Here is a 487,587-nt window from a genome sequence, read left to right on the forward strand (position 1 = left end):
ACAGACCAGAGCTGCCAGCCTCAGGAGGAGTTCCTTCACTTATTAGTTAACAAATGAAATGCCAGGTGGAAGCACAGTGTTGAAACAAAACTCGATGCATCCCCACCCCGAGGCGTGACGAAACACTTGGAAGAGATCTTCACAGGCACTTGGCTCATGCCTGAGAGAGCAAGGGAGGTGGGTGCTGGGGCTGAGGACACCCAGGCCCGCAAGGTTTGCACTTGAACTAAGCATGCCACACCTCATGGCAGAGAGGCAGAGGATGGGGCGGGAAGGGGACTTCGGGAGGTTAGTGCAGCTGCGTGGGGAAAGCCCAGTTTGGCAGAGTCAGCCTTTGGTGGCCTTAGAGTCTTTGCTTTCTAGCTGAGTACTGCAACCCGAGCCTGGGAGTCCTAATGGTTCCCTAAGAAGGCACTGCTAGAAAAAATCAGGAAGAGAGGCCAGGTCACAGAATGGGGAGGGAGCGGAGAAAAAGGGGCGCAGGAGGTGGGGAGGGGAGGGAGGGGGAAGGGAGGGAAGCAAACAGAATGAAACCTTTGAGATTATGTCTGTAGTATTTCTGATCTGAAATATTCAGATTCCATGAAGCGGCGGAAATCGGAGGGGTAGACGAACCATGAGAGACGATGGACTCTGAAAAACAAACTGAGGGTTCTAGAGGGGAGGGGGGTGGGAGGATGGGTTAGCCTGGTGGTGGGTATTGAGGAGGGCACGTTCTGCATGGAGCACTGAGTGTTATGCACAAACAATGAATCATGGAACACTTCATCTAAAACTAATGATGTAATGTATGGGGATTAACATAAGAATAAAAAATTTAAAAATTTAAAAAAAAAAGAAATATTCAGATTCCAGCAGTTTGAAAAAATTTTCCCAATGAATGGAATGGTGCATGTGAATGTATGTGCAAGTATATATGTATCCGGTGTGTGTGCTAGAATGGTGTGTGCGTGCACACCCATGGGTATATTTGTGCATGTGTGTGTGTGTGTGTGTGAGCACAAGTGAATGTGTGAGAATGCATGCAAGCGTGTGCACGTGTGTATGTACATGTGTGTGCACATTTGTGTGTCTGCCTGTGCAGCATCTCAGATTGAAAACAGCTCTGAAATAAAGCCTCAGTAAAGGAGGGATCTTATCCGCTCCTCTGCGGACCAGCTGGGTGACCTTGAGCAAGGCATATCACCACGCTGGGCCTGTTTTCTCCCATGTTCTAACTCCCAAAGCAATGCCTGGTACATAATAATCACTCAATAAATTTTGACTAAATGAGCAATTGTTATTTAATGATAATGCTGCCTATTTCTTTGGGTTGAAGAAATGACAAGATGAGAAAGCACATGCATAACTATTCTCTGACTCTCTTCATGCTTCGCACATAATAGAAGCCCAATAATTGTGAGCCCTACCCCTCTGCAAATTCAGTTTTTATCCCCTTGGTAGAAGGAGGGCAATGAAGGAAATGATGCATAAGGTCGCACATCTCCTACAGCTCGCTTCCTTGGGCTGAATACCACTGACCACATTCCTTTTTATTTTTAAATTTTAATTCCCGTATAGTTAACATAGTGTTATATTAGTTTCAGAGGTACGATAATCGTGGTTCAGCAATTCTATACATTACTCAGTGTTCATCATGGTAAGTGTACTCTTTTTTTTTAAGATGTTATTTGAGAGAGAGAGCACAAGAGTGCGCATGAGCAAGGGGAGGGGCAGAGGGAGAGGGAGAAGCAGACTCCTGGCTGAGAAGGAAGTCCCATGCGATGCGGGGCTCCATCCTAGGACTCCAGGATCATGACCTGAGCCGAAGGCAGCCGCTTAACCAACTCTGCCACCCAGGTGCCCCATAAGTGTACTCTTAATCCCCAATCACCTATTTCCTCCACCCCCTTCACCCACCTCCCCTCTGGTAACCATCTGTTTGTTCTCTATAGTTAAGAGTCTGTTTTTTGGTTTGTCTCTTTTTTTTTCCTTGTTAGTTTGTTTTGTTTCTTTAATTTCATATATGAGTGAAATTATACAGTATTTGTCTTTGTCTGACTGACTTATTTCACTTAGCATTATATATACATATTTGCCTGCCACATTTTCCTTATCCATTCATCAGTCAATGGACACTTGGGCTGCTTCCATAATTTGGTTATTGTAAATAATGCTGCTATATACATAAGGGTGCATATATCCTTTTGAATTAGTGTTTTTGTATTCCTTGGCTAAATACCCAGTAGTGCAATAGCCGGATTCTAGGGGGTTCTATTTTTAACTTTTTGAAAAACCTCCATACTGATTTCCAGAGCGGCTGCACCAGTTGCATTCCCACCAACAGTGCAAGACAGTTCCTTTTTGTCCACATCCTGCCCAACACCTGTTGTTTCTTGTGCTGTTGATTTTAACCATTCTGACTAAAGGTGCGAGGTGAGAGCTCATTGTAGTTTTGTTTTGCATTTCCCTGATGGTGAGTGATGATGAACATCTTTTCATGTGTCTGTTGGCCATCTGCATGTCTTATTTGGAGAAATGTCTGTTCCTGTCTTCTGCCCATTTTTAAATTGGATTATTTGTTTTTTTGGGTGTTGAGTTGTATAGGTTCTTTATATATTTTGGATACTAATCCTTTATCAGATATGTCATTTGCAAATATCTTCTCCCATTCAGTAGGTTGCCTTTTAGTTTTGTTGATTGTTTCCTTTGCTGTGCAGAAGCTTTTTATATTGATGTAGTCCCAATAGTTTCTTTTTGCTTTTGTTTCCCTTGCCTCAGGAGAGAAAAGAGTTGCTACAGTCGATGTCAGAGAAAATTACTACCTGTGCTCTCTTCTAGGATTTTTATGGTTTCAGACCATGACCATATTTTTGAGCCAATTTCCAGAGGCTTCTGAGTTCCTATTATGTTATATATTAGCTAGGCCTCTTCTCCCTGCCCTTAGTCAAAGATTGACAGCAATTCATTTGCAAGAATTAAATGCAAGACTGAATTTTAATGACTCAGAAATTTGAGGCCAACTTTGCTTTCAGTGACCTTTAAGGAAAGGAAGCCTAGTAAGTGACCTGGTACCTGACCTTCCATCTGGTGGTATACTTGTGGGTCACAATCTTGCAAGATAGGAATAATTATCTTCATTATGCATTTAAAGGGACAAAAGCTTGGAGAGGTCAAGTGACTGGCCCAAGGTCACCCTACTCACTCCAGGGTCACAGAGCTGCCTCCCAGCCCAACAAGTGATATTCAGAAGCTTATGAAAGGTAAGATCTCCTCACTCAGACAAACAGAAATGAGGTCTCGAGTTCTGAACCCATAAACATCTCAAAATCTCTGACTAGTCAGCCCTGGTTGAGTATTGGCAGATAGAGCCAGGGCCATGTGGCAATCAGAAAACTAGTCAGGTGGGACTGGAACAGTGCCTCTGAGGTATTTCACAAACACGGGGAACAAACACATTGGTGTCGCAATCCTGGCCACCCGGAGCTGCCGCGTTGGCTGTTTTTTGCGCAGGGACTGTGGATAAGGAGTTTGAGGGCTTGAGGGCTGAGGTCGCTAGGACTCCTAGATGGGTGGCCATCTTGGAGACTGCATCAGCCCTTAGGAGGCAGCTTTTCAGTCCCCAAACCCCTGATGGGTATAGCCAGATGGAACTGCTCCTTCCAAACTGCCCAAGCTACTCCAGACCCCTTAGTGGAGGCACCCGAGGCCTTCCGTGGTCCAGAAGTAACCTGCATTTCCATCTTCTCTGACTACTCTCTCTGACAGACGTGAAGACCCAGACTCACCAGCCTTCTGACTGGATCCCAAACATACCTTTGGCTCCATCGCCTCCATGCCCAGAAAATAGACCATCCCCTGCCCTCAAAAGACCTATTCATCTTGTAATCCTAAAAACAAAAGTTAATTAAGACCAAATCTCTTCTTAGCATTTCGCAATGCCTTCTGGGATAATTAATATAACTGGTATGAACTGCTCCATAAACTCAGAGCACAAATATGGTCACATTCCACTTATTTTTCCAATTAATCTCCCAAGCACACATCTACATGAAAAGTCCAGCATCTCCCTCTGGAGGCTTCCTCCCTTCCCAAGAAATTGTCCCATAGCCCTGGGGACAGGCCAAGTAAAAACAAAAATGAGCTTCGCACATACCAGGCATAGAGGAACTGGAGTCTGTTCAGTTCAGAACGGGCGGGGATTCTCTCGGCCATGGATTCCTGCTACCACACAGTGTCACTGTTGAAACTCACGCCTACACAATTTCTTCGATACACGCAAAGGCGGAAACCAAGCCCCTGACCAGCAGCCAGAGGCCCCATGTAGGGCTCATCAAGTATGATTCTTATTCATTTTCTCATACTTCGTTATTTCCCAGGGCACAAGAACACAGCAGGAACCCCCAAGCAGGACTGATTCTACTCTCCACCCCAAACAAATCCCTTTCCCCTGGCCCATGAGCACCGTGGGGAACTCTTTTAAATATCCAGAATTGTAAACACCTGTTCATATCCTTCTCTCAAGAGCATGAGGGCTCCTTGCTGTGCACCTGCCCTTCTCAGGGAAGCTGGCCTCGGTGCCTTTCTTCTCCTGCCCGCACCCTGATGTGCCTGGCAACCACCTCATGAAAGAAGAGAACAAAAGCCCAGGTTAAATCTCCGGCAGGGCACCTCCTGTTAGTACCCCTGTGACATGTCCAGTAAATCTCAGGCCATAGCTGGATAGTAATTATATTTGGGAGGGGCCTACGGTCTGCCAGGCACTTTGACACATATGAGCCTGTTTAATCCCTCAACACAGGGCAAAGCAGTGAGAGCAGCGTTTTCCAGAGGAGGAAAATGAGGCAGAGTTGGCGGGGGGGGGGGTGCCCAAAGCTAGACACCTGTAAGGTGCTTGAGCACTCTCTCCTCGCCTGGAGAGACCATAGCTTGCCCCCACCTGCAGAGGGTTACTGTGGATGAGTCCAAACTGAAAGAAACAGCCTGAGCAGCCTGAAAGAGATAAAGGAATACCAAAAGGGCATCCCAAAGGGTTGTGTGAGGCCAAAGAGGGGCTGTTACCTTGGTGGAAGATAGGGAAAGAATGGGTTCATATAGCCCCCAGAACACAGCCTAGCACATAGTAGGTACTCTGTTTATATATGTGTATATATATATATATATATATATATATATATTTTAAATATAGTATAGTTGCAATTGATGTAATGGATATCTGCCCTGAATGCTGCTTATGCACCTGCTCTGTGCCCAGACCAGTGGAGCCTATGGGCTGATTCCAACACAAAACCTCATCTCTGAGTTTACCATGAAAGAGAAGACTCATTTTTCAATTATTCTAATTCAACAATAGAGGAGAAATATGATATCAAGAAAACTAGAGAAAGGGTGAGAAGAAAGCCCAGGGGGAGAAAATGCTAACTTCCATCTGGAGAAGCTCAGGAAGGCTTCCTGGAGGAGTGAGCATTTTAGCTGGGCCTTGGAATGTACATAGCAATAATGATAACCATAATCCATTACTGACTCTTGACCACTTGTTATGTGGCAGACAAGGTAAGCCCTTCGTATATATATACTCATTTAATTCTTCCAATAAATCTACGAGGCAGGTACTTTTATTATTTACTCTATGCGGGTAAGGACACTGAGATCCAATAATGACAATGCAGTAATGGTCGAAGCAGAGGTTGAATCCCAAATTTATCTGGGACTTATCCACCAGGTCAGAGGTGAGGCTGGGACAGAGGAGAAAGGTGTGGTCGTCCAGCGGAAGGACTCCCCTGGAGTGGGCTTCCCGCAGGGAGGCAAGGAGACATGACTAGTCTTCTCCTGGGAAGGAGGCAGAGTCTCCCTGCCCACTAGGAAACAGCAACAGGGTGAGCAGCAAACTGCAACAGATGAACTAAGACATTGGCTGCTTGCACAACAATTAGAGAGAAATTGGGATTGTTTGCTCCAAACTTCCCCAAGTGTGAGCCATGGTAAGAGAGGGAATGGGTTACAGGGCTCATGGCCCACCAATCAGAGCTTATCACTTACTGTGGGCACGGCCTATATGAGGCTTTTGTAAGCATTATCTCATTGTCATTTTCATACTAACACTCTAATAATCATAGATAATATCCATTGATTGTGAATCATGTGCCAGGCATTGTTCTAGAGGCTTCTGTGTATTTAAACTCATTGGATCCTCACAGCAACTCTATATAATAAGTAGTAGTATTATCCCCATTTTACAGAAGAGGAAACTGAGGCAGAGGACAATTAAGGATTTATCCGAAGATAATACGGGTGATAAATCGAAAAACCTGGATTCGAACTTCGGTAGTCTGGCTCAAGAACTCATGTTCTTCACCACATATAAAGTAGGCATTATTATCCACATTAAATAAACAAAGGGGTAGAGGTCTGGCAAGATTATATGAATCATCCAGTCATTTTGGTGGAAAAACCAACATTTGAACCCAACATCCACACTCTTAACCACGTGGCATATAGCAGCCCTCCTCCTGCCCTGACCTATGGCATGATGCTCACACATCGCATCTCTCTACACCTCTGTTTCATCACCTGGAAAAGCGGAAGAAAAAACTTGGTATTTTCTAAGAGCCTGGTCATCTGACCTCCCAGGACAGGTGGGAAGTTTGAACATCCTAAGGGATCACCTGAGTAGGAAACCAGTAACTCTCTGGAAGGCAAAAGACAGCCTAACTCTCAACAGCTATTCATTTGCACGCAGATAATTCGAGGTTCCTGTCACCAGTCCTGGTCCACCCCTGTGGTAGAGTGTCCAATATGGCTGCCAATGGTTTCTCCCATCTCTGCTCATACATTCTGCTCCTCAGAGCAAGAGGTGGAGTCTATTTTCCCTACCCTAGAATCTGGTCTGGCCTTGTGATTTACTTTGCCCAACCAGTGCGGTAGCAGTGATGTCCTGCGACACCTGAGCGTGGCCTTAAGAGTGTATGGAGCTCCAGCGCCACTTTCTTAGAAGCCAGCTGCTAGACCACAGATGATGGTAAACCACATGGAGAAGAGAGGTCCAGATGAGAAACCGTCTTGGATGTCCCAGCCCTGGAAAGCACCCAGCCAAGTGCAGCTACTTGATTATCCCTGGCTATTTCACATGGAACAGAAAACTGCCCAACTTTGGGGAGAAATAATAAATCCTTGTTTGGAGTATAGTTTGTTACACAGCAATTGAAAGAACCCCATTTCCTCCACTTTATCTTTTTTTTCACCGCAAACGATTATTCCATAACTCACAGGTGTCAATGTCCATTGGCTTATGGCATGTAAGTGTCCTCATGCCTTCGTGATTAGGGATGACTAACTACCTAAGGCAAAGGGCAGTAATGTGGCTTCCTTCATTCAGTGAGCATCTATCTGGAACATCCTTGGGTCTAAAGACCCAGAGATAAATTAAGACACAATCCGCGCCTTCAGAAAACCATGTTTTGGGAAGAGCTGGGACCCTTTCAACACAACAGAGAGGAATGGGGTCAATGCGTTCATTCATCCAATGTCTATTGAATGCCCACTACACACATTAGGGACTGTGCTACCCATTTGTGCTAATGAACCAAGCCCTCATCCTGCTTACATTTTAAGAGTATTTCATTCCAATAATCACAGAGGTACAAGTGAAGCTCTGTGGGAACACAAAGGAGCTAAATGCTGGGCTGGGCTGGGCAGGGTAACAAGTTTTATACCTATTTTATGGATAATGATTCTGAGATCCGGGAAAGCTCAGCCTTACTCCACCACTTATAAGCTATGTGACCTTGAACCAATTACTTAACATTTCTGTCCTTCACTTTCCTCATCTATAAAATGAGTTTAATAATTATGCCTACATCATAGACTACTCTAAAGATTAAATGAGTTAATATTTGTAAAGCACATAAAATAATTCATGACCCTTCTTTAAACACTACATTAATCATCGTTAAAGGAATTTTAGAAACCAAGCAAAAGACAGAGATACGACTGGCCCAAGTTCCACAGAACTGGGTAGATGTTAGTTGGAACTGACCCCTGATCCGGTGCTCTTTCCAAATAAATACGTGCTTCCGTTTTCACTGAGAGATTTAAATCATCTTCGCACTCCCTCCAAACCTACATATTACAGGAAGACCCTAGCACGTCCCCTTATCAAAGGATTCAGCAGAAAGGACTCCAAGGTTCAAATCTCAGGCTCCAGTTGAATGTGTGCAGGGTAGAGGCTGTTGACATGACTCAGGTGGAGGCTAATTTACAAACGCATGTGCCAGAAATCAGGCTCACTGCCCAGCTATGTTGAGTGGGCCTTGAAGGGTTAACATGCACCATCCTGCAGATAGGGACAGCCTAGGACTGTGACTTGTCCACAGGTATTCCCACCTTCCATTGTCTGGCCACCCTCAGGTCTGCCTCCGTGAGCCTCATCTGATGAAACTTGGCCACCCAAGGCAGAGAGTGCCCAGGCATCGTCCTTCCATGGGAGTGGAAAGCAAGGGCGATAGGAAGACTATGGTCTCATTTGCAGCCTGGCTTCCCTCCACGTACCAACAATGACACAACAGCCTCCTCCAACGAGCATTTTCCAATCTCCACTGAGATCTGTTGGATGAGGAGCCAGTTTCCATCACAGCCATGCACAGGCGGCTGTGGGTGGGGGTGTGGATGTAATTCTCTTCCACCCCAAGATCTGGGAAGACGGAGCTCATCTCCTCACCAGCCAGAAGCCCAGCCAAGTATAATAGGCTGCTGCTAGGGGCCATGAGGAACCAAGTGGGGAAATGGCCCCACAGTCAGGACCGTGAAAGCTACAGTTGTCAGGGAAGCATGCTCATCTGCCCGCTGATGGAATTGTCCCAAAAGGAAAGATTTAACTTGTTTGAGGAACTAGTCAGAGCCTGGCTTGGGCACGCTGCCTGTGTATTACGAGAACCATCTGTGGAAAATGTGGACTGGAGTTATTGCCAAGCAGATCCTAGCCCTGGAGCCTAAGATTCAGTGGCCCTTGGTGTGCAGCCAGCCCCCAATTCCTCAGGAGCCCCCTGACCACTACCAGTGCCAGACAGGCTGACCCGTGTTTCTCAGTCACTCGGCATGTGCTAAGTCCCTGTGATTGGCAGGAGGTGCAATGACATGGCCTCTGCCCTCAAGGACTTCTCTGCCCAGAGCCCACGGAGAATTACGATACAGTATGACAAATGCCACAACAGCAGAGTTCTGGGAGCCCAGAGGGAGGAGTGACTGTTCTGTCTGGACAATCCCAGGAGGATTCAGAAGAGGTGAACTGTGAGCCAGGCCTTGAAGGGTGAGCTCTGCTTCACTAGGGTTTGTGAGGTGCCTGCTGGGTACCCGGCAGAATGCCAAAGCTGGCCAGGGCCAGGGACCCGGATGTAGGGGGATTCCAGCCGGGCTCTGTTCCCACCCTCCCCACCCGGCCTGCCTGCCAGCCTTTCAAACGCCAGCTCAAAAGTATCTCCCTGGCAGGAATCATTTTCTGGTTTCCACCAGCCCCTAACTCACCATCTCCTCTGGAGCCGTGAACTGAGTTCAGCCTTTTCATGAGCCAACAAAAAGTCATTTAGAGAGGCCCAGGAGTAGCTCAGAGGAGGGAAGAGCCCTACAAGACTCCCCAGCTGGTACTAGTCTCCAGGAAGAGAAGACGTGCTCCTGTCCTCTGTTGGGCGCCCCACTGGTCATATTTAGAAGTTCATAGAAAATTAGAGTTGGAATTAGGGATGAAGAGAAAATATATCGTCCCCGAGAATGCCAGTTGAAAGGGTCTTGGGTTGCTTTAAGTGGGAACTGGTGTTTGAACCCGGGGAAGCTGCAAGCCCCTTGAGAAGAGAGGTTTGCGTTTTCTTCGTGTGGGTAGCCGCATGTCTCCTCCCTGACGCTCATACTTAACTTCCCAGCAGGAACCTCTACAGGGCAGAAGGTACTTGCTATAGTCTGAATGTTGTGTCTCCTCAAAATCCAAATGTTGAAATCCTAACAGCCAAAGTGGATCGTATGGGAGGCAGGCCTCTGGGAGGCGCTTAGGTCATGAGGGAGGGTGGAGCCCTCGTGAATGGAATCAGTGCCTTATAAGAGAGGCCCAGAGCAACCCCTGGTCCCTTCCACCATGTGAGGACACAGCAAGAGGCACCATCCGTGAACCAGGAAGTGGTCCCTCAATAACCACCTCACCGTACCTGCTGGCACTGTGACCTTGGGTTTCCCAGCCTCCGGAACTGTAAGAAATACATGTCTGTTCTTTACAAACTACCCAGTCTGTGGTATTTTGTTATAACAGCCTGAACAGACTGAGACAGCACTCAGAGAAGCCATTCTGAACAGGAAAGGCAGACACCTCGACAGAGCTGAATCTCTCCGGGCCAGTCTGGATGGTTCCCCCTCACCGGGTGTGGGAGACTCTTAAGGGATCGGGATCAGGAAGCTTAGACATGCTATCCAACTGTAGAAGGCAGAAAGGCAGAACAGAAAGAAGGGGGGGTTGCCAAAAAAATGGAAGACAGGAAGAAAGGAAATTAAGAAGGAAGGGTGGATATTTTTCAAGCACCTACTACGTGCATGGCACCCAACTACCCACGTTACGCACATTATTAACTACTGTTGTATTTAATGGCTGTTCCAAACCACCCTGTGAGAAAGGTTTCATTGACTCCACTTGATAGATAAGAAACTGAAACTCAGAAAATTAAGTAACTTGCTGAAGGTCAAAGCCCTAGTAAACAGGGATTCGGTCCAAAATCTGAAGACTCCAAAGCCAGTGCTTTTTCTAGACGGCCTGGATAAAAATAACTGCCATTTATTAAGAACCCGCTACTCGCCAAGTCCTGGGAAGGCTCTTTACAAACACAGTGTCACACGGAGATTCTCACTGAACAGATTCTCCCCGCAGAGCGGCCCCTGTCCAGGTGCTTATCCCGCCCAGGAGGCAAGAGCCAACGTGACCATACCATCCAGCATCCAAAGCAGTGCAGTGCTGAGCATGGCCAGGAGCACTACGTTCATTGTCATGAGCAGCAAGTACACATGACACTGTCTCACATGTCACCCTGACTGTAGCCCACCTTCCCACCACACACACAGCCCCCTGAGCAAATATGTTCAAAGAGGTAGAATCCAACTCTATTGTATGATCCTCGAGTCCTCTTCAGCCTCCCCAACAAAGGGTCAGCCAACCACTCCAGGGTCTCACAGACCCTGATTCCACTGTCCAGGAGGAATGTAAATGAAATAGAGCAACACATTTTTACTGTTTGGCTTTTTTTATGAAACCAATGCTGTCCCACTCGAAGAATTACCCTGTGCCTTGAGAACATGTCTTTCTTGCTTTCTTGAGGCTTAAACATATTCTTTCTTTGGATGACAGGAAGGCTATAACAAACTGAAGATTGATTTTTAATGCCTTCAGTGGACAAAACTAAAAGGTGACAACTTTATGATGTTAGTTTGCTTGGCATTTTTTTTTTTTTTTTACCATTTTTAAGTGCACAGGCCAGTGGTATGAAGTACATTCACACCGTTCTGCAACCATCACCACCATGAATGTCCAGAACTTTTCCATCATCCCAAGCTGAAACTCTGTCCCTATTAAACAATAACTCCCCCTCCCCCAGCCCCTGGTAACTACCATTCGACCTTCTGTCACTAAGAATTTGTCTACTGTAGATACTGCTAGAAGTGACATCAGACGGTATTTGTTCTTTTGTATTGGTTTATTTCACTTGACGTAATTTCTTCAAGTTTCACTCATGCTGTAGCATGTGTCAGAATTTCCCATCTTTTCAAGGCTGAATGATATTCCACTGTCTGTATAGACCACATTTTGTTTATCCATTCATCCATCGGTGGCACTTGGTTTAATTTTACATGTCACCATAATCCAAAACCCTGGCACGACTGATCCCATGTGTGCACATACTTAAGTGATGGGGCACTCACTCCCCACCCTCCCCAGGACTTCATTTTCTGGTTTCTATTGAAGCCTGGATGACAAGGGAAGAGCAGATTTAACTGAGGAGGAGTGTGGTGACACGATGGAGAATGACTTTCAGGCCTGGGCAGGCTTCACTATACTTCAAGATTTGATCGTCCTCGCTGGAGGTCTAGAACCTCATTGTTCAACTTATCCAGGAATGACCAGACCCTAGAAAAGGGACTCCATCCACCTACATCCATGGCCACTTGGTCATTCTTTGTTCATTCCCTCACTTGCTGAGATGTACCCTGAACTCAGATACTCAGACTAAAAACTTTGGAGTTACCTCCAACTGCTCTCTTTATCTCACACCCCATATCCAAGACCAGCAAATCTTGTCATCAGCCAATTCAAACTAGACCTCAACCCAAGCTCCCCTCACTGCACCACCACCTCCCCAGGCCAAGTCACCATATCTTGTGCCCGGACGATGACAATAGTGTCTTAGATGATCACCCAGTGTGAGACTTTCCTTCTTAACAATCCTTTCTACCCAACCCCCAACATCCAGAATGTCCTTCTAAAATGTAAATGTGTTCATGTGAGTTTCCTAGAATACGGCAGAAACCTGCCCAGGTTAACACAATAAAAGTAATGGATGAGGTCTCTTTAAAACATATTCCAGAAGTAAACCCACAACTATATGGTCAGTTAATCTTCCAAAAAGCATGGAAAATATTCAATGGGGAAAAGACAGCCACTTCAACAAATGGTGTTGGGAAAACTGGACAGAAACATGCAAAAGAAAGAAACTGGACCACCTTCTTACACCATACACAAAAATAAGTTCAAAATAGTTTAAAGACCTAAAGGTGAGACCTGAAACCGTAAAAATCTTAGGAGAGAACACAGGCAGTAACTTCTTTGAATGGCTGAAGCAACTCTTTTCTAGATATGTTTCCTGAGGCAAGGGAAACAAAAGCAAAAAGAAACCATTGGGACTACATCAATATAAAAAGCTTCTGCACAGCAAAGGAAACAATCAACAAAACTAAAAGGCAACCTACTGAATGGGAGAAGATATTTGCAAATGACATATCTGATAAAGGATCAGTATCCAAAATATATAAAGAACTTACACAACTCAACACCCAAAAAACAAATAATCCAATTTAAAAATGGGCAGAAGACAGGAACAGACATTTCTCCAAAGAAGACATGCAGATGGCCAACAGACACATGAAAAGATGTTCATCATCACTCACCATCAGGGAAATGCAAAACAAAACTACAATGAGCTCTCACCTCACACCTGTCAGAATGGCTAAAATCAACAACACAAGAAACAACAAGTGTTGGCCAGGATATGGAGAAAAGGGAACCGTCTTGCACTGTTGGTGGGAATGCAACTGGTGCAGCCGCTCTGGAAATCAGTATGGAGGTTTTTCAAAAAGTTAAAAATAGAACCCCCTAGAATCCGGCAATTGCACTACTGGGTATTTAGCCAAGGAATACAAAAACACTAATTCAAAGGGATACATGTACCCCTATGTATATAGCAGCATTATTTACAATAACCAAATTATGGAAGCAGCCCAAGTGTCCATCAACTGATGAAAGGATAAGGAAAATGTGGTGTGTGTATATATATTTATATAGCTATTACTCAGCCATAAAAAGGAATGAAATCTTGCCTTTTTCAATGACAGGGATGGAGCCAGAGAGTATAATGCTAAGTGAAGTAAGTCAGTCAGAGAAAGACAAGTACCATATGATTTCACTCATATATGGAATTTAAGAAACAAAACAAATGAGCAAAGGGAAAAAGAGAGAGAGAGAAATCAAGAAACAGGCTCTCAATTTAGAGAACAAACTGATGGTTACCAGAGGGGAGGAGGATTGGGGGATGGGTTAAATATATATATACATTATATATATATAATGTGTATATATATATATAATGTATATATATATATTCCTTAATGAATGGCTGAGCTAGCAGAACAGAAAAGGGATCTCTTAAAGGCCAGAAACAAAAAGGCTTGAATCCATAGGGGTGAGCAAACAGTGGAGGTGACGTGTGCCTGAGGTATGTATGATCCCCAGGCAGAAAAGAGGTCTTAATGGATCTTGTGCACAGTGGGGTGTTGGGGGAGGTATGGTGGGGAACAGGAGACAAGGCCTGGTGCCCTAGCAAGGTGAGATTCCCATAAAAAAGTACCCTCAAAAATGGCAACCTCGGTTGGGTGAATGAAGAACAAAGACTCACTCCACAGAACGAAACTTGCTGGTCTAGGCTTTGGCTCTGAATGAAGCCGACACAAAGAAAAAGAAAAAACTATTCCCTAGACAATTCCTAACCACAAGCCTAAATTCACAGTGTTTGGGGTCATTATTTATATCTCCTATGTGGCCCAAAACAACCCAAATAGACCCAGGATCTAGCAAAAATACCACAAATATTCCCTGGAGGTGTACACTTCAAAGTTAAACCTCAAAGAATTACCACAATATTGTTCCAGGGAGCATAAGCTCACAATGGAGAATCATAAACGTGCAAATAAACAAATCTCCTAAGTGAGAAGAAGCAGGATCAACAAAGTGTGGCATCAACCTCATAAACACTGCAGATGTTGGAATTAACAGATACAACCTGTAAATCAATCATCCCTGATGTAAGTAATGAAATAACAGAAAGAACTGAACACACAATAAAGGAATAAGAAACCAAGTAGGCATATTTGAAAAAGAACCAAATAGAACTTCTAGAAATGAGAAGGTATAATAATTAAAATAGAAACCCTGCAGACTGCTTAAACAAAATATTAACACATCTGAAGAGAAAATTAATGAAAACAAATCTAAAGAAATTATCTACACTGCATTACCAAGAGAAAAAAACAAACAAGTAGGGTAGATAGAATGAGGGGTCTAACATATGTCTAATTTGGTGGCCAGAAGAAGAATTGAGAGAGATTAAGGAAGCAGTTGAATTTGAACACATCAACCCCCTGCTCAAAATCTTCAATAGGTTCCCTCATTTGGAGGGAAATTACAAACATTATATTATACTTTTGTTTATATTGTATTATTTCTCCCCCCCCCAATATATAGACAGATGCCTTGCCCTGAATATGAATGAGTGAATGAGTGAATGAATGAAACGTACATATGCCTACTGCATGATTAGCGTTGCAGGGGATAGAGATATGTGAGGCAGAGACTGGGTTGCCTCCCATTATCTACCCTTCCTTTCTCCCTTAAAAACACAATCCTGATTTTGTAAGGAAAGCAATTCGGCCAGCTGAAAACGTCTATTTCCCAGGTTTGTTTGTAGAAAGAGGTGACCATTTGGTTATATTGTGGCCCATGTAATATAGGCATTTTTTGTTGTCTCTTGCTTCCAGGAAACCCCGAAAAAGGATGAGTGGACTCAACTGGAAGACCTTATATTTCTTTCTCCCTTCTCTTTCTTGCTATCTGTACTGTGGACATAAGGGCTGGGACTGCCTTGGCCATTTTACAACCATAAGTCAGCCTTGAGGATGGAAGACCCAAGCTGAGGATGGTAAAACAGACAGATACAAGGAAACTAGGACATCGATGATGTTACGCACCTGTCATTCCAGGCCTATCTTCTTACCCCAGTAACTTTTTTCAGTCACTACCTGCTGAAGGTACTTCTCAACTGATACCATACCTGTGATTGAGTCTGTGACTTCAGGAACGTACAACCAACAATGGGAATTCAAACACACTCAGTGACCCCCAGGGCAACAGGCTGACCAGGGTCAAGTGTTTTGTCCAGCATGGGACTTGGGCAGAAAGAAAGCACTGGTATCTCCCCAAGGAAGGATTGGGTCATCAGCTTGGCTTTCACACTCCCAAATTGTTGGGTTAGGCAAGGACTGGCAGTGTGAGGGGTCAAACCACAGCAATTTCTGCTCCTTCTGGAGTGACCCAGTGGGGAAAATGTCACAGAGGCTCATGAGGGGTCACTGGTCCATCGGCAAGCATGATCTCAGCACCATGTCTGTGCCAAGACCATGCCAGATGCTGTGTGGGGAGGCACAGCGGGGAGAAGATGTGACTCCTATCCTCAGAGAGCTTACACTCACATATTCTCGCAAACCACCTTGGTGTCCTGGCCTCATGTTTGCATGTGGAGGGACCTTATCCAGAGTAACACTTTCTGCCTCGTTTCCGCACTAGGCTCGCTCCTCATGAGAGATGGAGCCACTAATCTGATCAATGAGTTTGAGGGAAGAAACAGATAAGCGCTTTTGGGTTCTCTTTCTTTAGGATCTGCCTTAAGATCTGCCAGTAGGATCATGTCCATGTGGGGGAACTCGGAAACACCCAGAGTATCCACTGATGGGGTGATCAAGTCTGTTGAACTCTGGGAAGCAGCGTATGAAGCTCATTCATTGTGATCACATACCTGAGCCACATCTTTCAAGTCAACTTTTATCCTTAGAAAAATCAATGTTTTTATCTCCATCTGTCTTTGGTTCTGAGCTCAGAGATCAGGAAGTGAAGGAATGAGTCATTTTGGGCCCCTTGGGATAATTCATGCTGACAGCTGTTATGAACGACCCCCAAATCACCATCTTACCACCACAAAAGTTGTATTTCTCATTTCACAAATTGCAATGATGGTGTTCCTGGTCAGGAGACTCTGCCGTACAAGGGGGATTTGAGGACCCAGTTTGCTTCCGCATTGTGTTGCCACCATAGTGTGTCTTCCAAGTCAACCTGGAATCTTCCAGCCCCGAGAGATGAGGAAAGCCTGGAAGATCATGCTGCAGGATGTTTTCTAGTGTAAACAGCCTGGCCTGTAAATGTCATGATCACTCCCTCTTACGCTCCAGGAGGCAAAGTAAGTCCTATGGCACCTCTTAGATGCGAAAGAGGCTGGGAAGTGTGGCTTGTTCAAGTGCCAGAGAAGAGAGGGGAACTGGATGTTGGCGCACTTTAGCATTCTCCACCACACCCCAACATGGTCTAAGCCCTTCATCACAAAGATGACGATTTTTAGAATCAAAGGGTGGGACTAAGTTGCCAAAAGCACACAGCCATTTAACAACAGAGCTAGGAAGGAAACTGGGGACTCTCAACGGTGTGTGTGTATGGAGGGGGAGGGGTGACACTGAGGGCCTGAGCCCAGGTGAGACATCCGCCCTGCTTCAGGGAGTAGTGAGATCCCTGTCACGGGAAGGAGGCAAACAGAGGCCGATCACTTCCTGGAGATATGAAGAGTCATTTTTCATCAGACGACTACCGCGGTTCCCACACTTTCTACTCTCAAGAGACCCTTTCATAATTTTTCCCTTTGGACTTCATGTTTTGAAAGATTTCGTCTAACAAACAAACTGCACTTATTGAGTAATAACAAATACATTTCCCCACTTCTTCTTCATCAAGGTTGTGTGTGTGTGTGTGTGTGTGTGTTATCTACAATCAGACATGCTCACTTTGGGCACCATGACTACCATCTTTTTGGTCTGCTAATCATATTTCAAAGATACCTAGGATGTAATCAACACCAATCTAAGACTTGGACACCCTGCATTAATGATTTAATTCCAGCCAAAGCAAAGAAACTAAGAGTTTAGTTACCCCTCTCATGGGATGAATTAACAACTTAAAAAGAGATTATTTGGAAGTGCTCCCAGACCCATGGTACCATTTAGGACTCGGACGACTCACTTGCTTCTTCACTCCAAATGCTTCATTGCCCCAAACAGAAAATGTTGCGGTGCCTTTTGTCCCCCCACTGAGTAGGAACATTCTCAAGGACAGGGACCCCATCTCTGTATCCCCATTGCCTAGCTGGGTGCCAAGTAGTTGCTCAATAGTTATCCATAAAAAATAAAATCTGTGGGGCGCCTGGGTGGCTCAGTTGGTTAAGCGACTGCCTTCGGCTCAGGTCATGATCCTGGAGTCCCGGGATCGAGTCCCGCATCAGGCTCCCTGCTCGGCGGGGAGTCTGCTTCTCCCTCTGACCCTCCTCCCTCTCATGCTCTCTGCCTCTCATTCTCTCTCTCGCAAATAAATAAAATCTTTAAAAAAATATATAAAAAATAAAATAAGATAAAATAAAATAAAATCTGTGAATGACTACAAGGAACTCCATTTTTAGCTTTAAGGTAAGGCTGGTAGATCAGAAGAAAACTTGAAGCCTCTGAACTTGGCAGTTGCCATGATCCAAAAGGCAGTCAAAGGTCAAATATCTGGGCGGGGGTCTACCACTCTGAGCAAAAAGTCCTCACTGTGTATCCCTCTAGGACGGAGTTCCTGGAGAATAGCAACTCTGCCAATCTTTTTTTATGGACGGAGCCTCTTCCGGCACCTGCTGCATCGTAGACCCTTCTAAAAGACCATAGGGCCTCTCTCTGGTACCAGCTTCCTTCTCCATCCCCCACCTTCTGCCCACGCCCCCTCCCTTTTGCCTGTGTTAACACTCCCAACTGCCTTGCTCATATCCAGGCCTGGCCCAAATTCTCAGGACTGTCCCACGTACAGAGTAATTAATTCTGGGCATGCCTAAATTCACACAGTCACTGTAGAGCTCATGACATTCCTAAATTGGAGCTTAAAAAGAGCTTTCTGGCAACATGTTCCTGAATGTGTATGACGGATTTATCCTCTGAGTTTGTTTCTTATACCCCACCTTATTCTGCCACCCAGACCCTGAACGGGGAATGGCGTGAGCCGGTGGCCTCTCCTCTGCACTCCTTCAGGCCTGGTGCTCGTGTTCCTGGGAGTTGTGAGTGGTCCCCAGCCCCCATGCCACCCCCAGCCTGATCCCCAGAGCCCCTAAGGACAGAGCACCTCCCACAGGCAGGAAGCAGAAGGCAGGAGGCCATGGCAGATGTCCTCACCCCTCGCCCCGTCCCTGTCCTTCAAAAGACTCATCCCTGTCTATGTAAACATATTTGCATGTGTCAAGAATCATTGACTTTCTGTAAGCAGAGATCCTGGGTGCTGTCATGGCTGCATCCCCAGGACCCAGCACAACACCTGGAGTATAGGAACCGTTTCATACAAGTGACAAGTGAAGGCACAAATGAATGATTACATCAACTCTGCTCCGTTCACGAAAGGATCATTTGGGTCCCTTTCCCCTCCTTGCTTAGCTCCAGGAAAGCTGTTGATGCACCAGAATAAGGATTCCACTGGACGTGAGGAGACCCAGGTTTTATGGTCCAGCTGGACCTTCGCTGGAGGACCTTGGGGAGGTCACCAGACTTCAAAAGGCCAGACATTCCTCATGTGTGTACCAGCAAAGGGGGGTGAAGGAGTTGCTTGCAAACTGGTCTTTCCGGAACCCCAGGTTCTGTGACAACCCCTCAAGGGCCACTGCCCAGAGAGGGAAGGGCGAGGAGGTGGGGATCCAGGCCCCAGCCTTCTTTCTTACCCAGCAGCTCTGCTTGTAGCCGGGGACTCTTTGTCCTGGAGCCGACAGTCGTGCTAACATTTGAACGTGGGTAGTCTGGCTGGGGCACCCAAGCTCTTCGTCACAGTGCTGAGCACTGGCACCTTCACACAGAACGAAAGCAAAAATCCAAAGTGGCTCCAGGTGCCTCAGATCGTACTTGGAATGTAGCAGGTGTTGAAAATAAACAACACCTGTAGGTTGAATGCATAAAGTTAGGAATGAATGCTTCAGCGTGAAAGTACAGGAGGCTTTGTGGAGGAGGTGATATTTAAAATAAGTCTGGGGGACGCCTGGGTGGCTCAGTGGGTTAAGCGTCTGCTTTCAGCTCAGGTCATGATCGCCGGGTCCTGGGATCGAACCCCGCATCGGGCTCCCTGCTCGGCACGGAGCCTGCTTCTCCCTCTCCCACTCCCCCTGCTTGTGTTCCCTCTCCCACTGTCTCTCTCTCTGTGTCAAAAAATAAATAAAATCTTAAAAAATATAAAAATAAAGAGGGGCGCCTGGGTGGCTCAGTCGGTTAAGTGTCTGCCTTCAGCTCAGGTCATGATCCCGGAGACCCAGGATCGAGCCCCGCATTGGACTCCCTGCTCAGTGGAGAGTCTGCTTCTCCCTCTGCCCCTCACCCCACTTGTGTTCTCTCTCACTCACTGTCTTTATTCCATAACCTGCAGATCCTAAACCCCAGTATCCAAGAGCAGCATTACCAAGAGGCAAGAGGGAAGTATCGGCCCCTTTAGGTTTTTTGCAGCAGGGCCTTGCTCCCACCAGGTGCCACCTACACCCCAAATTTAGAAGGGGTTCAAACACTGGGCAGCTGAAAGGCCCTACCTGTGTCCTCTGCAAAGGCGAAATGGAAAATTCAGGAATGGACCTCAGTATCAGGCCTCTGTGAGATTCTTTTTTTACAGTCATTGTTTCTATCACCTTTGTATGAGGTTATTTTAAAAACTTTTTTAACTATTCCATTTCTAGGAATTCGCCCTACAGATAAACTCAAACATGAAAGCAAATAGACACACAAGAACGTTCCCTGTAGCACATGTTGTAATAGTAAAAATCAACAAACTTAAGTTAAAAACAAACGAAAGGCCTGCTTATAAGCGTCCATTAAACTCAATATGGTACACTTTCTACAATTGAATATTATGGGGCTACTTTAAAAGAGTAGACCAGTTTCACTGATATGGAAAGACACCCACAATAAGTGTGAAAAATCAAGATGCTGAATAATGTTATAGTATGCTACCATTTGTGGTGTTTTTGAGACTATTTATGCAGATAGAGATTATATACATGGAAAGTTGGAGTAGTGATATGTAGAAACTGTTTTAGGTGATTACCTCTGGGAAGTAGAACTGAGGGTCTAAAGTGGGAAAAAATTATTTTTTTCCTTGGTGTATCCTTTGCTTTTAAATTTTTACCAAGTGCATTATTTCCATAATGAAAATTAATGTGCAGGTCTATATACCTGTAAATTAGCTCTATTAATGAATTTTAATAGAACATGTGCCAGGTATAAAAAGTCCATTTATAAATTCACTCAATTAACATTGAATAAGGGTTTATTATGCCCGAAGCAAGTGTTAGGTCCTGGGATTATGTATATCCACAAAAGAAAATTAAGATAGAGATCCCACCTTCTTGTAGCTCATCGTCAAGTGGGGGGAGCCATGGGCGCCTGGGTGGCTCAGTCGTTGGGTGTTTGCCTTCGGCTCAGGTCATGATCCCGGGGTCCTGGGATCGAGCCCTGCATCGGGCTCCCTGCTCGGTGGGAAGCCTGCTTCTCCCTCTCCCACTCCCCCTGCTTGTGTTCCCTCTCTCGCTGTGTCTCTCTCCGTCAAATAAATAAATAAAATCTTTAAAAAAAAAAAAAAGAGGGGGAGCCAGTCAAATAAATTTATAACATGAAAAAATCAGTGTCACGAGTGAGAAAAAGCCTGAAAACTACGGGACCGTGGAATATGATACCTGACATAGACGGTATGTGGAGGAAGGCTTTCTGGAGGAGGTGTCATCTGCGGAGAGTTTTGAGAGATGAATAGAATAGAATTACAAGGAAGAAGGAAGGAGAAGAGCTTTTCAGGCATAAAGAACAAAACACAGGGGCGCCTGGGTGGCTCAGTTGGTTGGACGGCTGCCTTCAGCTCGGGTCATGATCTCAGGGTCCTGGGATCGAGCCTCATATCAGGCTCCCTGCTCAGTGGGGAGTCTGCTTCTCCCTCTCCCACTGCTGCTCTCTCGCTCGCACTCTCTCTCAAATAAATGAATAAAATCTTATAAAAAAAAAACACACATCCAGCACACTGGACAGTATGGAAAGATGGGTGGGTAGGTTTTTTTTTTAAGATTTACTTATTCATTTTAGAGGGGAGGGAGGGGCAGAGGGAGAGAGAGAATCTCAAGCAATAAGAAAAAGCAATAGCAGTGAAACATTCTCCCTGCACTGCCTCTGGATTGGGCCTTATGGCTGGCTTTGGAAAAGTAGCCAATGTGACCAAATGAAGGGCTTGAAAAACACTTGCACATCGGGGGTCAGAGCCCTGCTACCATGTGAAGAGCCCAAGCTAGCCTGTGGAGTGATGAGCGACAGGAAGTCCACTCCCACTACTGGCCAACAATCACCCAACCACCAGACATGGGAGTGAAGCCATCTGAGACCAGACAGCCCCTGCCGACCGCAGACACGTGAGCTGCCTCAGCCAGCCAAGATCATCCAAGCTCAACCTAGACCAGAGAAGCACCTGGCAGAATCATGACCTAAATAGACAGCTATTATTTCAGGCCACTAAGTTCTGGGGTGGTTTGTGGTCTTGTCTCACAACAACAGGTAACCGATACAAATTATTTTAGTCACACGGCTTCTAAACAAAGTGAGCAACCATATGTGATTTTTCAAATGGAAAAAAAAAGTAAAAATCCTGCAGCAAAATCACCACCGAATTTTGCAAAAGACCTTTCGTTTTAAATGAAACTATATCAAATTGAGGGCTGCCTTTGGAGAAGGACCACAGATACAAGAATATGGTAATAGTGTATATATTATGTAATGATATATAATATTCTTATACATAATATTTTCATATTATATTCTTATATATAATATTTTTACATATTATATAATATTATAATGCATTAAAGTCTCTAACTTTCTGGTCCTAAGAACCGCCAAAGCTCACCCTGGCATAATATATTGTCTGACTTCCTTTTGAGATAATACAACATGTAGTAAAGTGATTGATTAAATTTCTTGAAACCTTTATATATCTTCACGATGAAGTCATTTCTTAAAAATCACCCTGAACCTTTCTCTTTGGACATTCCTGAAGCATGAATAGGCAGTCAACCCACTAGCAAGAACACACCTGTCCCAGCTGGGTTTCACATTCACACACATCCCCTCATTTGTTCCTCATGGCATTCCTGAAGATAGGTGTGATTATGCCAGCCTACAACTGAGGTAGTGAGGCCCAGAGAAGTCAAGTGACCTGCCCAAGGCCACACAGCAAAGAGCCAGCAGTGTTGGGATTCAGGACCAGGTCTTCTGCATCCAGATCTCTCATTTTTATCACTTCACCACAGCTGCTCTGAGATGACTTCGGTGTCATTGGGGAAATGAGACGGGTTTACCCTGAGCACCCAGTTTTTGAATGATAACAGTTGCACAGTGTTTGCTGAAAGCTAGATATGACTCTGAGGGCTTTATGTACACGAATTCATTCTATCCTCACAGGCCAAAGGTAGGTACTCTGATTATCTGCGTTTTACTAATGAAGGAACTAAGGTATATAGAGTTTAAGTGATGTGACCAAGATCACATAGAGAGCAAGTGACAGAGCCAGGATTCGAACCCAGGAAACAGAGCTCCGAAATTGATACTCCTAAACCAGTAAGCTACATTGCACTGGGACCCACCGTCCTGGTTTGTCTGGGACTGAGATGCTTGCATGGATGCTGGACTTTCAGTGCCAAAGCAGGACAGTTCCAGGCAAACCAGGACAGAGGAACACCTTATCTTGAACAGAGGTTGCAAACCAGCCAGTCCCAGGCCACCTCGCACCCATTCTGTTTGGACCACACAGTATTTGGAAGTAAAATTGAGCCAAAAAAAGAAAAAAAGAAAGAACAATCAGAAGGTATCACATGAACAGCTGAGTTTGGGGGAGATCTGGCCCCACACGGGGTGTGCATTTAAGGACAGCAACAATCAGCTGCAGCTCAATAGCCATGAGGCCCTGTTGTCCCGGCAACAGCCCTCCTCCACCCTCTGCGGCCCCCACATACACACATGGTCTCACAGGCACTGATCTCAGCCAGTCCGGCTCACTTCTGGGCCTGACTGGACGTGGCGTACATCTATTTGAGTGTGGGACCCGGCTTCACAGCATCACCGATGTGCTAGCTTCCGCACCGTCAAATCACCTGGGGAGCTATGCAGGTGCCCACAACACACCTCAGCCTAATAGAATCAGAACTTCTGGGAGTGGGTCTCAGACAGCAGAGTTCTTTAAAACTCCCAGGATTCCACTGTGCGGCCAAGTTCGCACACATCTCAAAATTCAACGTGCCCGTGAGTCATCAGGAGACCTTGTTAAAATGCAGGTTCTGATTCAGTAGGTCAAAGTAGGGCCCAAGAGTCTGCATTTCTCACAAGGTCCAAGGGGATGTGCATGGTGATTTCCAAGGACCACACATCGAGAGGCAAGGGGCCAGAAGACAGCACCTCCTTAGCATGCGTTCTTCCCAACTGAACGGGCTGGCCTCCACAGCTCGCTGTGTCCTCGGAGACTCACCAGTGCTTTCAGCAGCAAGGACCAGAGAGGGGCAGTGAGCAGCCCAAGGTCACACAGCACTGCACGAACGCCCTGATCTCTGTTGTTTCCCACCAAATGGTGCTGCCTTCCCCCCCTCACCAAGGTGACTTCACCCACCCATCCCATTCGCAGCACCTCCTAGCTCATTTTGTGAGGAGAAGCTACAGTGCAATTCCCCACGGAGAAGTCAGCCCTGGCTGAATCTGCTTCTGGATGCATGTGGGCGTCAGTCCGAGGGGCAAGGGGGTCTGGGGCATGTCAAGTCTCCAGCATGCATGCCACTGAGAGAGTGGAGGCTGACGAAGGGAGGGGAGCCCAGTGAGGAGCTGGAGCTCAGGGGCACAGGACCGCCTCCTCCCCTGGCCCAGATGAAGACACCCTATGGCGCCTGAGTCAGAGGCCCTGTGAGCTCAGCCCCCCGGGGCCGCTGGGCTGGGAGGCTGAGTCAGAGGGTGTGTAGTGGAGTGAACTTCTCCCTGGCCAAATATGGGGCTCTGCTTTGCTTCGTCTTGCCCTTCACGCTGCAAGAGGCCAAAGGCTGGGTCTGCTCTGCATGACAGCAAGGTTCCTGATGCAGAGGGGAAACTGTTCCACACTCCACTGACCCCTCTCCTCCTCCCTGCCTGGCGGGTGGCACTTGGCTTTGTTCTCTCCGAGTACCTGGTCAACCTCTATGCTGCACATCTGTTCGCCCCACATCATTATATGAAGCATAAAATAGAGAAGTAATAACACATTTTGAAATGGTGGTTTGGTCATAACAAGGTCCTGCTCTGCTGTCTTGTACCCATAGGACTGCAGGCCTAGGGGAGGTGGGGAGGAAAGAGACCACATCTTGTTTTTCCTGATAGCCCCCTCGGGCCACATACGAAGCCTGGGACAGGGTAAATATGAGCAACTATTGGCTAAATAAATTAATTACCATGTGCATTTTGTGTATGTGTGTGTCATTCTCTGCCGCTAGACCTTAATTCCTTGAGGAAATAATAATTTACATAGATCACCCTATGTGCTAGGCACTGTTCTAAAAATCTCCCATGAGCTCATTAAATAGGAGTAGTAACTCATTTAATGCTCACAGCAATTCTATGAGGAAAGTACTATGATGATCCCCATTTTACAAGTGAGGAGCCCGAGGCCCAGAAAAGTTAAGACACTCACCCGAGGTCATACAGCCCTAAAGTTGTAGAATCAGGATTTTAACCCCAACAGTGTGGCCTTAAATTCTGTGCTCTGAATGGTATTCAATTCATTTCTGTATGTCTGATGCCCAGCACAGAGCCTGCCACGGGATAGGCAATAATAACTGTGTGTTGACTGAATGAATGGAATAATTAATTTATTAAGTACTGTGTGTGTGTGTGTGTGTGTGTGTGTCTCCCAGCAGACACTCAATTTCTCAAGAAAGTATTGGGTATGGGTCTTGCCAATGCCTTCCAATGTATTTAATAAATGGCTTAAGGGAGGATTCTTTGAAGAATGGATGTTTCTAAATGCCCACACGTTTGGTATGTGATCCAGAGTACCCAGGCAGCTGACTGAGGTTTTCAGAGTTTACTCAGATGCCCAGGAAGAGACAGAAATGGCCAAGAGTCAGGGCCAGCTTCAGGGCCATGTGACCTGGGCACAGGATCCCATGCTCAGAAAGTTCCCCCAACTCGGTTCAATGTTCTACAGTCCCCATCTTGAAATTCTTAATTTTTGAACAAAGGGGCTTCCTGTTTTTAGTTCACACAGGGCCCCACAAATCATGTAGCCCATCCTGCCAAAAGTGAATAAAACCCATGAAGATGCCTATAGAAAAGGAGAGGCAGAGGAAAGTGTCTCTGAGGAGCAGTGTGTCCCCTGGCCTCCAGAAGCGAAGGTTTGGTGGCGGCGAGTATTCTGGCGGTGGGGCCCCAGACTCAGCAATCACAGCCCTGGCGTGCCTCCTGAAGGGCCACTGAACCTCATCACCCCTCCTAAGAGCTGCCCCGGAGCCATTCCTGGTCCCAGATTCCAACAGCTTCAAATGTACAGGCCAGTTTCTCCAGCCTTGACCCATTTCAATCATGGGGCTGCTGGTGTCCAGTGTGGTCGTGGGCTAAGCAATGCACGAAGCCCTTGTCTTCATTTGCTGCTCATAACCACCACCCTGTGGGATGGGTTAGCTTTTTTTGTGTTTTTGTGTTTTTTGACCCCATTTTAAGCATCCTAGTTAATAAGAGGCAAGATCAAGTGCAAATAAATCATTACAAGCCCCTTGTTCCCAACCAATGGCCCCTACTGCCCCCTCACTATTTTGGGCAGGCTGTCTTTCTCTCTGCCTGGAAAGCTCTCTCCCCCTCCCCAAATCCTGTCTCCCCGCCCCCCACCCCACCTTACCTCTCCTCCAGTTGCGTAGCTGGGAAGGGATAGAACCAAGATTCCAACCCAGGCAGTCTGCCTCCGATTACTGCTCTTAAACATATTTGATATATTTGTTCTCCTTGTTTGGGCCTGGTTTGGATGTCTCAACTCACAGGAACGTGGGCCTGGAAGGAACTCTAGCCTCAGCTTCTTCATCTGTAAAATGGAAGCAATAAATAGACCCCCAGATCACAGACGTGCCTGAACTAAATGGAATGCAAGAGGTCAAAGCGCTTTTTCACAATCCACAGGCCCAAGCAGTTACCTCTATTAATTACCAGTAGTGAAACTAAGGCTTGTTATACATGGTGCTGAGGAAACAAAGGTCATTAGCTCCCACCCTCTACACTCCAGCCTAATCCAAGGCCAGCCACACTCTGGCCAGTCACTGGTCAGGAAAGAATTGAACAAGATACATCCCTGTGAATCACTAGGATTTCTTCAGCATTGTCCTGATAATCTTGATTCTGCCACTTCTTAGCTGTGTGGCCTTGGGCGAATCACTTTAGCTCTCTGAGCGTTGGGTTTCTCTTCTGCAAAGTGGGGTCGATGACGATAGTTGCATGCAGTGTGGTTGCAGAGTGCCTACCACAGTACTCAGGAAGTGGTAGTTGGCATTTTTCTTAGAAAAAATTCTCGTTCACACAAGATTCCCTCTAAAGCACCAAGCACCTGGTCAGCATCCCACTCTTTGTGATGGTTAATTTTATATGTCAAGTTGACTGGGCCAAGGGACGCCCAAGAGCTGGTAAAACATTATGGCTGGTATGTCTGTGATGGTATTTCTCTGTGTAGCCTTTGAATTGGTAGCCTGAGTAAGGAAGGTGGTCCTCACCAGGACAGGTGGGCATCATCCAATCTGTTGAGGACTCAGAACGAAAAGGCAGAGGAAGGACACTTTTGCTCTCTCTGCTTGCCCTGGGACATTTGTCTTCTCCTGCCTTGGACATCGATGCTTCTGGTTCTCAAGCCTTCAGACTCAGACTATGATATACACCACTGGCTTTCCTGGCTCTCAGACCTCTCAGAACTACACCACCAGCTTTCTAGCGTCCCAGTTCACAGATGGCTGATTGTGGGGCTTCTCAGCCTTCACATCATGTGAGCGAATCCCCTCATAACAAATTTTTTTTCTATTCTAATGGTTCTGTTTCTCTGGAGAACTCTGACTGACACTCTCAAAGAACTTATTTTCTGGGTGCTGTCTTCCCACTGAAGATGTACCACATTCCCAGAGCATGGCTGGGTGCTCTACTGATAAGTCCTAAATAAGCCAACCTTCTAAATCCTTCAGCCTGTCCAGACCTAGACGAACCTGCCACACTTCCAGTGTCTTCCTCTCCCTTACCTTCCCCTCCCCTCAGGCTGCTCTGGGGGCCTTCTGATGCCACTCTTGCCCTCACCAATCCTTCACCCCTAAAACCAAGTTAAAACTTTCTCTTCCAGTTTCTTCATCTTTGCAGAGAGGGGGAAGATTCTGGGCGTAACGAGGGGCTGGATTACAGGATGTGGTGGAGAGTCCAGTTAGAGTTGGACGTTCCCTGTTCTTCACCCTTCTGTCTCTCCCAATCACATTTTTCAGAGGAAAGGAAAATGGCGCCCATCAGAAACCCACATACCAGCTCAACATCCGCTAACTCTATAAGCTTCAGCAGGATGCATAATGTCTGTAAAGCACAGCTAACTAGGAACAGAGTGTCTATCTGGTAGGGCTGCAGTGGGGGCTAAGTGAGATAATCCAGGCCAAGAGTCTAGTACAGTTCCTGGCACATGGTAAATACTCAATAAATGGGTCTATTTTGTTGTTGCTCTATGCTCTATCTGTTTTGTTGTTATATGAAATCAGTTCCAAATTGTGAAATGTACGTCACAGTTTTCTTTGATCCCTGACAGTACTAACCTCACGTTTCATTGTCATAGCAAAACTACGAGCATATCGATACCAGTCAACTCCTGGTGACATGTCACCAGGCCTCAGTGCTGTCCCGCCTGCCACCCACTGAGCTTTTTTAGTTCCTGTCAGTATTCTTTTTTTTTTTTTTAAGATTTTATTTATTTATTTGAGAGAGAGAGTGAGAGAGAGAAAGAGCACAAGAGGGGGGAGCGGGAGAGGGAGAAGCAGACTCCCTGCCGAGCAGGGAGCCCGATACGGGACTCGATCCCGGGACTCCAGGATCATGACCTGAGCCGAAGGCAGTCGCTTAACCAACTGAGCCACCCAGGCGCCCTGTTCCTGTCAGTATTCTACATCTCTTAGCAAAAATTTTAAAAATTAAAAAATGAACTCTCTAGGGGTGTCTGGGTGACTCAGTCCGTTAAGCATCTGCCTTGGGCTCAGGTCATGATCTCAGGGTCCTGGGTTCGAGCCCCGCATCGGGCTCCTTGCTTGGCAGGGAGTCTGCTTCTCCCTCTCCCTCTGCCCCTCACCCTGCTCCTGGGTGTGCACGCTCAATCTCTCTCAAATAAATAAAATCTTAAAAAAAAAATTTACTCTCTATAGACTTCTGCTATTTTATGTGTGATAAGCTGCAGCTTCCTCCCTGATGCCTGTAATTATTTGAAGGCCTGCATAATCACTCTTTATAAAACTTACTAAGAGCTTCCGGAGCAAGTCAAATGCTATGGCCCGTCATGGTGGTGGTGAATGACAGCATATTTCATCCCCACAGACACGGCATCCGGGGACATCTGGGACCCGTACAAGAGCAGGAAACAGTGCTATCTCAGGTTGAGAGCCAGCACGTGATTTGAAATTCATAACCTAAGAAACAGCTGCCCTGTAACAACCCAAGTGTGTCTTCAAAGTACAGGGAGTTCAGGGCGAATTACAAAGTGTAAAGAATCTGGAAAATAGATTTTTGAAGGCGGGAGTTCAATAACATTCTATTCCTGAGACTCATCGTGCAGCCAGGAAAACTTAGCAGTGGGAACAGGGAATTTCTATTTCTATTAGGGAAAAAACTGAAAACTTTCAGAAAACATGAGAGAAATAATATGGCAATTATAGTTAGTAATGATTTATATGTAGCGAAACCACTGGGGAAAAAGTATTACTAGCTCAGCCAAACTAAGTTGCAGGACAGAGAAAGGGTTTTGTGTTGTTTTGTTTTTAATTAATAGTTTAAAACAGGGATCAATAAATTATGACCCATAGGTCACATCTAGCCCCTCACTTATTTTTGTAAATAAAGTTTTATTGTCACACAGCCATGCTCATTCATTTATGTATTATCTCTGCTTGCCCTTGCGCTACAATGACAGGTGAGTACTTGGGACAGAGAGTTTATGGCCCATGAAGCCTAAAATATTTACTCTCCGGCACTTTACAGAAAAACGTTGCTGACCCCAAGTTTGAAATATGAAGCTATGTTATCTGGAAAGCAAAATCATATTTAGGAGTATGTCTGAAATCAGAGCAAAGCACGAAAGAAAAGAAGAACTTCATTTGTTCATTCCAGGAATATTAATTAGGACCTACTGTCCGTCTTGCTGGGCAAACAATAAAAAGCAAAACACACAGACAGACAAAAGTCCTCGTCCTCACATAAATTACCTGGACTGAGGGATTTACTAATCACTATAAACGTGCACATCATTCTTTAATGAAATCTTTAAAAGAACGATGAAGAATGAAATGTTTCAGGGCCTTAAGATTGAGATCAGTGTTTCCCTGGCTTAGTCAATAATACGGGATGAACCCACTGACAGTGTAATGAAAGAAGACATGTCAACTTGGGCCAAAGAGCTCCAAGACTCAAGGCCCAGTGTCAACAAAGAAAGGCTGTTAGGCTCATCAAGGTTGAGGGGAAAACTGGAACCAATTTGCCCATGGTTGCAAAAATGGATTTGCAGGATGGAGTTGCTCTGAATAAAATTCTTGGCCGGGCCTATCGTAGCATTGCTAACAGGAGCAGAAAACTGAACGGATTCGCAGCAACAGGGATGAAAAGGTAGCTAAGCATTCCACCCACACACAGTGACACCAAGGTTTGAGATTCAGTAGTGGTAAGTTATGATTTGTGAGTGAAGAAATAAAAGAATTCCAAAAAGCTCTCAATACTATCAAGGCATGCTTCTGAGAAAAAGCTATTTTTCAAAGCATCCTATGCACAGTGAAGATGCAGCAGACAGGAAGGTGTGTTATTTCTGGAAAATGTTGTTGGGCTATCCAGCATGGTACGTAGTGTTCATTTGGGTTTAACATCCTTGCAGAGATTATAGAAATTAGGAGATTGTATTTGATGATTCTTAAAAGATCAAGTGTCTGATAAACTGAGCAGGGTGCTAGGATTAATTCCCAACTTGGAGTTTATCTTTTGTTTGAAATGTATCACATAGGAAGTGTTTCAGGAATTCTTTCAAAGGACTGCATGAAATTATCACTATAGACACTTTTTTTTCTTTCTTCATTATTTATCATCTGAGTAAAGTGATAAACATTTCAAAACTATTTAGGACAGGGCGCCTGGGTGGCTCAGTTGGTTAAGCGACTGCCTTCGGCTCAGGTCATGATCCTGGAGTCCCGGGATCGAGTCCCGCATCGGGCTCCCTGCTCGGCGGGGAGTCTGCTTCTCCCTCTGACCCTCCTCCCTGTCATGTGCTCTCTCTCTCTCATTCTCTCTGTCTCAAATAAATAAATAAAATCTTTAAAAAAAAAAAAAAAAAAAAAAACTATTTAGGACAGTGTAGGGTCATGCCAAAAATAATCAGGGAAGTTTTCATAGTTAGGAAACCCTCCTTTCAAACGGGTAGCCAAAAAACCCTGGAAGAAAAAAAAAATCTTGGGAATTTAAATAGTCCTTTTTTTTTTTCCTTCACTTTCAGAAAACAATATAACAGGGACGTTTATTGCTAAGGATGGGACACTTACTAAATTTAAATCTACATTTTCAGGACAGAAGCATAAAAAGAATTTTTTTTTGAGATTTTGCATACGTCCATACACGGATATGAACATAAATGGAATAAACCATCACATGAAACAGACAAAAATATTCAAGAACATAGATGTACACAGGGTCCCTAACTTCATCTGCCTAAGAATGATGCAAAGTTTAAGTTCCCTTACAACAGCATGGATATCGCCAATCCGGGTTAATGCACGGGATCTACACCAGAATGCTCCGATGTCTCAAGCCGCCACCTTCCGCTTCGATTCCTCCAAGTGCTGGAGCAGGCCAGAATGCTCCTTCGCATTCCACAGCATCTCAAACCATATTGTGAAATGCACTAGGCCTTGACGGTTATTAAGAATGACTTAGTAACCAAACCGATGGGCCTCGAAGGAAGGGACCAGCGGTGTTTGGAGAAGAGGACCACGAGGGATGAGAGGCTGACTGTGTTTTACTGATGCAATTTCACCCGTCCGAATTGCCCGCTCGGGCTGGCCCATTTCCATGGCTGAATGCCAAATCTGAATTCTGAGTTTTAAGGCTCGCTCCCCTGGTAATAATTGGACACTGTTCCTGGAGAGGATGATGACATCATAGAAGTAATCGTGTTGTTTTTATTAGCGTAGTCCTGCATATTCAAAGAACTTTGAAAACCCCACTTGAAAGCCCCGTGCTCTAAAATCTCCCACAAAGCGCCTAGCTTGTTTAGTGAAGGTCCCTTGTATGGAAATCTGCCGAAAACAAGATTGAGGAATTTGGGTCCTCCACAAACATCCCAGCAGGCTCCACTGAGATTGGCTGAGATTATTTCAAAACCCCATTTTATGGATGATGAAATTGAAGTACGGAAAGGCTAAGTCACTGCGTTTACTGCACCGGGTTCTTGGAAACCCAGGGAAACACCGGGCCAGAGGCAGCCACTTCCAGCTTCCCTCAAACGTGCCCCCTGCCTATCCCCCCTCTCATCCCACTAGCCCCCCCACCCCAGCCACAGTGGGCTCCTCCCAGTTCCTGTGCTCTCTCTGGTCAGCAGCTCTTTCTGGCTCCTTCCACTGCCTCGAACATTCCCACTCCCTCCCCTCGGCCTGAGTGCTCACCACTCACCCTTAATGCCTCCAGTAGTCTCACTTCTTCCAGGAAGTGCTCCCTGACCGCCCCCCTCCCCCACCACCAGCCGGATCGTGGACCCCTCCTTGGCACTCTTGGGGCCTCCCCCGTGGCCTCTAGTCATCCCGCAATGAATAAACTACTGATTTGGTTGTATGAACGGGAGGTGGTGTCACATAGCGGTTAAGGGCCTGGGCTCTGGAGCCATCTGCCTAGGTCCACATCCTGGCTCTTACTAGAGCTCTGTGGCCTGGAGCAAGTCACTTCGTCTCTCGGTGCCCCTGCCTTTCCCTCTCTAAGGCAAGAATAAGAATGGAACCAACCTGTTGTGGAGACTCTAGGAGTTAACACATATAAGGCCCTGAAAACAATGCCTGACACAGAGTAGGTGTTCGTTACCTCTTGGTACAATCATGCTTTGTTTCCCTGCCTCATTCCTTCACTAGACTGAGGCCCTGATTACACAGATGGTGGCTTCATTTTCTCTTACCACAGGATCTGGCACATAGTAGGGACTCGGTAAATATTTGCGGAAGGAATGAATGAGCAGTAGAGGCCACTGCCTCTGTTGAACACCCTCTGCCTACAGTTGGCCTTCTCCAGGCTCCCCTTGGTTTGCTTAGGCTCGGGGCCCAAGTGGCTGAGCTGATTTGCTCAGGGGAGATAGTGGGGAGGCAGAGGAGCTTTGCCTTTGCTCTTCCCAACTCTGAGCTCTCCCTCCAAACACAGCTGCTCATCCCACTAGAGTTGTGCAATCCCAGGCAACTCAGCCTTGCAATGACTACTCCTTGTCTGCCTGGGGTGTTGACCTGTTTTCCTGCAACAGGACTTCCCCCATTGGAAGGTCCCAGGGGCTCAGATCCAGCCAACAGCCTCCCTGGCTGCTCTCTGAGTAGCTCAGCCTCCCCTTGCCACCGCCCTGGCTGTGTCCCAAGGCCCGGAGCAGGCTGCTCCCGTTCTCCACCTGCTGTGGACCAGCTCAGCCTTCCCCACCACGCTCAAAGCACCCCCCTCCCCCTGAGCTTTTCCAGACTACTCCCAAATGGAAATCATTTCTCACCACTCCGAGCGCCCAAAGTCCTCTATCTACCCTTGTTTCTTCACCTCTGGGAGTCTCAGTTTCATTATCTGTAAGAGAGATAACAATGCCTACTTCAAAGGGAGGTTGTGAAGATCAGGTTGCTCAAGCAAATGTTTCATATCATAAGCATTTGCTTATTTACTACCTTGGAAGTTCCTTACAGTCAGGGCCCCTCTGTTTCATTACTATACGCCCCTTATTCTTAGCACGGCACCTGACTCGGATTAGGCATTCAATAAGTATTTGCTCAATGGATTAATCAATCAAAAACCAACCAAGAAATACATAAATTAGAGCAAGGTAGCAATATCCTAGAGCTGTAACACAGAAAGGAATCATTCTTGTGAGATTCTTCTTTTTTCTTTCTTTCTTTCTTTTGTCCTTCTTTCTCTTTCTCTCTCTTTTTAAAATTGTTCTCAGATTAGAAATGGCCAACCAAATCAACCATCCCTTTCCTGGAAGTGAGTTCACAGAGCATGGTGTATTCAAACTATCATTAATTAGCCAGAGAGCTTGGACTTGGGAGTAAAAACACACTCATATGTGCTCACACGCTGGGAATGATCTTCGGCAAAGCGTGGGTGCTTGTCATTCTCCCCCATGTGTAATGGGAGCATTGGCTACAATCAGCCACCTCATTCATCCTCTTACCCCATCCCGGGCCCTTCCCTCCCTGCCATCCACATGCCACCACCTGTCCCCAATGTCACCAAATGAAGTGATCATCGCCTATCCTTCTTGACAAACAAAATTTCCTCTCCCCACAGAACTCTCTAGAAACCAAAGGGGAAAGCCTAGAGAATTTCATTTTAGAGGGGTGGGAAGGAAAGGTCACTGCCTGATTTCTCATAAGCCCTGGGCACATGGAAACAGGTCCTGCCCTGTCCCAATGAGGTTCAGAGAGGCATGCCACTTTCACTGGGTACAAGTCCCCACCCTTCTTTCCCTTGCCCATGCCCTGAGCCCTGGAGGGAAAGCCCAGATTCCCTACAAGGTGGTGCCGGCCAGAAATTGCCCCATCCTCCTTATCAGACTTACTTGCCTGCCCGACCCAGACCTGTCTCTGGTGCAGTCACGGGAAAGGCTCAGCCCAGGCAATTCCAACCCGCTCAGGGGAAGCAAGCTGACTTGCCTGAAAGCTGATGGTAGGCCAAGACCAAGCCACCCAGGAAAACTCAGAGCAGGTCAGTGTGGCAGCAGGATGCTAAGGGGAGAACTTGGGAGGCCTAGGCTGCCCCAGGCAATGCCCCAGTCCACAGGAAGTCTATACGGCCAATTCCAGGCAGGAACCTCAGCATCGGTTTCTCCAACATCACTGGCTACATCCACACTGCGCAGACCACAGGGACTGGCAGGGGGATATGCACGGTGTCACGGTGTATCTGTCTAGAATGCGGGTGATCACAAGGTGTGCGGTATTTTAGGCACCTACAAGAAAGAAAAAAATGTTACCTACTAAATGATGATACAGTTGATCCTCATTACTTACAAGGTGTATTTTATACTTATTAAAAGATTTTTTAGATTTCTTTAGAATGGGTTTTACTGTATATCCATCCATCTCACACATGCATGAGAAGGAAAACTTCAGCGAGGTACATTGCTCAAGGTAATCCTAAAGCCGCCACAGTCTGAATCCACGTCCTGGGAATCACTTTCTGGTTCAGAGTTGTCCACGTCGATGGTTTTTCCCACATCGCTGTCCTCTGTGCCATGAGCACAGGGACGGTCACAGGAAGGATGCAGCCCTTCTTCAGGGAGCCCCCCACTCCTGTCTGCCAGGAGGTCCTCCAGCCTGCTGACATCACCCTGCAACATTTGAAGTGCATCGCGAATGCCTCCATCACAAAAGTGACTGATAAATACATCCCACTTTCGGAGGAGATAGAATGGTGATAGAGAATGTGTCTTTAAATTGATAAAACAGGGAATAGTGGCAGCTAATACGAACATCCGAGGAACTGTGCTAAGCATGCACTTTCTGCGTGTTATCTTCCATCTTCTCTCTGAGGAGGTAAGTAACACGAGCTAACCTTACATACCGTCTCCTAGGCGCCAGACCCTGTTGGAGCGCCTTATGTATATCCACTCATGTAATCGTGCCAGTAGCCCAAGGAGGTAAATATTGTCATTATCTCTATTTTGAAGAAGATGACGGTGAGAATAAGTTATTTACACAAGATTACACGGCTTGGGAGTGGTAAAACTGGGATCTGAAGTCTGAAGTCCAGTTCTAGAGTCTTCACTTAACCACCCCACTAGATGTGGTTCGATTAATGTGCCCATTATACAGATAAGGGAATTGAGGCACAGAAGAGATAAACACCTTGCCCGAGGATACACAGTGCAAGGGCCAAGATTCAAACCTACACCATCCAACTCTCAAGCCCATAGGGAAGACAAAAGGGCAAATGTTAAACCCAGATATTTCTATTTCATCTTGTAACTTCAGAATCCCACGTGGTATCAGTTTGATGAAATTTAGCTTGCTGTCCTTCCTCTCAAAGAAGTGGGAGCACAATTTCCTTGCAGTGATCTGAAGGAGGTCTCATTCATCCATTTGTTTGTTCACTGAATCACTCTTTCCAAAATGTCCATTATGGCCAAGGCCCTGAACTAAGTACTACATGGAGCTTACAGTGTAGCAGGAATACCAGACTTTGTACAAGTGATTGTGTAAGCATGGCCAAGTGGGGAGGAGTGCCACGGACAACTGGAACTCTTCTGCCACTGAGGAAGATGGTCCAGGAACCAGAGATACAGAAAGTGAGGGAAAGGTGGTGGCCAAACCATTTTCTGGGACATGATGGTTAATTCATGCAAAATTAACATATTTGCCTTCTCATTATGTACCTCCCTCTATCTCCCGAAACTTCCTGTAAAGTCTGCTGCACAATGTCCACTATAGCCAAACTGTGGAAAGAGCCAAGATGTCCATCGAGAGATGAATGGATAAAGAAGATGTGGTATATATATACAATGGAATATTATGCAGCCATCAAAAGGAATGAGATATTGCCATTTGCAACAACGTGGATGGAACTGGAGGGTATTATGTTGAGTGAAATAAGTCAAACAGAGAAAGACATGTATCATATGTTCTCACTGATATGAGGAATTCTTAATCGCAGGAAACAAACTGAGTGTTGTTGGAGTGGGGGGTGGGGTGGGAGGGATGGGGTGACTGGGTGATAGACACTGGGGAGTGTATGTGCTCTGGTAAGCGCTGTGAATTGTGCAAGACTGTTGAATCTCAGATCTGTACCTCTGAAACAAATAATGCAATATATGTTAAGAAAAAAAAAAAGAAGAAGAAGAAGAAGAAGGTAGCAGGAGGGGAAGAATGAAGCGGGGGAAATCGGAGGGGTAGACGAACCATGAGAGACGATGGACTCTGAAAAACAAACAGGGTTCTAGAGGGGAGGGGGGTGGGAGGATGGGTTAGCCTGGTGGTGGGTATTTAGGAGGGCACATTCTGCATGGAGCACTGGGTGTTGTGCACAAACAATGAATCATGGAACACTTCATCTAAAACTAATGTTGTAATGTAAGGGGATTAACATAAGAATAAAAAAATTAAAAAAAAAAAAAAAAAAAAAAAAGTCTGCTGCACATACAAAGTCCTCGTGTGATGACTTTTAGTGGGATTTGGGAAAGAAAGTTGAGTTCCCCACCTGTATGAGTGTGGGGGATGGGGAAAACATATGAGAGAAGAACCAAATAAAATTTTGGGCGGTCAGGGAAGCCTCAGACTTTGCTGACCCACTATCCCTTGCTTGTCATCCTACTGAGCTCCAGGAAGGCAGACACCTTGTCTGTCTCGTTCCTTGTGGTAAACCCTGAGCCTTGAAGGATATAGACACATAACGGGTGCTTAGTAAATATTATTTGACTGAAAGACTAGACAAAAGACCTCAGTAGCCCTTCAGAATCTCTCCCAGGGGCGTTTCCCCCTGAACATTCCCTGGTGTACCCTCGGGGCCCCAGCACATAGTAACTATCAGTTAAGAATCCCTGACAGGCAAAAACCTTTCTCCATAGTTTAGATTATCTCTTTACACTGTCTTCCAGAGAAATTACTGGATCAAAGAGAGTGGAGACAAGAAGACCTTGGATCCGTAGTACCAAATCCTCTTCAAAAGGAGTGCACAGTTCATTCTGGTCAGAGTATTGTAGCAGAGCGCCTGGAACAATTTCTACTCCTCTTGCCAGTCCCTTCTCCACTTGCCCTTCACAAAGAGATAAGGCAGCTAAGACCCAGCTCACCTTGATCTCCCCCTTGATCACAGTGCCTTGCTTTAGACTGAACACCTTGCATCGACTTCTGACCCCCCTCCAAGTGCGTCCTCTCCCAGCCGCCAGAGCAAAATCTGAACATATACATTTCTTCTATTTAAAATTCTTCAATGGCTATTTTTTTCCCTTCCCAAACCTCTCCTATCACAAGGCCGACAGGTGTGGTAAGTGTCCTCCTGACTTCTTCCTTTATTCTTCCAGTCCATTCTCCCTCCCCGCTCCCTAATCGACTCCCCACCCCGTGCCCAGCTCTAAATTGCTCAGATCTGTCTCACTCCAAAACCCGTTGGCTGTTCACCAACATGAATGAACATTCTGTGCCCCCATAAATTAAATCATGTGAGTGATTTATTGGATCTATTTTTATTAGACTACCATGGGGCACAGAGATTCCAGAATTCAGATGCCATGGATATTTCTCTAGTATGTACCATGATGCCAGGCGTTGACCCATTGTGTCACTGAATCCTCATCACATCCCTACAAGACTGATAAAGATACAGAGGCTGAAAGGAGTGAAATATAGAGAAGAATGGGCCCCCATGGGAACAAACAAAAAGGGCTTCTGACCCAAGTCTCCAGACCCCTAGGCCTGTCTGTGTGTTCAATAAGCGTTTATTGAACACCTGTGCAGAATGAGTATTGACCCAAGGATTCAAGATAAAAGGCAGCGGCCGGATCTCCCTTTGACCTTACAGCAGTGATGCTGGGAAGTTCTTCCAGGTGTCTAATCTAAATTCCTTTTGCTACAACTCAATCCCATTCCCACCCCCCTGCCTCACCCCTCTCCCCAGATAAATACAAAAACAACAGTTGCTGATAAGATCAGGAGCGTCTCCTCCAATTGTGGCTTCTGTCTTTAGTTGCCACACAGGCCTGAGATAAGCCTCACAGAACAGGCTTCCTATCTCCCTGGACATTGCCTTCCCACTGCCAGTCACTCCTCAGCACCACCACCCTGCCCCCCCAGCCCAGAGTCAGGAAGACCAATAGCTTCAGGGGAGACTTCCCTGAAGGGAAAGGAGGAAAGACAGCTGAGAGTGGCAGCTTCTCCCACTGATCCCTTCTCACGAGGTGGCAAGAGGCAACTCTCTGCGGGAAGATGGCTACCTTACCCGAGAGGCTCCCCAGCTTGGGGAACAGTGAGGGCAGGCTGCCTTTCGTGCCCTTGCCCTCCGTGGTTCCCTGGAGGCTCCCACAAGATGGATACCACAGAGGATTCTTCCTCACTGGCTTATCAAAGAGGACAAGGACAGCAACAGCCTTTCTATGGAACTCGCAGATGAGTTTAGAAATGCCTAATAAATGTTTGATGAGCAAATGATTGGAAAAAATGAATGAATGTGAGAGTGAATGAATAAATGGATTAGCATAGCATTAAAGAGGTCAATGAAGGGAACAAGAGAGTAGCAGAATGAATCAATGCATAAATGAATGAGTGAATAAAAGAATAAACTTCTAAGTGCTTGAATGAATCTGAAGGGAAAGAGTAGCAAAATGATTAAATGAGTACATGAGTGAGCATATGAAAAATTAAGGCATACATGTGAGTCAGTTGAATGAATATATGGATAATGGATGGATGGATGGATGGATGGATGAATCCGATGAATAATGAATAGTCACACTTCTTAGAGGAAGGCTAGCGGGCTAAATGATAAACTCTATGAGGCCAATGACAGGTCTGTTTTAGTTCTTGTACTATTCCTAACCCTATAGAGTGTCCTACATGTAGTCAGAATTCTAAGTGTTTGTCAAATAAATAAGAAGATGGATAATTAGATATTCTCCTTGCAGTGCATGGTACTAAAATTTGCACTTGATGGATACCTTCAAATTTCAAGATTCTTCATGTGAAAGGAGCTCTGACTCTTGAGTTGGATGGGCCTGGTCTTAAACCCAGCTCTGCCATTTCCTAAGCTCTGTGGTTCATTAAAAGGCACTTAACCTCTTGGAACTTCAGCTTCCTCTTCTATAAAGTGGAGGCAATCATGCCTACATCATAGTGCTTTAGTAGAGATTAAAGAAGAGTATGTGTATCTTGCATATAGAAAACACTTGATGAACAAACATTTCCTTTCTTTCTCTCCCAAGCACATTTTCTTCCCTCTATCCATCCAAACCCACCAGCTCCAGTGCCCCTTGATGCTCTCCCCCCTCAGGGGGCCTCCTTCCCTAGCATCTGCCAGAGGACCCACCTAAGCTGCACCCAGATTCCTGGCCTACACAAAAGATGAGATTTAAAACACTAAGTTTCAGGGTAATTTGTTATGCAGCAGTAGTTAACTAATACATCTCTGTTTTACACATGGCGAAGGGAAGTGAAAACTCAGCCTCCCTGAAGCTTACACCCTCAATGAATGGTGGTTTAAATAAGAAACATGATATAGTATGACATCCCAGCCCTATTTTGCTAAACCTCATGTTTGACAGGGTAGGGCCCTTCTCACTGCCTGTAGGGTCATACAAAGATTTTTCATCTCTGTCCCTGGTTCCCAGCACAGAGCGCCCAAAACATTTGGAGTTTCTTGTGTGATCAGGTGATGGGAGCCTTTTTGTTCTAATGAGGTGACTCTTGGTGGGCTCCTAAATAGCTTCAGGTTGGGGATTAGGCACTAGAAAGATCCAATCTTGATTAGAAGCTTAGAACTTTCAACCCCACCCGCCAACCCTGGGGGAAGGGAGAGGGGCTAGAGATTGAGTTAATCACCAATGGTCAGTGATTTCATCAATTGCGCCTACCTCGGGCAACATCCATAAAAGCCCCTAAACAACAGGGTTCGGAGAGCATCTGAGTTGTGAACACATTTATGTGCCCGGAGAGTGGCACACCCCAACTCCACAAGGACAGAAGCTCCTGGGCCCAGGACCCTTCCACACCTTGCTCTATGTACCTCTTCATCTACTTGTTCATTTATATCCTTTATAATAAACCAACAAAAGTAAGTAAAATATTTCCCGGGGTTTTGTGAGCCATTCTAGTAAATTATCAAACCTGAAAAGGAGAAGGTGTGGGGAACCCCCTGACTTTGGAACCAAGTCAGACGGCAGTGTGGGTAGCCCAGTGCCCAATGCTTGTGACCAGCCTCTGAAGGAAAGGCAATCTTATGAGACTGAGCCCTGAAACCTATAGAGTCTGGCACCAAGTCCAGGTAGTTAGGGTCAGAACCGAATTGAACTGAGGACACCAGATTGCCATCTGGGGAGTTGGAGAACTGGTTTGTAGGAGAAAAAAAAAGCCCACATGGTTGGAGTCAGAAGTGTTGTAGGTAAAAACAGCTCACTATTTTGATAGATCCCTGGGCTGGGGGATCACCTCAAACGCATAAGAAAAAATATTGCCTAAAATTGGCAAACTCCCAAGCCCATGAGGAAGGTGGGTAGTAAGGGAGGCTGACAACCAGATCTGACCTTTGGAAAACTTCCCCATGAGACATCTCCAGAACCTGTGGGTTTGGGGCCTCCCACAGCCATCAGGATCAGAGGTGGTCACCCCATCCCCCTCAGAGCATCTTCCCGAGATGAGGAGAAAGAAGTGCGCTAACCACAGAGTTGGAATCTATTCTCCCTTTTACTTGAACTCCACTTAACACCTTTACACGAAGTCCCTCATTTGATTCTCCCAGAAAGAGTTGATATTCTTACGCCACTTGAGAGATGAGGGTGTTCTTAGCCCCACTTGGCTTTCTGAGGCTTACAGAGGCCATGCTGGTTACTCAAGTTCATACAGTCAGAAGCAGTGCCAGAACTAGAAAGTGGGTCTCCTGATCCACAGCGGCCCAATGCTCTCACAGTTCCAGCTATGCTTCCAAGAGCCAAAGAACAGAGGGAGTGACATTGAAAGAGAGAACCCCCGGGAAAGGAAATAAATGAAGATTAATAGTGCAACTGGAGACACTCGGTATGCCTTTTGAGCAGAGACATCTTGAAGCTGTAAGATTGTGTTGTGCTACTCAAACCAGGGAAGCTAACATGCACCTCTTGCCCTGTGCTTACGAATGTGCCTGACCCTTCGGAAATCAGTCAGATTTGGGGTCCATTTCCTTCCCCCCTGAACCTAGGGACTCTTAAGTATCATGGGATCTTGGTGTAAAAGAGCACTGCAACCAGGAGCGGGGAGAGGGGGATGCAGTGGTATTGGATTGTATTGTGTATTGTATTGTATTGTATTGTATTATGGAGTTACTGTATAATGCAGGGGTGATGAGAAAGTTCTGGAGATGGACAGTGGTAACAGTTGTACAATAATGTGAATGTACTTAATGCCACTGAGCTGTACACTTTAAAATGGTTAAAATAGGCAATTTTAGGGGTGCCTGGGTGGCTCAGTAGGTTAAGCGTCCAACTCTTGATTTTAGCTCTGGTCATGATCTCAGGGTTGTGAGATCGACCCCTGCATTGGCCCCGTGCTGGGTGGCGTGGAGCCTGCTTAAGATTTTCTCTCTCCCTCTCCCTCTACCCCTCCCCTCACCACTCACATATGCTCTCTCTCTAAAAAATAAAAAAAGTAAATTTTATGTTATGTATATTTTACCACAATCGAGAGAGAGAGAGGGTACCCCACCCCCCAAAAAAGTAAACAACTGAAAAAACACACTCATCTCTTGGTTGAATGGGAGAACGGAAAAAAAGATACCATGTCCTCTGTGGAGTGGGGATTCTAGGAATCCTTCTTAGACCCAGAGACCCCAAATGACACTAAGTCTTTGTCCCAGCATAACTGGCCAGGTGCTGCCATTTGGGTCCTACCTAAGGGACCTCCAAGCTCTGCAGTAAAAGGAAGACAAGCAAGTGAACAGAACAGCTTCACAAAGCAGGCCCTGGGCCAAGATGGTGGTCCAGGGAGTGTCAGAGCCGTGGAGACTCTTAAGGGTCCTCTGGTCCAACTCTGTCCTTTTATAGATGGAGGAATTGAGTCCCAAAGAGGAGAAGCACGGGCCCACACAGCTGGTCAATCACAGCAGAGCCAGAAGCCATGCAAGTTTCTGCCCAGTGGACATGAGTTCAAACGCGGCTCTATCACTGGAGTACAGTGTTGGCTGTACTGACTGTTGGCTGACCTCACCCCTTCTATCGTCATCTTGCTGGTCGGTAAAAGGAGAGCAAAGAGAGCAGGGACCACACCGTCTCGCTCTTCACATCTTTGGCAAGGTCATTGAGACTGAGGCTCTCAAGTGCCACACCCAGGGCCTAGTCCATGGTGGGTGCCCACGCCCCATCCTATTCCTTTTGTCTGGACCATCGGCCACTGCTCCCCCTGCAACCTCCCTCTGCTCTCATTGCCAACAGAGTGAGGAGGTGGGAGGCAGACTGACCTGGGTGTACCCACAGAGTGGGGACACACTCATCGGCAGAGCAGCCCCTCAGAAAAACAGAATGCCCACTTCTGCCAGCACCGGAGCCCCAAAGGCAGCTTCCAGTCGAAGAATACCTCATTTCCCTCCTCTACATCCTCTCCCTCCCAGTCTCCTCCCCTCCCGATGCTCCCTGGGCCAGTGTGCTGGGACTTCTGTGCTCCCAGGAAGGAAGATTGGCTGGGGCAGAGAGCGCCATTCATTCAACCCTCACCCCACTGGGTCAGGGAGGGTAATGACACCCCTGTTGCAACTGAGAAAATTGAGACACGGAGGTTGAGCAGCCTGTCCGACCTCGCGTGGCTGGGAAGTAGTTGAGTGACCATGTCTACCTGGAGTCCAGGGGAAGAGGAAACAGAGCTAGAACAGAGCTGCCTCTGCATCCCGCTCTCCTCCTGGGCCAAACGATCTTGGGCACGTGACTTCTACGCTTAAACTCGATTTCCTCATGGGGAAAGGTGATCTCAGTAATACAGGCCCTGCCTCATGGAGCTCTTCATGTGAAAGCACCTGGCGTCTGGTCGACCCACTCAGAAAATGACCGTTTCTCTTCCCTGGCCTGAGGGGTCACCCCAACACTTCCCCACCTCCCAGCCAGCAGCCCAGCCCCTGCCCCTGTTTGTTGACACCACATCCGGCCGTGTGTTGTCACCCCACATTACACCACCACACCTCACCAGTGACATAACCCCCTCCGTCGCCCTCCCCACCCACTCCGGGCTGGCGTAACGCAGGCTTTGCTGACACATCCTCACTGAAATTCAAAACCAGAGACTGTGTGTTGGTTTGCTGGTTTGTTGGAGGGCAAAGCCAAGTCCAGCCCCTTTTTCTCTTTGTTCTCTCTCTCTCCTGGCCCGAGGAGGCTGCCGGGAGCCAGGAGCTGGGAGGGGGCACTCACGCCAGCAGAGCCAGGCCCAGCCCCTAAGTTCCTGAGGCAAGATGGCAGGAGCCACGGGTGCCGTAAGGCGGCAGTGTGAAGAAACGGGCCTGCCTGATGAAACCCATTTCTCAGAGATGAGAGCCAGAGACAGAGAGGGAGAGCTCCAGCCCCAGTTCCCAGAAATGTGTCTCCACTCTCTCACCCGTTCAAAAATAGTTTTGGGGCACTCACTGTGTGCAAGGGTCCCTAGCTGGAGACACTGTCGGGAGTAAGGACAAATCAGAGGTTCCAGCCTCACAGAGCTGGATGTGGTAGTGGATCCGCACAGACAACAGCCAAGTAAAAAAAACTCCTAACAAAACAAAATAAGAGCCCTTCAGATGGTGAGAAGTGCCTTGAGGGAAACAGATGGGCTGATAGGACAGCAACTGAGTCCCGGGAGTGGGCGCTAATAGAGTGGAGTGATTCAGGGAGGCTTCTCTGAGGAGGTGACGATGAGCTGAGACCCAGAAGATGATGAGGAGCCAGCCATGTGAGGAGCTGGGGTGGACTGTTCCAGGAGAGTGAATCATAAATGCAGAGGCCATAAGATGGGAGAAGGCTGGCTTGCTCCAAGACGACGAAGGGACCGAGTGGCGGGAGTGTGTAGGATGAGGGGAAGGGTAAGATCTGAGAGGTCTCCAGACACCAGGTCATGAGACAGGAGCCTCCTGGGCCACAGCAGAAGCTAGGACTGTATTCAAAGAGAGATCTGAAATACCCTGGAGGACCCTTCCCTTCCTGGGGCCCTGAAAGCTTGGGGGACGAGGGTGACCGACAAGACTCCCACACACGGGCACACTCAGACAGTGGAACGCAAGGAACCTCAGGATCTGTCGAGATCCATGCCCTTCGACGCTACAGATGGGGGGACAGCCCCAGGATCGGAAGGGGTATGCCCACAATCACACCGTGTGGCCAGAGCAGAACTAGAACCCGGGACACTGGAAGTGAAAGTGGAGCCCACAGTTTTCACAGTTAGGGTTGTGATTTCCTTTTGCTTTTCCCAGCAAACCCATTCTTGTTCTGAGAAGAAAGGGAACATGGTCTCCTCGGGCCACACGGTCAGAGGAGCTGGGGAGCCAGGCTCCAAACCCAGGTTCTCCTGATACCAATGCCCACACCCTTTCCAGGGGGCCGTGAGGGATTTAGGTTCCTCCTGACGGCGGCTGGAACCTTGTTTGGGAAACACCTCAGGGCCCAAGCAGGTAAAACAAATGAGCCAGGTGCCCTCACGCATTGGTCCTTGACGTGAACGCATTTTTTTTTTTTAGAAGAGATCAAGGAAACCATTTATAAAGAGTTATCACCGGGCCTACACTTTCCAGGATGATTTTCTTCATAAATGATCCACTAGATCTTGCTCCAGGCAAGACTGCACAACTCGCACTTCCAGGGCATCAAACTAACCGGTTGGGTTTGTTCCAACACAGGTGGCTGGGTCTTAGGCCCAGGGTCAGCAGGTCTGGGGTGGGGCCCAAGATCTTGCACTGCTGACAAGCTCCCAGGTGATGCTGATGCTGCCGGCTTGGGGACCCCACTCTGAAAATCACTGCCGTACCACTGCACGGTGGTCTCTGCCCAGCTCTCCTTTAGGACCAAGGTACTCATTCACCCAGGGACTGTCCCTCCACAGGAACTGCTCTTAACAGAAGGGCCCTGCATTACCCAGGGTTGTCTCCCCTTCGGGCCAGCAGCCTACTGGTCAGTGGAGACGCTCCAAGGGCTTAGTTCTGGACAACTCTGCGGGGACTGAGCTCCCTGTGGGATGGGCCCAAAGGCCTCGACTGTGACTCCGTCAGAGTTCAACTTCTCCTCCCGCTTAATCCCACATTCGTAATTCCTTCCCAGGTGTTGTTCCCAAAAATACTTCCCATTAGACACCCTGAATGCAAACGTCCATCCCAGGATCTATTTCCCAGAGTGTCTGACTTTAGGGAGTTAGTCCCAGAAGCCTATTACATGGGATCTGGGGGCTGGATCACCCATTGGCTGGCTGGCTGATAGTGAATACTCCAGCACTCGGGGGTTTAACACAGCCCCCCGAGTGTAAACATGAAGCCTCTACTGGTGGCAAACTGGACTGGGTTTTCTGTGGAAGAAGGGAATGAATTGGTGGGCACTGTATCGCAGGCGCTTGAGAGGCTTGGATGAGTTACCAATTATAATGACAATAAAATTGGATGGCTCTCACTGAATGCCATAATGCACTAAAGAAGGATAATGAAAATCACCCCTAGAAGGCAAAGTGTCAAAGTCAGAGGGCCTCTTTGGCACCATCTGAAGAACTTTCATCTTGTACAGTCAGAAGATAGAAAAGGCTGAGAATCAGGCCCAGGTCTTCACTGTAAGGGTAACAGATCACCAGAAAATTCTCAACCCCGGCAATTATGCCAAGTTCAGAGCTTTAATTAGAAAGCAGCAAGGCCCTGTGACTTGGGATAGGGACATTAGCGTGGATGCACTCAAGAACCTTAAAGCTCCAGAACATCCAGAACTCTCTAAGCCTGCAGAAGTGGCCTAGGACTCCTAGTAAATACTAATGCTCCCACCTAGCTTAAAGATGATGCCCCCACGCCTGGGTGGCTCGGTTAAGCGTCTGCCTTCGGCTCAGGTCATGATCTCAGGGTCATGGGATCAAAGCCCTGCTCCCTCTCCCTCTGCCGCTCCCCCTGCTTGTGATCTCTCATGCTCTCTCTCTCCCTCAAATAAATTAAAAAAAAAAAAAAAAGATGGTGTCCCCCCAGTAGACACACCCCCCTACACACACACACACATCACGTCCCAACTGCCAAACTCTTAACCAAGGCCAAGTTGTTATTATTCATCCAGAAAACACTGGGTCTGCCAGGCTTCCCGGATAGGAATGAGAATAATAGGATCTCAAATAGATGCCAGATGGCCCTTACCCATCGGAAGCAAGATGAATGCAAATATTGTGATAAGCAGCAAAGTCACTGAGGCAGCTAGGGGCCTGAGCCACAGCCAGCTATGGAGATGTTAATAAAACAGGACATTGCTAATGGCAGGCTAGATGAGCAGCCAGCAAGGGAATTGCTCAATCTATACAATCAGAATAAATCAAAGATCAGGCTCTCTGGCCAAGTTTCCAGACCTCAGCCCATTTGCAACTTGAGGACTGTTGGATATAGGGTCTGAATTGATACGTGATACCCAAAATACTATCTTGGCCCCTGTTCGAATGAGTACGTCTGGGAGTCAGGTAACAGTTGGAGTCCCAGCTCGGACCTAGCCCACAGTAGGTCCACACACTCACCCAGTGGTCATTTCCTCAGGGCCTGAACTACAAGTGGAATGGACATACTGGACGGTTGGCAGAACGTCCATATTGTTCCCTTGGCCTGTGAGGTAAGAGCTCTCATAGTGGGAAAGGGCAAGTAGAAACTTCTGAAACCTCCTCTACCCACACCCCACTAGCTGAGAGAGTAAATTGAAATCAATATTGCGTCATGACAGAGATGACTGCCACCCTTAAAGATCTGAAAGATACAGGAATGTGGTTCCCACCATGTCTTCATTTAAGATGCCAGTCTGGCCATGAGAAATTCTTAGAAGGATCTAGAGGCTGACACAGATGTCCACACAACCACGCAGTAGCTCTCATTTGCAACTGCTGGACTATATGTAATGTCTACTGAGCAAGTTAATGCAGCCCAGGATGGAGCATGGCCACTGAGGTGACGAGTGTGTTTCTCTACATCTCTCTCAGGAGGGAGGACCAGAAGCAGCCCACATTCAGGTGGAATGGACAGCATTATACATTTACAGTCTTCCCCCAGGGCTACACTGACTCTTCTCTCCCCTGTCATAATATAGTCTGAAGAGACCCGGACATTCATTTGGACACTGCCCAGACCATTACATTGGTCGACTAGATTAATGACTTCCTGTGAATCAATAGGTAAGAAGTGGCAAGTACCTCGGAGGTCTTGATAAGACCCAAAGGCTTGGGGCGCCTGGGTGGCTCAGTTGTTGAGCAACTGCCTTCGGCTCAGGTCATGGTCCCAGGGTCCTGGGATCGAGTCCCGCATTGGGCTCCCTGCTCCGCAGGAAGCCTGCTTCTCCCTCTCCTGCTCCCCCTGCTTGTGTTCCCTCTCTCGCTGTCTCTCTCTGTCAAATAAATAAATAAAATCTTAAAAAAAAAAAAAAAAAGACCCAAAGGCTCCAGGGGGTGGGGACAGAGTCCATGAAGATTCAGGGTCCCGCCACATCAGTTTTAATGGGTTCTGGGAAAGGCCAGGACATCCCCTCCACAGTAAAGGGCAGATTATTGTGTCTTGCGCCTCACACCACCAAGAGGACACAACACCTGGAAAGCCTCTTCAAGTGCCGGATCGAACATATCCCACATATGAGACTATTGCTCCAAGCCAATTCCTAAGTAACACAAAGACTGCTGGTTTTGAACGGAGCCCAGAGGAGAAAAGTGTCATGCAGCAGGTCCTGGTTGTGGCACGAACGGCCCGAGCACTGGCAGATTCTACGGGATTAGAGGCGAATCTGAGGGGGAAAGATGCTGTGTGGAGTTTATGGCAAGCCTTAGTAGGAGACTCCCAATGTATATTCCTGCTGTGGATCTGCGCGGGTGGAAGGGAGATGGGAACCCCCTCTAAGGTGCCAGGGAACACACTTTGGGAACCACTGAGTAAGGGGCTCTCAAGACCCTCTCCAACTCAGACTTTCTACAGGTCCTTCTTACCCTGGGCTTGCTCAAGCCCAGGTCTCTGTAGGTCTTATCTGTTTGGGGGCCAATTCTGCCTGCGTGCCCGGCCAACAGCTGCCCGGGAAAAGGCTCCCTACTGCTCTCACCCAAGAAGTTCTGGCTCAGAATGGGCTATCCAAGAGCGCCAGCCAGGGATGCTGCCAAAGTGTTTCTAGTCAGAGTAAGAGCTGGGGATCTTGCCCGTGACTCTGCCTGGGCAGTAAGTGCAGAAGCCTAACTTGCATTGGTTTGCAAAGCCTAGTATTTTTCCTTCTTGCACGGGGCTGTGGTATGTGTAAATCCCAGACTGCAGTTTAGTTGCCTTGCCCTGAACCTTGCCTCCTCTGGAAGTGCAGGGAGGGGGAGGAGACAGAAGGAGAGACTGCGTCCCAGGCGATCCTGGAGGGAGAGCTTGTCCGAAGGCACCTTCAGTGGACAGCAATGACTGGTGCCCCTTCACCCACCCGCAGAACCTGACAGAAGGAGAATGACTGGTCTAAGGCCATCATGCCTTTGCTGTCTGGGAAACCCCTTCCCCTCTCTGGGCCTCAGTTTCCCCATTATAAAATGAGGGGGCTGGACACTCTGCCTGTCCTGATGTTCTCTGACCCACAGCCTGAAAATGCAGGGAAAGAGCTGTTTCTACTCTTCTCCTCGTCTGTGGCCCCTGTTACAATCACCTGCCTGCCATCAATCTTGGGTGTGTGTCAGTGTGTTTGTACTTCAAGAATGGAAATAAATGAAAAAATGCACCCAGAAATAACAAGAGGCCTGGCAGATGGAGCAACCTCCCAGCTGGGGCAGGTGTGGGGATGGAGGCCAGACCCCGAGCAGCCTGGTGACGCATAGCCTTCATGCCTCACCCTGCGGTGTCGCTCACAGAGGCTTGGCTGTCTGTACAGGACACATTCTGGTGAGAGAGCCCTTCAGACTCAGCCCAGTACCTTCTGCGGTGGCCTCACTGGAAGACCATTGGGGCAGCTCCCTTGTCACAGCCTGGGTGGGGGGGCGGCCTCACGGGGTTGCAGAAAGAGGACAGGAAGGGTTGTCAAAGTGACTTCACTGCCACTCCTGAGAAGGAACTATTCAGTTTCAAGAGTAATTCCTGGCACACAGTAGGTGCTCAATAAAATGTTATTTGTTACTGGTGTGTTCGAGGCAATACAGGTCAAGTGTGTTTGACCAAGAAATGCATTTTGCATTATGACCCAGAGCATACACACACAAACACACACACACACACACACAGAGGTATCCAATGTGTATGTGTGTATCTGAAATACAATATTTTCAGAAATTAATCCTTAAGGCATACTACAAACAGTATACCCATGTTTTCTCTTCTATTTCCTTTTTAAATGCTAATCACGATCCACTAAATTGATTTCATGACCCACTAATAATTAACAATGTCCAGTCTGAAAAATACGAGCATAGAAGTCAACCTGTGTTTGAATTCATTAGCTGCTACTTCCAAGCTGAGTACCATGGAGCATATTTCTCAGCCTCTGATTCCCAGCCTGTAACCTGGAGATTTCATTACTCACTCCTAGAGAAGGTGACTGTGAAGCTTACTTATATATAAAGCCAAAGCAGCATACCATGCTATCGTGAGCACCCAGTAAATGTCAGGTGGCATTATGATGTCACATGAGGAACTGACACTCTCAGTTGGGGGAGTGAGGATCCCCTGCCTAATCCTCTGACGCCTTAGTCTTCCCACCCCCAATCTGAAAGCTGCAGGGAGCTCACGACCTCACAAATACCGCTGGGTCAGTTGCTGAGCCACATGCTCTAGAAGAGACAGCCACAAATCGGACACTAATCCTGTCCTAGAGGAGCTTAGATGCCAGAGATGAGTCATAAACCCCATTATTACACATAGGGGTGGCATCTTACACAGAATAAAGGCAACAGACCTGGAGTTCAAGGTAAGAGTTGTTTCTTACAAATGAGGTGATCGGAGTGGCAGGGTCTGTGTTTACCTCACTCAACAAGGGAGCCTCAGATCTCAGTGCAGCTCTTGGCATATAAGAAGTGCCTTATAAATATTTATGTATGAAATCAGTGAATGCATCAAAAGAAAAGATGTTCAGGGGAGGATCCAGATGCACACAGAAGGACAGAGGGAGGACATTCAAGGCAAAGAATTCCAGGGAGGTCTAGGATGGTGTTGAATGAATGAAATCCAAACCCACCCAGGAAACCAGAACCAACCTCCCTACCACCCCTCTCCCCATAGCCCTGTATTGGCTGAGAAAAACTGAAGAAGGGAAACAGGAGTCTAGGTGTGGGAACTTGTTTCCCAGCCCTGGGTCGCTGGCATATGATCCTGGGAAAAGTCACTTCCCCTAGCCTCTCAAAGGAAGGGTATTGGGCAAGATACTCTCTAAAATCATTTCCAAGTCTATAAGCTCTTTGCTCTAGAAGCCTTTTTTCTCCCCCTCTCTCCCAACTACCCCAGGACAACCCACTGTGTGTTGCTATTGTCATCTTCCTGGATGTTTGGCTCATAAACACAGGCCATAAAGAACTGGCTGGGTACAAGGTGCTCTGGTTACTACTGCTATGAAAGAAATTACCCAACACTTAGTAGTATAAAACAATCACCATTTTAAGTTGCTCCTGATTCTGTGGGTTGAGAATTCGGAAAGGGCTCAGACTGGGCAGTCCTTGCTAAGACCTCTCACGAGATTGGAGTCTATGCCGATTTGGGCTGCACTCATCAGAAGGCTCGGTTGGGCTGGACCCCTGAGGTTACTCAGTCACGTCCAGTCCCAGTCCCAGATGGCTGGCAGTGGAAGCTGGTTTTTGGCAAGGTGCTCAAATGTGCCTCTCCAGCATGGTGGTGTCAGGGTAGATGGACTTGTTGCATGCCAGCCAGCTTCCTCTAGAATGACCGACCCCAGAGGACCAGGCAGAAGCTCCATAAGCTTTCATGACCTAGCTTATGGAAGTCAGGCAGCAAAACCTCTACCACATTTTATGGCTTACAAGAGAGTCACTAAGGCCAGCTCAGATTTATGGGGAGGGGACATAGACCTCACCTCTCAACGGCAGATGTGTCAATGAATTTGCAGAAAGGTCTTAAAATTGCCACAAAAGTTGCCAGTCTGGAATAGAACACTGACGCAGTCACGTGTGGCCTTGGCCTTCCTTGTTCACTCCACCTCTATGGCCTCAGTGCCCTTTTTACTATCCTGGGATATGCACACGTGTCCTGATGCTCCCGACTTTACCAGATCTTTTCCTATTAGCTCCCCTCTTCTCAATCAAACCTTGCCTATTGCTATAGACTGAATGTTCCTCTCTTCCCAAAATTCGTATGTTGAAGTCCTAATCTCCAGTGTGATGGTATCAGTATTTGGGGCCTTTGGAGAGGTGATTAGGTTTAGATGAGTTCATGAAGGTAGGGCCCGCATGATAGGATTAGGGTCCTTATAAGAAGAGTTAGAGAAACCAGAGCTCTTTTTCTTTCCACCATGTGAAGACACAGCAAGAAGACAGCTGTCTACAAGCCAGGAAGAGAGCTCTCACCGGCCATCAAATCTGCCAGCCAGCGCCTTGATCTTGGACTTTGAGCCTCCAGAATTGTGAGAAATGAGTGTCTGTTGCTTAAGCCACCCCAGTCTGTGGCATTTTGTTGTAGAAGCCCAGGCAGACTAAGACACCTGTCCCACATCCTATTCACTCAAGATCCCAGCCTATGCATGATTCCAAGAGATCCTGATAAAAAAAATAACTGGACACCTGATCCCTGTTGAACATGCTCATCTCTACACGGCCTTTAACTGATTGACCCAAAGAAGGCAATTTCAGACACTGTGGCAGATAATAAAAAGAGATAAGAGACTATATTGTGAATCCTGATGGGTTTCTGACATCTACCAAGGCCCTATATTTGGACTATATCACCAAACAAAAAATCCATGGAGATCAGCATGTGGGGAAATATATGTGAGGCGACCAACTTCTATTTTCTCTCTAAAACTGCATGTGGTTTTAACAGGTGGTTGTCAGGCAGAACAGCTATCCAGATTTGAGCTGAGCCGGATGAGACAGCCCTGTCTTTATCAGCAGACCTCCGGATTAGCATTTATTGTATCTCACCTGTTACCTCATATTAGACTAGTGACCTAGTTGGTTAAGCCAAGTCAAAAGAAACTAGTTAGGACTGAACATAATAAAATAGCAGAGCACTTAAGGGATTGGGATGAGGGGGGTGATCAATAAAAGGATGAGACCTAATGTGTGGAGTGGAATGAACTGGAAGAAAATGTGCTCAGCATGCTCCCTGCTCAGACCTTCATCATTTCTTTTCCTTTTCTGGGATGTTCTACCTCCACATAACCTCATAGCAGCTCCTTCACTTCATTCAGGTCTCTGCTCAAATGTCAGCTTCTCTGACGACCCATCACTCTCACACCCCTTTCCCTGCTGTTGCCTGCCCTTCCTAGATTAATATCTGGTATACAGTAGGCATTCAATAAATACTATTTGAATGATTGAATCATTCAACAAATCAATCTTGTTGGAACATATACAAATAGAATGGATCACAATAGAACACAGTGGAGGGGAGTAAAACATAAAAGGGGAAAAATGGAATGGAGCAAGCCAGGGTAGAATGGCGTAGGGAGGGGCAGGTAGCTCAGGATGAAAGAGAGTAGAACAAAACTAAATTCAGAACAGCAAGATGGAGTAGAGCCATGGCTTTTCAATCCTCAATGCACACTGGCACCATCTGGGGAGCTTTTAAATCATACAATGCCTGGATCTACCCATTCAGATTCAATTAGTCTGGGGTGGGGCCCAAGCACCATTATTTCTTACAGCTCTCCATGTAATCCAAATTTGCAGCCAAGGATGAGAACCACTCTATTAGGACATTCTGGTTACAGAAATTAGGTTAACCTCAAGCCCAGCTGTAAGGCTCATGCACAAAAGAGCTACCAGCTAGAACCTCGAACCCTACCAACAGCCCATCGGTAAGGGAACGTGTTCACCAGCAGCAACAGCCGCAGAAAATCTCTCGAATTTTCAGCTATTGCCCAATCGAGCATGTTGTTCTGACAAATGTGTCAGTGGAAACGCTCATCTCAACCAGAGCAGCCTGGTTCTTCTGTGGGACTGGGCAGTCTGCCGGGGTATCTCCGGGGGTCTTCTCTGCACGATATGGATTGGGCAATCTGCAAAGGCATTCCATCTTTGCAGGAAGATAAACGGGGTCACCCTGGAACTCCAGTGCCCTCCAAGTCAGACTCTCCCCCTTATCTTTCTCCCACTGCCCAGCTAATTGCAAAGTCTCCTTCTGCTTTGGACCCAACCAAGCAGAATTATAAAGGAGGCCCAAAGTCTGACTTCCACTGTCTTCCGACATCAGATCTTTTAAAAAAAACTTTATTCAATTTATTTAAACTAAAAAAGAAACACAAAAGAGGTTTACCCATTTCTCCCACCTCCCACCCCCTGCCTCTTGCAATCACGAATCCATTTTATGTATCTATAAGCTTGGGGTTTGGGGGGTTTTTTGTTTTTTGTATTTTAAAGATTCCACATTTAAGAGAGAGCACACAGTATTTGTCTCTCTCTGTCTGACTCATTTCACTTAGCTTAATGCCCTCCAGCTTCATCTATGCTGTAGTAAATGGCAAGACTTTCTTCTTTCCTTGGCTGAATAATATTGCATTACACAATTTCTTTTCTATTCATCCGTCGATGGACACTTTGGTTGTTCCCATTTCCTGCCTTGTGTAAATAATGCAGCAATGAACATGGGGGTGCATATGTCTTTTCGAATAAGTGTGCTCGTTTCCTTCAGATAAATGCCCAGTGGTGGAATTGCTGGATCATATGGTAGTTCTATTTTTAATTCTTTGAGGAACCTCCATACTGTTTTCCATAGTGGCTGCACCAATTTACATTCCCACCAACAGTGCACAAGGGTTCCCTTTTCCACACCCTTGCCAACACTTTTTATTTTTGATACGAGCCATCCTAACAGATGCGAGGTGGTATCTCATTGTGGTTTTGATTTGCATTTCCCTGATGATGGGTGATATTGAGCATCTTTTCATGTGTCTGTTGGCCATCTGTGTGTCTTTGGAAAAATGTCTATTCGGATCCTCTGCCCATTTTTTAATCATATTGTTTGGGGTGGGGTTTTTTGGTTTTAGGCTTTTTTAATTTTTTGTTGTGTTTCGGGGGTTTTTTTGTGGGTTTTTTTGTCTTTTTTGCTATTGAGTTGTATGAATTCTTTACATATTTTAGATATTAGCCCCTTACCAGATACATGATTTGCAAATATTTTTTCCCATTGCATAAGTTACCTTTACATTTTGTTGATGGTCTCCTTTGCTGTGCAGGAGCTTTTTAGTTTGATGTAATCCCACTTGTTTATTTTTGCTTTAATTGCTTTTGATGTCAGATTCAAAAAATCATCCCCAAGACTGATGTCAATGACCACATACGTTTTCTTCTAGGAGTTTTATGGTTTCAGATCTCATATTCAAGTTTTTGATCCATTTTTTAAAAAGATTTTATTTATTTATTTGAGAGAGGGAGAGGGAGAGAGCATGAGTTGGGGCGGGGGGTGCAGGGGAAGAGGGAGAAGCAGACTCCCTGCCCAACAGGGAGCCTGATGCTTGATGCGGGGCTGGATCCCAGGACCTCGAGATCATGACCTGAACTGAAGGCAGGCGCTTAATTGACTAAGTCACCCAGGCACCCCTGATCCATGTTGAGTTAATTTTTTCTGTATGGTGTAAGATAGTGGTCCAGTTTCATTCTTTTGCATGTGACTGTCCAGTTTTCCCAGCACCATGTATTAAAGAGACTCTCCTTTCCTTGTTGTGTACTCTGGGCTCCTTTGCTGTAAATTAATTGACCATATATGTGTGGGTTTATCCTGGGCTCTCTACTCGGTGTCATTGATGTATGTGTCTGTTTTTATGCCATTACCATGCTGTTTTAATTACTGTGGCTTGGTAGTATGGTTTGAAATCAGGGAGCATGATGCCTCCAGCTTTGTTCTTCTTTCTCAAAACTGTTTTGGCTCTTTGGGGTCTTTTGCAGTTTCATACACAGTTTAGGATTGTTTATTTCTGGCTTCAGATCTTCCTCTCTCCAATGCCAATTCTGGCCCCAGCTTTTATCCAAATCCACTCCAGCTCTCCAGGAAAAAAACAGTAATGACGATAATGACAACTATTCCTTCTAGAGCTTTGGCTGTCATTAATCTATGCATGATAAGTTGCAATGATACTAGGTTATATAACAATAACCTATATAACAATAACTCACTGAGAGCTCATTATGTATCAGGCATCCTTCTTTCAATTTTATATATATTAGCTTATTTATCCACTCTATAAGGTAGGTGCTATTATATCATCCCCATTTATTTATTTTTTTAAAGATTTTATTTATTCATGAGAGACAGAGAGAGAGAGAGAGGCAGAGGCAGAGGGAGAAGCAGGCTCCCCACAGAGCAGGGAGCCCAATGTGGGGCTCGATCCCAGGAGCCTGGGATCATGACCTGAGCTGAAGGCAGATGCTTAACAACTGAGGCACCCAGGCGCCCATCATCCCCATTTAAAAATGAGGAAACTGGAGCACAGAACAGTTAAGTAACGGGCCTAAAGACACACAGCTACAGAGTAGCAGAGTGAGGACTTAAAACTCTGGCTATAGAATCTGAGTTCTTAGCATGTATATCCTGCTGCCTCATGCAATCCCTGTGTGTTCTTAATAACAGTCTCACCAGGCAGATATTATTTCCTGAGTTGACAACTGAGAACGCTGAGGTTCCACTATGTCCCACCATTTGCTCCACGGGGCCATATTGGATTTCCACCTCAAACCCAGAATTGTCTAATTCCAAAGTCGGGGGGAGGCTCCCAACCACCACTCAGCTCTGCCCTGCGGCTCACACACCTGTGAGCTTGGGGAGCAGGAGAGGCCTCCCCGTCTCCCCAAGAGCAGTGGTTCGGGCCTTCTCCTGGTCAGGAATTTCTCACCCAGGCCACCCAGTCGAGGGCAGGTCTCTGGGGACTTCTGGATTCAGAGCCCGTTTGTGGCCATCAAGCAGCTACACCAGGCCGCCCATCCTCAGACCTTCCTCAGTCTTCCGGGCCCCAGCCAGGGCACAAGACTCTGTTCCATGATGGAGGTGGTGGGCTCGAGTGGGTGAGGGAGGCTCTTTGAGTCACTGAGGAAGCCAAAGACCGGAGTCCCTGCAGCCCCGCGCCCAGGCTCCAGAGGCCGCACCCCAATACTTTGGAAATGTGTAATTCGCACCCTCATCCTCCTCCCACGGACCCGGGGTTCGGCTGCTGCTGATTCATTTTCAGAAGCTCCTCTTTCCACAGCGGCATGAGGAAGGACTGTCCCCCGCCAGAGCATGTGTGTTTGCTATGATTCATCACATCGTCTGCAACCACCTCAGAAATAGGCCTTACACAATCCCGGAGCCACTGGGAGCCTCGCGGTGCAGGGGCTTCCCCTCTTAGTCACCCTTTGGGCCTCGGTCCACTTCCACGCAGCCACGGGAACGCAGAGGGACAGGCATATGCCCAAAAGAGGAACTTGGGAAATTAGCAGGTGGGGTAAAGGCCGCCCCCCATTGTTGGCAACTGCTCTAAGGCAAGATCGCAGCCATGCAGCTCCTGTAGACATGAAATGTGCCCCGTAAACAAAGTCTCCCTGGGCCCGTGGGGGCCGTGGCCCTGTGCGCTCTGGCCCCAGGGTCCGGGCATAGGAAGAAGGGGCTGTGCGGTGCCCGCCTGCTCTCTCTCTGGGTTTGGAGGTTTGGTGGTGAGGCAGGCTGCTGGCCCGGCCCGAAGCTGGTCTGAGCTTGGGAAAAACCACAGCATAGACGGAGGGACAGAGATGTGCCCATCGGGAGCTCCTGCCACTGGCCCCCAAGACCCAGCCCAGTGTTTTTTGATTCTGGCTGTCCACAGTCACCTGGCTGGCCGGCGGGGAGGGAGGATGCGATAAACATGGGTGCTCGGGCCCCATCTCCAGAGATTATGACTCAACTGGCTGGTTGGGGGGGGTGCCCTGGGCATCGGTGGGTTTTAAAAGCAGCTATTTCAGAGTTGGGAACTACTTGCCAAGCCCTCCCTTGGCATTTGAGAAGACTAGGCCCAGAAAGCAAAAGGGACAGAGCCAACGTCACACAGCAGCTAATGGCAAAGATTGGACTTGAACGTTACCTTGGCCTACAAAGTCCTGCATGAGCGGGCCTCCCCGCTGCCCCATTACCTCTCTGCATTCTGTGACTCTGCCTCTTCTCTGTTCTCTCTCCCACATCAGGGCCTTTGCACTGCCCATCGCCCCTGCCTTTACCTCCAAATCCTTCATGATTCTAAGTCGGCAGCCCCCTGTGCCCCTCCATCTCCTCCCCTCACTGGATCATGTTCGGCTCTTGCCAGAAATCTCCCTGCTCCTGGAAGATGAAAGGTTTACCATGCCCAGAGAGATACAACAGATCAGGCGTCAGCTTCTGAAGGTCAGTCCAGAAGAGGGAATACCAAGGCTGTAAGTGACTCAACTATTTGTGTCCTCCAAAAAAGAGAGCCTAAGACAGGATAGGGTTCACACGGATTATTTAGGAGATGACCCCAAGAAGCAGGAATGAGAAGGGGTGGGGGGGGCTTAAGTCAGAGAAGGAGGAAAAGTCAATATAATTGTGTGCTCTTAAAGTTGCCCTTGTAGGCCCGGGAGGTAGATTCTTTCGGGACCTCTGACTTCCAGGCTACCCTTGAACAAGGCTGAATGCGCTCTCACAACTGGGCCTGAGGCAGAAAATTGGAGTCGTATGTCTGGTGCCTGAGGTGGGAAGCTGTGCGTGAGTGTCAGAACTCACCCAGAACCCTCCACGTCCCACAAGTGTAGCTCAGGGCACCAAAGCATCCCCTACAGTGACATCTTCGGCCACAGTCCCTTCTGGTGATGGCTTTGAAAGTAGTCCAAGTGTGTTTATTTGAAAGAAAAAGGTGGTCACACCTCCCTTGAAGTTCTGACCACCAAAGAGTCAGAATTATACAGGTCAACAATTTCTCAGCAACTTCCTAAACTAAGAGCTGAACTAGGGCTCTCCACCAGCCTGTTGCAGCCCAGGGGGCTCCTGGGTCCCCTTTCTTTGCTCTCCAGCACCTGTCAGTCACTCTAAAGCTCGACCAGGTACCAGGTCTTCCCAGGCTGAACCCCAGGAGCTCTCTCCATCGGGGCCCTTCTCCCCACAAGAGGTCCTCACCAGGCCTTTGTGGCTCAGGCCCCGTGACTATGATGCTAGCCTGAGCTGGCCCTTTCCTCCAGACTCCTTGCCATGCAGATGGGGACACTGGGCTGAGGAGACTTGGCCAGTTAGAAGCATCTGGTCCTACAGCCTTTGGTGCATAGACCCAGGACTAGCCACATAATTTGCAGGGCCCAGGGCAAAATGAAAATGCAAGGCCCCTTGTTCAAAAATTAGTAAGAATTTCCAGATAGTAACAGCAGAGCCAATGAAACCAAGGGCAGAGTCCCTCTGAACGCAGGCCCTGTATGATCGCACGTGCAGGCCACACCCCTCCCAGAGAAATTCCAAAGGGGCAGGGTGAGCTGCTTCCAAAGCAACAGCTTTCCAGCCAGAGGAGCCTGGGTTGGAATCTCAACTTTGCCTCTCACCTGTTGTGCAATTGATACGAATTGCTTACGCCCCTGGGCCTCAGTTGCCTCATCCGTAGAATGAGAACGAGATGGCAAACTGCACGTAAAGTACAGGGAACATGAAAGGCATTGTACAAATGTGAGTCCTTTGCCCTCCTCACCACCTCCCTCCTCCCTTTCAGGCTAGAAGAACCGGGACACACACACACACACACACACACACAGCACCACCTTGTCCATGGTCTGAGTCTCAAAATAACAGCTGGAGAAGGTTGGGGGATGGGGTTCCAGCACTGTTGCAGGGCTGCTGTCCAGGGAGGGAGGGGGATCTGGACTCCTCCTCCTTATTAGTCTCCACTCCAGTCTAGGCCCGGCTCTGCCAGGCTGGGGCCACCAAGTCCGGCTGTGCCCCTTCCTTCTCTAAGGAAAGGCCGGAGGTTCCCATGGATGCCCCAACTCTTCTTTCTCACCCTCCTTTTCTCGGGAGGGAGGGAGAACAAACGGAGAGAAAGGCTGCATTAGGCCTCCACTGACTCATCGTGACACTGTGGGCAGGTCACAAATGATGATCCTGGTCGCAGCTTTCCCATCTCTAAAATGGAGCTAATGATGCCTGGCTCTGGCCTCAGTGACAGGATGTTTAGAGAGCATTCATTAAGACCGGTGTATGGCTGTCATTGTGCCTTAGCTAATAATACACTGGCCTGATGAGGCCCCAGGAGGCCTCGGGAGCTTTGGGAAAACACACTCTCACCCGTCTTCAAAGCATCCCTGAGAAGTAGGTGGGAGGCAAGTCTCAGGTTATGGGGTGGAAGCAAAGAGCGGCGGTCCCAAGCGGCCAGCATCTGTGGGGGGGGGGGGGTGAGGGTAGGGACAGAATGAACTCCTGCACACCCCAGATGGGGAAGGTGACAGTCTCCCCTCAGCTGAGAATAAGGTGAGCACCCCCCTCTGAGCCTCCTCCTGAAGGAGGAGTAATAAGGCCCACTTCTCAGAGTCATGGTAAGGATGACATGGAGCCACATGAGAGCCACTGCTGGAATCTAGTAGGTGCTCAAGGAACGTGCGTTCTGGAATAAGAGGTCGGAGGAGTGGGACTCATCCAATTTCCTGTCCACCTTTGCCGCTTTCAGGGACAGCGGTCTGTTGAACCGTCCCCTCTTGGGAAAATTGCATTTTACCTCTTCAGGAGGCCACAGGCCACACCTCTGTGGACTCAGATACGGAGTGGTGATGGGTGACCAGGTTCCCAGCAGCCTCCCGAGGACACTGGTCCTGCCCTCCCTGCAGGGGGAGGTGTCAGGCGGAGAGGGATGGAGAGCAGCATTCCTGTCACTAGCTAGAGCCTGGCAGGCGGGACAGAGGTTTATTAAGTGCCTATCATTCACTTGAGAAAATGGTGGCCCGAGAGGTTAAGTGACTTGCCCGAGAGGCAGAGTCAGGATCCAAACCCAGTCTTGGTGACCGTAAGCTCATTAGAACGTGTGGCACCTGAAGCTAGAAACGCAGCTCGGATCGAAATCCGCGTGAGGGACCATCTTGCCCAATTTCTCAGCCTGAGGCTCAAGAAACCAGTGTGCAGAGAAGTCGGGGAGACAGTCCGGAGGAACTGGAATCAAGCCGGGGCCCGTGCCTTGGGCCTTCTCCTCTGCCTCGCCTGGCTTGGGGCAGCTCAGGCGCACCCATCGCAGGGACATGCTGGCCCTCAGGGACCAGGAATCCCCGAGAGTGTGCAGCAGGGCCAGGAACGGCCTCTCTGGGTGCAGCTAAAGCTGCTTCACTCAGGCATCCACCCAGCCCTGCACCTGCTGTGTGCCAGGCGTCGGGGGGCACAGACCAGAACAACTCAGGGCCGTGCCCTGCAGGCGGGTGGGTGGCATTCTCCCCGCAGCTGGGGAGACAGAAGCTCAGGGAGGCAACTTGTCCAAGGCCATATTGTGCCTGGTGCAGAGCCGGGGCAAGAACTCAGAGCAGACCCAGTGGTTTTCCTCTCCACGGGCTGCCGTTGGCCAAAGGAAGAGAGACTCCAGCAATGAAGACGGGGAACAGGACAGTGACTGGGTCATTTAGTGTCCAAACCAGGACAGTTTCGAGAGTGAAAGGGGATGCTCTTAATAGTTACCCCAGGAAAGCAGGCCTACCCCAGGTTGACCCAGGTAAACGAGGACGTGTGTTCACAGGACCCACGAGCCTGTGATGGGCCAGAGCTTTCGGCGTCACTGAATCCCCACACCAACCCTGAAAAGTGGGTGCTAGTTTTACATCCCCACTGGACAGGTTCAGAAACTAAGGCTCGGGGGTGAGGAAAGATCCCAGAGCTGGCAGGCAGCGGCAAAAGAGGGATGAGTGGGTAAGATTTGGGGCCTGAGGGAAGAAACAAAAAGCAAGCCAGTCACTTGGTCTGACCCCCTGGGGGAGGACTTATGGTCGCTGTGTGTCCACTACGAATGGGCAGTACCCATGGCAAGCTGGTTATTAAATATGTCTAATATTCCTCCCCCTCCCCACCGAGAAAGGAGCCCATGGGTGGCCCAGGAGAGCAGAGTGCTCTGCGGGATGGGGGCTGGGGCAGGGGAGGGCTCTTGAGTAGGCGGGAAGGCCCCTCATTCCTGGAGCCTGGGGGAACTAGAAGGAGCCACCTCCCGTGGCTTGCCCTCCCTGGGGTGGTGGACTCTGTGAGAGGGAAGTCCTCTGCTTCCTTCCTTTTTCTCCTAAGCAGATTTGAAAGCAACCACTCCGGGGTCTTAAGGGCAGAAGGGGGAGCTGAGAGAAACAGCCGCCTCTGTCCCGTTGGACAGAGGGCAGTACCCCAACCCGGATAGGGCCAGGCAAGGGACAGGAGCGAGGTGTGCAAGCCAGCGTGCGCAGACCAGGCCAGACCTGGCCACGGGAGGTCAGGCCGGCCCCTGTCTACAGGACTGTGAGGGTCCCGGGGTTCTGCGGAGGGCCCCCCACAGTCCCTTTGGCTCTGGGCCTGGGTGCCCCAGCCCCACCTCACAGGCCTCCGCTTTCTAACAGGAAGTGCCTTTCTCTTTCTATGCTTCCCCCCTTGGCCTACACCCAGCTATCCCCAGCCCTGAGTCGGGGTGACTTTCAGGAAACTCATTGTGAAAAACCCAACGACTCCCAACTGGCTGCCTCCAGCCACCTGGGGTGAGGTGCCAAGACCTGGGCAAGCAGGGCCACCGAGCTGTGAGCATGGCCCCGACTCCCCAAGGCTGAGGCTGAAGAGCTAGGGTCCTGGGAGCCCCCTCCCCACAGGCCTCCCCCTCCCCCAGGCACTACTGTAGGAGCCCCAGGCAGAGAGGGAAGACACATCGCCTGAAGTAAGAGACCTGGAGGAATCACAGAAGACTTCCTGGAAGATCCTTGGATCCAAGGTCTGAGGGATGCTTGGGAGTAGCCAGCCAAAGAGATGGGAGAGGTTTTAGGCAGAGGACACAAGCCCATGGGGAAGCCTAGAGGAGCGAAGACCGGTGTGACTGGGGTGGGCTTGGAGAGAGGGACAAAGAGTAGCTGGGTATAAAAGTCAAAGTCTTTGTAGACGTTTAAGATGGGAGGCCGAGGAGGGACCCCATCAGACTTGCCATTGTGAAGATCCGCCAGGCAGCTATGGAGGAAGGGATTCTCAGCTCCCGCCCGGGGTGATTCTGCCGCCAGGGTACATGTGGTCACGTCCACGGACGTTTCTGGTTGCCGAAACTGGGGGTGGGCGCCCCACAGGCATCATTCACCCACCCCGGGTGGAGGCCAGGTTGCTGCTAAACATCCTACGGTGCACGGCAATCGATTATCTGACCCAAAATGTGGATAGTGCCCAGCTGGAGACACCGTAGATCACGGGAAAGCAAAAATGGCAGCAGGGAGGGTGGTGTCGATGACGGTGCAGTGAGCCTAGCGGGAGAAGAGGGGACACGAACAAGGGTATTGGCTGTGACAACAGAGAGAGCAGACAGATCCATGCCAGCAGGACTCGGTGATGGGTTCCATGTGGGGAGAGAAGGAACCGGCGCCCAGTCCCAACCATTCTACCCCCGTGAGGCTTCTCACTTCCGTTCTGTCCTTGGTCATCTTCTATTCCCACTGCCCTCTCAGGTGGACACGTGCAGTAAGCCTCCAGCTGGGCTCTCTGGCCTCCAGGGACACCCTTCCACTCCATAACGATGCCAGAGTGATCGCTCAAAAGCTCACCTCTGCTCAGGTCACACCCTTGCTCTAGAACCTTCTATGGCTCCCCAAGCCAGAGAAAATTAACTTACAAGACCCCGCTTGGCATTCAAGTCCCACCCAGCCTCCCTCTCCCATCCCCAATCCCACATCTCTCGTGGCATACATTTTTGGTTGCTTATCCAAAATCCATCTCCTCATCTTCCTAGCTAACAGAGCCCCAGTGTTGTTTGGTCACCTAGCCCCGTCCGCACACATGCTTCCCTGGGCCAGTTCAATTCCGGCCTTGGAAACACGTGGAGAAGAAGAAGAGGAGTGAGAACTTCCAGGGAAGGCTTCTTCGCTGATACATAGACACTCCTGGGAAGACATAGTTCCTCGTCCTCTGCTAGACACTTTTATCTACATCTGAATCAGCAGCAGCCCTCCTGGGGCCATGGGGGGGACAGGCCATGGCAAAATCTGGGAGTTGAGGAGGGCAGGACAGGGAAGGGAAGAACTCGGCTCCCTGGCGAGATAGTTGAGCCATCGTATCAGCCAACCTGCCTCAGGACTTCTTTCTGGCTGCAGTGAGCTGGAGTTTTCTATTGCTTGTAGGCAGATCCTGATACAAATCCCTGGCTCCAAACCCAACTCTCTTCCCACTTCTAGATTCATACTGTGCTTTTCCACTTTGGCGCTATCCCTCATACTGTTCCCTCTGCCCGTTTGTGGGACCTTACCCCTCCCCTAAGGACCAACTCAAATGCCCCTTCTGATCTTCCCTTGAGCCCAGTGACCAGAAGCAGCATCTCCATCGTCTGCACGCGATCTGCAGCTTTGCCCTGGTGCGTACCGCTCTGCACCTGCCATTGGAGTCATTCGCCTTATGTCTGATTGCCACAGCTCGACTGTGACAAGAGTCACAGAGAGGAGAGAGGACAGAGCCCACGCATTAGTTATACTGGGAGACCTCATAGCACCCTGAGAGGTATCTACCAGCCACTGTACCAGCTTCTGCTGACCCCTATTCCTAACTGTGTTCATTTCCTTTTCCTACTATAACAAATTATCACAGATTTAGCAGCTTAAAAAAACACAAAGTTATTATATCACAGTTCTGGAAGTCAGAAGTCCGAAATGGGCATCCTTGGGCAGGACTGGGCTCCTTCCTGGAGATTCCAGGACAGAATCTGTTTCCTTGCCTTTTCCAGCTCAAGACCACGTGCATTCCTTGGCTCCAGATTCCTTCCTCCATCTTCAGCACCATCAGTGACATCAACCCAACTTCTGCTTTCAGCATCACACCTTCTCTGACTCAGACCCTCCTGCCTCCCTCATATTAGGACCTTTGTGATTACATCAAGCCCACACGATCATCCGGGATAATCCTCCCCATCTCAAGAGCCTTAACTTAATCACAGTTGCAAACTCCCTTTTACCATGTGAGGTCACATATTCACAGGTTCCGGGGATTAGGATGTGGACATTGGGAGTGGATGATTTTGCCTACCCCACCAACTAGAGCCCCAAGTTAAACAGCCAGAAATTCACTAGAAGGACAGTCGTTCCAACAGCATCATCAGGATTAGAATAGAGACCGCAGGGTCAATCCAGGTTCCTAAATATTAGAATGCAAGTTTCCACTTTGGCATGTCCCAGGATCTAACTAAGTTAGCTCAAGTCATAAAAGACTTGAACCCAGAACTGGGACAAATAAGGCAAAAGAGAGCTGAGGGACAGCGAAAACAGATGCAAGAGACTTAAAATCTGAGACCCATCTCCTCCGGGTCAGGAGTGGTCCTAACACCGGGGATGGGTCCAAGGGGCCCCAGAAGAAGGAACAGCAAAGACATAGAGGCTGGAAACTCAATAGAGCCTGTGACATTCGAAACTTAGCTGTCCTCCAGCCCACGGCCCCAAAGCCCTGCTGTCTGTTATCAAATAAATAAGGCCACCATAAGGTGTTAGTGGGTGGTGACAAGTTGTTCTGTTATTCAGACTCTGGTAGGCATTTTCCGGTAAATAAGAACCTTTAGCCCAAGGAAGAAATCTCACATGGTGGAAATTCACTACCAAAGCAGGCTGATGGAGGAACCATCTGGCCGCCCCAGGGTGGCATACATGGTGGTGAGGCCCCACCTCAGGTGCCCTGGGCAGGACTAATTCATGGTCCCTCCGTTGGACTTCTCCTAAGCCACTCCCAGGACAGCCAGCCATAGCTGCCATAGCTGCTAGTTCCCCTGGGTGACCCCAGCAAGGCCCAGCTCCTCTGCACCCAGAGAAGGCCTCTCTGTCCAGGAAAAGAGAGGGAGACAGAGACAGTCAGCAGAGTTTTACAGAACTTAAAAGTGGTTACCATCAAAATAATCAAGGGCAAAGCAGGTCGTCTCCAATTCCCCTTTGAAGCGATTTCACAAACTGAATTCCTCCCTTTGACCAACTTTCCCAATCCTCACATATTTACCTTGCGGGGGAGGCTGCTAAACCCCCCAGCCCCGTGGCAGTGCTCAGCTCGACACGTCCCCCTGACAGCCACCCCCAGCTCTCCTCGAGAACCAGCAACCCCCCCAGCAGAACGCGGGTTCCAGCGAGTGCGCCGAAAATCTCACCATCGCCCTCTGAGGGGGATCGGGTTCCCATTTTACAGATGAGAAAACTGAGGCTCCGAAAAGTTAAAGAACTCGCCCAAGGTTCACAACCAGCTAGTGAAGGGCCGGGCTGGTATCGGAGTCCAGGCCAGCCGGCCTCCAGGCCCAGGGCTCTGCCCACCGCAGGAGCGGTTCTTGGACCTTCGGCCTCAGACACACTTTGCGCTCTTAAAAACGACTGAGGCCTCCGGCAAGCTTTCATTTTTGTGGGTTATATCCATTCATATTTGCTCTATTAGCAATTAAAAATAAGGAAACGTTTATCTTTATTAACTCGCTTAAAATAGCAATTAACAAACCCATTTTATATTAGCATAAACAGTATCCTTTCATGAAAAATAACCCTATTTTCCAAAACAAAACAAAAATTAGCGAGAAGCGTGGCACTGTTTGACATCTGGCAAAGCTCCTTAATGTTGAACTTCAGAGAAGACAGCTGGATTTCCGTATCTGCTTCTGCGTTCAGTATGTACAACGTGCTATATGAGGCAGAGTATAGGGAGAAAGTCCTAGAACTCACAAAAGTCCCAAAGTGTCCCTAAACAAGACTTTGAGAATCGTTGCACTACGTATCCTGCCTCGTTTCTGAGGCTCTACCAAGTTCCTAAAATGGGGCTTGCCCGTGGTAGATGTTTATTATGTCTGTTGAATGAATAAACTGAGTAAGTCCAGGGCAAAGCTGAGCGAGGAAAAAGTGGAGTCTTAGGTCCAAAAGCAGGTTTAGGCTTTATCTGACCCAGGCCCTGCTTTGCCAAGGGGTGAAGAAGGAGAAAGAAGAGTTAGCAAAACTTTTTAAATCAGAGTTGCTGTGAAGGCTTGTGCAGGTTGTGGATTCTGCAAGAACATTGGAGATGTTAAGTGGAAGCGGAGCCCAGCCCGTGTTCTGCTCACCAATCCTTATGCCCTGGAACAGGGCTGAGGAAGGGTTGCATTTTTCTAATTTGTGCAATGCCACTGAGTGGGCCAACAGCAGCCAAGGCCTTGTCCCATAGGTGTGAGTCCCCCCAAACACATCTGGATGTAGCAAAGGGCAGGTAAGTCCCCATTTCTTAGCGAGGGTGCCAGGCAATTCTGCAGCCAGGCAGGTAGGACTGCAGAGACCGGTCATGAATGCTTATTTTAGCACCTCTTACAGAGTCTGGAACTCCCTCGGGACCCACCACAAACCCACACAGCCAAGGCCTCTGGCAGGCACCCACACAGATCGGCACCCACTGTCCATGCAGCCCTGAACACGAAAAAGGGACGTCAAAGAAATAGCAGGTACTAGCCTTTCTTGTACAGCAGGGGTTCTCAACCCTGGGGTAGCAATTGCCAATGTCTGGGGACGTGTTTTTTTGTCACAGCTTCGTGGGGGGGTGGGGGGCGCAGCCGGGTGGGGGCGGGGCTCCTGGCAAGTACTGTGCGGGGACTGAGGATGCCGCTCAACATCCTGCAACGCGCGGGAGAGCCCCACACAGCAAAGAAGATCCACCCGCAGTGTGAATAGTACTGAGGCCGAGAAAACGTACTGCAATGAAAATACGGGCTCTGAGCTCGGAGGTCGTGGGTTCAAATCCCAGCTCGGCCACTTTCTCATTCTGTAAGTAGGGGCAGGTCCTTTAACCGGCTGTCCTCTTGTGGCAAATGGAGGAGGAATACCTCTCCTGCAAGATGGTTGTGAGGCTCAAACCGCGGGAGTGCCTGCCCTCGCCAGAGGAAGGTCGCCCTCCCTCTACTCAACCAAGCTAAGCTGGTAACAGTGATGGTAACAACCCGGTCCCAGGTGTCTCTCGCTGGCTGGCACTCTGCTGGCTGCCTGGTGAACGACATCGGTCTCTGCTTCCTCTCAGGAAGCTCACGGCGGGGCAGCCAAGGAAAGTTCCACGATTGCAGCTATTTAAATCGGCATGCATGTGAACAGAGACTGGAATGTCCAAAAATAAGAATGTTTATGGGCGGAAAGGGTTTTTTTTTTCTCTTTTTTTTTCCAAAAAAAGAAATCTTTAATGTTATTTTTATGTTGTTTTCCCATCAAAAGGAGAAAGGGGGGACGGGGAAAGAATTCAACTTGTTTTTTAAAAAATAAAAAATGTAGATGATTGAATAGGAACACAAGTGCCCTTCATCTAAGGCCTTCACAGTGGTCTGGGCATAAAGCTAATGTCCGTACATCAAATCATCTTCTACCCATGGTTGACCCTTAACAAAGGCAGGTGCTGGACCTTTTCTAAAGTGAAGAACAGTCCCCTTTATTCATCTGCCCTGAGCAGCTGCGTTTTCATTTTGTGTAAAGCTGGACCCTCCTGCAGAAGCCAGGTGCCCTCTAAGTGCTGATGATGGGTAGCAGGTGTGTGTGGTGGGTGGGGACAGTCAAAGAAGACTTCCTGGAGGAGGCAAGATTTGTGCCACATTTGTGAAAGCAGGCCTCGGTGGGCAAGAGGGAAGGCCACCTGAGGGATGGAATGTCATGTGCAAAGGCTCAGGGACAACAGCCCCAAGGAGACCAGCCCTGGGGAGGCCTTGGAAGAACACTCTGAGCAAGGTCCTCCTGGAGCTGCCTGCACTTCTGAACTCTCAGGTGGAAAAGCCAGTGGGCCAAGTGGAAATGAGTCCATGAGGTTTCCTCACCACTGTGCCCTCAGTCTCTTCACGGCCTACCACTGGGAAGCTGGGTGTCCTCCTTCTCACACTCACAGTGCCCCATGCCCACCTACTCCAGGAGGCTCCAGCCCTGGGGATTCTCCACCTCCAACCCCACAGGCCCTGAGCCCTCCTCTGCCCTCCAGGGTCCACACACACCCAAGCTGCGCCACCCTGGAGACCTAGCCTCCCGTCTCCGAGCCTCAGCTTCCTAGCATTTAGAATGGGGGTGATGACATTCACCTTCAAGGGCTGTTGGAAGGAACCTTAAGGAAAGTGTTAAACACCCTGCTAAACCCACTCCTTCTTAAGGAAGGGTGCGATCAGCCTCTCTCCCACACCTCTACCCCTTCCAGTGGCCTCCTCTGTGCTCTCAGGGTCTTCTGCCCTGCGGGGGCCAAATGCCAACCCCCACCCTACATGCTCTTTTGAGAGATCCTGCCTGAAATACAAAAAGAAGTGACCCAAGACTTAAAAGATTACACAAGATCAAGTTTCTGGTCAAGGCAGCAATGAGGGAAGCCGACTTTGAATATTTCTCCCCTCCTTGTTGAGCCTACCACACCTCGGACGCATTGACACGAATAATAACAAAATCCCCGTTGCTGGGCACCTCCTGAGTGCTGGGCCCATGCTGAGTATTTACACACAGCAGTGCCTGTGGCCCACAGGGAGGGTGCAGAGACACATGGGGAACCAGAGCCTAGACAAGGTAAGTAGCTCGTCAAGAGCTTCCTGGCTAGCCGAGCTGAACCGCATGATGCCTTTAATAAAAAGGCCGTGTTCCTTCTGCTAGACACCTCCCCAAGCACCGTCTTACCTACCCTGCAACCCTCCACCCCCATGCATTTGCATCTCCCATTTGGGGCATCACTAGAGTTTGGCTGACCCACACTGACCCCCACCTCCTGCACCCATGTCCTCCTTTCATAGAAAGGCGGGAAAGCCAAATAATCAACTTCCCCATCTCCTTTGCAGCTCAGGGTTACCGTATGGCCCGGTTGTGACCAGTGAAATATAAGCAGAAGTCGGCCGGGAAGGGGGGAGGCATCTGGGAAAGTTTATGACTTTCCCAATAAAAAGTCAACAGCCCCAGCTGGTGTGATCTCTCCCGCCTTCCTCCTGCATGGCCCATGTGCATGATGCCTCAAGGCCCAACAGCTCTCTCTCAACCAGAAGGCCAGCAAGTCAACACACCAAGATGGCAGAGCACAAAGATCCAAAAAAGCCCGGATCTGGATCACATTGTTGAGTTTCTGCACCAGCTCGTGGCGGCCCACCTCTGGACCTCTTGCTTTGTGAGAAATAAATAATCCCCTCATTATTTAAACTGCAGTAAATTGAGTTTTCTATTACTTGTCCTGAACACACTCTTAATACACTATTCAAATTCTAATCTACACTCCAACCAAAACACACAGACAGCCCCAAGTCCCACCCCAGCACTATCCCTTAATACCATTAACCTCTGTAATCCCTCCCCCACTTCCGGCACCACCCCAAAAGGCCCCCCCTAATTCCAGCATCCATTACCTGCCCCTAAACCTCCTAAACTGAATGCTCTTCTCCACAGGGAGCAGAAGGGCTCATTCCGTCATCCGTCTCCAACTCCACCTCCCACCTTCTGGCCTGGAGCTATCCCTGTCCTCCCTCACCCTCCCCACTCCCTGAGCCTCATTAACTGCCTCCACCATTCTGCAGTCACTTTGGGAGGAGAACTGATTGCTCCCGAAGGCCCGAAGATCAGGTTTCTCTTTTCTGAGTCAGGACAGAGTTCGTTGTTGACCTGAGATCATGCACCCCTCCCACAGTGCAGAAGAGTTCTGCTCTGTGTGAAAAACAAAAAACAAAACAAAACAAAATTAAAACAAAACAAACAAACCTTTTGCCTTCTCTTTAAGAACTTTATTTCAAAACACTGGACCACGTCGATCATTTGACAAACATGGCTTTGGGCAATACCTCTGGGGGCCGAGAGAGACACTCGGGGAACATCCTTCCACGTAGAGGTGAGCAGTCGGAGTTACAAAGGGCTTGGAAGTGGCCAAGCCAGGGTCACTCACTTAGGTAGGTGGGGGACAGAGGAACTGGAGAAAGAGGAGGAAGAGTCCGCACAGTCAGACACAATACCTTGCATTCTACGGGCCACCATCCTGAGGACACCAGGAAGGGCTGCTGCCCTCAGGCTGTGATGGCGGGAGGCAGGCACCAGCCTCAGCTGACCTCGGAGGCTCACCTAGGCACCCCATCGCTTCAGATCCAGATCCTGAACCTCTAGCCACCTATGGCGTGATTTACCCACCCACAGCTCTGCCGGCTAATGCAGAACTGGCTTGTGGGCACAGACCCCGGCCAGGGAGCCCTGGAGAGGGCGATGGAGACCAGGACAGAGTCAGGACAGAATCCCAGTGACATCCCTTCCAAGTTGCATGATCTTGGGCAAGTTACTAACCTCCCTGTCTCAGCTGTATCTTTTCTAGAATCGGGATAATGCACATGGTAGGTACTTCCTAAGACTATTTTGAAAATGCAATGAGATTAGATGAGACACTGCAAAGAGCCCCTCATGCCTGTGGGTACCTAGATGCTGGGACAGGGGCAGGACCGGGCAGCAAGCAGAAAGATCTCACTTCCCCAGGAGACACCTGCCTTCAGCCTCCTGAGAGCTGAGATGGGCAGCCGGCTGGGGAGCTGGAGGCTTAACCAGGTTAAAATGTCTCGCCCACTTATAATCTCAATCCATGGATTAACAACAGAAAAAGTGTAGGAATTAAGAGCTCACCCCAGGATTCCTCTGAAAGAAACAACTGCCTTTGTTTAGGGTGTTGGGGGAGGAGAATTATAAATACTTGCCGGTCCGTGGGAGGCAGGGTGAGGCTGGGAGGGGCCATGGGAACCTCTTGATGGTGGCTGGCAAACTCAGCAGCACCAGAGCCTGTGGTCAGAAATGCTTCTAACACAGCAACCCTGTAGCGGAGTGTGCAGGGTGACGTGCGTGCGCACACATGCTCAGAAAAAAAATGGCAGAGATGGACTGGAGTTTGGGTTTGGGGTGTCCCTGGGAGTTTTATCTGGATCTCAAGGGGCAGGATGACCCATGGTGACAAGTGGGTTTCCTGTGCAAGAACAGAAAGAAGACACTCAGGGTCGCCGTCCCCGTTCTCCCTCACCACCCTCTGGGGGCTGTGTCTCTGTGTTTGTAACCGTGGGCCGGGCGTCGGTACCTGGGCACCTGGGGGAAGGCGTGTCCGTGTGCCTGTGTGTCCCTCCATCTGCGTGCCTGTCACTGTCCACCCCTGCAGGCCACGGAGGAAGAAACACAGCTGCCTGTGGCAAGTTTCAGGGTTCTCGGTGTCTCCTGGGTCCTGTGTCACGGGACTAAGAGAATCCTGGGCAGAAAGCCTGGGCAGAATCCTGGCTTTGCCTTGGAATCAGAGAACCTCAGAGCTGGAAAGACCTTGGAAATACGTTGGTCCAAGAACCTCCTTTTAGAAATGGGAGAAATAGGATGCATATTACAGGAGGGCAGAAAAGCTGTGGGGAAGGAGAAAGAGCACAGAGTCAGAAGTTCTACAACTGCGCCATCCAATACAGCAACCACGTGCCATAGAGACCGGTTAGGACTAGAAACATGACAAGTCCAAATTGAGAAGTCCTATAGCATAAAATACACCCCAGATTTCAAAGACGTAATATGAATGAAGAATGTAAAATTGCTCAATAATTTTTATATTGATTGCACGTTAAAATGATTATACTGGGAGTATACTGGGTTAAAAATATATTATTAAAATTAACCTTACCTGTTTATTTTTACTTTCTTTAAATGAGACTACCAGAATCGAATTATGTATGCAGGTCCCATTTCTGATTCACTTTCTATTTCTATGGGACACACAGACTTAGAGTCTTGTACCAGACATTTAACTTCTCTGAGCCTCAATTTTCCCAATGGCAAAATGGCTGTGATAATGCCTATCTCTTGGAGATGTAGTGAATATTAACTGAGAAGACATATGAAAGCACTATTAAATCATAAAGAACTCTTCAGACAAGGGGATGAGTGGTGGTGGTAATTCAGACTCTGGCCCAGAGAAAGGGTTAGAAAGGATAAAGGATTGGATAGTTTGACCTTCAGGCAAACACCCACAAGACCAGCCCTAAGAGTAGGCAGGGCATATGGCTATCTACTCACCACAGTTTTGGTGCTAGAGAATGACCTTCGAGCCCCGATCACAACCCCATAGACCCATTACCCAGACCAACCCTTTCAAAAGCCCTTTCAGCAACCGGCCTATGAGCCAGACTACATTATTCTCACCCTCCACAAGTCCCAACTACCCCTCCAGCCTCCTCTGATCTGCAGGTTGTCTCTTTCCAAGGGCAGCATGAAGCTTTCCTCCCCGGGGCATTCATCCTTAAAAGGACCACTTGTCATCCGAGTGGGATTTCCCAACTATGCTTGTTCTCTGTTCTTTCACAGAGACCCAGGGTCCCAAGGGTTCTGAAAAGAGGGAGATGGCCCCAAACTTGGCCTGGGGGGGACCAGCCCCTTCCTGGGACCATCATCCAGGGCCATCCCTGTTGCAATGGTGGTCTCGTAACAATCGCTTACAAACCAGGTTAGGCAAGCTGCTTTTGCGTGATGGGGCTATCTTGAGTAAACAGCATCCTATGTCCCCTGCCGGTCACTTGCTCAAGACATTGCTGGACATTGCATTAGAGTCACTGACACACAGAGTTTTGAAAATGAAAACAGGCCCTCTGGCTTATGATCAGATAGCATTTAACTCATTCATGATTGCGCCAGGTTTTCCAAGGCCCTGGGGCCACAGAATGGATCCTGCCACAATGCAGACAGAGGATGGTGGAGACAGTTGGAGACTCAGGCCACCTACAGGATGAACAGGCCGGTTGGGGTCTAGATCACCTTGACCCCCATAGCCCCCACATGGGCCTCTAAGGCTGTTTAGCCCATTGGGCGAAACCTGAGACCCAGTTCAACCCCTGTGGGGTTGGGGGGATAAGTGTTGTTCATTCCAGTCCATCAAAGTTGCCCCTTATTCTGAAGGCTTTTCCTACTGATGGAGATCCTGAGTTGAAAAGAGAGGATAAGACATCCTTCAGGCATTTATTACTACATAACAAACCAGCCCAAAACATAGTGATGTGAAACAATAATGACTAAGGATTCCTCACAGTCCTGCTAGTTGGCTAGACAATTTCTCTGCTGGTTTTGTCTGGGCTCACTCACTCAGGCCACTGTGTTCAGTGGGCAGTCAGTTGGAATGGAAGGCCCCAGACGGCCACACCTGTGAGTCTGGAAGGTGGCGCCGGCCCCTGCCTGGGACACCCCAGTTCCCTTCCACGTGGCCTCTGGTCTTCCAGTTGGCTAAACGGCTTCCTCACACAGTGGTCTCAGAAGAGCGTCCCATGGGGCAAAGGTGAAAGCCACAAGGCATGTGGAGACCTGGGCTCCAGAATTCACACAACCTCACTTCCACCACATTCTGCTAGTCAGAGACACTCACAGGCCAACTCAGGTTCAAGGGGTAGTGGAATAGACTCTGCCTCCTCATTGGAGTTGCAGCAAAATATGTTTTTCAATCCAGCACAAGGTGAGAAAATATGAATGTCTCCATGGAGAACTTTCCCCACCACTAGAAAATAATTTGGCAAAGTTATATTGTCTGAATCAAAAACCAAAACTCCCAGACTGACAAAGAACTTTTGTCTGATTCATGAATGTGTATGCAACGACAAGTCGATGGGCTCACTTCGAGTTATATGTTGCATTATACTTGAGTTATAACTTATCGCATTGAGTTATTCAGCCCCGGCTGAACATTAAAGTCACTTGAGAGGCATCTCCAAATCCCTGGGTCCCACCCAAGACCTCCTGGATGGGTACTGTGATTAGGGATAGGGCAGTAAGGGGGGGGGGGGGGATGCTGGGCCTGGGGATCTGCATTTTCAAGAGCTCTCCCAGTGATTCTGATCCACAACCAGGATTAGCTGGATTAGGAAACAAGCTTTATGGGAAAGATCAAGGCAGGATATCTAGACAAATGGGACATATGCCTGTCTTTTATACACAGGCTTCTCTTTAATCCAACCTAAGAGGTCGTTCTCGGAGCTAGCAGAGTCTGGAATGAACAAGATGCAGTCCCTGCTCTCAAATTATAGCTGACACTCACTGCCTGCCGAGCCCTGTTCTGTAGACTGTCCATGCATCACCTCATTCGATCCCCACAGCTCCTTGAGTTGGGTACTATCATGAACTCCATTTTACAAATAGGGAAACTGAAGTTCAGAGAGGTTATGTGGTTTATCCCAAGTCACACAACCAGTAAAGAGGGAGAAGTAGAATTCAAACCCAGTCCACCTGGCTTCAAAGTCCATGCCCTTAACCTCTAGACCACCTGCCTCATTCAGAGCACATCATCCAGGACAAGGAGACTGATAATCCGCTAGGTCAGGCCATGAGCGCTCTGGGCAGGGGGAAAAAAAAATGCACCACGAGTTTTGGGTCTCTGCTTTCTCTGGTTCACTCACTTTTTTTTTTAATTCAATTAATGAACATATAGTGTATTATTAGTTTCAGAGGTAGAAGTCAGTGATTCATCAGCTGTATAGAACACCCAGTGCTCATTATATCACATAATGCCCATCACCCTGTTACCCAATCCCTCCACCCCTCGCCCCTCCAGCAATCCTCAGTTTGTTTCCTGCAGTTAAGAGTCTCTTATGGTGGGGCGCCTGGGTGACTCAGTCGGTTAAGCATCTGCCTTCGGCTCAGGTCATGATCTCAGGGTCCTGGGATCGAGCCCCTCATCAGGCTCCCAGCTCAGCAAGGAGTCTGCTTCTCCCTCTCCCTCTGCCGCGCCCCCTGCTCATGCTCTCTCTCTCTCTCCCAAATAAATAAATAAAATCTTAAAAAAAAAAAAGTCTCCTATGGTTTGTCTCCCTCTCTGATTACTCCTTGTTTTATTTTTCCCTCCCTTCCCCTATGCTCCTCTGTTTTGTTTCTTAAATTCCACATGTCCCTCACTGTTCTTAAACCAGTGGGTCTCAACTCCGCACAGTAGAATCACCTGGGGAGCTCCGATTAAAATAGGGATGCCCTACCCCCAAAGATCTTATCTACCTGCTCCAGGTAGGGCCCAGTCATGGGTTTTTGGGTTTTTTATTTTTTTGTTTTTTTTAATATCTCCCCAAGGGAACCTCAGTGCACAAAGCTGAGAACAAAGGGTCTGAGAATGGCTCATTCTCCGTAGGCAGGGTGGTGGCCCCCATGTCAGCAACACCTGTAATCACCATAGCCCATGAACTTCCTAAAAATCAAACAAGCTCAAGCGAAAAGGGGGACTCTGGGTCAAGTGGACAGATGTTCGCACACGATGTTGTGCAGTGGCGATAAATGGGTAGCTTGGAAATGATCCGGATGCCCCACCCCCGATACTCTAATTGAGTTGATCTGGGACAGGGTGGGGCGCCTTTGTCTCTCATACTCATCCCCCCACGTTGATTCTAATGTGTACCTGGTTTGAGAATTGCTGATCCAGCCCTAGACACTCCTTTTACAGATGAAGAAAACAAGGGTCGGAGAGAAATGACTTGCCCAAGGTCCCACAGCACGCTGGCTCCAGAGGCAGAACTAGAGCCCAAAGCTCACAGCCAGCATTCTCTTCATGCTGTCGCCCCTTCTAGTTTGCAAAAGTATTTCACACATGTTACCTACTTGGTCTCTACCTTGCCACACTGTGTTGCTTCCTGTCACCATCCTCTCATTTCCCAGAAGATGAAACTGGGGCCCAAAGAAGGAACATTACCTGCCCCAAGTCCCCCAGTAAGAGACCAGATAAGAACTCAGGTTTCCTGACTGCAGATAGGGTTACGGCCACACTTGTAGATGCCCAAGACCAGCCTTCTACCTGTCAAGTTCCACCAGCAGGTGAGCTTCTCCTGAGCCTCCACACCATGAACTGAAGGTTTGTACATCCCTGAGGGACAAGCTGTGCGGAGATCTGGTGGGCAGTTGCCAGGTGTACGGGAAGTTCGACTCTGTGGTCACCCCTTACCCCCTGTTCTAAACACACTGAACTTTCCTGTTTATAATGTGTTTGCATCTATTGTTTCCAAGGTGTGTTAATGACAAGCCCCATTTTATCAAAGGGCAGACTGAGGCTCAGAGAGCTTTCAGAACTTTGCCCCAGAACCAAAGCCAGACCCAGACCCAGAACCTGATCCATGGGCTCCGAGTCCAGTGCCCAGGCCACCTGAGGCCAGACCCTGGGGCCTGGGCCTGTGCCCACCTGCTTTGTGCTTTGTGGACAGAGGGGCAGGGGTGCGTATAACAAGTGGTCGGGGGTGGGGGTCGGGAAGGGGGGTAGAGGAGGGGCTCCCGCCTGACCAGTCCTGGTTTCTGGTTACTCGTTGTCAAAAGACAAATACTCCCCAAAGTGGTAGGTGTAGCAAACAGACCTCACTTTTCACTTTAGGGGAAGATGATTTCTCCCTTCTTCTAGCCTGACCAATGGAGGAAGAGGGAGATTAAAGGCCTGCTTTCTTCTTGTCCACACCTTCTGACAGGAAGCTGTATCTTCAGGAAGGGCCCAGGTGGATGCTCATTTGTTTTACTGTAAGCACTGATGTAATGTTCCTCTGGGCGCTCTGAAACATTTACTCATTTCAGTTGTCACAACAGCTCTATGAGGAGGGCACTGCTGTTATCCCCACTTTAGAGATTAGGAAATGAGGCACAGAGAGGTTAACCGACTTGCTCAAAAGCACACAGCTAAGAAGAGGTCGAGATGGGATTTGAACCCAGGCAGCCTGACTCCAGAATCCGTCTTAGAATTACCACGACTTACTGAACAACATTTGCATGGGTTTCTGGTGTCGGTTCTGAGCACAAGGCAAAGCAAGACCTCACAGCCCACAGGCTCTTAAATCTAGAGGGAGGCAGTGCAGAGACTAACCGTTTTTCGAGGGCTGTTGTAATGCTTGGGGGTCCACTCGGATGCCCATTTCAGGACCTGCTATGGCTTCCCACCTTCCATCTCATATGCACTGCTGGGCTTGGAGTCTGCCCACCGCCCGTGCCAGACCCAGCTGCTGGCACGGTAATGACCCACTGTCCAGGAGGGAACACTGAGGCTCAGAGAGGGCATATGCAACTTGCTCAAAGCCACAATGCTAATAAATTGCAGAGCTTGAAGTGAAACCCTCAGCTTCTGCCCCTCGCTTCATTTGATTCTTTCCAGGACTCTCAAAGGGCTTCACCAGGAACTGCGGCCACCTTCGTGGGAAAACTTAGATCAAGATCCTGGGATAGGGCGCCTGGGTGGCTCAGTCGTTAAGCGTCTGCCTTCGGCTCAGGTCATGATCCCAGGGTCCTGGGATCGAGTCCCACATCGGGCTCCCTGCTCGGCAGGAAGCCTGCTTCTCCCTCTCCCATTCCCCCTGCTTGTGTTCCTGCTCTCGCTATTTCTCTCTCTGTCAAATAAATAAATAAAAAATCTTTAAAAAAAAAAAAAAAGATCCTGGGATAAGTATGACAGTGCAGCCTCTTAACTTCTCAGAGGGCCCTCTTCCTCCTCCTTCTCCCACCACTGGTCTGTGTCTGTTGTCAGCCATTTCTTCTCTCTGCTTCTGGAATGGGGAAGCACACGTTAGCCTGCTGAAACCTGCTCCGTGTCGAGTCCAGTACCTGCCGATGGCCCAGTGGATGCTCGGTCCCAGAGGGAGGAAGTCAGGTCCCAGCTGCCTGCTATTTCAGGGCCTGAGATGTCCAGAGAGCCAGTTCCTCCGCCTGCAACACCCGGAGAGTCAGTTCTGCCCTCCTGGGTGGATGGTGGGCCTCGTCATCAAGGGAGGAGACAGGGTGTGGATGGATGGCGCCATGTTCTAGGGGAGCCGGCACCCAGCAAGGCCAGGCGCGGAGATCTCAGGAATAACAATAGCTAACACGGGCCAGGCATTGCCCTAAGTACTCTAAGCCCAGCATCCCTCTGGGCCGTGGGCGCTACAGAGCACTCAGATGGTTCGCTGCCCTTAGAGGGAGGGGGGCCCGAGGATCACTTGTCACTGAGGCTGGCAGGGCACTTGGCTGTGGTCAGAGGGGCTGCTGGGGTCCAACCACAGTCCTAAATCCCAGGCCCTGCCCCCCACGCACCCTTTCCCAATCTCCGTTTTGCAATCAGTTAGCCTGACCCAGTAAACATCCGCGGCCGGAGCAGAACCCATTTTCCTGACCCTTTTCTATGTGTTTCAGAGACGAGCTGGGGGTGTGAGAGGAGGAGGTGCCCCAGCCATCAGACAGGAAGCCAGGAGAAGGCCTCTGGGTGTTGGTCGGGCAGTGCAAGCACCAGCCACCTTGCCAAAATTTCCAGACTGGCCCCAAACTCAGGGAAGAAAGGGCATAAGGGCATCACTGGAGAGGAAAGCGGACAGCACTCTGTTGCCACGGTTTAATGTGGAGGAGCCGGGGGGGGGGGGGGGGCAGTATGTCAAAGTTCAGAGAAATATTTCTCACTGCCTCCTGCTTGCTGTGCAAACTTAGGCAAGTCTCTAAATATCTCTGAACCGTTTTCCCTTCAGGAAGGTAGTAAATAATCCTGGCCCTCCTTCTGCTTCATAGGATTAATGATTCCTTACAAGGAGTCACCTGAGCCGTTTGCCTCAGCAAGAGGCCATACTTCTCTCATTTCATTCCCGTGAGAGATCTGTGGGCTATACAAGGAGTCCTGGATCTTCCTCACAGTGCAGTTGAGGAAACTGAGGCACAGACAGGTTTATTACCTCCACCAAATGCTTGATAAGTACCTACAGGTCTGTGCTCAGGAGATGGGAGACTTTGGGGGAGCCTAGAAAAGAGCAAAAGATTTGCTTGAGGTGCCAGGTAGGGAGCCGCCGGGACCAGCCCCGGCTCTGCCTTCTAGCAACCGTGAGTTCCAAAGAGAAGAGAAAGATGCCTAAGCCCAGCTGGAATCCATCCGTGCTTCCTGTGGGCCCCATACATCTTCCCCATATCTACCCAAGCGCTTGGACTGTTCTAATACATTGACGCCTGGCCCTCGATAGAAGCTTAACGAATGCCGCATGCATGCATGCGTGCAGGAACGGATTGCAGCAAGGGGATATGTGGGAAGGGCGTTCTAGGTGAAGGAAATTAAGTCAACAAAGGTATGGAGGTGGGAAAGCCAGACCCGTGTAGCATTCCCACAACCTCTCTCTGTAAGGCCCTCAGGCCCCTTCCCCTGAACCTCTGTGTGCTATTGCTTTAAAAAGTCAGGGACGCAGGGGCGCCTGGGTGGCTCAGTCGGTTGAGCGACTGCCTTAGGCTCAGGTCATGATCCCAGAGTCCTGGGATCGAGCCCCACATCGAGCCCCACATCGGGCTCCCGGCTCGGCGGGGAGCCTGTTTCTCCCTCTGACCTTCCCCCCTCTCATGCTGTTTCTCTCTCGCTCGCTCTCTAATAAATAAATAAATAAAATCTTTAAAAAGTCAGGGACGCGGCAAAGGAAAAGCGGAGATGTAAGATCGGTCAGGGCCTCTGCAGAGTAAAGAACTATACAGTGTGGCTGATTGCTGCCTCCCTTTCCCTGTGCCAGTCTTTCTTCTTTGGCCATGAGAAGGAGGGATAGATCTAGAATTTCTGGATATTGATCCGGAAGTTTCTATGAGCCTGATATCAGGGAATTTACATATATATTACATTACCTTTTTTCCTAAAACGTCACTGAGGTTGGAGGGACTTTTTAAAAATGATTGTTGTCATTAATATAAAAGTAATCCATGGTGGTTGTTTTAAGAATTCTAATCAGGAAATGAATGAAATGCCAAGTTAAAGGGAGAAAGTGCCAGGCCCACTCCACCACCCCCTCAGCCTGAGGATGAAAGCAGCAGGTGTGCACGCGTGCGTGTGCGTGTGTGCGTGTGCGTGTGCATGCGTTCTCCTGGCTCCTGGCTCCTCACTTGGAGCACCTCCCAGCTCCTCTCCCCAGCACCATCTCCCACTCACCCCCACCCGGGGAGGACCGTGATGGTCCCCACTTCCTCATTCTGCAGAGCAAGTGGCCCGCTCCCAGCAACCAGCAGAGCCTTGCAGCTCTGACACGGCGGGACTCTGTTTTTCCCACAGGGAGTCTCAACCCATTAGTGAGTCTGGAAACCATTTCAGTGGTTGATGATTAGCAATGCTCTATATAAAACAGAAGATAAGAGAAAACATCAAGACGGCATCGTCAGAACTCAGCTATAGCTTTGGCCCAAGGGGAAAACTGAGGCCCAGAGGACAAAAAGGACACACCAAGGTTACACAGCAAATTCTATCTCGGTATCTAGGTCAGGATTGCACATCCATTCATTCAGTATTTATCACACACCTACTATGTTGTTCCAGGCATCAGGGAGTCTTTGGTTACTGTATGATCTTACGTCTGCGTGGAACCTAAAACAAATGAACTCAGGGGCACCTGGGTGGCTCAGTCAGTTAAACATCTGCCTTCGGCTCAGGTTGTGATCCCAGGGTCCTGGGATCAAGTCCAGAGTTGGGCTTCCTGCTCAGTGGGGAGCCTGCCTCCCCCTCTCCCTCCCTCTGCCTGCCACTCCCCCTGCTTGTGCTCTCTCTCTCAAATAAATAATCTTTTTTTATAAATTAATTAATTAATTAATTAATTTAAAAAATGAACTCACAGAAACAGACCAGATTAATGGTTGCCAGGGTGGGGAGGTGGGGGAAAGGGGTGAAGGCGACCAAAAGGTACAAACTTCCAGTTCTGAGAGGAATGTGTTGTGGGGAACTATGATTATTGCCAACAGCACTGCTGAGAGAGTAAATATTAAAAGTTCTAACCAAAAGAAAAGGTAATTATGTGAGATTACGGATGTATGTAACCTCTTTGTGGAAATAGTTTAGCATTATATACAAGCATCGGATCGTCACGTGGTACGTCATAAGCTTGTACGATGTTAGATGTCAATTATCTCTCAAGAAAGCTCGGGGGGAATATTTTTGAAGAGAGAGAGAGAAGTGTGTCCTGCTGGAAACCAAGAGAAGCGAGCATCTCCAGATGACAGATGCGGTCAGCCTCACCAAATGTTGACCCGCGCCTCTTTTCCTGAGGAATGTGGCCCCTATTCGAACAAGCTATTAAATCCCCTCAACTCTTAAGATTCACTTTTCTTTTTCAAATTCTAACATTGCGGAAATCAGGGTACCCCTCGCTATCAGCATTTGTCCCCACCACACACGCCAACCTTGCCAACAGATAAATAAAGGCTCTTACTAAATCGATACAGCATCTTACAATCAATCAGTGGGGGAAAAAGATAGGTTGTCATGACAACAAGGAGGCAGGCACCAGAAGAGAGGCCATCCTCAGGCATCTACTGTAGACCAAGATTTGTGCTTAAAAGTGTCACACTTTATCTCATCAAACATCAGGAGCAGGGAAAGAATTTATAAGGGAAAGAGAAACATTTTTCCAGTTTAGCATGATAAAGGACCAGAGCCTTATTCCTGAAAAGCAACGGGCTCTCCAGCTGGAAAAGAGGAAAAGCCAAGTTTATTTCTGTTTACTTTGCACATCCCAAGAGCCCTTCCCCCCACAAACATCATCAAAGAAATGACAGTCTGACCAAATTCAGGGTTTTCTTAGAATTTGTAAAAAAGCTTTTAACATATATGAACACTGCAAATGTTTCCCAGTAATGAGTGTTTGCAAAAACCAGGAGACAGATTTTCTAAATAGGTAGGAGATAGAGCACTTGGTTTTCTGAGACGATTCTTTCCAAAGTTTTGGCTCATCTCTGCTTGACTGACCAAGCTACACCGACTTGCTGCTGAGCTGGGTTTACTCAAATCTCAAATCTGCTATCTTTGCACAGAAGGTCCTCTGGGCTTTGAGCACCTGCAAATAGGGCAGAGATTCAGGGAAATGGACGGGGCTTGTTTTGCTAATTTGTACTTGCTTGCTCACTATAAAATAGAGCTTTGTGAATGACACACTGATCTTGGGTTTTCCCTCCTTTCCTTCCTTCCTTCCTTCCTTCCTTCCTTCCTTCCTTCCTTCCTTCCTTCCTTCCTCCCTCCCTCCCTCCCTCCCTCCCTCCCTCCATTCCTTCCTTCCTCCCTCCCTTCCCTCCTTTCTCCCTTTCTTTTAATAGGTGTGGCCAATTCCAGCCATAGGGAACAGGAAATAGAGCCTAAACCTTTACCCGGTTCAGAGCCAGAAATATGGTGAAACTTAAGATCAAGGGTGCAACCAGACTTGCCTTGCCCTTCGCAGGGATCAAAAGCCCCTCAAGGACATGTTCTTGGCAGTTTTCCTTTCTTTTCTCTACTTCCAGGGGGCTGCATTTCCCTCCTTACCTGGGAGGTGCACCTTTTGATCATTATCAAGCCATCTGTCAGCAGCCACTCTGGCCGGCCTCGGAACTACCCCTCCCCGGAGGGCCCATCTCTCCCTCGACAGCCCGGCCAAGATCCTGCTGGGGACACAGTCTGTCACGGGGAGCCGCTGTGAGGGGCCAGCCACCTCAGGAACTGGCTGGGGCAGCTCGGTTTTCCCAGACAGCACATCGATGAGCACACCGAGGGCTGGGTCCCACAGCACCTTCCCACAAGGGCTCCCGGAGCCCGATCCTATCTGCCATCTCCCAGTGAAGCAATCCACATAATTAGCCGCATTAATACCAGGGCTGTCTGAGGCTGCCCGTCGCAACCCCGGGCCTGGGCGCCTGCTGCAATGAACCCTTTAATGATTATTCAGCTCCCTTCCCACCAGCTAAGTGTAGAAAAATGGGGTCTCACTCTGGGATGGCTGCCTAGCACCCTACCGTCCAGAACAGGTTTTTCTAGAAAGCTGACCCCTATGAGCCAGAAGAGTAGTCTTTGGACATGGCAGCCAAACTGCCAAAAGAACTGCAGGGATTCTGGACCTTGCTTTGGCTCTGGACATTTTTTTGTTAACCAACATCTTTCAAGACTTTTTTTTATGGGCAGAGCCCTCTAGAGCTTATTAAACTACTCTAAGGAAGGTCCTCTGACTGGTCCAACCTCCTACCATTTCAAAAACTAAGACCCACGTATCGGAAAATACAAATGGGGTGGGTGGGGAACAGGGCTGATGTCTACACTGACTTAGCAAGGAGGGAAATGCTGCCCCTGAAACATACCACTATCACCGTTTTTAGAGGCTCAGATTTGTTACGCAGAACCAGGACTCTCTAAGGAGTGCTCTAAGAATATTCTGTGTGGCCTGAAGTGATTTGCTTGACCTCTCTGAACCTTCAATCCTGATAAATCCAGGACTAGCTCAGTCACTCTCTTGATTATTCTGCCAGCTTCAGGGCAGGTACCGGTCTGCCTCCAGAGACCAGAGTGCACCCAGGCTCACACGGCCCTTCCAGAATGATGCTGATAATGGTGCGCACAGCCACTGGGCACTGGGGAGGGAGGGTGGCTGGCTGGCTCTGCCCTGGGGACAGAGTGGGGGTCACAGGCAATGAGGGACCTTGAAGGGCAGAAAGGGAGAGGTAGAATTAGGTTTTTTAAGGTCTAAGAAACAGAAAAGGCTCAGACATGGAGAAACCGGCAGGGGAAGTGTAGGGAAGAGTAAGAAAATTAAAGGGACCCTCATACCTTTGGCTCTGCCTCTCCAAACTCCCAGAACCTTCCTTTTCAGAATTGTCCATTTCCTTGGAGATGAAGCTGCATTGCTCAGCTATTGTGCTCAGTCTCTCACGGGGGTCCGAGGCCCCTTCCCAAGAGGATATCGGACGTGGGTCGTGGATGAGCGCGGGGATTGAGTTCGAGCCAGGAAAGATTTGCCGGACACCCTGTCATGGGTGTCTCTTCCAGCTGTCCCTGTCTCCCCTCGACCTTTTGTCTTTCAAAGCCCATTCCAAATGCTACCCCTGGCATTCCTCCACCCCGCATAGCAGCATGGGGAAGTGGCTCTGCGTTCAAATCCGGGCTCTACCGTTTAGGCGCCATGCCCCTCAGTTTCCCAGACTGTAAAATGGGGGAGTATCACAAAGGCTCATTGTGAGAACCAAGGAAGTCTAAGACACATACTGTCTCTAGAATAGCACCCAACACCTCATGAGCAATGCATCAATGTTAGCAATGCCTAATGATTGCGTGTGGTTTTCCTTTATTCCCTCCTCTGGGAATCACCGTGTTTCTGCATTGGCATAACGCCTTTTCCAGAAGGTGCCAGAAAAGATGGGCTAAGTCATTGATGAGACTTGAATCGGAAGCCAGAGACAGCATGGCCTAGAGGTTCGTGGGTGGGTCCTGAAGTCCCACAGCCCGTGCGTGAATTCCAGACCCAGCCTCAGTTCCTTCATCTGTAAAATGGAGATTAAAATCACTCCCACCCGAAAGGGTCCCTGTGCAGATCAGCAAGGTAAGGCCACGGAGACTTCACCAGAACACAGTGAGGGCTGCTATGGTTCGGGCTCGCACAGCCACGTGCTCTCTGAGGGGCCGGAGGCTGGGGCTGGAGCTCCAGAGCACAAGATGAAGAAAGCGGCGGGTCTTGGTGTCCTCCTTGTCTGCTCTCCCTCCCACTGCAAAACAAAGATCTCCTTGCCTTAGTCAGTCAGGTAGCTGTAGGAGGGGCAGCCCTGGTGCACAGAGGACAAAAGTCCTTGATCTGCCAAGTACTATGTGTGTGGCCTTGGGCAGTCACTGCATATCCCCAAACCACAGTTGCTGGTAAAACACCACACCAATTAAGTCATTCACATAATTAGACAACCCGGGCCTTCCCCAAAGGAAATAGCCAGAGAAGCTCCTTAAGCATTGGTCCCTGCACAAACATTTATTGATCACTGGGCTGGAGGCTGGAGATGCGGTGCTGCATGGGGAGGGTGGGAGGTGCTTCTAGAAGTTTCCAGTCTCCTCCAGGAGGCAGAGGCTCAGACAGAAAGCTCCACTAAATGTGCCGAGAGGCTAACGTGCATCGAACACTCCCTGCAGAAGGCACTAGGCAAAGAGCTGTTCAGGCATGATCTCTTTCCACCTTGCTACAGCTCTGTATTGTAAGTACGACTGCTATCATGGCCATTTTACAGCTGTGTACGCTGAGGCTCAGAGAGGTTACATACTGTACACAGAGTCACACAGCTAGTCAACTGCTCCAAGAAAGGGGAGCACAGAGGAGGACCCTAGCAGGAGCAGAGGGTTTGTCAGGAGAGAAGGCTTCCTGGAGGAGGCGGTGTCTGCATCTTGGAACATAAGGAGTCAGCAAAGGGGCAGATGTATAAAAAAAAGGGACAGCAAAGGCAAGGGCCAAGGGAACAAAGAGACCACAAACAATACAAAAGGGATATGACCATGTAAAGCAGGAAGATAGAGGTCAGGTGGCTAAAGGCTTTGCTGCTGAGCTAAGAACTGGGGTTTTTAGATAGAAGGCAATGAGGGCCCATCGAAGGGCTGGTTGTAAACAAACAAATAAACAAACAAAAAAACAGGACCAGATTTATAATTCTGGAAGCTCTGCTCACCCCCCCCCCCCATAAACATCCAGGCTTCCTCGGGCTCCCTTCTCCTGCAAGAGGCTAGGGGCGCCTCTCAGACAACGAAAGGCCCCTTTTCTTTAGGCTACCATGGCCAGCCCATTCTTTTGACTCCACACTACCCACTGGCCCAGCTACTTTATCTCTCTGAACCACAATTTCTTCATCTGCCTTGTAAAATACCAGCAGCCCTGGGGTTACACTCTTACAAGCAGGAACCTGGGATTGCGTCTGTAAATGCCTACTCAGTACATCAGACACACTCAATCAAGGAGCTGCCTTCCCTTCTCCTTTTCCAGAGAGGCATCCTTCTTGTTCCTAATCTGAAAATAAACAATTCACATGCATGTTCTTCGACTGACCCAATGATCGATGGATTGATTGGACCTTTATTGTTTTCCATATGGACTAGTTTGGACTATTCATGAGCATCCCTGAAGGCCTCTGACATGTAGTGGTTTGTAATTTAGCTGAGGCCTCGCTGAGAATTGGCAGAAGCAATAAAGCTGGTGAGAGGAGCAAATCTTTTAGCCAGTGAGAAAGTCTCCCTGTATGATTTAGGCGGACACTGAGCTGCCATAACCAAGGGGTCCCAGCATGCAATGGCTTAAACAATACTGAGGTTCTCTTTCATGGGACAGACCCGAGATGAGCCATACAGGTCATCGATGAGGCTCTGCTCGACGTGGTCATTCCCACATCTGGTTTCTCCACCATTCCCTAGACTAGAATATTGCTGCTGTCTGCATGGCTGAGATTGGGCCACCATCATGGCTGGGTTCCAGTTGTCAGAACAAGGAAGAAGTGTGCCCAGTGACTGAAGTCTCAGACCCACTAGGGGTACACATAACTCCCACTGGCAGGAACTTGGGCACGTAAGCCAGCCAACTGCTGAGAATGATGGGAATGCAGTCTAAGTGTCCATCCACAAGCCCAGCTACAACTTTCATGGTAGAAAAAATGGAAGAATGGCTTTTGTTAACCAACTGACAGACAGCAACTGCTTCACAGGCTGCCATCAACCACCCACAGGATCCGAGACTTTGTTGTGAGTCCCCATTGGTGGTTCTCAGATACATTTTATTTACCCAACACTAGGTGCACAATTTGGGGGAACTGATGGGCCATTAGGCAGAGAACGTTCTCTCCAGTTCGGCCACAGAGCTCACCACTCCCTACTTCTAGAATGTTGGCCAAATGTGCATAGTTTCTCATATTCTTGGCCACTGTAGGCATTTGAGCCTAGGGCCGTTGTCCTGTAGTATCACTTATAATAGTAACTATTGAGGCTGGGAAATAGTGTTGAGATGTTATGCCTGAGAGGCATACCCACCATCTTACCACTTACTATGCTCTATCATGTGTCATATCATTTTATTCCGATCTGCTTTTTATTCCCAATTCCTGTTCACCAAACCCACGCTCTTCTCTTCATCCTCAGCACACAGCTAGACTAAAGTATATTTCCCAGCTAGACTATAATTCTCAGCCTCCCCTGCAGTGAGGTGTGGCCACGTGACTGAGTTCTCCCTAATGCAATATGAGTGGAGGGGATACTGAGGCCAGATGCATAAAACCTCCATGCACTCTTTAACTATGGGTTGAATGGGTGGCTGAAATGAGCCCCAGGATGACCTTGAAAGCTACATATTTAAGATGGCAAAGCCACTGGAAGCCGGCATCCCCAAATGACTGCAGGGAACACAGCCACCAACAACTTGGGACAAACTGAGACTATTAGGTGACAGAAAACACCCTTCTTGACCCCCAATACATGTGGAGTCTATTTGTTACAGCAGTTAGCCTACCCTAACCAACACACTCCATTTTATAAATAGAGCAACAGACACATTGAGAGGTCAAGACATCTGCTCAGGGTCACCAAGATAATATGTGGGACTCAGGGATTCAAACCCACCGATTCCAAAGCCTGGGCTCAAAATGATTCTTATGACTTGTTTTTTTTAGGCAGGTTTATTGAGGTATTATTTACTGCAATAAAATTGATCCTTGTAAGAGTAAAGTTTCATGACTTTTGACAAATGCAGTCACATACCCCTCTGCACAATCAAGATATAGAACATTTCTGTCATTCCCCAAAAGATCTCCTGTGCTTTTTGGCAGTGGACCCCTGTGTTTCCCCCTCTCCTAGCCCCTGGCAACCACTGACCTGACTTCTGTCTCTATATTTTTGGGATCACATAGTATGTGTATATGGCCTTTTAGGTCTGGCTTCTTTCACTAAGCATAATGATTTTTTTTTTTAAGACAGAGAAAGGGAGCATGAGCAGGGAGAGGGGCTGAGGGAGACAAAGAGAGAGAATCCTTAAGCAGACTCCCAGCTGAGCGTGGAGCCTGACACAGGGCTCCATCCCAGGACCCTGAGATCATGACCTGAGCGGAAATCGAGAGTCAACCACTTAACCGACTGAGCCACCCAGGCACCCCACCAAGCATAATGATTTTAAGATTCACCCATGTTATTGCATATATCAGTACTTTATTCTTTTCTGAGTAGTATTCCAATGTATGGAGGTACCACTATTTATTTGTCCATTCACTAGCTGATGAACATCTGGGCTATTTCCAGGTTGGGGCTATTACAAGTAAAGTTGCTATAAACATTCACATACAGGTATATGTATGGACTCATGTTTTTATTTCTCTAGGGATTGATGGGTCATAAAGAAAGTATAGGTTGAACTTCACAAAAAACTGCAACCATTCTCCAAAGTGGTTTCCCAGATTTTTATGAAGATGGCAGCAAAAGTGAAAACAGAAACCCTTGTCTCTCCCAAAAACCTAATCCAAAGCAAAGGCTTCAAAGACTAGGAAGACAGTGTTGAAGGGTGTCCACAACCACCAAAACAGTGAAGATCCACATGTCACCTGCTTTCAGCCCAAGATGCTATAGCTCCAAAGGCAATACAAGTCATCTTACAAGAGCATCCCTAGGAGAAACAAGCCCGACCACTACGCCACCATCAAGTACTCCCAACCATGAAGTTGGCCGTGACGATCAAGTCACCCTGGTGTTCATCATGGACATCAAGGCCAACAAGCACCAGATCAAACAGGCTGCGAAGAAGCTCTGCGACCTTGACTGGCCAAAGCCAGTACTCTAACCAGGCCTCATGGCGAGAAGGCACATATTTGATCCCTGACTACTAAATACTTTCGGTGTTGTCAAAAAAATTGGGATTATCTAAACTGAGCCCAGTTGGCTAATTCTAAATATAATAACCCTTTTTTTAACCATCTTAAAAAAAAAAGCAGTTATCCCATTTTGTCTTCCCCTGAGCAATGTGCCTGAGTTCCAGTTGCTCTGAATCCTCACCAGTAGCTGGCATTATGTCTTTTTAATTTTAGCTATTCCAGTGGCTATGTACTGGTATTCCACTGTGGTTTTATTTATTTTTTTTTTAATATTTTATTTATTTATTTGACAGAGAGAGTGAGAGCGCACAAGCAGGGAGAGCGGCAGGCAGAGGGAGAGGGAGAAGCAGGCTCCCTGATGAGCAGAGAGCCGGATGCGGGACTCAATCCCAGGACCCTGGGATCATGACCTGAGCCGAAGGCAGACTGAGCTTAACCGACTGAGCCACCCAGGCACCCCCACTGTGGTTTTAATTTACATTTTTCCAGTGACTAATAATACCAAGGATCTTTTCATAGACTTATTGGCCATTCATATATATTCTTTGGTAAAGTGTTTATTAAAAAAATCTTTTGACCATTTCTTACTCGAACTGTTTCTCTTGCAAATATTTTCTTCCCCCTTATGGCTTGTCGTCGTACTTCCTTAACAGTGTCTCCCAAAAAGCATAAGTTTTCATTTCAATAAAGTAAAATTGATCAATTTTTTTGTGGTTTGAAGTTTTTTTATGCTGTCATTTTGTCTTGTAATGATTTAAAATTGTGTCTCTGCCTCACCTAGAGAGAGCTTTCTTTGCAGGATGACACTGGGAAGTGGATTTGCAGCAATCACTGGGTGATTTTAGAAGGTTACATTTACACATCAGAATTCCTTTGTTGGAGGGGGTATTGGGTTTTCATTTGGCGTGTTGTGGCTTTTTGAAATCTTTGTTTATGACAAGGGCCACCAAATGAGAAAGAAAAAAATTAAGGCAATTTGAAAAGGCAGCTCAGAAGTTTTGTGAGCCCAAGACTCTCTTGGCAGAAGCCCGATGCAAAAAATAACAGAGGAAGGAGTCTTGCCAAATGAATAGGAGAATGTGACAGGCAAGACCCATGGGCCTGGCACCACACACCTTAAACCTGTGGACAAGCCAACCCCCAAACCTGGGCTTGTCCAAGAGAAAACTATTCTACTGCTTAGCTAGACTCCCTCAAGTTCCCATTTATTGCCTCCCGTGTTGGGCAGACTTTAATAACCAAAGCACAGGGCTTCTTGCAAATGGCCCTTCCTTCCCCTGCAGTTATAACCGGCCAGGTAATTCCGGAACAATCTGACTCCCAGCTTACCAAAAAGGGAGGGGAGCAGATAGCATATTTTCCATGGCTTTCTCCGTGTCCCACTGGCCCTGGAGCTCACTGGTGCCAGCCGAGGTATTTCAGGGCTGACAGTTCATGATATTACATGGCTGCTAACACCCAAACCTGCAACGGCCGACCCAGTTAATTCGAGTCCGCGTCCGTGCCTGCTGCTGGCTTATGGGCCCGTTCCGCAGCTCCGAGATGGCATAAAATGTCACACGGTCTGGACTAATTGGATTTCCAAGGCCATCTGTCCAAATCTGGATTTTGCAAGAGAAAGATACCCAGGATCATGAGAAGAGTGCCTTCACTTTGGTGTCAGAAAGCTTGAGCTTAAAGCCCCTGGAGCACCACATCCCAGCTGTGTGACCGAGGGCAATTCACTCCACCTCTCGGGTCCTCTGTTTCCCCATCTATAAAGCAGGGATTCATAAAATAACAAAGAGGTACATGGAATGGCACACAAGTGCCCAGCACAGGTAGTCCCTGGCACGTTGTAAGCTCTCAAGCAAGCACCTTTCCTCTTCTTTCCCCTACAGACGGTCTGACAACAAGTCCGTGAAATCAACCGCTGGGGTTAAGGTGGACACAGACCTATTTCTCCATGTCTGTGCGTCTCAGCTTCCATATTGGTAAAGAACGCTCTGAAGCAAGAGACCTGGAGCTGGAAATACCGACCTGGGCAACATCACCAAGTGGAAGTAGAAGCAACTGCTCAGGTGGCGTCAGAAAAATGGTTGGCCCAGTGGACACACCAACATTCAAGGTCAGCTGAAGGATGGGAGACAACAGTTGAAGACCAGTGAGAGTGGCTAAAGCGACAGGGAGAGTGTGGACACCCCACCACAAAGAGCACCAGGAAGAGAAGATCTAGCACATGCTCAGGGGGCTTGGCTTGGCTTTTGGGAGGTCATGTATTTCAGGGCTAGTGATGGGGGGTTGAAGGTGGTGGAAACATTGAGGTAGGCAGATGAATGAGTTCAGAACATGGGGAGAGAAAAAGGACAACAGTTCAAAAGCCAAAACCAAAGGGGTCAAGCGATAATGTCAAGACGGGGAAGATCTTGGCACATTAAAATGTTGCAGGAAGAGAAGGAGACCAGACAGTGACAGAAAGCCATCAGGAACCAGGAGTTTCATTGGATCCACATGTGGAAGCCAATGTCCAGGCCGCAGTGATGTTCGGTGCAATCCTTCACAGGGGCTGTTGGATGAGCTTGCACAACTTTGACTCATGAGTGATTGAGAGCAAGGTCAGGGCTGTAAACAGCTCTAGTAACCTTGTGACACAGTGCTGGCCCCAGGACAATCAGGCAATGCATGGATTCCTCCCAGAGTCCCAGTCTCTAGCAGTGTGCCCAGAGCAGGGAAATGGCAAGTTGGAGAATCACTACATTGGCCACATGATCCTTAGAGGACAGTGAGGATGAAGTCCAGTCAGGAGTGTGGATACTATCTCAATTCTCCCCTGGGATCTGTGAAATACCACGGGGGCCATGAGGGACAGAAGTATTAGGAGGAGGAGCAGAGAACCTGAGACTGGAGGCAAAAGCTCAACCCTCTGGGGTTCCGTAGCCATAGTGGGTTTGACTAATATCTGTCTTATCCTTTGCAAAGTGCTTTCACAGAGTGTATCTGAATTTGGGGAAGAATTAGTCCCATTTTACCGAATTGAGAAACAAGTTTCGAAAAGTTCAGTGGCTTGTTCAAGGTCATGCAGCTGGGGATGGCAGGGCTGGGACCCAGCCCCCTATTTCTGGGATTCATGGTCTAACTCCGACTCCCCACCCAGGGAACTTCTGAAATCAACCCAAGCAAACACACATTTCTTTTTTTTTTTTTTTTTTTTTTTTTAAAGATTTTATTTATTTATTTGAGACAGAATGAGAGAGAGAGAGAGAGCACATGAGAGGGGAGAGGGTCAGAGGGAGAAGCAGACTCCCTGCCGAGCAGGGAGCCCGATGCGGGACTCGATCCAGGGACTCCAGGATCATGACCTGAGCCGAAGGCAGTCGCTTAACTGACTGAGCCACCCAGGCGCCCCGCAAACACACATTTCTTAAGCACCCTTGTGTCCTAGGCGCCATGCTAAGGCATGAACGATGAATTTTGTGAGTGGTAGAGGTGTTAGCTGTTTGCCCAACACCCACCCCACGCTCTTTTATTGCTACAGAACTCCGATTTCACTTGGGGGAGCAATGTACCTTTGGACTAAACCAGACGTGACAATCCTGCTCCCCAGTGTCCTCGCAACTTAGGGGTTGTAACATGACCCAATTCTGGCCGATGAGCTATAAGGAGAAATCTGCCAGGTGGGGTTTCTGGGAGGATTCTGCTTTCTTGATAAAAAGGGACAGACTCAGCTATCTCTCCCGGTCCTGCTTCTCTATGCTTCTTTCCCCGCCTCCCTTGCAACCTGAGACTCAGGGATTCATTTGTGACCCAAGGCCTGGGGATGGTGACCTTGCATTCTGCAATCATGAGCCCACAACACCAGGATGATATGGAAGATGCAAAAGAGGAAAAGCTCACATCTCTGGTAGCACCATGGAACAATAGAACAAAGGCCAGCATCCAGCCACCTCTAGACTTCTAGCCTTGTAAGAAAAAAAACACAGACAAACGTCTATTTGCCCCAGCCATTGATATTAGACTTTTTATTGCCTGCAGATAAATACCTTCCTAATTGACAAACACGCCCACTCCAGGAAGGAGGCAAGCCTCAAAGCCAAAATCAATAATCCAATTCAATTATATATTTATTTGTGCGTTTACTGATTCCTAGCTATGATGGTTAATTTTAAGTGTCAGCTTGATTTGCCCGCAGATATTTGGTCAAATATCATTCTGGTTGTTTCTGTGAAGATGTTTTCAGATGAAATTAACTTGTGAAAAAGTAAAACAGATTGCTCTCCCTAATGTGGCAGGCTTCACCCAATCAGTTGAAAGCCTGAACAGAAAAAAACATTGATCATCTCCCTAATAAAAGGAAATTCCTCCTACTTGACTGCCTTTGATCTGGGACATCAACTTTTTTCCTGCTTTCAAACCCAAACTGAAACATCAGCTCTTTTTGGGTCTCAAGCCCGCCAGTCTTTGGACAGGCACCACACCATCAACTCTCCTGGTTCTCAAGCCTTTGGACTCAGACTGCAACTACATCATCAGCTTCCCTGGGTCTCCAGCTTGCCAACTGCAGATCTGGGAACTTGTCAGCCTCCATAATCATGTGAGCCAGCTCTAATAAATAAAAGATAGATGGATAGATAGATAGATAGATCGATCAATCGATCGATCCTATTGGTTCTGTTTCTCTGGAGAACCATGGTTAATGCAGCTGCCTTTTTTTTTCCTACACACAAACTGTATATAAATGGTGATAACAGCTATATTCATATTAGCCCAGAAATGGAAATAATAACTTTTATGTCCATCAACAGGGGATAAACAAATTATGATTTATCCATACAATGAAATTCTACTAAAGCAATAAAAAGGAACCCCTGATGGTATACACAAGAACATGGATAAATCTCAAAAGTATTATGCCCAGTGAACAAGGCCAGACACAAAAGACCACGTACTATATGGTTCTATGTATGTGGAACTCTAGAAAAAGGTGAATCTGATATATAGTGACTGAGAGCATATCTGTGGTGGCTGGGACCAGGTACAAGAACATGGGGGTGATAGAAATGTGTCCCATATCATCGTTATGTTGGTAGTTACATGGGTGTACATTTGTGAAACTCATCAAACTATATACTTAAAATGGATGCATTTTATTTAGGTAAATTTCACCTCATTAAAGTTGAAAATGCAGGGGCGCCTGGGTGGCTCAGTCAGTTAAACATCTGCATTTGGCTCAGGTCATGACCCCAGGGTCCTGGGATTGAGCCCCTGCATCAGGCTCCCTGCTCAGCAGGAAGCCTGCTTCTCCCTCTCCTCCCATTCGTGCTCTCTTTCGCTCTCGCTCTCTCTCTCAAAATAAATAAAATCTTTTTAAAAATTGAAAATGCAGGGGTGCCTGGGTGGCTCAGTCGTTAAGCATCTGCCTTCGGCTCAGGTCAGGATCCCGGGGTCCTGGGATCGAGCCCTGCGTCGGGCTCCCTGCTCCGCGGGAAGCCTGCTTCTCCCTCTCCCACTCCCCCTGCTCGTGTTCCCTCTCTCGCTGTGTCTCTTTCTGTCAAATAAATAAAATCTTAAAAAAAAAAAAAGAAAAACTTTTTTTGATATAATCTTTGGAAGGTGGTGTGAGTTAAATGCCTGGGAGTGAGGGCACCTAAGGAGGGTCAGGTTTGGCTATTTAAAATACAAATATTGGGTGCCTGGGTGGCTCAGTCGTTAAGCGTCTGCCTTCGGTTCAGGTCATGATCTCAGGGTCCTGGGATCAAGCCCCACATCGGGCTCCCTGCTCCGCGGGAAGCCTGCTTCTCCCTCTCCCACTCCCCCTGCTTGTATTCCCTCTCTCACTGTCTCTCTCTCTCTCTGTCAAATAAATAAATAAAATCTTTTTAAAAAAAAATTAAAAATGCAAAAAAATGTGGTTTTTTTTATTTTGAAGTGGGTCACATAGGTGGATATAATCCAAGTATATATAAATAAAGAAATGGAGGAAAGAGAGGCTGAACGTAGGATGAAGCCAGGAGAAAGTCAACTCACAAAGTGCACATTGATCACTTGATTGCAGGGAGCTGCAAATTGGGGCTGAGCTTCCCAGAAGCCAAAGCAAAAAAAGAAAAAGAAATGTTTACAAGCTTTCATATGTCCACAAGAGAATATCACAGTGCTCATAAAATAAAATTGCATCACAGAGATACGGTGGCATGGAAATATTATGGGAACACAGAGAAGGAAATGACTAATTCTGTTTGGGAAAACCAGGAAATGTTACAGAGATGAGGGCTGGGGGAAAAAAAAGAGCTAATGCTTGCTGTTTGGGGAGTATGGATGTTCGGGGAGGGGGATTGGGCTCCTGGAGGGGAAACAATCCGCTTAACTCATTTCCTAGATGCCCTTCAACTCCAAAGAGGTCGTGGTCTCAGGAAGCAGGAAGAAGGCTGGGGCCGAGCCCATGTCTCTGCGGGGGCCCAGGGAAGGAACAGTTGCCCCAGAGCCAGGAAAGGCCGGTCGTTTCTTTACCCACCAGTTCACCACGATCCATCCAAACGAGGGTCAGACCCCAGCTGGACTTCGTCTGGAAGGCCTTTGCCAGGTCAGCACGACCCCTTTCGCTGCAGGATTCAGGGGCAGTGGGGTGGGGGGGAGCCCAGAGAGTGTGGCACTGCTGGGGAGGCGGAGCGGATTACTAGCCCACACAGAGCACTTGGGTCTTTTAGCCACCACTCTGGCTGGACTGCACTCAATTATCAGCTGTGGGTCGTCCCTGCCCACACGGATGACCTCTCCTCCCAGCCGCGTTCCGCAGTCCGAGTCATGCCTGATTATCACCAGCTAATGAGAATTCCTGGCCTTGGTCAACTGCCCACACTCAGGAATTCGCTATTCATGAGAAATGTCAACTTTACGAAAACGAGTCCTGTGTGTCAGCTCTTTTTCCCACATTCAGGGTTTACAGCTGACAGGACTTTGTTTCACATGATTTGCTGATGGGGAAGAGGCCGTAATCCAGGAAACTGCTCTGACAAATCATCCCCTGGGCCAGCAAAGCATTCTGGAACATTCTTTTTATTTGTCCCCTTAGAAACCGTCTGGAAAGGGAAACCTTGGGATTTAAACAAGGCTAGAGTGGAAGACGGGATGCCTAAAGGGAGAGGAGAGCAGTACTGTGAGGACCCCCGCCCCACGCCCCTTTCTGTACACACAGAACGGCCCCCACGCCAAGAGGGAAGCCAAGACCTCCATGTCAATCCCAGCATCTGGCAGAGACGAGAGCCGCTACTCAGGACGAGGCCATTCCACACCGTGACCTTATTTCTCCTTCATTCAGAGGTTTGAAACTATAAAGTCATTGCTACCGAAGATGACAATCTGCTTTCTGGCCCTGGGTAGATAAATGGGGACAATATCAACAAAGCGCCAACCCCCCTCCAGAGAGCACACCTGTTCCACCTCTAGCCACGTGACTGTCTCTCTTTCTCCGAATCTGACTTCTGGACTAACAGAGGACGAATTTCATAACTGATAACGAGCGCCATCCTGTAGACGGCCAGCAGGGCCTGTCCAGAGGACGCATATTCTAGGCCAAGAGGCTGGGAAGGGATGCTTCCTCAGGAGGGACCTTCCTTAAATGCAGAGACCCTGCATTGTAGGATGTTGGACATGGTAATTCTGGATGGAGCAAAGCACAGGAAATACTAAAGCTGTACAAACAGCGAGAACAGGAGGGCTGGGCTCCCACGGGCCCCTACCCGGCCCCCACCCCCAAGCAGTCCCAGCTCCCCCAGGGCCCATCCGGCCCCTGCAGGTTCCCAAAGACCGTTGATATCATAGTCAACTACATCCTCATGGCTGTGTTTGTACGGCCCCTCGCAGCTTAGGACAGCTCTCACTGGGCGGAGGAAGGCCCAGTGGCGTGCTGAGATTGGGAAACCGAGGTCCAGAAAAAGGCCCCACATCACACAGGTAGTCAAGGGGAAAAGAGCCTAGCAGCCAACAGCCGGGACTTTGCAGTCAGAGGAACTCTCTGAAATCATAGCCAACTGCCTTCAGCTTGGTTGCTGGCTCGCTGGAGCTTGCCTCCTCCTCTGCGGTACGGCGTACCCTCCAGGAACAGGGTCCCAGGGCCACCCTGCCAGGCTTCACAGCTCAACCACTTGCCAGCTGAATGACTGTGGGCAGGTTACTTACCCCCTCTGCACCTTCCTTTCCTCCCCTGTAAACCAGGAAGGATATTGGTACCCAGTGCACACACGACCCGGGAAACCCTCACACACATATGCGGAGAGAAAGAAGCCAGACGTAAAGGACCACACTGCATGATTCATCGATTTGATGTTTGAAAACGGGCCAACGGCTTCATGAGTATGGGGTTTTCTTGTGGGGTGCTGAAAACGCTTTGGAACTAGACAGAGGTGACGGTTGTAGAACATTGAGAATGTACTAAATACCGTTGCATTGTTTATTTTGGAAATGGTTAATTGGAGGGTGAGCCTGGCTGGCTCAGTCGGTAGAGCTTGTGACTCATGATCTCGGAGTTGTGAGTTCGATCCCCATGTTGGGTGTAGAGATTACTGAAAAATAAAATCTTCAAAAATAAATAAACAAACAAATAAAGTGGTGAATTTTGTTACATGAATCTCACCTTAGTAAAATTGTATTTATTTACTTACTTGTTTATTCAATGGGCCAAACTCACCTAACAGGCTAGAAGTCAAAAGAATGGTTACTTGAGGTTTAGGGGAAAATGGTAATAACTGGGAGGGGTAAAAATGGTAATAACTGGGAAGGGAGCCTTCTGGGAGATGCTCTGTATCTTGATCTAGGTGGTGGTGGTCACATGGGTAAGAACTAATCAAGTTCCATGCTTGAGATTTATGCACTTAGAGGGTTGTTGTGATAATGAAATGTAATCCATGGCAAGCTCTTTAAATTAGCCCTGACACATAATAAGTGCTCAATATTTTTTTTTTAAGATTTATTTATTTTGAGAGAGAAAGAGAGTGTGTGTGTGCGTGCGCACACGTGCGTGAGCAGGGGGAGGGGCAGACAGAGAGAGAATCCTCAAGCAGACTCACCGCTAAGTGTGGAGCCCAACTCAGGGCTCGATCCCAGGAACCCGGGATCATGCCCTGAGACGAAATCAAGAGTTGGACATTTAACTAACTGCCACCCAGTTGCCCCAGTGCTTCATATTCTATCTGAATAAGAAGATGGACGTTAGCTGAGCCTACTGTGGTGATCATTTCACAGTATATGTAAGTTAAACTATCGTGCTATATGCCTTAAACCTATGCAGTGATTTAAGTATTTCTCAATAAAACTGGAAAAAAATAAAAATAAGTAAAATAAAATAAGAAAATGATAATTATCTCAAAAAATAAATGCTCAGTAATTAGTAACAATCATTAGTATGATTATTATCTCATACTGTTGGAGGACTAAATGAGACAATGCACATAAGACATTTAGTGCAGGAGCTGGCTTTCCATACACATCCCCTAAATAGAAGCAATTTTCATGCATATTAAACTGGACCCAAACCTTATGGCTCAAGACTCAGAGCACTTCGCAAAGCACCATCCTGCCTACTCAAGAGGTTGGTTTGACATAAACCTTGGGGAAAAGAGCCAAGGATTTAAGAATTAGAGGTTGGTACAACACAGCACAGCCTCGGGATAAGCTGGGTTACCTCCCGCAGACCAGCCTGCATACAGGGGAAACCATTTACCCTCATACAGGCAGAACTTGAAAGGGAAAAGTCACCTCTGGGGAAAGACTGTCCTTGCTAAATCCTGCTGACAGGTGGCACCCACCTGGCTCATTAATGTGCTCCTTTTTTTTTTAAGATTTTATTTATTTATTTGAGAGAGAGAGAGAGACAGAGGGCAGGGGGAGGGGCAGAGGGAGAGGGAGAAGCAGACTCTCTGCTGAGCAGGGAGCCCAACATGGGGCTCGATCCCAGGACCCTGAGATCATGACCTGAGCCAAAGTCAGATGCCCAACTGACTGAGCCACCCAGGCGCCCCTAATACACTCTTTTGCTAGGACTCCTACATTGCCCAATTACATTTGATTGGCAAGCTTCATACAAACCCAAAAGAATGGCCTCCTCTCTGTTGGGCCACACTGTCCCAGGTACATACTCACTTCCCTGGGATTTATAAGGTGTGACAATTTTCACTCAATTGCGTGTGTCTCCTTCCAAACCCCAGCTCCTTGCAGCAAGCAGTCCTGTGCCACCACCTTTTCAGCCCAAGCTTAGCTCCCAGAACATCACAGAGAATTAATATATATGTGAGGATTGGAGGGAGAGAGTCAGGGGCTCCCTGATGGGGCAGACCCTTGAGAACAGAATCATTTCCCTACCTCTGATGATGAGAAGATTTGTTCAGGAAGGAAACACTGAAGCAGAAAGAGGCCAGTCTCGGGGCGGGGGGAAGTGCAGAAGCTTCCTGGCTCTTTCTGAGTCAGTTTAATTCCATTTAGAAAGGATTATCAAGATCCAGAAATTGCAGTAATTTTTGGCTTGGGGTCAGAGGGGAGAATGAAGTTAGGTGCAGAAAACATGGTTCTATGATGTTTTTTGTTTCTGTCATGGGTTCAGGCCTTACTCCTTATCAGCACGGCTTTTGCAAGCATATAATGCCAACCACAACACACTTTCATCTAGACTAAATGAATTTAGATCTTAAAAATAAATGCAACTCTTTACCTCCAAGGTCTTCCTCTCCAGAGCCCATAACTCCAGACTAATCATGAAAGAAGCATCAGACAAATCCCACCTGAGGAATATTCTACAAAATACCCACCCAGTACTCCTCAAGACTGTCAAGGTCATCCAAAACAAAGTCCAAGAAACTATCACAGCCAAGAAGAGCCTAAGGAGCCACAACACGAAATGTAATGTACTATTCTAGATGGAATCCTGGAATAATAAAAGGGCATTAGACAAAAACCAAGGAAATCTAAATAAAATGTGAATTTTAGTTATTAATAATATATCACTATTGGTTCATTAATTATAAAAAAAAGAAAAAGAAAAAAGTACCATTCTAAAATAAGACAATACTGGGGAAAACAGGTTGCATCGCATATGTGAACTCTGTACTATCTTTGCAATTTTTCTGCAACTCTATTCTAAAAAATAAAGTTTATTTTTTTGACAAAAATCACTGCAGAGCATTCTTCAAAATGTCAACAACCTTGTCCCACTCACCACCCCCTCCAACATGGACCTGCTCATCAACACTAACACATCAGAGATTTTACCTGCCTTGTGTTTCTTCCCCCCACAGTGCTGGACCACATGCCCGGGCCACCTCCCATTTCATTATTTCCAAAATCAAAATAACTCTAATATTTTTAGCCACAGACTAAAAATTTGCCTACTTCAGGTATCCGAACTTGAAAATTCAGTCATGTAAAAAAGCTATTGCTATTTTATTGCATGCCAAGCATCGAGAAATATCCATGAGAGAGACAAAAGGGTCCCTTCCCTCCTGGGGCTTATAGTTACATCCTAGGATGCAGGGTAGGCAAGTGAGCCAATAAGGGGATGAGGGTGTGACAGTGACCGAGAACTTCTGCTCAGGGTTTGCTCCGGGGGCAGTGGTAGGGGGTCAGAAGCCATCCGTACCCTTTGGCTCCACCTCTCTTTGGACCAGAAAGATGGTTAACTGACATTTGCTACAGCCTGTGGCATTCAGGTTAGAGGTTTTTCCAGTCCTAGTGATTTGGGGCCTGAATCTTATCCTGAAGACAAAAGATTTCTTATGGAGGCTCCATTACTTCGACAAGTCATTAAAAACTCTTCATCAGAAAAATTTGTCTTGAGTGTCTGGGGAGTATCCAGTGCTCTGCTAGAAGATGTTTATATTGTGAGAAAAGACCCAGGGAGCTCAAAGTCTAGCATCAGACATAAACCAGAAAACAGACTGTGAAAATACAGGGTGGGGAGAGCTAAGGTAGAGAGCCGAGGCCCGCAAGGCATCCCAGAGCCAGATTCCTTGAATGGAGCCTTATTTAAAAATAACCTTTATTGAGAAATCATTTACATCAGTCAAACCCATGTTTTAAGTGTACACGTCTATGAATTCGACAAATGTGTATATCTATGTAACCACCACCACTATCATGATGTAGAATATTTCCATCACCTTAAAAATTTCCTTGCACATCTTTATACACAATCCCTGCCCTCCCCACTCCCAAACCCTGGAAACCACTGATTGGTTTTCTGTTTTTATACCTTTGCCTTTCCTAGAACTTTCTGGAATCCTACAGTATGTAGTCTTTCTCATTTCTGGTTTCTTTCATTTAGCCTAATGCTTTTGAGATTCATCCATGTTGTTGGGTATATCAGTGCATTCCTTTTTGCTGTGGAGCAGTATTCTATCGTTTGGATATACCACAGTTCGTTTATCCATTCACCAGTTGATGGGCATTTGGACTGTTTCCAATATGGGGCCATTGTGAATAAAGCTGCTATTCAGATCAGTCTTAAAGGACAGTGGAGGTTATTCAGTCAGAGAAGAATGTTCTAGAAAGGGACATCAGCAAAGGGAGGATGAGGAAGATGAGGCTGGAGAGACAGAAGGAACAGCAAGGGCACCAGTGCTAAGGGAAGGCAATGGTAAGACATGGAAAGATTTTCAGCAGAAGGATCACTTGATCTAGCTTGTAGATTGGAGTCTGACGATGAGCTCCTGAGGGTTGGAACTGGTTGTTGGTGATGCCTGCCAGACATCCAGGTAGGGAGATTTAATGAGAAGTGGGAAAAGAGCTGTGCTAAATTAACAGTTGTTATGTAATGGTTGAAGCCATGGGCGTTGGTGAGTTCAACCAGGCAAAGCACATACAGTGAGGAGTTAGTGGGTGCTCATCTGTCTCTCCCATGAGCATGGAAGAACCAAGCTGAGCATAGTGCAGTGGTTAAGAACATGAATTCTGGATCCAGACTGCTGGTCTTCAAATGCCAACTGTGTGACATGGGGCAACTCACTTGATCTGTTTCCTTACCCATAAAATAGATTATAATATACCTATCAGAGGGCTGATATAAGGGTTAACCGAGTTCATTCATTCCTAGCTCTTAGAACATCATCAGACACTTGCACATAAAAAGTGCTACATAAGTTTCAGCTACTATTAATACAAAAAATCCAGAAAGTAAGTATCAGAGAGACCTAAATTTGAATGCCATCTCCATTCATGGCAAGCTGAAAGACACTGAGAAATTTAACACCTTGGGGCACCTGGGTGGCTCAGTTGGTTAAGTGTCTGCCTTCAGCTCAGGTCATGATCCCAGGGTCCTGGGATTGAGCCCCACAGCAGGCTCTCTGCTCAGCGGGGAGTCTGCTTCCCCCTCTGTACCCCCCAGCTCGTGCTCGCTCTCTCTTGTTCTCTTTCTCTATCTCGAATAAATAATAAAAAAAAAAGAAAGAAAAGAAAATAAATTTAACATCTCTGAGCTGAAAGTCCCTTACCTGAAAAATGAGGATAATTGTTACCTCACAAAGTTACTGGAAGGAATAAATGAGTACAAGATTAAAAGTAGAAACCATCAGAGACCTCTCCCTCCAGGGTTAATCTTTGTTTCCTCCTCTCCTCCTCTATGTTCCCATGAAACACTATTCATATTCTTTCCAGCACTTTCCTCACCAATAGGATAAACCGTTTGCTGATATATTAGTCAGGATGGACTAGGTTATGCTGTAGTAACAAATAGCCCCAATTCTCAGTTTTGGGGTTTATAAACAGCACAGGTTTATTTCTCATTCTACCCTATGTGTCCAGCGCAGATTGGTTGCTCCTCTGTTCCACCTCACTCTGGAACCCAACTGGACAGTGGCAGCCAGTTTGGGGGATATTGCCGGTTGTGATGAGAGAGGGAAACAAAAAATATGTTTAAAAAGGTGTTGACTTTTAAGGCTTCTACCCAGAAGTGGTACACATCCATTCTTTTCCCATTTCATTGTTCAAAGCAAGTTAAATGACCACATGCTGGTTGACCATGACAACGATGTGCCATTTTCCTGAAAGAGGGACAGTAATACTCGATCACAAATGAGCTGCATCTGCCACTCCACTGAAAGCCTCTGGAATGAAGCACTGAGCACAAGTCACAGCCCACACTCCCTTGCTTGGCATTATGCCTTTGAGGTTTGATGAATTAAGCAAGACTGAGAGTTCTTTAATTTGGCCTGGAGCACATAGGTTTACTTGGCCCCGGAGTGGAAAGTCCTCCTATAGTCACTGCTCCTGTAGAAAAGTGAATGAGCCTGCTATCACCAGAGGACAAGTCCCCTTTCCAAGTCACCAGAAGGCGGTGTGTCTGCTGGTGGATGAGGAAACTCCTACAGGTGCGAACTGTTTCCCAGGGGACCGAGCACCTTTTGTATGCGGGCACAAGAACATTATTCAGCAAGTGCTCTACAAACATTGTTGCATTTGATCTTCAAAACATGGCTGTGAACCATATGATGCAGGCAGGTAGCAGCATCCCTAGGGGGCAGATGAGGCCATGGAGACAGTGGAAATCCTTGTGCATTGCTGGTAAAAATACAAAACAGTGTAGCCACTGTGGAGAAGAGCATGGTGGTTCCTCCAAAAGCTAAACATAGAATTACTGTATGAATCAGCAATTCCAGGGGGTATACATCCGAAAGAGATGGAAGCAGGGACTCAAACCGGTATTTACACACCAATGTTCATAGCTGCATTATTCACAATAGCCAAAAGGTAGAAGCAACCAAGTGTTCATTGAATGGGAATGTAGTTAAGGCCACAGACATGTACACTTAAAAAATGGTTACGGGATGCCTGGGTAGCTCAGCCGCGGAGCAGGGAGCCTGCTTCTCCCTCTGCCTCTGTCTCTCTCTCTGTCTCTCATGAATAAATAAATAAAATCTTTAAAAAAATAAAAAATAAAAATAAAAAATGGTTACGATGGTAAATTTTATGTCATGTATATCTTACCACGATGATAGTAATAGTAAAAGGACAGAGTCGAGTAACTTGCCCAAGGGCACACAGGCAGAAAAAGGAAGACTTGGGGCTTAGGAATTGGAGGCCAGGGTTTATCTTCCAATATTACATGGCTTCTCACTGTCCCTGGCTCCGTCTCTGTGCCAACGTGCGTATCCTGCTTCCCTCAGTTCCCTCAGCACCTGACTATGGGATATCTCCCTTACCCAGGCCTAATCCTAGGAGCTAGAACATAGTGTCCTATGTCACTGATTCACTCATTCATTCATTCATTCATTCATTCATTCATTCATTCAGCAAACAGTATCAGAACGTTCGCTATGCATCAGGCCTTCCCTATGTTCTAGCTGTCAGGGATGAACAGAGCCCAGTCCTAGCTCTCCAGGCCAGACACTCTGTGCACAAAGTCCTGGAAAATAGGGGTGAGCAGGAAGATACAGAAATGCAGGGGAGGAGGCTCTCGACTCTGTCTGGAGACATCAAGGAAGGCTTTCAAGGGGAGAAGACATTTGATCTGAGCCTGGGAACATAAGCAGGAGTTTTCCAGGAGGAGAAGGAGAAACATATTCCATAGGGAGGGAGCACGGGGTACAAAGTTGCAGTGACAAGACCAAACAGAGGCCGAGGCAGAACCCAAGTCGTTGAGGCCAGGCCAGACACTTGGGAAGCCGAGAAGTTTGCAGGAACCACATCACATCATGGAGGACCTGCTATGTCAGAATAGACTCTCATTGTCTTCTTATGGGCAGTGGGGAGCCATTGCAGGATTAAACAGGGGAATGGCATGATCAGCTCATAGGGAGTCAAGGCCAGAGGCAGGAAGTACAACAACAATGTCGTCAAAGTGCAGGCAAGACATAAGAAAGGCCTGAACCAGGAGATGGTAATGGCTACAAAGAGATGAGGAGATGAAGCCAACTGGGAAGTCAGCTCCACAGGACAGAGATTTTTCCGTGGTTCACTGCTCTGTGCTCATTCCCTGGCACCCAGTGGGTGCTCATATTTATTGAGTGACCAGTAAATATTTGTTGAATGGTTAACACCAGAGACAGCTCAGAAGCAGAGGAAACGGGGCCCTGAACAAGTGGACGGACATTGAATGAATGAGGAATTACGGAAAAGCAGAATCTAAAATGACTCCCAGGGTTTTGTGCTGAGCAACCAACTAGGCTGAAATCTGTGTCTCATCAAGATAGGGAACTTGGAAGTGAAAGAAGTGGTAGGTTGGACGATGACGCTTGCAGCTTTGGGCTCTCCAAGCCTCGGGTGAGATGGTTGATCATCCAGGTGGAGAGGACAGACACCCAGGTGCCCTGGATTTACAGATCCTGAGTTGGAAGGTGAGATCTGAGCTGGAGAGAGACATTTCCTCCAGGAACAGTAGGCTTTACGGTTTGGCCCAAATTTCCTTTTCAAGCTACAGAAGCAGTCGGGTCTCTGCTAGCCTCTTCCCCTTGGAAAAATCCCAGAGAAGGTGGTACACACCGGCCCATGCAGATTCAGCTTCTCAGCCTCTGGCCACACTCTTCCCTCCTCAAAGCCGGTGCCTTGCTAGGCTTACTCCTTCCGTCTGCTCAGCCTCCAGGAGGATCCCACCTCCCTCCTCTGTCCTGGAGCGGCCCCCAGCCAGCCCAGCCCACAGAAGTCTGACCTCCAGGGTCTACGTTCCTGTGGCATTTGCATGGACACCCACACTGCGCCCTTTCACGCTATAGTGGTGTCCCTTTGGGTCTGGGCATGTGTCACAGCTCGTCCATCTCCCACTGAATGCCTACTGCATGCAAGGCTCGAGCCTGTGGCATGGCCCCCTAACTGCCCCACTGCCCTCAGGGGTAAGGACTTCAGCCCCCTAACCTGTCTCCCTCCTCCAATCTCACCTCCTCTCCAGATCAGTCCAGTGCATCTCCAGCCCATCTGCCAGAGCCAGGCGCTTGAACCCAGGTCGGACATCCCTCCCCTACCCGAAAACTTCCTAGAGGTCAGCAAGGCCACAGGGCAAAAGCCAGGCTCCTCGGCCTGGCATATGAACTTCCTTTGAGCTAGCCCCAACCTATGCTTTCAGTCTGACTCTCCGCTCTGCGGCCCCTGCAAACCTAACAGTCTGGCTGATTTCACTTCCCCGCCAGAGCCTGCCTCTGTCGTCTACCAGCCCTGTCACCATGGGCAAGTTCTCGAAGCTTTCTGGGCCTCCGTGGAATAAAGATAATAACAGTATCTACGTCTAGGACTGCCGCAAGGATGAAGCGAGTCAATGTTTGCGAAGTGTAACGGGGCTGGGCTCATAGGGCCGGGTCTGTGTCCATTATTGGCACCCCTGTTCCCTTTCTCTAGCATCTCCTTCGGCAGCACCGAAAACTCGCAGAGTGCAGGCCTCTGACCTTGAAGAGCCCTCTCACATGCCACCCAGCCCCCCACTGCCCAGAGACCCGTGGCACTGTCTGCATTTCCGCAGGAGCCCAGTGATTGCCGTTCATCCATCAGCAGACAGTAAGCTCCCGCGGCTAGACACTGCGGCCCATCCCCTTCTGGAAACCCCCACACCTCTCAGCAGAGCTCTGGTACAGGCAGGGCAGTGTGATTAGCGAAAGCGGAGTCTGACAGTCTCAAGCGCACACCTTGACTCCGACACCAGCTCGCTGTGCAAACTCGGATAAGTTACTGAACCTTTCTGAGCCCTGATGTCTACTGACTCACTCTCACCGAGTTGCTACGGGAACAAGTCCACTAATGGCCCAGAGGAGGCCCTCGACCAAGGTCAGTTTCCTGTCCACCCTTAATACATGTTGAGTTCTTCCACAGCTTGAATGGAAGCATCCAGAGGGCAGGGACCATGTTTCGGTCCTATAAATGCAGGGATACGTGCGTGCTCGTCGTAGTAGTTGCTCAATAAACATGTGAGCCACAGCAGTACGAAGCTAGAAAGAAGCAGCCTCCTGTGAAGTCGCTCCTCGGCCCCTGGGTCAGGGTGGCAAGGGTCAACGTCTAAGTGACCCTGGGGCGGGCGGGCAAGGTGGGGGCTGGAGGGAGCAGGAGGACTAGAGCGAATTTGATTTGTGGCTGACTTGCCTCGGGGCACAAGTTCTGCCACCGGCCTCCTTTTAAAGGGGGATTAAAGGCTCCTGCTCTCAGGGGGCTCCCAGAGTCCCTTTCCACGGCCACCTCCAGAGGATGTGAGACACAGCAGAGGCTCCAGACACCAGCCAGACCTGGCAGTATCTCCCTTCCGGCTACAGGAGGGAGAGAGGAAGCCATCCCTGTCCTGGATCCAGCTCTCTTTGCTTTGCGAGGCAAGGCCATCCCCGCGGGCTGTGTTCTGTGGCCCCGTGCCAGGCTGGTATGTAATATGCTCTGCCACCCTCTCATTACCTAATGCTTTCCTAATCTGCAGTTTACACAAGACGGGTACAAATCTCTGAGAACACCAAGAGAAACACCCCACCAGGCACCTCCCGGACCAGCCTGCACCCCACGTCTGCACTGGTGGCTTCATCACGGAGCTGCTCACTGCCCATTCCCACACGGCCACTCGGTGGGTCACGCAGAGCTCCATCTCTCCCACGAGGCTTCGCCCCTTCTCTGCCATCCCAATCTGTGCCTTCGCCCCTTCTCTGCCGTCTCTCGTAATGGATCGGAAATTCTATTCTATACGGAATGGTGGGCAAAGCCTTACATCTTTCTGTCTTACTACAGTAAAGTAGATCTTTCAACAAATGTTCCTGGAACATTTGGACAATTGAGATATGTATCTATGTAGATATATATATACTTAGTTCATATCACATATAAAAGTCAACTCAAGGTCTCAAAATGGATCATTGACCTAAATATAAAACCTCAAACTCTAAAGCTTTTAGAAAAAAGTAAATGTAGGATAGATACAAGCTTTGTAGCATTGGATTAGGTAGAACTTTTCCTATAACAGCAAATATGTAAACCATAAAAGTGGGAAATTGGGCTTAATAAAAATGAAAAACTCTTTTCTTTGTCTGTTTGTCTTGTTTCTTAAATTCCACATATGAGTGAAATCATATGGTATTTGTCTTTCTCGACTGACCTATTTCATTTAGCATTATATCCTCTAGATCCAACCATGTTGTTGCAAATGGCAAGATTTCACTCTTTTTCACAGTCGAATATTATTCCATTATATATAATATAATATAATATAATATAATATAATATATAATGGAATATTATATATATCACATCTTCTTTATGCAGACAAACGAAAAAAAAAGACTCTTAGCTAAGGAGAACAAACTGATGGTTATCGGCGGGGTGGTGGGTGGGGGGATGGGGAAATAGGTGATGGGGATTAAGAGTACACTTGTCATTATGAGCACTGAGTGATGTATGGAATTGTTGAAAATGTACTGTTGAAAAACAGTATGGAACTGTTGAAAAAATAAATGTAAAACTTCACCTCCTCCAAAGGTACTCTTCAAGAACATGAAAAGACAGGTTATAGATAAGGAAGAACTATTTGCAAAATGCATCTTAGATTTAAAAAAACCTGCAACTGGAAACATAAAAAAAATTTTCCCATAACTCAATAAGAAAACAAACATCCCAGTTGAAAAGTAGGCAAAATACTTGAGCAGAGACTTCACCAAAGAAGAGATGGAGATGGCAGACAAGCACAGAAGAAGATGCTGGGCTTCATTCATCACTAGGGAAATGGAATCTAGAACCATCATGAGATACCATGACACATCCACCCGAAACGGCTACAATATCATTTGATTTCTCATCAAGTTAAACATACGATCCTGCAATCCCACTTTTAGGTATTTACCCAGGAGAAATGAAAACATGTATCCACAGATATGTACATGAACAGAAGTACATGATATGTACAGAAGATGTACATGATATGTACAGAAGATATGTACATGAGTGTTTGTGGCAGCTTTATTCATAACCCCAAATTGGAAATAACCCAGATGTCTTTCAACTGATGAAAGGATAAACAATATGTGGTATATCCATACAATGGAATATTACTCAGCAATAAAAAAAAAGAACACACTGGTATACATTCAACAGCATAGAGGAATCTCAAAAGCATTCTGCTAAGTGAAAGAACACAGACATGAAAGATTATACCCATCTGATTCCCAAACTCTAGAGACAGAAATCAGATCAGTGATTGCTAGGGGCTGTGGGTAAATGAGATTTGCTACAAAGGGCACAAAGGAACTTTTATATGGAAATGTTTGATATCTGATATTTGATATCCATTTGCTTCACAAATGGGACCATTTGGCAAATCTCATTCACCTATTCACTAGACAAAGGTGACTTTTAGTGTAGGGACATCTTAATGAATATGACTTTTAAATAACAGAAAATAGAATAAAGTAAAATAAAAGGTAAATCTGATAGTACTTGTCCTTCACATCATGAGGCTAAAATGACGTTAATAATAGTAACAACCAGTGTGCAGCAGACATTGTCCTAAGAAATTTTCCCACATTGTCTCATGTCAACCTCAAATGATCCTTGCAGGTCCTCAAGCACACCAAGCATTTTCCTGTCTCAGGGCCTTTGTACTTGCTGTCCCCTTTACCTTCCATCAACAATTCCATCTCCCACATTCCTCTGGTCTCTATTCAAATGTCACCTCCTCAGAAGAGGCTTTTTTTCCAAAATAGTATCTAAATATTCTACCTAAAATAGTCCCTCAACGTATCACTCTCTATCCCTTACCTAGTTTTATTTTCTTCGCAGAGCTTAGTACTACCTGCCATTATATCATATACTGTTTGTTTATATCTCTCCATAAGAATGTCATTCTTTCACTCATTCCTTCTATTAGACCAACACCCTTTGAGTGCCCACCCTGGCATGTGTGGGCAAAGCCCAAGCTCCAAGAGGCAGACAGGTACCCCAAGGCCAAGAGAGTGTTGACCAACTTCCTGTCTCCCTCCCACAACCCCTCTCATCACCTGGACCCACAAGGGGCTTGTTTGTTTTAGGGTCATAGAAGCTGCAGCCTGGAAAGAGCACTTGGTCTAGGAGTTAAGACACCTTTACACCAGCCCTTCCAACATCGCCCTGGAGACCTTGAGCCAGGCACCTCACCTAACAAGGCTTCAATGTCCCCACTTGTAACATGATTTAGACACGTGTTTTTTAAATGTTAGCATGAATGGGAATGCCTTAAGACACTGATTAAAAATGCATACTCCTTCCCCAGAAAATATGATTCAGTGGATCATGCGTGGGATCAGGGAATCAGCATTCTTAACCCTCACACAGGACAATGTAAGGCAGGTAGTCTAGGAAATAAATTTTGGATATTAATGATGTTCCAACTACTTTTCAGCTGCAAAAATCTTCCTCCAAATAAAATTTTACCCAGAAAAACCACATTTATAACATATAAATCAGAGAGGATCTGGGCAGGGGAAGGGAGCACAATGATGCTGGTTCCTCTCCAAGTTTTTCCTCTCACACTCCCTCCATCCCATCATTCAGTGGCCCCAGACACCGTAGGGTTCCTTGGACCATAGTTCGAAAACCACCACTCTAGAGGCTCCCTAATTCAATCATTGCATAAATATTTGTGAACATTTATCATGTGTTAGGCACTCTTCCAGATACAGGGTATACAACAATAAACAGAACAGAGAAGTCCCTACTCTAACAGATTTCACAATTATGAGGATGGCTTGCATGGGATGGTTTGCATGTATTAGCTCATTTACCTTTTTTTTTAAGATTATTTATTTTGAGAGAGAGCATGCACATGCAAGTAGGGAGGGGCAGAGGGAGAAAGAGAGAGAGAATCTCAAGCAGACTTCACGCTGAGCGCAGAGCCCAGTGCAGAGCTTGATCTCACAGCCCTGAGATCATGACCTGAGCCAAAACCAAGAGTCCGATGCTTAACTGACTGAGCCACCCAGGCGGCCCTGTATTAGTTCATTTAATTCTCACCAGAACCCCACCAGAAAACTACCACATTTGCCTTATTTTACAGCAGAGGAAACTGAGGCCCAAGGAGAATATATAACTTGCCCAATGTCATACCCCAAGGTTGAAACCCAGAGGTTTTAGCTCTGGCCAACGTGCTTTTCCAAAATCCTGCCCAGTTCTCTCTGAGCCCAGGAGGTATGCGGGAGTCCACCTGGGGGAATGTGGGCCTGTCTGCCTGTGTCGCCCTGTGTGGGCTCAAACCTATCTCTCTAGCACTCGGGCCCTATGGGGTTAAGACTCTGAGCCTGGGCTCCAGGTGAAACTAGATCCCACATGACTTCAAGTTGACGCAAGTGGCCTTCTCTACCTGCAGGGACGCTGGGAGGCTCATCTCTGGGGTATAGAAGAATGTTCTCTCTGGACCAGGTGCTGAGTTTATTCTGGTGTCCATTGCATCACTTGGCCTGCTATGGTGAACAGGCCCGTGTCCAGCAGGTCTGCCAGTGTTCCTAAGTGGACGGGTGACATCGATATGTCTGCAGTTAGAACATCAGCACCGAGTTAGGAAGCAGAGTGGGGAAGCAGCCAATGGAATGCTGAGTAAGAGTGGCGCACCCAGGGACAGATAAACTCTTCCAACAGGAGGTGGGGGTAGGGGGGCCACTAGAGGTCATTTACACCCAGGCCACTCACTTCCAGCAGGGAAACCGAGGAGGTGGCTTGTGTAGGATGGTCTCGGCTATGTTCTCAGGCTCCTGCCATTGCTTCCGAGATCCAGAGGGACAGGTGATCCTGGTGATCCACTGGTGATGGATTGGAAGCAAGGTGACGCAAGGCCGTATCTCAGTCCTATCTTTTGCTAAGTTTTGGGACCTGGAGCGTTGAACAACTGAGTCCCAGTTCCCCCACCTGTACGGTGGACCTGAGAACATCCTTCAGCTGCGCTGCGAGAATCCCAAGAGATCATTCATTCAACACACCCGATGCCAAGCAGCCACAGTAAATAGTACTTTCTCTCCACTCCCCTCCTCCCGGATTTACCCAAAATTGACCCATTTTCAGGAATTAGCTCATCTTAACTGAGACCCAACAGGTTTCTGTTTGTAAATGGGTTTCAGCCCCACGCTGCTCTCACTGTGGTTGGTAGGCTAGCAGCATTGACTACACCTGGAAACTGCTGGGAAAAGGAGAGTCTCAGGCCCAGCTCCCGCCCTGATGAAGAGAATCTGCATTTTAACCAGGTCCTTCACGCCCGTTCATGAGAAGCATTGTTTAGGATTTTTTTTTTTTTTTGATGGATTGACTTGCTGCGTTTGACCATCCTACATGCCACTTATTGGTAGCCAACATTTGCTGAGCATTTTGTATATGTCAGGGAAATGCTTTACAAGCAGGATCTCATTTCAACGGCACATTCTCAGGAGGCGAGAATTCTTACTAACCCCATTTCACAAATAAGGCAACTGAGGCTGAGGTGGGTAAGTACTTGGGCCCACTTTAAACCTGGGCCTCTGTGACTCCAGGCTCCTCTCTCTGCCACCCAACTGGCCGGAACTAAGCTATCCCTGCCTCAGCAGAAACTGGCCACGGGTTAATTTTTTTAATCTCTTCTGTCCTTGTGGGGTCCCAGTGAGACCTCTGTTTTGGGAATCAAGGTGGTATCCGCAAAATGGTTTCAAGTCACACACCCCCTCCCCCTGCCCAGGGTGAGTTTCTGATGCCCTAGAGGAGCGGGACCGCTAGACAAGGTCAGAGAAGCCCAACTGCTTGCTCCTGAACGGCCCAAGGTCAAGGTGGGCAGGCCCCCGGGCAGGAGGTGGTGGGAAAGCTGACCCCCCGGGGCACTGCCCTGCTCCCTGCCACCGACCCTCCCCTCCAAGCTGTCCCCCAGGACAGTCAACACTCTGACTTTGGCAAGCCCGTGCGAACCACAAGGGAAAGAGTAGGGAAGGCCGAGGAGGGAGGGGGAAATGCTGAAGAATGACAAGGGGAACTCCGCTCATCTCTGACTACAGTCCCAGGCCGGGTCCCTGGTGTGATTTATCCCCAATCCTGCCCGCAGAGCTGTAGCTCTGCAAAAATGCTTATTGTTAGGTACCATTTTATGGATGAGGAAATTCTGGGTCCAGAGAGGCTTTGCAATTTGCTGAAGGTCAGAGAGCAAATAAGTAGCTAGGCTGGGATCCAAATCCAGGTCTGTCTGACCTCCCCGCCTGGGTTCTTTCCACTTCGAAGTGATGTGCCCAGCTTTCAAGGCAGCTGTGTGGCACCTTGGGGCTGGCCCCGGACACGCATTACTTCATGTAACCCTCACCGCCGCAGCCTTCCGAGGCGTTGTTGCTACAAATGAGGAAGAGGTCAGGTGACTTGTCTCATTCCTAAAGCTGATGAGCTACAGAGCTAGGATTTGCTACCAGGTCCCTTTAACCCTAAAGTTCAAACCTTTTCCTCTTTACCCCTAGCTTTGCAAAGTGTCAAACGCAAAGTGTTTTCCCTCAAGGGAGGTCAGGGGACACTGACATGATAGGACTTTAATTGTGAGAATAAAATATAAAAGGTGAACCCCTGCCGAAAAGGGGGTAGCAGGTCACCCACATGTTAAAGGCATATTCTTTAGAGTGAGACGCCCCATGGTCAGATCCCATTCACTCTCTGTGTGACCTTGAGCAAGTTACTTCACCTCTCCGGGCTTTCACGTACTCACCTGTAAGACGGGACAAATAAGATTGCCTGTCTCACAGAGTTGTCCTAAGAATGAAACGAGACCGTGTTTATAAAGTGCTACGGCAGGGTTGGGCAAATACGATGAACTCTGTACATGCGGGTTCCTTTCCTCACCGTTACTCAAATTATTCATAGTGGACACTGGCTGTGGAACAATGTGTCTGAGAAATACTGAGTGTTCGGGGGCTGCCGGGGGAAATGTCATCCACAGATTGACTTCCCCAGCGAAGACTTAAGAAAGATGCTTATCAGCAGGAAACCAACTCTAACTCCGGCTATGGAGAAAGAAATTTCCAGAAACAAGACAAGCATCGACTGCAAATTTGCTGTACTTTGCCCTCTCGGGCATGGCTTCCCCAGCTGGAACACGGGGGTGATGCTGGACTAACCTGCTTCCTGGCCGCGAAGGGCTGCGGCACCTGCCCGGGCGCAGGGCACAGACTGAGCAACCGTCCCCGGGGAGGCAGGGAGCAGGTGGGCTGGCTCTTCACCTCCCAGAGACCAGACACCCTCTTTACTCGGAGCCGGGTGAGAAATGTGTCTGGAGTGTCCTGGAGCCCCGACTCCCGCAGGTCTTCCTCTTCAGACAGAGGGAAAGCCTTCCTTGCACGGATATTTCCCCAGCTCACCCCCGCAGTCTTTGAGCTAATGAGGCGTGGAATTAAAGTTCGTGAGGGAGCCCCACAGCCCCCGGCCTGGCTCAGCCATGAGCAGATGAGGAAATTGACAGAGACACTCGTGGAGTCACTGGTCTAAAGGTCAGACCATTTTTCAAAATGTCACGTCCTGTGGCAAGAAAACTCTCGGACGCGTTCCACGGAAATGCCTCACATTCACGTCCTTCTGCTCTAGACACGTTCTGGAAGGTCACACCAGCCAGCACCCCAGGGAGCCGGCACAGCAGGGCAGGGCCTGGGGAGGCTGGTTCCGCAGTGACCTTGCCTCCGGGTCTCAGCCTCGATTTCCTCTCGCTGAAAATGGGGGCAGTGTGGACTTAATGTGTTTTATTAATAAGCTTTTCATTTTGGAATAATTTTAGTATGTACAGAAAAGTTGCAAAGATAGTACAGAGTCCCTCACTGGGTTTGCTCCACTGTTATCACTTTACATTTGCACGGTACGGTTGGCGAAACGAAGAAACCAACACTGGCATGTTATTACCGATCCAACTCCAGCCTTTGCTTGGATCTCACTCATTTTCCCCTTAATAGCTTCTTTCTGTTCCAGGACACCACACCGCATTTCAAGACTAAATAAATAGTTTCTAAAGTTTAGAAAGTCCCCTCCCAGTTCCAAAAACAAAGGGACAATAGGCCTTAAGGGCTCTGGGTGTGTTAATTCGCAAATGAATGCTGTGCTGTGTGACTTTGGGCAAACCCCTTACCTTCTCTGAACCTCAGGCTCTTCATCTGTCAAAAGGGGATTATAGCAGTACTGCTTGCTTTATAGGGGTGCCGGGAGGTAATCCTTTGCTAATCCTCTTAGTACAACAGGAGCACCCTGTTGATAAATCTCAGCTGGTAGAAATCATAGCCCGAAAACAGGACTAATCCAGCATACTTACACTTCCTGGCAAAAAATGTCCCAGCAAAATACTTCTCCAAAAAGAAGACTTTGTGTCGCTGGTCTAGCATCTGTCAGACCCAATCTACAAAGCACAGGACGAACGGGCAAAGACCTGCTGTTTACCAGGCCTGGGTTGGAGTCCGCCCCTCTCCCCCCTCCCCAACCCTCTGGCTTCGGGACCTTGGGCAGACAGTCCAGCCTCTGGGTCTCAGCATCCACATCTGTTAAATGGGAACAGATCACCCACCTTGAAGGGCTGCTGAGTAGAATGAGGTATGTGCCGTCAAACATCTAGGAAGATTGAGGTGTGATGTTTGGCTACATCTTGCCCTTCTACGAACCACAAGTCACTGACTGCAGTTGGGATCATTACAGAATCCACCAAACCTGGTAAGGAAGGTTCTGCGGGGTTGGTAATGAGATCCCGCTCTCCTTTTTTTTTTTTCTTTTTTTGAGGGGAGGGAGGGGGCAATTAACTAAATACTTGCCCTCCCTTTCCCTGCCAAAGCCCTGTTGAAAAGCCAATTCCATAATCTTTATTGCTGCAATGCCTTTCCTTGCCCAGAGTGAAATTAGACAAGGAACCCAATCACTCGGCTGTGCTGTTTTAAAAGGAAGCACAAAACTATTCCCATGGTCAGTCTGACGAAGATCATTATAGTACCTATTTTCACAGAATCACGGAATCATTCTGTTTTCCCAGAATGGCAGCTGAAAGGACGGAAGAAAGAAATGAAGGAGTATCACTCACGTTTAAAGATGAACAAATAAGAACCACAGTGGCAGATCTGTTTGTTCAAGGTCATACAGCTGAAGGGTTCAGAGCTAGGACAAGACCCCAGTCACAAGATTTGTTTCCTTGCTTGTGGTTCTCTGAGCTGCTGGAAGACGTGCATCCATCCATTCATCCATCCATCCATGTTGGCACGGGACACCTTCCTTGTGAAAAGCACTGCGCTGGGTGCTGGGGAGCCAGGGGTGAATACGACTGTCACAGTCCTCCCTGACCCCATGGAGCTTCCCATTCAGTGAGCTAGGACTGAGGCTGGGTCATGTGTTTCCCAAAGATCTACGGGTGCCTGGCACATGGTGGGTGCACAATGTTTATTCAATCATGTATCTCTCATCTTGCATAATGCTCCCATCTTTATGACTGAAGTACTGACTGGGTCTTTTCGAAGAGGTTAACTGGGCTAAAGACTCAGTATTTGTATTTATCTCAAACCACCTCCTTCAATCATCATCCTACCGGAAGACTTTTACGCTGCAGTAAAAGTCTGTGGTGTGCAGACACCACAACAGCATTGAGCAAGGAGTCCAAAGACCCGAGTTCAAGTCCCAGCTCTGAGCAGCTTACCCCGGAGTAGGTGCCTAGAGACACTTGGGACTCAGTTTTCTCATCTACAAAATGGAGCAAGTCATATTTGGCTTGCCTAGTTCGCTTCTGTGAATATAAAAGGGGGAAGGGGGAGGGCAAGAGTAAACCTTCTAGAAAGTATGCCGTGAACAAAAGGTTATCGAGATGTTACTTGCATGATTTACTCCAACAGCAGGTAGGTTGAGGACACAAGGGGAAATAAAAGTGATCGGTTTCCCAGCCTGCGCTCACACACTCTCATTCCAAACGTCTATAGTGTAGCCTGGTAAAATTGCCCCAGATTTGTTCCTACCTTGGAAGAGATTACATTTATGTATCCGTGGCATCACATGCCATCCCAGCCAATCCTGACCCATATTTCTCTCCACTTGGTACGTGTAACAACAGTACTAAGATATGTTGTAACCTTAATTGCTTGCAAAGTGTTTTGAAATCCTTAGATGAAAAAGCTCAGTGAAGTCCAAAGTATTAGCCTTCTGTATGCCCAAGGAGTTACACGGAGCCTCGTCTAGATATGTTGGAACAAGGAGACACCACATTGCATATTCTGAGGCCCCAGGAACTTTGGGCTTAAAGGGTCCTATTCATGGGATGACCCTAGACCAACCCCCAGCTTCCTAGTTTCTAAGCTACTCGGGCATTTGGCCATTTCCCTGCCCTGCGTCTGATGAGCTTTTTCCATTTCTTTTAAGTTCCTGGGTCACGAGGCCTGAGTTGCAATTTACTTTGGTGTCACAGGTCTGCTTTCCTGGGTGATCTCAGCCTAAGTCCTAGAAAAACGCAGTTGTGTCATCTGTCACTTCTGTTTGCCTCTTCGTTTAAACCCAGGGTTGATTTATTCCATTCTAATTTTTACTGTGAGAACGAGTTAAAGTTCTACCCGGTGGGAGGGGCCCTCAGAGGGGGTGTCAGACGGGGGCTGACCCGGGACAGGGGATCGTGGTGTCCCGGCCAAGTGTTCCTGATCCCACCGGCTGGTTATGCCAATGTCTGGCTTGTGAAAACTCAGAGCTAAACACTTTTATGTGCATTTGTCTGTATATTTGCTATGTTTTACAGTGTAAAGTCTTTTTTTAAATCATTCTCGATGCTAATTTACTTCCTTTAAAATAGATTCTGATGTAACCCAGAAGCTATAAACCTAATTATATAAGAATCCTCTTTCTCTTTACCTTTGTGATTCAAAATGATGTCGCTTTGGTTTTTGCTTCCTTTATTTCCATTTTTACACTTACAGGGGAAAAAGGAAATGCCTCGATTAGCCTTTTTAATGAAATCTATTGGGGGGGGGCTCTTACTCAGCAGGAAGCCTGGGATGCCCTCAGGGACACACGCAGACCTCTCACAGTTTTAACAAAATTCTGTTGGATTTGCCTGTGTCCACTTTTCTAAGTGGCCATAGCTTTCATCAAATTCTCTAGGGTCCCTGACCTAAAAAAGACCAGAGGCCAGAGGGATTGTTCATTGCTCCTCTTCAAATGTTTCTCGGCTCTGTACCAGCCCACAGCCCTCACCCACCTGATTTCACCAAACTGGCTTCACCCATCAAAATGAATTTGCCCACTTCAATGGAAAAAGTGAATGGGTTCAACGCTGCCAAAGGTCATACATAATAATCATCAGCTGTTTACTTCTGCGTTTCCCCTGTGATATTCCAAACCCGGACTCCAGAGACCTTTGCATCCCCAGCATGAAGTTGCACAAGGCAGAAGGCAGACTGGACTCAAAAGGAATGCACTGCGCCTATTTACGAAACCAGATTTATTAAAATTTCTCTACAAGTCAGAAACGGTCGCCTCACTGTTCACATATATACACACGTACAGGAAGGATCTAGTGTTTCGAGCTTTCCCGGCAGAAGCCCCAGCCAGCCCAGAGTCCTCAGCCGGATAATGTATCACAGATACAACAGTCAGCAACCACGAGCACGTTAGTACGACAGAGGCCTCTGTCCTCCCTCTTCTCCGAGTCCCATGATTCTGTCAAGGTAATATTGCCGATAATCATTCACATTTCACGTGGTTTTAGACACGCAGGTTATTCAGACAGACACAGACAAAACAAGCCTCAGAGCCAAAACAATAAAACATATTGGACAATAGGTATAAAAGGTAAAATATATATATATATATATACATACAAAGTACACAGTACGTGAGGTATACACAGCATTCTCACAATGCACGTTAGGTGTTTGCCTAGGCGTAGCCCTTAAAAATGACTGCCTGATTTTGTGCCATTTTTTTTCAAAATACAGTATGTTTGGTTTACCCGTTTAACCACCTGATTTCAGTACTGAGACATTTATTGATATTTTGTGTGTTCTGGTTTTTTTTAATGCGAGTTGCAGTTAAGCTCTAGCTTTTGTAGGTAGTGAGCTCCCATCTCTGGAAGCGTTCAAACAGAGGCTGGATTCCCACCTGAAGGAAGATGAAGGGAGGGCGGTGGGGGGTGGGGCTGGATTTCTGCTTTGGGTGGTGGCAGAAAGAGGAAAGAAGTTGGATGAGATACTTTTAAAAAGGCTCTTCCGACGTTAAAGATTTGGGGCCATTTCACTCTAGATGCTGATTATAGAGACATATTTGTAAACCACACCAAATTTAAAATACGAACAACCCATCATGCAAAACTGCAAACACACGCACAATGCCGGAGGCAGACCATATCCATGAAGGGTTAAAGTACAATCCTGGAAGTGGGTCTGAGAATCGTCTATGGCTCTCCAAAATTCAGTTTCTCTAAAGCACAAAGATGTTTAACGTTTGCTCTGGGGAGAGGCGAGGAGAGCCTCCCCTTATCTTTCTCCTCCTAGACAAAATGCTCCACCCTGAGATGGTCTTGGGAACAAAGGCTAAATGCCGACACGTTTGAGGGGAACCAACAAAAGCTCACGGTTTCCAAGGGCTCAAGTTGACTTTACCAATCTGCAGTCTCTCTGTCTGAGCTCAGAGTTCTGAAATAGCCAGGAGTTCAAATCTGTTGTGATGCTTCTCCACGGTTAGCTGGTAAGTGCTTTTCTAGCGAAGAAGGGGACGTTTCAAGGTCAGAAAGAAGGCATTAGTGCAAATGAGGTCTTGGCAGGAAACGGAGGCGAGAGTCTGGGTTCGTCGTGCGGGCAGGCTCCCATGCTCCTCAAATAGTCTGCTCCCACAACGGAGCAGGGTCATTGGTAAATGTGAGGGTGAAGAAAGGGTGTGTGTTAAACCAAACCCCAAAAAGAACTTCCCAACAGAGAAGCTGGGGGAGTGACAGTCTAGCTCCCAAAGACAAGTTCAACGATGGCAGGTTTATTGGCCCAAAATGATTTGTCACCCTGTTAAGATATGGTTACTGCCCCAAAATGCCACTGTACCACTCACTTCCTCTCCGTTTAAAACGTTCACCTTCCTTTCACTCGACCACGTTGCTGTAGGACATCCATACTCTTTGCCACCTCTGCAGACTCGGAACGGCCCCGCATCTGACAGCAGGACAATTGGCGGCGGGATGGATCGTGGAGAAGGGAAACAGCTTTGCAGGGCAGCCGATTAGAGCGTGTACAGCTCAGATCCATAAGGCCGCTCGTCGCAACAAATAGAGAGGGCTAGCGCCAGGTTGCGTTCAGCAGCTACAATCTTTACGCCATCACATATCTGGTTGGCAGCACGCCGCAAGGCCGGTCCATCTTTAGAAATGGAAATGCCATGTGTGAGAATTATGAGGTTTCTGAGGTTTGGGGATTAGCAGAAGAAGGAACTAATGTCACTGTCCTCTTGGTACTCTGGAACAATCTGGTCTGAAGTTCCTATTTCTGAGTCGACGTAGCCAGGTTGCAAGACAGACTCGAACCAGGGATGGAGTAAGATCTCAGGAGCAGTGAGTCTCTCGGAGGGCTCCCGTCGCAGGAGGCTGCGAATGAGGCACCTAGCTTTGGGGGAAATGTGGTCAGGAATGCAGAACTGTCCACGGCGGATTTTGGAGAAGAGAGCACTGGGATCTGAGTCATGGAAGGGGTAGCGGCCCACCAAAAGGGTGTAGAGCATCACCCCTAGGCTCCAAACATCGGCCGCCTTTCCGGAGTAGGTCCCCGTGGTGTTCAGAATCTCGGGGCTCACGTAGGCTGGGCAGCCATGTTTGTCTGACAGAGCATCGTCTTCCCCCTTGATTATGTGTGTGTCTTCTAGACTTTCCAGTCTGAGCTGGCTTCTGCAGGAGAGGAAACAAGCTATTACTTCCAGATCAGCTGCTATGAAAAACAAAGCCTTCTCTATAATAGCACCCACAGGCACTAAAGGCAAAGACTCAAGGAACGCCATTTACCCCTTCATCCAGTAAGCAGTGCCCTGCAACCACCCAGGACTCAGGATTTCACAAACCAATACAAACTGCAATAAACATTTGCAAAGTTATCGAGAGAGAGCCTGGGGCGGACAGTATGATGCAAAGCCCCACATACTCTTCATTATGCTAGAGCTTAGAAGAGATATCCTAATAGGGTTACACAATTTACAAAGTTCCCATTGCAGAAGTGGGAGCTTGTCTTAGGGGAATGCTGACATTTTCTGCAAAGCTATCAGAGAAGAACAGTATATCCTACTTCTTCCGGGCAGGGGGCGGCAGGTGGGGTGGGGGACGGGGACTGAGCATCCTAAAGGCCCATCTTATTCTTTCTTTTTTTTTAATTTTTTTTATTTTTATGTTAATCCCCATACATTACATCATTAGTTTTAGAGGCCCATCTTATTCTTATCATGCCACTGACTGCCACGGCTACTTGGGCCCACACTCTAAACTATAGAACCTAGGGCCCCAAGTCACCGCTATTCTGCTCATGCTGTCAGCACTCCTGCTCACGCTGACATACACACACAGTGGGAACCCTGTCCACCTGGGCCCAGGCCAGGATAACTGTGATGGGAAAGGCTCCAGGAAGGTTCATCACTTACTGGGGTGTTTAACTGCAAAGAACACTTAGCCTGGACCAAGAGGTTATAGGAGCAAACAGAGGTGGCTGGTGGATTTCAGGGATGCAGGGCCTACAAACATCCGTACACACAGATGGCCCACCAACACCTGAGCCTATTTCTTCTACGTGGGGGCTTTATCTGTTCAGGTCAGCGCTAAAGTCTGAAAAAAATCTTTAGGCAAAGGCTCCCTTCTGAAGCTGCAGGTGCCTCCTCATTCGGACCCAGCCACCCACGGTTCATGGATCCCCCAAAGCCCAGAGGCACGTGGGGAACCTCTATCATCTGGTGGCAGATTGTGCACCTCCCTGCTTCTCTGAAATAGCCCTGTTTCAGTAAGTCCCTGGTGGTGAAGTCAAATGCAAACATTTGGTACTGGCTAATGGGTCAATTTTTTTTCCTCTCAAAGGTCTGGTTGGGTTTTTTTTTTTTTTTTTTTTTTCTTCCTGCCTTCCTGTTCCCTGGAGTGTAGTATACATGTGCTAACTTCAGTATGTCCTCAGCCTGACCTCCCCGTCGTTATGTAAAATACCCATTGGTTCTGTAAACGGAAAATATGACTCAACCCACACTGTCTGCCCCTGATTGGCTGATGTGGTTCTAAAACCCTGCACCTGTGCTGGTTACGAGACTAGCGTCAGCCGGCCATTGCTTAACCCTCGGGTTGCCAAACTCCACGCACATGACAGTCGCCTGTGCAATGCGGATTTCAAAAGCTAGCAAGGAGGTGTGTAAGGCATGTTTCAGAAAATACATCAACATATCAAAGGAGCATGTTCCAGGAATTGGAAACTTCTCCATTGCAAACACGCTGCTTTTCTTTGCTAATCGGTATGTTCCAATAAGTATTGCAAGGTCAGATATAAAGCTATGCTTTATGGCAATTCAACTCTTTCCTACGATCTGGAGGTAAGGGTAAAAACGCAAAAACGCACAGGTCGGGGCAGCCCAGCGAGAACAACTGCAACAAAGTAACGCACACGCAACCCCCGCCCCCCAATTCTGAACAACTGCAACAAAATAACACACATCCCTCCGCAATTCTGCAAGGGTTTATTGCTCTTAATCGACCGGTAAGGAATATGGCCCACCTCTTAAAATCAGGTAAGGTTTATTTCCTGTGGCTTCTTGAATTCCCTTGCCTGAAACCTCAACTCTGAATCTTAATGTCTCATTATCCTCTTATCAAGCTCATCCTGTCCTTTATGAGGGAAGTCATGATCTATATTTAGCAACCAATTCCAGCCAACATCCATGTATTATTCAGTGTGGCTATTTTCTGAAGATGTATCCAAACAAGAGATCTAAAAGAGCCACCAGAGAATGTGAAGAAAGTACTGGGGACCAGCCCAAAGCGGAACAGAAATAGGGTACCAAGGAGGAGGGCAGAAGAGTGCAAATACAACAGTTAGCTCCGTGATACTTTCTAGGTACAAAAAAAAAAAAAAAAGCCCCCCACTTGGTTTAAGCAAGGATTTGAAACCTTCCTTTAGGCGTCAATGTTGTGAAGGACGGGTTGACCATTTGTACCCCAGAAGAACTGACCTTTCTGACCACAATGGGGAATAAACTTGATCCTGGAGTGGAAGTGGGGAGGGCATCCTGTCCTCATGTGACATCCCAAAGAAAGAAGCACCAACGTGTCCCCGGGCCACATCCACGAGAGTGCAGAATAAACCATCCTTGGCCGTGGCTCCTCGGGAGAGGGCTTCTAAATACTAATTCTGGGACAACTGAGCCCTTGGCTTTGGTGTGAACCAACACTCTGCATCTAACCGCGGCACCTGCCCCAAAAGGCCACACGGGAGGAGCTGCGGAGGCTGCTCACCTCTCCTCCGTGGAGAAGACGAACTTCCTAAGCTTCAGGTCCCCGAGCACGATGGCTGACTGGTGGCAGTGGGCAACGGCGGAAACAATCTGCTTGAAGAGCCGGGCGGCCTCCTCTTCCCGCAGCCTCTTCCGGCTGCGCACGTAGGAGTGCATGTCCCCAAAGTCCTTCTCAAAGAAGACATAGGCCTTGGTTTCCCCAAGGATCACTTCCACGATGCCGGTGATGTTCCTATGTGAGGGCAGCTGGATGTAAGGCCGGATTTTATCCTGGTAGTGTTTAATGGGGAACACCTGCAGAGAGAAGGTGACCCCCCCCATTTAGGAGGCTAGGGAAGCAGAGGCTGCCTCCTGAATCCCAGACTGCAGCTCTCAATCATTGGCCTTCGGTTGACAGTAAGGCTCCCTTCATTGACAGCCCCTTATCTCTGCCGCCCCACCTTATGCAGCTCCAGCTGCCTCTTACCAACCCCCCCCCCAGACCAGCAACATTGAGGGCTCTGGGCTAGCAACTGGGTTACTATACGGATGGTTTAAAATAACTGTCTTCTATCTATGTTACCTCCTTTCATGAGGCCATCATCCTCCCCCACCCGCCGGGGAGAGCTAAGCCCTAAAGCCCCCACCCTCTGTGGCCCTTCCTTGTTTGCAGGCGAGGCTGCTGGAAGTAGCTGATGAAGGTGTCCCAACCTTCCATCAGCAACTCCCCCAACCCCGGGATCTCCAGGAGCTGAAAATGCATGACCTCCTGCAGACCCAAAGCTCTCAGCACAGAGCACACAGAATGTGGTGACTCTGCAGCCTCCAAGTGGAAGCAGGGGGCTGGGGAACATGCAGATCTGTCATTAGTCAGAAGGAACAGATGACTCGCAGAAAGACTGTGACAACACAGCCTTAAACAATCTGCCTACAGTCTGACTCAGGTATAAGCAGCCTGGAGTTAAAATTGTCACAGGAGGGATATGGGATGTTCTCCATGGTTTTTACATTTGTTTGTTTATCTCCCCCCCCCACGGAGGGGGGGGGGCAGCTCCCACCCCCACCTTCACCAGGGAAATGGGTAGTATCTCCTCTCAGAAACTAGCTGGTCTCTTTAAGGGCCTTTTGTTTGGTCCGGTTACTCATATCCTAGACTCAACTGGAAACGGTGACACACATGGGCTGTCACCATCTGGATTCAGCTATTATCTGCTCAGAGGAACTGGAAGGGGTTGCACAATGGCCAGACCCACCCCACCTCTGAGGCCTCGCTCCCCTGGCCCCGGCTAGAAAAATCTCTCTGAACACCCCCCCCCCCCCCCCCGGCCCCGGCCCCACACAACGTATCTTCCCCAAACCGCTCTTAGCCCCAGCGAGGAAGAAAAGATTTCCCCCCCCTTTTAAACTGGGCTGGAGCATGCATTTGAATTTCATTCAGGTCGGACGGTAGGTGGCAGCAGCAAGCCCGGGGCGGGGGGGGGGCTCGGGTGGAGTTCAGGTGAGTTGGGGAAAACCCAAGAGCAACTTCAACTGAGGGGTGACCCTGTCTTTCGGTTGAAAAGGAGCAGCCCGGAGGCTCCTCGGGGATGTGTGAGACGGGTGTCAGGCTCGCAAAGGCTGGGCTGCGGGAATGTCCTGCGTCTAAGGGCGCTGGAGGGGCACGCGGAGGATCCCGATTCCAGGAGTTTTATCTTCTCCGGAATGGAATCTCTCGTGGTCAAAAGAAAATCGCTGGCCGGAAAACACAGACATGAATGGAAGCGAGGGTTCCTAGCCGCCACGGGCTTTCCCACATTTCTGCGCCGGGCAAATCCCCCGCCCTGGCTGGAAGACCGCCTCAGACTGCTCTCTGGGGAGGACGAGGCTCTCACCCGGCGCGCGTTCAAGCCGGAATCCCCAAGCCCCGAGCCTGACACGGTCTTCCCACCCCCTCAGCGCCCACAGCTGAGCCCAGGTGCCTTGGAACCCCGGCAAGAGAGCCGCAAGCTGCTCCGGGCTCCGAGGAGGCACCCACTGCAGGGCGCCCTTGCAGGACAAGGGGCGGGGGAAGCCACGAGAATAAGAGAAGGGGAAGGGCATGGCCCAGGAATCCATTTCAATTCCACAACTTATTTGGAACGCCGTGCGCTGCACTGGGCGCCAAGCAAAGACCAGAGATAGAGCCCCCGAACACCGCACTTCCTCTTGCCTGCTGCGCCCGCATTACACCACTCCATCCGAAATCCCTCAGTCCCCCAAAGGGTGTGAGCCTGGCCAAATGCCGCCCACCACGCTCAAGTCACCGCAGACGGCATCTGAGGCCCCCCGCGCCGGCGAGGGCGAGACCCCAAACACCTCTGCCGGCCACCGCGTCCCCGCAACCCCACGGCGGGTCCCGAACCCCGGGCGCCTACCTTGCAGCGCAGCTCCCGGCCGGTGTGGATGCACAGCGCCCGGGACACATGCTCGCGCTCCGCCAGGGGCAGCAGCAGGTAGTCTGCGATGCGGCTGGGCCCCGGCGCGCTCCCGGAGGCGCCGCCAGCCCCCGGCGCGGCGGGCGGCGGCTGCGGACTGCAGGGCGAGCCGGGGGGGCTGAGGTAGTCCGGGGGGCTCGAGCACTCGGAGAGGCGCGGGCACTTGGCCGCCACGGCCGCCGCGTCGTCCGCGTCCAGCAGGCGTTTGGCCGGGGCGCCCCGGGCGGCCGGGAGCAGCAAGGCCGGGCCCCGGGGCTGCGAGGCGCCGCTCATGGCAGAGCGCACAGGACCGACCCGCATCCCGTCCCGGGACGGCCCCGGCTTTGTAGGTCCCGGGATCGGCGCGGGAAGGCGCTGCGGGCTCGGCGCCGGCGCCGCGACCTACTCCAGCGGGCGGGACGGACTTTGCAGACGGAGCTCGGCTCAGCCCCCACGGGGGGCAAGGCAGGAGCCGCTCCCGGGCGCTCGCGTTGCACGCGGGCAGCCGCGCGTCGGGCGGGGGCAGAGGCCGGCTCGGGTCCCGGGACCTCGGCGGGCACCGGCTCGGGGCGCCCGGCCGGAGGCGGCCGCCGCTATTGTTGTCGAGGCCGCCGACAGTCCCGGGGGCACAGGCGGCGGCGGCTGGTGCTCCCGACGTCCGGAGCCGCGAGGGCAGGATTCCGCAGGCTCGGCGGAGCCGCGGAGCCAATGCCCTTCCCAAAGCCCGAAGTCCCGGAGAGAAAGCCGGAGCAACTTTTCCGCGGCGCTCGGGATCCTGCGCGCTCCGGGGCTCCCGGCGTGTGTGTGAGCGAGCGAGACGCGCTCGGAGAGAGTGACCGAGTGTGAGTGAGTGAGTGTGTGCGCCGCACCGATCCCGGCCAGTGCTCTCCTCCTTCTCCTTTTCCTCCACCTCCTCCGCCTCTCGGTGACTCACGCTGTATACACACACACACTCACAGGCCGGGCTGTGTAAACAGTTGGGAAGCCGGGTTGAGCAATGAGGTGGCTGCGACGACTCGGGCCCTGCCGCCCGGCGAGCAGTCACCGAAGCGGAGGGAGGAGGCCGGGGCAAGGCGGGGGGCGGGGGGAGGTGGAGCTGGGTCGACGGGGGCAACGGGGGTGGCCCGAAGGCCGGGGATGCTCCGGGCTGCGCGCGCTCGGGCGCAGGTGGTGTGTCCCGAGCCAGCTGGGACGCGCGCACACGCCCCCCGGGCTGGGATGGGCAGGAGGCGGCGCGCGCCCTCCCGCAGGCCCGGGGCTCAGCGCTAGCGCCGGGGGAGGGGGCGGAGGAAAAGTTCCCGTGACGTAAGGGTCCCAGGGAAGTGGGCGGGAGGGGCGGGGCCGCGGGGGGGCGAAGCGACCGCTGATTGGCGCGCGCTCCTCATTCACACCAAGCACAATGGGCTGCGGGCGCGCGCCTCAGATCTCGGCACCAGCCGCTCGCGGCCGCGGGACGGCTACGCCGCGCGCCTCGCGACCTCCGACTGGAGCCGTGGACGCCGCCCAGGCCCGGCTGCAGCCGGAGGAAGGGAGGCTAGGAAAGGTGATGAATTCCAGAATCAGCCATTCACCCCCACGCGGTAGTTCCGGGGAAGACCTGTGCGTGGTAGTGGATGTGGCTTTTTTTTTTCCCCCCTTTTCCTTCCCCCTCCCAGCTCTAATCCCCAGCGTCTGTTCGCTTCCACAAATAGAACCTTCTGTTGGATGAAATAAAAGCAAACACTGGGCCTTCTGCGCTGCCTCCACCTCCACGCCCCTCCCGCGCCTGCCGCCCTCCCGGATTGCACGGAAATAGCTTCTCCAGGCTCCCCGGCCGCCCCTTCGCGGTGACTCGCAGAAAGAGCTTCCTGAGCTGGGGCCGGTGGGAAACAAAGGATGTGGGGAGCTGGCGGAAGGGGCCCACGTGGCTGCCGCCGGATTCCTGCCCCCTCCCCGGCCTCCGCACGCGCAGCAGGGTCTGGGGCTCCGGAGCCAGCCCCTGTTCCGTGGTGGGCGGGTAGGGGAGTAGAAGTCATTCTGGCCGCCGGCTGTGATATGCCTGCACCCGGACATCCCTGCCAGGATGTGTGCGTACATTCGTGCAATGTGATTTGGGTGAGCATGAAATGTGTGCCAGACCCCGCACCAAAAAACCTCCGAGAAAATAACTGAAAATCTGCCGTTTTTCTTTCTTGAGAGAACCAGGTCAATTTGGAGTCTCTGAACACCCCACCATAGATAACTATTTCAGAGAGGCTCTGCACTCCCGCTCAACACTTGATTTTCTGGAAGGAGGTGGGACCCCAAGGATAAATCCTTTTACATATTAAATCTCCATTCATTCAACAGACACTAATTAAGCATCTACTAAGGACCAGATGCTGGGGATTAGAAGATGGAAATGCAAATAATAATTGCTCACATTAATTGAGGTCTATAATGTGTCGGGCACTGTTCTTAGCACTTTACACATAATACCTCGCTTTGGTTTTACAACCAGCCTGTGGGATTATTTTTTGCCCGATCTCATAGAAGAAGGCTTCAAAGATTTAAGTTCCTTGCTGGAGTTGAAGAGCTAGTGAGTGGTGGAGCTTTCAGGCTCTTAAGCCCTCTCCCTTAAACTCAACGGAAAGATTACAACGTGTTTGGGAGAGAAGAGGACTAGGGAGGAGTGCCAGGTAGAAGGAGCATTTGACCTGGGGCATGTGTGGGATTGTGAGATCGTTGCTGGGGGCGTGGGAGGGGGCCCGCGGGGTATGAATGGTGGCTATCAGGGGAAGCAGGGCTGGCTCAGAGACTTGCAAGGGTGGTGGGTGCTGAGCCTGCAGAAGTCTTGGAAGGGCCCCAGGGCCATGCTGAGGAGGCTACACTTGGTCCTGTGGCCAGGACAGAGCCTACCTGAGGTTTTCTTTCTTTCAGTTTATTCTGTGCCAGTATTTAAGATCCACTGAGCTACCAGCTGGGCATCTGCACTTGGATGGCAAAGTCAACATGAGCCATCAGCACCTTGCTCCAAGGGGTATACTTCCTTCTCTGTCTTTGGAGAGAAAGGCATCACCAGCACCCACTCCACCCACCCTCCAGGGCACTCATTTCCCCTTGAATCTGCCCTTTTCCCATTCCCCACAGCCAGGCCCCGGGGGCATCCTAGACCTCTCTGAGCCATCCCCTGCCCTCCTCTGTGCAGCTCTCTGGGGCTGCCCCTGGCAAACTGTTTCCCATGCTCTCTTGCCCACTAGCTTCCAGCCCCGTTTCCCAGTGGCAAGTCCTAGAGGGAGATGGGAAGGTGGGAAGCTGCTACTTCTTTCTTCCCTTTGTCTCTGCTTGGGGTACTGGCCGCACCTCTTCTGTGGCTCTAGCTCTGCCTAGGCAGGCCCTCTGTATGGCTCTTGGGATGTGCTGCCAGAGCCCTCTTCCGGATCGAAGGATTTATTCCTCCAGTTGCTGGGATTGCCTTTTAGGAGGCCTTTTTTGAAAATTGCCTTGACCTAGAAGAGCTACCTTGCCCAAGGTCACACACCCTTCCCAAGAGGTCTATATCTAGTGGTTGGACTAAAAGGGTCCAGCCTCCTTGCCCCAACTTGGTTGGACTCTGAAGGGCATCCCAGCCTCAGACCTCCCAATTGATGGTCACCTGAGGCCCTCCTTGAGACTGCTGCACTCAGCCCAGCTTTTCCCTCTGCCCAATCCTGTTCCTTCCCTTCCCTTCCAAGAACATTCCCTGAGAAGCCTCCCGCCTGCTAGTCTCCATCTCTGACTCTGCTTCTTCTGGAACCCAACCTTGGCGCCCCTCCCTCTTCACAGTCCTGCTTTACTATAGGGACTCTGGCTCCAGGGATCAAATGACACCTCTTTTGTCCCTTCAGGCCCTCAGGTGGCAGCAGCTTCCTGATGTTGCTAATCTCTGGGTTGCCCCCCCAACACACATGAACCCTGTTGTTCTGTTCTTCCAAAACTTTTGTAACAAATTCTCCACTGTTCATTTTTTCCATGGAACTTCCTGGCCTGTTGCACTTCCCAACTAGGCCCCGATGGAGACGAACCCTATACTTGGCCCATGTCATCCCCTCCTCTCCACTCTCATGATCTTTGTTCGGGACCTCCCCCTGGGTTTCTGCAGTAAGCTGCCTACTGGGTCATGCATTCATCCCTTCAACAAACAGTGAGCACCCACTCTGCTGGCACACCTATGAGGTGCTGACACAGCGGGGTACAAAACAAAATGTGCCCTTTACCTCCTCATCCATTCCCTGCACACCTATCAGAGTACTTTTTCTAAAATTTGAATCTGATCACATCAGGCCCTGGCCTAAAACTTTGCAGGGACCCTCAGATAAAATCCGAGTACCAGAGTGTGGAAATGGGGGCCCTCTTCTCTGGCCCCTGCTTCCCTTCCCAGCCACACCTTTCTTGTCTCCTTACCTCCACTCTCCCCTTTGTCAGCTCCTGCCAGGGTCCTTAAACATGCCACGCCAATTCACACCTCTGCACTTTTGCCTGCACTGATTCCTCTCACTGGAATTCCCCACTCCCCCTGCCAATCTGATAAACTATCCTTCAAAACACCACTCAGATTTCCCCCAGGACCACAGTCAGATTTAAATGTTCTCCTGGGTGCTGTTGGGTCCTCCATCCAGCTTTCTTTCATGGCACCTTCCACTCAACTGTGTTCCCAGAGGGCATGGGGCCACATTTTATTTGGCCCTAGATCTCTAGTCCCCAGCCCAGTGTCCATTGTAAAGGAAGGGCTTCGTAAGTGTCAAGCAAATAAATGGACTCGGGGCAGAGGGTCACACGCAGGGAGGGTGGGGTGGGAGAACTGGCATTTGGGCAGAGATGGGGGCTGAGGAGTAGGGCCCAGCTTTCAGAGTTGAATGTCCAGCCCTGGAAAGCAATAGGATGTGGTGGTTGGGGAAAGGAAAAAGAGCTTAAGCTTTTGCGGCCTCCAGCCCAGATGCCTGGGAGGATGGATATGGACCCTTGGCGGAGCTGAGATCAGACCAGCCAAGGGGACAAGTGAGCTAAAATTGTCATGATTTCATTGGTGGGGCTTTATCTGCTGCAAAGTCTGGACGTACCTTCCATCAGACCTTTTTCAGATACTGATTTGAGGAAGCTCATTATGGGGCCTTAGTTATTTCACCTTTGAAATGGCATAATAAAGGCCTGCTTTTCCTCCCCGATGAGGTTCTTATGGAAACAAACAGGTACCAAGACGTGAAAAGTACTTTTTGAGGTACCTACCCGTCCACAAACGTGATTATCAGGTATGGGTATTCCTTGACTTTGAACTATGTTCCTCTAGTCAACGAATGTTCAACGAGTATTCCTTAAAGGTTTGCCATATGCCAGAACTGAAAAAGCCTCTGCTTTGAAAATCCAAATTGACAAATAAAATATCTGTAGATAAGTAAACAAGATGTTCATTAGGAAGCAATTCTTCCCATTTCATAGAAGGGTTTACCACAGGATGCCATTAGCAAGCTCCTTCGGTGTATTTTTTATGCGGCTTGGTAACAACATAGGAACCGTGGAGCGAGAATCATGGTGAACTGGGGAAAAAACTGATTTACCTCCAACTTTTCAGGAACTCACATATTACATAATATGGGGAAATCTGTATTGATTTTTCTGGACAGGGTTGGGCTCATCATGAGCTCAGGCTTGATTTGTTTTCATTCATGCCCAGGTAAGTGCCTGGCAGCAATATGAGGAAGGTGCTAAGCATTCTGCCATTCTAAAATGCTGGGAGATCCTTGGAGCTGAAACTCCCTGCTTCGTGGCACATGAGGCTTCATGGCCACACACAGCATGCATGATGCTCCCTGACCCAACAAACGAACAGCAACAAAAAATCAGGACACATCTAAGGAAGACAATATGAGTGCTCAAGACAAGGTTCCCGGGGCACCTGGGTGGCTAAGTGGGTTAAGCCTCCGACTAGTGATCTCAGCTCAGGTCTTGATCTCAGGGTCATAAGTTCAAGCCCCACATTGGACTCCATGCTGGGCGTGGAGCCTACTAAATAAAATTAAAAAAAAAAAAAAAAGACAAGGTCCCAAAACCCAGGCAAAAAATAAACATTTACTAAGTTCCTTCCATATGCGAGACCTCGGTCTAGTCTCTTGACATTCAAAATAATCTCTGCCATTAACTCCCAGGATGAATTTGGGCAGGTCACTCCCCCTCTTTGGACCTCACTTTTCTCCCTTTTTGCATGAAGAGGTAAACTGGTGGTTTTCAAACTGGGTTCCTGGGAACCCCCGGGCTTCCGGTTGGCCCCTTAGGAAGAGAACAGGAGCCAATGTGGGATTCCAGGCTACCCATTCCAGGTTTTATCAGATGTTCTACATCATGCTTCTTCTGTAAGATCTTGTTTGAGAAAAGTTTTCCACGGCTTTAGAGAAAACAAGTTTGAAAATCACCAGTCTGATGATCTCTGAGGCCTCCCCCGTCTCTAACACTGATTCTTTTCTTTACTGTTAGGAGTCACAAGCTAGGAGCTCACAGGCCAGATCCGATCTGCAGCCGTGTTTTGTGAGAGGCCCCTGCAGCGATGATGCCTCCTTGGGTTGTGAGGCCTGCCCTGTCTCGCTCACCACAGCACCCACCCCTGCTCCTTTTTGCGGAACCCCTACCACCTTGCATTTACATTAGCAGCCTGGCCCCAGAAGTCTTTGAGTTTGCTTCTTCAGAAATGCTCCGCAGGGATCCTCTCCTCCCAGGAGACCCCCTCCCCCACTGATGGCAGAAAAGAGAGGGGTGCAGAGCCTGGAAGCAGATGTCCCCAACCTAGAGGGAGTGGCGTGGTCTAGCTCTCATGGCTGCCCCTCTTTCTTCCTATCCGCCCAGCCCAGAAGACCATTGTGGCAGTTTGAAAAAAATATCACTGCAACTTCTCTGCCACTCTTCCCCTCGAGAGGCAGAGTGTCTTGAATCTGGGCAGGTTGATGACCAATCCAGTACGTGAAAATGCCTCTCTGGAGATTTCTAACGGAAGGCCATGCAGCACCTGCTTTGTGCACTGGGGCCCTGGCCATCGGAGTCTTGGGTGACCAGGTAAGAATTCTGTCTCCCCTGAGAACACTGTGCTGGAGAGGCCACAAGTAGGCCTTCCAGATGACAGACCCAGCCGAGCCTGTCCTGCAGCTGTCCCAGCCCAGCTGCCAGACAGGTGAGTGAGGAAGCCAGCTTGAGAATGACCCTCCAGCCTCAGCCGCCCTTGCCTTCCCAGCTGAGGCCCCCGGAACAAGCAAGAGCTATCCCCACCATGCCCCTTCTGAATTCTTGATCTACACAATGGTTAACCCCCATAGTTTTAGGATGGTTTGTTACACGGCATTAGATGACAGGAACAGCATTCTGGAACCATTCTGGATAAATCAGGAGGTCTATGAGCCAGGGTCCCGCCAGCCCACGGGACACCTTTAGATGCTCACTAGACAAGGATGCCCTGTCCTCTGGTTGGGTACCTCCCCACACTGGGGCAGAGGGCTCAGCCAGCAGAGTGCAGGCTGGATGTCACAACCATGTGACCCCTTCTTGATCTCAGGGTCATGAGACCCCTTCTTCTGTTCTGCCAGGATCAGTGTGAGCTATGCTGATGGGAACGGAGGCATTTTCTAAACACTCATATAATTCCCCCATAGTCCCTTCGAACATCTCCCAGGATTTGGGGAGGCCCCTGTGCTCAGATTACCTCTGCCTCACCAGTGAATCACCTCAATACATAAAGTACTCACTGAAAAAATATACGGGGCGCCTGGGTGGCTCAGTCGGTTAAACATCTGCCTTCGATTCAGGTCATGATCCTGGGGTCCTGGGATCAAGCCCCGCATCGGGCTCCCTGCTTGGTGGGGAGTCTGCTTCCCCTTCTCCCTCTGCCCCTCCCGCTGCTCCTTCTCTCTCTCTGTCTCTCGCTCACTCTCTCTCAAATAAATAAATAAAACCTTTAAAAAATAAATAAATAAAAATGAAAATATATATATTAAAATATATACAAATATATATATTAAAACGGATATACAAAGATACATTTATATATACACACACTCACATACAGACCCTACAGCCTGCTTTTTCTCTTTTCTCATTAAAAAAAGTTCCTACCCTACCGTGATCTAATCTGAGGTCTGCAGGCTATTTTGAGGTAAGTCATCCTGCCTCTTGGAACATACCATCTTCCCTCACTTGGCGTGAACCAGCCAAACCCATCTCACTTCATTCTCAAAGGAAGCTGGCCCTGTGCACAGAACCGTTTGGATTCTGGGTTTTCCATTTAAAAAAACAAAAACAAAAAACCCCCTCTAGATCAGCAGCTCCTCTACCACGTTCCTGAGGATGGTTGCAGACCGTGAACTGAAGGGTGAAGAGGTCTGGGGGCGCATCACATCGGGTCGCCAAGGGCTGCGGCGCATCTCCAAGGGGCCAGTCCGTGGGAATTGCAGAGAGGGCGGGAAGGCCACGTCAGCAGGGAGGCAGGGTGGCCACGGGAGGCCACAGCAGGGACGTCTCTTCTCTGGAGCTGCAGGCTCAGCAGGGGCAGCCGACAAGGGGTTGGCACCGACACTGTAACTCGCTCTACACAAACCGGTAGACAAAAGTCTGCGCCCTGTGAAGGACTGCTGAGGGGTCGTCGTCCACGGAGCCTGTGGGTTCAGGCAACCTCCTTCCTCAGGAGAATGCCTGGTCAGGGACGATTTGCTTCATTGGGGAAGCAAAGCCCCCAGTGCTGATGATACGCACTCGGTGTCATTCACCATGCTCTGCCTACAGTATCTCACTGATGCTCGCACCAGCCCTACAAATCCATATTATCACCTCCGTTTGCCAGCTGAGGGAAGAGAGCATCAGAGAAGCTGAGTAACTTACCCAAGACCACACAGCTAGAAAGATGGGAGCCAGGATTCAAACCCGAGGGTGGCCCATGTCAGGGCACTTAGGTTCCTCTTCTTTCTTCTCTCCACCTCCGTCCTTGGGCGCTTTTGTGCTCACTCGGTCTCTCTCACGCTCTCTCTCTCTCTCTCTCCATCCCTTCTCTTTAAAGAAACTACAGAGTCAGTGCCTCTGCTTAAACTCTGGAGTGAGATTACACAGGGCCTCACCTGTAGGTTTGAGGGGGCACCTTACCTAGCTCAGGTGAAACACCATTCAGTTTATCAAAACTTGCTTTAAGACCTTTGAAGAATACTTGTGTCCATTGGGACAAACCTGGACTGGGGCCCTCGACCGGCTGTTTATCCTTGGCCAGAGTCATTCATCAGGGGGCCCACATTTCCCAAGCCCAGCATCAGGTGAGACACGGGAAGTGGGGAGCAGCCCCGTCCCCAGCGAACCCCTGGCGGAATGGGGCGGAAGGCCATGTTACAGAGCACTGAACATGAGCAGAATGAAGTAAATACTACAAGAGGGACATGCAAGAGGGAGAGAGGTCGGTTCTGCCGAAAGGCCCTGCAGCGACCGGACTCTGGAACCCGAAGCTGTCCTTGGAGAGGGTAAGTGCCCAGCAGAGGCAGACTCACTGGAGCAGGGTTCCCGGGACTTGAAATATGTGAGAATAACGTTGATAAAGGCCGGCATCCAGAGACCAGGATGTAAGCATCAGCAGATCAATGAAAACGCGCGCTTTGCCTAGATGAGCCGCCCACAAGAAGCCACATTATCGGAAAACCGCGTGCACTGGCAGAATCCACAAAGGGGACTTGGCAGAGATCAAGGAGTCTATTTCAGGCCGGGAGCCTGAAGCCATGTCTGACCCTACAGGGAAAGTCTTCTTCAGGAAACATGTGTCATCCAGTTGACTCTGGCAGAACTGCCTCCGCCCTTACAGATCAACAGATCAAGGCTGGTAGTCAGGGCGCCGCGACAAAGACAGCCCACAGCGGTCTGAAGAACCCAGAGCCTGTTTCTCTCCCCTGTACCCTCCTCGGGTGAGTAGTCCCGACCGACCGAACCTAGGGACACTGACTCTCTCCACATTGGGGTTCCTACACGTCATCCACATGCGGTCCCTGGTCTCAGCCACGTCAGGCTCCGGCCGGCTGGAAGAAGACGAGAGCGTGAAAGAGGCGCACCCCCCTCAGCCTGGAAATGGCGCGTGTGCCCTCCACTCATATTCCCATGCCACTGGTGAGAATTTGGTCACACGGCCACACCCAACATCCGGGGAAGCTGGGAAATGTGTCCGGCCGGACACGCAGGTCACTGGAAAGAGGAGGTATAGGTGGACCCCTCCCCATCTCCACTTCAAATGGCAATCAGGAAGTTTGCAGGTGTAACCAAAACCTCGACTGACATCATCTTAAATCCAACGGACAACTTTGGGGCGGATTCCAGGGTTGGCTGACTCGCCAACTCAACCGTGGAGAGCTCCACGTCCCCATCCCCTTGTTGGCTCCACCCCCAGGCTGGCCTCAGCATGGCTACAGCAAGCCCAGATACGGCATCCCAGTATGACAAATCTCAAAGGAAGAGGAAAGCATCTCTCCCTGGGCTATCCTTTAGGGGAAAAGAGAGTTTCCCCCGAGGCGCCTTCTCCACCCCCAGCAGACATCCTCTCTTACCATTGGCCAGACATGGGTCACATGCCCCCATCTTAACCAATGACTGATGTTAGGGGCTGAATTGTATTACCTCCCAATTCATATGTTGAAATCATAGCTCCCAGTACCTATGACTGGGACTGTATTTGGAGATAGGGCCTTTAGAGAGGTATTTAAGTTAAAATGCAGTCACATGGGTGGACCCTAATCCAATATGGCTGGCGTCCTTTGGGAAGAGGAGAGTAGGACACAGATAACAAACATTCCAAGGGACAACTATGTGGGGACATGGTGACCATCTGGAGGCCAAAGAGAAGTCTCAAAAGAAACCAACCCTGCCAGCACTTTGATCTTAGACTTCTGGTCTCCAGAACCCTAAGAAAATAAATTTCCATCATCTGAGGCACCCAGTCTGTGGTGTTTTGCTATGGCAGGACTAGCTAATGGATCCAGCTGATAAGGGGAATGGATGGAACCAGGCCACTCCTGGGGTGCAGTCATTGCTCAGGAGTGGGGAAATCAGGGTTCCAGAGAAGGAAGTCGATGGGATGGATGCTGAGCACTCACGAGGTGATGCCAATACAGAGGGTATGGCTGCCCTTCACCCCACGCATGCTGCCTGATGCTTCTTCTCTGACCAGCTCCCTTTCTGCTCACACCAGGCCATTCCCAGCTTTCTCCAAATAGACATCAGACCAACTGTTTGACTAGATTCCTGCCCACCGAAGTATCTTCACTCTCCACTTCACCTTGCTAAGAGTTGGGGGGCTGCACGGTCTGTCCTCTGGTCTCCACCATGGAAGACCAGTCCTGTTTTAATTCTGAAAACCTCATTTCCAAGTTCTCGGGGGGACCGTGGGGTGCTGGTAAATCTCTCACCATCAGTTCTGGGTTGTAATATTTGTTGATCTCCATGATGTAAGTACCGTTCTCAAGAACCCACAGGAGGTCACTGAGCGTAGAAGGGGGAAGCACACTGCTGCTCAGGGACACCTCCCCCTCGCCTTCAGCGATGACAATCATCTGAGACTCCATATCCCCAAATGACGTTTGTGGGAAAATGCTTCATGGGGTAGGAAAGGGTTAAAAATGTTTTGCAAGCCCCTGGATAGGAACAAACAGAGGGCATGGGAAAATCCCAAGGGTGCTGCATCCTGGAAGGGTCCCTCTCCTTCACTGTTCCCAGGCTGTGAGAATAAATGCCACCCTAAAGAACAGAGAGCAAGTAGGGCTCGGCCGGCCCAGGAGGGCGAGGACACTCACCGCCCCAGGCCCCCTCCCCCATTCACCTCTGTACAATCCTTCCTCTGTTCCTGAGCTCCACTTCCCTCGGGGTCCCTTCCAAGCCCGAGTCATAATAAAGGCCACCATTGATGGGCACTTCCTCTGCACCAGGCACTGGGCTGGGTCCTGCAGACCCATTTTCTCATTGAATTCACACCACTACCCCCACAGACTTGGTGGGCGTAGTTCCGTCCCAAAAAGGAGGTTCACGGAGGTCAGAGGAACTGTCTCAAGGTCATGGTGGCAAGACCCAAGTGACTGAAACTGTGCATTTTCCACAGGGCTTCCGGGGTCAAACAGGCCAGACGGAGTCACAGAGGAGTAAAAACGACAGGACAGCCATGGCTAACACTTTCCTGAGGACTTCACTGAAAAAGTGCGGGTCCCTAAGCACCTTGACCTCCCTGTGGGACTGGGGTGAATTTCAGCTCCCGTTGGGCTCAGAGAGGTGGGCTCAGAGAGGGCGTGCGACTTGCCCTGCCTTACAGCTGATTGGTGGCAGGGCAGGACTGTGGGCTCCCTGGGGTGGGGTGGGGGGTGGGGAGGATGCTGCCCAATTTGTTCCTGCCCAACCCCCCCCCACCCCAGCTTCACTCCCCAGTCTGGCTTTGGCTTCCTGATTCTCTTCATATCCCCCTGAGGACTAGCACTTTGCAGGGGCGTTTGGGATAGACCCGAGGTCGTCCCCCACCCCCACCCCCACCCCCGCCCCTGCCACAGGCATTTCTGGGTGGTGGGAAAGGAAATGCCTATCCTTCCCCCTGGGTGCCCTGCCTCCTGTTGGCCGCTGAGCCAGCACCTGGGCGGGGAAGAGGATAGAATGGAGCCATTCAGACAGTTTTCCTGACGCAATAACCATTGCTAAACCCTTGCATCCCTGAGCGTTTTATGGAGGGTGGTGATTTCGAGCAGCAGGACCCCCCAAACTCACCCAGCTGCCACAGCAAGGCCCTGCAGGTCAAATGCTAGTCCAGAAGAACAGTTACCCCGAGGCTGGGCTTTAGAAAAGCAGCAGGAACGCCAACGACCCCACGGTTGATCCAACTCGTCCACACCCCTAGCTACTGTAGATCAACAAAATCCTCTCGGCTGGGAGGGGCAAACCCAAGTCTCCATTTACAGATGACAAACCTGATTTGCCCAAGGTCACGGAATGAGTAAAGGGTAGAAATGAGGCGCAAATCTGACTTTCACACTCGTGGGCTAGTGGTCGCTTTGCCACAGCTGGGGGCCTGTGCTGGGGACCACGGAACAAGACCAAGGAACCCTTAGCCAGACGGACCCATGTGCAAACCCTGGGCCTGCAGCCTCAGGCAAGTCCCTTAACTTCTCTGAGCCGTGCTTTCCTCCTCTGCAGGCGAGCGGGGGTTGTGGTTAAGAATTTGAGCTCTGGGGGCACCTGGGTGGCTCAGTTGGTTAAGTGACTGCCTCAGCTCAGGTCATGATCTCAGGGTTCTGGGATCAAGCCCCGCATCGACTCCCTGCTCGGAGGGAGGCCTGTTTCTCCCTCTCCCACTCCCCTCCTTGCGTTCCCTCTCTCGCTGTCTCTCTCTCTCTCTCTGTCAAATAAATAAATAAATAAAATCTTAAAAAAAAAAAAAAAAGAATTTGAGCTCTGGAGTCAGAACACCTGATTTTTCATCCCGGCTGCACTGTGTACAGCCCGTGCGACCTTGGACAAGTCTCTGTGTTCACACCTCTCTGAATTCAGTTTCCTTGTCTGTCAAATGAGCATTTAAAAACCCACCTACGGCTTCCTGTGAGAATTTTTTTTGCTAATAATGCAAGTAAGGCTCTTAGCACAGGCCTGGGTGATGGTAAGCAGTCAGTAAAGATTAACCATTAGTACCACCTGCAAAATGGAGAACAAAAGAGCTTTTGGCGATTAAAGGAGAGAGCGCGTTCCGGCGGGGAGGGGGTGTCTGTGTGTGTGTGTGTCTGTGTGTCCATGTGTGTGTCTGTGTGTCTATGTATGAGTCTGTGTGTGTGTGTCTGTGTTAAGGATGTGTGGGGGATTTCTCCACAGATTGAATTGGAACCTTCTAGAAGGCAGGAGAAGGGGACCCAGGATGGCCCTGCACCTGCTTGGGATGCTTCCCTCTGAAACAACCACCTGGCCTTCACCTGTGTGCTCTATCAACTCTTCCCTATGAGTCAAGTGCTATGTCCTTCCAACCACTCCTCGTTCCAGCACAATCCCCTTGGGAGAACTCCCTCAAGCTGGAAACCTTCCTGGCCAGAGTAGTGAAAGGGCAAAATGGAAATACACATGGGCCTCAGTGTTTCATAACTGCCGTAAGTCACTCTTCTTCACAGAAGACATGGTGAAGCGACAAGAGCTCCCCATCTTATCAGCAAGGCTGGGCCCACGTGCCTCTCAGGCATCCCTCATCTGGGTCCTTTGTATGCTCTCTCTGCACTGGAAGCATGTCCCCTCGATGTTCTGCTGATGCCATGTCAGGCTCAGGAGGGGAAACAACATGACCAGGTCAAACACCGCTTCTGTCTTCTTCATTCTCGGCTTTTCCCGGCCCTTTCCCAGCAACCTCAGAGGCCTGGCAACTTGCTGTGTATTCATTAGAAGTTCTTTTTTTTTTTTTTTAAGTTTTTATTTAAATTCCAGTTAGTTAACAGACAGTGTAATATTAGTTTCAGGTGTACAGTATGACGATTTTTTTTTAGTTTTTTTTTTTATTTACAATTCCATATATCACCCTGGCTAGAAAATCTTTAGTTTGAAAATAACTAGGATTATAGTATCATAATAAATAGGGGTTGATTTCCTCACATAAAAAGAAATTCAAAACTGAATAAAAACTGTTGTGATTTTGGCAGCACCGTGATGTCAAAGCCAATCATATCATGATTCTGTTTGTTCTCCCTCATGGTTGCAAAATGGCTGCTACAGCTCCGGATAATCGTTATCTGTTCTCAAGGCAGAAAAGGAAAGAATGGCCCAAAATAGTGGTGTTATTAGCATTTATTCCTGTATCAGTCAGTCATTTGCTGTTGCATAAAATACCACTGCAAAATTTAGTGACTTATTAGTTCACGACTCAGGGTTGGAGTTTGGGCTGGGTTGAGGTGGCGGTTCTTCTTCTGGTCTAGTGGGCTCCCTCGTGTGACGGCAGTCAGGCGATGGCTCAGGAAGGGCTCTATTGTCCAAGATAGCCTCACTCACACGTCTTCTATGTGATGCTGGCTCCTGGAGATACGATGACAGAAGCCGAGGTCAGAGTAATGTCATTGCTGGAAGGGGACCACTAGCCAAGGAGTGTGGGTGGCCTCTACAAGCTGGAATCGTCAAGGAATGGACTCTTCCCTAAAACTTCCAGAAAGAACGAATCCTGCCACCTTGATTGTACCGCAGTAAGACCCATTTTGGATCTCTGGCCTCCAGAACTGTAAGATAGTAACTTTGTGTGAAGTCGATGCCCTTGTGGTATTTTGTTATGGCAGCAAGAGCAAACTCTCTCCATGTGATGCTCTCTCATTCTCGAAGGTCCCACTGCCTGATTTGTAAAGCTATACTGGAACATGGCCACCCGTTCCTTCCCGTATGATCTATGTCTGCTTTCATGTGGCAGGAGCAGAGTAGTTGTGAGGGACACTCTATGACCCACGAAGCCTAGAATATTTACTCTCTGGCCCTATACAGGGAACGTTTGCCAGTCTCTGCTTGAGGAGGCGAGCCGGGGCTTCCTTGCATGGTGGGTCTTAGCAAGAGAACAAGAGTTTGCTTCAAAGTTCTTGGAAGTTCAAAGGTTGGAAGTCCCACAATGTCACCTCCTCTCCATTTTGGTCAAACAAAGCAAGTCCCAAGGCCAGTCACAGAGGTCAGTAGTAAGTCCCACCTCTTAATGGAGAAGAAGCAGGGTCACACTGCAAAGGAGTGTGTGTACGGGTGATCTTATTGTGGCTGTCTTTGTGGACCATCTCAGAACCCCCTTTTGTCAGGGGATCAAAGCCTCCCCAGGGACTCCCCACCAGACATCCCTTCAATCTCACTGGCCACAACAGGGCTGCACGGGGAGCTGGGGAAGCAGCTGCAGGATTATCATGACTGGTTTAGGCCAAGAGCGATCCACCACTTGGCAGCCATGCTCCATTAGCCAGGAAAGGGGAGTAGGTGCTGAGGAGGCTGTTAGCAAAGGTTGTCCTACCTGTGCTGTCCGGGTGGTCCTGAATGTATCAAGTTCACTCACTCCACAAATACACATCCAAATATCACGAACCTGCTCTGTGCCCATTTCTGGACAGGGTTGGTGTAGGGGAAGGTGGTGTAATCCCTGTCTTCAAGGAGGCCACAAGCCCCCGGAGAAACTCTCCTCTGTGGCCAAGGAAGGTCTGCACAAGGATTTTCACTGCCATCCTATTTTTAGAAGGGAGTAAGGGAAAGCAACACTCTGACAGAAGAGGATACAGAAACTCGTTCTATGATGGGCACGTTTATAGTAATTAAAAGAAATGAACCAAACCCTCACACATCAACCTGGATAATTCATGAACGCATCTGAAGTGAAAAAAGCAAGGTGCAAAATACTGTGTGGTGTATAATACCATTGATGTAAATTGCGAAACAAAACAATGGTATAAATTGCTTTTGGAAAAATAGCAGGTAGTCAAAAGATGTGAACATGGGAGGGAAGGGAGAGGAGATGGGAATGTAGCTGAAGCACTAATATTTTATCCCTTTAAAAAAAACTAGAGAGAGGGCACCTGGGTGGCTCAGTTGGTTAAGCAGCTGCCTTCAGCTCTGGTTAGCAAAGGTTGGGGTCCTGGGACGGAGGACCCTGCTCAGTGGGGCATCTGCTTCTCCTTCTCCCTCTGCCCCTCCTCCCAGCTCGTTCGCTCTCTCTCTCTCTCTCTCTCAAATAGATAGGTAAGTTCTTAAAAAAAAAAGTAGAGCGATTAGAAGGATACATTACAATGGTTGTAAATGGGTTATATTTATTCCCTGTGTGTGAATATAAGTATGTGTTTGTGTCCATGTATATGTGTGAAATATATATATTTCACATATATATGAAATATTTCATAATAAAACATTTTTTAAACCCACCAAATAGTTGAGGAGCTGTGACCATCCAACATGAAGGAATCAGGGAAGGAGTCAAGGGCAATCTGTAGGGCAAGCCCGCTCTCGGTCATTCTTAGTGCTCCCCACCCTGGGCCAGAGGCTAGTAATTCAGTGGACGTCCTTGTGTCAACTTTTCGGGGAGGGCCTGGAGCATGGAAACTTAAGTGAAGGGCGAAAACTGAGTTGTCTCAGTTGAACTCAGGAGTTCAGAAAAAAGGGGTCACTGGAGGCCCAGGCTAGAGAAGGGGCTGGGGCCTGAGGCTGGCAGGACCGGCAGTGTCCTCCTGACGCAACTCCTTCTCCTTCCTGAGCAGACTACTTACTCTGTGTCATGGCAGCCGAGGATGCTGGCAGGTACAGAAGCTTGGAATCAACAGGCCTGGGGCGGGGCCCCAAATTCTGCCCGTCCTAAGCCGTGCATCCGTGCAAGTCTTGCGTTACCTCCCTAGGGCCTCAGTTTTCTCATTAGTAAAATGGGTATCAAAACCCTTGGCCTGCCTCCCTCATGGGGTTGCTGAGTGGAGTGGAAAAGATGGAGGGTGTACAAGTCCCACAAGCCAGGGAGGGATGTGTGCTCCCCAGTCTGTGTAAACTGAGGGTTTCCACTGATTTGCCTGCAGGGGTTTCTCTCAGCTTCGATGGGGGCCTTTGATAATCCAGTTTTCACAAAGCAGCATGAACTTGCTTTATTTACATCATATTGGTACTATGATCTGTGCTTAGAGCAAAGTCAGCAGCGGGGTGGGTACCCGGGAGCAGAGCCGAGGAGATGGCTCTCATCCAGCACCCCCACCCATGGACTCATTCCACAAACATTTCAGGATGTAGGCTTGGAGGTGGTGATGCCAACAGAGTCGGCCTCTAAGGAGTACTCAGCGTCGGGGGGGTGAGGGGGACAGCTACGAGCCCAAGGAGTTCTGAGATTGTCCACCACCTTTTCAACTATATGTTGGGAAAGAGAGTTTCCAAATTCGGATGATGCAGTTTGCCGCTTCTTCCAGAGGCTTCTTTGGGGGAGGAAAAGACACCTAAGGACAATCTTGGAGGCTAGGCAGGATTATCCTGGTTTGGGAGGGAATTCCAGGTAGAGGGGACAGCTTGGATAAAGCCGCAGAAGCAGGATAGCTTATAATTTACCAGGATTTTGAAGGGACAACTCCAGTGAATATGAGCTTTTTTGTGTTTGATTTGTTTGTTTTGTCATTTCACTGAACTTTAAGCTAGAGCTGAATTTTGCCATTAGGATTAGTGTAGGGAGGACCAGAGGTCAACCCAAGTTCCTCCACTGCAAATTCTTCATTCTAAGCCTCATTTTCCTTGCCTATAAAATGGGCTTGTTGCAGAGTTGTCCAAGTAAGAAATGAGAAATGGACATAAGTTTTCAATAAACACTTATTTTTTTCAGGTAGGTTTCATGCCCAGCATGGAGCCCAGTGGGGGACTTGAACTCACAACTCTGAGATCAAAACCTGATCAAGAGTCAGCCGCTTAACTGACTGAGCCACCCAGGTGTCCCTCAATGAATACTTTTAATTGAACTGCTCAAAAATGTACTTTGCCTACCTTATTGCCAACTTCTCTTTCCTTCTCAGCGCCCTGAGCCTACTGTAAGGAGCCAACTAAATCTTCCCCCCAAAATACACCCTCTGAGGTGAGGTTTAGCTGTTGTTGCCCCAGGGAGAGGGTTCCCCGAACAACAGGTGACCCTGGGGGCCAGGGCGGGTGGTGCTTCAGAGGGAACTGGGGGAGACTGTGAACAGCCTGGGGAGTTGGCAGAGGGGATTCCTCTGCAGTGTGTCTATGGGGGCTGGGCAGGAACCTCCCTCGAGAAGGCCTCTTTCCCCCTTGCTTCTGACCAGTCCACGGAGTCCATTTACCTGGTGACTTCACGTGCCCCAGGCAGGTGCCATCCCTGACAAGGGCAGTGCCCCGGACGCCTGAGTCACTTGTCCCATTGCTTCCAATGTATCCCCTGAACTGGGGGTGAAGGGTATTGAGAATCTTCCCAGAGGCCCCCAGGGCCATCGGGAGACCTCCCCCAGCTGCAGAGCAGGGCCCTCCATGCCCTCCCACTGCCATCATGTTGGCCCCCGTCCACGGGGCCTGCCTGGCGGAAGCCCCCTTGATGTGGCTGGCGGCTGGCAGGCACGGGGGCCCCCAGACCTCACAACTCCCTGCAAGGTGGGCTCACCGCTCCCGCCCTCCTGAGCCAGCTCGGCGTGATTAAACTGTGTGGCCAAGGTCACACAGCAGCTAAGTGACAGAGTTAGGGCTTGCCCTCTGGTGACAGGATCCATCTGACTGGCCCTCTGCCTCTCTTCCCCTAGACAGGCAGGATGTGGGATCTGAACGCACTTCCCGGAAGGGGCGGCCGGGGAGGCCGAGGGTGAATCAGAGCCGGCCCTTTGCCATGTCCTCTCAGGAAACACTAGGTTGATTGTGGTCCATTGTTGCTCTCCCTGCACATGAATGAGTGTGAGTAACTGCAGAACAGAAAGGAGGCAGTTCCTGGGTAGGGGGCACAGATAGAGGAGGGGACATTCCTGGGAACAGGAGGTGCCCCTTTCCGGAGCCAGGGGGGCTAAGCCCCACCTCATCTGGGGCAGAGAGGAGAAGAGGAGAGCCAGGAGGGTCTCTGCGCAGCACTCAGGGATGCCGGGTATATACGTGCGAACAGAGAGCTGGTGCAGGACGGGGGCACTGTGGAGCTGATTCTGGAGCCCGAGGACCCTGGGAGAAGTCTGGAACAGCCTCTGTGGGCAGAGCAGAGGGGACTTGGGGAACAGAGGAGGTGCAGGCAGGGTTGTGAAACAGGTGCTTTGGCAACCAGAGATCCGTGTGGGACAAGGGAGTGTCGGAGGGGATGGACGATGGGGCTGCATTTGGGGCCTGGATGAATGGTTCCAGATTTGCAGTCGCTCTGCCAGCCTGCTCCCACAGGCAGGACACACGTACGTGGTCTCGGGGCCGAAACGAGGGAGCCTGGGTTCCAACACAGGTGCTGCCAGGTGCTGGCAGTGGGAGTCGGGGGGACCTTGAGCCGGTCAATGCACCCTCTGTAGGTACAGAAAACAGACCTCAAGGGCAGCATGCTTGGCCGGACCTCAATGGCCAATGGCTCAGAGTAAAGCCTGAGGGGAGTAGGGGATGGCTCCATGGGGTGGCCAAATGCCACTTCTGGAACTTTTATCAAAACATGTAAAATCTTTATCAAGGGTAATAAAATTCAAACCCCTCCAAGGCTGCTCAGCCCTGCCCCTGCCTACTAGAACTTCATCTCCTCATCATGTTCCAGTCACACCTTTTTCTCTATATGAAAATGGCAGACACTTTCTGCCCCAGGGCCTTTGCCCATGCTAAATCCTCTTCTAGAAGCCTCTTCCTCGCCACTCATCCCATTTCTTCTCCCCACCAACTCCCACCCATTGTTCAGGTTTTAGCTGAAATTCCTCAGAGATACCTTTCCTGAACCCCTGAACTAAATTAGCTGGGTCACTCTGTCACTTCTGCTCCCAGGATTCAATGGTGCTCCCTTTTATCACTGATCCTCACAGGGAAATTATTCATGCAATTATTTGTTTAGTGCTTGCCCCCACCCCCACCCCATTAGATCACAGGTGCCGGCAGGCCAGCAACCATATCTATTTCCCTTACCAGTGTACCCCAGCCATCCTTTGTTGATAGGAAAAGGGAAAGGAAGGAAGGAAGGAAGGAAGGAAGGAAGGAAGGAAGGAAGGAAGGAAGGAAGGAAGGAAGGAAGAAAACTAGGCTAAATGAAATGGTGGGTAGACAGAAGGAAAGAAAGAAGGAAAAAAGAGGGAGAAAGAGAGGAAGGAAGGAAAGGAGGGAGGAAAGCAGGCAGGCCAAATGGATTGGCGGGTGATTGAAAGGAAGCAGGAAGGGAGGGAGGGAGGAGGGAGAGCTCCCTGGCCGGCAGCAGCAGAATGAGGCCAGCCCTTTTAGGGGAATGGCGTAGGCCCCCCACAAAGCACACACCCTGTGTGCTGTCCTCCGTCCCCGCAGCAGGCAGTTCCCTGGGTGGGAAGGACGAGCAAAGGCTGGTCTGCCTCCCCCCAGAGACCCATGTAGAGCCCCCGGCCCGGGCAGCCCCTTCCAGGCAGCTTGTGAGCTCTACTCCCTGGCCGCCCGGTGTGCCGGTCCCCCTGGATGCCCAGTGTGCCGGGTCCCTGGCCTCCCCGTGTGCCGGTCCCCCTGGCTACCCGGTGTGCCGGGCCAGATCCTTCATGTCCCAGACCCTCCCTGGGCTCTTGTCTAAAGTGAGATGAAGCATCAACCGTCCAATGACACTGGGCACCAGGAGATGACCGAGAGGGTGGCCCCGAGGCCCCCGGCCTCTTACCGGGCCCAGCAGAGGTGTTCAGCAACAGCAGGGTTCTCCCACGTCCTGTGTCTTCACCCTCTTCTCAATCTTGCCCGTGGTCACCACCTCCCGCAGACCAGTGCGTGCCCTCAGGCAGAGCCCAAGCAGGGGGACAGGAAGGGAAGGAAAGAACGTGGGTAAGGGGCATCCAAGAGTCCTGCCTATGTTGGAATCATGACTCAGCCATTCTCTGGCTGTGTGACCGTGGCAAGTGATTTAACCACTCTGTGTCTCGGTTTTCCCATCTATGAAATGAGGACGACAGAAAGGCTCGCCTCATGGGCTTGTAATGAGGATTGAATGAGTTGATATTTATAAAGATCTTAAAACATTACTTGGCACATAATGAGCCATGTTTATAAAATAATTAACATCATAATAGCCATCATTTATTGAATTTACCTCCTGCCTGGCTCTGGATAGCATTTTCCTGCATCATTTCTGTCTCCCAGGAACTCCCGGACTCGGGAACCCATGCACAAAGGTTAAGTGACTGGCTCAAGGTCATTCCTGGCTAGAGCCTGGGTTCCCGATGCAAGCGGAGTCAGTTGAATTCTTTTTTATTTCAAGCTACAGCCAAGGGTACCCACACACAGTGTTGTTCCATCCCTGCATCTCAGTCACCACAGTGCATGAGCCAGAAGAGATGCCAGGAACAAAGTCACTTAGGCATTCAAGGTGGAGGTAGTTGTTATGTGCTGTGTCGGGATTTTATATTTCCGCAGAAGATCTGACCCTTTAACTTGGGGAGTGCTGCCTTCTTTCCTCTTTGCTCACCCTGCTGACCTGGATCCCGGCACCTAGCTCCCTTAGAGTTACTGCTCTGTGATCCCAGGCGGCCCCTAGCCCCCATTCCTTGTTCCCTTGTTGGGTGGGTAAGGGTTTGGGGAGGAGGGCTTTAGCTGGAGAGCCTGGAAGTCCTGGGCCCCCTCCCTGCACTGGCCCTAAATGTCTTCCCGTCTCTTAACCTAGTTCCCCCATCTCTGAAAGAAAGGGGTTTAATTTCAAACTAAAGGAGTAGTCTCCTTTAGTCCAAACTACGTATTAGAATTACTTGGGGGGAGATTTATTTTTTAAGAGTTTATTTTTAAGCCATCTCTACACGCAATGTGGAGCTCAACCCCGGGGGGGGAGGTTGTTTAAACACCTACGCCTGCCCCCATCTCCCCACCCGAGGTTCCGATGAAGTGATCTGGTCTGGGCTATCAATACTGTTAGAGCTTCTTCCGGGTGATTCTAAGAGCCAAAGGACAAGACTTGTGGTTTCAGGAGCAGAGTGAAATGTTCTATTATCTGTGGCAAAATGAGAAAAATGACCAGAGTGCATTAAGTTTTCCTTAGAGATAAGTGTGTTCAATTTAAAGATGTCGTTTATCTGACATTATACCCTTTCTATGCTTTGGGGACGCTTAAGTCCTTTTTCTTGGGATAATACAACGACAACAGGTGGCTCTGGCTTTTTTTTTTTTTTTTTAAACATCCTTTTTAACCAAATAAAAATTTTGGCAATACTGCCTCCAAAATTGTGAGGGAACTATTTCCTGGCTAGAGAAATCCAAACATTCAGAAACTCCAGCCTGGGTCCGTGCTGTCCAATGCAGTACGACTAGACGTAAGAGGCGGTAGAACCCGTGAACTGTGGCTCGTCCAAATGGAGGGGTGCTCGCAGGTTAAAATACACATGGCATGTCGAAGACTTTGTATGAATATAGCTCATTAATAAGTTTTACATCACTCAGGTGTTGAAATGTTAATATCTTGGATACACTGGGTTGAATAAAATAGATGATTAAAATTAATCTCCCCTGTTTCTTTGCACTTTTTAGAGATACAGGCCCTCGACAATTTAAAATTACACGTACGGGGCGCCTGGGTGGCTCAGTCGGTGAAGCGTCTGCCTTCAGCTCGGGTCATGATCCCAGGGTCCTGGGATTGAGCCCCGTGTCGGGCTCCCTGCTTCTCCCTCTGCCTTCCGCTCCCCCTGCTTGTGCTCACTCTCTCTCTCCGACAAATAAATAAATAAAATCTTTCAAAAAGATAAAATAGATAAAAGCAAGAGAAGGGAAGCTGTCAGACCCCAGGAGGCCGAGGCTCAGAACTCACCCAGCGTCCCCTTTGCCACAAGCGTTGGCCAAAGCAAGTGAGGGGCCAGCCTAGATTCCAGGGCTGAGCAAACAGACCCTGTCTCTCCAGTAAGAAGGGCTGCAGGGGATTGTGGCCACTGGACAATCTCCTGACTCGAGCTCAGCGGCCCCAAACGAGGAAAGGGTATGCCTGCTCCCTGCACCCTGGTCTTTGTCAGGCCCTCACTGGGACGTTCTTGGATCCTCAGCGCTTTTACCCCCATGGGCTCCTGCCTCCCGGAAGATTGATAGACAGATGATAGAGAGATAGAGAACTAGAGATTATATTTTATGATGAACGTAATGGAGGCTAGATTCGTTATTACATATTCATTATTATTATGTTCTCTTTTTTCTGATTTCATAAGAAAGGAAAATGGAACCCTTTTTGTGGGGCCCCATAACATCCCGGGCACAAGGCTTTGTATCTTGTGGGTCACGTGGAGAAGTTGGTCCTGTGTTTTGTGGCTGATCGAGCACAGGGCACCCCAGCCCAAGGGGTTCAGAGTCCTAGCCATTGCTCAGCAACCTGGGAACTGTTCAGGGTGACAGAGGGTGCGGCAGGCGTCCTCGGAATGAGTTACATATTTCCCTAGTGAGCTGTATTCCAAATCCCCTATAAGGACATGGGTACTTTGCCCTTCCTTAAGTGATGGGCCATGACTCCATTTCTAGGGAAACTCATGGAAGCCAGGTGAGACCAGGAAGGGCATTCAGGGCTCCGATGGTGATAATAACATCAGAGAGCACCCCCCTTTGGTGGATGGCTTTATGGCTGGCCAAGGGCTTTCCCACATCCCCCTGCCTATGAGCCTCGCATCCGCACTCCAAGGTGCGTGCGGCAGGTGGTTCTGCCCACCTTTTCACAGAAACGGACGTTAAGGCTCAGCAATGTAAAATGACTTGCCCATTTAGTGGTGGGTTCTCTGGAAGAGCACCCTGGGCTAGCCCCCTGTCACCACGTGAGTCCCACATGATCCCTGGAGGCGACTACTGTGACCAACAGCCCGGGCAACAGAAGCTTCCTGTGCCCCTGAAGGAGGTCTGGCCTCAAAGGAGAGGCCCAGCCTGGTTAGTGCTAGAATGTTCCCTGACAGCCACATGAGCCACGTGTATTTGGGGTGGGGGAGGGCTGGGTGATTCTTTCAGATTCCGGGGGACTATGTAGCTCTTCAAAATCAGAGCCTGCTTTTGGCTTCTTCCCACATGTGGATGCTGGTCTGTTGTTTTTGACAAGGTTCTGTTGTTATTGGAGCCTGGGTGGCTCAGTCGGTTAAGCGTCTGATTCTTGATTTCAGCTCAGGTCATGAACTCGGGGTCATGGGCTTGAGCCCTGCGTCGGGCTCGGTGCTCACTGTGGAGTCTGCTTGAGATTCTCTCCCTCTCCCCCACCCCCTGCTCGTGCTCTCTGTCTCTCTCTCAAAATAAATAGTCTTTTTTTTTTTTTCAGTTTTTTTTATTAGCATATAATGTATTATTTGTTTCAGAGGTACAGGTCTGTGATTCATCAGTCTTACACAATTCACAGCGCTCACCATAGTAACTACCCTCCCCAATGTCCATCACCCAGCCACCCCATCCCTCCCACCCCCAATAAAATCTTAAAAAAAACAAACCAAGATTATGTTACTACCACTATTTATTTGGAGAGCATACCAGAAAGAACACAGTCCAAAGCCAAACGGCCCCGTCTCTTATGCCACCTTCTCCCAGAGAAGCTGATTCAGCCGCTCAGACCCAGTTTCATGAATCTGAACTGAGGCGAGTGTCACCCACCTCCTGGGGCCCCTTTGTGAGGATGAACTGAGGAAAGAGGTGACAAGTGTTTAGCCCATTGCTCAAAGGCATGCTCTGGGCTCAGAGGTGCTCGCGGTCTGGACTCCTCTTGTCGATATTTATCTGCCCAAGACCCACATGGAGCATCATGGGGGCCAAGCTGACCACAAAACCCTTTCCCCTGCCCTGTTGCTGGCCATCTTCCCGTGGCCTCTGTGGTGAAACATGTGGTCCATCACCTCAGACCAACGTAGAACAGATATTCTAAGCACTGAGGACATCCTTCTGTGAGAACATGAGGGATTGGGGTTCTTGCCCCTCCGAGCACCTGTCTGGAAATAGGCGGCCCAGCCCTGGCCCCTGCAGCTGAGGCTGTAGGAGCTGAGACGCAAGGGTGCTGGGCGGGCCGCGGGGAGCAGCATGGAGCCTGCCTATTAGTCACATTTCCTACATGCACCCAAAGCCATTTCCACCCACCGCGAAGGATGTGAGAAGGCTCCCCCCGCCCTGGAAACCACTCTCCTCCCAGCTGGCCCCAGTGTACCTCAGCCATGGTGACAACCTGTTTCCTGCCACAGTCTTGGGGCCTTACGAAAAGTCAGCTCAACTCAAAGAGTTACTGAGTTGCTGCCGACATACCAGACTCTGGGGTACAGAGACTGACTGGACACAGTCAGGACCCTGGGGTCATTTGCAGATGAGCTCAGCAGAGCGTGGAGAGGAGCAGGGGGTCGTGGAGGCACAGAGCAGGACCACCTAATAAAAGCCAGCTGAGATAGGTGTAGGTGGGGTGAGCGCAGGGAAGGCTTCCTGGTGAGGGTGATAGCTGAGCTGCGTTCTGGATGCCACCCGTAAGCAAAGGGCTCAGCCTGAGCAGAGGCTCAGAGGCACTGTGGGCTCTGGAATGCTGGGTAGTTTGCTGAGGGGGAGGGGAAGAGGAGGAAAGGGGGGGCGGGGCTACACCCGAGGAGGCTGCGTGTCAGAGGGACCCCGGGTGACAGGCAGGGAGGGGTAGAATGGCCAGCTCTGTGACTCCAGGACCAACTCTGGCCACCCCGGGGTACCTGGCCCGCAGCAGACACACACTGCAGCCTGTGGGCAGGTGCTCAGGGAGACCCTGAGGACGGAACAGAGAAGGGACAGTCTCGGGGAGGGGCAGCTCCCCAGCGGGGGCACTTCGGTCTACCAAAGCCGCATCCCCGATTTGAGGTGGTGCTTGAATGGATCATTTGCATTTTAAGAGTTACGTCTTCGTGTTCATGAGCATTAGAAGAATACGGAGAGGGGCGCCCGGCTGGCTCAGTCGGAACAGCATGTGATTCTGGATCTCGGAGTCGTGAGTTCGAGCCCCACACTGGGTGCAGCGATTACTTAAATAAAGATTTAAAAAAATACAGAAAGAACATCATGCCTTTTAAAAGATATCCCTTGGAATTCTTTAAGTCGAGGGAAAGGGTGTATTGACGCCACCAAGTGCCGATGAGGACTGGGGGCAGCGTCTACTGATCTCAAGGCCTCACGCAACGGGCCGTAAGGGCTCAGCGAAGAGCTGGTGAATGAATGACGAGAACAGGGAACACGGGCAACGGGAGGGCTTGGTTTGGGCGGGACGCGGTGTGTTCTCAGGGGCAGGAACCCCTCACAGCCCTGCTCACTGGCCCTGGGGACCAGTGCTGGCTTGGGTCAGCCGGTGGGAAGGGAATCAGCTCAGCCCCTTGGGCCTGGAAAAGGCAACCAGGGAGCCTACACCGAGGGTGTGGATGGCAACAGTGAGCGATGAACTCACTACCTCCCAAGTGTCCTCGGATGCCCTGGCAGCCATCCTTGGGTACGCCTACCAGAACTGAAGAGTCAAGGGGAAGAAACGGACAGCGGCCTCAGCCGCCTTCCCCCGGGTGGTTGGCATCACTGTTTAGGGGCCGCGGAGACGGGGCTGGGAAGCTGGTTAGAACCCACTCCTCTGCTTCCCGAGAAGGTGCAGACCCCCGCCCAGAGCCGTGGAGGAGCTCCCACCACTGAGAACCCACAGCAGCCCACACAGACCAAGCTAATAATAGCCCACATCAAGCGTCCCCTTTCTGTGCCAAGCACTTTATGAGCCTCATCAAATTTATCCCCCAAACAGCCCCGGAAAGTAAGTATGTGGAGTGTTTCCACTTTATAGGTGAAAACACTGAAGTTCGGAAAAGTTAACCAATACTCCTCAAGCTCCCGTGTCCGCTTAGCGGTGGGGCCAGGATTTACACTCAGATCTGTTTGACAGACGCCAGAACCTCGGTGCTTGACCCTGGTGCGCATTGCCACTGTTTGTTACTTCTGGAACAGTCTTGTTGAGATTTAATTCACATACCATGGAGGTCACCCTTCAAAGTGCATAATGCAATGGTTCATAGGGTCACACAGCCGTCCCCACAGTCAGTCTGAGAGCATTTTCAGCATCCCCCAAAGAAACCCCATACCCGTTAGATTCCCCCCCCAACAACGCGCTGCCACCACCCCTGCCATCCCGCCCCCCCAGCCCCACGCAACCACTACTCTACTTTCTGTCTCCGTGGAGTTGCCTGTTCTGGGTATTTCACATAAACAGAATCATACAGTACGCCATCTTTTGTGGCTGGTTTCTTTTCCTTCGCATCATGTTTTCAGAGGTCATCCAGGTGGGGGCGCGTGTCTCTCCTTCATTCCGTGCCACTGCTCAGTAATTGTCTGTTGTACGGATACGCCACATTTTGTGTATCCATTCATCCACTGATGGGCCTTTGGGCTGTTTCCACCGTTTGCCCACGTTGAACAAGGCTGCTTATGAGTATTCATGTACAAGTGTTTTGGTGGATGCATTTCTCTTGGGCAGATACCTAGGAGCAGAATTTCTGGGCCAAATCGTAACTGCATGTACATGGCCACTGTTTTGAGGGAAACAGAATCTGTCTGTTTGCAGATGAGAAAACAGAGACTCCAAAAATCCCAGTGACCTGCCCAAGTTGTATAAGGAAGGCTTTGCTTTGAGTTACAGCCAATTTCAAAAGCCGAGCTTTTTCAATGTATTCCACTGTGCATTGTAGGAGCTCATTTCCTACAACTTTAAGGTAGGTGCGGTGGGAGGGGGAGGGGGGCGGCGAGACGCTGTCAGAATTAAGCCGATGAGTTAAGCAGGATCTCTGCTTCTAAGTGACTTACCATGACTCGGCCATTCACACCGTGAACCTTGTCCAGCACGTGCTATGTGCTGAGCTTTGCGATGGGCATGATGCCGACCACAAAGGTAAAGGCTGTGCCATCCTGACCCTCAAGGAGCTCCACCTCTACTGAAGAAGGCCTTGGGCTTGTCAGTAAACAACACTGGTGAGTGACAAGTGCTGGGACCCAGGAAGGAGCTCAGGACACATGGCAGGGCTGAAGATGACCTCCCAGGGCTTCTGGCTGGAGGGCTGGGAAATGGACAATGAGCATAAGCAAAAGGCATTTCAAAGTGAGGGGATAGTCTGTTTCAAGGCCTTACAGTGTTGGTGGGTCTGGTGGAGGGTAGAGGCAGAGACCGGGATGAGAAGCTGGGCAGCTGGGCAGGGCCTCAAACACCACACCCGGAAGATTGGACTTGCTCTTTGGAAGTGTCTGAGGCAGGAGTGATATAAGGAAATTTGGTGGTTAGCAAAATCCCTCTGGAGCAGTAAAAAGAATGAGAGATGAAAGTGGAGCAGTTAGAAGCCTACTGCACCAGTCCCAGCAATAGAAGAAAGGGACTGAATAGGACAGTGGCTCTAGGGATGGAGAGGAAAGAACAAATGGCAGAAGCCTCTAGCAAGGGGGGGAGTGTCTGTGCCATTATTTGGCATTGGTAGAGGCAACCTCTGAGAGGTAGGGGCTGAATGGTGGCCCCCCGAAAATGTTTGCCCACTGGGAACCTGTGAGCGCAACCTAAGGGTCTTTGCAGATGTTATTAAGCGTCTTGAGATGATCTTATCCTGGATCATCCCAAGAGGACCTTGATTTTGGATTTCTGGTCTCCCGGACGGTGAGAAAATAAATTTCTATTGTTTTAAGCCACCAATTTTATGGTAATTTGTTACAGCAGCCCTGGGAGACTGATAATCCACAGGGTGCTGTGGGTTCCCGGGGTTGGGAGACCCAGCACCTCATTTCCACATCTCTGGGCTCCCGGGAAGGAGGTGCCCGTCTCCCATCTGCAGACCCAGATAAGGCAAGGCTGGAGGGAGAAAAGCTCTCCCTCTGCCTCGTGCTAAAAAAACAGTCTCCAGTGTGTTGCCACATGAGGATTAGTCAAATAATTACGAGCTCTGACTTCCCCTGAGTGATGCGGTGGGGCTGAAGGCTGAGGCCTTGGGAAGAGTGAGTGGGGTCGTCGCGTGGTCAGGGAGGAAAGGCAGCATGAGTCGCCTCCCAGGAGAGGCCGATCTCCGTGGGAACCTACTAGAAACCCGACCAAGTTCACAGGTGACACACCCCAAACATGAGCCAGTCAGGTGAACCAGAGGCCACTCACCAGCCACCAGCCTGACACATTCCACTCCGAATGGTGAGCTCACCCTTTAATCGTCCGCAAAGCCCTCTCAGAAGCAACACTGCTGGGAGCAAGGTTAGGCAAAGTCACCCCCTCGGTAGAGGCCGGGGAGCCCAGGGTGGTAGCAAACTCAGGGGCTTCGGAGTCTAATGAGCTGGGTTCAAAGTCCAGCACCGCCTCTTCATAGTCCTGTGTGTCGGGATCCCGTAAGTCATTTCACTCCGCCTCAGTTTTCTCATCTCTGAAATGGGGATGACTAGACCCACACTGCAGGATTGTTTAGAAAATTAAATGAGCTGTCATATGCCAAGTGCCGAGCACACAGTAGATGGTTTTGAGCAATTGGCAACATGTATTGAACACCTACTGTGGGCCACCTGCCAGGAACACTGGTGAACAAGCAGGTGGCCACCTTCATGGAGCAACCAGATAACGAGGCAGACGCAGCCCCGAGTGGGGAGGCTTTGATGCGAGGGTCAGGGGTCAAGGGGAATTCCACAGGAAGTTAAGTTGAAGTTAGAATCATACTCCTGTGGGATTCGGGGATCAACTTGAGGTCATAGGACAAGTAGTGGCCAGGTGAGTACTCAGACCCATGCTTCAGAGCCCCACTGGCTGCCACCTCTGCTCTAGGGCCTGGGCAGTCTCTGAGGGTCCAGTTGTGCAGGGTTGGGCCAGCTCTAGGTCAGAGAGTCAGCCCACTTGGAACCTGCAAGCTTCCACCTTGGGTGCTGGGCCTTCCGCCTGCTGCCCAGGGGGCCCCCCACGGCCTTGGTCTGGGCCTGGTACTCCATGTGATAGAGGTACCACAGTTTGTTTATCCATTCACATGTTAATGGATAGTTGGCTTGTTTCCAGTTTGTGTTTATTAGAGATAAAGTTGCTATGAGTATTTGTTTACAAGTTTGGTGTGAGCATATGTTTTCATTTCTCTTGGGCAGATTCCTAGGAAGAGAATGGGTGGATCATGGTAGATATAATTTAACTTTGTGAGAAACTGCTAAAGTGTTTTCCAAAGAGGTTGTACTATTTACATTCTCACAGGATATGAATGTTCCAGTTACTTCACTTCCCTGACAACACTTAGTAGCAGCAGTCTTTACTTTTAGCCACTGTCATAGTCTGCTCGGGCTGCCATAAGAAATGCCAGAGACCGGGTGGCATAAGCAACAGAAATTTATTTTCTTATACTTCCGGAGGCTGGAAGTCTGAGGTCAGGGTGCCAGCATGGTCCAGTTCTGGTAAGGACTCTCTTTCCGGTGTGCAGACCAGTGGTCTCTTCACCCCCTTAATAAGAGCACCAATCCCACAAGGGGGCTCCACTCTCATGATCTCATCTAACTTTAATCACCTCCCAAAGACCCCACCTCCAAATACAACCACACTGGGAATTAGGTCTTCAACATATGAATTTGTGGGGAACATGAACATTTGGTTTACTACAGCCATTCTAAAATACGTATCATGGTATCACATTGTGGTTTTAATTTGCATTTCCCTAATGATTGATGACATTGAGCATCTTTTAATGTGATCACTCGGCACCTGCTTATCTTTTGTTGGTGAAGTGTCCGTTCAGATCTTTTGCCCATTTTTTACACATGTGTTGCGTGTTTTCTTACTATTGAGTTTTGAGAGTTCTTTATATATAATGGATATAAGTGCTTTAGCAGATATATGATTTGCAAATATTTTCTCCAAGTCTGTAGCTTATCTCATCTGTCACTTAATAGTAACTTTTAAAAAGCAGAAGTTTTAAAATTTTGATGAAGTTCAATTAACCCACTTGTTTGATGGGTGACACTTTGGAAGTCACACCTGAGAATCTTTGCATAACCCAAGGTCACTAAGTTTTCCTCTTATGTTTTTTATTCTAGAAATTTCATAGTTTTAGGTTTTGCACTTATACTTATTATCTATTTTGAGTTAAATTTTTTATCTTGCACATGGTATGGTCCAAGCTCATTTTTTGAGCCTAGGGGGTATCCAAATATCCCAGCATTATTTGTTAATAGCCCATCCTTTCTCCACAGAACTGCCTTTGCACCTTTGTAAAAAAAAAAAAAAATCAGTTATCCATATATGGGTAGATCGGTTTCTGGACTCTCTTTTGTCTCTCATTATGCCAATACCACATCGAGCTTTACCACAGGACTGGAAACCAGGTAGCATTAGCTCTCCAACTTGGTTCTTCTTCAAAGTTGTTTGGCAGATCTAGGTCCTTTGCATTTCCATATGAATTTTTGTATTGGTGTGTCAATTTCTCAAAAAGAAAAAAAACATGGTGGGACTCTGGACCTGGTAGTTGCTCAGGAAACTGTCACGGACAGTGTTGAATATTCACCCTACGACCGTGCTTGGTGGTTTACTGGACTTTTTCATGTCCTCCCATTAACTCTCAATAACCCTGAGACAGAAGCAGGTGTGGCGTTTCCCACCATATGACAAGGAAAGCTGAGCCTCAAAGGGATCGTGCATTCCCCATAGTCACACTGCCGTTGTCATCCTGCTAGCACGTGGTAGACACAGGTTTTGAATGCATGAGGTCCGGACTCCAACTCTGGGGCTCTCCATACCACCCTACCTCTAAGGAGGGGTCTCCGGGATCTCCCTAATATTCTAAAAGTTTAATAAGCTGGACAAAAAGAGGCACTCATTGTTTGGGTTACCTTTAAAAAAAAAATTCCAAATGTTGGTGCCATGCAAATGTATTTCCGTTGCCCTAATCTGAGCGCTTTCCTCTGTTCTCCTAAAATGTGGGCGTCAGTCTTAATAGGAAATCCATATGTCTCTGTTCCCTTTTAACTTTCTTTCTTGGCAGGAATACAGCTCCACGGAGGAAAGGGGAGAGGAAATGGGGATACATCACAGAAGGAAGGATTCCAGTTTGAAATGAGAAAGAACTTCCAGATGGTGGAGGCTGCCAAGCCCTGGGTGAAACTGCCAGAAAGAATGAGAACATTTCCAGCCTGGAAATCCTGAGGTCCACAGCTCCGCAAAGAAGAGCGATGGCCTTGACTCTCTCTTTCCTCTGAGTGATGCATCCTCCCAGGGGCACGATGACAGTCACAGGCGTCCCCAAGTGAGCCCACACTGCCGGTGGGACCCACAACGGAGTTGATGTACAGCGTAGGTAGCAGCTCTGAAATAGAGGGTTTCTTTTGGGTCGGGCTCCCTGAAAAGGGTTTCCGAGATGGAGATTTGCATGGAGGTGTGTTGAGAGGGCTCCTGGGGCCGGCATCCGGGTGGGGTGCGGGGAGAGGAAGCAGATCGGGACACTGATGCGCCAGGCAGCTACAACGGAGGCCTCAGCCCATCACAGCTCCGGGGCTGGCGTGGCCCTCAAGAGTCGGCCCCACGGTAGCCCCCTGTCAAGCAGTCGTTATTTGGGAGGTGCCCCTCGGGAAGGCAGAGAGACTCAGCTGGGAGCTCTCGGCGGCCAGCGCTCCCGGCAGCTGGGGAAAGGAGCGCCTTGGTCCCAGACAGCGTGTGCACGGCAGGGGCACCAGACAACCACTGCTGGGTCTAAGATGGCCCTGCACCCTCCCTGTGTTCTCCACTGTTCCATGGAATGTTCCAACCTCGAACCACCAGGAACACGCCTCCAGATGTCCCTTGTGAGGCTGCAAGTCCATTCACTGTTGGCTTCTCCAGGAAGGGCAGAGTTAAATCTTGTCATGCAACAATATCACCATCTAGAAGTTCTCCTTCTGGGCCCTTTACAAGACTCATCTGCACCCCCTTGGATCCATGCTTCAAGCCCCCCACCCCACCCCCGCCACCTCCCCGTAGGACAGGGACCTTTCCATCTCTCCACGCCCAGGGCCTGGCAGGGTCTGGCATGAGGCAGGTCCCCAGCACATGAGTGATGAAAAGGTGAAGAAATGCTCTAGCTCTGAGCTCACAGGGATCTCCCAAGGGCTTACTCTCTTTTCTCACTTTTTCTCACTTGATGTGCTCTGAGCTTACGCTTCCATTTTCACCAATCTCAGGGTTCCTGTTGATATTAATGAAAGCCCAGCTAATTCTAGAACTCTGTGATTTCCTTCATGTCACCTTCAGTGATTGAGAGAACCCCTTGGCGGACTCGTGGACCAGATAACTGATCAACCAGGAAGGCCCCTCTCCTGTCCCCTCCCCCCAGGAGGAAGGTTGCGCTTCTTCCTTCACCCGTGCCAACGGGAAGCTTCCCGAGAAAGAGGAAACACCCCACAGTGTTCCATCAGTGTGGCCCGGCTGGGATGGTCAGGAGAGAAATCCCAAGAGAGGCTAGAGGGAGAAATGCCCTCATGGAGGGGAGCTTTTCTCCTTTAATACATACCGTGGTACACCTGCTATGCGCCGAAGGACGCGCCGTGGTCTGTGCTGTGATGGGGTCCGCATAGGCTGCGCTGGGAGCCCAAGAGACCAAGCGCTTAAGGCCGATTGCAGGGTGGGGGCTGGAGGGTCAGCAAGGCCTGGAGGAGGAAAAGAGGGCTAAGCTGAGAGCCTGAATGAGGAGGGGGACCTAGCCCTGTAAAAGGAGGAGGTGAGGGCACAAGGAACAGTTCAGGCCAAGGGAACGGCACCTGCGAAAGCCACAGGCAGGCTAGGGACGTGGAGCTGTGGGGGAGGCCCGCAGGCAGAGCCATAGGGAACATGGAGGCTGATGGGATGGCGTGGACAGAACGCCAGGGCCCGGGTAGGGAGCCAAGTGTGCGGAGCCAAGGCTAGCGGCGTCTTCAGGCACAGTCGGGGGGTCCTGGGAGTGTGTGGAATAAAATATCGGTTAAAACAGAGCCCCTTGGGAAGAGTCCAGAGCAGCCCCCAGCCTCCCCCAGCCCCAGTGGGAATGGAGGCCCAGAGTCAACAGCAACAGCATTTTGGGGGGTGGGGGTTCTCTCCGTGGAATCGGCTAACCTCGCACGCGCACAGCCAGGACGTCCTCGCCCCCTTCAGGTCCTTGCCTAAACAGCTTGTTTGCGATCATTGCCCCTACCCCCCATTACTCTATTTGCTACTTTGTCTACTCTTTCTCCTGCCTGCTCTATTTTTCTCCTTGGCCCTTGGCACCACCCACGCCCCTGCATTTGCTCATCTGACTGTCCGTTAGCCGTTTCCCCTCACTTCTTGTCTGTTTTGTTCACTGCTGTATCCCCTAGAGCCTAGATGCTGGGCACCCTGTAGCTCCCCAGTGCCTAGTTATGGAATGAAACTGCTAATAACTCCTCCTGCCTTCATACGTCCCATCCATTCTTTCCTTTATCCTCATAACAACCCCCATTGTACAGCTGAGCAAACTGAGGCCAAGGGACATAAAGAATCACAAGTAGACATCTAGCCAGTGGCAAAGCTGGGCCTCACACCCTTGGATTGGGAGTTGCTGCGGCCAGGTCTCCTCGGGAAACTGCTTTAGCATCTGCAAGAGTCCTCGATATCTAAGAAGGGTAGGTATTTTCACCCCCCTCCCCGCCATGTGCACACGCACACATTCGAAAAGCAAAAAAAACCAAATTCGAACAACTGCATGCCCAAATTCATAGAACAGATTTGCAAATCCAAAGTGACGGCGTTGGCTAAGTTATTGGCATAAACCTCTGTCTCACACGTGGGTCACGAGTGTGTTGGTAAATCTGTCGGTGGGGGGGAACTCCGGGAAATGGGTATCCTTTCCCCCAGCCCATGTGGGGTGACCAGCCTGGGAAGCGTGTTAACTCCTGCATCCCAGGCCTTGAGCCTGGAGGCTCAAGGCTGAGAGGGGTCAAGGATGCGCCTCATGGTGAGTCTCGGGGCTCCTGGTCTGGGGGGCAGAGGGACGCTGTGGCCCAGAACGCCAGGCCTCAACCTTGTCTGTCCCCTGGCAGTTTGGGCGGGAGAGGCGTCCGGAGAAGGTGGGAAGCTGTTGGTCTTGAGCTCCAAGTGCGTCTCCTGCAAAGCTCCTTGGTCTGGGTGGGAAGAGGTCAGAGTTCACCCCCAGCGCAGGTGCAGCTCCTCCCCACCCCTTGCTTCCTCCATCAGCCGAAGCCCACAGTTTGAGTGGCTTTTGGTTGACTTCCTTGGGGAAGAAAATGATGATACAAATGACTCCATCTTTCACTTCCCAGACCCCACCCAGTGCACTTTTAAGATGTGGAAATTTTATTAAATCCCTGAGCACAGCTTCTTTCTACATTTTCTGTGGTTTAACTCTCCCTGGGTCTTTTTGCTTATGGTTTGGGCTTTTTTCCCCCTCTTTAAATCTGAGAGTTTTCTTTCTCCATTGTCTCTTAAATGAAACAAGTGCTAACATTTCTAGTATTTTCTACAGGCCTTGCATACTCGGACAGTAAGTACGTACTGACCTGGCAACCAGTACATCTCTGTGCATGTGGATCCCCAGTATGAATCTGGGTTCTCCTCTACCTGACTGCCCCTGTCCTTCACTCCCTCCTTTGCAGACTGGCCTCAGGACCTTGGCTCACACAGGTCCCCTGGGAGAATGGCTTTGCTCCCTCCCATTTACCCAAATTGGTCTCTTCCTTGCCCTAGGCAAGGTTCCCCCAGGCAATAAAAATCTTTTCTGAGCACTGTAGCCCCTCTTATCCCTCCTCCCTCCTGAAGGACTGGGCCTGCCTCCCCGATCTGGTAGTGCAGTTCACCTCTGGGCGATCGTCTTTGAAAAATACGAAATTAACTGTAAGGATATGAATATGCATTTTAGGAAAATGAACTGCCCCGCCCTCAAACCTGGTTCCTCCTACCACCACCCACTCCCCAGGTAGCCCACTGTGAGTTTGGTTGATACTTCCAGGTTATTTAATTCCCATGCTTTCACACATATTCAAATAAAACGCACTTGCCTCCAAAGCAGGAACCTAGGCTGAGACGTCCAGCCAGGCTTCTGTGATTAGTGCTCAATTTCTTCTACATGTTTCGTCTCCCTGGATCTGGGCAGCCCCAGGAAGCATGCAGAGTAGGGGGTGATCCCTCCTTTTCACAGGTGAAGCTGCAGAGGTGCAGAGAAATTAATGGGGTTGCCTCAGGTCACAGAGCTAGTAAGAAAGAGAGTGAAATTGGAACGCTTGTCTTCTGACATGCCCAGCTGTTCTGGGAAAAGCACCGAAGGACGCTTGACTTCCCTAAACCTTACTCCCTGAGTGCCCAGCTCTGCAGAGCTGAGGTTAGCTAAAAACATGTTGCAATCCCTTGTTACTCTCCAAGTAGCCAAACCCGGGTTCTCAGCTATGACTTGCTATGTGCCCCTTTCACGCCTGTAGTTCAGCATCCACTGGGGTGAATCATGAACCATCAGCCAGCTGTCGCCTCACCTTTAGCTCCGTGAGGTGTGAAGCTTGTTTTCCTTTGCTGGCATAAAATAGTCACCTTGGACATGTGGTCAGATGCAGGACACTGCCTCAAACACAAACACAGACCCACAGGAAAAATCGATTTGTAGAATGCAAGTGCTTGCGGGGCCAGTAGCTGGCTTCTCCCTAGGAAGCTCCCATGGCTGACAAGGATGTCACCTGCCTCAGGGAAACAGTTGGGACATGCTGGTGAGCTCAGGGTTACTGACCCGGGGAGGGGGAAGAGGAATGCCTGGTTGAGCTCTGTGGGCGTGACCCAGGACGGGCAGCCCCGGAGGCTCACAAAGATTCCCTGGCTCACACTCCCCAAGTGAAACTCGGATCGTTGGTCAGCACAAACCCCCTCTTGGGCCTGTTCTTTCTGCCAGTCCATGCTGAAATCCCAACCACAGTGGGCGGGTGGGTGTGCCTTGATGATTAACAGCCAAAGCTTCCTGCTGGTGTCAGTGCCCTCTCAAGGGACTTCTTTCTTTCAGTGCTGGCAGTGTGTGGAGGGAGGTTCTTAAGAGAACCTGGTGAGTGTGGGAAGGCTTGGGGGGCTGGCCTGGACCTCTAGCAGGACTCTATGCAGGAGTTTCCCAAAAGGCCACCCAAGAGGATGGTAGGTGTTTCAAGAACATGTATTTCTTTTATTTTAGTAATTACATACTTACTTTAATATGCTTAAAATATACTTAGTGCATCTAACCTATAATCTCATGTAATTACGTAATTTCATGTATATTATTATTTAGGAGAAGGCCAAACATATTTTTTAAAGTGACTTGATTAAAGTAAAAAACTAGGCAAATAATAACACAGGCCACAAGTCGATACGGCAAAAAACTCTGATGAGGGAGTTTGAACCATTGGAGTTTGAGAAACACTGCTTTCTTGGAGAATCCAATATTCACGCCAAAAATATCAACTGAACCTAGATCCAGCAAAGAGAGATTGTTAGAGATCTCTCTCGGGAATCACACTAGTTCATTTCCATGCTTTCAATGTGTATGAACTTTTGGAAAGGGAAAGGTGCTTGAGAGGTTTTTTATTCTGGTTTGTTTTAATTGAGACTTTAGCATATCCAAGGCCCTGGGGGATTGGAGATGAAGAGATGCTGCCAAATGGGGTAATTAAAAAACAATCCATGAAGTGAAATCTGAAAAGGCGGGAAGGGAATGATAAATGGAATTGGGATGAAGTGTTTAGCGCCAGGTTTTTGACTCATCAGAATATTGTTTAAAAAGAAAAGAAAGAAAAAGATGTGCAACTCTTTGTATTTATCTATGATCTTCTGGAGCTTTTGACCTAAGAATATGGTATTTAGATAGCTGTAATTCTAGTGTATCTATATGTTGTTCTGTTTGGCTTTATGAACTCATCATTAATTCATTAACTCATACAGTCTTCACATGGAGTATGAATCAGAACCAGCTGGAAAACTGGTTAAAATGCAGACTGCTAGATCTGCCTCCCAGGATTCTGACTCAGTGGGTCTGGAGTGGAGCCTGGACATCTGCATCTTTAAAAAGATTTATTTATTTAACACAGAGAGAGAGAGCGCGCATAAGCAGGGGGAGAGGCAGAGGGAGAGGGAGAAGCAGGCTCCCCGCTGAGCAGGGAGCCCGACACGGGGCTTGATCCCAGGACCCCGAGATCATGACCTGAGCTGAAGGCAGACGCTTAACCAACCGAGCCACCCAGGTGCCCCTGGGGCATCTGCATTTTTAACAAGGTCCTCAAAGAGTCTGATAAAGCTGGTCCTGACCTCACTCAGGGAAACCTTGATGCATAGGAAATATACATGATTCAGATGTAGATTCCATCCTCAAGAGAACACTGCCAAGGGGCGCCTGCTCAGCGGGGAGTCTGCTCCTCCCTCCCCCCCACCTCCTGCTCTCTCTCTCTCACTCTGGATCACTCTCTCTCTCAAATAAATGAATAAAATCTTTTTAAAAAAATGAGAACACGGCCAGGGGAGGGAGATGACACACACACAAGAGGTCACAAGGTAGAAAGTATGTTGTGTGGTAGGAGAACAGAAAGTGCACAGGAGCGCCCACCACCATCACCCAGCCCATGGGTGCTGAAGTCCCCTCTGTTCCTAAAGGTTCCATCCTTGTGCTGTATTGTATTCCAACCAACCTTGAATTATTTACTCATAGTATTACTCCTACATCTAGCAGAAAAATCATTTCAATGATGCAGGATCTTTTTTAAAAAGATTTTATTTATTTATTTGAGACAGAGAGGGCATGTGCTTGTGCTTTTGTATGTGTGTGTAGGTTAGGCAGTGGAAGGGCAAAGGAGGAGGGAGAGGGCCAAGCAGACTCCGCACTGAGCACAGAGCCCGATGCAGGGCTCGAACCCACGACCCTGAGATCATGACCTGAGCTGAAACCAAGAATGGGATGTTTAACCAACTGCGCCACCCCAGTGCCCCTCAATGATGTAGGGTCTTATCTTTCATTCTGGTGAAGGGTATTGGGGAAAAAAAGAACAGTATTTTGTGGCATGTGAAAATTATATTAAATTAAAATTTCAGTGTCTGTAAATACAGCTTTATTGGAACACAGCCACCATCATTCATTCATTCACATATCATGCTATCGAGGCAGAGTTACAAACTTGCAACAAAGAAGGTCTGTCCTGCAAAGCTGAGCATATTCAGTGGCTGCCCCTTCCCATGAAAATTTGCCTACCCTCGCTTTTGAAACTTGCTTTTAAGTATTGTTACGCAGAATGAGAGCATCCTTTAGTCCAGGGCTAACTTTGCCTCGCTCTGGCTGGGGGGATAAGGAACATTCTAGGGCCTGTGTGAGTTTAGATTTTTGTTCCCTCTGATCTGGGAGGTTCTTGCCTGGCCTGAGGTAGTTTCCTCACTGGCTGGAGCTGGTGATGACTCAGCTGAGGCATCCAGGGAGACCCTCTGCACATCTCCAGAGCTCCCTCTCTGGGCCGCTGTCTCCCCCCAGTCCTCTGCTCTGCAATTTCTACCTCCCTGAATCTTCAGCTCTGTTGCCTACCAGGCTCCCTCTAGGACCCCCCGCCCCCCCCCCACACTCTGAGGGCACCTGGGAACTCCCCAGGTGCTAAACAAGGGCAAGGGCCAATATCCTGTTGTCTAATGTCTGAAAACCACCTTTCATATATGTTGTCCAGATTTTTAGCTGTTAAAGGTGAGAGGGCAAATCCCATTTCTGTTAGGCCATCATTGCCAGAAGGGAACGAAGTACTAGATTTTAAAAGAGGTGAGTATAAATTTATCTTTACAGCAACAGGATTGCAACACGAAAATATTTATCATTTTTACGGATGACAAAGTTGCAGGTATTGCTAATTCGACTGTAGTCTGTTGCCTACCTTTTTAAAAATTTTTTTAAAGATTTTTATTTATTTATTTGACAGAGAGACACAGCGAGAGAGGGAACACAAGCAGGGGGAGTGGGAGAGGGAGAAGCAGGCTTCCCGCTGAGCAGAGAGCCCGACGCGGGGCTCGATCCCACGACCCTGGGATCACGACCTGAGCCAAAGGCAGACGCCCAACTACTGAGCCACCCAGGCGCCCCTGTTGCCTACATTTATAATTGTAGGAAATGCTAAATTCCAATTAGAGATTAGTAAAAGTAAAGATGTAATTTTTTTTTTTTAAAGATTTTATTTATTTATTTGAGAGAGAGAGAATGAGAGAGAGCACATGAGAGGGGGGAGGGTCAGAGGGAGAAGCAGACCCCCCGCCGAGCAGGGAGCCCGATGTGGGACTCGATCCCGGGACTCCAGGATCATGACCTGAGCCGAAGGCAGTCGCTTAACCAACTGAGCCACCCAGGCGCCCGTAAAGATGTAATTTTTATTTCCCCCATACGAATTCATAAACCTTCTGAATTTTAACCATAGTCCCCTGGGGGCCCATGGTTTCCCAGAGGAGAGCCTGGCGCTTAGACACTAATAGTAATTTTTCTTCCGAGTATCGAAGATCCTCTAATTGGCCCTCCTGTGGCCCTTACTGCCAATTGCCTTGTAGCATCTTCCTCACAGAGTTCCCATGTTTTGTACAAAACAGAAGGTTCAGGTTTTTTTCTCTGTGCCAAAAACGTTCCAATTCCTTTCAGCATAGCATCCATGTTTCATTATTCTTAGCCTTGTTGTTGCTGTTCTCTGGGCTAATCAGAGTCGCCACATTCTTCGTGAACCGTGGTGACCATAAGTAGCCTAGAAGCTCAGCTCCCGGCCCCGTGGAGCCTGATGGCCGAGTTCCCTGGACTGTGAATGACAACTTTCCTGAATATTCCAGCAGCATGCTGACTCCCTTCTTAACAGCACTCCACTTCTGGTTTGTATTCTGTTTATGATGAAGGGTGGTCCTTGGGTTGCTTCTTTTCATAATTGTATCTTGCTTTTTCTTTTTGTTTTAAGGCCAATTCTGTATTTGTTCATTAAAAAAAGTCCCCACTAAATGTTCCTTTCTGTGGTCATAAATGTTTATGACATTGTTATATTGGGTCGTTCTGCCGTCTGCTGAATGAATGATTACAAGGTCGTCTTTAGGGACTGAATGTCTTCCTTCCCAACAGCAGGATGAACAGAGAAAAGAAATGGCCAGAATTTTCACCCCATTATACTTAACAACAACAACAAAGAGTAGTTAATTAGAACTATTGGTTACTATTAGGGATCACTGCCTATAAAATGCATATACAATTGGGACATAAAGAAATAGAAATAAGTAAAATTAAGTTCGTTAGAGCTATTGGTCATTATTTAATCTTATCCTCTCATGAACCCTGAACGGTTCTTTATTTTTAAAATTGTTTCATGTAGGCTCCACACCCGCTGTGGGGCTTGAACTCACCACCCTGATATCAAGGTTGCACTACTAACCGAGCCCGCCAGGCGCCCCTTAACACTTCTTTAGTAACTGCTACTTCTAATCCTGTGATTAGGGATTGAGGCTTGAATAGAATTCTTATTTCACTCTAATCTTTAAGATTAAGCATCAAAAACACTTCTGAGAATATTGATAGAGGTTTGATCACCGGTTGAATTTAGGGCTCTATCTGACCGTGACCATGACCATGAAGAAAGGCTCTCTCCTCCCTGTTGTGTAAAGCAATCCTCACTCAGCTCGTTTGTATCATTTATACACCATAAGATTCGCCTGTTTGAAGTGTTGAATTCAGGGACTTCTAGTAAATCCAGAGTTGTGCAATCTGGTTTTCGAACACGTACTTCACTCCAGAGCGATTCCCTTGTGCAAGTTACTCCCCGTTTCCACCCCCACTGGCCCCAGGCCACCACTAATCGACGTTCTGTCCCTATGGATTTGTTTCTTCTGGACATCTCATGTAATGAAGTTAATTCAGACACTCTATGCTCTTTGTGACAGGCTTCTTTCACTTGGCATAATGTTCAGCCATGTCATGGTGCGAGTTCGTAAGTACCTCATTCCTTCTGACCCCCAGGTAATAGCCCACTGTACGGAGTCCCAGTTTTGTTCATCCACTCCCCAGCTGGACATTTGGATGGCTTCCACATTTTTGCTCTTAAAAGTCTTGCTACTTCATACACAAGTCTTTGTGGAAACATGTTTTGACTTCTCTTGGGTAGATACCTAGGAGTAGATTTGCTGGGTTGTGCAGTAACTTCTATATTTAACCCCTTTCTCAAAAGCCAAACTTTTCAAAGTGGCCGCACCAGTTGGCCTTTCCCTAAGCATGGTGTGAGGGGTCCTGTTCTGCTGGTTTAACTGACTTCTCGTCAGAGGTTAGTCCTTTCCCCCGAGTCCGACACAAGCTGGTAGGCAGATCTCCCAAACGTCACGAGTTTCCAATAAAACCCTCGTGATTCACTCCCTATTCTCCCAATCAGGTTCCGCAGACTTCTTGTTTTGAATCTTGTTACCTGATTTCCTAAAACACAGTTTGGGGTTACTCAAGAATTTTCCTGTATTCCCTTTCTCTGTGCCACTCTCCCCTACATGTGGCACTCACATAACTTTTTGTGGAATTTGTTTTTCAAGTATCTGTCAGCCCCAACTAGACAGTAAGCCTTCCGGAGGGGCGATTTTTGTATCCAAAGAGACTAACACAAACCATGGCAAAAAGTGGGCCTTAGAAAGTATTTGTTGGATGACTAGTTGACGAGGCAACGTATACATTTGGTTCAAATTTATACTGATTTCGCTGTCAGCCTGTTTTCCTTCAAAAGGGCTGACACTTCCCTCAGGACCGATTCATTGAACACAAGACACAGAATTGTAGAGTTTGCGGAAACCTTGGGGACAAGTCCAAATCTTTTAGTTCACCCGAAAACTCTAAGGCCTGGTGGGATGGAGTGACTCTCAGCCAAGGTGGCCGCTAGGAGCCAGCCAGGAAAATTCCCCTGCCATTGAAAGAAGAGGAGGGCCGGAGCGCTGGGGAGCCCAGGGGCTACCCCGTCACGGGAGTGGGGCTGCTCTGTGGCAGAATCCTGAGTGCCAGGCCTGAACGTCTTTCCTTAGAACAGGAACGTTTTTGGGTAGGATGTAAGATGACCCCATGGGTCTTCTAGTAGGTTAGTAATAGGGCAAGGGGGAAGATGAGCGGTCAGAGAACAGTCTACGTGTGAAGCAAGGAGGGAAGGCTTGGACTGGGCGGGGTGTTTGCAGAGGGAACTAGGGAAGGGAGGACAGAAGTCTGCAAGCCAGGGAAATGGTGGTCTCAGTGATGGCAATAAAGACGGGATAGAAGTGCAGCTTTGATGGTTTATGTGCCCTCTGCGGCCCCGGGGCCAAGAGCCTAGTGGGTCAGAGGGCTGCCTCTGCACTCACCATTCTGTTCCAATACGGGCTCTACCCCGTACAGGCGAGTGACCTTGGACAAAGGACTCCATGACTCTGAGCCTTGGTTTTCCCATCTGTAAAATGGGGGTGGTTAACAACGGCCTCCTAGGCTTGCAGGGAGGATTAACTTAGGTGATACATTTGAGGCACTTAGGCCGAAGCCTACTGTGTAGCCAGAGATCAGCTCACAGTGGCCTTGGAACCGGCCCGTCCTGTGATTTATTTCTGTCCTCACACAAAACTTCAGTCCGGGAGTCTTCAGGGGAAAGGAGCACTCCCTGCAGGAGCCGCTCGAAGCTGGACGCTCCATGTTTGAAGCTCTGTATAAGGCGACAGATAAATTCTCTTATCTTTTGGAGTCTGTGGGAGTGTTTTAAACTTAATTGGAAGTTCTTGAAAGGAACTGGCATTAAAAACAAAAAAAATGCCATGGGGGTACAATTGTCCAAGTCTTAAATCAGTCATATCTGGAAAGAAAAATTGAGTTCGCTATAGTCTGGTAGGGCTTTCAAATGTCCCTCCCGGGGCCTTGTGTAATCTCAGGAGTCCGGGGCTGCCCTGGGCACAAGGGCATGGAAACGCCTCTTGGACTAGAGCTGCCCCCCTTTCAACACGCAATACAACTTCATTTGAAGAAAAGGCTTCACTTTTTGGGAAAACTCGTGTAACAGAAATTTAACAAATATGCCAGACTGATAATGACAACCAAATGGCAAATTTTCAAAGAAATTCTATATAAAACCTCCAAGGCTTTAATTGGCTAGACAAATTCATGAAACATAGCTTCTGAAGACTAAACGAAGGAAAAAACTTCACAGGATACAAACACTGTACCTTTGCTCCAGTGGAATGGTGTCATTTTGCGCTTTTCTGATTGATATTAGTGTCCACACCAAGAGTGGGGGAAAACACAAATCAAATCTTGGGTAAGTATTTCATGCTTGCCGCTATCTGTTTAGGAAACAAAGTATTTCACAAAAGAACCACATTCCATTAAAAGTATGTTTGTTCTGGCTGAAACATAATCATTTCCTCAGGAAGTCTGATTCAGATGAAGCATCTTAAGAAATTCAAATTGACTTTGCTTGTAGACAACTGAATGTCACCCTCATTTCTGAATTCCACGAAATGTTTTCAAAATTAACTCTGCCATTTTAGACTATGCTTTTTTTTTTTTTTAAGATTTATTTATTTATTTGAGAGAGAGGCGGGGAGAGGGCAGTGGGAAGGGGCAGAGGGAGAGGGAGAAGCAGACTCCCTGCTTGGCAGGGAGCCTGACACAGGGCTCCATCCCACAACCCTGAGAGATCATGACCTGAGCTGAGATCGAGAGTCGGGTGCTTAACCGACTGAGCCACCCAGGTGCCCCTAGACTATGCTTTTAAATATCAAATATGTATTATTTCATGGCCTTCACTCCCTAGTAAATGTCAGCTCCAGTTATTTCCTACATTTTAATGAACTTTTGTTTATTTACAGAAGCTTCACTTTTTAAATGTGAACTTTTGAGTATATTTCTAGATCTAAATAAACCAATAGGGAGGAGGAGAGTATAGGTTTAAGAATTCAGACTCTGGGACCAGGCTACCTGAGGTCCTGTCCCAGCTCAGCCATTTATGAGCTCTGTGACTTTCCACAGGTTACTTCACCTCTCTGTGCCTCATTTTACTTATCTGCAAAGTGAGAATAATAATTGTGCCTTTCGGGCACCTGGGTGGCTCAGTCGGTTAAGCATCTGCCTTCGGCTCAGGTCATGATCCCAGGGTCCTGGGATCGAGTTCTGCGTCAGGCTCCCTGCTCAGCGGAGAGCCTGCTTCTCCCTCTGCCCCTCACCCTGCTTGTGCTCTCTCTCAAATAAATAAATAAAATCTAAAAAAAAAAAAAAAAGTACCTTTCTCAGCAGACAGTGAAGATCACAGGAGTGAACATATATATGTAAAGCACTGGGACTAGCACCTGGTACACAGTAAGTGCTCAATAAATATTAGCCCCTGTTAGCTATTGTTAGCTATTCTTGGTTTCCTAGTGTAGGCAGGGTATGCTTTGTCTGGTTTAATTGAATATTCTAGTTGATAAAAGGTTGCTATGGAGATTATTTAATAGATGAGCACTCTTGACACAGAATATAATCAAAGATGTTCAACGTAAAGACCTGGCTGGTCCTAAGTCCACAGACGTTTGGGGCTGAAGGGACATGAGAGAACATCTTGCTCGACATCTTTATGTCACGGTTGAAGACCCCAGGGCCCAAGAGCCTGAAGCCACTTGCAGAGAGCCACCGAGCAAGGCGGAGATAGTCAGGATGTGGTTGTTTCTAAAGATACTTCAGGCTCTCGGAGGGCCGTAGCAAAATTTCCATTAGGGGCACCCAGTATCATTGCACTGATAAGCCTGTTCACCGGGGCATTCTCTGCCGGTCAGTCAGGATGACAAACAGAAGCATTTACCCATTGGGAACTGTCGATACACAAAGTAAATACAGGTCAGTAAGCTGGCTCTGCTTTATAACCTCATGCTCTCGTTTATGATGCTGCTAGACAATGCTTGCCATGGGGGTCTTTCTCCATGTTTCCCTGTTAAATATCCTTCGAAAGACATTGTTTGGTTACAACCACAAGAAAAAACAGCCTGAAATATTAGAAGTAGGAGGGCCTGGCACCACCACGCCTGCACCCCTGGAACAATTTATACCTTGGGAGGTACACAGACAGGACACGCTGCAGATAATCAAAGTTTTATTTAAAATTATAGAACACTCAAAAATAAACAATATCATATGCTTGGATTTTTGTTGTGACATAGAAAAAGGCTTCCAATTACACTTAAAACCTTCAAGTTTTACCCCAACAAAGTACGCTATGCAGCCAGTCGAGGTGCTCTGAGAAACACTGCTGTCTCCAGGGGGCTGGGGTAGGAGGTAGGCTGCGGACATCCCTGCAGGGAGGTGTGCTTTTCCTACTCGGGTGGACGATTTTTCTTCTTGTTGTGGCTCTCAATGGCCCTTCTGAGTGCTTCATCCTGGATGAGATCAGACATTCTCACATCCGTGTGGCTACAGCCAATTTTGGGGCAACTGTCAAGTAGAAGAAAATCACGTAAGTTGGATGCCTTCGGCCTAAACTCTTCTCACATACAAGTATTTACATGAAGACATTTTAGCCACAAGGAGAATGTTCTAGAAATCGGGACCGATGTGCCCTGACTCATTTATTCACTGAGGGCCTACCTGAGCCTGTCCCTGCCCAGGGTCGAGAGCACAGGCAGGGGTCAAACAGGGCCCACTTCGCCTTCCAGTGAGGGACAGAGATCATCACTAAGTCACCAGAGAGTGTGCCATGAGTTCACTCGCATTAAGTGCTCTGAAGACAAAGAAGCAGGGTCAAGGGACAGAGTGTGGGGTGAGACTTCTCTAGCTGGAGTCAGGGCAAGCCTTACTGAGATCTTATCTAGAACAAGTGCTGCGTGTGGCCCTGGCAGAGGCAGGAGCCGAGAAGGCAGAAGCTTGGTGGCCTGGAGTAAAAGAGCAAGGTCAGTGTGGCTGAGATGCCCGGGGAGAGACGGAGGGCATTTGGAGAGGGTCAGGTGGGCTTTGGATTTTATTTTATTATTAAAATTTTTTTTAAAGTTTATTTATTTAAGTAGTCTCCACACACCCGATGTGGGGCTCGAACTCACGACCAGGAGTCGCACACTCCTCCGATGGAACCAGCCAGGCACCCCTGGATTATATTTTAAATATGAAGAGAACACCCTGGAGGGTTTGAGATAGGGGAGGGATGCAATTTGGTTTATGTTTAGGAACCCCGGCTCTGGCTGCTGAATGCAGAAGAGTAGGAGAGCCCCGCCACGGTGCGGGGCAGGGGGCTGCATGGCCGGGGCTGCAGGCGGTGGTCGGCTTCAGGGTGGAAACAGAACCTCTAGGACTTGCTGTGGGGTCAGAGGCACAGTGTAAGGGAAGAGAAGGGCTGAGCTTCATCAGGGTTGGCCCCCAGCCGATGGGCTCATTGGGGGTACCCTTTATCTCTACGGGGAGCAAGAGGGATGGAGTCAGGAGTCCCAGGTGGTCTATGTTCCCTCCGAAATGCCCACCCGTCCTCCCGGTGGAGAGACTGCGTGGGCTGGCAGAGACTCAGGGGAAAACTGTGGCTGAAGAAATCAGTGTGTGAGTCACCCATGGAAGGGGGGGAGGTACTTAAAGCCGCTGCTCTGTTTAGATGTGGCCCCCTCTGAAGGCAGCAGGCCGGAGGAAGTCACCTGATTTCCTCTCAGCATGAAGCAGACTTGGGTAGGGTAGAGTGCCCAGTGTCTGGAGTTAAGGTGACCTGGTTCTGAATATGGCCAACACCTACTTGCTCCTTATGAGACCACAGGCAACAAATGTTCCCTTCCTGAGCCTCTATGCCCTCAGATTTGAAGTGGCGGCAGAATTCCTATTTCCCAGGGCTACAGGCAACACGGTGCTCAATATTACCCCGCGTCCCCTTCACTATCTCCTAAGACTAGCATCTCTGACCATCGTTCTTCCGATACATTTTAAAGTGGCTGATCTCTCTGTATTGTGCATATATCCAATGCATACATGCACGCATTTGTGCACGCATTTGACCAGCTCTGTGCTGGGTTCTAAGCACCCAACTGTGCAATACAAATTTAGACTCCTGCCCACACAGAGCTCTGGCCCAGTGATCTGAGACAACTCTCCGAAAAGCACAGGTATTAAGACAAAAAATAACAGCTATAAGACAAGATCAAAAGTAATAAATACAAGACAAAAGATAGAAACCAGAAGCGGAAGAAAGCTGATCATGGGAACTCTGATTTGTCCAGTGGTAGGAAGCCCAACTGTTCAACATGAAGGAGAACCATCTTCTTGGCTGTTCTCTCTGGACCAAGGCATCTTTATATAAGAAAGGCATTAATCAATGTAATAGATAATATGCATGCTAACAATATTTATTTTTAAAATCATGAAATGTGCCCCATAGGGCAGGGACGTGTATTAAAATGTGACTGTAAAAAGGCCCTCATGGGAAAGAGGATCAGGTGGTCTGCCCAACTATGCATCCTTCTGCCCATCTGGCTCTGTGTTGGCGTAAGGTCTGGAGGCGCTTGAGACAGGTCCTACACTGGTTTCTCAAAGTGAATTGTTTCTTTAACTGTGAAAGTAAATAGCTGTGATTATGAGAAGGATACGGACACTTTCAAGACTTTAGAAAGGGCATTTTTTCATCACTTCAACTTCTGTGACGCAGAAATGCACCTCAAAGTAGGTCCCTGGGATGACATGTGCTGGGGTCACCCTCACTTCATACTTGTCACTTGGTGAACATGCACTGTGACGGCCGGCCTGGGGTCCTCCCCACTCCCGAGTACCAAGTCTTTAGCCCTGATGGCCAGATGGTGAATAAGCGTAGAGGGGGAAGTGGGGACTGAGGTGGGGAGGACTTCCTGGTGACATCAGCCGCCCTGTCGGTGCATGAGAGGACTCTGAGCATGTCTGATGGGATCAACCACACACTGCAGGCTCATTCCTCACAATGGGACAATGGGATGGAGCCCAGGGTGACGTGCATCCCAAACAAAGAAGTCTGACCTCACCTAAGGGATCAACTCTGGGGGACAGAGGCATTCACCCAAAAGCCCTCCCAAGGGGAGCTGACTGCCTCTTGACACAAACGCAGGCTCAAGAGTGAAAGAGACGTGGGCTCAAGCCTCTTGGCTGTGACCCTCTGGGCAAGCGGCTTTAATTCTCATGCCTTAGTTTCTTCTGCCATGAAGATGACATAGAACGTGGGGTCGCCAGGAGAAATAAGGAGGGCAATGTGCGACAAGGGTTGAGGCCCTGACTCTAGTCCGCAGCTTCTGCTCCCAAGAAGCCTGTGGAGAGGAGGCAGCCCACTGAGGGTGCTGGTGGGACATGGGCGAGCTACGATGCAAGGCTGCCATGGCAGCCTGATGAGGCGCGCTCTGCCCAGCCTGAGTGACGGTTCAGGGAAGACTTCCTGGAGGAGAGGTTGATTCGGGAGAGAAGGGAGAACCTTGTTTCTCACCCTATCTCAAATAAACAAACACAAGTTTTTCAGCTACAAAGGGTAAGACAAGGCCATAATGACATGATACTGAATCAGGGCACTCCTCCTCTGGAGAAATAACACTCTATATAAGCTTTAGTGCACTAATCCCCAGGACGTCCTGGTGAGCAAGTTAGGTGTGGCAACACCCAATCCTAAGCTCTCGAGTCATCGTTGTGCAGGAGTCAGACCTACAGGCCTCGAAAGAGAGACTGAGTCCTCAACTCGGGTCACTGACAGGGCAGAACATTCCATCAGAACATCGAGCAAGCATGAAAGTGTCTACTGAACAAAGAGAGCCCAGGTCTCAGGGGTCCCAGGAGGCTGCAGGGAACCTTGGCCTCAGTGTCAGCTCTAAAGTACAAGATTCGGAGTCCTGTGAGCTCCTGGATCTGGGTCCCAAGAATTCCAAGGTCCAATCCAGCTCTGGGAGGAGGTCTACGGATACCTCTGGAAGTCTGAGTGGGATGGGTTCCCATCATACCTAAATACACCGAGTAACTCTGTCCTCCCTCCTCTGAGTCTAAAATAACGTGTCACTAAGCGGTGAGGTAAGTAATAACAACACTGACAGTGTCGACCTTTCTAACCCTACTGCGTTCTGGAGTTCCAAAGGAGCTTTCACTTAAGTGGTTTGCTTCTCCACTGCCAAGAAATGTGCTGGTCCAGGCCTAGATTGGAATTTCCCCACCGCTTCTGTAATCCTAAGATCCTGGGAGATGCTGTTATTCTTTCTCCTCTGCAGATGAAGACATGGGGGCTCTGAGAGGCGAAATGGCCCGTTGGCCAAGAGTGAACTAGGGACAGTGAGCGCAACACCAGCACTCCGCTCTTCAACGACACATCCCTACTCAACTTCATTGTACTGCACGTGCTGTTCAATGGGACTGTTGGTTAAACACAGTTCCTGTTCCTCAGCGAAAAAGGAACGACATGACTGTGGAACACTGTAAATATCTTATTACTGGGGCAATCATAAGGCAGCTCTGTTAGGGAGATAACGCACGGCCGTTATTCAGGAAATTGTTTTAACTACTGTATTTAGTGAGGGCCGAAGTCTCCACAATTCTATCCTGATTCAAGCCAGGGGAGAGAGATCTTCGCAGACACCTAAGCACGGCCAGGACGATTCCAGTCAGTGCCCAGTCATACAACGTACCTGGATTTCCAGTCTGACAAAATGTAACGTTAGAGCCATCTAGGAGGAAGGACTAAGATTTCTCAAACTGGATGTGTCACATTTTTAAACAAAGGGGACCCAGAACTGCTCCGTGGGCTCACATGCATCATGGGAAATGACACTGCTTCATGCTCAGTCAGGAAGCTCTGGAGTAGCTGATGAAGAGGCCCTGAGGTGTAATCTGCTGCCAAGTGCAGCCGGTCTCCAGGACTCTGCCCACAGCCCCGCTGCTCCTGGGACACGCGCCTCCCCTCCTTCTTCCTGTCTCGTCGGGCTACGCCTCAGCCGGCTTCCCTGGGGTCTTCTTCCTCTGACTGCCTTCTCTTTTAATGCGTGCAATGCCTTTCTGAGGGTCCACGGGTGCTGAGGGTGAGGCGGTGAGCAGAGCAGGGCTGGCCGCGGGCCCCATGCTGCCCGGAGCCAGGCCACGGTCCTGTCCTTGGTGGTTCTCAGCCGGCTCTCACCTGCCGCCCAGAGCTGCCCCTGGGCGGCAGGTGAGTGGGTTTGCCTCCTCCAGCCATTACCTCTCAGTGACGTCTTGAGCTCAGAGCTCTCTCCCGGGTTCAACACCTCACATTTTCTGGGCCTCCGGGACACTTCCAAGTGGCTGTGTCGCTAGGACCCCAAGCTGCGCCTCTCATAATCCTTCCTAAATGTGTTTGTCACTCCTGCCCTCTCTGTTGGCTAACGAGCCCGCTACCCTTCTGGAAATATCCTCCACTCCTTCTTCCTCCCTTCGACTCTCAGTTGCCAAATCCTGCTAGCTGTGCCCCCAGCATGGGCCCCACTCTCATTCCCTTCTGCCTCAGACTGTTGCCTCAGTGAGGCCCCCATCATCAGTAACTTAATCCCCTGCAAACACATTCTCACTGATGCTGTCACCTCATGCTTTGTTCATCCATCTCTTGAATTGTCTTGGAGTAACTTCCTAACCTCCAGCTTGCCTCACCTGATTCCCTCAAAACCCTGCAGTGTTGTCTCATGCCTACCGAATAATGGCGGCCAGAATGAGGGTGGCGGTGGGGGGTAAGGGTACCGTTGACTGAGTCTTACCATGGGCCAAGGACTTGAAAGTACTTCACACAGATCGTATTCAAATTTCAAACATACCAGGGAGGCAATTACCATCATTATCATCAATTTATAGATGAGGAAACCAAAGAAACCATGACATTTAACATCTCTATAATGAATCTTGACACCACTCTCCTTACTGTTCTACTGTTCTTGTCCAGAGCACCCTTCTATTCTCCTCTCACAAAGAGTAATCACGACCGTACCTTCTGACCACCAAGTAGAACAGGCTCTGAATGGGGCGAGCCTGTTGGCCAGAAGGACTCTTCTTCATCATTCTCTGAAACCCTTCTCATTTTTTTTCAAGGCCCAGTAAAAACACTACATTCTCTCTGAACCTCCCACACTTCTTCCACTTGGACTTAATTGTTACTATCAAGCTATGAGAATCTGCAGTTTGCAGAATCTGCGCTCATGTTCTAGAAGCATGACAGGAAAAAGACATTTTTCTAAATGACAAATGTTATTCGTGTAATTCCAACGAGCACATACAATTCAAAAAAGCCAAAGGACATTAGAAAGTGGAACATGTAATTAGGAAGATCCTTTTACACGTGAGCCTGTTCTTGAAGTCACCATCCCCATCCTGGGACTTGTGAGAAATGTGCTTTGTTCTCAGTGCCTGCTCTTTCCAAATGTGACTCTGGGAGAATATCATAAACTTTAAGAAAGTAAGAGTTGTGAAACAGAACTATCTGGGAATATCTATTCTCAGCAATTATCATTTTCGCAAATTAAAAGGTTTTTTTTCAGAGAATGAACACAGAAAAAAGTCAGTAGAAAGAGAAGGCTCAGAAGTCCAGAAACAAAGGAAATTATATTCACAGGGAAAACGGAAGGTTCACTAGGGAAATACAACATCTCAATTCTAAGCTGGGACTCAAAACAGATACAAATGTACTCAACACTCTTAATTTTGCAGTCATGAGGGCATTCTTCGGGGACAAAGAGGGTAAATGACTTGACTGAATGACCATCAAGATATCTAGAGTCTCAAATACCCTATCTCTAAGTCCACGCCCACAGGAGGAGTGCTGGGGAATTCCAATTCTGGGTCTGGACCAGCAAATTTCTGGGTGATGGAGAAGCGAGCCACACATCAAAGTGACTGTTATCAGAAGTCCATTGAGAACTGGTCACACCTGCAATTCCATTCCTACGTCAAATCTGCGATAAGAGCACGAGAAATGCCAAACTGAATTATAGTGAGTCTAGCCAACCCAGGATTCCATGTTATCACAGGAATGGAGCCACGGTCCTCCAAGGTTGTGTGCCAGGGGGGTAGGAATGCGTGGGTGGGGGGTGGGCAGGGGGTGGAAATACATATAAAATACAGGTAAAAGGAAGATGTTCCAAACATTCCAATTGAAAAAATTTTTTTTCTCACTGAAGTGATTCATAAATTTACTTGAACCTTTCAGAAAGTTATTTAAATAATTAAAGATATGAAAGGTTTTCCCTGACAATTCAATCTCGATCAAGACCTCTGGATACAAATCTTATCTCGGAACGTTTTAACCAAGTTACCTGTATCGCAGGATGCAAAAGAATTTGCCATTCCTTCTTGTGTAAGTACATACAGAAGGGGAAAAAGAAATCTCTTAGTATCATAGTTCCCCTTAATCTTTTCTCAGGCTATAGCACAATTTCATGAACATTCCTATTAATTAATGATGAAACTTGCACCCAATTCCTTTTTCTCCTGTTTCAAAGGTGTGGCTGAAGTTGCTTCAGCTTCTTCCTGAGCAGACTACTCATTTTTCCGTCGTGTATTGTTTTTCCAGAAAGCCGGCTTCCGTGCTTACACCAAGAGGGAGGTGGGTGGGCTTTAGGGGGGACATGGAAGTGTCTTTTTGTCTAGCGTGGGCACACCACCTCTGACTGACCGCCACTGGGAAGGCTCACTTTCCTTCCGGTGCCGACTCACCAGGCCTTTTTCTTCCGCTTGTGCTTGGACTCAATCATGCGCACAATGGCTTCCTCCTCATAGGTGTGGCCACACACTTTATTTTTCACCGGCTTCTTCATTTCCACCTGCAATCAAGGAGACATTCAGCTTTCAGGAATGATAATGATCCACTTCCAGTAACTTCTCCAAGTCACCAATTACTTAGAACTGTTTTTTCCTCATCTGGGGGCTTCCCGTGCTCAACCTCGCAGTCTCGTGGCTCATTGATCGTAGATCATTGTTGGGGCAGATGGCCACAGAGGAAAATGCAGGGAGACCGTGGCACCAATGTCAGCTGGCTCGTGGGCCAAGAATTTCCTCCTCGATCCCTCAGGGCACGGTTGACTGAAAAGTCTTGCCAGCCCGGGGAACCTCCCCCATAGCCTCCTGGACCTCATCACTTTCCTTTCCTCCCTCCTCACCCGAGATGTGAAATCAAGTTAGAAAGCAAACATGAGTCTTGTGCCTCTATGAAGTGAATTGCTTTGTCTTTCTGGGAAGGAAGAAGGAGACAGTACCTGTGTAATGGGGCAGATGAAGTTGGTCTGACTTTGGGTCACAATCATATCTTCATCAACTCCTTCTGTTCCGTCAGCCTCTCTATCGGCTTGAAGACCATCTAGAGGGGAAAAGGGAAGTCGCTGAGCCACGTTGGTCTAACATTGTGCCAAGGACAGGAGGGAATGGAAGGAAGGAATGGAAGGAAGGCAGGAGGTTAATGGTTTCTCAGGGTCTGTTGGGTGGTAGGCAACCTTGCTAGGCACTTGGATGCCCGTTAACTCTTCTGCTCTTAAGAGAATCCTGCAGGGTAGGCAGGATTCTGCCCATTTTTGATAAGGAAACAGACTCAGAGCAGTGAGATACCTTTTTCAAAGAATTAATTTGGGAGGGAGCACTGTCCAGTAATCAAGAGTGTGGCTTTGGAGTCAGAAGGGCCTGGTTATCTCTTTCACTTCCAGCTGGGAGACCTTGGGCTAGTAAGATCTTTTTCGTAAAGCCTCTACTTTATAGCTTTGTTGCAAAGATTAAAAGAGATGAAAAATGTAGCATGCTTTGCAAAGCCCCTAGCACAAGGAAACATTCAATAAAGGGTAACTACTATTAGCTAGCTCAGGGGTTCTCAAACTTTTTGGTCTTAGAATACTTTTATACTTTTTGATATTACTGAGGACCCCAAAAAACTTATTTGGAGTTATAGTTACCAATATTTGCCACAGCAGACATTAAGACTAGGGATTTTAAAAATATGCATTTATCAATTCATTTAAAAAAACCACAACTCCTGGGGCATCTGGCTGGCTCAGTCGGTAGAGTATGTGACTCTTGATCTCAGGGTTGTGAGTTCAAGCCCCACGTTGGGTGTAGAGATTACTTAAGTTAATAAAACTTAAAAAAAAAAAAAACAAAACTCCACTGCATGTTAACATAAATGATATTTTCAAAACTAAAAGTAATTATATTTTCCAGAACAACAATAAAAGAGTTTGAGACAAGAGTGGCATTGTTTTTACATTTTTGAAAATATCTTTACTGTTTTGCTTAATAGAAGATAGTTGGATTTTGAGGGGACCTGGGTGGCTCAGTGGGTTGAGCGTCTGACTCTTGATTTCGGCTTGGGTCGTGATCTCAGGGTCGTGAGATCAAGCCCTGCATTGGGCTCTGTGCTCAGCAGGGAGTCTGCTTGAGATTCTCTCTCTCCCTCTGCCCCTCCCCCCACTCTCTCTCTCTAAATACATAAATAAATAAAATCTTTAAATAAGTAAGAGAAGATAGTGGGATTCTGGTATCTGTCTATGCATTCAATCTGTTGTGATGTCATGTAATGTAGCCTCTGGAAAAATACACTTATGGAAAGAGAGAGTGAAAAAGACAAGTGACATCTTAGTATTATTATGAAGATAATTTGGACCTCGTGGGTACCCGCAAAGGCCTTGGGAGAACCCTAGGGTCCCTGGCCCACACTTTGAGAACTGCTGAGCACATCATGGTAAGGCTGCCTTTGGAGAGCCTATGTGATTCTGAAATTTATGTTCTTTTCATTTCATCACACTTGCTCCTTACTGAGAGCAAACGGATGATGGATGGCTTCTGAATGGGATAATGAGACCAAGTATCTCATGTGAAAGCCTTTCTTTCTGGAGCAGGGAGACATCATTTTGCACAGACATCAAAGATCAATAGCTTTTTAAATGTAAGTGTTGACAGTGTCTTCCTTCCTCTTTCTCCCCTGGCCCCCCCTTTCCTGTCCTTACTGCCTTTTCTCTCCCCTTCCTTCTTTCATTCTGGCAAAATAACATCAATGATAATAATTGCTTTGTTTTTAATGTGGGAGGGAGAACCCTTGTCTCAGGTTCAGATGGTCCTGCACACCGTTCTGTTCCTAAAACTGACGGCCCGGGCCTCCCACCTTGGCCAGATGGAATGCCTGTCCAGAAAAGTACCACTGGGGGCAGGAAAAGAGCCACAGAACGCTCGTTCAAGGTCACCCAGTGAACTAATGGCTGGCACCAGGGATTCTGCCCCTAGCTACTCTGTTTTTGTAGGGGTTACACCTTGTTTTACAGACTACATGTCAGCTTCTTGTGTTTTCCTAGAGAAATGTCCCTCAAAGCAGCTCTCATTCCTTGAAGAAGGCAGGAGTGGAGACCTCAGAGCATAGGACTTCCCAGGCAGGGCATTTTTAACCATTGGCCACTCAGGTACTGTGCCTTCTAGCTTTTCAAGGACCTGTAAATATGTCTGAGCCCTTGAAAATCATTTGTTGGTTTCAGAACAGGAGAACCACAAAACTGGATTAATAAATGAAAAAGATTGACAAAATGTGATGTTAGATTAACTTCATTAATTGCTGACTTGGGGGGCGCCTGGGTGGCTCAGTTGGTTAAGGGTCTGCCTTCAGCTCAGGTCATGATCCCGGGCTCTCCGCTCAGCGGGGAGTCTGCTTCTCCCTTTCCCTCTGCCCCCCCACCCCCACACCAGCCAACTTGTGCTCTCTCTCTCTCAAATAAATAAATAAAATCTTTAAAAAAATTGCTGACTTGGTAATCAAAAATATTTCATTTGGAAGCAATATGTAGGCTGGATTTAGGTTTGAGCTTAATAATTCCCAGGTATGCTAAGATAATTGCTGATAAATAAATAGCCAATTATAAGTTACTTGTAACCAACCTATGTCCAAAGCAAAACTATGAAGATATTTTCAAAAAATTCTGTTGACGGGCGCCTGGGTGGCTCAGTTGGTTAAGCGACTGCCTTCGGCTCAGGTCATGATCCTGGAGTCCCAGGATCGAGTCCCGCATCGGGCTCCCTGCTCGGCAGGGAGTCTGCTTCTCCCTCTGACCCTCCTCCCTCTCATGCTCTCTCTCATTCTCTCTCTCTCAAATAAATAAATAAAATCTTTAAAAAAAAAAATTCTGTTGGCAATAAAAGTATATTTAATGTGGAGGTATGTTTGCTGTGATGTGGGATGGGACCTATGAAGGGTTTTTGTGCGTCCCAGGACCCGTCTTTCGTATTCACAGAGCGAAGAATTAGACTCCTAGAGGAATCCTTCATCAACCCAGTGGTTGTTCACAAGGGCTCAGGAAAGGTGGACAAGGAGCAAAGTCAAGGAGCAGAGCTAAGAGCGTTCTGTCTCTTTAATTCACTTTCTTTTTTTTTATTTTTTTTAAAGATTTTATTTATTTATTTGAGAGAGAGAGAATGAGAGAGAGCATGAGAGGGAGGATGGTCAGTGGGAGAAGCAGACTCCCTGCCGAGCAGGGAGCCCGATGCGGGACTCGATCCTGGGACTCCAGGATCATGACCTGAGCCGAAGGCAGTCGCTTAACCAACTGAGCCACCCAGGCGCCCTCTTTAATTCACTTTCTAAAACCTCCTCCTGTGGGCGGCTACTGCCAACTTCTGATTGTGTGTTTGGTAGTCAAAATTCAGGTCCCTCTTTGTCCATTTCTTACACAGCTTCTTCTGAGCTGATGGCAGATTATTTTTTTCCCTAATGGCATTTTTCTGACTGTAGATGTGATACTGTAGAAGTCACCAGAAACTCTGTTAGATGAATAACAGAGTTCTGCCAATGGGAAAGGCTGTGGGTTTGTTTTTTATTTTCTATTTTTAAATGTAAAAGGTAGAGGAAGAAGCAAAGCACAGCTCGAATGCAATGGCGACCACTAAGGAAGGCTGAGTGGAGAACTCAGAAACTGTAGGTGGCTATCAACATCCGTGATCATGAAAGAAGGTAACAAAAGTAAGACGGAGGAAGAATGCCAACAGTGAGTAATAGTTCGCGGACCGCGAGTCTAAAAAGAGAAAGATCCTCAATAGCTAAACCTCTCTTGAGATAGAACATTTCCTCACCTGAAATCGATATTTATAGAAAGTGATATTAATGTTGGGATCTCTGATGTGCTAATAGAAGGTCACATCTGGCAGTAAATATCAGTCACACTCATTTAGTTGATCCAAAGATAAGACTTTTTGATAAGCTTGGTAAAGGAAGACTGGAGAGAAAAATATAGATCATCTACTAGAACCATGTAAGTTTTATTTATTTTTTATTTTTTTAAGATTGTATTTATGTATCTGACAGAGAGAGACACAACGAGAGAGGGAACACAAGCAGGGGGAGTGGGAGAGGGAGAACCAGGCTTCCCGCTGAGCAGGGAGCCCGATGCGGGGCTCGATCCCAGGATCCTGGGAACGTGACCTGAGCCGAAGGCAGACGCTTAACGACTGAGCCACCCAGACGCACCACGTAAGTTTTAAAGCTGAAGTTATCTACCCTAATTCTCTCAAACACCTGAGAAATCTGAAATCTAAAGACATTATAGATTTTGTTCAAAGGTAGGCAGGGATTTAGTAAATCAGCGCACGGCTCTGTTTTCTTGGCCTGCTTAATTTGAAGCCTAAAACCAGTGTGTAGGTTCTGGGAGTCACCCTTTCCTCCCCCAGATTATTATTTTATTAATAACAGCACCTCAAGTTTACCGTCTTCTACATTGTAGCCACTGGACTGAGCACTTTAAATATATTATCACATTTAATCCTCGCAAAGTACCCTCTGGTATAGGCCAGAAAACTTAAGCCTCACAATATTTTTAGGGCAACAGTAGGAAATAGCGATATTATAATAAATAATAAATAAATAAATAAGTGGATTAAATCAATTTAATCATTATTAAAGAGATCACACATTTCCTTATTATAAAGTGAAAAGCAAGAAAATTAGTCATATTGCATTCCACGTACACACACAGGGTATGTTGTTAGAAGTACGTGTCGGCTGTCAACGTGTGATCTGGTGGGCAAATCTCAAATCCCCCCCTTCTGTCCCTGCCTGGGAGGGAGGGTACCCAAGCCACGTGCAGACGGCGGAAGTGCAGACAGGACTTAATGTTAGAGAGGTACCCATAAGGGATGTGTCAGGGTGTGAGTGAGTAACTTGGACATGATTGCTTCGGATGTCATAAAATGAACGTGAAGAGGAAAGAGAAACCACGGAAATGCTTGAAGTAGTAACCAAGTGCACAAAGAATTCCAGAAGTCTATGAATATTCCCCTGGGATGTAAAGTTAGGGGGTAGAGAGGGCATCTATTGAACCCCAAGATGTGGGTTCATCATCAGTCAGTTATGATGGAGAATGAAGAGCTAAACGGCTCTGCCTTCAGTCGTCCCCAGTCAGCCATCATCCTTCTAGCTGCTCAAGCCAAGACTTTTGGAATTATTCTTAATTACTCATTTTCCTTTGTTCCCCACATCGAGCCTTACTGGCAAGTTCTGTTGACTGGTTCTAAACTATATTCCCTAAGTCTAAATCGAGTAAATCTAGCCCCTTCTCTCGATTTCTACCATATCCCAGTCCAAACAACTACGGCCTCCTGCCCAGACCTCTGCAGTAGCCTCCTACCTAGAATCTCTGCTTTGAAAAGGGTCGTAATGCTCCCACACTCGCTTCCTGCAGTGGCGCTCACAGCCAACCTCCCCGACCAGTCTCCCTCTCACCCACCATGCTGGACTCACACTGGTCTTTTCTCTGTTTCTGGAACATGCCACTCTTTCCTGTCTTTGGGCCTTTACACTAACCTGACTGGAATGTTCTTCCTGCAGATCTTTGCTTTTCCTACTCCTTCTTGTCCTTTTAAAATGTTCATTTTAGTGTTATCTCTCTGGAGAGGCCTTCTCTGATGTCCCAAGCTAAAAGAGGCCACCCAGGCATGCTCTCGCACATTACTGGGTTGTGACTTCACAAGGCACAAATCCATAAGCGCTGTTTTCGCCTATCTCCCTCCCTTCCTCCTTTCCCCTCCCCCCATTCTCTTCCAGGAAAGCAGGGACTTTGTTGTCTTGCTCACTGGTGTTTCCTAGAGTCTAAATGTCCTTGGCGTGTAGGAGTAGTTCAATCAACATCTGATTAGTAAAGCGCTTCATCTGACAAGGCAAGGGTGGGCATATTTTTCACCAGGATGTACTTAACATATTTAATAGAAGTGGCAACACATACACATACACACACACACACACACACACACACCCTTGCACAATGATGATTTTTATAGCTTTTAAGCAAATAGCAGAGACTACTTCACTCCAGCTTGGGGTGCAGCCTTGGACCCTGAATTACATGTCAAAGGCAGGAAGTAAATATAAGTTTTACAATTATAGTAGGCTGTGTGGTAATTATAAAGGAGAGTCCAGACATGGTCTTGTGGTCAGAAAATACATTGGGTCCTGGCCACACACAGCCCTAGCATTAGTCATTTGTCTGTCTTCAGGCATCCCAAATTTGGCTACCAGTAAGACAGCTTTATGCCAACTGGGAATAAAAGTTGATTACTGTGTGCTTTTTCAATTAACCCTGAACATTTTTCTAAAAGTACTTTTCTCTTGAACGTTAGTAGCATATGAAGAAAATACTTTACAAATATTTCCTGCCTGCTTGAAATGCTTATTGCCCTGTCCAGATTACTTTCCTTGCACGATTCTAGTACAGCGTATTTGGAGAGGCTGAGCCAGCACAGGGAAGATTTGGGGGGCCTCCCTAATTGGGCAAAAGAACACAGCTAGATAGCTACAGCATTTCAAACTGTTTCTGCACGTGGGTCTAGGCCAATTCCGGACTGTTTCTCCTGCCCCATAACCTGTAACCTACGGCTGGGTCTAGGAGTGGCCCCACCTGTGAACTAGGGCTGAGACTCTAAGTAGAAAAAGAAGTACGTCAGCACGCCCAGTCCTTTCGGCTTGGAATTAAGAGCAGTGTGTGTGTGTGTGTGTGTGTGTGTGTGTGTGTGTGTGTATGGTTTTGTGGTCCACTCCACTGTACTCCTGATTGTCCAGCATTGCCTCTCAGTTTCTTCCTGAGACAGATGGCCTGTCCTGAGCCCACTAGCTGTTTGGTTGGGCCAACCTGCCACTGAACAAACGGACTCCTAGTTTCCAACAGTCTCTGGCTCTGGTTCAGACTCTGTGTGTGTGTGTGCGCAGCTTTTGCAGAATTAAGATGCAGATCGTGTCCAGAGAGGGTCTACATAATTAAAGATTTCCAAGATGTCATAACCTTCACAGGACGGCAAAATTCAACAAAGACTGAATTGATACAATTCAATCAGAACACTGGCTAGAACATAATAAGGACCTAGTAAATGTCATGTATCATATAATATATGTTTATTATAATCAATGTTACATACTTATATAATTGTAAATTGTTACTGCCATTATTATTTTGACCACTACCATGTGCCAGGTACTGTCCCTGGTGTTGGCAAAGAACAGTCCTTGCCCGCAGGGAGCTCAGTCACAAGGATCTTATATATATAATACAAAGTAGTCTTGGGAGGATTATGCATATACAAGATACCAGCAAAGAAGCTCCCAGGATTGAATAGGGTTTGCCTGAGAAGCTCATATCTGATCTGTATCCCTGAGAAGGTACTTTCAACCTACATTTCTGAAGCAATTCTGCTGCCCCCCCTTCAAAGTGAGCATTTCACTCATAGCCACCTCAGGTCAACATTCTGACCAATGTTCTTCCTTTCCTTGGCTGTAATCTGTATTCCTCTCAGATTCTATGTACTTGGAGAAGCTATCCAATCCAACCCAATCCAACCCAGTCCCTGCAATGAAGCTCCTTCTTTGAAATCCGGTAACACCTGCTGTCTGTACTGTATTCTTAGCTTGAACTTCTTCATTCTTCAGTTGTTTCATGGAGATAGAAGCTGTTTTCCAAGTAGGCCGAAAGCTCCTTGAAGAGAAGCACTGTGTGTTCAAGTCAAGCCAACTCAACGCAAGCTGCATTTATTGAACATCTGCTCTGTGCCAAACACCACAAAAATGCCAGGCGCAGACGCGGAGAGGATTAAGATCAGGTCTGGTAGGAGAGACAGTTACAAATACTAACATTTTGCGCAATTAATGTAATCATAATAATGTGTTTTGAATAAAGTATGCAAGTAACCTAGAGGATCTCTGAAGGTGGGATGAGGAACGAAGATGAACCTCCAGGAGAAAGTGATGACCAAACCAGATTCTTCTGGGAGGTAAGAAGTGGGAACTACTGTAATTAGGAACGTGGGCTCTGGAGACAGCCCGCCTAGGTTCAAATCCTGGTTGCATTGCTTTATTAGCAGGGTGCTCTTGGGCAAATTGTCTTTTCTTTGCTTCAGTCTTCTCAGCCGTCAAATGGAGCTAATAATCATACCTACTTCACGGAGCTGTATGAGGATTCAATGAGTTGATCTATGAAAAGTTCTTGGAACTTGGAATGGTATCTGGCAAATAGCAGGTGATCAGCAAATACCGTTATGATTATTAATATTATTATTACTCAGAATTCCCACAGAGCTAGCATAGAGTGGGTGTGTACAACATATATGCTCAATTAAGTAAAGATCACGTGCTATGGAGTCACCCCAAGAGAAAGGACATGACCGTCCAATCCAGGACTCGAAATGGGATGAGCACTTCCATGCCCCAGGGCAGAGTGAGGCCTGCACAAGCCCACTTGTACTTGGCTGACACAGCACTATCAACATCTTCAATCTGCTGTCCGCTCTCACTTCCATGGCTCTTCCAACACACCCTCCCAAGATCTTGAAAGCAAACCGAACGAACAGTTACAGATTATTTTTTCCAAGTGAGCCGACATTTTAATAAGATGGACCCCTTCACATTATCACGTACTTGTTAATTTACCTACTCTTGTTCTGGACATATCCTTTGTCCTTGGCTGACATCATGTGTTAACTTGCCTCCATTTATTTAAATACAGTCAAAATATGGCATATGTCAAACTATGAAGGTTTTATTTATTTTTTTAAAAGATTTTATTTTATTTGAGAGAGAGAGCGAGAGAGTGCCCACGAGCGGGGTTGGGAAGCAAAGGGAGAGAATCTCAAGCAGACTCCCTGCTGAGTGTGGAGCCCGACGTGGGGCTCGATCCCAGGACCTTGACATCATGACCTGAGCCGAAGTCAGATGCTTAACCAACTAAGCCACCCAGGCGCCCCACAAAATATGAAGGTTTTAAAATAACAGAACCCAGTGCATTGTACCGGTGGGGCAAAAACCAATCCGTCAAGATCTGATCATACAGTATCCATTTTAAGCCAATAAATACTGAAAATCTCCCCAAACTCTGTACTTGCATTTAGTGCTTCTTATAGGATAAGGTTTATAAATGATCTTCTCTAGGTTACCAAGCAAAATCAGGGGACCTAATGTACACATTCTATTTCTTTGTTTTGGGCAATTAACTAGAAAACCATAGGATAGGAAAAGCCTGACTAGCTAGCACTGGGAGGGTCTACAACTCTTATTAGTTATTCACATCCATGGTAGAGTACGAAGCAAGCACAGATCAGAAGGTGAGAAATCCCTTTCAGGCTCATCTGATGTATTCTTTATTTTGGAGGGTTGGAAATACCACCCATCCAGGCATCCAAGACGGTACATGCGATTTGTTCATATACCCTTTCCCATCTCTGTCTTAAAACTTTAACAAACTTCACTCTGTCTCTTCCCCTCTGTTCTCACTGCTTCTGTCCTAATTCAAGCCCCTGGCATTTCCTATTTAGAATATTACAAAAAGTTCTTCATTTATCTGCCTCAGCCTCTCTGCAATCTAGTCCCCCCTCTCTCGGTAGTTATCTTTCTAAATCCATGGCCTCCTAAACGTGACAAGACTTCATTAGCTGGCCCAGAGCATCTTCGCCTCCTTCTGCCATCCACCTCAGTCCCATCCCGCATATCCACCCCAAACTGATGACTGCCCACACTTGCCGTGGTCTTCTGCACCTCTGCTAGCCCTTCACCGAGCAACCTCTGACTACTCTTCAAAGTCAGTATTTCCTCGGTCAAGTCCCAAAGCAGACGTGATTCCTCCTTCAGCCTCCCGAGTGTCTTTGTACACATGGTGATCATCTGTTTACTTCTCTACCCTCCTCTCACACTGAATTCCTTAAGGGAAGGAACTCTGCCTTATTGATCTTCGTATTTTCAGGGAGTCCAGGCAAGGTGCAAGGACTTAATAAATGTTCAGTGAACACTCGGTTGCTGAAACAATTGCTTTGACTATTATAATATAGAAATTGATAAGATGAAAACAGTGAAGAAGACTGTTTTGAAGGCAAATAGTGTGGAATAAGACAACCTGGTCCTTGATCTAATTACTAATTTTCCAGAAGGGGGCCATAGGACACTACCTAGGTCATGCCACTCTATATTTTGTGTTCCACGTCTGTGCAAAAGCAAATTACCAAAATGCAAGAGGACAGAGGTCATATTCCAAGAAAGAAATCATTCCACATGATTGGTTCTGATTCTGTCTGCCCCAAGCCATCTACGTTCATAGGAAAGTATAACAATCAGTCATCAAACGTGAAAATTATCTTGCATTTGCTGAATTTCCCCAGGTAGGGCAGAGTGTCCATGCAATCATGTTCAAGTCCAGCAGTTCTTATAACAGAGCAACACTGGGGAAATTTCCTTATCTGACGGACTAAATTTAACTGAACTATGGCATCACCACTCACAAGATCTGATAGTTATTGAAAACGATCTTTACTGTCGGAAAATGCTTATGTTATAACATGCGGTGGAAAAATGAGCTTCAAACTATATATGTAGTATGATTAATTAATTTTGAAAAATGGGATAGAGAAAGAGAATGACACAAGAATGTCCCTCATGTCCCTGTGAGCGGATGGTACAGGAATCAGGGAAGACATCTAAGATTTCTGAAGAATAATTATCTAGCTCTCACTTTCCATATCTAGCACTCTTCATGAGACCAAGTAATATGTATGAGATACATGGAACTGACAGCAATGGGGATGGGATGGATTTGTTTATTTGATTTGTCAAACTGAAACAAATTATGAAATCAAGTCCAGAGATCATAACATTAAAAAAAGGAACTTTAGAGTTTATACTTGCTCAACTTTAAAACTGCAGAGTTTCAATTTTGGGTAACACAGGGACTATGACACCATTGCAAGCCCTGGTATTTTCTAGCTGTATGATCCTAACAACATTTGTACTATTTCAAACTTGTCTGCTCCCCTACAAGGCAATAATACATGGCAATTTCATGTCTATCATATCTTTTCCCCCCGGCCTCTCATTTCAGAGCTCCAGACAAAATAATAACCAAATACCTGAATAGAACAGGAGGCTTTAATAATAGAATAAAGTTGGGGCTACTATCGTACTTAGTTTTATAAAGTTTCTCAAAATTCAATGACATTTGTATCCCCCAAGGATAAGAGATGAAGAGCCACGGAAGGCATCCATTTAGGGAGAAAGCTCAGAAAGGGAAGCTCTTGTGTCACCAAGTGATGCCAGGCCTGGAGTTGGATCACATACCCGATGGGGTTGTTACAAAATGCCACAGCATCTTGGTGATAATTAAATATGCTTACTTTTCCTTTTTACTTGCATTTGATGAGGAGTACCAACATTTATTTTTGATACATTTAAAAATTCGTTTTTTATGATGGCACAATGTAGTCATGTTAAAAAAAAAAAAAAGACAGAAGAAAAGAAAAAAATAATGAACGAACAATCCCCAAAGTGTACTCAATATGGAAGAAATTTAAAAAAGGTCAGAGCCTGAGGGTCCAAATCTAGTGAGGCTTAACGATGCTGTCAGCAACAAAGTCAGCAAAGCCACCCAAATGTAGCTCAGCTCCCCAGCTTGCAGAGTGCTCGGAGCCAATCAGGGCAGGCCTAAACTTCCAACAGTAATGAATCCATAGACGCTCTGGTCGGCCTGGACATCTGTTTTCAGTTTGCAGGGTCTTGTCTGAAGTTAGTCTAACAGAAAACATACCAAAAAAAAAAAAAAAAAGCCTGCCAAGTGGAAAGAAGAGAGAGGGAGAGAAAGGGAGAAAGAAGAAGAGGAAGAAGGAGGAGAAGGAGGAGGAGGGGGTAGGGAACGGAGGGAGGAAAGGGGGAGAAGCAGACAGACAGGAAGGAAGGAGCTAAGGGATGTGGGAAATCTTCAATACCACAGAGCCCAAGGAAAGGCACCTCCACTTACATACCCTAGCACCAAGTCCTGGTCCATAAGCCTTCCTTCCTCTCCCCACATCCCGCCCCCGCACCCCCCCTACCCCCGCCGCCCTTCACTTTCCACCCTCTTGCAAACCTTTCCCGCATGCAAAGGAAGACATGACTTCAAAATCGGGATCAGCTTAGGACATAGCTCTTGTGAATGTGTACAATAGATCTGAGTCATTTGTTCGTTTTGTAAACATGAAGAAATCACACTTTTAAAACTTCCTCCTTCATGACATTCGTAGCACTTGATGATATGCTTAGCATGGAACATTTACCCTTTTCCTTACCCACACCCATAGTGTCAAGAGGGACAGAGTTTCTCTCTCACTGAGAGCTCATATACTGCAGGGCAGGTGGCAAGAGGGAGCCGGAGAGGGAGGAAGAAGCAGCATTCAGAGCACCTGTGGTGTCCATGAGTCTAGGCCGAGCCACACAGGAACACAGAGAACTGAGGAGCGGCTCAGGAGAGTGAATGCCTTCCTTTGGGGAACCTTCCCACTCAGGGACCCCACCCCCACCCCCACCCTGGACACTTAACACATCATAGGTGATTATCTGTTTATGTCACGGTCTCCCGCAACTCAAAACCAGGGACCGCTTCTGTTCATCTCTGTATCCCTAGTGCATGGTGCATGGTAGGGGCTCAGTGTCAGGACATGGAGTTCAATCTTAAGGGGTCCCTGGTGGATCAAAAATTGTTCTGTTCCTTGCCTAGCTCTTTTGCAGAGAAGGGTTTCAATGCACAACCCAGAGAAGAGTTCTGTAAGGCGTGGACTTCAGGAGGGTGGGTCAAGCCCAGATATAGGTACCACTTGGCTCTGCCATAAATTGAGGGATAGGTGTTAAATTTCCTGGAGGCTGCCACTCTTCGTGTCTATTTCGTTAGGACACGGGAAGAGGAGATAAAATGCTTTGCCCTCATTAGAGGAAAAAACCTAAATGCATCAAAGCAGTAACAGAACCATCTTGGGTAAGGAGACAGTTTCTGAACTATAACCAGCAGGGTGACTGGATGATCTTGGTTTTCATTTTCAAAGCCCAGGGGGAGTCAAGTCTCTGCACTCCAGTGTATAGTCCACATCCATTCATAAGCTCCAGAAGATCCCATTAATGTGAGTAAAAGAAGAGAGTGGTCAGCAGGGACAAGATAAAGGAAGTAAGGAAAGAGAACAAGAGGAGAAATGAAGGCTCTCGGGACCTGCTTTACAAACTCAACAGAAAAATATAAAGATCTCAAACAACTCCCCTTCTGAGCTGAGGACTATGCTGTGGGCTTAAAGCCACACTCTCCAGCTAGGAGCGGGGGTCTAATCTAGATTGGGGGTGAGTGGCGAGAGAGCACCAAAGAGTGGTCCATATCCCCCAACATCGCAGGACAAGGTTATCTTACAGCTCTTCCATTGCCCTGACTACAATTCTCTTCCTTTGCTAAAAAAGGTCTCTTAAGACAAAAGAAAAACATGGTGGGCCTACTGGTTGGGTGACTGGAGAAGCCTCTCTCTCACTCTGACACCCTTGACCATGAGGCCCTCCAGGGTAAAGGGAGCAGGGGATTCAAGAGCGAGTAAAGGAGGCAGCCTCAGACACTTGAAGGGAGAACATCAAGGAGGCAGAGAAATTACGTAGGGGAGGTAATGAGCACACTAATTATAGGGGTCATAATGAGGAGCAATGGAATGAAATTAAGGAAAGGAAAATGTTAATTGTCAGGAAAAACTTTCTTGGGCCCACTGAGGGAGAGGTGAATTTCCCGTACTCTTCACACAGACCGGAGGCCATTCAGCTTAACAAAGCTGGTTCAAAACGAGCTAGAAATAATTTAGAGGGAATTTTATTTTTGTTACCAAAAGCAGACTAGGTTACTTGATGACACACAGAGGCCTCTTGTATCTAATTTTATCACTTTGTTCTCTATTCTAAATTAAATAGTAAAGTAGCAAATGATAAAAAAGCCTATGACTCTTTCATTCCAGAAATATGATTCAACATCTAAGGAGATCAAAACTGGCAAAGTGAGAACAAGTAAGAAGAATGGAATACAGTCAAACATGCTTCAATTTACAACAGATTTACAGAGACCTAACTACAAAGGAATACTAAAAATAGGGCTTGTTTCTCCTACTTTCCAGAACAAATTCAGTTACTGTTATTTTTCAGAATTGATACCAAGACGGCAATTAAACCTAATCACTGTCAGGAGCCGGCAAAGAGCATTAGCTTTCAAAGTTGAACCCAGTTTCATAATGACATCGAGTAGCATTCTCAGTACAGTTGGGACAGCTGAACCCTGGAGACTAGAGAACTGGAGGCTTAGGGTCAGGAGTAAAACGTAAAGAAAATGTCTTTTCTCTTCTTCATTTAGGAGCCCAAGGTGTGATTCATGCAACTTTCATCTGGTAAATGTCTGCCAAGCTCCAGATTTCCTGGGCCCAGAGGATAGTAAGTCCGGGGGGGCTGAAACAGGCAAGTAAACACATGCCCACAGCCTAGTGTGTTGCCCCACAGCATGGCTGTGAGCATGGGGGGGCCACGGGAGCCCCGGGGGGCTTCCACACGGGACTGCAGGGGGCGACAGCGGCGCTGAGAGGAATCCTGAAGGAAAAGGAGGTAAGAGGAGCAAAGGCCAAAGTGTGAGAGAAAGCGTGCTTGCCTTTCTGTTCTTCTCAGTGACTCCGATCACAGGGACAGATCTACCCTGGCATGCACGTTCGAACAAATTAAGCAAGAAAAGCATTTTAAAGTCAGGTGTTCTTATATTACTTGGTATGTTCCCAGTATTCTGTGTGACTGAGGAACGCTGGGGGAGAGGAAGCTCGGAGTGGATGGGACACACGCAGACCTGAATGACACAGGGACTGCGAAGCAGTGACCAGTGACCCTTCTGCAGCAGCAAGGTGTCAGGGCACTTTTGGAAATTTATCCTCTCCGTTATGTGAATTACAAACATGTAACATTTTTAATAAGAGCTTAGGGTAAGTCGTATCTGGTGACGCTCTGTGCCCTCCCCAGTTTGTCTGCTCATCTTTGCCCTTCATGTCAACTATAAATTCAGGGCTAGAGCTATAAATACATTTTCAGAGAATCCTTTAAAAACCTTTGGTCTGATTTCAAATCCTAAGATGTCTTAAGCACTGGGATGGCCTGATCGAATCCTTACCAAAAAAAACTTTTCCATAAACATTCAATTTCACCATACATACTCTATTACTCCTGTAATACATTTCACTTATTAAAATTCGACTACTGACAACAGACACTGTATTTTGAAAGGACAGATAGCCCGCAGGTAGATTTAAAAGTAGAGTTTACAACACTCAGGGCTTTATAATGCAGGCTTTCATCTTGTACAATATTAACTATATAATTGCTAACTTGATTTTTCTTTCTTTTCTGTATTGCTTCTGAGACTCTGATGGAATGTTCGCTGCCATTGCTAATGAAATTCAGAAAAGGACCATCGGTTTTTTTACTCTGCTTGGGAATTTTGATGCAATAGATATTTGCACATTGCTGTCGGAACAAATAAGATTCCTTATTCCTACGTGCAAAGGGAACATGGCTTTTCAGAGGAAAAGTGAGAAGAAAAGTCAAGCAAAGGGGACTTTAGGAAATCTGGCAGGAAGAAACTTTTGTGTTCTGTTGATCTGATTGTATGAGAAGTATTTTCAAGAGCTTTTATATAATAGGCAAATTTTCTTTTTTTCAACAAACATCTAGGGTAGAAAAACACAATGCCTCTAAGTCAACTGTTTGCCAATCACAAGAAAACAGTAGTTTGGTGGAAAGTGCATGGGAATGACTGGCAGTTCCCAGCTCTGCCACCAATCAGCTATGTGACCCGGGAGGTTGTGCCACTTATGTGTTGTTTTTGACCTTGTTCTCTCTACTACCTGAAAAATAGGAGGAGAGGGCAGAGTCTGCAGTCTCAAAAACCTATCCGTTTTCAATCCTTTATTCAGAATTTTACCCAGAGAGGAATCAGACTATGGGTTTCATTGAATATTTAGGTGGCCAACTCAAGTGACTCCTCACACTGATCTCAAGGTTAACTTGTTGCTTTCAAGAGTCAATCTATTTGCAAGCCAAACTTGCACAACATCCTGACTTATGTTACAGAAATAAGTGGCCATTAATAACCTAGCAAATACAATTTGGATTTTAAGTGATGAAAACATGCTTCACTAGGACCAATATTAAGTATAAATTGAGCAACAGAGATGGCCACCCAAGTACAGCAGGTAGGTGCAATGTGGTTATTACTTACATTTTGAAAATTGTATTCAGGAAACCTTATAATCACAGCATTATTTTACAAGAGTCAATGGACTACAAAGAAGAATTATGTTCAGACCTGTCATAGACTTAGAGGAGGAGGAGGGTTGCAAGTCAGCAACAGTAACAGAAATTAAATTGGTGGCTGGAATATGTTTTCCCAGTGAGATGAAGCAGACTTCTTACTGAGCCATGGACTCTTACCTTTAAAGCAAAAACATTTGCCCATTCTTCTTTTCGTTCCTCATTATTGCAAAACCCTCATATAGACTAACCCCATTTTTCCAAATTATAATTATTTTTTCAAAGGCTCCTAGGAATTAGTTGCAATTCATGCAAACTCATCATCTCACAAATATTAAGTAGACCATCAGTCATTGAAAAGGGTAAGATCAGAGCTGGGGACATTATTACTCTTTGTAGATGGCCAGACCATGGTATTAGCTGGGGCAGAGGATTCCCTTAGCTTCCAGGTGACTTGCTGGTGTAAATGTCTATGTTGCCAACAGGACCAACAGCTGAAAAATATGAAAAACCACACACTGGAGCCAGTGTTTTTCTGGGAACTATTATTTAAAGATGCACCAACCTGGAAGCCCAACCTAGTCTTACAAAGAATTTTCAAACAAGGAACTCACATTCCCCAGAAGAGCGACCTGCATGCAGCTAATATTTAATCCTCCGTGTTACAGACAGTAAAATGCCACCCATGGCAAATGAAACTGTGTTACTGATCATGTGAATTTCCTTGCGGTCTGCTTCTCGCATTTCCTGTTTCCCTCCACAAGACCACCAGGGGCCTCCTCACGGCTCTGAGTCCCTTCTGATCCTCACCAGCCTTCCACTGCTTCTGACTGTGCACATGACCAGTGCTCCCCTCTGCCCCGTGCCCCGTTTCTGACTGTGGCAATGTGCAGTGCAGAGGCGCGGGGGGCTCAGAGTCACAGCGAGGGGAATCCTGCCTCCGCCGCCCCCAGCTGTCTGACCTTAGGCGAGTCACCACCAAGATCCCGAGCTTTCGTTTCCTCATCTGTAAAATGGGACTGTTGTAAGGACTGAGTATTTAACTGAGTGCCTAGTTTAATTTAATTGAGTCATGGATTATTTAATGTACTCAGCACATAATGGTCCCTTTCCCTGCCCCCCTCTCCCCTTCCCTTGTATTCTAAGATACTGGATGTGTCTGCTTTTACCTTCTGCCTCAACTCTTTCATATCTTCTTCAAAACCACTTCAGTGACCCATTCCTGCTGGCATTGGGGTCCTGCCGGACTTAAGTTTTGTCTTCCTGCATTACCAGGTGCTGTGTGATAATATATGACCTCGCCCAGTGGGTCATTTTCCTAGTCCTGGCTATTCACTTCCTTGCTAGAGTGTCTTAGCCCACACAGAGCCATAAATGATGTTCTCTGAGGACCTATCTCCCCCAGTGCCACCACAGTTGTTTAGATGACACATCAATCTACCTACCTACTTTGAACTTTCCCCTTTGGTGGAGCAATACCTGGTTCTCAATCTTAAACACCCTCAATCATCAGTAACTCTTTTTATATATGGCACATGCTTATCTTTCTTCTGTGAGCCTTCCTCTTTTCATTCTCACTGGGTCACGTCACCATGTCAATGATCTGCCAAATAAGCAATCGCTAGTCATTTTCCACTTGTCCTTTTTTGAGCATAATTTGGATGACTGCCAGAGCTTGCGCTCCCCCCCGCCCCAACTTCCTCCCCAGCCCCTGGCCTGTGAAATATTCCTCATTTTGCTCCTTTCTTTGTTTAGAGACAAAAAGGGAAAATGTTAGTTGCCTCCTGGCTGGCTATCTAGAACTTTCCTCCCAATAGTCTCAGAGAGGCCTCACGGAGGGAGACAATATGAGTTTAAATCTTGCCTCCCTCAGTGCCTCTCTGTTACCTAATTTTCCCAAGTGTGTTTCCTCATCCACAAATGGGAAAACAACACCTGCCTGGTAGGGCTGCTCAGAGGATAAAAATGTCTTAGGCAGAAAGCTAACCACAGGGCTTGGCACGTGGTAGCTGTCGAGAAATGGGGGCGAAGCGTTTTCTTCACCCTCCAGAGCTCCCACCTACCAGCCAGTCCCTCCATCAAGCCCCTTCCCAGGCCTTTCACGGGCGGGCATTTCTAAGGGTTGGCCTCCCTTTTGGAATCCCACCCTGACTTCCCTCTGCAGGACAAACCCTAACCAGGAACCTCAGCCATTGCTTCAAGACTTCCTTCTAGGTTCCTTTAAGATACTTCATAGCCCCTTTGGGCCAAATCCTGACCTCGGACGCCTCATCTCAACATGTTTTTGAAATGCGAACTCCCCAGTAAAGCCTTTCCTGATTCAATATAATGGACGCCCTTAGATTCCGACCTTTGAGAGAAACAATTCCACCCCAGCCTGGGGAGAGGGAGGAAGATCTCTGGCCGGATCAGGCAACCGGCTCCCAACGTGCTCTGCGAGCAGGGCCAAAGCCCTTCAACTTCTCCAAGCCAGGGAGGCCGACTGGGTATCACCAAGCTCCTTATCTAGGCTGGAAGGCGAGATTCTCTGAATGTGGGATGCCCAGAAGCCTGGATGCCCGGTCTCCTCCGCCCCTCAGGGCTGTTCTGTTGCTGCGTGAATAACTTTTAGGGCCCTTACCCACAGCTGGCTGTTCTCAAGGGCAGAGACCATTCTCTGGGTAACTCAGCACAGGCCGGAGCTCTGTGCTAGAGGCAGAACTTAACACATGCATTTTGATGACAAAGATCAGAGCACCTCCAGTGAGGCACAGACAGCTGCCACGGATGACTCAGAGCTCTCTGCAAAATGGCTTAATTTCGCACCCTTTCAGTCGTCTAAAGAACAGACTCTCAAGAACGAAGTGGACGGAACACCCTTTAACTAATATAACCTCACAATGGCCCTTTAAGGTCAGGAGTTTTTATCTCTAGAATACAGATGAAAAAGTACAGACACGGGCAGCTTCATCCTGAGTCAACAGTGGACCCGGGGGCCTGAGGGCATAGTGGAAAAAAACCAAGGGGTGACAGCGAGTAGCAGCAAGGGAGATCTGAGTCCCAGGCCAGGCTCTGCCATGAACCACGTTTGTGATTTTGGAGGAGGGCCTTCTCGGGCCTCATTTCCCTCATCTGGAAAATGGCCTTGGGCAGTGGTTCCCAACCTGGCAGGGGATCAGCACCACCAGGAAAACTATATTAGAAACAAATCTGCATTCTCGGGTCCGCTCTTGAAGATTCTGTGGGGGGTTTTTTTGTTTTTTTTTGTTTTTTTTTGAGACTCTTCTTCTGTAAGTCTGGAGTGGGGCCAGGACTCTATTTTCTGTATATGCACCCCACCCCCAGCCCCCAATAATTGGAACAAAGGGAGCAATAAGTGCCCGACCCTGGAGTCCCAGTTCAGGGTTCCACTCAGACAACTTTGTCTCTCCCCAGTTCCAAAACCCATTAGGTCATCTTATCCTTCGCTTTCTCTTAAGGAGAACCCAAACTGGACTATTCCCAAGCATATTGCACGGTAGCTTCCCACGTTCATGAGAATTCAGAGAATTTTGAAATCAAAGGTTGGTTCATAAGACTCACAGAGCAAGAAAGAGGTAATCTTGTTTTGACAGAAATCTAAGCTCAAGGGCGGGAACTCCCCCCAAGCTTCTTATAACTAAACATGGAACAGCAAAGAGGGAGGGACAAAGGCACTAGGCTTGCAATAGCAATAGACAAAGCTTCTTTTAAGAAGAAAACCTGTAATATACCTGGCTTTGCTTGACTCAAGCTTAAAGAGTCAGTTAAAGTCCTATGAACAAGAGAAGAACTAACCTAAGGACCTGTTTGCTGTGTAACGTGAGAGCTCTTACCCGTTGAAAGCTCTCTCTGACACAACTCTGTTGCAAGTACTAATTTTCACATCTTATTGAAAACTGAAGTTCACAGAGCTAGACAAACCCAGGTATATTTGACTCCAGAAACCATGTGGTACTACAAACATGACCTTCATAGCGAATGCACCTATAGTCAAAATCTCTAGAAAATCTAACAATGAATAGCAAAGCTCAGCAAGTCTGCCAGTTTTGGAGGAATCTGTGAATTGGGGGCACAAGCATGTCCTTTACGGAATTCTCAGATTTGCTCTACTTAGGGGAATTTGGGCAAATATAACCCAGAAAACTGGAATCCAACTCCCATTCTTGATGTTGGTTTGCTGTGTATGTGCCCTTGAAAAGTCAGTTTTCCTATCTGGCTGTGGGTTCCGTATCAGCAGAGTGAGGATGATAGGAGCTACTTACAAGGCGGGAATGCTGTGAGATTAAACAGATTATGTCCACAAAGCAGCTCTGATCTCCTTAGAGAAAGGTACCAAACAAATGAATATGGAACTCTTGCTTGCCCTTTAGCAAAGGCTGTACTGACTGAAGCTTACAAGAAGCACCTTGGAGACCACACTTCATCCACTGTTCTCTGAACTTTCCGAAATTTTTAAAAAAGATTTATTTATTCATTTATTCATTTATTTATTTTAGAGATAGAGAGAAAGAGTGTGAGCAGGGGGAGGGACAGAGGGAGAGGGAGAGTCCACAAGCAGACTCCCCCACTGAGCGTAGAGCCTGATGTGGGGCTCGATCCCAGGACTCCGAGATCATGACCTGAGCTGAAACCAAGAGTCAGACGCTTAACCGACTGAGCCACCCAGGTGCCCCTGAACTTTCTGAATTTTACCCCTGCAAATACATTTATGATTGCAAATAGTGGGCCATCCTATCTACTGCAACTGTGCTGTTGATTGGAATTTGAAATAATGTAAGCTTGTCTTAGATTCCTTGCGAGGCAATTTGAGTTCCCAAACAGTGAAGTGCCTTCTTATATTGTGATCTGATTTTGAAGGGAGTCCTGAGACTGTGCTATTATAAGGCATTAATTAAGGGGCTCCTGGGTGGCTCAGTTGGTTAAGCGTCTGCCTTCGGCTCAGGTCATGATCGCAGGGTCCTGGGATTGAGTCTCGCGTTGGGCTCCCCACTGAGTGGGGAGTCTGCGCGTCCCTCTCCCTCTGTGCCTCCCCCTGCTCGTACTCTCTCCCTCTCTCTCTCTAATAAGTAAATAAAATCTTTTTTTAAAAACATATATAATAGGAGCTCAGTTGTTTTCTGTTAAAAAGTAAAGAAAATATGTATTTTTTTAAACTTTAGGAAGTAGAGAATTTACAGTTCTCACTGGTCGCATGCTGAATTTTCCTACCTCACCTGAGGTTACTCTTTGCTATGACACAGCACTTGACATTTACACAGTGTTTTACAATCTGTTTACTATCTGATGTTCATGGGCACCCCCCAGAGGGAGGGCCCTGGGGACTGATAACTGCTTTATAGGTGAGGAAACAGAAATCTAATAACTTGTTCAGAAGTGTGAGAAACCTTTCCTTCGTCCGTCCTTCCTTCCTTCCTTCCTTCCTTCCTTCCTTCCTTCCTTCCTTCCTTCCTTCCTTCCTTCCTTCTTTCCTTCCTTCCTTCTTTCCTTCCTTCCTTCCTTCTTTCCTTCCTTCCTTTTCCTCTTTCTTTCTTTCTAAATATTTTATTATTTTTTTTAAAGTACTCTTACACCCAACATGGGGCTGGAACTCACAACCCTGCGATCAAGAGTCATAGACTCCACTGGCTGAGCCAGCCAGGCGCCCTGAAACCTTTCTCCTTCATAGATGACATTTACCACCTCTTTCAGAGTGTGTGTACAAACACAAAAACCTGATGCATGAAGGGAACAAGGCTTGGCTTTCTCTTTGAGTGGACTCAGTATCACATGAAACCTGAAAAGAGCCTGGGGTCACCCAGCACAAACTGTGCTTTTGGCAGATGGGCCCTGGGAAGGGGTGAGGCCGCGGCTCGCTGGACCCAGTGTCAGCGTGCCCACTGCACATCCAAATCTGAGACTCACATGTTCCCACACCGACAGTCCCTTCTTGGTGGGACGGGCAACTCTAGAGGGTTAGATCTACATTCTGTTTTCTTTAGCACCTGCTATGCACTCAAGGCTTCAGGAATGAATCACTAGACATGGCATTGAATCTAGAGCCTTTTGGGTGCAAGTTCACCATTCCACCCACGAATTCCTCAAACCTTTAGAGTAGATCTGTGTTTCTCTGAGGCTCGCCTTCCTCCTTGAGGTTGGATGATGATCGAGTTCTACACTTCTTCATAGTGGGTCAGAAGCTAGTTCTGTTTCCCTCTCATTGGGGAAGCTTTATTTCCATCACTCTGAAAGCCACATGCCCTGAACACTTAAAGCTGCCCTTTTCTTCCCCTTCCTAGGTCATCATCCCTCCCCCACTTTAGGCTCTAACCCCCAACCTCACAGGCCCAGAGGTCAAAGGTTCTTGGTAGTGGTGGTTCTTTGGGACAGGCGTGGACCAAAGCAGCAGTAACAAAACCAGTAACAACCACTCTTACTACTAATATCCCTGCCATGGGGACCACGGTTACCCATCATTTTAGTGAGTGCTCACTATGTTCCCAGACCCTGTGCTAAGTGGATTAATGCAACTAACAATGTGTCTCACTACAGCTCTATGAAGCAGGTTATCAATATTATACCCATTTTTTACAGACAAAGAAACTGAGGCACAGAGAGGTAAGTTTGCCCAAGGTCACACAGCTCATAAGTATGGTCCCAGAGGCCATCCTCCTTACTACTCTGTACTGTGAGGGGACCGGAAGATGAAGAAGGGCCTCCAGACTCCCGAAGTTTGTGCAGGGGTATCAGGACAAGCCAGAGGTGTGTTGCTGGACAATAAGATCATCTGGCAGTGAGTTGTCTATAATCAAGGGCAGATGTGGATCCACGTAAAAATCAACATGAACACCTAACCCCAAATGTAAACAAAGCACAGTATTTGTTCAAAAGGAAATGTTCTTATTAACTAAAAAGAAAGGAAACAGGATATCAAAAAAACAATGGCAAATCAAAGGTTTTGTGGCGGCTTTGAAGGAAGAGCCAAGCTGATGTGGTCAGCCCTACTCCTGCAGGGGACATGGCTCCTGCAGCAAAGCTGTTGTCACCCCCACACTGAATGAGCCAGGGGATGTGACAGCAGGGCCGCGTCACGTTTTTACATGTGTTCAAGAACACCTTAATTACTGTCCTAACCTATAATGAGAGGGGGCCCCGTTGTGGACTGAGGTCAGGCTGGCCTTGGTCTCCTAGGTGGGGGTTGTCACTGAGGTATGAGGCCCGCCCTGATGTCACTGCAACAGGATCCAAGAGTGGTTTTCTCTGGATCTAAACACACAGCTCAGGCTTGGGTGTGTTTGGACAATGCTCCTCGCGCGTCTTTGGTCTGCAGACTGTTTGAGGGGACAAGAGCAGCATGGGCATTCGAGAAGGCGCTGAGCATGGGTCAGGAGATCTGACTCTGGGTGCTCCTGAGGCAGCCACCAGACGTTTCCTCATCGATGAGAGGTTGGGGCGAGGTGACCTGAGATATTATTTCTAGCCCTAACATTTTACGATGATAACACCCAGCCACGAAAAAGGAAAAAAGGAAAACACCAGAAAACGGAAAGCCAGCCAGCTGGAATTGATGGACAGGCTGACACGGTTTCTGATGAAGCACCGGGGATGGATATCCTACCACTGATTCATGCTAGAAACCAAACAGTGAGGTTGGGATTTTGTGCACCAGCCTCTGAATCATATGGAGGATCCTCAAGACCACATTTTGAAAATCCCTGAGTTGGGCTCTCACGAGAGAACTACTTATCACCCACCTCTGGCTTGGCAGGGAATCAGGTTCCCAAACCAGCAGGGCTCAGCATATACGTTTTCTCCATTGAAAATGCCTTTTTTTTTTTTTTTTAAAGATTTTATTTATTTATTTGACAGAGAGAGAGACAGCGAGAGCAGGAACACAAGCAGGGGGAGTGGGAGAGGGAGAAGCAGGCTTCCCGCTGAGCCGGGAGCCCGATGTGGGACTTGATCCCAGGACCCTGGGATCATGACCTGAGCCGAAGGCAGTCGCTTAACCAACTGAGCCACCCAGGCGCCCAATTGAAAATGCCTACTGAGACACTCCTGGTGCCTGGCACCAAACCCAGCCCCGCCCAGGCCTCAAGATGTTCAGTCATTTACATGCCCAGAGCTCTGCACATGCCTTTATACACACTTGTTTTCACCGGAAGCGGATGTGACAGGCATGGAAATTGATCCTTAAATGGGGGATATACTGATTATACTTAGCTCTACTTCACCTTGCACTAATGCATGATCTTGTAAATGACTTAGGCATCTCTTCTAAAGACATCCGGAAGGTTCCTACAGCCAGATTGAGTGTATGCTGCTTCCGACATGATTCTGACAGTTTCAATGTGATAATTAAAAATATGAGTGACTTCTGACTCTTAAAAGTCACTATCCAACTTGGAAAAATGGCCGGTGCTGTTTCCTTCAAAGTTAGTCCCCCTAAAGCCAACAGTTTTAAGAAATGTTTTTCCTTGTGCTGGAAAACCTCACCCACAACTATGCTAGTTCTTGAATATGGTGATCTTTCATTAAGGAGGAGCTCTTTAATACATACTAATCTCAGAAGACTCAAGAGTCCCAGATTATCTACGCATCAATCCACTCAGACCCACTTAGAGATGTTGAGAATCTTTGCAAATCCATTCATGATAATCTCTATGATAATTAGATACCTACTATGGTTTTGCCTTTAAATCCTCCAATAATTACAGACAAATATTTTGTGGTCACGCATACCATATTGGAGAAATGGGGTCCTACAGGTCACATGTTCAAGTCTATAATACTCCCAAAGAAATCTTATTTTTAACACCTTTTATTCTTTACATTCTGTGCCCAATACTTGTATGAAAAATACTTCTCACCTCCTTAGTTTTGTGCCTGTTGTCTTGTAATATGGTGGTAGCTCTCATATACTAGGAAAACTCTAATTTTTAGCTCAATTTGTAAGGCCTTTTGAAAAATAATGCTCTTACTTCAATCTGATCAAGAAGTGAGGCATAAAATATTTTTGTTATTTGGGACAAATGCATAAATCCAATTTCTTTTTTTTTTTAAGATTTTATTTATTTATTTGACAGAGAGAAACACAGCGAGAGAGGGAACACAAGCAGGGGGAGTGGGAGAGGGAGAAGCAGCCTTCCCACTGAGCAGGGAGCCCAATGCGGGGCTCGATCCCAGGACCCTGGGATCATGACCTGAGCCGAAGGCAGACGCTTAACAACTGAGCCACCCAGGCACACCATAAATTCAATTCCTTAACCTAGAACAATCTTTAAAATCTCCCCACAAGATGACATTCTATAATGATTGAAAAGAATGAAGAACAAACCAGATTATTTCAATTCTATTCTATCTTTCAATCGGCAATTATGTTTCAGTGGACAATTCCCAACTTTTCTTTTTGTCTTTCCTTCTCTTTCTTTCTCTCTCTGTATCTTTTTAAAACCAAATTTTTTAGGGGCGCCTGGGTGGCTCAGTTGGTTAAGTGACTGCCTTCGGCTCAGGTCACGATCCTGGAGTCCTGGGATGGAGTCCCGCATTGGGCTCCCTGCTCAACAGGGAGTCTGCTTCTCCCTCTGACCCTCCCCCCTCTCATGCACTCTCTCTCTATCTCATTCTCTCAAATAAATAAAATCTTAAAAAAAAAAAGAATTCTATTAAAAAAATAAAACCAGATTTTTAAAAAGATTTTATTTATTTATTTGACACAGAAAGAGAGAGAGGGAGAGAGCAAGCATGAGCAGGGGGAGCGGCAGGCAGAGGGAGAAGCAGGCTCCCTGCTGAGCAAGGAGCCCCACGTGGGGCTCGATCCCAGGACCCTGAGATCATGACCTGAGCGGAAGGCAGACGCTCAACCAACTGAGCCACCCAGGTGCCCCAGAGTTTTCTTTTTAAACTTAAAAAAAGAACTGTGCACATATATGGTTAAAAAAATTCAAAAGAGGGCGCCTGGGTGGCTCAGTTGGTTAAGCGACTGCCTTCGGCTCAGGTCATGATCCTGGAGTCCCGGGATCGAGTCCCGCCTCGGGCTCCCTGCTCTGCAGGGAGCCTGCTTCTCCCTCTGACCCTCCCCCCCTCTCATGTGCTCTCTGTCTCTCTCATTCTCTCTGTCTCAGATAAATAAATAAAATCTTAAAAAAAAAAAAAAAGAAAATTCAAAAGAAGTGAATAAAATGAGAAGTAAAAGCCTTGCTCCCTTGTCCACAAACCCACAATCCCAACCCTCAGAAATTACTGTTAGGTTCTTGTGTATGTTTCAAGAAATCCTCTACACACACACACACACACATACACACAGTATATACACACATATAAATGCATGTATTTGTATATACATACTATATATATATTAAACATCACATATGTACACGCACATACATACACACATATATAATGCCTATTTTTTACTCAAAAAGGGATCACATGTTAATATATATTGTTTTGCACCTTGCTTTTCACATCTAATAATATATCTGGGGGATCATTTCATATTGGCATATACAGGTTGGCTTCATTTTTTAAAATAGCTGCTTAATCTGTTTTATAGGCATCCAGAATTCATTTAATTAATCCCCTAATAATGAACCTTTAAGTAGCTTTCTGACCCCTATTTTATGGAGGTATAACTGACCTACAATGAACTAACATTTCAAGTGCATAATCTGATTAATTTGATGTGTGTATGCATCCATGAGACCATCAGCACAATTAAGATAGTGAGCATATCAATCATCCCAGAAGCTTCCATGTGCCCTGGGTAATCCTTCCCTTCTACACCTTCTTGCTCTCCTGCCCCGCCCCCAGGCCAACAACTGATCTGTTTTCTGCCACTTTAGGTCAATGTGCATGTAAAGAATTTTATATAAAGATTTACATCTTACGTGGCTTTTTTTTTTTTTTTTTTTTGGTCGGTCTCCTTGCTGCAGGTATCAACAGTTTTGTTCCTGCTTTTTCTACATAGTATGATATTCTATGGATAGAGTGTCTATCTATTCATCAGTTGATGGACATCTGGATTGTTTCCAGCTTTGAATGATTATAAATAAAGCTGCTAGGAACATCTGTGCAGTAGAAGTTCTTTTTGGACATATGCTTCCAATGCTTTTGTGTAACGCCTAGGAATGGGAGGCATGGGTCATGTGGTAAGTAGATGTTTAATTTTTAAAGAAACCTTTGAACTAGCTTTCTGAAGTTGTATCCTTTGACATTCCTAACAGATGGGATGGAGAATGAGCTACTCCATATCCCTGCTACCACCTGGTATGGTCAGTCGGGCTTGTTTTGTTTTAAATTTTAGCCATTCTAATAGGTGTGTATAGTGGTATCTCATTATGGTTTTAATCTGCATTTCCTAAATAATGAAGAGGTTGAACATCTTTACTTGTGCTTATTTGTCACCTGTTTCTGTTCTTTTTGGCCCATTTCAATATCTTTTTTTTTTTTCCCCCTATTTTTACTGGGTTATTCTCTTACTATGGAGCTTTAAGAGTTCTTTTTGCATTCTGGATACAAGTTCTTTATTAGATTTGTGATTTGCAAAAAACATATTCCAGTCTGTCACTGGTCTTCTCATTCTGCTAAGAGTATCTTTTAAAAAGCAGAAGTTCTTAATTTTTGATAAAGTCTAACCATTTTTTTTTCATGATTGCTTCTTTATGCTATATCTAAGAAATCTTTGCCTAAACCAATGTCACAGTTCCTCCTGTTTTCTTCCAGAACGTCTCCAAGGTTTTAGGTTTTATATTTAGATCTCTGACCCCTTTTGAGTTAATTTTTACAGATGGAGTGAAATGTGGATCAGGTTTGTTTTTTAAATATACAGATAGCCAATCGCTACAGGACCATTTGTTGAAAACAATTCGCCACTCAATTGTTTTTGCATGTTTGTGGAGAAGCACAGAACTGCCTTTGCACTTTTGTGGAAAATTAATTGGCTGCTCATGTAAGGATCTATTTCTAGACTCTTTCCTGTTCCATTAACCTGTTTAACCACGTCTATCCTACTATGCTGACTTGCTTACTATAGCTTTACAAGTCTGGAAGTTAGGTAGAGTACATTCTCTAACTTTGTCCTTCTTCAAAGTTATTTTGGCTGTTCTAGGTCCTTTGAATTTCCATATGAATTACAGAATAAGCTTGTTAGTATCCACATAAAACAACAACAACAACAACTTGTTGGGAGGTTCACTGGTGTCACAGGAATCAACAGATCAATTCTGTGAGAAATAACATCTTAAGTATATCAAGTAGTCCATGGTATCTCTCTCCATTCTTTGATTTCTCTCAGCAATATTTTGTAGTGTTTAAACTTCTTGCACATCTTGCACTTCATGCACTTCTTGTACATCTTTTGTCAGATATATTCGTAGGTATCTCATATTTTTTGGTATTATGAATGGCATTGAAAATTTTCAATTTCTCATGGTTTGTTGCTGGTATGAAAAACGAATTGATTTTTATTGATTTTGTATCCTGCAAATTTGCTAAACTCATTTATTAGTTCTGGTAGCATTTTTTTGTAAGTTCCATCGGATTCTTTTGCACAGATGATCAGGTAATCTACAAATAAAGACAGTTTTACTATTTTCTTTCTAATCTAGATCCTTTTAATGATTTTTCTTGCCTTATTGCACTTGTTAGAATCCTCAGTGCAATGCTGAATAGAAGTGGTGAGAGTAGATGCCCTTGTTTGTTTTCTGAGAATAAGCTTTCAGTTTTTCACCATTAAGTATGATGTTAGCTATAGATTTTCATAAATGTCCATTATTAGTTTTAAGAAATTCTCTTCTATTCTTAGTTTGCTGAGAGTTTTTATCAAGAATCAATACTGGAGACCTAAACATGAGACCTGAAACCATAAAAATCCTAGAAGAGAGCACAGGCAGTAAGGTCTCTGACATTGGCCGGAACAACATTTTTCTAGGTATGTTTCCTGAGGCAAGGGAAGTAAAAGCAAAAATAAACTATTGGGACTACATCAAAATAAAAAGCTTCTGCAAAGCGAAGGAGACAATCAACAAAATTAAAAAGCAACCTACAGAATGAGAGAAGATATTTGCAAATGACATATCTGATAAAGGATTAATATCCAAAATATACAAAGAATGTATACAACTCAACACCAAAAAAGAAATAATCCAATTAAAATATGGGCAGAAGACATGAACAGACATTTCTCCAAAGAAGTCACACAGATGGCTACGAGACACTTATGAAAAGATACTTAACATCATTCATCATCAGGGAAATGCAAATCAAAACTACAATGAGTATCACCTCACACCTGTCAGAATGGCTAAAATAAAAAACACAAGGAACAACAAGTGTTGGTGAGGATGTGGAGAAAAAGGAACCCTTAGGTGCTGTTGGTGGGAATGCAAACTGGTGCAGCCACTGTGGAAAACAGTATGGAGTAAAAAATTAAAAAAAGAACTATCCCATGATCTAGTAATCACACTACTGGTTATTTGCCCAGAAAATACAAAAACACTAATTTGAAAGGATATATGCATCCCTATGTTTATTGTAGCATTATTTACAATAGCCAAATTATGGAAGCAGCCCAAGTGTCCATCGACAGATGAATAGATTAAGAAGATAAGGTGTATATATAAAATGGAATATTACTCAGCAATAAAAAAAGAATGAAACCTTGCCATTTGCAACAACATGGATGGATCTAGAGGGTATGCTAAGTGAAATAAGTCAGTTAGAGAAAGACAATTACCATACGATTTCACTCATAGGTGGAATTTAAGAAACAAAACAAATGAAAAAAAAAAAGAGACAAACCAAGAAACAGACTCTTAACTATAGAGAACAAACTGATGGTTACTAGAGGGGAGGTGGGTGGGGGGGTGGGGGAAATAGGTGATGGGGATTAAGGAGTATATTTGTCATGATGAACACTGGGTGATGTATGGAATTGTTTAATCATATATTATACACCTGAAACTAATATAACACTGTATGTTAATATATTGGAATTAAAATTTAAAAAACAATAAAATTTTTTAAAAAAGAATCAATATTGCATTTTGTCAAATATTTTTTATACATCTAAAGAGATGATCATATGATTTTTTTTCTGGTTTGTCCATATGATGAATTACACTGATCAATTTTCAAATGCTGAATCAATCTTATATGCCTGAAATAAACCCTACTTGTTCATGATGTATTATCTTTTTCATACATATTTGGATTCTATTTGCTAAAAATTTGTTTGCAATTTTTGCATCTATGCTTGTGAGGGATATTGGCCTGAAATTCTCTTGTATTAACTTTGGTTTTGATTTCAGGGTAATACTGGCTTCATAGGATACATTGGGTAATATTTTCTCCCCTTTAATTTTCTGTAAAAGTTTTTGTTGAATTGGTATTATTTCTTCCTTAATATTTGGTTGAATTCATTTTGAAGGCATCTGAACCTGGAGGTTTTTTTTGTGTAAGTGTTTTTAACTACAGTTCAGTTTCTTTAATAGATAAAGCACGATTTTGGTTATTGATTTCTTCTTAAGTGGTCTTTGGTAGTTTGAGCCTTTCAAGGAATTTGTCCACCTCATCTATGTTGTTGGCTTTATTGGCATAAAGTTGTTCATAATGTTAATTGGTGATCCTTTTAACCTATACGGATGTAACTTCATTCATACTGGTAATTAGTGTAATCTTTCTTTTTGTTTGATTTGTTGATCTTCTCAAGCAGCCCTTTGAAAAGCTTTTGGCTTTTTCTAACTTTTTATACTGATTTCTATTTGACTAATTTCTGATCTAATCTTTAATTCTCCTTTCATCGGCTTACTCTGGATTTCATTTACTCTCCTTTTCTAGTTCTTAGGCTGGAAGCTGAGGTGACTGATTCGAGACTTCCTCCTTTTCTAATGTGGGCCGGTATTTAATGCTATGAATTTCTCTTTAAGCATCGCTTTAGCTGCACTTCGTACATTTTGATATGTTGTATGTTCATTTTCATTTAGTTTTCAAAATACTTTTAAATTTCCCCTTTGATTTCTCTTTGACCACAGGTTATTTAGAAGTGTTTAGTTTCCAAATATTTAGAAAAATTTCAGGTATCTTTCTGTTATTAACTTCTAATTGAAATCAGAAGTCTGTGGTCATGGGGCACCTGGGTGGCTCAGCTGGTTAAGTGTCCGCCTTCAGCTCAGGTCATGATCCCAGGGTCTTGGGATCAAGTCCCGAGTTGGGCTCCCTGCTCAGCGGGGAGTCTGCTTCTCCCTCTGCCCCTCCCCCCTGCTCATTCTCTCTTGCTATCTCTCTCTCTGTCAAATAAATGGATAAAATCTTAAAAAAAAAAAAAAGAACTCTGTGGTCAGAACATACTATTATTTGAATCCTTTAAATTTACTGAGAAATGCTTTATTGCCCAGAAATTCATCTCTGTAAGTAAATCTTGCAAATGCATTTGAAAAGAATGAGCATTCTGCTGTCATTAGGTAGGAAGTTCTATAAATGTCAATTAGGTGAAGAGTGGAGATGGTTTTTTTTTTTTTTTAAGATTTTTATTTATTTATTTGACAGAGAGAGACACAGTGAGAGAGGGAACACAAGCAGGGGAAGTGAGAGGGGGAGAAGCAGGCTTCCCGCGGAGCAGGGAGCCCGATGTGGGGCTCCATCCCAGGACCCTGGGATCACGACCTGAGCCGAAGGCAGATGCTTAATGACTGAGCCACCCAGGCGCCCCGAGTGGAGATGGTTTTATTCAAGTTTTCTATATCCTGATTTTCTGAATACTTGCCTATCAATTGTTGAAATCTCTGTCTACAATTAGGGATCTGTTTTTTCCTTGCAGTTATATTAGTTTTTGTTTCATGATTTTTGAAACTTTATTATTAGGTACATCAATGTACATCCTCTGGATGAGTTGATCCCTTTATTATTGTAAAATTACCCTCTTTATTGCTGGTAATATTATTTGCTCTGAAATTGATTAATATTGTCATTTCAGCTTTTTTTTATATTAGTGTCAGCATGTGCTTCCATTCTTTTACTTTTAGTCTCTTTGTGTCTTTACATTTAAAGTGGGTTTCTTATAGGTAGCAAATAGTTAGACCTTGTTTTTATATCCAGTCTGATAATCTCTATCTTTTAATTGCTATGTTTAGACCACTTACATTTAATGCGTATCATATGGTTGGGTTCAAACCTACCATCTCGTTATGTTTTTTTTTGTCCCATCTGTTCTTTATTCCTTTTTTTTCCTTTCCTTTTGGCCTGGTAACTTTTGGATTAACTGAGTATTTGTTATGATTTCATTTTCTCTTCTTTGTGGACTTATTAACTATAATCCTTTGTTGTGGTATTTGGTGATTGCTTTAGATTACAATACACATCTAATGTCTCACAGTTTACATTCAAGTGATAATATACTACTTCATGTATAAGAGATTTAAAATAGTATACTTCCATTTCTCCCCTCCTGGCCTCTGCTATGTCATATATTTTTCTTCTACATGTGATATAAAATTTGTTATTATTTCTGCTTTAAAAAGTCAATGATCATCTAAAGAGGTAATATAATCAGAAAAAATCCTCTTACGTACCTATATTAGTTATCATTTATAGTGCTCTTTATTTTTTTGTGTAGATCCAGCTATACATTTTCTTTCTCCTTGAAGAATTTCCTTTAACGTTTCTTGGAATGCAGGTTTATAAGTGATGAGTTCTTTCACATTTTGTAGGTCTGAAAAACTCTTTATCTCATCTTAAAAAAAAAAAAACCCATATAATATATTTTCTGGGTATACAATCCTAGATTGATAGTTTTTTCCCCCCTTTCAGTACTTTAAAGATTTTACTCTGCTGTTTTCTAGTTTATATTATTTTTGTTTTAGTTTGCATTATTTTTTATGAAAAATACCTGTCATCTTTACATTTTTTTTTACTTTGTCTGTAACATGTCTTTTGCCCTTCTGGTTGCTTTTAAGATTTTTCTCTTTATCACTTGTTTTAAGCAATTTGATTATAATACACTCTCGTGTTGTTTTCTTCCTGTTTCTTGTGCTTGGGTTTGTTGAATTTGGATCAATGGGTTCATAGGTTTCATCAAATTTGGGATATTTTCTGCCATTACTTCTTTAAATATTATTTCAGTCTTCCCCTCTCTCTCCTCTTCTTTGGGAACTTCAGTGACATATATTCACTATATATATTTGACCCCTTAAAGTTGTCCCATGTCATTAGTGCCCTGTTCACTTTTTTTAATCTTTTTTTTTCTTTGTATTTCATTGTGGATAGTTTTTTATTGCAATGTCACCCAGTTCATTAGTCTTTTCTTCTGCAATGTCTATGCTGTTGCTAATCCCATCCAATGTGTTTTTCTTTTCTTTTCTTTTTTTTTTTCTTTTCAATCTCAGTCATTGCAGGCTTCATCTTTTTAATTTAGGTCTTTAAATATATATATATCTCCATATACATATGTATCTTCCATGTCTCTACTTAACAGGGACAGTCTTTCCTCTAGCTTTCTAAACATATGGAATATAGTCGTAACAACTGTTTTAATGACCTTGCTTACTTATTTTTAGATCTGTTCAGTTCAGTTTCAATGGATTGATTTTTTTCCCTCATTATGGGTTCAGTGTCGATGGATTGATTCCCGGCCCCCCCCCCCCCCCCAATTACAGGTTGCATTTTCCTGCTACTATGCTTGCCTGGTAGTTTTTGATTGGAGACCAAGCATTGTGGGGTGATGTTTATTTTTGTCTTCTTGTAAACATTGTTGAGTTTTGCTCTGGGATGCAGTTAATTGGAAACAGTTTGATCCTTTGGGTCTTGCTTTCAAGATTTGTTCAGGGTGACCAGAGATGTGTTTAATCTCTGATTAATTTTTCTCCACTATTGAGGCAAGACTTAGTAACTAATACCCCTTAATTATGAAATTTTTTCCTTTCTGGCTGTTCAGGACACCATTTCCATCCCTCTGTGAGTTTCAGGCACTGTTCTCTCAATCCTTTAGAATGTTCTTTCCCTGTCCTTGGGTCATTTCCTTACATGAATGCCCTCATCTGTACTCAACTCAATACCCCAGGGAGATTTCCTCAGCTCTCCAGATTTCTGTCTTTGTGCAGCTCTCCATTTTAATCTAGCCATCTTGGCTTCCTGGACTCCTAGCTACATCTCTTCCAATCAGGGAGACCATATATTGTGGCCTGGGGCAGTAAGCTAGAGTAATCATGGGGCTCATTTTGTTTCCTGTCTTCAAAGATCATTGCCTTCTGATGCACGATGTCCAATGTCTCGAGTACTACTGTTTCATACATTTTGTCCTTTTTTTTTTTTTAAGGTTTCACGTGGAAGTTAAATGTGGTCCCTTTTACTTCATCTTGACTCAGAAGCTGAAGTCTTGCTTCTAGTTTTGGCTGATAAAAAAAAAATGCTGCAGTAAACATCACTGCATATATACTTCTGGTCAATATGTGGATCTATCTGTTGAATAAATTATTTAAGGTGTCGTTGTTAGACTGAAGGATAGGTGCATTTTAAGCACAAACGATTTTGCCAAATTGCCCTCCAAAAATATTTTACCGTTCAGTACTCCTACTAACAGTTTTTGAGAATGCCTACTTCTCCATATATTCTGTAACACTAAGTATCATCAAATGGGTACATCTTTACCACTTTGATAGTTTAAAAAGTTATTTTATTTTCATTTGTAAGATGTTTTGATTAAACATCTTGCTACATGCTTATTGGTGATGGGCACTGCTTTTTCTGGAACTGCCTATTCATGATCTTTGAATTTTTAGAAAACTGCTTTTTCATTTTCCTATTGATTTGTAAGAATTTGTGTGGGAGATTAACTCTCTATCATATGAATTACAATTCCCCCCACCTTGTTCAGCTGATAGTTTTGTTTTTTGACTTTCCTCAGGGTGTTTTTGTTTTGTTTTTTGCCAAGAATAATTTTTAAATTTTGTACGTAGTCTAAGTTATCAACCTTTACTTCTGTGACTTTTGGATTTTGTATATTTTCTGGAGTACATATGTACATGATAGTAATAAGAGTTTCCTAAATTTAGTATCCTAAATTCATAATTAGTAAAGTGAGACAATGTAGTTTCTTTCTTTTCCATATAAACTGAAGTCAGGTAACAGTGTTGCTACACTGAGTTCATGTAACTTATGCTGATCAAGATCTCTGATGGGCAACTTTCTTTGATTAATAAAACATGGAAGATATAAATTATTACTTGTGAAAGCAGTTTGGTATGGAAGAATCTCAAAGCGTGAAGGAAAGCAGAGATATAGAAGAGGAATCTTTTGGGGGAACCACTGGCTTCAAATCAAGATCTTATTTTTCCCAGAATGGACTCATCTTTAGGGTTTGCTGGGAAGGTGGAGGGATGATATGAAACCAAAAGCAAGGGTTATTCTAAGACATGTTGGTTGGTTATAAGCTGGCTCCTAAAGCCTAGAGCCTCCCTTGAAAACTCCAGCAAATTCTCCCTCCCTTGGATGACCAATGTACTGACAGCTAGTACCATAAACATACTTAGAACAGACTTTGTACCTTGTCATATACTTTCTTCATATTGTTGCCTAAGTTTTATTTTCCCAACAAGGGAGTTAGTCACTTGAGAGCAGAGCCTTAGGCTGTTTGCTCCCCACAATACTGAGCTTAGACATATATACAGTTGAACTGAGAGCCTAAGCATGTGCTCTCGAAGGTACGGAAATTGTGTACAAACTACCTCAAATTAGGAGACAGAATTCAAGAGGAGAGTATGCTATTCATGTGCTTGCCTGGGGATGGCATTTGTCATCACCTGGCATTTGACAAGATGAGGCTACTCCCCAGCAAAGGAAAATGGTTGCAGTGAGGCCTGAATGGAAGATCCCTCCTTGGAAAACATGACTGTGAAAAAAAGGTTGTTCTCTCTCGGAGTCTCTTCACAATTCGTGAAGAAATTACTGAGGGACTTAAAATCACGAAGTGTCATTTTTCTTTAGGGGGAGGAGTTAACCTTCAGTGACGATGAAAGAGGAGGAGAAGAGCTAACATTTATTGCTTAGCATGTACGCAGCACTGTCCTAATAAGCACTTTCATGAATGAGCTAATTGAATGCTCACAGCCCATGAGCAAGACAGTATCATTCCCATTTTATAAGTGAGAAAACAGAGATTCAGGGACATGCAAAATTAACGTAGGTATCACAAGAAGGCAGAGCAATTTGAACACAGGTCTAGCTGACTACAAGGCCAGCCCCTGACTGCTACAGCATACCTCATTTCATCCTCAGAGCAACCCAGACAGAAGCCTTCCCATGGTGTCCATGTGGACATGAGCGCTGAGGGAATGGAATTGCCTGAGAGCTGTCCAGGTATTTCTGACTCTAAAACTCATGTATTACTGTTGCAATACGTGGAGCTTCCCACTCCCTACTTTATTCCACTTGTCCCTACCCATCTCTGTAACTCTCCTCCCACCTGTTCCCAGCACACACATGCACGTGCCCATGCCCGTGTGCACACGCACACCACACAAAAAGGAGAAAGAAGAAAGGTCTGGTCACATGACAAAAGTCACATTAGAAAAGCTATGCATGGCCATTCTTCTGTGTCTGTCATGGCTCATGTGATTCTCTGTGCCTAATTATATCTTCTTCCTTTAAACCGTTCAATGCGAGCTTAGTTACTCCTTTGAGCCCCTCCTCGATTCCTCTCTTGAGTCAGTTGCTCTCTCTCTGCCCTCGCACACTCTGTTTACACTTCTGCTATTATAGTACATCTCACGCTCTGCCCATTTCCGCACTAGACCCCACCTAGCATCTTATTTAATTGCAGAATCACTAGCAGTGGGCACTGTTCAGGCATGGTGCACAATGAATGAACTCGATAGCCTGAATGGAAGTCTGTAGGTCTCTCTCTACACACCACTTACTATTAAGGAAGAAAGCTACTGCCAGACTTCTGGAGATGTGAAAAAGATAACCGGCAGACAACCAACACCTGGGTCTGGTTATCGTCAGGGAGGGGTTGAGTGTTGAAAAATGCAAGGCTTCTTGAAAAGAAACTACAAACCTAAAAAAGCATATTACTGACTTAGGAGATCTCTATAAGCTTTTTAGTGGCAGGGAGGAATTAGCCTGCTGTTTCAATATCCACTTAGACATTAAAACTTTGCTTCTAGTTGCTAAATTATGTTGCTAAATTATGATGAACAAATCATCTTCTACATACATGCAATTCAAATCTCGGTGTGTTTGCTCCCCTATTTGATTACCAGTCCTCGAATACCTCATGCCTTTGAATACCCTAATAGGGCCTGTCTTTTTCACTTCCCATGATTCTAAATGACTATCCTGGAAATGCCGTGTAGCTTGAAGTTGGTCACACAGGGCTGCCCAGGAGGCCTTCGTGGTTGCAAGATGACAGTAAGAAAGCATGAGCAGCTTTCTGCCACTATTTCGGTGTAATAGCTGGTAGACCAGATCTCAGGTCTATCATTTGGGCTTCCTTAGATTTTTCATTTTGTCCTGCAAAATCAATTTCTCTTACCTGTTGAGAGAAGGACAGGAAAGTTGTGGGGTTTTTTTTTCCTCCTTTGTCACCAGACTTGCTACCAGGGTCACATTGTCCAAGAAGGAATACGGGTCATTAGGAGACTACTATGCTGGGGCTGAGGATGGAGGAAGGCCAACAGTCACAAGATGACCAATTTTGAGGATTTGTCTCAGTCTCCTTAGTTTATGTGCAAGATGACAACAAGAAAAGTGTTAGCTGGCAAATTGTGAGGTCCTGCTTTTTAACATCAAGTACAGCCTATGTCACTGAATACAAATCCGGAGCTTGCAGCTGGCTCAACCTTGACATACAGGCCCTATTTCTTCAAAGTGCTTTTCACCTGCCATTTTTAGAGTTGGGAGAATTCTGAAACACAGTAGTAAGCTTTCATAAAATGCACCCAAATGCTAATTTTTGTCTCCCTGTAATGGGCTTTTATCAGAGCTGACCCTTCCTACCTTTCAGGTCCTATCCCACCACTCTTGCTTTATGCTCCAGCTACATCTGCCTGCTCAAGTTTCCTGAACAGCAATTCATTCCAGCCCCAAGGTCTTTGCACATGTGGTCTTCTTTACTGTGTATTTGAGCCCTTCCCTGCTGGTTTCTTCTGGTTCAGCTCAAAGGGTCACTTCTTCAGAGAGGCCTCCCTTGACCACTCTTCTCAAACAGTACCCCCCACTCTATCACACCAAACAGCCATCTCCTACTTGCCCTACCCCATCCTGCCGCTGGGCAGAAAGCTCATTACATAACTCGTACACCTACAATGGATCTCTCTTGCCTTTTGCCCTGTCCAGTATACTTTCTACTACCCTGGTCCACCAACCTTGTTCTGGTGGCACAATGAACGCAACATGGATTGGTACTTCAGAAGGTTTCCTAACAATGCTTTAAAACAAAACAAAACAAAACAAAGATTTCTGTTCACGGAGTAAATCAAGAAATCAAATTAAAAAAAAAAAAAAAAACCTTCCAAGGATCTGAAATTTTATTTTACTGTTTCTATTTCAGTTTAGCTCCAAAAATATAACAGATATATCTTTTGAAAAGCACAGAACAGAGACACTGACGTTTATTAAATGTTTTAGACTTTATTTCTAACGTTTTTACTATACCCTGTGACTATCATCTTTTTTTCCCCAAAGAAAACAATCATCTCTTCATTCTATTTCACCATTTAAATTCACATGAACTATTCCAAATTTCTTAATTTCCAAGCAACACATTAAACTCTTCAGATTTCTTTCAAAATAGCTCTGGGGAAATCCCTGATGATTTCAGCTGACAATTCCTTAATCAGGAAAAGACTTTAAATGCTAATCATCAGAAAAGTTACAATTTACAGGAAAGAAAGGGGAAATGCTGACACATTGCACAACATACCATGAATAGAGCATGGTTTATTAATTGAATGGCATACTCATGCTGACAATTTTATCAAGAATTTCTAGTGACATCATAAACTATGTTAGAGCAAATGAACTCTTTCTACTGTCCATGTTTCTGACAATTCCAAGGTGCAGTAAGATTCCCTTCTTTGGAGATTTTATGGGAAAAAGGAAACATCAAACAATCTGTGAACTTCCCCCTGCAACCCCGACTTCTACAAAGATTCTACGTTTTAAATGAAGCAAAGAACTTAGCTAAAGGGAATTCTTATTTGGTGTCTAATTCCATCCAGAACTGAAGAGAGTGCTTTTCTTTGTGGCTTCTATTATTTGGTAGAGGAAAGAAATGATTTGCTTCTGCTTCTAGCTATGGGTACAAGGATCAAAGTTCTCCGCAGGTGGGCAAAGACAAAAGCTGCAGTAGGATCCCCAGATCCCCCTCCCCCCAGCTACAAAAAGAAGACAGTTTGAAGGTAGTAACTACCAGCATGTAACTCTGAACCCCAACTTATCTGGTAAAGTCAATTAGGTTTCAATTGTAGTAATTATGTAACATATTAAAAATGAGATCACCATCCACAAGCACTGGGATTTCCCCCTTGTAGTTTATATAAATTCATCAATAAACTGCAGTCTTTATTAATGCTTTATTGTAAGTGATTACAAACACAAGGCATTTCATAAACATATCTCGTTAATTGTTACATTGTAATTCGGCAGTAGGTATGATGCAAAATTCACCATCTTCAGTAAATGAGTACAAAACAACAACAAAAGCTCCAGAAGGCTGAAACAGATCTCAGTGACTCATCCCAGAATCAGCCTCAACCTTCATTCAGATGGGGACTTAAGCATTTATTCATTAGACTAGGACTGGCTGAGAGAGTAAAAATCCCTGGAGAGGGAATGAGATATACTGGTAGGTATACAGAAGACTGCGGAAATGGGTTTAAATGCCTGGGGATTTAAATGGAATTATGGAAACCTTAGAAATAACACTACCTGTGATATGGGTTGTTATTTTGAAAACCATACTGAATATCCAAACAAGTGATTCCGCATTTCCATTTAACGTGATAGCACTTGCTAGCATATGCTAGGTACTGCTCCAGGAATTCTCCACCCATTATCTGCCTTCATCCCCTGACAATTCTATCATGTTCCAATTCCCATTTTTAGGGATAAAAACATCGAGGGGCAAGAAGGTTAAATAATGTGCCCCAAATCTCACAGCTGGCAGGCCAGGAAGGAAACTCGCTCCCGTCCAGCTCATCTGAGTTATTAACCGATGATGTATCTTCTCTCCTTTGCCATTTTGGAGCTAGTTTCCCCCAAGGATCCTTTGGGACCCTAGCCAAAAGTTTCAAGTATTTTCTGATTAGAGTTTCCCAAAAGAAAGATAGCATCTAATGTTTCTGTTCAACCACACCTCATTCTGCTTTAGCGCCTTGCTTAAATAGGCCGATGTCCCCCCATCACAGGAAAAAGGCAAAAGAAACCAGCTTCCAACCTAACGTGTTTTATTATCTTTCTGAGGTCCTCTCCACAGAGCTACACTTCCTTCTTCAGAACCTGGTCACCACAGCCGGCTGCTCCTTGTTCTGACAGTCCAGTCTCAGTAGATTATGTCTAGCTCAGCGCAGGCCTTGCTCAATACTCTGAAATTTCAGACCCACCAAAGCTACTAAAAAAAACTCTTTGATCGAGGAGTCCATGACCTTATGTGAAACCAGAGGCATGGGAATTTGAACAAATGAACCAAACATTTCCAAGGTAAACTGAGACAACCATGACCACGGAATGAATGAGTAATATCCATAGATGACTTTCTATCCAAAGCCCCCAAAGTGTTTACCGAATTTCCATAAACATGGTACTAACTACCCTTTGTATTTTCATGACACAATTCTTTCCTGGACTGCCGTGCGCTGACCTCAAGTTATCACACTCAGATTGCCCTCAGGTGGCTGGCAGCTGATAAGAGGAATGACCTCCTCTTTCCATCTTCAGAATAAAGACATGGCACAAAGGAGGGAGACTTAGAGCCCTGCAGATGTCACCAAGTGAAGTGTGCTGGCCTGGCTCGGGGGCCTACAGAAGCTGGGGGAAGAAGCTGGTCATGCACATCTGAAAGTGGGAGGCCAGTGGCTTCCCAGTACAAGTAATTTACAACTACTTCTGCACATGGTACCTTTGGATCGTCTGGCCCCATGACTCAGTTTTCAGCTCTATGAAATCTATTTCCCCTCTAGATTTTCATGCTCCCTTCCCCAGATACAGCCCATAACCTCAAATCTCTCAGCAGCCAAAAGGAGATGACGAAGGACAAGGCCAGAGGGTTCGTCTTTGGGTTGTTTAGCCTCTATTACTGGCAGCAACCAGAAGAGCATAAAATGCCACCATGAAAAAGGTCAAAGGAAAAAGACCGTTCTCTGACTCAGGAAAAACATCAGGTGAGGATAATATTCAACCGTGTGACTTCTTAAATAAATGACACACAGAACGCTTTATTTGGGATTTTTCCTCTTACCTCAGAGAGCAAAGGCCTGGGACTCAGTATTGAGCATCTTGTTCAATTTAGGTCATGGAGTCTAAGGAGAAGAATTTTCACTTTTCCTTTGGGATTCTCTTATAAAGAAAATAGCACCAGGCTTGAAGAGATTTAAAAACTCCAATGCCTCTGGGGCTAGGAAATGAGCACAAGGAGAGGAAGTGGGCCAGGTGGGGCTCCAGCAAAGTGGAGGGGTGAAGGGCACCCCCTTCCACAAGAGGAGGAGGGAAGAACCAGCGTTGTCAGATCTCGTGTTTTTATAACCAGAAGTTGGAAACGCAGATCATTATGTGAAATCTCCCAATTTTTGTATGTTGCAACTAACTGATATATGTATATACAACTACATGGGCCAAACCAAACACATCTGTGGGCTGGCTCTAGTTCACAGACTCTGGGGTCTGACCTCTGTGATCAGTGTAACAGTTTTTAACCCTTAAGCAGTTAAAAAGCAACAAGATCTGACACATCCTCCAGGGAGTAAAGGATACTGTTGCTTGGTCAAAAAGCCCGTTATAATTCTACCGTGTGGGGTTCTAGAAAGAAGTTGAAGGCGCTGATGAGTTTATCCCACTAACAATTTGCAGTCTACACCTTTGCAGCTTCCTGCTGGAAGGAGGTTGGTATCGGGAAATCGCCAGGGCAAGTTAGGGAAGGTGCTTCGTGAGGGAGATGTATGGTGGCATAAGGACATGAGGTCTGACCAACTGATTCTGGGCTGGAGCTCACGTCACCTATTTAAAAATCCAGGGGTTGTTCTTCATTGCTGCTAGAGACAAGTGAGCCCGAGAGATGTGTCGACCAAGATCTTCCAACTGGCAGCTCAACGGGACTGATGGAGAAGTTGAGCTACAGAGAAAACAATCATATCCCCTTCCAATCTGACAAAAGATCACTGAACGGAGACAACAGGCTGGCTGGCTGGCTGCCTATCTTCCTTATCATACACAAGGCATCATGCCACACAGCACACTTTCAGCTCTCTTCCCATACTGCTCCTGGAAGATTTCTATACATGGCTGTGGCACATGTGTTGGGAAGGAAGGGGGTTTCTATTTTAAAGAATAGAAATTTCCTTGCCTCTGGCTATGGGGCTTGAGTACTGAGAACTTACTCAGTTCTACCACAGATCGGTGATCCTCAGTATTAAAAGAGGAAGAGGAGACAGATGCTGGACTCTTCCCTCCACACCAAATGAAAGGAGAGCTGACCTGGGACTGATTTACAGTGGGTTGGGGAACTCTATCCTCACTGGCCTGGCCACCATCTTGCCATCGTGTCATTTCATCCACTGGCATAATCAAGTCCTAGCACTAATACCAAACCTTTACAGATTGCTTACTATATATATGTAAGGTTCAATTCTAAGTGTTTACATGTATTAACTTGTTTATTCCTCACAAACCCCAAGGATGCAGGTACTATTATTACCTCTGCGGAAACTGAAGCACAGAGAGGTCCAGTATTTTGTACAAGGTCACACCGTGATTGGTGGAATATGAACTCAAACGTCGACAGTCTGGCTCGAGGGCTATGCTCTTAACCATGAAGCTAGACAACCTCTCAGAAGAAGACTGGCTATCAAGGTAAAGGCCATAAACTGAGACTGGGCTACTTGCTGTACAATACGAAGGCTTGGAAATTTTCTGTGCTGATGGTTAGTGGAAAAGAAATTTGCTAACTTTGACATTTTATGCAGGTCTTGGAGCAATTATGCATTCAGGGGGAAAAAGAAATTGAAGAAATTTCAGCATGGGGCACCTGGGCGGCTCAGTCGGTTAAGCATCTGCCTTTAGTTCAGGTCATGATTCCAGGGGCCTGGGATTGAGTCCCACCCACATCAGGCTCCCTGCACAGTGGGGAGTCTGCTTCTCCCTTTCCCTCTGCCTGCTGCTTCCCCTGCTTGTGCTCTCTCTCTCTTTCTCAAATAAGTAAATAAAATCTGTAAAAAAAAAAAAAAAAAAGATTTCAGCATGTACTTTTGGCTCAAGTATTTGGTATAGTGGAGCTGCATCCTATCATTATCCATATAAATTCAAGCATACTCATTGTGGGGAACAGAGAGAGAGGGAGAGAAAGAGACACGGAGACAGAATTTAAACGTGCAGTGGGGCCCCAGAAGGGGAGTGGCGGGGAAGGAAGAGCTGTTTCCCAGCTCCCTCTAAGCCTCTCATGTGCAGGGCGCACTCTTACTGGGTGGAGCTCAAGTCTGTGATTAAAAGATAAGGGTTTTTCTTTTCCTATAATCTGGTTCCTCAAGGCAAGCCAACTACTTCATCTGGTGCTCAACTGAAAAATAGTTGCAACACTTGAGAAAAAACTGTGTGGGACTGACTTGGAGATGGTGCCTCAGCCTCCACAGGGGCGCGCAGAAGTAATCTGCAGTGTATTTCATTTTTGCCTTCCACGCTTGGAAACCCCAGCTTCCTGCATAAACTGTAGCCAAATTAATTTCAGTATGTATGATCTCTATTTGTCTCGCAATCATTCTCGAGCATTTCTCTACAGATACCATCTACGGTGGTTTGGGGGCCCAGCAATTGTTATTTTAAAATAGAAACTTACTCCATATTATGACCTGTGATCCTAATTTCTCTGGCTCTTGACTCTCCAGTCTGGCTTTGGAGCTAGTCTTATATAGAACCCTAAAAAGAGCACCCTATCACAACACTAAAGCCTAAGCGGTAGCTGATAATGGCTTATTACTATGGTTTGATCACTTTTCAAAATTAGGGCTCACCAGTAGACTACAAGCTAACAGTGACTGACACATCCTGGGCAATCAATACCCAGCTGATGAAAAATAAATGCTGTGCAAATTTATATACCAAGCACAATGCAATGCTTGGGTCAGGAAAAATGACATTGCATATAGCTAGCTGAGTGCTGCCAAACTCCTAAACCAGGCACTTAGAGCGTTCACTCTTGAACCTTCCTTTACTCAGGGTCTGGTTCTCTTTAGCTCTACGTGCCTTGCGGGGTGATCTCATTTGCTCCCCAACATCAACCATAGGACACCACCACCCACATTCTCGTATCTCCCCCCAACCCCTCCCCTGAGCTACATGTCTGATTTTCCAACTGCCTTCAAGATATCTCCAACTGCCTTACATAAGCAACGCAAGGTGAACATTTCCAGGACTCAGCTTTATCTTCAGCCTCCTGACCCTACTCCATTACCCCTTTTCCAGACTGAGGGCTTGTTTCCTGCTGTAGTTTAAAGTGAGGCTTCAGGGCGCCTGGGTGGCTCAGTCAGTTAAGCATCTGCCTTCGGCTCAGGTCATGATCCCGGGGTCCTGGGATCAAGTCCTGCATCAGGCTCCTTGCTATGTGGGGAGCCTGCTTCTCCCTCTCCTCCCCACTTGTGCTCTCTCTCACTATCTCTGTCTCTCTCTCTCAAATAAATAAGTAAAATCTAAAAATATAAATAAATAAGTAAATAAATAAATAAATAAGGTGAGGCTTCAGAGGTGTCAGACAAATCCATGCTCAGATCCTAGAGAGACAATGACTGGCCCATCCTATGACACTGGGCTTCTCTGCGTTCAGGTTTCCACAACAGTAAAATGGCCCCGATATTACCCCAGAGAGTTGTGCTGTTGACTACATCCAATAATGTATTAAATTCTGGAGCTCTGGGCCAGGTATGCAGTGTCAGCCTGTAGTAAAAAAGGGCCTCTTCTGATTTTCCCTCTTCCAGTGAGTGAATTCATTACCTCCATCTACCCAACCTCCTCCACTGGACAACTCGAAGCCTTCCCTTACTTCTGATGATAGTCCTACTGCTTCTTAATTCGAAGAGTCTCTAAATTCTGCCCATTCTACTGGTCACACTCCTCCGGTGGGCTCCTCCTCTCCATAGCTATGGTGTCCTTCATTGCCGTCCTTGTCTTCATCTACACCACTGTCACCACTGGCTAGTTCCTTTCTGGGTTTCCGGCCTCCCTACACTTCAGCCCATACATCACAGTGACACCAAAGTCTCCATTAAACCCTCCATCAATCATGTCACCCCTCGGCCCAAACACCTTCCATGACTCCCACAGGTAAAGTCCATGGCTGCCCTGGTTAGGAATAGGGTGGGGCCTATCACTTATTATGATAAATAACTCGTCGGGATCTTGACTTTTTTTTCCCCCACTTAATCACTGCAGCAATGCCAATGAAATAAATATAATTATCCTTGTCTTAGAGATTTAAAAAATGAGGCTAGTGAGTAGTCCAAAAATCCACCTGCGTCTAAATCAGTCAGAGACTGAAATCCGCAAGCTGGTGTGACTCTAGCCTGCCCGTCTGTCAGTACAATGGGTTCACATCTTATTTCAAGAACATACTCTAAAGTCAAAGCATAAAATGAAAATCCCGTATAGATCAAAGACAAACTCTCAGAGAAGCTCAACACAGCCAGTATTTCTTTCAGTGTTGGAATGAAGGCTGTTTCTTTAGCTGACACGGGATGAAGAACTAGCTGGCGTGCAACACCCACACTGTTCAACTGTAGTCTTTTTCTCGCGCTCCATTTTTGCGGAGTACGTACAGTTGGAACCATGTCTAGTAACTAGGATATCTGGCTAACAGAGCACTTAGAGTACACCATAAATATTTGTGAAACTACTGTACCCCAAACAACTGGGGGGGCAGAGACCACCCGACTTCACATTCTTAGCCTGTGGCTTTATACGCTGCATGCAATAGGCAGCTCATTTATACCCGTGTTGAAACAACGAATACCCTCTCTTCCTCATCTTACAGCTCAGCTCCCTCAACAGTCAGCACACCTTTCAAATGAGTTGAGTAGGAATTAAGATTACCAGGTGGGTCCTTATTTGATCCTGCAAAACAAATTAGCAACCTGACTTTGGGGTTTGAGAATAACATCTTGCAGAGTAAGGAGTATGACAGTTCCCACAGGCCCCTGAGTCAAAGCCAAACTGCAGGTTCATGGGCGGAGACAGCTGTGCTGAAAGCTGCCTCATTTTCTGGTTTGGTGTGGTCAGGAACAGGAAATTGAACCTTCGGTATTTTGGGCTTCGATTCTGTGCCCTTAAAAAGTACCCAGCAACCCTGGGGTCTTTGAATGTGGAAGGAGCGTGCACATGTAATGTGTCCGTTGGAAAAACAGAAGATGTTGGAAGCCTGAGCTTTGACACTCTGTCCACCTGCCCGGGGAAGAAACATTTGGGTGCTGAGCCCCATCCACCCAGAGTCTTTACCCCTGATTTCCAGAGGCCTTCAGAAGCACAGGCATCGAGATCATCGTACCCAGTTCCTCAGAGTGGTCTTGTGGTGTGAACGAGTGGAGTCTAAAATTAGTCTTGCTACAACCAATCTGGTGGCAAACACATTTCCTATATTCACTAAATTACAGATACGCAGGCAAGCTCTCCAGGCCCTCTTGCTTCCTGCCTGGGGACAGTGTCATTTGCTTTATATCATTGTTCTAATCTGCTTTTTTATCCGATTAAGTCAGATAACACAGGTCAAGCACTCTACAGTGCCTGCTATATCCTATAAGCTCAATAATCGGCAGTAGTTGTTAGAATTCCTCTCTCGAATCTCATCCCCTAGTGACCTCAAAGTAAAAGCCAAAGTCCCCACAATGGCCTATGGCCTAGAAGGTGCTGCAAGATCTGCCCCTTGTTACCTTCTGATCTCACCTCTTCCTTTTCTTCCCCTCATTCATTCCATATGGACCTCTTTGCCATTTCTGGAACGTGCCAGGCCCACTCCTACGTTAGGACCTTTGTATGGACCAATTGTTCTAATTCTTCCTCAGTGCCTGGCATATAGGAGACGCGCATGAAGTATATGTTGAATGAGTGCTAAATGGATAAATTGGCTTGTGGGGTAACCCAGTATCTCCCGGCGAATTGGGAGTTCTGCGCTAAGTACTTCACTAATGGCAGAGGTCTTGACATGTTTGGGTCTCCTAAGGGAACTGGGACTCTGCCCCCTAGCAGCTAACAGAAACTTCCGAGTGTTTTTCATGAATTAATTACTTTAACCCTCACCCCACTCCCTACCCTGCTGCAGTGAGGTATAGTGAGGTACTATTATTAGTCCTTATTTTAGAGAAAACAAAGCTAGTAAGTGATGCGGGCTGGATACAAGCCATTGCCTACAATTATTTTTCGCCAAGGAACAACCTTCAGGGCTGATGACTACTTTGGATGTTGCTTACTGTCCAACTCTCACTGATTTTACGATCCCCTCTGAATGCCAGCTAGACAGGCTGGGGATTTTCCTCAGGGACCTGCTTTCCCACCAGCCCATGCTGCTGGGGTTTCTAGCAAGCACCCTAGCCAATCCTGCTCAAGTTACGATGGAGGAGGTCAGGCCAAATGGGTAAGGCACTGCAGGGGCAGAAACACCCCAATTTTTTTTTTCCCCTTAGAACTTATATTTCACAGAACCAGCTACTCATTAAGACACAGAAATGAATCTTTTCTTTAACAGTCAAATAATAACAGGATTTGAAGTCAGTGGGTCAGACAGGACATTTTTTGGATCTGATGCTGCTGGTGAGGTAGGATGACTAAGAACTGCTCAAGAGGATTCAGACACCGGCTGGAATGCCCGCCCTTCCATCCCTCCTTCACCTTGCTCACACCAATCCATCCTGTAAGACTCACCTCAGCACCCTGCTCCCCAGGAAGCCTTCCTAGACTAGCCCTTCCATCACTCTCCTGCCTCCCTCCGTCAGGCTAGATTAGGTGACCTCCTCCTTCCCCTCTAAGCACCCTGTATCCTCTTCCACCATAATGCTTGCTGAAGTGTACTAAAGCCACCTGTCTTCCCAGCGCCCCACAGACTATAGACTGGAACGCAGGAACAATGTCCACTGCGTGTTTGTATCCCCAGTGCCTAGTGAAGAAGAGGTGCTCAACAAATGACTGCTGAATGGAAGCAGTACCACCCTCCTGAGATAACACAACCTCTTAGATCTCCAAATCTGCCCTGTCATCTTTGGTCTGACTCAGACTGAGAGGTAAATGGCACAGCCCTTAAAGTGACCACATTCCAGCTCAAAAAAGCCAAAATGATGTGATCAGAGCCACAGTCTTCAAACTGCATGGCATTCTCTTGCCTTACACTCAAAAGCTCACCAACTATTCTCAATGAAATCAGTCAGTCCTATTGCTCGTAAAATAAATGTATTAAAGGAGTCATTACATTTTCCATAAGGCTCTTCCTTTCTCTTTAAAAGAGAAAGGAAGCACGGCACGATGATAAATTATCTCCTTTTGATTCAGCCAACACGTTTAATGTTTAGAAAGCCGGTATCAACCATAATATTTATAACCTCTCGAGTACCACTGGGTACAGATTTAAAAATGCACGATGTCTGTAGGTGATGCTATTAATATTTTTGAGCATCTACTTTCAGAATAGTCCACTGGGTTTCAGTAAAGAAACAGCACATACAGGGAGAATAGCAACACATTCCTTCTTACTAGCATCAGCTATTCATGCAATGTGCTGCCTTGAGCATGCACACAGATCAATATTTCAGCAATCAAAGAGGCAACAGAGTGCATTTGAAGTATCTGAAGAACAGCCCCTACGGGATTTATGAAGTCAGACTCTTTAACATCACCCCAAACTTAATCCTATCAATGCTGACTAATGCTGTACTGAATTTTGTAGCTATCAAGAAAATTAAAAAACAACAACAACAACACCCTGCTTATTCTAAAGACCCTAAAGTCTGAAATCGGTGACAACAAACCACATACCACAAAGTATTTAAATGAATCAGAAGTTCGGGTGGAGCCTAAACTTAAAAAAAAAAAAAAAAAAGACAAAAGAAAAAAGCACGGAAGTTGAAAACCACTGGTCATGGTCAGTGGTATTGCATTTTAATTCTTATAATGACCTTGCCCATTTTTACAGATGAGGAAACTGGAGTGAAGGCAGTTGAAGGAAATGCCCTGCATTGCCTGGCTCATCAGGTGCAGCTGCAGGATTGGAAGCGCTGGCTGAGGGTGAGCATAGACAAGGGGGAAACACTAGGTTCTCTGCAGCCAGCCTGCCTGGGGTCAGGGGCTGGCTCTGACCCTTACTGACCAGGCAATTTTGAGCAAGTTTCTCAACTCGGTGACTCAATCTTCTCCTCTGTAAAATGGAGATATTAGTAGTATATACTTCAGAAGGCTGTGGTCAGGACTAATGAGTTAACTTATATAAAGTGCCTGGCACCCAGTCAGCATTATTTTGCTCTTATCTGACTTCAAAGCCTAGGCTTTTTCTTCCACATCAAGGGTTGATATGATGAAGCACACACAGGAGTATCTCCAAGCATAATTGCTTTGCATCTTGTCTGCAAATGATAAATGTTTGTGAATTAAGATCTCACCCTAGTTTTCACTATGTCTCAGTCCAGAAGGAAGTGTTCGTGGTAGAAGCAGGCATTAAAGGACACAAAATCTGGCTCAACAACGGAAATCATTCCCCCCACTTAGAACTACCTGCCTGTCCCAGGAGGTGCCTCAATCGAAGGTGACTATTCAGTGGAGACAAAGAGCAGATGAAAGAACCTCTACCTTTACAGGGGAGGGGAAGAAACGCCAGGGATCTGCATTTTCTTTGGAGCAGATTACTGGCTTCAAGTGCTGCCTCTGAGCCAGTCATTTTTATAGGAAGGTAACTTTCATTACATTACCTGCAGACACTTACTCTGAAAAAAGGCATGAAAGGTATTATATAGAGGCTGTTAAAGATGGGCAGGTAGGCAGTGTGTGTGTGTGTGTGTGTGTGTGTGTGTGTGTGTGTGTGTGAGAGAGAGAGAGAGAGAGAGAGAGAGAGAGAATTCATTCACTGATTTTGGGATATCTCTTGTAAAATGGCCAGGGAAGTGATGATAGCAATTTAGTTGAATAAGTGACTACGAATAACTTTTACGCTTGCAACGGGAAAACAAATACTTCCTGAATTTCTAAATATACTCCATCTTCTATGCAAAATAAGTAATCAGAGGTGTTTGGTTTTCTGAAGGAAAACTGGTATAAGCAAGGTTTTTCTTTATTCTAATTTCTTAACAGAAAAGAACAAGCAACATCTCTGATTCATTGTTGGTCCATGGAAGATACATCTTGGCCATTTTCCTACAGGAATAATCAGCAGTTTTTGCCTCATGTTTCTGTGCAAGAATAAGAAGGAGGAAAAGGAAATCTTAAAAGTTTTAACAAAAACCACCAGGACAAAAATAAAAACAAAAACTCTACCGCGGCAAAACTTAATTTGCTTTCCTGGTGGAAGTGTGCTCTCTCTCATGCATTCATCCCCTCATCCATATTTTCTCTGTCCCCCATACCACTTCCCCATTTCTCATATGTGAGATGGCATTGGAAAGGTGGGCTCTGTGCATTAAATATGTATACAGGGGAGGTTGCTTGTTGTGGGGCTAAGGGGGCAAGCTCTGGACGAGGCAAGCATTAAATGTCATTAAGACTCAGGTTGTAGAATAGGAATAACGACAGTACCTATTCCAAAGGGCTACGGAAAGAAGTATTAAATGAGATAACCAATGCAAAGCTATTAGTATGATGCCCTGAACATAATCAATGCTCAGTAAGTGCTAATTATTATTTTTTCTAATTATTACTTGAGGGATAATCATTTTGCAAAAATAAGAATCTGAACTAGAATTCCTACTAATACTTTAGTAAATACTATTGAGTTCTTTGATGATTCTAAAGGCACATGAGTCAGGGTTGTACAGTGGTTTAGGATCTTCATTAGAGGCAAAAATTATCACTGGGCCATGATATGCTCAAGTTTTCACCAAAATAATATTTTAGTTAATAAAATGCTCAAAACTATTTACTGAAGCTTAAAAAAAACCCAACCCAGCTCTGTAAATGTATAAAGTTATTACTTCCCTGTACTTTGGAGAGACAAAATTCAAGCTCTTCCCACAAACCTAATTGATCCTTCCAACAATACCACCCCCCACCCCCGTCCCTGCCAAATTCAACTACATAAATGCACATTAAAAGTTTAAGGAATAAATAAGGCAGAACATCTGATGACGTATTATGAAGGGATTGATTATCCACTCTTAGTTCTTTCTCCTTCTTTACTTTGCCCCTCCTGGACCTTCTCAGAGCTGTGCTAACTTCAGACAGATGAGTAGAGCCAAACAGGGAGAATCAAGATCTGGGTGGGCATTCTTCCTTTGGGGCAGGGAGGATGATCAGTCTACCCTTAGGGTCTCCTTTTGGGGGATGCTCTCTAGATCTTGAGACCTTCTCTGAAGAAAACATCCTCTGAATTTTGATCAACTTTTTACATTTTTCTTTTCTCCCCAAATGGCTTTTGTGCAGGCCCTTTTTACACATTTGCTCACTGATGTAATCAAGATGGTGGAACTCTGAGCCCTCTTCTAAGCCCCATATCTTTCTCTTCCCTTGATAGAAACACAAAGACAACCACACTGGAAGCTTCCACAAGGGAAAGAGATGGAAGGTACAACTGGTACAGAAAAAATTCTAGGTATGAGCAAAGGAGCTAAAAATCACATTGCTTGTCCTGGACACAAGGGACATGGACACAAAAAGAAAGTCATGAAAAGGTGCTTTCCCTTCTTCTGCAACAGCAACACAGCATTCAAGAAAGTCCAATCTATTTTAAGTAGTTTCAGGTGACAGATTATTGGCCCATGACGAGACACAGACTGATGGATCACAGAGGAGATAAAGCTCCCTGTGCTGTGAACCACTGCTAATCTCAACTGATAGAACTAGAAGAGACACACATCTCCACTTTCAAGTGTTTACTGGGTGACATCACACTGTTGATTTAACCCAAGTGCTGTCTGGATTATCCAGTAAATGTCACATAATAGTACTCGAGTAGCTTAGATAAAGGCCTCAGAACACTGTGAATGAACACATGCCGCAAAACAAATTTCCCAGATGAGTGCATAATCTTAACTCCATGTCAGTCTACTTGGTGTTCTTTCAGGTATAACTCTAACCTCGTTAAGTGACATTTGTCTAGTATAGAGCTATGGTTCTGTTTTAGAAAGTCAATCCAGTCACCTCAGACAGTTTCCATAATGTGCTTAAGAAAGTATAAGATTGAAGCTGTTGACTTAGGTTGGCAAAATAACGATTACAATAATCCATCAGGGAAATGCATATCAAAACAATGAGATACCACTTCACACCCACTAGGATGACTACCATCAAAGAGACAGATAATAACAAGTGTCGGCGAGGACGTGGAGCAATTGGAACCCTCACACACTGCTGGTGGGAATGTAAAATGGCGCAGTCGCTTTGGAAAACAGTCTGGCAGTTCCTAAAAAGGATAAACATAGAGTTACCAAATGACCCAGCAACTGCACTCTCAAATACCACAAGAAATGAAAATGAAAACATATGCCCACTTGTACATGAATGTTTACAGCAGCATTATTCATAACAGCCAAAACACAGACACAACCCAAATAAAAGGTGGTATATCCATACAATGACATGTTATTCAGCACTAAAAAGAATGAAGTTCTGGTACATGCTGCAACATGGAGAAACCTGAAAACATGCTAAGTGAAAGAAGCCAGTTACAAAAGACCACATATGCATGTTTACACGGTATGTCCAGAACAGACAAATCCAAAGACAGAAGGTAGATTAGTGGTTGCTGGAGGAAAATAGGAAGGGAATGCAAAGGGATACATTAGGGTTTCTTTCTGGAAATATCCTAAAATTGATTGTGTTATAGAATTCTGAGAATATATTAAAAACCATTCATTGTGTACTTTAAATGGGTGAACTCTATTGTATGTGAATTATAGCTCAATAAAGCGATTATGAAAAGGAATATTAACACATGAGATAGAAGAAAATATGATTGCTTACTAAAACAAGGATTGCTTCTTTGGGGACCCTAATGCCATCCTCCTTCACAAATTTAGTGTGTAACCTATCAGCTAAAGGCTCAAGAACTAAACAAGGGTCTTCCAGAGTCTCAGCGACCTCACTAATGTTCAATGTAATCCTGCTCCTTCCACTAATCAGTACATTGATGATTAAGCTTTCCTCCTATTTATATTTCCTACTACGGTAAGAAGCATGGAGCTTTCCACATAGTAGATGCTCATTTATTGCGTTCAATTTAAATACATGTCCAAAAATAACCAACTGGAGTCAGTAATTAAAATCAAACCAATAATACTTTGCCCTGCTTAGGGACAGCTGATCAGCACCACTAACAGCTACTTGCTCAACTCAATCTGGGGCATCTGAAATGCAATTATGTCCCTCAAATCTTAGTCAGTCCTGGTTACAACAATAAGATTCATGCTCTTCAACTGCCTGGGGTGTATCTCCCTTGATAAAATCTGAAACTTCCTGGGCAGGAGTTACTTCTCATGTGGATTAATTGACAAGATCCCGGAGGGTACAAGGAAGGCAGCATTCTGTTTCTCTGATATGTAATGCCAGGAAATCCCCAGATGGTCCTTTGGTTTGTTATACTACCTACAGTTTGATATTGAGGGGGATGACTTCTAGAGCTAGTCTGCCTGGGTTTAAATTCAACCTCTGCCATGTATTACTAGCTGCTCAACCCTGGTGCAAGTTATTTGACATCTCTGTACCTCAGTTTCACCATCTGTACAATAAGGATAATCCTAACACACACCACTGAGATTTCCGTGAGGGTGTAGACCACTTAGAAGGATGCCCAAAATATAGTACGTGCTCAGTAGCTTAAGCCGTCAGTGTAGTAAAACTTACATTTGCAGAATCCCTGACAAAGACCTCAGGCATCGAGAGCCATGGTTATAAGAGAGGACCACAGGTTATCAGATATACACCAGGGCCACTGGGACAGACTGAAGTAAAAACTATAAAAATACACTCTTTCCTCAATTCCTGGTTGGGAAATGCTACTCCAGACTAAAGGAAGTGTTCAACAAATACAGCCTACCGACATTGAAATTTTGTTTTTCATGTTGCAGAACCCTCCTGGAGGAGAGGAGGATCTTCTTTGATAGGTATGAGAGGAAAAGAACTACCACCACTGTGATCAGACACCAGTAATTTTCAGAATCTGTATGCTCTTAGTCTTCTTGTGGACTTTCCATCACTGACAGGGAATCACAGGTGGTTTGTAGTAGTCAGCAACATTACCAGTGGTAAGAGGCTTCTGGGAGACATTTCCTAAATTCCTTATTTTTTTTTATTTTTTGAAAGATAACTTGTTTGAAATCATTTCAAATTTTATCAACAACATTCTTTTGAAAACACAAGGGCCTTTTTCACCATATTTCCCTTCCCACATGCTTCCTAAAGCTTCTCCAATCTACGTATTGCTAGCGTGACAGACACAGAATACTCACTAGTATGCACATTCTCTTCTTCCTCCTAACTATACCTTTTTTTCCCAGCCTTCCCTGTACGTAGGTGTGGTACATGTTGTAGCCAATGAAATGGGAGTGGAAGTAATGGGCTCTTCCTTATGTAGACCTAGCCCAACCGCACTCTTTCCCCATGGACCAGTTTGAAAGGAGGGAACTCAGGAGAGAGCCACAAGATGGAAGGAACCTGGGTCCTTGCATAACTTTATATTATAGGCCTGACCCCCTCCTTGCCCATCTGCACTGAACTTCACATAGGGAAAAATACACAGTAGTAATAAGCCACTGGGGTTTTGGAGTTGTTTATACAAAAGCTCCTGTTACTTACTCTAATTAATATAGCTAGGTCAAAGCTTTGTTAATTATTGTTTAGGCGATCCGGTTTGCTCCTAGAATAGTTCTACTTCTGCTAGATATTGGCAACAAGTACACTCATGAAACACATTTCTTTTTTTGTTTTTTTTTAAGATTTATTTATTTGAGAGCGTGCATGTGTGAGTGGGGGGAGGGGTAGAGGGAGAGAGAATCCCTAGGAAGACTCCCCGCTGAGCACAGAGCCCAACATGGGCACGATGTGGGGCCCAATCTCACGACCCTGAGATCATGACCTGAGCCAAAACCAAGAGTAGGATGCTTAACTGGCTGAGCCACCCAGGAGCCCCAAATGAAACACATTTCTTAAATCCCTTTGCCTTTAGTTGTTTTTTTTTGTTTTTTTTTTTACTATCACCAAGATCACGGGATACATCCTTTCCATTGTATTGATGAAACACATCCTGGTGAACCATCTGATCTTGCCACATTCTTTTTCAAAGAACATGTCTTTTGCATTGTAATCTTAGTCCAGATCTCTTTGCAGAGCTGGGCAAAGTATATCTGCTACTGTGCACTTAATTAATCATTCACTATCTCAGAGAATTATTTTATAATTACATCAAACTCTGGGCTAGGAGTTGGCCAATTTAAAACTGTCAGATAAAAATTAAAAGATATCAGCAAAAATGAATTATATTTATTTATAATTTTCAGGTAGCTCTTTATAGCAATCTTTTAGTAGCCCATATATTTAATATAAATCACATTTTTTGTGTGTTAAATTTATGAAAGGAATGAAGGAATCCTTTCTGATTATTATCTCCAGCCTCTTGGGATGAATAAGCAAAGTCAATATAGCAACCTTGAGTTTTAACACCATTAAGTACCTTCTGAAAGTTTCTATTCTTGCTTAGTAACTCCTTTCTCATCTTTTAAAAATGTTCTTAGTATTCACTACAATTATAGCTATAAAATACGTGCTTGCATGTTTACTGACGGCTTTCATTATCAGACTGTAATTCCTAGGAAGACAGAACTTCTATCTGTTTCTGTTCATCCAATAAATATTTACTGAATGTCCATTGTGAGGCATTGTTCCAGGTACTGGGGAATTAAACATAAATAAGGTATAGTACTTGGCTTCAAGATGTCTATAGTTTGGTGGAGGAAACAGACTAAGCCTATAAATAATATATGCCGGGATAAATCCTACATTGTACTTTTCACTTCATGTGTCCTTGGTTTTAGGTGGTAGTGGCACTGTTTGTCCAGCTCATGATGGCCCAACCTACCTGAGAACTGTTTCTTTTGCATTCATTTGGGTGTGAATGTAACCATATTTGTATCACATGACTCTGTCCCCTTGACCACAATTGCTTGGACCACAGTGGACTACTGACATATGCTGCATCAACCAACTTCTCTCTTCCGAGAGGTTGGAATTGGAGCTAAGAGATTCTAATTCAGTCTGAGCTCTTTAGTTGAACTGAAAGAGGATCTATAACCTAGAGTGCTATGCAGTGGTCATCTTCTGCCAGATGGCCAGGGAAACTGACAACACTAGTCTAAAGAGAGAGACAAAAGGAGCAAGTCACGGAAAGAAGTAAAGATGAGAGATTTTATAGTCTGAGAAAGACCTGAAAGCCCACTTCATATGCTCGTTCTAGTCCCTTTTCCCATGAGACACCTGTACTTTATAGCTTTTCTCTCTTTTTTTGCTAAAGCTATTTTGTTAGTGTCTTATGTTTTCAGTCATGTCTTAACTGAGACATTTCTATTTGATATGAAATATTTATAATTCTACTTAGTCTCACTTACTTTCATAGTGTAAGACATATGTACTGTCACCAAAAAATGTAGCTTTTTCCCCCTATGTTATAAACATCGCATCTTGTTGGATTTTAATCCTTAGGAATTCTAGCAACACTTCTCAGGTGCTTGCCTGGAAGTTTCCGTGTTTCCTCACTGGTGATTTTATAACGCAGACTCATTTCTATTTAAGGGCAGAACATCAAAGGCCAACATTCTTTGAACTCCGTGAAAAACACTATCACATGTGTACCCCATCTTTTGTGGCTAGTTAACATTCAGGGGAGAAACTAATTCTTCTTACAAACATCAATGGTGTGTTTGTACTCATAAACAAAAAGGCTTTGATAATGAATGCTTTGATTTCAGCTCAGTAAGTTGATCAGCTAGTCTGATTAACAACTGTTAACTGGAGCCACCAGAATTTGAACACACCTAAAATACGTGGCTTTAAGGTCCTACTCAGGAAAAGGAACTTAAGATTTTACATAACTTAAGCTTCACATTAATATTTATGTTACATTTACACTTAAGCTTTATATTAGACTCCAGAGATTTCTGTAACAGCACACCCATAAACATCTGCTACTTTTAAAGCATATTTCTTCTTTATTCCTCACAGATAGGTCAGGCACTGTGAATGTAAGGGGAGTAAGACCTGGTGTCTGTCCTAAGAGAGCTCAGTTTACTGGAAAAGACAGACAGGAAACAGGAAACCGTCATGCCATGCTCTGATAAGTGCCACGCTAGAGATACCAGTATGGATGAGAGGCATCTAATCTATCCTGAGGTAAGCCTTTGGGCTAAGTCCTAGAGAATTAGCAGGAATTAGGCAGAGGAGGAGCAGAGGCTGAGACAGATTTGCTGAGGGAAAGGAGCGTACAGTGCTCATGTACATGGCAACAATGTGAGGCAGAACAGGGTCTACATGTTAATACCCAGTGAGACAGCTGTGCCAGCAAGACGTTTTGGATAATTGCCTACATTTTCCTCCAGAGCTCCTGTTTCCAATGCTTCTCATGGGTTCTGATTACTCTAGAAATTCTGATTCAACTCAACAAATATTTGGTGAGAACTTAGTAAGTTTTAGGTACTTTTTTAGTCCCTGGGAGTACACAGATTGAGTAAGACTAAGGGAATAGTACTTTCCTAAAGAAGCTCGGTCTAGTGGGGAAGGCAGATACCCAGCATCTGGAGAGGGTTAAAAAGGACAGATGCAGGGCGCCTGGGTGGCTCAGGTCATGAGCCTGGAGTCCCGGGATCGAGTCCCGCATCGGGCTCCCTGCTCGGCAGGGGGTCTGCTTCTCCCTCTGCCCTCTTCCCTCTCGTGCTCTCTGTCTCTCATTCTCTCTCTCTCAAATAAATAAATAAAATCTTAAAAAAAAAAAAAAAGGACAGATGCATATAAATAAACAGATGATAAAGCCTGAAATGAGTCTTTAAGAATGAATAAGAACACGCTTGCCATGTGAACAATAACAAAAGTGAGAGAAGCCTTTCGGAACACGGAAAAACGTTAAGTAACAACTGGCAGGGAAAAGGATCAGGGCACAGGGAGAGAACAGATTTGTGAAATAGCTAGGAAGCAATAGAACTGAAATGGGATGGCTAAGAGCGAAGGAGGGGGTTAGTCTATTATGACTCCAGGTTTTTTTGTTTGAGTGGATGATCCATTAACAGAGGCAGGGATTGCAGAAGGAAGAGCTGATTTTGGAAGGAAAAAAGGTCATGTTGAAGCTGCAGTGCAGCCACCTGCAAGTGAAGAGAGAAGTAGTAAGAACAGGATTATGGCCTGGTGCAGCCACTCTGGAAAACAGTATGGAGGTTCCTCAAAAGGTTAAAAATATAACTACCAAACGACCAAGCAACTGCATTACAAGGTATTTACGCAAAGGATACAAAAATACTGATTTGAAGGGGCACATGCACCCTGATGTTTATAGCAGTATTATCAACAACAAATTATGGAAAGACCCCAAGTGTCTATCCACTGAGGAATGGATAAAAATACACACACACAATGGAATATTACTCAGCTATCAGAAAGAATGAAATCTTGCCATTTGTAATGACGTGGATGGAGCGAGGGTGCATTATGCTAAATGAAATAATTCAGTCAGAGAAAGATAAATACCACATGATTTCACTCATATGTGGAATTTAAGAAACAAAACAAATGAACTTGGCGGGGAGAGGCAAACCAAGAAACAGAATCTTAACGAAAGAGAACAAACTGAGGGTTTCTGGAGGGGAGATGGGTGGAGGATGGGCTAAATGGGGGATGGGTATTAGAAGGACACTTATGATGAGCACTGGATGTTACATGTAAGTGACAAACTACTAAATTCTACTCTGAAACCAGTATTACACTATATGTTAACTAACTAGAATTTAAATAAAAATTTGAAACAAAACAAGAAAGAAAGAGAATTGAAGAGCTGTGTAAAAAAACAAAAACAGGGGCGCCTGGGTGGCTCAGTCGTTAAGCGTCTGCCTTCGGCTCAGGTCATGATCCCAGGGTCCTGGGATCGAGCCCCGCATCGGGCTCCCTGCTCGGTGGGAAGCCTGCTTCTCCCTCTCCCACTCCCCCTGCTTGTGTTCCCTCTCTCGCTCTCTCTCTTCTGTCAAATAAATAAATAAAAAAAATCTTAAAAACAAAACAAAAACAAAAACAAAAAACCCACACAAGAAAACCAGGATTATAGCTAGGGATCTCGCTCAGCAGCACAAACAGAGGGTGGGAGCTGAAGTCATGATGAATGAGATGAAGCAAAGAGAAAGTCAATGTAAAGGAGGGCAAGTGGCTAGAAGCAGAATCCTTGAAAAATAGTAGAAGCAGCTCAAGAAGAAGCTCACAAAGGAGATGAAGTGGGGAGCAATGAGTTTCTAGGAGCATTCAGTAGTCAAACATTTTAAATGAAGCAGAGACTTGGTAAGATACAGACTGAAAAATTTTGTGACCTGGAGATCTTCTGGAGAGGATTCATTGGAGTGATGGAAGGATCAGGCTGCCATGATGGAGGAGTGAACAGAAGAAAGGAAGTGGTCCCTGGGTATTCAAACTACTCTTGTAAGAAGGCTGTAGGAGGAGAAGTGAGAGAAGGGGCACGAGTTGATGCAGGACAGTCTCAATCTCTCTCTCTCTCTCTTCATTATCTATCAGTACTTTTAAAGTTAGAGATGAAAAGACTTGAGTGGGTTTCCAGGCCTAGAGGAAAGCCAGCAGAGATGGACAGACTAATGATACTGGTGAGAGGACATAATTTAAGGAAATGGTGCTGGAGGAGAAAGTTGTCCTAATGAAGTAATCTACTTTATTTTTTGTAAACATTTTTAAAAAAAGATTTTATTTACTTATTTTAGAGAGAGAGAGAGTGTGTGTGTGTGTGTGACTGGGGAGGAGCAAAGGAGGAAGAGAATCTTGAGCAGACTCCCCACTGAGTGTGGAGCCCAACTCGGGGCTCAATCCCAGGACCGAGATCATGACCTGCGTTGAAATCACAAGTTGGACGCTCAACTGACTAAGCCACCCAGGCGCCCCTGAGGTAATCTACTTTAACAAATTTTAGCTTCTAATCGTCTCTAGCCCAGAGAGCTGTCAAGCAATGTATGTCCCAAGGCCAAGTATCTGTGGAAAGCATTTGCAGCAGACAGCAAACAGTGGTATTGGGCTTGGAGCAATACCAGGGAACAGGAGACAAATTCCCTATCTTATTAATCCTAAAGGCTGCTGACTTGCTTAGTAAAACCCCACAGAGGAGGTACCTGTAGTGAGATTAGAGAAAGTTCACCCCCTCATCTACGTCTCCCGAAATGCTGTAATCAGCAAGGGAGCAGACCCCTCACTCCAGGGCATTACAATCACTGCCCAAACATGACTTTCTGAGGCTGCAAAGGAGTCAGATTTGAGTCTGAGTCTCAGCTTCGCTAGAGATTAGCTACTGGCTTTGGGCCACTTCGTTGCTGTAGGCCTCAGTTTCTTCACTTACAAAATGGAGCGAAGCGATTGATGCTACACAGCCCAGATGGTGAGGCTTGAGCAAGTTCACAGACATGAAAGTGCCTGGTAAAATATAATGCTCAATGCAAATATATGGTGTTCCCATCCAGATGTTATCTGAAGTCTCGGAAAGTTGGGCAAAGCGGGAAGAGACTGGCCATAAACAGTTTTTGTTGCTACCGTTGTAAAAAGACATATTAATACAAAGGAAAGCGTTGAAGCAAAGACCTTCAGCTTTCACTGATGACTAACTCCCCTCTGTTCTCTGGTAGTCTTGCAATCCTGAGGAGCCAGGGGGTCAGGTGTTGGGAGGGGAATACAAATGAGTCGCCCCAGGCACTGGAGCGGGAGAATCCAGTGCTGCTAGCGGGGATAGCGAGCCGCATTGCTCGATGGAAACCGAACACGTAGGACTCCAAGGTGCATCCTCACAGTTAAGGGCTCAGGTTGGAGTCAAGACAAACCTGAGTTCGAATCCTGGCTCAGCCGCTTATTAGCCATGTAACCTCAGACAACCCAATTTCACTCAGCTTCAGTTTCCTCGTCTATAAACTGGGATAACAACATCTACCCTTAGAATGTTGTAATGATTAAATACAACAGTGTGTTTGTATCTATGTAAGTATGCACGCGCATGCGTGTGTGTAATTCCTGCCATACTGTAAGGGCTCAAGAAATGGCAGCTGTCATAGTGGGTCTGTTGTCAGAGGATTCACAGAAGCTTGTTTTCACACAGAGCTGCTATTTATTGACATTTACTGAGAGCTTTACAGGCATAGTGCTATCTAAACATACATGTTTGATCTATTACGCCTCGGGATGGGGCGCCTGGGTGGTATAGTCGGTTGAGCGTCCGATTCTTGGTTTCAGCTCAGGTCGTGATCTTGGGGTCCTGAGATCAAGCCCTGTGTAGGGCTCTGTGCTCAGTGCAGAGTCAGCTTGGGTTTCTCTCTCCCTCTCCCCCCACCCCACCCCTGTGTGCGTGCACATGCTCTCTCTCTCTCTCTCTCAGATAAATAAATCTTAGAAAAAAGTCTTTAATTAAATTGATTTTAAATGAAAAATTTAAAAAAAGATGTTAGCTGAAAGACAAAAAATAAAACAAATTAAAAAATTTTTTAAAATCTATTATGCTACTTGAACTTTAAAACTCTGAGAGTAAAAACTATGTCGATCCTATTTTTCTCTGGATCCCGGGGCATAATAAAGTACCCAGCACAGAGTAGGTATATTAGAAATATTTGTTGAAAGAAGGAAGGAAGGAAGAGAGGGAGGGGAAAAGGGCAAGAAAGGTGGAGGCCAAAGAGAGGGAAGGAGGGGTGGATGTTGAGAACGACTGACTCAGGTGCCATGAAACCCAAGGACTGACAAAAATAGAAACAAAGCATTTCTGAGCTACCGAATGGATGGAGGCCTCCTATAAAAAAGCCACTTTCTGTGCTGATGTGATTTATTTTTACTCCTCTAAGCTCTGGTATAATCTTTCCCTCCATCTGGCAAGTGGGAACGGACCAGCTATATTTCAAGTTTGCTAACAAAGATTGCTTAAGGTAAATATTTGTTGCTTGCCAGAGCAAACCATACCATTTTAGTTTTAGGTTATTTTAATGATAAGCTCCTTCAGATCTAGTTCCACTGATACTTTGTAGTACAGCATGGAAGTACATTTCACTCAAATCCCAACTATATTTAGAATCCCTTTCACACTGCATCATTCAAGCAGATGTGGGGCCAGCTGCGGCTAATTCTTTCCTAGAATCTGAGACATAGATTTTAGCAAGGTTTTTAAAAATAAGTCACACAGGTGTCATCTCTGAGTCAATTAGCACGTTAGCTATAAAAAGAGTATGTACAAATTAGGCTCTCTTTCTACAAGCTCCAAGACAGGAACAGGGTTCTCACTGTTTCGATCAATCTGTTTTTATGTGGTTGTATTAAGGTATTTTTTTCCAAAAAACAAAAATAAAGTTCTCCCTGGACTGTGGCACTACACCTTTTTTCTTTTTGTTGCTAGTACTTATTCTAATATTATCACAGAATAAAGTGATCCAATATAGTCCTTTCTTCCGGTTCAGATTCAAGGAATATTGATCAAGCACGGCACAGAAACTCTGCAAGTACTTCGATACCCACTGTTCTTTTTCCCTGAGCGATTTAAAGATACGAACACAAATGTGAATGTCCTGTCTTCAGATATGTGGGAAGTCAGAGAAACACTTGGAAATCCTGAAAACATCCGCATCTAGGTATCTTGGGGGCAGTCACTGGTTCAGCGGTCCTAGGCAAGGCTGGAATGCCTCTGGTCCAGTTTCCTCATTTCTAAAACAAGGATTCATGGACCGGATGGGTTTCTCTCTCCCTCTCCCCCCACCCCACCCCTGTGTGCGTGCACATGCTCTCTCTCTCTCAGATAAATCTTAGAAAAAAGTCTTTAATTAAATTGATTTTAAATGAAAAATTTAAAAAAAGATGTTAGCTGAAAGACAAAAAATAAAACAAATTAAAAACAGTTTTAAAATCTATTATGCTACTTGAACTTTAAAACTCTGAGAGTAAAAACTATGTCGATCCTATTTTTCTCTGGATCCCGGGGCATAATAAAGTACCCAGCACAGAGTAGGTATATTAGAAATATTTGTTGAAAGAAGGAAGGAAGGAAGAGAGGGAGGGGAAAAGGGCAGGAAAGATCCCAGGCCAATCGCTAGAACCTCTTGCGCCCTGCAGGGGACCACAGTCATGGCTCTGCCTCTGCATGCCACTCTGAGACTCAGCCACAGCAGGGACCTTTTTGAAAGCAAGACAAATAAAGTTGTTGAAAGTCGAGAAAAGTCTTCTCTCTTTAGGGGGTATTATTTTTTTAATAAAGTGGGAGCACCCAAAAGTCAAATTTTCATTCTGCGAATTTTTGTTTTAGTCTTTCTAAAGTCAATAATGTTCTAATGCTGTGTTGTGGCCCAGTGTGCCTGAGTGGAAACCAAGAGATGGGCAGGCCTCGGGTTCCTCCGCGGTGATCCACAGGTTGTGCTGTGTCGTGCGCCTTCCCCATGCGGTTACGTTGACAGCCCGCGCCCACTGTTGAACTGCAATTTTCATCTGTGCATCTCTTTCTGTGTTATAATACTTAATTACATTTAATCTTCATATTATCCTAATCTTACTGACGTTCGCTCACAGAAGTTAGGTGGTTTCCAGCTGGTCACAGCTACATAGAGAGACAGAACAAGGGCCTGAGCCCGCTTTCCTTGATTCCCAGCTCGGTGCTTTCTGAATCAAATACAACAGTAGCAGCCGTGGTGAATCAGCACGATGCATGTCCCGTGTGTCCGACATCCAGCAAAGAGCTCTGCTTATAACTCTAGCTTATTCCATCATCGTAATAACTCTATGAGGTAGATGTTATTATGATCCCCACTCACAGATGTGGACAGTGAGACCATAGAGAGGTCACCCAACACGCCCAAGCTCACGCAACAGTCAAGAAGCACAATCGAGATTCCAATTCAGGCAGTTTGCTTTCTCACTTCTCTTTCAACAGTGATGCAAGATTGCCTTCTTACAATAGGCCGCTGCCGCCATCACTGTTTCCAGCCATAATTCAGGGGAAATTATTTGCAAGAAGAGTCCAGGGCTGCCTAATATGGCTCTTCCCTGGAGCTGCAAGTCATGCATGAACGTAGTCACTGGTGTCAGGCCATCCCGCTCTCGTCTAGCCCAGATACTGCGAGGGCGTGGACTGCTTAGCTTTATTCCTAGTGCCCAAGCACAACTGTCCTATATAGAGATGATTCATAGTAGCTGTGTGTGAGCGGAACCCAATGGAAACTACCAAGTCTTCATCAACATAGACATAGTACCTTCATTGGCTGCAGGTCAAAATCATCCATGCTGGTGTTTTGTTGTGCCCTGCATAGTGGGGGCAAAACACTGAATCTTTTTTTTTTAAAGCCATCTATGTAGGCAAAAAGTTGACATTTGCACTCACTGACTGGGTAGGTGCGCAGGGTTTTTTTCCTGAAAAATTCTGTGGTCTCCGCAGCTGTGCTACTATTCCGCAAGACCACAGGTCTGTGGAGCAGCAACCAGGGAGGGCAATATGCACTTGAGAAAAGTCTTACATTACTAAATTAAACAGGTTTATACAATCCAACTATAGTCACAGATGAACGACGATGGTCTAAAATGAGATTTGCCCTTACCGAAATTTTGGATTTTACAATGTAAGAAAAATATTTCCTCAATTAGTCAGTGGATTGCTATTGAATCCTAGGCCTTAAATAACCTACAGACATTTAAGGGCTTTCTCCTGTCTGGATGGGTCCCAAACGAAAACTAAAAACCTCTAAGGGGTCAAAAGTATTGCTAAACTTAACACACCCAGTATCATTTTATATTACAATCAGCTAGACTTCAAATAGAGACTTTTATGAAATGAAGTTAATGGGATCATTTCCGAATAGGATTTTTTAATGCTTTGTATGATAGGAAATACGCAGTTTCTTTCACTGTTAAAAAATAATCCCTGCTTGTTAGAAAGTCTGCAATCAACTCAGCTTTATTGCTTCAAATAAGCAGTTTGCACACAGAACAATAAAACTGTTTAATAAAAGAACATAATAGGCTTAGCAGATGTTGCAATCACAGAACATTTTAGGTAAATGGTTTTAAAAGGACATTTCCTCAGTTTAGAAACACACTTTGGAAAATCAAATTCAGTTGTTGAATTTATGCAGGCTCTCTCTGAGGGAATATTTGGGCCTATTTTTCTCTAGCAGAAACACAAGACTGAGTTTACAATGAACCAGCTTTCAGCAAAAGCAGGCCGGAGGGAGTGTAACTCCTTTAACCAGCTCACATACCCACGTTCCTGCTTGTGTTGCTAATAAAGACATCTTGGTGGTTTCCTTAAAAAAAATCTTTACCATTTGTTTGCTGACAGCTTTGTGGGGTATTAAAGAAAACTGTCACTTTCTTAGCAATGAATCCTTCAACATTAAACACTCTCTAGATGAGGACAAAAGGATGGTACCTGCCTTCAAGGAACTTATGCTCCACTGGTAAAACAAACAATGACAAATAAAATACAAGCTCATTATTATATAGTTCCACCCATTTCTTGCTAATTGATGGAGAGTATCAAAGACTGCTGGGTTTACTATGTCATTCCTCTCCTAATAATGCCACCTACATAAGGACAAACTTTTTAAGGCTGATGAAAGACAGGACTTCAGCTCAAGGGAGGAAAAAGTGTTACAATTTTTAAATGTCACTTAATGTAACCTATCTACCAAGAAGATAGGCAAACATGGCAAGTGGCCAACATTTTAAAAGTGCATGCTTGGGGCACCTGGTGGCTCAGTCGTTAAGCATCTGCTTTGGCTCAGGTCATGATCCCAGGGTCCTGGGATCGAGCCCCACATCAGGCTCCCTGCTTGGCGGGAGGCCTGCTTCTCCCTCTCTCACTCCCCCTGCTTGTGTTCCTGCTCTCACTGTCTCTCTCTCTCTGTCAAATGGGTGAATAAAATCTTTAAAAATAAATAAATAAATGCACATGCTTATTTCCTAACAACAAAGTTGGGCGATATAATTTATTAAAATAATCAAGTACAAGTTATGATTTAAGTCTGTAGTGTCTCAACTCTTAGCTTCAAAAAGAGAAAAATCATAGTGATCTTCCCATCTTAATGCATCCTTTTTGCCTTACAACCAATAAATGCCCCAACCCTAAACACTCGCCTTGTATCTGCTACAAGTCTAAGCAGACTTTACTTAACACCAATTTAGTGACTTGATTCTAGTTAGTACTCTTAACAAAATGCTTGTATCATAACATACACCATAACAATTTATTTGGGAGAAGTCAGCATGGTCATTATCATTCTTAAATAAGATCATTTTTCACAAGGAAGCTATGCTTCTGGCAGTGGCATAGAAAATGTTAATGTTCATGCTGCCACAATCAACCATTTGTGCTATATGGGGGGGCGGGGGACAACCCTTGATATATTTCAGGGCTCCATCTGTGCTAACTGCCTCGGGCTCAACCATGTCTCAGCTCCCAGGTGCACTGAACCACATCTATCAAAATATTTACCCCTAAAATAGCTTTGTAATAAGAGTGGAATGTCCTTTTTGATGATTTCCTTTGAAAAATCTGTATGTATTTAATTGGTAATTCTAAGTTCTTGAGATGATAGATCACATGAATCTACATATTTAAAAAAACAACACCCCCCCCCATGGTGATTAGAGTTAATGTATTATAAATAACTATACAAACACATAATATATTTAATATGCTTTACACTTTCACCTTTGACTGTGGCTCTAATCTCCAGCTGAGTGTGCCTCCTTGCTAATCCCATCCTGGTTCTCACTCTGCATTGAAGCCTTGCTAGATGGGTAGTAGGGAGCCAATGTTAGGTATGAGCCTTCAGCAGCACTAGCCTACCAACATGATACGTAGCTCAAGAAAGCTATGAAGGCCTATAGCAGTTTCTGAACAGGTTAAAGCAAATCAGCTCCTGGGACTGCAATTTATGTGGCAGAACGAAAAACAAAAGAACATCCACATGCACACACACACACACACACACAAAAAGGGTAGGGGAATTCCTCCTCATGAAGCAAAAATATACCAAAAATCCACCTAACTTTTAAATATTCAACGCTCATTGCTGAGGAAATACCTCTACCATATTGTCCACATGGTCACTGCATAATCAGTACTTAAAACAATGGTTCAGCACTTTGAGTCACCCCCAGCGTGAAGGGCAAGTGGAAAGGTCAGTTCCGGCATGCCTCGCAAAAGCCAACAATGGAAAACCGCATTCCTCTGCTCCTGCACAGTTCCCAGGTCCTGGCCACGACATCCCTTTGCTTCATCTGCTTTAGCACTTTGCCCTCCTTTCTGTGCCACCCCCAACTTCCTATCCTCGAAAGGAACCGGGGCGGGGGGGGGCGGGGAGCGGTGGGGGGCAAGTAAATCTGAGAGGAGGGCCAACACTGAACATTCAGGAGGCTCTTTACTGGTACCACCTGGGGGCCCCAAAGATTGCTCAACATCTCCATAGGAATGTGGCACTCATTCTGCCTAAGTGGGGGGGGGGGGGGGGAATTCCCTTCACTCTTTTTTCTGTCAATAGAATAAAATAAACAACAGAAGAATAACAAAATATCCGAGCTTCCTTCCCTCCATAAGAACAACAAAGATCATCATAATTTAATTACAATCAATTAACACCCAGCAAACTTTTTTTGGGGGGGGGGAGCTACGTGCACAGTATTGAGAACCCAGACAATCTTTAAGATACCAAGTATGTTTAATTTTCGGAGCCCCAGCCCCAATATCATATCAAACATACTAAAAGTTGTATTCATAACCCACATTTAAAACTAACTTTATGGCCTGGGCACCCGGCTGGCTCATTCGGAAGAGCACGCGACTCTTGATCTCAGGGTTGTGAGTTCGAGCCCCATGGTGGGTGGAGAGATTACTAAAAAAATAAATAAACTTAAAAAAAAATTATGGCCAAAACATTTTCAAAAGAATTTTTGTATTTGTTTTTGACATTACTTGGCTACTCCTCATTTACTCTATAGTTTGCTTTGATTTCTCAGTAATCCCTGCTAAATTTAGTATCTAATGAAGAAGACAAAATATCTGAGTTTGTATTTCTTTGTTTAAACATTTATTTCTGATCCTGTACTTTTGTGTGTGTTTTAGAGCCACTAGTTTTTCTCTCGAGATCTCCAGCACTTTGGGGGTTTTTGAAAAGGACAACGTTGTTTAGTCATTGTGCCCCTAGGGCCTTATGAATACCTTATGAATGGCCTTGACGATAATAGCCAGAGAGGCAATATTGAGGAGGACACGCCTCGTCAAGAACTGGCAAGAAAGACCCAGGGTGAGCACAGAGGGAGGGAAATGTACGTGAAGAAGAGGATGGCTGAGAAGATGCACGTTGCAGAGGCTCCAACTCTGTCAAAACAGCGGACAGGATATATGACCATTCCAGTCACTCTGCATGGGTCTCACACGCGACACTGACGAAGAAAGCACTTGCCTCTCCAGGAATTCATAACGTAGTGGGGAAATAGGACTTCCATATAGCATGGGAGGCAGGGTGTGAAAACTGTTGTTAAGAAAGACCTTGGGTACCATGAAAACATGGAGGAGGGAGCGGTCACCAGAGCCACCAAACTGCACAAGTCCAGGGCCGGGGGTCACCATGCACACGGTCATCTACGCGAACGGTGTCCCCACAGTTGTGCAGTGCTGCGGTCATGGCCGAAGGGATAATAAAAGGCCTCCCAGAAGCGATGGCATTTGGACAGGTCCATTTACTAGCACTGCAACCATGAGCTTCATTTGCTCACCTGTAACTGGGATACCACTACTGACGTCACTGGGTCAGGAATCAAAAAAAATATATGTACAGTACAATACCTGTGTCAAATGCATCCTCCTTCCATTTCCCCCTCCTTCCTTCTTTATAGGAAAAGGGGAGCTTTTACCATGTGTCAGATACTCTACCAGGCCCTGTATATGCAATGAAGGACAATACACACCAGTTTGCCTTCATGAAACTTTTTTTTTTTTATGTATTTGAGAGAGAGGGAGAGAGCATGAGAGAGAGAGAGCACAAGCAGGAGGGAGGGGCAGAGGGAGAGGGAGAAGCAGACTCCCTGCTTGGAGCAGGGAGCCCGATGCAGGACTCGATCCCAGGACCCCGGGATCATGACCTGAGCCGAAGGCAGATGCTTAACCAACTGAGCCACCCAGGCGCCCTGCCTTCATGAAACTTCTATCATAGAGACTATTCTGTTACTAATTATTCTACAGTGATAGGAAGAAGATGGGTCACGTAGAAGAACAATGCAAGCAAGAGCAATGGTGTGTCAAGAGAGCGGTCAGTCATCCAGTTTTTCAGGAATAAGGAAGAGGGTTTTAGGGGGTTTGTTACTCAGTTAGCAGTAAGACTAACAAAGAGTAGGAAAACCACCCAGCAACAGCAGTTAGGGGGTAGAGCAGAGTGGCAAACAGGTTGTATCTACTCTATCAATTCTCATCAATTGGCAATGGCTTCCTAGAAGGCCAGATTGAAAATAAACTCATGACTGTCATTGTCCATCACGGGCATTGTAGGGGCTAGGGGTGACATGCAAGCAGCAGATTGGGCATTCCTTGTCTACATGAACTTGAGCACTGTCTTTGTAAAGAGTCACATCTGGAAGAATCTGTGTCATTTCCTTAGCACACAACTAGAGCACTAGAGCAGGACAGAAGACCCAGTGGGAGAGGTAGACCTCTGACTAATCGCCCAGCAGAAGGCCAAGAGATCAAAGGAATATAGGGTGGTGGTGACTGCTTTAATGAATTGGCTTAGTGTGGAATTCATGCTAGGTTGAGTCACGAAAATGGATAAAATGAATTGGTAAAATGAAAATGGTTCCGTTTTGGAGGCAGAATCCCATGTTCAAATTACAGCTCCTCCAATTATTAGCTTCTTGTGATCCTTACTTTCTCATGATAAAACATGTGGATATTAATACCTATCTCAAAGGGTTGTGGGAATGACTAAAACATACTGTAAAGTACCTAAAACACACTGGGTGCTCAATAAACAGTACTTCTCTTCCTCTTTTCCTGAAGTGACTGGAGGTCCATACATAGAAAATTGTGTAGGTCTACAGAAAGGGAAGGAGTTAGAAGGTAAATATCAACCGTGGCTGGGCTGGGCAGCAAATGAAAATTACAAATGCCTAGAATTAAGAAGTCAGGGAGTGGTGAGACCAGAAACCACTGGTTTGGCTGGCTATCCACAGTCATGGGTCTTGTATGTTACCCGGAAAGATACAAGGAGGAATATGGAGTGGAACGCTGCTGGTGGAGTTCACAGCTCACTGGGGAAGATCATTTTTAACCACAAGTTATAATAAGTGTGCCCAAGAATTAGGCACGAAAGACATGAGAATTAGGGGACAGGGAACAAGGTGAGAGAGAAATTGGGGAAAGTTTCACAGAAGCTGCAATGAGAATTGCATTAAAGCACATCAAATTTTTTTCCAAATGCAGAGAAAGAAAAACATTCTTCTGTGAAGAAGGAAGAGTATATGGGAGAGAAGTAAATGTGAAGAGTTTTAGGGGCCTTTTCAGTGAAGATGTCAAAATCACATAGAATCAAGGCAGGAATGAGGAAGATGGGGGAAAAGAATGAGTCAGGTGCTGAGGTCACCTAGGATAACTTATTATTCTGCTGTTATTGTTTTTATTAACTTCAGATTGCCCAAGAAAAATTTTAAGACCAATCAAGAACAACAAGAACAAATAGATTCTTACATTAGATTCTTTTTGTTTGTTTCTGTTTTTATTTAAATTCTAGTTAGTTAACATATAGTGTAATACTGGTTTCAGGAGTAGAATTCAGTGATTCATCACTTCCATACAGCACCCAGGGCTCATCACAACAAGTGCCCTCCTTAATACCCATCACCCATTTAGCCCATCCACCACCCACCTCCCTCTCATCAACCCTGAGTTTGTTCTCTATCATTAAGAGTCTCTTACGGTTTGCCTCCCTCTCTTTTAACCCTAGTCAGTGAAACTAAACATGTGTTTATCCTACATAGAAAACAATCTAATTAGTCAAATAAATATGCAGGAAACTGGAAATGTTATGGTTCATATGCAAAAACACTTGCCCAACTGAAAACTGGTGGGTGTCGTCCAGTTAACTGAGAAAAGAGCTTGACTCACAACTCAGAAAGCAACTAGTTTATAAAAGCTAGTATTGTCTCTAAAAAATTAAATGAACTTAAAATCACTAAATTGACAGAAATTAAAATGAATGCAAGAAACTTGCACTGGATTTTTAAAAATCCTGTTTTGCTAACTTACTTTAGAACCACATTTTTAGTAAATAAGTTGAGACATTTTTTTGTTTCATTTTCAGTATTTTTCTGTTTTGCAATCTTGAATGCTTGAAGCCTTCCCTTGTGGTTAGGACCTCCAGTCTGCCAAACAGCGTGTATGGGTTCAGCTTCACCTGTATATTGGGGGTGGGGGGGAGGGGGTGTACAGCTGATATGCCTTTTTTTTTTTTTAAAGATTTATTTATTTGACAGAGAGAGAGAGATCACAAGTAGGCAGACAGGCAAGCAGAGGGAGAGGGAGAAGCAGACTCCCTGCTGAGCAGAGAGCCCGATGTGGGGCTCGATCCCAGGACCCTGGGATCATGACCTGAGCCGAAGGCAGATGCTTAACCGACTGAGCCACCCAGGCGCCCCCCCAATCAATATACCTTTCTTAAACTGTTTGAGACGCCCTTGTCTTAGGAGCTCTGGAAGTCCTCTGAGAATGACATCATCACCAAGGTGAATCATCTAGAACACATTCCACCTCTCAAAAGGAGAGGTACCTGAACACAGCCTGAGTTAGGCTGAATGGGGCAGAAGAGGCAGCTGGTACAGGGTGTTTAGAAAACCCAGGTTCCTACCAGCTCCAGGTTGCCCTATCAGGAGACTTCAGATTCTCATCAAGAAATGACCCCACCGATGAGATCTCAGGATAATAAGATTTATAATTCAGCAACCCAATTTCACAGGTCTAGAAACTAAGTCATAGGAAGGCTATCAGCCATCTCCCGTCTGCAATCAGAGCCAGGAAGGGAGCCAGAAATAAGGAGCTGGTCTCCAACTTCACCATTCATTTCTAAGCCCACTCAACTAAGCTGAGACACACTGTGGAGGATCATATGAGAAATCACACGACTGTACTGTGGTCTAAAGAAGGAATGGAATAAAAACCAGTTGCAACCTCAAATAGGTCCATAAACTGAAAGTCAGAAAGGTAGTTTTAAAATACACTTTCCAATTCTTTTGAACTAAAATCAAATTTGGGACGCTGTAGGAAGGCAGTTGAAACAAAAGCTAATTTTGTTTAATGAACTAACCAGGAAGGCATTGTGAAAGTATTGTGCAATGAAATGCTTAGCTAATTACTGAGAGATCAAATAACTGTTACCATAGTTACTGCACACTGTTTTCCATAATAACTTTTATCGCTTCAATAAATCTTTGTGACGCAATAAATATAAAAAGTTTACTGTAACATGACTATAATGTTTTGGAAGGCACACGCTGATGACTGGCCTACTGAAGTTACCTTTCCATATTTGTCAGCCAACCAGGGGTGATAGCCCATCTCCTTGACTCAATATCACAATGTTTCAATGCCTCCTTTCATCAGAGTCTATAATTCCTCAAAAGTTGAATTTACCTGCTCCTGTCACTCAGCAGAAAAGTCAGAGGGCTCTTTCAGCAGTACATCTTGTCGTTGAATGGGAATAAAATTACTGACAGCAACGGCAAGCAGGAACTATCACGCTGCACGCTGGGCAGGTACATGTCACCATCTGATCTCCCACGGCTGTGGGAGAAGGAGCCGGCCAATGTCACCCAGCTCCCTCTTGGAAGACATTTCAACCCAGGTCTGTCTAGCTCCAAAGTCAGTTCTCTGTCCATCACACCACACAGCCATATATATATATATACACAGTATATATATATATACTGTCTGTCTTTATATAATAGTTTCTATAATAATCATCTTCTTACTGCTGGGTATAATGTTCTATTTGCACCAAAGTGCCACAGAAGACTGGCTGGTCTGTTAACCAAGATGATGTCACTGCTCCACTGGAAAACGGGCATTCTTTCCCCGGACACACTGGAGTCAAGACTTGCTTATATTCCTATTCCTGGTCCCTCCCCACCTCCACATAGGCAGGGCTGAGTCATTTGGCCACTTTCACTCCTTCCTGTACCTTGCCTGCCCTTTTCTGTATCTGAACACCGAGATTTCTGAGCAAGTGAAATGGTAAACGTGATCTAATAGGTTAAGACTGACAATGAGCACAGAGTATGGGCGTGATAAGATCAAGGTGACTGCAGATGTAGAATTCGGTTCTGCTGATGTGAGACCGAGGAGCCTCGGGCAGGTCGCTCCGCGAGTGTCTCCCTGGGTTTCCCCATCTGGAAAATGGGGCAATAACCACCTCCTAACTCCCAGGGATATGATGCAGATTAATTATTTAATGTTGTTGTTTCCTGAAGCCACAAAGTCCTAAGTATAACAATCATTATCAGGGTGAAACGTAAAACAGACAGAGGATCAGAGTTATTAAAAAGCATGACTGAAAACCACCATAGGACGGGTATCCTACTGCAATAAAAGCAAGTATGCATCCTCCGGAACCCTGATGGAGAAACTTGGGAGGCTCCTGCCTATGAAACCTGATTCATACCTATGCAGCACTGTTCCAAAGGTCTCAGTTTCAGAGAGGCCAAAAGCCATTTATTTCATGGTTGGTTTCAAAGATGAACAGGTAGGAGTCATGTCCGGGACTGAATCAGCCTTGGATGACTCAGCTGCTGTAATCTCTCTCACGGCAGAGATAGTCAAAGGCTGACCCTTCCGTCTTTTGCACCCCGTCTTCCCCCATTGCCTGGGCATTTCAGCTGCAAATGTGTCCTTGACTCTACCCTGCCTCTCATGCCCTCCTATCTTTTCCATTCAACTGGTTCCTGCTACCTCCCAAAGATCTCTCAAATTCAATTCCTTCTCTCCATGCCCACCTTAATAGCATCTTCAAAAAGACAACTGTCTTCCTGCCTCTGGTTTTCCCTCCTCCTTAAATCTTATCTGTCATTCTACCCCAAATGTAACATAATGCTGATCATGACTTGCTTCTGTTTAAAACAATTCGGTGTACACCAGTGCTTCCAAGATAACATTCAGATTCTTTAGCAAGTGACGTAAGGATCTGCATAAACTGTATCCCATCTACCGTTTCCAACTTTTTGACTTCTCTCTTTATCATGCTCTCCTCACACTTTCTCTTGTTGCAGCACCCTCTGCTTACTACTACTTAACATCTACTACTGCGTCATATTGGAAACTGTGTTCTCTGTAAAGACACTAGTCCTGGAGAGCCCTAAGGGCAGTGACTGCCTTTCCTTCAGCCTGGCATGAAGTGTCTGTGTACTAATGAATGACAGAATGAATTAACAAAGCCTTCTGTGCACAGGTTAACCAGTTATGCTCACTCATATTCTGTTGTGCTCGCAGCTTGGTAAAGGGCTCTTGATCAATTAATTTGATTGTTTTTAATTACAGACGACGACAGTAACTGATTCAGGATGTCTTATTATGAAGACTCAAGTGAATTAAGTTATCCTTTATAATACAGACCTAAATGATTCAAGTTTGCCTTGAAGCTCTTAGATTCAGTCAGATTCTATGAACTCCTGCCAAGAAGCAAACACTCAAAGCATAAAACAAGAGTGTTAATGATTTTGTAGAAAGCTGTGATCATGGAACGTTCCCATCTATCAGAACTCCTGCTGTAAAAAATCTCCTCTTCCAAAGTTATGTCAGGGACAGGAAAAAAATTAATCAAGCAGTGAGCGGAATACAAAGGAATGCCATTTTAGGATGGTATGCTTTTGTTTGCTCCACAGATATTAAGAGAAAAAAAATGAAAGAAAACAGCATTTTACTTCCTTGCTCTGGAATGCTATGGGACACATAAAAGCAAGTCAGCCATAGGTAGACCAGCTTCTCTTACTCAAAGTAAAAGAGCCAAATTAATCTTAATCTATTTTGGGGAATGAGCAAAGGTAGCTTTTGTCTAAGAAGCTCCTGTTTTGTGGGAGTACAAAAGATCTCTTCACAAATATCTGCCAATTAAAAAAAAAAGTCTTCGAAACTGATAAAACACCAGAGATTTAAATGTCATCCATCAAGTTCACTTCATTTAAAGCTCACACAATGGACTTCCAATAGAATCGCCTCTATTTTAGCTTCTGACTTCTTGGCCCTCTTCCTCTTCTTGGATTTCAATTTTTATTTTCTAAGCTCTAGATTACTCCTGTGATTACTCATTAGTTTCCACCTGCAGGCCCGGCCACTGCCGGCCACACCATTCCTCCTGACACCATTTCCGCCCTCGGCTCCCATGCTACTTGGGATCTTGCACCTCCTCCATCACAGACCACCTCCTACATGGCTTCTTCCTCTTTCTAGCCAGTGGCTGTGTGTCCATCTCAGCCCTCTGTGTTGTGCCTGCTAAAACGTCAACATTGTATCAAAATTATATCAACATTATATCGAAAATAATTATGTTTAGCCTTCATCTTTCTCCTAGTCCGGGGTCTGCATCTCCAGCAACCTTTAATTGCTCATCATACCAGTGCTTCGAAGAGAACACGTGTGGAACTGAATACACCATCGATTCCTTCATGCCCAATCGGTTCCTTTTGCATTTGTTGGTAAGGAGTGACTGTTCTCTAGGGCATTCATGAGAAAACCTTGGGGTCCCCTCTCCTTCCTTCTAACAACCAATGTAAGTCCTGGGACAAATGCCAATTTCCTCTGCCACTTATCTCATGGTCCCTTACATTTCTCACTTTTAATCAACCAAAAACAGTGCTCAAAACACTTACTGTTTTCATAGACAAATTAGTTTTGTCCCTGTCTCCAGTTTCTTCTCTTTCTTTCATAATGCCACCAGATTAAACTGTTTGTGTATCTAAACTTTTTTTTGGCGTACACTGTTGTTTATACCGAAAGTCTCCTATATAGTTTCAGTATCACCTGTAAAGATATCCATTTCCTAGCTTAGCCTTCAACTTCCTGAGCAGTCTGGCCCTGACCTTGTAGTCTCACTTCCCACAATCTCTCATAAAAATACCACCTGGATGGAAGCCCTTATACATGTTTGAGCTTACTAAAGTAAGGCAATAAAGAAAACATGCTTTGTCTGGTCCTCAAACTAAATGTTCACTGCCTTTGTTTATAAATCAGAGTTTTTACCCTATGAAATTCCCAGGGACACGGTAACTCCTAACATCACTCCTCCTACTCGACAGACACTGGAGCATAAATAATTCCAAGGTCTGTTTCCTTGCCCTCAACTCCCTTTACCTCCGTTAAGACTCACTTGCAAAAAAAAAAAAAAAACAAAAAAACCCACCACACACACACACAAACAAAAAACAAACCCAAAGTCTACTACTGCTATCTTTTCTTTTCCCTTCTATTTTTATTTTTTTATTTTATTTTATTTTAAGATTTTATTTATTTATTTGAGACAGAGAGCTCATGAGAGGGGAGGGTCAGAGGGAGAAGCAGACTCCCTGCAGAGCAGGGAGCCTGATGCGGGACTGATCCAGGGACTCCAGGATCATGACCTGAGCCGAAGGCAGTCGTTTAACCGACTGAGGCACCCAGGCGCCCCTCCCTTCTATTTTTAATCTCAAATTGCCAGTACTTTCTGTTTGCCACCCATCTGCCGACCCCGCCACCAACAGGTATGCTAGACCTGAAATTCTCAAGGATGCCTGTAAATTATTCAGAAGTAAGGCCAAGCACAAGGAAGTTGATCTGTTCTTCCCAACTAGATAGCAGGACCAACTGATACATACTTTAGAAAAACAAAATCCTCACAGTAAAAGATAATTTATAGCTCCATATAGTCCTATGCACCCTCCTGCCATAGAGGGTGAACACGGACAGTGCTTTTTGTTCTTGTTGCCATGCACTGTTTTCATTATCCGAGAAACTTCACTAAAGAGCAAAGTCTGTAGGAATTTTGAGTTTATGGGACATGCTGCTGAATTCCTAGTTGCTATCCTAATCACTATGTCGTTCTATAACTTGAGGGTGTTTAAAAAAAAAATAAAGCACCTCTCCCAGCTCATGCAGAATTAACTATACTTGGGGCGCCTGGGTGGCTCAGTCGGTTAAGTGTCTGACTCTTGGTTTCAGCTCAGGTCATGATCTCAGAGTTGTGAGATTGAGCCCTGCATTGGGCTCTATGCTGGGCATGGAGCCTACTTAAGATTCTCCCTCTCCCTCTGTCCCTCTGCATCCCCTGCTTTTTCTCTAAAAAAAAAAGAAAAAAGAAAAAAAAATTAGCTATACTCATATAGGTTCTTAATCTGTGTCACAAAATTTAGCTCTAAGCAAGGCAAAGATTTCCTACTGTGCCCTTGAGATAAGATTCATCCAGAAATGTTTGGAAGTCAAAGAACTTAAAACAACAGAGGTGTTACCTAAGAGGCATTTACAGAAAAAAATACATGGAAAGATCACCAGGGGGTATTAAAGAGACTCTCCAATAATGGGGTTTAAAAGTGTAAGAAAATTTAAAGAACAACAACAACAACAAAAGACCAATAGATGTTCAGAGACAAAGAAAATTAGGCATTCAAGTGGCTGCGTGGTGGGACAGAAAGAGGTAGAAAAGCCTTGTTTCAAAAGCAGGCTCTGCTACTTACAGGTGTATGTATGACCCAGGGCATCTATCTTATCTATCTGGGGGGGGGGGGGGGCGGGAGGAGTGAGGCAGTGGCCTCAGGGACAAAATTGAAGAGCCTAAACAGAAACTCACCAATCAGAAGAAATCATATTTTAATGCAATATTCCAAATGTCAAAATTAATGCCCCCTCCCCCCCCCCCCGTCAATGATGAACAAAACAGAATTTTAAATGATGACAGAACCCAACCCTGCACTTACTACCTGTCTCACACCTCCTGCCTCACCTTCGTCCTGGCCCTCTCAGATCCTGCAAATTTATTTTTGTAAATACTGCATTAAAAGTTATTTATCTCGATTACTGAGTTGTTGGCAGTCCCCTCACCCTCGTTCCAGCCCTCCTCCTGGTCTGCTCATTTGTGTGACAGTAACACTGAAAACAAAAAGAAACCCCATCACTTTCACAGGGTTGCTGAGAAGATCAAATGAGATACTTGCAAATGTCAAGGTACTGGAGGAGGTAAGGACATTCTTTGGTATTATTATTGCTTTAGGAAGAGTTGAAAGAATCAATGAGGTGGGGAGACGGTGTAATAAGACTCCCAGAAAGTAACTGTGGCTGGCTGTCCCACTTCTCTTTCCTCTCCTGGGCCTTTTGGTCTCTTACATAGTTCTGAAATGGCTTCAAAGAACAGCCCACCCTCTTCTGGGCCATTCCACGTGGACAAGCACCACTGTGTGCAACAGACATAGATGGGACTTGGCAGAGGATACACCCAAGGTATCTTCTTGGAATATCCATGTTATCCATTCTGCTGAGGATTATTTTTTGAAAGGAACAGGAGTGGAGTAGAAAATCTCAAACAAAATGGCAAAGATTGGAAAAGCAACTCCAGGCCAAAAGACACGAAAAGATGCTCAACATCACTAATCATGGGGGAAATGCAAATCAAAACCGCCTTACACCTTACACTTTTGGAAAGGCAAGGAAAAACAAGTGTCGGCAAGTGGAGAAAAAGGAACCCTCGTGCACCACTAGTGGGAATGCAAAGCGGTACAGCCACAGTGGAAAACAGGATGGAGGCTCCTCAAAAAATTAAAAATAGAAATACCACAGGATCCAGTAATTCCAGTACTGGGTATTTGCCCAAAGAAAACAAAACACTAATTTGAAAAGATATCTGCACCTCTTTGTTTACTGCAGCATTATTTACAATAACCAAGATATGGAAGCAACCCAAATGTCCATTGATAGATGGACAGATAAAGAAGATGTGGTCTATAAATACAATGGAATATTACTCAGCAACAAAAAGGAATGAGATCTTAATGTTTGTGACAACATGGATGGACCTAGAGGATATTATGCTAAGTCAAGTCAGAGAAAGACAAATACTATTAGATTTATATATGAAATCTAAAGAACAAAACAAAACAAACAAAAAAGCAGGAACAGACCGCTAAATATAAACTGATGGTTGCCAGAGGGGAAGGGAGTGGGAGGATGGACAAAATGGGTGAAGGGGAGAGGGAGGTATAGGCTTCCATTTATGGAATGATGAAGTCCCAGGAATCAAAGGTGCAGCGTAGGGAACACAGTCCGTGGTCCCCCATACAGTGTTGCATGGGGACAGATGGTGGCCACGCCTGAGCTGAGCACAGCAGAGTGCAAAGCTGTGGAATCACTATGTTGTATACCTGAGACTAACAGGACCCTGTGTGTCAACTATACTATGAGAAAATAAAACAAAACAAAAAGCTTATGAAAAAACAAAACAAAGAAATTTCAATGAAACTTCACATTTGTAGCAGAGGCTGCTTTGGGTTGTGCCTCAGACTTCCTGGGAGTAGGTCACTCTCTCTCTTTTGAGGGCTTACTCTAGGGAGAGATCAGGAATTCCTCATCTTGGGGCATCCATCATAGTCCGGGGTATGCTTGTCCGTGTGTTCATTTGACAAAAACGCAGAACACCAACGATGTGCCAGACACTGGACATCTTGAGATGAATAAATATAGCCCCTGCCTTCAAGAAGCCATCTGGGATTATCAGGGTATCAGAAGGACTCTATATGGTAGACTGAAGCTTTTATTTATTCAAAACATTTTTAGTGAGCCAGTCATTTGGCACTGGGAGGTAGCAGTGAGTAGGACACAGTAATCTCTCTGTACTCTGGAGCTGATATCTGAGAGCAATCCTTAAGTGAGTCCATAACTGGGTTTGCTCTAGGGAAGATCGGACCTCTTGTCTCATCCTAGGGCACCAGCATGGGAGACCTAAAACCTGGCAGTACATCACACATGAAGCTAGAAGTAAGTTTTTAATTTCCTCATAAGATGATCTGTTCCATGATCCAAAAGGGATACATGGGCATTCCAGTGTCTAAGAGAGAGGGCCCCTGGAAACATTATAGGGCCAACTGGACATCTCTGTACAGATCCTTAGGAAGCTGCAATTAAGGTAATGATTTCTATTTGGCCACTTGGAAGACAGATGCCATCTCATCCCTTATGCCTCTCTGCCCACTTAGTCTGGGCATCTAACCAATACTTGTTGATTTAATACAATATGTGGATTGAATAATATTTTTGAAGTAACTTTCACCAGCTATAGATATCATTCCCCCAGCTACATCACTGGCAAGTCCCTGCCCCATGAAAGAGAGGTAGCATGGTTGTACGTGTGGAAATGGTGAAGGCTGTCCGTCATAACACACCGATCTAGTTCAAGAGAACAATAAAAATGTACTCATCTTCAATCCTGTCCAAAGAGGCAACAAACTGGTCAAAACCACTACCACAATCACAAGATTACCACTTGTTTTTATGTAATGCCTGATCATTTTCAAGTCTCTTTCAAAATTACGAATTCATTTGATTCTTGTATCAAAGCTGTGATGTAAATAGGGTGAGCAAAATTATTTCAGAGATGAGGAAACAGTCACAGAATGGGTCTCGCCCAAAGTCACACAGCTTACCAGTGAGTTTAAGAAAACCACCGGACTCCCAGTGTCACACTCACTCTATTACACCAGCCTCTGTAGCTATAAGCATAGTTCCCAAGTTTCAAAGTGCCTGGCACACAGTCAACGCTGTCCTTCTTATTTATCTCCATTACCGCAGTGTCTAGAGCAGTATCTGGGGAATTAATAAGTGAACAATGAATAGATGAATAATAATGAATAGATGAATAAGAGACTGGCAAAGCTAAAGGAAGGTTTGAGTCACACTTTAGGTATACAGATGGCAGCTTGCATAAAATTACAAAAAACCGATTTCACAAATGCTTTTCAAAAGCTCCTAAGTTGCTTTTCTAACTGCCTCACCTGACTAGATTTAAAGCAAAGTAGATGTGTCTCCCTGACCTATTTTCAAAGCTCAGCTGTTTTGTTTTTTTTTTTTTAAAGATTTTTAAATTTATTTGACAGAGACACAGCAAGAGAGGGAACACAAGCAGGGGGAGTGGGAGAGGGAGAAGCAGGCTTCCCACTGAGCAGGGAGCCCGATGCGGGGCTCAATTCCAGGACCCTGGGACCATGACCTGTGCTGAAGGCAGATGCTTAACGACTGAGCCACCCAGGCGCCCCTAAAGCTCTTCTTTAAATCCCTGTTTACAAAATCATAAGGACTAAATATTTGTTCTGAAAGAATATATAATGGTTCAGGCAAGAAAAAATTTCAAAGAGTCAGTATTGATTAAATTCCCAGAATTGAAGATATTAATAAGAGTTATATTAAAATGCCTTCTGTGTGATGAATCTCCAATGAGAGTTTAATTGCTGGTATTTCAAAAGCCACTCAAGTCATAAACCCAATTGCATAAGAATAGTAATAGAGCAAAGACGCCAAATGAAAAAAAGTAAAAACCAGATGCTTCCACAAACAATAAAAGCCTTATGATGCTGGATCTAGACTGCATTTGAATATCTAAGTATAGTTTTCTAGTAGAAAAGAAAAAGTTCAGCATTTCCAACCTTCTGAACTGGACCACCTTCCCATTCTCTCCCTGGTTGAATAGAGCTGGGGTTCAGCCCGCATAAACTGGCTCGGGTACACGATCCAGCACCAAAGTGGCTATCCATAAATGTTCACAATGAATTTGGATAATTCCACAGAAAACTACAGGTAAGAACATGATTCTGTGATAACTACAGAGCACTTTGGTTGATTCACAAGATAGTGCTTTTCTTCCCTTCCTCACTGTAATGTCAATATCAGGGGTTTCTTGGCCAGAGCTACTGAATACTTTTCTCCTTGGGCTCTGTTCCACACCTGTGCTCCTCTGAACACACAGAATAAGATCCTTTATCTGGGGGATGATGTGGTCACGTTTTGTCTTCAAATAGCTGTGCTGTAGGGTATACCGGAAATTAAAGAGTTAAACCATGCTAGAACAGGAAGGGGCTCTCCGAGACCCAAATCCTCATTTTAGAAAGGAAACTCAAGCCCAGAAAGAGAATCATGCCTGGCTTGACATCTAATAAATGAAGGAGACAGCAGGACTAGAATCCAGATCTGCTGAGGAAAACAACCAGAACTGGTAGGAATGCACAAAAGTGCAGTCATGTATTACATACATGCGCAGTCATATATATAATAGATACTTAGCACCAAGGAATCAAAGCAACCTGTCCCAAACTGTAATCATCATTTTGCTACAGTGCTGTTTTGATGGAATCCTGCTACTCAGATGACTTCATCTTTAATTTTATCCTCTTGGTTCCATTCTGAAAAACGCATTTTCCTATTGGGCTAACACTAGTGGAGTAGCCCAAGGCATCAGACTCCCCCAGGTGAAGTCATGTTCAGGGGCCCACTCCCTTCCACCACACTACTCTGACTTCCACAGAGATACCTCCTCCCATATTCCTTGAATTGAAACCCAAACCAGAGTAGTGTAGTAGGATGCATTCCAGCTCTGGCTTCGACACAGACTTTGGGCTCCAGAAAATCACTGACGCTTTCTGGAACATTTTTATTATTTATTGAGCAACTTTCATGGCAAATATCATGTATCTGGCACTGAACTAGATATTTTACATACGGTAAAATAATAACTAATTTTCTAAAAATGATGGGTACTCTGGGAACTCTATGATCTCACTGGATCCTCTTAACCTTCCTCAAAGGTTGGTACAACTATTCTTCCTATTTCACAGATAAGGAAACCCAAGGCTTAGTTCTCACGTGATTCTTCCTATTTTACAGTAGAGGATCCTGAAGCTTACAGAATCCTTACCCAGAACCTGCCTGACATAACTAGCTTAGTGAGTGGCTAGGAGGTCGCAGAGCCGCGATTTAAACCCATGTCCAGATAAGCTGAGTCCACCATGGCGGACACTGTGAAGCGCCTTCCAGAGGCTCCTCAGGAATGAAACAGCCACGAGTCCTGCTGGTAGCAAGTGCCCTGCTCTCAGCCCTCTTTGGAGACCACTTTAGTTAAGGAGTCACCTTGCTCTAGACCATGCCCCTTTTGGGAGTGACTGGCATCTGATGGCTGGTCAAAGAGGTATAAAGGCCTGGCCTTATTTTCCCAACTCAGGAACAGCTCTGAAGGGTCATCCATCTTCAGAACTCCCTGCAGGTTCTGCTGACGCTTCTGGGGGAGACTGGATCATCAGCTTGACTTCCCCCTGCCCAATCCTGCTTCCTTCCCTTCCCTTCCCTTCCCCAAGTGTTGGTCCCAAGAGCACTCCCTAGCAGACTTCTGCACCTCAATCTCCACCTCAGAATCGGCTTCCCAGAACACCCAACCTGTGTGGTATCTGTGCAGGTTTTTTTTGTTGTTGTTTCCCACTTTACCACCAGGCTGCTGACTCAGTTGCTTCATCTATAAGAGGGGAGGTTGGTTTAGATGAGCCCAGTCTAGCTTTAGCTCCAAAACTGCAATGTGGCATAGCTGAAAAAAGTGAAAAGTTACAAGATCTACTTTCTGTTTTTATTTCAGCCACTTATTAGCAGTATGAACTTAACCCCAGAGATTCCCTTTCTAGTCTGTAAACTGGAATAACATTATCTACCCTGTCTTTCAGAGTTGTTGAAAGCATCCGTTTACAAACTACAAAGCCTGTATTAATATAAGCTATATTTTCAAGAGGATTATTACTGTTCAGTTTGTGGGAGGAGTAGAGCAGCAAGGAATGAAATGCTGTTCTACAATCCTGGGGAGACCCAACCAAGGCCCCTGGCACCCCACGCCTGTGGCAGCCCTTGCCCAGAGGGAGCCCCCATCTCAACCAGGGTCCACGCCGTTGCTCTGAACTTCATGAGTCCGTCGCTGATGGGTACAGGACTCTCACTTCCTCTTTCCAAAGCTCTGTGAGAAAGCCAGAAGTTGGTCGGGACCATCAGTCAGTTGTATCACCACAATGCCTCATACAAAAGATACGTCAGGTATTCTCTTCCAACTAAGTCTCTTTGTGTCACCCTCTGGCCACCGAATAAAAGGAAGTCACATCACCAGCCCACATCCCCCAACCTCTTACTCCTTGGCATTTTCTCATCTGTGGCTTTTCTCATTCTTGATTCCTTTCCAGATCTTTTCTATTTTGCTGTTGGGAACCCTGATGTCATTATTAAAAAAAAAAAAGCAAATCATTCCCCAGCTTTACCCAGAGTGCTCGATCTCATTGTTGTAATCAAAACTTTGTTTTTCCTGGAGGCCCTGCTTCCTTCTTTGTGGAAATTGAAGATCATAGTTGAGACCACACCATTTTCCCCCATTTCTTCTGCCAATGGGGCCAGTTAACGGGGGTGGGGGTGAGGGGGGAGTGTCCTGTGTTGAGTGACTTAAGGGTGAGGGCATTCCCCTGGATAAAATCAAATAACCGTGCAGACGGTTACTAGTACAAAACTATGGTTTTCAACATCAACTGGGCCTTCAGAGTCTCCTTTCAATCCCTCTTGCTTATTGTAAGCCAGTCCTCGTTTCCATTTCTCTAAAACATTATTCTAAAACGAATCACTCTCTTCAATACAACTATTATTCCTGCTTTGCTCCCTTCTCTCAGTGGACAAACCTGACTCCTATTTCACGGAAAAAAATTAAGTCCCTCAACTCTGATCTTCAATTTCCTGCCCTACTCCTATAAAATTATGTACATCAATACCACCCTTACTGCATTTCTCCAGTCTCAAAGGACTGCCCTTGACTCTCTGTCCTTCTGTCTCCAAGTGGATGTTACTGCATGAATCCCACCTTCTCTTCTCTCTTCCACCTCTTCCTTCTACTGCCATGAATTCCTTGGGTCATAAAAGCATTTATGTATTTTCCATCCCTCCAAAACCACCAGCACCAGCACCACACCTTCTCATGCTCTGTGTTCTTCTCCGGCTAGTCTCCATTCCCGTAGCTACATCATCTGTATCTACTTTCTAACCTCCCATTCACTCGTCCATTGGAACCTGGCTTTGTCCAGCTTGGCTAAAGTCAGAAGTGACTTCTCATCTATGCCTATCTTTCTGGCCTGGTTATTTACATTTGACACAAAGGATTTACCGCCTACTTGAAACTGCTTATTTGGTTACTGAGACAACTCCTTCTTGGTTCTCCTGGAACTTCTTGTATCTTTCTTTTCCATCTCTTTTATGGGCTCCTTCTCCTTTGACCACATTTTAAATGTCAGGGTACTACTCCCAGAGTTATATCCTCTTCTCATTCTTCTCCTGGGGGAGCTCATCCAGTAATAATTCCAATTGTCAGATTTGTGACAATATTTATCCCAAATCTTTATGTCGCTTAAATCTCCTCTCATTTTGACTTGTACTCTTCTTTTGCTCCCTTCTGGGGGTATTAGCATCCAGCCAGTCACCCAACTTAGAAATCTAAGAGTCTTCCTTTACTTCACCCTTTCTCCCCACAGTTAGTTACTAAATATTTTTTTACCTCCTAAATACTTTCTTTTTTAACTCCCTAATGCTTCTTGAATGTATTTTCTTTTGCTGCTCCCCATCATTGCAGTTAATTCAGGCCCTCGAAGTCCTTGCCTGAACTACTGCAATGGTCACCTAACTAACTGGTCTTCCTGCTCCCTGTTTTAATACCCTCAAAGTCCACTCTCCCCACAGTCAAACTGAGGGATCTAAAACACCAGTGTGATCAGATTGCTCCATCCAATACCTGTGACCATAACAAAAACCCAACTGTCTGAATACAATATGCCTTCACTTGGCATACAAGGACCTCCAGGACTCAAACTCTGCTAATCTCTGGTTAGATCAATCAGTACTTCCTCCTATCTCCAGCTTTATGCTCCAGCCACCCCTAAGTGCTCCTAATTCCTCATGCACATCATGCTGCTTCCTGCACACTCTTGTCCCTTCTGCCCAGAACACTTCACCCTTGTTCCCTCCACCTGGCTAAGTCTTACTCAAGACTCAGTTCACTTGTCTCACTGAGGAAGTCTTCCTTGATAGAGGATTAGCTGTCTCTCCTCAGGGTTCTTGTGAGATCTGGTACATACTGTTGCCATCCTAATTCTACATTGCTTCAAAATTGCTATGTGACTATGTCCTTGCTCCGGCAACAAAACTTAGTGGCCTAACCCAACAGGCTCAGGAATCTGTAGTTTGGGCAGGGCTCCACGAGCATGGCTTGTCTCTGCTCCACTCAGTGTCAGCTGGTGCAGCTCTCCCAGAGCTGGAAAATCTACTTCCAAGATGACTCACTCCCTGTGCTGACAAGCAGGTGCTGGCTGTTAGTTCCTCTCTGCCTGTGTCCTTCCACAGAGCAGTTTAGGTTCTTCATGGCATGGTAGCTGAGTTCCAGGTGCAAGTGTCCCAAGACACAGGAAGTGGAAGCTGCTAGTTTCTTAAGGCCTGGGCCCAGAAACTGGTAGTTTCTAAGTAGAAACTGAATAGACTTCTGCCATAGTCTCCGGTTAGGCAGGCACAGAGCCCAGATTCAAGCGGAGAGGGCGTAGCCCCATCAGTTGATGGGAGGAGTGTCAAGGAATTTCGGGAGCCATGTTTTAAAACCATCACCTTCCTCTACTGGACTACGTGAGCTCTTCTAGGACAGACATGGCATGTATGTGCTGAGTGAATGGGTTCATTCCTAGACCAAACTGTCTACACAGAACTTCACAATCTCCATCAGTCACTTGCACCACAGAGGTTCTATTCTGGACAAGTGAGGCACATCGATTAGCAGAAGGATTAAGGCCCAGAGGAAATTAGGGTTAAAGTCACACAGCGTTAGAAATGGGAGGGTGGTTTGGGGGTGCTTCGGTGGCTCAGTCAGTTAAGCATCTGACTCTTGATAGATTTCAGTTCAGGTCATGATCTCAGAGTCCTGAGATTGAGCCCCTCAGTGGGCTCCGCACTCAGCATGCAGTCTGCTTGTCCCTCTCCCTCCACCCCACCCCTGCCCTCAAATAAATAAATAAAATCTTTTTAAAAAGGAGGATTTTAGGGGCGCCTGGGTGGCTCAGTTGGTTGGGCGACTGCCTTCGGCTTGGGTCATGATCCTGGAGTCCCTGGATCAAGTTCCGCATCGGGCTCCGTGTTCAGCAGGGAGTCTGCTTCTTCCTCTGACCCTCCCCCCTCTCATGTGCTCTCTCTCTCTCTCTCAAATAAATAAATAATGGTTTTTTTTTTTTTTTAAAAAGGAGGATTTTATGAGCTAATCATATTACAGTCCTTCATTTTGCGAAACAAAACACAAAAAAACCACACACACACAAACCGAGGCACATAGATAAAAAATATAGCAAACAATCTATGTGGGTCATCAGTTATAGAAAAAGTAGCAATGATTGAGAATTTGTTATATATGGGAAATACATGCTCGCTTTTTTTTTTTTTTTTTAAAGCAAGTCAGAGCTACTTAAACCTAAGAATCTGAATGATGAGTACTGTTAATTTTCTTTCTTTTAAAGCGGACACTATCTGCTTTTGCAGATTGGGTCCCATTTACAGCTATAGTTGTAATTTATTTGATGATGCACATGTCTTGATGTTTTGTGGCACACTGATGACTCAAATACTATGCATCTAGCCATTAAATAGAATATGAAAGAATGCATAAGACCTTAGTTATTAGACATCTTTAAACATGACTGAATCACGAATGTGAACAGAGGTATTGGAGTTTGAATTATTAAAAGTAATTATGAAAGTCAAAGGAAATGAAATAATTGGACATCAGTAAGGATCAGATTGTAAGCCTAATTCCAAAAGGTAAATCCTGACTAAATAAAAAACTAATAATAAATTAGCTGGCTGAATTCAGAGAGATACCTAATTATAGCTTTAGAAGCACACACTTAAACAGACCTGAAAATATTTAATCTCTTCTAGGCTTTCCGAGGAGCTTCCAAAACATTAGATAATCTAAAAATAAATAAATAAATAAATAAATAATTGGTGGGATTTGTCAAGTAACTGAATACATTGTAGCATTTTACCAAGGAAGTAAAATCAGTTTTCCCCAAAAGAATGAACTTTTTTCTCAGGATTCTTCTTGTGTGGCGGAACATTTAGGAAATCTAATTTCCTATATATAATAATTACCTTATAAATCAGACGGCCTATATGACTTCATTTTAAGCAATGTGGAGGAAGGGCACAATATTAATTTAGCCATTCCATAATAAAAAGAAGTTGGATGGGATGCTGCTTCTACGAGACAAACTATGAGGTATATTTATAACATGATCTGTACTGCCTACCCAACGTTCATGCAACTACTACTTCTCACCCAGTAGAACATCTGAGAAACTGAAAAATCTCCTGAAACAGATCAGAGATAAGGTAGAAAGTAAAACAAATGAACAAAAATCTCTTAAACTCAGTATGTTAAAAAGCCAGACTCAGTGTCATAACCCAAGCCTGCTTCTCCTTCTGGGGTCTTTGTCTTGTAGTAAAGGTATAGTGTAGTATTCTGTAGGGAAAAAAAAATTTAGATTATAGGTCCAAGTTCAAATCTCAGCTCTGACACTTTGCCCCTGTCAGATCTTGGGCGACTGATTTATTGTTGCTTAAAAAGGCAGTTTCTTTATCTAAAAAATAGGGTTAGTAACTTTCAGATAGTGGTAAAGATGAAATTAGCTAATTAACAAAAATAACTATCCCAATGACTACTATATAACAGGCACTCAATAAAAGGTTCTAATGATGCTTGAATTTGTTAATGAGCTCCTCTTCTGACCAGCTTAAGTTGGAAATTTGGAAATATCACTGTCCCCAGCACTTCTTTGAGCTCCATAACTACTCAGGCACTACATGTTACTGATTCTACTCAATGAACTATCATTCCTTCCGTTGTGTGAAAGACTGAATTTTCTTCTCTTTGCACTGGCAAAAAAAAAAAAAAAATCATGTCTTCCTACTGAACCCGTAATATAATTTCCCACTGTGTCAAGCACCTCAGAAAAATTGGTTTGCTTTTGCTTTTTGAAAAGATGTACGTATTTCTGAAATTCATTTCTGGGCATTTTATGTATTATGTTACTATTGAGAATAAGATTATTTGTTTGTTTATTTTGTCCTCCCCCCACCATTATACTTTCTGAACGGTATGACTGGTATATAAGATAGCTACTGACATTTGTCTATTTTGTCCTAGAGCTGACTTTCTTACTCCACTGTTAATTTAAACTTTTAAATTATGAAATAAAACATCTCTCCTATTAAAACTTTGAATATACATATAAATAAAAATTTACATCACTGGTAGTCTCACCATCAAAGGTAACCACTTTAATAGCTGTGTATATATCCTTTTAGATATTTTTCCATATGGAAGTATTTTAGATTTATTATATTTTATAAAAAAGAGATATTGTACATGCTGTTTTATTGTAATATACATATAACTAGTATATGCAGGCTAATATTAATGTTATAATCAACACTGTTATCAGGTATCAACATACATCTCATTTAAAGATCAGGATTCAAACTGATTTAAAATATAGAACCTACTAAGTGTCTGGAAGAGACATGACAAAATAAATGGAAGTCAGAAGAAATTATAGCTATAATAATTGCAGACAAACCTGAATTCATGAGAATAAAAGTAAAAAACAGTAGTAAAAGTGGGTTATTTCTCAGTAAGTATTCACTTACGATGAGGGAATAATAGACGTTTTATGCTAAACATTTCCACATTTCAAATTAATAGAGTTACACTAAACTTATTCTTAAAAATAGAAGGATAACTAGAAATTCAATGGTATCATGAGACTCTAATAACATTTCAGTCCTTTTCAGATTAATTAAAATAAGAAGGCTAGGAAAATCTGGGAGGATATAGAAAGGCGTGCTGATTTTGAAATACACCTTGTGAACATCTTAACATTCCCATACTAATATAAGCACACGTGTAAAACAGTGTTTCTCAGTGTTTTTAAAGTCCATGCCATCTTTAAATAAACTTAAAAAAAATCCCATACTTCAAATATGAAAACAATGGCAGATTTTGGGGGGGAAATTTGCTTAAAAGTGTTGCTCAGCATAAGCACCGAGTCTTCTCGCTTGCCAGAATCTTCTGCCTCCAAACCTCTGTGGTGTGGGAAAGAGAACGGAATAGGCGGGCCTTGCTGATGAGCACAAATGGAGAAAAACCAGCCTTGCACTTTTTGATGAAAACGGAGTGACATTCGAAGTCCACTCATTTGTTGTGGAGTAAACAGGGAAATCTTTTACTCAAAAATTCTTCAGAGTGATTTTTCTGGAAGTTATTTTGGCAACTGAATGAAACCCGAATTCCAAACCCTCCCCACAAATATCTTCTGGCAAAGACTGGATGCAGGTGAGAAAAGCACCCCTCACAGGCTCCCAGGGGATCTGTAGCTGCGAGGTGGGAAGCTATCACCCAAATTCATTCTTCAGACAGATTAAGTTAAATTTCTCCCTTCCCTGAATTCATCTTCAGAAACCTGTTTTTTGAGAACTATAGTAAGTCAGAAAATTAAGAGACATGGTTGGTACAGCATTAAGGACTGAGAAAACAGACTTTGGCACCAGATGGGGTTTGAATCCCAGCTCTGCCAATTATTAGCCTGGGTGCCCCAGAGACCTAAAGCTAGAGACCTTTCTGTGCCTGTGAGCCTTTCCTGTAAAGTATGTAAAGTACTACCCATCACTCCCTCGGATGACTGTTCTGAGTACTATGTGTAAAGCCTCAGAATACTATCTAGAGTGCAGGAAGCATTCCAGAAACCTTAGTCTTGCTGGTACAGCTGGACTTATGTATCAGTGATGTTGCGTTTGCCCCTGGATATTTCAGTTCTTCCTAGATGAAACCCTCAAATATATCTTGCCAACATGTTATGCTTTGTTGAATGTTTGCAAGTCTGAAGTAGCGGTTTTTGTCCTCACTGTCTCGGGAGTGATGCAACATTATCCTTCAGGTCATAAATCTTTCCAAGCACTTTTACTTCTGACAGGATTGAAAAAGATCTGACAGAACATAATGTAGTACAAGTAGTCATTGTTGATTTCTTCCCATAGTTTGGTTTCAATTTTTAACATTTAAACTCCTCAGTTCATCTGGAATGTATTTTAATGTAAAGTCTAAACTTGGGATTTATGTTATAAAACATTAGCCAATGGTTCCAAAAATTTTTCTTGAATAAGCCAACTTTTTCCTCACTGATTTGAAATCTGTTATACATCAAAATCTTATATGTGCTTATTATAACAGTTATCTATTTATTGTTGTTCTCCCACCGGAACTAAGTTTTACAAAGAAAGGGAGTGGGCTACTTGGGTTCACTGCTGGATCACCAGAGTACTGCTTGGCTCACAGGAAGGAAAAGGCTTTCCTCTGTAGATCCCTCAATGTGATTACCATCTTACTGATTTTCTAATGACAAGCAAATGCTACATTACTGAAACAAGTCTGAACTGATCATATTTTCCATTTCTTTCAATAGGCTCCTAGATTTTATTTGCTAATATTTGATTGAAGATTTCATACATTTAGTTTTAAGTGATAGTGTTCTTACCTTTGAAGAAAAAGAAAAAACATAGAATTTGGTCATAGCCATTCTAGTTTCATAAAATAAACAGGACCATTTTCCATATTTCTCCATGCTTTGAAGTAGATTAGAAAGCACAGGAAATACCTGCTCCTTTAAGATTTGACAGAATTTACTGATAAATATATCTAGAATTTGTACTTTGGGGGGGGGGGGAGTCTTTCTTTTAATCCTATTTTTGTCAATTTTAGCCATCTAAATTTTTAATAAATTTTTGGTCATTCATTTTGTAGGTTGAACTTATTGTCATAGGGTTAAAAATATTACTCTTTTCAAATATATTTTTAAAAATTCCCTCTGCATCTATGGTTATATGACTTTTTTTTTTAAGGCATGACTCTGGATCAAATTATTATGGTTGGATTTTTTAAAAAAACAATTTGAATACTTGTCTCCTAATAGAATAGGGTTGTTACTGTGTGGTAATGAATATGTTCGGTTTTAATTTAAACTATATTCTGCTTTTTATGCTTCCAAATGGTTTTCTCCTTACCACCCTCTCCTTAGCCATATTAAGATGTTCTATCCCGACTCGTGGCCAAGAAATTTTTCATCTCATTTCCACACTAGTACTGCTTAACTTAGAATTTTCTTCATCCTCGATTTCTTTACAGAAGCCAACCCTAAAACAGCATCGAGTCTCCTTGCACTCCTTCGTCTTCCTTCTGCCTGTCAAACTGTTGAAGCATTTTATAATTGTGGGTTCCCACTACTATTGGTCTGTTATATTAGTTTTTTGAGGAATCATTTATTGTTAACATTATGGCTTACTACTGTATTAACAACTGTTATTCGTAAGTAATTCCATACCACTTAAAAAAATACTCTATTTTGATTTCCTCCCCTATTGGGTTCGTAATTCTAATTGCTTGTTTGGCTCTGGATCTCTTTGCATTTTTGTTGTTCAGGACAAGTACATGAATGGGATGTTTCGCGGGTCATTCAATGTCAAAGATGATCCTTCCGTTGCCCTTTCAGGCAATGACGTCTCCGCTGGCTGTAAAACGTGAACAGCACACGCCCTCTAGCATCTAAGGTGCTCTTCCACTGCTTTCGGCGTACGATGTTAGTAGGTAACTGGGTACAAATTTACTCTCCTTTTGTGGACAACATCTCCCTCACTCCCCCCTATCCCACCCCCCACACAGCTGGATGCTTATAGTTTATTCATTTTTTAAGTATAACAATTCTGTTAGAATACATTTAAAAGAGAATTTTTCATGATTCTTTTTGTTAATAACCGCTTTATTGAGATAGAATTCACACGGCATAAAATTTCTTCATTGTTCTTTGCTGGCCCCCTCTGAGCCCTTCGACGTGGAGATTCCTGATTCCCTTTAGCCAAAGTGGCGGTGAGCGTGTGAGGTTTGACATGCAAGCTCAGGCTCCCGTCTTGAGCCAGAAGCCTATCCAGCACACCCTGAAAGTGGACTGTGGCTGCCGCACGGCTACCCCTCCCTCCTGTCCCTCAGGCTCCATCTTGGAACATCTTTGACTTTCTCTATACTCTTTGGCTTTCTCATCGGATTCCTCTTCTTTCTCTGTGGTTTTGCCAGGTCCAAACCTCAGCCCCCTCCTCTCATTCAACATACTCTTCCTGGCTCCAACTACCATCTCTATCAGTGATTCTTTGGCCCCTCCCCAAATACTGTTTCTGTAGAAACTTTCTCCCATCAGCAACGCATCTGTCATTAAGCATGGTGATTCTCAACTACAGGGATATCCTGAAACTTCAGGAGGGGCATTTACAGCTTGAAGAAGCACTTCTGCCCAGGGCCTTTCGTCTGAGACACATCTGTTCCATCTCTGGCAAATGGCACCATCATCCACTGAGCGGTCCACTCCAGAAGCCTGGAAGTCGCTGCCACTGGACTTGAGGACAGAGATGGCGTCTTGTCTACTTCACTATCATTCATCAGGATGTACTGGATAGGCTTCTGGTTCAAGATGGTAACCTGAGCTTACATATTAAACTTCACACATTCCCCACCACCTTAGCTAAAGGGAATCAGGAATCTTCACCTCAAAGGACTCAGGGATGGCCAGCAAAAGAATGAAGAGGGCCTAACACACAGCAACACAACAAATATTTGTTGAAGGAATGAATGCAGTCAATCACTAAATTCTGTGGTTTCCAATTCATTTTCTTTCCACTCATCCTCTTTCCTTTCATCCATAGTCAGTAATTTAGTTAAAATCACTATTATTGTCTGCTTGGCTTACTGCCAAAGTTTGCCAGGCTCCAGTCCTGCTTCTCCCAACCTGTTCTCTGTAGGCTATAGTCACTTATCTTCCTCACAGATCAGTTCTTATCCCCTCAACTTAAGGCCTTTCAAAATCAAATCCAAATTTCTCAACATAATATACAAGCCGATAATGCCCTTGACGTTGTACACAGCATTCCTTCTACTTGGGAGAATAACTCAGGTGTCATTGTAAGGAGAATTTCTTGATGTCCCAAAGCTGAATTAAACATTCATCTGATGTGTTCCCCAAAGCATCCCGTATTTCCCCTACTATTACATCTATTCTGTACTGTAATCGTCTTTTTACTCGTCTGTCTCCTCAACTACAATGGAAATTTTGATGGGTGGGCCACTGTCCTTTTCACCTTATCTCAGTGCCCTGCATGGTTCCTGACATGGAGTAGGCATTTAATGGGTATCAGGTGAATGAATGTATTTTCAAGCCCCACAAGAGTCCATGCAAGTAGAGAATTTTGGAACTCCATCATGGGAGAGGGATTCTGAATCCAGCTGAGATCCATAAACAGACATTAGGAGTGCATGAATACCACAGAATTGTACCCAACATTTTATGTGCATATACATTTGTTAAGGGTAATTTTTAGACTGCCTAAACAGTCAATCCTAAAAATTTAAGAAATGCTTGGTTAGAAAGGACTATTCTAAAGTGTATTACAAACGAACAAAACCAAAACGTAGATACACACACACACACACACACACACAACACACAGACACACACAGGGATTGACCCAATGACATCAAGCCCTAGGGTAAACTTTTCCTGAAAAGGGACAAGAGGCAGAGACTCAGGCTGCAGAAGAGCTGAAGAAAAACACACGCCAGGAAAGAACTGAGGGAGAAGAGGAACTTCTGTTTCCTTGGCCGTTTTACGCAGGGTCCTCATGCACTCGGTGTGAAAGGGTGGCTTCCATACAAAGGGTCTATCAGGATCCGAGGAGATCTGTGTAATTTTGAAAACTGAAAACTTCAGCTTGCCGTAATGCTACCCAACTTAAGGCAAGTTCTATTCTACAATCCAGCTGTCTTTTCCGATCTGGCTAGTGAATCCCTATCTAGACTCTCACCTTCAACAGAAGGAAAGAGAAAAAGGAAGAGGAAGGCAGTTGGCTGGGCTTATGACGAGGGGCAGGAAGAGGAGGTCAAACCCTCACCACTTCTCAGGTGATCCTCCTTCCCTGGCTCACTCTACTCCTTTATTCATAGTACAGTGTATGTAGTGTCCTATTTGGAGGAATCGTGAAATTATATCAGGCACTTTGGTAAAATGATAAGATGTATGTAAGTTCTGAAAAACACAGGTAATTTTGAAAGTTCTGGGTGTTTTTTTTTTAAATAAATGCTGACCATGTGCATCCTCTCCCTAGGTAATTAAACATTTAATAAAGGAAGGGAATATGATCTTTCTTCTTTTGGTAAGCTCTCCTATCAGCATAAAACAAAGCAAAAAGGTTTGCTTTAGAAAATGTTCACTTTTGTCTAAGATGCTGCACTAATCCACAAATGTAGGACAGGTACTTCAGAGTGGTGATAGGCTTGATTATTTCGTGTTTCAATGCCACCTGGCCTAACTTCCATTACTGCGGAGTCCGCAGGGTGGCTACTGATCTCATGTCCACGATGTCTCTGGCTGTGAAACAAACCTTGCTTACAAGGGGCTGGAAACTGGACCCTGTCCGCATCAGCATCATCTTTCATCCAAAGAAAATGAAAGCCGTTTGGCAAACTGGGTCAAAAGACTTGGTGAATTCACTGGTTACTTAATTAGTATCTAGGTAATCAGGAATGGTCCACAACTACCTGTCTAGCAATTCAGCCCCGTATCATTTAACAACACATAAGAACAGCTCTGTCATGATGTACATGGATAGAAGCCTCATGAATTTATTATATATACTTATAATCCAACAGTGTGTAATTCTGCTACAGAACTCCAATTGTATAAATGGAAAAATTGTGACTGTTAAAAAAATAGGTTTTAAAAACCAAGTCTGTAAAAACATCTTTTTAAGATTCTATATTAATCTATGCTATCCGGAATTTTGGTGAGGTTTTAATCTATTCATAAAAATATATTATTTTAACTAGTAGTGACAACTGAGGATTGCTCTGGGTAAATTCCTAATAAATTTATGGTGAAATTTAGTGGTCAGTCATGCTGGCTGGAAGCTGGGGTGAAAAGAAAGAACAGGAGAAAGGGGGAAAACCACAGTTTAGTAAAGTCCCTCCCACCTGACAGTGTCTTATTTGAGGTAATAGTCATCACTTAGAAAAAAATTCCAGGATTCACTCAAGAGCTGCAATGGGTTTTGCCCTGTTATCTACTCTGATACCCTTCTTAGCAAGAAATTGCTGTGAATGATTTATTGAAATCTGGCCTAAGTTCCGTTACATTCACAGATGAGCTGAACATGTCACATGTGTGGTATGTGAAACCCTTTCAAATGCTACGGGGGCTGTTTTGAGGAGAGAGAGAAAGATGAGAACGGAAGAAAAAAATTCTATAACCTCGTCCATTGCCTGCTCTACTTGCATCCTTATCCTTAATCTTGTCGACCTCATTGTGTCCTCCATCTTCTTTAGGTTTCGCTGCTGCAAGAGAGACCCAGATTAGGAAGTGACTTGAGAATGATGCCAGGATCGATGTGGACAATGAGATGAGAGCCAGAGTGAAGCCAGAAGAGGCTGAGAAGCCAGAAGTGGAAATGAGTTGTCAGAGATCCTCATGATGTGGCATTGACAATATATATATTCCATCCCTCCATACAGGTGTGAAATTTGCCAAACCAAACAAGTAATACTCACCCAGAAGAACAGGGTCTACTCTCACTGACAATATTATTTGGTACTCTCTAACTGAAATGTGCATGTTATGAAGATGTTCTTAAGAGATTACTTCTGGGCAGAATTATTCTGGTGACGTGTGGAATGGAAAGGCAACATGAAGCATGACGACATGGATGGGCATCACCTGGGAAATCCAGCAATCCGCTCCAACAGATGCCCTCAAGGTAGCATTTACCTTGATGAGCCTCACAGACTCTGATACCCGATCTCTTTGACTGGACCCAGGAATGCAGACTCATGCTAACAAAACTCACAAGACACTGATGTATTAAAAAAAGAAGAAGAAGAAGAAGAAGGCGACTTTATTATTTACAGTGAACAGCAGAAGATTCAGGCTACTGAATGTCCATCAGCCTGATAGTGCATTATCTCCTTGGGAAGACAAATTATCAGAGGGAAGCTTGGTGGGCGTGGAAGCAGAGCAAGTGGAGTTAATTACACAGGATTCCAGCACAAAATGGCATGAGGCTCTGCAGCTTTCCACAACAGGGTTATCCACCTGCCAGGCAGGCTGGATGCATGCCTCAACCTGGCAGGTGCTATTGATCAGACAGTGCTTGGTTGGGTATCACAACACTTAAACTGATTGCTTTTCCTTTTCTCTGTTTTAGAGACAGAGAAAATGCTCTTCTGATGGAGATTTTATATGTTTGGGAGTTTTTAAGATGCCAGTACCCTCAATTATAGTCAAATCTTACTGTCCAAGGAGTCTTCATGTTTCTTAGGTTCACGTTGGCTCTCTTGGATTTAATCTAGTAGATGTGCATTTCTTAGTTTAATTTTCAGAGAGTATTTTCATTTTCCAGCTTTCTGAGATCAAAAGGGGCACCGCACGGTGGACTCCACACTTGCCTACAGGTTCCACAAAGTGTCAGTTAAAGTCAAACCAACCTGTATTCGCTGTACCAACTGTATGCTCACTGCTGTACCAGCTACAAAATAACATTCAAAAGAGCCTCTAAGGAAATGTTGTATCTCCTGGATGCCTACAGACTTTTGCTCTCTTTAAGGTACAAGAAATAGGAAGATAAGCACAACATTGTCTTGTTCCCTTTAAAAGCTCCAGCCTAACAAAGGAACAAGATATGTGTTAAAAAAAAAAAAAGGGTACTGTGCCAAGTGGCATGAAGCATGGCAGCAGGAGTACCTTTTATACTCATAGGCAGAGACAGAAGCCACATCTTTCAGTAAATCTGATTAAAAAAAAAAAAAAAGACCTAAATAATAATGATGATTACTTTAAAAAAATTTAACAACAGTGAAGCACGAAGTATAGGTTCCTTCCTTTCTACTTCCCCACCCCTGTTCTACCTTTCAAGGTTGCCCTCAGTAGTTTGGTGAACACTCTTCCAGATCTTTTTCTATGTACATGAAACACACACACACACACACACACACACACACACACCTGCAGCCCCAAACACATATTTATATATGTATACAAACATAAATTTATATATTCTATCAACATGTAAAATTTATGGATTACACATCCCATTTACGATACACACACACATGCATGCATCCGTTTATATAATATATACACATGGGTGGAATCGTACTATATACATTGTTTTACAACTAATTCTTCTACATTTAATTCTTTGTTGTCAATTATGACATGTATATAGAAAATTAAATAGCAAAATAAATATGCTGTTTAGAAACTAAATTTCCCTGGATAGCTGCCACCAGGTCAATAAATAAAAAATTCGGAGTACCCTAGAAACTCCCTGCATCCACCGCCCCCCCAACCAAATCATCATGCTGAATTTTATGTTAATCATTTCCTTAGTTTTACTACCCATAAGGCAGGCAGAGCTCAAATTCTCCTGCATTGGCAAATGCCCGCAGGGCTACAGCAGCTTGGTTCTTTAAGCCTCCATGCACTCTCGCTGTTCCTTAGATTTCCTTTGATTTTCTGCCCTTTGATGCTCTGAGGATGTTTTCTTCTACACATTCAACAGTTTGGATGGTTTTCAGCAAGAGGATTGTTCAAATAACCCGATGGGCCATATTTCCAATAACAGAAATCTGTGTCACTTCTCAATTCTTACGTACTATATCCTAATGCCTGAGGGGTTATGAGAAGCAAACATCCTTAATTTTCCACAGCACAAACACTGAAATATCCAAAAAATGCACAAGGAGTAAAGAGCAAAGGAATGGACATGCGAATGAATATATGGTTACTTCTGCTCTTGTGGGGTTGCTGATTTCTTTCTTTGAAGGAAGATAAGAATGTAGATGCATAAAATGATCTGACATCAAACAATATGAGGCAATAAAGCAATGTGTTTAAATGAAATCACTTCCACTCACCAAACATGGAAAGATTTCCAAGATATACTGTCAGGTGAACAAAAGAAAGTCATGGATGGTGTCTGTGTAGAAAATAGATCTATCTGTATCTATCTCCCACATGTGTAAATAGGTGTGTGTATATGTGCCCACACACATTCTTGTTTATGCACTGAAATATGACGGTAAAGACAGGCAACAGTGGTTCCTTCTATGAACTGGGATTGGGAAACCCCAGGAGTTATCTTTTCACTTTTAAATATCCTATACAATATTTTTACATGAAGCAATGTATTACTTTTATAGTTCAGGGAGAAAAATTTTAAATTACATTCAAGGGCAAACATATCTGACAAAGGAAATCATGAAGATAGGAAGACATAAATTATTGGAGAAGGCTTCTTCAAAAAGATGGGACTTGAAATGGGCTCCGTAGGGCTGGTAGAGTTCACACTGAGAGGACAGGGCTGGGGGGGAAGCAGGTGACATGGACAAGAGCTGTGTCTGAACAGACATTAGGAAGAGATGAGAATGGTAACTAAAGAGGACCATAGGGAAGCTCACCTGGCTAAAATTAACTCCAGTTCACACTGAGAGATATGATTACATGGACACAGCACAGCCATAGCACAAAATGTGGAATGTCATCAATATTAAGAGTTTATCATTGGTTTGATGGGAAATAGAAGTCATTACAGGTTACTTACAAGGTAGTAATAAAATACCTCATGGAGTAGTTTGTGCAAAATGAAATCAAACGTGAAAAATCCCTAATAATTTGTAAAGTGCTGGATCAGCAATTATAGGTTTTATTAGGCAAGAGTTACATTTTAGGGAGATTATCATGGTATTCTGATATGGAATGAACTACAGGGGCAGAAAGACTCAGGGCAAGGAGATTCCTTAGCAATATAATATTCCTGTAAGAGCCTGCCCAGTTTTCACAACCTGAAACATGCAGATAATCAGGTTTGTTAAGGATTAAATGTACATAAAATGGCATGGCCACAAAGTATTAGTTCATTTCTTCTCAACTGTTATAGTCCAGATGTATGTTGATAAAGATCAGAACTGATGCCCTGGTCACAGGAATGAAAAAGATAAAGCCAGAGGTGCCAGAGCTGCCTGGGTAGCTCAGTCATTCTGACTGGATTTTGGCTCAGGTTATGATCCCAGGCTCCTGGGATCAAGCCCCATGTTGGGCTCCGTGCTCAGTGGGGAGTCTGCTTGAGGATTCGAGATCTCTCCCTCTCCCTCTGCCCTCTCTGGAATAAATAAATAAATCTTTAAAAAAAGAAAAAAGCAAAAGATAAAGCCAGAGATTTTTCTAAATAAATAACCTATAAGGACCTATTTCTTACATGAAGGAAATGAAAGAGGAAAAGATGATTTCTAGGTTTCCAGCAGGGGAGACTGGTGGAATGATAATGTTCCTGACAGAAATCTACCCAGATCTGTGACGCACAACATTTTAGAGTCAGGACACTCATACCACGCATGTGACTTTCACCTCCTCCAGCTGGCATTCCTGACCCACAACCCTCCCCACCTGGGTTTGGGGTAACCGCCTTACATTAGTACAAATATGTCTTGAAATATTTTTTTTTTAAAGATTCTATTTATTTATTTGACAGAGAGAGACAGCTAGAGAGGGAACACAAGCAGGGGGAGTGGGAGAAGGAGAAGCAGACTCCCTGCTGAGCAGGGAGCCTGACATGGGGCTCGATCCCAGCACCCTGGGATCATGACCTGAGCCGAAGGCAGACGCTTAATGACTGAGCCACCCAGGTGCCCCATATATATGTGCACTTATATTTATTTTATTTTGGAAAAAGACTTCAAGGACACATTAAAAACTTCAAGACAATGGAGATATGCAAAGTCACTAACTACTCATTTATTGCAATGGGCAAAACTTAGCAGTACCTTATTAAAAATGAAAATGAGCTCCACGTTTGACTTTAAGGATGAAAAATTCCACATAATTCATACTAAAATATTTGGCAGAATTAAACATCTTTAAAGTTTAAAATTATTGGTATTTAGATCATATTAAGGTCTGAATCACAAAATTATGAAACCAAAAAAAAAATCAATAAAAATTAGTAACATATTCTTTTCTTCTAAGTGGACTATGACTTCTGAGATCCATGTTACAACCCTGGGCTGTAGTCTTAAAGCAGAGTTTATTATAGCTTTACAGTATTCCAGAAGTCTCCGTTGGATACACTTTGTTGCCTAGCTAAAGGTCAAAGCTTGAGGACCATTACATGATACAAAACAAAAATTCAAAAAGCTTGAAAGTAATCTATCATGCTTCAAACTCTCTACTTTTCTGTAAGGTCACATCTCTGCAGAAGATAGCAGAGTTGGCAATTGTGTAACTAAGCCTCCAGAACTAGTTACAACTCTGGAATGTGATCATGTTTTGTAATGTACTTTGGTCACCATCATATGAAAATCTTGGGAAATAATATATCTTGTTTACCTGCTAGTTCCTGTCAGAGAATAACTCATTTAAAAGAATGTTAAAGGTTCTACATACTTTAGGGGCGCCTGGGTGGCTCAGTCGGTTAAGCGTCCAACTCTTGGTTTTGGCTCAGGTCATGATCTCAGGGTCATGAGATTGAGCCCCTGCATCGGGCTCCACGCTCAGCAGAGTGTGTGCTTGGGTATCTCTCTCCCTCTCCCTCTGCCTCTCCCCACTGCACTTAACTCTCTCTCCCCAAAATAAATAAAAGAAATTAAAAAAAAAAAAAACAAGAAAGAAAAAGTTCTACATACTTGAAAAGGTAAAAAGAAAGAGGGGGAAGAGGGAGGAGGAGGAGAAGAAAAGAAATACATTATTCTTTCACAGTAAGATGGGAAGGGAACATAGGAGAGGATGCAGATGAAACAAAATTGGCCATAAACAGTCAACCAACTGTTGAAGGTAGGATGAGTACACACAGAAGTCCATCTTCTACTGTGCCTTCAGACTGAGCCTCCTGGAAACGTGCCGCTATGGCATGTGGATTAGTTGGAGCTGAAGACAGTCAAGGCCCAGAAGAGTCAGGAAGAGCTTTTTACCTCCTGCTTACTGCCTCTAACAATTTAAATAGAGGGCCCCGTCCCAGAGAGAACTATCACCAGAGATAACTACACAGTGTGAGCTAGGTGTGGTAAAGCTGGGAGGAGCTGACAGACCCTACTCGTTCTAAGTCCTGTCTGTGTCCCATGGTCTCTGCAAGGTATGACACACATTTGTTTACCAAACATCTGCTCTTCCATCTCCCTGTGAACTGTCTTCCTCCCCTTTGAAGCCCCAGACTCCTGCCCCCTTCTGCTTGGCTCAGGATAGCATATAAGCCTCAATTAACTGTGTTTGAGCCTCTCATGACTCTATGGGGCTCCTGTACCTATGCAATTAAATTTGTTCTTCTCCTGTTTAAACCTTCTAATCTCCCATTAATATTATGTCAGTTTAATTAACAGACCAACCAAAAGAATCTAGAAGGGTAGAGGAAAAATTTTTCCTCCCTAGACCTACTTTGTATATTGAATGTTTCATAATAAAAAGTTTAAAAAAGGCACACACCCAATTTTTCAAGACTGTTTTCTAACTCTAAATCTAAAAAAGGCTTATAATATTATTAAGAACAACAAAAAATATGCCATCTTGAGAACAATGAGTTAAGATTTCTGGAGTTCCTGAGGCTTATTTGCCCAACAACAAAAATTATGTTGTATATGTTGTACACTTGTATAAAGCATTTTCACAGGCATTACCTCAATTGATCTTCACAATAACACTGTGAGATCTGGTTGGTAATATTCTAATTTATGAAAAAGAAATGAGGCTCAGAGGAATTAAGTGACTTTCATTCATGCACTCATTCATTCATTCCACATTTACTGAACACCTTGCATATGTCAGGAAGATCTGTCCTAGGTATTAGGAATTAAGACAAAGAAAATGTGAAAATGTGATTCCTTCTTTCAAGAGGTGCAGAGTCTAGTAGGGGGGACAGATTTATAAACAGAATTACATGAAGATGTGATGCAAGTTACAATGAAGTGTTTTCCAAAAACTTTTTTACCATGCTCTGCAGTAAGAAATACATTTTACCTTACAACCCAGTGTACAGAACATATGTTAAAATGAACAAAAGTTTGCATGGCGCATGTGGTATTTTCTAATATACCCTGTTCAGTATCTTTCCTTTACAATAAAATGCTGGTCACAACCTTTTACAATGATGTCATTATTCACTAGTGGGTTGTGACCTACAGTGTGCAGAAGTGCTATGATCAGAGTTCTGAGGTTAACACAAAAGGAAACACAAACTCTGTTCCAGGCAATGAGAAAAAGCTTTCAAGAGGTTGCTCTGTAAGCACTTAACAATATTAAAGCTGCAGAACTAGAACAAAGGTCTTGAGATGCTTTAGTCACTTTGTTTTTACAGTCACCGCTGTTTTAGGCTAGCCAAATACAAAGCAGCAGTAGACTGTGAATCCAGATCAGCTATGGAAAAAAGCTGTTTTCTTGAAGAGATGTCAGCAATCATTCATTCACATTTACTAAATCCTCACTGTGGCACCGCACTTCCCGTAGATTGGCTTATCCTGCTTCTACCTGTAAAACAACTATAAACATCCTGCGACTCTACGGCTTATTCCATGACTAACAGCCTTAAATATCTGCTCTCTCAAAAATGCTCTAGAATGAAGACTTAAAAAACAAGAGACCAGGATTATACGTGTTAGAATGTAAAATCAGATACTGTCATTTTTATGAACTACCCATCTATACTGTGATTTTGTTCAGTGCTTTAATCCTCTCCCTCAGAGTCTCAAATACTTACTGTCCAAGCAGGGCAGCTGTACCTGGTGTGTACTGAGCTCAGAGGAGGAAAGAGCGAGTAAAGGCTGATGGCTCCAGGGGAACTAAGTAGCTCATGCTGCTGCCCTCTGCTGTCTAAGAAAGACAGGGGCAAGATCAGGGGGACCCATCCATTTGATTGGGCCATGCCATTCCTTCCAGTAGAAATGCTTCCATTTTTATGTACGTGTTTTGAGAATCTATTTGCCCAAGTGCACCGAAGACTCTTTTTTCTTTGTGCCTTATTTTATCCATTAAGCAATAAAAAAGAAAAGGTGCTTTCCCACATCAGTACATCATCAACTTAAAATGGTACCACTATTCTTTGGGTATTCAATAAATATTCATCAAGGATACTGATATATTGAGGCTGATAGGAAGCAGACAAAAGGAAGAAAGTTAACTGAACTTCACGAGATTTGGAGGAACTACAGCTGTTTTTCATCCCTACTTCCCCAAAGGGAAACATGCCTTGAATATTAAGAATAAAAGATTTTGTTGGCTGAAGGTTGAGAAAACAGTATTCTTAATTAAAATCAAACCGAACTGAACCACCCCCAAAACACCAACCAGCATTTGTGCCTTTAATCATATAATTGTAGGATCTTAATAAATGGAAAGTATTTTGGGCTAGGCTTTATAGGTATTAACTCAGTAACAGAGGACTAGCCAGAAGGAAATGAGAATTATACTTCTGAGAAAGTTACTGAAAAGCATTAGCTATTTATAAAGAAATTCTGATCTCTGGATGAATCTCCTTGTTTGGAAGACATGTTTAGGCTTGATATCTTTGACTATTTTAAGGAGTCTGAATAGGCCAATGAATTACAATCTACAAGGTCTTAAAAAAAAACAATTTTCCCATTTAGACTACACAAAAGAGTTATTTTAAGAATACTAATTCTTTAATTTAGACCAAGGATAGCATTTTCAAAAATTTGTAAATATTTAGTTGAGAATCAAATGATAAAACACTAACAATCAACTAAAGATATGTAGCTAAAAATAATATAAAACAGACTCCTGACTTTAATTTTTAATTATTCTTACATAGAAAATAGAACTAGGAGGGGCGCCTGGGTGGCTCAGTCGTTAAGCGTCTGTGTTAAGCGTCTGTGTTAAGCGTCTGCCTTTGGCCCAGGACACGAGCCCCGCATCGGGCTCCCTGTTGTGCGGCGGGAAGCCTGCTTCTCCCTCCCCCACTCCCCCTGCCTGTGCTCCTGCCCTTGCTATTTCCCTCTCTGTCAAATAAATAAAAAAAAATCTTAAAAAAAAAAAAAAGAAAATAGAACTAGGAAAAAAATATACTGGCTCTATTTTGAGGATAAAGCTGAATTTCACCTAGAACATAAGCTTCGTATGATTTTACTTCACTACTCACTTCCAACTTTGTATGAAGCATCTCCAAATGACTGAACTCCTTTAGGCACCTCAAACTCAGTGTGTCGAAAATGAAACTCTTATTTGCTAACTCTTCCTCCTTGCCAACCTTCCCGAACACCCATTCTTCTTAATTAATTCCAGTGACCTTTAAAATGGATATGCACAAGAAAATCTACTGGAAAGGAGAGTAAAAAAATAAAACAGCAAAATTTCTGTACTGGATACATGCTGGAAAGTATTTAACTACTAAGGGGAGTATGATTAAAAAAAAAAAAAAAGTTGAGACCACAAATCTAATCTAGTCCTCCTCATTGCCTTTAGACCATCGGTCTTCCCCATGCTTAAATTCCCCTTCCAAATCTCTTCTCTCTGTGTTTGCATCTCCGTTCCCACTGCCACTTTGGTAGTTAGACCCGCCACGTCTTGCTTGGATTTCTGTCATAGTTGTCAATCTTGTCTCATTTCTTGCAATATCTTTTTCCAACTCCCCCTTCACTCTGCCTCCGCTAGTCAGATGGTATCTTCGCTAGTCAGATAATATCACTCATCAAAAAAAAAGCAACGCCCATGAACACCTAACATCGTTTTCAGAGCTTTCTATACTCTTATCTCAACTTAGGTAAGTAGAACGAATAAAAAAAAAAAAAAAGGCAAAAAAGCATGAACTTCAGGCCTACGTTTGAGTTTTGGTCCTGCCTCTTACAAGCTTTGTGACTTTGAGGGAAATCACTGAGGCTTTCTGAGCTTTTGTTTCCATCTTTGAGTGGTGGTATAAATAGCTCGCAAACTGTCATGTAAAGCAAATGAGATTATAGATGAGAAGGAACTTAGCACAGAGCCAGGCACACACTAATTGAGTACAATCGTTTGACCCCCTACCGGCTCTAAGCTCCCTGTTATTACACCGGCCCCATGCCAACCCCCACCCTCCACCCCAGCCTGGCATGGTATACACCAACCCCTCTGGAACATGTGCTTTCTCCAATACATGTGCTCCCAGCCGCCTGTGGGTCTGATTATACTATACTCCCAGCCTCACATGCCCTTTGCGGCTTTCTCCGAGGGAAATTCTACCCACGCCTCAAGGCCCAGCTCAAATGTTAACTCTTCCAGGAAGTCTTCCCTTTATTCCACTGATCAGAATTAACCACTTTTCCTTTGTGTTCTTCCTGCACACTGCTTGAGGCTTTACTTTAGTATTTATTTCGAGTCCTACTATTACCATTATATTAAATAGAAAATTATGTTTATATATATATATGTTACCTGCATAAATTATGAGCTTCTTGAAGGCAGAAAGCGTGCTTTTCCTCTTTTTATTCTCAGCAATTAACACCTTGTACAGGAAAGGATTTAATAAATGTCTGCTGATTGAATTAACAGATGTATGGAAAACACTTTCAAAAGGAGTAAATTTTTACCAGAACAAAACACAAACCACTTGTTCCAACTTTTTTGTTTTGTTTTGTTTTTGTTTTTCTTTTTGTTGTTGTTTTTTTTTTGTTCCAACTTTTGAAGTAATTTTTAGAAAACAACTTCTCCCTGAAAGATATACCATTATTTAATCTTTACAATACATAAATTTGAAATGACCTAAAAATGGTGCCTTTTAATAGTGTAGACTCAATGCATAAATTATTTTTAAACTACCAAACTGACTTTAAAAAATGATAATATTCATTATTATCAATGGATAGACTACCAATGAGTATTAATAGAGGGTAATGATTCAAAGAGGAAAAAAATCACAATACAGTAATAAAATGGAATATTAGGCCTCATCTTAAAATCATGTTTTCAAATATTTAATCAGCTCACAGTATACTGAGTTAAATAATCAAGGACTGATCTCAAATTTGCAAGTGTATATTTCACAGGAAAAAAGACTAAGGAAATACAGACGTTGGTATGTGGCTATCTCTGAGTGGTGGGATAATTGGTGTTTTTTATTTTTTGTCCCCTACATTATCTGAATTTTCTACAATATACACAATTATATAGTTAGCAAAGTAATTTTAAAAAGATTGAATATAAAGAAAGTCTAATTAAAGCTTAGTCAGATTTGTAAATACTTAAGAGTCTTACTAGTCCAGTAAAAGATTTCCTGATCATTAATATTAATCTCAATATATTCAGGTAGATGTCATTAAAAATCGAAAATTAATGCCATAGTTTAGAAAAAGATACTAATAAAAGTTTTTCTTAATTGTAAATAGAAAGAGTAAGCAAGCATTTGACTAGTTATTTGCTAGGCGGCAAAGCACCAGCTCTGGATGGGGAAAGGCTCAGTTCCAGCTCGGCCACTTGTCAGCCGTGTGACTTGTTCTCTCTGAGCCATAGATACCCCATCCACAAATCAGGGAAAACCCCCACACGTTCTCACAGGTACCTGCAGAACAGATGCTGACACCACTGATAAAATCTCTACTACCAATGTCTAGGACATGGCAGGTCCTCTCCTGTCTCATGTCCCATGGATCTGGAGACTGTCTACCCGACTGGAAGATGGATGAGGATGAGTACGGGGGCTCACTCTGACTTTAAGGGAAACTAGAAAGTCTGGCGAAGCTTGCTGGGTGGCAAAGGCGGATTCTGAAACAGACCCTGAGTGTGCACAGGTATTTCAGACTGCCCAGCTATGCTGTGAATGTGGCACCGACTGGTGGACACCTCTGCGAAGTAGGATGGGGCCACTAAAGGAAGTTGATGGGGTTGGGGACACAGAAAGAAGAGAAAGAGGGAAGAGAGAACAAGTTGTGAAGCACAGTGCCATCGAAGGGGCAGAGAGAAGAGGAAGCCAAGGGAGAAAGCAGAAATAACCAGACTGTCAAACAAGGAGGAGTAAAGGGGAGAAAGAAAGTTGTCTTTTCCTCTCCTTTATCTTCCCCACAAATTTTCTCTCCCCACCCCAACCTCATCTCCAAAACTACATTTTTATTCTCAAGTGTAATTCCCATTCCCTCTTTGACAAGTGGCATTCCTTCCTCCAGAGTCAGGAAGTGAAAACCTGGGAAAACACTAATCTAGAGCTGCCTGCAATGCCCAAACTGGTTTTCCAACTCCCCAAGGCCTCCAAGCATCAAGGATGAGATCTCGGGGCGCTTGGGTGGCTCAGTCGGTTAAGCGGCTGCCTTTGGCTCAGGTCACGATCTCAGGGTCCTGGGATCGAGCCCGTGTCTGGCTCCCTGCTCTGGGGGGAGTCTGTTTCTCCCTCTCCCTCTGCCGCTCCCCCTGCTTGTGCTCTCACACACGTGCTCGCACTCTCTCTCTCAAATAAATAAATAAAACACACAAAAAAAGATGAGATCTAGAACCGATCCTAGCTACAGATATGAGGGGGCTCAGTGCCGAGAAAGCAGCCGTTCACCCCTCTCTCCTTTCTGTTCCTGGCCATCTCCACGTCCTCACTTGCACCGTCTTCAATGACAAAGGATGCACTGTCTTCAATTACAGACAACCCACGCGAACGTCCCATGATTAGAATTCACCATCTGATAGTTGTATGGTCACCTTCCCTTTCCGGTAGATTTATAAAATGTTATTTTAAAATGTCAGGATTAGACATGTTTAAAAGAAAATTCACAAAGACTGGGGCACAAGAATATTTAGTCAAAAGTCACACTGCCCTCAGGGTAGAATTGCATGTCTTTCCGCAGTGCATCATCTTGATTACCAACATGTTAGTTTAATGTGTGGGGAAAAAGCTCAAGACAAAATGTTTGATTCCGGTTTTCTTGAAGAAAATGTATGCACTCTTTTTTCTTACAAATAAACATAGAGTTTGTGTTGAATCAAAAATGTAAAGAATTACTAAGTGTTACGTATGTGGGTGCTAAGTGAGGGCAACTTCAGACTCAATGATACATTTCGATTAAGCTGTAACAAGTCTATTAAAAATTCATCTTTTGGAAATCATTACTTGAAAATTTAAAAAAACCCACAAAAATGGATATTGTACCTGGAAATGCACTCATTCTCTCTGCTTCACACTCACCAAGCAGAATGATTATTTGCCTACAGCAGCCCCAAGGTGGGCCTGCAGGGGGTGAAAACGGCAAGGTCCTTGCAGACAACTTTGTCCAGTGAGTAGGTACAATTTGCTCCCATGTTAAGACAAAACACTTTCTTATAAAATAGGCCAAGAAATTAAAAAAATACCCTACCAAATAAAAACAAATGTCCCCGAAAGCACACAATGAAACAGAGAAAAATGCCAGGGGAACTCCCGGGAGAAGCGTCTTTGCTCACTGTCCCTTTAGGCCCTTTAGGGGGGTGCTCCACCTACAGGATATGGGCACAGGGCAAGCCGACGATTTTCACTTCTACTTCTGCGCAGCTATCGGGAACTTGGACAGAGCCAAGGAAGAAACAAGAGCAGCAGGCTCTGATAACTGTTTAGTAGTGGGGACTATTAAAAAAACAAAAAATTGGGGGGTTGGAGGTGAACAGAGTTGAAAGGACAAGATGAGAGAAGGAACACTGCCTTCAATTGAAGGAAAGCAAAGCTTTACTTTTAGCTGAGCTGTTTCCAAGCACTGCTCTCTGAATGGCAGAAACCAGCATTGGTTTAAGAGCTGATTTTAGTCTCTGAGGTCATGTGAAAGAACATGAAGTCCTCAGACTCAGCTCATTTTAGGGATTAGCACATATAGCCTAAGAAAGATATGCTGGGTATGTGGTAAATCACTCTCAGAATTAGCCTACTTATGAGGGCACTTTGTTTTAGCAACACGGACTTTAGCAAACCTACTCCAAAGTAATCATTCCTCTTAAAAAAAAATCTAATGCTCCACAAAAGAGATGCCATTATCGCTGGGTGCACTGACCTCCCATTTTCTCTTACTCTAAGAGTTCTTTCTTTTTCCTCTGTACATCAACAAGAGGCAGTTTATGTGACGGTTAAGGACATGGACTCTGCAACCAGATTTCCTGGGTCTGAATAATTAATATGAAGTTGGGCAAATTGCTCATGCTCTATGAGCCTCAATATCTTCCTCTGAAAAATGGGAATGATACCACCATCTACACTTCACAGTACCCTGAACAGACCTGGTATATACAGTAAATGCTCAAAGAAATCAAAAGTTGCTGTTGGTTTTTTTTTTTTTTTTTCCAGATGTTACTACTGAAGGTCATGACATCCTTGTACCTAGACTTAAAAAAAAAAAAAAGCATATGATGAACATAGTTAATAATTTGCCTATCTGCCTCTCCAAGTGAAGACTGTACTTCTTGAAGGCTTATTAATCTTTTATCTCAAATATCTTGCAAGTTTCTGGCATATAATAAGAGCTCAATAAATGTTTGAGTATAGAGATGAATAAAAGGAAAGGAACAAAGCTTGGCGGGCCAAATAAGGTGAGCAGTTATGAGAGTGGTCATATAAGCAAATGCAGATTTAATGAGCTTTTATTGAATGCCTACTTTATGCTGGGCCCTGCATGAAGACCTGAGGTTTTCTTCATACATTCCTATGGACAAGACACGTCTACATAACTGGCATAATAACAGACTGGCTACTCAGCCATGCTGAGATTCATTTAGACTAGACTTCTCAGTTTACAACCTAACTAGTGTTGGTTAACTAAATCTTGAGTTAATTTTCAAGCCATACAAATAACTCATTTATAGGTCTCCAAAATGCAGCAGGAGAGAGTCAGCGAGACTGCGACACAGGGGAATACTACAGCAGGACCTGGCATTCTCTCCTCTGGATCTAAGGCAGGATGATGGGACCCCTTTGGGATACAAAAAGCACCTTGGGGATATTTTTAGCACCCACACACAGCACCCAGTCAGAAAGCCCGACTTTAAAGGACCTCTTTAACCATAGCATAAGGAACTATGTTTTACATTCAAGACTTGGCAGCAACTCAATTTTCAAATGTTAGGTTTTCATGAAATCACCATATATCTCGGGGAAAATTCAGATCGATCTCCGCTTTTACTTTTTATTTTATTGGGAAGAAAATTTTAAGCCAGCATAAATGAATAAGTGGATTTCAGTCTTCTCAAAGGACTCTCTGGGTGTGGCTGAGATCACTAACTTTGAAAACTTAGCAACACAGGATACATTATGAGTAAGTTCTTCGCTTTTTTTTTTTTTTTAAATAATGATGCTAACTCACCAGATCCTTCTGAAAGAGTCCTTTTATTAATTTCAATGAAGTCAAGTAGAGAACAAGTTGTAATATGAAACACAATTTATGCAACTATGTTGAAATTCTCTGCCAGAGTTACATCTCCCAATGTAAGACTTTTATGGTAAAACAATTTCAAAATAATATCAAGCATTAGGTTAGGCTCATTTTGGTTTTAGGCTGTCACTGGAAAACTTTCTTTATAAATTATTGAAATCCTAAGGCAAAATGATTGTGCCTTTAAACAGAAAAAAAAAATCATGTTCCCACAGTTTATAATAAAAGAGTTGAAACTAAGCCTCAATTGAAATTATACTGTTAGGCAACTCCAAAAACTAAACACAAAAACATGTTAAAATAAAAGATTGCAACACCATGGGAAAACCATCCTCATATATGTACTTTTAGATTCTCAGCCATTCCTGACCCCAGCCCAGATGAGACCAACCGATCCTTTATGGGTTTTCCTACAGTCAGACAACAAGCTGCTCACTCCCTCCTCAGCCGCAAGGGTTACTCAGGGAAAGGCATGCGATACATTTATTTAAAGGGCCAATAGAAATCCTGTGGGTGGGTTTGGTCTGCCTTTCAAAACCAGTGAACTTCCCATTATATAACCTTTAATAACAAGAGAGGACTTTACAAGTCATACACCCAACTTAACTACAAGGCAGGCTATGTTACATGCCTCACCGTATTTAAAAAAAAAAAGAAGAAGAAGAAAGAGAAAAAGCTTTCAGGATGGCATGTTTCCATCTTGTCAGGTAATGTCAGAAATTTAATGAATCCTACTTGGTAGTACTACTAAGCTCATTTTTATAATGATTTTCAGGAAGTATGATGTTTTTGATCAGAAAAGGCCAAGCACCTAAAACAAAACCTCCATGACATTTTATTAATTCTTTATAAGATAAAGTAAGTCTTTTAACCACAGGAGAATTCTGAGAATCCAGCCTTTCCAGAAAGCCCAAGAAAAATACTTCAGTTTCACCATTCTCAAATTCATTTGACTTTGAAACAAAATAAACATATTACTCTATTTAATATCGTTGCACAAGCGAATTCACAAGAATGAAATCTGTTCAGAGTTCCTAGAAAAAATGTAGCAATCCAGGCTGCCAACTTGTTCAATGTCAAGCTCTAGGCAGTAGAGCAGCACTAGCAGTAAATGACTCAGAGTGAGTCACGCTTAAGCTATTTTTGCTTTTAAAGTACTGCCAGGCACTGTGTTAATATTCAACCCAGAGTAAATTTAGCCCAACAAGAAAACAAGTGTTTCCATGGCTGCTTCTTCCCGGTGTTTATGGTATATGCGCAGCCATTAGGCACAGGAATCTAGCCAGATAAATTAAGTAGAAATGATCATCTTCCATTTATATCCAGGCTTTGGAACAGTGGAAACAGTAAATGCAACTTAGGCTCTCCTTCCATCTCCTTCTGTCTACCTGCCTCTCCCGAGACCAAACAGCAAATATGTAGAGAGTATATACCATTAATGATGCATTTAAAAGTCTGTGCTATTAAAGCAACTTCAGTGGATTGTTCACGGATTTCACTTGGTTCTGTATTAAGAGTCATTTCTCTGATAGTATAGCCACAGGAGACTAAAACGCTTAAAAAGTATCTAGCAAAAACAGTAGAAAATGTGGACTACGGATGTCAAATGGAATCATTATACAGTATCATGTACAGTGAATGGTCAGTGTCTAGTAACATGTAATGTGAACACTCAGAAGGTGTTCAAAAAATATTGGTTGTGGGAGATGAATGGCTAGCATCTGACCTAAAACTATCTCAATTTTTCAGGATACGCTACTTCTGTTACAAATGCGCATGGAGTTGAACTTGAGTATCACAGTGAATTAGAAATAGACGTTAGGACTTTTCCCTAAAGAAATGCCCCTGTCTGTTGATAGCTCTTAGTTCCTTGGCACTATCTACAGACTCTATGCTACGGTCATATACAGTGGGGAGGTATGCTGCTCAGCAAAAAATATTACAGCTAGCTACTTCAGCACAGGTGTTCCAAGTAGGATGCATGCACTGGGGTATGCAACATCTTCGAATTTCTATTTAAAAATAACTTTATCTAAAAAATGAGGAAAAAAATTAGGTTTCACATAATGTACACACTGTATGCAGAACATGTATAAAAATACAAAATATCAGGAAGCGTGTGCTACGTCTGATGGGGGAGAACGGTGAAAAACGCATGAAGACCCCCTGCTTTCAGGAACCCAGCCTCCCGAAGGAGTGAGCCTTCTCTTCTCTGCATGTTCTACCCCAGTATGTTTTTTTACATGTAAACGGTCACTGGCACAAAGGAAGTCTAGGGGGAAAGGCTAGGTCAGCAAGCAACTGGAGAAGCCAGAGAAATGGTAATCTGAGCAAGCCACGTCTGGAAAACAGCCACATAAAGTACCGTGGCACAGCTGTAATGACAGGACAGGGCATCCTGACAGTCACACAGCCTAACCACACTCTGCATAAAAGCTGACCGGTGCTCTTATCAAGACACCTAGAACCACTAGGACTCCCTGAAAATTATCATGGAGGTTCAAAAGCTATTTTCAGCGAACTGGGAAAGCCTAGCACAAGTATAGTTACATAATGGACATCTTTCAAAACAAAACACATGTTTCTTGGAGAACAAGTGCAAAAGGGGTTCCTTGGTGCATAAGGAAGAAGCTCTTAAAATAGTCTCTAACTTGCCTGAATGGCATCTAGCACAGGGCGTGGCATATAGTAGGAGCTTAATAGTGGAACAAACAGATGGGATATAAAACTGTATACCCACAAACATTGAATTTAAAACCCACGCGTTCTAAAGCTCTGTATCTGTGACCTTTATGTTTATTGCCTAGGTAACTTTCAGAATCTGAAAGCCCGAGGGACTGTAATTTATCAGAATTTTCTGCTTTCTGAGTCCCTTGATCACTGATTTCATTACCTCTACTAATAGCTCTGGGATCCTACCCATTTTTACCTGAAAGCTTACCTTAGTGGAGTATAAACAGTAGTTACATCTCCACAGAAGGAACATATTAAAATCCAAGCAGAGGCAAAGATGGGGAGGAATGAACAGTTGAAGCATGAGATTTTCAGGCCAGTGAAACCATTCTATATATTATAATAGTGCATACATGACATTCTGCATTTGTCAAAAACCCACAGGCCATTTGATCCAGTAATTCCATTTTTGGGTATAAAAAATTGAAAGTAGGGACTCAAACAGATATGTGTATACTGATCTTCATTAGCAGCAGCATTCTAGCTGAGGTAGAAGCAACCCAAGCTACTGACAGATGAATGGATAAACAAAACGTGGTGTATACATAGCATGGAGTATGTATTCAGCCTTAAAAAGAAAGAAAATTCTGACACACGCTACAACACGGCTGAACCTTGAAGACACCATGCTAAGGGAAATAAGCCAGACACAAAATGACAAATATTGTTTAATTTCACTTATATGAATGAGATACCTACTACAAAAGTCAAACAGAGACGGAGAGTAGTAGTACAGTGGTTATCAGGGTCTGTACAGTTACTCTTTCATGGGCACAGAGTTTCAGTGTAGGATCATGAAAAAGTGCTAGAGATGGATGGTGGGGATGACAGCATTAACAACCCGAGTGTACTAAATGCCATTGAACTGAATGCTGGAAAACAGTCGAGATGGTAAATGTTAACATTTTGCCACAAAAAACCCACCACAGAACAGTATCATAAAAAGAGTGAACTCTTGGGGCGCCTGGGTGGCTCAGATGGTTGGGCGTCTGCCTTTGGCTCAGGTCATGATCTCAGGGTCCTGGGATCGAGCCCCACGTCGGGCTCCTGGCTCAGCGGGGAGCCTGCTTCTCCCTCTCCCTCTGCCTCTCACCCTGCTCATGCTCTCTATCTCTCCCTCTCAAATGAGTAAATAAAATCTTAAAAAAAAGAGTGAACTCTAATGTAATGATGGACTTTAGTTAACAGTACTCTATTAATATTGGTTCATCAATTATAACAAATACACCACACTAATATGCAAGATGCTAAATATAGGGAAAGGGCAGGAGGGAAGCCTACCAGAAATCTCTCCACTATCTGCTCGATTTTTCTGTAAAGCTAAAACTGCTGTAAGAAATAAAGTCTGTTAACTAAAAAGAAAGATCTAAGCAAAGGAGGTTGTTGTGTAGCAAACTCCTTCTTCTTATGTAGTGCTCTGTACTGTCTCCCAAGAGACTTTTTTCCTTATCTGAGACCGTGAGCCCCAACCGGTCAGGCTCCTTGCCTGCCCATTCTGATCTCATCTCATTTTGGTTCACGTATGTACTAGTCCTGGAGGCCCGGATTCTGCATTCTCTTGCCCCGTGGGCTCCATGAACGGTCAGAATAGTGACTAAATGAGAAGCACAACTCCTACCTAACTGCATTGGCAGACAACAAATCTCAACACTGTGTGAGCCAAAGAAAACTCGCATTTCAGGCTAATGTGGCCTGCAGACTTCTAGACTTCTGTGTGATTTAGAATACCGAGAGAGAGAAACAAGAAAAGAAAGGGCAAGTATGAGTGCCTTACGTAGACTCTCCTATTTATGACAATACATTTGAGCTGAATCACTCTATAAAAAATGTTTATTTATTAAAATACCAGAGACAAGCTTAGGCCTATGAAAGATATGGGCATTCAAATCCCATTTCAGAACAGCTAACCCTTTGGCCAAGTGAGAATGTAATTAGTAACATGACTGGTTTCATGTACCCTGTTGAGATGTAGATAATCCTCTGAACCCTGAGAGGACATTCTTCTATGGGCTGATTCATTTTACTTCCAGTCTCCTCGAAGGGAAAATCATGTGGCAGAGAATAAAAGCTTAAAAAGAAAAAAAAAAGCACAAATATCCAAGATTCCTTTCTCATAAAGGGGCCTACTCTTACAAAGCCAAGTAAGTTCTTTTCTTTCTTATTCTCATTTTCTACAAGAGAACTATAACCAGTTGTTGTTATATACTGTTAAACGCAATTTTTGGATCAGAATTATTATTACACATTGATCTTTAGGGTTTTTTTTTGTTTTTTTTTTACTAGATTAGAGAATGTTAGACATTAAGTCTGTAGGACATGAGGTCAATGGAACAAAGCCTCTGCCTGACTACCCTGAGCATTTGACTTAGCAGATGAATCAGAAAAAGGCACACTGGGTACAGACCTTGGAGATCAGAACACAGGCTAGCATTTAATCAAGCCTTGCCTCTCAGCCAGGGGTTCTGTGTGGTACATACTAAAGTATGCAACCGAAACCCTGCAGTTAGAAATGTTATTTTAATAAAGGAATTATTTAGATTCTGTGAATCAGTACTTTCTAGCCCACTGTGCCTCTTCACCTGATCAACCATCCCAAATTTACAAACTATACAGCACGTCAAAATAATTCATCCTTTCGCAGTGATCTTCAATGGTTTAATATGGAACCACTGACCTGAATCCTCCCTCCCCTCAAGTACTTCAGCCTGGCTAACAACTTCGTTGCCCATTCTGCTCTTCTCACCTTGCTGTCTGGAGGAGTGACACAGTAGCCTGGTTACGAATGAGGCCTCCCTGCACAGCTACCTGACCCTCACCACCTCAGCTCTGCAGGCGTACCCTGTTAGCCTGGCCAGGTCCCTGGGCTTCTTCATGACCCAAAAAGAGTATCTTTTAAGAGATGCTTCCCCCCTTCTCAGCCAGCTCTGCAGAGTAGACCCAGAGAGGTTTTATCTAGGTCTACCAGAAAACAAGCCATAAAATCTTATTGGTATCTTTAAGTGAATTTGTGTTAGCATCTCTAACGAGGTAAAAGTCAATAGTGAATAAGCTGGGTCTGAGCACTGAGAATGATTCATATACACAGTAACAGATGCTAATAATGTTATTTAAAATATTTAACACAAAGGCAGGGACTAGCGCAAAATATTTAGAAAGCCGTAACGCTCTCTTCTTCAAAATGACATACACAGAGGGAGTCTGCCCACTTGGGATAATCAATCCATAAACAGTCACAGAGCACTATGACGTGTAAGTAACTGCGGGGAAAACAATGCAAAGATGCCTAACAGAATGACTATAGTTTTCACACCAAAATTTGGAAGTGACAGGTACATGCCCATGGGACAGAACATCAGAACCAGGAACTCTCTTGCAAGTTAAGGAATACAGAGTCAATGAAAGTATCAGATTATCTGAAATTACAAAGAACCAATAGCACAAGGGACATCAGCGGAAATGTTCTAAAGGATGACAAACAATAGGAAACAGAGTAAGAACAGTTTATCTAGAACATGTAAGTGGCAAAGACCCAAAAGGTTTTAATTAAACTGGAGTTGGCCAGTCTGCAGTAAACGGGCTCTCCCACACACTGTTGATGGGAACTCAAATTAATATAATCTTTATGGAGGGCAATTTGTCCTCCACAGCACAATTAAAAGAAATCACATTGGCTTTGACTCAGCAATTTCACCAGCATTTTTCTTACAGATATAGACCAACTTGTGTGGAATTTTGTCTGTACAGTGTAAGACTATTTATCGTAGGATTGAGGGTAATAGTCAATTATCCCCATCATCAGGGAACTGGTTAAAAATTATGAGCTACCATGTAGCCATTAAAAATAAAGAAGCACTATTTGTACTGATATGAAAGGATATCCAAAATATTTAGGTGAAAAAAAGCAAAGTAGGACAGTATGGCTAATGTGCTATCTCTCTCTCTCTCTCTCTCTCTCACACACACACACACACACACACACACACACAGCTGTTTCTACAGGGATACGAGAGAAACGGGTAACACTAACTGGCTCCAGGGAGGCAAGGACCCTACTTTTCATTACGTAGGCTTGTGTACTTTGTGAATTTTATACTACATGCATACATAACCCAATTGAAAAGATAAAAACTTTAAAGGGGGCCAGGGAATGTGTGCGTGTGTGTGCGGGTGTGTAAGAAGTGCTGCAGAAAGGAACAGGCTATCTTGAGCAGAAGTGGGTAACAAAGGTTTCCCACGGAAGGCCCTCTGAGTGAGATCAGCCTGGAGCAGACGGAGAGGGAGGTGGCCATGGAAGGCTGGGAGGGGCCCCGGCGGCCAGACTGGAGAGGAAGAAAGCAACAAGCAGCAGCCAGCTTTTGTCTGCAAAGTGAAGGGGCTCACAAAGAGAGACGTTCCGTTCAGTTCTGCAGACACTGAAAGCTACTCCCTTTTCCACACCTCTCTTACTGTCCCTCCCTATTAACCGGGCATGTATATGAATGTACAACGTAACCCAGCCACTTACTGAATGTCTATTATGAGCCAGGAATTCTGCAAGATACTGAGGTCATAAAACTCAGTGAGGCTCAGCCCTTGTCCTCAATGAGCTCTCTATCTGTGGAAAATGCAAAACTAAGAGAGGAGAAGAGGAATTCCAGAGAGAAAGACCTGACTTTCATAGGAAAAGCAGTGACAGACTAGCTAATGGGCTTCATATACTGTAAATGCCATTTAAACAGTGAAATACTGCCTTTGATTTACTAAAATAAAAATTATGCTTCTTATATTTTATTATTAACTATACAGTTATGTTTAGCACTTTGGCAAATGGTATAGGTCTAAGTATTGTACTATTCACTGAGCATTAAATAAATGCACTTTAATCAATCCTTCTCAAAATAGTTTCCATTGTTTAAATAGGACAAACAAGAACAGAAAGATTGAAAAGCAAATTTACCTGTCAAAGTTAGGAAAGGAATCTCCCCAATCTCCTTCTACCAGCTTAGCTCTTACACAGATCGGACACACTTGCAGAAAGTACCAGTTGACATTACTCAGTGGGGGTTTCCTTATTTTTGTTAATTTTGGATTTCCTTGTCAACAGAAGCACACAATTTGTTTCTATTTTTTAAACCAATATAGCACTAAAGAGAGCACTATTCCACGAAAATGAACATGTTCATTGCCCTTATAAAGTAAAATAAATACTCCCTACTCAATTTTCCAACCAAACAACACAAATATCTGATTAAAAAAAAAAAAAGCAGCAGCCTTGGCACCACCAGAGGGAAAAAATCTGCCAGCCATCTTCCCAGCATAATGTTTTCTACAGAGTCTTTCTACAGTATTATCTCATACTCTTTAATATTTGCCACTTTAAAAGGCTCTCTCTTTAATTAGATAATTACCTTCCTGGGAAAACACAACTCAGTCCTAAACTGAGTAGGATTTTCGCCTCTCCACTTACTCAGATTCTACCTCTTCTTCAAAGTCTCGTTCAGAACTCATTTCCTCTATGAAGCCATCACCTGTGGTTTCAAAGATCGCTCCTTCTCAGGTGTTAATTATATGAATCACACGTCCTGGCAGCTGATCATGTGCCTCCTATTCTTTTCCTAATTCAACAGCGCTCCGTTTGTATTTCTCTCCTGGAACTTATTATTTCCCTCTGAGTTACAGTGGTTTTAAATATCTGTTTCTCTGCTCCACTAAAAAGACGCAGTCATATCCATCTGCATACTATCTTTGGTTAAAGCCCAGTCCTTGACACATTAATAACAAATACTTGTTGGACTGAATGGATATAAACTTTGCTCATCCTGTAAGAATACAAACTTCTTGAAAGAAGATTATGCCGTATTTCTTTTTTCTCTGCTCATAAATACTTACCTCAGGGCCAGGTACCAACGAGCCACTCAAAGACATTCAACAAATCCTGTATAAGTAAACCAGTTATGGTCTAGTTTTACTTATGTTAAATTATCTCTTCAGTTGCTTTGGTATCTGAATAAACATGTCCCTGATCAAAGGATGACTCACAGAAGTGAGGTTACTTCAAATACCCCTTGCTTTTGAGGGTTGCATATTGAGAAGTGACGGTTAGTAACACACACACACAGCCAGTGATGTTTCAGTAGCTAAAATCTGATATCTGAGTATTCAAAATGAACAAACATGAACTGGTGCAGTAGGCTGAAAATCTGGCCACAGGACTTCCGCCTCCTCCCATCCAAAGGCGAGTCTCTTCTCCCACCCCTTCAATCTGGGCTGCCTTGTGATTGCTTTGACCAACAGTCTGGCAAAAGTCACGCTGTACAATTTCCAAGCCAAGGCCTCAAGAGACCGTCTGCTTCTGTCCTGAGGCTCTTATCTCCCTTCTGCCACTATGTGAACAAACCTGAACTAGCATGCTGGAGGATGAGACCACAGGGAGCACGGAAAGTTGTCACGACTGAGGATGCCCTAGACCAAGAACCTCCAAGGCAATCAGGCAGCTGACTGCAGATGTAGGAGTGAGCCAAGCTGGAGCAGAAGAATCGCCCAGCGAAATCCAGTCCAAATGGCCAATCCACAGAATCACAAGCCAAATAAACGGTTATTTTAAGTTATTTTTAGTTTTGGGGTAGTGTGTTCCACAACAAAAGCTAACTCACCACCATTTAATTTAAAACTGAATGCTTACATGGTATCACAATATTAATTTCTATTCCACAGCAGTTTGAACAGTAGAGCCAATCATTCCTATATGTGGAATATTTATTTTTAAAGTCTTAACATTCTAATTATGATTAAATAATCAGGTTGTAATCTTGGGGTCATGGGATTGAGCCCCGTGTCGGGCTCCGCACTCAGCACAGAGTCTGCTTGAGACTCTCTCTCCCTCTCCCGTCTGCCCCTCCGCCCCCTCTCTAGGATAAATAAGTCTTTTTAAAACATAAAATTTAACATTATATGATAAAGCATTTTCTAAACATTTCACTTTTTTGATTAATGATTTCACAAATCTCAATTGCTTCCAAATTTTCCCATTGCTTGCCACTGAGAAATATCTTTGTATATAAAGCATTTGCATTTTGGATTATTTTAGTAGAATTGATTTCCCAAAAGAACAATTACCAGTAAAACATTTTAAAGAGTCTTGACACACATTCTGTACTTTCAATATGCAATTGACTATAGTTATTTTAAATTATCATTGTATTATCAAAGCTTAGCCTGATCCTCAGATATATGTGGTGTGCTTTATTAACTACAATGTTGATATGTATAACCTATGATGCTAAAATGCTTCTCCCAACCCTCTGCTCTTTCGGGACCTCCTCTTCAACTTTAGCCTCCAGCCTCCAGCCCATGCAATTACCAGAATTCAGCTGCAGACCAATGGCCATCAGAGCAAAAATGAATAGCTCACTGCTTCTCAAAGCTTGGAATTTTGAGAACATAATAATACACTTTCTACTTTTAGGGGTGGGGTTATGGGGGAACTTGCTATTCAAGTCAAATGAGTCAGTCAAGAAAGTCAATGTATTCCAGTCAAGTATGTCTGTGCTGCCATGTACCATCCCCAAAAGCAGTGCATATAGAATATTTTATTTTAAAGGTTAGTATTAATACCTCTTCAAATATCAAATTATAAATTGCGTCTTTTAGTATTGGCTTCCATTCTGCACACTACTTAAATAAATCATGAGTTTTCAAAGCCACCATAAAGTTTCCTTTAAATTCCTCTTCTTGAAAACAACTGCACATTCTAATCTTCCAAATATTTAATATTAGATATCCTTCTCCAGATTAAAACTTCTTTAAAGGTCCCACGTTATAGATGTGCACTTATCTTACCTTGGGGACCCACCCAGAAGTCAGTGATATCTGCATTAAGGCAGAAAGATGGACTTGTCCTAACCAAGTGACAAGAGAGAGACAGACAGACAGGCCGGCCGGCTGACAGAGAGACAGAGAGAAAGCAGAGAAAGCAGAATATTCCACAAAGAGATCAACAAGTGTGAAAGTCCACAGGTGAAAGAGAACACAATACCCTCTGGAAACTGCAAGTGTCCATCCCAGGAGATCAAAGGGCTAGAGAGCAGAGTGGTGAGAAAGTGAACAGAAACCTGGTGCCAGAAGGGTCTTTTTATTCTGGAAGGCTAGGGGAGTCTCTGAAAGAGCACGTGGCAAACAACCATGACCCATATCTTAGAATGATCCATCACTCTGGCAGAAACCGGAGGGAGGCAAGTCTGGAGCAGGGAGAACGTGGGAGGCTGAGAGTGAAATTGGAAATAGAGTAGCGGTAGCAGTGGGGGCGGAAAGAAGTGGAGAGAAGGTTGGTAGAGGTTTTTAGGATGCGACTAGACAGCACATCTTAACTGGCCGATAATTCCTATTCCTCTCTCTGTAGAAGGAATTTTTTGCTTTTGGTAATCGTAAAACAAAACCACTGTGCTCTGAAGCAGAAAGAAAATATACCTAAAGAAACTACCCCTCTATTTTCTTGGCTCTACATTATCCAATGTAAGAAGCACTGTCAAGTTACGAATGTGTGAGGAGGGAAGTAGATGCTAGCATGTAGCAAGAGAGGGAGGCTGCTGAGGCTGATGGTCGGGGAAGGAATGAAAACCTCTTGAGTCTAACTTGGAAGTTTCCTGCTTTATGCAACTGAAGTGAAGTCAAAGAATAGGACTCCCCTTCCCCCAAGGAAAGAGAAAGAAAGTACTTTCCACCAGTAAGCACCCAACAGCCAAAGTGGGTGAGGAAAGTTGCCAGAAAGTCTGGAACACCTCTGCCAGTTGGCAGCCACACTTTGGACCTAGAGCATGGCTGTCACCCAGGTGTGCTAGAGCAATCTTGGTGAAAAGGGACATTACACCTCATCCCATCCTCTCATTCCAAGGACTAGTGTGTGTCAGAGTATTTGCTATGGAATATTTCTCCCCTGGAGAAAAAAAAAGGTTCCATGAACTAAATTTTAACTCCCTTTTGTAGTCCTCCATTCATTCCCCAAATCCACAGGAAGCACTGGATCCAGCCAGGTGCTATTCGAGGCACTGTAGACAGTATCAATCAAGGCAGACAAGGGCCTTCTCTCACTGAACCGACATCCTAACCAAATTGCATAATAAAGACCAAGGAATCCCATAGTAAAGAAAATTGATGAATTCGCCCAACCCCGGGATCTTTATTATTTTATTAAAAAAAACAAACCGACTGCATTTATTTCGGGAAAACTCTACTCAACGCTTTTCATCACGCTTCTACCTCACTCTCTCGTTTCTTCTCCAAAGTTCTCATGTCAAAGCTCTAGGACCCTGCAATCGCTGGTGACCAGTTTCCTTTTCCTCTCACTCCCAGGACATTAATTATTTGCCTTTGTTCCTTGAACCTACCAAAGTGCTCTCTGCATGTAGGAGGTAACTGTTTACTAAAAAAATGCAATTTGAAATAAGTCATCGGGTGATTTATTTAAAAAGTAAAAAAGCTAGGTTGGCTCAAAAAGCAGAGCTAATTTTCTCCAGTGAAATTTAGTGTATATATAAGAGAATCCCTAATATTTTAAAGGCCCATGCAGCACATAGGGATAGCTGCAGGTCCATAACATATGCTCCATTATATTTGCTCATGATGAATATATTTCATCAGACACAGGATGGTTCGTTATGTGGGGAATAGTGCTGTTCCTGACACTTTCTTCTCGCTTCCCTATCAAGAAAAGGTTGCCAAAACCAATATTGTACCGAAAAGTGATTTGTTACCTTATCAACATGTTTTTTGTTCACACCCTTGTCAATGAATATTACTTAACTACTTGATAGTCTAGCAATTTTATCCTTCACTTAATCTCTTAACACTTTAACAAAATGACTAAAACACTCTGAGCTTGTTCCCTTGCACTTGAGAATTTATGCCAATTCCTAATAACATAAAATGTATATCCTTTAAAATTAAAAATTATTGAAGTAAATGCCTTTAAGCAAGCTAAAAAAGATCAGGTAACTAATATATGGAGAGTATTTTGCAGTTTATAAATCACTTTCACTTTTCATTTTAAAATACGATTTCATCCTTACACAACTCTGTGGGCTAGGAAACATTATTACTATTACATTACCCATACTTTACAGAAAAGTACAACTCCACTGATTTGATCAAAAACACAAACTATTACTTGGTTGTGCAAGAATCTGAATTTATATTTTGATTCTAAATTCTAGGATCTTTCCGTGGGTTGAACAGTTTCTACCCATAACACTGTTATTAACATACCTAGGTGATGAGATAAATGAGTTTAAAAGTTATTAAGAACACAGGATATCATGACTAAATATAAATTTTAACAAATATAAGGACAGTACTTAAATATAACAAATATGATCATTATTAAGGCTATCAATTATGCATGTGAATTTCAGAGCTATTAAGAATATGAGTATTAAGAATATAAGCAGATGATAGCTAGGTGCCAAAGATTAGATTGTAAACTCCATGAGCACAGGGACTTCTATACTTTGTTCACTGAGGTATGCCCAACATACTCAATAAACACTTGCTGAATGAATGAAAATGAAGTATAACATGGAATATAAGACTGAGGCTCTCAGATAGAAAAGAATAAAGTTAATTTATATTCAAACCCAGGAGACCAAGTACAATCTAATTCGTTAGGTAATGACTGAGTAACCTATAGGTAGATGTCTGTAACCATGCTGTGTATACATGGCTCTTCCCTTATAGGTAATAAGCTGCATGAGATCTGGAATTATAAGCCAGCTTTGTATCCACTAGAGTGCCTGGCTAAACAACTTTTAACAGATGAGTTATTTTCAACCCTGACTGTACTTTAGCATTACCTGGAGAACTTAAAAAGAAATGCCTAGAGAGCCCCACCAGACACCAACTAAATCTAAATATTTGAGAGTGGGGACAGCACTCTGATTTTATTTTTCAAGTTCACATTTGATATGAAACCCAGTCATAGGGGAGTGCCACTCCTGTAAGCCAATGGTTCTCAAACTCTGGTATACAGGAGACCTAGAGGGTCCCACCTCCAGAGATTCAGACTCCCTAGGACTGGAGTGGTGCCTGAAAATATGCATTTTTAATAAATTTCCAAGGGACCTTGATGCAGGGGTGGGAGCACACTGGGAGAATGACTGTTGAGCACCATCTACAATGTTTCTTGAATTAAAGAATAAATGTAAGAGATACATGAACAGAAAAACATGAAAAAAAATGAAAAATTTACATATACAAGGAACTTCATGCTCAACATCACTCATCATTAGAAAAACATAAATTAAATCCATAATGAGATACCACCACATACTTAGTAGAATGGCCAAAATTAAAAACAAGACCAAAATAACCCAAGTGCTGGTGAGGATGCTCAGCAACTACAGCTATCAACACATTGCTGATGGGAATACAGGACCTTACTCCGTATTAGAAAAGAGTCTGTCAGTTTCTCGTAACTTAAACATTTACTTACCATACTAGCTGGCAATCCCATTCATCCAAGAGAAATGAAAACTTATGTTCACATTAAAATGTGTCCACGAATGTCTATAACAGCTTGATTTATAATGGCCCAAGCTAGAAACAACTGAAATGTCCTTCAGCTGGTGAATGGATAAACTATGATTCCATACAGTGGAATACTACTCACAATACACAATGCAACAAACTACCGATATTAACAACACTATGGATGAATCTCAAACGTATTCTGCTCAGTGAAAGAAGCCACTTAAACAGCTACACACTGTATGATTCCATGTATGCAACATTCTGGAAAAGTTTCTCTATACAGAGAAAAAAATAAAAACACAAAACAGTCACTGCCAGGGTCTAAAAATGGCGGGGGTGGGTGTCGATTACAAAGGGCTGCCCATTATATACATCTTACTATTATAAAACTGAAATCATTGCAACCTCAGGGATTAATAACTTGACAAGATAGTTATTTTCTTAAGTATGATGTACGTCGTCCCCAGGACACGTGATTTGATTTTCCTACCCTGGGTTCACATTGCTTTCTGAGCATGGATGGGATCACACTCTCTCAAAATACGCCACCAGGAGAGAAACACCCATGGCTCACAGTTTGTGTTTAAACTTGCTGCTGACTCATTTCACCTTTGATAACTGAATCTTTCCCTCCTAATAACTTTAATTATAGCCATCTCTCATCCTAAAGCTTCCCTTTTCCTTGGGAATGTATCTGTTAGCCTTGTGACCTCCTGACTGTGAGATACCGGGTAAATATGTCACCTCCAGGATTCAGTCTGCTAAAAACAGAGCCTGCGTCTTTCATGCATTCTGTTCTCACACGTGTATGTCGTGAAGATTAGGAGAGATGATGTACGGGCATGGTATTACTGTTGTTATGCTTGAATTAATTTCATGGAATTTGTTCTAAACTTGTAAGTACGATAAATACCCTACTCCTCTCTGCCATAACATAGCAACTATTCACACAGGAAATGGCATTCTTAGTCACTGTTTCCTGAATGTATTGCCAAAACCATGGATCTGGCAAAGTGGGACCCAGTTTTGAGTCTCAATCTGTAACATACTTTGTGAGCGCAAGTAAACCACTTACCTTCTGTGAGTCTCACTTCAAGTACATGTTTCTCTAGAGGATACTTTGAAGGCAATATGAAGCACACATAAATAAACTACTATATAATGTCTGGTATGATTCCTACTCTCTGCCCTCTACACAGAAGTGACCAAGCAAGAGATTCACTCTCAGCTGGATGAAGCAGATTCCCCCCGTGATGCAGAGTACATCAATGCAGATCTATGACCTGGGAGATTCAAACACTGTTCACTACTCAAGAGTCTTATGAGAAATCAAGTCTTCAGGAGATGAATGAAATGCTTGAGTTGAGAAAAAAGAAGACAAATAGGTGTGTTTTAAAGAGTTGGTGTGGTATGCAAGGAAAAGAATACGAGCTCTGATGCCACCCAAACGTGGGTCTGGATTTTAGCATTTATGAGCTTAGGGAAGTTATACCACCTTTATTTGCATATTTTCTAATCTACAAAATGGGTATAGTTATCTTGTAGGGTTGTGAGAAATAAACAGTAATGTACATAAAGTATGCAGGCACCATACCCTATGCACAGGTAGGCACTCAAACAGTGCTTGTAGTCATGCATTAATTCAACAAGCATTCATTAAGTATCATATATCCTAGGCACCATATCAAGCCGGGCTATCACTTTTACTACTTCCCTAAAGGACTAGGGCAAATCTAAGGTGAAGGCAGAGAAGATGGCGTGTTTATTGCTCCATATAAAGGGCATTTCTCACCGCCAAACAGCTCCCTGATAGCTTAATGCCCTGATTAAAACACCACAACAGAATCGATCTAATTTGAGTTAACCTTTTTTCTTTTTTTTTCTTCTTCACTTATTCAATTATTTATTTGGTACTGCAAATCTGCCTTAAAATGTAAAAATTCCTGGGAATTTTTGAACTTTATGAACCAGAAGAGATGGGATAGCTACACCTGTCTCTAATGCTCTCTTTTTATCCCTGGCATCTCCTGTCTTCCGGTTCCACTATTTTCTGGCTTTGTAACCTTGGGCATGTCACTTACCCACTCTGAAGCTTCTTCATCATGAAGATGGGAATGGTACCATTTAGCTTCACTGAGGTGAGTAAGGATGTATGGGAAAGAGAGGCCAAATGGGTGGGAAACACAAAGAAAGCAGAAGGAAGGAGAGACACACAGAAAAGAGTCAGAGACACTAACTCAGAGATGAGGAAGGAGGAGAGAGGCAGACACACAGGAATAAAAAATCTGCATAGGACAGAAATCTCACTCAATGAGCATAACCCCTCAGGCCAGGGATGTAATCCAGCCTGAAAGAGTCAATCTCTGTTGTGAAATTTATGATTTTTAGCATTTCCCAATAATGGTCATCCAGCAAATAAATGCTGATGGCTTGATCATCATCATCAAGGAAAACATGAAAATCAACTGAGGGCCACAGAGATGAGAAAACTGTCTGCAGAAGAGCCACTAAACTTAAGTTTTTATTAAATGCTTTAATGTTCTAAGCAGTCACACTTAAAGTGAGCCCTACTTACTTCCTAAGCATGATGCTACTGTGCCACTGAAAACTGTATATTACTATATGTAATATACACCAACATTTTGTGTTTTACACACACAAAATCCCTTATGTTGAATTTCTGAGCAACTGAAAGATTTTCAAAGAATATAAATTGCTAACCTTTGCTGATTTTCAATCTCAACCCTATGAATGCTAATTTTCTTCTTCTTCTCTCCTTTACTGATGATATTTGAGTTTCATCATCAGAATGCCTTAAGTAGGTTCTGAGACCCTCTTTTTCAAGTTGAATAATTCTCTTCTATAAATATTAACCAAACTCTGATTATGTGAGGAACAAAAGGGAATATAGGGATGACTATGAAACCATTCCTGCCTTGATGGGTCCTGGGCTTTTGGTTAATTGCAGGCCAGCAACGCACATTGTTTGGATAGACAGTTATATCATATGACAAAGAGATTTATGTGTTGAAGAGTATCAGGATTAAGTCAGGTTGGTCAACACTTTGCCCAGTTGAAATGCACTCAACATATTTCTAGGCACAGCCAAACATTTTCCCTCTTGGCACCACCTCTGCCTCTTCCTCATCTCTTTCCTTTCAGGTTTCAACACTCACACATGCCCTCCACCAACCTTCGAAGGTGCTAGTCTTCTCTATAACCCTGTTGCTCTCCTGCATCTGGGTGAGGGGCTCCCACACTCAGCCCCTCACCACAAAATCCCCACTGGCTTTGCAATAGAACCCACTCCCAAATGACGTGAAATGCACAACCTGGCCTTAGTCTGGAGTTATCTTGAAAGCAAGACCACCCCCTTCTCTGAAGAAATCACAGTCTACTGTTAATTGGCCAAATTAATGCCGATGTTCCTCATCAAGTGCCTAAAAAGGCACTGAGAAAAATTGTATTATGAGAAAGTAAAACCAAAGGTCACAAACTGACAGTTTTGTTTGCACAGTGTTTTAAAAATCTAGTAATGGAAAGATCATCAGCTAGATTCTGGGTTTCCCAAAAGAACCTCAAGATCTGTCTGGCCACAGTGAGTCCACACCTATTCACAGCAACAACAGACAGGCATGGGTGGCAGGTGTCTCTTTTAGATAGGTGATAAGCTCTCAAGTACATGATGGCTCTCCTGAAGATTCCTGTGATCATCAAGGACCTGTGCTGTAGATACTCTGTGCCTAGACATCAGGCTGGAGTTCAAGGACTAGAGCAGTAAACAAAACATCAAAGTCCCTACCCTTGTGGAACTGCACTGTGGTTCTGAATGGATGTTGAAGGAAAGGGAAAGCAACCCACTAGAAATAGTTAAGTGAAGGCATTCTAACGTTCCCAAGGAGCTCCCTATTTAATGGCCTGAGGAAATCCTTCTGGGAAGTGAATGGCCACTCCCTAGTCTATCAGTTTTGATATTTAAATGAAGTGTGCTTAAAGTGAAGGTACAGAGTTGATTTGTGAGTCCAGATCATTACAAAATCGTGGTATAAAATGTCACCCTGACTGGAAACGATTTCTAAGTTCCCTTGTGGATTCAATTATCTCCATATCTTATATCCTACATATCTCCAATGTGACCTAAATACACTTTCTAAACTTCTGGTGAATGTCTTCAGATGAGCAAGTTCGCATTAAAAAAATGCTCACCTTTACTCTGAGCATTTAAATGTACCAAAAGAATTACATTTCATATTAGGTTATTTTAATACTAAAGATCACAGATTCAATCAATTCTATTTTTGATCACAAAGTGAAGCCCTTATATTTCAAAGGTTTCTAAATGTCCAATTAACATCTAATGTCCTCAATTTCTGCCTTGCTGACCTGCACTAAAACTTCTCATGCCTGCTAATTATGTAATAGGTGAATGAATGAAGGATGGCAGAAAGGCTGCTTGACGACTTGAGAAAGTGTCCATACAGAGCTATCTACACATTTTAATTAAGTTTTCCTGATGCTAAAGTGCAGGAAACCGTAAGTTGGAATAGTGAAGACACAAACAGTCAAGGAAGAGAGAAATTACCTGAACATATTGTTTAGATAAATTAAAATCACTTTATCCAAGAAAGTACGGTTATTATGTCTGCCTTAAACCAAATCATATTGTTGGTTTCACAACTTGGGTTAGTTAAGAGCATGATTCCCATTTAGGGAAATGGAATCCTTTTCTTTGGAATTGTTCCCTAACTCAGTTACCATCACCACCACCAAGTGTAAAAATTATCTTCAATCAATCTTGATTTGTATGCTTCCGAGAATCACAACTAAGAAAAATGGGCACCGGCAGGCAAACCAGGCTACACGTTCAGTGACTCAAACCGCGTCTTCCGGCTGCTAAGCTCATACTCTTTCCACTACGCTCTACAGGCCCCTTCTCAATAACAACGGAAATCTAAAACAAGCTTTCAGAGTTTTCGAAGATCCACTGTTTCATTTGATCTTGGTAATAATTTTGGAAAGCTGGGACAGACGTATCTCTAACATACAGCACAATGGGTCCCCAAGTATGGTATTTATAGAAAAATGTAAAGTTAAAAAACAAAAGCAAAAACGAAAACCCAAACCAAAAACCTGCTCTCGTTTCTGATTGTGGTTTAGACCAGGGGTCAGTAAACTGCCCAAAGAAGTTGTATCTAATGCCTGGTAATATCCAAAGACATAAATAACAACTAAAAAAATTATTGTGTGCAACTTAAGTATGTTACCTTTTGAGTAATCGTATCTTTAAATGAGTACAGCATACCTGTTATGTTTATATGCTAGGGACAGCAAATACCAGATATTTGTAGTATCCCTCCTCTTTCCCACTGTAATCCCTCAGCACACTCTTTCCTGCTGGGCCTGAACCCAGCCTCTGAATCTTTCTGAACATATAGCTCCAAACAGACCCTACCCTATCAATTGCCTGGCAATATTAGTCACCAAAAAAAGCTACATTTTCCCATTCTGACTCTCTCTTATGTTGTATAACAGCTGTTTCTTGCATTTTTCTTTGCTTTTGATTTGTTGTTATTAACGGTTCTCACATTACTTCATATATGTGTATATTGTCTTTACCAAGTAGAGGGACTCTGCCTTTTATTTATCTCAGAGCACCAAATGCAATGATTCATAAATAGCCGTCACTCCAAGTGTTCCGAACGTACCTAAGACAAATGTATAGTATTTATGGAAGAATCTAAAGTTAAAAAAAAACAAACACAAAACCCCCCAAAACTGTCCTTGTTTCTGATTGTGGTTTAGGCCAAAGGTCAGCACACTTTTTTCTGTAAAGAGCCAGCTAACAAATACTAAAAGCTCTCTTTGCCAGATGGGCTCTGATGTAACTACTCAACTCTGCCATTACAATGTAAAGCACACATAGAAACGTGGCAACGAGGGAGTGTGTCTACATTCCAGTCAAACTTTATTTTGAAATCTGAATTTTACGGAATTTTCACACATCACAAAATATTACCCTTCTCTTAACTTCTCTCCAGACAACTTAAAAATGTAAAAACACCATTCCTGGCCTTCGGGCCACAGAGAAACAGGAGACAGCCTGCGCTCAGCCCACAGGCTATAGTTTACCGATCTCTGGCCTAAATCTGTGGTTCTCAAAATGAGAACTTCGGGTGGTCTGAATCTGCAAGATCCTTTCAGCAAGTCCAACTACCTATGTGTGAGGCCAGCATTTCTTTGTCGACTTCAAGCAAAACAATGCACCAGGACAGACTGAATGCAGAAGCAAATATGAGGATCCAGCTGCCTCCCATTAAGCCAGAAACTGAAGAGATTTGCAAAACTGGAAAACAATGTCACACTTGTCACTCATTTTTATGTCTGGAAAATACACAGTTGTATTTCATAACCCTCTTTACGGTAACACGTATGGGGTTTACTACTGATTTCTAAAATGAATTAATATTTTTGAAGTTTCTCAGTTTTGATTTCTAATGTGATAAATGTCAAGAGCTACAACCCATGTAAACAAAAGCTCTCTGGAGGCCCTGGGTAAGCCTTAAAAATGTAAAGGGATCTTGAGACCAGAGAGCTGGAGAGCCAGCTGCCGAGCCACAGCTGGGTTAACTTACTCCCACAGCTGGGTGGGCAGAGGCGGCTTGCAGGCCACTTCCTCAGACCACCTGATTTCAGTCTCCATCTTGGCCTCTCCCCACCAAAGAGCTTCCTAGCACTTGTGATTGGATCCTGATTCGGCAAAATTTAATCCCATGCAATTTATGTCAGTGTCAATGAAGTTGGGGAGAGCGTAGTAGTGCTTTTCATGAGAGAACCCTTCAGATATGTGGAGATCAGAACACTGTTTCAGCCTTTACTTTGCCAAGATAGGCAACTAGAGGCAAGAATCTCTCCCTGGCTTGTAGTTTCCAATCTTAAAAAAAAAAAAAAAAATTATCATTGTAATTCCTTGCCTTCAGAGCATATCTCAAAACAAACATTCACTGGCTCCTGTATAGATCCTAGTCCCTCCGACTTGGCTCCACAAAAACTGTGGGCTCCTGATGCTAATCAACACCCTCACAGCAGCATCCCATCTAAAGCATTACATCTAAAGAAATAAAATCCATTAGACAAGGTGCTGGTTTGACAGTACCAATAATGCACTAAAAATTGCATTTTGCAAGTAAAGCATATACGCCTTAGAGAGCATTTAAGAGTGTATTAATATTTTACTTGTTCTGTCATTTGAGATTTAAAAACTTTTTAAAAGAATGTTTTAGGAGAGGGCGCCTGGGTGGCTCAGTCGGTTAAGCGACTGCCTTCAGCTCAGGTCATGATCCTGGAGTCCCGGGATCGAGTCCCGCATCGGGCTCCCTGCTCGGCGGGGAGTCTGCTTCTCCCTCTGACCCTCCCCCCTCTCATGTGCTCTCTCTCATTCTCTCTCTCTCAAATAAATAAAATCTTTAAAAAATAAAATAAAAAAATAAAAATAAAAAAAGAATGTTTTAGGAGAAACAAAAAGGGAAAGTGATCTTTATTCCAGTGTTACCATATATAGGGAAACCCTATATAAGGAAGCATTTCTTTCAATATAAGTTTACCTCGTCATAAAGTTTAACTGTCTATCCAAATGATGCATAGTACCACTGGCCTGGGGCAACCGCCTTCAGCCCCTTCCCCCTGACCATTTCAGAGAAAATTAAGGAAATAATAACCATGATTCCTACACTTGTCATTTTGTTGAATTACATATCCTTCGTAAGGAAGTGTTCCCTTGTGAGCATATAATTCTAAAAGTCTATAGCTTTCTCTTATGGAATAATAACTTTGTAAACAATAACAAAGGCAGAAGAAATTCATATTTTCGGATATTTATCCTTCAATCTGTATTATCAAATATCTAAAAAAAAAAATCAAGAATTATGGTTGGATGCTAAATCTGCCATACATAATTTGTCATTATTGGTTCCAAGCAGAAAAATGAAATACATTTAGCTGTTCTGACCCACACCAAAGCTGAAATTCACTAGCACCTTTAAGATCACGAAGACACTAACAAATTATTACATTACCTGTTTGGCGGATTATTACCCATGTGGGGGGGATCATGCAAGTTATATTAGAAGGATTTTGGTAGCTGTGATGTTCAAAGAAGAACAAAAAATAAACGAAAACATGGAGAAAATGCTTACTGTTTAAATCCACGTAAAAGCAAAAGTCTCATCACGATTGCAAAACATTCTAAATTGTGAAACTTAAGTTACTTGTAAAATAGACAAAAGTAGAGCTGCTTCCCCAGTCGTTTTTTGAGACCTCAGCATCAATTTAAAGAAAATGCTTATATTTTAAAGAAAGCTTATTTCAAAATGTGAATCCTTACACTAAGTACAAATAAGGACAAGAAGGAAATTTACATCTCATATGACAGTGCTCCATGGGTATGCAAATGAAGATGATGGGAAACTGAAGTTTACAAAAAAGTTATTTGCTTCACTATCCAATTCTTTAAGGAATAATAAGAGATGGGAGCCTAGAAGAATGACAACTGGTGCTAATATAAAAATGATCAAAATTACATAAAACTGTTATGTGGATTACGTGGAAAAAAGAGGAAAGAAAGGACGGATGTACTTCACTGTGTAGAAAAGATCTACTTCTGTCAAATACTGTCTACAAAAATATTTTTGTATAATGAATCATTTTTCCCAATCTCATTTTTAAATCAAAATTATGTTGGCATCACAATCACAGTCACATGGAATTTATGCTACCAAAAGACAGAAGGGATCGAGAGGATCCTGGTCCAAATTTGAGAAGAAAAAGACTAGTTGAGAAAACACTGCTACTGCTACTCCAAAGCAGCAAAACTAGAATTCAAACTGGTTATTTTAAAAGCGTGGCACAGCAGTTTACAATTTGAAAAACACCACTGCTATTTTAATAAAATAGTTCCGTTTTAATTTCCCAATTCCCCTCCCCAGCAATGGGACAATACAGTGTCACTTTGTCGAGCTGCTGGGGAATTTTCTTAGCACTTTGTGGAAACTGTTGGCTTTCAGAAATGGACAGGCTGATTTGAACTAAAAGTCAGACAAAATACAGAATTGCAACAACAATAAAAAGCAATTTAGAAAGAGGATCAAGCCAAGCAGATAGGCAAAACTATAAAATCAGTTTTCTGGGACTGTTTATCAGGTCAGTTCCCTAATTTCAAAAAGCCAAACCAAAGCAAAGCATGCGGACTTACATTGCTTCTTTAGTTCTTTCAGCTGTTGTTTAAACTGTACAAATTTTGCATTATTTTGAAAGTCTGCATCACAATTCTTATTCTGTAAAGCCAAAAATTTCTTCTCCACTAATAATTTTAGATCTGGTATTTTTTCTGGACGTTCTTCTTTTACCTGAAGAAGACAATACAATTATCTCAGTTAAATGTTAACAATGACACTGTTTTGTAACATTATTTTTATCTCATTTCACTCAAATAAAAATACAGTGAGGTAGGAAACAGAATCCCAACAGAACCAGAGAGGCTGAGACTTGTTCCAGAACAGACTGCTGATAAACAGTGGGGGGAGCCATTCATCCCGTCCACTCATCACTTTAATCTTAAACCCTCGCCCCAGTGCCCTACTAACTTCCATCTCCTGACAACTTACTAGGGAAAAATCTCACACCAGCGCAACTCTGTGCCCTCCAACTTCACCAGAACTTGAGCCTCATGGCTTCCTCCTTTTTGTCAGGTCTGCTCAGTCCCCTCTCCTACTCCCCAAGTCCTGATTCCAGCCTTCATTCTCCTCAGGGCTCCTCTGCTCTGGCTCTCTGCCCCAACGGGGAAGAGTGGCTGGGACTTCATGAAGAAGTTGAGGCTTTAACCTTGAATTTCACCATCTGCTGCCACAACGAGGAGTAAGTGTCCCCTGTTCTGTTCAAAGCTAAACTCTCAATCTATATTCCTTTTGTTCCTCCCAATATTTTATTATAAAACTTTCAAACACGTGGCAAAGTTGGAGGAATTGTATTTTGCCATTCACCTACCTCCTAGATGCTACAATTAAGACTTTGCTATGTTTGCATTATCACCATTAACTGTTCCATCTATCTGTTTTTCTTTCTATCCTCAATCTTGCTTTCAAGTTCCTTCTTAATTCGGTCTTCTGCACCTGTCAGAACAAACTTTCACCTCTAGAAGCTTTCCCCCCAAAACCTCTAAATTAGCTCTTTACTTCCAAATTTAACAACAACAACTTCCTCAAACCCCTGCCCACTCCCCTCAGTTCTTTTCTCTTTATAGTCCAGCTCCTTGGAAAAAATCCTCTGTACCCACTGTTCCTACTTCCTCAATCTCAAACTTGAGCCACTTCCATCAGTGGCTCCCCCAGCCCCTCCCCAATTTCACTGTGATTGCTCCTCTTCAGGCCTTCATATTTGGCTCCTTGAATCACTGGCCTTTTCCTGATGCTCCTGCCACCAAGCAAAATTCACCCAACTCTCCCTCATGTCCCAACACGCCTTAGACTTCTACCACAGCCCCTGTAACAGTGAGTTGCATTTATTTTTACGTTTCTTTCCCCTAATAAAATGCACTCTTTGAAAAATATGTGATTTATCACTGTGTTTGCCAGCACCTGGCATGTAGTAGATTGTATTCAATATATGTACTTGATATCTTTCAAGTGAATTAATCTACATGCTCCAAATATACTTACCCACTACAACCCCACTGATCGACTTACTGTCATTAGCAGAGTATACAATATAATTTCTGAAGTGGAAGACAACTTAGAGGTCATCCAACCTTGATCTCCACCTTCCTCAGTTTTATAAATAAATAAAATTATATAGAAAGAATTAAATGACTTGTTTACTATAATCCAGTTGGTTGGAGGCAATGTCAAGACTGTAAAATAGATACAGAAAATTCTTACTTTTGGTTCCAGTCAATGGAATATACTTCTTATCTCTCCGAATCTGAGTACCAAGGCATATGAAGTCCAAAGATTACCTGCAACTTATGTTTCAATTACCCTTTGTCATGGAAAAAAGAATTTTATAATCTTCTTTTGTTTAACTGCTTTGGATTTTAATTAGCTAAGTCAAAAACAAAAATTAGGCATGAAACCAAAATGCCTAAATGTATATATATATAGTACTGAGTGTAGAAACGGACTGTCTTCTCATTGTACAGATGTTATTCAACCAGTGCTGGATCCATCATCAAAGAGAGTTGTGAGAAATATGGAAAGGCCTTAATGACACATCTTATATGTAATTAAAAATTTAAAATAAGGCCTGTAAGGCTAAAGAACCAATAAAGCGCAGTTTGGAAAAGAGAAGGTAGAGAGGCAATTTAATAATGCCTCATGTCTCAAGAAAAAGAGCTGTTATACATGGTGACTAGCCATCCTCCACCTCTACCATGGATACAAGATGAAACAAGTTTAAGATTGTAGCATGAAGTTCAGAGTAGATATAGAAAATAAATTACAAGTTCTCAGAAAAGAATTATAGCCTCTCATTCTGGATTTATAAAATAAAATGGACTCAGATCCACCTGAGATGTTAATGGTGATATTACAGGCAGGTATAAAGGTGAACCTTCTCAAGGTCTTTAATGGGGTTGAAATTATTATTTAATCTGAGGCAATCAGAGCAGACCTGAGCAGATGATCAGTAAATGCAAAAGTTCTTTTCCAATAAAGTCTCTAACCCACTCAACATATTTAATTTCCCTAGCTTCATTACCTCCACTGCTGAGGAGCTGGCTGGAATGTGAGGGAGGAGGGGATGGAGAAAGAACAGGCATTATGAGGTAGACAATATGGCAACCTGAAATAGGACAGGAAAACCTGAATAAACCAAATTTAGTGATTCAGAGTACTCTCTTCCCCCAAGGCCAGAACCTCAAAAGAACTCCTGGAAAGCACATAAATTCACCACAGCAAGTATCTTCTCTGGAAATGTGATGCTGCGGTTGGCAAAACTATGCATTGCAGAGAGAACTTACTGCACTCTAGCTATTAAAACAAGAGCCTGGAAAATATTAAACTCCTTATCTGTTTAAAATCAATGCAATAAATGGGGATTAATGATATTTTTAATGGAATCTTGCTTTGTTTGTATGTTCAAGAGAAATAAGATATATCATCTCAAAACTGGAAGGAAAAAACCCAGTCTTTGGGTAGCTGATCATAAGTGCTATCTAGTCTGAAAAAGGTAAGGATGGCCCACTTTCCCCAGGACAAATTTAAAATACTTCCAAGAAATCTGATACTGGAGGAGAGATTTTATTGGATCCTCAGTCCATCCCTTTCCTAAGGATAAAGTCCCGAGACACAGGACTTAAAACCTAAGCGAATTAAAAGACACAGGGTATATCAGTTTGCTAAGGCTGTCACAACAACTTAAGCCATCACAGACTAGGAGGCTTAAACAGAATATATTTTCTTACAGATTTGGAGACTGGAAGTCTTTGGCTTGTCGACGGCCATCTTCTCCTTTTAAGTCATCACATGGTCTTCTTTCTACGTGTCTGTGTCCGAATTCCCTTTTCTTATAAGGACAGCAGTCTAATGGACCAAGGCCCATCCCACTGACTTCATTTTAACTTAATTACCTCTTTAAAAACCCTATCTCCAAAATGGTCATACTCTAAGGTACTGGGGATCAGGATTTCAACATATGAACAATTCAGCACATACACTAGGTTAATAAATTTATGAAGCAGGATTTTTTTTTAAAAAGATTTATTTATTTTTTTAAGCACTTGCTGGTTCTTTTTTTTTTTTTTTTTTTTTAATTTTTGACAGAGAGAGAGAGAGACTGTACAAGCAGGGGAAGCAGCAGGCAGAGGGAGAGGGAGAAGCAGGCTCTGCTCAGCAGGGAGCCCAATGTGGGGCTCGATCCCAGGACCCTGGGGTCATGACCCAAGTTGAAGGCAGACGCTTAATGACTGTGCCACCCAGGTGCCCCTGTTTATTTATTTGACAGAGAGAGAGAGAGAGTGCGCATACACCCGGGGGCAGGGAGCCTGACCCAGGGCTCAATCTCACAACCCTGAGATCATGACCTGAGTTGATATCAAGAGTTGGATGCTTGGGCGCCTGGGTGGCTCAGTTGGTTAAGCGACTGCCTTCGGCTCAGGTCATGATCCTGGAGTCCCGGGATCGAGTCCCACATCGGGCTCCCTGCTCAGCGGGGAGTCTGCTTCTCCCTCTCCCACTCCCTCCTCTTGTGCTCTCTCACTCTCTCTCTCACAAATAAGTAAATAAAATCTTAAAAAAAAAAAAAAAAAAAAGAGTTGGATGCTTAACCAACTGAGCCACCCAGGTGCCCCTGAAACAGGATTTAAAAAAAAAACAGCTCATAGATTATTCATCTTTACACCACTGTAATTTAAAAATGACAGAAACTATCAAGAGGTAAACTTAGCAGATACCATACTTACATAATGGGAATTTGATACTGCCCTTGGGAGAGAAAAGGTCAGGTTTTCATGCACCACCCACTTACCCATCCAGTATTCAGTGAGTACCTTCCAAATGCTAATAAGCACCATAGCTAAACAGGAGAGAAACCAGAAAAGTTGATCAGGAGCAGATGGTGAATAGCTCTGAAAGTGAGACCTGATCTGATAGGCAGCAGGAAAGACACTAAAAGACTTTAGGAGTAAAATAAGAATACCATGAAAAATTTTTTAAAAATAATTGCTAAAATTGAAGCATATAAGATGCACTTCAGACAAGAAAGGAGGAGGAAGATATTGCTGTAGGTTAACTAATGGCAGAGGTGCTGGCAACCTGACCAAATTGTAATGCCATTTTTTTTTTTTTTTAAGATTTTATTTATCTGACAGAGGGAGAGCATGCAAGAGCACAAGCAGGGGGAACGGCAGAGGAAGAGGGAGAAGCAGGCTCCCCGCTGAGCAGGGAGCCCAACGCAGGGCTCGATCCCAGGACCCCAGGACCATGACCTGAGCCGAAGGCAGATGCCTAACCAACTGAGCCACCCAGGTGCCCTGTAATGCCATTTTTAAAGCAGAATGGCCAAGTCTTATCGTGAGGAGGACAAGGGATTGTGGACGACTCCAGGATATTTAATAGTTAATAAGGGCAACTAAGTAAATTACATTTCTTGAGGAAAGAAGTGGGCAATCCGGAATGTCTGTCGAGTGGAGAGCTCTAGTACGCAGCAGGAAAGACATTTAAAATGAGAAGATGGGAACAGAAAGAAAAGAGATGCAAAAGGAAGTCTGAAAGAAGCAAAGAAGAAAACCAGGTGTGAGGAATGCCACAGGAGAAAGAAAGAGAGAAAATTTTCTTAACAGAGGTGTTTGTCCTTTGGGAAAATGATGCAAGAGAGCTCAAGTAAGATAAGGTCTAAAAAGAGACTGGACTTCGTTACTAGGTACTCTGTACACTGCAGTGGAACTAGATACGTGTCTCAACCTACCAGCCTGTGGAGCTTCTCTCGGGCAAGGACTATTTGTCTGGGGTCTAGTGCACTTCCTGTTGTACAGTAGGTGCTCAAAAGGACAAGTGAACTATGGGGCAGCCAAATAATACTGTACTGAGATGAGAGAAGAGATTAAGGGAGTTCTGTGTTAACAGATGAATAAAGTTTGGCAGCAAAGGAAGAGAGACATGGGAGTAGATCATTGGAAAGAGAGCTAAAGGGCCTCGTTTATTTGCACAGAGGATAAGAGTAGCCTGAAATCAAGGTGACATAATGGAGGAAAAAGAACATGGACCCAGGGATCAGACAGATCTGCAACCACCCTATATATGGATATTGGGACAATCCTTCCAAGTCTTGGATTTCTCTTACTCTTAATTAGGAATCAGGAACACCCACTTCAGTGCTGTGAAGACTTAATTAAATTATATTTGTGTTTCACTTTGGCAGGTAGTGGATGTTCACAATTTTTTTATTCTTTTCCTTTTATCTTTAGCATACAGCCTTGAACGTGCTTGTGGACTAAGAAGAAGGAGCCAGTGGGGAAACATAAATCACAAATGCTAAAAGAAAGCGAGTAACAGATTTCATTTGAGAAAATCATTCTCTAGGGCAAAAACTAGAGAGGAAGGAAGACCAGCTGGGAAAGCACAACAGTCTTTACCAAGTGTCAAAAATGCCTGCAGGGCTGGACAAAGATCTGAGGAAACCCCCAAAAAGAGGACAACAGGAAGTGGTGAGGACCACGGTGAAGCAGACAGTACCAGCCCCAGGTGAGAGGAAGCTGCTACACAGCGCCAGATGACTGTGGCCACGTGAGAGTGCAAGTCCAAGTGTTGAAAGAAAAATGAGAAATCTAGATTTTTTTGGCGACATGTTTTCTAGTTTTAAAACAATGCATAGTCCAAATAATACGTCAGCCTAAAGCGATGACTTTAAATCTCTATTTAATGCAAAGGAGGTATTTTAATACATAAAAATAAAAGTCCTTCTGTGATTCGCAATATTTGGGGGTCCAGTGCAACTCCCAGATTTCTACTTGAGGGATGAAATATGGCCCTTTCAAGCAGGACAGAGAATAATGGAAAAAATAACAAAAAAGAGAGGAGAAAGTAAAGGATTCCATTTTGATGAGCTAACCCAAAGAATTTAGGATCAAAAACTTGGGCTCTACACCTGAGATTAAAAATGAGGCTCTGTACTAACTGAATGGCTTTGGAAAAGTTACTAAATGCGTCTAACCTTAGTTTCCTCGCTTACAGGTAGAAAATGCTAACGGTGTTTGCCTCACAAGCGTTGCTGAGAAAAACAGATGGAATGAAGCAACAAAGCACCAAGCGGCCCACCACAGAGAATGAGTAGCCGTCCTTGTTGCTGTCACTGCAAACTTACCATTGGGGTGCCTGGATATATAGGTCTGCAGCTCAGCAGCCTGACAGGGAAACATCCACACGGAGGAACCACTGCGTAAATTTTAGGAGAAACCATGGAAATGAAAGGGATTACCAAGAAGACTAAATAGAAACCAAAAAGGACCAAGGATAGAGCTGTGGAGAATACCACGTTTATGGGGCAGCTAGAGGAGTCTAGAAAGAAGAAGGACAAGAGTTAAGAAGACAAACAAAAGAAAATACCCCAAAAGTCCAGGAAGGAATTTCGAGATCTGTCAGAGGCTACAGAGAAGTCAAGCTACATAAGGACTGAGAAGTGTACGCTGGATGCAGGGAGTGGGTCACTGGGGACTTTAGCAGAAGCAGAGATATGCACAAAATGCTGACTCTAAAATATCCAGACCTTTGTTCAATTAATTGTTTCAACAAGATGGAGCAATAATAGGAAAAAAACCAGACACATACCCCAAAGTTCCACAGGCTCTCCAACTAACTACTCAGTTTCAGCTCAAAATCCCTCATGAATGTTTAGCTCCACTGAATTGGGACCCAACACTCCTGTGACTGCTATATTTCTCTATGTCAGCAAGAAGAAGGCAATCAATGAGCTGTCAGCAACTAACTTAGGCCTCTGGTGGCTCTTTCTCTATGAAGAAGTTGATTGTTTTGAAAAAGCAATTATGGTTGATACAAAAGGCAGAATCTGGTCCTTACCCATATCATTTTCAACACACTTTAACATAAAATTTTAAATATTATAGCATACCTCATTTCTTTCAAACAGTATTATATACATATGCAATTACTCAAAGTATTTCATTTTATTGCCCGAGGGCAAAGTCAAGGTCTTCTCCTCCTCCAATTACCATTATTGCCTTATAGCTATCATTTCACTGGGAGGGGAGATCACAGGAGCTAAGGATATTAATGGGCTGAGTCATTCACACACTTTGAATCATGTGAGAATCTAGTATAAAATTAGTCATTCTTGTAACTAAACCAAGACTCAGATGGATTTACTCTCTGAAATAGCCACTGTTACATGTTTGGCTCCCAAAATAACACATACCTGATGATTTACATTTTGGAAATCACACAGCATTTAGAAGTTTATTATGGGCACACAGTAGTGATAAGCAATTTGCTATGTGTTCAGTTCAGTACACTAAGTACTCCAAGCTCTAATTCACACTCAGCTTGATCTAAGGCTACAGGACCTGCTTTAATGCCTAGAGTCCAGAGGGAATTACCTCGATTGGTCCTAGAACATTCATTCAACAAATATTTGCTAAGGCCCACTGGGTACCAGGCATTATGCTAAGCACTGAGACATTTATGGAAGTTGGCCCACACTTATGACACACCACCAACCTAACTGGTCATGCACAAGGTAAATTTATATAGGCCAACACTGTCTCCACCTTTATATAGAAAAAAGCTTGGTAAAGTTTTTCATTGAAAGGCATGTCCAGGCCAAGAATCATTATGCTTTCACTGGGTATAACCTAATTGCATGTACATATGGAGACACACTAGATTTCCTATAGAGTTTACTACACTGTCTTTGCCCTGTTTAAAAAAATACACACACACACACACACACACATCACACACTAATGATGACCAGCATGGATTATAGCCTTCAGCTCATGCCAGTTTCTGTTGTCAATTGCACAATCTGCAGTGAACTCTGTTGGACCCAATTATTTGTAGTTGAGTGAGTTTCCTAGTGCCGTTATTTAGTTTGACTTCTGACAAAACACTTAAGAGAAAATACTTCCTTGTTGAGCATTATGACACATCGAATGGACTTCATAGTTTGCCAAGGTGTTGCAATACACCATTATTGAGCAGCTGCCTACCAGACATGGAAACATCTCTCTTCCTTCAAGGCTTTCAGAAAAAATTTGAAAATAAAACATGTGTGAGAGTGCTGTTGGTCTAGTTCTAATGGACCAGTCCTGCTAGAACAGACAGTTGTCTAACAGATGGCAACTGAATGAGGCAACTTGCCATGTATGTGCATCTGTTACTAAACATTTATGCTGTTGAAAATTACTCCAATAAATTTCTCATGGCACCATTCCTACTACAGGATTATGACCAACAGGAATGACTTATTTATTTATACAGAATATAGCATTAGATTCCCGTATGGGGGACGCTGGGGGACCAATGTACTGATTTTGCCTCTCGAGTTTACTTTTTTAAAATTTTTTGGCAGAATTCATGGAAACATGCATTATTTATTCATTCGCCCGTTCAATAAATATTTACTGAATGCCTACCACACACAGGCACTAAGCTGGGCACTGGAGATGTGACAGTGAGCAGACTAACCTGCACCCTGCCGTTCTCATGGGGTTTAGGGTCTAGTGGAGGGAACCAGTATTATCCTAACAGTCAAATACACTATCACCAACTGCTAAGTGCTGTGAAGGAAATGTATCAGCTACAACATGAATACTGAGGACATCATTTCATAGGCAATCTTCTGAAGCACTGCTCAATTTAAACACAGGTCACACTCCTGGGAGGGTAAGAGGATGCTGATTATTGTTATTCACAAACACTGCACTTGCACAGCACCTTTCATGGGGGTGGTTCAAAGCTTTATACACACAAGTATCATTATCCCAGTTTTAAAGATGTGAGGAATGGGCAGCTAACAGTAGTTAAGCATCTTGTCCAAGGTCATACTGAGTCAATGACCAATGGTTTGAACTCATTTGAATCCCCTTTCAACTTAATTTTGCTTTGCTTGTGCCTCCAAGTAACAACTCAGAATGAACTTTTATACTCCATCTTCATTTTATGAAGACATACTTGATTGCACGCATGTATCCTCAAATCTTTAGTGGTCATTTGTTAGTTCTTGTATGAAAACACACTTATTCTGAATTTGAAATTGCCCCTCTTGTCTGCCAGGCCTCCGTCATCCACAGAATTACTAAACGCCTTTTTTATCTTTATGGTATTTCATTCAAGATTTTGCGGTGAAAAAAGTACAGCAATGGGTTGATGCTAACAGGATTTTCTGATCTTACCAAGTACCCCATTACCCAGAAAGATGATCTTCCAGAATGCTAAATCATTTACTGGAAATTCAGCTCCAGTGCTAAATGGGAGACAACACCTCATGAGGTCAGAGTAATGTCCCAGAGGATGCCTATAACCAGTGAATAACATAGGACATTGTTTCTCCAGTAGCCAGAACACATGGGCCAAGAAGCAAGGGACAAATACACATGTTCTCCCTGTCATCACACCTAATGACCAACTTGCATTCCGCCCCCCCCCCCACCACCACCATGGCTGCAACTCTAGTTCTGCTGGTTTAACAGTCTTCATTACCCAAGAGAAGAGTGATTTCACCAAAGGACTCAACAAAGCCTAGACTGATCTGGAAGCTTAAACTGCAACCTAACAATTTTGAGCTCCTCGTGACACTGAAAAGACAGACAAAAACTGAGGGTTACAGAACTGGTTGGAACAATGAATCTTGATTATCAAGGGTAAAGAGGATGGCTGCTCTCGAGTGAGAAAAGGGAGGTGTGAGTCAGGGGCATGAAACACCTCCTGGGTTTGCCATTTCTAATGGTAAAAGATAATGGAAGTCAGAAATAACTCCATACAGGCAGGACCATCAAGAACACAGATACCCCAGGAATGAATGTCGAGGTGTTCCAGTCAGATAAAAACCTACAATCAGCTGAGAGTTGGCTGAGGGCAAAGAAAACATAGACCGGGTCATGGAGAAAAGGAGTTAAAAATACCAACTATGGGTTTAGGACCAATGGTGAAAGCTAAGACAGAAGTATCCATGCATGTGTCTTCCTGAGTTTGACACATACATATTTATGGTTTTAACTAATTTCTCTCTTTTCTCCTAATATTTTATAGAAAGTTGGAGTACGATAATGGATCAGCAACAACAACAACAACAAAAATGAGCATGGCCCAAATATCCTGGACTTGGCAAGAGTAACTAATAAGATGTTTGATCATTCTACCTTTTGGGGAAAGAGAGAGCATGTGATGAGATGAGAGAGAGTTGCAGTATGTTAGTAGGATGCATTTTGTTATTGTTCCCACTGTTTGCAAATTTAAGTCTGGAAGAAAAGTATACTCAGAGGTTGAGCAGCCAAGCTCACTGGTCTAGAACCTTTTGAACAGTCTTCCTATGTTTGGGGAATCTCCCACCTTATGAGAGACACCTTACTGGGGTAGAACCAGAAATTTGCTTTCTTGGCCTCCCTTGCAGCAAGAACACAGACATCATGTTGGTCCTTGGCCAGGAACTTCAATTCTTCAGAAAGACATAAGGAGGTACAGTGTAGAAAGTGCCAGCATAGCCCCTGGAACCAGATTACCTAGAGATTTGACCTTCAAATCTCAGCTCTGTCTCCCACTAGCTGTGTGATCTTGGACAAGTTACTTAACCATTCAGTAAGTCCATTTCCTCATCTAAACTCTACCCAAGCCAGAGGGTGTTGTGAATATTGAATGAATTAATACATTTAAAGAATTTGGACCTTTGAAATTCAAATACAGTAGCCACTAGCCATATGTAGGTTTGTTTGTTTTGTTTTGTTTTTTAAGATTTACTTGTTTTAGAGGGAGGTGGAGAGGAGGGGCGGGGAGAAAGAGAGAGAATCCTCAAGCAGATGCCAACACGGGGCTCGATCCCAGGAACCTGAGATCACGGCCTGACCCGAAATCAAGAGTTAATAGACCGAGGTGCCCCCACGTGTGGTTATTTAAATCTAAATTAAAATTAAATAAAATTTAGGGCACCTGGGTGGCTCAGATGGTTAATAAGCGTCTGCCTTCGGCTCAGGTCATGATCCCAGGGTCCTGGGATCGAGTCCCGCATCGGGCTCCCTGCTCTGCGGAAGCCTGCTTCTCCCTCTGCCTCTCTCTCTCTGTCTCTCATGAATAAATAAATTTAAAAAATCTTTAAAAAAAAATAATAAAATTAAATAAAATTTAAAATTTAGTTCCTCAAATTTAATATTCAGCTGAATTTAAGGTCTGGAGGAGGAGACGGACAAGTGAAAAGCAACTAAATGTCACTGGATAAGAATCAGCAGCAGCAACTTAAGAGCACTTAATTCATAGTTTATTATGGGCAAGGTACTGAGCTAAGCATTTCACTTGACTTATTTTAGTTAATCCCCCCTCCAAACAAACGCACAACCTGAGAGGTAAGAACTAACATATCCCTACATTACAGATTAGGAAACTGAGGCTAAGGAGTGGTGTAACTCCCAAGTAGTCCCAGAACTCGCCAGTGTTGGGGCTGGGGCTCACTGCATTGGCGGGTCTGTTAAACGTCTAAGTCCATGACTTAACTGCTACCCTAGACTTCACCAAATACTTACTGAGTGCCCACTAGGGGCTGTGCACTGCTCCAGATGCTGGCAAAACAGTAGTAAACAAAAGAGACCGAGTCCCTAACCTCACAGAGTTTACATTCTAGTTGGGGAGATCAGTAACAAAATAATAAAATAATTAACCAGATGATAATGAGTGCCATGGAGAACAATTAAACAGGGTGGGGTAGGTGACCTCACCTATGGTGGACGGTCAGGGTCGGGGAAGGCTTCACTGAGAAAATGACGTTTGAACAGAGACCTGAAGCGAAGTAAAAGCAGATGAGGTGAGAAGTAATGATGGATGGAGGGTGCGACAGGTCAAAGAGGCCAGTGTGTGACCTTTAAGCTTTATTCAGAGAGAGATGGGAAGGTTTGGGCAGGAGTGAGAAGATCTGATCTTCTGTTTAGAGGACCACTCCGGCTGTCATGAGAACAGATTTTAGGGAGGAAGGGCGGAAGCAGGAGACCAAGTAGATGCAGGCCACTGCAGTCATCTACACAAGGGTGACGGCGACATGGATCGGGGTGACGGCAGCAGACGAGTCGGAGGCGGTCACATTCTAAATACATTCTCCAGGTAGAAACAACGGGGTTTACTGATGGGCTGAATACAGGTTGTGAAACAAGGAAGGAACTTAGGACGGCTCTGGTTTTGCCCTGACTGCATGAAATAGTACAGATGCCACCTTCTGAGGTGGACAAGTCTGGAGAAACAGCTGGTTTGGGAAAAGAAAAAAATTAAGAGTTTAGTTTTGGAAGACTGAAAGTGAAATGCCAGTGGGTAGGAAATGAAGTGGAAATGGGAAGACGGCTGCAGATGTGAGACATGGCTCTAGAGAGAAGGCAAGGGTAGAGCTACAAATGCTGTGAAAAATGACTAAGTGCTGTTGTTAGAAGAGCACATGGGAGTAACACACTTCCGACAGAGATCAGGCCATGTCAGGGAGGGCTGTTAAAAAGGAGCCATGCGAAGTCCATCAAGGGTAGGAAGGCGCTAGCCATTTCAAAGTGAGAGAAGAGCACCCCCAGTAGAAAGAATAACATGTCCTGAGGCCAGAGACATGAGAACATTCCAAGAACTAGCATAAAGGAATGGTAAAAAGTGAGACTACAGAGTTAATAAGCAGCGGTATATACCAGGTAAAGATGTTTGAATTTAATCCTAAGAGTAATAAGGAATAACTGAAGAAGGTAAAGTTGTGTAAAGAGCGAGCAAAATAACAAAAATTTATAACGTAGAAAGATCGCTTGGGCTACTAGACAGAAAACACTGGGAGGGAGCAAAACGCTACAGCAAACTCGCCATCGGAGACTTAAGGCCCAAGGTGGGGATGAGACCGGTGAACTCACCTGAGAGTCGGTCAAGTCCGGAGATGGAGCGCATGCTGGGAGGAGCCCAGAGGAGGAAGGAGGATCACCAGTGTTCCGGTATGGGAAGCTGAGTGGATGTTATCGCCATTCACCAAGTTCTCGCACCCCAGGAGGAAAACACGGGGAAAAGTTCTCCCTGATGCCTGCTGAATTTAAGAAGCACTCGCAAGTGGGGATGTCAGTGTGATCCCTGGACAAGCGTCCGGGCACAGAAATAAGGATTTGGGCCTCAGCAGCACAAAGACAGTGATTCAAGTTACAAGCATAGAACCTATCTCTCAAGAAGAGAGTGTAGTGTGAGAAGAGAAAAGGGTCAAAGAACAAGTAGGAATACAAAGATTTAGTGGATGGAGAGACCTAAGGAGGGCTCACCAAGGAGACTATGGAGAAGCGGCCAGGAGCTAGAAGAACAAACAGACATGTGTGGTCATAAATGGAACTTAACACTTCAGGAGGGAGGGGGTTATCAATAGCAGGAAAGTCAAGTAAGAAAATGACCGAACTACAGCCCCTGAGCTTTTCACAAGGTGTGTAACCTCGAGCAAGTCACGTAACTGTCAGCCTTAGCTTCCTCACCTCCCCAAGAACGTTCCATCATCCTCCGCACAGACTGTCGTGAGGACACGCGGCACCGTGTATACAGTGCCAGCATGGCGTCAGACACACTCGGCACCCAAAAAATGCCGTATTTTTATTGCCATGCATGCCAGACAGGTGACGGTAACAGAGAGAGCGGAGGTGGGAAGCACGAACCAGCGGAGCTGGTAACCGGGAAGAAAAATGTCCAGACTGAAAAAGAGCAAGTGGCAGAAAAGAACGAGTCTTTCCCTTTTCTTCCGCCCCTCTCCCGATGTTTCTTTTCTCCCTCCTTCTAAAGGAAGCTGAGATTGCAGTCATTCCCCCGAGCCTGTCAAAGGGACCTGTTCACATTATTTTAGAGTCAACACAAAGAACTGTGTTTTTGCAACCTTTCACCACAATCATGAGTTTGTGATCTGGAGGCTATGCTCTTAAGAAGGGCAGCTTAAATTCATGAGCAGTCCACACAGAGATAAATAAATGTCACACAGGAATTAAATCTATCAATTAGTGATTTCAAAAATCCTTCTAACAGTTTTTGAAATGATAAGCGAGGTAATGCTTATCAAATGAAACATTCTAACTACATGATTAAGGAGACCTTTGAACAACCAAACGGACTTTCAGGTTGGTTTCGACACAGTCACAGAGACGTGTCACAGAGACATTTCCCAGTCGGCATATGCTTTCCTATCAAGGATTAAGGTACTACCCTTCCTTGCTCTCACCTCCTCAGAGACATGGGGGCAGGTGGAACTGAGAAACTGTCTCCAACACTTGCATTTCTAATGTAAGAAACACTGCGTTCTACATACAAGAGTTCACGGATTTTTTTTCCATGTTATGGTAAGAACTAACATATCCCTACATTACAGATTAGGAAATTTTACTTCGCTTCAGGTCTCTGTTCAAATGTCAATGAAGAAGGAAATTAATGAAAATTCACAACCCTAGACCAAATTAGTCTCTTTGACTTTCTAATTCTTTCAGTGCAACTCTCAGTACACAAAGTCCATATTATATGCCCTTTCCTACCTGTTTATTCTGTGGTACATCCATCAAATTCAAGGTTCCTAGAATAGCCCTAATTACTGAGGACCTCAATTTTCCGACACACATTTAGGTAAGCTTCCCTTTCCCATACAAGTCAGCGGTGGTTGGTGATACTGGGGCTATCTGGTGGTAAAGAGGCACCCTGCTTTAGAATCTGAACAGTTGAGAGAAGCATTCCTTGCTCCAGGGTTTGTATGAGTGTGTGGAGGGGAAACGGCAGGAGGAGGGGTATACGTACTTGGTGTTAGCTCTCCTGAAGAAAGCACACTTGAGAGGAGAATGGGGAATGCTAAGTTTCATGGAAGCACATTCTCTCTGAGCATTCGGAACCAGGAAGACCAGCCTTTAACAGATGGCACTGGGAGCAAGAGCATCCCTGTCATGTAACACGTCTCCTCTGGGTCTTCCGGTCACACCCTCCGTGAACTAGAGGACCTGAATAACCGAAAGAACGAATTCACCATTTCTGTTATCATCTAAAAGAAAGGGAAATGCCAGTTGTTTTCTTCCTTCTGTTCTTGCTGAGTAGCCATCAGAAAACCTATTTAGTAGGACTGAGGGAACTAAAAAGAAGGCAAAATATCTATTTTGGAAATACTACATTTTTCCCTCTAAATCCATAACCTCTAACATTCTTAATTACCACAAAGATTCTGATAAATACAACGTCTGACTTCAAATCCCTTGTCTTTATATCATATTACATAACTACAGCATGGAATGAGGGCAATCCACGGGTATGTAGCTGGATCTTTCCCCCAGTTATCACATCTCACCCAACACAGTAAGGACTGTGGAATTATTAATACTCCAGCAGCGCATTAATGCTCCTTATCCTTATGGGTTCCATTCACTCTGGTCTAGCAGCCTATCAAATTTTCTGATGCTGCCTTCTCTATAATTAATATGGCCTCCTAATACGTGAAATTACTTCCCACTACTAAAGCTATCAAATTGCCTTTCGCCTTCCAATTCATCTCCTATGAGAAAGGTTTCCTGACTAAATGAAAATGAATTTCATCCATCACAAAGCTAATCAAAAAGCCACTATATGCAGGAAAATTAAAACCATAACCAAGACAAAACCAGTCAGATGCTTCATAGTCTATAAAATACTTTTTAGAATAATTTACATAATTTGATTCTCACTGCCCAGAGAGATTAAATAACTTCCCTGAAACAAACACCTAACAGGGGGCAGAACTGAGGCTACAGAGTAGTCACCAAGTCTGGAAACACAGATAATGCTATTTTATAATGCAGTGTAATATTATATAATGAAGCCACATATTGTGTTTGCACTTACATTCCCAGACTTGGTGGCCACCCTGTAACACCCAGCTCTTCTAGCCATAACTTATTTCCGTTCATTCTCCCATACATTTTGCTCTGGAAGTGCTAAAGAAGGGAGCAGTCAATGGAAAATACCACCTGACACTGAGATGATATTTAAACATTTATAAACCAGCTTTCATACTCTGTTTCCCAATTTAATTTCACAACAACCTTATGCACGGAGATTAAAAGAGGCAATTACTCTGAATACCTACTATGTGAAACCTCACTTCCTGTGAAGGCATGAAGCATTTTACTTATATTATCTCATTTAATCCTTGTAACAGCCCTATGATGTGTTACCCTCATTTTACAGGTAAGGAAACCGAGGATTTCAAGAAGACCAGTCACTAGCCCAGTGTCATCCATTACGCAGTGGAGAAGCAAGGGTGAGGCTGGGTCTCCTGATTCCAACTGCAGTGTTCTTTCCACTATCCCAGTGAACATTCTTTACATGTTCCATAAAATGCCACACACTGACCATGGAGAGACTTCTCCCTCAGTGCTTCTAAAAAGAAATTAATCATGAACAAATCTATAGGCTAATCTGGCAAGAAGAAAAAAAGTTCCTCTACCTGAGTTAAAGCCAACTGAACAAGCGCTAGAGATATGTCAGCTAGGTATACTTTTGTTATGGAAAGGACTGAATTTTTTTTTTTTTTTAAGATTTTATTTATTTTTTTGACAGAGAGAGACATAGCGAGAGCAGGAACACAAGCAGGGGGAGTGGGAGAGGGAGAAGCAGGCTTCCTGCAGAGCAGGGAGCCCGATGTGGGGCTCGATCCCAGGACCCTGGGATCATGACCTGAGCCGAAGGCAGACGCTTAACGACTGAGCCACCCAGGCGCCCGAAAGGACTGAATATTTTAATAATATAAAGCATCTATAACAACTGGAAAAAAAGATTTACTTCATTTTTATTTCAAATCCCTAAAATTCCTTCATATTCACACCACTGCCACTTTTAAATTATAACACAGACAAATTAGAAGAGTCAATAATACTGGGCCCTCTAAAGTTTCCCTTTTTTCTGATAAAACAGTTACATATAAGAATATGCTTTTCCTCAAGCAGTTCTTTATTACTAATTGAATCCCTCCCTTTTCCAAGTCAAATCAATGTGAAGAGTCACTTTTTGTTTCGACTAAATGTCCCAAACCTTGGTTAAGCCACTGCCTTCGGCTCAGGTCATGGTCCTGGAGTCCCGGGATCGAGTCCCGCATCGGGCTCCCTGCTCGGCAGGGAGTCTGCTTCTCCCTCTGACCCTCCTCCCTCTCATGCTCTCTGTCTCACAAATAAATAAAATCTAAAAAAAAAAAAAAAAAAAAAAAAAAAATGTCCCAAACCTTTACCTCTGGGCAGCTGGTAGTAAGACAGGTGTTAAAGCCAGAAGCGTACTTTATAAGGGACACTAGACAAAAGCATTCTTAATCCCAAGAAATCTACAACTCAAAGTAAACTCCATGAACTCCATCTGTCTTGAGGCACGGCAAGAGCCTTCAATTACAGGTTGTAATTGAACAGGTTGTAAACTCGTTCAAAAAACGCCAAGCTTCAGAGGCACTTGGCGGGCTTAGTCAAAGAAGCATGTGGCTCTTGATCCCCAGATCCTGAGTTCGAGCCCCACATGGGGTATAGAGATTACATTTTAAATAAATAGAACTTCTAAAAAAAACAAAAACAAAAACACCAGAATAACCTCTTGAGAATAACCCTGTGACCTGAGCGCGTACCCTAACCTCCCTGAGGCTCAGAGTCCATCACATCTACCCTTCCTAATTGGAGGGTTGCTGTGATCATTAAAGAGGTCAAGAAGCCCAGAGGGCTTCTCACCCCTCACTTGGGGTGAAGGAAATTGGTTTCAGACTTTTAGTCAAAGGGCCAGGGGGACTGACCAGGGGACTGACCAGGGGACTGACCAGGGGACATTTCCAAATCTGGTTTAAGCAAAGCATCAATAGCCCTGGGCAAATATCAAATAACCGGGGAAGCCAGAAGAGAAATAAATTCATTATCATCCAGACCAAAGCTAAATCTTCCAGAACATTTTAAACACAAAATGATACCCATACTATAGATGGGCTTTGTTATAACTTTATATAATTTGGATCACAATTAACTCTGATTAAATCATTTTTAAAAATTTGCCTACACTGGAACCCTAGCCCCAGAATGGTATTTATAGAGGAGATGGTGTTCCATGATTAAATTCAGAAATCCAAACGCTTGGAATGTATCTTCCTCTTCCCAGCTCTAAGAGCTAACAGAGACTCCCTTCCCATCTTTTTTTGCAGAATCAGGAAGTATCCCTCACTCTTTAGTCCTGTGGCCATTTGGACATGAAATGTCAGACAGGAACTGTCGGGATGTAATAACTTATAGAACTACTTTTCACCTTTTTTGTGGGGGAGAGGTCCACAACACATTCCTGTTTATAATCTCATTTTATTTACCACTACCCAGTGAGGTATGCAGGACAAATACTATTATCACTCTGATTTTAGAAATAAGGAAGCTGGAATACAGAATTAGCCTGACTTTTCCAAGGTCACCGCATGGCAGAATGAGGATTTGAAGCCAGATCTTAATTTCCCAGACCAACATTCTTATCAATCAAACACCAACTACTCCGGAAAGGGGGAGAAAGAAGTAAAGGTGACTGTGATTTATTCAGACTTTACTTTTAGACTAATTTGGTCTAGCGTTGTGAATTTTCATTAGTTTCCTTCTTCACTGTTGATGAGTTTAGTCACTAACATGATCAGATCAGAAATTATAAATTGTTTTAAATTATTTCCTCATTGTTAAATATAGATATTCAACTCTGTTTCATAATGAAGTGACTCAGGGACAGAGCGAGCCCCATCTACATGAGTCACTTGTTGAACTGTTACAAGAGATTTATGCAAAACTCTTGGGAGGTGGGTGGGGAGGGGAGACAGAAATAAACATTTACCAAAAAGATGACTAAATCAAGGACAAAAAGTGAATGTAAAACTTTACACATTCTTCCTTTCCAGTTTAGGCTGTGGGATGAGAAGATAAATGTGAGGGAACAAGACACAAGCGACCCCTTACCATTAATACTGGGTTCGGGTGGTTTAGGAGGGCTCACCGTGATTTAAATCACCGTGTAGTGGGCATTTCTGTGGTAAGAGAAAGAGATTAAAAGTTAACAGGAAGGGGCGCCTGGGTGGCTCAGTTGGTTAGGCGACTGCCTTCGGCTCAGGTCATGATCCTGGAGTCCCTGGATCGAGTCCCGCATCAGGCTCCCTGCTCGGCGGGGAGTCTGCTTCTCCCTCTGACCCTTCCCCCTCTCATGTGCTCTCTCTCTCTCATTCTCTCTCTCTCTCAAAATAAATAAATAAAATCTTTAAAAAAATTAAAAAATTTTTAAAAAGTTAACAGGAGGGAACGCCAAGACCATGCCTTTATATGGCACTTTTCCCTCCCCAGTGCTTTTACATGCGGTATCTCAGGGTATAATCAAGAAATGAGTCCAAGATAGGAAGGGACAGATACTACTGAGTTCGTGTTGCAAACCTGTTGAAGGTCACACGGCTATTGAGGAGATAAGTGCTAAGAAACCTCAATCATTCAATCCAATTAAATTAACACCCAGCAATTTACCATCGTAATGGGATCACACACATTTTACGCCACAAAGGCGAAACACCTGAATTCCCTATTCTGGCAGAGCAACTCCATTAGCATTACAGAAAATGTGGTAGGACATACCTTAATTTCATCTATATTATTTATAGGCACTTTAAGTAATATCTTAAGAATTTCTTCTAAGAAAACACTGTGCATATGATGTTTCTGCTGGGGCTTTTTAAAACACGGTGTAACCACGCTTTACTCATCAAATTTAATTTCTGATTTTACAAGAGGGACACTCTAAGCACACCCAGGATTTAGTCCACTTAAAGTTCTTATTTTATATTTCATGTGACATTTTTGGCTTCTGTTACATGTTGGGGACTAAAATAAACCTCGGGGCGACAGAGAGTAATGTGATGGGTAGAGAGAGTTTGTTCCTCGGTACCAGTAACATTCCAAGAACCACAAACAGCTGAGGTAATGAGAAGGCGGCCGCTGAAGCCCGGGGGACCCTGGGTGTCAGCCGAAGGGAAGGTAGAAAGCACACGAGTAAGGGATGTATGGAGATCAATTGTGTGATGCCATCATATTAAACTATTTCTGGTTATTGTGTCCAATTTTAAGTAACAGGGATTCAGCCTTTCTAAATATCACTTGCTATTAAAAGATAATTAAATGATTACTTTAAGATGAAACAAAGGATAGAGGCACCTCGGTGGCTCAGTCGGTTAAGCGCCCTTTGACTCTTGGTTTCAGCTCAGGTCATGATCTCAGGGTCCTGGGATCGAGCCCCATGTTGGGCCCCCACACTCAGCGGGAAGTCTGCTTGAGAGTCTCTCCCTCTGCCCCTCCCCCCTCCCTCCCTCTAAAATAAACAAATAAATCTTTTTTTTTTTTAAGATGAAATACAGGATAGACTAGAGACTGTTCACAACTGACCGCATTACTCTAGCCCATGAGAAATGAACATAAGGATTTTCACTGTTTTAAAGAATGCTGTATTATGTGACATAAAAAATTTTCCTTAAAAAAAAAAAAAAAGCCCAGAAAGAAATGAAATTCAAAAAGTTCCAGTGGTTAAAAATTTGAGTTGGCCAGGACACAAAAGAATGAAAGACACAGGGCCACTATCACCAGAGGCTTGATGCTTTAAGAAACAGAATAAAAAGTTTACTCTCAGTGATAATTCACTGTGCATTGGCGCCACGTCAGAACAAGAGTTTTCCTTACCAATACAATCGCAAACTCGCATAGGGCTTGGGGAAAACATAAAACCCGTTATTTATATTCTCTCCCCTATCCTCTTTCTATTCTCTCACTTGTCAACAATTTATGGGGATCACACATGTGAAATATAGCTGACAACTTGCATATGACACATCAGAGCAATAAATCCAATGCATTTTCCTCTCCTGCTATTTTTTCAAATGGGTGCTACTAATAAACACAAATTATTTAAAGATGGAAATGTAGCTCATGGACTATTTCTCTGTGCACATAGGTATATAATTATGTTATTTATTGAACTATCTTGCTGACATCTTTAAGTGATTTTTGGTTATCTAAGAAAACATCAGAAGTTATTCCTGAATTACCAAAGTTTTTACTCAGTTGTCTGGTTCTTAGCTCTAGTATGAATCCCCCTCATCACCACCAACTAGCATATGTGAAATATAATCTCTTTCTCATTGCTACAGACATTGTATAGACTTAGTGATCAGGGAACTTCAAACCCAACCGGCCAACGCCGTGCTGCTCACTGGCCTCCGCGTGGACCCCGTCCCCGCAATTCCACCCAACACATCCTGGTCACACCACTATGAGGACTAAGCTCCCCTCAACACCCACTCTGTCCCCACCACCACAAGACCCCTTTTAAGGAGAGAGGCCCTGCCTTCAACCTCTGAAGAAATAATCTCTGGCCTTTCCCAGTGGTGGTTTTCTACTGTCTCATCTCCTCTCTGAATTTTAACTCAAAACTCCCTTTCAGATGCTATTGAAATTTGATCAAAGGAAAGGACTTCTCCTTTACAGAAATGCCCTGGGCCATGTTATAAATTAGTACAACCATTCCAGGTGCTCTCATGCTATCATTTTCCATCATTACCAGAACTCTACAACTTGTACTATCATTCCCACTTTAAGAAGAAACTGAGGCTCAGGGCTAGAGCGGAGAAAAGCCAGAATTTAAGCAAAGGCTCTTTTCCCCTCACTCTGAATTTCTTAAATATGTTGCTAATGTCTCTGTGGGAGGATTTCACTGTTAATGCTATTTTGTAGCTATTTTGTAGATACATGTCCAGAGGTTTTTGTACCTTCATTAGACCAAGCATACTACTGGCAGGAACTGAACAACTTAATAGTGAGATTAATAAACAACTGCTTTCAACGCCACACTTTGAAAATGCATTCATTTTACAGTGAACCTTATTAACATTTGGTGATCCAGGCCTCCATTCAATCTAGTTCCCTGCCTCTCTTCCACTGCCCACTAGCACCACTGCTAGGTAATCGGGAACGGCCTCAATCTCAGCTCTATTTTTAATACTTACTACGGTGAAACGTTTGATATGGAAGGAGCTAAAGTGACTATCTAAAATAAGGGCTTGATGCTATACATGGACCACACTCAACATCAGAAATTAATAGGAGTTGGCTACATTAAAGAACACTCACATCATTTAAATAACACAAGTAATTAGCTGCCGGGACTGCCTGGGGCCACTGAGGCCCAGATGTTCAGTGTCCGTCTGGAGTGCTGTCATGAACCAGGCCTTTCAAAGGTCTGGATGCTTTTCCTGCCCACATTGCTGCTGCGTCCCTCCTGCCTATTCTGTACCCTCCTCTCTTCCTTTCCTGGAAAACATTTCCTTCCCTCCGCTCTCCTGAATCAACGCTCCATGCAGGGGTCTTGTTTACTTCACAGACTCTGAGAACCAGGCAATCACTGCATATTTTTAAAAAACTTTTCCTTCCTCTTTTTCACTGTTGGAATAACGCACAGTCTTTTCAGAGGCCTGGCCCTTTCCCAATCTACACAGAAACATCTCCTAGGTCCATTCCGGAATTTCAGATAGGGAGTTTGATGCACTCCCCAGTTTCCTGGATGCCAGAGAAACTGCCGCAAACTGCAGGCCCATCCTCTGTAGCATAAACAGGTGGAGACTATAGAAGTAGTTCCCAAACTGGGTTCTGTGGAGCATCGGCCCTTCCCCCAAAGAGATTTTCTAGTTAAAGAAGTTTAAGAAATTAGTAAATGTACTTCCTTTGGAAAATCACAATGCATAAAAGCATATTAAAGGCTTTGGAGTCTTTAAGGAAATTCTTTTAATCAAGCATTCCCCAAACTTATTTGACCACAAAATCCCTTTTTCCTATTATACTTATTCACATCCTGATTAATCAGTATTACAGAGGAAACTTTTGAAAATGCTGCACTAGAGACACATTAAGTCCCAGTAGAGTGTAAACATTTTATAATTCCGAATAAAATCCAACACTTAATACCTACAAAACACTAAGATGGATTTCTATAAACCACCCATGAAAATCAGTCTCATTATAGCACAGAGCAGAATGTTCACCTATAAGCAGCTACATTACTTGGTGACCTAGAAGATTCAGATCTAAGTTCTTTCCTACAGAAGTAACTCAGTCAGTGAAATACTATATCCAGACCTACTTTCTGTGTATTAGACAAAATGCTACCAAACACAATCTTAATTTGGGAATAACTGCAGAAGAAGTTCTAAAGCACCAGAATAGAAATTAATTACCAGTACTCATAGAAATAGACATATTCTGGGCCAAGTGGCTAAAGAATGAATACCCAAAGTCAACTTTTTTTTTCCCCCGGCTTAATTCCCACACCTGGGCAACATTCCTAAAAACAAAAAGGTTCATATGTGAAGCATTAGGAAACTTTTGACGAGAAGGGTGGTAAAAGACCACGCACCATCTTGTTGTGTCAAGTGTTGGGGACAGGGAGCAGAAAACAGGGTCTTCTCCAGTACCTTCCCAAATGGCTGCAAGAAATCTTCACTATTTTCCACCATCATCTTTCACCTTCTTGCTATTCTGCTGACAACAGTATTTTCTCTCATGCTCAGGAATCTTCTGTCCCCAAATTTTTTAACCTCCAAACTAATTTCCCCTTCTTCTCCTTTTTGTCAATGACTCACAATGTGGAGTACATTTTTACATTTAGTTGGTAGATGATCGTATCTAATAAATTATATTCTCTGGCCTGAAACTTCCTTCAGACACTACAAAACATTCACTTTCTAAGGGAGAAGTGCTCCCCAAATCTGGTTAAACTAAAATGGTAACTCCCAACTTGCAAGATACCTCATATGATTTCATGTTCAAGTGGTGGATGTTAAGGTAACTTTAAGATTTACAGAAGGCAAAGCTCACCAATTGATGAAGGGTGAAGGGTGAGGAAGCATAGGGACGTGATATGTCAAAAACCGTTCTAAACCATGTAGTTGCATAATGACAAGGCTGAGGTAAGCTATACCTTTGACCCACCTTGTTCTTTTATTATACCTAAGATTGTGTTGGTTTCAACAGCTTACCTGAGGTATATTTCTACTCTTCTCTCACCATATTAGTTTGAAAGGACAGATTAAATGTTCAGGTTAGCTTATCAAGTAAAAACCACAGTACACAAGGCATATCCATAAACAGATTTATAAGAAACAACACAAGTAGACCAATCAAGCACCTAGTTGCTCCTGTTCAGTTAACAAAAATAATTACCCTCCCCAGGTAGGAACTGTTATAAAATAACACTGACTTAAGAAACCAAAAACAAATACATGGCAGCAATCCAATTTAAATGCTTTGAAAATCTTATATAATCTATAAGATGCATGTAGCACAGAAGAAAATAGTAGCAGAGGAAAGTAAGGAAAATACACATACTCTGATTTTCCAATAAATTAACACACGGAAGCAGTACCTACTAAAAGAACAGTATACAGGTAAAATATGGCAAAGATTTAAAATTTGTTAAAGTTACACAATTAAGCACCATGACAAAAAAATAAACACCAAAGTATAATATGAATCTCATACTGTAGGTTACTTCTGCTAAGCTCTAGGACTGGACTGCTCATCAAAAAGCACACAGGATGTATATTTTATCCCTGACTGCTAATAATGTCAGGAACTAATGTGAGCCTCTTAGGACATTTATCATTCAGCTTCATGGTGCTTATCCTTTTTCACCAGAATTAAGGTGATAACAAAGCTGCAAGGACCATCGCCATGACAGTGGTTGGACTCTTGATCATCTCTTATTTGGAGAAACATATACCTGAAAATAGATTTGAAGATTTCTTGAACCAAACTGGTATCCATCCTGTGGAATCTGAAGCCCCAAGATGGGACTACAGGTTTAATTTTAAACAATCACATAAACACTAAAATACACAGTACAGAAACGCACAGCATTACCACTGTTCATTCAATACCAATTCAAAGTTTCACTCTGAGAGGCATAACCCCTGCTCGACTAGTGAAATGGCTTGAGAAGCAGAATATCAGTAATAAAATGATTCTTAAATCAACTACTGCCATGACTTGCATTACTACTCAGTTTCTGGCACATAGTAGGCACTCCTATTGTGAATGAATTAATCACTGACCAGCCTTAAGCATGTTACTCAACTATTCTGCATATTTTAAACTTTCTATATATAAAAATTGGCTTTCTCTGGCCTAGTTTCTCAACTTGTCTGAAACTCTAACAATGACACAACCAGTAAAAAGATGCTTCCATTTCACGTAAAAGTCACAAAGACAGAGAAGTTATATATCATGATCCCCATGCTGAGGCTCATTTGACTTTCATCTTAAGATTACATACCACTTTCTCAGGAAGGAGTTCCCCAACCCCCTAGCAGTATTATGCTCCTGAGTTAAGTCTCCTTGAACACTTTATTTTCCCTTTCTTGCCCACACCACAAGTCATTACCTAAGATTGCTCTTTGTTAAATGTTTGTCTCTCTCTCTAGACTCCAGACATCCTGAAGGTGGTGGTCATGTGGGCTTTGGTGACTGACCTATTTCTTGCACCTAGAAGTACCTAGCACATAGGTATTTAGTAAATATTTATTCAGTGAATGTTTGAAAACAAGAAGCCCCCTGTTGAGAACAATGAAAACAACGGTGCCCCTTCAATATACTCAAATAATAAAAGCTTAGAAATCAGGGGAAAAAACATTAGGTCATCAGGCGTAATGTTCAGAACATCACTGTTCTCAACGTGAAAGTGAGACAAGTTCTTCCCTGGCGGTCCCAGTGAGAAAAGAAGTCACTGTACCACTGGGTGTCTGGGTGCCATTTCACAGGTTTCAAAGTACTGTCGTCATGTGTGTGCTTGATGACTGAGTCTCCAAAGAGTTCAGACACAGCTCTCTGTGGTTTGACGTGATGTTCTAAAGAGTTGTGACAGGTATACACCCATGTATGCTGGAAGTTTTAATAAAGGACTTACAGACTGTGATTTTTTTTTTTTTTTTTAGGGATCACTGCATTATATTCCCCTCTATCAACTAGCTGGGACAAAATCTTAATTTTTTTTATTTTTATTTTTAAGTTGAAGAGCACTGAAAGAAATACCGATTCTAAATAAAATCTTTCACGCATTGTAGAATATAGTAGCTCTGTTTTCGCAGAGGACAAAGAAAGGCAATTTGAGAGCTTCTGCTGCATGCCAAAGGGACTTCCCAGAGATTGTTGGTAAATGGATCTACACCCCTAAGGTTCCCAAATAAACTTCTAAAACCTTTTCAGAGGTGTGTGACCTTCAGAATCCTGTGAAGGTGAGAGTAGGAGAGAGACTTCTATTTAAACAATACACTCTAACGCTCCATGATGATTAAAAAACTTTTTTTTTTTTAATTTCTATGATTACATGAAAATTCAACAGCGAAACCACACGGTAGGGTCAGAATTTTGGAAATGTTATAGAAATGGAAGTACTACTTGCCTTTAAGAAAGATCTTGTTCTACCTTTTTAAGGAATATGTTTGGAAGTCTGAGTTTGCAAAAACCCAGTATCTTAGGTTGCCATCAAATTTAGGAATGTCAAAGGTTTGATACATAGTATCTAATCTGCTTCACATAATAATCTTATGAAATAGGCAGGCCAAGAATTTTATAAATGAAGAGCATGAGGTTTCTAAAGGTTACGTTTCTTGACCCACGATCATAACTTAGAAAATGGAAGAACCAAGGGTAGAAGAGTTGGAAGAGTTTCCGATCCCTAAACCACTGCTATTCCTAAAGAACTGTACCATTCCAGCCCTTCTCAAGCTGCTGTTCATTCTTTACCCCTCACTGAAATAAGCAGTAAGATAACAATGTCCATAACTTCTAAGTATGTAGAGTGCATAGTATATGAAAAGTGTAAAATTATTTCCCTCAAAATGTCATATCCCCACTATGTCCCTACATCTGTGATTCCTAGAGTTTAATAGTGAAAAAATTCATATTGAGTTCTTTAACTTCCAAAATCTGTTTTCTTATCTATAATGTACACTGTGCTATTACATTTGCACATCAAAGTTAAAGACAGAAAGGCCTATCAAATAACCTCCATAGGATGTAAGGGTCAAAGCAGGACTGATCTATATAAGAGGCCTAACTCTGATCTTGGTGGCAAACATACTTTATTCTATAAAGTCAGCCTTGTTCTTTTAAGTCAGTGGTCTCCAACCATGGATACATATTAGAATGAGTTTTTTAAAAAACACTGGTGCCCCAATCCTGCTCCAGAAATGAAATCAGAATCTCATTAGAATAGGGACAGGCTGGTTCTGAGGGGCAGCGGGAGTTGAAAACTTCTGGTCTAAGTGCTTTTTGTTACCCACTTTCAAATGCCCCAACACGAGATCACTTTCATGTTTTCCTATGGAAGGAATATTCACAGTCCGAGGACTAACAGCCACAGTGGTAAAAAAAAAAATCAGATTTTTACAAGCTGAATGAGTTTACTACTTCTTGGATATAAGCAGATATTCTTAAGTCACAAATCCTATACTTAATAAATACTAACCACTAAAAAAAATTTTTTTTTTAAAAACAAAGAACTTCATGTAACTATGAACATATAATTATGTAATGCTCATTTAAGTATAGCTTAAGTAATAAACCATTTTTAAAAATTTATCTTCCACTGAACAGTAGCCAATCTTCTAAAAGATTTGATTTTGGGCATTTTCCCATAGATAAAAGTAAGAAAAGGCAAATAAAGAAACCAGAAGTACAAGACACCCTATTACACAGGTATCTGAAATCAGTTCAAAGGGGAGTTTCCACTGCTCAGAGGACAAAGGACTTCTCAGAAATATTACTGCAATCATATTGCTCATTTCTTACTCAACCCAGTACTGCTGAAAAGGATGTCGCTATGTTCCCACCTTAACTGCCTTATGTGTTGTTCCTGTGACAGCTGGAGTCAACAAAAATAAGTTTGGCTTCTGGAAAAACTAAAATGTCAGCCTTCTTTATTTTTAAACTTGCTCTAAAACTCTCCCATATTATCTGATCCTATGAATTTTGCAATAGCTGCATATTAGTTAAAGCTGGAGAATGAGTAACTAAGCCTGGTCTAAATGGTATGCTGCAGCAAACATAACAACAAAAACATGTTCTATGCAATTTTTAGCGTTTTATAAAAATCTACTCACATTCGAAGGGGGCTTACACTAAAGATTTCAAGACCAAAAAAAAAAACCAGCAAGAAAATCTAAAATAGATGTAATATTCTAAATAAACCTAGGTGACCTAGCTGGGAAACTACTTAAGATTCCTTTTCTATAGACTTCTTAATTAAGAAGAAATTAACGGCCGCTACAGTAATGATAAGGAAATATTAAAGGCTAGAGAAGAATTTTGATGATGTGTTTCTGTTTTCAGGTCAGTGAGCTGTAACCAAATATTACCAGGTGAGTGGTATAAACTTACATGACTTATTGCAGATTGAACAGCCTTTACATAATGGCTTAGTTCCCGATCCATCATGGCCAATTCAACCATTGCCTTGTCCATACTGTATTCACTACTCACTTCAGCTGCAAGAAAAAGAAAGCAATTACTGTTTTCCATTTAAAATGCCATCTCTGGAAAAAGTTGTTCCAATATAATCCTTACTAGTCAATGATCTAAACAATTTTGTAAAAGGTATTGCATATTTTTTAAAGACCTCCTTAACATAGGCCTGCTTCATTCAAAATTCTGAGAATACACCCAGTAGAAGAAAGCTCAAAGGCTGGAGTGGGAAAAAAAAGTAGACTCAGACTTAGGAGTCTGAAGCTGTGCCACTTAGTTGTGTGATCATAAATCAACCACTACACTTCTCTCGGCTTCCGTTTCCTTTTTAGTTTTTCCTTTTCAGTTAAAGCAGCCCGGCCATGTATCTGCACATGCACCTCACGGGATTATTAAAGATCAAATAAGAAAGATTTCCATTTCTAGTACAGTAGCTTATGTGGACCAATTCTACTGAAAACCAGAAAAACACTCAGTTAAAATAAAGGAAGGACGGGAGGGAGGGAGGGGAGAGGGAGGGAAGAAAGGGAGGGACAGAGGGAGGGAAGGAAGAAGGGAGGAAAGAAGGAAGGAAGGAAACTCCTTAAAAACAAGAGAGTTACAAGACAGAAACAACTAGGGCAAAATCTAGAGAAAACATAAAAGCAAGGCAGAGCACAGAACACCACAGTCACATTCCTCCCCCACGCCAGCTGGGTCTCTTAACTCCTCAGATTACAGAGGAACCAAAGTAATGCCACCCAGCTCCTCCAGGCTGCAGCAGGGTTGGCCTTGGCCACTGAGCAGAAAACAGGTAAGAGAGAAAGAAAACAAACCTGTTTCTGAAAACCTATGGCCACAGGCCAGCTGTCCTGGGTTTGCTGCCTGGGTTCCCCTCACCTGAGTGGTCCGGGGAACCCAAGCCCTGATCTTGGTGTGAGGTGGTCTCACTCTGAAATAGTACCTCCAGGCACTCCCCTCTGAAGAAGACATTTTTATCCGAGGCCTCAATTAATCCATACAAATAATTGTGAAGGAGAATGAGCAGATTACAGGGGGAAAAAAATAAAATCAACAGAAAAACCTTACAAACCTTAAAAAACACAAGAAAACAAGACACCAAGAGTAAGAATCAGCAGAAACAGATCTACAAATGTTTCAGATATTGGAATTATCTATCAGAGTATGAAACAATTATGCTTACTACGTTTAAAAAATTAAAATACCCTTGCGTAACAGGAGACTATACGGAGTGACTACCAGATTGAAAAAGCAAAGAAATGTTCTTAAGTGCTTTTAAACTTTTTTTCAAGCTCTAAGTATAGGGGAAGATCAAGAACACGAAATAATACAAATTTTAATATTAAAAAAGCTGAATGAAAAGAATTTAGTAAAGTTGACTTAGTCACATTTGGGAATGCACACACTCAAAGATTCTCCATTCAAATACCTTAGCTCAGACAAATGTCAGGATTTCTTGTCTACTCTACAGAACAATAAGACAGATCATCCCAAAGTCAAGAAATAATATATGCACTTACATCTGGCTTTTGAAAGTGATTGTCCTAGACTTTAAAATTATGCTTCAATTTTACAATAGTCAATTATAAACACATTTCAGAAAATATCTCCTGGATTAACTTGCTTCTGGTAGATGTCTCTTGGCTTATATCACCCAGACTTCACAGACTGTATATATATATCCCAATATAAGGTTTTTTGTTTTTGAGGAGGGGGAAGGGGGCAGTATTTACAAAGAAAAATTTGTATTTACATTCCCAAAATTAAATACAACATTTTTAACAAAATAGTGTATGAGAAAGGACTCAAGTCATATTACAAATAAAACTGTCAGACCATCAATCACAGGTCAATGTTGTGAAAATGTCCAAATGTTAAAAAGGGAGACAAACTGTTTAGGTGTTGCTGATAGCAACATGTATCTGCTATGCATACAGCAACTGTTCGTTAAAAATCATATTAATTGGGCGCCTGGGTGGCTCAGATGGTTGGGCGTCTGCCTTCGGCTCAGGTCACGATCCCAGGGTCCTAGGATCGAGTCCCGCATCGGGCTCTCTGCTCCTTGGGAGCCTGCTTCTCCCTCTGCCTCTCTCTCTCTGTCTCTCATGAATAAATAAATAAAAATCTTTTAAAAAAAAAAATCATATTAATTACTTGATGATCAGAAAGAGAATTTTAAGCAATTTATATCCTAATATGATGGTTTGTGACTTACATAAAGGCAGGCATTTTACTGTATTTGGTTAATCTGTGGAAATCGATATAATGTTGGCAATCTCCCTCTGGAATTAAATGAGTTTATTTTTGAAAGCACATAAAAATGTGCTTTTGACATTAAAAATGCTATGAAAAGAGTTTGCAAAATAAAACAAATGGGATCATGGTTCTCATTATCAAGGTCCCAAGGATGCTAGCAAGACATGAACCAGATGGCAATTTCAAATTACAAGTCCAAGGAGACCTTGCCTGCAAAGGAGAAAATAAGTGATGGCTGGGTCAGGTTTGATGGCACCAAGCCTAAGGCAAGAATCTTTGGAAGTCACCTGGGGCTTCCTGCAGCCTCAGCGAAGGCTCCAGGGCCCAAGAATGTTGGGACAGGCTGAAGGACCTAAGTGATGAAGAGTGCAGCCAGAGGCAAGAGGGAAAACACCAGAAAAGATCAGGAAGCTAGTCCTGAGAGGAACTGACACTCACGCCCCACCTGGATGTGAGCCAGGTCAGGTCACTTCTGGTTAAAGTCAGTGTCTCCGTCCACCACAGAACAGGGCTGGAGACCAGAGACCTATGAACTAGAAGGAGTCCCACAGCAAAAGGAATCTGGAAGACAGACCATGAGAATGTACCTATCGAGTAGCAACCTTACATTTTAAGATTCTTTCGGTGATTCTTGCTGTTCTTCTTGTTAACCTTTATTTCCCTATTGCAATAATAATCTCTCTTAAAACCATGATTTGTATTCATGTTTCAGAAACACCTGACTACGGAAGGCATAGGGAATCTGTGTCCTGCCCTACTAAACAATCAAGGCGAGGGAAGAGCATGGTGTTGCATGAAAAAGGGAAACAGGCCAAATAAATCCCCGAAGGATTCAAGAGGAACTGGGAATGAACACAGACACAGGGAGTTGGCTTTTGACTAAAAAGTGAACTGGGGATGGGGTGGGTGTGGAGGGACTGACCAGCCAAAGTTTCCTTGCCCCTTTACTGCCCAAAATATAATCCCACTACCAAAATTCCCCCACTCTTATGGGAAAGACTTCCTAAAAATCTATACCAAACTAAATCCTATACATCCTTCAAGGGCTGAACTCAAGCCCTACCTGCTTTTAAACCATGCCAGCCTAGAAAGATCTCTCCTCCTTTCCTTAATTTATCTTAACAACTATACTTGATACTTTGGCACTTTCAACCATAAACATTCTTAACTTCTTATGTGCATTTGTCTCATTTCTCCAAAGAGATTTTAACCCATTTGAGGGCAAGAATGATGCTTTAGTGTTCTTGGGAACTAATGAAGAATTACAGCATCTCTTCCTTCAATGTTCTCACATGGCATTATTTAATAAATTTGAAAATTAAACCTTCACCAAACTATAAATTGTCCTGCCTCAGAGATCTATTGAATTAAAGTGTAATGAAGACATTTGATATAAACTCATTCACCCATTATATTTTCATGGAGATTTTTCCATCGGAAAAAGCTTGGCTACCAGCACGTGGGGGGCAAGGGAGGTGGGGGAAGAGAAGCACACAAAAAATGTTAATATTCACAGAATGACAATCCCAGAGAAGAAATTACTACTGTACACAAAAGCTGGCATTACAGGAGATCGGTGCAGCTGATAAAGCATGGAGAGCAGTAACGACGATGAAAAAAAATACATAACGATAATAGCTGTAACTAATAATTAGTAAGCGCTTTATTTTGTGCCAAGACTATACTGAGCACACCATTTACAGTAAACCTCACAGCAACTCTTTTATCTGCACTTTACCAACGAGAAAAGTGAAAAACTGAGCAGCTGAAGGAACCTGCTCAGCACCACAGAGGTAGTGAGGGGCACAGGGAGGCTGCCAACTCAGGCTTTCCAGCGGCAGTTTGCACACTTGCCCGCCTCTGCTGACAGGTGCGTAACCACGAGGAGAAGGACAAACACCTCCAACTCCTCCATGAATATCCAGGGAACAAACCCTCACTGGGGAGAAAGTCTTGGCCCCCAGCCTCGTCATCTCAGTCCCTTGGTAGTCCATTCCAAGTAAGACACCAGGCAATGTCATGCAACTGCTATCAGACCTGGTCCCATAAAAGCTCTTCCAAATTCCTTACATCAAGGAAATTGATAACAAAAAGAAAACGATTCTTCCCTTTTAGAAGACTACGAAATTTTTTTTTTTTAAAGATTTTATTTATTTTTTCATGAGAGAGAGAGAGAGAAGCAGAGGGAGAAGCAGGCCCCCAAGGAGCAGAGAGCCCGATGCGGGACTCGATCCCAGGACCCTGGGATCATGACCTGAGCCAAAGGCAGACGCTTAACCATCTGAGCCACCCAGGTGCCCCGAGACTACGAAATTTTAATGGTGGTGAAGAGAGCGACTTTTCACATCAGCAAGGCCAGCTGGAGGGGGTGTAAAAGCAACCAAGTTGCCCACCGCATGCCAGGAGGTAAGGAAAGGGACTCTAGCTGCTATGAAATCAAACCCGCAGCAGAGACACGTTCAAGGGGAAGTCTTCGAGTAGCAGAGATCCTTCTGAGTGCAGCCAGTATCGAAACCATTCCTATCGTCTATGCCTCTGACTGCCTCCCCCTGGCCAAATGGGGTCTGGGGAATCTAGGAATATTCACATTTCTTCGATGTGCCATTCAATGAGCATTTATTAAAATCAACCTTCGCTTGTATTAACCAAATGAACCTAAGAGATATACTTGAACATTCCTCTATAAGCCAATAACTACATAAGGAAGTCTCATGGAGAGCTCGGGGAGTCTGCAAGGCCCGTGTAACAAAACATCTGGTGCATTAATTAGGAAACTGTTCCAAGAAGTTAGCACAAGAACTAGCTTCAATATATCCCCCCGCCCCGCCCCAGCAAATCAAGTCCAGAGGGCACAGATAATCTCCGATTTACAGGATAAAATTGTAACTGTTTCTGTAAGTATGTCAGCAGCAGGGCTGTCCTCCTTCAAATCTGAGTGTCTGTGCCGAGGGATCCTGGTTGGCACCATCCCGAATACTTCAGACTGTTAATAGTACCCAAAGAACTTTAAAAATGTTATTTAGACCAGAGAGGGCCAAAGAATGAAACCCATTTTTATTTTTATTTATTTAATTTTATTTATTTATTTGACAGAGAGACACAGCGAGAGAGGGAACACAAGCAGGAGGAGTGCGAGAGGGAGAAGCAGGCTTCTCACTGAGCATGGAGCCCGATGCGGGGCTCGATCCCAGGACCCTACGATTGTGACCCAAGCCAAAGGCAGGCTTTTAACCACTGAGTCACCCAGGCGCCCCGAAACCCATTTTTAAAAGACGATTTCTCTTTCATTTTTGTTTTTCCTGTTCAGTGGCAAACCTTAGAAGAATAATGACAGTCACTAAAGGACGACTTCTTTTTAGACTCAAGTGCTCTGACATTTATAGAATATAAAGTGTCTGAATGGATGCAGTTGGCCTGTGTATGATTTCCCTAAAGTCAAACAAACCTATAATTATGCAATCTAAGCAGCCACGCTATTCATTAGACACGTCATCTGTTTCTCAATGTCAAAACGCGCTAACAGCAATATTCTATTACTATTCCCTGTTTGAAGTGTTGAATAAGGCATTAAAGTTACATGATCTGTACAACACTAAGCAGAAATGGGTGATTTCGTGTTGCAATCACTTCAACTTAAAACAAAATTCATGAGGCTTCAATGAGACAAAGGTGATAGCAGGAACAAGTTATAAAAGCAAAATAGTAACAATCAATGCTAGTTGTCTCCAGTATGAAAGACCAGGGCAAAATGAGGCCAAGAGATAGGTCTGAGAAAGAAATGGAAGGGAGATGACAAACTAGCTACTTTTACAGATGCAGACTCATGTGAGGCAAATGCCAAGTCCTCTATTTATAACCAAAAGATACAGGTAATAAGCCTATAGCAATATGGTAATTCTTGCGTAGCACAGCATGGACTCATGAGAGTTTATCATTCAGGGTGAGTTCCAAGATTGTCTAGGGTCTCTTCACATATTATTTGCTCAATATAATGCTATTTTAGGCCAATGGTTAAAAGTGAGGGAGCAGAAGATTCTTTATCTTGGCTTCTCCAAGTCCAGGTGGGCATGGTCAGTAGACCAATTAAGCTCTTGTTCCAGACCAGCGACCAGTTCCGCAGAAGGGAAGGGAAGGGAAGAGATGCAGCTAAGAGATGCAGCCTGTAGACCAACTATTCTAAATAAGGCCCCTCCCTAGCCACAGCTGCCTAGAGCTGCAGCTCAAGGCATCTGCACTAGAGAGAAATAAAGTCTCTTCCCTAAGGCCCAGTTCTGAGGTTTGGGAAACATAGCTGAAACAGGGCCAAGCACATGTAGTACCTAGTAGAGCCAAGCAAGTTCTCTTAGCAACCCCTCAGGTCCTCAGTAGAACTGCCTTCAGTGAAACAGACATGAAAAAGAGGACATTTTCCCTCCTCTTTCCCCTAACATGTCCATACACATCTGGGTACCACCTCTACACAACCAGATGTCTTTTTGCTTCGCTCTGCTGTTCTCTATGATCTCAGCCACAGATCCCTTTCCTGAATCCTCCCTAATCTCCAGAAGAGGACCAAATGCTTCATGTCTTATAGGTCCATAAAACTTCCCTACCTTTACAACTAGGACACGTGTGAATGTGTGTGTGTTAGGGGGGCATGCCCTTAAGACAAATTTCATCTACTTACCCCTTCCAACTTTTTTTTTTTTTTAAAGATTTTATTTATTTGAGACAGAGAGAATGAGAGAGAGAGCACATGAGAGGGGGGAGGGTCAGAGGGAGAAGCAGGCTCCCTGCCGAGCAGGGAGCCCGATGCGGGACTCGATCCAGGGACTCCAGGATCATGACCTGAGCCGAAAGCAGTCGCTTAACCAACTGAGCCACCCAGGCGCCCTAGCCCTTCCAACTTTTTGTTCCTGATTCAATTATACAGTTCTGTCCCTGGCCAAGTCATTTCCTGAAATCTGTCCTAAACAAATAAAAACTGCAGAATCTGGTGTTCTTTATTCTACGAAGTCATATGGGCATGTCTGAACAGGAACAATACCAATTACATATAGTTGATTAAATTCAACTCCACACATTTGATCAATAAAATGCCGGACTAAGACAAAGCAGCCATTTAGTGTTCTTCTAGGGTTACTGATTCCAATTCAACATGAATCACATACCTAGAAGGATCTGATAAATATCCACACCATAAAGTACATATGTCCATTTTGGCAAGGAGCAGGGAAGAAAACAAGGCAGGGAATTGCCTGATTGGATTTTAAATTTCCTAGAACAGATGGAACATGGAATAGAGAGATTTTACTTTTTGAAACAAATCTCTTCCTAATCTCTTCAGAGATTCTTCTATATTTTGTAAACAAGAAATTTCGTCTTTCAGGATGAACTCAAACAAATGACAGTATAAATCATACCTTTCCCTCCCTCCACAAAAAAACAAAAACAAAACAAAACAAAAAAAACCCTTCCTCTCTTAAAATACAGCTCCAACTATCTCTAGCAACATATACCTACATGCACACCTACCTTTGTGAGTGGGTGTGTGTGTATGTTTTTCCTGGCAGCCTAGTATTAAGCAATCATTATATATTCATCAGGAGTCAAATTTAATGACTTACTCACTGCTTGAGCAATATTTAATAGAAACTTGTTACTTCTCACTACACTGTACTTTAGCCATAATTATTCCTCCCCACAGATAATAGTGTGGAGGAAAAGTAAAAACCAAATCCACATTCTATAACTGCCTCCCACCAGAAATAGTAGTGAAGAGTAGAACGGAGTTATGGTACAAACTGGTACGCAACTATAAACACAGCGAATATGGGGGAAATCTTAAAGAAATATTGACCTTTACAATCCTCTTTACTCATCCATACAATTTTCTTGTCAATAATACAGAAGAGGCAAGTTGTATAATACAGGAACTCAAAAAGCCAGCTCTGGAGTCAGATTATATTCAAATCTAGGCTCTATTAACTTTCTAGCTATGTAGTCTTTGGTCAGTCACCGTATTAGAGTTTCCTCTTCTGTGGAATGGGTACAATAACAGTATTTAACTCATAAAGCCAAGATAAGGACTAAATGAGAAAACACAGACAAAATAATCAGCACAGGGCCTGGCCCATGGTAAGCACAAACAAAATATCTGTCATTATAATTACTGCTGAATGGAAAACTACTCTGCAAATGTAATTAGCCTAAATGCTGAAATCATTTTACTCTTAGAACCAAAAGGTATCAAGTGAAGGTCACCTCCTTAACTCTCTCAGCTGTTTTTTCTAACTTGAGACCAAAGCACTAAGTTGAACTCACAAAACCGCAATGCTCAATGAGAAGCTCTGTAAACCTTCCCCTACCAACTCATGTCCAGAAGCCCATTTACCTAGTATATGCTTAAGTACTTACTATATGCCAGGCAGAGGGAAAAAATGCGTTCAAGCAAGGAGCAGCTACTCCTGCCCACAGAAGGTAGGAAAGGTTTAACCGGTGAGGGGATAAATTTGTACTGTATCTTGAAAGATGAGTAGGTGTGCACCAGATGTTCACCAGACTGAAGGAGAGGCTAAACAAATGCTCTCACCCCTATCCACAGAGGCTGAATTCGAGTTTAAATTCTCAAACAAAAACACTGGGGATGAGAAAAGAGGAGAAAGATACAGATTAAAAAAAAAAAAAAAGAACAAATCTTCACTGAATACTGACAATGTGCACTTTGAACATACTACTCATTCTATCCTTTGTTACAACAATATGAATTAGGTGTTATTAAAAGTAATTCAAGAAGGAAACGGATACTCATAGAGGTTAAATCATTTGCCCCAGGTCACACAGTTAATACATGGTGACATTAGGAACTGACCTCAGGTCTAACTTTAAAGTTAGCAGGGAAAGCACAAGCTGTAAGGGTCTGAATTACTACACACCAGCAAATAATCCACTCATGCAAAAGTCCCGGGGTAATAAATGATCAGTTCTCTAGATAAAGGAATTCTCCTAAACATTACCTTTTTGTAAGAGAGAGAGAGAGAGCAAGTAAAATTGACTTACATAGTTCTACCCCACAGTAATGGAGACCATCTTTCATTATATAGACAGGTATTTCCTTAAAACATATAGTTAATATTCCATAAACCACCATGGTAACGGATAACTCAAAATATTGCTTGAAATAAATTCTATGAAGGATTAGGTTCACAAAATCATAGAAACGGTCTCTGGATACAATCTAGTCTCTACTAGCCATCAAAAGCACTATGAATCCCAGGCTATGGGTAGCTACCATTTTAAAACATACCCACAGGGCCGCCTGGGTGGCTCAGTGGGTTAAGTGTGGGCCTTCGGCTCAGGTCACGATCCCAGGGTCCTGGGATCCTGCTCATCAGGCTCCCTGCTCAGTGGGGAGTCTGCTTCCTCCCCTGCTCCACCCCCTCTCAAAAATAAATAAATGAATAAATAAAATAAGTAAAGCATGTGGTTGAGAATTAAGCACACAGCTGAAAAATTCAAACAGCATAATCATGTGGTGTCTCCAATCCCCAAACTCCCTCCCCAGAAGCAACCATTGTAATGAGGTTCTCATTCCATGGAAATACTCTATGTATAAGGAACCCTCTTTTACAAAGGACAACAGAAATTAAGGCAAACAAATATATCGGGGAAAACAACATGAACATACTAAAAACAAGAAAGGAGAGATGCTAAACAAAGAATACAATATGGGTGGCTAGAGGGGAACTTCCATTCACTCACTGAATAAATATTTACCAAGCACAGACCATGTGCCTGGCACTCTGTTTGGTGGCCTGGACAGAGCAGCAAACAAGGTAAACCCTGCACCTTTTCTCAAACAGCTTATACAAATTTCCACTCCATGCAAAAATTTCAAAAAAGCCCTGATAGGACTACCCTGCCTGTGTTTGGCTCTTGGTGTGGTGGGAAAGCCTGTTCTCTGCCAAACAGCTCTAAGTATTAGAGCCCTTCCAAAGACAGAGCTGATTCATCACCACCCTAGAACAACTCTAGGCAATGACAACAATAAATGTGAATTGCTCTCACACACATTAACTTATCTACATCTCATAACCTCCGTATAGTGATTTTACTCTGTTTTATATGGCTGCGGAAATTGAGGCTCAGAGAGGTTAAGTGATTCACTGAAGTCATGCCCCAATATCAGAAGTGGGACTTGAACCCTAGTCCTCAACAGCAGACTGCAGAAGAGCTATTACTGAGCCACACAGAAACAGTCAACTCTCCCAGATCACAGTTTTTCCAAGAGCTGAAGATGCCTCTTAAGTATTTCCTACCTTTAAGCTTTGCTTCTCCAGGATAAATAATGATCAAGTTCATTCGACCCAGCTGACGTGCCTTCATTTAAATGTGCTTCATTTGCTAGTGTCCCTTTTACAGATGGACTCCAGAAATTAAAAACAAGTACAGCCATGGGTTAACCAATGAAGGCTAGGATAACACCGTTATTACATGTGTACTGCTGAGATCACGTGTTGATTACCAGCTTTCTTTCAAGAAATTAAATAGTAACATTTATTGAGCACTCACTATGTGCCAGACACTATGCTAAGCAATTTATACACATCATTTCATTCAATCCTTAGACTAACTCTGTGAAGGAGACACCATCATTATCCCCATCCAGCGGAACAAAAAAATGGGCTCAGAGAGGTTAAGTACCCTGAACCAAGGTTATATAGCCAATGAGCTGTAGAGAGAACATTCAAATGGGGGGTCTATTAAGTAACAGAATCCATTCTCCTAACTATCTCAATAATCATCACCCTCTGGGCATAACCCATTACTCCATGTCCTAAGACTTTGCCAAATGCCTTCCTAAGATCTATTCATATTAGACTAAAAATCATCCCTACTGTACCAGGGCAATCACAATTAAAAAAAGGGGGTGAGGGGTGAAGAGGAACTAGGGTAATCAAACTCATAAATGAGACTGCTACTCAAAAAAAGGTTAATGATCTTTTGCTTGCACGTGGACAGCAAACTGCCTTAGACCAGCCTATCTCCGTACTCATTTTAAATAAATTTATACCAGAAAAAATTTCAAATGGGGTCAGCCTACTTTAAAATAGAAAGTTAATGAAACAGAAATTAAGTCCTCAAAAAATATAAAAATAAGTTTGAGGGGCACCTGGGTGGCTCAGTCAGTTAAGCGTCCAACTCTTGAGTTCAGCTCAGGTCTTGATCTCAGGGTCGTGAGTTCAAGCCCTATACATCGGGCTCCATGCTGGGCACGGAGCCTACTTTAAAATATATATATATTATAGGGGCGCCTCGGTGGCTCAGTCGTTAGGCGTCTGCCTTCAGCTCAGGTCATGATCCCAGGGTCCTGGGATCGAGCCCTGCATCGGGCTCCCTGTTCTGCGGGAAGCCTGCTTCTCCCTCTCCTGCTCCCCCTGCTTGTGTTCCCTCTCTCGCTGTCTCTCTCTGTCAAATAAATAAATAAAATCTTTAAAATATATATATATTATAAAAATAAGCTTGAGAAGATCTGATAAGAAGTTCATTAGATTATAAGATCTACGATGACAGGAACTGTAATCGCTGTTATTTACTTCTCAAATGTTGGTCTAAATGAGCAGTTTGTTCTGAGAAACATTTAAGGAAAGAGTAAGAGGCACAATCACAAGAGGAGGGAACAACTATATGTTCCATTCCTGTCAGAGGAGAATCTCTATGCTTGTTATTTTCGGAAAAGTAAAATAAACTTGCTTTGTAGTGAACATGGCATAATGTAAAACTTGTCAAGTTACTTTACTGTACACCTGAGACTAATTAACAGTGTCAACTATACTCATATAAAAATAAATTTGATTTCACGAAAACAAGGGCAAATCAATCTGTTAAAACTTAAATCACTGACAGCTCCAGAAAATAAATCTATCATAATTTGCCACAAACATTGTAATACCTATCCCATCTGATACAGCATATTTCCTTATATCTGTACCTACACGTAGTGCACGTTCTTGAGAAGAACTTATAATTCTTTTTTTTCAATACATATCTTACCATTTCTAAGATGTTTTATTTTCATAACTTTGACTTAAATCAGTAGTGACTCCCAAAATTGTTTGTCTTGCCTTCTTTAAAAAAAACCTCTTTCCTCTTTAACAAAGAAATAATGATCCATAAACACTTCAATCTACTAGAAACAGCTCAGAGAACTCTGTTGGGGAAAGTAAACTACGTCTGGAATGGGAATTATCAGCCACTAATATCTGTTTCTGGATGACACTTCTAAGGAACTGCAAAGTTAAGAGATAAAGAACTATGAATATTCAATGAGCAAGTAACTGGTTCTGTAACACTACCTACTATTTGTAAACTAGGAGCTTCCAATCAATCACATGCCACATACAGGCACCCAGTCTCGGCAGCCAAAGTGAACTGACATGCAAAACCCAAACCCTGAAAGTCATCTTAGACTCCTCCCTCTAGCATCCTCCACATCTAACTACTCACCAGGTTCTAGCAATTCGGCCCACTCAAGTCGACTATTCTCTCTTTTCCTCCCTTTTCAACCACAGCTGCCTTAATTTCAATCCTTATTATTTCTTCCTCAGATTACTGCTTTGCTTCTTTAGTGATTTCCTTTTTCACCCTCTTTCCCCTCCAGTCCTTCTTCCATGTTGTTACCAATGCTCAAGAACAAATCTGAGGTTACTCTCTTGTTTATCAAAAACCTACCACAGTATTTCCACTTCTGGCCAAGACTGAGTAACTGGGACCAAAGTTATTGTCCTGCCTGAAACAAAAAATTCAAACTGAAAATATATAAATAAATAATGGTTTGCAAGATGCTAGAAGTCATGTAAGGAAGAGGAATCAGGGTAATAGGAAACATGAGGTGAAACCTGTAACTGCCCCGCTTACTATATTGAGGGAGTTTTCAGGTTGCAGGGCACACAATACCAATCAAAATCTCAGCTGACCTTTTTCGTAGAATTGACACAGATTCTAAAATTCGTATGGAAAATGCAAAAGACCTAGAATAGCCAAAACAACCTTGAAAAAGACAAAGCTGGAGGCCCAACACTACCCAATTTCAAGACTTATTATAAAGCTTCAGTAATCCAAATAGGGTGGTACTGGAATACAGACAAACAGATCAACAGAATAAAACAGAGTCCAGAAATACAAACAGGTGCATATGGATGAATGATTTGACAAAGGAGCTGAGGCAATTCAGTGAAGAAAGAACAGTCATTTCAACAAGTTGATGGTACAACTATCATATGCAGAACAAAACAAAACAGAACAAAACACCTTTGATCCATACTTCGAGCCAAAAACATACATTTAGTCAGAATGAATTACAAATCTAAATGTAAAATCTAAAACCATAAAACTTCTAGAAAAAATTATGAAGAAAATCTTTGAGATCTTGGGTTAAGAAAAGAGTTCTTAAATACAACACTAAAACACAAGCCATAAGAGAATAAATTGATAAATTGGAGATCACCAAAATTAAAAACTTCTGTTCCTCCAAATAATCTGTTAAGAGCACAGAGTGGGAGAAAATACAAATCATATATCTCATAAAAAACTGTATTCAGAATATATAATTCTCAAAATTGAATAATAATAAAAAGCCATAACAAATGGAACAAGACTTGGATAGATACTTCACCAAAGAGGTAAATGCCAAATAAGCCCACAAAAAGGTATTCAACATTACTGGTCAGTAGGGAAATGCAAATTGAAACACTGTAAGATACCACTGTGTGTTTATTAGAATAGCTGAAATTAAGAAGACTGCCCATATCAAGTGTTGATGAGGATATGGAGTAACTGGAGAGCTACCCTAATTCCACACACAGAGTCCTAATTTCCAGACAACTATTACCAAAAAAACACACTCTAACATAGGCCATGTTTAATATAATTTCATCTTATCAAAATGACTCAGAAGGGACTTCAAATATCATAGTCTCTCAGTGTCATCATTATGGTTTTACTATGACTATAAAGTATGAAAACATGAGTCAACAGAAATTTTTTATGTAGCAGATATCAAAGAAACCAGCTTTCAGTCTATAATTAACCTCACAAAATTATGATTGCTTTTTATTATAATTTGTTTTCTCCAACCCAGTAGTTCTCAAAGTGTGGTCACCGGACCAGGTGCATTAGCACCATCTGGGAACTTGTTAGAAATGTAAGCTCTCGGGCCCTCCACCAAACAACTGGATCTGAAACTCTCGGGTGGCAAACAGCAATCTGTATTTTAACAAGTCCTCCAGGTGATTCTGAAGTGTGGCAAAATTTGAGATCCACTATTTTAATGTATGTTTTAAAGTTAAAATCATAAATTGTTTTTTCTCTGAGATTCTTTCTGAATTCGCAAAATTCTAAGACAAAGAGGAACTGTTACTTCAAATCCACATTTTCAACGAATCTAGAACTCAACCAGCTGTTTTCCTATTTTTATACTCTTGAATTATTTTAGGGCTTTTAAAAAGCTAGAAAACCAAAACTGAATGTAAGCGCCCATAAATAATGCATTCTACAAAAGCCTTTGTTTTAAAACAAACTTTTCTACTTCAATATCTTAAGTCATTTACTCACATCTATTTTTTGCAACTGCACCCAATATTCCTTCCAACTTTACCAGAATAGATTTGCTTCTAATTTCAGCTACAAATTGTCATCCTCCAGTGAGTGTCTGTACACCTTTTAATTAGGTTCATCTAAATGGAATGGATTTTTAAAATAATTCCAGTTATAAATTTTAATTGTTTCATAAAGAGACTTAAGAAAGAAGCAGAATGAAAGCGGAAATAGTTTGGACCGAATCAGGACATCTGGAGCTGACGATATTGCCCAAAGATTCTGAGTTTTCGGGGCTCAGTTCCCTTCTTTTGTAAGAGGGAGCTGAATAAGCTATTTCAAGTTTAAGGGTCTATAAATATGTGCCTTATGGTACTTACCCTTATGCTCTATGGTACTGTAGCTTTACAGTAATGTCACATGGCAAATTTTCTTGAAATGTTTTATCTTTTTTAATCATTCTAAATTGTTTTAAGAAACATGTCTCTCCGTAGGACTCAAGAACATCACTATTACACTACTCCCTAGAGAGCTGAATACAGTAAAATACGAACACACACAAATTTTTAGTTGCAGAAACACTTCAATGGTAGTATGATTTTAAGTCTCCTATTCTTTGTAAGATTGGTTTATTTATCTCCGAAACTATGGGGATGCATAACATTAACCCCCAAAGGCAAAGATTCCACAATGTCAGAAATAACATGGACTTTGGAGGCAGAATGCCTGGCTTTGAATTCTGCACCTGCCATTGAAGAATTTTTGTGATCTTGGGCAAGTTATCTAAACGTTCTAAACCTTATTTTCCTATCAATCTTCTGTTAAGAGAGAATAATAATAGTATCTTCTTCATACAAATTAAAGGAGCTAATTGACAAACACAGAGTGCAGCACAGAACACACACTCGGTAAGCATTAGGGATTTTTATTCACATTACTTGCTAAGTCAGCCCTCTACTCAGAAGTTATCAGAACAAACGTGCAATTCAATTTAGTAAATACACAAGGGCACACCTACTTGGTGCAAGGGACTTCACCACTCGCTACAGAGGCAAGGGTTCTCGAACTTCTGAATGGACCAGAATTACTTGGGATGTTTGGCTAAAATGCTGATTCTTGGGCTCTGCTTCCAGAAGCTCTGATTCTGTAATTTTTAAATAAGCCTCCCAGATGTTTCTAAGGCAGGCTGTTGAGAAATGCAGTTTGAGAAACATTTCTGCAGGAGGTTCAAAGAAAAAGAATCTCTTCCTCCAAGTTCCTACAATCGCTAAGCATTTCTTCTGTTCCAGAACTCACTGCCGCTACCTGCTGCACCTGTTGGCTGTGTGACGTGTGAGCCTAATATGGCCCTTCCATGCACATTCCATTTGCCATCACTTAAGTTCCACTATCTCTGGCCTGATGCAATGATACAACTTTTTACCTGATATGTGAGATCTACTAATCCTCTAAACCCCGACCCGTGACTAATGAAAGTCCCTCATTATAAAGACTATTCCTGACTTCTAAAACCAGAAGATTCATGAACCCTGACTGCTGAGCTATAAACCTGACCATGGCCTCATTCGTAGACCTCGTCCTGGTCGCAGCCTTACGCTTCCAAAATACTGCCAGCGTCAGCCCGTCCTCAGTACAGCACCGTCACGGCCTGTCCTCAGTACAGGACACCTTTTCAAAAAGAGACTGCAAAGTGTCAAAACCCATATAAATTTACCTCACAAAGAACTTTAATGTATACCAAACATGGGGCACCTGGGTGGCTCAGTCGGTTAAGCGACTGCCTTCGGCTCAGGTCATGATCCTGGAGTCCCAGGATCAAGTCCTGCATCGGGCTCCCTGCTCAGCAGGGAGTTTGTTTCTCCCTCTGACCCTCCTCCCTCTCATGCTCTCTCTCATTCTCTCTCTCTCTCAATAAATAAAAATCTTTAAAAAAAAAAAACGAACTTTAATGTATACCAAACAATATGAACAACAAAGCAACAATCAGCGATCAGGGGATGGAGGACAGAATGCAGACTATGACAAAGGAATTTAACTACATTACAAATGTTTGAGTTAACCTCACTGAAAAGTTAACTCACTGACCTAAGTAACCTTACACGGGGTTTTGAGTGAAAACTGTAAGACTAAAGGTACAAAGACCTGTACCTAAGCACTGCATACTAGCCGATGAAGTTGTTTGTCACAGAGGTACAGATTAATAATTCTGAAACTGTCTTATATATATCTGGGGTCATATGGGTAAGTAAATGGATGGTGCATAGTGGGAACCTCTATTTGAATACCATCACTGATTTCTTCCTTTCCCTCAATTTTCATATTCAATAAATCGAGTTGCATTAATTATTTCTCCTTTGTCTCTTAAGAATCTGACTACTTGGGGCGCCTGGGTGGCTCAGTCGGTTAAGCGTCTGCCTTCAGCTCAGTTCATGATCCCGGAGTCCCGGGATCAAGACCTCCATCAGGGCACCTGGGTGGTTCAGTCCTTAAGCGTCTGCCTTCGGCTCAGGTCATGATCCCAGGGTCCTGGGATCGAGTCCTACATCGGGCTCCCTGCCCAGCGGGAAGCCTGCTTCTCCCTCTCCCATTCCCCCTGCTTGTGTTCCTGCTCTCGCTATCTCTCTCTCTGTCAAATAAATAAATAAAATCTTTAAAAAAAAAAAAAAAAAGACCTCCATCAGGCTCCCTGCTCAGCGGGGAGCCTGCTTCTCCCTCTCCCGTGTGCTCCTCCCCTGGTGGTGCTCTCTCTCTCTCTCTCAAATAAATAAAAAATCTTTAAAAAATTTTGGAAAAAAAAAAAAACAAAAGAATCTGACTACTTCTCAGGATGCCTGGATGACTCAGTCAGTTAAGCATCCGACTCTTGATTTCAGCTCAGGTCATGATCTCAGGGTCATGAGATTGAGCCTCGTGCTGGGCTCCGAGCTGTGCGGAGTCTGCTTGAGATTCTCTCTCTCCTTCTCCCTCTGCCCCGCCCCCTGCCTGCGCGAACACACTCGTATACTCTAATAAATAATAAAATCTTCAAAAAAAAAGGGAATCTGACTACTTCTCATCACCCATGTCACCTTCCTGGTCTAAGCCCAAGTCACTATCATCTAATGCCAGAGGACTGACTGCAACAGCCTCCCAACTGGGTGGCCTAACTCTACACTCTTTCCTAGGAAGCCATTCTCCATATCATAGCCACAGAATTAATACAAAATATAAACTATCTTATTCCTATTTTTAAAACTTTTTAATAGCTTCTCACTGCCCTAAAGTCTAAACTCCTTAATTTGACTTATGAGAGCCTACCACCCCATTCTGATCCTTTCTTAATTCTCTCCAGGCTCTGTTCAGTACCCAGTCACCATGCCTATTTTAGTCATCACTGTATTTCCAATACTTAGTACAGGTAGTATTAATTCTTTGATCTCTATATGAATGCTACCTCCTCAGTGATAGACTCTATTTACTTTATGCATGAATTGAGGCTAGCCCTGTGATGGATTTGAGTAATTGAATACATTGGAAGTGATGTCCTAGAACTTTTGAGCCCAGGTTTTAACAGGTCTGGCAGTTTCTGCCCCATCTTAAAACAGCTGCTATGTCGGGAGGAACCCAAACCACACGAAGCAGAATCCTCAGACTCTGATCATCAAGTCCAGTTGAGTATCCAGTCAACAGTCAGTACCAACTGCCAACCATGTAACCGCCTTGCAAGTTTCAACCCATGTGAGCCCCCCAAATGGCCACCATCTTAACTGATATCACTTGGAGTGGAAGAGCCTCCCAGCCCAGTTCAGTCAACCCACTGAATCGTTAGATATTAAAAAAAAAGTTTGTGGTTTTAAAACATTAAGTGTTAAGGTGGTTTCTTTCACAGCAATATGAGCATATGTCAGCATGGGTTGAAATCCCATCTTGGTACCAATTTCATCTATTGGTACTTAACAAATTACCCCAATAAGCTCCACATCTTGATGTGAGCAACACCATGCAAGTACAGTAATGGGAGGACTTGCAAGGAGCCATCACTGGAGAACAGTTACTATAGCACGTGAGAAATATCCAATACCTGTAATAAACGTATGTACACCTGTCCTATATTTTAAACTTCATTTCTTTTCTTTTCCAGATCTAGACTTAAAATTGTTCTTAATGAAAAAGAGATGTTAAATCAGTCACCTGTTAAACTCTAACAGATGAAATCAAATATATTTTCCCAAGGTTCTTTTGAGAAATCTCTTCCTATGGTATACAACTGGGGACCAACCAAAACCATGAAATATAAAACAAAAGTATATTAAAATCTCTGTTCACATAAGCAGTCACTTGCTCTCCCTGTGCTGTAACTATATTAAAATGTGAGGGGCAGATTATGTAAAGAATTATGCTTATATTTTGACGGGTTCCCCCACTGATGATATGGCCAAGAGTGGTAAGGATGAGAAGCAAAACCAGTATCCTGGGAGTGAATATGTAAGTATTTGTTAAACATCTGAGTGAAAAGTAAACTACTGGAACATATGATCAGTTAGCCAAAAAATAAAAGAGGAAAAGGAAAGAAACTGCTTCACAGCTGAGCATTTGAGATACTTCGTAGACCTTGCATGGTCATCTCTCACATGATTTGGGTCTAAGAGGTTTCTAGGTATTACAGGAATTTGATGTGTGAAACCAGCAGGGTTGATTATAGGAACAACTATTTGTATTCTGCTTTGCAATTATTAAGCATCTAAACACATGTGCATAGTGCACTCTAGAAATTATAAAATTAGAAACAAGTTACAGATAACAACTCTACCAATTTCATTATTATTAAGTTCCAGTCAAGATCCAGATACTATCCTAAGTTTGGAATTGAGAAAACAGAGAAAAGACAGATACGGGATAATTCTTTCAAACTTAAGTTCCAAAACTACCAAGAAACTCTGGAAGCCTCTATTTCAAGAGAACAGAGAACACTGACAAAAACTGCATCTTCTATGTAACACATTACATAATCTCTCCTTGTTAACTGGTTTAAATGTCTATTTTAGACTGTCCCACAGGAACTCTGATCCTCTTTGCTTGAAATTAAATCCTCTACTAATTTTCTAAAACTAGGACACATTTCTGCTTCTTAAACCTATCATAAGTGGCACTTTTTTTCCTATTAGGGAGATAATGGCCACCCTTCCCTACACACACTCGTGCTGCCACCCCCCATCCTGACCGCGAGGTTTTACACTCTACGTTGGTTCTCCACTAATTCTCTTAAGGACCAAAGCCAAGTGTTTACAGGCTGACCAGCCAAGGTAAGAGGTGAACACTGTATACAAAGCACATAAATTGTTTCAAAATAGGAACAACCCTGAAAAGAAGATACTGTCCATATTTTACATGCAGTGAAAAGGGAGCTTGAAGAACTGAAGTCACTGGTTCACAGCGACACAGCTAATAGGTAGCAGAACCTGCATTTTAACTCATGGCTATCTGTACAATAGTAACTTTGTACAATACTAAATCTATACCAAGAGCTCTTAAGGATCCATCTCTCACCTACAAAAGGCCCTAATAATTATTAACAAAAACAAAATAACTGAGCAATAAAATGTGAGTACTATGTGCTAAGCATAGTGGAGAACATTTTATACCTATTATTTAATTCTTACATCAACCCTACATAAGCTGGAAGTGAGGAAGACGTGTGGGTATACAGTTAAATACTCATTAGATATTAGTTGCTATTTTACGATATTATCCCCATTTTATAAATGAAAAAACCAAAATTTACTTAAAGTCACAATGCTGATTAACTGCCAGAGCTGGGTTAGAACCCAGATTACTTGATTCCAGAACTGGTTCTTAAAGTCCTGAAGTTACTCTGCCTAGCCAACCAAAGCACTGTGCTGCCCTAATTGGCCAAAAGGGAAAGAGGGGAACCCGGCAGCAACCACGGCCTTGCTACACTGAGAGATGCACTGTATCTTGATGGAGTAAGTGCTGAAGCTGGAAGATGTGGTGCTAAAAATATTAGAACGGCCCAAATCAAAACTAATCTTCAATCTGAACTACTCGCAGCTCCCTGAATCTGTCAGGTATTGGGAATCAATTCTTTAGGGGTCTCACACATCTCTGTACATCTTGCAAGCAGAGGCATTAAATGCCCTTTTGTTCTAGACTATCTTTTCTTTCTTTTTTTTTTAAGATTTTATTTATTTGACAGAGAGAGAGAGCGCGCATGAGCAGGGGGAAGGGCAGAGGGAGAAGTAGGCTCCTCGCTGAGCAGGGAGCCAGACGCGGGACTTGATCCCAGGATCCTGGGATCATGACCTGAGCCGAAGGCAGATGCTTAACCAACTGAGCCACCCAGGCGTCCCTAGACTATCTTTTCAAGGATGTCTGTATCATGAACAAAGCTTTGGAAGACTGAGATAATGTCTCCCTCCAGAGCAGAGGGATGTGTTAAGAAAGACAGTGTCTTCCTCCAGGGCCAAAGGGTGGGGACATTTATTGCCCATTATAAAAATCTGGGTTCCCTGAGCTCAAAGGTCCTCAGCTGTGACACAGACTGCAGGATCACCCCAGGCCCTTCCATACCAGCCCCATAAAGACGTGGGGTGGGGGTCAGCAAGGCGAACCTATGAAACATGATATTCCCACTCCTTGATGTGAAGCAACAAGACCTTTGTCTCTGACCCAGGAGTCTCCTGTCTTCTGCCAGCATCCATGAAATTGTGGCAGGCTAACTTGTTAGCTTGCAAGGGGGGTAAAACCTCAGGAGCTTCACAGATCTTCACACCAGGCTCTTCATACCTCTTCTCACCTTTGCTTCCCTCAGAAATACCCTCTCCCACTCCATAGGAAATACTTACTCATCTTTTTGTCAATGTCTCCTGTATGAAATTTCTCCTAAAGTCTTCAGCTAGAATGGACTACTAACCCCACGGTGCCCCCCCACCCTTGTTTCCTGATACAGGTTTCTTTCACAACACCTTTAAAGCTTTATTCCACTTGCTTATTTGTGTGTTTTACCAGGGAATCAAGTTATTGCCTTTCAGCTCAAAATTCATCTTTTGATAAATACTCTGTGATAATGGATGAAACTGCTTTAAGCATTCTCCTTACAGTGAGCCTAATGTTAAGCCTTCTCAATACAGGGTGCTGGATGGACACTGCAGGAGAAAGGGATTTCTCTGGCAAACGTTATGCTTGGTGAAAAGACAGGATGCTTTTGCCCTAAGATCAGGAACACGATGAGGATGTCCATTCTTGGCCACTTCCAGTAAAGGGATGAAGTACCGATATATGCTTGAACATGGATGAACCTTGAAAACATCCTGTTAAGTGACTGAAGCCAGTCACAAAGGCCACATATGATTATTTACAGTAAATGTCCAGAATGGGCAAATCTGTGGAGGAAGAAAGTAGCAGTGGCTCCTTTAGGGCTGAGGAGAATGGGGAGGGACAGATAGGTGACAGCTAGAGGGTACAGGGTTCCTTTTTTAGAGGTGATGAAGATGGTCTAAAATTGAATAAATCAAGTAAAACCACTAAGTTATACGCTTTAAATGCTTGAAGTATATGGTATGTGAATTATATCTTGATAAAGCTGTTATTTTTAAAAAGTCACCAAACAAAAGGATAAAACAGCTAACGGAGATCAGAGGAGTGATTAACTGGGAGGGATTAAAAAGAAACTAGGTTAGCATGAGTAAAATCCCATTAAGGTGAATTTAAGGTGATAAACCCTAAGTTGCTAAAATAAATTTCATGACAGCATAACTGCATCCCATAATGAGGGATTCTTTACTCATGGCACCAAACCTAATACCGATAAAGGCAACTAGGACTGGCAGAGGACATGAGGACATACACAAGAATGAGTGAGTGTGTGTGTGCGTATGCATGCGTGTGCGCAGGTGCACAGAGCAGAAGCTGTCTTGATTTGAGTAGCAACCAGTCAAACTAAACTTTGTAACTTCAGGCACATCCCTTAAGCCCCCTGAGCTTCAGCTCTCTCATCTGTCAAACATCTACTTCACTTTCATGGGATTATTAAGAAAGAAAATAGCTGTAACAAGATCTAGAAATTTATTGAGGGTATCTTCCTATCTTCGTATTTCCAGCACAGTGTTTGTCAGATAATAGGTACTTAGTAAATACTTGTGGGACTAACTTCAAAAAACATAAATGGCTCTTGGAAAGGAGAAAATTAAAATATAATTAAGTATATGCACTTTGATATGGACATGCAGGCCTCGAAAACCTTTACAAGTAAGAATTTTCACATGATATAGAAGCTTGATATAGAAGCTGTCAAAGCTCACATTATGCTCTTTCATGTGAAACCAGAAATTATTTTCTACCAGTAATTTAACAAATTAGCCAGGGGGAAAAAAAGATACTTGCAAGAATATTTCTGCTGTCTTCTCCACAATCCCTTTTTCAGGTATCACTTCTATGTTTTTGATTGTGTAAAATTTAACCCATTCTTCACCTCATATATATGAAAAGAGACTATCACAGTATGACTGTTGTCTCCACCAAGGGTCAGTAAAGTATAGCCTGCAACTGGTCAACACCCATTCATTTAGTATTGTTTACGGCAGAACTGGGTAGCTGAAACACAGACAGAAAGCCAAAACTTGATTAGGAAACAGGATGTTCTTAACTGACTTTCTCAAACTCCCATATCTAGTGCTAGGAATACAGACTTTATAAATAATTAAATGCAAAGAAGTGCTCTATTGTTTTGAAGGATGAATGCCTGGCCAACACCGAGAAACCAAAGAAGAGATCGGTTTGGTCTGGGTGGGAGTAGAATATCTGCAGACAAAAGAGAATACGTAAGCTTGCCCTTGAAAGACGAATAGGTGCCTTCTAAGCAGTCAACACGGAGAGGAAGTCCTGTGAACACAGGCAAGTTGGCTTGACAGAGCACATACTCGTGGAACTAAATCCAGTCTCTCTGACCGGCGTATACCGAGTGTAAAGAGGGGTGTAGCCGGTGACATCATGAACATTCTTGTAAACTATGCTCTATGGTTTAAAATGGGCACAGAAATTAATAGCTACTATCTGCAGAGCATAAACGCCAGATGCTTTGGTCATAGCCTGAGACATGATCAAATAACAATGATCTAGAGACAATTCGTGGTCATTAAGATTTATAAATACAATCCTAGGCAAAACTTTTTTTTTTTGTAAGCTCAGCAAGGGAACCTTATAAGTCAATAATGAGAATTAGCACAGAATGGACTCTCCAAATTGTTTTAATGAGAAACTCTCATCTTCAGGTACAATGGTGACAGCACTCAGCAAAAGGGCTGTCTCTATAATGAGCACAGGCACAGGCAATACTTGAGCAGATAAGAGGACTTATCTCAAAGCTTACTGCAACTGAGAAGGGGAAAGTCAGACAAGAACAATGGATTGAGAATATACAAGGAGGAAATAATGAAAATGTGTATTTCCAATCTGAAATAGGTTATTGTGATAAAATAACCCTTCCAGAGAATGGTACATAATCTTCGGTCAACCTCAAGGCTCAGTGTACTCATATGTTGAACAGTAATGAATTATGTAACCTACCTACCCTATAGCATTGTTGTGAAGATTAAATGAATGAATACCCATAAGGCATTTAGAGCATGGCCGGCACACAGAAAGCACTGTGTCCACTATTATTAAGTTGCCTAATCAGTAGAGCCTACAAAAGACTTATGCCTACTGGATATAAAATCAGGCTGCTAGGTCACAACGTAAAAAGTCATGAATGGGACAGACAGGCTCATAATCTCATTTAGAACAAATCATTTACTACTATGAAGTTCTCCTTATCTTTACATATATTTGTCTAATCTGCTAACTCAATTATTAGCTTCTTGAGGGCATGGGCCAATAAGTAATTGGTGACTGATCAACATAAAGTGACCTAAGAAAAGTGAAAACCAACCAAACTCAAATAACTGTTTTGAATCAGCATTGTACAATAAAGGGAGAAAAATCACTTTGCCTGAGCACTGTGCCAAAGAAAAGGAAACCTAAATCTTTGCCTTTAAGCAAAGCTGCTACCACCACCAGTTTAGAAACAGTAACTCTGGATTTTATAAATATTCTATCTACTCAATACTGCCTGTAACTTCTCCCTGGGTGTAACTTTTCCAGCCAACATTTACTTCTCCTTACCTTACCTTCTTCTGGATCGGCCACTACAACAGCAGTAATAAATACAAAAGCAAAGGGGTTGATAAAAGTTGCCTTCCCTATTTTAAGAAATATAATGAAACTGTGATGAAATCATTCATAATCAACCACCATTACAGCAAATGGTGCCATAGAATGATGGGGAAGGGTAGAGCCAAAGGTCAACGAAGCTCCCTCTCAATGTCCGTGTAGACGTAATTCTACAAGGCCTTCAAAGAAATTCTTGCAAGGAACACTCCTCTTGTAACTTGGTGACAGGCAAAAACGAAGCTAAAAGCAGGTGTGGGTGGAGCTAGCCCCAGTGTTCTATCTAGTACTTCTCCAAACTTGAGTTTTTTAATCCCCATCCCCGGGAGAGAAAGCCTGTCTCTGGAAGCAGCACCCAGGGACAAGCAAATTAGCATTTCCAAGGTCAATTGCTGACAGGCTTAATTGTTTACAGCAACTAGAGTATTCTGGCTGCTTAAGTTAAGAGGCTTGACCTTTCTGGCTTGCCCAATACCATAAGAAACTAATTTACCACATTAGTTACAAAATATCAAAGTACTGTAGGAATGGAGTCGAATCAGCATATGACATTTCAAACAGCATCAAATATTAATAGGATCCCCAGAAGTAAGTAATTTTAAGCTGGTTAAACAACTTGGGGGAAAACTTAAAATACCAATCATACCAGAGGTAGGGGAGTGACAAGTACAAAAAAAAATCAATAAATGGTATTATCTCGTTTTACCAACTGGTTTGATGTGAATAGTCACCAAAACTACTAAAAACCTGCAAAACTAGTTGATGTGACTAGTCTTACAGATTCTTGCTCTCCTCTGATACCTATTTTGGCAGCCATCTGCCACATGAGGCTATTAAGCATAAGAAATGTGGCTGGTCAGACTGAGATGGACTGCAGGATTCTGAACTTGAGTACAGAAAAAAAAAAAGTAAAAATAACTCAATTTTTATACTGATTACATGTTGAAATCATATTTTAGACATATGGGATTAAATAAAATAATACTAAAATGAAATTATCTCTCTTACCTTTTGTAACGAGGATAACAAAAATTTAAATTGCACATGTGGCTCACACTATATTTTTATTGGACAGTGCTGCAGTATATAAATAACACTTTACATTTATGTAAAACACAAATATATAATTTCAGTTGTAAAGTACAGACAGAAGATATAGGCCTGAATAAAAAAAATAGTCCTCTCCAAAATAACCAAACTGATTTCGGGGCACCTGGGTGGCTCAGTAGGTTAAGCATCTGCCTTCGGCTCAGGTCATGATCCCGCAGTTCCAGGATAGAGTCCCGTGTCGGGCTCCCTGCTCAGAGGGGAGTCTGCTTCTCCCTCTGACCTCCCCCGTCTCGTGCTCTCTCTCTCTCTCTCTCTCATTCTGTCTCTCAAATAAATAAATAAATAAAATCTTTAAAATAAACTGATTTCAACGGTTAATCACCAACCTAAGAAAAGCTCCTTTCGGCTTACCACCAGACAAAATTTTATTTTCTATAAAGGAAACTGATGTTTCAAAATGGATCCTAAAGTCTGTTCTACTTCTGCTTTGAGCTGTCATCTTTGCCTAACATTAAACTAGCCTTAATTCTTTCCAATGATCAAAAGATACGTGATAAAATGCCAGTCTAATTTTTAAATCTGATCGAGTGATTCCTACTCAGTTTTTTCTGTATTAGTCATTTACATACCCTATTAGGTCACTAAAACCTAACTCATGCCTTTGCTCCAAAGATAAAAAAAATAGAATCAACAGAAAGATTATTCTCAAGAGCCTAGAAACCCAGACGGTACTCAGATACTATACATATTCTGCTTCAAAAACTAAAATATGACTCACAGACTGTATCAGAAAGTGACATCCCATTGTGAACAGGAGAGCTTAGCAAACAGGAGAGCACAGCAAGCAATGATTTCCACACTTTCCATCATGCGGAGAAACCATGCCAACTTTCAGGTTGTTACAGTCAGTGGAAGAAAGAAAATCTGGGATGGTTGGAAATTTATGGGGTGAGAATGACAGCCACAAGAGGTGAGGCAAGGCAAACAACTGCCCAGAATTTCCTCGCCCCAGCTCTTAAAAAGGAAACTACTCAACTTTCTACCCGAGGAAGCCGGTAGGAAAGGGAAAGCACATGTCCCACCTTTTAACCTCCTAAAACTGTCCCAAACACAATTAGCCCTCTAGTCGAAGGACAAAATGACCTATTTATGTGAACAGAATGTGTAAGCCTTTTTAGAGTAGTTTTTAAATGTAATCAACAACAAAAATCAAGGTCCAGTAACTTGGAATAATAAATAAAAAAGCTGCGGTGTTTATTTCTACCTTGTGACAGGGTCTACATCTATCACTATTAAATGAAAATGAGTAACCTGCATATTTGAAAACGAAGGTAGTGGAGATATGCGGTTGGTTATTCCTCATTCCTGGAAAAGTTCATCTTAAAATGTCACCTTAATAGTCCCATAGTTTCTCTGGTCTGATGCAGTCAACATGTGCTTGTGTTCTTAGATATATGGACTAACTTGGGCTCTAGGCTACAAATTTCAACAATTTAGTGATTGTTCCTTTTGCACAATCTAAGTCTGCATTCAACAACGTCCCTAAGGCCGATGGCTACCTCATAAGAAGTATTCTGGTGCCACCTAGTGGTGTATGTTTCCTGCCAAAAAGGAAATGAGGATTAGACCAGGGTTCTCAAAGTCTGGCTGTGGTGCAGCATTAACATCAGCATCACCTGGTAACTTGTTAGAATTGCAAATTCTTGGGCTCATCAGACCTACTGAAACTCTGGTGGTGGGGTCCCACAATCTGTGTTTTAACAAGCCCTCTAAGTGGTTCTGATGCACCCTCAGGTTTGAGAACCACGGGATTAATTAGCTCTTACACAAAAATTAAATGCAAAGTCTTAAAAAAATTAGGCTTACAAATTAACAGAAGTGCTCAATTTCTAATTTTGGAAAACAACTTAATTTTCTATATAGTGGATCCAAATATCTCTATTTGGAGAAGAGTCTTACTAACTAATTTATATACATTCAACACCTGATGAACATTAAGCCTCTGAAAATGTGAGATGAGCTCTCTGAGGTCTCTGCCCCAGGAGACCAGATTCAAAGGGAAGATCAGACACATTAACAAAGCAAAATACAATATAAATGCAAAAAGACTCCATGAAACAAAGAAAAAGATTAACTGGTTTCAGGATATCAGGATATGGCATGTTACTGTATCTTAAGTGGGGGTGGGGTTCATCTAACACATGAAAAGCCAAGGAGGTAGAATATTGGTGATTTTTAAAAGATTTCTTTTAATTTTTTTAAGATTTTATTTCTTTATTTGAGAGACAGAGTAAGTGAGAGACAGAGAGCATACGAGCAGAGGGAAAAGCAGGCTCCCCTGCAGCCCAATGTGGGACTCGATCCCAGGACCCTGGAATCTGGAATCATGACCTGAGCCAAAGGCAGACACTCAACCGACTGAGCCACCTAGGCACCCCAAGATATTTCTTTTTTTAAACATTTATTATTTATTTATTTATTTGAGACAGAGAGAGAGAGAGGGAGAGCACACACACAAGATGGAAGAGGGGGAGAGGGAGAGAGACAATCCTCAAGCAGACTCCCCACTGAGTGCAGAGCCTGGCATGGGGCTGGATCCCAAGACCCGAGATCATGACCTGAGACGAGATCAAGAGTTGGATGCTCAACCAACTGAGCCACCCAGGCGCCCTGAATATTGGTGATTTTTTAAATTAAGAATCATCTACCCTAATGAAAATAGATGCCACAGAAAAGTCCACTGTATATATCTGCTCTGTGCAATTATGTTACAAAATAATCAGGAGAAAAGCAGATCTGATGAAGCCTTGCTAAACTGTTTCTTTTCTACTTAGGTCTTAGAGGAGAACTTGTTTATCCAAAAGGAACTTAAAACACCTAGGGTTCAGTAAGAGCAGTCCCATAATCTATCTACAAGTTTGCATTTCTTTAAATTCAGCTTTATAGGGCCGCCTGGGTGGCTCAGTCCATTAAGTGTCTGCCTTCAGCTCAGGTCATGATCTCAGGGTCCTGGGATTGAGCCCCGCATCCGTCTCCCAGCTCAGTGAGGAGCCTGCTTCTTCTTTCCCTCTACCCCTCCCCCCTCAAACAAATAATTAAATCTTTAAATTCAGCTTTATAGTATGCCTTTCTTTGAAAAAAAAAAAACTCTGAATTTTAATAAGTATCTATTTACTCAAAATTAAAGAGTTACATATTTGAAGTAAAAAAAAAAACTGAATCAAGAGATCAGTATGGCCACTTCCACATCATCACAATTAAGTGCCATCCCTTATCCTGTGGCTCAAACTGCAAACCTATCACTTAGGAGGGGAAAAAATCAACTCTGAAAAGCTAGCCTTGCAAACCCAAGCCTCTAGTATGACAGGTAACATCACAGACATGAATACAAGTGGCATAAGTATATAAAGGAAGTTCAAAGACTTGGCTCTATTGATTACTTTTGATTTTGTACTTTAAAAATATTACTTTAAATATACAGAGACGAACTATTTAATTCTAACCTTTTAAGAGCAATTGCCCTCAATAGGATGAGTTTCTGAAAAACTGTTCTTTTCCGGGGCGCCTGGGTGGCTCAGACGGTTAAGCGTCTGCCTTCGGCTCAGGTCATGATCCCAGGGTCCTGGGATCGAGCCCCACGTCGGGCTCCCTGCTCAGCAGGTAGCCTGCTTCTCCCTCTCCCTCTGCCTGCCACTCCCCCTGCTTGTGCTCTCTCTCTCTAATAAAAAATTTAAAAAAATTTTTTTTAAATCTTAAAAAAAACAAACCCTGTTCTTTTCAAACCTTCCTTTACTGGCATGGAGGCATAAGAAGAGGCCACAACAGGAGGTACATTAACATTTTAGAACAGGGCCATTCCTCAATTTTATTTAACTAAACTTAAAGGGCTTCTGAAAATTTAATTGCTTAAAGATGATAATTACAACAACAATTTTGGTAAATTAAGTCAGTACTTCTGCCTCAGAAAGCAGAAAAGTATATGATAAATTTAAAAATCTGAAAAATAAGCCCCAGCTACTTGAAAAATCTCCTAATGCAACAAATTTCATTTTACTATTAGGTAAATAAGAAAGTATTCCCAGAATACCAACACATTTAGAAAAAAAAATAGACATGGTGGCAGTAAGAGTCTATTGCTTGGACACCACACACTATAACATAACACAGGGAAAAGTGATCATTTCAAATGAGCTAGAAGTTGAATAGGGACAGCAACCTGGTATAGGAATATACCAAAACAATACACGTCACCCCTTCCAAGTGCTTGGGAACAAGAATCCCCTTTACCAACAATTTAATAATATAGCAACAAGAGATATACAGTACAAAGTGAGAAAATGATACCTAAGTGATCACTACCACCTCTTCCAACAAACCTCATTTTAATTTGTGATGAAATTGGGGAACCCAAAAGGTAAACAGAAAGGGTGCTAATCTTATAAGGCTAAGAGGAAAAGGGAATCGTTCTGCTATGAAGATGATTCATGGACTTTCCCACATGCTCTTCTGCACTTTAATTTCTCCCAATCCATTCACTGCTGTCCAACAACACAGTCAACTGGTTTATACTCCAGCTGTTCTTTCTTATGGTTGAAGATTTTATTATGACCTTTATCCAGGTCACCTACCAAAGATCCAAAAATAGACTACAGATCAGGCTGGGGAGGGTTAAGACCCTGCGAGGTTACCCACTAAAAATTATGGGTGACTTCTGCTGCTGGCCACAAATGAACAACTGGTATGGAACTGGCTGTCCTGCAGTGAGGACTAGAAAGCTGGACAAAATATATGAGACCGCTGCTCTCAGACAGCGGGACCACAGGCAGAGCAGAACCGTGAGCCCCACAGAAAGGGACAAACAAGTCAGGTAAGTCCTGCAGTCGCCTGCCTCCCTGCACAAAGGAGGAAGAAGCCAAGCAGAGAACGAAAGTCTTGAAGGACCAGGAGAGAGAGACTGGAGTTCGGGGAAGCTAAGACATCAGAGGTTTTCAAGACAGAGCACCAGGAGGGGGCTACGCAGAGACAGTACTCTAGGGATCTGCAGAGATCTCCTCAATCCTAAACCGCTGAGAAACACTTGCTGGGAGCTATAAAGTGAACAATTCCCAGGATTCACCCAGCACCAGGAGACCTTCGAATTCCACCCACACTAGGGCTATCTCACAGAACCCTCTGGGCAATAGACAGAGATGCAGAAAGGCCAAGCTTTGTAACCAGGCTGAATTGGCCCTAAAATAAATTGACACTAACTTGACCTGCACTAACAAAGTTTAACAACAAGCCTGGAAAGGATTAGCCTAATCCACAAATTACTTTGATGCCTGCCAAAACAAATGCCATAATTCTTGATTGGAAGACAACAAAATCCAAACACTCAACAACATAATACACACAATGTCCATGTGAAGAAGCAGCGACAGGAATGACAGAATTAGCAGACAAGGATATTAAAACAACTATTATAAATAGGCTCCATATACTCAAGAATACAGAGGAAAACCTGAACATAATGAAGAGAAATAGAAGACAGAAGATTCCATTTAATTTTTTATGTCGAGTTGAAAAATCCAGTATCTGAAGTTTAAAATTCATTGCACAAAATTAACAACAGAGACTGCAGAAGACAAGACCAATGAACCTGAAGACATAGCAACAGACACTATTAAAACTAAAGCCAGACAGAAAAAAAAGACCCGGAAAAAAAATCAACCAAGCCTCATGACTTATAGGACATTATCAAGCTGTCTAACACACATATAATTAGAGTCTCACAAGAAGAGGGACGAAAAAACTATCTGAAGAAATAGTGGCAGGAGCGCCTAGGTGCCTCAGTCAGTTAAGTATCCGACTCTTGATTTTGGCTCAGGTCATGATCCTAGGTTCATGGGATCGAGCCCTGGGTAGGGCTCTGCGCTCAGCATGGAGTCTGCTTGAGATTCTCGCTCTCCCTCTACCCCTCCCCCTGCTTGCACATGCACTGTCTCTCTCTCTCAAAATAAATTTAAAAAAAAAGAAAAAAGAAATAGTGGCAGAAATTTTTCTAAATTTGATCAAAACTACAAGCCCACAAATCCATAAAGCTTAAAGAACACCAGACAGAATAAACAAAATCACACAAAGACACATCACAATCAAATCGTTGAAAACCAGTGATATTAAAAACGACACAAAAATACTGTTGCTCCCCTGCCTCCATATAATATAAAATAAAAACAACCCTAATCCAAAGAAAGCAAATTAACAGTTTTCCAAGTCTTCTGATCGAAAAATGTTGATAAAGTTCATCAAAGCTGAATTCTTCTATTTTAGAAGAGGCCTTCCTTTGCCCGTATCCCTAGCATAAGCTTCGTCTGTCTACCAAGTAATCAAGAATGAACAGTTAGACTATTGCAAAATGACTTTATTATAACTTTATATTAATGCATTTGCATACCTTACAGTTCACAGTTCACAAATCTCACATACTTTAGATTGTATGCTCCTTGAGATCAGGAACCTTCATGTTTCAGCCTGTAAGTCTCCAGTGCAGTTTCTACTGGCACGTAACCATCTGAAGACACACGAATGAATCAAGCTCATTTCATCCTCAGTACATCGTTTTGTGGTGTATGTAGAACAAAGATGAGAAAACCGATGCCCAGAGGGATGAAATGACTATCCCAAGAACACCTGAAAGGTCAGCAGTATCTCACATCCCTAGAGTAATGCCTCCATACAGGGTTATCCCAAAGTAGACACAAAAGAATTAAGTTTTAATTGTTACTTACTCTGAGTTTCCACGAGATCCAAGGCAACACCAGAAGCTGTGTCCATTCCAGAGCTGATACAGGACTGGAAGTTTTTCAAAGAGGAGAGAGCAGATTCTATACCACTGAAGGATATAAAACCAGTTGAACCTGAACTGGAACTGGAACGTCCGGGCATCTTGAAATTATTACCTAAGTTTTCAAACACAATGAAATAATATTTAGGAGTCAGAATAATAACTGCATAGGAAAATAACACTGCTATACACATCCATATGAGTATCTAATAGCCCACAAGTGCCACACTATTATATACATTCTGTATCCCTGGAGGGGACACCAAAGCATTGTGCTGTTATCTGGGCCACCAAACACAGATACACTCAATACACAGGGAAGCTAAGTGTCTGCATTTTTCAAAGGAGGGAGAATACCCTCTTTCAAAACATTCCTTGGTTCTCTGAAGAATTCAACAACAACACAGTTCTTAAAAACCTAAAACATAAAGGGGTTAGAAAAAGTAGACTACTTGTATGATGCATTTTTCTAAAAACTGAAAATGGTAATAATAAAATAGTTTAATAAGGAGAACTTCGAAACCTGTAGTTTTTTAACTTACCTGACATATATGCATACTGAATTCTGAAAACTATAAATATATAAATATAAATTAAAAAACATATATTATATATAGATATTGTATATATTCCTGACAGTCCTCTGGATTCTAACAGATTTACAGACTTGGTTAGATCCCAGACTCTGTCAGTAAAAGCAGAATTTCTCTACATTATAGAGTAAAATACGGGGGCGATATGGAGTAAGGGTCAAGCATACAGCTTCTAGAACCAGACTATCTGAGTTCAAAGCACACACGCTCTCTCTCTCAAAATAAATTAAAAAAAAAAAAAATAGTGGCAGAAATTTTTCTAAGTTTAATCAAAACTACAGGCCCACAAATCCATAAAGCTTAAAGAACACTAGACAGAATAAACAAAATCACACAAAGACACATCACTTTTGTGTCTTTTTGTCACGTAACTGAATGACTTCAGGCAAATTATTTAACCTCTTAGTGTTTCATTTTTCCCTTCCTAAAATTGGAATCATCCAGTGCCAACCTCAAGGATTACTGTGAGAACTGAATGAGATAAAGTATACAATAAAACACTCAGAATAAGGCCCAGCACATAAATCTTTAAAAGTGGAAGCAAATTTTAACATCAACTTCATCATTATAACACTATAAGCAAAAATACGGAGTAGTGCTTGAGAGAATGGACACTGGACAAAGATGCCTGGAAATTCTGTCCCCCCCATGCCATTTAAAATTGCACAACCCTGGTTAAGTTGCTTGCCTTCTCTATCTTCAATCTGCTCTCGTGTAAAAAGGAAGTAACTATCTCACAGCATCATTGAAGGTAAATTAAATGTTACAGTTTTCTAAAACTTGTCTGATCTTAAGAATCGTTGAAATCTTATTAAAAATATAGATTTATATATAGGTACTATCTCAGACCTATTGAACCAGAGTCCCTGGTGGACACTACGAGGAAACCCGTATTTTTATGAATTGCCCCAGGTGATTCTTAGAATCAAACAGGCATGGAGAACACTGAGATAACTGCATCTGCCCCCAAATTTTATGTTGAGAGCCTGACCCCCATTGTGATGGTATTTGGAGACCAGGCCTTTTGGGAGATAATTAGGTTTAGATGCCCTGAGGGTAGAGCCCTCAGGAAGAGATTAGTGTCCTTATTAGAAGAGGAAGAGACACCGCAGTTCTCTCTCTCCACCAAGTGAGGACATAGCAAGAAGGGGGCTGACTGAGAGCCAGAAAGACAGCGCTTATCAGTATCCAACCATGCTAGCACCCCAATCTCTGACTTCTAGTCTCCAAAACTGTGCAAATAAATTTCTGTTGTTTAAGCCTCCAGTCTACACTATTTTTTAATAGCAGATGGAGCTGACAAAACAAACAATGCATATAAGGAATAATATAATCCAAGCTAAGTGGAGAATGTCTACCACATAGTAGCTATCCTTATTATGTGCATGCAAAATTCACACTACTCTAACGAAATTCTACATTTGCAGAGACCTTGGGAAAAACCTTCCTTCTGTAATTCTGGAGTATTTCCAGGGAAAAGATTCAGATTGAGAAGCAAAGGGACTACATGGAGTAGACGCACTTTTCCCTCTTTCTCCTACTAAGTACAGCTAAGTTCATAATTCACAGGACACCTCCTTCCGCAAAGCATCATCTGGCCCAAATTGTCAATCATGCAGTTGTTGAGAAACCTTGGTTTAAATCAACCTCCTCTTAGAGCCTTCCCCAATAACAATAATCTCTTTGTTCCCTGTACCTATCTATGGTTTCCAAAAAAGTTTAAAACAAGGTTTCCTGAGTTTTTCCCAAGCATGTTATCTTGCCTCCCCTAACAGGCCTTGTCTTAGGCCATTCTGGCCGCTGTAACAAAATACCAGATTGGGTAGCTTATAAACAAGAGAAATTTATCTCACAACAGTTCTGGAGGCTGCGAAGTCCAAGACCAAGGTGCCAGCAGGGTCAAGTTCTGGTGAAGGCCCTCTTCCTGGTTCATAGGCCCTGTGCCTTCTCACTCTGTCTTCACCCAGTAGAAGGTGCAAGGGAGCTCTCAGGAGCCTCTTCTATAAAGGCACTAATTCCATTCAAGAGGGCTCCACCCTCATGACCTAAGCGCCTCTCAAACACCCCACTTCCTAATGCCATCACACTGGTACTAGCATTTCAACTTATGAATGGGGGAAGCAGAAAGACACACATACTCAGACCCCAGCAGGGCTAAGACTGGCTTCAGGCAGGACCAGTTATTACTGTTTCCCTCTCTCATCTTTCTGCAGAGGACAGTGGGAGGCAAAGAGCAAACAATTTATAGACATTATGCTGAATCTCCTTCAAATCACGGGGGCCTGTACGAGTCCACGCAGAGCTGTATCTCCTTCTTCAAGATGCAAGGATACATCTTTCTTTATGAAACCTTCTCTGATCCGTACAAGCAATTGCTTGTCCCCTCCCTCATGCTAGTACGACCCCCCTCTCTCCCTCAAATACACATACACTTCTTTATAAAACTCAGTACGATCATCACAACTATTTGTTCACATGGCTGTCACTCCTTCCCCCTGCGAGCAGCTTAAACTACAACTCCGACATGTTCCACAGCACAGAAAACCGTTCCTCATGCCAAACAGGCGATCAATAAAGAACTGAGGAGAGTCACAACACAAGCAGCAACCACCTTTCCGAGGTCCCCTACACTGCGCATAAACTGCTGCCCTGGCGCTTCATTCTCACTATCGCGAAGGTTCACAACCATTTATAGAAGACAAAAGGAAAACTGAGGCCCAGAGAGCTTATTTGAACGACCTGTCCGAGGCCCTGCTTTTAAAGACAGCTCAAACCAGATTAATCTGCATCAAGAACTCGTGAACTTTCCCCCACTCGGGTCGAAGGATGGAGAGATGGCGTCTCAGGGAGGGAGGCAGCCCGCCCGAGCCTCACTGCTCGACGTGCAAAGAGCCAGGACCACAGCCCAGGCGGACAGACCCCAGCTCAGGCACCCGCGGAGCGTCCGAGAGGGAGGCGACCCCTCCCGCCACCCTCGCCGTCGCCACCCCCCGCTGCCGCCTTACCTGGATGCCCGACCCAGCTCGGTCTGGCTGCACCCGTACTGCCCACACCCGGACCCCAACTCCTTCCTCAACTCCCTTCCCCAGTCGCTGAAACTGCGAGCGCGGGCTCGGACGTCATCAGCCGTCGCCCGCCAGCGGTCACGTGACGCCCCGCCCCGCTCTCCGCCCCTCTGGTCATGTGACCGCCAGGAGAGCCAGAGGCGGAAGCTGGGGTCCCGCCGGCTGCCGATCGGGGGCTGCGGATAGAGGGGGCACCGGTGCGGAGAGGAAGGGGTGGGGACCCGGGTGCCGACCTCGCCCGCGATCGCCGGCCCCACACGTGCGCCGTGGCGCGGCCCGGGTGACAGGTGAGTTGGGGCGGGATGCGCTCTCCGTCCGTCCCTCTGCCCCTCCCCAGCCCCGGACCGGGCCGCGCGGGCCGAAGGGGCGTCTGTGGCGTGGGGTGCGGTCTGGAGGGGGAGCCCGGCTTGGCGAACTGAGGGCCCTCCAGCGGCGGGGCTGCGGTCCAGGCTCTCCATCTCCAGTTAGGTGGAAATGATTTTCCACGCTGTCTGGGCGCTTTGGGAAATGATGCTCAGCTGCTTGGCCCTCATCTGATCGTTCCACGTTTCCAGGAGCCGTGCTGGGTAGACAGTGTTATTCCTCCATTTACTCTCGAGAGAACGGAGCGTTTGGCGAGGGCTTTTAGAGTCTGATGGACCCGGGTTTGAATTCTAGTTCTGCCTTCGGCTGTGAGTTTGAGCAAGTCATTGTTCCTCTGTGCACCTTAATTCCCTCACCTATGTCATGCTGGTGCCGAAGTTCTTTGCATTTAGGAAAACAGTTCCGAGGGTCCTGACTGGTTTATGGGCATGGTTGAAAACATAAACCAAGTCTCAGAGCCCGTAATGGAGCCGGATCTCCTGATTCCAACATAGTTGGAATGAGTTTCCTCCAACATAGGAGATGGGGTCATGAGAAGGGAGGGAGAGGTCTTACTGCCCCTGCCCACAACCAGAAACACCTTCCGTTTTTCCCTCTCCTGTCTTTTCCGGGATTTATGAATGGGACTAGAGTGATCAGGCTTGTTTCAGAACTTTTCTGGAAAAGAGTTGTCAGTCACTTTTACCTTGATCAACAACCATTACGTTTTGTTCCTGATAATGGATAAGTGGAGACCAGTGCTTCTCTTATGGAACTGAGGTTTTATGAAAGGATAAAAATAGACCTGTCTTCTTTCGTCCTCTTGAGTAGGGCACACAGTGGTTTGTCCCAGGACAATTTAATTTCCTTCAGATTCTGTACTTATTGGGTAATTGGTATGATGATGCCATGCTGCATTCTTGAAACATGTTGTCTTTTGTCTAGGGTTATTTTCCAAACTGAAAACCAATGTTCCATAACAAATTCTTTAAAATAAGCTACAGCTACTTTTTGGGGTGCCTGTAGAAGAAAAGTGGGAAATTGAGTGGGATCTCTAGTTTCATTTCATGCCTGGTAGTAATACCATCTATATTGAGAAAAACTGGTCTTCGTGAATTTTCTTCATCTCTAGCACCAAGAGAACCACTAAATGGAAGATTTAATTTAGGTTCTTCTACAGTGTTTATCTGCACCTCATTCTAGAGTGGTTTTTTTAAATTTCAACTAAGTCTTAGCACCTTCTATAAAGCCACCGAATTCTGAGATCACTGCAACATGATTAAACATTTTTAATGTTGGTTCTTAGGTTCTGTTCTTTAGGGCAAGTTTTTCAACCAACAATGGGGTATCTACCAAATACTCTAACCAAATAATATTTTAAATGTTGCCTACAGTGTAGGGATTTAAGGATTAAAATAAGAGGTAAACACACAAAAGTCTTGACTTATGTCATTATCCCAGGCCTAAGCTAACCTGACTGTCTGCATGCAGGTGCTGAGTGTATCTGTTCATCCTTTTTGGGGGGGGGGAGGGGAAAAAGGCAGGTAATGTTGTTTTGCTTTAAGATATTTTCCCTGGTCGCACTGTCTATCCTATATTGGGATCCAAAATCTGGTAGCAGTTTACACCCGTTAAACATAGTTTGCTTGCCTTACAGTTGTGTCTGGAGTTTCATCCTGCTTAGACCTGTGTCTTCAGAGGACTTCAGTGACTTTTTTTTTTTTCCCATTTGCCATTATTTTCCCCCTTCCCTTGTCTCATTTTCCCAGCCAGACCATTTCAATGCAAAAAGTGGAATGAAATTGGGGTGCCTGGCTGGCTCAGATAGTAGAACATGTGGCTGTTGATCTCAGGGTGAGTTTGAGCCCCACGTTGGGGGTAGAGTTTACTCAAAAAAAATTAAATTATCTGCATCAGCCACTTGCCTATTCCTTAAGCACATTTAGCACACTGCTGCCCTAGGGCTTTTGCATTTACTTGTAAACCCTGCCCGAATGCCCTTCTCCCAGATCATTATCGATTGTAAAATAACAAACTACCCCAAGACCTAGTGGCTTAAGACAAAAAAAAAAAAAACAACCATCTATTGGCTTATAGTTTCTGTGGTCAGGAATCCATAATGTGGCTTAGCTAAGTGCCTTTGGCTCAGGGGCTCTTGGGATGTTGTAGTCTGGCTGTGAATAGAAGCTGTTGTCTTATCTGAAGGCTCAACTGGGGTTGGCGGGGATCCATTTTCAAGCTCATTCAAGTGGTTGTTGGCAGGCTTCTCACTCCCTCATCACAGGGCTCTCTCACAACATGACAGCTTCCTTCTTCCAGAACAAACAAGCTAGGGAGGGTGCCCCAGTCAAAAGTCACCATTTTTTTGTGATCTAATCTCAGAAGTCATATCTTTCACATCTACCTTATTCTGTTCCTTAGGAGTCAGTAAGTCACACTCAAGGAAAGGGGCCCACACAGGGCATGAACAAGGAGATGGAGGTCATCAGGGACTGTCCTAGAGGCTGCTAACCACGCTCAAATACCCTTACTGCTTGCTTCCTCACTTCCTCTGGTCCCTGCTCAAATATCTTATCAGAGAGGCTTTCACAAACTATGTAAAACAGCACACACACACACTCCATCTCTTTATCATGCTTTTTCTTCACAGCAATGATCACAGCCTGATACATAATGCATTTATTTATTATCTGTTCCCCACTCCTAATAGTATGCAGGCTTTATGAGAGCAAGAACTTAGTTTTGTTCTGCAGTATCCTCAGGTCCTAAAACAGTGCTTGACATACAGTAGGCACTGGGTACATATTTGTTGAATGAATGAATCTATATTAACAGGAATGCTTCCACCTGTAAAGAATCCAAAAGCCAACTAGCAGCAGACAAAACATAGTTCATTTTACAAGGATTACAGAGGTAAGGAGTGCCACAGTTGAATTAGTGAGTCAATAACATCAACCAGAATTTAGATTCTTTCTCTCCTTCCAAACCACAATCTGCAGATTTTTGGCTTTTTTTCTTTTAGGTTTGTCACCTTGTATGTCAGGCAAGACCTGTTCATTGGACCACATTCAAAGGCAAGAAGGAGAGGGATAGCCAGAGGAAAGAGAGAAAAATTTCTCTTCATATGCTTCTCTCCTTGTAGCAAGAGGAAAAAGAATACATTTCCCATTAAGGTCTACCATAGACTTCCTCTTACATCTCATTGGTCAAAATTGAGTCACATGTCTAACCTAGCTTCAGGGGCGGTGGGAAAATAAGGATCGGCTTGTTTCCTCCTCTATAGGAAGAAAGGAAAAGGAGGGAGGAAATTCTTGTTGGAGAGTCAACAGCATCCTGGTAAATTAAGACATTTTAAAGTATTGAATCAATAATAAGAGACTTACAGAAGGAAAAAAAGAAAACCTTTAAGGGTTATACAAAGCTTTCATGTACTAGATAACTATATAGGTAGCTTAACATGAGCGAACTTTGAACAGATGAGACAAGGGTTGGGTAATGTTTTCTTGGGCTGCAAAGGAGGCCCTCTCCTGTCAAAAGTCTTTCCACATTCTGGTTTTGTGTGTGGCGAAGTCCTCATTATTTCATCATTCACTATTTGAGTCTCTGCAGCTAGAAGATTACATATGAACATAAAAGTTGGCATTGACATAAAAATTTTAATGAGTTGACCATGTGTAAGATTAGTTCTTATTCAGATATTCGTGTCCTAAAGGGTCTGTTAGGTTGAATTCTTATTTTGTTGGTCAGTCTTCTCAATGTTAATGTCATGTTGATAGAATACAGTACCAGTGCGAAATGCAAGTGCAAATCTTGGGAAGTACACAGGCCTTCATGAAGTTGAAAAATAATTCAGGCTTCCATGAAGTTGACCACGATGACCTAGCTAAATTAACAATTAGAGAGAAATACAAGAAAGATGATGACAAAATTAACACTTCCAAAGATAATGATTTGAAAAAGAGTTGGAAGAAGCTGTTGGGGAAATGAATGCTGCCTTGAACATTTTTTGCAAAAATTACCTTTTTCTAAGATCGTGCTATGAAAGTCAACTGTGAAGTACAAGCTACTGTATTATCAAAGTCACAATTTGGTGAAATCAACTTCTGACTCATTCTTGGTTTGTTCCTTGAATGAGGACATAGTTGTTGCAGTTTTACTCTAAATTTTGCTAGGTGTGAAACTTACTTTCATAAGTTTTAATGATACCATTTCAAGACACCTTTCTAATCAAAACTTCTCCATAGCTTAGCATGAAATATTTGTCCTTAGAGTCACTTAGTAGTATTTCTCAGGCATGTATTAGCCTTGATAACAACAGCCTCCTATACCTGACATATGAGAAACACATTTTTATTTTTATTTATTTATTTTTTAAAGATTTTATTTATTTATTTGACAGAGAGAGAGACAGAGAGGGAACACAAGCCCGGGGAGTGGGAGAGGGAGAAGCAGGTTTCCCGCTGAGCAGGAGCCCAATGCGGGGCTCGATCCCAGGACCCCGGGATCATGACCTGAGCCGAAGGCAGACACTTAACGACTGAGCCACCCAGGCGCCCTGAGAAACACATTTTTTAAAGGTTGTTCCCTCGCCTAATTCTAATGAATTTGAAGACATAGTTCTCTTTTTCCAAAGGTAAAACAAGTGTTAGCAAAGGTAGAACAACTCCTGTAAGGAAAACTTAATAATCAGTGCCCAATTTAGGGCACATTTAAGCACACATGCTCACTGGATCCTCCCAAGCTCAGGGATCAGCTATATCAGGTCTTTTCTCATGGGGAGAAGTGGCTAAAGGATCGAAAAAGAGGCCAAGAGTGTTCATTTAGCAAAGTCCCTCGACATGGAAAAGTAGAAGAGTGGAGGATAAATGCCCTCCCCTCATATTGGAACTCATTGTTTGTTCCTTTTTTTTTTTAAGATTTTTTATTTATTTGAGAGAGAGAGTGAGCGAGAGAGCACGAGCTGGGGTGGGGAAGGGAGAGGGAGAAGCAGACTCCCCACTGATCAGGGAGCCCCTGAGATCATGACCTGAGCCGAAGGCAGACACTTAACTGACTGAGCCACCCAGGCGCCCCTCGTTACTTGTTTTAATTTTTTTTAAGTGAGCTTGGGAGAAAAATCTTATATATATGTTACATGTACTCCCTTTAAAGTAGAGATTTTTATACTTTTCTTTCGGGCTACAGGTTCTTTAATGGAGCAGCCAATCTGTCAGCAGACCTGGTTTCATCTAATGATTTACAGACCCCAGCTCTGAAGCCAGTGAAACATTCCTGCTGCCCAGGCATTGAGTATAGTACAGCATCCTCACCATGTTGGACTTTCTAGCTGAGAACAACCTCTGTGGCCAGGCAATCCTAAGGATTGTTTCCTGTGGCAACGCCATCATTGCTGAACTTTTGAGGCTTTCTGAGTTTATTCCTGCTGTGTTCAGGTACAGAGACCGAGTCGATCAACAGAAATATGGAGATATCATATTTGATTTCAGCTATTTTAAGGTAATCCTCCTCCATAGCATTTTTACCACTGTATTGTCTATAAAAGCATGCTTTCTCTGGGAACCATGAGATGCTGAATGGTGAAGTAATTATGGAGAAAGAGTTAAAAGAGGAAAGGTTTTAAACCAAATTTAGTATCAACGAACTAACTTGAAAATAATATAAATGTATTGTGTGGAAGCCCTAACATAATATATTCAAACTTTTAAAAAGATAACTTTGGTGTAATGTATTTCACAACAAAGTACCCCACACTTAAAAGCATGCTAATCATGGTTAGAGTTCAAATTCATTTCTTCCAAAGGGATTTTGCATCTAGGCTTCTGTTACCTTCATTACCTTCTGTTGCTCTGCTTTCAATTTTCGATATCCCTTTTAAGGCATAAGAGCAAATTTTTAAAAGACTATTTAGAAATTGTTACTCACAGGTATGCTTTTATTGCCATTTCACATAAATGTGTTTTTCTTCTCAGGGTCCAGAATTATGGGAAAGCAAGCTGGAAGCTAAGCCAGAGCTACAGGATTTAGATGAAGAATTTCGTGAAAACAACATAGAAATTGTGACCAGATTTTATTTAGCATTTCAAAGTGTGCATAAATATATTGTAGACTTAAACAGGTATTGATTAATTTAGCAATAGCTTATTCTGATAGTAAATAGTGGGAAAGGGACATGCCAGAAAATGTGCATCTTTCTGAGTTACTGCACAATCTCCCCACCTCTCCCATGCCTCTCCCATGCATAATTGTCTTTTCCTTCCTCTGGCACTAGTCATCTTAAGTATTTTAGAGTTTTATTATACTTTCCTTCTCTTGTGAAGTAGTATAATAACCTTGGTTTGTACTAAGTCATATGGCTTGCTTTCTTTTTTGTTTTCATCGACGTATAGTTGACACACTGTTTCATTAGCATCAGTTGTACAGCCTAGTGTTTTGATAACTCTATGCTGTGCTCACCGCAAGTGTAGCCACCATCTGTCCCCATGCAACGCTGTCACACTACCATTGCTACATTCCCTGTGCTGGACCTTTCATCCCCACCACTTACTCATTCCGTAACTAGAAGCCTGTAGCTCCCACTCCCCTTCACCCACTTTGCCCATGCCCACCGCCTGCCCCCCCCACCCCCCCAGTCCTCTCCCTTCTGGCAACCATCACTTTGTTTTCTGTATTAAGTCATATAGCTTTCAATCCTGTAGTTTATGACCATATTTTAGTATCTTATATATGAGGAGAGAAAGGAACTTATTTTTATAGCATTGGTAACCATAGCTTCCTTCTTATCCCTAACTACACAGTATTCTCTTCCTTTCAGCCCTTAAGAATTCACTACTCATCAGCTTTTAAATTAACTATTCCATGTTTTTATAGCATTACTCCTAAAATATTTGTAATTCATAAATCAAGACTAGGGATTACTTGGAGTAGCCGGTATTAGCAACCTGTGGCCCTAAATGACTATGATTTCCAGCTCACAAGTGCATTCTTAAGAGCACGAAGGGCCACAGACTATTTGAAGGCCAGAATGCCTGGTATCTTGCCTTATCTTTTAAAAATCTTTAAATTCCTTCTTCAAAGGTGTTCAAGTTTTCATTAGAATGAATAACTTGCTCTGGGGTTTCATTTCTAGATATCTAGATGATCTCAATGAAGGTGTTTATATTCAGCAAACTTTAGAAACTGTGCTTCTCAATGAAGATGGAAAACAACTTCTAGTAAGTAATAGTAACCATTTAAAATAGAAAGTCAAGAATGTCAAGCTTAGCATCACTTTTTTTCCTGTAAGTCCCAAAGACATGCGAAGTACCCTTCTTTAAAGAGAAGCAAAATAAACTGACAGTTATCTTCGTCCAATGGACAGTATCTGAATTTAGAACATAGTAGACTCTGAACAGAATTACAAGTGAAGTAGAAATCGTGTGGAGGTTATGAGCTTCTTCCTCAGTGTAACAATCCTATCTTATCTTTCACATCCCAGACATCTAGCCTTAGAAATTAGTACGTAATAATCGTTTAAGAAATGTTAAATAAGTAAAGGATTTAGAGGAACTCCATTTGGGGTCCCAAGCCAAATATCAAAAATAGGCCACCTGAAAGGTAATCACTGCAATTTAAATTTATTTCACATATACTTTTCAAAGCCCATTCTATACAGAAGGTGAGAACCCTTTGGGGAAACCTGCATTCTCTTTGTAATATAAAGCTTTGAGGAAGAAAGGGAACAAAGTGATTCTTTTTAATTAACCCTCGTCAACTTCATTCCAAAAGAACATATACTCCTGTGAGTTTGACCACCTTCTTCCTCTCTTCATAGTGTGAAGCACTGTACTTATATGGAGTTATGCTGCTGGTCATCGACCAAAAGATTGAAGGAGAAGTCAGAGAGAGAATGCTGGTCTCTTACTATCGATACAGGTATCCTGGGGCTGGGACTGCATCCTCCAAAAGCACTGCTATTGGTAAAATGCAGTGTAGGTTTCCATACTACTTGTACTGGGAACAGCAGTGATATGATCTAGAATGAAAAGTATGGGATCCTTATGTCTTCTGAACATAGTGTAGAAATGTAACGATTACTCTATATTTTATATCATCACCATAATAAGAGACTATATATAATATAATCTATATATTATATGTAAAAGAGCCTATATATTATAGATTATTAGAGATAAATAGATTATCATGTCCACGGTGGTACCTCAGTTTTTTAAAAAAAAGGAATCTGAATTTTCTTTACCTTAAAGATAGATAAATTTGGGAATTTTGGAAGTCTAATGAATATTCTTTTTTTATGTTTTTAAGTATTACTCTTTGGCGGGTGTAGGGAAACGAATACATTTTCTGTTGTCATTTTTAGGTTGATGACTTTGAAAAGGTATCGCTCTGGGTTAGGTGGGAAGTGAATTCTCACCCGTATGTATATGTGGAAATAAAAACAAACAACAGCGCATATCACGATCACATGTTTTGTATGTCTGTATAGAGCTGTGACTTCAAGAAGTAGGGTCTTTTGGGCGCCTGGGTGGCTCAGTTGGTTAAGCGACTGCCTTCGGCTCAGGTCATGATCCTGGAGTCCCGGGATCAAGTCCTGCATCGGGCTCCCTGCTCGGCAGGGAGTCTGCTTCTCCCTCTGACCCTCCTCCCTCTCATGTTCTCTCTATCTCATTCTCGCTCTCAAATAAATAAATAAAATCTTAAAAAAAAAAAAAGAAGTAGGGTCTTTAAATCAGAAGCCACCTTAAAGCTCTGTAATTCCAGTATCTACCACACAAGTTTCAATTTATTGAATTAATGAGTCAAAATCGGGATACAAGGTCAATGTTAGAAATAGTCACGATTCAGGGAAGAAACAGATGATAAGCAGGAATCAGGAACATGGGTTAAAAGATGCACAGACTTGAGTTAACATTCTTAAATTTAGAAATTAGGGTAAAATAAATAGGGCAAAGGGGCAAATCCTCGACAGAGAGGGATCGTTGGAGACATCATCTCTTCAGCAGCAGCTGGGACTGCTGCCTCGTCAGCCGTAAATTCACTTCAGGCTACTCAACTAGCCTGTTTCCTTCAGCTTCGTGAGTATGTGAGGAGAGTGCTCACCAGCGTGCGTGATTTATTCACAGCAGTTTGGCCACGAGCTGTTTTAATATCCATGTTTTTTACAATGAACTTTGAATGGCCTTGCATATATTTCCAAAATTACATGGAAAAACAAAAACAGTAAAGAAAATAAAGAAGTAAAAAAAAAAAGTTTGTTTATCAAGCCCAGCTTTGACAATCCGGCTTTGTCCTTTTGGGTACAACAGCTAATTCATTAGGATGTGAGGATCCATTACCGCAATGACACTGAACAATTGTAAGGCAGAGTTGTGGGAAAGGAGATTCTTACATCAAATAGGAGGTCATCTTCAAATCTAAGATTCTTTGAGTCTCCCTGAGGGATTACTACTCCACACCACCCTGAAAACCACAGATGTTTTGATGAAATCTTTGTAGAAGGTGCACCTTGCCAAGAAAGAACCAGTTATTACATATCCCACTTTAAGTTGACATCACGTTTTAAAATTATTTTCTAACTTACAAAATGTTGCTGCTGGTTCATGTTCTTTCTCTGCAATTCTGAAATCCAAAGAGCTCTGAAAAAAAATACATGTGTATGTACACACACATATACATGCACATAGTAATTCCTTTGGCAGCAAAGCTGATCTAACCTGAAATCATCTGGAGTCAAAACCTGTCAGAGCAGATACAAGGCTATAGGTAGTCCTTATTTATCTCACTAGTGTGACTATTCATAAATTTTACTGCAGAAATATCAATGTGTTGATCGTGTAATGCCAATTGAGACCCTACTAGAGTATCATATCGTATATACCCTATTAACTTACTATATTTGGAAAATGCTGCAATCTGAAACAAATCCAGCCCTAAGGATTTTAGAAAAGGGATTGTGGACTTTAACATAGAACTAACTGTATCTATGTATAGTTATTTTATGTATAACTATGTATATATATGTATAACTAATATTGTATATATGTGTATATATATATCTACATATATATGTATGTATATATATAACTGTGTGTATATATATGTATATACATATATATGTATATGTATAACTATATATATGTATAACTATGTATATATATGTATAAGATGTTCGAATCTTATAAGTGTACTATAACAGGCTTTTTGAAAATGTAATTGTGACTCTTAGGGATATAAATTGACCAAAAGTCTTATCTGAAACTACATAAAGTCAGGTTATAATGAAATTCTGCTTTTCTTTTTGGCTTTTGAGTTTCTAATATGGGCGGTTTGTCTGGCCCTTTCTTCCCCATTGTGAACATGGCTCAGTGCTGCTCGATCTTCTGCTGATTCAAATATGGATGATATTTGTAAGCTGCTCCGAAGTACAGGTTATTCCAGTCAACCAGGAGCCAAAAGACCACCCAACTATCCTGAGAGTTACTTCCAGAGAGTGCCTATCAATGAAGCCTTCATCAGTATGGTCATTGGTCGACTGAGATCTGATGATATTTACAACCAGGTGGGGATTAAACCTGTCAAGATCTTAGTATTTAAAAGATTGATTTCACTTTCCTCCTCAATTACTCCTTCCCTTCCTTCTTCCTCAAAAGAATAAAAGCAGTTAAAAAATTTCAAATTTGGGGGGCTGTACTATGGGATGATAGAGGAAAGAGGGACAATAATTTGGGCAGAATTAGAGATTTCAGGGAGAAGATGGCATTTGATCTATATTTGGAAAAAAAGATGCATTCTTGCAGTCATTCATTCAAGAAAGAGTTATTGAGTGTGTGTTACGAGCTTGCTGCTGGGGTCCATCGCTGATGAAGGCAGGCTGTGGTCCCTGCCCATAACGACCTTGTAGCTGAAGGAAGAAGATGGATAACTAAAGGAATTATAGCAAAGCAAGGTGAGTGTTAGGGGAAGCAGAGGGGGCCATACAGCATACAACAGGGGCAGCAAGATTGCCCGGGGGGGGGAAGGGGGGGCGGCAGGGTGTGGGGTCTGTCAGCTCTGAGAGGTCATCTGTGATAGACACAGATGTGGACAACTAGCAGGACACAGGGAGTTACACATATCTTTTTCTTTTTTTTTTTTTTTTTTGAGGAAAAGACTTCAAATTGCGGCAGAGTCAAGGGCGAGAAGGAAGAGAGTGCTGGGTGGTTAGCAGTAAGAAGGCAGGCCCTGGTTACATTGTATTCCTTACAGTGCTGCCCTCTGAGAATTGCTCCCAGGGCCCAGGACCCCCTGTTGGGAAACGGCTACATCCTAGAACCTGATCACTTATCCAGCACACGTATGAATTCAGATGTCAGCAACAGCTGCCTCTCCGGGGGGTTGTGTGTGCTTTGCAGGTCTCCGCATACCCTTTGCCCGAGCACCGCAGCACGGCCTTGGCGACTCAAGCTGCCATGCTGTACGTGATCCTCTACTTCGAACCTTCCATTCTTCACACCCACCAAGCAAAAATGAGAGAGATTGTGGACAAATACTTTCCAGATAACTGGGCAAGTATTACTATCAGTCTTTTTTTTCTCTGTAATAACCTTGTTAGGGAACCGATTTTCTGTTCTTTTGGCCTTTAGCCCACAGGTCATAATTTTGCAAATAATGAGACATAAAGTCACTTAGATAAAATTACTCTATGTTGAGGATCTTAAATCATAACATGAGGGAATAAGTCAGTAAAACTTCCTGAAGAACCCAAGGGTTTTTTTTTTTTTCTTAAATAGATACTGTCAAGGTGAAACCATGTATTAAAATGTATCTTGTTTTAGTTGCTGAGTTTGTAACTATTTCATAAGTATTTCTTTTTTCTGTTTCATGACTCTAAGCTTACAGAATTAACCTATTTTATGAATAGGAATTTTACTTCAATAATGTTTCATCTACCTTACAGGGCTGTTAAGGTTTATATTACTGCAGGGATGTGTTTATCTCACCCAAAAATATTAATTCTTAAAAGAATAAAGCTGACAATATACTCAAAGTGTAGATGAGATGTTCTCTTTGTACAAAGAGGTTTTAATAAAGTACAATGAAGTGGATCCTGTTCTCAGGTAGCAGATTCTATTTCACTTCTTACTGGCCATTGAATTGCAGACTGTGATTAGGGAACTGTAGGAAAAATAGCCCACAGTGAGGAGATGATGCTTCCTATCCATGAACACGTCATGCTTACAAGCTAGGAGCTGAGCAACCAGGAGGAAAACTGATAATCTGGTTTCATTTGCCTAAGCTTAATAAAGAGTTTTGACCATAGTGCTATAATCAGGAACAGAAATACTTTCAGTGTTAAGGAAGGTCAAAATCCAGTTATATGATGCTTATAAGATACACTCCTAAAAAACACTCCTGGCACACTAAAAATAAAGGAATTGGGGCACCTGGGTGGCTCAGTCATTTAAGCGTCTGACTTGGTTTCAGCTCAGGTCATGCTCTCAGGGTTGTGAGATCGAGCCCCAAGTAGGGCTCCACACTCAGCATGGTGCCTTCCCTCTCTCTCTCCCTCTGCCCCTCTCCCTGCTCTCGCTCTCAAATAAATAAAATCTTTTAAAAAAAGGAACTAGAGGGGCGCCTGGGTGGCTCAGTTGGTTAAGCGACTGCCTTCGGCTCAGGTCATGATCCTGGAGTCCTGGGATCGAGTCCCGCATCGGGCTCCCTGCTCGGCAGGGAGCCTGCTTCTCCCTCTGACCCTCCCCCCTCTCATGTGCTCTCTGTCTCTCTCTGTCTCAAATAAATAAATAAAATCTTTAAAAAAAAAAAAAAAAGGAATTAGAAAGAGAGCAAGAGATTCCAGGCAAATGCCAGCCAATGAAAAGCCAGTAAGAAAATATTAATATCACACCATAGAAAATGTTAAAGAAAAACACTAATAGGGATAAAGAGAGATCATATATGATTTTAAAAAGAATAATCCAAGGTTAATTCATAAATTCACACCCAGGGAAATACTCTAAATATATAAAGCAAAAACAAAATAACATGTAAAAATTGATGAAACCATAATCATGATGGGAAATTTTAAGATACCTCTTTCTCTATATACTCCTGCTCTTTCAAAAATCCGTAAAAATGTACCATGTGTATTTGAAAGGATATGTATGAAAGTTGGGAGACATCAGTTCACAAAGTCAACAAAGTTTAAAAAAACAATGTTAGTCTACAGACAGTATTCTCTTACTATAGCATGATTACATTAGAAGCCAACACTTAAAAGATATTTTTAAATGTTTGGAAAAAACATATACTCCCAAATAACTCTTGTGTTCAAGAGGAAATCACAATAGGACACCTGGGTGGCTCAGTCGGTGAAGCATCTACCTTCGGCTCAGGTCATGATCCCGAGGTCCTGGGATCGATCCCCACATCAGGCTCCTTGCTCAGCACGGAGCCTGCTTCTCCCTCTCCCACTCCCCCTGCTTGTGCGCACATGCGCTCTCTCTCTGACAAATAAATAAATAAAATCTTTTTTAAAAAAAGAGGAAATCACAATGTAAATGAAGAAATATGTAGAATCACACAACATCAAAATACTACAAAGCAAAGCACATGGGAATGACTAAAACTGTTCTTCAAGGTAAATGAAGTAAATGAAACCTTAAATATGTTTATTTAAAAAAGAAGAACAGGGGTGCCTGGGTGGCTCAGTCGTTAAATGTCTGCCTTCGGCTCAGGTCATGATTCCAGGGTCCTGGGATCGAGCCCTCCATCGGGATCTCCGCTCTGTGGGAGGCCTGCTTCTCCCTCTCTCACTCCCCCTGCTTGTGTTTCCTCTCTCGCTGTCTCTCTCTGTCAAATAAATCAATAAAATCTTTAAAAAAAAGAACAATTAAAAATAAATGAATTAAAGGGCTGTCTGGCTGATTTAGTTGGTGCAGCATGCGACTCTTGATCTTAGGGTTGTGGATTCAAGCCCTACGTTGGGTGTAGAGATGACTTAAAAATCTTAAAAATAAATAAATGAGTTATATATTGAGCTTAAGAAGCTAGAAAAGGTCGAGTGAAAGGAAGTCAGTAGGTGTATGAACGGCAATGTATTGAACTGGACAAAAAGGGAATGAGAGAGAAGATCAATACAAAAAGGCTGGTTTTTTGAAGAGTAATAAAATAGATATTTAGTGAGACTGACCAGACAGAGAAGACAAGTTTAAATATGATAAGATTGAGGAAGCCAACCTAAGATAAAATAAAGAACTTTTATTTTATTTTATTTTATTTTTTTTTATTTTTTTAAAGATTTTATTTATTTATTTGAGAGAGAGAGAGTGAGAGACAGAGAGCATGAGAGGGAGGAGGGTCAGAGGGAGAAGCAGACTCCCCGCCGAGCAGGGAGCCCGATGCGGGACTCGATCCCAGGACTCCAGGATCATGACCTGAGCCGAAGGCAGTCGCTTAACCAACTGAGCCACCCAGGCGCCCTAAAATAAAGAACTTTTAAAGTTATAAGAAAACTTCTGAACAACTTTATGCCAATATATTTGAAAACTCTGAAAAAATGGAAAATTTTCTCAAAAATATATAAATATCAAATCTGACTCAAGAAGAAAAAGGAAGCATGATGAGCCCAGTGACTGTTAAAGAAATGGAACTGGGGATCCATCCTCCCTGCTTATCCACCTCCCACCAAAAAGAGAGGATCCCCAGGACTGCAGGATCTCTCAGGCAACTTTTAGCAAAATTTCAAGTGACAAATAATCGCAATTTTTATACAGACTGAAGTAGGTGGGTAAAGAACTGCAAAAATAATGCTTTGTTCCCTTTAGTCGAGAGATTCTCGTGTGAACTGGGGAACCCTAGGAGTCCCCCAGGCTCATTGCAGGGGTCAGTGAGGTAAAACTGTGTTTATGATAACACCAGGGTGCTCTGTGCCTTGTCCTCTCATCCTTTCCCAAGTGCACTTTGCATTTCCAGAGGCCCCGAGACACACAGTACCCAGTACCTCAGGAGTCTGACTGAGGGAGCTGAGTGTGAGTCTGGCCGTCTTGAGTTAGGCCAGACGTTACAGAGACTTGAAAAAATGGAAAAGCGATGCCATCCTTCTCACAAAACTTTTTGGGAAACCTTTAGTCTGTTTTTTGTTTTGTTTTGTTTTTTTAAAAAAAGTTTTATGTTAGCATGTAGTGGGTTTATTGTTGTTATTTGAAGTGAATTAAATAGTTTTTGAAATGTCTCAGTTGTAATCTGTAATATGATAAATATCAATAGATATAACCCCATTTAAAAAAAAAGTCCTTTGGAGTTTTCAGTAAGTTTTAGTTGCATAAAGGCTGAGGTGAAAACGTTTGAGAAGACCACTGCTCTAATGTGCTTTTCTGTCAACCCTGATTTAGTCATTTTCCCATGAATAGCTCTTACCGCCCTTGTTCCAAAATGCCCCTAAAATAGAACACTTACCTCTGTATTTTGGCAAATCGTTGGTTTTTCATTGCAATGGAGTTTGAACTAGAAGGAGTGGGCAGTGTCTTCTGTAACTTTGCCTCCAAGTGAGTACGTATTGAACATGCTGGATGAATGTGTCCTCTTGCAGGTCATTAGTATTTACATGGGGATCACGGTTAATCTAGCAGATGCTTGGGAACCGTATAAAGCTGCAAAAACTGCTTTAAACAATACCCTGGACCTTGCAAACGTCAGAGAACAGGTAGGTGCTGGCCAATGCAGAAGGATTCTCATAACAGCTGCAAGCCTGCTTAAGGGGGTTAGGGAATGAGGAGAGTTCCCAAGGAATTTGGAAAATGACCACATAGACATTTTAAGTGCGGTGATTAACGAAAGGCAAATTTGCGCATCCTAATAAGGTAGGTAATTACAGATTTTTAACTTGCATGGTATATGTAAGTGGGAGACTTGGGTCCTAAGATTCGACATCCTAAGATGAATCAGTATGTCACGTGACCCTAACTGACTTCACTTATTCTTGTTGAAGTCTGTGTCCTTGTGGACAGAATGGCTTTGACTGGTAGCTGGAATTTTAACTTTCATTAGTAGGATGAATATTGAGGATGGTAACTGAATGTACACAATACGTCCTGTCACTGTAATTTAAATTTGTCCTCTCTGATGTGTGAAAGAAGCAACAAAACTGGAGACATTTCATCTCCTTAAAGTTTAAATGGTTACATTCTCTCTCTTTGATAAGAACACAAGGCAGTTATCCTGTTTGTTTTCTATGATTCTCTTACGATTTATCTCCCTCTCAGATTTCATCTCATTTTATTTTTCCCTCCCTTCCCCTATGATCCCGTTTTGTTCCTTAATTTCCACATGAGTGAAATTATAATTGTCTTTCTCTGATTGACTTATTTCACTTAGTATAATACCCTCTAGTTCCATACACCTCATTGCAAATGGGAAGATTTCATGTTTTTGATGGTTGAGTGGTAGTCCATTGTATATATATGTACCACATCTTCCTTATCCATTCACCTGTAACTGGGTGATGGACATTAAGGAGGGCATGTGATGTAATGAGCACTGGATGTTATATAAGACTGATGAATCATTGACCTCTACCTCTGAAACTAATAATACATTATATGTTAATTTTAAATAAAAAATAAATTAAAAATTAAAAAACACAAGGCAGAAGGAAATTCCTAAGTAAATAGAGCAGTAAAAATCTCTGTTGGGCAGTATCCTTGACGTTTCTAAACAGTTACCTTCCTCAGCTCGGTTGTCTGAGTTTTTGAGTTTTCAGCGCAGATAGAACAATATTGACTCAAAGAACTTCAGCATGTTTTATTAAAGAAAATTGAATTCCATCAATAATGCACAAAATAATTTCAATGTTGGTATGTCTCCAAAACACACATTAGAGAAAGCGGCGCTTCCAATACTTACTGGTATCAGAGCATTAATGTTTCATTACTAAAATTACTTTTCCAAAATTGCATTTTCTCCTTGGTGCCATTTTAAGAAGATCTTCAGAGTCCTCTGATGAAGCACCTGGTGATAGTTTTAAACTAACCTGACTGGCTAATGATGTTTAACATGTAACTCTTGCTCCGGGGAAAGCAGAATGACCAAATTTCCAAAAGGCTGGTTTGAAAATTCACTTTTGATCTACTGAGGCATATTTTTGTTGTGCTTTCATCTGCCTGTAGAAGTCTCTTCTCCTGGGTATTTCTGCTCTGCCTGCTTTGCCAATAATTATGGGAAGAATAGGCAGTTGAACTTCTGCTTTTATGTTTCTCTTCCATCCAAGTTAAGAACAGAAGGGGCCCTCGGAACCACTTGTTCCCGATTCTCTGGGTGACATTTGCAGAAACCAGGAGGGAGAGGTTAAATCCAAAGTCACACTATCTAATCTAATCATAGCTGGAGGTAGGATTTAGGATTCTCTTGGTTCTGAGTCCAACGTCCTTTTCACAAATGTCCAATAAGCCACTAGCCTTTGAGCCTTACCAACTGTGGTCCATATGTTACTCATCTCCTATAGAAATGTTATCATTTGTCCAGGGGTTCATCTGTATGGGGATTTGTTTTCAAGGAACATCATTGTCTCTTTTTGAAAATGTAAATTCAGTTGTTTTTTCTTTTAAAAGTCAAGCAGATACGCTACTGTCAGTGAAAAAGTGCATGCTCAAGTACAACAGTTTCTGAAGGAAGGTTATTTAAGGGAGGAGATGGTTCTGGACAATATCCCAAGGCTTCTGAACTGCCTGAGAGACTGCAACGTTGCCATCCGATGGCTGATGCTTCACACAGCCGACTCAGGTAATGTGAAGGCGTGCCATCTGCATGGCTCCATATAAAGGCTTGCAGGATTAAGATATGCTCCATGATGCAAAAATTGTTTAGCCTTTGGAAGAGAATCAAGTTGCTGCCTTTTTTTTTTTTTAGATTGATTGGTTTATTTTAGAGAGACGGGGAGAGAGCATGCGTGTGCATAAGCGGGGGAAGGGGAGAAGGAGAAGAAGAGGGAGAGACTCTCTAGCAGACTCCCCACTCAGCACAGAGCCTGACACGGGCTTGATCTCAAGGCCCATGAGAGCATGACCTCAAGACCCATGAGAGCATGACCTGAACTGAAACCAGGAGTTGGACACTCACCCAACTAAGCCACCCAGGCACCCCGAGAATCAAATTGCTTTTTAAGTTAGTCATTTTTGTGTCTACTTAGACAAGTCAGCTGCCCACCTGAATAGTCCCTTTGTCAGGTTAGATTATCTGGGATTATCCCAGTGGGTCCAGGGTAATCACAAGGGTCCTTGAATCGGCAAGAGTGAAGCAGAAGAGTCAGAACCAGAGAGGTGGCATCATGAAAAAGGGTCAACAGGCCATTGCTGGTTTTAAAGATGGAAAGGGGCCACAAGCCAAGGAATACAGGTCGCCTCTAGATGCTGAAAAAGATAAGAAAACAGGATTTACCCCAGAGCCTCCAGAAGGAGCACAGATCTACTGACTCCTTGATTTTACCCCAGTGAGACCCATTTCAGATTTCTCATCTCTGGAACTGTAAGAGAATACATTTGTGTCTTCTTAAGCCATTAAGTTTGTGGTGATTGGTTACAGCAGGAAACTAATACGAGAGCCAGTCCAGTAAATAAGAGCCAGATGTGCAAAATGCATCTGGCAGGATGTGGGATTTGAGTCCAGAGCAGGAGAGAAATTTTACTGGTTGGTGTAGAGGGGTGAAGGTGGTTGGGGAAGGCTCCACACAGGACACAGGAGTGGACTGGGCCCCCTAGGATTTTGAAGTAAAATTCTAGGCTGGAGAAATGATAGAGAAGAAGGTATGATTTTGGAAGTACAGAAAAACATGGACCCACAGAGTTGATGAACAGGCTAAACGAGAGTGCCTAATAAAGGTAGATTGGGGGAAAGAAAATAAAGGTAGGTTGGGTGTCACCTTTTCTGGTCCACAGTCTTGGAGACGCTGTGGGCCATCAAGTTCAGTTGCTTTACAGATTGTAGGAAATGACTCCACAGGGTCCGTGAGCCTGTGACTTAAAACAAAAAACACCTGGTTTAATAGAAAAATAAATAGGTTGGACTAACCCGAGTCAGTTCAGAGCTGACACAATTCCTTGTACTTAGTAAAGGCTGGATCGACGTTAATGAACTAACGATTTCACTCATCTGGAGCGCATGCACTTCCCGCTCACAGGTGTGTCATTCAGCAGCCTGGCCAGCCTCGTGCTTTTTGTTTTTTTGCCCCCAAACTTTGCTTGAGAGCCACCCTGAGACTGGCACTGCTTTCAACAGTTGTTCTTTCGGATGAGGCTGTGCCTCTAGAAATACTGCCCACTCCAGAGTATTCTGCAGCCTCCCATGGTAACACAGTAGCCTGTAGCCCGACTCTTCCAGGCAAGATGTTCTTCCCTCTAGCTCCCATTTGGTTCCACGTCCTGTGAGTGGTCAGCAGTGCAGACAGCAGGTGGACTTCTTAATCCTCTGTAGCTCTGAAAATATATGGACTTTCTTCTCAGCCTTCTCTTTTCCCACTAGAAATCTCTAGCTACGAAATCTTTCTCAAAAGTGCTGCTTCCCAGTTTGGTTTTTTTTTCATTTTGCTTTTTTGCCTACATCCCTCTCCAATTTACAGTTTGTTCATAGCACGAATACCATGGCTGAAGTTTAAACTGGATCTGGTTTTAGGTAGTCATGTTTCTTTTTTTTACATAAACTCCAGTTCTAATTTGAGGATTTTGCTCTACTGACTCAGTATTGAATCTTCTTTACCAAAGTCTTAACATGCTCAAGCATGTAAACAACTCAGACCCTCGCTTTATCCTATCATAAAACCAGCGGTGAGTTTCCCGTGACTCAGCCTCATCATCCTCCTTCCCACGACCGTGCCTGACCCTGTGCCTACGCTCTGGGAGCCAGGAGTCGTGTCCTGGATTTGCACCCTTGCAGGAACAACAGACAGCGTTCTGTGCATTTATCTTCAGCCACATCTGTTTTCCATTTTTGTGCCTGGCAATTGTCTGACCTGATTGCACAAGGTCATCATTTACCAGAAACAAATGATTTACCTATCTGACTATGAGTCATGTGTGGGAAAAGTAACTGCTTATTTAGCTTTTATGGTGTCTCAGTCATGATCGGCAGGATGGAATGCGTATTCTTTATATTCCGTCCTATTGATCTGTTGGAGGCATCTCACCCAGGCTTTGGATGCGTCCCCGGTGTCTTGCAGCTTTTGAAGAAACATGCTCAGAGCCAGCCTTCCCCAGGCAGGGCTGCCCAGCTTCCGAAGTCCAACCTGAGGCTACCATGCTTCTGAGATCTGTTGCCTCAGTTCTCTGAGTCTGCATTCTTGCAGGGTCAGAAGTCACAGATGGCATCCGGCCCTGAGGACGCTGGAAGTAATCATTAATGTAGGGTGATGTTCCCTATCCAAAAACGAAAGCAAATTAGTTTCAGAAGCTTTCTTGTTCAATCAGAATTAATACAAAACAAGTGGAACTCTTCATAAGTTTGATCTGTTTGATTTTGTTTGTTAGGCAGATACGAAGCTGAAAAAATTGTCTTCTGTGTCATCAGTGTTACCAGTTCCAATATAGCTCTTCCTAGATAGTTGTGATGAATGCATAATAAATCCGCTCTACAGTTTCCCATGAAAACTGAGCCCTTCTCCAGGTTGTCATGAGCCTCCTCCTGATGGAACAGCTTAGAAATCAATGTATAAAATGGCCATCTGCAGGCTTCACCAGAACTGAAACACCAAAAAACACCCCTGACATATATCACACGGTCCTTCTATATATGCTGGGCATCCTGGGATACCACTGAGGGGCTCAGAAAGCAAGAAAGCCGTGTGACACCAGAGCAACAACCAGGGACCTTGAACCTTATCAGATGTGAACTTTTTGACAGTGTTTGTTGCCTTAAATTTTTTGTTTTGACTATTTATAGTCCAGGTAGCCTTGACCTATTTTCTTACTTTTTCTTAAATAAATAATTGGCCCCAGCAAATATCAGTAATTTTTTAAGTTCTATATACCTTTCTTTAACATACTGTTTATTTGAAATAGCTTCTCTTAGGAGCAGAGAGGCTGAGCTAGGGAATCAGAATATTAGGTGTTTTTGCCCCTGGGTCCATCCCTGCCTACTTTTGTCACCTTGGCCTAGTTGCTGGAATCTCTCTGGGCCTTGGTAGTAGAGAGTTCAGGAAGCTTTGAGTGCCTGCCATGCCCTCCAGCCTTTATAAGGAACAGAACGCTCCCAGGTCTGGTTCTTCCTGTTTGGAGGTGCCACATCCTTGTGTGGGTAACCCTGCTTGCCCGTGGTGTCAGGGACCGCCAAGACCACCCTAGTTGTGATCACTTCCTAGGAAGACACAGCGTATATTAGTACTTGTGGCTATGATTTATTGCAGCAAAAGGATAGAAAGCAAAATCAGCAAAGGGAAAAGGTGCATGGGATGAAGTCTGGAGGGAACCAGGCACAAGCTTCTAGGGGTCCTCTCCTGATGGAGTCACATAGGATGTGTTTAATCCCCCCGGCAATGCATTGCAACAGCATGTGTGAAGTGATGCCAATCAGGGAAGCTCCTTGGAAACTCCTTGGGGCTGACCACAGGCAGCCTCTGCCTGGCATGTACCAAAGTTCCAGACTCCTAGAAGGAAAGCAGGTGTTCATCATAAACCACATGGTACGAACAGTTAAGGCATAGTGGTCCTCTCTTATTAATTCTTGAAATGGTAGCGTCTCCCAAAATCCGAGTCCCCAGATGTGCCAACCTTGCAAACAGGCCTCTCTGAGGTGAGCAGTCTCAGAAACTGAGAGTGTCCACCCTGAATGGCAGAGAGCAATGCCTAAACCGAAAGCAACTCCAAACAGACAGGAAGTAAGGAGGCCGAATGGTGTCAGAAGGCTCCACCCATCCATATGGGACAGTCGGTAATGAACCAGTCCCAGAATGCCTTCAGTATTTGGAACACTGTTCTGCCACTTGCTTTTGCTCATTCTACAGTATATCATGGATGACATTCCTTGCCAGATCCAACTGTCGTATTTAAAAGTTCAGTTGTACTTATTTCATGGTATACATATACTGTATTTTTCCATGCTTGTTGGTATACATTTTGCTTATTTTTAAATGCTTAAAATGAAGGAAAGTTTTTTAAGAATTCCTCTTCTATTTCATGTTTTCTACACATTTAATAAATTGGGAACTCTCTTCTTCCCGTTTCTAGCCTGTGACCCAAACAACAAACGTCTTCGTCAGATCAAGGACCAGATTCTAACAGACTCTAGGTACAATCCCAAGATCCTCTTTCAGTTGCTGTTGGATACTGCACAGTTTGAGTTTATACTCAAAGAGGTAAAACCCTTGAATAAATAATCATCAACATCTTAGTGTTTTTATGCTTAAAAGTACTTTTAAAGGATTAGGGTTCCGTAACTGTATCTCTGACTCAGGCTGCGGAGTCTAGCTGTCTGAGATAGTTCTTACACTAAAAGGACAGGATTAAACATTTAACAGGCATTTAGTGCCAACTGCCAGGGAGGAGACAGTGGCAGGGGAAATTGTACAAGACTGTGGAGGTGGCAGTCTAGTGAGGAATATGAACAGTAATCAGAGAACCGCACTAATGAAAATGTAAATACAGGGGCGCCTGGGTGGCTCAGTCGTTAAGCATCTGCCTCCGGCTCAGGTCATGATCCCGGGTTCTGGGATCGAGCCCCCACATCGGGCTCCCTGCTCAGCGGGAAGCCTGCTTCTCCCTCTCCTACTCCCCCTGTTGGTGTTCCCTCTCTCGCTGTGTCTCTCTGTCAAATAAATAAATAAAATCTTTAAAAAAAAGAAAAAAAATGTAAATACAAACTGAGAGACGTGCTCTAAAGGAAAGGAACATAGTTCTCTGAGGACCTAAAATCAAAGATGCTATCCCCAGCTTCCCTGAGAAGAGAAGCAAGAGCTTCTGAAGGGACCCGAAGGAGGAACCTGTCAGAGTTAGCTAAGACAAAGGTTGGGACCATTCTGGAGACCATGCCAGAGAGAGGGCAGAACATGCCCAAGTCCTCTCGGGTAGGGAACAGCATGACCAGTTCAAGGACCAGAAAGACCGGTTGGCTAGAGGGGAGAGAACAAGAAAAAGTGGTATGATATGAGGTTGAAGAGTGGGCAGGAGCCAACCCAGGCCTGGCCTTGTAGGATTTCAGTCTTCATCTGAAAAGCCATGAGAACCTGTTAGAAAGGGCTTTTTTTTTTTTTAATGTTCTGTTAATCACCATACATTACATCATTAGTTTTTGATGTAGTGTTCCGTGATTCGTTGTTTGCATATAACACCCAGTGCTAGAAAGGGCTTTTAAGTAGGGTGAAGGATTTGCAATTCAACAAGGTTGACTTAAGGATTTTAAGGATTTTGAGTTCCCCAAAGGAAATTTTGAGGTTGGTCAGTCTTAGGGCTAAAAAAGCCTCTGTGGGCGTAATAAAAATGGCAGATACCCAGGAATGCCTATGTTCTGGAACCTGTAACTTTGGGGTTTGGGAGCAGGTGGGCCCAGGAACTAGCCATGGATATTAATGCCCATTCAGAACTGGTCTTCACCTTGCCTCAGTCCAATTAGTGGTATGCTAGATGTTTCTTTTTTTCTAGGTATGGGAGGACACTGTGTTCCCCCATTAAGTAGCTCAGGAAAAGTACATGCTGCTTATTAACATCATGCTAATGCATGCTAATGCACGTGCTGAGTGTTTTCAGTGCCTTGTCTGGGTATCACTTTGTAAGAGCAGAGAAACGCTACCCCTTTTTGATCTCTTTAATAATGTTAATGTTTTCCCTCTGAATAGCAAATCATTATTAAATACCTGCTCTGTTCCCAGCTAGGTGCTAGGAATTCAAAAATGAACAAGGCATGTCCCTGCCATCAAGGAGCTCTCAGTACAGTGGGGAAGAGAGGCAGATTAAGCCAACATGAGAAACCAAGAAAGATCCAAGAGCAGGAAACCAGGCATCTTATTTTTTGATCAAAGCAAACTTCAGAGGCAAGTGAGAGTCGCCCCCGAAGAATCAATGCACTCAGTCCAGTTAGGATCCTGAACCGAGCGCCAGTTCCCCAAGAGTTCTGTAGCTCAGTGTTGTTGCATGGAAATCAGGACAGGTCTGGGTCATCTGCCTAGCCAAGCCTGCATTTCTAATCATTAATCTTTTTCTGGAATCTGTTGGAATAGAAAGGGCAGCTTCCTTCAGTCTGTTCCGGTAGAGGGAAAAGAAGACCAATCGTTAAAGATCTTCAAAAGAGAAAGATCTGGTAGAAAGAAAAGAAACCAACTACCCAGTTCAAATCAAGCAAAACAATAATACATTTCAGCTCGGTTTGTTAACTGACCTCGCACCCCAACCCTTTTTCTAGAATCACCTTCTGATTCTCCTATAAACACACTAATTGGACCTGTGTTTCTTGTAATCTTTATATGAAGGTGCATCTCCTAATTGAAGGACCATCCCCTCTTCCAAATTCCATCTTAACAAGATATGAAACCTGTGAGTTCAACCTGTAAATGAGTGTTTGAAGGGCTTCAAGCCATTCGATCTGTGATGAAGGCCTCCCAATGTTATTTTTGTCCCTGCTGCTTTGTCACCTGGCACTGATTGATCCCAGGCATTCAAGAAGATAGGGCAGACTATAAATAATTCTGACTGTTCCTCATCCTATTACTTTTCTTTTTTTTTTTTTAAAGATTTTATTTATTTATCTGAGACAGAGAGAATGAGAGAGACAGAGAGCACATGAGAGGGGGGAGGGTCAGAGGGAGAAGCAGGCTCCCCGCCGAGCAGGGAGCCCGATGCGGGACTCGATCCCGGGACTCCAGGATCATGACCTGAGCCGAAGGCAGTCGCTTAACCGACTGAGCCACCCAGGCGCCCCATCCTATTACTTTTCATTGCTTAATCATCCCGCCTGATCACTAAGATACCTTTTCCTCTGGCCCCACAAAATTCCACCGGTCTTGATCCTTTTGTCTGCAATGAAGTCTTCATCTTTTAAAATTCATTTTGATGCTGAGGAATGAAGAATTTCTTAAAAGAAAAATCCATATACTCTCATATTTACCCCTTAGGAGCCCAATGAAATAAATCCCTATACGTTTGTGACATACCTGAAATATGTTTCTAAAGTTTGTTTCAAGGAAAAACAAAACAAAACCTTGAGATACACCATTTCCTCCTCTGCCCAACCCTTTATAGGATTTTAATTTTATGAAAAGTGAGTTCATAAACAGACCTACTGTGTGATGAAAAAGAAAGAACTTTTGTGGGTAATTTAGTTCATTCTCCATTCATCAGGCTAGATAATCCTCAGCCTTCCCTGACCTTAGAATAGGTATGACCCCAGAAATTGTTACTTAGAAAGGACCTTAGAGCAGTGGCCACCAAATTTCATGTCATATTAAAAATGCTGATTCTTGGGTCCACCCAAGACCTTCCGAACCAGAATCTTCAAGGGTGGGGCTTGGGACTCTGAGAAGTATAAAGCCATCCAGGTGAGGCTTATGTGCATGATAAGATGCCTGAGAACCACTGTCTTAGTGATCCAGCTTTGCCCCTCAATTTGTACAAAGTAGGACGGCTTAAGAGATGACGTCAGGGTAATGTTACTTTTAGGCATATATTTTTATAATAAATTGGGTTTTGCTCAGGCTTTCTTGGTAAACTGCCTAATCTGGACTTCCTCTTAAGTAATTCTTTTCTGTCTCTTTCAACAGATGTTCAAGCAAATGCTTTCAGAAAAGCAAGCCAAATGGGAGCATTACAAAAAGGAGGGTTCAGAGCGGATGACAGAGCTTGCTGATGTCTTTTCAGGAGTGAAACCCCTAACCCGAGTGGAGAAAAATGGTAATTGCTGAAGAGGAAATACTGGTGTGTTTGAAATGTACACACAAATGACTGGAAAGCAACAGAGTAAAAAGTCCTTACGTTGTCGTCATTGTATGCTAGGAGGTTGCTAATGAAGATCTGAAGCTTAGTTTTAGCTGCCTCTAGCTTTGTGCTCCCTGGGGCAATCCTCATAGCCTCTCTGGACTTGAGGTTTCTTACTTTGGAAGTATGAGATTGGGCTAGAGGGGTTGTTATACTCTGCTGCATAGTCCATAGGGTCATAATTCATCCCCCACCTTCACCATAGTATGCACCACTGGTGTGTCAGCTTATGTGCATTTGGGGGGAGGGAGAAAAGGACCTAACTGTCCTGATCTCAGGACACTTCCCTCAAGAATATTACTAACTACTAACATAGATGGTATGCAAGATTCTCGGCTTCTAATCACGTTTGCTGCTTTCCCCCCAGTGCGCCTGCCATCTAGTGGCAGAAGAGGGGACCTGCAGATTTTTTGAAACATTGCTCAAGGCTTACTTTAATGGTATTAATTCCGCTTCTTCTAGGAAATTTTGTCTGTAGGAAAATTATGGTATCACTTAACATTTTTATATAGATAGAAGCCTTTCAAAATGCCCCCGAATTACCATTCTGAATTTTAAGACGACAGACTATCTTTTTAATGCTTAATGTTTAACTATGAGATTCATTTCTGATAAAGTTAATTATACAGTAGAATAGTATAGCTTTTTGTTTAAAAAAAAGCTTAATGGTATAGCTTTTTAAAAAAAAAACCACTATTTTTAATCAATATGATCTTGTGATTACTGTATTTGGCTTTTGTTGATTTATTTGATGCTGAGTGGTTGGCCTAAAATGTATTTCCAAGTTACTTTATTTTTCCTAGTGGGAAAAGTTGGCTGTGTTTTTAATCATGTGATATAAATTGGCAACATGTTTTGCAGGTCACTACATTGTGTCTAGAAAATAAGGAACCACCTGTAACAATCTAACCAGATTAGTTTTTGAGAATTAGGCACATTCATCTTTGTTCTAATCACCTTTAGGTTCTTATAAATCCCAACATCCTTTCAAAGGTCATTCAGAACAAGATCTTCTACTTTATCTGGCTATGTAGCACATTTCAGCTTAGGAAGAACTTCCACATATGTTTCTTGTCTGAGATGCTGTGAATAAACATCTGTATTCTTGTTTTACATGTAAAGAAATCAAGCTGTAAAAGGTAGTCACTCGCTAAAGGTAACAAAGGTTCAGAGCCTGGATCGAGCTTGGCACCTCAGACCTGAACCCTGTGCTCTTTCTGCTACTTCAGAGCTGTCCCTCAGTCTTACCAAAAAAAAAAAAAAAAAATCTTTAAAATTACAACTAGTGTCCATCATACCAGTTCTTGAAATAATTTAGGATTATAAGCCTTTAAGTGCTTTTATTAAAGTGAAATCATCCCATTGATAAAACAACAACAATAACAACAAAAACTTTAGGGAACCAGCTTGGTGAGTTAAAAAGAGCAAAGCCTTTGAATCTGGCCAGACCAGTGAGAAAATCCTGGCTCTGCCATTTAATAACCGTGTGACCCTGCCTGGGATCCGTAACGTCCCTGGGCATCAGCTGCCTGATCTGAGAAATGCCTTCTAATTCCTACCTCCGTAAATTGTGAAGATTCAATGAGACAAGCTTCGAGCTTTGCCTGCCATACTGAGGGTCCCCAGAGCATGTTGGTGCCCTTCCCTTACTCTGCGGTGTGAAATTGGTTTGTGAATGCGAACGGCACCCCCCCCAGCTGTTCAGATCGTCTCTCACACTCCTGACGTGTTGCCTCTCATTGCCCTCCAAGACGTGCCATTGTCCTTTTTGTCCCAAAGCTGCTGCCCATGTCTGTCCTCTCACCTAGGGACAAACCATCCCTGTGCCTCTCTCTCTACCCATCCTCGCTTTTGCAGAAAACCCTCCCCAGGAACTCTGCATCCCATCTTTCGTTTCCTTCCTGGTTCCTCCCTGCTCCTCTGCCCACCGTTGCACACTTGTGTTCACCTGCCAGGTGTTAGGCTGAGCCATTGATGTAGAAAGTTCCCTCTCTTGTTCCAGGTCATATGCCCCGAGGCATTTTGGTGGTTATTGTGTGGAGAATCTCCGAGGGCGATGTCAGGTACACAGCGAGAGCTCTGTGAACAAGACCTAGATTTGTAAAGGGTTCCTGAATAGATTAAAAGCCACAGCTATGCGAATCATGGGGTCTCAGCAGTCTCTCCTTGTTTCTGTGTTCATAGAAAACCTGCAGGCTTGGTTCAGAGAGATCTCAAAACAAATCCTGTCTTTAAATCATGATGATTCCACTGCTGCAGGCAGGAAAACGGTGCAGCTCATACAAGCTTTGGAGGAGGTAAGAAAACCCTTCTTAAATGGCGGTGCTTGGATCATGAATCATAGTTTCCGAGCCACCCAGCAATCTGGTCCTGGAAATATTTCTGAGAGAATATTTCATCAGAAGCAACAAAAAGCATACTCTGCTCCCTGTAATATTATATCCAGTGTCCTAAAATTGGGAAAATAATGAAGTGATCAGCATGAAGAGAATGCCAACAAAAATGATGACATTTCCACTTGCAGAAACATGTAGTCTTGGAAAAATAATGATGAAGACAATATAGAAACATCAGGGAAATTGTGGTTAAGGCAGCAAAAGCTAAAACAACACCACACTGTAGGCACCATTTCTAGATCAGGGAAGAGTTTGGGGGGAAAAACTACAAAGGGATACACAACCATAACCATAGCTATATAATGATCACATGCTTATAAGTGATGTTTTCTTTTCCGGAAAAAAAGAAATAGTTCGTTTTTTATCTACTCAAATATTATCTACTCAAATTCAAAAAAGGATTATTATATTTTCCCACTCTTGAAATTTTAATTGTACGCTTATAACTGCGTTTAAAATTAAAAATAAAAGCCTCGATGAGAACAATAACCGTCAACTATTTAAAACATCATCCATACTTACTTGGAACCCTGTTCAACTGGTATAAGTATATATCTTTAGAGAGAGAAGTGATACTTTATTTGGCATTTATAGGCTCCTTTTTTTTTTGAGAGAGATTTGTTGGTTATTGTTAATGGCAACACAAAACAGTTCTCCATTGTTAGTGCGTCAGTTTCCCTAGCCAGAAATTCCCAACTTGTACTGTCCCTGTTTTGCTCGTTTCCTGGATCTGTTAGTCTGCAGTACAACTATAAACAACTCTGTAAATGTCAGAGGCTTTTTATCATTTGTGCTATTTATTTCGGCAATGGCCCAGGCACCTTGAATTATAAACAACTTTCGGACACTGGGGAATCATTATTTTGTTTTATGGAGTCCAAAAAAAGAACTTAATAATGTCGAAATGCCAGCACCCTGGTTGTGATGTGACTTCTACTCTGTTTTTTAGCAAACCTGCAAATCTTCAGAATTAAGAGGATTTTTTTTTTGATTCATTAAAATATTTATTGAGCAGCTAGGGAGATACAAAAGTGATTAAAACATCGTCAAAGAGGTGAGGCAGATGCACATATCACAGAAAGCCAAGTGTAAGGGGTCACTGAATCTCAGCAGTCAAAAGAAAAGTGCTTTAGGAGATCAAGAATGAGATTGCTTCCAGGAGGATTTTCTAATATGTGTTTATTGATGCTAAAATAGAAGATGGAAGTATCCACTCATTCTGTCATATACATACACAGTAAAAAGAATAGAACATTTTCTAATCCTAGGAACCTGTGCATTACATTATGACTTGGCTTATACGTTTCTAAAATTATTATTTGAAATAGAAATTTTGCCAAGAAATTCTTAGTAAGTAGCGTGCCTTTCTGAAAGTGTTTTCAGGGAAAAATGAACACCACAGAAGCCATTTGGAATTTTCTTTTTTCTTTTTTTTTTTTTTTTAAGATTTTATTTATTTATTTGAGAGAGAGAGAATGAGAGAGATCACATGAGAGTAGGGAGAGTCAGAGGGAGAAGTAGACTCCCCGCCGAGCAGGGAGCCCGATGTGGGACTCGATCCAGGGACTCCAGGATCATGACCTGAGCTGAAGGCAGTCGCTTAACCAACTGAGCCACCCAGGCGCCCGCCATTTGGAATTTTCTAATTAAATGTATTTATGTGACACAGGTTCAAGAATTTCATCAGTTGGAATCAAATCTGCAAGTCTGTCAGTTTCTTGCTGATACTCGCAAGTTTCTTCACCAAATGATCCGAACCATTAACATTAAAGAGGAGGTCCTGATTACAATGCATATCGTTGGGGACCTTTCTTTTGCTTGGCAATTAATTGACAGGTAATGTGGTCAGCCTAACATTTCCCCTATATGAAGGCCACCATGGGTGTCTCCTTAACCACTGATCTCTCTTTACAGATTCACATCCATCATGCAAGAGAGCATAAGGGTAAACCCATCCATGGTTACTAAACTCAGAGCTACATTCCTGAAGGTAAGCAAAGAACAGTTAGATCACATTCTCAGTCACTAGGGAGGAACTGGTCTTCGTTACTACCTCATGCATGAAATCAGTCCAAGATTTCATTCTTTTAGAAAGTTAGGTAATTTAAGTCTTTTTATAGACTGAAAATTGTTAGCAGTTTTCCCACGAGAGCACAGTTTCAAAAGATGCCATGCATATTTGAAGTTTCAATTAACATAAGTTGGATGTCTTACAGAAAATAGTTTTTAAGTTAAAAAATACATTTTTTAAGTACTACCAATATACTAAAAATGTGGGTCCTTTTTTCTCTAGATGTGAATTAATTCCTTTCCCTTACTCATTTAAAAAATTCTTATTGAGCCTCTGGTACAAACTAGGATCCCCTCTAAAGATACGGGAATAGCAGTTAACAATACAAATAGGGCCCTTGCTCTCAAGGTAACTTCAGATCGAGATAAATGAGCAAATAATTGACTCACTGCCTTCTGACAGAGTCACCTTCTGTTTCAATTCATAGGCGCACTTTCTTTCCTATTTAAACATCTCTGTAATTGGGGATGGGTTTTATCATTGGCAGCATATCAAAGTTCACTCGTCAGCATTTTCTTTCTTTCTGAGTGGTACATAAAATAATGGCACTTCATACATGCTGTGACGTCTTCGACTGGATTCAGTACAGTGATCCATCCGTCACGGTGTCTGATTTCCATCCAAGAGTAGCTGTCTCCTCTAGCGCAGTAGCTCTCAGACTTGAGGGGCCTCAGAATCACCTAGAAGGCCTGTCACAACACAGATGGCTGGACCTTGCCCCCAGAGTTTCTGATTAAGTAAATCTGGGGTGGGGCTCAAGAGCCAGCATCTTTAACTAGTTCCCAGCTGATGCTGATGCTGCTGGTCCAGGGACTGCAGTTTGAGAACCACTGCCATAGCAGATGACTATTCTTAAAAAACTGTATCATTGTCAGAAACTATTAATGAACTTTGATGAAGTTCAGTGGTTGTTGCTTTCTCCTGGGTAGGACCCAAGACTCTTCCTAGAAAGAGAGATTTCTAGGACTTTTTGAGATGGAGAAACAGATAATACCTACTTTTCTTTCAGCTTGCCTCTGCCCTTGATCTTCCCCTTCTTCGAATTAATCAAGCAAATAGTCCTGATCTTCTCAGTGTGTCTCAGTATTATTCTGGTGAATTGGTGTCCTATGTGAGAAAGGTAAGAAATGCATCAAGGTGATATTTATTTTATTGGCAAACTAACTTCTATTTGAAGACAAAAAGGATGCTTGGGGCCCTATAAAAAGTATACCTGTGTTCTCTTCCCTTATTCTTAACTTGATTCCAGAAATTTGCAATATCTGAATATAAACTTACTCTTACTGGTACTGTGGATACACAGATGTGTTTTACTTCCAAAGAACTTTTACATCTGTTTTTTTTTTTTTCAGTGCTGGTGGTATTAACCCCCACTTTGTAGGCACAGAAACTGAAAGAGAGATTATATTGGCTTCCACAAAGTCCCAGAGCTAGCTGGTAAAAGAGCCAGATCTAGATCCAGCATATATATCCTAGTTAGAACTTAGAGTTTTCAGAAGAATTTTGATCCTGTTTCAGTAACTTACGGTACAGCGTGGAGCCCAGCAGACCTGGGTTTAAAATTTACCTGTGTCACATACTGAGTGCTCTGTAACCATGTTACTAACACCTCTGATCCTCAGTCTTTGAAGCGTTTGTAATGTGGAAAAGATACATCTTCTTGCTCCCTGTGTATGAGGATTAGCTTTGTATCTTGCGAGCAGTTCATGTTTGAAAGAACGTAGCTGTGTGCCTGAGAGCAGATGTTCAAACAGCTCTTGTTAAGTCCCTTATCATCCCTTCCTGTAGCCAGGTGGCTCCTTATACACACTGGTACTGTCTCCCTGCCATCCTAGCATTTATCAGCTAAGAAAAACAAAAGAGATGGTCAACTCTTTTTCCGCTTTTCTCTTTCACTGAAGGTTTTGCAGATCATTCCAGAAAGCATGTTTACTTCTCTCCTAAAGATCATAAAGCTTCAGACCCACGATATCATTGAGGTGCCGACCCGCCTGGACAAAGACAAGCTGAGGGACTATGCTCAGCTTGGCCCACGATACGAGGTGGCGTGTCCCTTTGACTTCTGCCTTTTGATATTTAAAACCCAAACCATGATGTATCCCAGGTCTGTGTCGCCTGCCATATCCCTAGGACCTCCAGACCTATTGTCATTTGTTTTTTCCTACCCTCAGTGTACCTATTTGTGCCAAGTTACTGCAGCCATACCTGCATTTGTTACCTGGTCCCGGAGTTACTTAAGGCCTCGCCAGCTTAGTGTCCTCAGAGGAAGTGGAGTTCAGCTGGTCACTTTTCACCTGAAGGGTCCTGGCGAATCAGCCCTTCTTTGCTTCGGGCTAGATTGCCCAGACTCTTCACAGTCGAGCAAAGTCATCTGGGTTCCATTAGCCATTTCCTCCAGCCAGACTTTAAAGCCCACTCAGTAGTCGAGCAGCCTCAGGGGTTGTTCTTTCCAAATACCTCTGCTTTTCTTTCCCCCTAAACTTAAAAGATGTGAAAGAGTGAAATCAAGTGGAAATTGACAATAGGAAGCCCACTGTCATTACATTTCATCCCAGGGTCAGTTTTACATCCTCTCTGACACAACTCCAAAAATTACATCAGGAATTTGGATTTTGCAAGCTTTGAATTTATGTATTTATGCACATTCAAAAATATAGCATTGGTCTACCTTATCTATGTCTCCTTGTGTTGCTTGGGGAAAAAAAAGTAGAACGCAGGAAAGGGGAGATTACCTTGTTAGGGTCTTGATGAGCCTTTTCTACGTGGAAAGGACCATCCATCTTATGGAATCCTGCCTTTTATGCATGAGAAACTGAGGCCCAAAGAAGGGGAAATGATTGGTCAGCATTTAAAGAATGATTTCATGTCTGCTGACCCCGTTCCCAGCGTGGCTACCAGTGGTCTCTCGGTTCCATCACGGCGCCTCATTTCTGACCAGGACATGTCATTGCTGCTGTCTTGGTTCATCCAGGACTATCAGCCAATTATTTTCACTTCCTGTAGAAACGATGGGTCTTTTATCAGAAATACTTAATTAACTTCTTTTTCTTTGTTAAAGGTTGCCAAGCTCACTCACGCTATTTCCATTTTTACTGAAGGCATCTTAATGATGAAGACAACTTTGGTTGGCATCATCAAGGTAACGGCTTTCGTGCTGGTTCATGTGACCTCATAGACTCTTTGTTTGGATTACTGTGGTGGCTCTCCCATGGGGAACAGAGAATGATGTCATCGTGTGTCCCCTGCTGTTTCACATTCAGCTCTTGATCTTCACTTTACTCATTTATTGATGGAGGAAGAGAGAGCATTATAATCCTGATTTTTCATCCATACCCAGGAGTTAGTTAAATCTACCAAGAATCCATTTAATTGAATTTTCGTAATAACAAAACAAAATGGTTCGATCCCCTTGGCCAGACAGCTGGCTCACTCTCTCCCACCCTTCTTTCCTTTTAGTATTTTTATATTGCATCTCAGGTGCAGAGAGCTGCGGTAATCCTACCCCATTGTCATTGTCTGGCCATTGTCATCACGGATGCATGCAAGCTCCTCTCTTCATCTTTTCTTTCTCATCTGGACGCCCACAGCCATTCCCATCCCCAGTAGCACCCACGCTGTATATTCCATTTCTATCCCCAAAGAGGCTAGTATCTGCATTTTAAGCATGAGGTGTTACTTTATGTGTGCATATATGTTTGATTTATTTATTTATGTCGCTATGAGTTGGGCAGTTGGTTACTTCTTACTCCTGCATAGAATTTTACATTCTACTTAACCATTCCCCGAGGCACAGACACCCATATTGTCTGTTTTCACTCCAGCACTCCCCATTATTACAGGCCACTCTGAACATGTCTCTACTATACACCATGAAAGAATTTCTCCTAAATCTGCCTCCCCAGGAGTTGGGTCACTGGGCCTTAAGGTGTGTTTATACTTAATTTCTCTCAACACCACCAGATTGCCTTCTGAAACGACTGTTTCATGAAATGTCTGCCCACATTTTTCCCAATACTTGTTCGTTCCACAGTCTAATTTTGGCTCTCCCAAAGAGTATAAAGTGTTATCTCAATGCTGTTTTCATTTGTAATCCTATGATAACTAGTGATATGCCCATGCACAGGGTTCACGGTGCTTTTATTTTTCATTTATCTGATATCAGTTAGAATCTACATGTTTCCGATTTTTTTTTTTAAATGTGTATCTATTGAATTGCCACATTAACACTTGTGTTACTAAAACCCAAGAAAATAATAGGAAATGAACCTAAATAGGAATGGAACTTTAGTGTGTGGTTTCTGCAAGTATGCTGAAATACTATTGTGCCCCTAGAATTTTTTTTAAAAAGATAGTGGTATTTTATTTTTTGTACAGATTTTATTTATTTGAGAGAGAGAGAGTGTGAGAGAGAGCATGAGCGGGGGGTGGGGAGAGGGAGAAGCAGGCTCCCCACTGAGCAGGGAGCCTGACTCTGGGCTCCATCTCAGGACCCCAGGATCATGACCTGAGCCCAAGGCAGATGCTTAACTGAATGAGCCCCCCAGGCACCCCCCATTGTTTCCCTAGAAAATTAATAGAATCCACTGAACATACTTTAGGCCTGGTGCCAGTTTAATTCAGTTGATATGCAGAGAGTAGACTTGCCAGGTATATCACTTCTTACTAATCTGTAAAGTGTTAATAAATCCTAGGACCAGATTAAGTGTCTTATATGAAAAATGACCAGTATAGGAAGGATGTAATAAAACCTAATAATTAGCAATAATTATCAAAGAACAACTGATTAAGAAAAATGCAGATCTTTTGCCACAGTCTTTCAGATGAGAACAGGGGGAATATCATCGTGACCACACTCAACCCAGTAGACTGTCTCTGCCAATCTAACCACTCAGGGCTTTCTGTAAGGGATCCTGTGGCCCTCACTAGTCTTTAACCCTCAAATGTTAAGCATCTATTTCAGACACTTGTAAAGAGTATAAGTTGGGGCACCTGGCTGGCGCAGTCCATAGAGCATGCAACTCTTTTTTTTTTTTTTTTTAAAGATTTTTATTTATTTATTTGAGAGAAAGAGAGAGAGACAGAGAAACAGCATGAGAGGGGAGAGGGTCAGAGGGAGAAGCAGGCTCCCCGCTGAGGTGGGAGCCCAATGTGGGACTCGATCCCAGGACTCCAGGATCATGACCTGAGCCGAAGGCAGTTGCTTAACCAACTGAGCCACCCAGGCGCCCGAGCATGCAACTCTTGAACTCAGGGTTGTGAGTTCAAGCCCCACATTGGACGTGGAGCCTACTTAAAAAAAAAAGTATAAGTTGACTTTAATCCATATGACTTAAAACAAGTAAGATACACACAGAGATGTATGTGTAAATGTGCATTGTTACAGATGGCCAAAAAAATTATTTTAAAAAGAATAGAGGGGCGCCTGGGTGCCTCAGTCAGTTAAGCATCCGACTCTTGGTCTCAGGGTGGTGATTTCAAGCCCCGTGTTGGGCTTCACACTGGGCATGGAGCCTACTTAAAAAAGAATAATTAAAAAAGGGGAGTGTCTGCCTTCGGCTCAGGTCATGATCTTAGGATCCTGGGATGGAGCCCCGCCTCAGGCTCTCTCCTCAGCAGGGAGTCTCCCTCTTCCTCTGCCCCATCCCCTCTCATGTTCTCTATCTCTCAAATAAATAAAATCTTCAAAAATAATAACAAATAAAAATAATAAATAAAAATTTAAAAAATAGAAATCATCTAGACATTTATCACTAAGAGAGTGGCTGAATATATCATGGTGCATTTCCAGTGTAGATTGCTCTGCTGCCATTCAAAAAGCTTTTGCCACTGGAAGATTTCTAAAACTCTAAGTGGAAAAAGCAAGTTACAGAACAACGTGTATGTGTGTGTAGTGTGTGTGTGTGTGTGTGTGCGCGCACATGCACGCCTATTATGGTCCCATTTAGATTTTTAAAATTAAATGTGTATTAAGGACAATACGTAGAGAAATTAGTAGAGAAAGGTCTGGAAGATCCATATGAAAACTGTTAATTAACTGTTGTTAACTTCAGAGGAAGGGATAGAAGCGTGAAGGAAGGGGCTATGGGAAGGGGGCTTTCTTTAAGCTACAGGCATGCCATACATTGGTGAAAGTCTTGGAAGAATTGGAAGGGCCATTTAAGACCTTTAAATTCATGAAAACATTTAACTCTTTGTCACCAAATCTGTTCTTACAAGGAGTATTTCTTCGGAAACTTCATTTTACTTCTTTGATTTTTTTTCCTTATTGATGATATCTAGTTATAATTTGTTACCGTAAAATAGGGCACAGGTACTGAGAGCTGTAGAAACACTTCTGTAGTTTAATAGATTATTACAACCACCACCCAAGTCAAGAAATATCATTTCCCAGCTCCTACCCCAGGATCCTCCTCACGTGCCCTGATCTAATCTCAGTCTCTCCATTTAGAGTTTTATTATCCAAAAGTAAATCTCTCTGGACACTACATTTTAAAAAAATGTTAGGGGTGCCTGGGTGGCTCAGTCTGTTAAGCTTCAACTCTTGATTTCAGTTCAGGTCCTAATCTCATGGGCTTTGGGATCAAGCCCCAGCCCCGTGTCAGGCTCCACGCTCAGCGGGGAGTCTGCTTGAGGATTCTCTCCCTCTGCCCCTCCCCCACTGGCGCATGCGTGCGCTCTCTCTAAAATAAATAAATCTTCTAAAAAATATATAAATAAAAAAATGTATCTTTTAAGTCTTTTTTAATCTTCAGGTTTCTCCTCCATTCCTTTCTTACCTTTATCTGGTGAGGAACCCACAGCCTTTTCTGTTTTTTAATTTTATTTTATTATGTTGTGTTAATCACCATACATTACATCATTAATTTTTGATGTAGTGTTCCATGATTCATTGTGTGCGTATAACACCCAGTGCTCCATTCAATACTTGCCCTCTTTAATACCCATCACCAGGCTAGCCCATCCCCCCACCCCCCTCCCCTCTAGAACCCTCGGTTTGTTTCTCAGAGTCCATAGTCTCTCATGGTTTGTCTCCCCCTCCGATTCCACCCCCCTTCATTTTTCCCTTCCTAATATCTTTTTTTTTTTTTTTAACATATAATGTATTATTTGTTTCAGAGGTACAGGTCTGTGATTCATCACTCTTACACAGTTCACAGCACTCACCATAGCACCTACCCTCCCCAGTGTCTATCACCCAGCCACCCCATCCCTCCCAACCCCCACCACTCCAGCAACCCTCAGTTTGTTTCCTAAGATTAAGAATTCCTCATATCAGTGAGGTCATATGATACATGTCTTTCTCTGACTGACTTATTTCGCTTAGCATAATACCCTCTAGTTCCATCCACGTTGTTGCAAATGGCAAGATTTCGGTTTTTGATGGCTGCATAATATTCCATTGTATATATATACACCACATCTTCTTTATCCATTCATCTGTTGATGGACATCTTGGCTCTTTCCATAGTTTGGCTATTGTGAACATTGCTGCTATAAACATCGGGGTGCACGTACCCTTTCGGATCCCTACATTTGTATCTTTGGGGTAAATACCCAGTAGTGCGATTGCTGGGTTGTATGGTACCTCTGTTTTCAACTTTTTGAGGACACTCCATACTGTTTTCCAGAGTGGAACCCACAGGCTTTGACCTGTTGTTTTTTCCAGTCTGAATTTTGCTGATTACTTAGTCATGATGTAGCTCAACATGCTTCTCTGGCTTTTGTATTTTGTGCAACTTTCATTGCAATTGTCGTTCTTAAAGTTTAAATATAATCAAACCCAGATGGAACCCATCCATTTGTCTTTATGACTTTTTAAAATAATGGTTCATTTTACAAATTAAAAGTACAAGAGACAAGTCTCAGGGAATTCAAAGGATTATGTTCAAACTATTTGATGTTTTATGGATATGATAGGAGACAGTCTTTTAGGGAATAACAAATGCTTTCTCATTACAGAAAAAAGAACCAGTAAAATAAGTTTATAGAGTTCCATGGCAGATTTGCTTTCCCATTTTATCTCCCTAATTACAAACAGCATTCCAAGAATGCTGAAAGAAAAGAGAATTGTTAAATCTGTTTGCAAGCTTCAGTTTGCTCACAGGATTGGAGATGCCCTGAGGTAACATGGGGAAGAAAGGCATGCACTGAATTCAAGGGCAGGCCCTACATTCCATCCTTCCTCCTGGTGCGGAGAAAAGACACTTTTTACTTTTAATGATTTAAAAAATGAGAGACAATTTAAAACTTTTCAGACCCACCATCTTGGGAAGTCATGTTGTAAAATCATGAATTTTACTGCGGTCAGCCGAGTCTTAAAGAGTTACAGGTTTAATCATTCTGTCCAAGCTGCACAAGATCAGAGGGACAGGAAAGGAGAAAAGTCCCAATCATTGAGAAATGGGGTAGGAGAGGGCTCCCCCACAGATTCTGGAAACCGTCTTTCCTTTGGATTTCTTCACGACAGAACTTTCCCTCACTGCCATTCATTGCTTTTTAATTTGCACACAGGTAGATCCAAAACAGTTACTGGAAGATGGAATAAGGAAGGAGCTAGTTAAACGCGTTGCTTTTGCTCTTCATAAGGGATTGATCTTCAACCCCCGAGCCAAGGTACCAGATGACCAGATGGGTCTGTCCTTTCTCTCTGCCCAGCTTGCAGAATGGATGAGCACACTATTTCTAACTATCAGGAACAAGACCTTTCCTCCTAACACATATCCAAAATATGATGTTCAGTGCAAGTGACCAATGTGCTTTTCAATCCCATATTGTAATCTGTACGATAAGAAAATCCCTTCCAAAACCAGCCCTTTCCTGTCACTTGTTGATCCCCAATTTTAAGAATTGAACTGATGTCTGCGATTCAGAGTTACTTCTTAAAGTTAGAAGAATATGCTAACCCTAAGGCACACAGGAACTATAAAGCCTGTAATTTTTTATGTTCTTTGATCTGTTAAAGAATATGCTCATTTTTCTCAGGAGGAAAAAGAAATGGGCCTAAAATTTATATCTAGGGTATTTTTCACCCCAGTAAATTCAATTTAAACTATTTTAAGTATTTTAAGGTTACATATATACTCATCAAATGACGTGAGAGAAATCGTCAACTTTCATTTTTTATATTCTTTTGTATGAGGCTTCCTTCCCAAATGGATGAAACCTCTTCTTTGCTGAATGTCTGACATAAGTTGCCACTTATCCTAGTTGAGGTAGGAAATGAGTTATTTCCAAAGCTGTCTTCAACTATTGTTGTCTCCCAGTAGGCGTCTCATTTAAAGTCTAATGTAGATAATAGTGGTTGACCATCTACTCCAGTGTAATAGATTTGTGTTTCCCCTTTTGCACAGTCAAGTGAATTGATGCCCAAGCTGAAGGAGTTGGGGGCTACCATGGATGGATTCCATCGCTCTTTTGAGTACATACAGGACTATGTCAACATTTATGGTCTGAAGATTTGGCAGGAAGAAGTTTCTCGTATTATAAATTATAATGTGGAACAGGAGTGTAATAACTTCTTAAGAACAAAGGTATCTAATTAAATTTTGAAAATTCTTGACTACATTTGTTGTTCTGACATTTAAAATACATGCCCCAAGGGGGCACCTGGGTGGTGCAGTTAAGCCTCTGACTCTTGGTTTCGGCTCAGGTTGTGATCTCAGGGTTGGGAGATCGAGCCCCGCGTGTCAGGCTCCACGCTCAGCATGGACTCTCCTTCAGATTCTCGCTCCCTCTGTCCCTCTGCTCTTGCTCTCTCTTGCTGTCTCTCTAAAATACATAAATCTTAAAAAGAAAATTAAATACATGCTCCAAACCTCAGAAATGCCAACAAGAAAGTTTACTTAAATAGTTACTAAGAATCAGTAAGCATTAGATGGTCACCAATACCTTCAGAGTACCTTCAGGGAAGTTTGATTTTGGTCAGTAGTTGACAAGGAGTAAGTTTTTAATTAGGGAACTCACAAGATTTCATTTGGAATCTTAATAGATTAAGTATCTACCAGCCTTATGATATTTTGGAATTTTATTATTACATCGATATAGGTTAACTTAAAGACAGAAAGCCAGAAATGCCTGTTATCTCTTCTCACTTCTCAGTCACTTCACTTGTCACAAATACTTCTTTTTTATAAATGTTACATGTGGCATTTCTGGGAGCTATTAATACAGTTTTAAGTTTCCTCTTCAAAACCAAGGAGCATTTATTGTCACTGTTTATGCAACATTATATTTGTAAAACTACGTGGAAAAAGAATAACTAGGTTATCTTATCAAAGAGGTACAGTTGACCCTTGAATAGCATGGGTTTGAACACGAGGGTCCATTTATACACAGATTTTTTCCGATAGATATAGTGTGGTACTGTAAAATATATTTCCTCTTGCTTGTGATTTTCTTAACATTTTTCTCTAGCTTATGTTGTACGAATCAGTATATAATACATATACAAAATATGTGTTAATTATGTTATTGATAAGGCTTTTCTGGTAAACAGTAGGCTATTAATTAGTAGTTAAGTTTTTTGTTATTGTTTTTTGTTTTGGGGTTTTTGGGGGGTTTTTTTAGTAGTTTTAAGGGAATCAAAAGTTGCATGTGGATTTTCAACTGTGGTGGGGGTCAGTGCCCTGGCCCTCATGTTGTTCAAGGGCTAATTGTACTAAATACTTATGGTTTGGTTTGGTTTCTAGATTCAGGATTGGCAGAGTATGTACCAGTCTACTCATATTCCAATACCAAAGTTTACCCCTGTGGACGAGTCCGTAACATTTATCGGTCGACTCTGCAGAGAAATCTTGAGGATCACAGACCCCAAGTAGGTGTATCTGAATTCCACTGGGCCTTGAACACGGTGGACAATAGAAGTCTCTGAACATTTTCCTCAGATCACACCCTTGTTCCTACCACACTTGGATCAATTCTAATGGGTTTATTAGAGTCACTTTTTCTGAGACGGGGTATTTTCCGCAGTGTGCCTGAGGCGACCCCAGTCCAAGGAAATAGAGGCTAAGATAAACCTAAGGTCTGTTCAGCCACCTTTTAGTTTCGTGCTCCTCTTGCTTTCCAACTACTGTCCTACTCACTTGGGACCGCGGACTCCCTGGTGTATGAAAACTTTTTTGATTAGATTGCTCATCTGTACCTGTGTAATTGTGGCACAGTGCCCCATGCCCGTCACTGAGTCTTGCACTTGTCACAAGACCTTTGAAGATTACCTGTACACCCATGCACTTTTCTAGCACTTACCTTGTACACACTTCTCAGCCCTTCATACACATCCCTTCATTTACACATCACAGCAGTCTCTGAGGTATTGTTATTCTTCCCATGTTAAAGAGAAGTAACTGAGGCACAGAAAAAAGATAAGTCACTTATCCAAGGTCTGGGTCTAAACGGTAGCCTCTGACCCCGGGGCCCGACTCCTAAACACTGTGCCGTTCAAGGGCAGGCTGCACAGCTCTGCATGCAGTGGGTCACAGTTCATGTATGGTCACATGGGTGAACATCTCATTATAATCAAACCACCCTTAAGAATATTTTAGGTGGGCACCATGGGAGAGCCTTGCACACTGCTTCTGTCTTTACGTCTCGTTTTGCGCCTTTTTCTGTTGAGCTTCTGACGAGGCAGTTGGTACTAAGCCCAGCTGAGGGAAGAGCAGGCTCCTGTTTTCTGTCTCGTGTTTAGCCCTGTGCGCACGCTCACTGAGTGGAGTGGTTGGTATGATTACCCAGGGAAAGGTAACTTCTCTTCTCTGTCCAGCAGTGCATGTGTTGTTGGATTTGTGTAAGTTGAATATCTTTATGACATGGCTCTTCTGTACCTCCTTCAAATTCCAGCTTATTTGGTCTCTCAAAAGTTACGCAACTTAACACTCTATATGTAAACTTCTTCCAAAAATTCAAGCACAAATGAGTTTTGTCTATGACTCATGGAAAAAGAGTAAATGATCCAAAATGTTTTATAACTCCTGCTTTCTTGGTACCCAAGGGTGGGTCACTGAAGTCCTTCTAGAAGACTCTGCATCTAGTGCCATGTTAAGACTTGCAGAGAGGACTAAGCATTAGGATATTACCGACTGATTCATCAACACTGGGCGCCTCTCAAGTGACACATTCAGAGTGCCAGCACTGGGTGACAGGAGCAGGATACTTCGAAGCTTGAAAGTAGAATGCAGTTCTGGAAATCTCGTTCTTCCCATTTCCTTCCAAATATAAGCCTCTCCTCCCAAGCCTCATTTCAGTAAAGAGATGTCCTGGCTCTTAGAATTGGGAGCATATCCTCCGTGGAGCTTACTAGAATTTCAGAGGCTGGGTTTCCACCACAGACCTACCCAGTCAAACCCCAGGAATGGGATCTGGGCATATATTTTGAACCCACCCAACAGTGATTTAAGGCCCCTGTGCCAGCATTTGAGAGCCAGTAAAATGGTGGTTAAGGATGTGGTGTTGGAATCAGGCCTCACTAAGTTGTCTCATCTGTAAAATGAGGGTCACACAGCTTGAATATCACAGAGCCGTGATGAGGATGAAAAGGAAAAGGTCTTAGCACAGAACCTGACCTCTAAGAAGTGCTCAGTAAATACTGCCGGTTGTTATCATTGCTGTCAGCACACTCTTAAGCCTGAAAGGAATCACTGGTTGGTGACCAGAACCGGGAGGAAAGAGGCAATGGCTGTGTTGTCACAGTCACAAATGTTCCATAGGGCGGCAGGATTTGAAGTTCCTTTCTTATCAAAATGGAAATGACACAAGACTCTTATGGCCCGGTCTCTGGGAATCTAAGAAAGACCCTGTGGAGAGAAAACTGGGCTCTCACGTCTTCCAGCCTGACAACCAAATCCAACCTCGTCCTCTCTGCTCAGCTCCAAACAACAGCCCGACTCAGTGGAAATGAATGAGACAAACTGGTGACCTGCCATAGGGCAGGAAAAGGTGATTTCACTGAATTTTGCCTTCCTGGCAATTGGGCATTCACCGTGAGATACACTGGGTGCCTAGATGCAGAGGTTATTAAACAGATCACATAACCATCGTTCCTCACAGCTGATGCCCAAATCCTGTTGCATCCCACATCTCCTCAGGATGAACTCATTCTGAGCTGCTCTTGGGTTTTGAGTGTTTGTTTTTCTTTTAGAATGACGTGTCACATTGACCAGCTGAACACTTGGTACGATATGAAAACTCACCAAGAAGTAACCAGCAGCCGCCTCTTCTCAGAAATCCAGACCACCTTGGGGACTTTTGGTCTGAACGGCTTAGACAGGCTTCTGTGCTTTATGATTGTCAAAGAGCTACAGGTGAGCCTTTCAGCTTCTGTGCATGCTTCCCGCTGCCCTGGGAGAGGGGAGAGTAGCTCATTTAGCTTTTCTTTCATGCTTTCCTGTACCAACACTAGACACACATATATGCTTCTTGTTAGGTAGATAAGAACTGAGCATAAACTAGAATTTCTTTGGCCAGCACAGTATTTTTACGTGTAGACTGGTTTGGGGAGTTTCATGTGAGGAAGTTGAGACTCTCTCTGAAACCAACTCCTCCGAGCAGGGGGTGTTTCTAACAGGAACTGGAAGTTGCTTCTTCCCTGTTACCCTTTATAGCATTTTGTGACTTAGGCCAGGCTGTGTTCTGTATAGCACTTTAGTTAACCTAAGTATTATTTACTGTATTCATTATATTTATTTATATTTATATTCATTATTATTATTTAGTTCCTTATGTGTCTTCTTGTTTTAGAATTTCCTCAGTATGTTTCAGAAAATTATCCTGAGAGACAGAACTGTACAGGATACTTTGAAAACTCTCATGAATGCTGTCAGCCCCCTAAAAAGCATAGTAGGTAAGTGTTCTGAAAGTAGCCTGAGATGGAGGTAACACTAGCTTTTCCGTTTTTACTAAACAGAAAATTATATTTTAACCTTTCAGCAAATTCGAATAAAATTTATTTTTCCGCCATTGCCAAAACACAGAAGATTTGGACATCTTATCTCGAGGCTATCATGAAGGTATGTTGAGAGAGGGTGAAAATCAATACTGTATTTTTTAAATTATTTTCTTGTAACTTTGTTACCCAGAGAAAGCCATGCTTCTTTTGTCATCAAAGCAAACGTACAAAACTTCAGTTTATCGTTATTTCTAAATTAGTTGTCCTTTCTCATCCATTCTGGAACTGTTCTTGACTGTGTTTTCCGTTGATTGGCCTGTCATTCTCCTTTCACCAAAGAGAACCGTTTTTTGGGTTTTTTTTTGAATGACTTCGGGCTAGAAGTGCTTTCACACAAAGAAAGGGAAATCTTCCTCCCTCAGTGGTGCTCCATCCTGACGTAACAGGTTTATTTAATGAGCTCCTCTGTCAGTGTATAGCTCTGATCTGCTCCAAGTAGGTGTTAGCACAGGACATTGTCTCTCTCCCCTCTTGGGTCTGCACAGGTGTTAGAAAGCCAAGTTCTCTGGGACGTAAGTTATCCTTACACCATGAATAGAACACTCTTGTCTAAATTTAGAAATGAGTAAGAAAGTGAAATGAGATTAACTTGTTGGATGGAAATCTGAGTTACTTTAGAATTCACTTACCTGCTTTCCTGCCTTCACGCCGTAGTGTCAGCTCCGGGGACCCTCTGTGTCTTCGGTGTCTTCCTCTCATCATGTGATGATCCAAGACATTCAACACCGCTTTGCTGAACACTCATTATGGGCAAAGCATCATCACTTGCTGTGAGACACAGAGTTAAAGGAAATACTCGCTGCCTCCTCAGAAAGCCCACTTACAGAACAGTAGGAAAGAGTAGGTGTCCTGGTGGAAAACCGATTCACGGTTAAAAGTCTCACCTACCACAAGAAAAGTCTAGGCTGCTGTGGGAATTTGGGGAAGTTCCATTCTCTTGTTCCCAATTATATTAGTTGTTCATGGAGATGGTACCAATGGTGCCTCAGCCAAATTCACAATATATTTCCCATAATTGCAGTGACTTTTTTTTTTTTAATTTGGAAACTTAGAATAGGTGACCCACAGAGCCTTTGACTCTGCTGGGTGTCCTCTTGTTACAGATGTCTAACACTCCCTTAGCCGCATGATTTCCAGATCCTGAGAGCTGCTCAGGCTGTTTCTAATTGCTGGGAAGCCTTTAGGAGGAGCAGAGAATTGCCTGAGGTTGGACAGGCCTGAGTCTCAATTCTGTGGGAGGCTGAGGGAGGTTACAGAGGTTCCCCAGGGGCTAGTACAGACCTCCGTGAGCTGTAATTGCTGGTAATTCAGTAATAACCAGGTATTTGTCTAAGTCCGTGATCTTTACATAGAGCCCTCCAGGACAGATTTGTCCATTTGTCTTTGGCTAATCTGGAAGAGCGATGGAAACACTCTGCGCTATCCGATGACAGCCACCAGCCTCATGTAGTTATTGAGCATTTAAGATGTGGCTTGTGGGAATGAGGAACTGGATTTTAACTTTTATTCATTTTAATCAGTTTAAGGTTAAAGAGCCCCACGCAGCTCTGGCTGCTGTGCTGGGCAGCGCTACCCAGAGAGCTGGAGAAGGACGGACAGTCCGAAGACCTCTCGAGCTAGCCAGCAAATGGGTAGATGGAGTGCACCGGCTCCCAGGCTGCTCAGCCTCCAGAACCTTAGCAATGGCTTGTAGTAAGTGAGCACCAAAGAGGAAACGATGGTCACGGAGACTGCATATGCTTTAGAGAAGAGCAAGTTAGGTTAAACTGCCCGTATCTCTGCTTCCTTTCCTAGACTGGTGTTTTCGACGGAATCTTGGACATAGAGTATCTAGAATTCAGCAAGGGGTCCATGGGCCAGATAAAAGGTTGGAAGGACATTATTGAGTGGCCTGAGGAAACCCACTATTTTCTTGGCCTTGCCCTATTCCAGTTTTTCAATAATAATATTTTTCTATTAATAAAAGGTTTCTTATGAGAACATTTTTTAAATTTTATTTTCTTCACGTAAGTAGAATAATAATCTAGTAAGAATAGTGGTCAAAAGCAACACATCCGAGGTGTTTTAAAACACTTAACTGTTATAGGTTCCATTTATCTAAAGAAGATCTTTTCTTTGCTCTTAGAGAAGGCCACTCTTTTTTTAACTTTCCTCTGCTCTCAACCACTGTGTCCATTTCTCCCTCACTGTTACTAGCATCATAAAACAGTCTTCCCTCCGATTCCTCCTCTCCCTCTTGCTAATCTTCTGGGGACAGCTTTCCTAGAATAGGAATGAAGAAATTCACGGGCACAAAAAGAATTTACTTTTGACTTTATGATGCCAACAAATTGAACTTGTTGGAACAATCTGAACTCGGTCCCAGACCTGACCCAAAGATAGTTTCCTATCACTGGACAGGGGTTATAGACATCTCCAGATATCATTTATGCTCATCACTACTCGGAAATGACGTGCTTAATCTGCCATGCTGACATAACTCTGTATTGCAGATCTCGTCTTTTAATGGTTTGAGAATTATACTTTGTTACAACTGGCTTCCATTGTTATCTTGTATGTTTTATTGTGCACATTTATTTTATTTTATTTTAAAGATTTTTTTTTTTAAAGATTTTATTTATTTAACGGAGAGAGACACAGTGAGAGAGGGAACACAAGCAGGGGGAGTGGGAGAGAGAGAAGCAGGCTTCCCGCCAAGCAGGGAGCCTGATGCGGGGCTCGATCCCAGGACCCTGGGATCATGACCTGAGCCGAAGGCAGACGCTTAACAACTGAGCCACCCAGGCGCCCCTTAAAGATTTTATTTTTAAGTAATCTCTACACCCAACGTGGAGCTCGAATTTACAACCCCAAGGTCAAGAGTCACATGCTCTACTGAGCCAGCCAGGCCCCTATTTTGCACACTGAAAAGAATTATTCTAAGACAGTGTCAATAGGCTTCACCAGATTCCCAAAGAGGTCCAAGGTACCAGAACAAGGTTAGAAACCCTTAGATGAGAGGTTATCATTGTTAGAAGGGCCTTTTTGGAAGATTTTATATAGTTTATTTTATAACCCAGGTTGTTACATGATCTGTAATTCTAGGCGATGTGGCTAGGCTTATAGTCACCAAATTTTAGAAAAACAGAGTGAAATGGCGTCGTTGGGACTCAAGAAAGTTCAGCTTAGGACAAATGAAGTAGGGCTTCTCATTAGCAGCTACTAAGCTTGGAGAACTTATTTCAAAAGATCATAAGTAGAGCTTCAAAACAGACACCTTTAATATGTGAACAACTGACCATTCATGTTACTTCGTATAATATTAGACTTCAGGGATATTTGAGGTTGGCGTACAGGAGTCTATCCAGACGTTCCTTGTGCTCCATCAGGGAAGACACTGGTCTTAGCCACAGAACCAGTCCAGGAAATCCTTAGATTTTCCTGTAGAACATTGTGATCCTTCCAGTAGAAAATAGTCATCTTCGTGTTTGCCTCCTCGCTGTCACGTGGAAGCACTGTGTGTTCTCCCTCTTCTTCCTCTTGCTCATTCCCAGGTGGGACAGATGCAGATTCTGAGACAACAGATTGCCAATGAACTCAATTATTCTTGTCGGTTTGACTCCAAACATCTGGCAGCCGCTCTGGAGAATCTCAATAAGTAAGTGCCGGCATTCGAAACAGCCACCTAGGGGCCTGGATTATTCATTATCCATTAGCACCCCAATTTCTTCAGTATTTACCCTTTTATGACCTTTTCAGGTAAGAAGGCTCTCTGAATTTAGAGCCTTCCTTCCCAGGGATAACCAAATCTGTCTGTATAAGCCCCTTTCCTCAGTCTTGTCCCTTGGTCTTCTCTCTCTCTCTCTCTCTCTGTCACTCACTCATTAGTGATGGATTCATTTATTCAGTCAACATCTATTGATCACTTAGGACACATCAGACATTGTGCTGAGGACTTGCACAGATTGAGAAAGCAACTGTTACCAAAATCCACACCTAGATTTCCGGAGGACTGAGTCACTGATCATCCGGAGGGCTATTCGAAGTGTGCTAATTACCACGAGTGGCTGTGGGCACACATCCTGAAGTACAGTCATATCCTCCACCTCCCCAGCAACTTGCTCTCATTCCCAGCCTCTACTTAAAAATAAGTAATCTTTTTTTGCCAGTCAGTAAGTCAGCGCTTTTGATAAAGCAGTTATTGAAAACAGTTCAGTCAGTTCATAAAAACTGGAATGGCAAAAGCATTCAATTTAACTCCAAAAGGTAAAATATTCTACGTCACATTTTCCACTTAACAACCAATCACAGGTATGGAAATTGAGAATTAGGAGGATCAAGGCCTCATTTTACAGATGAAACCGAGGCCCGGAAAGATCACATCATAGCCTGTGTTAACTGTTGTATGAATTGTGTTCATCTCTAACGTTATCCCTGTTCTGTTTTGTTTTGTTTTTCCTCACGTAGGGCTCTCCTGGCAGATATTGAAGCCCATTATCAGGACCCTTCGCTTCCTTACCCCAAAGAAGACAACACGCTCTTGTATGAGATCACAGCCTACCTGGAGGCGGCTGGCATCCACAACCCACTGAATAAGGTCAATGATTCAAGTATGGAGTGGAGTGGCAGGAGATGGATGGTCCCTGCAGAGATTTGGCCCAGATGGCAGATCACTTGCGAAAATATTGGGAGAGCCTGGGTTCTAATCCCAGAATCTCCATTCTCTTAAGCCCCCTCCCTTCCTGAGTTCCAGTTTCCCACGAGTTACAGGATGATCACACCTTCCCTGCCTGATTCAGGCCATGGGGAATCAGGTAATACCGTGTCTGCCACGGTTCCTTAAAAAGTGAGATACTCTTATCTGTAGGAGATCAGTTTTAGGTTTATCTGGGGTTTTTATTTGAACTGCTGCTAAGTGATGGCATTGATCCTTGGGGCCCAGAGATGCTTCCCTCGTGGCTGACAGTAATCACAACCATAATCTGGGGCCACAGACTATCTTCTGCAATTCTGACTTCCAAAAACCTCTGCGAGCTGAAAGGTTTTTCTCCAAGTTGGTGCCAGATCTCATTTGGTGGCGAAACTCGTCCCGAACTGACATAAGGCTGTTTATACTTCAGTGAATATTCATGTTTTGATGCAGAAATACTGATGACTTTGATGATAGGCTGTAAGCCTAGACCCTCTGACCTCTCCAAAATCTGTAAAATACGAAAGCTATACGCCCCCCTGGGTTTTGGACAAAAGCTAAGAAACTAAGTAGCAGCTAACATTTTGTGAGCACTCCCCTCGTGCCAAGCCCTGTCAGCCCCGGCTGTGGGTGACGTGCCGTCATCTCAGCAGCACCGTGAACCATGCCATCGTCGGGTGAGGAACTCGAGGCTCAGAGGCTGATGACTTCCCCGGGGCTCCACACGGGCGAGCGCGGGAGGCAGGCAGTCTGACCAGAGCCAGGGCTCCCAGCCGGAGCGCTGCCTTGCCCCCCGGGGAGCTGAGGGAGGGAGGGCGATGGCCGGGTATCCCCGACTGTACTATGTGCACTGCAGCAGGCAAGGAGACCGCTCTGCGACACGTCCCATCCTTTTCCCTCCCCCTTTGTGAATGACATGACGAGGATTCGAGGGGAAAGTAACTGCTCATCTCCAAGCAAAATTGTTCCCTTCCCAAAAGGGCTCGTTTTTATATAGGTTTTTATGTTTGCAGGGGTCGGTGGCATTACATTTAACTCTGCAGGCAGCAAACTAATGCTGAACCCTCCCTGTTTTCGGTAGCCTGAAGAGCAAACGGAAAGAAAATGGAAGCTTTCCATTTGAACATGTGTTCTGCGGTCTTGTGCCTTGGGAAGAAGCCATCGATTTTTCTTACCTTTCTCTTTCCAGATATACATCACAACAAAGCGCTTACCCTACTTCCCAGTTGTCAACTTCCTCTTTTTGATCGCGCAGTTGCCAAAACTTCAATACAACAAAAACCTAGGTACTGTATGACATTCCTTGCGAGAAGTCACAGTAACACGGTAACAGTGGATTAATACCTCACCAAACAGCTCTTTGTAGTGAGAGTGCTGTGTCACCAACGAGATCTTTCCTTAGTCAGAGGAGTGTGGAGAAAATGCACGTCTTTGGGCCTGTGAAGTACAGTGTCCCTTCATGAGGTGTAGACCGTGGATTTACCATTAACCAAATATAGTCCACCCTTGATTTCCAAAGATTAGCCAACTTGTAAAATGTGTGGGATCTTTGCTTCTCTCCTTTCTTTAATGTTTAGGCAGCTGATCATGGTGGGAGAGAAACCTCCTTTGGTTACCGTTCTAATCTCAGGGGTGGCGTGTGCCTCCCGAGTATCAGGAGCTGCCGTGTGAGAAGTGACAGCCATAGCCAGTACTTTACAATGTCTGTACATGTGATGACATGTGAAAATATTCGGTACAGACGAGCTACCAAAGCCTTTTAGTATCTTTGTCCTGGCCAGGCACATCGCCCTATTTTTTTTTTTCTTGCCATTGATCACTTTATCTTACTATTTTTAGGAACACTTTTCTAATAGCTTCCCAAGTCCTTCCTCTGCCTCTAAACTTTATATCGAAGTTGAGCTTTGTCAAATCCGCTATAGAGGTTTATTTACTCTTTTTTTTTTTTTTTAAAGATTTTATTTATTTATTTGACAGAGAGAGACATAGTGAGAGCAGGAACACAAGCAGGGGGAGTGGGAGAGGGAGAAGCAGGCTTCCCGCTGAGCAGGGAGACCGATGTGGGACTTGATCCCAGGACCCTGGGATCATGACCTGAGCCGAAGGCAGATGCTTAACCGACTGAGCCACCCAGGCGCCCCACCTATGATATTTTTAGAGTAAATAAGCCTCGGGCGCCTGGGTGGCTCAGTCGTTAAGCGTCTGCCTTTGGCTCAGGTCATGATCCCAGGGTCCTGGGATCGAGCCCCGCATCCGGCTCCCTGCTCAGTGGAGAGCCTGCTTCTCCCTCTCTCTCTGCCTGGCTCTCTGCCTACTTGTACTTTCTCTCTCTGTGTCAAATAAATAAATAAAATCTTCAAAATAAAAAAATAAAACAAAAATATCATAGGAGCTTTCCTGTAAATGTGCTATTTCTTAGCCAGCAATTCCAAAATGAATTTCTTCCTTGAGCTATTTCCCCTTCCTATTTCATAAGCTTTTTAAGGATAAAGATGTGGAATCTCTGTAAGGTGTTTATCCTCTCATTCAGAAATACTCCTCGATTCCAGACACAGCTCCCATAACAGTATGGGCCCCTGCCACAGAATGCAGAGCGTGGTGGCGCCCGTCAGTACCGCTGCAGGACTGACGGACGGACGTGAGTCCGGATTCTGGCTCGAGCAGCGCTCACCTGTGTGACTGTGGCCAAGTTACGTAACCTCTCAGGCCAACCCGATTTTCTGAACAACCTAATACAGTTCCTGGCATGGAGCAAGCGTTGCCCTGACGCTACGTCCTTTTCTGTATATTGGTCAAAATCAACGGAAAGAACCATCCCAGGGTGGACTTAGGAGTTCATCTCAAGACTCAGAGTCATGTTGTTCCTCTGTTGTCTCTGTGTTAGAACTAAACAAGAATACGTGACCCTCTATAATGATAGAGTGTCAGGGCATGAAGATGATCCTGTTTTCATTAAAGACTATTTGTTCACTGGTCTCATTCTTAGGTAGTATTTCTTTCATTATATAGCTGCCCATAGGAAGCATTTCACTCTTGCATCGAATTCCAGGTCTATAAACAAAACAAACTTTTTAGTGTCCTAGAGATGTATCTATATCTGACTACAGTTCTTTTCATGAATTAGAGTGATGTGTTAATCTGGGAAGCAAAATAATGGTAAGTAGGACTAGGAAGGAACATCAGGGTGTTTGGAGACCCAGAAAACACGTATTTAACCCTGCTGAGGGTTGCTCAAGACTGACCTAAGAAACGCCTGCCTGCCTTGGTCTGTCTTTAAGGCAGAATCTCCGTGGGGCCACATTCAGAGAGGAAGCTTTTGCCGTAAGTGTCACTGCTGCTGTCCACCTGGGAAGGGTCATTTCTTCATGTTCTGATGACCATCATTGTCTCGTCCAGTGGGCATTGAGTAAATTCAGAGTTGCCAAGGCCCAGGTTAGGGAAATGAGGATAACTTGTTTGGGCATCTCTGGTTTAAGTAAGGGATGGCCCAGCCTTCACAGGAACCCAGGTGCGGGATCTGAAGGCCTGTCTGGCCCGCCTAACGCCTTTCTCCAAAGTGGTGTACATTTTACATCCCACCAGCATTTGGCAATGTTAGTCTTTTTAATGTTAATCGTTCTAATGGGGGTGTGTGTGGTATCTCGTAGTTTTCATTTGCCTTCCCCTAATGATTCATGATGTTGAGCACTTTTTCATGTGCTTTTTGGCCATTCTTTCTGTCTTTCTTTGTTAAGTGTTCAAGTCCTTTGCCTATTTTTAAGTTAGGTTGATGGCTTTTTTTTTTTTAATCACTGAGTGGTAGGAGTTATTTATATATCATGGATACAAGTTCTTTGTTAGATAGTGTGAGTTTTTTCTCAGACTTTGGTTTCCCTATTCATTTTCTCACTGGTGACTTTAATGAGCAGAAATGTTCAATATTGATAATGTCCAATTATCTATTTTTCTTTTATAATTGTCCTTTCTATATCCTGAGAAATCTTTGACTAGCCCTAAGGTCATAAAGATATTCTTCTGTGGTTTTTTTTCTAGAAGCTTTGCGGTTTTAGCTCTTACACTGAGGTCTGTGGTCCATTTAAAATTACTTTCTACGTACAGCATAAGGATATCCAGTTTCAGCACCATTTATTGAAAAGATTTCTCATTCTCCATTAAATCATTTGGATATTCATGGAAATTCAATTGTTCCTATAAGGGTGGGACTATTTCTGGTTTTTCTCTTCTCTTCCATTGATCTCTGTATCCTCATGCCAATACTGCCTTGCTTACTATAACTTATTATAATTAAGTCTTGAAATCTGGTGATGTAAGTCCTCCAACCTGGTTCTTTTTCAGCATTGTGTTTCCCCTCAAAGACCGTAAGCTCTAGCTCCTGTTCCCCCTGCAGCCATCTGGGCAGAAGGCTGAGGTCTCCAGATTGGGGGGAAATCCTTAGTGCAAAAGCCAGCTTTGCCGCTCGCTCACTCCCCACATTTCCTTCTTCCACTGTCTAGGCTCTCCTGCAGATTCTTTTACTGTATAACGTTCAACATTGTGTTTAAAGATACTTCTTAGATATGTTATCTGGGGTTTAAACTGCTTTCATTTAAGAGAGTGGTTCAGCGCATCTAACACTACTATGCGGCCACTAACAGAAGTTGCTTATAGGTAATGTTCACCTTCTCATTTACCTTCATTTGTATCTTTCAGCTTTCCTATAATGGCACGTGCTACTATATTAAGCAAAAGAGACAGTGATGGTGATTATAAAAATCAGCCATCACTTTATTACGTTGAGTCAGACCACTCTGACCCAGGCCTAATTCAAACTGGAGTCCAGAGTTGTCATTCCCTCCAGATAGTCATCTGCCGGCAGTGGCACGGTCCCCAAACATTTTGACATTCACAAACGTACCCACTGGATGAATATCACCAAAGGAAAGCACTTCGCTGGGTGGCCTAATTCCTCCTTTGTCGCTCCTTGCAGGAATGGTCTGCCGGAAACCTGCCGACCCCGTGGACTGGCCGCCACTCGTCCTGGGACTGCTCACTCTGCTGAAGCAGTTTCACTCCCGGTACACCGAACAGTTCCTGGCGCTGATCGGCCAGTTTATCCGCTCCACAGTGGAGCAGTGCACAAGGTACTGAAGGAATTGATGTTACAGAGGGGGCTGGGAACCTTGCATTCCAAATTCCTCTTATTATCTCCCTAGTGCAGGTGGGAATTGGCTGCTTTACCCTGCTGTGTGAAGCAGCTTTGTTTGCAGCAACTAAAGGTGCACCCATCCTCCGTCACCCTGCTGGGGGAGCCCCCTCGGTGCACTCCACAGTGATTTGGCAAGAATGAGCGAGTCGTGACCAGGATTAGCGACCCCCACAGGGAAGAGAGTGCAGGCCTGTTCCTCTGCTGTTCTGGGCGCTGTGCGCAGAACTCAGGGAGCCTGGGCTGTCCGGGTGGGCCACTGGCCTGGGATGGCCTCATATCCTTCAGCGGGAGTCAGGGAGCATGTCCGTGTCAGAGCCTGGGCACAGCCTGGAGTCGCGGCATTGGAAGAAACAGAAATCACACAGAAGTTCCTATTGGATACAAGGCTCATAAGCCTTTTTTCTACCCCCGCCCCCCCATGTGGTTTTTCTCGGATAGAAAAAAAAGCTATTTGCATGAGATGCTGGGTCCCGAGCCGCCTCTGTTACTCTAAAGGGTCAGGCCCCCAAATAAATTTCTCTGGCATGTTGTACATCCAAAGTCTGGAAGATTGCCACTTGGTCACTTTGGTCAACGTAACTTAAAGACTAATGGGAATGACCTTCCAGGACCTCACAGAGCAGTCCTCACCAGACATGATTTCAGAGACCCATTTAGTTAACCTTCCACCCAGGGCATGAATCAGTGCTCAGGCATCCTGGCAGGAGTCCTCCTGGGGTCCGGCCATCAGTGAGGCACCATCATCTCCCACGGCAAGGCCGGATGCTGGTGGCGGTGTGCCCGGCCCTGGAAAGTCGCTCATTGTGACGCATGAAGAATTTCTTCCTGTCTCTGAAATCTCACTCGTCGTGCCTTCCTCTACACTCTCTAATTGGGATAAATGCAGTCTCCTACCTTTGCCTCACCCCACATTGTGAACGTCAGGATGCTGCCTTAGGTCTTCTTTTTCTTTAGATGAGCTGCTTCTACCCCTTCCTGTTCACCGCGCTGTGGCTACTCACCATGTCCGTGACCTCTTCTGGGGGTTCCACTTGGCTGTTGACCCTCCTCTCTACATTTTCTCTGTGGTTTCCCAAGCTTGTACTGAGATTCCAAAAACAGCCGACCCCTTCGAGAGGACCGCCAGGCCCCCGGTGGAGTGCAGGGCAGCTAAAATTGCAGTACTGGCTTCTTGACACCCGTTGGATACCCGTGGCTCATAGTGACCTTGCATTCTTCTTAAATCCTGACATCTTTTCCCCAAGAGCCTCAGTCAGTAGAGTTCTTCCTCGCCTTAGTTAATGGACTGAACAACACACACACACTGGATGTTTTTCTAGGACAGCCGGTGAGCCTTGCTTCCAACAGCACACTTTTTAACAACTGAAAAGCAGAAGGTAGCCCAGAAGGGTAGGGAAGTCTCAGAGATGAAATTGTAGCGATCACAAAATGAGGCTGGTTGCAAAGGAACGCAGTGGGCACCTAGAAACCTAGTGCATCTGGGCCCCGGACTGTGGAGAGGCAGCCAAGGACCACAGTTCAGGCGGTACAGGGAGATTGGGAAGAAACCTCCACACCCACCACCCCAGCTGTAGCTCCCCATCTGTCAAGAATTGGCAAGTCCTTCCTGCTGGTCCTTCTTCACTGACGACTACCAAGTGTGGCTGTGGCACAGCATGTTTCTGGGGACCCTGAGAGAGCCCATCAGGAGGCAGGTGTCGCTGGGGCTCTGGGTTTCTGATCCGGCTAAGGGAAGTGACAGAAGGAACCTGGGATGCATGGAGGCTCTTTCCCTGCCCTCGCCGGGAGCAGAGCAAATATAAACACAGCCCTGGTCACACACTGAAAGATCCAGAGCAGTGGCAACTTTTCCAGTTGTAATCACTCTTCAACCTTCTTTTCAAGAGCAAAAAAAGCATCAGGGAAATAAACCAGTAATCCAGTTGCATGAAATCCTTCGTTAATCAGAAAATGCCAGTCTGTGCCTAAATTGGAAATAATTTTAAGAGCGAAAAGTTCCTTTTTGATGTGCAGAAAGAATGTGAGCTGCATAAGAAGACTGTCGCGTACTTTGCTGCATTCCCAGCCCTGGAACCGTGCTTGGCAACACAGCAGTCGTATGAATGAACAAGGAGGAGGATCCCATACAGAAGGTTGTTACATGCTGTGTGTATCTGACACCTGTGTGCAGGTACAATCACAGATGCTGGAAACCGAAAGATAAAGGCATGACCCAGGCCCTCAAAGAAACCAGCATACAAACAACTGAAAATTTAAGAGTCTTGGGGGGCAGATGCTAAGTATGATGAAAGCACAAGAAAGGGCCACCTGCGCATAGGAGTCAGGTTAGACTTGCAGAGGAGGCAGAACCCACGCTGGAACTGGAAAGATGCCTGGTTTACTTTCAAGTCCGCGGGCAGAGGGGTGGGGAGGTGTGGCCTGTTCGGGGACCTGCCAGCGCAGGAACCGTGAGGCGCTGGGGGCGGGAGATGAGGCGGGCCAGCCGGCGGGCGTCGTGGGGGCCCGCGTGAAGCGCTCGGCGCAGACTTCACCCCCTCCTCGGTCGTGTTCTGCAGGTCTGCGGGCAGCATGACCATAGGAATCAAGAGGCTGTTCCAGAGATTTCTTCTCCTCTGGCTTCCCTTAGTAAAGTGTCGCTGGAATCCGGAGGACGCAGCTGTACCCGAGGGTTAGGGCCTCGGCTGCCGGTCTGGGAGCTGGGGTTTGTGCTCACGGTATTTTCTGTTTAAAGTCAGAACGGAGGCTTCCGGGGAAAACCCCAGGCTGACAGGACTGGCTCTTCTCTTAATCACTAACGTCCATCTGCCCCTAGCCCTTAGGCCCTATACTTGAGGAGGCTTTACGCAGGAGAACCCTCATCTCGTTCTCAAGGGCTCAGCGCTGAGAAGGCAAGTGAAGAAGGGCCTGGACTTGCCCTGTGCGCCGAATAGGCCGTGCGCAACGCACTGACTTGATCCAGACTCTTCTCCGTTACAGCCACAAGATCCCTGAAGTGCCTGCGGATGTCGTGGGCGCCCTTCTCTTTCTGGAGGATTACGTTCGCTACACAAAGCTACCTAGGAGGGTAAGCCCCGGACACCACGACCGTAGGGAGAGGGCGTTGCGGGCGGCCCTGCGCCCCTGCGCCCCTGCGAGCGCGCCCACCAGCTCCCGCCCGCCCGCGGCTGCGCGGGCCCGGCCCCGGCCCGCCGCGGGGAGGGCGCCCCCGTCTGCGTGCGGCGGGCGGCCCGCCCCCTGCCCGCCCCCTGCCCGCCCCCTCACCAGCACGCCCTCGTCCTGTGAGCGGCGCACCCGCTTCCGGTGCCGGTGCCGGTCCGGTCCGGTCCCGGTCTAGCGGCAGTTCAGGGGCGCGGGCCGGGGGGGGAGCCCTTCAGGGGCCAGGGCAGGGAACTGATTGTGTGGGTGGTTCTTCCCCGTCCCGAAAACCTGGTTCCCACAGCAGGTTTGGTTGAGTTCCCCAAAATGGCTTCGTTTCACCCTCTGAGATACTCGCCTTTTCCTGTCTCACTAGTAATTCCACGTTGGTAAGTTTCCGCTCGAAATGCAGAGCTTGATACTAAAATATAAAAGACTTTTCGATAGGTTCTGAAAAGCCATTCTGATTTTTAAAACTCGGTAGGTTAGGGATCGAAGATACTTCTTTTTAGTGACAAAAGCCGAAGACGATGTTTTAAAAACTGACTAGCAGCATCATACTGAGTGAAACTAGCAGCTTTCCCATCGAAGTCCGCGCGTCGCCGTAATACGGCCGTACTGACTCCCGCTGCCCCTGTGTCGCTCAGGTTCAAGGCAATAAAACAAGAAGTGACAATTTAAAATGCATAAAAAAAGGAAAACAAATTTGGATTCTTTATTGAGGATGTAGTTGTCTTCCTTGAATCCCCACTAGAATCATGTGGAAAACTATTAAAATAATAAGCGTACGAAAAAGCTGATTGGACAATGTACAAGGTAAATACACGAATAACCAATTCAAAAATAGGGAAAAGATCCCATTTGTAGAATTAACAAGTACTCAGGAATTATAACCTCTATAAGAAAGACAGTTTAGAAAAAAATAACAATTTAGAAAAACTATAAACATTTTTTAATTTTTCCGTCTCTCTGAATGAGGAAACTCAAATAGTATTTATGAGTCTCTAGGTTTAGTGCAGCTATAATCAAAATCCAGATAATTTTTTTGCCTGGGGCGAGGGGGTGAGAAAATTTTTAAAAATTTTACAGAACTCAGGCCAAAAGAATTGTTTTAAAAAGAAGATACTAAAACATACCAAATATTTAAAAATATTATAAAGCTACCAAAATCAATAGTGTGGTACTGGTATGAAACCCAGTAGATGGATCAATAGACCAGAATATGTAGTCTATAAACAAATCCGAGCACATACAGTAGCACCTGAGGAAAAGTAGCCTCTCAAATGAGGGGAGAAAGGAAATATTTTAGTCAACATTGCTGGCACAATTAGTTCATTATGTGGTTAAAAATTAGCCCATTAGTCTCTTCACATCTTCCATGTATCAAAATAAATTACAGATCATGTGGAAAATGGAACCAATAAATTCAGAAATTTTACACAAATATGTATCAGCTCTCAGAAATTTCTAGATAAACACCAAAGGAGGAAACCATAAAGAAAATTTAGAGATCTGATCTCTTATGAATGCTGAATATAATGAATTCTGTCAAATGTCTCTTAATTAAAAAAAAAAATTGGGGAAAATATTAACAAAGGACCAGTTTTCTTGATTTATAGCGTGTTCTTCTAGATGAGTAAGAAAAAGATAACCAATCGAATAGAAAACAAAAACAAAAACAGGCAAGAGATAGTAACAGGCAGTTTTCAGGACAAGAAATACAAATAGCAAACATTTGTAAAAATGTTTGACCTTAATTCAAGAGTCACAAATCAAAATAACAGTAAAATTACTGTTTCCACCAACCCAGTTTTTTACTCCAACTGGTAAAAAGTTAAATGTTGGACTCCCGCTGCATGGAAGGGTTTGGAGAAATAGGACTTCTCAGTACTGTCGATGGCGGTGCAAACTGTTTATCCTGTGGGAGGGCAATTTGGCTTTATTAAAAACAAACAAACAAACTTGTCATATATTCACCTGGTCCCAGCCATTCAACTGCCTGGAATTTATCTGCTGGATATATGTGCAGAAGTTCACGAAGATAGGTGTACAAGGATGTCCGTAAGATTTAGCAGAGGTAAATACGGACACAAGATTATGTGAACCTAGTTTTGAGTGTGTCTGTGTAAATTAGAGGGATTCATTATAGAATAATTATCAGGTTTAGTTTTCTCTAGGGCATTAAGATGAGTGATTACTTCTTTTTACATTCCTCTGCATTTGCTAACTTTCCTCTAAGTAGCAGGTGACACACCGTTATAATCAGAAAAAACCAACGCTGCTTTTTTCAGTAAAAATAGTATTGCCAGTACATTATTAAAAAATACCCATTTCTAGCAGTTGGAGGTCACCTGGCTCTACATTCCACTCTTTCACCCTCCCCCACCCCTCTCAGGGCTTCCCCTCAGAACAGTTCAGAAATGCATGCTTTCCAGGCCCTTCTTTCCTCCTCTCTCCCCCCTCTGGCCTGTCACTTGCGACATGCTGTTCTTCCCCGGGTGGGTCATCAGTCCCTTGTGAGGTGACCTCAGATGACCTCTTCGTACTTCCCAGAGGCCTGCACATTCCTAGCAGATCCAAGTGCCTCTGAGAGCCAAGGATGAGGCAGGGAGCGCTGGACAGCATTCCCTCCGATGTCGGCGGGGCCAAGAAGTTAGACCCCAGGGTGACGAACAGCAGAAACAGAAGCCAGCAGTTTCGGGAGCCATCCACCTCTGTGAATCCAGCATTCCCGTGATTCACCTTGCTCCAGAGCGTATTTTCACTTAACTTTCGTGTGGAAAATTCTGAACTTGTTCTAACACTATGAATAATTTAACTCTCCTGTTTCATTGTTTTAGGTTGCTGAAGCTCACGTGCCTAATTTCATTTTTGATGAATTCAGAACAGTCCTGTAAATTTTTTTTGACATCTGCTTCTTTGATGAAAGTATCGTCCTTAAATCTTCTTGTTACTAAAATGAATTTAGAAGTGAAGAAACTCAGCTGCTCATAGAACTGCATTTTTTTTCCCTTAATTGTGGGAAACATCAGATATTCTGAGTAAGATGTATCTCACGGCACTACTTGATATAATATTGTTTAAATCATGGTATTATATGCAATTTGTATCATGTAGAAGCAGAACACATTTTTGTACTGCCTCTTATAAATGCTGAATGTAATTGTTACGTATAAATCCATTTAGTTTTATGTTCTAAAGAACTATTTGTGCAACTCTGGATTTTCAGTAAAATAGTATTGTCAGTACCCAAAGTTCTCCTTCTGCCTGTGACTACAAAGTTGTATATTCATCCTGTAAAAAAAAAAAAACCTTTTCTGGAAAAAAAAACCTTTTCTGGAAGGTAAGCCACGTGTTGAGTCAGTCCCGTGGATACACCACGCAGGATGGTGGTGATAGCAAACACAGAGACCACACAATCTGTGGACCACGTACCATGGAAATTTCTTGGGTGTCTGAGGCTCACTGTCCTCGTCCAATCACAGAGACCCTGGGGGGTTCTCAGCATTCCTTCTGAAGGTCTCCCCAACTTCAGCTGCTCCTTCCATCCTTCCCTCCCTTCCTCAGCAATCTAAGCCCCACCCCAGCAGTCCGGCCTAGTCGAGGCTGAGCACAGGATCTTATAAAAGTGAATTGTTGCCCAGCACGTAAGGAGTTTGGAAGTGTCGCCCACCAGGAGGCTGGTGCGGTGCATGAGAACTTGCCAGTCGGCCCATGGCCATCCTACAGCCACATCTCAAAAATAGCTTGCTGTTTTCCATTCGTAGTCCGTAACTGCATGAAGTGAGATCTTTGGTTCTCTGTGAAAATGGCCCCCAAGGAAAGCCAGCTGCTGTTAAATAGGCCAGATCTAAGAAAGTGAGATTTTAACCAGAAAAGTGTGGGATAAACTAGAGGGGACTTTCACAGAACCAAGCCCACCATATGCTGCTAAAACGGGGCAAATAAGGTACGTGACTGGCGCCACGAGGGATTTGGCTAGTGACCAGGCCTCAACGGAGATAACTGACAGGTGAAAAAGAGAAATTTTTTTATAAAAGCTTTTTAAGTTCTTTCAGCCCTTATCATCATAATCTGAAGTAGTTATGTAACATTCCAGGGTATCTGTTACCGCTCTTTCGGGGGAAGCAACTTTAGTGATATTCGGGGATTTACTGAAATTTCATAATACCTCTCTGATGTCCACAATCTCTTCAAATATACTAAAACTCAGTGAATTCTGATTTCTAAGCATTACGCCAGATACTACGAGTGCTTATTTGTTCATTCACTGTTCCTTTAAGTAATCCTAGCTGGCTAAGTCATGTTATATAGTGGAACTTATGAAGCCCTGATTGCGTTCCTGAACGAAGGTGTTATTTCCAAAGAACCCAGAGGAGAACCTTAAAGTTGCCTCGTAGGATACATGAGGAAAATGAAGTCCAGAGATTTTAAGGCAACTTCCCCGACATCAGTTATTTCACAGAACAGGCTTCCCTCTGCGTTTTCCATCCCACTTTGGTTTTCCTTCCCATGAACACAAAGCTACCTCAAGGCCACGACAGAGATAAAAAGACGTTACAGTTCATTCTTCACTTTATTTGCATGTCCCACAATGACTCCTTCCAGCTACTGAATTCAAAAGAAAAACTGCAGTTCTTCAGTGTTAGCAGTAATTTAACAATCATTTCTTTTAAATATCTATTTTACCCTTCATTTTAAATTGCAAAGTATGTATTTACATGTTTATATACAAATAACTTCAAAAACGAATTAACCCCAATCTTGGTCCAAGAGTTTCCACTTTAGAAGTGGGATAGTTCTATGCTATGTACGTCTTCTTCCAAAAAAGTCTCTTAGGACTTGGTGAGTTCCAAATAGTCGTTTGCAAATGGCTCCCCTGTAAGTTTAATGGACCAGGTACTTAATTTCCGAGTAAATCAGAGGAAATAGTACAGAACATGCTTTGTACAATACAGCACCACTACTGAAAATGGCTCGGGGTTTTGTAATCCAAGGTTCCGATTTAAAGCAGAAATATGTGGCATAGATCGCCACAGCAAAGAAGTGTCCAATTAAAATGAAAGGGTTAGGAGACAGGCTGTAATAGAAAAAAAATATATGTATTAGTAAGACCCAGCAATTAAAATTTACTCATAGAAAGGTTCTAATTACGTATCATCTATAAAGCTAAACACACATTCTACATTCTAGACAACTCTGGAAGCTTGTGTTGCCTACGCTCTGATAGCAGGGACAAATAAATGTTCTTACAAGAAACTCCTTAGAATATACCCCTGTCTGTCAGAGAAGCCAGGAACTCTTCATAGTCTGCTTGACATAAACTGTATGTGTGGAGCTGTTTTCGTTCACTCATCTTGAGATCTCCGCCTGAAGTGACTGGATGGCCTGACCTGTGGGAGTCTTAGGTTTTCCAAAAGGTAGCAGTATTGACATTCAGATTATAAATGAATGAGAACAGACTTAAAGAATTTTACTGTGCAGACCTTTCAAGAATAATTCTATGTATGTCTGCACTATCAAAACCATTAGTGAGTTTCCCAAGTCCACGCACCTTAATCGAAGTAAATTTTAAATACAAATTCCTCTATTATCCATGGCTCCCACCGATCAGGTCATGTGGTCAAACCCACCAGCAAAAAACAAGCTATTTTAATCAGGGCTTTGGCCTCATCTACCACCAGCTTCTGTTCAAAACTGTTTTCCCAGAAGTAAAACACAGGGCTAAATTTCTTTTTTCATTTCTCTGAGCTACCTTCTGACTGGGATTCTAACGGACAAAATATAGAAAGAAGAAAGACTTGCAGTAATTCACAAACTGAGCAGTCCGAAGAAAATCTGAAAGATGTGGTTCCTCTGTGTCATCAAAACAACTTACACAGAAAGCAGCCCAACAGGACCAGCAACACATTCTCCACCAAGTTTGAAATAAAGAAAACAGGCTTTTCTTAGTTGATGTAGGGAATCTAAAATAAAATTTGGAAGTTAAAGTTGTTTAAAAAGTTGTTTAAAAGTTATTTCCTTGACTGTGTTGTAAATTCATTAAGTGATGCAAATATTCTGTAAATTCTTTTTTTATCAAAAAACACAATTCTAGAAACCAAATTCCCAGGCTCTAAGATACCCAACCTATATTTCTGAGCAGTAAACTCTCAAGTAAAAGGATAGCTGTGAATAGTAAACATTAACAATGCCTTAGATGTGTATAGTTTTTCATAATTTCAAAGTGACTCATTAAACCCTCACAACATAGTATTATCAACCAACAATTTTTTTTATTTGGAATAGACGTAATAGGTAAACTTACCCCAATAAAACTCTTTCTTCCTCTAATCTTTCATAATGTAAGAAAATCAAGAGCTTAGGAAAGCTTAAAAAGAAGCACTTAGAAAAACTCAAGACTTGGTTCTTTTCTTTTTACTTGCCCACCCAGCCATTTTAGCTTCCATGCCAATTAGCAAGAGAGGTTTGACTGGCAAATCACAATCAATGAGTTGTTTTTTTTTTTTCTTTTAGCAAGAATAATGCATATAGAAAGGCTACAGAAGGTATTTGTACTATATTATCTTTTGCACTCAAGTCACCAAAGCATAGATTGCTGGGACCCTGGCCAGTTCACAGAAGGAGCTTTGTTGTAAATATCTGAAGTAATAGGACTGGAGTTACATTTATTCCTGAACAAACCTAAACGTCCAGTTTCGTTAACCTACCATTAACCATCTGTACACTGCTAGGCTTGGGAGGTGGCACGGTTGCCTCTTCCTCCATTTCTAATACAGCTTCCGCTAAGTCAGTTTTTCCTTGATATACAGACTGACCATCGCCACTTTACAATATAGAAACAAAAACAAAAGCATGGGAATATTTCAAGTGAGTAAAAGGTAGATGCATTCTTCTACTTGTGCATTGTAATAGGAGACAAAATCTAAACTTGTTGTGAAGCTCGTATTCATTTTATAAAATACTATTTTGAACAGAAATTGAAACAAGTGTTCAGGAAGAAAAAGATTAACAACTATATTACATTTGAATTCACTGGCAGAAAGAACCTGCATCACAACTTTATGCATTTATGGATATATATAACCTGATCTGGACCAGAGGAATGAATAAAGATACATTACTGAAGTGGTGCTGGGAAGGTTGTCTTAAGCCTTCCACACAAAGTGGTGGATACATGATGATTAGAGGCGCAAAATCTTGCACAAGGATGGAGTTACAAAGGGCCGCCACTTGGGAGTCAGCAGACTCGAGAAACATGGCTATTTCTGGCCTAATGACTAACTTGTTTATAATTAAGTTCCTTCCCTTCCTGTGCTAAAAATTTGCAGTTCAGTAATTTTCATTAAAAAATATCTATACTTACCATCTGTGGCAGAAAATAATTCATAAAGAGCCTGAGCAAGGATATTCACAACAAAGGAGTGAGATGTTTTTCTCGCCCAATAGAATGATTTTTTGGCCTAAAAAAGAAAAAGATCACTTACTATATGGTAAAGGTGGGGGGGGAAGCACAAATTAATGTTCATAATCCCCTCAAACTGATGTTTATCCTGAGGATCATCTATAAGTAATTATGCCTTATATTTATCATTTACATATACACACACATCATCTCTGGAGGAATGAGTTCCAGAACTCTGAAGTGAAATATCCGATCACTATGAGCAAAGTGGTCTGTGCAAACCAATGTGACATAATATTCAAACATAGAAATTCAGAAATTCTGTGAGATTTGTGGGTTGCACAGACTCACAGGTTCTCTATGCCTGAACAAGACTGCCTAAGAACCAGGACTTAGGATCAGGTTCCTAGGTACAGATCTCCCCAGTATGGCCCCATTCCTCTTAGACCCAGGAAGAAATCTATTGAGACATTTTTGTCAAAGAATAATTTAATATCCTACCTGGAAAACAGCTGCATCATCATAAAGGTCAGGGATACCCTTTAGCAACTTTCTCCATAGTTTCAGATCTTTAAACACAACAGTCATTCCTCCTCCAGTAAGAGGATGCCTCATATTATATGCATCTCCCAAAATAAGAACACCTATAATGAGAGAATTTAGATTATGATATCACATCCTGGATGCATCCCTTAAGACCAAGAAAAAAAAACACTGTTCATAAACATTGTGAATGTGAACCAGAAAATGAGAATGTGAAAATACAAGGGAACAAATCATGACTAAAATCTGTTGATGCAAAAATTCAATTAGTATTTACTGGGTACCTAACAGGTACTGGATACTAGGGACACAGAACAAGGACATGGTCCCCACCCTCATGAAAGTCCACATGGGAATCTAAGGTGAAGTCACACAATGCCAAAATATTTATAAGGCCTCTTACATGAAAAAAAAAAAAAAAATTGGCATAAAAAGCAAGTCTCCTTACAAGGGAAAAAATGGAGAGATCTGACATTTCACAGCCATATTTGCTGCCAGCGCACCAGAGAGAAATGTCTATACAGTTCTAAGGGAAAGAAAGGAGGCCCCAGGAAGATGATAGCCAGCCACATTGTAGCTGGAATTAAAAAGCAATTATAAGCAGATATTCCAAACCTATCCGAAGTTAATTTAGAGGAATAAGCCTTGACTGAATCTTATCTGAAAATGAGCCCCTTGATGCAAAACTGCAGAAGCAGAAATGCAGCTCTCTAGGTGCACCTCCTGAGCTGCCTAAGATTCCCGGGCCACTGTCAGCCTGGTTAATGACCTAACACAGTGCCATTTCAACAAAGCAGTTATTTAATTTAAACCAAGAGAAATAAACAACCATTATAATGTTAAAGGGACAAAATTATGGATAATTCTTTTCTGCAATGTCACAACATGCTACATTTATAACTTATTATAAAATACATATAATAAACATTAACTTATAAAAAGGAAAACTTCTAAATATTAATTCAGATTTATGTATGACTCTAATATCTTCACGAAAAAAACCACAAGCAACAAACAGCTTTTATTCCTTCCTCTCCATGGAACATTTCTAATTCCACCAATTACTGCTGGCATGTTGTTTATATCAATTTGGCATTAGTGTCTTCATTCTGCTTTGCATTAGTTTATTTATAGGATTAGTAGTTTACTATGCCTGTTCTTCCACAGCAAATTCAATCTGTTTATGTTCAGGAACCATAGTGTATCAACAGCTCCCATTCGGACCTCTCTTTGGATGGAGCTCCACACTCACTTTTCAATGGTGTTCCACACGTCTCCACTCAAATGCCTCACCGGCACTTCATACCCAATATGTCCAAAAGTGAACTCATCACCTCTTCCCACACTTCCCTAAACTTACATTCCTTTTCTCATATCTCCAATATCAGCAAATAGCTGGCAAAGTTACCTAAACCTGAAACCTGGAATCCATCAAGAGGCCTCACTCTCCCTTACTACAATAGCCAACGAGTCACCAAGTTGCATGCATTCTACATCCTAGAGAGTACACAATTCTATTCCCTACTTTCCACTTCTATAGCCACAACCCTAGTTCGAACCTTTTATCACCACTGACATGGAACAATTACATAGCCTTACTATGAGCTTTAGCCTGACCTGTCCTCCAAACCATGCTCCACAACGTATCAGAGTAGTATCTCTAAAATAAAAAGCTAATCGTGCCACTATCTTATTTAAAACTTTTCAATGAACTATTAGAAACTAATACATGAGTTCAGCAAGGTTTCAAAACAGAAGATAAATATGCAAAAATCAACTGTATTTATATACACTAGCAAGGAAGAATCTTAAAATGAAATTAAGAAAACAAGTCTATTTACAATAGCATGAAAAGGAATAAAATACTTGGAAATAAGTTTAACAAAAGAAATGTAAAACACTCTGAAACTATAAAATATTGTTAAAAGAAAAAAACTCTTACTACATTTACAGTCAAATTAATTTTGACAAGAGTGCCAAGACACTTCAATGGGGAAAGAATGGTCTTTTCAACAAATGGTACTGGGACAACTGGATATCCACATACAAATGAAGTTGAACCCCTTCCTCACACCATACACAAAAATTTAACTCAAAATGGATCAAATACCTAAATCTAGTAGCTAAAACTACAAAACTCTTAGAAGGAAATACAGGAGTAAATCTTCATGACATCAAAAGCACAACTGACACACACACACAAAAAAAACCCATAAACTGGACTTCATGAAAATTAAAAACTTCAACTACCATCACCATGGAATGAGAGTTTTTGCAGATCATTTATCTGATAAGGGGTTTATATCTAGAATATATAAAGAACTCTTACAGCTCGACAATAAAAGTTTTTTTCATTTGACCAATTAAGAAATGGGCAATCTGAATGGACATTTCTCCAAAGAAGAAATACAAATAAATGTCCAATATGCATATGAAAAGATTTTCAGCATCATTACCCATCAGAGAAATACAAATCAAAACCACAATGAGGTATCACTTCACACCTACGAGAATGAGTATGGCCAAAAAGACAGATAATAACAAATGTTGGTGAGGATGTGGAGAAATTGGAACCCTCATACATTGTTAATGAGAATGCAAAATGGGGCAGCCTCTCTGGAAAACAGTTTGTCAGTTCCTCAAAGAGTTAAACAGAGTTACCATATCCAAGAAAAGTGAAAATTAACTCCACACAAAAACTCATATACAGATGTCCACAGCAGCATTGTTCATAACAACCAAAAGTGGAAACAAACCAAACATCTATCAACTGATGAATGGATACTTAAATTGTAGTATATCCACACATTGAATACACACTTGGCCACAAAAACAAATGAAGGACATGCTGCAACATGGATGAACCTCAAAGAAGCCAGCTACAAAGGATTCACTGATTGTATTTATAGGAAATGCCCAGAATAGGCAAATCTATAGAGTCAAAAAGCAGATCAGTGGATGTCTAGGGCTGGTAGTTGGGAGAAAATGAGCAGTGACTGCTGATTGGTATAGGGTTTCTTTTTGGGGTGATAAAAAGGTTCTCAAATTGACTGTCATGATGGTTGCACGTATCTATGAATATGCTAAAAAGTAATAAACTGTATAAACTTTAATGGGTGAACTATATGATTTGTGAATTACATCTCAATAAAGCTATTAAAAACAAACTTCTCAATGACTTTCCACCGTCTATAGCATAAATAAATACCTTACCTTTCTACTGCTCTGACACCTATCGTGCGCTTGCTCCAGCCATAGGAAACTACTGGACTTCACTGAAAGTGCCATCATTTCTCAGCCCTCCTGGCCTTTGCAGATATTGTTCCATCTACTTAGAAGTCCCTCTTTCACCGTCGACCTAATGAACTCCCACTAATCCTTCATGCCCCAACTCCAGTTTTATTTCCTGAGACACGTCTTCCCCAATCACCCTTCACAGTTCACAAGCTCCCCTCTGCCCTGCGCACCCCTTCACAGTGAACCTTGTGGTACCACGAGTGGGCTTTTACTACAGCATTTATCAACAGTGTCCTGAAATTACCAGTTCATACCCCTCACTAGAAAACTGCCTTCTCTAGATTTAGGACTGTACTTAACTGTGGTAGCCTCAATAACTAGGATAATGATGTATACACTCATTATGAAATAATCAAGACATCATAAAACTAATTTTGGTGTAATGTGTTCAAGCACAGTAACCAATTCTTTGTCCCACATAGGATTCCCTTATTACATAGCATAAATCCCATCCCATATTACGTTTGGAATATTTGGAATATTAAATTTGAATATTTAGAATACCCTTTATAGAATCACTCCAATAAAATAATACCTCGCTTGTTTACTGGTGAGGAGGGAAGAAAGCTTGCCGGCATAGATCTCAAACGGGAATTCTGAGTGGCTTCCAGGAACGGGTCTTTGAGGTGGTCTGCAATAAATCCCACCCCCACCAGATAAATGGTTTATAAAATTTCAATTTCTAATTAGCACATGTTCTTTTCAAGTCTAAACAAATACCTTCTATTATGTTACATATAATAATATATGCACTACATATGTTACATATATCTTGTGATAAGTCAAGAATTAATTATTTTATTAATACAATTGTTCATTAAGAACCTAGTTACTATCAAACACTAATGATGTAATGTATGGTAATTAACGTAACATAATTAAAAAAAAGGGAAGAAAAAGGCATAAGATAGTAATAGAAAAAAAAAAAAGAACCTAGTTACTCATGCTAAGGAATGACGAAGGGATCTAAGAGAAATTTAATGTAAATACATACACATACAGCTGAAGGAACAAAAAAGCTAAGAAAAGTGAAGCAAATTCAGAGATGAGACAGGGCCCCACCTTCCTCCCAAATGTTAACTGCCAGGTATCATATTTAACACTTAAATATACAAGCGTCACCGCCATATTCATATACTAGCAATACACAAACAGCAGGAGGGTATGTACGGCAGAAAAACGGTAAGTTGTGGAGAGCTCTACTTTTCTGAGCGTCAGTTTCTTCATCTACAACATGAAATGCTTGGAAGAGCTCATCTCTGAGACACTCCCAGTTTAAAGTTTTGTGCTCCTACTTGTATAGAAAATGAACTGTCTTTTCATACAGTTCCCATTGTAATCTGGGAATACAGGAGCAGAATGCCTAAGCTGAAACTGTTCCATTCCAACAAGGAGAATTTCAATAACCTAACAAATATTAATATAAACCTATAAATGGTTTCCCACCATGATCTCAGGGCAGTCTGTTCTAAACCTCTGGATTGAAGAGGCAATCTACGATAAAAGAAAAAAATGCTAAAAACTATCACATTATTTTTTTTTTAAAGATTTTATTTATTTATTTGAGACAGAGAGAATGAGATACAGAGAGCATGAGAGGGAGGAGAGTCAGAGGGAGAAGCAGACTCCCTGCTGAGCAGGGAGCCCGATGCGGGACTCGATCCCGGGACTCCAGGATCATGACCTGAGCCGAAGGCAGACGCCTAACCAACTGAGCCACCCAGGCGCCCTAAAACTATCACATTATTGACTATCTTTTTCTTAAATGTGAATAATTAATTTTTCCTCTGAAAGCTTCAAAAATGGCTTATAGTCTAAGTGCAAATGTATTGAAATGTTGAAAATGTCATTATTAAAAAATCTAAGTTGGGATGCCTCAGTGGCGCAGTCGGTTGAGCATCCTACCCTTGGTTTTGGCTCAGGTTGTGATCTTAGGGTGGTGAGATGGAGCCCTGTGTTGCCCAGCAGAGTCTGCTTAAGACTCTCTCTCCCTCTCCCTTTGCCCCTCCCCACCTTGTTCATACGATCTCTCTCAATCTGTCTCTAAATAAATAAAATCTTTAAAAAAAAAATCTAAGTTACTCCATGTATACATTCATATCTGTTAATATTCTGTTATTAAACAGAGTGCTTTCACTTAGATTAAAAAATAACTTGAAAAAGAAACAGAATTTTTAAACAAAATATACTCCTACCAAAGACAGTTTCCTATTACTATAATCATATAATTGGCAAGCAGGGTTTCCCTTCAATTTTATCAATATCCTTAATATTTTAATTATTATCTTAAATGTTTATTTACTTTTACTTACATCTTCCCATTCTCAAAAAAAATGCCAGAAAGTAATTTTTTAGGAGTGTTTTACAAATATGTCTGAAATCTCATGAAGCCTTTCTGTATTCAACTCCAAACTAAAAATGACCTTGAAGATTGCTTACAGCTCTCATGTTCTGAGGATGGGATGTATGAGCCAGACACGCCTAGCCTCAACCTTGACTCCACCACTTACTAACAGTTTATCCTTGGAGGAGCTTACTGACTCCTAGTTCCCTCACCAATAAAATGGGCATAATGGTAATGCCCTACCTCAGAGGGTGACTACGTAGATAAATGAAATCAAGTTTGTAAAGCACCTTATAGTAGATATTCAATAAATGGTAGCTACCATATCTACAAAAACCAAGCGCTAAAGCAAGGAAGTAGGAGAGATATCTCAAGAATTCAGGGATCTTACATCTCTATCCAGACTACCTAAAAACGTACCATTTTCCTCAATACTAATAATTATTCTAAAACAATGATTTAATTATTAATATGAAAAAATATATTGAAACTATTTTCTTTTAATTTGGAGATTTTCATATGTGCTGGTTAAACAGCTCAGCTCCAGTGTATCTGACTGGGTGCATTTTTACCTGCCATCCTTATCTCTGGCCTAGTTAAGACCCAGCTTTAGTGAGAACTGGAGATGGACAGCCTTTTGTGATATTTACTTTCAGACCACAGATTACAATGTGAACGAAATCCTATTTCTTTTTTTTTTAAAAGATTTTTATTTATTTAACACAGAGAGAGAGAGCACAAGTAGGCAGAGCAGCAGAGAGAGGGAGAGGGAGAAGCAGGCTCTCCGCCGAGCAGGGAACCTGATGCGGGGCTCGATCCCAGGACCCTGGGACCACGACCTGAGCCGAAGGCAGCCGCTTAACGACTGAGCCACCCAGGCGCCCCACGAAATCCTATTTCTTACCAGGTAATTGTGGGTAAATTTTTTCAGCCATGTGTTCTCTTAGGTTTCTGGGCATTTCTCCTCGAATGTCAACAAGTACTCGAGTTTCATCAGATGAAATCTGGTAGATAAGAACTGGACTTGGATTAGCCAAAATAAGTTCAGCATGATTTGCTTTAAACTGTGGTGCATTCTAGAATAAAACAAAACAAAACAAAATATTCTAATAATTTTCAAATTCCAAGTTGCTTTTATTTTTCTACAATTACATTCCTACAGTACCTTCATTAGAAAGCCAACAAAATGAGATGAAACAGAAACTTTATTAGAGATCAGGTTTTTCCTGAACTTGGAAAAAAGTCCATCTGCAACAATAGTCAATGGAGCGTGGAGTTCCTACAACAAAGATAAACAATGCTCAGCTAAATGGTTAGAAATACACAGTAAAACGACCATTCTCTTAAAATGTGCATTCTTGTAAAATATTTACACATTTTATTGGACAACGTTATATAGGGTAATGAGGATTGCCTGCCTTCAAAGCACTACCATCCAAACCATCTGGGATTAAAGCTACACTTTGATCAACAACAGGGGAACCAACTACAAAGCAAGTGTGGACCACAGAATATTGAATCTCATCACAAAGTCCAAGGACGACTCCACGTTTATTCTAAAATTTTCTAACTTCGTACAGTGCTTTCAATCAGTGGCTAAGGCTTAGAAGAATTTTTGTATGCATAGATGTAGGTCTCCATATTATCTTGCAATCACCATCATTAGAGTATAGTTTCTAGGTGGTGACCCCAGAGATCAGCCCAGAAACACCAACAGATAAGCCTTTCACTTTCTCTTCTCTTACTAAATCAACATGAGCAGGTACTGGCAATTATTTTACTCTGCTATTTCCACAGAGATTCTCTTACTTTTCCCTTTTGGATTAAAACAATTGTGTCATTTATCCTAATCATTTTTTTTGTTCCAATTTGTCTTTTTATTAAAACATGAGCTAAATTTAAGAAATTAGTCTTTGGGGCGCCTGGGTGGCTCAGTTGGTTAAGCGACTGCCTTCGGCTCAGGTCATGATCCTGGAGTCCCAGGATCGAGTCCTGCATCGGGCTCCCTGCTCGGCGGGGAATCTGCTTCTCCCTCTGACCCTCCTCCCTCTCATGCTCTCTGTATCTCATTCTCTCTGTCTCAAATAAATAAAATCTTTAAAAAAAAAAAAAAAGAAAAGAAAAGAAATTAGTCTTTGGACTTTATTTCCCAGAGTTGTTAGAAGATCTAAATGACAATATAACTCATTATGAAAATATACTGAAAAGCACAAGAGCTGATGTAAAATGGTAAATCAAGATTCCAGGTATGAAGGGATTAGAGTAAGTGAAGAATGAAACCACTCATTTCTTTTATGTTGACTCCTTCCTTTTTTCACCTTCCAGGTCCCCTCTGCTTCTCTGCACATGTGTATTTCTCGTTTCAGTTTAATACTGCTGATCTAGTGGTGCATGTCTACAAAGCTGTTGTATAGAGTTCTGAGATGCTCTAAAGAGTAATGTGTTGCAGGCTGAAATTCACCCTGCAGCAGAGGGCTTAGAGAGAACTCAGTCTATTAGATGAGTAAATTGGTGGGCTTACTTTTCAAAGGAGTAGAGGAAAAAGGAGGAGAAACATGTCTTAGGAAGAGCTAAGATTTGCTATCTCTCACCTTGATGTCCCCAGTTTCTTTATCCCTGTACTGAACTCCTATCACAGCATCATCTTCTTCTAGTAACTGTAGCACGATGCCTTCAATAAACTTTGTACTAAAGGATAAACAGAAATAAATTATATAGTAGCACACTTGGACAATTTAAATAATGAATGACGAATTCCTTATTCCTTATCTCCAGTTACAAATGGGACTCACACATGTGCACACACGTATACAGGAAAGGTCTGGAATGACAAAACGCAAAAACATTAATGGACTTTAGAAGTAAGTGTGGCTTTTATTTTCTAATTTCTTGAAATTGAATACATATACACTAATGTAATGATTTTTTAAAGTGTTTTTAAAAGCAACATGAGATTTTTACCTCAATTCATTAAAAAAAAAATACATGCAGAGAAACTTTACACACCACACAAATTCATACAGAGATGGGAAAATATTGAATTGGGAGTTTATCCACCAAATTATCCAGAGTAGTTACTTCTAGTCAGAAGAATCATGGATAAGTTTTACAATCTTTGTATTTTTGTGCATTTTCCCATGTTTCCACAATGAACATATTCTACTTCCACAGATAGCAACTCTCAGTCCTAAGGGTAAGTCCACTCACTTCTTCACTTGCTTTGGCAATACTTAAGCCCTTGTTAATGAGATGAGGGTTCTCATGTGTAAAACTTTCTCAATTATAGTGCCAAAGGGCTAGGGGCAAATAGAAGTTAATAATTAGGAGAAGAGCCAGTCCTGTCAGCCTAGGGTTTTCCCCTGAAGTCTCTGTTCTGACTTTTAACAGAAAATACCGTGAGCACAAACCCCAACTCCCAAATAGGCAGACAAGGCCTTAACCCTTGGTTACAACCGCATCCTCTAAATTCCAACAACATAAAAATAAAAACCACACAATGTATTGAGTCAAAGGAAAAATCTCAATAGTTCTGTCATTCAAACGGAAATTCTCTACATGATATTGTCAACAAAGGCACTGAAGATCTAACATTCTTCTAACTTACAGTTTACTTTAGAATACCTATGCTCCAGCCCATACCCAAACACTTATGACAAAATTGATGAAATAGTATTTGTGCAAAGGCCAAGTTTAAATGTGTTTAACATTCTAAACCTGCGTAGTCTTACTTCGGCTCTGCCATAGCTGCTTTCCGCAGACCCATGATGAATCTTCCGTGATGGAAAGCTCTTCCACTCCGCACTTGACTGTTTTCGGACAGAGGGTAAGGAATTTGAACCTCTGATTTGCTTTCCTGATCATGAATTATGTAGCCATCTACCACCTGGGCATCAATACCTTCCACTGCATCTACAAAACAATTCAGTTCAAAAAAATCAATTTTGTTAACATGCCCAGAGTTATATGAGGCACCAAATGATAAGGAGGCATCAAAAATGAGTCTCTGTCTTCATAATGCGATGAAACCATGTCGACAACTGGACATTAATGTAATTATTTCAGAAATCTTTTTTTTTTTTTTAAAGATTTTATTTATTTATTTGAGAGAGAGAATGAGAGACAGAGAGCACGAGAGGGAAGTGGGTCAGAGGGAGAAGCAGACCCCCCGCTGAGCAGGGAGCCCGATGTGGGACTCGATCCCGGGACTCCAGGATCATGACCTTAGCCGAAGGCAGTCGCTTAACCAACTGAGCCACCCAGGCGCCCACTATTTCAGAAATCTTAATGTGTCTGGAAGACAACCACTTAGCAAATCTGTAAAACCATAAAAGATTAATATTTATGTATAAAATTTATTCATTAAATTTCATAGGGAAAATATTAAGACCCTAGTAATAATGGGTGAAAAGTTTATGGGTATTCACATTAAGCAATACGGAAATATTGAACATAGCAGGGAAGGGAAATGTTCAAAACCTGATTTAAAAAAAAAATCAATGAAATAAATTAAAACAGTAAGATACCAAATCTATCAAAATTGCTGGTGAGATTATAATAAAACTGATAAGTTTACTGGTTCTAATATAAACTAAAAACATTTTAGAAAGTAACTGTAGCACTAATTACCAAGAACCAAGAAGTTAGCATCCTTTGATGTAATAATCTTTAAGTCTTATCAATTCATCTATCGTTCATCCTAAAGATATAATTTTTAATTTTTTTGTAAAGATTTTATTTATTTATTTGACAGAGAGAGACACAGCGAGAGAGGGAACACAAGCAAGGGGAGTGGGAGAGGGAGAAGCAGGCTTCCCGTGGAGCAGGGAGCCCGATGCGGGGCTCGATCCCAGGACTCTGAGATCATGAGCTGAGCCTAAGGCAGACGCTCAATGACTGAGCCACCCAGGTGCCCTAATTTTTAATTTTTAATATTTTTTAAGGTTATATGCAAGAGTAAGTTCACTATAGTGTTATCTCTAATAAAGAATAACTGAAAACAACCTAAATATTCATCTAAGTTAGAAAGAGTACATTATGAAATGTCAATTGAGAATATACCATACATAGGCCTAAAATCGTAATGGTTAATATATTAAGGTGAAGTACATTAGAATAATGAAATGGATGAAAGAAAATCTTCATAAACAATTCTATCACACATCTAGGCTAAGATCGAAATAAATTAGTTTTCTGATATTCTTTTTAATGCCACTTAGAGTGCAGGCAGGATCAAGCTGGATGAATATTGTCACACATCTGACCCAGAATCAAAACTAATTAGTTTTTCAGTATGGTTCTCAAATTATTACAGTTAAAATTCAGTCAGAGATTCAGTACACAGATATCCGAAAAGCTGCCAATTTGCAGTGTATTCAATTTCAGCAAACTGCCAATCATTTCTGACCTAAATATTTGAAACCCATCTGGTATTTCTATAATGCTTTGTCCAGCTACTGAGACAGTTTGTTTTTCTTAACCCATAACTATATAACAGAAGTACTTGAAATGTTTAAACTGGCCAATTTTAGAACACACCAGAAAATGTAAAAAGTATAGTAGCACAGCAAAATTTTTCCTTGGGTAAACTATCTTAAGGTAAATAAGGTCTAATTTAAGATTTCTTAACATCTATCTGTCTCTATCTCACCTTTATTGATGAAATCATATATGGCAGACTTTGAACACTTTTACTTTCTTTTTTCTTTATTTTTATTTTTTTTTTTTAAAGGTTTTATTTATTTGACAGAGAGAGACACAGCGAGAGAGGGAACACAAGCAGGGGAAGGGGGAGAGGGAGAAGCAGGCTCCCCGCAGAGCAGGGAGCCCGATGCGGGACTCGATCCCGGGACTCCAGGATCATGACCTGAGCCGAAGGCAGTCGCTTAACCGACTGAGCCACCCAGGTGCCCCCCCACTTTTACTTTCTTAAGCAGGCAAGAAGACAGTACCCTACACTTCAGTGAAATTCATGCTTCATGAATACTAGATGTTAATAACTCTAAAGCCAGATAACTTAGAGCTATCACTATCTATTAATCATAAAGCTCCACACTTAAGGTATTAAGACTCCTGGTCAACATACCAGAAAAAATGACATGGAAAACATTCCTCTGCAGAACTGCTTGCTATCAAAAGGCAAGTTAAAAAACAAAACTAAAGGAAAAAACAAAAAACAAAAAACCACCTATACTAAAAATGGAAAGCAACGTCAAAGTCAAACCAGTGAGCAAGTTTGAAAGGCAACAGTATAAAGGAATCAGAACCACAAGCCTAAACAATTGGAGTTTTAAGGGCCACTCCTGAATAGGAGGTAGGGGCCCCCATGGCCAGGGACAAGGAAACTTAGCACCATTCATAAATTTCTTGTCAATAAAATAGAAACCACAAAAACTCAATTCAATACCCTGAGATAAGGTATGGAAGTAAGCCATTCACCACAGTCTATGGGTGAAGTCATCCATAAAAAATCCAAACATACCTTGTGCCATGACCTGGTATAAAGTCTGAACCTCAAACTAAGTATACAGTGCATAATAAAATAGATATCATTTATGAAAGCCCAAATATAAACCAGAGTCAAGGAATAAATATAGCAAAAGACATATGAGATTTATGAAACATTATTTAAATGCATTAAAGACCTAACTGAATGGAAAGCATACCACATTCATGGATAGGAAGTCCAAGTCAATTATTCCAAAATTGAGCTATAGATTCAGTGCTATTTCAGTCATAATCTTAACTGGTTTTTTTTTTTTACATCTAATTCTAAATTATATATAGAAAACAAAAACACCAAGAAAAGCCAAAATAATCCCAAAGAAAACAACATGGGAAGGAGGTTCCCCACTAGATACTGACTTAATATAAAAATATAACATTTAAATTATAGTGTATTAATTTTAAGAATTCTAGATATTTAGCTTAAGCCATAGGGCAATAATTATTAAAAACCCATACTCAGCGGGCACCTGGGTAGCTCAGTCGGTTAAGCATCCAACTCTTGATTTCGGCTCACGTATGATCTCAGGGTCCTGAGATCGAACCCCGCATCAGATTCCATGCTCAGCGTGGAGCCTGCTTGGAATTCTCTTCCCGTTCCCTCTGCCCCTCCCCCTACTTGTACTCTAAATAAATAAATAAATAAATAAATAAATAAATAAATAAATAAATAAAATCTTTTTGAAAATTTAAAAATAAATAAAAACTCATATTCAGGAAGAATGAGTCCATATTATATTAAAAAATCATACTCCAGGGGTGCCTGGGTGGCTCAGTCATTAAGCATCTGCCTTCGGCTCAGGTCATGATCTCAGGGTCCTGGGATCAAGCCCCACATTGGGCTCCCTGCTCGGCGGGAAGCCTGCTTCTCCCTCTCCCACTCCCCCTGCTTGTGTTCTCTCTCTCTCGCTGTGTCTCTGTCTGTCAAATAAATAAATAAAATCTTAAAAAAAAAAATCATACTCCAAAAAGTAACTATTCCAAGTGTTTCTATTATCCACATCTCATCATACCTCAGGGGAAATTAATAGCATAATAAATATTAAGAAGGACTCTTATTTTTTATATTAAAGGTATTCATGGTATGTGGACTGGCTAAAATACTTTAGAGGCTCTCCTTACTCTTGCATAAACTACATATAAAAATCCACTAAGGCTTGTTTCCACAACCTTGGTGACGTTCCCTGAAGTTAGATCTCTAAATATTCTATGTACAGTCATTAGTTGGAGAGCATTTGTGGTTGCCTGATGTTCAACAATAAAAGTAACAAAGTACTGTGTCAAGATATTGCCACATCTGCCTCAAGTGAACCTCTCATGTAAGGTGGTGATTAAGAAACCTAAAAGGTCACAGATGGAACTTCCTTTCTTCATAAACACTCTTCTCCACTTGGATCCTAGACCCTGCGGGCTTTTGGTTTTCCTCCACACTTCCTCAATCCCATCTTTTTGACTCCCACTCACCTCACTGATCTCTATACATCAGAGTACCCCAGGGTTCAGTCCTGGACCTCTCCTGGTAATGCCTTCTAGTCTTGTTTAAATACCATGACTCCTCTTTTTCTTTCATACCTAACAACTGATTCATCAGCAAATCCTACTGACTTCCTTCAAAAGGCGTTTCCAGAATGTGACCACTTCCCACCTCTCTACTACTATGACCCTGTTCCAAGCCATCAACTCTCACTGATTCTGCAATAGCCTCCGATCAGGTTCCCCTGCTTCTGTCTTGGCCACTTTATGATCTACTCTTTTTTCCTACAGAATAACATGAATACTTCTAAATAATATTTTTTTTTAAAGATTTTTATTTATTTATTTATTTGAGACAGAGAGAATGAGAGAGAGAGAGCACATGAGAGGGGGGAGGGTCAGAGGCAGAAGCAGGCTCCCTGCCAAGCAAGGAGCCCGATGCGGGACTCAATCCAGGGACTCCAGGATCATGACCTGAGCCGAAGGCAGTCGCTTAACCAACTGAGCCACCCAGGCGCCCCTAAATAATTTTTTTTTTTTTTTTTTTTTTTTTTTTTTTTGAGAGAGAGAGAAAGAGATAGAGAGCATGAGAGGAGGGAGGTTCAGAGAGAGAAGCAGACTCCCTGCCGAGCAGGGAGCCCGATGCGGGACTCGATCCTGAGACTCCAGGATCATGACCTGAGCCGAAGGCAGTCGCTTAACCAACTGAGCCACCCAGGCACCCTCTAAATAATATTTTTAATCACACTTCTAAGAAGTGAGATTGAATAACTCCTCTTCTTAAAATTCTCCAATGGCTTCCCTTTGAACATAAGCCAAATCCATGTAGCAGGCTACAAAATGCTATGGATTCAGCCCCCATAATCTGACCATTATTTACCTCTTCTCCCCTTCACTCACACTACTCCAGTCAACACTATTCTCCCTCCTTACTTTTCAAAGAATTTGTGTCTGCCCGACCCTGAGATCATGACCTGAGCCAAAATCAAGAGTCAAACCAATCAATTAACCAACTGAGCCACCCAGGCGCCCCCAAAATACACCTTCTTTATCCTTACATCTACATCTCATTACTGCCCTATTTCTGTTTTCTGTTACAGAAAAACTCAAGGGTCCTTTTCCAGTCTCAAAATTTTTTAACTCCACTCACTTCAGTCTAGGTTCTATCCCCACAACTCTGCTGAAACATCTTGTCAATGTCACAAGCAACCTCCAAATTGCCACATCCCATGGTCATTCTTCTATACTCATCTTACCTGAGCCTTCATTAACAAAGCATGACATAGCTTTCCTTCCCTTTCTTGACACATACCCATTCCTTCCAACTAGAAACATTCTCTGATGGATTAAGTGGCACCCAACCCTCTGGCTTTCTTCTGCCATTTTGCCAGCTCCCTCTTGAACTCTTTTTCATGCTTCTCTTCTTCTGCCTGATCTTTAAATATCAGTTTCCCATGACTTGGTTTATTCTGTCTTCTCTTTTCTCCCTACATGCTCTCAATCACTGTTGTGGCTTTTAAATACTATAAATATGCTGACACCTCTGAAATTTCTAACTCCAGCCAGCCCAAACCATTCCTCTGCACTCGAGATTCATATATTCAACTTAACTTCTCCACTTGGGTATCTCAACATGTCCCGCAAATTACCCCCAATGGCTGTTCCTCTCTAGGTCTCCTTATCAGCAAATGATACCAACATCTTAACATAATAAATGTTAAGAAGGACTCTTAATTTTTTATATTAAAGGTATTCATGGTATGTGGACTGGCTAAAATACTTTTTTTTTTTTAATTTTATTTATTTATGTGACAGAGACACAGCAAGAGAGAGCACACAAGCAGGGGGAGAGGGAGAGAGAGAAGGAGGCTTCCCGTGGAGCAGGGAGCCCGACGCGGGGCTCCATCCCAGGACCCTGGGATCATGACCTGAGCCGAAGGCAGACGCTTAACGACTGAGCCACCTAAGCGCCCCCTAAAATACTTTAGAGGCTCTCCTTACTCTTGCATAAACTAAACTGTCCAAACCAAAACCTAGGACTCATTTTTAATACCTCCTTCTCCCTCATATCTCACACTAATCCTATAGTAAATCGTGGCATTTCTGTCTCTTAATTTTAACATCAATCTGTCCACTTCTCTTTATATCCTCTGCTACCATGCTAGCCCAAACCACCATCATCCATCATTTGCACTTAGCAATGAGTTCCCACTAGACTCTTTGCACTGACTCTTGCTACCCCACTGCCACAATCTTAACAGTTTATTCACCACATTTTATCCACATATTCTTTTAAAACAGCATTCTACTAATGGCAGGGTGTGACTCAATGGTAAATTATGAAATGAAATTCAACTTGTGAATCATGTACTTGGATAGAATCATGAGAAGTATTTAAAAAGTAAAATGAAACAAATTTCAGTCAAATATATGTATGTATGTGCTGGATCAGGATGTCAATTGTGTTTGTTATTGTGAGCAGATGTCAAAGGTTTGCAGCCACTTTACACAGGCATAAAGCAGATCACACCACACTCCTGCGCCACCGACTGCAGAGCCCTTCATGATGTAGCTGCCGCCTCTCTCTCCAGCCTTAATCGCAAGCCATTCTCCCTTCCGCATCACCCAGTCTTCCTAGCTACACTGCTCTCCTTTTCGGCTCCTTGAATAAAACAGCAAACACTTACATAGCACCGACCATATACCAGACACTGTTCTGCATGCTTTGTGTATATGAATTCGTTTCATCCTCATAATAACCTCTGAGGCAAGGACTCACATAAAATGCCCATTTTACAGATGAAAGAACTGGTACATAATAGGTTGAATAACTTAGCCAAGCTCATACAGCTTTTTAAGTGCCTGAGCTGTTAATTCAACCCCAGGCAATCTAGTTCCAGGATCAACGCTCGTAATTCCTACACCATCCTGCCTACCACATGAGCCAAGCAAGCTCTTCCTCAATCCAGAACCCAGGCAGATTTTGTACTCTGAGAGGAGCCAGTGAATCTGTCTTGTTCACCAGTACATCCTTGGTACCAAGTCCAACACCTCACCCAGAGTAGACAGTGAATAAGTATCGCCAAAATGAGTAGTCTGTGTTTAAAAATCATTCGTTTAACAGATGATACTTAAATAAAAGATTCTATAAGAGGCACATAATAAGTACTTCCCCAGTGAAAGTTCCCTTCACCTTTCACTAAATTTCATGCCTTCATTCTAGTTTTCCAATCTTTAATTTTGACCGTTTCTGGTTTTTAGCCACTTTACTATATCTCCTCATACACTAAATGCTCATTTTCTTCTTTGCTCTCATTTTCATGCAGATTTGTTGGTAAATAGTAACTAATATCTTTTTACCAGTTATAGGATAGTCTAAAGCGAAGAGTGCTTGCTTCTACCACATAACTCCTAAAAATTAATATGAACCTACCTTCAAGACCAAGGTCTTTAAGGACATGATAACCACCCGGTTGCAGAAATTCTCCAACTATCCTGTCGGGCTCTTTTAAATCTCTCTCAATTACTGTCACCTTTCTTCCATCTCTGGAAAGCATGGCCGCCAAAGCAGAGCCAACTACCCCAGATCCCACAATGATAACTTCTGGATCATTTTGAAAAGATACTGAAGAGGCAGCTGCTCCTATTAAGGTGGTTTCTGAAACACTGGTTCCTTTTTTGTGCTGTTTAAAAAAAAAAAAAAAAAGAGTTAATTATATGTCCACATTTGCTATCCTACTACTATATTCTCTGGACTTTCCCATCTTGGGCAAAACCTACATCACAAACATTATCAAACCAAATGCACTGCTATGTTTTTAAATCCAGATCACATATAAAAACCAAGGATATCAAAATATTCAGTTAAATAAAAATGTATAATAATATCCTAATAAAATTAAACGTATATTCCATTTTCCACATATATTTAGAAAATGCTATTATACAGACATATTTAGGAATACACACGAGGCTAAATATAAATAATGTTTACAAGGGGCTCCAAAGACTTATTATAGGGAAAATTCTATCATTAATTACTCAATTCCTCAAATACATTCTAAGCATCTACCAGATGCAGATCCCATACAGCTTCTATTTCGACTTCATGTTGCAAACTATTCAGCACCTTTTACATGTTTCCACTATTTATTTTTATTTTCTCCTTCTGGATTTTCATCTGAAAAATCTATCTTACCCTAAAAAATCCCTTTTATGTAACAAAAAGACTGTCAGATCCTGGCTATTAATCTACTAATTGAGAATTATTTAACTCAAGAAAATTCTGAAAGGATAAAATAACTCATCCTGTCCCTTGGGATTCAACCCGTTCACATTTAAGTCCTTAACATATAAGAACATATTTAATTTGCCCCATCTTGACACTCTAAGAGAGCCTAGCCAAACAGTTGGTCCATTTAGGAATAAACATCAAACACATCACTAGTTAGGCTGACGATAAAAACTTTATTCATAAGATGATGAAAAAGACCTGTTTTGAGAGATTTATGCCCACTGAGAATAAAAGTGCCTGTTGGGTTTTTTAATATGAATAATTCAGGGTTAAAATAAGTATTTTTTTTTTCTTGGTATGTGGATTGACAAATATAAATACATTTCAGATACAGAATTGTAAGGAACAATCTTCTTTGAGTTCTCCGGCCATAATGATCAAGACAAGCCCAAATGCCATTTTGAAGGGATTTTAATAAAAGACCTCAAGCAAAAAGGAAGGAAATAAAACCTAAAATCTTTTAGAACTTTGATTCTCTGTTATTTTAATATGCACCCAGTCTTCCTTCAACTCTACAGGGCCTGGGGCCTTGTCCATTCCATTTTTTATTATTTCTCTTAGAGAAATTACTTTTTTGTCCTTTACCAAGAGAAGAGTCTCTTCTTCCCATAAGTATCTCTTAATGTCCAGAATAACTGACTATATTTAAATTACTCTTCCGAAAGCAAGATAAAAGACCTCTTTGCCATCTTAGCCACTTTTTATTAGTTTTTCGTCCTAAATTTTCCCTGTTAAACACACACACACACACACACACACATACTTATACACCCAATCCTGAAAAGGGGGACTTGAGTTAGTTAAGTCATCCAGAGAATGGTCAGTAAAAGCACTGATAGGAACTTAATACTCAAGGAAGAGTCTACCAACTCCCTGATGTTTAGGAATAAGCAGAAAGCCTGAAGCATTCACAAAATGGAACCAATCACTGATGGCTGGCAACCCAATTTTCTCTTCCCAAAAATGTCTCAACATCACATGATATAACTGCATTCCAGGCACCTACACTAGTGCTCAATGTCCTTGGCAAAAGTTACGTCAGATAACACCAAAGATTTCAAACTGAGATGAAGACTCCCTCGCCCTCCTTTGCTACTGCTCCAAGCCAGACCCACCATTACCGCTGCTCCGCGCACTAATCCAAAGGTTCCTAACATGTGTACTAGATGTTATCAGATGCTCACTACCTCTAAACTAATAATAGCTACTATTTACTAGTCGGTTACCGACCACATCCAATCCTTTAATTCCTTAACTAACAGCAAGACTGGTGCCATCCCCATCTAATAGAAGAGGTAACTGATTCCCACAGAAACGAAGGTCTTGCCAAAGGTCTCACAGCCAGAAGTGGTGGAACAAAAATTCTAACTCAAGTCCTCCCTTCTATAAACCTTGCTAATCTGTACTGTGGCTACAGTAAAATAATGTAGATCTAGAACCCTCAAGGAGTAAACTTCTTGGCTTCCTACTGTAGCCTCTCACCTGAGAGCCCTGCTCCCATTCTCGTGCCCCTGCAATCCACTCTCCTCCCACCAACCGGACATGCTTTCTAAAAAGTTAAAATCAAGTATTGTTACCCCCTTGCTGACAAGGCTCCACGGCTCCTGGGAAGAAGTCCAAACACCCATGGCCAAGAGACCCTAAATGTTCTGGCTTTGAAGCCAGACCTCTTCTCCCTCATCTACCATTGTCCTCCTCTTGCTGTCTTTGCAGACATAACTTCACAGGTGACTCTAGACTAGCCTCAGAATTAGGAACATGACTAAACTGTGGGCCTTACTCAATTATCCACGTGATTCAGGACATCACTGCACTGATTTACTCAAGGCCCCACGGACATGAGGAGAGGAGGGGATTTTGCCCAAGACTTTAAAATGCTGAACTAATTTTTACTCCACCAGCCTTTTGAATTGTTCTTTCTGTTACTTTCCCCAGCCAGCTGTCATTTATAAGCACTGGACTTAACCTGCCGCCGGTCTCTTTCTCCTCAGGTACAAATGCAATCCTTACCCAAGGATTTCAGTAAAACATTTTTTTCCCAATCGCAGAAAGTGATTCTGTCCTCCTTCAAAATTAAATTCTAACATTTCATTTCCCCTTTCATAATCAAATCGACTTCATACAGCATTGGCTCAACCAACACTAAAGGAAACAAATTCTTTCAATCACTCCTCACAGTGGCGAGGAGGTAGCCAAGGAACAGTCAAGAGCTTAAACAAACAAACAACACAACACAACAATTAAATGAGAGTTTATCATACCAGAGTATCTAAATCGCTGCCTTTTGGCCTGTAGAGAAGACGAAAACTTACATTTGAGTGATCCCAATTCTAATTTTAAAAGAACATGCTCACTCGCTTGGTCACTTAAAATTCCACCTACCCTCCTAGCCCCAAGCTGCTCTTTATTTTCTGATCCCGAGGGCGACTTGGCCCAGAGGAAGCCAATGAAAGGCAAGGCCGACAGAATATCCGAGAAGAGCGCGAACTGGGAGCCGCTCTGCTGGCGCCCCAGGAGGGCCCCGCTCCGGTAGCGACAGCGGTAGGAGAGCACCAGGCCCAGGGACAGGAACACCAGCACGCACAGCAACAGCTCCTTGTTGGCAAAAAAGACGAAGTCTCCGCATTTCTTGTAAAAGTACGTGAAAGTGGCAATGCCCAAGAAAGTCCACATGGTACCAAGGCTCCTCCGGTGTCCCCGGGTCAAAGCTGAGGTCCTCTTCTTCTCTGTAGGCTTTTGGTGACTCGAGGTTCTCCCCAAAATGTGTCACCAGAAGGAGCACGAGGAACCGGCCAAACTCCAGCAAACACCGCCACAGGGTTACAATTCAAATCAGAGGGGTCTACAAAATCCTATCAAGCTGGCATAGAAGTACGGGAAGAGGGGAAAGGTGTCCGGACTTAGAGAGCAGTATGAAAAAATCGCCGGCTGCAACAGCTCCCGACCAGACGCTCCTCTCTCCAGCACTCCACCTATTTCGTCTGGACGGGCTTCTCCTGGGCTGCTGCTGGTGGCGTCCCTAAGAGTGATGTGGGCTCGCCGTGCAGTAAAACTGTCCTCGCTCACCTGCAGCAGGTGTCCTTTCAGATGCGGAGGCGGCTGTGAAAGAAACGTCTGGGCGCGGCCTGGCCCGGACGGGAGCGCGGAGAGATGCCGCCCCGCGCCGGGACGGCCTCGGACTCGAGGCTGCGGCCCCCGCGCACACAAGCGCGGCCGCTCCGCAAAAGCTCCGAGCCACCAGCCCCCGAACCTTCCAGGCCGTGCCTCCGTTTCCCAGCCGCTGAACGGCGCTCTCCAGGGCGCTCCCTCAGAGGGCGGCGACCCCTGACGGCCTCGTCGCGGGAAGCCGCTGCCCGCCCCGACCCGGCGCTTCGGCAGTAACCAGAGTAACCACCACGCTCGCCGCTCGCCCAGCGCGCTCCGACGGCCGAGGGGCTCCACCCCGGCGAGGACCACGAGGCGGGGCGCAAGGGCGCGATCCCGCTCCGCCCCGCGCGCCCAGGGCGCCCGCCCCGCCCACCGCCGCCGCCGGCCAATCAGGGCGCGCACCGCGCGGTAGGCCGAGATGGCGCTATGCCGCGTTTGGCCAATCGCGGGCGCCGCGGCCAGCGCGGCGTCGCCGGGTGAGGCGCTAGGGCGATGTTGCGTGGTGTGGGGTGGGGCCGTAGGGTGGGGACCTTCCGCCGGGTGTGCGGGCGGGAAGGCGCTAGCGGCCTGCGAGGGGTGGAGGGCGCGGGGGGCGCGGAGGGGGTCGTGCCCTGGGCCCCGCGGTCAGATTACCCGCCGCAGCCCTGGCCGCGGGGGTCCTACCCGGGAAGAGGTGGAGCGCGTTCCGAGGAAACCGCTGCCGGGAGTCACGCCGCCTAATGTCGGAACGGGGCCAATCATCCCGTGAACATTTCCCGGGCGCTTACTACGGGTCCTAGAGATGAATCAGACACAGCCTTTCGGCCCCGAGCCTAGTGTGTGTGGAGAGCAGTGGAGGCGGGTGCGTGGGGAACGTGACAGGTGCAGGCCGGACGTCGGGAAGAACGAATTAGGCCGACTTGTACCCGAAGAAGGAAGGAGAGGGTAGGCGGGGGTGTCCCCTTACTTCATCCAGAATTGTCGGGCGCCACGCACTTGTCGCTGTGCTCAGCCTAAAGATACACCCATGTTCGTAACCCTGTTCGCTCGGGATCAAGCAGAAGGGGGCGGCCCGTGGGCGAAGAAGTAAAGTAGAGGTGTGTCGAAAGTTCCCTGAGTGGGCGAACAGGAAACCGTGAACCCGGAGGCAGCCCTTCCCTCCCTCGCCGCCTCGGCCTGGAGGGAGTCAGGCAAGACCTCCGGGGAGGTTACCTGAACTGTGTCCAGGACAGGCATTCCAGGGGAAACAAAAACGTGTGCAAGAGTTGCAAGGTGTTAGGAAATGGTGAGACCTCCCTCGAATTCACTGAGGACCGAGACCAGCGTCTTAGCTCACCCTGTTGCTTAACCCTGGACTGCCTACACTAAACCCTGCAGTGTAAGCAACAATCCTTTCGCCACCTGGAGCACAGCTGCGTTGTCACCTGTTCCATAAATTGGTTCGTGCTTTATTGACCCAATCTCTGGCTCTACACGTACGGCTGAGTCTTATCCCACTAGTCCCTGTTCCTTGAGGGAAGGAGCTCTGTATGATAAATCAGAGTCACCTGCAGCACCCAGCACACTCTCCCTAAAAATGTATTTAGTGAAGGAATGGATGATGAATAATAATGGAAGACCAACCGACTAGAAAGTGGATACCTAGGCTCTGGCTGTCACTAACCAGCTTTGTGACCGTGGACAAGTCAAAAGTCGGTCCACCTCTAGGGAGAGAGAGCAGTATCTTCACGAAATCGAATCCTTACAATCCTGTAACACTTTGCTGAGTCTAAGAAAATATGGCATCAGGGGTGGCTTTAATAATATATTAAGCAGGGCGCCTGGGTGGCTCAGTCGTTAAGCGTCTGCCTTCGGCTCAGGTCATGATCCCAGGGTCCTGGGATCGAGCCCCACATCGGGCTCCCTGCTCGGCAGGAAGCCTGCTTCTCCCTCTCCCACTCCCCCTGCTTGTGTTCCTGCTCTCGCTATCTCTCTCTCTGTCAAATAAATAAATAAAATCTTAAAAAAAAAAAAAAATAATAATAATAATATATTAAGCATCTGCCTAGTGGCTTATGCTTAGTGGGTCAGTGGGCTAAGCATCTGCCTTGGGCTCAGGTCATGATCTCAGGGTCCTGGGATGGAGCCCCATGTTGGGCTCCCAGCTCAGCTCCCTCTCCCTTTTCCCCTCCCCCTGATCGTGCTCTCTCTCAAAAAACTAAGTAAAATCTTAAAAAAAAAAAAAAAGGATGGCATCTGTCATTTTTCACCCCAAATATATGTCTTATCTGCTAATAAAAATAATTGTGTCAAAATACTTTCACAGGCATCGTTTAACCCTCAAATAACAAAAATGAAACTTAAAAAGGTGAAGTGGCTTGGCCAGATCAGAGCTGATACCTGATGAAACTGAGTTAAGCTCCTGGTCTCCAAATCTTGTCCTCAATACTCTCTTAATTATCAATTACTGCTTTAACATTCCTCCATTATAAAATCAAAACTTTCTTTCCCTGACAACAATCCTCACTGGTAGCAACAAATTTGGCTGTTTGAAATATACATCAAGTTTAAAAGGATTCAAATTCAATTTAATGTGTGGGAAATAGTTTTCCTAAATATAAATTCCTCAATAAACTGCTTGTTGGTTCCTATATTGCTAAAATGATGGAAGGCTTGAGCAGCTGACTCTTACAGATGAGAATACAATATCACCAGGATGTTACTTGATTACCCTGTACCTGAAATTAGCATCAGAGGATTTTTTTCTTAAGTAGGTAACCATCACTAAAATATGTTTGAATCTTGGCATGGCTCTACTCTTCAAAAACAAAAATCTTGTCACTCAGGCCTGAAGCAAAGGCAATGAAATACGACACAAAATCAGCCACTTACTGGCAGAAGGTAACAAACTATAGAGTAAGTCCATGAAAAATACTTTGTAATCAGGCCCAGGCAGTGTTGAGACCTCAGAGACCAGGGTAACTCCAAAGAAACAGGAAGCATGGTGGACCTGTCTGGGGGGAGCAGGAAGCATGCTGCAGACATAGCTGCCACCAGAGAAGCTGTAGGAGGCCAAGAGGAAGTGGGAGAAGTACTGTGTCTTCCCGGGGGGGCCCAATCTCTGACTAGTGTTCTCTCAACTGTTGGCTGGACACCAGTTGAAAAGAAAGTTTGGGAAACACAGCCTGCAGGGATTGGCCCACCTGTGATTCAGAGCAAAGCATGAGGTATTTCAGGAGTAGATTTGAGCACAGGTCGGCCTAGGATTGGCTCACTTTCTAAAATTTATGCCTCTTGATTCTTTTTTTCATTTTGTTGTGTTGATGAGGAACTGAAGCACAATACCGAAGAGTGCTGGGGATATCAGGTTTCCATGCTTATTCCTGATTTTAGTAGGATTATTTCTAATGTTTCAATCTTGACTAGGATGCTTATAGTTGCTTATAATTTCTCAATTAAATTTTTTAAAATAAAATCTTTTTAAGCATATATGGATATATAGAAATTTAATGTATTTAAAATATATTTAATATAACAATTTAATGTGTTAATATATATTTGATATATGTATTAATATTTTGTTAATATAATATATAAATTTATTCTATTCATGTAGTGAATTTAGTGTAATGAAATCTTACACTAACAGATTTGATAATAGTGAATCAGCCTTCCATTGTTTGACAAAACTCTACTTCATCACAGTGTATTATTTTTAGTAAAGTGCCATGTCAGATTTGTTTCTTTAAAAAGATTATTTATTTGAGAGCAAGAGTAGAGTGAGCAAGAGAGAATACAAGTGGGGGAGGGGCAGAGGGAGAGGGAGAAGCAGGCCCCCCACTGAGCAGGGAGCCCAATGGGTTGCAGGGGCTTGATCCCAGGACCCCAGGATCATGACCTGAGCTGAAGGCAGACGCTTAACCGACTGAGCCACCCAGGCATCCCTTAGATTTGTTTTGAAAAAATACTTTGTAATCATGACAAGAGCGAATACTTACAGTATAGTCAGCATTCTAAATGTTTTTCATACATTAGCTCATCTTGTCCTCACAATCACACTATGAGGAAGGTAGTGTTTTTAACCCCATTCTACAGATAAGGAAACTGATGTACAGAAAAGTGATCACACAGCTGGTAAGTAGCAGAGCCTGAATCCAAGCCCAGAAAATCTGGGTCAGGGGGTGCTCAGGTGGCGCTGTTTTAAGCCTCTGACTCTTGGTTTCTGCTCTGGTCCTGAACTCATGGTTGTGAGACGGAGCCCTGCATTGGGCTCTGCGCTCAACATGGAGTCGGCTTGGGATTCTCTCTCCCTCTGCGCCTCCTGCTAGTGCTCACGCTCTCTCTCTGAAATAAATAAATCTTTTTAAAAAAAGAAAGAAAAAGAAAAGCTGGTTCAGGAATCTGGGATTGTTTGACTAGAACGCATTTTTTTCCTCCCCGTACAAAGATCTAGTTACCTTAAAACAAACAAAGAGCACATTTGATCTTCCAGTGACGCCTCTACTCTCCCTGTTGGCCTAATTTGGCATGTCAGGACTGGACTTGTGCCTTTTCAAGTACCATTCTAGATTCAAGGAAAAGCCGTGCCCTCCTTTCTTCAATTATCCATTCTTTCAGATCCAGATTAATCATCTCTTTTTGTAACTCCACCGCTTGGCCATAGCTGTCACCGATTTATAATTGTCAACTTTCCTTTGTTCATTTTACACCTTTTTTTTCTCTTTTTGGTAGAAACTGAGCACTTCCTCTTTCATTAATGTTTTTGTTTGTAACACTTTAGATCAAAACCCTCAAGAGTTACTTGCTCACCATTCCACCAGTCCATAGACTTTTAATGCCAGTCATTTAATTGTTCTGCATCCCTTCAGTGCTTATGTAATCTTTTACAAATTCTAGTTGGAATTTGGAACTGGGTTTTCATTTTCTTTTTCTTCTTGGATACTGCTCATAAAGCCAGAGTATAGACACCAATGCAGTTCAATGAAATAAATGTGTATCAAGTGTCTACTCTGTGTCAGGCTCTGTGCTTGGTGTTGGGAGTAAAGCACTGAACAGAGCAGACACAGTACCTGTCACTTAGGGGTTCAGAGTTTAATGGAGAAGACAGCAGCATACAGGTAATTAAGGACATGTTGCACTGGAGGCTAAGAAGATCTAAACGAACCAAGGGGTCAAGGAAGGCCTCCCAGAGGAAGTTACGTTTAAGCTGAGGTTGGAAGAATTAATAACCTCTGATAATGGCAATGACCACACCTTACATCTCTTTTCCCCCCTCCCACAGTGTGGTTGTTTTCCCCTTAGTAAAACATCGATCCCTACAGCTGACAATGCAAGTTTTCCACTGAATTGTTGATGGCAGTAGGATGGGAAAGATGAGGATTCTAGTCTTCTGAGAAGTGTCACTTGGTATCTTCATAAGCTTCCAATGTGCTTTTTCCACAACATCAATTTTTTTTTTTTTTAAAGATTTTATTTATTTATTTGATAGAGAGAGAGACAGCGAGAGAGGGAACACAAGCAGGGGGAGTGGGAGAGGGAGAAGCAGGCCTCCTGCTGAGCAGGGAGCCCGATGCGGGGCTCGATCCCAGGACTCCGGGATCATGACCTGAGCCGAAGGCAGACGCTTAACGACTGAGCCACCCAGGCCCCCACCACAACATCAATTTTACAAACAAAAAGATACTCATCCACTCGCCAAACCTGAATTTACCTTCGTCTCCCAGATTTGGGGTGCACTTCGTTCTCTGAATCAGGTGACAGGAGGTATTGAACTAAGTAGCCAGCCCTTCCCCAACCATTTTTCCTTAGTACTTACTTCCAGGCTTTGGGCATCATGATCACTTCCTGGATCTTAGAGCAGCTTCTAGTGCCATCTACTGGAATTGTGCCTGGAGCTCCTTAAGATGACGTAACCCAAAGTGACTCTCCCCTGATCCTAACCCAAGAGAGGGAAAGAGGGGTTAAAAAAAAGGGGGGGGGAGAATGAACAAGCTGCCTTAAAAGAGGTTTCCATCATTTAGATGTATTGACTCCAAATTACATGTTTACCTCCCCCAACCCCTCCAAAAGATGTTTTCACTGGGGTAATTTAAATTGATAAACAGTTCTGGAAAGAGATTAAGTAACAGGCCTTTAAAAAGTTTTATGTCCTCTGACTCAATAATCTCACTGCTAGGAATTCATTCTAAGGAAACAGAGATGTACACTAAAATATGTGTACCAACAAAAAACAATTGATCGATCACAACCACAATATCAAAACAGAACACAAACCACCAAAAAGCCTTGTTGACAATAGCATTCTTTTTAATAGCAAACAACTAGAAACAATATTAACATCTACCATCAGAACAACTGAGTTGTTATGGTACATCATTCGGTATATTATTATGAAGCCATTAAAAACCTCATAATCATTTAAAACAAGTAAACTGGCAATGACATAAGATTAGAGAAAAAAAATCAAGGCACAATACTCTATACAGACATACACAAACACTCTGTATAATCCAATTTTTAAAAATATTTATTCAGATATACACTTAGAAAAAGGGCTATTGGGAAAGATCCCAGAACTTTCGTCGTGAGTTATCTCTGGAAAAAATGATCACAGGCCATTTTTATTTTGGTCTTCATACTTTTACATATTTCCTACTTTATACTTCTCTGTATATTTTACAATTAGCAATAAGTATTAATGTTTAGAAAGAAAGCTATTATTTTAAGGGGGAAAATCTTTCACCTGTGTTCAGTCTAATCAACTAGTATTTTCTTTAATCTGACTATTTATCCATATGATGTAACATGGCTCAAAATTAATCATGATCCTTTTTCAACCAAAGCATCCACTTCATCCCTCACTGTGTCTAGTCCTAGAACATCTACTGATTTTACCAGTCATGCAATGTTAGATCATAAACCTCGCTGTCTTAGCACTACCTTATAAGCTACCTCTGCTTATAAGTGGCAACATGCCCTTGAAGTCCTCCCAAGCATCATGTTTCCATCTGGACCTTTATAACCAAGTGTTTGGACCATCCTAAGCCTTGACTTCATTCCTACTTCACTGGGAGGGGAAGGAGGGAAAGGGAAGAAAAGGGGACAAAATAAAGGGTAGAAAAAGCCTAAGTTTGGGTTAGAATATGGATGGACAAGGCAGAAAAGGTTAGGGCCAAAGAGAGGTAAAAGAGAACAAAAATGAAATAAAAGAGATGGGGAATTAAAGGAAAGGTCCCTTTTAAACAGAAAAGGCAGCAGTTGCCTAAACATCTACCATAAAATAATAATGATGTGCTACATTATTAGCCTACACACTCAGCTTGCTACCTCCTCCTACTCATACCCCTTCATGATCATGGGGAAAACAATAACTACAGGATTGCACCATTTTAGTGGCCCCAGGGGACACCCAAGTCTCTGGGGCTACCTTCAAAGATGATCCAAAGACCCTTGGTTGTCGAGAGGCATTTTATAATGGTCTATCAGCTAACACTGAGTGATTACTAGGTACTAGCAATGCTAAGCACATTACATGTATTCTCTCACTGATCCTCACAACAAACCTATGAGATAAGGTTATTAATGTCTTTATTTTAGAAACTTAGAAATAATCAATCCAAGAAATGATTAAACATTTCTCTGCATAGAGTCTATCCTTGGCAAAATTATGAGCAGATGAGGGCAGACAGGGAAGGAAAATACTATTTTCTTAACACCTATAATATGCGAGACACCTCACCTCATTCACTGCTAACCAAATCTTATAAGGTAAGTACAGAGTACAAAGTGATTGAAACATGAATTTGAAACATATTTTGAACCTATCCTGGACAGTCTGAACCAAAAGCCCAGGGTCTTACCTCCAGAGGATTCTGAACAATTGGGACATTTAAGGGTCCTCTAGAGGTCAGTGTGAGGATAGACCCAGCCTCCTAGAGGAAGTCACTTTGACTTCCAAGCTAGCCCAGCCTCTATGGACTGGATGATAATGGTGTTAAAGGCACCTGGGGGGACGCTGAGACTGGAGAGCTTATTCCAGTAAACTTCACCATTGGCAAATGCCCTTCATCCAAAACCAATAAACACTTCACATGCCAGGCTTTGTGTCAGGCATTAGAATTACAAAAATGAAATCCATTCTCTGCACTCAAGGAGTTGACAGTCTAACAGGAAGGCATATTCTGGAAAAGCATACTCTTGGGCATTAGCATAAAATATATAAGCATATGACACCCACTCAGTCACTACTGAGCACCACTATGTGCAAAGCACTGTGTAAACTTCACCAAGCTTGTGTTTTCACAGAGCAAACCTAACCCATTTTAATATATAGTTATTTCTAGCTCCTTGGATTATCAAATTATTAGATTTGAAGATGGAGGGTTCAGCGTAAGTTATATAGCTCAAGAGTTGGCAAGGAGAAGGTAGTCTTCCGAAAAGCTGAACATTTTCCTACTAGTTATCCTTACATTTGCCCCTCCCAAGGTCATTTGAACTTCTGCTAACCACATATTAGGCATCAGGTAAATTTCTGTTGAATGAATGACCACACTGCTTGAAAGGAATTACATAAACTTAAATACAGAATCAAGAAGCAATGACGGTTTTGTCACTACCATGATTTCAGAAAGTGAGACTGGCCAAGATGAACACACTGGATTAATGTATGAGAGGCAGAAGTCACAAACCATATTCCACTACCTCTCACCCTCAATGAGGAAGTTTGTACAGCACTAAGGAGAAGGCTCATTTGGAGATCCAACTTGGATGACCTGGAATGATGGGAGCAAACCTTCATCTCGGGTACTATGATAAGAGACTTACTGTTTGCACACTTTATGGTAGACTATATGGCAGCTAGGGAGTGAATTCCCCACCACATTTGTGAGTATAAGCATTAACATGGATTTCCTCATTCCACTGTAGGGAAAAAAATATAAGCCCCTTCTTTGAGTAAGAAAAAATGAGTAGTCGTCTTCCCTTCAGTTAAAATGAAACTATGAAACAAATCACTGAAATAAGAATGCTTTATTGGGGCACCTCGGTGGCTCAGTTGGTTAAGCAGCTGCCTTCGGCGCACGTCATGATCCCAGGGGCCTGGGATCGAGCTCCGCATCGGGCTCCCTGCTCAGCGGGGAGTCTGCTTCTCCCTCTGCCCCTCCCCCAGCTCGTGCTCCCTCTCCCTTTCTCTCTCTCTCTCTCAAATAAATAAAGGCCGAAATTCAGTTGCAAGGCAGGAGCTATTGGGGTGGTGCACCATCACCAATCATATTATGTGTGGCAAGTAAAAAAAAAAAGGGGGGGCGCCTAGGTGGCTCAGTCGTTAAGCGTCTGCCTTTGGCTCAGGTCATGATCCCAGGGTCCTGGGATCGAGCCCCGCATCAGGCTCCCTGCTCTGCGGGGAGCCTGCTTCTCCCTCTCCCACTCCCCCTGCTTGTATTCCCTCTCTCGCTGTGTCTCTCTCTGTCAAATAAAAAAAAAAAAAAAAAAGGAATGCTTTATACATTCTTTGTGCTGGCAAGAAAAATAAAGAATACAGAATATTTACTTCTTGGGGAGCTAAATAAAAAATACCTACTTGCCGATTAATGAAATTGAGGCAAAAGCATCAAATATGATTAGATTTACTATTATGTTTTCCTCGTAAGTGACACATCTCTTCTGTTTTCCTAGTTTTCAGTCTAAAGAGACAATGATTCTTGCTAAATTGTTTTACTCATGGAGCCCATCTTAGCCCATCTAAAATGTGATCATCTATGATTCTATAGACATTGAGGTTTGTGAAACAGGTTTTATGTAATCGTGGGCAGTCATAAAACAGAGTAGGTGATGCTGATAGGACATAAACTGTACCTGCTGTTAATCTCTTCAGACGGGAATTAGCTGAAATTGAACTTGCAGTTTTGTTCTTTCCGGACTTAAACTGAACCCCTTTGTTTCAAGAACAAAAAAATTCAATAAGCTGAATCAAAAGGGTTTTCAAAAGTTCTGCAAACTTGAAACACAATATATAGTCTTGTGCTTTTACAAAACCTTATTCCTCAGGGTTCCCGAGGTTGGTCATAAAGAATTCACATGTAGGAGAAGCTGGGGTTGCACTGCTTCTTCTACAAATGTGGGGAGGTCAGTTTTCAATTTATTTCAATCAATAATAACCCATTACCATGTATTTAGACCTTGTTATATTGTAAGCACTAGCTGCTAGCTGCTTTGCAAACATTTATTTAATCCTTACAGAAACCCCACGAGGCAGGCAGTCTCTCGGCTTCACAGATGAGGAAGCAGGTTTAGAGTGGTTACCTGCGACATATAATGTGATTGACGATGGTGCACCACCCAACAGCTCCTGCCTTGCAACTGAATTTCGGCCTTGATAGCAAATGCCCAAATTTAATTATCAAACATTAATCAAACTCTTAGTTGTCTGTGGTAAAAAATACTGCCGGGCGCCTGGGTGGCTCAGTCGTTAAGCGTCTGCCTTCGGCTCAGGTCATGATCCCAGGGTCCTGGGATCGAGCCCCACATCGGGCTCCCTGCTCCGAGGGAAGCCTGCTTCTCCCTCTCCCACTCCCCCTGCTTGTGTTCCTGCTCTCGCTATGTCTCTCTCTGTCAAATAAATAAATAAAATCTTTAAAAAAAAAAAAAAAAACTGCCAACACTTGTCCCCAGATATTACAGTCGAAGACAATTTGCACAATCCTACCTAACATACAAAGGTAAAAAGATGCTTAGGTGCGGGTCACATAAAAGCCAATGATACCCAATTATGTTCTCCCCTTTTTTAAAAGCAGTAAATCACCCCAAATGCTTCGTAAGTCTTTTGTTAACTTTTGGTTAAATTTTGAATCCTATAACAATACGAAACAGCTTAATTGCCTAACCAGTATCAGGCATAGTATGATCATGAAAGAAGAAATATTCCCCATGCAATTCTGTGATCTACCAGCTACAGCCCTTTGCAGCAGGTCTAATTGGTCCTTTCTGGCTCCACATTCCTAATTTGTATCTCTACATGGTCTTCATAAAATATATTTCGAATCCAAAAATGAGACAAGAAACCCTGAGCAATTCAGGAGTCTTGACCTTCCTACACATCTACTCCTTGCACTGGCAGGAAAAAATAGGGGCTAGGAGCGCAGGAAATAACTTAATACTTTACAAAGCATCATTCCCATTGGACAGACAAACAGGGAGGATCCACACACCCTGTAAGTCAGGAGGGCAAAAGAAAACTGTCAAGACTGGAACTAAGGAGTCTTGGTCTCCAATGGCAAACCATCCCTGCACATTGGCTCAGACTCAGGGGTTTAATCATAGAAAAAGAAAAAGAACCCCGCATCTGATCTGACCAGCAGTTGTGTAATGAGAAAATCGAGGGGAAAAGACTATTTTTAAATTTCATTTCATCTCAATATAAATTTACTTAAATAGCTACAAGTGGCTAGTGGCTATTGTATTAGACAATATAGTTCTAAACACTACAAAAGTTAATTTTCAGCAAATAAAAATGCATTTCAAAAAGTGAGTCTTTTCTTTCTTAGGAGCCACCAAAACAGCCAGGAAATCACATTATTTATTCAAAAAGAATCTTTCTCTGGATAAATCCCTGAGGCCAGTAATGAATTATTGCCACCCAATCAGGCAAGAGGAAACAGGGAAATTCAATGGCTAGCTCAGCTTCAAGCTCTCAGATGTCCTTATTCCCAAGATTTCTCTTTATGTTTGCCTTTGAAGCTATTCCAATCTTACCTTAATCAAAAAAACATTTCTTCTCCATCACTGGCAGCCTCTCTCACTGGGCAGATGTAATGAGCTGGGGGTTGGGGCCTTCCCATCCTCTAACCTGGGAGGTTGACTTTTTCCAAACATTATGGCAAACACACCAAAAAACTTTGTAGCAACACCTTCATTGTAATGTCCCAGTAAGAAAAGGAAAATAAATAAATAAATAAATAAATAAATAAACAGGCTTTGGGACTCAAGAAGAAGATGGATTTGGGACCGAAAAAGAAGAGATGAGGGCCATTTCCGCTGGACAGTTTTTCCAAGTCCACCCATGAGGAAAATCTTCAACTTCGGGAGACTCGAAAGACTTTTCTGTGTGAATTTTCCGATGCTGATTGAGATAGGCACTTCTGCTGAAGCATTTCTCACAGTCCGTGCATTTGAAAGGTTTTTCTCCCATATGAGTCCGCCGGTGCCTGATAAGATTAAAGCTCTGACTAAAGCACTCGCCGCAGTCAGGACACTTATAAGGTCTCTCTCCTGTGTGCGTCCTTTGGTGAATCACCAGGGTGGAACTCTGGCTGAAAGTTTTCCAACACTCCGAACACCGGTAAGGTTTTTCTCCTGTATGTGTTCTCTGATGTCTAATGAGATGGGAGCTGAGACCAAAACGCTTTCCGCATTCACAACATTTGTATGGTTTCTCCCCTGGCTGGAGTCTGCATTCTTCTATCACACTGCAGTTCTGACTCAAGCTTTCCTCATATTCGGAACTTTCATAGGGCTTTTCTCCTGTGTGGGTTTTCCGGTGCGTAATCAGGTTTGAACTTCGACTGAAACTCTTCCCACATTCTGTACACTGATAGGGTTTCTCTCCCGTATGAATTCTCTGATGCTTTATTAGGGTCGAATTACAACCAAAGCTTTTTCCACACTCAAGACATTTGTAGGGCTTCTCACCTGTGTGGGTCCGCTGGTGGCGAATCAGGCTAGAACTCTGACTAAAACTCTTTCCACAGTCAGGGCACTTATAAGGTTTTTCTCCGGTGTGAATCCTCTGATGTTCTATTAGGACATAACTGTGGCTGAAGCATTTCCCACAAACAGGACATTCATATGGTTTTTCACCGGTATGTGATCTGTGGTGCTGAATCAGGTGGGAGCTGCTACTAAAGCTCTTCCCACACTCAGGACATTTATAGGGTTTCTCTCCCGTGTGAGTCCTCTCATGGATAATGAGATGGGAGGTATTGCTGAAGCTTTTCCCACATTCACCACACTGGTAGGGCTTCTCTCCTGTGTGTGTTCTCAGATGTTGAATCAGATGAGAGCTGTTACTGAAGCATTTCCCACACTCAGAGCATTTATAAGGTTTTTCTCCTGAGTGGGTCCTCTGGTGAATACGCAAATGAGAACTGTTATTGAAGCTTTTCCAACATTCAGAACATTTGTAGGGTTTGTCTCTGAAGATCGAATTCTGCCGGACAGAGACACGGCAGTGCTCCCCTGGGTCCCAACTCCAGTGATTGGGTTTTTCATCTTTTCCTGTAGAATTTCCCTGATTCTCTGACTTGCCATCATTCTCACAGGAATCATTACACCAGATCTCATCTCCTTGGGACCATGTCAATGGAATTTCTTTTGTACCCTCATGCTTACATTTTTGGGGGCCATCTCTTTTAGACCATTTTGAGGCTCTCTCTTTCTCTGCCTTGGAATTATTGTGTTGAGCAGTTTCCAAATTATTCTTACTTTCATCTCCTGTAAGAATAAACAAATATTCTAAACATATGCCCTAATCTCTACCAGGGGAAGGAAATTCTGAATTGCAGGGGAAGGGAAATAATAAGAAAGTAAAACCTCATAATTCTTTTAAAGTGTTTAAAGCAGGTTTTAGTTTTTCTACTCTAAGTGTTCATGAGAAGCAGGTGAATTTTTTTGTGCACAGTAACAACACTAATGAGGAATTTGAACAGCTGTCAGCAATTACCAAGGGGGTTTATTGATCTAAAAACTTCATTAAACTTTATTCTAGAAGACTTAAAAGAAAAAAGGGGATCTGAGTAGGGGAGAACCTGAATAAGACACATTCTAAGGTGAAAACTTGATGATACTTTAGTTAAAATCTGAGAAAATACAGAAATAACAATGATACCTACTATTTATAAAGAACAATAGCTTGGCATATAGTATCTCATTAAACCTAAGAAATATGAGACAGATACTCATTTTTCCTAAAGATGAGAAAACTGAGGTTGTAAAAGTTAACATAGCTTGTAAGCAACAAAGCAACAGAGCAGGAATCAAATTAAAGTTTGTCCCATTCAAACGCCCTGTTCTTTCTACACAGTCTACAGCACTCCATGGCACATCTTACATTGAGTTTCCAATCAATCCAGATCTTCTTCTTGATCCCTCACCTGTAAAAGGGCTTTTCAAACTCTCCCTCTCCTTGAAGACACTAGTTATTTCTGTATTTTGCTCTTGCTCCATCAGTGGTCACAGCCAGGGTAGGGATCAGAAATCCTGTGGAAGGAAACAGGTTATGCTTGCAGGCACCAGCTAACATGTATTACTTTTCCTTCCTTCCCAACCACTGCAACATAACAACCATAACCATAGGCACAGAATGTTCTGCGCACCAGACTGAAAAAAAGAAATATGGTCTTTAGAAGTATGTTTGGAAAAAAAAAAAAACTTATCCCAGATGCAAGTGTTTTGAATTAAGGTTAACCCAATTTACTTTTTCTAAGGAAATGCCAATAAAAAAATTAAATCTTCATATTAAAGTCTGAGGATCAAGCTTCAAAAACAGAATGAATACTAATACTCATTGTCCACTCAGAGTTTAAAAACACTTTTAATTGAAAACATGAAGGTTTTTTTGGAAAAGGCAACAATAACAAGACTTCAAAAAATGGATATGCAGGTATAAGAAGCAGCTAAAGAGAAAGCACTCTGTTCAGAAAGAATATGCTGGCGCTTGACAGAAGGATGAAACATTCGAAGTTCAATCTCAAAATAAAGTTAGAATTTATATAATCAGGAAAAAAAAAGAAAGAAAAAAATAGGACGAAGCAGGGCTAGAATAATTACAGCCAATAACCTCTAAAGATAAAAAGGAAGCTAATGAGGGAACTCTTCCTTGCCTCTTACTTTCTCAATCTATCATAATCACAATATTCCTTTTAGCCTAAACTTTATCTTCTGGAGTCAACTGTGATTCTTGACCTACTTTAAGGGACTGATCTATCACTGGAAGGCAGGTATATATGGATTTGCAATCCATTTCAGGATATAAAGAACATTATTCAGGAAAAACAAGAGCCTAAAATAAGGATGTACAAAGGCACACATGGAAAACTTTGTTTTGGGGGGAGTATAAAAAATGTGTAATTTTCACCTTATCACTGCCTATTATGTGCCAGGAAGTGAGCTAAATACTTTACACATAATATTTCTCATTTAATTTTCACAATAGCCCTTGGAGATCTATAAACAGTTACCAGCATGTTATTATAGATGAACAAAAAAGACACTAAGAAACTTTCCCAAGGTCACAAAACCAGAAAGCAGTAGAGCAGAATTCAGTCCCAAGCCTGTTTGGATACTGACTTTCACACTCTTATCTATTACAGTAAACCAGAACAGGAGGCAGAGCTGGGCATAACCCCAAACTGCAAATGAATCTCAAAGAGGGCCTTTATTTTGGAAAATATTAGCTGGATTAAAAAAAAAAGATTTATATCTATAGACGGGATACCAAACGAAGCTGGTATTCCCGAAACACCCTCAGCAACTAGGGATTTGTTACAGGAAAAGGTGAAACTAGTCTAAATTACAAATAGCCCTAACGTTTGAGGCGGGGGGAACCCACACACCTAAAAGGGTAAAAAAGGAAATTGTTCATATGGAGTAATAGGTTTTGCTGAGTTATCTATTTCCATCAAAGTCTTTACAAACGAAGTAAAAGTCCGGGTAACAGAGACCCGTGCAGCACTTTCCCTGCTAAGAAACTATTAATTTTGGTAGTAGGGGGCTCTCAGGAACACTGGCTCAGCAAAACGGTAGCAAACTCAGGCCATAAATGGTATTACAAGGCTGTCCCTTAGATGTCACTCCACAGAGATGGGCTGTTTTCGCTGTCCTAGAGCAGAGGTGCTTAGGATGGGGCCGTGCTTTGGATTAGAAAGTCTTCCAAAGGAAAGGCACTGCCTGAAGCTTAGCTTTAAGAACCGCTGGCAGGGGGCAGAGGCCGGGTGCGCTGCGGGGTGAAGTTCCAGGAGGCCAGGTCGTCTCCAGCCGACAAGTCCTTTAAGGGACCCGCCAGGCGAGGGAGGCGAGGGCAGCGCGACGGCCGGGGCGGCGGGAGATCCTGGGCCCCGGCCCCTCGCAGCCGCGGGATCCCTCTCCGGGCACACTGCAACCTGGGTGGTGCAGTGGCCACTCTTCCAGCCCGTAGCCCTTGGCTCCCTTCCCCCCGAGAAGGAACTCACTGTTCCGGGGGCCACACACGAGGCGCCCAGCACCCCCGCAGACCCAGCCGTCCCGGAGCAAGGAGCCCAGCTCCTTCTGACCCCACCAACCCAAGGTCCTAAACTCTCCAGCCCGGAAGGCAGAAACAGGAAGTCACCCAAGCCCCGCTGCAGAGCCTCTCTAGGAAGCCTAGAGCCTCTCTAGGAAGCAGGGATGGCCAGGTCTCGTTGGTCTTAACCCTTAGGGTCCCGGACCAGAAGGGGCGCGCTGGTGGATTTCCTTCCCTCGCGCTGCCTGTGGTCTGTCCACTTGATCCTCACTCGTCACACTTGTCAGGCGCCTTATAAAAGGGGCCCGACTGGAGCGAATACTTTCCCTTGCCATCAGGGCATCCTCGGCTTTATCATCATCAGTACAAAAAAAATGAACCGAGCATTTACTAAGCTCCTGTTGTTTCCGTTGCCACCGCTGTGAACAGGGATGTATATTTAGCTATCTGCGAAACAATTGAGCAGCTGAGGCATCCACCCACGCACAAAACAATTCGTTAACAAGGCGCCGTTATTAATAAGACCCAGAGAAGCACTGAAACTCTGGTCTTTCATTACAGAGAAAATGGAAGGCAATCCCTTCGTCTCCCCCACATCAAGCCTACAAATCTACTTATGTCTCTCTCTTCCCTCCTGTTACAACGGAGGATTGGTCCGCATTTAAAAGGAGCCCTTTACTGGTACTCACTTTCCTTCCCACCTTCTTGGAATCCTTACACTAACAACTAACCTCTCAATTCTACCACTTCCATCCCAAAATAGTTCTTTGGATTGATTGATTGATTGATTGATTGATTGATTTACCCTCTCACAGTGTTTCCATTTTATGGCTTCCCGCTGACGTTTTAACTCGTTTCTTCTGCAGCAAAAGCAGTAAATCACTGAGATCACCATTGACCTCTGTGTTGGTGTTTTTCAGTCCTAAGGCCTCTTTCAGGAGTTTTGAGACTGCCGAGAATTCCTCTTCTAGAAACACTTTCCTTTTAACAGAGCCTTGTTAATCTTTAGTTATCTTTTGCCCTAGATTATATTATCACTAAAATAAATGAGGACTTTCAGAAAACAACATGAACATAAGACATCAGTATAATTTTTTAAAGATTTATTTTATTTATTTGAGAGAGTGAGTGCGCATGAACAAGGGGTAAAGGGGCAGAGGAAGAAGAAGAGAAGCAGACTCCCCGCTGAGTATGGAGCCCAACTTGGGGCTCATTCCCAGGAGCCTGAGATCATGACCTCAGCCAAAATCGAGTTCACAGGTCAACCAACTGAGCCACCCAAGCGCCCCAAGATATTGGTGTATCTTGTATAAGCTGATGATAGAAACACTCTTTTAGACACCACATTATCCTCATTGTCCTCTGACATCTTTAGCAGTCCTGATAGTCTCCTTTGCAAGCCCAGTCTTCTCTAAATGTTGACATTCCTTAATGCCGCCCCAGGACCTCTCTCTTATCCTGAAATGTCCTCTGTCTGGGCAACCTCATTCACTTCCACATTTTAAAATACCATCTGTGCAGACGACTCACAAATTTTATATCTCCAGCCCAGGCTACATTTCTGAGCTCTTCACTCTTATCACCAATGGTCTACTTGACGTCTCATCTTAGAGGTCTCAGTAACACCTCAAAACCAAAATGTCAAAAGTGAAAATCTGTTTCTCACTTTCTTCTCCCATATAGACATACAAACACAAAATAAACCTGTTCCTCTTCCAATATTCTCTCCCAACCATCCATTCAGTTCTGCAGAGGCCCAGAAGTCCTTTTTGTCACCTCCCTTTTCCCTCACCTCCCGTATACAATCCATAAGCCTCATCTGCTGTGTACTTCACACAGGATTCTCAAATCCAGATACTTCTCCCAACCACCTGCGCCACCGTAAATTCAGACAACTATCACCCTCACCTGAAGGATTTCAGGAGCACACTAACAATCCTACAGATGACCATCATTGCCCCTTCTCATCCAATCTCCTCACTGAGTCCAGAGTGATCTCTTCCATAGATAAATTTGAATCTGTCACCTTTCTTCACCTAGTCAAAGCCTGTTCATCCTTTAGATTTCAGCTCATACATCACTTCCTCACAAAAGCTTTCCACACCCTTCCTGACAGGGTCAAATCCCTGTTATGTGCCCTTCTAGCACCACGTTTCTCTCCACAAAAGTAGCCTAACTTATGACTGCAACTTTATTTTTATTTGCATGATTGTTATTTTATTTTGCCTTCCCAAACAAATGTCAAGCTCCATGAAGGCAGAGTTCGTCCCTGTTTTTGCTCAC

General features: G+C 44.0%; 5 protein-coding genes, 2 long non-coding RNA genes and 1 other non-coding gene across 22 annotated transcripts; 2 read left to right on the forward strand and 6 right to left on the reverse strand.

The window, feature by feature from the left end:
* The first annotated feature begins 96,022 nt into the window (after positions 1-96,022).
* On the forward strand, positions 96,023-100,496 carry LOC135364064 (uncharacterized). Its single transcript, XR_010410512.1, has 3 exons — positions 96,023-96,234; positions 96,724-98,053; positions 100,361-100,496. It is a non-coding gene; the product is annotated as an uncharacterized LOC135364064 (long non-coding RNA).
* Positions 100,497-118,959: 18,463 nt separating this feature from the next.
* TRIB1 (tribbles pseudokinase 1) lies at positions 118,960-127,516 on the reverse strand. Of its 2 annotated transcripts, none has more exons than XM_045895890.3 (3): positions 126,356-127,516; positions 123,985-124,277; positions 118,960-121,398 (listed from the first exon to the last, which is right to left on the reverse strand). In XM_045895890.3, the coding sequence occupies exons 1-3, from the start codon at positions 126,713-126,715 to the stop codon at positions 120,933-120,935; spliced, it is 1,119 nt and encodes a 372-aa protein (XP_045751846.1). In that variant the 5' UTR covers positions 126,716-127,516; the 3' UTR covers positions 118,960-120,932. The 2 variants fall into 2 exon arrangements, with proteins under 2 accessions (XP_045751846.1, XP_054368437.1); XM_054512462.2 differs by having other exon boundaries at positions 123,985-124,215; positions 126,356-126,546.
* A 26,582-nt stretch (positions 127,517-154,098) lies between these two features.
* On the reverse strand, positions 154,099-162,167 carry LOC135363957 (uncharacterized). 2 transcript variants are annotated; one of them, XR_010410394.1, is made up of 4 exons: positions 161,902-162,167; positions 160,646-160,818; positions 160,399-160,534; positions 154,099-154,986 (listed from the first exon to the last, which is right to left on the reverse strand). It is a non-coding gene; the product is annotated as an uncharacterized LOC135363957 (long non-coding RNA). The 2 variants fall into 2 exon arrangements; XR_010410393.1 differs by having other exon boundaries at positions 160,646-162,167.
* A 10,754-nt stretch (positions 162,168-172,921) lies between these two features.
* Positions 172,922-382,520, reverse strand: NSMCE2 (NSE2 (MMS21) homolog, SMC5-SMC6 complex SUMO ligase). Of its 3 annotated transcripts, none has more exons than XM_045895892.3 (8): positions 382,381-382,520; positions 378,727-378,897; positions 345,794-345,900; positions 316,901-317,054; positions 278,341-278,424; positions 180,993-181,093; positions 180,454-180,560; positions 172,922-173,274 (listed from the first exon to the last, which is right to left on the reverse strand). In XM_045895892.3, exons 2-8 carry the CDS (start codon positions 378,881-378,883, stop codon positions 173,157-173,159), a joined length of 828 nt encoding a protein of 275 aa, XP_045751848.1. In that variant the 5' UTR covers positions 378,884-378,897; positions 382,381-382,520; the 3' UTR covers positions 172,922-173,156. The 3 variants fall into 3 exon arrangements, with proteins under 3 accessions (XP_045751848.1, XP_064443962.1, XP_045751849.1); XM_064587892.1 differs by lacking the exon at positions 382,381-382,520 and adding an exon at positions 354,530-354,752 and having other exon boundaries at positions 378,727-378,858; XM_045895893.3 differs by lacking the exon at positions 278,341-278,424 and having other exon boundaries at positions 382,381-382,517.
* On the reverse strand, positions 189,890-189,973 carry TRNAR-UCG (transfer RNA arginine (anticodon UCG)). Its single transcript has one exon. It is a non-coding gene; the product is annotated as a tRNA-Arg (tRNA).
* A 57-nt stretch (positions 382,521-382,577) lies between the features above and the next one.
* On the forward strand, positions 382,578-443,341 carry WASHC5 (WASH complex subunit 5). 9 transcript variants are annotated; one of them, XR_010410513.1, is made up of 31 exons: positions 382,580-382,727; positions 387,967-388,278; positions 388,752-388,897; positions 389,909-389,993; positions 390,593-390,693; positions 393,145-393,337; positions 394,170-394,322; positions 398,345-398,458; positions 400,362-400,533; positions 404,964-405,091; positions 408,485-408,614; positions 410,883-410,995; positions 412,764-412,930; positions 413,009-413,084; positions 414,175-414,285; positions 415,067-415,207; positions 416,224-416,304; positions 421,677-421,778; positions 422,516-422,695; positions 423,854-423,978; positions 426,298-426,460; positions 426,897-426,999; positions 427,086-427,165; positions 430,638-430,741; positions 431,551-431,680; positions 432,963-433,059; positions 436,740-436,893; positions 438,972-439,672; positions 439,771-439,846; positions 439,935-440,022; positions 442,934-442,972. XR_010410513.1 is itself a non-coding variant. In XM_064587889.1 (29 exons), the coding sequence occupies exons 2-29, from the start codon at positions 388,093-388,095 to the stop codon at positions 439,528-439,530; spliced, it is 3,471 nt and encodes a 1,156-aa protein (XP_064443959.1). In that variant the 5' UTR covers positions 382,580-382,727; positions 387,967-388,092; the 3' UTR covers positions 439,531-439,764. The 9 variants fall into 9 exon arrangements, 5 of the variants coding, with proteins under 5 accessions (XP_064443960.1, XP_064443959.1, XP_054368438.1 ...); XR_010410514.1 differs by having other exon boundaries at positions 438,972-439,090; positions 442,934-442,968; XR_010410515.1 differs by lacking the exon at positions 438,972-439,672 and having other exon boundaries at positions 442,934-442,966.
* Positions 443,342-444,650: 1,309 nt separating this feature from the next.
* On the reverse strand, positions 444,651-468,623 carry SQLE (squalene epoxidase). Of its 3 annotated transcripts, none has more exons than XM_045895898.3 (11): positions 468,333-468,623; positions 465,090-465,339; positions 457,411-457,591; positions 456,274-456,370; positions 454,848-454,961; positions 454,587-454,758; positions 451,874-451,969; positions 448,000-448,142; positions 447,460-447,556; positions 445,972-446,059; positions 444,651-445,173 (listed from the first exon to the last, which is right to left on the reverse strand). In XM_045895898.3, the coding sequence occupies exons 1-11, from the start codon at positions 468,621-468,623 to the stop codon at positions 444,981-444,983; spliced, it is 1,722 nt and encodes a 573-aa protein (XP_045751854.1). In that variant the 3' UTR covers positions 444,651-444,980. The 3 variants fall into 3 exon arrangements, with proteins under 3 accessions (XP_045751854.1, XP_064443961.1, XP_045751856.1); XM_064587891.1 differs by lacking the exon at positions 468,333-468,623 and adding an exon at positions 467,528-467,969; XM_045895900.3 differs by lacking the exons at positions 444,651-445,173; positions 445,972-446,059 and adding an exon at positions 446,084-446,919.
* A 6,995-nt stretch (positions 468,624-475,618) lies between these two features.
* ZNF572 (zinc finger protein 572) lies at positions 475,619-485,388 on the reverse strand. The gene is made up of 3 exons (XM_045895901.3): positions 485,276-485,388; positions 483,200-483,305; positions 475,619-482,540 (listed from the first exon to the last, which is right to left on the reverse strand). The coding sequence occupies exons 2-3, from the start codon at positions 483,270-483,272 to the stop codon at positions 481,033-481,035; spliced, it is 1,581 nt and encodes a 526-aa protein (XP_045751857.1). The 5' UTR covers positions 483,273-483,305; positions 485,276-485,388; the 3' UTR covers positions 475,619-481,032.
* Between the last annotated feature and the right edge of the window lie 2,199 nt (positions 485,389-487,587).

Source organism: Mirounga angustirostris, unplaced genomic scaffold, assembly GCF_029215605.1.
Source record: "Mirounga angustirostris isolate CCGP_5_RB_7025 unplaced genomic scaffold, mMirAng1.0.hap1 SCAF_4, whole genome shotgun sequence".
NCBI lineage: Eukaryota > Metazoa > Chordata > Mammalia > Carnivora > Phocidae > Mirounga > Mirounga angustirostris.

Excerpts from the sequence above, each read along its gene's own strand:
- TRIB1 (XM_045895890.3), bottom strand. The coding sequence starts at position 126,715 with ATGCGGGTCGGTCCTGTGCGCTCTGCCATGAGCGGCGCCTCGCAGCCC. Across the intron at positions 124,278-126,355 it reads GCCGGGAGCTGCGCTGCAAG|GTGTTCCCCATTAAACACTA; the intron begins GTAGGCGCCCGG and ends TTCTCTCTGCAG. Across the intron at positions 121,399-123,984 it reads GTCTTCTCCACGGAGGAGAG|AAGCCAGCTCAGACTGGAAA; the intron begins GTGAGCAGCCTC and ends CCTCTCCTGCAG.
- SQLE (XM_045895898.3), bottom strand. The coding sequence starts at position 468,623 with ATGTGGACTTTCTTGGGCATTGCCACTTTCACGTACTTTTACAAGAAA. Across the intron at positions 457,592-465,089 it reads TAAAGACCTTGGTCTTGAAG|ATGCAGTGGAAGGTATTGAT; the intron begins GTAGGTTCATAT and ends ATTGTTTTGTAG. Across the intron at positions 446,060-447,459 it reads ATTATTTTCTGCCACAGATG|ATTCCCTACATCAACTAAGA; the intron begins GTAAGTATAGAT and ends ATTTTATTTTAG.
- NSMCE2 (XM_045895892.3), bottom strand. The coding sequence starts at position 378,883 with ATGCCCGGACGTTCCAGTTCCAGTTCAGGTTCAACTGGTTTTATATCC. Across the intron at positions 278,425-316,900 it reads GAAAGAACTAAAGAAGCAAT|CAGCGAAACCTAAAGAAGAT; the intron begins GTAAGTCCGCAT and ends TCTCTCTTGCAG. Across the intron at positions 181,094-278,340 it reads TAGAGCAGGCAATGGACGAG|ATGGTCTTCAAGCCGATAGA; the intron begins GTTATAGAATTT and ends TTTCCCCTCTAG.
- ZNF572 (XM_045895901.3), bottom strand. The coding sequence starts at position 483,272 with ATGGAGCAAGAGCAAAATACAGAAATAACTAGTGTCTTCAAGGAGAGG. Across the intron at positions 482,541-483,199 it reads TTTGAAAAGCCCTTTTACAG|GAGATGAAAGTAAGAATAAT; the intron begins GTGAGGGATCAA and ends TTATTCTTACAG.
- WASHC5 (XM_064587887.1), top strand. The coding sequence starts at position 388,093 with ATGTTGGACTTTCTAGCTGAGAACAACCTCTGTGGCCAGGCAATCCTA. Across the intron at positions 398,459-400,361 it reads TTGCAAACGTCAGAGAACAG|TCAAGCAGATACGCTACTGT; the intron begins GTAGGTGCTGGC and ends TTCTTTTAAAAG. Across the intron at positions 413,085-414,174 it reads TCAGAGCTACATTCCTGAAG|CTTGCCTCTGCCCTTGATCT; the intron begins GTAAGCAAAGAA and ends CTTTTCTTTCAG.